General features: G+C 41.8%; 7 protein-coding genes across 9 annotated transcripts in view; 3 read left to right on the forward strand and 4 right to left on the reverse strand.

Moving 5' to 3' along the window:
* The first annotated feature begins 29,159 nt into the window (after positions 1–29,159).
* On the forward strand, positions 29,160–30,742 carry LOC135712229 (uncharacterized). Its single transcript, XM_065235190.1, has 3 exons — positions 29,160–29,462; positions 29,688–29,952; positions 30,664–30,742. The coding sequence occupies exons 1-2, from the start codon at positions 29,165–29,167 to the stop codon at positions 29,948–29,950; spliced, it is 561 nt and encodes a 186-aa protein (XP_065091262.1). The 5' UTR covers positions 29,160–29,164; the 3' UTR covers positions 29,951–29,952; positions 30,664–30,742.
* Positions 30,743–39,808: 9,066 nt separating this feature from the next.
* LOC135712294 (uncharacterized) lies at positions 39,809–53,950 on the forward strand. 3 transcript variants are annotated; one of them, XM_065235261.1, is made up of 2 exons: positions 39,809–40,387; positions 53,409–53,597. In XM_065235261.1, the coding sequence occupies exon 1, from the start codon at positions 39,819–39,821 to the stop codon at positions 40,383–40,385; it is 567 nt and encodes a 188-aa protein (XP_065091333.1). In that variant the 5' UTR covers positions 39,809–39,818; the 3' UTR covers positions 40,386–40,387; positions 53,409–53,597. The 3 variants fall into 3 exon arrangements, 1 of the variants encoding a protein (XP_065091333.1); XR_010518579.1 differs by lacking the exon at positions 39,809–40,387 and adding an exon at positions 52,453–52,799 and having other exon boundaries at positions 53,409–53,950; XR_010518580.1 differs by lacking the exon at positions 39,809–40,387 and adding an exon at positions 52,809–53,336 and having other exon boundaries at positions 53,409–53,950.
* Positions 53,951–94,748: 40,798 nt separating this feature from the next.
* LOC135712254 (uncharacterized) lies at positions 94,749–95,516 on the reverse strand. Its single transcript, XM_065235212.1, has one exon. The coding sequence runs from the start codon at positions 95,514–95,516 to the stop codon at positions 94,749–94,751; it is 768 nt and encodes a 255-aa protein (XP_065091284.1).
* Positions 95,517–121,723: 26,207 nt separating this feature from the next.
* On the forward strand, positions 121,724–123,776 carry LOC135712256 (uncharacterized). Its single transcript, XM_065235213.1, has 4 exons — positions 121,724–122,365; positions 122,570–123,265; positions 123,497–123,722; positions 123,766–123,776. Exons 1-4 carry the CDS (start codon positions 121,724–121,726, stop codon positions 123,774–123,776), a joined length of 1,575 nt encoding a protein of 524 aa, XP_065091285.1.
* A 3,545-nt stretch (positions 123,777–127,321) lies between these two features.
* Positions 127,322–413,542, reverse strand: LOC135712288 (carbonic anhydrase-related protein 10-like). The gene is made up of 8 exons (XM_065235255.1): positions 412,730–413,542; positions 279,055–279,820; positions 171,797–171,847; positions 144,646–144,782; positions 144,366–144,578; positions 143,987–144,304; positions 143,737–143,920; positions 127,322–127,888 (listed from the first exon to the last, which is right to left on the reverse strand). The coding sequence occupies exons 2-8, from the start codon at positions 279,110–279,112 to the stop codon at positions 127,866–127,868; spliced, it is 984 nt and encodes a 327-aa protein (XP_065091327.1). The 5' UTR covers positions 279,113–279,820; positions 412,730–413,542; the 3' UTR covers positions 127,322–127,865.
* Positions 286,501–287,214, reverse strand: LOC135712257 (uncharacterized). The gene is made up of 2 exons (XM_065235214.1): positions 286,867–287,214; positions 286,501–286,806 (listed from the first exon to the last, which is right to left on the reverse strand). The coding sequence occupies exons 1-2, from the start codon at positions 287,212–287,214 to the stop codon at positions 286,606–286,608; spliced, it is 549 nt and encodes a 182-aa protein (XP_065091286.1). The 3' UTR covers positions 286,501–286,605.
* Positions 413,543–515,264: 101,722 nt separating the features above from the next.
* The window catches only part of LOC135712282 (phospholipase A1-like), an 88,306-nt gene continuing 26,854 nt past the window's right edge, over positions 515,265–576,716 (reverse strand). Inside the window, exons 4-8 of the mRNA XM_065235246.1 lie at positions 556,361–556,493; positions 529,282–529,426; positions 528,613–529,220; positions 515,423–515,579; positions 515,265–515,358 (exon numbers count right to left, since the gene is read on the reverse strand). Of these exons, the coding sequence (XP_065091318.1) occupies positions 515,277–515,358; positions 515,423–515,579; positions 528,613–529,220; positions 529,282–529,426; positions 556,361–556,493 (1,125 nt within the window). The 3' untranslated portion in view covers positions 515,265–515,276. The remainder of the gene's footprint in view (positions 515,359–515,422; positions 515,580–528,612; positions 529,221–529,281; positions 529,427–556,360; positions 556,494–576,716) is intronic.

Here is a 576,716-nt window from a genome sequence, read left to right on the forward strand (position 1 = left end):
GAGGCAAGGAGATTGTATGACCAGAGCCACGGGGCCACCTCCTTTTCGGGTGTTGCCTCTGCCAGCCTGGAAGGAACCCTTGCTGAGATGAGCAGGAAAATAGGAGACCTCGCCAATGCGGTTTGCGACAGGGACATGGAGATAGCCCAGCTCAAGGCGGCGCTCGCTATGAGAAGCTCCGGGAACTCCAACAACACACTAGACACCCCAACTGCAAACCCATCAATGGAAAACTTCTTCGCCATGATGCAGCAGCAAATGCTGCAGATGAACGTGAACTTCCAGCAGTCCATTAAGGCCCTCGTGGCTACACAAATCACTACGCAATCAAAACTCCAGGAGATCGAGGCATCCATAAAAAACGTCCGGTCGTTCCCAGTACCGGCCCCTCAGAGACCGCTACCTCAAAGACCGAAGGCCGCTCCGTTACTATCAGCATCGGCCAGCAAAAAGAACATCAACGCAACTGCTACGAATCTCTACACCAAAACTAACGGAGGAAAGGGAACTGTAACCACCGTATCTGTACCCACCCCGGAAACCAAAACCGCCGAACCGGGAACACCCAGAAATCACCAAATTTTTAATTCGGAAATAGTGGTTGATGTTACTAGCGACATCTCCATATCACCGGAGAATGCCAGTGACAAAACAATCACTCCCGACCTCAGCCCGAACCATAATGCCAGAGTAGATACGCCGCTACCAATCACCAATACACCAAAGTCCTCTAAACGGCCGAACCATGTACTCAGCCCCTCGAAACGGCCACCCCGCATAGCCCAGCTTCCCAAGATATTGAAACCTCTTCGGCTATCCCCGGAGCCGCCTGATTCCGTTTGAACGGAAGTTGCTGCTTCCATTCAACGGCCATCGACCACCGCCTGACACTTGATTTCTCTAATGGCCACTCCAACACCTACACCACTGCAAGATACTAACCACCACAAAAAAGGTTCGACTTCTGTCCTGGGCAGCCGAGGCACCGTCGATCTGGAAGCAAAAACTCCACCAAATCCTCGGACACCCCTCCGCACCCGGACAGATCGAACGAGGATCACTGTGCCTCGAGTACACGGGGCACCTGCAGTGCGGACGTTACTCCTACACCGGAACTGCTGGACAACCCCCGTGGCTCGTCGACGAAAAACCCAAAGAAAAACCCAGTGATAATTCCCGGCAGCTGGGGCCCCGTCGGTGCGGACGCCCTTCCCACACTGGAACTGACGGTAACCCCCCGGCACCAGGGTTTACCTGGAAGAGGGACGGACAAGGGTGGAAACACCTATTCCCCTAAATATCGGGACGGACAAGGGATGCCATACCCATTCCCCGAAGGACTTCGAGGGATTCAAGCCGCCAAACAACATGTCGAACACAAATAGCATTGCACTTGCGCAACCTGTTTGCATTTCTCCCTCCGTTGCTGGGTCATCCCTGCCTTGGATGGGTGGAACACCTCCACCTGTCCCTGGTGGGGCAACGTCTCATCCAACACCGAATTCGGACAACTTACCGAGGCCAACCAGCATCGTCCACACGCCTGCCCCTGGTGGGGCTCTGTCTTATTCTGGACACAGCGAACTGTCAAGCAGCAACTCTAGTCAGACGCAAGCTTCCCACTTGTTTGATTCCAGCGAGTTGGAAGACTTGAGCTGTCCCTCCGAGGACGTTACCACCAGCAGACACCCCGTTCCTGCTCTGCCAGTACCCATCAACTTTATCCTCCAGTGGAACGTGAACGGTTTCCTGAACCACCTGGGCGACTTGGAGATGCTTTGTCACAGCAATCCACCCTGGGTGATAGCTCTCCAAGAAGTTAACAAGGTGACGGTAGACCAGATAGATCGTTCCCTTACCGGAAAATACGCCTGGACCCTCAAAAGAGGCAGCAATTTTCGCCACTCCGTAGCCATTGGTGTTCTAAGGAGCATACCTTTTAACGAGGTTGACCTGGGAACTGATCTTCCCATAGTTGCTGTTCAATTGGAGAAGCCGGCAAACATTGTGATTGCCTGTGCATACCTGCCATGTGGGAGAACATTGCTACAAAATCTGTCAAATAAAATCACCGGCGTTTTCAGCAAGCTACCCGAACCAAGGATGTTTGTCGGAGACCTCAATGGGCATAATCCAACTTGGGGCTGTCCTCGTCCGGATCCTAGAGGAAGCATCCTAATGGACCTACTCGATCAGGAAGACATGGCGGTGCTCAACCATGGAAACCCAACACTCTTCAACGGACGTCAAGTTGGTGTTAGATGCTGCATCCGCTACCATACCAAAGACCAGTAGCCTACCTGGACGAAAAGCCCTCCGTTGGTGGAGCGAAGACACCAAAAAAGCCGTTAAAGCCCGCCGGAAAACTCTACGGAAATTCAGGCGAACCCCGAGAGATGACCCAAACAGGGAAGAGCTACTAACCCGGTACCGTGCACTGCATATGCAATGCAGAAAAGAAGTGAGAAGTGCGAAGCTAAACAGTTGGTCTGGTTTCCTTGAAAGCATCAACGCCTCCCAGTCCTCTGCCGATCTCTGGAGCAGGGTTAATGCTCTCAGCGGTAAACGGCACTCGACGCCATTACATGTACAAGCTAACGGAGTTACTATCTCCGAACCGGCAGCCGTCGCCGAAGAACTCGGAGGGTATTTCGCCGAAATTTCGGGCATCTCCGGTTACGATAGCCACTTTCAGCGGTTGGCAAAGCCTACCCGTACAACAGTCGCTGAGTTCAGCATCCCGCCTGACACGGATAACCTCGATATCAACGAGCCTTTCTCCTGGGAGGAACTCCAGCACGCACTAAGCCGCAGAGTAACGGCAAATCTGCGGGACCTGACGATCTCGGGTATCCACTTTTAAAAAAGCTGCCCCTTGAGGGCAAGTTTTGCATGCTTGAGATGCTCAACCAACTCTGGGTCTCGGATACCTACCCGACGCTGTGGAAGGAGAGTCTCGTCGTGCCCATCCCGAAGGCAAACGGAAAAGACAGGGGCACATCTAAGTTCCGACCGATCGCTCTCACATCCTGCATGGCCGAGGTATTCGAACGGATGGTGATGTTCCTTGAGACCAACAGCTTGCTCGACCACCGACAACATGCCTTTCGACAAGGTTTCGGTACGTCCACGTACTTTGCCACTCTGGGGGACGTGCTCAAGGAAGCTTACGACCATGAACACCACGTTGAAATCATCTCTTTGGACATCTCCAAGGCTTTCAACCGGACGTGGACGCCAGCCGTCCTGAAAAAACTAACAAACTGGGGCTTGAAGGGGCATATGATGTATTTCATACGAAACTTCTTAACCGACCGGTCATTTCGTGTATTGGTGGGGAACACGCGGTCGAAAAGTTTCAGCGAGGAGACCGGAGTCCCTCAAGGCTCCGTTATCGCAGTCACGTTGTTTCTGGTGGCAATGAACGGGGTATTTGACCTACCATTTATATATTTGTTTACGCTGATGATGTGCTGATTGTGGCCTCCGGTCCTACACAGATCCGAACCCTACGGCAAGCGCAAGCGGCAGTCTCTGCCGTCGGCAAATGGACCGACTCGATGGGTTTCCAGCTATCCGCCAGGAAGAGCATCCGATGCCACGTATGTCCGTCTCAGCACCGAGTCAATAGCACCCCAATTACGATCCACGAGCAAGCCATTCCAAACAGGAAAACAGTTCGTGTCCTCGGCGTACTGATCGACCGAACGCTCTCCTTCGACCAGCATTTCCAACAGGTCAAAACGGACTGCCGCAGTAGACTCAACTTCGTTAAAACGATCTCTCGGCCTCACCGATCCAATAACCGCGATGTTCAGTTCCGGGTGGCGCGAGCCATCATCGACAGTAGGTTGCTTTACGGGACGGAAATTACTTGCATCGCTTCCGAGAAGCTGATAAGAACCCTAGCACCAGTCTACAACAGCTACATCCGCATCATATCTGGTCTCCTGCCATCCACTCCAGCAAACGCCGCATGCATCGAAGCGGGTCTTCTTCCTTTCCGGTTCTGCTTAAACGCAAATATTGCCACAAAAGCCGCCGCCTTTTCCGCCAAGACCTCCGGAAACAATAGGATCTTTCTCCTCGACGAGGGGAACAGAGTCCTCCGCACGGCCGCCGACATCAACCTCTCCCCAGTGGCCAAAGTCCATTGGCATGGAGAGAAAAGTTGGCACTCTTCACGAATCCAATTGGACAATCGGATCAAGAACCGCTTCAAAGCAGGGGATGCATCGATCATTTTGCGCAGATCGGTCGCCGAGTTACTTGGGTCCAACTATGCCGACCACGTACATCAGTACACCGACGGCTCCCGATCGATAAACGGAGTAGGTATCGGGATGTTTGGAGACGGTATTGCTGAAAGCAGCAGTCTTCCTCCACAATGATCGGTTTTCTCGGCCGAGGCTGCAGCGATCTTCCGTGCCGCTACGACGCCAGCCAACAAACCGATACTTATGTTAACCGACTCACACAGCGTCGTTCAAGCGATCACCTCGGAAGCACCAAAACACCCATGGATCCAGGCGATTATCAAGTACGCCCCACCGAACACCGTGTACACATGGATTCCTCGGACACTGCGGAGTGCCAGGTAACGAGTCTGCTGATCACCTTGCCGGAGCCGGGACATCGGGTCCCAGACTCACCAACAAGGTACCCCTACAGGACGTCAGACGGTGGATCATGCGGACCATTCGAGCGGCATGGGAAGCTGAGTGGTACCGCAACAGAACTGCCTTCATCCGCAAAGTAAAAGGGTCAACTGAACCATGGAGAGAACTGGACAACCTGAGGGATCAACGCGTAATTTCGCGGCTTCGAACCGGGCACACCAAACTCTACTATTACTATGGTGGCCTGCCGTTCCGCAGAAGCTGCATCATCTGTGGGGTACCCTACACCGTCGAACACATCCTGTGCAACTGCCCGGAGTTCCAAAATCTTCGGGAGTCACTCTGCCTAACTTCCAGCATCAGCGATCTGCTCGGGAATGATACTTCGGCCTCGGCAGCACTAGTAACCTTCTTAAAAGAAGCCAAAATCTACCACTTGGTATAGCAGGAATTTCTTTCGGCCGTCGGGACATCTCAGCTGGATGGATTTCCCCTATTGGACCCATGCCAGCTGAGCTCTGTTTTGTTTGGATTAATCGTTTGTAGCTTGTCTTAAATCATTTTTTTTTCTGTTGTTCCTCTGTTTCATTATTTTATATATTGTAATTTTTTCATATAAGTTGAAGAGTCAGCAACCAAAGTTATTAACAAAATGTTAATATACCATGTATCTAGAGGTTACTCACTCTGAGCCCTCTCCTTTCTTCGGAGATGAACTAGCCATAGGCTAAAAATCTCCTTAATAAAGAACTAAAAAAAAAAAAAAAAAGATCGCTTGATAAATTGTGTACACAAACTGACGCACTTGTTTGTTTTCACCGATATTTCTGTGAGTGCTGTGAGATATGGAAAATAAATCGATTTTACAGAAAAATCTGTAAAGTTTTCGTTTACAGATCAACTTCGGTAAATTTTTTCACAAAATCCAGCGATCTATTCTTAGTGTGTAGGTTGATTTTGTTAAGAATATAAACCTTGCTGACGAATTATTTGCCCCCATATATACCCTCGCATGTGTTTTAAGTTAAACTGTCAGCTCTAGATAAACATTTCAAAATTCAATTGATCGATTCTCTTCATCGACTTTCTTTTTCGTTAATAATTCAGCTGCAAAACCTTTCCCTGTTGTATTCCACATTTTGGATGCTAGATAAGAACCTTCTTTATCGAACTATGTGGTAAAAATAGTGCGAAATTTGTTTGCATATCAGTGGTTATGAAAAGAGAAAGTCGATAAAGAGAAGCAGATAGGAACTATTGAAATGTTCATCGAGAACTGATGACGTTCAAATTTATGTTTTTATTCACTCAATGTTAATGTACAGTACAATATAGAAGCAAGTTCTTTTCTGAGTTTAATCGTGTACGTTTTATTCAACCCGGGGGCAACTTGACAAGTCCAGTACATTTCCAGTGTACTCCGAAAATTTGGTGCTGGTGGTTCTGTCAAACTCACAAATTTCAGAAGTGTTATCTGAATAGGGCGAATGCAGATATGTAAATAAAGTAAATAAAATACTGAACATAAAAACAGATAGCCTCATCTGTTTCTTGAAACTTCAAGTTGGTGGGGAACAATGTTAATTAAACGGACGGGTGTAACAAAAGACAATCACTGAAATTTATTCGTTTTAGAAGCTCATTATGAATATCTTTTGTTGAGAGACGCTTATTTTAATTTATTTTATTTATTTCTTCATGTTTGAATGAATATACGAAATGTTAGTGTTCACACAGCAAACCTACTACTCACCGCGAATAAGAATCAATTTTGTATTTTTTTCACCCCTCAATAGAAAGATGGGGAAGCAAACTGTTTTTAATAATACGGCTTTTTATTTCAAGTCTTCACCGCACAAGTATGCTCAGAAACATTATTCTCAAGACTGATAATATTCAAGAGCAAAATATAATAGAATTAACCAATGTGTTTTTATTTCTATTTGATTATATAAGAAAAACTTCCATCAATCTGTTCCAATTTGTTTGGATTTATTTCATTTCACCACGAAAATCATAAATCGCTCTTTTCACATGGCATTCTTGCTTGTTGCTTGACATCCACACATGGTAAAACAAAAAGTTGCCTTCCCATAGAGAAATACCATTGCGGCGGTGAAGGGCAGTCCCTTTGTTTACGTTGTGTGGCGACATCTACTATTTGCAAGTGGGTACGTGAAACTAAGATTATCTGTCACCTTGCCGGGGAGTTGGTTTTATTTCACCATATCACTTAGGATTTGGCGATCTTCAGAGAAAGATCGATCTTGACGGATCGATCTTATATTTGGTTCTAAAATCGATCCACTGATTAAATTGGTACCAAAGAATCGATCTTTGATAGATCGATCTTATGGTTTTTATTTCAATTGACCTTTCTGACGTTTATAACTCGCAAATTTGCATAATCCCAAGTGCTTAGTTTGCTATCCTCACTTTCGCTCTAGCCAAAAATGTTGGTTTGTTATTGTTATCCTCACTTTTGGACTATGATACGCTTGTTTACGTTAGTACCCCTAGAAGTTCTTTCAATTTTTTTTTTATTACATTAAATGTTGTCGTGACGGTAAGGAGCAATGAGCACAGGAGAGAGGTAAAAATGTTGCTGTATTCATAAATCCGGAGAACATCGAGATCAAACACGTCATTTGACGATACCTCGCAAATTAAAGCTCAATCTTAAAAACTAACAACACAAACAGGTGGAGGAATGGTTCCTCTATCAATTGGTATAGTTTTTTTTTGCGAGATTGTTATTTTATTCGCGAGAAATCGGTGATCTACGTGTTTGCTTACAAAAGCAATTACGCCCAAAACTCAAAGTTCTCCGGAAATATCGGAAACTTAAATAGTGACGCGATTGTAGGGAGCGATGCTGATGTTGACATTATGTTTCCTAAATTTACCTCGCAGTCTGGGGTGAGAGTAAATCGTTTTTTCGATGTAAGTACAATTACAAAATTTAACACCAATTGCTTTTTGAAGATCGAAAGAAGAGATCGATTTTTTGACCTTTTCGTGGACAAACAATCGATCCGAAAAATCGGAAATCGGGATGAAAAAGATCGATCTTCCAAAGATCGATCCAAGATCGCCCAATCCTAATATCACTTCAGATTTGACAGCACGTCGCCTCGCAGTCTGTCAATCTCGTCGAAGACTTTATCTCCAAACACCTGGCACTCCTGGTGCACTCATCTTTTCATCAAGAAAGGCTTTCAACAATCACAGCGATACGTCATCTGATTTCTTTCAGTTCAACTAACTACACCCCTGGACAATTTATTCTCACAACACTCTTAAAACCTACGAAACGACCTCCGACACTTTCCCTGCACGCATACTTTCCTCGCTGGGCACCGAATCAGGCATTTTACCATTGGTGTAAGCGTAAAGAGCGATCGCTGTCCTGGATTGGCAGGTAGCTCCACGGCATCATCATCCAACTCTTCGGAGGATTCCATCATTACTGTTCGGTTGCCTTGGTCATCCGTGCTCAGGAGTTGCATTCCAGAAGTTTCCAAAAGAATAGCAAATATCGCAAGGATCACTAAAATATGGCTCGGCATTCTGTAAGTAACGGGTGAGGATGTGCTTCGTTAAAGAGTTATTAATACAACTGAATCCTCGAGCGTTTTTGAAAGGGCTGATAAGCGATCAGCGCGACGCAGTTTGAATGGTTTTATTTTGTAAACATAGGTTCTCCGCCTTCAGCGGTATTGAAAAACTATCACCACAATGTTTCACATTTATTGACTGCAAGCACTACTTATAGCCGTACAGAGGCACTATTTTCCAGCAAATGTGTTCTCACAGCACTCTTACTATGTGTGAAACGAAACGGCTTCCGGCACTTTCCCTGCACGCAAATTTGCTTCGCCGGGCACCGAGTCAGACATTTTGCTTTTGATATAACGAGAAAGAACGATCGCTGTCCTGGATTGGCAGGTGTCATCACGCTTTCATCGATCAGCTCTTCGGAGGATCCCATCCACTCCGTTCGATTGATCCCGTCTTCCATGCTCCGGTTGCTTCCAGAAGATTCCAACAGGACAGCAAAAATCGCTAGGATTGTTACAATATGGATCGACATTCTGGAGCTAAACTGTTCTTCTTATAGGAGAAACGAAACTGAACGCTCGAGTGTTTTGAATGGACTGATAGGTGATAAGAGCGATGAGAAGTTCCTGGCGCTTTTAGCTCTTGTTTCAAATTAAATCACATTTAATTTTAATCTAGATGCTCCAGTTACTATAGTTACTTACCAGCATTAATTGTTATAAATATGTGCGCTCATGGATATATCTTCGGAATCCTCCGTTTTGCCTTAAATTACATGAAATGCTCCTTAGAATACTCTAGATTCATCGCTTTATTACTTAACCTTAGATAAAACAATTGGTAAACCATTATGTTTTAAAAAATAATCAAGATTAAAAATCATTAAAACAAAATTAAAAATAGTCCGGCACTTGATTTAGGGGCCTTTACGTATTCTCGGCAATATAAGCAGACGCGACGCTTCTACGGAGTGGGAGGGAGGAGGGGTTAATGTTTTGTTTGCCAATGTGTTCCAATTCCTTAGGTCATAATTGGAACGCACTATAATAGAAATGTTTAGCCATAACTGGTATACTCTCCCTCCCAAAGATGAGGGGATAAAAAAAAACCCCTGACCGGATCGGAAATCAAACTCACTGCCTAGTGCACATCGATAAAAATCTCCTGTTCTTCAATTTTTCTAATTTCAATATTAGCGGCACTCAACTTTATTCGGTATTGCATCAACGCTGAAAATGTCTTCCTTTTATAAACATTCCCATACTGACAGCTCCGTGTTTCCTTTCAGCCACCAAACTGCTTCCGACACTGTCCGGCTACACACATTTGAGACTTCGGGCACCTCATCAAACACTGAGACTGATCGTTCGTGGCGAAGATGGCCCTCATGGTAATGGCAAATTCTGTGATTCCTGGTTCAGATGGGTCCGTTTCCATGGTGATCGCCACTGGATGGGATGCCACTTGCTGTAGCAGAAGTAACACCAGCAATACGGCGGATGTGATTCGATTTGCCATCATTGTTGATACTGTACTGAATTTGCCGTAGCCGAGGAGATCTGACACCCTTTGAATACTGCCAACGTACTGCGGCAACTGAACTTGGCTAATGTCGAGTGAAAGCATTTCTATGTGATAAGGAAGTGTCAGTAATACATATTGAAGTTCGATTAAATTGAACTTTTCAAAATGTGATGCATTGCACAGTGCTGATAAATATAATAGCAGCGCTGGCCACTGAATCTAGTTCAATGGAATGTTTCCATAATAATATTCCTCTTATGGGCATATTAATGGTCAGTTTTTTTTAAACATTGAATTCGTGGGGTTATATCATTTACCATCACATGAAAGGAGTGGCGCTTCAACCCAGTGTAGATGAATTGCGTTTGTTTTGAAAATCTGAGTTCATCATGCATCAACGAATACGCATTTCGGCACCAACATTTCAAAAGGGCGAAACTGACAATTGTAAACAGACTGCGTTTTTTATTTAAGTAGAGAGCTAATGCTCTAATGAAATACATATTTTCATCAAATTTTATTAAAATCGTTTTTTGTCACCAAGGATTTAGTATAAACAAAAAGGCGTAATTGAATTTATGTGGGAAGTCATAGTGAGCTTTGTTTCGCCCCTCGTTTTCTTTGTAAACAAAAAGGCGAAATTGACAGCTAGGTTTGCAGTACGGCTAAAAATTATTTTTTTGTAGTTTTGTAAAAGTTCATGCAATTTTAGGCGTGTTTTTATATGGTAAAATATCGTTTTCAATTTGAAATCATTGAGAAAACTCTTTCAAATGGAATCCTCCAACTTCCAGGAACTTCTAGGTAAAATTATTGTGTTGATGCATTGATGCACAGAATACTAACGCGTTCCAATATTTGAAAAATTAAATTTCAGATGCAGCAGCAATGTTTATGCACGAAGAAAATGCTGCATGTAATGAAGAACATGTTCCTTCTGCAGGATATTTTGAAGAGGTGGATATGGTGGACACATCCAGAAACGAAAACCCAAGAAATCGAAGTGAAGGAGAGAAGGACAGAGCTCCATTAGCAGAATGCTTCAAGTCACCGGAAATGTTTTCGGAATCCAACCTCTTGGAAGAGTCTAATGTATCGTTCTGCAATGTACAATGCTCCACTCCAAAAAAAAAAACACGAACGGAAATGCACTACGGCTTTCCAGATATTTTTGATCGGCAAACCTCACTCGAATCCACTGAATTCTCAACAGACCTGAGTGTGAGTGCACTGGACCTTCGGACGAATAGAAAATCTGACCATTTGAGCTTGAGCTGCAGTGTTTCATCTGTTTCCAATAGGAGTGTGTTAAGTGACATAGGGAACTGCTCCATTTATAATGATCCTCGTGAATTCTTGCCCGCTTCAAAGCATTTTCGTAGCCAGAACATTACCCGGAACCGGTACGGAAAGAATGATCGACGTAAGCATTTATCTCATTCAAGCCGAAGTTCACATGCGCCCGCGATGCACAATGATGGTGCACCTAGCTGCGTATCAGTTCAATCGGATCACAACTATTCACGGAAACACGAAACAAGTCGCCTATCCTCCTCAAATAGAAGATCGCTTGCAGCTAGAATGCACCGTGGTGATGCACATGGCGATGCCATGAATCGACCTGAACACCGTAACTCTCCGAATCTCCTGGATACATCTCCATCTATCAAAAACGGACATTCGCATGCGGCTGCTATGCACCGTGGTGGTGCGCATGGCGATGTTCAAAATCGTCCTGTCCACCGTAACTCTCCGAATCTCCTGGATACATCTCTATCTAACTCAAGCGGATATTCGCATGCGGCTGCCATGCACCGTAGTGATGCGCATGGCGATATTCAAAATCGTCCTGCCCACCTTAACTCTCCGAATCTCCTGGATACATCTCCATCTAACTCAAGCGGACATTCGCATGCGGCTGCCATGCACCTTAGTGATGCGCATGGCGATCTTCAAAATAGTCTTGGCCACCGTAACTCTCCGATTATGCTGGATACATCTCCATCTAACTCAAGCGGACATTCGCATGCGGCTGCCATGCACTGTAGTGATGCGCATGGCGATGTTCAAAATCAACCTAGGCACCGTAACTCTCCAATTCTCCTGGCAACATCTCCGTACACTTCAAGCGGACATTCTCATGCGACTATCATGCATCGTGCTGGTGCGCATGGCGATGTCCAACATCGACCTAACTCTCCCAGTTCAGATGTTGGAAAGTGTTCTGAATCAGAGTTCGGAGATCTGGATGAAAATGGTGGAGAAGTGTGTATCGGGGATAACACGGAAATGAATGATTTCGATATGACGGATTATTTTGAAAAATTCAGGAATCAGGGTCTTTTGAGTGAAGACGATGAGTATGTTCCCGGAGCAAATGATTCCAACCAGATAAGTGACGGTAAGTTTTAAAATAAATTTAAACTAGGGTATATGAAATAAAAATATTCCGTTTCTTATTAATTGCAGCTTCATCATCTGAAAAGTTACCAGGAGATCTTGGTTTTCAAGAAATTGTCGAACCCGAGGCAGCACGATGTAAAGGATCAAGCCGTCGGCAGATTAATAAAATTGCAAAAACAAAGGGACAAAGCTACGTCCGTACTGATGGTACAGTGGTTCCTGCAAGAGCTGTAAGGCCCGCATGCAGTTGTACGAAACTTAAATGCAAGGAAAAGTATACCACCAATGTGCGATGTCAATTGTTAAAGAACATGTTGCAACTGTCTGCTTCTGGTCAAAACCAGTTCTTGAGTAACCATATGGCATTGAGAATCACTGCTCGACCAACGGTAAAGTATTACTGCAATACTAGTTTAAATCCCAATTTCCAAAAATCTTTTTTTTTTTTTTTGTAACTTTGTCCCAGGTTCTGAATTCAAGAAGACTTTTTACGCGATCGTATTATCTTCCGGCTGTAAACGGTAGAGTTCACGTTTGTAAGGAAATGTTTATGGCCACATTCGATATTACAGACAAAAAACTTCGAGTGTTGGCCAATAAACAGTTGAAAGGACTCGGAATTTCAGCTGATGATATGCGGGCTGAAAACAGCAGCCGTAGAAGCATTTCTAATGAACAACGAAATCATATAATTGACCACATTAAATCCTTTCCTGCTTATACCTCTCACTATAGCCGAGAGAAAACTTCACGCTTATATTTAAGCAGTGATTTGAACGTGATGAAGATGTACAATTTGTACAAAGCTAAATGTGCTAAGGATAACATGCATCTTGTGCACTTCAACACTTATCGATTACTATTCCGCTCTATGAAGCTGGCGTTCAGGAAACCGAAGGCAGATACTTGTTGCCTGTGCGACAAACTAGCTGTCCTACTAAAGCAAGCAGAAACATGCGCCGAGAAGGAGGCGATTCAACGCACACGAGATGACCACCACGCGGTGGCTCAAACAGCTTATACGAGTAAGAAGGTCGATGTTTTGGCTGCAAAAACCAGTATTGAAGTCAGGACGGTTTCCTTCGATCTTCAGAAATGCCTGCCAACACCACATTTGCTGTGTGGCACGGCATTCTACAAACGGCAGTTGTATACCCTTAATCTGACTGTGTACACTACCTGGAATGGTGAAAATTCAGTTGAATGCTATTTGTGGGACGAATCGAAAGCGAGAAGGGGATCACAAGAGATAGCATCTTGTATCCTGAAGGATTTATCAAATACAAACCAAAGAGTAAAGGTAATTAACTACTACTCCGACCGTTGTACAGGACAGAATCACAACATAGTGATGTGCATGATGTTTTCACATTTTATCGAAAAATGTAGGACTGAAGAACGACAGCTGACAATCTGTCATAAATTTATGACATCCGGACATAGTCACATGGAGGTGGACTCGGCCCATGCTTGTATTGAGTGGACTCGGCCCATGCTTGTATATAGAGACGCCGAGGGATTGGGCTGTCTTTATATCGTCCATTCAACGGAGAGTGCCCTTCCAGGTCACCGAAATGGACCAAAACGAATTTTTGGGATTCAAACAGCTGGAAAATTACTACAAACGACCCAAGATGAACACAGATGGAGAACCTATTCGATTCAAGAACATTTCGCATTTCGAATATAGGACTTCAGCGCCAGGGATTGTGTACTATAAGTATGAATTGTCTGCTGAAGAATATAAGAGATTCGATATGACTAATCATGACACGAAAAATGTTATCGTAACTCCTATCACCAACGAACCAATTCCACTTTCCAACGAGAAAATAGAGGACTTAAAAAGTTTGATGGATTTTGTTACCAACAAAGCATACTACGGCACTTTATTGAAGCAACTAGCACCAAAAAAGCGAGGCCGTAAGGCTAAGACTGATATAGGGGACCATTTCGATGCAGATTTGGATGTTTCCTTAAATATTGACACATAAAAGGGCGGTGCAAAACTTCATTATTCAACTTTCTTTATTAAAAAATATTTGAAATTAAAAATTTGCAAGTGATGTAGTTATTATTTGTTACTGCTATTTTCCATTCGACAATTAGATAACCGCCCATATTCTCGTTTTCGTTCGAACCATATTTTTCATATACATTTTGTTGTATGGAAAATACGGTTCGATCGAAAACTAGAAAAAGAGCGAAAACCATTAGACTTGTACCAAAGAGGGAAGGTTTTCAGTTGGCCTAGATGGCATACGGAAAATGGTATGGAATGACAACTGTTGGTCGATTAAAACGAATACATCCTTAAATACTGATTTGCCTTCAATTCTCAAAGTTTTCGATCAACTCCGGTAAATTATAGTCATCCAAAACTACGGCTGCACTGACCAACCTCTTTAGCACATTAAGTCGTTGTGGGCTCGCTGTACCTGTTCCGCTGCATATCTGGGACAATGATGATGATGAGTCATGATCCATGGTAATAACGTTGCACTTTCTTGCTGCACACCCCAGCAGCGGCGGACACCGAAAGGGATGGATTGCACCACGTCCACGGTTAAAGAAATTCAACAGCAGTTTCAAACTTTTCAGTAACCCGTCGAAATTTTGTATCTTTTTTTCTTTACCAGTCCAGTAAATGATCCAGGTGTTCTGCTTGCATACCAAGTTTTCGTGGACGATTTTCACGGTACATCCAACCTTCGGTAGTTGAAGCACTGTCTTTGAACTAAAACGAGAAATTTTCATGTATGAGCTAGACGTTCGGTTCGGTGATTATTTTCCTTCCTGTCCAAGCTGGGAAGCGATTAACTATTTTACCGGAAGCTAGCAAAGTCTGTCTTTCGGTTGTTTAAGTGAATGACCGTTCTTGATGGTGTTCACGCCGAGATTTTTCACTAACAGCTAAATCTTTTTGTTATCCTCAGTGGAAATTGTGTACACAATCTTCTCATCTTAAATTATCCATAACATAACATATCGTTTAGAAATACCCACAAAAACAAACACAACAAAAACATTAGTTCCTTATTAAATAATAAATTTCTGATTTTCCCGATTTTCCTAATCAAAGCAGCAGAAGGGCGTAGTTAAAAATCCAAAGGCAACAAGGCGCTGTCAGTGGGGCCGAATTGACAGATTGTAAAAAAAGGTACAAACCGAAAGGGCTTAATCAAAATTTACAAAAAAATACAGGCGAAACTTGTTTTTAAGCTTTTTAGAGATAAAAAAAAGAAAATAAAAATCGAAATTATTATGTATTGGTAAACAAGGAGCATTAATACTGCACTGTGCAAGTATGAGGCCTGCATAGCTTACTAATTTGAAATAATTTCAAATTTTCGCTTTAGAAACTTTGACAGCGTTTTTCTCAGTTTGCCATCATTGTCAGTTTCGCCCTTTTGAAATGTTGGTGCCGATTTGTTGATATAGACTTCTCTGACGTTTGTGAACTGCACAAGTATTATTGCAGAACTTTAGGTAAATTATAGGTATTAGTGTAACAAAACCTTTGAATTTACCAAAAGTTCTGCTCTAATCGAGACACTAAGACTTGTGCAATTCACATACGTCAGAGAAGTCTATTCACTATTGACAAATCCATGTTTCAATCGACCACCGTGACGCTGCAATCGCAGCGGTGATAAGTTCGAAATAATGTGTCAAACTGAATACATTTTTGAAATTTCAACCAAAAAACTATTATTTTCTATTTATTCTAGCGAGTTTCTGTGGAAGTCAAAACATGATCGGAGCAAAAAAGTAGTACTCGTAATAATGGTACATAATGCTGAATTTTATCGTGCTTTGTCTCGAAAATATCTTCCAAATAAACAAACATCATCGAAATCACCCGAATCGTCCACCGACTAAATCTATTGTCACTTAAAATTAATTTCAGTCGGTGTATTAATCAGCAGATCAAATCGTTTTTCGTCTGGTGCTACACCGAGCAATCGGTCTATTTAAAAGTTTTTCGTCGATTGATTTAGTCGGCCAACTTTGTCTGTTGTTTAATCGACAGATGATTTCAAACCTTAACATGTTTTCAGTAATTTATAAGTCTTGAAGTAGCTTTTTATTTAAGAACAATGCATTACAAAATAGTTTTATGGATTTTGTACAAGATTCATCCATGCTGACAAGAAATTTTCATGAAATTACATTGAAATTAAATAATTTTGCAAACAATCAATGAAATTTTCAAGGGCTGTCACAGACTTATCACCGTCGGTTAGTGCTTATTCCTGCCACCAGGCACGCATGAGTTTAAGTTGGATTACTTGATTATCCAACCCAAGGTGACTACATATAGGTGTTCTAATGTGACAAATTCATGATTCAGCAAGAGGCAATAATTTGCCATTGATCTTTAAGTGTAAAAACCTACATGACACGTTCTTCAGCGCTATGTATATGTGTGTAAAATTAAAATAATAATTATGCATGTGCTCCTGAAAATCATCTAAGACGAGTATTAATATACATCGAATTTCGAAAAGCAAAAGCCAAAGTGGATGCAATTCGGACAGAGCAATTCGAGAGAGCCGAGAAGGCGTCGAAACAGAAGTGGAGAGGAGATCGATATTACGCTGTGATAACGATCGACGTCAAGAATGCGTTCAACAGCTGGGACGCCGACGCTAATTCCAGAAGCGGGTTCTGTTTTACGAGCCATATATGGGGCAGAAATCGATTAGTATCACGGTGGGAATTCCACAAGGCTCCATCCTTGGTCCTGTGGGAGAAATCACCGACAACCTAACTCCAGATAAACCATCCTACCGTTTCCTACCCCTCACATCATCATGATGAAATTAAAGAGTCTGAATTTATAAAGAGACGACATGTCAAAATTGGAACAATCGATTATCTGTCAAAGTATGTATGTATGTATGTATCTATGTAAGGTAGCCACCATCCTTTCAAGACTTGTCTTGTATGCAGCTCCACATAATAGCAAGATCAATTTGAGCTACCGATCTGAATTCACAATATCGCTGTATGAAGGGCCAAAAACGGAAGGGCGGACCCGTAAGCAGAGACACTTACGCGAAATACACGGGAATTTAAGAATCTCCTTCCAACGATACGCTCCAACAAATCGAATAACACAATTTGCAATACTTATTAAGCTTCCTACTGGATGGTTTGTTAAGAAGGGCGCGTCAATCGCCCTGAAACTGTTGGAGTAGAATTCACACCACCACAATCGAAGCGGTAGGATAAAGAAAATGATAGTGTTTATTCCCTCCTAGACTCCGGCTGTCAATCATACAATCGTCCAGTTTCAGTTTGAATGATACCCTGATGCTCCCACCCAACCCAGTATTTATTTATATAATGAAAATATATGCAATGGAGAAATGATATATCAGAACATTAAAATATGAATACATTAAAATATGAAATACATTTATGTGGATAATATAGTTGCTACTGCAATGAAAAAGTATTCTACATATAATAAGATGCAGCTCTACACCTCCTCAGCTCACAATGTCAAATGGATGCAACACTGAAATGTAAAGGATATATAAGGCAATTACATATATTTTGCTCGAATGATACTAACAATAATGCTAAAAATTGTGACGAATAACTAACATGACGAGAAATAACCTGCCTAATAATTATATACATATAATATTATTTAATGTTGTTATTTCCTCTGCTTCATCAGCTTCATATTAATTTCGATGACTTGCTTAATTTTGATGACTGAAATATCTTTTTCCATTTTTCTCCTGTTTCATCCAACTACACTGCTATAAATAGTAATATCAATTTCATCACCTTATCCAACAAAACACCTTTCTCAATTGTGCAGCTGTTTATGGTCCCATTATTTTTTATTTATCCTTATTATTATCCTTATTTTTTTATTAACTTCCATTCTTGGACTTCATTCTTTTACTTCCATTCTTCCAATCAGAATTTTCCAACATTTCTACAGCTATTTCACTCATCCACACATTTTGATTTTAAAATCAATTTCTAACGGTACACTAGACTTCTGCCAATTGAAATAATTTCAACTGGAATGTAACCCAACTGAAGTTTGATAACCTAGACCACAAACGAAGTGACCGACGGAGCAGCTCGAAAACTTTGGTGAATAACCTCCCTAATAAAAAAAATACCATAAACGAACGATAACCCAAATAATTGAACTTTTTCACTAATGGTTTGGAAGATACCCAGAACACGTCTTTAAGCAAAATAACCATAACAATTTTATTAGGTCTGCTATTGCGATTCTTCACCTTACCACATGGCAGCACTTCTACTCGACTGTACTAGCATTATCCTCAATTGTACTAGATGAAACTAGCATTTTTTGGTTCTATCTCTTTCACTCTAGTCAAAACTCGAACTTAGGTTACTGCAGTCCAACCCGTGTGTTTTCAGATTACTTGTGGTAACTTTTATGATATTTGACTATGCAATTAGATCACTTATCTCAATCTTACCTATTATCACTGAATTGCAATTTGCTTTTTACTTCCAGTGTACATCCAGTGCCCTTAAACATTACTACTACTAAACAACACTACTGCGTGGTAGATTGGAGGCGAACCAGCCCAAGGCTGAAAGCCTCCCTAATAAAGATAAATTAATTAATTACTGCGTGGTACCAATCCTACACACCTATACCATTACCTCTTCCATTTCTCTCCCGGGGATCACTCTCACACCACAAACGAAGTGACAGACGACTAACTGGCGAAGAAATCCATTAAAATAATGTGGTTCACTGTAATAGAATTTTCTTGGAAGCTTGTGCAATTATTCACCAGATGGATTATTTTTTTTGTTTTGATTTGAACAAAGTTGATTTTGTGTACAATGATTCTTTGACAGTGTGCAAAGAGTGTATCATTTTGTCATTTTTTTATGCATTTCAGTTTTGAGTAGAGTGAAAAAGATAGAAACAAAACATTCTAATACATTTGGTGAAAATGCTAGTACAATCCAGTAGTAGGGTTGCCATTTGGTACAATCCAGTAGTAGTGGTGTTGCCATGTGGTACACTGAAAAAATTAAATAGCAGGTTAGTCACAAAAGTTTTCGAGCCGCTCCGTCTGTCACTTCGTTTGTGCTCACACACTTCCCCTACCGTTTAGCTCACGTGCTGGTTTCCACTTTAACGATTCTTTTTGCAGTTTATTTTTCTCCTCCTATAACACTCTTCCACTCTTGCCTTGTACGAAGGGTTCCTTCACCCGGCATACTGGGATTGGGCGATCGTTAGAGAAAGATCGATCTTGACGGATCGATCTTATATTTGGCTGTAGAATCGATCCACTGATTAAATCGGTATCAAAGAATCGATCGTTGGTAGATCGATCTTATGGTTTTTTATTTGAATTGACCTTTCTGGCGTTTATAACTCACACACTTTCGTAATCCCATTTTCAAATGCTTCGTTTGCTATCCTCACTTTCTCTCTAGCCAAAAATGTTGGTTTGCTATTGTTATCCTCACTTTCGCACCATCAATACTATTGCATATAGAATGGACTACCCGAGCAAAGTCCAGCATCAAAATGACAGCAAATTGAAATCCATTTTTGATATCAACATCAACATAATTTGATTTCAGTTTACGCATTTGACAAATTTGATACCAAATTTTGTTTTCATTTTGCTGTATATTTGCTCTTCAAAAATATGTTGATGCGGGTTTGTTTTCATTGCCTAAGCATAACATCAAATTGAATACTTGTTTTGTTATCAACAGGAAAAATGGATATCAAATGAAGTTTTCAGTTTGCTCTCACTGATAGCAGAAATATTTTTTTTTATTTCTTTATTATCGAGCCTGGTTCATCTCATAGCAGCAATAGTTTTCAATGTGATGTCGCAGGAAGATTTTTTTGATCTCGATTTTGATATTTTAACCGTTGTTAAAACGGCCAAAACGACAGCAACCTGAGTAATCATTAGCAGTGAAATCACAACATCAAATTTAGATTTCAAATTGATTTCAGACTTTACTCGGCTATACGCTTGTTTACGTTGGTACCACAAGAAATTATTTCCTTTATAATATTCAATTAAATGTTGTCGTGACGGTAAGGAGCAATGCACATAGAAGAGAGGTAGTGAAAACCTTCAAATGTTGCTGAATTCATAAATATCGGAAACGCAAATAGTGACGTTATTGTAGGGAGCGATGCTGATGTTGACGTTGTGTTCGATAAATTTACCACTCAATCTGGGGTGAGAGTAAATCGTTTTTTCGATGTAAATACAATTACAAAATTTACATTTTTTTTTGAAGATCGAAAAGATCGAAAGATGAGATTGATTTTTTCGATATTTTCTCGGACAAAGAATCGATCCGAAAAATCGGAAATCGAGATGAAAAAGATCGATCTTCCAAAGATCGATCCAAGATCGCCCAATCCTATGGCACACCGCAACTCTGTACACGAATATCACTACACACTTCTCTCTGTTCAATATTATTTCTTTTCCCCTCTTTCTATTATGATTTCGTTCCACTCCGCTCGCTCTCACTCTCTGATCTCATTACCCGAAAATAAATCTCTCACTCTCCACGCTGTAACTCAATATGAAAAATTTTCTTTTCACGTTTTAAGAACCCGAACCGCTTCTAAACGCTACAATTCACCAATTCCTATAATCCTACAATTTCATTGTCCTCGATTGCACTTTACACCTCCAGAACGTCCGCCCTCACACTCGGTTATCAAAAACAACCCAATATCACGATTAAAACGCTATCCAACCTTGTGCCACTGCCGGAACCCTACACTTCCCGACCGTACGCCTTCGTGTCTTGATGCTGACTGATTTTATGTACGAAAACTAATGATTGCAATCGATTATCTGTCAAAGTCATAGGAAAAGTCATTCCAATCCAATGAGGTACAGAGAGAGGTGAAGCAGATCGTGAAATATGGTTGTATTATAGCGAATTCGTTTATTATTCAGTTCCAACCTGGATCGGGTATCAAGATTGGGTCTGCTTGTTTTCTAGCAAAAGTCAGTTTGATCGTTTGTTTTTAAAACCTGGCACGGGTCGAGGTTCGCACTGACAAAAAGTTCGGGTTCGCACGGGTTGGAACTGGTTCCAACCCCGATAATAAACGAATTCGCTATTAGTAATCCAAAAAATCAACCTAAACGCAAGTAGTGACGTCACTAATTGCATGTATCATACAGGGGTTTTACTCACACAACTTAACCGACTGCTCCACCTCGGTAATCCAGCTCATTGATTCCAATCGAGCAGAAGGCCTGTCAAATGGATAAAATGTCGTCTCTTTATAAATTCCAAGGGGGGGAGGTGGCTGTCAAATATGAACAATCGTCGCCTATCTCGCATAACTCGTTCCAAACGTAAACAAGCCATATGAAACCTACTGCGTTTGTTTACGTTTGGAACCAGTTTCATACAAGAATGATCAGTACGCTGATTTGACAGCACGTCCCCCCAGATAAATTCAGGCTCTTTATAGATCAAGAGCAAATTTTCATTACGTCGAATGTAACAAAGGTAAACAAAGTCGAGCTATCAGTGTCAATCGATTCTCCTCCTATTACACTATATACTGTCCGAATATAGGATCAATTCCCATTTTTAAATTTATTTACCAGTCAAATTGCTTTTTGACGTAATCACTTTCCGATCAAAATAGTTTTCGATGTTACTTAAGTCACCCAATTTCTATGGAGATGCCGTTTGACTTAAGTAACAGCGCTGAGAAACCCGTGAAAAGTGTACGTTCGTCGTTTCGCTTTCTCATTATTAAAGTGAATAAATCGAACTGTTTGTTGCTAAGATGATTTCGGTGGTCCTAAAATGATGAATGGGCTGCACGTAAGGAGACGTAATTGATAATTCTCCCGAATATCCTGGTAAATACACTTTGACTTAAGTAACAATAGGGGCCACCAAACGACGTATAATAACTTTTGACTCAAAAACCAGTGTTTTTTAGCATGAAAGCTAGCGATTTGCATTTGTATGATTAAAACCCTGCTAAATATGTTAAACATTGCTATCACTATGAGATTATACGAGTTTAATTGAAAATAGGAATAACTTTTCGGTCATCAAAACAAAACTTTATTTTTCTCGGATTGGTGCGAATGTTACTTACGACATAATGAAAATTTGCTCTTGAGATGACATCTATGGCAGTTGCCAACACGTTATTTCAAAACTACCCAAATTTGGGTAGAATCCACGCAGATCGGTCGAAGCTGAACCTACCCAGAAATGAGTAAACTGTGTTTGAAGCGAGGGGCAATTCACTGCTTTTGATGAATGAATCGAAAATACGTGAATGAAAAAAAAATACACAAACATTCATTATTACTAAAAAATGCTAAAAAATGCTAAAAAATACAAAATTCGAATAAAATACATAATTCGGAAAAAATACAAAATTCGTAAAAAAAAATACATAAATATTCGACGAGTAAAAAAAAATACACAACGCTACGCGCTACTGCACAAAAAATACAAAAATACAATACAACCATAGAGGTAACTCTAAGACTAGAAGGTCCCGAAATAACGTGCTCAACTTTTTGGCTCAGATCTGGTACTCTCTTCGGTCCCAAGCTAATCGATTCACCCCTCAAAACATAGGAAAAAACCAATAACCCCTCATTTTATCTGTCAAACTTTCATAGCGAATCAAAACAAACATTGCGTAGTACTAGAATTTCGACTAGAATAGGGCACGTTAATCGTTTGCTTGGGACCAATAGGCTACTTAAGTGGTGAGCCAATTTAAAATCGTTAGTTTCGTATTGATTGTTGATACAACTGCCTAATACAGACAAAATGCGTCATTGTATTTATATTCGAGCACAAATCACCAAAAATGCATTCAAAATACATTATTGATGTTCATTCTTGCCTGCTTAATTTTTACTACCCATTTATGTGAAGGATTTCTCCCATTTTATGAAAAACGCCTTTATTCATTTAATAAGTAATAAATTGCTTATTTATGAGTAACTGTAACTGTATGAGTAAAACTTATTGATCAATGGATAACCGAGTGGATAACACATGCTAATTCACGAGATTATTAATGGATTATGAGTGATATAATAATTTCTCAAACTGCATGTAATTCTTCTCATCACTGGGTATTTTAAAGTTAGCGTGTGATTGACGCATTTGCCAAACAAAACGCTAGACAAAACATTAAATAACATCAACATAACAACATTTGTGAGTTGTTGTCCTAGGTTCCAGTTTCGGTTATATCCTTGACACGATCCTCGATATTAGCATATTAGCTACAAAATTTTGAAGTAAGCCCGAGTGTAAGTTGCATGCCAAAGCAATAATATGAATGATTCAGATACGAAGGAATTCTGGATGTCGTATGAAGATGTCACCGGCGAAATCATACCCAAATATCTAAAAAAAAAAATGATAACCCTCTGTAAAACCGACTGATTTCGTTGGATCCAGTCATTCCAGCGACATCGCTGTCAACTCACAGTCGTGCTCACAACATCGCTCGCAGCCTCCGTTCAATGTCCTTTCAGCGTATACAGAGATGGATTCTGAATCCGCAGTCCAGGCCGCTTTGATTGCTAAAAAAATTATACGTTGGGCGGATTCAAAGAAAATTAAGTTGGAACATCCAGAGGTGACTATTTGCGGACCACGGCAAAGCCAAGTTAAATGCTGCTTTTGTCCAAAAATGGTCACCTTAAGTACCAGTATTAACAAGAACGGGTCTTGTGGATGGATAATTTCAAATTATTCACAACACCTGGCGGAGCATGAACGCCCAAAACGAACAGCAACCATAAACGATTTTTTTGGTCACACTAAGAGGGAGTTAGTAACATACAATGAGAAGCCGGAAGACGTAGCTGAGGACCGATCAGAGGACGTAGCAGAGAAAGAGAGTCAAGGAGAATCCGAGATACAGACTGAAGAACAGATTGATAATGGTGAAGGCCATTACAACTTGGAGGACTTCATCGAGTATGATCCGCAGTCGGACGAGGAAAAATTCTAGGAAGAAAATAATCGAGAGTTATTTTTAATTTCCTTCTGATCGAAGGAAACGTTTGCTTCTAAACTGTTTTTTAACATGTCTTGTTTTTATGTTAACTTCCATCTTCCATTTCATCCTATAAGCAAACAACCATTGGCGTAAATTGAATGTTGAGGTTAACGGAGACACGCCCCCCTCCCGGTAATATGATAAAATAATCGAACAACACTTTTTTTTCACTCCCTCAATTCTGCACACTTAGTTTTTGATAATGGCATTGTTCTTTAACAATTCATTAAATGTTTTGTCTAGGCCTCGGTCGAAGTTATACCAACAGTTTGCAGAAACTTAACAAGTTTTTTTCTTCGTAGTATTCATTTAGGGTTACATGTTACATGTAATTGGGAAATACATTAAGTGATGCTTTATTTTCAGTTCTTTGATCATTTTTGAAAATTTTGTTTTGAATTTTTCCTAGAAAAGTCAGTCTATTTTTAGTTTGTAGCGCGACTACAAGTATGCCTATTTTAGTAAAGTTCCAAGATATACACGTGTTTCTTGTGTTATTTCAAACGATTTATTAGTTTCAAATAATTCTGGCTTTTGTATATGAGACACATATCTACTAATATCTATCTTTGACCAGTCTGATTCAATGCTTAACTTATTATTAGAAAGAATGTTAAACTTGTTACAAACAATACCTATTCCTTTAGGATTGCGTACGTGAGCTGGAACTTCAATTGGAACAGATTTAAGGTTGCACTCCCTTTCTCTTTTGAATTTTCCATCTAAGTATGCAAATCCTAGCTGAGCAGCAAGATTTTTTTGATTTTCTTTAAATATAAACCAATCACACATTTACGGTAACCATGTTGAAAAACAGTTCTTATTACGCACATGGCAACTCACCAATTTGAAGACTTCTAGTGTAAGACAACAAACAGTTTTTAAGTTTGTTGATTATATGAGTTTTATCTTGTATATAGATAATTCCAGTTGGTCCCTTAGCTGCATACCAGTTACTCCAGGTTCTGGGAATCTCAGAAGGATGCGTTGAAATGGTTCGAGGCAATCCCATTCGAACTTTCATGCTACCAATTAGTCTAGAATCACCGTCTGCACCATATCCTATTATAGATATACCTTTCTCATGCATTTGTTTTTCCATTATAGCCAGTCGTGGCCTTGGGAGAGAGGCGCGGTGGACTTTATTTTTTGAGTGAGTCAGAGATTGCAGCGGTCGCAACCTCCCAGTTCCATACAGTGAACTGCCAGCATACATGGCACCGACGATTCGGGCATCGTGACCCTGCAGTGTTCGAGAAGATCCAACAGGAAGATCTCGCTACCGGTTTGATTCTCGTGGTGCCAAGATAGTGTGTGAGCCGTGTATGGAAGGGAAGATGACTCGGTTGCCATACCCCAAGCAGTCCGAGCGGAAGACGACGCAGCCACTCCAATTAATCCACACGGACGTCTGTGGTCCGATGAGCAACGTGACTCCCGGTGGAAAGAAGTATTTCTTAACCATCATTGATGGTTTTAGCAGGTACGTAGTCATGTATTTGCTAAGAGAAAAATCCGAAGCGAAACAATGCATCATGAGCTTCGTGCGGATGGTTCAGAATAAATTTGGGAGAAAGCCACAGATAATCAGGTCTGATCGTGGCGGAGAATTCGTTAACCAGGAGCTTGAGCAATTCTATCGAGATGAAGGCATCCAGATGCAGCTGACTGCAGGTTACGCACCGCAGCAGAATGGCGTAGCGGAGCGGCGCAATCGCTACCTCCAGGAAATGGCGGTATGCATGCTCCTCGACGCCGGCCTGGACAAGAGATATTGGGGAGAGGCAATCGCTGCTGCTGCGTATATCCAGAACCGCTTGCCCTCAAGATCGATGACGAAGACACCGACGGAACTTTGGTGCGGAGAGAAACCAGATCTGAGTCATCTAAAGGTGTTCGGATGTGAAGCATTCGTATTCATCCCAGATGCAAAACTAGGGAAGTTAGACAGCCGGGCTAAACGGCTAACATTCGTCGGCTACGCTTGTGGCTCCAAAGCGTATCGTTTCTTGGATAAGCAAACGAGCAAAATCGTCATCAGTAGGGATGCTCGTTTCCTCGAACTCGGACCAGAGCTGCAGGAGGAGTCAAGAAGCAATGCAGAGAAGCAGAAACGCACAGGTCACAAGAAACCGTCTATGACAAGGAACAAAGTTGTAGTGGAGAGCAGTTCGGATCAACTGGTCAGGATCGAGCCAGATTTCGTCGATAATGCAAGTATCGACGAGGAACCGGATTGTGAAGGTTTTTTCGGATGAGGATTCTGACGACGACGGACCGCAGAGCGGCGAAGAGCAATTGAACGACGGGCCGCAGGGCGGCGAAGAGCGAGTGAACAGCAGGCCGCAACGTAAAAATACCGGAGTACTGCCGGTTAAGTATCAAGATTTTGTCGTCGGACTGGTCAAGATGGAAGATCCGGAACCGAAGAACTACAGTGAAGCAGTGAACAGTGCCGGGAAGGACAAGTGGATTGAAGCTATGGACGCTGAATACCAGTCATTATTGTCGATGAGCACCTGGTCGTTGGTTCCGCTACCGGAGAATCGACGAGCAATTGGCTCGAAATGGGTATTCAGGAAGAAGAAGGACTTCGCTGGCCAAGTGGTGCGCCATAAGGCTAGGCTAGTTGCCCAGGGGTGTGAACAGCGTTACGGCAGCGATTTTGGTGAAGTTTTCAATGCCGTCGACATTCCGGTTACTTCTGACAATAGCAAGTCACAGAAAGCTTCAAGTACGCCACATCGACGTGAAGAATGCTTACCTGAATGGAAGATTAAGTCAAGAAATTTATATGCGGCAGCCCCCGGGATACGCGGAGCCCGGAAAGGAGGAGTTGGTATGCAGGCTGCACCGTAGTTTGTACGGGCTGAAACAGGCGGGACGCGTCTGGAATGCAACTGTGAAGGAAGTACTCCTGAGTTTCGGATTCCAGCAATCGGATTCAGATGCTTGCCTTTTTTCGAAGCAGTTAGACAACGGTGAGTGGCTATACCTTCTAATATATGTAGATGACATTGTATTGATTGGTGGAGATGAGCATCAGCTGGATCTCTTGGAGCAAGAATTGAGCAAGCATTGCCAAATCTCGTCGTTGGGACCGATAAGCCATTTTTTGGGTATCAAGGTTGACAAGAGCAACGATGGATTCTATTCCCTCAGCCAGAAAGCGTTCATCAAGGAAATCGCTGAACGCCATGGATTAAACGGAGCCAAGACATCGAGATACCCTCTGGACACAGGGTACATGAAACAGACAGACTCCGAACCTTTAGTCGATAACGTTCAGTACCACAGCCTTGTTGGTGCGCTGTTGTACCTGTCAACGCATACAAGGCCAGACATTGCAGCATCGGTGTCCATCCTCAGCCGTTGCACCAGCCACCCTACGCAGCGTGATTGGGTGGAACTGAAGCGCGTGGTTCGTTACTTGGTCGGTACTGAAAACTTGGTTTTACGTCTTGGAGATCAACGAAACGATGAACTGACTCTTATTGGATACAGTGATGCAGACTGGGCAGGAGATACATCAGATCGCAAGTCTACCAGTGGATTTGTTTTTATGTTGGGAACAGCTAGGGTAGTAGAGAGCAGAACTGTGTCACAATGTCTACTATGGAAGCAGAATATGTCGCGCTATCGGAGGCGGCACAGGAGGCAGTGTGGCTACGACGCCTGTTGTCCGAATTAGGTGTTGAACAGCAACAGCCAACGACGATTAACGAAGATAACCGCAGCTGTATCGACTTCGTTTCCCTCGAGCGCCAAAACAAGCGCAGCAAGCACATCGATACTCGACAACATCATGCGAAGGACTTGTGTACGAAAGGATTAATTCAACTGGTCTACTGTCCAACTGATAGGATGGTGGCCGATGTTTTCACCAAACCTTTAGGACCGCAGAAGATCAATCAGTATGCAGCGGATCTAGCCAAGCTGATTGAAGGAGAGTTCGTTCAGTAGTTCAGCCAGGAGGAGTGTTGAACGTATCTATATTTTTGTCATAGGGGCGCTGATCCACTGAACTAAAATTACAAAGCGCTCTATGCTCACCTTTTTGTTATTTCTCTTGTAACTTTTTCCTTGCCGATAATACATAACACATTTGCAATCGAAAGGTTGTGTCGCGAATAATTGTCCGAGTAAATATCACATTTTCCCCACGCGGTAATCGGATTCCCTGTGCTGTTTTCGCCTGTTGTGGCCATTTCCTTCCAACATGCTGAAGTGAACCAATGCTTTCCTAAGTGATTCCGAACCTTTTAAAGTGATGTGATTCAGTGAACATTTCAAGTGGTTCAGTTCAATACGAAGTGATTGCAAACATATCTGATATGATTCACTACTTTTCGAAGTTATTCTGAACGTTTTTGATGTGATCCAGCACTTTCCGAAGCAATTTCTAACTTGTGAAGCACCTTGATAACAAAGATTGATAAAACAAAAACAAATTATCGAACTATTCATTACTATAAGCGAATTTGTTTTTGATTCAGTTCCAACGTGTATCGTTGATTGGGTTTGCTTGTTGTCTGTCAACCCTCAGTGTAAACGTTTGTTTCTGCAACCTGGCTCGGGTTGAGGTTCACACTGACAATAAGCTCGGGTTCGCACGGGTTCAGCATTCGAGCACCGATTTCGACCCTTAGGTTAGGGCCTTAGGAATGTTGAATAAATCAAAAAACCAAATGTATACTTACAGCAAGGCTTCCAGTTAGATCCAGGAAAATCCGGATGGATCGAAACAGCAAGATACCGGAAGAATAGCGGATCGCACCAGATTAATCGATCTCATATAAGACACAAGTGGAATTCGAAAATACGCTTAACCTTCCTCCCTTCACTGTCCCAATGTAATCTAACTGGCCCTTGTTAAAGTCGCACCGCAGTTCGAGATAACGCACTCGCTCTCCCTTCATTCTCGTTCTACTGCGATGACTGTGATCAGTCATTCTGGAGATTCCCACCGAAGATGTTGCAAATAGTCGCGGTTCTGCTCGGGATTCTACTCCTATCTACCATCGTGGCAGCTAGCGAGTCCGATTATCGCAAATACCTTCGAACCCGTCCCCCTCATCTACCCGGAGAAGTTAATGTCGAAGAAGTGCTGGAAGTGTTCAAGTCCAACTCACGCCCCTCGCCGTTCGGAGTGTCCAACGCGGAAGTAAACGCATTCCTGGTGAGAGCATTCTTCCAGAAGCGTAGACGATGCAGTTCCACTACTTCTACAACCAGCACGACCACCACGAGCCCGACGACCACCACGAGCCCGACGACCACCACGAGTCCGACGACCACCACGAGTCCGACGACCACAACCAGCCCGACGACCACCACGAGCCCGACGACCACCACCAGCCCGGCGACCACCACCAGCCCGACGACCACCACCAGCCCTACGACCACCACCAGCCCGACGACCACCTCCAGCCCGACGACCACCTCCAGCCCGACGACCACCTCCAGTCCGACGACCACCACGGACCCGCCACGCTCAACGTATCCGAGTCCCAGCAGAGACAATACCAATCCCGACTATACGGATCTTTTCAGTCCGAGCACCTCGATGACTGAGTACCCCAGCTATGAGCCTCCGAAAAAGACGACCATCTTTTTCGATGAGGAAGCTGAACCAACAACGGTAGGCAACGAAAAACTGCAACCATCGGTTCAGCTGGATCCGACGAATGAAGCGGAAGCGGATTATTTTCAGTACTCCAACGAGGAAGATTATCTGGAAACATTGGAAGGTGAATAGTGGTGAGTAGCTACATTGTAGAGAAACATGGTGATAATTGACGCTCATTTGACCTGTGTAATCAGGTGCGGTGTGGCAGTCATTGCCAAAGGGTTTGGAATTTTTAAATGATTGTAAGGTTTTCCGTTGTCCTTGCCCGCAACTGAAGCGTTCAAATCATTGGCGTAACTACGTGAGTGCTAGAGGGGCTACAGCCCTTTCTAGAATTGGTGCAAAAATAACTTATTTTCGTTACACATCAACATTGTTCGCTTCTTGCCTGATTGAGGAGAGCGAAAAATAAATGTAGTCTCCCCAAGGATGTTTCCTAAGTTGCGCCGAATTGCAAGGTTAGTTTAAAAAGTCATGGTGTAAGTCAATGATGATTTCAATGACCATTTTCCAAAAAAATATATTCAATGCTGGTTGCATATATTTAAGCCGAACCAAATGTTTATCTTCTGTTTTCGCCTTTAAAATCGATATGCCTGGAAAAAATTCCAAACCTCCATACATAATGTTTTTGAATAACTTTTTGCCCACAGGAAGGTAGCACCATGCTGTCAGAAGTTGTGACATTAAAACTGACAGCTTGCGATATTCCATCGGCACATTTTCCCCTGACGCATTACTACATTAACAACTAGGAACATTCATTCATTGCGATTTGACATCATTGTAACCTCGATTGTAACAGTTTGATTAATCAAAATTTTACTGCGGTTTCTTTTTAGTGTGACCATAATGAGAAGGTGCAATGGAATGATAAAGATTTCTGGCTAGTTTCAGCAGCGTTTTACCGACAGGTGCCACTAGTGGAATATGAAGATTTTATCATGATGTGGAAAATCTAAAATAAACGCGAGTTTTTATTTAATTATAATATAATACTAATAATAATTATAATACTGAAGAAGAAGAAGAAGTTCATTAAGGTTGAAAATGATAATCGATCATCTAAAATGTGTTCAGAACTATGGAATAAAAATATAATAGACTAATGAGTTATTAATCAGCCATTCTTTTCTGCTCTAACTCTGGGGGGTAGCCATCCAATAGGAGGCGCAAAAAACCATAATAAAATTTGAATTTCGAGTACATTTAAATATCATTGTTATACTGTTGTATTGGAGAAAAAATTAATATCGATTTATAACGATACAATGCTCAAACAATGAAAATTTATTACATGATATCATATATTTTCAACAAAAATTACGACTAGATGCCTCCCTTCAGATAACGACTTGAGTGCGGTACAATCGATAGAATCGGTGATGATCTCTTTTTGCCAGTGTTGAAGGGGGGGGGGGGTATGCCCTTCACCATCCCTCTCCAACTGGGGAGTTTGGTAAAGAGAGATGATTAACCCGATTCGTACCTTCCTCAAAGTTGTCCTTGCTCGCTTTCTACTCTCTCTATACAATTTTCACACCACCGTACTCTAACGGAACTATCAACTCTATACTTTCACCTCCTCATCTATCGTATAAAATGATCACTTAAAGTCTGTTATTTGAAACTTCACGCAGACGTAATACAAACATATGTATTAAAAAAATACTAGTTTAAAATAAGCTAATATGTTTAAAATATGCTATGTTTATGACTCGCTTAGTAAGTTATAAGGGTAGATCACATCGAGTTTATTTCGCTTCAAAACAAATTTCCGCGATCTACACACTAATTTTTTTTTACCGTATACTGTTATTTTTTATAGAATATGGAACAGCTAAACATTCGCTAATTGATTCGGTAATTTATTCTAAATTTACAATTCGTTCAGTAAATTTTAATATAGCTTTTGAGCTGTCAAAATTTACTGGTCTGAACTGTAACGAATGGTAACGTATACAATAGCGTTCGGTAACGCTTTTACAGGGTGTCCATTCTAAATCCAATTTATCAATTCCCGATTTTTTCCCGGTTTTGAAAAACAGCTCAACCCAATGTTGTCACAAAAATTCACGAATGAAAGTACTGTTTACACTCAAGTCGTATTTTACATACAAAAAAAATGCATGAAAAATAGTATTTTAATGTAAATAAGAATATGGAGAAAAATGTTACATGATTTTATATATGTCTTGTAAATGATATACTTACAACTTGTTATTCAATGAACACGAGATATGTATAATCAGAAGATTTTTATTTCAAGTAAATTTACGCGACTAGCAAGAAAACTCATTTCTTGGTTTTACATTTCATGACCAACAATTGAAAAGGCCTCAACTCCTTTTAATAAACAAACCTTGTACGCAAACGCAAACCAACAAAATAAACAAGTAGAGGGAATTCTCCTCTACCTGATTGTGTTTTAGGTTTACGAATGTAGGTTTTGGTTCGCGAGAAAATGGCCTCGCGAACCGAAACCTACATTTGTAAACCTAAAACACAATCAAGTAGAGGAAAATTCCCCCTACCTGTTTATTTTGTTGGTTTGCGTTGGTGGACTTCGGTTCGCCAAAAATGGCCTTACAAGGTTTGTTTACAAAATGTAGTTGAGGCCTTTTCAATTGTTGGTCTTGATTTGTTTGTTGATTGATGCAACCTCTTTCTCCGTGTCAGCCAGTAGCCTCACTCTCTTTGCTTCCAACTCCTTCAACACTCGAACAGCATCTCTTTTACGCTGTTTATCTCTTTCCATCGCGTCATGCTCATTTTTTTTTTTTTTGAACCAGTGATTCCTGGTATTTGCGATGTGCATTTGGTATCATAAACAATCCGTTGGGCAACCATACTTTCCTCAATTTGGTTTTTCCACAAAACAGGCTTTGTTTACGGAAAAACCACGTTCCAAAGCAATATTTCCGTGCGACAAAATGATAGTGTCTTAAACAAATGTCAAAAGATTCGGAGAGTGATTTCCAGATTGTAGGATTGTCTTATTCCAGAATGCATCCAGTCTTTGCTCTTCCCTGCTGTATGCAGTGAACGCCGGTTTTGCGTGTGGTTCGGTTAGTAGAGTACGATATTCAATCATAATTTTATCGGCCAATGTCCCAGACAAGTGATCTTTTTCCACTAGATGGTCCAAAACAAAAGACAGCCTCTTTCTGGCTGTTTCCGGCGATTCCGTGATTATTTCAGAACTCAAACATGAAATGTACCTCGTTAGCGGATATGTTAAGGGAGATTTGTCAAAGATTTTCAGCGCAACGTAAAATGCCTTGCAATCATTTCTAAAGACACCAGTAACAACCTTCAATGCTGCGAATCCAATATCCACGTGACTTGAAGGAAGTAGATTATTGTCGTTGAGTTCAATTAATGCCAAGGATTTCTTGTTTACATTCAAAAATTCTGGTTTAATCACTCTTAGAAATGGCTCGACATAGCCACTAACGAACGCCAACGGCCTTAGACTCATCGATTTCGTAGCCTCTAAGAACATGGCCATACGTAGTACCTACTTTCAGCATAGCCTCCCATATCGGTACACCTGGAAATCGACCACGTTTTGATCGACGGAAGGCACTTCTCGGACATTATCGACGTCGCAGCGTTGCCGGATGAGAGAGAGCTCACCAAAGCCCCTCTTGAGGACTGCTCGAGCAACGTGAAAGCAGCCATTAACAGGATTGCTGAAGGCGCCGTTGGGTTCGTGGAGCGGAATCGACGGTACGATTGGTTTGACGAAGAGTGTCAGACGGTTTTGGACGAGAAGAACGCAGCGCGGGCGGCGATGCTGCAGCAAGGAACCCGTCATAATGTGGAGCGATATAAACAGAAGCGAAGACAGCAAACCCATCTTTTCCGGGATAAGAAGCGCCGCCTGGAAGAGCTGGAGTGCGAAGAAATGGAGCAGCTGTATCGATGTCAAGAAACACGCAAGTTCTACAAGAAACTCAACGCATCCCACCAAAGCTTTGCGCCGCGAGCCGCAATGTGTCGGGATAAGGAAGGGGGTGGGGCTTATTACGGATGTCACTTCACGGTGAAAACTTGTCACTTGTCGTCACGGTGAATTTATTCCCATTTGATTTGTACGGCAATCATGGCTCTTATTCTGAGTATCACTTCCTTATCACCGTGTAGTGACACCCGTAATAAAGCCCGGTATCTTAACGGACGAACGTTAACATTCGCCGTTTATCGCCGCTAGCAAGCAGATTTGTGGGAAGTTATCAAGTGGTTAAGTGGACGGGCGATCGACAACGGACCAAATCTTTGCGTTGCGGCAGATCCTCCAAACGTGTCGTGAATATCAATCCTCCAAACTATCACCACCTATTCATCGATTAAAAGGCCGCTTATGATACTATTGACCGTGAAGAGCTATGGAAGATTATGGACGAGAACGGTTTTCCCGGGAAGCTGACCAGACTGATCAGGGCTACGATGGATGGTGTACAGTGCTGCGTGAAGATATCGGGTGCGTTATCGGACTCGTTTGAAACTCGCAAAGGACTTCGACAATGCGATGGTCTTTCCTGCCTCCTGATCAACATTGCGCTAGAAGGTGTTATGAAACGTGCGGGCTTTAACATGCGGGGCACGATCTTCAATAAGTCCAGCCAGTTCATCTGCTTTGCTGACGACGTGGACATTCTCGGAAGAACGTTTCAGGCCGTGGCGGACCAGTACACCAGGCTGAAACGTGAAGCAGAGAAAGTTGGATTAAAGGTGAATACGTCGACGACAAAGTATCTGTTAGCTGGAGGAACCGAGCGGGATAGGGCTCGCATAGGCAGAAGCGTGACAATCGACGGATATGAGTTCGAGGTGTTGGATGAATTTGTGTACCTCGGATCATTGGTGACGTCGGATAACAACTGAAGCAGAAAAATTCGTGGGCGTATTCTTGCCCAAAGTCGTGCTTACTACGGACTCCACAAGACCCTGACGTCGGGTAAACTTCACCTCCGTACTAAATGTAACATGTATAAGACGCTGATAAGGCCGGTAGTTCTCTACGGGCACGAGACGTGGACGATGCTCGAGGAGGACCTGCAAGCGCTGGGTGTATGGAGGCGAAGGATGAACCACGAGCTGGCGCAACTCTATGGCGAACCCTGTATCCAGAAAGTTGCGATAGCTGGACGGGTACGATGGGCGGGACACGTATTAAGAATGCCGGATAAAAATCCCGCAAAAATGGCGTTTGTCTCGAATCCGGCCGGTACAAGACGAACAGGAGGACAGCGAGCAAGGTGGTTACACCAAGTGGAGCAGGATCTTGGAAGTGTGGGACGGTCAAGAAATTAGAGACAAGCAGCCACGTACCGAGTGAATTGGCGTAACATTGTGATGCAGGTGTAATGCTGAGGGATGTCAGACCAGAATAAGAAGTAGAAGAAGAAGACAAAACTTCGCTTGAAATCAAATTTCGATTCTTTGATTTTCTTGTCACGCTGTTTATTTACAGCTTCAACGAAAATCCTTAGAGATGGCAGCATCTTAGACGCTCTTTCGACGACCCGATAATTCTCTACCCATCGGACGTCACAGAATTTCAATGGAAACAAAGAAGAACCAGCCACTGATGAATATTCAGCTCGGATCATTTTTAAACAGACTGTACAACGAGAGCAAAAATTCGTCAAAGTTCCAATCTGCTTTCTTCGCTCTACATTTGAATGCATTATGCACTACGTGAAGACCACAGCTTTCAACATTCAAAATTTACCAGAAATTACCAGTTCACATTCGGTCCATCCATTGAAATTTGAACGATTTTCTTCAAAGTACTAGGATTGGTTTTGAAACATTCCTTCAGCCCAATCAGCAAGTCAGTCGCACGCGTAGTTGATAGGAACGCAGAACCGACATAGTTTGTTCGAACTTCACATTCCTTGTCATAGTACCGAACAGAAATATCCATCTGCTGTCGTTGGGCGATTTTGTTCAGCGACTCGTCAAATCCAACGACGATCCTTGAGGTCTGATTCAAAGTTTTGAATAGGGCCTCCTGAAAGGATGGAGCCACACCGCACGTTATAAGGTAACCTATTTTCGTATGGCCCATACGCATCGCATGAGGCAATTTCGCTATCCGGGAACATCTTCTTGAAAATGCCAACATACGCACTCGCACTTCGATTGGAATTATGGGTGAACGCCGTTTCAAGCACCCACAGGATTTCTGCTGTTATAACTTTCTCTCGTAACACATACTTTTTCATGTTCACTGCGTATCCACTACTGGTTGGTTCTGCCTCTGGTGTACTGGCTCCATCGAAATCCAAAAACACCTGAAACCTAAATAGACAAATTCGACAGTGAGCATGCATGAGGGCATAAACGCGATGATCGATTCTCTTCGTCGATGTTCTCTTTTGCTAAAAACTCGCTAGATTTAAGATTTAACGTTTCTCGGTGTATTTGAATACTTCTGCGTACCTCGGCGCGTACGTAGTCGGCATTGTGTGACATATATTAGCGCTAGTGTAAGCAGGTCTTAACTTGACGCTTAACGAGTCAGCAAGCTATGTGCTGTAATGTGGACTGTACACGATTGCTTTTATTGACAATAATCGTATTGTCAATACATTTTAGATTGACGTCAATACATCGGTATTGACAATATTTCTGTATTCACATCATCAATATTATTGTCAATACTTGTAAGTATTGACAATATTTCTTACCGTGTGGGGTTCGCTTAAGCGCAAGCCGGTAAACGGAGGTCTCCATGGCAACGCTTCACAAACACATACGGGCAACTCTCCACTCACTTTCGGACCAGCTTTTCACAAGGTAAGTCGCACAGGCATGAAAAGCCATTGAAAAAAAAAGATCATATTTTAAATCAATTTACTTACTTTTTACAGCTATAATGGCCTTCTTCGCAAACCTATTTTGACCACAACTTGCGAGGAACAAAGAATAAAATAATTTTATATTTAAATAATTTTAATCACTGCTTGCTCGGATAATACCGCATTTTTCGAGTGAATGATGTTCGAACGATGGGGTACGCTTCAGTTTGCATCGATTGAAACAGCATTCATCTTTGTTTTCTGCTGCACAAGATAGCAGATCTGTGTGTGAATGAAAGTGAAACAGCAAATGTGTCAAGCTGAACATTGCATTAGATCCTAAGTAACACTGACAGATTATCTTCGTCGACTTTCCGACTCGTATCTCCACGGCCATGTTCCCAGATAGTTTCAGCACACAGATCGATAAAAGAAGTTTTTATCTACCATCTAATACGACAAACACAACCAGAAACGATTATGTGCTCAAGTTTTTACCGAAAAAGAAAATCAACGAAGAGAATCGATCAATGTTACTTAGGACCTAAAGCAATGTTCAGCTTGCTGTGTGTGGTGTGTCAAGCAACGTGAAAAGGCAGAGCTTTATGCTTTTTGACGTTTATTCGTCGTTCTCTATCTAGCACCCGGGATGCCTGGATTCTTTGTTTTTTCACTAATCTGTTTTCTCTTGCTCATACTTCTTCAATTTAGGTGGTGTAGTAGTGGCGCCGATTAAACGTCGGAAAGCCTAACATTCTTAAGGCCGGCGCACAATAGATACGCTTTCGGGTTTTTTGACAGATAATGCATGGGCTAACTGTCAAAAAACCTGAAAACGTATCTATTGTGCGCCGGCCTTTACTTGTCTTCTCTATCGGGAGCGTCTGTCATTTAACACAAGGTGCAGAAGTTCATTCTGCGGGCGTACATAATTTTAACCAAAAGCAACAAGTGTGTAGACTAATGTTTTTGTTTTGTTCAACGTCAATGTAATGTTTGTGAACAGGTGTTTAAAAAAGTAATGTCTTAAGTACGAGAAATGAAATTGATGGATCAGCAGACATTACCTTTCCCGGTACAATATGGATTTTCCCGGTCAATACAAATTCTCGGTTTTCCTAGTTGGATGGACTTTTATCAAAATATCTGCATGATTTCCTTTTATTAAATGAAGAAAAATATGATTCTTTTCAATTTGTACTGTTTTTCTGTTTGAGTTCTTCAATTATGACAACTGGTTTGGCACGTGCAACAAATTTTTATTTTTCTATATTTCCATCGTTAGGCCATGAAAAAGATTAAAATGTAGTCGAACACGGACCACGCACAACGGATTTTTTTTTACAATTGATGATGACATTAGGCGGCATAACGTCCACGGTAGGCTGAAAGCAATTAGAAAAGAAAGAGAAAAAATCAATGAAACTAATTATCCCTTCGACGTAAATGAAAAGTACTTACTTTTTCACAAGATAACCGAAGAAGTTCGAAGTTCTAAATGGCCGCAATGTGAGTTTTACAGCAAGAAATTTGCAAATCAGTTCGGTAATTTTTACAAGAATCTACCGTTTGTATTTGTAAATGTTTCTACAGTTCTTTCGCCATCATTTTTACTGTATTTCGGAATTGTAACCGTTTATAATTTCGATAAGTAAAATTTGATTACAGTTTTCGGTAAATTTCTGCAAATTACAGATATTCAGCAAATTCAGCGGAAAATTGGTAAAACGATGTATTTCACATTTTTTTTTTCATAACACACGTATCATCTTCGGTTTACTTCGTGAAGCAGCTTGTCAATAATTTACTCGTTTCCTACTACCGCTCCGAGTGAGCTGTGTCGCACGGGCTGCTTGTCATGAAAAAAAGAAAGAGGATTATATCATTATTGCTTTCCACTTCTGACATAGCGTTGTCACTCGGTTCGTTGATCGCTTGTCATTTTGTCATTTGGAGAAATTTTTGATTTCTTGAACAACACACATCGATGAACAGCTGATTAACTTCAACGTTGAGTGATTAGCTACCATCTCCATTGAAAAAATGAGTTTGGCAAAAACGCAAATGCGATGAACGGCACAACAACTCATGAGAATTGAGGTTCAATTTGACTTGTATATTCTCATCGCAAAATATTAGACCGTATTTTTTTTTTATTGTGTCGTTGTAGTGACCATTTCCATGTCAGGGTGTGTTTTGATTATCGTGAAATTTGCGATTAAAGTCATTGTTTCCGTTTGGTTGTTCCACCTGTTCTAATTGTTGGTCTTATGGTGGTAAGCTCCAATCGGTATTATCCTCGGATTAAATCCATACCAAGAATGTCCGGCTGCTTTGATGTCGACATAAGCGTTAATTAGCACGACTTCAAGCAAACATTTTGCAGTTCATTATATTTAGATAGAGCTGGAATAAGGGCGTAACAGCCTTTGTAAACAAGGACTTCTCTCGATGATTTCGTGAAAGTCATGGCTCTCCCTGGCAAATCGATATCATCATCGAGGAGGGGATGACTTCCCCTACTCGATGGATATATTGGTTTGTGTAGGCGTGCATTGAATTCCTAGAAATTAATGAGAAAAGGCATTGTTTACAAAGGCTGTTACGCCCTAATTCCAGCTCTATCTAGATATAATATATTTGATAGCTTGCTGCTTGACAATTTGTGAGCATGCAGAAGGGATAAGCTGGGAATAGAAAGAATGGATAAGATGAATTGAAATTTTGTACAAGTTGGAAATATTATGAGAGATTTGGGTAAAACTAGGATAATCCTAAAGTGTTGTTTCCCCTGGTCCGACGTTACGTTTAACATTCAGAATGAGAGTAAAATCGAATGTCGCGTGTGGGGTCTTCTGGTGTCTGACTTGTAACGTGTTACATAATGTTTCATATCTGTCTAATATTAGACAAACATTAAACGTCTTTCAGATCGAATGTTAGTCTGATTGTCTAACGTGCAAGACGAACGTTAGACTCATGCTAGACTAACCTCGGCGGGATTCGTCGATCTCAGATAAGACATAAGCGGAATGCGAATATACGCATTATCTTTCTTCATTCCACTGTACCAATGTAATCCAACTGGCCCATGTTAAAGTCGCATCGCAGTTCGAGATAACGCACTCACTCTCACTTCATTCTCGTTCTACAACGATCAGTCGTTCTGGGGATTCCCACCGAAGATGTTGCAAACAGTCGCGGTTCTGCTCGGGATTCTACTCCTATCTACCATCGTGGCAGCTAGCGAGTCCGATTATCGCAAATACCTTCGAACCCGTCCCCCACAGCTACCCGGAGAAGTTCATGTCGAAGAAGTGCTGGAAGTGTTCAAGTCCAAATCACGCCCCCCGCCGTTCGGAGTGTACAACGCGGAAGTCAACGCATTCCTGGCGAACGAATTCCTCCAGAAGCGTAGACGAAGCACTTCCACTACTTCTACAACCAGCACGACAACCACGACCACTACGACCACCACGGAGGCAAACCCGCCACGATCAACGTATCCGAGTCCCAGCAGAGACAATATCAATCCCGACTATACGGATCTTTTCAAGCCGAGCATCTCGATGACCAAGTACCCGAGCTATGTGCCTCCGAAAAAGATGATCATCATTAAGGAAGGAGAACCAACGGTAGGCAACGGAAAACTGCAACCATCGGCTCAACTGGAACGGACGAGTGAAGCGCAAGCGGATGTTTTCCAGTATTCCAATGAGGAAGATTATCTGGATCCATTGGGAGGCGAGTAGTGGTGAGTAGCTACATAGTAGATGAGCAATTGTGATAATTGACGCTCATTTGACCTGTATAATCAGGTGCGGTGTGGCAGTCATTGACAAAATGGTTTGGAATTGTTTAAATGATTGTAAGGTTTTCCGTTGTCCTTGCCCGCAACTGAAGCGTTCAAATCATTGACGTAACTACGTGAGTGCTAGGGGGGTACAGCCCCATCTAGAATTGTTACTACAATAACTTATTTTCGCTGCACCTCAAAATTGTTCGCTTATGGCCTAATTGAGGAGTTGGAAAAATAAATTTAGCCTCCCCAAGGATTTTTCTTTAGTTACGCCAATGATTAAAATGCTTATGAATATTTTGATTCTACATTTTTTTTCCGATTTGGAAAGTTAGTTTCAGAAGTCATGGTGTCTGTCTGCAGCTATAGAGATCTCCAAGCACAATCTCCGAGCCAGTGCTGGTAAATTTCATTGTCATTGAGCAAATTCACACAACATTTACAGATAATTCGGTTCCTCTATCGATCCGTCAAATTGAGATAACGAAAATACACTTGTCTCTATCATGAACTCACTGCTTGAAAGATTAAAATTTTCGTCACTTCTCACTCATACAAAAAGTCTATCATGACAAAGCTCTAGTAGGAATATTTCTCTGTCTCATCAAAAGCTTACAGTGACATAATAAAATAAACATAATTTAGCCTAATTTACACAAATCGTTTGAAACCAGTTACAAACTTATTCTTCAACGTTTCACGGGAAAATCAGAACTCTAAAATAAAGGCAACTCTACCAAAAACTCGCAGAAGGCTATGAATTCCTGTCTGAAGAGGAACCTGTATGTGCCAGTAGAGTGGGACAACCAATACGTACACAGAGCACATCAGAAACACAGAGAGCGCTGAATGTATATCTTCTGACACTGAGAGTGTCCAAACCTATCAGCTAAGACCGATTTTGATAAGGTGGCAGCTCAAAGCGATTGCACCATGGAAGGTGACGCAGGCAGAGTTGCAACCTATCACAATCAATATCGTCAAACAGCTGATGGTAGTAACGCTTTGTACATTCCTATCAATGTACTCGTCGAAGCTCTCTCCATGACCATCCATCAAGTTGACGAAAGAAGTAAAAAGCAACTGATGAATGTCGTCTTCGGTGGTGATCCATCACTGATCTGATCAGTCCCAACAATCACGACACTCACCTGTGCTCGTTTTGAAGCAGTTGCTGCTTTGCTTGCTTATTTATTTACACAATATCGGTTGTCGATAGGGATGGCATCCGGATTATATGTAGTCATACATTGTTATTTTATTTTAAACGAAAATTAAATTAACGGGGTTATTCTGAAGTCCACTATGGAGACCATCAGGCTCAGAAAAAGTGTCCAATACCCTAAGATATGGGTATTTTTGGAACGGGGACAACGCGTAGATGCCCTAAATCAATATCCGACGTCATTTTGGTATCCAAGATGGTGTAAGTTGCGGCTTACCTGCCAGCCTTTAGCTGGCCCGATTTTACCCCGGCGGGCGGCCTCGAGCAAGGTACTTCCCCCAAAGACGTTCGGATTTGGATGGATTGATAAGAAAAGAAAAAGAAAAATACAATTTTAGACGTCTATTATCCTCTAACCTTTCCCTTTTCTCCTCGTTGTCCTCGGTGTCACTCGGTGGGGCCCTTCGACGATAGCGGCGGCGGTTGCAGATCGTACTGCTTTACGTTGGCTCCAGACACGGTCTGTGCCGAGCGTTTTCTCCTTCACTTTAGCTGCGTAGCAGCGGTCCTTGGCGTTTAGCGGGGGGGATGAGCAAGGCTCCTTTATCGGAACCCCCTCGGCGACGATGGTGACGAATCACCGGACCAACTACTCGCCGTAGATGGTCCCGGTAGTCACCGCAGTGCACTACCCAGGCGAACGCTCCTTCGGTTCGACCTGCTTCGTCCCTCCTTGGCTCTTAACTGCGGTGGCGAGACTGGCTCTACTGGCTGAGCCACCGCAGTGAGGACGGTGGGTGTTCGGGGATCCTTGGGGTTTAGCCGGGAAGCGGAAAAATCCTCGAAATTTAGCTTCCCTTGGTGGCGATCCGACACCCTTCACTTCAGCTCACGAACCACGGCACTTTTCGGGGAAACGACGTCACTTCCACGCGACGGGGCTGGGAATTATCCCTCCAGCGGACACACAACACGAAAACGGCACTCCAACTTCTCGTTTTCACTTCAAACGGACGGGGCAAAAAACGCGTCGATTTCCTATCGTGGCTCGTAACTTTCTCCCCTGTACTAGCCGACAATCACTGACAATACAACAACCGCCATCGTTCTCCTGCAACCGCGCTCGCATGTTGTGCTGCTTATGTTTTTCGCCTTATTTTGCAGCGGGAGGAGAAACGGGACCTAGCTTTATTCTACACGCGAGACAATTTTAAACGATAATTTTTACACTATATTCTAATCCTAAAAACATACCTACACGAATAAAATCTACGATGAAAATAACAAATTAAAATATTTACAAATAAAGCAGTGGTGAGTATGTTGCCGAGCGTGCGACCAAAACAAAAACAAATCATAACAGACAAGGCACACGCTCATGGCAAACACGTTAAAAGGGTGGGTTACAATGGTGGTCATCGGTTTTCAGCAAACGTGTCAAATACCCTAATAGGGGAAATGTATGTAATGCCCCTAATTTGGGCCCATATATAAATTCGCAATCGGCTAAATTTTCAATAGCGATCAAAAATATCAATAAGTACCATCTCAATGACGCGTTCATCTAGATAAAATTGATAAATAGCAGATATTTAGCGATGGGCCCAATTATAAATCCACAGACAAACAGACATAACTCTCATAAGTTGTTCATCGATCAAGCATTTAACGGTCAATTTAAAAGTATCTCAGTTGGTAGTTCTGCCACCTGTGGCGCACATAGTCAATTCACTTGCGTTTGACGTTTACACACTACCGCCATCTGTTCAGCGTACTACCCACCACAGTGTACTCAACAGATGGCGGTAATGTTTTAGCGGCGATGTTTTACAATGATAAATATGCAGTGTGTTATGTCTGTTTGTCTGTGATAAATCTATAGGCCAATATCAGAGCCATTTCCTCTATATGGATATTTTCAGAACGGGTACAACCAAGGAATCAAAAATATCGTCAAATGACAAAATGACAAACGATCAGTGAACCGAATAATAACGCTATATCAGAAGTGGAAAGTGGAGGTTTTAAAGCATGCTACAAGTCTAAATCATGGTCTACAGAACCCTTATAAAACCGAAATTGTTACTTGGATAATGATATAATCTTCTTCCTTCTTTTTCATGACAAGCAGCCCGTCCGACGCAACTCACTCGGGGCGGTAGAAGGAAACGAGCAAGCTGCTTCACGAAGTAAAGCCGAAGATAATACACGTGTGTTATTCGGAATTTCTTTGTTATGTCTTTTCTCGATTCATATAATGCTATGTCCTCATCCGTGTAGGGTAGGATGGTGCAAAATGCACCCTTTAAGCAAAATCGTCAATGGCTGGCGAATGGAAGCTAAAATCAAGAAGAAAGTAATGGCGTTTGGTTCATTACCATGTTTTCTACAAAGATCGAGTGATTTAGAACTACAAAAGGATGATTTTCCATGACTTTCAAGGTATTTTTTAAATTGCTTCCAAAATGATAGCCGGGCAAAACGCCTGATTCATGATGCAATATGCACCACAACATTGGGACAAGACGAACGACAACAATGGCCAAAACGCACCACAACATTGGGGTAAAATGCACCCCATGGTAAACAAACCATAACCCCTGCAAGTAGATAATGCAAAGGGATGCGGTATTTCAAATGATTATTTCTTTATGTTACATCAGAAATAAGGTCTCAAAATCTCAATAGAATGTTAAACTGTGATTCATCAAGTAAATATCTAAAAAATATACACAAAGTTAATTCGTTAAATTTTTTTTTGTGATATATGATGTTAAAAGCTTAATTTTCAGTCGATGATTTTAACAACTGTGTCCTGTTTTGCACAAATGCTATTTTTTTAAAGGAATCAATAGGTCAATATATGATTTTATGATCAAGAATTATTTGTGAAACCTCCAGTTGAAAACAATCACAAACCGTTATCCGGAAAACGCATCTGAGGAAAAGTTATCGATGTTTTTCAATAAGTGGGCATTTTACCCCAGGGGTGCATTATGGGCTGTTCTCCCTTATATTGCAACGAAGCAGGCAAGCAATATATCATTATCCTTCTACCACTCGGACCGAGCTATGTTACAGAGCGAGTTTGTCATGGTAGTCGTAGCAACCATTTTGTCTGTATCGTTGGTTGCTTTATGTGTTTGGATTCACTGGGTACAACACGTAGATGCCAAAAATCGACATTCAACGCCATTCTGAAATCCAACATGGCGGCCATCGGGATTATAAAAAGTCTCAAATACCCTAAGATATGAGTATTTTCGGAACGGGGACAACGCATAGATGCCGAAAATCGATATCCGACGTCATTTTGGTATCGAAGATGGCGGCCATTGGTTTTCAGAAAACGTGTCAAATACCCTAAGATAGGGGTATTTTCGGAACGGGGACGACGCGTTAATGCTGAAATTAGATATCCGACGACATTCTGAAATCCCAGAAAGTATTTGACACTGATTCTCAAATCGCTCAAACACCATCTTTAATTTCAAGATGGCGTCGGACATCGATTTCCGGCCTCTAGAAGTCACCCGATTCCAAAAATACTCTCATTTTTCGGTATTTGATAGTATTTCACACTTTTTCTGAACCAAAGCCTCCATCTTAAGTTTTGAAATGGTGTTTTTTGGCCTTTAGACTATACTGGGATTTTGAAAACACCCATATTGATGAGTTCAATCCCACCGGTGCCCTTAGATTTTTTCGCAAAATTTTCTCACACACACGTCTCTTACCGATGATATGTGCTTACCTCTCAGTATGTTCGGCCTACACGGCCTACACGGCCTGAGCGTCTGTTCACCATGGAGGTGCGGCTCAAACAGCGTCTGACTGGCATCCAGCGGCTGAATAAGAAATGCTGTATTGTGTCAGCTAAATCTAAGATGGCAGCCCCATCTACACAATAACTGAGCGTCTGTCCACCATGGAGGTGCGGCTCAAACAGCGTCTGCCTGGCATCCAGCGGCTGAAACAAGAAATGCTTATCCCCGAAAGCTATACCCAAGATGGCAGCCCCATCACGGCGGATAGGAGACCTTAGGCTAACTACCTACTGTCCCCGAAACTTTACAACTGTTACAGAAACCAATAGAGAAAGATCACGGACTGATATTACGGCAACGACTTTTAGCGCAAAACAACGGACAAGAATTGGAACATGGAATGTACTAACGCTAGCCCAACAGGGGAAGCTGGCACAACTCGCCAGCGAGGCTCGACGCATGAAGCTCGAAATCCTGGGACTAAGCGAAGTCCGTTGGCCAAACTTTGGAGAACACAAGCTGCCGTCGGGACAGGTACTACTCTATTCTGGTATTCGAGGTGAAAACGCTCCCCGCCACCGTGGAGTTGGTTTCCTGCTTAGCGCCCAAGCAAATGCGGCGCTCATCAAGTGGGAACCTATCAATGAGAGGATAATCGTTGCCAGATTCAGAACGCGGGTTCGTAACCTAACCATAATCCAATGTTATGCGCCAACCGATGCTGCCGAGTTACAGGACAAAGAGAACTTTTACAGTCAACTGAATGCAGTCGTGGATAAAATTCCGAGAGGTGACATCAAGATCTACATCGGCGACTTCAATGCGAAGATCGGCTCCGACAACACGGATTATGAGCGTGTCATGGGGCGCCATGGTCTTGGCGAAATGAGCGAAAACGGTGAGCTGTTGGCAGAGTTTTGTGGCAATAACGACATGGTGATCGGGGGTTCGCTCTTCCCCCATCGACCAGTGCACAAAGTCACGTGGGTTTCCCGTGATGGACATACCGAAAATCAAATCGACCACATCTGCATCAGCCGAAAATGGAGAAGGAGCCTTCTTGACGTTCGGAACAAACGCAGTGCCGACATCGCGTCTGACCACCATCTCCTCGTTGGAGAGATCCGCCTTCGTATCGCGCGGGTCCAGCGGCGGGAGGAGCGGCTCGGACGGCGATTCAACACACGCCGATTGGAAGATCCAGCAGTAAAAAGGTCATTCGTCGAGGAACTGGAGACCAGAGCTGCGGATATTCCTGATGGTGGCAGCGTAGAAGAGCAATGGACGGCAATCAAGGATGCCTTTACTGAAACGAGTGAAAACAACCTGGGCGAGCTGCGCGCTCAGAGAAAGGAGTGGATCACGGATGACACCTGGAGGAAGATAGAGGAACGGAGAAATGCAAAAGCCGCGATAGAGCGGGCGAGAACCAGAGGAGCGAAGAACCAGGCCCGCCAACTGTATTCGGCTCTCGAGAAGGAAGTGAAGCGCTCGTGTAGGCGGGATAAGCGAGCGTGGGTGGACTCCCTAGCCGATGAAGGTGAGAAAGCCGCAGCAACAGGCGATATCCGTCTCCTCTACGATATCTCACGACGCCTGAGTGGAGCAAGGATGAATCCTAGGATGCCAGTGAAGGACGCGACTGGTCAGTTGCTCACCGACCCCACTGATCAGCTGAAACGCTGGTTTGAACACTTCGAACAGCTTCTACAAGTTTCGTCGGTCAACCAGCCATCAACATCTCGGCATGAACCGCCAAGAGTGCGACGCATCACTCGCGTCAATTCTGAGGTGCCATCCCTACCGGAGATCGAAGCTGCTATCCGAACCATGAAATCCAACAAGGCTCCCGGGGTCGATCGCATATCAGCAGAGATGCTCAAAGCTGACCCCATGCTATCTGCACAAATGTTGCATCAACTATTCTGCAATATCTGGGACACCGCGACTTTTCCGGCTGACTGGATGCAGGGCGTCTTAGTGAAGGTCCCAAAGAAGGGGGACCCAACTGTATGCGATAACTGGCGTGGCATTATGTTACTGTGTTGTGTTCTCAAAGTTCTATGCAAAGTTATCCTCAACCGGATACAGGAGAAGATCGACGCGACTCTCCGACGGCAGCAGGCGGGATTCCGTGCTGGAAGATCCTGTGTGGACCATATTGTCTCGCTCCGCATAATCTTGGAGCAGGTCAACGAATTCCAAGAGTCCCTTTACTTGGTTTTCATTGACTACGAAAAAGCTTTCGACCGACTCAACCACGAAAACCTGTGGGGCGCCCTAAGGCGCAAGGGAGTTCCGGATAAAATCGTCAACCTCATCGAAGCTCAGTATGAGGCTTTCACGTGCAGGGTGCTGCACAACGGAGCCCTATCTGACCCTATTCGGGTAGTCGCTGGAGTGAGGCAAGGATGTATTCTATCACCGCTACTGTTCCTCATCGTAATCGACGAGATAATGGTTGGTGCGATCGACCGTGTGCCGAACCGTGGGTTGCTCTGGCAGCCTATTACAATGGAGCATCTAAACGACCTAGATTTGGCGGATGACGTTGCTTTAGTATCACAACGGCGTTCTGACATGCAGAGTAAGCTCGACGATCTCGCCGAACGCTCCTCAGCGGCAGGTCTCAACATCAACGTCAGCAAGACTAAATCGTTGGATATCAACACGGGAAATCCATCCAATTTTACGGTAGCTGGTCAGGAAGTGGAGAAGGTTGAAAGTTTCCAATATCTTGGCAGCCAGATAGCGTCGGACGGCGGAACCAAGAGTGACATAGGTGCACGGATCAAGAAGGCAAGGGCTGCTTTTGCGAGTTTACGAAACATCTGGAAGTCAAATCAGATTAGTCTCCGCACGAAGATCCGAATTTTCAACTCTAACGTGAAATCTGTACTGCTGTACGCTAGCGAAACATGGTGCGTATCAGCGGAGATCACACAGAAGCTGCAGGTGTTCATCAACCGATGCCTGCGGTATATAATTCGTGCTTGGTGGCCTCACAACTGGATTTCGAATGCCGAGCTCCATCGACGGTGTCACCAGAAGCCGATATCGACAGAAATTCGGGAACGTAAGTGGAGGTGGGTTGGCCACACTCTACGGAAGAGCGGAAATGAAATCTGCAAACAAGCGCTGGATTGGAATCCAGCCGGACATCGCAGCAGAGGCAGACCCAGGGGCTCATGGCGGCGAAGCCTAAACAAGGAGATTAAGCAAGTCGATCGGAATTTGACCTGGGCCCAGGTCAAGGCGAAAGCAAACAATCGCCCAGGATGGAGATCTTTCACGTTGGCCCTTTGCGCCAGGGATGGCGCTCAGGACACTTAAGTAAGTAAGTAAGTCTCAGTATGTTAAAATTTTCTTATAAACAATAAAATTGACTGCAAAGTCGCTAAACCGTAAATCAAAATATTGATGAGTGTTTGACAGTATTTTCCACTTTTCTAAAACCGGAAGTCATCATCCCAGATTTCAAAATGGCGTCGCATATCTATTTCAAATGACTAGACGTCATGCCGATTCCAACAATACCCATATTAAACCCAAAGACGCCATCTTGAATTTCAAAATGGTGTCGAATATCGATTTTCATTCTTGAGACGTCGTCCCGATTCCAAAAAATACCCATATTGATGGTTATTTGACAGTATTTTCCACTTTTCGAAAACCGGAAGCCGTAATCTTGGATTTCAAAAAGGCGTCAGTGATCGATTTCCATCCTCTAGATGTCATTCCGATTCCAAAAAAATACCCATATATGGGTACCGTAAAACGGGGGGTGTTTTTTAAAGTATATTCTAAATATTTGTTATGGCAATTAATGTTTTTCAAATTTTATATTTTTAAAACAAGTACTGAGGATCCAAGAGATTATTTGTTAGTTATTTATTTAATGGAAATTAAAGCATTAGCACAATTTTTTACGTTTTGTGACCGAACTTCAGTATTTTGATTTGGGATTACTTTGATAATGCTCGATGAATGTTTTTCCATGCGTGAAACTCAACCAATTTAGTTTAAGCTATATGAAACTTTGAATGAGTATATAATCAGAAGACATTATAAGCAATAAGAATACAACATTGAATTTGTGATGACTATATAGGAAATACAGTTCATAAGTGATGATTTGAGTGCCTTTTCAAACAGGCCAATAACACGAAAATTGTTTTTTAATATATTCGTAAAATATTTAACAGGTACTATGTAAAAACTATATACGATATCTACGGCAATACCACAAACGAAGTTACAGACGACTAACTGGCGAAGAAATCAATTGAAATAATGCGGTTCGCTGAAATAGAATTTTCTTATAAGCTTGTGCCATCAGTCACCATATGGACTAGTATTTTTGTTTTGATTTGAACAAAGTTGATTTTCTGTTCAATGATCTTTGACAGTGTGCAAAGAGTGTACCATTTTGTAGTTTTTTGGGCATTTCAGCTTTGAGTAGAGTGAAAGACATGGAACCAAAACATTCTAGTACATTCAGTGTTGCCATGTGGTTCAATCCAGAAGTAGCATAGAGGCAACCCTAAGACTAGAAGGTCCCGAAGAAACGTGCTCAACTTTTTGGCCTAGCTCTGGTACTCTCTTCGGTCCCAAGCTAATCGATTCGCCCCTCGAAACATAGGAAAATCCACTAACCCCTCATTTTATCTGTCAAACTTCCATAGAGAATCTAAACAAACATTGTGTAGTACTAGAATTTCGACTAGAATGGGGTACATTAATCGTTTGCTTGGGACCAATAGGCTAGTCAGGTAGTCAGGTAGTTGGTGTTAAGGTATTTGACAATATTACCCACATTTTCTTGAACCGCAAGCCACCATCTTAGATTTCAAAATGGTGTCGCATATCTATTTCCAATTTTTAGGCGTCTTCTCGATTCCAAAAATACCCATATTGATGGGTATGTGAGAGTATTTTCCACTTTTTCTTGAACCAGAAGCCACCATCTTAAATTTAAAAATGGCGTTGCATACCTAATTATATTCTCTAGGCGTCTTCCCGATTCCAAAAATACCCATATTGATGGGTATATGACAGTATTTCTCATTTTTTTTCAACCGAAAGCCGCCACCTTGGATTTCGAAATGTCGTCGAATATCGATTTTCATTCTCGAATCCAAAAATATCTATATTCATGGGTATTTGCCAGTATATCTCGATAGCTTTTTCGAAAGGATGTATCAGCTTTTGTAAACAATGCATTTGATCGTCAATTTGGCGTAACTGGTAGCTCGCATACGAATACTAACACCACTATCAGTTAGGGGAAAACATCTCCTGTCTGATGATAGTGCTAGCATGCGTGAGCAATGGTACATGCGTTTAAATGAACCGAGTGAACAATAAACAAAAGTCAGAAAACCTGCGCTTATTTAGATCGAACAGCTTCGTTTCAATGCGCACGTAGGGGAAACAGCCCTATTTATGCGGTACGTAAGCAGCGTTAGAAGCCTATTGTTGTGTATGGAGACCTCCATACACACCAATAGGCTTCTAACGCTGCTTACGTACCGCAACAATCGGGCTGTTTACCCTACCTAAATTGTGTTGACAATAAAAGACGAAATGACCACGAGTCCAGCCAAAAAAACGAATCAAAAGTGGTTCTGTTGATGTTAAAGGCCATCTGCTAGGAGAGAAGACAGAATGACTCTGAATTTAAAGTGATGGTTGACGGCTGCGTCGTCGCTTGACGATTTTAGATTGAAAGTGACTTTGTTGGGCGTTGTTCCGGAAACCCAGAGGACTCATATCTGACCATTTAGTAGCAGAATTGAAATGGTGATGACATATTTTCTCAATGCTCATGACTGTATGCAATTTAGAGAAAATCGTGGATCTCTAGGTCTACTTTCAAAACGGCGCCGGTGGTGTAGTGGTAAGCGTGGTTACCTCTCACCCCAATAGGCCTGGGTTCAATCCCAGTCGGCGCCGCCGGGATGTTCTGAGGCATAACATCTCTGATCACGCCTTCCTTCTGAAGGGAAGTAAAGCCGTTGGTCCCCGGTTCATGAGTTGATGGGTCGATAGGTAGGGTCCAGGTGTGGGAGCTGCCTTCCTGGCACGTCGGTAGCATTTGTGCTCAGCACGGAAAACAAGATCGACGGAAAAAACAAACCAAAAGGTCTACTTTCAAGAATTGACCATTGTCCCGGTGAATCCGAATTTCCGCAGAGCCGTCTCGACTGGCCAACCCCATAGGTCCAATTGGGTGTCTACCTGTTCCAAAAGAAAGTAGACAGCCATACCTTAATAATGATGGATGAATCATAACGATTGAACATTGCATTGGTCATAACCAGCCATGTCAACCATGAATCGACACGCATTTTGCAGCCTTGGTATTTTGAGAAAGTTTCGATCAGCTGATTAGGTAGCTTATGATGATGTCGTGTTGGCTAGATTATAGATTTTAGCCATCTAGATTGTACTCATGTTGTCGATACCTGTGGAACGGGTTTCCAAAAACCTACCCAAATTTGAATTCCATTTCGAAGGAATCCCCGTTGTAACAACTCGGCTGAGAAGATTCGTTATCAGTTCCACTCGATCGAGACGCCAAACTCGCGTCGCAGAAATTTGTTTACACTCTTTCGGTCGTCTCGTTCGTGCTCGCACAACCACAGCTGCTACTCACTACTCTTGCTCCATTCAAGCAGCGCGCTTCCGTTTCTTCTGCTCTCGACAAAATCGACAGTCAACCGCGGTACGCCCAATCTGATATTGCTGTTCACATTAGTTTGCAGGTTCGAAGGTGCGAAGATGCGTTCCCAACAGTGGAAGAACTTAGTGATCTTCAGCAGCGGCACATTGCTTCTGTTGATGTTGCTGTCGTTGATGCTGGTAGCCGTGCTGGAAGTGGCCGAAGGACGCACCATCTACTACAATCCGGCCAAGCAGGATTTGAACACCACGGTCAATACGTCGAACATCTTCGTGTCACCGCTGCGCTGCCCAGCTGGCTACGGGTTGGACCGATTCCGGCGCTGTCGCAAGCTGGTCTACTAGCTCAAGGCTCTGAGGACGGTAAGCTCGGTTATCGGATTTGTTTCGATTGGAAATCAAATCGTGTGTCGTAATAATAGCGCGATAAGATAGAGCTTGTAATTGATTTCATTTCGGGGGTGAGTTCATTATCAAATCAGTTACACGGGTGAGTCCATAAGTGATGGTGTATTGTGATGAGGTTCAATTTGATTTTTGTGATTACGTTTGCCATCTTGCTGGTGGGAATGTGCAACGGTTCCAATGCGGTTCGAGTCATTTTCCGAAAGTCGCCACTGCCGGATGGGACCAATCAAAAGGCCGCTCACATATTAAGGTCTCCCAGCGGAATACGAGCTAGCTGCGGATCGGGCCAAATGCACGACACCTACGGATTGTGCCGCTCGGCTGTCTACTTCTAGCCGGACGTGTAAGTTCATCACACCTATTTTTGGAAGTTACTCAGCTCGACGTCATCGTTTCTGAAAAGGTTTACTCATTTCTCGAATGTCTCGTTTCACCACTCAATTATGGCGTCATGATCCCGGGCATAGCATAGCTTCTAATGTTTGCTTTTACCTCGTTTGTCAAAAAGGCAGATAAGATAAGTCGGAATGTCGCATGCGGTCTTGTGTTTTAATATCGGTTGCAATCGACTGCACCGCTATTGGTCGTAGTTGAATCTCGAATGCCGCGCAACTTACAAGCGAAAATATCCACACCTGTTGGAATCAGCTATCGAGCTTGAATAATGAAATTCACAAAAATCTGGATCCTGCTGTTGGTGGCAGTGTTTAGCTTTGAGTCTGTACAGTCAGTTCGTGTAATATTTAGGAGAAGGGTACAATCCAACGGAAATGTGGCGCACCTTCTACGCTCACCGAATGCCACAAGTTGTCCCCAGGGGCAGAAGCTGGATCGACGAGGGGGATGCAGGCAGTCTGTTACGTTTTAAGATAGTTTTAAGGTGTGAAAGCTTGAGAGAACGATTTATCCGAGACATTATTAGTAATTGAAGCATTCTGGCCTTTCCTTTCAGGACCCGTGGATGATCGGACGAGGAATGGTACTACATGAAATCCAGTGAAACAAAAATGTGTAATCATGTGAAACGAACTTCTTGGAGTGAAACTTATGGTATATTTTGATTAGCAAATGAAATGTTTTTTTGCTTTTGAATAAATGAATTGTTCAATGCGCAATAAACAAAGATAAGACAAGGATATATTTTAAGTGGACAATCAATGACATCTGTGATAAAGCAACTATGAGTGAATCAGTTTCGAATTGACGTCAAGTCAACTGGTTGGGCTACCCGCCTGTGCTTAGGTCTGATGGCGACAGTTTTTCAGTTTAATTTCAAACTTCTCGTCGAATTTGACAAACGGGATCAGAGCTTTCCAAATCTCATGGCAAGTTTCATAAGCGGAGCCAAAAAAAAACGAGAACAGTAAGACTAGAAAGAACTGCCCATGTTAAAAAGTAAGAAACGCCCTTTAGTTGCAGATCAACGACTTAAAATGTTGGTATAAGTTTAATAGCCATTCTCTCCGGCCCTTGATGCTACTTCAAAGTCTTCAAAAAAAATCATCAAATTTCTAAATCAATAGTCGATTAAAACGTCTTGCTGCTTCTTAAAAGTCATCCGATCAAACATCACGTTTCAAAACACACTTCAAACGCCCTGCTGCTGCAGATCAAACTAAAATAATTTGTTTAGGTGATCTGTAGGCTTCCTTAAGGGGAAGTTTACCACTCCGAAAATAATAATTGCGTTTTGAATTTTCTAAAAATATTACCAAAAGATGTAAAAAATCTAACAAAAATCACATTTTTACTATTATTTCAAAGAAAATTGTCGCACAAACACATTATAAGTCATCATGGCATAAAGTTGGACTCAAAAAACCACAAAATTGACTATTCAGTTTTGCTGAGGGTCAATTTTTTTTTATTTTCACACGTAGATTTTCCCAGAAATCTAAAGGAAATACTGATTTTTTTTGGATTTTTGATAATTTTAAAACGATTACTTGCCAAAAAATGACTAAAAGTAAATTGATACGCACAAAAAGACCTGTAGTTCGTGATTCAAAAAGTCTAACAAGTCCATTGTGGTTGCTGTACAGTACTTTAATTAAAATTCAAAGTTACAGCATTAAATGGTTAAATTTATTCAGTTCGTATGAAATCTGGAACCTTCCTCTTGATGGAGCCCATAATCACAGTGAAAACGGACACGGAATCAGCACATTTCTTCCATTTTGCTGAATGTCCTTGACTACCCCGCCACTTCGTCGAACTCGCTGCTTTGAAATTACGCAGTATTTTTTCGATTGGTCGAAATGCCGGGCAATTCGGAGGATTCATTAGCTTGGGGACAAAATAGATCCTGTTGGCAGCATACCACTCCAGAACCACCTTGGAGTAGTGGCAGCTGGCCAAATCGGGCCAAAAGATGACTTTGCCTCTATGCTTGCGGATGAACATTCTTCGATGTAAACTTGGGATGTCATCGTCGAGGATGTGACGAATGGTTCCGTTTTCAGGTCACAATTGCAAATCGCTTGCCAAATAATGGCCTTCTTCGCGAACTTGTCGGCAAGCACGAACTTGAATGTTCCCCGCACATCCCCACGTCCAGTCGCGATGTAAAACTTTTGACCGGGAAGCTGCTTAAAATCTAGTTTGACGTATTTTTCGTCATCGATCAAAGTGTAGCCCTTGTGTTTCGTCAAAACACTGTCGTATAAGAGCCTTGCACGCTTTTTGGCCACTGAAGTCTGCTTCATGTGACGGTTCGGATGTTTACTGGCTTTGTACGACTTGTATCTTTCCCTGGCAAGAATGTTCAGCACTGGTTGAAAGTTGGCGTTGTACCTTCTGGCCACATCTCGGATCGAAAGACCAGGGTTGGTTTTAACGCACCTTACACCTTGCTGCGACCAACTGTTGTTTTCGGCATCTTCAGCACTATAGTCAGCTTGGAACCGGACCACTCCGGATTTTCCAGGTGTTTGTGCACATTATTTTTTCTTCTTTCGAGTTCCATTTGACGTTATTTCTGAACGCGATTGACTACTTTGATCAAACTTGCACCAGTTGTTCTCTATAGAAGTGTAAACAAACCACTGTCAAAGATTTACGATTCCCAATACTAGAGGCGTGCTAGCGGCACGCGAGGGGCGTACCAATTTACTTTTCGTCAGCCTTTACTAGTTATCCAAAACATCATGAACTTTCTTAACACACCTCTAATACCCTGTTGTTGCAGATCAACTTCCCATCATTTTCGTATGATCATTAGACTGATGCAAAATTTGAAATTTTCACTCCACAGTGCTCAAACAGTTCTAAATTGGGTTCTTTAAGGGCATTGAGGTTAATGTATATTCGTAATCTGCATTAAAAATGGAACCCAAACCCTAAATTTAATCAACTTTGGTACACTGGAACTATTTTAAATAAGTACGATTACATTTGCAAAAAACACCTTATTAGCGCCCCTCGGTGTCACTTTGTATGGGAGAGAGCTGTCAGTTTATCAGTTTAGTGTCAAACAGTGAAGTCATTATTTTGCTTTGAATCTTGATTTAAAAATCGAGATGAAAGTGTGTGGGTTCGAAAAAAATATCATTGTGCTCAGAAAACGAAGCTCTTTCAGATGATATATAAAAACCGATATATTTTTCAAAATTAAAGAACCCAATTGAGCCCTGATTAGTCTTTGAACTCATTTAGTGAGAAACTGAATTGGCGCAAACCATTTTAAGTTTATATGGGAATTACTATGGAGAAACCATAATTTCGGTTCATATCTATCTGAAAATTCACCAGTTCACTCTACTTTAAAAAATGATAGCTGAGCTCGTTCAGAATTTTCTCAGCTACAACTTTGTTGAAGACCAATTTTCGATCAAATGTTCTGGACTAGAAGAAACATTTTTGATGAAGTATATAATATCGATGTTTAATCAATGGCATAATAATAAGTCGTCAGATTTTTCTTTTGCTTCTGGAAACTTCGTAAAACTTCAAGGACTTCAAGTTCTGAAAAGTGCGTAGAAGTAGAAAATTTATGTATTTAAAAATTATCTCTGAGATGGAATCGCCGATTAAATTGATTTTTTTAAAACCATTCCGGTGAGTGGTTCTTACATCTGATGAAAGGTACTTCCCCCAGGCCCCTTCATCTTCGTTATATATTCAAGAATGTGTTGCCACGGGGGGTTTTTTTTTCAATTTCTATCATATATCTTACCTAACCGGTTCCGTGTGTTCCGGTTTATGGTTCCACATAGTCAAATTTGACAGGGGGTTTTTTTTAAATTATCGGATACATTGGGCTGAAGAGTCTTCGATTTCTTTGAAACTTCGCCCATAGGTAGAGTTCATATAGGGGAAATGGATGTAATTTGTAAGTAGCGGCTAGCTCGAAACGGGTACTCTTACCTCTATCTCAAGAATCGAAGGGGACAACAACAACACAGTCGGTATATCTGCAGGGACTTCTTGAGGGATAGTGGCACAAACACAACAAATTATCTCATTTACATCTTTTTATTTCTTCAAGGTTACATTTTGTAAAAGGGGGTTCGTTGCGGCCGTGGAGTCTGATTCATGCATGCTGAGAGAGAGAGAGAGACAGAGAGTGCGTGTGGTTCGTGATTACCTTAGATTCTGTTGGGCTTCCGGACTTTCGGACGGGAAACTGGTCCAATGCTTCTACCACTCCTATCGACGTTCCTCGTGCTCACTTCCGGGGCGGTAGCTCATCGGATATTGGGCACTAGCAAGCGGGGGCGGACCCACCAGACCTTGCTAGACCCTCACCTCCAGGGCTTCGGGTAACACTCGCCCGACGCGTGTGGTACGGTAGGGCACGACGTTTGTCCACCACCAGCACGGGGCTAGCAGATTTCTCGTTCCTCAATTGTCTCGACAGTGGATCGACTTCGTTGTTAGGGGCCGACCAGCGGGGGCGAACCCACACGGACCTGGCCAAACCCTCACCTTCACAACGTATGTTACCACTCACCCGTAGCGTGTGGTGCGGCAATGACGCAATGCTCGTCAGCCACCAGCACTAGGCTCGCCGAACAACCGGACAATCACTTCACCGGGGATCCACTCAACCGGTAACGGGGCGGTGATGTCCGTAACACACTTCTCGAAACTGAGACACCAGGGCTGGCCAATCACTCGCGGGCAGAGTTAATGTACACGTGCATCCATCCCGCGTGATAGCGACACGCTTTCTATCAGATCTTAGGTGCCTGGTACATTTCGAGACGAATTATTTCGCGTCTCTTTTTTGTTCCTACGTGCCTCATTCGTGTCACATGTGCTGTGTCTCATGAGTCAAACTCAGCGAGCTCCAGGGAGATCGGCAGCGTACCTACGTCCTGCGTGCATGCTAAAAGTGGCTGGTTGGTGATAAAGAAAACAACGGAGAACTGTTGATTGAGTAGTCATGTCACATTCTCGTATTGCTAGTACAGCTGATTGATTTGAATCCGTTGGTATTCAGTTTTTGAGCGTTGAGAAATTGCGATTTTATAGAAGTATTTCAAGCGGAAGATTACGAACCAATTACCGATCCATGCGCACGGAATTTTCATCGTTCAAAATATTGCTTTTGCTCCACCAAGTTCAAATAATTTCAAATCAGCTCCTGATCATTCTCACAAAATTTGATCTCATTAGGATGCGAACTCGTTCTGCACTTGGTCCTTTGTAGTTTATGTGAAAATTGAAAAATTGAGCGTTAGGATAATTAGCTATAATAGGACATAATGGGACAAACAATCCAGGCTATTATGTCATAAGGGCAAGATGCAGTGTTGCCCTGAAAGCAGCCGATCAATCCTACCAGAAAGTTATCAACTTGGAAATTAATTAATAACTAATTTTCTTGAAATTCAATTGAAAAGTGGTTTTCAACAAAGTTGTAGCTGGGAAAATTTCACGAAAGGAAGGGACATCTTTTCTTATAGCAATTCCCATATAAAGTTCAAAGAGCCAGTGCAGAATGAGTTTGCCATCAAATTAGCAAAGAAAGAAAATGTTCTGCATAAAATTCTTCCACCCATTGACTTACCATAACATTGCTGCATTCGTAGCATTCCGATATAATCTATTCAAATTACGTAACATCCCTTCTAACAATGCATACCAGTTGTGAACGTCTTGCAACGGTCAAATCCCCGTTCTAAACAATACACTTTTTGTAGCATTTTTGTCCATTACATATTTTGAAAATAACGTGACAAAAGATGCAAGTGCATTTAAGTGTTGAACCGGAAAAAAAATAAACAAAGAATATTCTAATCGACCGGCAAATGAATGGCTTTGGCTATTAGAGGATTTCAAGAATAAAAGAACTGCAAACATATCAAGACCAACGATTGAAATGGCCTCAACTCCATTTTGTAAACAAACCCTTACAACCATTTTCTCGGAAACCGAAACCTACATTCGCAATCCTAAACCACAATCGGGTAGAGGAGAACCCGACCTGTTCATTCTGTTGTTTTGCCTTGGCGGACTTCGGTTCGTGAGAAAATGGCCTTACAAGGTTTGTTTACAAAATGGAGTTGAGGTCTTTTCAACTGTTGGTCTTGATATGCTACCTTTCCTCTAAAATAGGAATGGTTTGTGGTAAAGCATTTTAAATGTCGGTCAAAGCAACCAAGTTTCAAAAGCCTGTATTTCGTTTACCTACACCTTGCAGAACTTAGAGCTCTGCTGTTCTAGCATTAATCGTAGCACATGATATGAGGCACATAGCGGCGCCGGTGGTGTAGTGGTAAGCGTGATTACCTCTCACCCCAGCAGGCCTGGGTTCAATCCCAGTCGGCGCCGCCGGGATGTTCTGAGGCATAACATCTCTGATCACGCCTTCCTTCGGAAGGGAAGTAAAGCCGTTGGTCCCCGGTTCATGAGTTGATGGGTCGATAGGTAGGGTCCAGGTGTGGGAGCTGCCTCTCTGGCGTCGGTAGCATTGGTGCTCAGCACGGAAAACAAGATCGACGGAAAACAAATCAAAGGAAAAAAAAAAATATGAGGCACATGAGATCAGCGTGAGCATCGCGCACGCCAGGATTTTCGGGTGTCGCATTTGTTTCTCGCTCGTATCTTATTCTCGCGTGTCTCTTTCCTTGCTCGTCACATGGTGTTTTCGTTGCGATGGGAGACGGTTTGTTTTTTGCACACACGAGGAAAATGTAACTCTGCTCGCGGGGAACCACTTTAAGAAAAACTGTACTTCCAGTAACTTCTGCTAACAGTCGTTTTTTTCTTAATATCTTCAGCTTTTGATCCGTTTTCTCCGAAGGTTGGAAACTGTTCCCCCGTTTTTTCAGCAACTCGCTCTCGTCTCCCTTTTTTCACCCTCTCTCTCCCCCTCAATCTACTCTCCTTCCTTCTCTCTCTCTTTTCCGGATATTCATATGCCAAATATAAAATGACAGGTCAATTTCGCCTGCTGATTTGAAGGCAGAGATGTAAGCCGTCTTAATGGGGTGTTTATACACATTTTAGATACAATTTTTTTTTAATTTAAATGTAAGTCCTAATCTAATGTGCCACTTATTTAATTTATTAATAACTTACCCTTTAATTTAATTCTTCGTTTTAATTCTTTAATTTAAATTATCTAATAAGTCCACCTGGATGTTGTCGTGACCGGACCGAGAATTCCAACCTCGGCCACGGCTACACGAATTAGCGATGCAGCTCCCACGGGTGCAGCTGCTTCTATTGCTGCTGCTGCTGCTGGTGGTGGTCCGTCACCTCCAATATTCGTTACAAGAATCACTTCAACGAACTTAGGTATTTCATATTTATACCTGCTAACCTATCAACATTCTCTAACCAATGAGATTCCGTTTACATACGGACTCTCACTCGATTCTACTCATTATTTATTCAACACTAACTCTATCTACTACATTCTTCCCCTCCTCTTCTCTCCTTAATTGCGGAAGGGGGGCATTAAATCCACCCATTTGGAGGAATTGCATCAATTTCATGAGGGCATCTTCAGCGGTGGTCCAAATCCTGGTTTTGGTCTATTTTTTTAGAACAATCTGCATAATTTTGAATCTGGTATATGATTTGATCTATTTTCGTCACAATTTGGAATAAGAAAAATACTGTTCCAAATCACTCTACACGCTCGTTCGAGCTATTTCAAAATTGAGTAAAAAGTCACAACAAAGTTTCTACTCAGTTGAATAAGATCTAGTTTTGCCAATAGTAATTTTCTCTTGAGTTAATGTTACTCAAATTCATAAATCACGATTACACATACTATGACGTTTCAAAGCATGATATGAAATTGAGTAACTTGTACTCAATTTTGAGTTAGCTCGAACGAGCGTGTGTTGGGTTTTTTGACAGACGATGGGAAATAAACGAAAACAAATAGATTCTTCAGTCAGGTGCTTGTTCGTGGCAGTCTTTTGATTTCGCTTGTCGTTTTCTGTCGGTGATTAATTCGATTAATGATAAATTTGTTTGCTTTCTGTTCAGTTGAAGGTAAGTTGTAATCAAATTGAGCATCCTGGAAGTTGAACAACAAAGAAATTTTTCCTGTAGAATGTCACAGCCACATCCCAAGCGAGGTAGCAACTGGTTGGAGGAGGAAGACGAACAGTTATGTCGATCGTGGCTAGCTATTTCGAAGGATGCTGTCAAAGGAACAGACCAGCATAGGGGAGATATTTGAAAGGCCGTGAAAGACCACGCATAGTCCCAAATTCCGTCTTTCGCCAGTCGCCCAGCTGATGGAATACGGCAGCGATTCGGGATGCTGAGCCACCATATGGCTAAATTTGTAGGTTGCTTCACGTTCGTAAACAGGCTGAACTGCAGTGGAACAACCAACGACGACTGCTTTCAGGAGGCAAGGAAAATTTTTCTCAAAGAAATGAAACTGAAAACATTTAAAATTCAGCATTGCTACGAAATTTTGAAAAACGAGCCAAAGTTCAAGGAGCTTCAAGATTCCCGGATTTTAATGAAGCCAAAACGGAAAGCTAACGTCTCAGCAACCAGTGGTAAGTTTGAAATCTGGTAACTGTTATTAGTTTAGAAATCATGGACATTTTAATTGCAGAGAGCGAACCTATTGCGTCAACGAGCAATGATGATTCTGTATGCCAGCCCTCAACATCGAAAAACAGTTCAACTCCACGACCGGTTGGACAGAAAAGAGCTAAAATGCTGCAACAAATCAAAGACTCTAAACCCAATGTTTCGTGGGATGAAGTGCTGCAGGAAATGAAAAAGAAAAACGAAATTCTTGAATTGCAAACCAAGGAAATCCAACGTGCATCAGATATAAAAATAATCACGACAACACTGGAAGGACTAGACGAGGTGTCCAAGAATCTTCTACAACGACTGAAGGAAGATTTGATGGTTAAATTCAATTCAGATTTTATTGAAGAAGTCCTTCAAGAGGAAGTTATTACGGTACCTGATCTGATCGAAGAGAGCATGATTGATCCTTTAAATGATTTTTAAAAGTATTTGTAGTGAGTTGTGTGTTGTTATTGCTGTAAAAAGAGACGTTAATAAACATATACAAGTTGTTTGAAACTAGCTTTATTTATCATTTGGGAAAAAACGAAGTGAAACTACATTGATCCTCCTTTAACAGCCCACAAATGTTCCAAAATGGCGTTCCTTATTTCATAGTACTTGCTCGGATTACGCAAGTTAGATCTCTCTTGGCATATCTGATCAAAAGATCGTGGTAAACCGTCGATACGCACAAATTCTGCATCAGGTTCATATCTATTAGTGTTGCCCATCCATTCTGCATCATCTTGATCGCCCAATATATCTGCCGTTTTGTATTTGATCCTCATGTTGTGCAAGATTATGCAAGTCAACATGATGTTGCGTATTGATTCTTCATCCCAGATCCTACAAGGATGTACTAGAATTTGCCAACAACTCTGAAGAATACCGAAACATCTTTCAACATCTTTACGGGCTGCTTCCTGGCATTTAGCATAATGTTTTTCCTTAGCAGTTTGGGGTTGAGATATTGTTTTTAGAAACAACGGCCAATCCGGATAGATTCCGTCTGTCAAAAGATATCCTTTGTCAAATGTTTTCCCTTGAACACTCCAAGTTCCCCCAAGAATATTGCCCTAGAATTTAAAATCAAAGGATATTGCAGTTGTTCAAATATTTGTCTTCATATGAATTACCTGCAACACTTCATTTAATAATGGTGAGCGATCCAGTACGTTATTTCATTGCAGCTGCCCCGGCATCCGAAAAAACAATGCCAAATATACGTGCAAAAACTTCCAACACAATCGTAGGTTTTCCTTCTTTTCCTTGGTATTGTCCTTTGAGTGCCACTGGACAGTTTCTCCATTTCCAATGCATGCAATCCAAGGATCCTACCATGCCAGGGAAACCTCGTTCTGTATTTTCAAGCATCAGGCTTCTTACCTCTTCCGGTTTAGGTGTGCGCAAGTATTGTGGGCCGTATATCTTAATGACAGCTTCGCAAAAATGTCTCAGAGTTAGTAGGCTGGTTGATTCTCCAATTCTCAAGTTCTCATCCAACGAGCTTGCCGAAGCCCCGTAAGCCAGTATCCTTAAGGCAGCAGTACATTTTTGCAGTGGACTAAGGCCAATTTTTCCAGCTGCATCGCATCGCAGCTTGAAAAAGTCATCAGATGACTCCAAATCTCGCATAATTTTAAGAAACATGGTCCTCGGTACGCGGAAACGTCAAAGAAAATGTTTTTCATCATAGGTCGGCGTTTCGCTGAAGTAGTCATCAAACAATTTCTGATGACCGGAACGGAAATTACGATCCACATTAGGGCGTCTTCCAGGACACGAGCCTTTCCGTTTTAGGTTATGATTTTCTGCTGCCAAATCACAAGAAATATATGATTATTATTTAGTATGATTCAATGAATGAATTTGCGGCTCACCTTCAGCCAAACTTCTTATTTACCATCCATCAGGTCATGGTTATTCTTATTAACTATCCATCAGGTCATGGTAATTCATATTTACCATCGATCAGGTCATGGTAAATCTTATTTACCATCCATCAGTTCATGGTAATTCATATTTACCATCCATCAAGTCATGGTAATTCTTATTTACCATCCATCAGGTCATGGGAATTCATATTTACCATCCATCAGGTCATAGTAATTCATAATTACCATCCATCAGGTCATGGTAATTCTTATTTACTATCCATCAGGTCATGGTAATTCTTATTTACCATTCATCAAGTCATGGTTATTTTTATTTACCATCCATCAGGTCATGGTAATTCTTATTTACCATCCATCAGGTCATGGGAATTCTTATTTACTATCCATTAGGTCATGGTAATTCTTATTTACCGTCCATCAGGTCATGGTAATTCATATTTACCATCCATCAGGTCATGCTAATTCATATTTACCATCCATCAGGTCATGGTAATTCTTATTTATCATCCATAAAGTCATGGTTATTCTTATTTACCATCCATTAGGTCATGGTAATTCTTATTTACCATCCATCAGGTCATGGTAATTCATATTTACCATCCATCAGGTCATGCTTATTCTTATTTACCATCCATCTGGTCATGGTAATTCTTATTATCCATCCAACAGGTCATGGTGGTTCTTATTTACCATCCATCAGGTCATAGTAATTCATATTTACCATCCATCAGGTCATGGTAATTCTTTTTTTCCATCCATCAGGTCATGGTAATTATGTTGCGAAAATTTCCTCAGTTTTACACTAAATGCTGCTACCGGACCGAGGTTTCCAGCCTCGGCCACGGCTTCACGAATTAGCGATGCACCTCCCACGGGTGCAGTTGCTTCTATTGCTGCTGCTGCTGCTGCTGCTGTTTCTGTTGCTGCTGTTTCTGCTGCTGATGGTGGCAATACAGATCCTGTCATTTCTAGGGTTACCATATGGTATCCTTAAGGAGGACATGTCCTCCTTTTTCAATAATTTTTCTACGTCCTCCTTTCGCCCAAAAATGTCCTCCTTTTTAATCCTTGCATTTTTCCAGTAACATATTAATAAAATTGTTTTCAAAAAGCGTTGTTTGCAGAGCTTATTTGTTTAATTATGTCGCAACTTTATCTTATCTAGCAAATGCCATTCGATGGTGGGACTAGGATTATACTACAGCTGTCAACTCGCCACTTTTAGGCTGCGATCAGGGTTGCTGTCCATTTCGTGAATTTAACCTAAATTTGACGTATGGAATTTTTTTAAATAAACCTGCATATTTCAGACAAACCAGGAATCAATTTTGACAATCAATTTCTCGAAAATCGGACGATCAACAACAGATGGATTTTCGAATATTATATATTATTTTCGAAGAGTCAGTGAAAATTCATCAATTTTTCTGTATTTTTACATAAATTTGACATTTTGAAAATAAATTATAATGTTCGATAAACTCTCTGGTAAATTTAACAGGTTGCTTAGATGTTCCATGTTGGTTTCAATCAGCGATGACATGTATCCTGATTTTTGTACATGATAAAGGCTGGGATGGTTTTAAGGCTGTAAAGCTGCAGTTTTCATTTCATGAATTAAATTGATATCTACCACAAGTTATGAACCATCTCAATTGAACCTTAGCAAATCATGAATTTTGTGATAGCGCACATATTATTAAAACGTTTGATAAAAACTCATTGTCCTCCTTAATCTCCAAACCTCAAATGAAATGTCCTCCTTTTCAAGTTTTTGATATGGTAAGCCTAGTCATTTCGTATTATGGACTCAGTACAAAACCGAACTTTTTGTCAGTGCGAACCTCAACCTGAGCTGGGTTTTTAAAACAAACGAGCAAACTGACGTTTGTCAGAAAACAAGCAGAACCAATCTTGATACCCGATCCAGGTTGGAATTGAATAATAAACGAATTCTCTATAATGGAATTCCATGAAACAGCAGCGGTCAGCTGATTTGTTTTTGTTTACCGAGAAGTTATGGCATTTCAAAGTTACACTTACAGATCTTTCCCATTGAAAACAGCTTTGTTTATATTTACATCTTACTTCGGTTACACCTGATCACTCACACACTACACGGTAACCGCAAAATACCCAATAATGACTACAAAGTAAGCATTTTCGAGGGAGACTGGGTCTACCCATTAAATGAGTAAAAATATTACCCATTTATGAGTATTTGTTACTCCAAAGTGAATACTTATTACTTGTTTTTGTAGTTGTAATTACTCATAAATTTAATTACTCCCTCGAAAATGCTTACTTTGTAGTCATTATTGGGTATTTTGCGGTTACCGTGTAAAGGCTGACAAAAAGTAAATTGGTACGCCCCTCGCGCGCCGCTAGCATGCCTCTAGTGTTGGGAATTGAAAATCTTTGACGGTGCACAGTGGTCCAGAATGAAACTTTAGACTAAAAATCTCTTCTACAAAGTTGTTCCATATAGTTAGGCCCTCATTATTATGACAATGAATTCTAGAGTGGTTCCTATTATCATTTAAATCAAAAATCTAACTTTTTTGTTTGAATAAATTAAGGTATACATTCTTCGGCAAAGTTATAGCTGAGCTAATTTCAAGCAACTTTAATCGAAACAACTTTTTTGCATCTCTTAAATTGGCTGATTTAGGGCTAATTTTTAAATTGAGTAAGGATAGTTCTAAAAAACCAATTGTTTTGCTCTAGTTTTCTTATTTCGAATTTCTCAGCAATGGTGTCTTCAAATAACTTTTAGATCTTAAGAAGCCGCAAATTTTTGCAACTCAAAGCTTGTCAATATCTTTCGCCAATCAAGAGTTATTTACGTTTTTATACTAAAAATATGCACTTTTCAAATGTTAATATTTCTAGTTGAGGCAAACAAAATAAAAGTTTTTTTTACGGCATTCGAAAGGGCTTATGTTATTCTCAATAATATGAAAAAATTGGAGGTATGTTATTTTTTAAACTTGTCTAAAATCAATTTGAATTTACTCATATTTTTTACTATATTTGGGTACATCTTTTTTATTAGAAAAGATACAGATAACAAATTTTGCTATAAATCATTCGTCTTAAAGAGTCTCTAGAAGATGACTTTCATGAGAAATTTCAAGTAAAAAAGTTAGAGCTAAAAAACTATTTTTTCCAGAAAGACCCTAAGCCAACTCCGAAAAATAACTCTAAAATGAGAACATTAGGAGAAAGAAAAAAAAAATTCTTCGACAAAGTTGCTTTCAATTAACTTAGCTACAACTTTTTCAAACAAAACATGTTTTTATTTTGTAAATCAAAAAAGTAAGTTGTAAAAATTTCCTAATTTGAGGACCACCCTGACGTTTGCAAACACCAAAAGAAGGGAATTTTTAAGAACAAATACGTCTTTGAATACACTTAATGTTCAAATATTGAAACAAATATACTAGCACATTTTATTTAAATTTGTCATTAGAGTGGTCCTATGAAATCCATCTTTTGCCAATAACTTTTTTATTTGAAATTTATCATGAAAGTCATCTTGTAGAGACTTTTAAAACTCTTTAAGACGAATGTTTTATAGCGAAATTTGTTGCCTGTATCACTTCTAATAAAAAAAATATACCCAAATATAGTAAAAAATATGAGTTAATTCAAATTGATTTAATACGAGTTTAAAAAATAACATACCTCCAATTTTTTCATATTATTGATAATAACATACGCCCTTTCAAATGCCGTATAAATTTTTTTTTTTGTTTGCCTCAACCAGAGATATTAACATTTGAAAAGTGCATATTTTAAGTATAAAAACGTCAATAACTCTTGATCGGCAAAATATATTGACAAGCTTTGCGCCTTCTTAAGATCTAAAAGTTATATCAAGACACCTTTGCTGAGAAATTCGAAATAAGAAAACTAGAGCAAAACAACTGTTTTTTTAGAGCCACCCTAACTCAATTCAAGAAAATAGCCCTAAATCGGCCAATTTAAGTGATACATAAAAAAAAAGTTTTCAACAAAGTTGCTTTAAATTAGCTCAGCTATAACTTTGCCGAAGAATGGATACTTTAATTGATTAAAAAAAAGTTAGATTTTTTATTTTAATGATAATAGGAACCACCCTAGAATTCAGTGTCATAAAAATGAGGGCCTAACTTTAAGGAACAACTTTGTAGAAGAGACTTTTAGTCTAAAGTTTGAATTTCAGGCTCAAAACATATCATTCCACCTAAATCCGCATTCTGGACCACTGTGCAGTGGTTTGTTTACACTTCTATAGAGAACAACTGGTGCAAGTTTGATCGAAGTAGTCGATCACGTTCAGAAATAACGTCAAATGGAACTCGAAAGAAGACAAAATATTGTGCGCAAGCAAAGTGCTGAAGATGCCGAAAACAACAGTTTGTTGAGTGCTCAAAACCTACAAGGAAACCCTGAATGTGGAAAGGAATCAGCGGACCAGGGATCGCCATCTGCGCAGCAAGGTGTTGAGGTGAGTTAAAGCCAACCCCGGTCTTTTGATCCGAGATGTGGCCTGAAAGGTACAACGCCAACTTTCAAACGGTGCGGAACATCCATGCCAGGGAAGGATACAAGTCGTACAAAGCCAGTAAACATCCGAACCGTCACATGAAGCAGTCTTCCGTGGCCGAAAAGCGTGCAAGACTCTCGTACCACCGTGTTTTGACGAAACACAAGGGCTGCACTTTGATCGCTGACGAAACATACGTCAAACTCGATTTTAAGCAGCTTCCCGGTCAAATGTTTTACATCGCGACTGGACGTGGGGATGTGCCGGGAAGATTCAAGTTCGTGTTTGCCGACAAGTTTGCGATGAAGGCCATGATTTGGCAAGCGATTTGCAGTTGTGGCCTGAAGACGGAACCATTCGTCACATCCTCGACGATGACATCCCAAATTTACATCGAATACTGCCTGAAAAAGCGTATATTGCCGTTCATTCGGCATAAGGGCAAAGTCATCTTTTGGCCCGATTTGGCCAGCTGCCACTACTCCAATTCTGGAGTGGTATGCTGCCAAAAAGATCGATTTTGTCCGCAATATAACAGGGTGTCTACTACCTGGTAAAACCTGGAAAACCGGGAATTTACAGGGAATTTTATTTTTCCTGGGAAAACCTGGAATATTCAAGGAATTTTGGTTCCACTCAGGGAATTTTCCAATTATCACTTCATTCGTAATTCAAAAGAAGTTTTTCGTTCAGTTTCTCGAAACGTTTCTTAAGGACACTGAATTTGACAAGCATCTGACAGCTAAGACAACGTGTGTGAACGAGACAAGTTCATTCAGAGAGTCTTGTCACGCTCGCTCTTCGCTGATTTGTATGTGGATGATCAAAATCGTCGTAAAAAGTAAACAGCCGAAAAAGGGAGACTGGCAACCGTCAAAAGGAGCATACGAAGCATGTATTGTATAAGAATAAGCATGCCAGACAGCAGGCCTACATAGAATTTTTTTGAGCTTCAGAGAGAATCGGAGATCTACTGAGAAATTTGTTGAGCTTCAGGGTAGTTCGTAGATCTTGAGAACAGAACTACAAACAAATTAAAAGTAATTAACAGAAATTCATAAAAACAAAATCACAAGAGAGATCGTAGATCTTCAGATAAATGTTCAAAGAAATTTTCAAAACTTCAAGCATGCAAAAATAATTACTATAAGCGAAATTTTGCAAATCTTCAGGGAAATTCGCATAACTTCAGACAAGTCCAAGAATCTACAGTGAAATATAAAGTATTTCACAGAAGAGGATCTCGAAACATTATTCAAGAATTTAAGAAAAGTTCGTAGATCTTCAGAACAAAGCTACAGAACTTTGAAAAAAATTACAGGACTTCTGAAAAAATCACAAGAATCTCAGAAATGTTAAAGGATCTTCAGGAAAAATTGCAGAACTTCAGGGAAGCTCGGCGAATTAAAAAAAATATTTACATGATTTCAGGAAAATTTGTAGATCTTGAGAGGGACATTTAAAACTTCTAAGAAGCTCAAATATTTTCAGATAAATTTTGACAACTTTAGGTAATCTTCAATTTTTAAATCTTCAGGGTAAGCCGAGAGGAATTTACAAAACATCAGAGAAGTTTGCAGATCTACTAAGAAATTTATTGAGCCTCAAGTTTTTTTTGTAGATCTTGGGAATAGAGCTACGGAGCTTAAGACAACTTTACAGAACTTTAAAGATATTTGCAGGAATTTGACAGATAGTTTCACAGTTTCACACAAATGTGAGATCGTCAGAAAAATTCGTTAAATGTCAGAAAAGCACCTCAATTCCAAAAACAAATCGCAGCGAAGTACAAAAGTACAATATTTTGCAGAACTCCATGGAAGTCGGAAAAAGATAGATCTAAAGAACTTCAGAGAAGTCCGTAGACCTTAAGAGAAGTCTGTAGAACGTCAGAAAGTTCGTACGTTTTTAGAAAAATTTGCAAAACTTCAGCAAAATTCACAGATCTTCGGGAAAGTTCGCCGATCTTTAGATAAATAATCCACAGAGAAATTTAAAGAACTTTATAAAAAGTTCGGAGATTTACTGTGAAATTTATTGAACTTCAGGGCAGTTCGTAGATCTTTAAAGCAGAAATACAGTACTTCAGAAAACTATACAGAATTTGAAATAAATTTTAGGAACTTCAGAAAAGTTCAGAGGGTAGATCGTAAATCTACTCAAAAATTAGCAGATGTTTAAATAAATTTTCAGAATTTTACTGCGGTTCTTGGATTTTGAAAGACATTTACAGAACTTCAGTTAAGTTCACTGATCTTTAGAGATATTTGCACAGCTTGAGAAAAATTAGAAAAAACTTCAGAATACTTCCTAAAACTTCCGGAAAGCTCAAACATTTCTAGATAATCTTTTAATTCTTTCGAAAATTGTAAAGATGTTCAGAGATATTTGCAGATATTCATTGAATCATGAAAATCTGCAGAGAAAATTACAGAACTTTCGAGAAGTTTTTAGATTATTAGAAATTTTGTGAACATCAGAGATAATTATAACATAATAATAACAGAGGATTTTAAATCTTCAGGGATTCAGGAACTTTGTAGATTTTTAGGAAAATTTGCAGAACTTCTGAAGAACACACAGAACTTCAAAGAAATCTGTAGAACTACCTAGACATTTGCAGATTGTCAGGAAAGATTGTTGATCTTTAAAGAAATTTTACCGGAGAACAGAAACAAAACTTCAGGGACGTCAGAAGGTTTGAAGACCTTGCAGAATTGAGTTGTTAACAGAAATTTTCAGAACTTAAGGAATCATGTATTTCTAGTGAGAACTTTTCCCACTAGCTTGTTTAAAGTTGGTATCGACATCCTGGCGAAGTTTTGAAATCCATTTTCATCTTCATATCGCAGCTCTTGATGGACAAGATGAGCCAGATCCCTGCCGGTGTTCCCCCTGAGCAACCATTTCCTACTCCACAAAGTGCACCTTCTTTTTCTCATTTTATTAAAAATAATAAAAGCAAATACGTCTGCCGACACTAGAGTAATTTTCCGGTAATTCATGATGGAAGTATTTACTTTTGATTCCTGATACAGTTTTGTTTTGAAATCTAAATTGACAGTTCTTTCGACATGTGCAAGCAGTGTGAACACCAACAAGCAGGGGGGTTCGACAAAGTGTGTCGAAAGTAAATTCGAGCAGATTTTTCATTATAACGGTGGTCAAAATCAGACCAAGAAATCAGATAGTCTCAACGGACCTTAAGAGATTTTAGACATGTGAAACCATGATTTATTCTGTCTTCACGCAAAAAAATGGATTTTTGTTTCAGGGCCAAACGTATTTTGTTATTGATTCAAACGTATTGTATCCCTATTTCAACGAAACATATTTTTGAATCAACAAAATGGTTTTTAAAATCAACAAACAGATTATTGACTCTACAACCGGTTTGTTTATTCCAAAATATTTTCCTTTGAATTAACCGAATAATATATTTGAATAAATATCAACAATATATTAGGCCCTGAGCCAAAAATATAACCATTTGAATTTAAAAATCATTTCTCTGTGTGTTGGTCTTCAGAACAGAGTTGGACTCAAACATATTATCAAAATAATATTTTGTTTTTGAAAACATATTGTTATCAAATTTTGATATATCGTTTTATCGAAATAGTTTAGACAGGTTTCTTACTTGTATTTATATTCTTGAATTAACACAAATACCAAAAAAGAATGTAATATTGATTGACGTAATGCATGTTACTGTATGAATAACTAATGTGATTGCAAAAACCAAATACAGTATTACACCCATGGATATAATTTCTTTTCGCAAATTATGTGTAGGATAAATGCACCAATAGTGGAGGTACTTTAGTGTAATATGTTACTATGGTGGCTTATAGAGTCTCCTTAAGCCGCTATAGAAATACATTGTACTAACGTACCTCCACTATTGGTTGTACAAATTAATATTAAACAACCTATGTGCATCTGTTCTGCTGTAATATTCAATAACTTTTTTGCTGTGCCGACTTATAAGTACCAACGCCCAAGTTTGAACAATCGAAAATAACATAATTCAATAAGTACATAAAAGGGATTCCAGATGGATAAATAGATAAAATAATAATGTGTATAATTTGTATGCACCTGGAATTTTTTTCATCCGACCTGGAAAAACCTGGAAAACTCAGGGAATTTGATTGCTTGGATTGAGTAGACACCCTGTATAATGAATGCTCCGAATTGCCTGGAATTTCGACCAATCGAAAAATACTGCGGGCAAAATGGAAGAAATCCACTGATTCCGTGTCCGTTTCCACTGTGCGGGCGCTGATGGGCTCCATCAAGAGGAAGGTTCGAGATTTGGTTCGAACTGGAGAAATGTATATGCTATAACTTTAAAGTTTTAATAAAATTACTGTAAAGCAACCATGAATGGACATTTTAAACTTATTGAACCACGTAACAATTTGCTTTTAGTCAGCCTTTAACAGATTTTTGGCTTTGAGGTCAACTGCGATCACCTTATTCATTCTATGGTGAAACACGCCATTTATCGTCAATTAGCGATTTACCGATTTGCTGTTCTCATAAATTTATGTGGGCCCCCAAAGCCCATGTGCATTTCTAGGTGCACACTTGGTCATAAAAAAAAACTTCATACTTTCAGCACCTCCATTAATTAGCTGTACATCTGTCCATAACCAAACATCCTAAGTCATTGAAATCCACGCACCAGCCAAGATTCTCCTTTAGTACACGACTTGCACCGATCACCCGAACAACTTCCAACTACCGGCATGGATCTCCCGCTAAGATCCCTGCTGCTGCTAGTAACGTTCGTAACACTGACTACACCGCCGACGACCGATAGCTTTCCGCAAGGATGCTGCGTGTCCTGCTGTCCCACGTGCTGCAACCAGCAGGAAGTCACCACGGAAATCACGATGGCAAGGGCCACAATCTACCCACCGGGTGAGGATTGCGACGATTACGATCTGGCTGCGGAGGCTACCTATAATCAGAGCGGTTCGCCCGCTGTAGATGATCATATGCGTAGTCCTGGGAAGGGACGCGGTAGTGGTGGAGGTAGGAAAGGCGGTGGAAGTAAGGGCGGTGGAAGTAAGGGCGGAAGAACTAAAGGCGGTGGAGGTAAGGGAGGTGGTGGTAAGGGGGGTGGCGGTAAGGGGGGTGGTGGTAAGGGTGGTGGTGGAAAGGGAGGTGGTGGAAAGGGAGGTGGTGGAAAGGGAGGTGGTGGTAAGGGAAGTAGCAGTGGAAAGACGGACGCTCCCAGTTCTGGAGGTCCAGGAACTATGCAACAAGTTCAAACCGGTATGGAAACAATTACAGCAACGGCCAATCTGGCACAAGCGATAACAGGAGTTGTAAAAGTCTCTGGCGGTGGAGGAGGAGGTGAAGGTGAAGTAACAGATGGCGAAGCGGATGATGAACCAGAAGCAGGGGACGATGAACTGGCGAAGGCTAGGTTTGGTTATCTTTATTAGCGAGACTTTCATCCAGAGGCTGGTTCATCTCTTCGAAGTGACGAAATGGATTGTTTCTGTAACATTGATGAACTGTTGAGAAGGCAATAAAAGTCTAGTTCTAGATACTTGCTCCTATTTTTTCCATGCTCATACTCAAGTAACACTTTTTGATTTATTATGGTTTTGAAGAGGTTTACAAGACTTAGATTGGACTTAAAGACGGCAAAGTGAGTGAATTATTATCTAATATGGCCACCACGTAGAAGGTCTTGGTAAGCTGAACAACTTTGCTCATGAAAACAACTTCCCTGATTGTCAGGATTACGTCATACGTAAAAGTGTCGTGTAGTGGCAGAATTTGAAATCACACCAAAGTCCGAAATCCAATCTCATCCCCGGATACGTCACAAATGAATCATGAATATTAAAGTTACTATAATTTAAAATCAGTGTTCACTCGGCTGCCGACAGACGCAGACCACTCTCGATGTGTGCCACGCGATCGTCTGTTAACTTGGCAGCAACCATTGTGTGGTCCTCCTCAGTATTCTTCATCAGCAGTTCTTTCGATCGATGTGTCGTAGACTTTGGAAAGCAACCGTTTCGTGATGTGTGTGTGTGAGTGCTGACAACGTTTTGCGTCGATTGCTGCAATGGAAGCGCTCTGCCCCCCGTTGGTGCTATTGTCATACAATGAAACCACTGGAAGCAGCTCTCGTTCTGATGGAGGAGGCCTACTAGATAGCGGAAGATGAAGGGTTTATTGTGTTGTACTTTTTGACTATAGTTTTAAGATATTTTTTGTATAGTGAACAAGAATCCTTGGCTCTATACAGTTAATTCGATGGAGCCTTATAAAACAAATTAATAAACAAAAAATATGATTTTAAATAATAAGGGGACAGTTCTGGGGTGTTGTTTAACATCAATGCCTCTCACACCAAAGTCACGAGTTAAAATCTCGTCTCCAGACAAGTATCAAAGAGTGAGTCCCGCATAATTCGAACAGAAAGGTTCGAAGGAATTTCTAAAAATAATTCTGACGGCAATTCCGAACAAAATCTGATGAATACTGCAAGCTATATCAATCAAGATTTCCAAAGGAATTCAGATTCCAAAACCCTACAAGCATCCTGACAATAATTGTTATAGAGTTCTGATAATAATTCAAAGAGATTCTGGATCAGAAGGAATGCTAAGGTGATCTCTTATTATGATGCTAGTTAAGATAGGATTGATTCGGAATTACGAGGAAGCTTCAAATGAAAGTTTACGTAGCTTATCAAAAAAATAAATAAATTTGGAAGCATTTCAAGGAAATTTTTAGGATAGTACCAACGTTTCAAGAGTACATTTTTGAGAACAATTGAGGAATACTGAATGAAATCATAAGGCTTTTCCAGAAGAATATTGAGTTAGGGCTTCAACCAAAGCTCCCTCCGGTGGTACGTATTATTCAAAGATGAAAAGGAAAGTCTATTGCAGAATTCCCGGTGCCTCAATTAAAGATCTTTCAGGGTACCCTCGAAATTACATTGCCGGAAGCTCTCTGAACAAGCTATCCCAATAAATTATATGATTTTGATCAACTGTGTCAATTACCAACTTCTTATCAAATAAAACATCTATCTTTATTCGTAGAATATAAGTACGTTGAATTATCCATTTAAATCAAACAGTGTTAATTTGATGCTCAAGGACTTAGTCCTGATCCTTCTTCTTCTTCTTATGCTTGGTCCTACCCGCGGAGTTCAAGGCAGCAAATGGGCTTCGCATGTTTTCCATGGCGGCACCAGCATCGTCAGCCTTACCACCTTCATCCCCGGAGGCTTCCTTCCCGTTTTCCTGGCCCTTGCCTTTGTCTTTGTCCCTCTTGTGCTTGGACCTTCTACCCCGGGAATTGTAAGCAGCAAACGGACTTCGCATATTGTCCATAGCAGCATCGGCCTCAATATCTCCCGCCTCAGTAGCCGCCGCCGCCGCATTCAGATCGTCATCGTCGCAATCGTTGCCCGGTGGATAGATCGTGGCCCGAGCCAACGTAACCTCCGTGGTGGCTTCCTGTTGGTTTTGCTGGGAGCAGCACGTTGAGCAGCAAGACACGCAGCATCCTTGCGGGAAGCTGAAGGCTATCGGTGGAGTGGCGATCGCTATGTACGCCAGCAGCAGAATGGGTTTAACCGCGAGACTCATTCGCGTAGGTTTTAAGTGGTCGGAGTCAAGATAGATATGAACGGAACTCAGAGCTTGATGGAATTATATGGACTGGAAGGCTTCGGCATGGGCAGGTGTCAAACTAATTAGTTTATTTTTATGTTTGGATGATTTACACGGTTCATGTGGAATCATAGTCTGCTCTAAATTAATCGCAGCTTTAGGGCGACCTTCAGCGGTTTTAAGAAAACGATCCAAAAAATTGCAAATATTACAATGAACTTACAATGAATAGACTCATCTTTTCTCAAAATTCTAGAAGAAACTATTTCAAAATATTGCTCCGTGGTAAAGTTGTAGGTAATCTCATGTAGGGGAAATTAGCTCAAATGCACCCCGGGGCAAAACGCCCTATGCAAGTCTAAGTGCTGGTTTAGTACTTAAACTAGCATTTCGTCACAAGAAATCCCAGAACTAAGAGTGAAATAAATATTGCATATTGCGGGGTACAATTGCGGAAAGTTCGATCGATTTCGAACCTGGCACATTCTTTGCGACCACGTTAATTTTTACACTTGGCTTTCATGGGGCTTCATGAGCTTCATTAGTTTGAATACTAGAAATATGTAATTTGCGTAATGACCAGGTGTTTTTCCAGGAAGTTTGTTACGCCATGGCAATTCAGTTTTTCAAACAAAGATGCAACTAAATGTGCTTACTGTGGCAAAGCACCTCTTCATGCTTTGCAGGACTGCCCCGCGTACAAGAAGCGTACTAATAATGCGAAGCGTTCCATAAAAGAACGCTCCAAGCTGACGTTTGCAGAAATGGTTAAGTTGCAAAATGGAACCTCTGCTTCGTCGACATCAGCCGCTCAAAATGAAAACACTTTTGAGATTTTGTCTTCCGATGAACTGGACTCTGACATAGCAGATGAGAGTGAGTCTCCGGAGGTACACGCCCCCGGTAAAAGGAAGCCGACTAGCTCCCCGGGAGTGCGCCGGAAAAAAATAAAACCACTCGCAAAAGCATGCAAAAATCTGAAGGTAGCGGGGATTCATTGAAAAAGCCGAACAAATCGGTAATTGCTGCTTCATCTGATCCTTGCTGCAGCTTTTCCACCCCGCCGCTACCTAATAAAGGTAATCGTAAGAGGTTACCAAAAATAAACACCACGTCTACTCGCAATTCAAAGAAAACTCTCCCGTCCAAGCGAGGAAAGATTAAATTTAAGGACATTGTGGATAATATTTTGAATGCCCTCGGCTTTCCCGACGCATCGCCACTTCGAGGGCTTATTGACCTGCTTGTTCCTATAGTCGGAAACTACTTCAAGCAATTGATCATGGCCCCTCATTGGTGAATTCATATCTTTCGATGGATAATTCGTCGAGTGAGGATCAAGATATGATCACTTTATTACAATGGAACTGTCGTAGTTTAATACCTAAATTAGACTCGTTCAAGTATTTGATTCACAATTCTGATTGTGATATATTTGCACTCTGTGAAACTTGGCTTTCTTCTGAAGATGAACTAAACTTCCACGATTTTAACATTATCCACCTGGACCGAGATGATTCATATGGTGGCGTACTTTTGGGGATCAAAAAGTGCTACTCCTTCTATAAAATCTCAATCCCAATAATTTCAGGCATTGAAATTGTCGCTTGCCAAATAAATGTGAAGAACAAAGATCTTTGCATAGCTTCTGTATATGTCCCTCCAAGGACTTCCATAAACCGCCGTCAGCTTTGGAGTTCAGTTATTATCCTTCCATCTCCAGTTCTAATACTGGGCGATATGAACTCACACGGTACTGGTTGGGGCGAATCATACGTTGACAATAGAGCGGGTATTTTCTATGATTTGTGCGACGATTTCAACTTGACTATCTTGAACACTGGTGAAGCAACACGTATAGCAAACCCTCCTGATCGAGAGAGCCGTCTTGACATTTCTTTGTGCTCTAACTCACTATCACTAGATTGTCTGTGGAAGGTTATCAATGATCCCCATGGTAGTGATCACTTGCCAATTATTATTTCAATCAAAAGTGGTCGTCTAAAAACAGATCAGTCAATTCAAGTTCCTTTTGACCTCACGAGGAACATTGATTGGCAAAAATTTGTGTCGGCGGTAACTCTTGGTATTGATTCTACCGATCCTTTACCACCACTGGAAGAGTATCGTTTCTTTACCGAACTAATCTACAAAAGCGCATTAGAAGCTCAGAAACGACGTGTTCCAAGTGCATCCCTCAAAAGAAGACCCGCCACCCCTGGATGGGATGACGAATGCACAAAGTTGTATCTTGAGAAATCCGATGCCTTTAAAGATTATCGTAGACATGAAAGATCTGAGCTTTTTGAAAAGTATCTAAAGCTTGAAAAAAAGCTTAAAAACTTACTAAAAGCAAAGAAACGAAATTACTGGCGTACTTTTATCGAGGGACTTTCTAGAGAAACCTCGATGACAACGCTTTGGAAAAAGGCTCGCTATATGCGAAACCGCTCATCTTCCAATGAGAGTGAAGAATACTTCTCCCAATGGATATTCGACTTCGCTAAAAAGGTTTGTCCAGATTCTGTTCCAGCACAACCAACTTTACGGGATACAGCCCGAAGTAACGGTTCTCTGGATGAACCATTCACAATGCTGGAATTTTCAATGGCACTTCTTTCATCGAATAACTCTGCTCCGGGAAGCGATATGATCAAATTCGACCTTCTAAAAAACCTCCCCGATATCGCTAAAAAACGATTACTTAACCTATATAATTCATTTATGGAATTCAATATAGTTCCACCAGCATGGAGACAGGTTAAAGTAATAGCTATTCAAAAGCCTGAGAAACCAGCGTCTGATCACAATTCTTACCGTCCGATCTCTATGTTATCATGCCTGAGGAAATTATTAGAAAAAATGATCCTATTAAGACTTGACCATTGGGTTGAATCAAACAATCTACTTTCAAATACGCAATTTGGTTTCCGGAAGAGTAAAGGAACAAACGATTGTCTAGCGATGCTTTCATCTGATATTCAACTGGCCTTTGCGCACAAGGAGCAATTGGCTTCAGTCTTTTTGGATATTAAGGGCGCATTTGATTCGGTTTCCATAGACATACTGTTAGACAATTTGCACAGTAGTGGATTACCCGGTATTTTGAATAGTTTCTTGTATAATTTACTGTCAGAAAAACAAATGACCTTCAATCTAGGTCAACTGACAACTTCTAGAATTAGCTACATGGGCTTACCCCAAGGTTCATGTTTAAGTCCCTTACTTTATAATTTCTATGTTAACGATATTGATAACTGCTTAGATAATCAATGCACGCTTAGACAGCTTGCAGATGATGCCGTGGTTTCCATGAGAGGTCCACGTGCAGAAATCTTGCAAAGACCATTGCAAAATTCCCTAAATAATCTGTCTCTCTGGGCAAGAAATTTAGGGATCGAGTTTTCACCGCAAAAAACTGAGTTGGTAGTGTTTACAAGGAAGCGGTTTCCAGCCCAACTGCGTCTAAATATTTTGGGCAGAGACATTACCCAATCTTTAACCTTCAAATACCTTGGAGTCTGGTTTGATTCAAAATGCACTTGGGGTACCCACATTACGTAGTTGAAACAAAAGTGTCAACAAAGGATCTACTTTCTACGATCAATTTCCGGGACATGGTGGGGTGCTCACCCGGAAGACCTCATTAAACTATATAAAACGACTATTCTTTCAGTTCTTGAGTATGGCTCTTTTTGCTTCCTCTCGGCAAGAAAAAGCCACCTAATCAAATTGGAACGTATTCAATATCGTTGTTTACGTATTGCCCTTGGCTGTATGCATTCAACACACAATATGAGCCTAAAGGTCCTAGCGGGCGTAAAACCCCTGCAGAACCGTTTCTAGGAGCTCTCATTAAGAATATTGATTAAATGTAGTGTCAGTAACAACATTGTGAATGAAAACTTCGAAGAAATGCTCGAATTGAGCATCAAGTCTAGATTCGTGTGAATCGATCTTAATTATATGTCATCGGATATTAGCCTTCCTTGCTATAACCCCTCTCGCGTATGCTTTACTAACTACAGTTCCCCCATTGACTATGATCTCTCCATGAAACAGGCTATTCAAGAAGTTCCAGATCAACTTCGACCTATCTCAATTCCCCGAATTTTTGCTGAAAAGTACCAACAAGTCAATTGCAATAGAAGATTTTTCACTGATGGATCACGCATTGATGGATCCACTGGCTTCGGCGTCTTCAATGAATACTCAACCGCCTTTAGGAAACTTCAAGAACCTTGTTCCGTTTATGTTGCTGAGCTAGCAGCAATCAACTTCGCATTGGGGATGATTTCCGATATGCCCATAGACCATTACTTAATCTTCTCGTATAGTCTCAGTTCGATTGAGGCTATTCGGTCGATGAAACAAGGTAGGCACTCATCTTATTTCCTTTCAAAGGTAAGGGAGCAGATGAGTTTGCTGGTCGAAAGATCATATATGATTACCTTTGTATGGGTCCCCTCACATTGCTCAATCCCAGGCAATGAGAAGGCAGACTCTCTTGAAAAGGTGGGCGCACAACAAGGCGAGATTTATGATAGAAGAATTTCACATGATGCATTTTTCCCACTAGTACGTCTGAGTTCTCTTTTAAGTTGGCAAAACGATTGGACAAATAATTCTTTTGGGCGGTGGTTACATTCCATTATTCCAAATGTTTCTTCGAGAGCGTGGTTCAAAGGTCTGGATGTAAGTCGGGGATTCATTCGAGTGATGTCAAGACTTATGTCCAACCACTACTTGCTAGACGCACATCTCTATAGAATAAACCTCGTTGACAGCAATATATGTAGGTGCAGAACCTTTTATGATGACATCGATCACGCAGTTTGGTATTGCCCGGGTAATGACGCCTCCAGAGCACGACTATTGGATACCCTAGGGGCCCGAGGTAGACAACCCTTCCGTGAAGTAAGGGATGTATTGGGAACACGTGATCTTACCTACATGCAAGCGATCTACGAATTCCTTTGTTTGTCTGATGTTAGAGTTTGATGTGACTATCCCCTCCTTTCCAAACAATTTCCCGCCATTGTGTCCCAGTCTTATTTTTCTCCTGTTCCTGTGCTACTTGCCCCTGCCCAGCCAGGATTTGGTCAACCGTCCGAGAGTAGTATCTGAAGGAGGCTTCAGAAACCAGTTTCATACCTATATCCTTCCAATTTAAATTGTTACCCATTAACCTCGAGCCCGCCACGAGTAATTGGTACCCAATACTAACCTAGAAATACTGCTATTTAAAATGTAAATCAAACATTACTGATTTTGGCTCCGCAAAGTGTCACACACGACTGAGCCTTGTAAATAAACGAACTAGTTAAAAAAACCAATAATATACGGATTCTGAGGAATGGGCTCGATAAGTGGAAGTGGAGTATTGACATCCGCTGCCATTGGAATCCAAGATGGCGGACCAAAATTCAATATGGTGGTCCCGGACAAGGAATATGCATCTAAACCCATGCAATATAGGTATGTGCGGAATGGGCTAGATGAGTCAAGAGCCCATATTCCCTATTTGATTTTGGTCCGCCATATTGAATTCCAAAATGGCGGCGGATGTCAATTTTCCACTTCCCCTCATCGAGCCCATTCCGTAGATATTAATAATGCGTGGGTTTAAATGCATATTCCTAGTCCGGGGGCCACCATATTGGATTTTGGTCTGACATCCTGGATTCCAAAATGGCGGCGGATGTCAATTTTCCACTCCCCCTTATCGAGCCTATTCCGCAGATACCCATATTGCATGGGTTTAGATGCATATTTCTTATCCGGTGCCGCCATATTGGATTTTGGTCCAGCATCTTGAATTCCAAAATGGCGACGGATGTCAATTTTCCACTTCCCCTCATCGAGCTCATTCCGTAGATACCCATATTACATGGGTTCAAAGGAATATTCCCTGTCCGGGGCCGCCTATTGGAATTTGGTCCGCCATATTGGATTCCAAAGTGTAATACTGTAATGACTGTAATACCAATCTATTGATTTTCCGTTTGGTTTTTGTAACCGCAAAATCAGCTAAGGTTAAAATCAGTCTTGATTCTCTGCTTTGTGATTTTGCTACTCTCAAGATCAGCTAAGATAAAATCCGCCGTGAATTTCTGTTACTGGTTTTGCTGATCTCAAGGTCAGCAGTGATTTTCGACCGTTCCTGATTTTGCATTTTCATGATTTTTTCCATCACTGCTGCGAACAAATAGAAATACGTAAAACATATACTCATTTCACTAACACCAATGAACCCTTGGACCCAGACCTTATATAAACGTCATTGACCAGCATGCACCTTTCGGTCATAAGAGGCAAATACGTCCGTCGCAAAGAACTCACCAACACGTGTATTCAGCAGGCAGAGTCGCTTCGAATGTGGAGAAGGAGAAACGTCTGGAAGCCTTTTTTTTAAACGATATCATTATCGCTTCGAATCTTCCCGAGCATAAACATTAGCCACCGGAAATCATATAATGATGAAATATGTATCCCAACGTTTGCTTCTTCTTCGTGTTTTAAGCTGATTGCATATCGCATATTAGCTTATAGCGTGCTCTCAACTTAGTGTTCTAGATGCACTTCCATAGTTATTAATTGAGAGCTTTCGATGCCTGTACCATTTTTGCATTGGTATAATTGTGTGGCAAGTCCAATCATACTTCTATGCCCAGGAAATGGAAAAATTTTCCAACCCGAAAAATTCCTAGACCGGACCGGGAATTGAACCCAGCCACCTCCAGCATGGTCTTGCTTTGTAGCTGCGCCTTTACCGACTGAGCTAAGGGAGGCCCTGCAGTGTAGTAAATATGGTAAAGCAAATTTCAAGCACATGGTGACAATGGTGTTCTAGATTTGTGCTCTAGAAAATTTGATGTGATACTGCTATGTGTAGACTCTGTATCATATCACTGGAAAAACTGCTCTGACGACTGTTATACAATGTTCAAAGAAAAAGAAAATACCTCTCTTGGGAAGTTCTCTGAACTACTCGTGGGAAGTAATCTGAACTTCTGATAGGAAGTTCTCTGACCTTCTACTCGGAATTTCTTTGAACTTCTTGTTGGAATTTCACTGAATCTCTCCTTGACAGTTCTTTGAATTCGTTGAAAGTTGTTTGAATTTTTTCGACGTAACTTCTCTGATCCACTCCTTGAAAGTTCTCGTAGCATCTCCTCGGAATAGCTCTGAATTTATAGTAAGAAGTGCTTCGAACTTGTTGTCGGAGGATATCTGAACTTTTAGTAGGAAGATCTCTGAACTTTTCCTCGGAAATCCTTTGAACTTCTCTTCGGATTTTGTTGCAAAAAGTCTCTGAACTTCTCCTCGGAAATATCTCTGAAACTATCCTCACAAGTGCTCTGAACTTTTCATCGGGAATTCTCCAAAATTTCTAGTTGGAAATTCTCTAAATTTTTTCGTCGGAAAATCTCTGAACCTATCCTAAGAAGTTCTCTGAACATCTCGTTGGCCTCTGAAGTTCGCTGATTTTATAGTCGGAAGTTCTAAGAATTTATAGTGTGATGTTCTCTGAACTTCTCCATCAGGAAACTTCCGATAAGTTCGCGAAACTTCGGACAAGCTCATGGAGCATCTGATAAGTTCATGGAACTTCAGACGAGTAGTTCATAGCACTATTGATGAGAAGTTCAGAGAACCTTCGTCGAAAAGTTCAAAGAATTTCCAAGGTCAGGTTCAGAAAACTTCCGACTAGATTGTCGGTGACCTTCTCTGAGATTCTCGTCGGATGTGCACTGAATTTCCTCTCTGAACTTTCCTTTATAAGTTTTCTGAACTTCTCCCCGAAAGTTCTCTGGACTTCTCCTCGAAAGTTCTCTGAACTTCTCCTCGAAGTTCTCTGAACTTTTAGTCAGAAGATGTCTGAACCTCTTCATGGAAATTCTTGAAACTTTTCGTCGGAAAGATGAGAAGTTCAGAGAACCTACGTCGAAAAATTCAAAGAATTGCCAAGGGCAGGTTCAGAGAATTTCCAACTAGATTGTCAGTCAACTTCTCTGAGATTCTCGTCGGATGTTCTCTGAATTTTCTATCCGAACTTCCCTTCATAAGTTCTCTGAACTTCTTCTCGAAAGTTCTTTGAACTTTTTTAGTCAGAAGATGTCTGAACCTCTTCATAGAAATTCTGTAAACTTTTCGTCGGAAGTTCTCTGAATTAATTTTCGAACTTCTTATAATGTCTCGCCAAAAGCTGTCTGAACTTTTTTTATCTGAATATCTCGTCAAACTGTCTTTGAACATCTCATTGGAAGTTCACTGAACCTCTCCTTGACATTTCTCTAGATTCATCAAAAGTTTTCTGAACCTCTTGTCGGAAGTTCTCTGAGTTTCTTGTCGGAAGTTATTGGAACTTCTCCTTAGAAGATATCTGAACTTCTAGTAAGAAGTTCTCTGAACTTCTCATTGGAAGATGTCTGAACCTCTCCTCGAAAATTCTTTGAACTTTTCATAGGAAATTCCTTTGAATTTATTTTCGAAAGTTCTTAAACAGTTAGATTTTTTTGGCCGAGATTGGCACTTCCGGCATTTAGTTTTACAGAGATCTCAGCAAAGATTATGTTTGTTAGCCGAGATCTCAGCAAAATTCCCGTTTGTTAACTGAATTTCGGCAAATTTTTCATTGAAATCCAGCAAAATAGATTGCCGAGTTGCTCGATGGAGCCCATCTCGGCAAACAAATCTAAGTATGTACACATTTAGATTTTTTTGCCGAGATGGGCACCACCGAGCAGCTCGGCATTTAATTTTGCTGGAAATTCAGCAAAAAATATGTTTGTTAGCTGAGATCTCGGCAAAATTCCCGTTTGTTAGCTGAATCTCAGCAAGTTTTTTACTGAGAACCAGCAAAATAAAATGCCGAGCTGCTCGGTGGTGTCCATCTCGGCGAAAAAATCTAAGTGTGTACACAGCAAAAAAATAATTTTGATATCACATCAAAGTGGATGCACTACAATCATGTCGAAAATTTCATGTAATTTTTATGACCACATAAATAAACAAATGCAGTAAAAGCAGCGTAATGTCAGTTCATGCATTGTATTAATGATAATTTTGTCCTTTTTAGCAAGTAATATTACACCATATTTTCGACATGATTGTAGTGCATCCACTTTGACGTGATATCAAAATTATTTTTTTGCTGTGTAGGATGTTTCGCCAGAAGCTCTCTGAACTTCTCGCTGGAAGCTCTCTGAACTTCTCGCTGGAAGCTCTCTGAACTTCTCGCTGGAAGCTCTCTGAACTTCTCGCTGGAAGCTCTCTGAACTTCTCGCTGGAAGCTCTCTGAACTTCTTGTCAGAAGATGTCTGAACCTCTCCTTGGAAATTCTTTGAACTTTTCGTCGGAAGTTCTCTGAATTTATTTTCGGAAGTTCTTAGAATGTCTCACCAGAAGCTCTCTAACCTTCTCCCGGGAAGTTTTCTGAACATCTCTTTGGATTTCTCTAAAGTTTTCTGAACTTCCCTTCAGAAGTTCTCTGAACTTCTTCTCGAAAGTTCCCTGAATTTCTCGTCAGAAGTTCTCTGAAGTTGTTCTCAGAATTCCTTTGAGTTTCTCGTCAAATTTTCTCTGAATTTCTTATCGGAAGTTCTCTGAATTGCTCCTCTTTCGATAATTTCACGAAACTTGCAACAAGTTCACTGAATTTCTGACAAGTTCTCGAAAATTCCGATAAGTTCATGGAGTTTCCGACCAACAAACAAAACTTCCGACAAGTTTATCAAAATTCTGAGCAGTTCATGGATTTGCAGGGAAGTTCACAAAAAAGAAAAGAAGCTCAAGGAACTTTAAAGACGCTCACGGATCTTCAAAGAAGTTCACGGATCTTCAAAGACGTTAACGAAATTTCAGGTAAGCTCAGGTATTTTCAGAGTTCACAGTATTTCAGAGAAGTTCACGGAACTTTCGAGAAGGTAACGTATCTTTCAATAATCTGTCAGATCCGTCGAGAATTTCACGAACTTCCAGGAAGTGTATGGAACTTTCAAGAAGGTTTATACTAGAGATCCATTAAACATTTTTTGGAAAATATCAAGTGAACTTCTGGGAAGTTGGAAAGTTGGGCAGTTTCAATGGAACTTCTATGAAGTTTCTCATTAAATGCCGGGATGTTTTTAGCAGATTTCTCAGAACTTCTTCTTCTTTTTCTTCTTCTTCTTCTTCTTCTTCTTCTTCGAATTTTAAGCTTATTGCATATAGCATATTAGCTTATTGCGTGCTCTCAACTTAGTGTTCTAGATGCACTTCCACAGTTATTAATTGAGAGCTTTCGATGCCTGTACCATTTTTACATTGGTATAATTGTGTGGCAAGTCCAATCATACTTCTATGCCCAGGGAAGTCGAGAAATTTTCCACCCCGAAAAATTCCCAGACCGGACCGGGAATTGAACCCAGCCACCTCCAGCATGGTCTTGCTTTGTAGCTGCGCCTTTACCGACTGAGCTAAAGGAGGTCCCAGATTTCTCAGAAATCGTTGGAATTGTTCAGAAATTTTTAATGGAACTTCCCTGAAGCTCCCTCGAAACTTCACTACGTGTATTCCAGACATTCCCGGCGGGTACTCAAGGCGATCTCAACGGAGATTCCAGACTTTTCTTTCACAGATTCCACACATGCAGCATTGCAGATGCAGATTCTGACGTTTCCGGCGAGGATTCTAGCAGCTCCCGGAGATGATGTTGAACATTCCTGACGGGGATTCCAGCATGTTTGGGAGTTTGATCTGAACAGAGGTGTTGCAAAAAGAGACTTCAAATGTGCCCTACCTAAATTCTAGACGTTCTCAACGGGTATTTCAGATGACCCGGAAGTGATTCGAACAGTTTCCCTATGAGATTCCCCGAAGAGGAATCCAGATGACCCCAATGTAGTTCCGGATATTCCCGACGTGGATTCAGAAGCTCCCAAGTTGGAGTGCAGACCCTAGAGACATTTCAGACGTTTTCGAAGAGGAAAATTCCAGTCGTTGGCGACGAGGAATCCAGCAGTTTCCAACGGATGTCCACGACAAGCACTCCAGAATGTTACGGAAGTGATTCCGGGCATTCTTGACGAGGATTAAAGCAGTTTCCGAAACAGATTCTAGACGCTCGCGATGAGCACTCCAGATGTTCCTGAAGTGATGTGATGCCGGACATTCCCGATGATATTTCTAGCAGTTCGGGTACGATAAAGATTTTAGATGTTTCCAACGGGTTCTTCAGGCGTTCCCAAAGTGATTCTGGATATTCCCATCAAGGATTCCAGACGTTCGCAACTTGATTTTCAGACCTTCTGGACGTTTCTGAAGTGATTTTCTTTGAGGATTGCGGCAGTTCCCAATTCAGATTTCAGACTATCCCAATGAGCATTCCAGACGTTTCCAAAGTGATTCCGGACATTCCTGACGATAATTCCAGCAGTTCTCGATAAATATTTCACATGTGCCCCACGGACACTCTAGAAATTCCCAAAGATATTCTGGATATTCCAAACGACTGTAAGAAAGGGTTTTCCTACAATTGGGAGCATGCGACTTACCTTAATGACTCATCTCAGGGGGAGCCTAGCTTCCATCTAAAAGGTTAATTTCTACGTTGGGAAAGGGGACTCTCCGTTCCGCTGTCACGCCAAAGAACACCACCTTCACGAACGACACCAATTCAACGCGAAGCGTCCACTCGAACCGTAGTTTTTCCTTGGTTTTCGCCCCGGATCAGAAAACGGCGATTATTATTCCTCACGCACTTTGAGAACACGGGACAAATTGGATCCGCTCGCGGAACGAGATCGGGAGTCGGTCTTCAAATTACACTGCACTATCTTGGTTCCGGAACGAGAGTCGACACTTGGTCTCACTGTGAACTGGATGCGACGCAAGTGATATTCACACGACGGTTTATAATTTTTCACCACGGACTAGATTTTCGACCTTATCGTTGGGAGGTTGGTACGCAAGAGACCGACGTCTCTTTTTTTTCCGATCCTCCTCCACCTCCCAAGTTCGTTTTTGCGCGTCGTTGTTCGAGCGACGCTCGTTTCGGCGGAAGCTGCCCACCGATCGTTCTTTGCGTTTTGGACGCCTCATTGTGTCGGAGTGGGTGTTGGCGTTTTGCGGCAAGCCGGAATGCAATTTTATTTTAAATTTATAAACCTAACTACAAGCAATACTAAACAATTTTGATAATTAATTTTTGATTATCTTTGGGACATTGCAAATATGTAACACGACTATTCCAGTCGTTTCCGACGTTGTCTTCTTCAATTTTAGATGTCCTCAAAGTGACTCTGAATGTTAAGTTCAGAGGCAACTTTAGGCGTTCCCGAATTAATTTTCGATGAGCATTCCAGACGTTCCTAACGAGCTCCCCAGAATTTTCGCAAATGATACCGGACAATCGCACGACGATTCCAGAAGTTTCCCATTAGACGTTCACGATGAGCACTCCATTTGTTCCTCTAAGAAATTCCGAGCTTTTGCGACGATAATTCCAGTAGTTGTCGATATCAATGGGTACCCCAGGCGTCTCTAATGTAATTCTGAATATTCGCAATTAGGATTCCATACGTTTTCAAAGTGATTCCGGACATTACTGACGATAATTCCAGCAGTTCCCGATGAAGATTTCAGATTTTCCTGGTGGATACTCCAGACGTTCCTAAGGTAATTGCGGATCTGTCCAACAAGGATTCTATACGTTTCCATTTTAGATTTACGACGTTTCAGATGCCAAGCAGCAATTTTGGTTTTATCATGCTCTTCGAAACTATGGTTTAGGCTTGAAGAGTGCTTTAAAACCTCGATAAAAATTGAAATCTTATTTGGTTTCCGGCGGCAAATACAGACGTTCGCGAAATGATTCTTAACCAGCATTTCAGCAGTTACCAACGGACATTCCAGACAGATATCGTGGACATTTCCAATGAGGTTTCCAGGCATTACCAACGGGAACTCCAGACGTTCCAGATAAGCATTCCAGACCTTACAAAAGTGATTATGTACATTCCTAACAATGGTTTCAGATGCCCTGAGTGGATGCTCCAGAAGTTCCCAAAGTAATTATGGAAATTCCAAGCGAGTATTTCAGACGTTCACAACTTGAATTTCAGATGTTCCCAAACTAATTCTGTACGATTCAAGGTGATTATCTACGAGAATTCCAGCGGCTTCCGATTGAGATTTCAGACATTCCGGAAAAGCATTATAGACGTTCCCGAAGTAATTTTGAACATTTTCGACGAGGATTAAAAGCGTTATCGATGGAGATTCTAGACTTTCCCGAAAAGCGTTTTAGACGTTTCCAAAGTTATTCTGGACAACTCCCCTAGTAGCACGCTTGTCACAAATCAATTGTAGAAACTTATATACGACTTATTTCAGTCATAAACAAGTTGCTGTAGCTATTGTGATGAAAGTGTGCTACTCGGGTCCAACGAAAACTCCTGTTAATTCCAGATGTTCCCAAAGTAATTTCAGACATTCAGTGATTCTGGACGTATTCGGAATGTTTCACAACAAGGATTTCAGCTGTTCCCGACGAAGATTCCAGCACTTTCATGCAGAGATTCCTTACGATCCGATGATGATTTCAGACTTTCCTCGCTGATTTTCTCGACGTCTCCAATGGGTACTCCAGACGTTCCCAAAGTTAGTTCATACATTACCGACGTGGGTTTTACGTATCGTGGGTCACATTTTACTATTTGGATGTTCAAAAACATGGCCCCCAGCCAAGCCTCTGTTAACTCGCTATCGCATGTCTTTCCATTTCAGTCTTTGAGAGAACAGTAAAAGTGGTAGAAATTAGAATCCGAATCTCCAAATTGGGTCAATATGTACATTGAAGGACGTATTTTGCAAACCTTGACTGCTAAGAAATCTTTTTTGCAGATGACAAGCAATTTCTAGCGTCAAGTGAAAAAAATACAAAACTCAGAGCTCTACTCAATCCAATGAATTCCCCTGTAGCCTCCAGTTCTACCGTGGGAAATAACCATCTGACAATTTGAATTACTTTATCATGTTCCTAATAGTAATAAGGAAGCAGTTTCCATGAGCTAAGAAATCGCATCATAAGCTAGAACAATTCCAACTCTTTCCTTTCATTCAGGAGAACAAATCAAACATCTCTCCCACGTCACACAGTACACAACATAAGCTCTTTTGGCACCTCCCCTCGCAGCCATCCTGCTACTTAATGGGAATCAAGGTCTTAACATGAAAGCTCACAATTGTCGTTCCTCTCTCTCTCTCTCTCTCTGTGCTGTGTGCAGAAGCAAAGAAAAATCCCATAAAACATAATTAAGTGAAAATCCTCACCCAGATCCTTGCAACTGTCGGTCTCCGTTTAAGCCTGGGAAGCTCAGTGACATTATACCTACGTGTATGTTTGTTCGTATTATAGTAACACATTAAGATTTGGAGCTGACCAACCAACCAACCAACCAACCAACGAAGGAACTATTACCACAGGCGAAAGGAAACGGCTTAACACCGAGGTGATATTTCCTCATCTGAGTGAGGAAATACCTTGCGATTTGTGTGTGCGACGAGCTTATAAATAAAATCAGAATGTGTCAACTGATGTACGATAAATCCCATCCACCAGCACCACCTACACCCCAAGAAGCAGAGCTCTTTCAGTCGGAAGACATGAATTTACTTAGTCTCGGTGCCACACTATTTCCTGACTTAGCCGTCTTCGTTCGACCGGAGGCAGCAACCGCAAGGATCTATTTCGATAAATAAATAAATTTATAAAATTCTACCCTGCCGTAGTGCTTCCATTAGTCGTCCCGAAACTGGGAGATTTTGAGCGCCAGGAATAAACAGCAATAAAACTAAAGGTTGAACATTTAATGACAATAAATTAAATTAAGGTTGACAGCTCTCTGACACACTGCCGCCACTACCTAGTATGCTGCTGGAAGTCGGTCCGGTTCCGACCGTCCGTATGCGAATCATATGCGAACTGCTGTGTGAAAGCTATCCAAATACGATTGTGCGGAAGGAGCTCCTTCTGCTATTAGAAGGACTGCTGGAGTTGCTGGTGGGAAAATCGGCTTCGAACGTTGCTCCATTCCGGGACAAAGCGAGTCACACCGATTGTGAGTGCGGGAATTGTTTGCTGATAATAGTGTTGGCACGTGCCGTTTCCAGAGGCGGAAACATTTGAGCAGATCATGCCATAAAGGATGCGTGGACGTGAGCCATTTATTAATGCTACGCTGTTTGATTTGGGAGAGGATGGCGTTCGTGTGTGGAATGTGCTGGTTTATCTCGTAGCGTAAGATGCTGCATGCTGTTTTTGAACGAATTTAGCATTGAGGATATTTTAAGAGAAGCAATTGATCGGAATCACAGGTGATCCTGGGCAAATCTAGGTCAACGCACTTGAAAGATGTTCAGAAGTTATGTGGTATTGAAACCATATATCATTCACGTTTTTACATTTTCAGAGTTAAAATTACTCATCAATGAGAACAAAATTATACCCAAAACAGTAGTGTTGCTAGAGTACTTATTTTTAAGTACTTTCGATCACGATTTTGAGTTGTTTCTTCTTTCCGTGTGGTTAAGAAAAATCATGGCACACTAATCACACTAATCCAAATCTTATCGTATGTCATAAATTATGCCACTTGCGCATGGTACGAAGAAGGCTGCAATAGTTTATTTCTAATTAATAATTAATGAAGGTGTTTAAGAGATTTTCTGAACTAAATAACCAAACATTTCACGTGAAAATAATGGCCTAAAACTCTGATTTTCAGATTGGAGGTGATCATATTTCATATGATATTTTCACCCTTGTCCCCCTTTTGCACCATTGGAGGTGAACGTATTTCACGTCGGTAAATGCTGGGTAATGCGCATTACAGAACCCATTGAGATCACTAGCCACTTCCTAGCAACTCCTATCCCTACCACCACGTGGTACCGGCCGGAAGCTGTGAGCAACCTTAGGGAAGATCGGGTAACAACTTTGGTCATAGGCTGACAGGGAAAGGGAGGGGGGGGGGGGGGGTTTGCTTCGGCAAGCCTGAGCGTTTGTTCTCCAGGAGGAGCGGCTCACAACAGCGTCTGTTCCCCATGTTAGGGGCGGCTGATCTACGTCCGAGTGCCAGTGAAGGACTCTAAGCATAACTGTGCACCCTGGTCTTTCGGAAAGTTAGCGGGTTGGTGTTGGTGTCCACGCAAAGCGAACGACACGAGAAAGACCGGAAAAGGGATCACCGACAATAAAACACCAAGTACTCGTAGTTAGAAAAGAAAGGTTTAATTCGCGTGTTAAATGTACAAAGTACTGAACGGTAATGAAAAGAAAAATGTGCTTCGCGCCACTCCGGTGCGCGTTCGTTTTAGTTTGGTGAGGTTGGCAGTCACCCACTGAAAAACGTACGGATGATTGTAGCAAGGTGAATAGAACAGTAGACGTGTTGCCATCTCCGACACTCCTCCTCAACACGATCTTCGAGTCACCCTTACTAGCGCTTCAATGTAATTCATCAATCTCAAACTATAAACTCCATCTTCGAGCTGAACATCATAGCCCAGGAAATGCTTAACCGCTCCAAGGTTAACTATGTCCAGCTTCTTCTTCAGCGCTTCGAAAATCTCCTTAATCTTGGCTTGATCCGCACATCCGACCAAGAGATCATCGACATAAACGAGCAAGAAAATGGTGGTCTGCCCGTCATGCCGAACGTTTTACATTGCTTGAAACCCATTTTTATGAGCACTTCATGGAGGGCGCGGTTCCAGTACCGTGCCGCTTGTTTGAACCCATAAATGCTCCTCTTGAGGCGGCAAACGAACTCCTCCTTTCCGTCGACTGCGTACCCGGGAGGCTGACGCATATATATTTCTTCGTCCACCGTCCCATGTAAATAAGCCGTCCTGACAGCAAAGTGCTGGAGACTCATTTTGTTTTTCCTGCTACCGCCAGTAGGGCACGTAGGGTCTCATGACGTGTCACCGGAGCAAAAACATCCAAGTAATCCACACCGTAGCGCTGGGTAAAACCCTGCGCCACCAGCCTCGCCTTGTGCTTAACGATGTCTCCGCATTCATTCCGCTTAAGCTTGAATACCCAACGGGAACCTATTGCCTTCTTCCCAGTTGGCAACGGAACGAGCTCCCAGGTTGTGTTCTCTTCATGTGATCGCATCTCGGCGTCCATGGCATTCTTCCACTCCTTGACCTCAGCTGCCTCGCGATAATCTGTGGGCTCTTCCGCCGTGTTCTTGGCAACATCCACCACGTAGTCGTCGAACCGGGTTGGCAGAACACCCCTTGTTCTCCTATCCTGACGACGCAATCTTGTCTCCTCCTGCGCATGTTCCCCGTCGGATTCTTGGGGTTCTTCATCCGAACTGTCATCTGCACTGACAAAACCTTCAAACTCTGACTCGCTATCTTCATCACGAATGGACAACTCTGCTTCCGCTGTTTCGTTTTGTTCCTCAGTAGTATCCAGTGGGATTTCGATTTCACTTTCTGGGTTCTCGGCTGGGACAGCCTCACCTAGCTGCTTCTGTACTTCCGTTCCATCTCCAAACTCCAAAAACTTCGCATCCCGACTAACGGTGATGCGATTCGTGGAAGGGTCGAGGAAGCGATAACCCTTATGCTCCTCCGAATAAACCACGAATTTGAGTTTAACCGCCTTGTGATCCAGCTTAGAACTCGCCTCCTCCATCCGACCTTATGGCGACGGGTTTCCTTCCGAACAAATTCTCGCAGCGGCGCACGAACTCCTTGATTTTACCGGTGGCTTCATCCTTACGTTTGAGCAGGTAGACGGTGGTAAAACGGCTGAAGTCATCTATCAAGGTCATGATGTACCGCTTGCCCGAGGGAGTGGTGGTTTCCATTGGCCAACAGAGATCCGTGTGGACCAAATCGAGTGGCCGCTTCGCTTTCCGTTCAACCACGGCAGGAAATGGTTTCCTTGCAAGCTTGCCCTTTAAACAACATTCGCACGTTGTGCGAACACCACAATCGGATAAATTGAAACCACTTACCAGATCATCAGCTTCCATCCGACGTAAGACATCCGGCTCGCGATGTCCCACGCGACGATGCCAAGTGTGCTGGCACCGGTCGTTATGCTCACCTCCAGTCGTCAGCGATCGCTGCTGAACTCGCAGCCGATAGAGACTACCGACCTTATCACCGACCACCACCGTCTCACCTGCAGCGTTTCTCACAGTGCACTCCGAATCACTAAACACCACAACAAAACCTTTTGCTGCTAGCTGGCTCACCGAAATTAGTCCACCGTCCAGCTCAGGCACGAAAAGTACGTTCTTCAGCGTAATTTCCACTCGACCGCCACGTCCATCTTCACCAAAAAAATACCATCGCCGATTCCATTCACTTTCGTCTTATTGCCGTCGGCAAGAGTAACTTTCGATTCAACACTTGTGCACAGCGAGTGGAAAAACGCACGATCACTTGTCATATGCGCCGTAGCACCACTGTCAATCACCCAGCTGGCTGGCATCGTGTTGCCGGCCATAAAACACACCGCGCTGCTCGATCCCTGCGCATGCTTCGCCTTCGGATTGTCATCCTTCGGCCCTCGCTTTAATCATTCAAAACATACCGTGCGACAGCTCATTCCTAAGCAGTGCCGGTGGTGTAGTGGTAAGCGTGATTACCTCTCACCTCAGCAGGCCTGGGTTCAATCCCAGTTGGCGCCGCCGGGATGTTCTAAGGCATAACATCTTCTGATCACGCCTTCCTTCTGAAGGGATGTAAAGCCGTTGGTCCCCGGTTCATGAGTTGATGGGTCGATAGGTAGGGTCCAGGTGTGGGAACTGCCTCCCTGGCGTCGGTAACATTGGTGCTCAGCACGGAAAACAAGATCGACGGAAAACCAATCAAGGAAAAAATAAAAACTGCTCATTCTTCGTAGTTAATAGGCTTCATATAAACTTTAAGTGGATCATTGACTGCATTGTCGATCTCAAAACCACGGAGGAATCTGTAGCAGTGGTGCGTTTTTACACCAATACATCGCGTGCGACAGTTCTTTCTTCAATATTTTCAGTTTTCTTATGGTCTTTAAGTCTTATAAACGTCTTCAAAGCCATGACAAAAATTGTTACTTGGGTATAAGCATGTGATGGGAGAAAGGAACCAGTAGCTAGAACTAGACTTTTATTGCCATCTCAACAGTTAATCAATGTTACAGAAGCAATTCATGTCGCCACTTGCTCGTCCCCTGTCTCTGGTTCATCATCCGCTTCGTCATCTGTTGCCCCATTTTCCGTGCCACTTCCACCGTCACCTCCACCGTCACCTCCTCCTCCACCGCCAGAGACTTTTACAATTCCTATAATCGCTTGTGCCAGATTGGCCGTTGCTGTAATTGTTTGCATACCGGTTTGAACTTGTTGCATAGTTCCTGGACCTCCAGAACTGGGAGCTTCCGTCTTTCCACCACCTCCATTTCCACCACCTCCCTTTCCACCACCTCCATTTCCACCACCTCCCTTTCCACCACCACCCTTTCCACCACCTCCCTTTCCACGACCTCCCTTTCCACCACCTCCCTTTCCACCACCTCCCTTTCCACTACCTCCCTTTCCACTATTTCCTTTACCACCACCTCCCTTTCCACCACCTCCTTTACCACCACCTCCTTTACCACCACCACCCTTTCCACCACCTCCCTTACCTCCACCACTACCACGTCCTTTCCCAGGACTTCGCATATGATCATCCACAGTGGGTGAACCGTCCTGATTATAGGTAGCCTCCGCAGCCAGATCGTAATCGTCGCAATCCTCGCCCGGAGGGTAGATTGTGGCCCTTGCCATTGTGATTTCCGTGGTGACTTCCTGCTGGTTGCAGCACGTGGGACAGCAGGACACGCAGCATCCTTGCGGAAAGCTATCGATTGTCGGAGGTGTAGTCAGTGTTATGAACGTTACTAGCAGCAGCAGGGATCTTAGCGGGAGATCCATCCCGGTAGTCGGAAGTTGTTCAATTGAAGTCAAGAGCTAAAGCAGAATCATGGCTGGTGTGTGGATTTTAATGATGTTTGGGTATGGACAGATGTTCATCTAACTCTTGGAGGTGCTGCAGGTACGAAGTTTTTTAAGACCAGGTGAAATAGAAATACACATTAGCTTTGTGTTCGCACATAAATTTATCAGAAAAGCAAATCGCTAATTGACGATAAATGGCGATTTTCTCTATCGAATTAATAAGATGATCCATGTTTTGCAGTCGACCTGCTATTGTGAGTGTGTGAGTGATCAAGTGTTGCCAATGCAAGATGTAAATACACGGCGAAAGAGAACGACTCAAATTTGAGTTTAGTTCACTCATAATCGCCAAAAGTGCAGGAACTCAGCGATGAGTAAAATTTGTCTCATGGTTTCCTGTGGAAAACCTAAAAAATCTGCCGGAAAATGAGGAAATTGACGAAAATTTTATTCAGTCTCGGAGTAGTACCAATAGACTGAGTGAATCCAATCTTTACTTCTTCTCGAATTCAGGAATTTTTCCCTGGAAAATCCTGGGAAAACCTGGGAAAACATGAGGCAAATTAACTCATCGCTGAGTTCCTGCACTTTTGGCGATTATGAGTGAACTTACCTTACCAATCAGGCTAAGGCCTTGTTGTCCTCTGCTGTCCGAAGAAGTCGTCTCCACTCTACTCGATCCATGGCCACAGTTCGCCAGCCTCGTAGTCTGCGAAGGGTCCGCAGGTCACCTTCTACTTGGTCGATCCACCTTGCCCGCTGCGCGCCTCTTCTTCTTGTTCCTGTTGGGTCGCTTTCTAGAACCATTTTCACTGGGTCGTCGTGCGGCATTCTTACGACGTGCCCAGCCCACCGTAGTCGCCCAATTTGTGCAATGTGGACGATGGATGGTTCTCCCAGCAGCTGGTGCAATTCGTGGTTCATTCGCCTCCTCCACGTTCCGTCATCCATCTGCACTCCACCGTAGATGGTACGCAACACCTTCCGTTCGAAAACACCAAGGGCGCGTTGGTCCTCCACGAGCATAGTCCAGGTCTCGTGGCCGTAAAGGACCACCGGTCTAATCAGTGTCTTGTATACAGTCAACTTCGTGCGGCGGCGAATTTTATTCGACCGGAGCGTCCTCCGGAGTCCAAAGTAGGCACGATTCCCTGCCATAATGCGTCTTTGAATTTCTCTGCTGGTATCATTTTCGGCGGTCACCAGTGAACCCAAATACACGAACTCATCGACCACCTCGATTTCGTCACCGTCAATCTGAACTCGGGGTGGGAGGCTAACATTGTCTTCCCTAGAACCTCTTGCTTTCATGTATTTTGTCTTTGATGCGTTGATGGCAAGTCCAATCCGTCTAGCTTCAGCCTTCAGTCTGATGTACGTTTCCGCCATCATCTCAAAGTTCCGTGCCATAATGTCAATGTCATCGGCGAAATCAAGGAGCTGGATGGAATTCCTGCCACTCGTGTCTATCCCAGCTCTTCGGATCACACCTTCTAACGCGATGTTGAACAGCAGACACGAAAGTCCATCACCTTGCCGTAACCCCCTTCTAGATGCAAAGGGACTCGAGAGTGTCCCCGATACTCGAACAACGCACATCACTCGATCCATTGTCGCCTTGACCGATCGCGTCAGTTTATCTGAAAATCCGTACTCATGGATAATTTGCCATAGCTGATCTCGATCGATTGTGTCGTATGCGGATTTGAAATCGATGAACAAATGATGTGTGGGCACGTTGTATTCGCGGCATTTCTGCAGAACCTGCCGAATCGCGAAAATTTGGTCTTTGGTAGCGCGGGAACCCATGAATCCCGCCTGGTATTGCCCCACGAACTCTCTTGCATATGGTGACAGACGGCGGCATAGAATTTGGGAGAGTACCTTGTAGGCGGCGCTCAGCAGTGTGATCGCGCGGTAGTTGCAGCAATCCAACTTGTCGCCCTTTTTGTAGATTGGGCATACGACACCTTCCATCCACTCCTCCGGTAATATCTCCTCCTCCCAAATCTTGGCAATTACCCAGTGCAGCGCTCTAGCCAGTGCTTCACCACCGTATTTTAAAAGCTCACTTGGTAGTTGATCTACACCAGTTGCTTTGTTGTTCTTCAGCCGACCGATATCCTCCTCAACTTCTTGAAGATCAGGGGCCGGTAGCCTGTCGTCTTCTGTGCGTGCTCCAAGGTCTGTTGCCGTGACACCTTCGTTTTCTGCTGCTTCACCGTTGAGGTGCTCGTCATAGTACTGCTTCCACCTCTCAATCACCTCACACTCGTTCGTGAGAAGGTTACCGTCCAAGTCCTTGCACATATCGGCTTGCGGCACGTAGCCTTTGCGCGAACTATTTAGCTTCTCGTAGAACTTCCGTGTGTCGTTTACGCGGTACAGATTTTCCATCGCCTCGCGATCTCGATCTTCCTGCTGACGCTTCTTCCTTCGGAAAACCGAGTTTTGTCTGTTCCGCGCTTGTCTGTATCGCTCCACATTCAATCTCGTGCGGTGTTGCAGCATTCTCGCCCGTGCTGCATTCTTCTCCTCTACTAACAGTTTGCATTCGCCGTCAAACCAGTCATTTCTTCGGTCCGGGATTGCAGTACCTAGTGCCGCTGCAGCAGTACTACCTATGGCAGAACGGATGTCCCTCCAGCCATCTTCAAGAGAAGCTGCGCCAAGCTGCTCTTCCGTGGGTAGTGCAACTTCCAGCTGCTGCGCGTAGTCCTGGGCAATTCCGGCGTCCCGTAGTTGCTCAATGTTGGGTCGCGGCGTTCGACTTCGACGTGTGTTATGCACCGTCGAGAGTTTTGAGCGCATGCATACTGCAACTAGGTAGTGGTCCGAATCTATGTTCGCACTGCGGTACGTGCGGACGTTGATAATGTCGGAGAAGAATTTCCCGTCGATTAGAACGTGATCGATTTGGTTTTCTGTGTGTTGGTCAGGTGATCTCCAGGTGGCTTTGTGGATATCCTTGCGGGGGAAAAAGGTACTTCAAACTACCATACCCCGGGAGGCTGCAAAGTTCACGCATCGTTGGCCGTTGTCGTTCGATACGGCATGTAGGCTGTTTGGCCCGATTGCCGGTCTATACAATGCCTCCCGTCCTACCTGAGCGTTCATGTCGCCGATGACGATTTTGACGTCCCGTTGCGAACAGCTGTCGTACACCTGCTCCAGCTGCGCATAGAACGCTTCTTTCTCGTCGTCGGGTCTCCCTTCGTGTGGGCAGTGCACGTTGATGATGCTGTAGTTGAAGAAACGGCCCTTAATCCTCAACTTGCACATCCTCGCATTGATCGGCTGCCAACCAATCACGCGTTGGCGCATCTTACCCAGCACTACAAAGCCGGTTCCCAGCTCGTTGGTGGTGCCACAGCTCTGGTAGAAAGTAGCCGCTCGATGCCCGCTTTTCCATACCTTTTGTCCCGTCCATCAAAGTTCCTGCAGTGCTACGACTTCGAAGTTGCGTGGTTGAAGTTCGTCATAGATTAACCCATCGCAACCCGGGAAGCCGAGCGATTTGCAGTTCCATGTTCCGAGTTTCCAATCATAGTCCTTATTTTGTCGCGTAGGTCTGTGCCGGTTGTTCCGATCCGTATTTCTTTCTTCGGTATTTGCAACTTTGTTTTTTTTTCCAGGGTGGCTTGTTGGGCCTGCCCCAACCCCTGTCTCGCCGGGGGACCATCGTGCACAGCTCTGTTTAGAGTCCCACGCTGGCACTAGGACGGTGATCAGCCGCTCCTAACATGGAGAACAGACGCCGTTTTGAGCCGCACCTCCATGGTGAACAGACGCTCAGGTTTGGTGAAGCATTTCCTCTATCACCGTACTATGGTTACCGCGCCAGTGTTCGCGTCGCACCTCTTCACTTTGCTATTGCCGGACTGGCAACATTGCCCAAGCTACGCCACCCAGCTGTGTCCATGTTTCAGCTGGTAGTCTTTTGTTATCATATGACTCGAGGAGGCGTGAAGTAGGAACTTGTGAGGACCAGGGCTAGGTATTCCGCTCCTTCCAGGTTGCAATGGTCGAAAGGTACAGTAGCAGCACCTACTCCACCCGTGTCCCCTCGAGATCGTCAAGTCAACGATGACAGGAGCACATATCGTGGTATCGACGATGACAGGAGCACATATCGATTTGTACCTTCCTTAAAAGTTGTCCTAGCTCTCTATTCTAATATCTATATGCAATCTTTACACTGCCGTACTCTAACGGAACTATCAACTCCATCTATCGTATAAAAATTACCACTACAGTCTGTTATTCGAAATTAGCATCTTCAACTATGTAAATCGTTGACTTCACGTAGAAGTAATACTAAAACATATAGTCAAATTCCATGTTTGTTCAAACCCTTTCAAAAAAGTTGGAAGGGTTGTATACTAGATACGACCGCAGGGTTGGCGTTGGATAACGTCTGTTATGTGTTGTACTTAATTGTGTATATTATATTTTAGGAATATTCCTTAATAACTCTTTTGCGAAAGTTTGGTGGCCCTGAAAAGGTCCGTTTTGCTGGGCTGATGTTGTTGACAATGATGGAACGGGCGACCTTTTTGGACGCTTATATAGTAGAACAGAAAATATCAGAGGTGTCAGATACTCGCATACGTACGTTAAACTCTTTCTTGATAATGTTGTGGCCTTGAAAAGGGCCATTTTTCCAACTCGCTCGGCGTATTTGTCCTTGCGGAGCAGACGGTGAATACGACCGACTGAGAACTGCAGCAGCTGGGCATTCCATGACGGCGGCCCAGTATACCGGAGCACTGGCACCAACGGCGTAGTTGCCCTTTCGCCCCCAGGCTCTGCTTCCGCTGCTCTGGTACAGCTGCTCTGCTGCTCTGCTGCTGGGTCGACGATCGGATAGACAATGATGGAACGGGCGACTTTGTTGGACGCTTATATAGTAGAACAGAAAATATCAGAGGTGTCAGATACTCGCATCTGATGTCTCGGTTGGAGAAAGTATAAGAATATAAAAAAAAAAATCAATCGATTTTCACCATCTTTAGACAATGCACAGTGGTCCAGAATGCAGATTTAGGTGGAATGATATGTTTTGAGCCTGAAATTGAAACTTTAGACTAAAAGTCTCTTCTACAAAATTGTTTCTTATAGTAAGTCCCTCATTTTTATGACAATGAATTCTAGGGTGGTTCCTATTATCATTAAAATCAAAAATCTAACTTTTTTGTTTGAATAAATTAAGGTATACATTCTTGAGCAAAGTTATAGCTGAGCTAATTTCAAGCAACTTTGTTGAAAAGAACTTTTTTGTATCTCTCAAATTGGCCGATTTAGAGCTATTTTCTTGAATTGAGTTAGGGTGACTCTTAAAAAAACAGTTTTTTTGCTCTATTTGTCTTATTTCGAATTTCTCAGCAAAGGTGTCTTGAGATAACTTTTAGATCTTAAGAAGCACTTTTCAAATGTTAATATCTCTGGTTGGGGCAAACAAAAAAAAAGTTTTTTTGCAGCATTTGAAAGGGCGTATGTTATACTCAATAATATGAAAAAAATGGAGGTTTGTTATTTTTTAATCTCGTATAAAATCAATTAGAATTTATTTATATTTTTTACTATATTTGAATATATCTTTTTATGAGAAGAGATACAGGCAACACATCCAGCTATAAAACATTTGTCTTGAAGAGTTTTAAAAGTCTCTAGAAGATGACTTTCATGATAAATTTCAAATAAAAAAGTTATTGGCAAAAGATGGATTTCTTATAACCACTCTAATGACAAATTTATATAAAATGTGCTAGTACATTTGTTTCAATATTTGGACATTTAGTGTTTTCAAAGAAGTTTTTGTTCTTAAAAATTCCCTTCTTTTGGTGTTTGCAAACGACAGGGTGGTCCTCAAATTAGGGAATTTTTAAAACTAACTTTTTTGTTTTACAAAATATAAACATGTGTTGTTGGAAAAAGTTGTAGTTAAGTTACTTGCAAGCAACTTTGTCGAAGAAGTTTTTTTTCTATCTCTTAACGTTCTCATTTTAGAGTATTTTTTCGGAGTTGACTTAGGGTGTTCCTGGAAAAAATAGTTTTTTAGCAATAACTTTTTTATTTGAAAACTCTCATGAAAGTTATCTTCTAGAGACTTTTTAAACTTTTTAAGACAAATGTTTTATAGCTGGATTTGTTGCATGTATCTCTTCTCATAAAAAGATGTACTCAAATATAGTAAAAAATATGAATAAGTTCAAATTGATTTTATACGAGTTTAAAAAATAACGTACCTCCAATTTTTTCATATTATTGAGAATAACATACGCCCTTTCAAATGCTGCAAAAAAACTTTGCGCCTTCTTAAGATCTAAAAGTTATCTGAAGACACCTTTGCTGAGAAATTTGAAATAAGAAAAATAGTGCAAAAAAACTGTTTTTTTAAGAGCCACCCTAACTGAATTCAAGAAAATAGATCTAAATCGGCCAATTTAAGAGATACCAAAAAGTTCTTTTCAACAAAGTTGCTTGAAATTAGGTTAGCTATAACTTTGCCGAAAAATGTATACCTTAATTTATTCAAACAAAAAAGTTAGATTTTTGATTTAAATGATAATAGGAACCACCCTAGAATTCATTGTCATAAAAATGAGGGCCTAACTATAAGGAACAACTTTGTAGGAGAGACTTTTAGTCTAAAGTTTCAATTTCAGGCTCAAAACATATCTGCACCTAAATCTGCATTCTGTACCACTGTGCAATGGTTTACTTTTAACCATTTTTCAATAGTTTACAGAATGAAATCAATAGTTTTAAATTATTTAGCAAATTGCTAGAAATATTTCCAATCGATTGATGCCATTATCTCGTAAATCTATCGAGAAACGGTTGAGTTATTATCGTTCAAAATCTTTTAATTTTTCGTAACGCATCCAAAATGACTGTTTTCAATTTTGTACCCCCATATGTTGCCGAAAGACGTTATCCAACGTCAAAACAGTGGTAAAGTGCGGGATGTGCTTAGTAGGACGGAAATTAGATCAAAAAACCTACCATACCTATAAATCAAAATACAGATTTGTGACGGCAGTGATGCGCATCGCAAAAATTGAGAATAAGGAGCCATTTTCCCCTACCCCGTTTATTTTTGTGGGTGAGCTATCAGCTTTGCAAACGTTTGTAGCCATTACTGACCAAAGTACACTGCTAATCACTTGAACCTCGCTCGCAGCAACTTTCACACAATCAATTCAGGGATTCAAGAAAACATTTCAAGACGTCAGGAACGTGAATTCCTGACCCAATCTAGCCATCGACTACGTTCATCTATACCAAATAAATGTATTCCACATCACTTCAAAGATTGCATTTATAATGTTACCCAGTCGGTTCCGGCACAAAGTCATCCCAATAGACTGGATCCACCGGTTTCACTTTTTGATTGTTGGGGGCCAGTGGTGGGGGGTCTATCTGTCGAGCGGCATCTTCCTCCTTTGTACTTTCGTAGCGGATCGGTCCAACGCCATCGGGAATCCGTTTTCCAGGAGCTGGTGCTGCTGCTGCTGCTGGGCCTTTCGCTGGCTTGGCTCCACCCTTTGCTGGCTTAGGTACGCCCTTCGCTGGTTTGGCTCCGCCCTTCGCTGGCTTTGCTGCTTTCGGTGGAACTTTTCGTGCTGGTTTACCTTTGCCCTTACCGGGCGCTTTAGCGCCTCGCATAACGTTGTCCGACTGTTCATATCTCGCAGGCTCCGATTGCGCCGAATAGTAGCCACAACTGCCCGAGTCCGCCCGGTTTACTTCGCTTGTCACTTCTTCTCGATAGCCACCACCACCTCCTCCGCAACCGCAACAGCAAGGGCTGCACGCCATGCAGCAAGGTGCTCCATCGGTCACCACAGCCAAGTAGAGGAGAATTAGTGGAATTATTCTCACCACGATAGACATTCTGGAAGCGACGATCGGTTGCGGCAAACTGTCGACGAACGAGTTGTTTCAAGGGAATTATATGCTTTGAGCTTTACGACAGCAACAACCGGAGCTAATTAGTGTGTCATAACTTCGGTTTATGGTTACATTTACGATCAGCTGTTGTTGCATTCTTTAGAACAAAAACACAGTGCAGGGGATTTAAATTGAGTCAGTCGACCGAGAACTGACCAGTTTCAATAGAACCTAGAGAAAGATGCGATTGTCCGTGCTTACGCTGGCGATCCTGATCGTGACCGTGGGACTTTTAGTCGAGCAGACTATCGCCTACTCGCGGGATCTAACCGTAGAGGGGAACGAAAATCGGCGGCATCCTGCCGGATATCTACCGCCCTTGACAAAAGGACGACAGGATGTGGAGCTTGCCAAGCGGAACCGAGAGCGCCGGCGATCGGCGGTGGTCAAAGTTAAAGGGAAGGTCAAGAGGAGTACCTCCAACCGAGGGTGATTTTATGAGAATGCAGGTTACTAACTTTGTAACGTTTTCGATAAATGAATAAAGATTGAAACATCTGTGTAAGGTTGCGCTCTTAACTATATGCGATCTGGTATACACTAAGTTTTTTTACCGAGCTCGGCTGTGAAAATAAATTTCACTGAGATCTCAGCAAAAGTGACATGTGATTGCTGAGTCTCGGATAATGCTTAGCTGAATCTCTAATTGAATACAGATGACTAAAAAGGCAGGTCGATTGAGCTCCTATGCTAGAGGATTCTCATGAAGAGTCTGAACAATGAACAATTTTGCCAGTAGCACTAGCAGATCGAATCAGTCATTTAACGAATGTTGTAGCGCACATGGCCGAGGCTTGAAACCTCGGCCAGGTCATGACACTATAAAGATCGGGGATCAACCGATCCCCCTGAAAAAAACGACACGCATGTTGGGCGTTCTAGTTGATCGACACTTAACCTTCACGCAACACTTCCAGAGCGTTAAGGATAGCTGCAAGACCCGCATAAACCTTATCAAAACAATCTCCATACCATACCGCACCAACAACCGAACTATCCGGCTGCATGTAGCCAAGGCAGTTATTGACAGCCGTCTACTCTACGGTTTGGAGCTCACCGCAATGGTCAAGGACAAACTGTTGCAAGTCCTTGCACCGATTTACAACGGCTACATCCGGGTAATTTCAGGTCTCCTGCCCTCGACACCGGCCGACACAGCCTGCGCTGAAGTCGGGGTACTTCCTTTCCGGTTTCGAATCGACACCGCAGTCGCCATCAAAGCGGCTGCCTACTTGCCAAAAACATCGGGTAGCGAATGGATCTATCTCCTCGAGGATCTATCTCTGTCCTCGAGGAGAACAGAATCCTCCGTACAGTAGCCAATACCGACCTCCCCCCAATAGCCAAGAGCCACTGGCTGGGAGGAAAAAGTTGGCAATCGAGACCGTTAAACATCGAAAGCCGAATTAAGGACCAGTTTAGAGCAGGAGACAACTCGGCGCGGCTCAGATATTCCGTCGCGGAGATGCAAAACTCCGAATACCGCAGGTATACGCACCGTTTTACGAACGGGTTCAAATCGCACAACGGAGTTAGGATAGGCATTGCGGGAAAGATCTCGTCAACGAGCTTGAGCCTACCACCACAATGTTCTTTTTTTCTGAAGAGGCAGCGGCGATTTTCGAAGCAGCAATCACACCATCCGATCGACCAGTCCTAATCCTCACTGATTCACACAGTGTAATTTCTGCTCTCCGGTCCAACATGCCCACTCATCCGTGGATTCAGGGGATCATCAGACATGCCTCCCCAACACAGTATTCGCTCGGGTTTCGGGGCATTGTGGCATCACTGGCAACTCCGACGATGACAGACTGGCCGGCGTGGGACCATCTAGTGTCAGGTACACCGGTGAAGTTCCCCTTCCGGACATGGGGTGGGATGGGTTGAAACTTCCATGCAGGCTAGGTGGCAAGAAGAATGGTTGGCAAACCAAGGACCGCTTCTAAAGAAAATCTAGGAGAGCACGCGTCCCTGGAAGGACCTTGGGAACCTGAAGGAGCAACGAGTCATCTCCAGCCTTCACCCCGGGGACGTGGAGTTGTTCGCCTCCTCGTGGTGCACCCTGGAAATGATGGACCACCAGTGCTGCGGTACTGATCCAGTCGGCTAATCGAACAACAAACGAGGGGATGCGGAAGACGGCGCCTTGTGATCGATGTCAGTAAGATCGCAAGTATGTTTACTGACACACTGGCCGTATTTAGGAAACCGAGCGGAAACTTCACACAAACCACGCTACGGGCTGGCGGCCAAGGTATTTCATCCTCTTAGTACCGTCGTGCCACCCAGTTGGGAGACTGCGGTGGGAATAGGTGCGGTTGAGTTATTCCCGTCTTACGCGATCCGGCTCTGAACATAACGCCCCATGAAGGCCTATGTCAACCCTCGCCATGGACCTCACTGCTTGCATAGGCACCCACGGGGATCAAACAGCGACTATGCCAGTTGCACGGTTAGGATAGCGGTCTAAGAGAGACCCAATAGTCGGGATGATGGATAATCATCAAAAAAGCTCAAAAACCCAAACCCCCAGAGAACAAGTCGCCAAGGAGGCGACCGCGAACCCATTCGCGAAGGGTGGTCTTACCTCTGCCGAAACCTCTGCCGGACGCAGAGCTAACCGATGAGACCAGTGGACAGCCAGAGGAACAACCCATGGATGGGCCCAGGCTTATAAAAGCCATGAGTGGCTTTGGGGCCCTCCCTAGGATACTGGCTATCGCGGGTCAGCTCGATGCGATCATCGAGTTCACTAGCACGCGGAACAATATCGCGAAGTACCTCAAGCAGGCCTTGCGACAGCTCCACGCAACGGTGGACGAGGCCCAAGACGACGACAAGCGGCTAAAATAGCGACTGGAAGTCGCCGAGAGGGCGGAAAAGAGGGAACCGAAGTCTACCCAGACGGACGCCTTCAACTTCGCAGGCAACAGTACGATGGCCAACGAGGCCCTCCACTTTGCTTTGACACAAGGGCAACAGCGCGACTGGCCCTCACCAGTAAAGGGTGCGGCACACCTTAAGAGACGGAAAGTCTCAGCCCAGGTAGAGTGTGTGGCCGTGGTTGAGCAGTCCAAGGCAGCAGTGGACGAGCCGCAGAATTGACCTACAATAGGCAGTAAAGGGATTGAGAAAAGTGGTTCTAAGCAGGGCTAAGCGTCGAAGTACGCGGAAGTCTTGATGAAGATGAGAGCTAACGAGCCTCTTGTGGGGATGGGCAATAACGTGAGGAGCATCAGGCGCACTCGTACTGGTGAGATGCTCCTGGTGCTTAAGCGTGGCGCTAAAGACCAGGGACCGACTTACCAGAAACTGGCAAACGAGGTCGTTGGAAATGGGGTGCAGGTAAGATCGCTATGCTCGACGATCTCCATCCAGGTTAAGGACTTGGATGAAGTGACAGAGGTGACCGAACTAGCCAAGACGCTCAGGGAGAAGTGTCAAATCAAGGTACCGCCAACAGCGGTTACCTTGAGGAAGTGACTGTTCTCGACCCAGGTGGCTACCGTCAAGCTCCCGGCAGCTGATGCCAGGAAGGCGGCAGCCACAAGGAGGGTACGAGTGGGCTGGTCGGTTTGCCCGGTGAGCATCCCCCGACCGGTTATGGCTTGCTTCAGGTGCTTCGGTCAGGGCCATGTGGCTCGGGACTGTAAGAACACCGACAGGAGCAAGCTGTTCAGATGGTGCGACTCAGAGGGCCATAAGGTGCTAGGTTGCCAAAAGCCACCGAGGTGCACTATATGCGCGGAGAAGAAGAAATCCCCTACCAACCACATGGCAGGTGGCCCACGCTGCCCGGGGGCCAATAGCAATGCTACCCCGGCCAAGAGCAATGCTCAGCCATGTTCGAGGTAGCGCAGTTGAACCTGAACTATTGCTCGGTGTCCCATCCGGCAACGGGAATTGGGTCACGGATGCGTAGGGGATGGCGGCGATATGCACGATGGGGAGCTTCCCCGTTCAGGAGGTAGTCTCGTCCAACTCGAGCGAGGGATTCGTGATCGCCAGGGTTAATGGAGTATATCTAAGTAGCTGTTATGCTCCGCCCAGGTGGTCTATCGAGCAGTTCTCGCAGATGGTGGACAGACTCACTGCGGTACTTGTTGGCCTAAGACCGGTGGTCATTGAGGGCGACTTTAACGCATGGCGGTGGAGTGGGGCAGCCAACACACCAACCAGAGAGGATGCATCCTACTGGAGGCAATGGTCAAACTGGACGTTGTACTAGCCAACACCGGCTCGGTCAGTACCTACAGAAGGAATGGTGCAGAATCCGTCATTGATGTGACGTACTGCAGCCCGTGTTTGGAGGGCAACCTACACTGGAGGGCAAGGTTGCAAATACTCATTTCAGCTAAAACAATGTTTTTCTAAATTATGAAATAATTAGATGCCATGATCAAATTTTGAATTGGTAGGATACAAGAAGAGGTTGCAAAGAATGTGTTTGACATATTAAACCTGTTTATGTCACTTCATTAGAGTCACAATCAGCGATTTTTCACAAACTCACTCACTCACTCACTCACTCACTCAGCGATCAGCAAATCGCTGATTGTGACTCATAGAAAGCAAAATTTACAGGTTTTATGTTTCCAACGCATACTTTGTACCCTCTTCTTGTAAGTTACAAGTAAAACATGCCATCATACCATCTTTTGGTTTTATTATTCCGAAAAACATTATTTTAGCTGAAATGAGTCTTTGCAACCTTGCTGGAGGGTCGATGAAGGTTGCACACATAGTGACCATCAGGTGATTCGCTACAGCGTGGGGATATGTGAGAGGCGAGTGGCAGGAGGGAATCCTTCCTGCGCTCGAGGCTGGCGGACGTCGTTCTTTGATGAAGAGGTCTTTGGCGAAGCACTGAGGCGGGAGCGAATAACCCCGGATCTGACGGGGGAAGAACTGGTAGCATCGCTGACAAGGGCGCGCGATACAACCATGCCTAGGAGAGCCTATCCCAGGCATGGCCATAGACCGGTGTACTGGTGGAGCGAGTCGATTGCTATTCTCAGGGCGTCTTGCCTCCATGCGAGAAGGAGGATGCAACGCACTCGTACGACCGAATCTCGAGAGGAACGTCACGTCGATCTTCGAGCGGCTAAAGCGGCCTTCAACGAAGAGATCGCCAGACGCAAACGTGCGTGATTTGACAGCTTATGCCAAAGTGCCAACACGAACCCATGGGAGGATGCCTACAAAGTACTAGCGTGCACAGGAATCTTGTTAAGGAGGGGCAATTTTTTTCTTCTATGGTGCATTTAATCTGGGTATGGGGAGTACTCCAAAGTGTGTGGTGGATGGTGCTGTCCACCTACCACTAAAACAGTGCTACTGTTCAATTTAGCTAATTTTATTTATTTTTTGCTCCGGTGGTGGTTCATCTTCTACAATGAAAACTGCTTTCAGACAGCCAATAGAAATTGGCAGTTTAATCCCATCGACGATGTTGATGATGATCGGTTCATCAAATGATTGCGATAGTAGGTCTTTAACCATTTGCCAAATGGTTGCGATAGTAGGTCTTTAAACATTTGCTGCAATGTTGTTGCCTTGGTGGTTGGATTTCGCTGAAGTCACGTCAGATGAAGTATGATAGCACAGACAAACCGACATGAATGACCAATAATGCACACTGCGTCGACAAGTACAAGGTTCAAACAGTGCGCATAGCAGTGAACAAACAGTATATTGCTATTGATCTATCCAATCTTGATCAGTGATGTCGAGTTCTTGGCACTGATGAAGTCTGCAAGTAGAAGATGAAATACGCGTATCCGTCAAAAGATAAGCAATTATAACGGAATTAAAAGGAAATAAACCAACACACTCAAAGCCCTTCATAAAAGTATATAGCTGTTTTTGTCCTTGCACCTGGCTTGTACTCCAGCAGTGCTGCCAGCCATTGTGCTGCATCGTCAAAACATACTGCCATCACCTGCTCCCAAGAAATCTGCATCGCTGTCAGGACCTCAGGAATTGAGGTTTTGACATTTTTCCACGCTTCCATACTGCGATTGTGTTTGCACAGCAACTCGGTCGCTTTCTTCCAATTTCTGAACCCTGTAGGAATCGTTGTAATAATAGTTTGCGTCATGCTCTTCTTTACAGGTTAAAAAAACCCAAAGAAATATATTCTTCAAGGTCCTGGTATCATCTTTTATTCAGTTACCTTTCTGATGTTTTGTGCAGTACGTTTTTGTATATTTTGAAGGCATCGTTACAGTTTATTTTTGACTATTTCAAGGTTTTGTAAGCCTTATGTGCTGTTGTAGTTACACATTATCAAAACCGTTGTGAGTACGTTAAACTTTGTCATTTTCAGCAAAAATCGTAGTACATTTTTTTTTCTTCAAATTTTGATCTAAATGCCAAGGTTTAAAAAATATTTAATTATTGGAACAAAAGCGCACAAAACTATTTTGACATGCGAGTACAGGATTGTTAACGGAATGACGACTTGTGCGAAGGATTGAGCATGTCAACTCTGTCCCAAAGTACCACCAGTCGGGGTGACATAAAATGATGCCGAATATTTAACATGTTTTAAAGATGATATACAGAACAAACCCTAATTTATTGGAGCGCACATCAACAGCTGTAACTTTTTAACCACGGTAACAAATGGCTTGACATTTTCAGAGAAGATTCTTAGACGAATTTTTAGTACGACAACAATAGACCAAGGTCCAATGGCAAACTAATACCAACTTTTCAATTAGGGAATCCAAAAGCTGTTTTTAATTTTGTATAGTTGCGAAAAATTCCATCCTCATAATTCCTTGAGGTTCTTTTCGAAATTTTTAGAACTCTATGAGCTCTTTTGAAATTCTTCTCAGAAGTCCACTGGAATTATTTTTAGAACTCTTCTTGTCTTTTACTCAGAACATCTTGGAATGAAATTCCCCTAAAGTTTCAGAAGAATTTCGTCTGTATTCTCCAGAAATTCTTCCCAGAATGCGCTTGAAATTATCCTAGGAACTCCCGTGAAATTTTCCTCAACATCCCTTTGGAATTTGAGGTATTCTCTCGGTTATATTTTCGAAATTATCTTGGAATTATCTGCAGGATTCACTTGAAATTATTCGCAGAATTTTCTTGGAATATTCCCCAGAAATCCATTAGAACTGTCCTCAGAATTCAATTTCTTTTAGATTTTTTTTCGAATTTTTTTAGAACTCTCCTTAAAGCTTTATTGTAATTCTTCTCAGAAGTCCACTGGAATTAAAATTAGAACTCTCCATATTTTTTTTCTCAGAACATCTTGGAACTGAAATTCCTGTAGAGTCTCAGATATTTTTCCCGAAATGAGCTTGAAATGAACCTCGGAATACGCTTGAAATTTTGCTAAATCCCTTTGGAATTTCACTCAAAATTAGATTTTCTCGGTATTCTTTTAAAATTATCTTGGAACTATCTATAGGATGCACTAGACATTTTTCACAGAATTTTCTTTGAATTCTTCCCAGATTTATTTTGGAACTGTCGTAAGAATTCAATATCCTTGAGGTTCTTCTCGGAATAGAGTAGAACTCTTTTTTTTTCTCAGAATACCTTGGAACTGAAATTCCCCTAAAATTTCAGAAGAATTTCCTCTGTATTCTCCAAAAATTCTTCCCAGATTGAGCTGGAAATTATCCTAGGAATCTCCTTGAAATTTTCCTCAACATCCCTTTGGAATTCCATTCAATATTTGATTCTCTCGATATTCTTTTCGAAATTATCTTGCATTCATTGGAAATTATTCAGAGAATTTTCATGGAATCATCCCCAGAAATGTTTTCTTTTGGAACTGTCCTCAGAATTTAATACCCTTGAGGTTCTTTCACCAAAACGTTGTAGATTTTCTACCAGAAATGTTCAATAAAGCTTGCCCCTCCATTCACCAGAACTATGTTATTTTTACATCAGGAATTTTCAATACAACTTGCCCCTCCAGGCAGCAGATTGTTGCAAATCTTACACCAGAAATTGTCAATACATACTTGCCCCTAGAAAATTTCAATTGAGCAGAACGGTGCGAATTTTCTACTGTTAATGCTCAATAAAAATTGCTTCTCCAATGATTGGTGCAAATTTTCCGAAAAGCTTGCCCATCCGTTCACTAGAACGGTGCAGACTTTCCACCAGAAATTTTCAATATAGCTTAATTTTAAATAAAACTTGTGCCTTCATTTACCAAACCAGTGCAAGTTTTCCACCAGAAGTTTTCTGTCCATTTCATTTATCAGAGCGATGCAAATTTTGCACCAGAAATTTTCAAAAAAGCATGCTCCTCCATTCACCAGAACGGTGCACCAAAAATTGTCAGTGAAGTTTGTTTCACCATGCAGTTTTGTGGTGCAATTTCGGGCTTTGCCTCTTCATGTAATTTTCCACCATAAATTTACAATGAAGCTTGCATTCATCAGAACGATGCTAATTATGCACCAGAAAAATGAATAAACCTTGCTTCTACATTCACCACGTTGCAAACTTTCCACCAGAAATTTTCAGTTAAATTTGCACCTCCAAATTTTTAGCGAGATTCCGACTATTCATTTTGATTAGTCCCTCCATGTACCACCTTGATTTCTTCGATTTACCACTACGTAGGTGATTTTTTTCAACCTTAAATTTACCCTCTTCTTTTAACCCTCCATGAACACCCTTGAAACAAAAATTTACACTTGAATTTTTTTGTATGCACTGTGGTGCAATTTTTTGACCAAAAAATTTCATTGAAGTTTGTCCCTTCATGCACCTTTCTGGTGCAATTTTCAGGCACCATCTCAAAGGCATTGACGCAATAAAAGGTTTTCAGTGCTCTTTTATTATGAAATGAAGTTATTTTACCTTCGAATCAAGTTATCAAGAAATCAAGTTATTTTATATCATAATTTTGTATGGAAAAATCTTATTTATAAAAGGAGTGGCAATTGCCCCACCTTGCCCCACCCTGTGCATGCCAGTGCTATAAAGTGGTCATGGCCAAGACCCGTGGCGTGGTGGCAACCCTGGAGAGATTGCCGCCGATGCTGGCGTCGATCGTTGGGTTTTTGTTTCCACGTAGGGACGTAGACTCCTGGCCGTGGGTCCCAGTTGCGGATCAGGGGGAAGTGTCTAGAGAGACAAACAGAAAACTGAGCGATATTGCCAAGTCGCTGGTTGTGGGCAAGGCTCCGGGCCCAGATGGGATCCCGGTTGTGGCTTTGAGGGCGGCCGTTGCGGAAAATCCAGACATGTTCCGTTCTGTTTTTCGGACCTGTCTGGACGTAGGCATCTTCCCGGATGCGTGGAAGCGGCAGAGGCTTGTGCTGCTCCCGAAGCCAGGAAAACCCCCTGGGGACCCGTCAGCATACAGGCCCATTTGTTGCTTGAGAGGGTCATCATCAACAGGTTGTCGGCTTACACTGAAGGTGTAGACGGCCTGTCAAGCAGCCAGTACGGGTTCCGTAAAGGCAGATCCACGGTGGAAGCCATCCGCGACGTCATCCAGACGGCAGAGGTGGTCCACCGGAAACGAAGGGGTATTCGTTACTGCGCGATGGTAACCCTAGACGAGAAGAACGCGTTCAACAGCGCGTGCTGGGGGGCGATAGCCCGCTCGCTACACCAACTCCGAATTCCCGGAGGGCTGTACAAGATTCTGGAAAGCTACTTCCAGAATCGTGTGTTGAAGTACCACACAGAAGATGGCGAAAAATGCGTTAGGGTCACCGCAGGAGTGCCACAAGGCTCCATCCTGGGCCCGGTGTTATGGAACGTCATGTACGATGGAGTGTTGAGGATAAGATTCCCAGTAGGCGTGAAAATTGTAGGTTTTGCCGACGATGTCACGCTGGTAGTCTACGGGAAATTCCTCGAGGAGGTAGAGCTGACAGCTGCTCACTCCGTCAAGCTTGTGGAGGAATGGATGAGATCCAGGAAACTGGAGCTTGCCCATCATAAGACGGAAGTGGTCGTAGAGAGCACAATTAGGTCTGTGCGCTCTCTGAAAATCTTGGGGTTTATGCTCGATGATAAACTCAGCTTCGGCTGCCACGTCGAGTACGTCTGCGAGAGAGCGTCTACGGCTGTGAGGGCATTATCCCACGTGATGTCAAACAGCTCGGCAGTGAATGCCAGTAAGCGCAGGCTCCTCGCTGGGGTCGTAGTATCTATCCTCAGATACGGCGGCCCTGCGTGGGCTGCGGTACTGGATATTGACTGTCACAGGTGGAAATTAGAGAGTACACACAGGCTTATGTGCTTGAGGGTGGCCAGTGCATACCGCACCATCTCGAGGGAGGCCGTCGGTGTCATAGCAGGGATGATGCCAATCGGCCTCATCATTAAGGAGGACGTGGTGTGCTATGACGCGAGGACCGTTCAAGGGGTGCGCAACAATGCGCGAGCGGTGTCGATTGCGAGATGGCAGTCGGAGTGGGAAAACTCCACAAAAGGGAGGTGCACCTGCCGCTTGATACCTTCCGTATCAAGCTGGGTCAACAGACGCCACGGGGAAGTAAACTTCCACCTGACACAGTTCCTGTCAGGCCATAGCTGCTTTAGGAGTTACTTGCATAGGTTCGGACATGCAAGTACTCCCACCTGCCCCGCGTCCGCTGGCGTCGAAGAGACGGCCGAACACGTTGTGTTCGCCTGTGCACGCTTCGAGCCAGTATCGAGCGTTATGCTAGCGATATGCGGAGCGGATACCAGTCAGGATAACATCGTTCCTAGGATGTTTGGTATCACCGAGAACTGGAGTGCGGTGGTGACTGCGGTCACCCACATAGTTTCGGAACTACAACGACAGCGGCGTGCCGAGCAGCAGTTGCCTACTACCCGTGTTGGCTGTCCCAGCGGACAGCACGCGCCCTTTTTAAATGCACAGCCCTGCCCCCACCGTGCCGGCGGCACTGATGCAAGGTGACAGCGGAGCTGTCCGTCAACGATCGTACATACCGTATGTAGGAAGAAGAAAAAAAAAAAACAACAAAATCCAAGTGGCTGCACACGCGATTATAACCGTTCTTAAAGTTAGTGATTAAATCTATCCTTAATTCTATACCTAAATCTTAACTTTCTACTATTGATGATGATGATGGTCCCACCTCTTACCCCTACAAAGGTTTGAGCTGGACGATTTATCTTTAAGATAATTGAATATGACATTTTAACCAGGTTGGCAAACAAAATCGAACTGGTTTCAGTTACAGATATAGATTCCCTCTCAAGTTTACAGTTGCTTCACAGCGATATAAATGTGGAAAAGCTCAGGCGTCCACCTCTTAGTTCGCCTTTTTGTCCACCTAAAATATTCATAAGTATTACAAGCAATCAAGAGTTAATGAACAATCAACAAAGCATCCTATTACACTAGTAACCCCGCAATCTGATGCTATCATAATTTTCAGCAATGTCAGGAATGCTCACGAACCCCTAACATTTGCCAGAAAACTTACTACTAACTCAAGGTATCTTTCAAATAAGCTTCAAAATTGCATTTTTTTTATCAAATGTTAAATTCAGTCCTCTATATCCGTAATACGCGCGCGAGGCTCAAACCTTTGTAGACTACTTTTTTTTTTAATTAATCTACTATAAAATCAAATATTAAAAATCCATCATCACCCTCGTGGCGAACAGAAATAGTTTTTGCAGTGCTACAATAATTATTAAAAAGTCGTTATGACAGCTATCCATATAAAATAATCCGTTAGAGATAACTTCGTCAAGATACATAATTTGTCAATTCATAAAAAAAATCACTGGATAACTGTTCAAAAGACAGTTTTAACGTGTGAAATGCAGTGTCTTTTAAATTCTGTAAGTGTTGCTAAACGTTTGATATGTCTAGGCATCGAATTGAAAACATTTATTCCTTTATAATATAATGAATTTTGTGAAGCACAAGTCAAGAAATGTGGTGTTCTTATTTCAACCGCGTTTCTAGTATTATATCTATGAAAGTCACTTCCTCTTTCAATTCGATCACACAAATATCGAGGCAGCAAACCGTTAACTACTTTAAAAATGAACACCATAGTCAAATATACAATTCTTTGCTTCACCGACAACCATTGTAAGGCGTCTAACATCAAAGTTGAGGAAGTGAATCTATTACATCTCAAAATCAAACGCATTATTTTATTCTGCAAGCGCTGTAATCTCGATATTTGTGTTGCATTGGCCAGAAATAAAATGGAAGGGCAAAAGTCAAGATGAGGAGAGATGATTGATTTGTATAGCTGTATTTTACTGGCAATAGTTAAATCGTTTTTCAGTCGACATAGAATTCCATACTTCTTGGCAATTTTCTTGATGACATTGTCAATGTGAGAGTTGAACTTAAGTGTGTCATCAATAATCACGCCAAGATATTTAATCTCCCGAACGCGATCAAGAGTCTCATCATCAATTACGACAGAGACGTTCTCATTTACTCGATTCCGCGAAATTACCATAAATTTAGTTTTACTTGTATTCAATTTTAACTGCTTATACTTCAACCATCTACTTAGAGAACGCAAATCTTCATTCAAGTGTAAAACGGCATCATCTAAATCCTTAGCTGCAATGAATAACACAGTATCATCTGCAAAAAGATTAATGTCGCAAAATCGTAAAACACGTCGCAAGTCATTAATATACATAATAAATAACAGGGGCCCTAATACACTTCCCTGGGGCACTCCAAGGTTATTCCCCACGGGACTGGAAACAGAATCATTAAAAACAGTCCGTTGAGTTCTGTCAGACAAATAGCTTTCAAACCATTTATATGCAGTACTCGTAATTCCAAAGCGCTTGATTGATCTTAACAATAAGGGCCTAGAAATTGTTTCAAAAGCGCGTTTAAGATCCAAAAAAACAGCAACAATCGTATCTTTACACTCCAAGCTATTTTTCCACTTCGCTAATACCAAATTCAACGCGGTTTCACAAGAATGACCTTCCCGATATCCCGATTGTTCTGGTATCAACAAACTATTACTATTTAAATACTCCAACAGCTGACCTTTAACAACAAGTTCTAAAATTTTCTCTAATGTGTGCAACATGTTGATGGGACGAAACTCTTCGGCTTTAATCGTTCCAGCAACTTTTTGAATAGGGACCACTAAGGATTCCTTCCAAATTTGTGGCACATGTCCAGTTTGTAATGATTCATTAATAAGGTCCAGCAAGATGTGGCCAATGACATGAAAGCAATCTTGAATAACTCTAGCATTAACATTATCTACTCCAGCCGATTTTCCTAATGAAAAACAAATAACTCTAAGTTCATCTAATGTGATTGGGTGAAAAACTTCAAATCTACAACTACTATTAACTGGCTGTTTTATTTCGTCAGGTTCATCGACCAATTCAATAGATTGATTAATCAATGAAACGCTATGTACGAAATAATCATTAAACTTAGCTGCAATTACTTGTTCTGACTGTTCTAATGTGCCATTAAAAGTTATGGACCGCGGTTTGCAATTACTAGGTTTTAATAAAGATTTCAAAATTTTCCATAACTCTTTGCTGTTGTTTTGATGTTGATCAATCTTCCTTTGAACATATTCACAACGAGTTTTCTTTATCGATTGTGAATACTTATTACGCGCGATTGTGTACCTAGTCCAATGATTGTCATTATTAGATCTACAAAACTTTTTGTACAATTTGTCCCTTTTCCGTTTAAGACGCAAAAGATCCAAATTGTACCAGCTGTTCGAGTTTTTCAAAGAAACAAACTTTTGCTCAACTAGTTGATTGGTACACGTTTTCAAAGCGTTATTAAGAACAGCTGTAGATTCATCTAAGTTACCGGCCGCGAATGGAAAATCCAGGCTTCTCTCAACAAGATTCGAAACAGCTTGCTTCGAATATTTCCTCCAGCACTTCAATTTTACAAAATTATCGTTATCGTTAACATGGTCTAAGACATTAATCACTAAAGTCTCATGATCGATTATTTTCAAATCAGTATCCGTAACTGAACAAATGGAATCAAAATTGGAATAAACGTGGTCAATTAAAGTTCTACTGTGCCTGGAAATACGCGTATACTCATTTACCGTTTGCTTTAAATTAAAAAACTCAGCTAAACGCTTCAAATGATTCGAATTATGGTTATCACGCCAATTAATATTAAAATCACCAGCCAATATATTTAATTTACTAGAATCAAGGAATGTCTCAAACCAGTTCTCTAAAACTTCAACAAAACGCTGGTCACTAGAACTGGGAGAATGATACAAAACACCATAATTACCCATCTTCATGCCACGTACAACTGTAATGCCCAAGAACCAGTTGCCATCAATAACTTCGTTGGTACGAAGGTTGAATTGAACTGATTCTTTGACATAAATAGCAACACCGCCAGTGTGTCTAGAATGTGATAAACAAGCAGCAACAATATATCCCGGAATACTATACTGATCAAAAGCTTCAGTTTCTACAATATGAGTTTCAGATAAGAAAACTAAAAGAGGACGTTTTTCCTCAACAATCTGACGTAATGCTACGTAGTTTGTTGACAACCCCGCAATATTCAAGTATAAAAAATCGAATTGATTCACATTCCTGGAACTTGGCTGCTATTTATTGAAACGCAAGCTGCTTTTCTTCTGATCAAAAAGTCTTTTATAGAGCAAACATTCCGAGCTAAATGCGGCATGGTTGACGTCCAAGTTCATTTTTCGTTCTTTATTCGTTTTCAAACAATTAATACATTTCAATACAGTTGACGTACACTCCGACGTTTTGTGTTGTTGGCTGCACCTAGAGCATCTATCACAATTTTTGCAATCCATGCTCTTGTGCCCAAATTCTCCACATTTGAAGCATCTCAACACATTAATCGCGGGAACTATCGAGCACCGATCAAACCCTACATTTACTTTTTTCGCACATAACAAACATTTATAAGTATCGACATCGACTTCAATTACAACACTAAACTTGTTATAAGTGAAGCGTGGATTTTCAAACATGTTCACTACTTTAACATCATTTATAGCGATGTCTTCATTTTGACTTTTTAAGTAGTCAATGAAGACATCGGAGGAAAACTGATCGCTCATGCCCACTATTTTCAATCTTGGCACCGAAGTGGGAACAACAGCACTATATTGTTCACCCAGATTGCTTTCAATACCAGTTTTTACATCATTAAGATTAGCTCCTGTTGCACACTCAACAATAATAGAGCCATCTTTACCATTCCTAAAATTACTGATTTTGTGTGAATTCAGGTAATTTAAATTGAATAATTATTTACAAAATAACTAAATGATATATCCTAAATAGTGTTTAAAGCTACTATCAACCATTTCTACGAGCTACACCTAACCTACATTCCTAAAACTAAAGCGAACTCGGTAAGAACAAGTGAATTATGTCAAGCTTCGAAATCCTAAAGGAACTTATTACAGCATATTCTATCCCTACCTCCTATGACCCATCCGGAACTACACTAGGGGAATTAAACGTAAGTCACACAAAACTTATAATAAACCACTACTACATGCACACTCGTATTTACGCTACCAATTATGTTATACACTATGCTAACAATCTTGTGCTTCTATATATACATCCAACGAAACAGGATTTTAAAAATCTCCCAATAAAGAGCCGTGTAACACATATTGCTCAGGTGCGATAGATGGATCCATTTCACGTGTGTTGGGGTCACCCAAGAAGTCGAGAATGGCAACTGGTGTTGCCCCAAATGTGTTGCTGCAACCGGGGCTCAGCCGTCCTCGTCATCTGCCGTAAATCCCTCACAATCCACTTCAGGAAATCGCGTAGAGCATCTGAAGAAACAGTTCAACTCTCTCGGAATTAGTAAGCCTTGCAATACGCTGTCGGAGTCGATAGGAGAACGACCGGCTGATGATCATGGAGTCATGAACTATAGTAAAAAGGCATTCTCGTTGAAATCGACGTCATCACGAAGATCTGTTCTGGCACTACAGCTTCAGCGACTAGAGGAAGAACGAGCATTTGAGCAACAACAGGCAGAAAAGCATCGGGCCTACCTTGACAAGAAGTACGGTTTATTGGAGCAGTTGCAAAGTGAGGCCGAATCCGAGTGCAGTGAATCACAGGATCGAGTCGAAAAATGGGTTCAAGAAGCAAGCCATATTCGCTCGGACGATGAATTGCATCCCCCAATGGCTGAAATCTTTGATCCACAAAGGTATTCTACAAAGAACTTCTCAGGACAAGTTCAAGCTGGTTCATATATACCTGCAATCCAGTCACGCTCAAACAAGTTGCGGAATGAGAAGATCAGAGAGCACTGTGATCATCCTGTTCGATCTTTAACGAGAGGTAATGATCTAGCAGATTCTCATGTGCAACGTAGTCAACAACAACGAACCGACAGAAGGACCCAGACAACCAGAATACACGTATATTCAAAGTTGTTTTCGTGATATACAAACATATATACAAACAAACCAGTCGTATAGAATGCAAAGAAATTACTTATACGTACAAAAGTGGAGGCCATATACGTGCATATTTTCGTATAATTGTAAACGTCATATACGATTTAATCTGTAATAACAAATCAATTTTAAAAATTCTTACGATGAAATCCGATTTAATTTGTGATACAGTACGACGGAAAAATGAGTCATCGCATATAAGTCGGGAATTTGCATTCTATGCGATTTAACTTAAACATAATGCGAGGTATGCCATTCTTATATGCGATTTTGACTTAAACTGTAGCAATTTACGATACTGTGTGTACGTTTTTATACGACTTCTGGTTGTCTGGGGACTGATTGCCAGTCAAGACGCCCAGAAGAAGACCTCGAACCGTTTTCGTTCCGTCCTCTTGCGAGAGGGACTGGGCTTGTTGAATCCGGCGAGCAACACAGTCAACAGCAACCAAGGACAAGAGACGCAAATCTTCAGTCAGGACGCCAAGAAGAGGACTTTGAACCGTTGTCGTTTTCCAGACAGCAGCTAGTAGCTCGCCAAGGCATATCCAAAGAATTGCCTAAGTTCTCCGGCAAGTTCGAGGAGTGGCCGGTTTTTATGTCCATGTTCGCTAGTACTACAAGTATGTGCGGCTTCACGAACGAAGAAAACCTTATCCGGCTCCAAAGATCCTTAGAGGGAAAGGCATACGATACGGCACGCAGTCTACTGATGCATCCGTCGAACGTTCCGGCGATCATCCGAACTCTTAAGATACGATTTGGACAACCTGAAGCCGTCGTTCACTCATTGATCCTGAAGGTGAATGCACTTCCGGCGGTACGAGAAGACCGACTAGAGACGTTGGTAGAATTTGCAGTAAACGTGCAGAATTTCTGCGCTACCGTGGATGCATACGAGCTCGAAGATTACATGTACAACGTCTCTCTCCTCCACCAACAAGCTACCGTCATCGCTCAAACTAGCCTGGGCACGTAATCGACAAACCCTGCCGCGAGCCAACCTGGTAACCTTCGGAAACTGGCTATATTCAATGGCGGAGGCAGCCAGCACCGTCGCGAGCCCAGTCGATTCGAACGATTCGAAGTCATTACGTTACGAAGGGCGAGGAAACAAGAAGTCAAACGTATTTTTGAACGCTCACTCCGAAACAGTTCCCGAAGCTACCAGCCAATCGAATCCCAAACCTAATGCGACTTCGAAATTTAACAGCAGTACGCCAGCCTTGAAAAAGTTGGCTCCCGTTACAGAATCCTGTTTAGTCTGCAAGGGTGGATGTAAAGTTGCGTCTAAATGCAAGCGGTTTCTCGAACTATCCAGGGAGTCTAGATGGGCCATCGTTAGGGAGTTTGGGCTATGCCGAAAGTGTTTAAACCGGCACAAAGGAGAATGCAAGGCTAAACCGTGTGGACGGAACGGATGCACATATAAACACCACGAGCTGCTCCACAATGCCAAGAAAGCTTCCAATCAAATCGCCATCTACATCCACAGCTCACGATGAAAGAGCAACATCATCTGTAGTGACCGCTCCAACGCACGACTGCAACACTCACCAGACAAAATCAAGTGCAGTGTTATTCCGATATCTTCCCGTGGTACTGCGTGGACCTCAAGGCTTCATTCACACCTACGCGTTCCTTGATGAGGGGTCCCACCTAAGCCTGATAGACCAGAAATTGGCGGACCAACTGAATCTAAAGGGTACCACAATACCGCTATGCCTCCGCTGGACTGGCGGAACGCAGCGCCGTGAAAAAGACTCACAATCAGTCACTTTCAACATCTCCGGAACAGGCAGAATGGCTCAGAGCTTCCAGCTAACCGGAGTAAGAACCGTGGAAGAACTGCTACTACCACATCAGACGCTAAACGCAGATGACTTGAGACAACGATATTCCTATCTCCAAGGCCTTCCTATCGGCTCTTACTACGATGCACGGCCAAGAATCCTCATCGGTATGAAACACGTTCAAGTCAGCTTGGTGTTGAAAAGTAGAGAAGGAAACGTCGGGGATCCAGTTGCGGTCAAAACACGATTGGGTTGGACGGTTTGCGGTGGAAGAAATGTAGAAAGCGACAACATAGGCAATCTCGTTCACTACACCTTCCACGTTTGCTCATGTGAGCGAACGAAAGACGATGAGCTGCATCAGGCTGTGAAGAATCATTTCTCCCTAGAGAACCTCGGCATTACGAAACCGAAGAAGCTTCTTCTTTCCACCGAAGACCAACGAGCACAGGATCTTCTGAGGCAGCTAACGTCTTACGATGGTGAGCGGTATACAACAGGGCTTCTATGGCGTCACAACAATGTTCGCCTCCCAGACAACTACGCTATGGCCCTTCGAAGGCATCAATCCTTGCAACACCGGCTCACCAAAGACCCAGAACTGGCCGAAAAACTGAATCGAATGATGGAGGATTACGTTTCGAAAGGTTATGTCAGGTAGCTCTCAGAGAGTGAACTCAGTATGCGGTACCCCAGAGTGTGGCATCTTCCGGTATTTCCGGTGATGAACCCGAATAAGCCAGGAAAGGTGAGACTTGTCTGGGACTGCGCAGCATGCTCCTTCGGTATTTCGCTGAATTCCGCCCTACTTAAGGGCCCTGATCAACTCTGCTCACTACTGTTCATCCTGTTGCAGTTTCAAGAGAATCCAGTGGGTCTTACCGGGGACTTACGTGAAATGTTTCACCAAGTGGGAATCCGCGTCGAGGATCAACAGTGCCAGCGGTTTCTATGGTGGAACGAAAAGGGAGAAATCGTTGTTTACGTGATGCAGGTCATGACCTTCGGGGCCTGCTGCTCAGCCAGCTGCGCGCAATATGTCAAAAACATAAATGCGGAGCGGCATGCAGAAAGAGCAGCCGAAATTATCCAGAAACGGCACTACGTGGATGATATGCTCATTAGCCTGGAAACCAAGAAGGAGGCAATACGAATCGCAAGGGAAGTGAAGCACGTACACCAACAAGGCGGTTTTGAGATCCGTAATTGGATTAGTAATTCGCCGGAAGAAAGAACGGACGAAAAAGATTTGGACCTTACGCCAGAAATCAGCACGGAGAAGGTTCTGGGCATGTGGTGGTGCACCGCATCTGACACCTTCACCTACAAGGTCGGGTGGAACCGCTACGATCGCGCCCTTCTGCTGGGTCAAATTCGCCCAACTAAACGAGTTGTTCTACGGGTGCTAATGTCGATGTTCGACCCTCTCGGGCTGATCAGTCATTTCCTTATGTTCCTGAAGGTCCTCTTACAAGAAGTATGGCGCTCAGGGGTGCAGTGGGATGAAGAAATAACTGACGATGCGTTTACGAAGTGGCAACAGTGGTTGAAGGTATTGCCTCAGGTCGAGCAAGTCAGAGTTTCCCGTTGTTACCGATCGCTATCCTACGACTCAGCTGAGGAAGTAGAGCTCCACGTATTTGTTGATGCTAGCGAAAACGGTATCGCTGCTGTCGCATTTTTGCAATTCATCAAAAACAGCTCCGTCGAATGCTCAATAGTCGCCGCGAAGACCAGGGTAGCACCACTAAAATTTGTATCGATTCCACGTTTAGAATTACAGGCTGCAGTCGTTGGCGCCAGGCTGTCGAGGACGATAACGGATGCCCTGTCCATCGACGTAGCCAGGAAGTACTACTGGACAGACTCTCGGGACGTACTGTGTTGGCTAAACTCAGACCATCGACGGTACACACAATACGTAGCGTTCCGTGTAAGTGAGATTTTGGATCTTACCGAGGCAAACGAGTGGCCCTGGGTCCCATCTAAGATGAACGTTGCAGATGACGGTACCAAATGGAGCTCCAAACCCGATCTTACACCCGAAAGCAGATGGTTTGTAGGCCCAGACTTCCTACAGCGGCTGGAAGCGGATTGGCCTCCACAGCTAACGAAGAGCAGAGCAACAGAAGAAGAACTTCGTCCTAACCTGATGGCGTGTCACACTTCATGTGAGCCTACAATAGATACCAAAAACTTCTCTAGCTGGAAGCGTCTACTTAACGTTGCTGTTCTCGTCCTCCGCTTTCCTGTCAACTGCCGCAAAAAACTCTGCAACGAAACAACTGTCACTGGACGACCAACTACAGAAGAACTGATATCAGCTGAAGCCTTTCTTCTACGATCTGCTCAACGCGAGGGTTATCCGGAAGAGTCCGCATATCTAAATAAAGCACAGAAAAACTGCCTCAGATCGAGCACAGTGCCGAAGCAGAGTAGCCTGTTCCAGCTAATGCCTTGGTTAGATAGCAGAGGTATCATGCGGATGCGAACAAGAATTGGAGCCTGTCACTACGCAACAGAAGACGCAAAGAAACCAATAATTCTTCCACGTGATCACCCCACTACCAACCTATTGATTGCACACTACCATCCACGACTCCATCACCAAAATCATGAGTCAGTAATCAATGAAGTTCGGCAAAGGTTCAACATTCCGCGCATCCGTGCTGCATACGCCAAAGTTAGGAAGAGCTGCCAACGATGCAAAAACGATCACGCTTCACCGAAACCGCCGATCATGGCTGATCTTCCGTGTTCTCGCCACCTTTCACGTATACAGGCCTTGAATTTTTTGGACCGATTGAGGTCTCCGTCGGAAGGTGCATCGGAAAACGTTGGGGAATGCTCGCTACGTGCCTAACTATTCGTGAAATCCATATTGAGGTGGTACACTCACTGAGCAGTGATTCCTGCATAATGGCGATTCGCAATTTCATCTCCCGCCGAGGGACGCCCAGAAGGATCGACTCCGATAGAGACAAGAACTTCATAGGGGCGTCACGTCAACTGGAAGAGGCCGCCACAGTGGTGAACGTGGACGAAGTGAACGCAACTTATTCTTCGCACGGTCAAACGAAACACATTCACAGAGGGACGATAATTTATTGCAACACCAAACACTTAACAAACTTTGTTTCTAATTTCTAGGACAGAGTATATTTGCGCGCAATTTGGTTTCCTCTTGCAAACTCAGTGGTGGCTGATGGCAAACTATATTAAAATCGTTTCTTATTCTATACTTTTCTAAGTCTATCACCGAATCCGCCGTAGTATGCAGATTGTATTGGTGAGAGAGAAAAACGAGAGAAATTTATACGATGTTACAGCATTCAGCTACTTAAACACTGGTGGCTCGTAATGAAAAAACACACTGAACCTAAACACCGACTTTTTCAGCAATTCAAAAACCCAGTGAAAAAATACTGACTCCTGTAAAATCATCTAAGTGAGTAGGCTGTAGCGTGAACGTGATATTACACATCGTCTTCGATGGCTCCAATGTTGAAAAATTATGATAAATTAATCTCGGTAAAATTTACAATTTCGGATGAGGGAAAAATAAAACAAGTTCGAACACCGTTCTTCTCAATAGCAATTTTCCTCTTTTATTTTAAACAATTGTTCATATATATATATGCACTGATTTCATCATCTCCTACATTTTGTTCAGTTGCCAGTGCAAATGAATAGCACTTAACCCCCCGCTCTTATCCCCCCCCCTCTCAATAATCTAATGCCCGTTATAATACAACGTCCTTTCACCGCAAGCAGATATGAGTCATCGCATCGCGCGTGTATAATATGGTATTTTGGTTTGTGCAAGTTTGTCGATTTAGTTGTACGTACACATCGCAGCCATAAGCCTTTTCCCAGTAATTTTCGACTAATCAATTAGGATCAGAGTTTTTGCTGTCGTTACTTAGCCGTGGTGTACCCATCCCTCCCCGATATGGTGGCCATCCAAATTTGACTAAACAATTATACATGAGATATGTTACTCAATATGTGTATGTGTAGGTTTGTTTTGCGATAGCTACGGGAATTTTGTATTCTTCTTTAATTAACTAATTTGTTTATTGACTCTCTTGCTGACTTCATTTTGCGTTTGCTTTATCATAAGTTTGATTTGTTTTGTTTTGTTTTAATTTGGATTGTTTGTTTTTTTTTTTTTTGTAATTACAAATAACTGATTCACTTTGTCTCTCAGAAGTTTCGCTTTCTACATTCTAAGCTGAGTAGGGTTTTTAATTCCATCTTTTTTTTTGGGATATGATGCTTTCCTTATGTCCAGAACAGTTTGCTTGTTTTTGATTCCTTTAAGTTGATATTTACACTTCGATTAGTGCCTTGATTGGTTTTTAGTATACTAATTTAACAGACTTTAATTTTGTTTTTCGCTTTCACCTTAAGCCTTTCAGCTGAAGCTTTTCAACCATCGCGCGTACTCAAACTCAATTTAACAAGCCAACAGGAAACTTTTGTTTTGTTTCAAACTTCAACTGCAAGCAAAACAATTGATTTAAACTTTCAACCTGAGATTTTGCGGCGCCACAATAAATGGAAAACGAGAAGCATCCCCGCAAACATCGAGTTGTTGGTGCGGTCAAGCGTCGCTACCACCAGAAAGGGACACGAAACTTAATCAAAAGTAATCTCCTGTCTAGTCGTTGCTTGCCATTGGTGGCCATCGTCTTTCATCCGGGCTGAATTTGATTGATGATCCTTAACCTCTTTCGTCCGAAGAGGGCTTTGCTTTCAATTGTTGGGGTCGCCAGATTACTCGAGGGAAGGTTTTGTGGCACCCCGGAACCAGATGACATTTATAAGGTTTGCTGGGCTGCCTGATTAATGACAGGCTGTCAACTCTTGCTTTCGACAGTGGGCGGTGCCAAAGGGCCGGGTTGACAGTAATCAACTGAGCTTGAGTGTTGTTCCAAAAGAAGAGACGTATGTGGATAGAAGTTATTTGACCACGCAGACGCTTGTAGCAATATGCTGTCAAATGGTTTGATTATTGACTTCTTGTTGTCTAAATACATAAAAAAAGAATCCCCACCCTCATTGAAGCCAGCTCCCCACCTAAGCCCGGATCATCAAAATAAAAGTTCAAACTGTGTTTTCCCACCCATCCACGCCGCAGGGTCATTTTCTCACAATTTATACTCCATCAAACTACCATGAAGCTTATTCAGTAGTACCTTGCCACCAGTTCTGCACCCGTCCTCCTGCTCTAAAACTGAGAAAAACGAAAAAGAACTAGTAGTACCACCCGTGGTATGATCCCGTCTATGTAGGAGCATCCTCTCGTTCACCTTCAGCATTTTTTTCTACTTCGTTCACTCTCCAACAAACAAGCTTTTCACAAACTGCTTCCTGCCCTCCTCATCGCCTCAGAAGCACCAGCAGCAGCTATCACCTTTTTTATAGTCTTCTCAGCTTGAAATTTATTTGCTACAATTTTCCTCCTCCCCTTCGACCATGCATCCGTCCCGCAGCATCTGCTTCTACTGCTTTGCTTCAACTACTAGCGACGACGTTGTTTTTTACATTAATATTATTTACAAATTATTTCAAACTTTTAATAGAGTTTCCTTCTTAGTCTTTTAGCTCGTCCCGCTCTCTCACCCACAGTTTTCCCCGTTTTTTCGCTTTCAACATCCCACGCTTTTCCATTTTCACCCGGATCCCCACTCAGTAGGGTGGGATGCGCACGTGATGCATTTTAAATTCAACTGCTTGCATTCGATACTTACTCACTCTCACACACACAAACACAAACACACACAATTCGAGCCAATTTGTCGAGTTGGGTGAAACAATCTTCTCCGGCGTCGGCGAACCAAACATAAACAATCCGATTGAGGCGAAAGTGGTAAATACAGCGCAGCGAAGAAACTTAACTTTCCGTTTACAGTTCAGCTGATTCTTGGAGTCTGATTATGCTTGGTTTGTAAGTTTAACTAGTTGCAGTTCTATAGCAATTTGTATTGGTATTCCGTTTATTCACTGTACAATTGGAAGCATTTTTGGATGAAGTGGTCACCTTGCGTCCGCTGGCTGTCTCTTAGCCAAACGTGACCAAACTGTCATCATCGCGTTCGTCTTCGTTTCCGTGTTCGGATCCGTTCGGATCAGACTGCTGCTGGCGTTCAGTTGTGTTTCCAACTATTAGCTGTTTTCGGGAAGACAAACAAAGTGGAAAATGGTTAGTAATAGCGAAGGAAATTTCAAACATTCAATCTCAGAAAGTTTCATAATTGACGCATTTCGCGCCAAATCGAATCGAAGCTGGCAGCACCCTCTCAGATTTCAATGAAATTTTCTGGATGTGTGGACTTTGTCTAAATAAGCACTTTTGCATACTCAGTTTTTCCAAAATTTAACTAGACTAACATTTGAGAAGGGTCAAACTTTTTCTGCCCATTTTTTTTCAAAAAAATATTTTTGAAAAATGACAACTCCTACAAAAATGTGTTGTATGGATGACTTTTAGGAAATTGTCCAAGTTTTCGAAAGAAAAAATACTGAAAAAAATTCCATTTGAGACCTACACTGAAAAAATCGATTTTCAAAATTTAAAGTCAACTAAAAAAATTACCGGGTTTTTTTTAGATAAAACTTTGCCTCAAGATAGGTAATTATGTTTACTACCTACAATCCGTCCATACATCGCAAGATGGGCACTGTTCAGGACGGTGGCAACTACGGCCGTTCAGTTTTGGCAAACGGAGTGCAGCCTTAAAACTTACGTCGTTGAAAACAAAGAACAGTACACGAAACACTCAAAAGTCTATGAACTACCATACACAGTACACAACACATTACGGTATCTCTTGCTCTAGTGAAAAGTGAAATCTAGCTAGACTCTGTACGCGGAATTGTTGAACTATCGGATAGTTAACAACACAAATAGGGACTAAAAATGTAAGTTCTGGTTAATAATCACACTATTCAATATTGAAACTAGATTACTAACATTATTTGAACTTATGTGCTACCATGAAATATTGTTAAAGTTAATGCTAATAAAACCTGTGAATTTCAGCTCGAAGCAAACTCCACCAAAATTCGAGTTTCGCTATTGGATTGTTCGAACTATTTCTTCGACTATCTCAACATGCACTTTTAAGGAAAAAAAGTTTTTCTTACAAAAACTGTTTCATGATGATTTTTTAACGTACCATTTTCACACAAAACTAAACTCAAAATCATCTCAGAATCCAATGAAGCTCAATTTGTAGTCTAATTTAAAAAAAAATCATTGCTTTGAATTTTCGTAAAATTTGTCAAACTTTATTTGTTTTTACGGATTAAATCGTATATGATGTCAAATTGAGTCGTAAACAAAGACATTTTAAAATTACACGTAGGGTTTTTGATCTAATTTCCGTCCTTCTAAGCACAACCCGCGCTTTACCTCTATTTTATGAACGAGTTTAAACAAAAAAAAAGGAATAATTCTGTCAAAGATTACTTGTAAACTTATTCATCTTCCCATCGATTGGTTTTGATAAAGAGACACAAATTGTTTTTTTTTTTTGGTAATTACTTTATTTGTACAGGCTCAATCAATCGAATAAACTTTACAGAGCCAAGTTATCATTTTCTTTATACATTATAAATGTCTTAAATCTAAAATTAAAGGATTGGAACCGATTACTCGCGGTCTTCTCGAGGTTAGTGGATGACAATTGTTTGGATTGGGAGAGGGAAAAGGATATTTGGAATATGATTTATGATTCAAAAATTTCACTATTTCTAAAACATATACTTAATCCTATCGACGTTATATCAACTCTGTAATTATACAATTATTACAGAAACAAATCTACAAAAAATACACACACACATACAAAACACAATCTAAACACAAGGTTAATCAAACTTACAATCTATGGTTAATATTCTTCAAGAAAACATATATGAGTTGCATAAACTCCAGATCGCGTCTAGCCAAAATATCCCGAACTGGAACATTAGGTTGTCTACCTCGAGCCCGAAGCGAATCGTACAACTTGGATCTGACTCCACGGTGCTCAGCACATGACCAAATAATGTGATCTGCGTCCTGGTAACCTTGTCCACATTCACAGAGATTACTGTCCCCCAGTCCAACACGGAACAAGTGAGCGCTTAGTGAATAGTGATTGGACATGAGGCGAGACATCACACGAATGAAGTCTCGACCCACCTCCAAACCTTTGAACCAAGGACACTTCGACGAGGAGTGCTTTACCGGCCTCATGGAGCGAATGGCCTCGACAGAACTGAGACTATCCGTAAACATAAAACAATGATCTGGTGCAAGTGAGGCGATCGTTTCTAGCGTATAATGTATTGCCGCCAGTTCCGCAACATATACGGAACAAGGAGCATGAAGCATTCGAGAGGCGCTATGAAATTCGTTATAAATACCAAAACCAGCGGACGCCTCTATTAGTGATCCATCTGTGAAGAACGATCTTGCGGAATCAACTTGGCCAAACTTTGCAGCGAAAATTGACGGAGCAATCATGGAACGATGATGCTCTGGGATTCCGCGAATCTCTTGCGTCATGGATAAATCAAAATGAACAGAACTGTCGAAGTCGGAGAAGCAAACACGATAGGGATTATGCTGCGAAGGGCTGACATCCTGTGTTATGTACACGTAGAACAATGACATAAAACGAGTTTGAGGGTTTAGCTCAAGAAACTTCTCAAAGTTTGCAATCACCAGTGGGTTCATAATTTCACAACGGGTGAGGAGCCTGAGGGACAATTCCGAGAACCGATCCGATAGTGGCAACATGCCCGCCAACACTTCTAGACTCATCGTATGAGTCGAGTGCATGCATCCTAACGCGATACGAAGACAACGATACTGGATACGTTCCAGTTTGATGATGTGAGTTTTAGCCGCCGACTGGAAGCAAAAACTACCGTATTCTAAAACCGATAAAATCGTTGTCCGGTACAACGTTAGAAGATCTTGCGGATGGGCTCCCCACCACGTTCCGGTTATTGTTCGGAGAAAATTAATCCTTTGTTGGCATTTCCGCTTCAGATACTCAATGTGGGATCTCCAGGTGCATTTTGAATCGAACCAGACCCCAAGATATTTGAAAGACATGGAATGAGTGATCGGCCTACCCAAAAGTTGAAGCTTCGGTTGTTCTGGGCTATGCTTCCTAGAACAAACGACCAACTCAGTTTTCTCCGTGGAGAATTCGATACCTAGCTGGATAGCCCAAGTAGACAAATTGTCTAAGGTATCCTGTAAGGGTCCTTGCAGGTCGGCCTCTCTGGGCCCTGTCATAGACACTACTCCGTCATCTACAAGTTGTCTCAACGTGCAGTTGTCCCTTAGACAATTGTCAATTTCTCTGACGTAGAAATTATACAGAAGGGGGCTTAAACATGAGCCCTGGGGGAGACCCATGTAGCTAAATCGTGAAGCTGTAGAGTTTCCATGAGAAAAGCTCATATGTTTCTCTGACAGCAAATTGTACAAAAAGTTATTAATTAATGGAGAAAGGCCACAAGCGTGGAGTTTGTCTGAAAGGACTTCAACCGATACTGAATCAAAAGCCCCCTTAATATCCAAGAAGACAGAAGCCATTTGCTCTTTCTTAGCAAAAGCTAACTGAATTTCCGAGGAAAGCAACGCGAGACAGTCGTTCGTTCCCTTGCCCCTACGGAAACCAAATTGAGTATCTGAGAGTAGGTGGTTCAACTCAACCCATTTGTCCAGGCGAAAAAGGATCATTTTCTCCAACAATTTTCGAATGCACGATAACATCGCGATGGGACGATACGAGTTGTGATCTGACGCGGGTTTTCCAGGCTTTTTAATGGCTATAACTCTCACCCGCCTCCAATCATCCGGAACAATATTAAGCTCCAGGAACTGACCAAACAAGTTCAACATGCGCCTCTTAGCGACGTCTGGGAGGTTCTTCAACAAGTCGAACTTGATCCTATCAGCCCCCGGAGCCGATTTGCGACACGAAAGGAGCGCGAGTGAGAGCTCCAGCATTGAAAAAGGCTGGCTGATCTCGTCTACCGAATTCGTCGTTTCGCGAGGAATCAACTGCGACGGCACGGAATCAGGACATACTTTTCGCGCGAACTTGAGAATCCAACTATCGGAGTACTCCTCGCTCTCGTTGTTTGAAGACCGGTTACGCATCCTTCGCACCGCATTCCAAAGCGTATTCATCGACGTTTCGCGCGATAACCCGTCCACGAATTGCCGCCAGTATCCGCGTTTCTTGGCTTTGATGAGGCTCTTGAGTTCGCGTTCAAGAGCCGAGTACGCTTCGAAATGTACGGGTGTTCCACGTTTCCGGAAAAGCTTAAACGCGTCGGACTGTTTACGATAAACCTCAGTGCATTGCTGGTCCCACCAAGGGGAAGGAGGTTTCCTATGGAAAGACGTTCCTGGAACCGGCCGAGTTTGAGCTTGAAGCGCGCTGTCTAAGATCAGATTGGAGAGGAAATTATATTCCTCCAACGGTGGAAGCCCTTCTACCGACGTTAGGGCATCTTCTATCACATTCTTGAACTTTGTCCAATCGATATTACGGGTAAGATCGTACGCGACGTTAACGGATTCCGACGGATTGAACCCACTGGCAACTGAAACTTTGATCGACAAGTGATCACTACCGTGGGGATCTTGGATCACATTCCACGTGCAATCCAACGATAATGAGTTAGAGCAAAGTGTGAGGTCTGATCTACTTCCATTCTCCATTGTTAAGAATTGTCATATTAAAGCTGTCGCAGAGGTCATATATCAAAGTAGAACGGTTGTCATCATACAGTTCCCCCCAGCCTGTACCGTGGGAATTAAAATCTCCCATAATCAACCGTGGAGTAGGAAGAACTGAACAGATATCTGAAAGTTGTTTTTGACTAATCGAAACTCGGGGAGGAATATACACAGAAGCAATACAAAGGCTCTTGCCTTTAACAAAAGCCTGACATGCGACAACTTCAATACCTGGAAATTGTGGAAGATTCACTCTATAGAAGGAATGGCACTTTTTGATCCCCAAAAGTACCCCTCCTCCACGCGAATCCTCACGATCCAGTCGAATAATGTTAAAATCATAAAAAGGAAGATCGATATCTGAAGAGAGCCAAGTTTCACAAACAGCAAATGCATCACAATCATTATTGTGAATTAAAAACTTAAAAGAATCTAATTTAGGAATGAGACTTGGACAATTCCACTATAGAACAGTGATCAAATCCCCGACCTCGTTTGGAAAATTATCCATCGAAGGAAATGATTGCTGCAATAAGGGGCCACTTCAATGTCAATTGCTTCAAGAGGGTCTTCACAGAAGGAAGCATTGCCAGAACAATGCTTTTGAGAGGATCAGAAATATTGAGGTACTTGAGAATATCGTCCACAATTTTATCAAATGAGAACAACCCGGATGAAAAAGGGGATTCTGTTCTTAAAAATGGGCCATCAGGGGTTTTGGATGTCCCCGGGAGAGATGGAAAATTCTGGTTATAATCAGTTCTGCGGAAACCAGGAGGAGTTGAAACTTCCTTTTTTCCATCACTCCTTGATTTGGGCAAGCTGATTTGGGGTTCCTTATCTGCAACTTTCCGCGAACGGATGCGTTTTCGTTTCCGTGCAGAACCTTCCCGAAAACTGAAAGAAACTCCCTCCTCAGCCAAGTCAGAGCCAGACTCGTCATCAGACAGAACAGCAAAGGGATTTTTGTCGTTGGTTGATGGTGTGGCTGTTTTTAGCATTGCTGCAAAAGACTGCCTGGAACGCTCCTTAAGAGAGTGTTCTAGTTTCTCCCCGCGTTGTTTGTACGCCGGGCACGATGAGAGACCATGAGGAGTTCCCTTACAGTACACGCATTTTGGTGCAGTGACTGTGCAGGCGCCATCCTCGTGCTTCTCCCCGCATTTGGAACAGCGTGCCTTGCTGCCACAGTGAGAGGCCGTATGTCCCAACTGTTTGCAGTATTGGCAGTTCATGACCCGAGGAACAAACAAACGCACAGGTAGCCGAAGTTTTCCCAACTCGATGTAGTGAGGAAGGGCTGAACCAGAAAAGGTCACCCGAAACCAGTCTGTGGGGGTAAAGCTCTTTTTACCCTCACTGAAAGATACTGAGTTCAGCTTCTGGACTTCCAGTATCTCAACCGTGGGAAGCAAGGGGTTCTTGAAACGGCCAACCGCTTGCTTCGCCAAGATCTCGGGGGTCAGACTCGCTTCGGTGACCACACCTTCGATCTCCACATTACGAGCTGGGATGTACACTCTATACTCGAGTGTAAAGAGCTGGGAGGCAGCAATCTCGTTAGCTTGTTTCAGGTTAGAGACGACAACGCGAAGTTTATTGTACCTCACCTTCGAGATTTCGGTCACGGCCGAGAACCGCTTCGTCAGATCATTAGTAATTTGCATTACATTCAAAGGTTTCTTTTTGGGCTGAAAGTAAACAACCCATGGGCCAGTCGAGTCTTCTGGGTAGGCTCGCGATCGGGGGCTTATCTGTCCCTGCCCATTACCAGACTGAGATGACGAAGCAGGGATGGCATCATCTGATTTCTGGGACGACAGACGTTTTCGACCCTTCTTGCTATCGCGTGGCAAAGTGGTGTCGTCTTCCGACAAAACGTCCATTTCGTCTTCCGACAAAATGTCCATTTTGCCGTACTAGTGGGAGCGAAAAACGCTCTACCACTGCAACGATAATCAAAATGACTCGGACACAATACACGAAGAAAAAAAAAATACTAACACAGAAACACAAACTTAAAATTTAACAGATGGGAGAAAGAAATAAACAAGAACAAAAACTTATCTGATAATCCTATACTACTATCACCGAGCGTTTACACAGCAGCGGAGCGACGCGCAGCTTTGATGATCTTCGATCCGCGTGTGCGGGCGGTCTTTGTTGGTGTGTGCTTGTATGAAGCTCGGCACTCAGCTGAACACACGATGATGGATGAGCGGTTTGAATGTGGAGGCAGATGCTGACACTCGATGACGATGATCCGTGTGCACAGGTATTCGTGACCACGCACCGATGGTGCGCAAAATGATTGGCGAATTGCCAAACGCAAAAACAATTTTCGATGATGCCGAAAACACACTTTCTTCTCAGAAAAAAAACTCACTTTTTGATAAATTTATCCGGAATTATGCCAGGAATCACTAAGCGAGAAAAACTGATTATTTACTTCAGATAATAGCGAGAAAACTTCCAAATTAACGGAGCGCGAAACAAGTCGACCGTACTTCTTGCTAGGACGCAGTGGTGTGAGACACAAATTGTGGAGCTATTGTTTAAAATCTAATTCTGCTTCTTGATTCTAAATTCGTTCTATGAATTTCAGTTCCGTCCTAAAGCAAACCCCACACGCATCAATATATTGACGCGAAGGGGAATTATTGACAATAATATTGATGATGTGAATTCAGAAATATTGTCAATCTCGATATATTGACGTCAATATAGCATGTATTGACAATACGATTATTGTCAATAAAAGCAATCGTGTAGGGTTCACTTAACGCATTGAAACGCCATTGGATTTTCTTTGTCCTACGGATAAACGTAGAAAAAGGGGATTCGCTAGAAGTGCTTCTTTTGTTTTGAGAACAATGAGCGTAAATATTCATACAATGCGCTCCAACAGGATTTATGTGAAATCATTGATATTATCATTGGCGTAGCTAATGGGGGTGCCAGGGGGGCCAGGCCCCCTCGAGAATTATCTAGACCCCTCCATAATTGTTGGTGTTTTTTTATTGACTCACCGGTATTTTTTCAAGCTTGTTAAATTCGATGCTACTAATTAAATTAATAAAATTGGATGACTAACAAAGATTTTCTTAAAGTCCTTTATATTGATTACTTTTGTTATGTTCTGGACTAGAAGAAACAATTTTGAGAAATTTTATTAAATCAAATCGATGGTAATAAGACGTCTTCATGCTCTACAAATTGGCCATGAGCCCTGGGATTTTTCTTTAACTTGTGGGAAATTCGTAAAACTTCAAATAGACGTTCAGGGAAGATCGTAGGAATTAAGTAAACTTGGTAGAAATTCTGGAAACTTCATAGACCTTCAGAAAAAAATTTGTAGAAAAAAGGAACTTGGAAAGTTCTGAAAACTGCGTAGAAGTAGAGAATTCATTTAAATTTGAGGAGCTTCTAAGAAGTTTCAGGAACACTATTTTATTTTAGAGAAGCTCATTATTGATCGGGAGCCTCTACATAATTTCAGGTTTTTCAAAGCCTCATGGACTTGGAATAGTTGTGGAAATAACGTAAAAATTCAAGAAATTTTGTTCATGTTCGCGGAAAATCAACGGGAAACGTAGAAGTTTTCGTAGCCCTTTGAGGAGCTGCGTAAAATTTCAAGTAAGTGTAAGGAATTTTGTTCAGGGAATTTTGCAAAAGATCTAAAAATAGATCAATAAACTTCTAAGAACTTCAGGGATCTTCGTTTCAGTTTGGGGAATTTCGTTGCCGTTTCCCATTGATCTTACTCCAAAAAAGCTCCATGAGCTTCTTGGAGGTTTTGGGAACATCGCTAAATTTCAAGGAACTTTCTATGTGTTCAAGAATATTGGTAGATATATTAGGTGTCTTTTCAGAAGTGCAAAGATGTTCAGAGATCTTTGTAAAATTATTAGAGATGGAAAAAATATGGAATTTGGAATAAATTCAGGGAACTTCGTTGAGGAAATTTTGGAAAACCTTTGGGGGGTTTTGTAGGTGTTCACTGGAAACGTTTCAAAAGTTAAACGATATTCTTTCAGACATCCTTCCTAGACAGCAGGAAATATTCGAAAGATCTTCATATAGTCGAAGATATTAGTAAAATTTTGGCAGAACCTAATGCGTATAAATTTCTTTCTTTTCGCTGAATTGTATGCCCGGAATTCAGCTGCCGGATCGTTTGCATGGATTAGCTCAAAAAAAAAGGGTTTAACTGCAACTACCTTAATTTAAAATATTAAAAATATCTCAACTTTTGTAAAAATAAGTTAAATTACTATCTAGTTATAAACAGGGACACAATCATTCAAGTTTCGAGTTCATTCCTTTCGATTACAAATATAGTTAAATCTTGATTTTTTATATAACTCCGAATGTTAGTTAGTCCGATGCATCAAATAAAAAATTTTCCTGGATAAATGCTTTATTACTTTTTTTTTCTCTTCAAATATCAGAATCCGGTATCTTAAAAACCTGATGAAATTAAATGCTCAATGCTATATTATTAGTCACGAAAAAAAAAATGTACTAAAAAATAAGTTGTCTGGACGCAATTTGAGTGAGTTTTTATTTAACCGTAGTTTTGCATAATTTAAAAAAGTGCAGCAGGATCAAGGACTTCTCCAACAATGCACCGTTGGGCGGAGGTATTTTTAAAAAAATCGAAAAAGAAATTTGCTCATATTTTCCACGATCAAATGACGAATCGAATCGATCAAACACGACCATCTCTGATTTGCATGAAACTTTGCTTGCTTGCCCTTATCATTCGCAGTTTTGCTAAAACTTGACCATTTTGGATCATGTATTTTTTCGACTATGACATTTACCAATGAAACATTGACGATTCGTCATTTGGTATGGAGCTGTTCAATACGGGAAATTTAATATCACTGCAACTGTCTGGAACGAAAACATTAGAAGACTTGAGTGCCGATTGGTTCAAAACCGCGAAAATGCTCAACTTTACCGTCACTCCGCGTGGTGATCAAGTGTGCTATGCGCGCTGCAAACAGACGTCAATAACAACGCACGGTGGGGTTGAATTTGTGTATTACGCAACCGTTAATTAACGACCCAACATGATGTGTGTAGTACGAAATTGCGACAAAGCTAAACAAGATAGAAAGTTGGTTTCAAAAACAGAGTTGTAGAGCGCATTAATAGGCATCTTTTGGTTAGACAAAACAATACACTTTGTTATGTGTTTTTTTAATAATAAGGGAAAACCCATAGGAAAACACAAGTTTGCAGCTAACTTAAAGTAGAAGTGCAAGACCATGCTGTAGGTGGCTGTGTTCAATTCCCTGTCCGGTCTAGGAATTTTTCGGGTTGGAAAATTTCTCGACTTCCCTGGGCATAGAGTATGATTGTATATGCCACACAATTATACTAATGCTAAAATGGTACAGGCATCGAAAGCTCTCAATTAATAACTGTGGAAGTGCATCTAGAACATTAAGTTAGAGAGCACGCATTAAGCTAATATGCGATATGCAATAAGCTTGACATGCGAAGAAGAAGAAGAAGTTCAATAACTCAGTAATGTTTGAGATTTTATCATATGCGTAGAAATTTTTTTTACTTCAAATATGATCTTCTATTGCCCCTTAAATAATTATCATCCTATATAATAAATGTTATTTGTTAACTGCAGCAGGAGCTTGTGTTCTGTGTAGGAATAGGAATTTGAACGGGTTTCTCTCTGTTTATACTCTTTAGTATCACTATGATTGCCCTGCAAAAGAACCTTTTGATGTGAATTTTCTGTGAGCTCATGTTCTGAAATTTAACTCTTTTGAAAAATATTGGTCAAAAAGGGCCGATGGTAGACCAGGTTTAAAGCCTTTGGAAGATGATGATGACGTGTAGGCAGCTGGATCAGCAAATCGGACCGGACAATCCCATATTCTTCGGGTCAATGATTGGGCACTCGCAAGAGTCTCGGCCCGGCTGCTGCTAGACAGGGTTTGAACTGGTGTCTGTGACAGGTTGGAAGGTCACTGAATATCAGTGTTCACCCAGCTAACTACTACTATTTACTACTTTTCCAATAGTTTCTTGTTTAAAATCAACCGTTGCATTAATATCGATGCGTAGAAATATTTCTGATCTATTGGCGATAAAATCATTGAAATTGGTCCAGGGGCAGCTGAGTTATTAACGTTCAAAATCTTCCATAATTTCGTTACATATTGTATTTCCGGTTTTCACAAAGTGTACCCCCATAAAGAAGTCACAGACGTAGTATTTCCAAAATACCACTGACAGAAAGCAATCTGACTGGATCAGTTCAATAGATTGATATGTGAAGAGTAAGATATTGAACTTTAAAATTGGAATGCGATATATTTCAATCTTAGAGATTCTTGGATATTTGAAAATTTTCAAAATACTTAAGCTGAATCTTGGATACCTCGAAGGAATTGTGATTGTGATTGGAATAATAATAAGAAAGTCTTCTGATGAGAATTTATGAGGATCTCTAAATCGAGTTTATGCGGAATTCTGATACATAACAATCAATTCTGAGAAGAAATCCAAGCGAATCAAATCCTAATTATAGCTTTAAATAGGATCTGAAGAAGATAAACATTTTAAGGATTATTTCATGGGATTTTAGGAGTCAACTCTAAGAAATATTCCAAATATAGTTCCAAAGAAGAGTTTCAAGAGAATTTAGAGAACAAATCCAAAAGAACTTAAAAACTACTTTAAAGAAAATCCTGATGAGTATTTCATGGTTTTTATTGAAAAACAATCTAAGATAATGTGAGAGTAAGATTCCAGTACCATTCTGATAAAATTGGCATGTCAACTTTAAGGGACACGGAAATTTCCATAGGGTATTGAGTTGAGGTGAGGTGAATTGAGGTAAGGTAAGGAGAAGTAAGGCGAAGTGTGGTGAGGTGTGGTTAGGTGAGGTGAAGTTAGTTGAAGTTAAATGAGGAGAGGTTAGGAGGATTTAAGTGAGGGGAAGTTACATGAGGTGAGTTGAAGTGAGATGAGTTGAGGTAAGAAGAATGGAGGTGAGGTGAAGCGATTTGGGGTGAGTGAGGTGTGGCGAATTGTGGTAAGGTGTGGAGAAGTGAGCGGAAATGAGACGAGATGACATGAGATGTGGTTAGAAAAATTGAGCAGAAGTGAAGAGAGGTGGGCTGAGTGAGATGAAGCGAATTGAGTTGAGGTAAGTTGATGTGAGGTGAAGTGATACGAGGTGAGATGAGGTAAGATGAGATGAGATAAGTGTGGTAGATAGAGTTGAGCAAGAAATAATAATAATAATAAGTGTGGGTAATTCTTGTTCAAATATGAGGTGAGGTAATATAAGAAACGATGTGATGAGATGAAATACATTGAGTTGAGTAGAGGTGATATGAGGTAAGGTGAGGTGAGGAGTGTTAAGATGAAGTGATTTACTTTTGTGCCTGTAACTTCAAACGGGTTGGTTGAATCTTCAAGATGCAAACATAAAAATTGTTGGAAATTCTAGGCAATTGCTCAAAAACATTAGCCACCGATGGCACAACACGACAAACATATGAAAAGGCTTGTTCACATGAAAAATCATATTTTCCAAATTTACAAATTTATTTTCTAAATATCTCGAAAATGAAATTTAGAAAGATGATCACCGTGAGCATTTTTGTTCCAAAAGACATCATAAATCGTTTTTTTTTCCTTGATTTATTTTCCGTCTATATTGTTTTCCGTGATGAGCACCAATGCTGCCGACGCCAGGGAGGCAACTCTCACACCTGGACCCTACCTATCGACCCATCAGCTCACGAACCGGGGACCAACGGCTTTACTTCCCTTCCGAAGGAACGCGTGATTGAACCCAGACCTGCTGGGGTGAGAGGTAATCACGCTTACCACAATACCACCGCTAACCATCTTCTGCTTCATCTTCATCCATTTTCACTCCATCTTCTTCGATTTCCTCTAGGTCTGTATTGCCATTCAGCATCTTCTTCATTCGTCCGAAATAGATTAGACACGTACCAACTCATCAATTTTGTACGCGGGTTCGTGGCTAGGATAAATATTTTCCGCGAACACGGCGGCAGATGTCAGTTTTGTACTTTGATAAGAAATTTCTTTGTATGATCATTCATGTCGGTTTGTCGGTGCTTGAGCAACTTACATCGTAACCGACAGATCTAAGTGAGAGAGAGAACGTACTAAGATAGTTTTTTTTTCACGACGTAAATGAAAGATGACTGTCTTCATACGGAATTTGTCATGCGCTGTTTGGAGTGCGACGAAGATAGTAATAGAATATTTTTCATGATTGACTTTGCTCTCTCTACGTTTTTGCAAGACAGCCCTGCCCACAGTATTCACATGTTCAGTAGAAACTCGTGCGTAAACCTAGTATGACCTATGCGCAGACGAGTAAGTAAGCGTTGATCGGCAGAACTGTACTGATCGATCCACTTCTTCGTTTCCCCTTTGACCTCCTTCAGTTTGACATCTTCCCATTGCTGACGAAAGACTTGGTTCATGTTATTGATGGCAGCATTCCTTGGAACAGCGATGTTGTTTGGTGGACTGTTTCGTGCTTCTGCTTCTGCTTCTTCGTTACCGCGGATTCTGGCATGACCAGGGATCCAACAAAGGTGCGAATAAGTGCTCGATTTCCTGGATCCACGGATGCTGCAATCTTCCACTCTCTATGGTTGAAAGACTACACTGTGACGGAAGACCTATTGCTTGCTGAATGATGTTGCCAAATACACCTGCTCCAACTATGTTCTCGCACTTAGAGCCATGGCTGCAGCCGTATAAATGGCCATAGCACAGTAAAACCAGTTTGCCAGCAACTCCTGCACGATGGGACTCACTGTATTCGGGAGATCCCTAGCTTTCACCTGCCGTTTCACATACCAAACAATATGCGGTTTGGGTTCATACTCGCGATGTTTGGGAGCTCCACATCAACCATCTCAGGCGATAGGACGCTCGTTCCATAACTGAAAGATTGATATTCCTGGAATCTTTCTCCATCAAACAAATTTCGAACACGAATTATAGCGTGCAGAACTATTAGATCGATCCGCAATGTGCCTGCTTTAGCCATGATCGCTGGAATCGAACCAGACCATCCGGTTGTAGATGGGTGCAAGAGTCTGCACCACCGAATCTTGTGCTCTACTGACGAGCCCGATACCGTAGATAAGTCGCGATGTGACGATTGTCGATGCCCCAATCATCTTCAAGATCCGCAGCCTACAGTCGCACGTGGTTTTGACTATCTTGCAATGGTGTTTGAAGTACAGTGACCGGTTAAGGTTGACGCCAAGAACATTCAGTTGATTCGTCCTCGGTACAGCTGCACGGTCGATGAAGATATCGTTGCTGGATTCTCGACGGTTTTCGCCCACTTGTCAACAGCTTTCCCAGCAGCCTGTAGATCTCGATGTATAGGACGCTCCTTATTCCTCCGTACCACCAGCAAAATATTGTCCGCATACAGAAGCACGGTGACAGAATGCGGCACCACTCTGAAAATCGGCTGCATCGCAATAAGGAATAACGTAACGGACAACACGGACCCTCGCTGGACTCCGTTCTCCAATGACATTTCACCCGATAAATGTTCTTCCACGTTCACCCGGAAAGACCTGTTGAACACGCACCCACCGATCTGCCACTTCCGCAAGCGATCAAGCGATCAAGCGATGCTATCCAGCAGTGTTCGTCCCGATTTGGCAATGACCTTTCCAACTCGGCCAAGTATGTATCAACGCCTCTCGTCCAGTCGTTCATTCGATTCCAACTCAGTCCTCAATCTGCGGTTTACGATACGTTCGAACAACTTTGCGATACAGTTGGTCAAAGTGATAGGCCGGAAAGCAGCAGGTCCAGATTCAGAACAGTTTGGCTTCGGAATCGGCACTGTTATTCCGGGTAAACGTCACTACGCCAGAGTCTGTTTAGAAGCTGCAACAGTCGCGATGCCAGGAAGCAAATCCACACGATCCCGTTCCGCTCTTTCCTTCGCTGTTTGAATCAGTTGAGGATAGCTTGAGGTTGCCGATCTCTCACAGTAGTGCTTCTCCGGGTAGCCATCGGGTCGCTTGACAACCGCCTTGCTGTATTGTTGTTTGCCTCTCAGGGTGTTCATCGTCCGCCACATTTCTGCCGTTGTGCTGCTATGTGATATTTTTCCGACAAAGTCCTCCCACGAATGTTCCTTAGCTTCCTTCACTGCCTTCTTAGCCGCTGCCTTCGCTTCCTGGAACTGCTTCAAAACATCCGCTGTGTCAGATCCTGTTGTTCTGCTGCGCTTCAGTGCTCTCAGAAGTTTACGACGCCGCTTAATCGCCGTTTTCACTTCTGGGAACCACAACGGTACCGATTTGGGACCATCTCGTCCTGATGTTCAAGGAACGCTAGCGTTTGCTGCTGATAATATCCAATCGACAAACTTATCAACGCCAATCTCGTCATCCGGTTTGATGCTGCTGAAAGTCAGTCGTTCGAACGATGTCCAATCCAATTGGCCGTATAGCCGTCTTCTCCGTTTCGTGGTGACCTGTGAGCATTCAGGTGAAGAGACGGTGCTTGGAAAGTGTCCGCTGCTGTGTGTGCTAGTACCTCCGAACTGATCGATAGATCTATGGTAGAAGATGAACTAGTTGCTGGATCAACCCGTGTGTGCGATCCGTCGTTCAAGATTATCAGCTGTTCCTTCAGTGTTTTTTCAGCGATGTAGCGGCCGACCGCATTCGATGCTGAAGAACCCCAGGCGAGGTGGTGCGCATTGAAGTCGCCAAGTACCAACATTGACGTGAGCAGACGGTCCAAGAAATCATTTAGTTCTGTTGGGCACAGTTGCTGAAATTCGTAGGTCGGCGTCGGAAGATGGATGCGAACTGTAATGGCTTGAATATCATAATCGATAACAATGCGCTTGAATGGAACTCTCTCACGGATGGCAATAATAATTTCCTAACACTTCACTTCTTTCTATGATGCTTAGTTCATGAGTTATATATTTCCAAAGTACGTGATGTTCATGAATTTCAGCTAAAATGTTGAACATTGGTACTGCTTTCACTAAGTGTCTATTCGTTCCAGACATGGCAGGTTAAATATTTAAGAGACTATCCACTTCTGTAGAATACATCATCGGAAAAGTGTCATCTTTTTTCCAACTGAGACTTGAGTTTTTTCCACGTAAATGTCTCCTTGAGTTTTTCGGAAACCATCGAAAAGTCCCCAAATTAACCACCCGAACCACCCGACCCAACCCAACCTACCTTTATAGTGAACGTCCTTGTACATAGTTGGACATATTTTTCCCCCCTTTTCCTGTTTATTTCGAAAGTCAATGTTCGTCCGCACGGGACGATGCAGCAGCGGTTGCGGTGGCCGGAAGTTGTTCCCCAGCGGTGCCTTCGGGTGGTCAATGGCACCCTGCATCAGCCTCCGGAATCCATGGAGCTGCATGTGAGAATGGTAAATCGAGTGAATCCTCTGAAAAAGTTCAACCAAAGTCCACGCAATTACCTGCTGCTTGGTGATGTAGATCGGTTTGTTCATCACAATCCAGGTGACCGTCTCGTGGCACGCCGGTGCCGTCGTTGAGCCTTCGTAAGTCATATAGTGCTCCGTGTCCGGCAGGAGATCTCTCACCGAGAGCCTCCGAATGGGTACCGTTGCCCCACCGAATCGGATCTTATCTAGCTGGTCTGTTAGCATTCGCAGCTCCGGACTGGAAAGATCGCCCAGCTGGACCAGAATGGCAACGCCGACGATTCCCTGCGCCCGGAAAACCGCATCGCTAAAGTTGGCGTACAGTTGCGAGTTGTAGCCGAAGATTTGAATCTGAAATGAAAATAAATGTCTTACATATTGGTGGATTGGTTGCGAGTAAAGTCGGACTAACCTCCGCTGGGAAGGTGTAGCCTTCCACGCTGTGCTCGGAGCCGAACTGATCGTGAAGTCCGTAGTGGACGTGAATCTCATGGAAGCGATACCGATAGGACAGGGGTCCTCCGGTTAGGTTCACCGGCACCTGCAGTATCCCACTGGAGGGCGCCGTCTCGTTGTTGACCGTGAAGATTACGCTGTGTCCGGTGTTGGCTATCGATCCACTCACCTGAAAGTGGTATGGTTTAATTTTTTTATTTAATTCAATCCCCATTTAAAGGCGGAATCGTACTCACTCGGTGTTTGTCGATATGCACGGGTCGTAGGTTTGGATCGAACAGAAGCCGCTGTGGTTCCAGGTTCACCGGACTCTGCCGGCGGCCTTTGTTGCACAGGGACCATTCCGGGTTGATTAGGCCCCAGAAGGCTGGACCTGGAGTATAATGAGAGAAAGGAGAGAGAAATCCATTAGCGTCTGAAGGCAATCAGATTGCCTTGAGAATTATCGATTCGCGATTGCGAGGTGAATTTTTGTTACGTCATGATACAATATCAGGTTGATGGGCAACTGATGGCGGAAGTGGTATCAATAGCGTGATGAGAAATGTGGCGTCATGATGTTGTTTGATACTTAATCTTCGTAGGCTGCCTGTCTGCAACATTGCAAAACATCAGCGATGTTTTGTGAGAGCTGATATTCGTGCTCTTGAAATGTTGAGGTGGTAATGAAATTAATCAGAAGAAAAAAATGCACTCACAAAAACGGGGTGCACAATTTTGCACCAATATTATGCAACATTTCGTAGTTGATCGGGAATATCTCCATTAGAAAGTTGACGGAGAGAATCGATCAAAGCAGATAGGATCTTTTGAATTCGACAGTGAGCATGAACGCGATGATCGATTCTCTTCGTCAATTTTCTCTTTTGTAATAATTCGCTAGAATTAACGTTTCCCGGTGCGTTTGCTGTTACAACTCTGCATTGAACAAATTCTAGTTTTTCAATTCTCATGTGATTTGATGTGTCGCATGATGAGTTTGCAATCTTCAGAACCAGTTGACCGAATCCAATAGAATTCAGTAGCGTTTAGTGGGACCACAGTACCTTTCCTTTGGCGCTAGTTGTGTCCACTTCGGTATAACGGTTGCTGAGAAACATGAGTGTACTTATTTCATTACACACCTGCACTCACACACACATGCATTTTCCGATATCGTCGAATTGATTGGTATGAAACACTCGGTCTCGGATCGAAAGTCGGTTTTCCAAGCGGTATACCCTTCTTTGTAAAAATGGTAAAACAACAGAAAAATCCTCCAGAACAGAACCCAAGTAACAGTTTGCGTTTTACGATGGTTCTGTGGAGCATGATTTAGACTTGTCGAATGCGTACACGATTTAGACTTCTAGAAAACCACGTTCAAACTTGCAATGTTAGTTGGGAAGCTTCCACAAAAATGTCCATCAGATAATTCAGATGTTCCCTGCCTGATCCTTAGCTTGCGACAACGTTGCCGGCAGCAACAGCAGCACTGGTAGCGCAATAGAGCTGGAACTCCACCAGTATCGTTTCGTATCGTACCGTTCTCGTTTCAGAGACAATCGAGCAAATAAATCGGTTTGTTTTGCAGAAGAAATCCCAACACCGAAAGAAAACAAAACAAAAGTTGAGTGGGACATCTGTCAAACTGGTTTGAAACAGTGCTTGCATTGATCTAATTCAGTTCAAAATAGATCGAGAATTGTACTGGTTTTCAAAAAATACATTTTATAACTAGTCTAAACAAAATGCAGACCACCAGTGCAAGGGATTGGTCTGGAGCTGTCCCAAAAATTTAGACCAAACCAGCCAATTAGACCGCCGTTATGGATTCCCTCAGTCTTCATACTTAAGCCCGGTTTTGACTAAAAGCCCTCTAGTTAAAGTATGGACGACTGTCACCACAAAACTGAAAAAAGCTGTTCCAATTTAGCAAAGCGGTGCATTTTGACGGTTCGATTGGAACAAGTTTTGACAAACGTCCGTACTTTTACAGTAGGGCTTTAGTTTAGACTAATAATTTCAGAAATACGTCTCTTGATAACAGAAGGCAGAAGTTCGGAATCCGATGGCGAACCGTTTGTGCATAGTAAAGGTACCGCTCGATGGTAGAAAGTGATCACAAAGTTTTTTTCCGGCCTCAGAGCAGAAGAGTGAGTCTCGGTCGAGTTTCGTTTGCGTGCATTGCGAGGAAGGCGAAGGAAAAAACTACAAGGGACAGCCCTACCCAAGTAACAATTCAAGCTGAACATTAAGCACAGAAGCTGATTATTGGTTGATTTAAGGTGTACAAAGCTGATAAACATCAGGCTGAATATATAGTTGATAAGTAGTGCATAGTATCCCCATAATCCAACCTCAATAGGTTAGCTGATCCAAAGATTATTTAAGCTTAGCACAACTCCACAAATCAGCAATGCGTTACACATATTTAGATAGCTTGATTTGTTAAATGTCGTCAGTGTCTGTGTCACTCGTTGCATGTCCGGCATTTTAGTTCTACCTTTCTAATCACAAGCTGTGGCAGCAGTAGAGACAAAGATGAGGAGATTTGTAGGAATAGTTCCAGGTACTTCTGTGTTTTGACTGTTCACCACTTTATATTGCACTGAATTTTCAGACCGCTTTCCAAAACTATTACTCAATTATGGCACTAAAATAGCATCCAAATGACCATCAAAATAAATCGCGTGATTGTATCACCATTGTGCTAAGTGCACTTGAAAATGAGAGGAATGTTCAACTAATACTCTTCGGGTTGCTGTTATTCAACTTAAATTTGACGTGCTTCAAGTTAATGATCATACCTTTTACCACAGATATGCCTAAATGGTCCAGTAGGTATGGTTGACGCCTATTGTAGAAACGTCTGGTTCGGTCCGAGGTACAACTGATAATGAATATTTATTCTCATGCTTTAAGGTTGTTACAAAACCAATGGTTGCTTAGATCCTACATTCCCTCCTTAAGTTTAATATTTTAAAAATTTAATATATTCAAAGTTTATAATCTGCTAAGTACTTAGGTACATGTTTCGAGCGCTTGCTGGTAGCTCGGCTAGTCTCAAGGGCGTTTTCGACCATCGCATCGTGAGACCATCTGAGGTTCCGTAGTAGTTTGGCTGGTAGAGGGTTGTTCCGTTGGATTCGTAGTACGTTCAGCAGCAGTTGGAATGGCTGGTCCCATGTCATCTTCTTCTTGTGTGCCCTCAGAGGTTTTATGATTATCTGCGTCATTCTCCTGTTTCATCATGGGATTCGCATTTAGGATTCGTTTGGTGTGGTTCACGTGTCGATTGGAGATCACACTGCATTTAATGTTCTTCAAGTGGAGCCGTGATCCGTCGCGTTGTATCACAAGATGAGGTTCGGGGTTGAAAGTGGTTGTTAGCTTATTTTTCTTGACAAAATTTTTCACAATCACATAATCGCCAACATCGATATTGCATTGCTTAGCTCTCCTTTTTGAATCCCCATACATTCTTCCTTTTTCTTTCGCCTTCCTATCGTTTTCTCTTGCTTCAGTTTCATTGACTGGTCTTGAGTTTCCTGGTATTTTATCCCGAATGTTCCACCCAAACATCAATTCCGACGGTGAAAACTTTGTTATGCTGTGAGGTGTTGCTCGGTAAGAGTGAAGAAAATCTTGTAGATCATACCGCCAATTACGTCCCATAGTACAGCTTATTTTCAAGGTCTTCAATAAATGCCTCTCGACCAATCCATTTTGAAAAGCTGCATAAGGAACTGTATGCTTGATTGAGATTGCATTTGTATGACAAAAATTCAAGAATTCTGCTGAAGAAAATGGCTGACCATTATCGCAAACAACTTCAATAGGATAGCCGAACCTTGCAAAAATTTCCCTCATTTTAGTGACTGTTACTTTTGCTGTCATTGAAGTAAGTATAGCAACTTCAACGTACCGGGAGTAGTAGTCTGTCGCTGCAAGCAAATGGTAACCGCCAGGAATTTCCATGAAATCCACCGCTATTTTCTTCCACGGTCCGTTAGGCATCTCGGTTCTTGTTATAGGAAGTGTATCAGGTTCTGATACAAGCGTACATCCTGTGCAAGATTGGACGAATTTCTCTACCATAGAGTCCATCCTAGTCCACCATACTTTAGATCGTAGTCGACGTTTCATTGCTGCAATTCCAAGGTGAGGTTCGTGTGCAAGCTTCAAAATTTGGGTTTGTAGGATTCGAGGAATTACAATTCTTTGATGAAAACAGCAGCGGGAAAAGTGTCCCACTTGACCACAACTTCTGCATTAGAGTGATTTGGCTGGACACGATGGATCTTTCGAATCATGTCTGCCATTGCATCGGAAACATCTGAACCGCCTTGGTCCTCCGAGTTTGGAGCGTACCTTCAAAATTGACTCTTCATTGGCCTCCGTTTCGACAGCGCTGACTTTTTGTAAGTTTCCGTTCCGATTGTCCAAATCGCTCATCTGTATTTGAACAGACTCGTGGGTACGACCGATCGCTACGATCTCCTTGAAGTTAAAGTCTTTTTCCAGGCACTTCCTCTTCAGACTCACATCCGTTGTAGTTGTAATAATTTGGTCAGCTACCATGCTTTCCAGCTGATCTCCAAAATCACAGTAGGCTGCCTGCTTTTTCAGTCTGATGACAAAAGTGTCAAACTTTTCACCTACAGCTGGTTTCATCTCGCGGAACTTCTGACGTTCGAACGTTTTCGAGAGTCTCGGTACAAAGTAATCGTCCAACATTGACATGGCAATGTGGTACCGGTTCTCCATAGCGTGTGATTCGTCAACATGAACTTGCTTGACCACTTTCCGGATGTCTGGTCCACCGAACATCATCAGGGATTTGAATTTTTCCTCCTGATTGTCAACGTCTTTCCATGCTAGGTATGCTTCAAAATGTTCACGCCACTTCTCCCAGCGGGCAGACACTGGTCCGTCGGCATCTTCGGTAAACGGAGGGATCAACTGGTTTACCTAGAAAACACGCATTTTAAGGTACTTTACGAGCTACACTACGTCTGTGACGTATTTTTATCAAAATTCATGTGATCTGCGTACTACACAAAACTCAGGTTCCGCACTGAAATACATATACACAGTACCACTCTGCGTACTTCATCCCAAATGTTGGGTTCCGCATTTAACATTCTCTAAGTTCAGATTTACTGCGTACTACATCCGTAAACGTCGGATTCCGCTTAAAATATCTCATATTTTCCTGCGTACTTCATTCCAAACGAAAGGTTCCATCCTCGTAGCCAAAATGTAGAAACGTCTGGTTCGGTCCGAGGTACAACTGATAATGAATATTTATTCTCATGCTTTAAGGTTGTTACAAAACCAATGGTTGCTTAGATCCTACACCTATGAATCAGTGACTTCCGTTTCGAATCCCAAAATGCGTAGGTAATTTTTAGAATTATATTAATAATATAAATATGTTAATCCAATCACTCAGCAACAAGTTAAAGCATGGAACTGCTTTAAATGCATAAGATATGCAGCGGTCTTCCATTATTATTTTTGAAATAAAACTAGAAGGCTTAACAAGGGTAGGAAAAGACTGTTATTTATTGCCTTTAAAAGCTTATAATGTATATTACTGTTAAGCTTTTGGCTGATTAAAATCATAGTTGTTTAAAAGCTGGACAAAGGTTAACGTGGTCTATGTACAGCAATTATTCAATCTAAGTCTGAATTGAAATCGATTAATCAACACTTGTTATGCATCAAACTGTTACCTGGGTATGGGGTTGTACGCAATGGTGACGTAGAACTACGTGGACTTATATAATAAATCTTATTTGTTAGCTGCAGCAGAAGCTTGTGTTTTTTGTAGGAATAGGCATTTGAGCGAGGTTATCTCTGTTTATACTCTTAAGTATGACGCGCTTGGCATAGTTGGCCTACAGCAACTCACGAAGAGCTACTGATTCCGATCAATAGCGCTGCGGCTTCATCTTTGTTCTTTGGATCCTCATTAGACTGATGCAAAATTTGACTTTTTCGCTCCACAGTGCTTAAATGGCTTCAAATCAGGTCCTGATTAGCCTCCAAAAGTTACAACTCATTTGGTTAGAAACAGACTTCGCACAAGCCATTTGAAGCTTACATGTAAATTACTATGGGAAATCTCAACTTTTTGTTCATTGCCTTCTAATCTTTTTTCCATATTAAGCTGCGAAACGTTTCGATAGCTGTTCTTATAGAAAATTTTTTCAGCTACAACTTTGCTGAAAATTGTTTTTATGAAAACGAGACAGGAAAAAGTTATTAATTATTTAAGAGTTTGGTTAACTTATGACATGATCAAGTAGCTGCTCTGTAGGCAACACTGTATTTTGCAGTGTGATATAGTAGCCATGATTTTCGTGTCCTATTCAACGTCCCAAAAACACCAATGTTGCCTGCTGAGCAGTTGATTGAGCATGATCATAAGACATCAGCGCATTGAACCATTGATAACTTTCGATCCTTGCATTTAATCAAAAAGTGGTCTTGAGCAAAGTTGTAGCTGGGAAAAATTCCTACAAGTACAGTTGAAAGTTTTTGAAGCAGTCCGATATGGTGAATTATTAGATAGACATGCACAAAAATCTTGGTTTTACCATAGTAATTCCAATATAAACTTCAAATGGTTTGTGCCATCTCAGTTTCTCACCAAATGGGTTCAAATTTTAAGAGGTTAGTCAGAATCCGATTTGGAATCGTTTAGGTATTGTGGAGCAACAATTTTAAATTTTGCATCACTCTAATGCTCATATGGGCTGCAACTCGTTGCTTGCAGAAAGCCCTTTCGTTGTATACTGGAGAACACCACCACTCACCACGCTGTGATTGAATAAACACCGTTTGGTGAGACCGGATGGAATTCAACTTTGAAATCTGTGTTAGGGAAATCACTTTTCACAGGCAACCGGTGCTCAAAGCAACAGTTGCACATTCGTGCAATTTTCAATTGTGACATTTTGAAAAATAATAACGTCTTTAACTTGACAGATGCGTAGAAATATATCTGATCGATTGGTAATATAATTGTTGAAATTGATCCAGGGGAAGTTGAGTTATTAGCGTTCAAAATCTTTCATAATTTTGTTACATGTTCCATTTTTGGTTTTCACAAAGTGTACCCCCGTATAGATATCACAGATGTAGTCGTAGTCCTACGTCAAAAGGTCGCCATGTCAGTCGTCGAGTTGGCTCGATCTCTTCTGCTGCAGCGGCAACCTCTGCACGGCCATCCCCTACAACTCTTCGACTGAATTCAATTGACTCAGAGCATTTACTTTCCATACGAAATTTACCCATATTTGAAGAAAAAAACTGCAGTTACTCATAGCTAATGAGTAACTGCAGTTTTTTTTTTTCAAATATGAGTAAATTTCGTTTGGAAAGGAAATGCTCTGAGTCAATTGAATTCATTCGCTGAGTTGTTGGAGTTGGTCGTGTCATTTTCCGAGCCGAATTTTTCACCGAGTGTAAACAGAAGCAAGAACAGCTCAATTTGAAGAGGTTCAATTATTATTTTATATGGGCGTGGCCGGCAATGGTAATTGTCATACTTTACCTGTACTAAACTTTGTTTGAAGAGCTATTCACTCCCAAAAAGGTTTCTCGAGGCAATCAAAATAAGAACGTTAAAGTAAATACATGACAGTTGCCAGTATGCAACCTACGAATTACTTCGTTACAAACGCAACGCAACGGGAAATAACCGCGATTCAAAATTGTTAACCCCGAACACCCCTGGAGATCATGAGCCTATAAACACCTCTCAAACCGCGATTTAGGCCTTAATTTAGTTTAGCTTAGACTGGCTACATAATTCAATGGTTGCTCCTCCGTGATGGATCCGAACCAGTGAAACTGTACAATGAATCAGCAGAATGACTGACTGGGAGTGGCCGTTCATTCTCACTGCACAATTTTCAGTGATTACAAATAGCGTGATTTTTGCCGTAATGGAGACCGAGTATACCTCTGCCTCACCACAAAGAGTTCACGGGAGGGTATGATCAGGTTGATGTTATTATGGTTTTGATACTACGTATTGTTATGTTACTAAAATATAAAATTAATTTTATATAATAGTATAAAATTCTTGGAGTTGCCTGAACGAAGGTTGAAAAAGTGAATCTAAAGATGCACAGCAAAAAAATAATTTTGATATCACATCAAAGTGGATGCACTACAATCATGTCGAAAATTTCATGTAATTTTTATGACCACATAAATAAACAAATGCAGTAAAAGCAGCGTAATGTCAGTTCATGCATTGTATTAATGATAATTTTGTCCTTTTTAGCAAGTAATATTTCACCATATTTTCGACATGATTGTAGTGCATCCACTTTGACGTGATATCAAAATTATTTTTTTGCTGTGTGTTTAATCATTGCAGGGCTAAAAATAAACCTAAATAATTAAGAACAATTGATTTGACTTGAACGAAAGGTGAAAGAAGTGAAATTAAAATTGCTCCATCATCGAAGACCTAAAAATAAACTTAAAAAGTTTAATTCAACAGATCTAGTCTAAACAAAAGCTCAAAAGAGTGGATAATTTTAATAAAAATCCAATGATTTTCCACCCAAATGTATAAAACCGTTCTTCAACTGGAACAAACTCACCAAATCAAACCATGATCGTTGTCCAATTGTTCAGATTCATACATTTTGAATTCAAATTGCACTTGATTCAGAAATCGAAATCAAGCTGCATACAAAGTAATATATTAACAAAATTACTAGTGACATCCCAACTAACAATTTTAGCTGCAGATTAGCTTATGCAGCCAAAAATTGGCTTATACAGCTAATTTATGCCTGTGTAAACTAGTCTGCAGCTAAAATTGTTTGTTGGGATATGGGTCATTCCAGCTCAAGTGGGTACAGAATTTAAAAAAGTTGTGATCGATGTCACCGATTTGAACCAAACTTGGCCAAAACTCTTATTTTGGCATTCTGAACAACTGAACATTCTTTATAACTGTAATAAAAAGCATTCTTGCTTAATTACTCAAATAAAGGTATTATTCAAGTAGCAGCTGTCATCCACAACTAAAATTTTGTATACCTGCTAATTTCATCGTAGCACGTTTTCCCAAGTAAAAATATTGGTTTTATTATGGTTCTGTACACCATGATTTAGACTTGTAGAATGCTATAAAACCTCTATAAAGCTTGCAATGTTACTTGGGTTTGGATGTATCCCATAGGAACGTAATTTTCACTTTTAGGACCACAATTAAATTATGGATAGATGTAAATAAATGAGCTAGTTATGATTTCATGTAATAAGAATCCAGCCCAGAACATGTGAACAAAAACATAAAAATATTATTGTGCCATCAGCGTGAAGGGATTCAAGAAAAAATAAAAATATATTAAATAGCATTGATTTTTCACCAGAAAAGCTCAAAATAACCTCCAACTCATCTGTTCATATCTCAAAAACTATTGGTCTAAATCATTTGCCCTTGGAAACACATCAAGAACAAAAGTTTTCCAAAGTGTGGGGAGAATTTGAGCCCAAAATATTAAGAAATAAAAAAATCCCGCCCATGGTGAAAATAGGCCATTTTTTGACAATTTTAATACCTGCCGGTAATAAGTCTGTTTACTGTAGTTACTATAACAAAAACAAAATGTGGGTACACCTATAATAATAAACATTAAAGAACCTTCAAATTGACGTTCTAAGATCACGAATAGCTTATTTGGTTGTGGAGTAATCTCTTCTGAAAGTTGAAATTTTTAAAAATATCGAAAATACAGGGTTGTAGCCCAGAAGGATCTAGGCGCGTTAGAGCAAAATCAAAAAAGGTGTTTGTTCAGAATGCCAAAATAAGCGTTTTGGTCAATTTTGGCTTAAATCGGTGACATCGAACACAGGTGGTGTACTTGAGCTGGAATGACCCATATGTTGCTAAAATCAATACATTTAAAAATCCACAACTTTCTGACAACAGAAGTTCACTATACATTCAATCACATTTAACCAAGAGTTCACCTATCTAGTAATTGTCATTCACCAACAAAATCTAGCATTTAAAGACTTGTTCTATGTTGTTTCAACAGCTTCGCAGATTCCAGCAGATAAAATTTAAATTTCATTAGCTCTATTCATGAGAACGGCCAAATTGTTCCTTCCGGGTATAAGAAGCAACCAAATGAGACAATTCCGACACTGAATCTCGTTCGCTTTCCACACACAAAAAAATAACCTCAAGTGCATTCAAACACTAGGTTTCAATTTCCCGACTCCGACCTCGTTCGGTTCACCTGAATGGTAAAAGGAATTTCATTTTGGCCCTCTCGATTTCGCTGTTCGGTTTTATCACCCTCGGAAAGTGGAGCTACCTGTTCTGCAGCAGAGCAGAACAGTTGCTTCTGGAAAAACCCCCGTGAAGGGGACCAATCTTAATTAAGTCGAAATGAGATTGTTGAGATAATTAATTCGGCACGGGGCACGGTCTTTATACCTCTGCCTTGGACGATTGATTGATGAAAAACGCTTCGGAGGAATTTTATTAGCTACGGTGGAAAATGATTGAAATGCAAATTTTACCGCTTCTTAAGGGAGGTGCCAAACGACCTAGTGCCGCTTTACGACGGACTTCTGATAGGAGTTCTAAAAATGGAGCGGACCTTTTGCAGTTTCAATAAAAGATAATGTTCTTTTGAGTGGGGACTTTTAGTTCGAGCGGGCAGCACTCGCTGTCGAAGCGATTAAATCGAAGCCGTCCACAGTCACCAGTCAGCCTTTACGGCGTATCGATACTGAACGATTTTAATGAACCGATCGTGAGATTCGTTTCGGGATAATTTTGATCAATGCTTGAAAAACGTAATTCCAGTTGAACAGATCAATTTTATCCCTAGCTGAAACCCTCGTCCCAGCATGCCGTGCAATCCCGAAAGCCAATCCGTAATAATGTTGTCTGCAACCCCGCCCGGACCATTCTCTGGGCTTCCCAAAAGTCAAAGTTCTGACAAATGATCTTACTGCTGATTGCATGGGTTATCCACTTTGCTTCTGCTGGCTGCTGCTTTCTGCGTCCTCTGGAATTTTTATTTGCTGAAAGTGGGCGTCCCACCCTCGCCCTACTGCCCCAACGGGTGTACCTACTCTATCATCTTATCGTGTTAGCATTGTGGAATTTTCCGGCTTTGTGTTGTTGTTATTTTTTCGGCTCTTCACTTTTGCACATACACACACACACCCACCACTCGGTATAGATACAAACCATGAGAGCTGTTCTGCGAGGTCGGGAGACACAACAAAAGAACAGCATCAAGGATTTTCGTGTTGCTGTGTTATGTCATTTTTTTTTTCCGTTCCAAGATTTGTCCCCAAGGGGCGGAGGAGACATCGCCTGCTGAGGCTGTGAAAAGAGGATTTGAGTAAACGAAATAAATCTCGTCCTTCATGTTTACCGTTCGGTTGGCTGTGAGGTAAAAGTTTTCCTTAAAGATTGGTGTTGAAGTTAAGGAATTCGATGGTACCTTCATGTTTGTCCGATACTCAGCTATTGATGAAGGGGGAGGGGGGGGGGGATTGAATTGGCATCAATGTTTTGCCCGCATGCTTTCGATGTTACTGAGGTTATGAAGATGAGTTACTTTCTCATGTGGGGGTTAAATGTTATTTCAAGACCGACAATTGAAAAGGCCTCAAATCCATTTTGTAAACAAACCTTGTAAGGCCATTTTGTCGAGAATCGAAACCTACATTCGCAAACCAAATTTGCTTATAAAGTGAGACAGAAGCGTCTTTTCAACTTTAGTTCATACGAAATGTTTCATTATTATTTAAAGATCTTTGTCATATCAGGCCTGTTTTAACGAATGACCACCTTTTTCCCCCCTCTGTTCGGGATCTAACACCACTGCGACCAGTAAGTTGATCTATTGTAGTATATCCCGTGTCCTTAGTTTAGTGCGTTTTACTCCATCACTATTGAGAAATTATGAAGTATTCGATTTTTTTACAGTTGTCATTCTCGCATTTATCGCAAGTATCCGACTCTAATTGAAGGGTCCCGCTATTTATACTTTTCGGAGTGTTGAAACACCCTCCAAAGGCGCGCCCTTTTGTCAGTCAAAATTGGATTCCTTAGCAACAAAATTAAGGAATGACACCGATAATGACAATGCATCAGAACCCTAGTCTTAACCACTTCAAACTAGAGAACACGAATAGAAGATTAGGAATCACATAGATGAAGACTAACTATTTTTTTCCTTGTTTCAAGATCATCCTCGGTGGACAAAGCCAAGTCTTGTCACTATCAACAAGCTTGAGCTTGAGCTTGAGCTTGATTGATCACCCACGGCTGCTACTCTGTTACTGCCAGATCAGCTGTAATTACACAGAGAACCAATAGACGATGCTTGGGACTAGCAATCATCCTCAATGTTTAAAAACTGGTGATCTTAAATTAGGCAATACCAGCGCCGGCCGCGCAGGTCACAGGTCAAGAAAGGAATGGGAAGGATTGTGTTGACATGACACTCGCTTTGATGGAAGCCGAGAACACCTCTGCACTTCCACGAGGAATCACTGGGATGTTGGATAAGAGGGTTGGGTTTGCAGCAGGGTTCGTTTTGGTAAATGATTAGCTGAATTGATGTCCTAATGATCATATAACGCGAAGGAGCTTGGGACTAAACCCACGGTCTTCTGCTCAGTAAGCAAAAACGTTTGCCACTAGGCAGACGAGCACCTTTTTAATCACCAAGTTGCTGTTATTACCATGTAGTCATATTTACAAATAAAACGATTGACGAATCTTGAATGTGGATGGGCCTGAGATTAGACTCATGATGTTCTGCTCAGTAAGCAAAAACGGTTGCTCTGCCACCGAGCCCCTCATATCACATAATACCGTTGCTCAAATTTGTGTATCCATTCAAACCCGGAACCAACGACAACAACGAGTTTCGCAAAATACACGATACACAAGCGATTTTACCATAAATCTCTTTGATATGTAAGGACCTGGGACGGCGTTTTTCTGTACCACTGTAACCGACGATCTTTCAAATCCGAAAACTAAAAACTACGAAAAAGTACTTAGACCTTCATTAAGTTCCACTGTCACGCGACGTTCCATGACAGGGTCCTATCCAGGATTACATCTGAAAAATCCAAATCTTGCCAACGCCCACCCTAAACCTAAACCTGTTCTAATCCACCTGAAATGACTAACGAATGGAAGACTTTGACTACCCAGCCATGCAATAGTCTCATTCCGTGCCTTATGGCAACTTGATGATTCTATTGCGCTCATCTTTTGGCACCACCCAGGGGAGACATGGTCCTGTACCCAATGCTTAACTTATCTCCATTCCACTCAGCTACTCGCAATTTCTTGTGGGCGGAATATTATTATATGAGACAATTCAATGCAGCCGTCTTTCCAAATTTGGCAGATCGACAGGTAATCGGTGAGTTACCACGATAGTTGCTATTCAACAACTCGACAGCGTCCCATCGTAAACGCCTGCTATGAGAATTCCCCATTGCAGACGCCAACGAAATGACGTCATCGAGCTATCGATCAACTACCCTGGTTATCGCCTGGTACCTTATAGCACGATGCTAGGAGGCGAACCGGAAGAATCGATTAGCTACCACCCCCCCCCCCGAGTCTTGTCACTATCAACAAGGCATAAAAAGTAACAGGGACTAAGATGTGTTCCTTGGATTACTGAAAAATCCTGTTCCCCTAGTTTGAAGTAGTCAGGACTAAGAATCGGTGGTAGATCTTACATCCCGTAAAGTACCTCGAAAAGGTGATCTACCCACGTTACGAGGCACCACCTTGCTGGGATTGGTTTGTTTTATATTGGAAAAAGGAGACTACTCATAACTACTATTAACAACTACAACTAACCTACAACTGCTATATACAAATTGCTTAACAAAGCATGTTCTGATTTCACTTTTCATCCCACAGGTGCAAATCGCCTGCCAAACCAAGTATTTTTTCGGGAACTTTGACAACTTTTTCTGCTTAAACCTTTCCTTTTCCGGTAGCCGTGTAAACTCTTGACATTGGAGCTGTTCATTACACCGCAATCAAATTTTTGACGCAATCAATCTGCGTGGGAATAATTTGCTCAGGAATGAGCTGGCTAAAAATCAAATCCATCCGCTGTTCAATCAAAATTGACGCTGGCGGACTACAAAGCTGTTGGCACATTTCTTCAGCTGATCCGGATTGAGTTCTACACTCACGACGTCCCTGGAAGCAAACCACTGAAAATGATGATCCGTGGTCTTCCAAATCTCCCTGTTGCGGAGATTCAAGTGGAATTGGAGCGCCTTCATCTACAACCAATCAACATTTTTCCCATTGCGAGACGTGATGAAACCAGTGCATTCCGCGACCAGTTGTACCTCGTGCACTTCGATAAGGGCTCCACCAGTGTGGCTGCTCTGCGGCAGATTCATGCGCTGTTCAACATCGTGATTCAGAGGGAGTAGTATCGCCCTCAGCACCGTGACGTGACACAGTGCACTAATTGTCTGGCATTTGGGCACGGTTCGAAGAATTTTCACATAAAGGCTCGTTGCGGCAAATGTGCTGGGGCTCACAATACTACCGCCTGTGATTCCAACCACTTGGGCAGCGATAGGAGATGTCCCAAGCGAACGGCCTTCATCCAGATCCGACAACAGGCTTCCAGGAGGAACCAACCCGGTTGCCACCGCAATAATCGTGCTCCTACTGTCAACATGGACACGTTTCCAGTACTTCAGACTCGTCGTATGGTCCGAACATAGCTTCCACTAAACCTCCCGTTTCAAGTCCAACATCACGTCAAGCGGGTCCCAGCCACCGTTCAGTTCAGCATCGCGTCACCGCCGCTGCGGCCCAGTCGAGTCATGGCTCTACTGCCCCCAGATTATCGTACGCCCGTACTGTGTCAGGTGAGTCAGCAGACAATTCTCCACTCACAAGCGACGAACTAGTGATCCTCGTGACTGAGGTGATCATAATCTTGCGCACCACCAAGACACTACCTGAACAGCTTCGTGCAGTTATGTCCCTCGTGCAAAAATATGGACCGTGAAGCCATCAAACTAGCCAACAGGAACGCTTGCTCGCTCAGGGGAAAAATCATTGAGTTCGTTGATTTCCTCAATGTGCAATGAACATCGCCGTCATCACCGAAACACACCTGAAGCCGGAGATAAATGTTCACCTCCCCGATTTTCGGCTCGTAATGCTAGACCGGACCAGCTCCTGTGGAGGAGGAGTGGCTATCGCATTCAGCAGTGGGTGTGGAAGTCCCCACTCCTTTCGGCCCTATTACCATCATTGCGGTCTACTGTCCCAAACAAGTCTCCATCAGGGACGGGTCTGCAGCAGTCCTGCGACTAACTCGACGGCGTAAGAAGTACATCATCACTGGCGACCTGAACGCCAAACACCAGGCTTGGGGCAACAGTCGACGCAACCAAAACGGCACAATCCTGAACAACAACATCATCTTAGCGCCAGACTCTCCCACCCGGTTGAGCCGGTCTGGCGTACACTCTACCATCGACATCTTCGTCAGCAACATGGGAAACAACATCTCGAAACCTGTGACACACCAGGAGCTGAGTCAACCGATTTCAAGCTTCCCGACGCAACTACCATCGCGTCAGCTGGGATCAGTTCCAACATTGCATTGTGCCGACTCCACTGTCGACTATGGTGTCCTTCCGGAGACGCCCGAAGACGTTGATTGGTGTCTGCGTTCCATCGAGGAGGCGATAACGCGGGCCCGGGAACAGCACGTGCCAGTATCCAGACAGGTGAGCAATACTCTGAACCTTGATAGAATTACAAAAAATCTCATTAGACTCCGTAACTCCATTCGAAGGCAATACCAGCGTTCTGGCTTGCCTGTCTTGAAGACCCACTGTAATCGCATAACAAAAACCATCATCACAAATCAGAACTTTGCTAACAAGATTCGCTCTCTCTTAGATTGTGCAAAACCCTTTTGGAAACTAACCAACATCTTTAAAAATAAGCCAAGACTCATTCCATCACTGACCCCACTGGATCGTCCCGGCGACCCAGTGGTTCATCTGATAACTCCTGAAGAGAAGACTGCCGCGATAGGTCAACACTTCGTCGGCTCCCATAATCTCGGACAAAACATCGTCAGCCTTCACGAAGCTGAGGTTGCTGAAAATGCAACCAACCTCCATCAGATTCCTAATATTTTCCCGAGGCATCAGAAGGTATGGCTGACGAACTGTTGACCTTTATCAAATCATCTAAAAACATGAAGGCCCCAGGTTTCGAAAATATCCTGAATCTGGAACTCAAACACTTGAGTTCCACATTCTACAACCATCGTGTTGGAAGTCAGCGTAAGTCATACCCATCCGGAAACCTGGGAAGGATCCGTCCTCTCCTTCAAGTTATCGACCAATCAGCCTTCTCTCAGGGTTATCAAAACTGTTCGAAAGAGCACTGTACCACCGGCTCCTAACATCTGCCGATGAAATCAACTTGTTACTCGTGGAACAGTTTGGTTTACGGAAAGGTCGTTAGACCGTCCACCAGCTGACTCGAGTAACAAACATTCTCAGATGGAACAAGTATGTTTCGAAAACATCTGCCATGGCGTTGTTGGACGTTGAAAAAGCGTTCGACAATGTCTGGCATGATGGCCTGGTGTTCAAATTGCAGCAGTACGGTCTTCCAATCTTCCTAGTGAAGATAATAAACATCTATCTATCTGACAGGACGTTCCGAGTCTCTCTGAATGGCATCACATCGGATGCTTTCAACATCGGTGCTGGGGTTCCACAAGGAAGCATCCTTGGCCCCATCCTATTCAACCTGTTCACCTTCGATATGCCCGCTCTCCCTGATGGTGGATCGTTGTCTCTGTTCGCAGATGACACATCCATCGTCTACAAGGGTAGGGTCATCGAAGCTCTGACTGCCAAACTTCAGAGAGGCCTGGACGTCCTGCCTGAATATTTCAACAGCTGGAAGATCCGTATCAACGCGGCAAAGACCCACGTCATTATCTTTGCACACTCTAAATCTCCCAGACTTGTTCCGTCGGAGATAATAAGATCTGCCTTAATGGCATAGTGGTGGAATGGTCGAACGAGGTAATCTACCTCGGCTTAACACTAGACAGCAAGCTGATTTTCAGGGAACATGTTGACAAAACGAAAACCAAGTGTTACATCTTAATAAGATCACTGTATCCACTAATCAACAGCAGGTCTACCCTGACCCTGAAAAATAAGCTTTCTGTCTACAAACAAATCATCCTTCCCGTAATAGAATACGGGATGCCAATCTGGGAGAGTTGCGCCAAATGGCATCACCTCAAACTCCAAAGGACCCAGAACAAGATCCTTAGGATGATCCTTAACAGTCCCCCGCGAACTAGAAATTCTGAGATCCACCTCCTGGCTGGAATTCAGAGATTAGAAGTTTTTACGTGATCTAGCACGTTAGGTTAAGTTATACTCGTAGTTAGGTAGGTTATCACTTTTCTCAATTCAAACATTACACATCTCCCAAGGGGTATTCTGTAGACTAAATAGTAGAAACATATGAATACGTAAATTAGAATAACAAACTAAACAAAGATGAAAAGCCTGATAGGCAAATCAATTAAAATGTTAAAACAATGTATAATCATAGTTAACAGAAATAATCGTAATTTTACTACTACTACTACTACTACAGTTTTCTTGGTAATTTATTTTCCAGCAACACTAACCTCGAGACGACCGCGAGTACTCGGTCCAGTTCCTTTAACTTTAAATATAAGACAGTAACAATGTATAACGCAAAGGATAACTCGGCTCTGTAAAGTTTATTCGATTGAGCCTGTACAAATAAAGTAATTACAAAAAAAAAAAAATTTCCAGCAACGGACGAATAAGCGTCGGACACGACGTATGAGTGGAACAGCATGCATCGCACCAATACGACGAATACGACGAATGCACCCACATCGACCGGAGGAAAGGTTTCCCGCAAGAGAGGCATCATGACTGGGCCACCGTCATCCGGTCGGCATCGACTTGCATTGGTGTGAAAGAGCCAAGTAGCGCTAGTTGTTCTTTCACAACAAACCAATGCAATGCTGGCTGGAGCACGTCTTGGTCTGGTGTGAACGCTGTCATATACTTGCAACCAGGAACGCTCCAGTCCGCGTTGCAATACTTCGGCCACAAATGTGTCATGAGATCCACCGCTGTGTGCCATCATCGTTAGGTGCATTGCGCGTTACAGCGTCACCATCATCGGCGTCGTGAAGCAATGCCATCTATGTACCAGGTCCGGGCGAGTGGATTTGCTTTTTCAGGGCCAACAACCAACTAACAAACGGCCCTTTTCAGGGCCACCAATTCAAAAACAGAAGGAGTTGAGCTTATAGATTTTTGAATAATTGAAAGAACTAGCAGCAAACACTTTTGTTTCGACCACTCACGGACTTTGCGCTACATATTCCAGATCTGAGATGTAAAATATTCATCACCTATTTCTCTTACACTCGGCCTATACTTACTGATATAGGTAAGTAGTAATATCATCAATTCTGTACTGTAATTTTATATCGGGCATACGACGACCGACCGACCTCTAACTACACCAGACCTGGGCTTCCGGTCGAGTCGGCGCGCTTTTCGGTCACTAAGGACACCACTCACTAAATAATTTCCCCTCAAAATATTCACACGAAGTGAAACAAATCAGATACACTGCACTTAATTGGATATAAAATGCCCGATAGTAACTTTTTCTGCTTTTCAGACTTCGTTCGAGAAACCGCGATCACCGTAAACTAGTGTTTTCTATCCTTGTCTTCACGACTAGCCCCGATCCGCATGTCCACATGCCTTATATACCTCCTTCGATCTCGAACTTCTCCAGCATCTCACTCACTCACTCTCTCTAAATCTTGCAAATAGCCCATTTCCTTTTTCCGACAGATTCAGCAGACGCCAAGTTTGTAGGATCCCCATCGACAGTCTCTCGCCGATTCAGCAGATTCCGTAGCTCACTGATGTCGACGGTTAATATTTCTTCACTACTTTTGGGTTAATTTATTTTGAGAATGGTTCCGACGCCACTTTTGTTAGAAACTCTATCTAGAATGTGCAACCGAAATTAATAGTAAATATTTAAATGGGGCATCCACCGCCCTCTTTTATAAACAAAACTATTTATTTAGTTTTGGGTGTTAGTATGGGTTGATTTTCATATTGATAGTGACATGCTACACTTTACACATTAAATAATAATTTGATATGATTTGCCCACTATTCAGGGTATAAAATATATATATTTGAACCACTCTCACGTCCATGGACGGTAACCTAACCCGAGCTTGAGACCCGAAGATTCCACGATCTGCTACATGGTTAGCATTGGAAACGTATCTCATACTCGGTCGGCGACAACACTCGCCTGTGTTAGGTAAACGACCATGGGTATCCATTTATTTGAAAGAAATGTTGGAGGCAACAAAAAAACAGTGTTTATTATTATTTTTGGGGTCATCACGTACCGATTGGAACCCGTTGGTTACAATGTTAAACTTCAACATTTAATGGATTTGAATGTAAAGCTGCTGCTTTGAAACTGATTGTCATATCTTGAAAACGATTTCGTCGATTGCCAAATCGACAACAATGCTGATGATGGTACAGCACGCAACACCACCCTACTGCTTCTCTCTGAGATCACTACGTCATGGCGAGAGGAACAAACATTTAGTTTAGCTTTATTTTAGAGACTTTCAGCACCTGGCTGGTTCGCCTCATTGGGAAAAGCGGGTGGGAGCTCCTGAAGGGAGCCCCCTAGTTACAGAGATTTGAAGGGTGGAAAGTCCAGTAGGGAGCCTCCCTAGTTTCGGAGTTCCCTCTAATTACAGAGTTTTTGTTTTACAGAGTTAATTGCCGAGTGGTATCTAGGGCGTAGTCTTGGTTCATTGCAATGGTTCGGTCAACAGGTATTCTGTAGTTGCTTGTATTGTAAGAGCAGGATTCCGGGTCATAGTCAGTGCGAATTGCAGGTGTCAAAAAAGGATCTTTTTTGGTACACGGTTCAGGTGATTAGACCAAGGTTGTTCGTTGCGTCGTATAGTTGCAGGGTGTCGAATACCTGGAGAAACCTGGCAAATCAGGGAACATCAGGGAATTCATTTTTGGACCTGGAAATCTCAGGAAATTTCATTCAATTTCAGAATTAGTTTAGTTTAGTTTTCTTTATAAACGAAACTTTCAGCACTGGGCTGGATCGTCTCGTACCTAGTTGGAGGCTTCGGAAGAGAGCCCCCCTATTTACAAAGTTTGTAATGGGAAGGGACTCCAGAAGGAAGTTCCCCTAGTTCCCATAAGGGAAGCCCAAAATAACAGAGTTTAAAAGGTGGGAGCCTCAGAAAGGAGCCCTCCCTTAAATCATAGTTTTAGTTTCATCAGAGTTGTTTCTGTCGTAGTTGCTGTCGTGACTGTCGTCCGGTTGTTGTTGTCGTATAAATCATCCGTTGGCGTTATCCATAAGAGACATAGAATGTGCGTCAGGTATTGTCGGTCGTTCATGTTTGTTTTCTGGTTAGTAGCTAAGGTTGGTCTTTGTGGGGTTGTGCAGAATCTGATCGGGTTCAATATACAAGTGTTAGATGCTTTCCAATAGTTCGGCTTCTCGGAGAAAACCGAGTAATGCCGCGGTTCTTGTCGGGTCCTCACTAACGGCATCTCTGATAGTTCCCGGTATGTCATAAAATTTCCGGGGCCCCTCATATTTAGGCAGTGGCATATGGTGTGCTCTACCGTGTGCGGGACATGGCAGATGTCACACATCCTGCGGAAAGGACCGTTCCCAGTAAAGTTATGGGAAATGTTGGTGTGCCCCGTTCTTAGGTGAGACATCACGATCTGGGTACGGTGGTCTTGTGGGTCCTCCCACCTATGTGTGAGCGAAGTCAATCGGCTGACCAGGATTTCCAGATCAACTTTGAAACCCAGTGTTTCAAATCCTTGGCTGGGACATTCAATTTCAGAGAAATATTTCTTAATAACAGAAACTTATTAATAAGTATGACTAACTCAGCTTGTTTCAAACAACTTCATTACTCGGTGTAGAGTCGGTTGGAAATACTAACATGAAGCTTTAGTGTGATAATTTATTAGCTAGAGAATGATCTTTAGAAGAGGGTAGGTGGATAGTTCCTTTAGAGTACGGCAGTATGAAGATTGAATAGAAGTTGAAAATGAGCGAAGGGCCATTAATGCGACAGTATTAAATCAAACGCACATCTCTTGCCTAACCCGTACGATGTACGCGGAGACTTGAAGTATGTCGGTGTAGTTTGCGGATGGTTATCATTTCAATTTTTAAATAGAGTTTCGAATTTGTTATTTCTCAATGCTTGTTGCATTTTTGCAAGTTAAGCAAGAATTGCTCAAATAAATGGGTATTTTGATGATCTTGAGATCCTGAGGGTTGACAAAAATCTATTTCCGTAGACACTTAACGTTGTTAGTTGTTGCAAAATTAAACCTCCAAATGGGTATGTTTGTCTCTTAATATATGTTACACCTAATTGCGTCTGACGTAGATCCTTTGAGCGCACTGGAGCGCTTTTGAGTAATTGTTAGAATGGCAAAGAGTTGAGAGAGGAGAATGATTTTTTTTCTGAACACTTGTAGTTCTTGTTCCTTATTGTGTTTTAACAGCCTGATTAGCTCAGAGAATCAATTAAATGAGAATTATCGATAATAGTGAAGACATCAAATCAAGCAAACAGGCAACTCTGTCAGAATCCAAGTGACAGATACACTTCCTTGGGTGGATTTTTTATGAGATTGCTTGGAGTAGCACTTTTATGATTGAATAATGATTCAAAGAAACGTAGACCAAGCATTGCCTGACAGCAGAGTGGCTTTATTGATTATTCTAGGTCTTCATTGTAAATCTGGTTAGCACGGCAATTCGCTTCTCAGTGAAGTTTTACTATTGCAATTGCGATGAAATTAACTTACAGAGTTTTGGAGGCGAAAGCGCTGTTTTGCGATTTCCCATTATAGGAATCTGACCTCGAATTAGCGTTTGGTTAAGCATTATAATTTTCTTGCGGGGCTAGGTCTCAAATTGTGCTCAAGGGAAAAAATAAATAAAAGGGATTAAAGACAAGTGTTTCATATGTAAGATGTAGGAGAACTGGGTGAATGTATGCCCCTAGCGTTGAGCTCGGAAACAGTCAGAAAAGAACTTCTCAGCAGAGTTGAAAAAGTTCACTATATTTCACGAAGTCCAACAAAGTTCGCGAGTCATAGTGAGTTTTGGTGAATATTTTCAACACTGCTTCTAAGGGTGAGAAAATTGCCATGCCAAAGACCTCTTTGCATATCATGGAGTCAATCGAACAAAGTCCTTCACACATCGCTATTAATCATGAATTGAAATGGCGCCTTACAGCGATTAAAATTTGTGAACTTAGAAAAATGCAGTGCCTTCCCGTGTTTGGTAACACGCGATATTTGTCTTTTTTGCATTCTATAAAATGTATCGAACGCTTTGTTCAATTGGAGGATATACTAGGTCCATGTGGTATTTCATGAAAAAATGTTCAGAAAGCACTACCCAACGAATAATTTTGACTGCAGACTAGTTTATACAGCCAACAATTGCCTTATGCAGCTTATTTGTACCTGTATAGGCTGGTCTGCAGCTAGAATTGTTTGTAAAGTAGTACATATCTGGGGAAAGTAATAGTCGAGTTGACAAAACCATGTAGACCCTTAACCTGTTTTTTTATTTAATTATTGGAAAATCAGGGAATATCACGTAATTTGGTTTTCTTCATTGAGTCGACACCCTGAGTTGATTAAGGTTAGTTTTGGTGGTAGATAGACTCAGATCTCCATGTACAGTCCGGTATCCATTTTTTCGCATATCAAGCTTATTGCTTATTGCATATTAGCTTATTGCGTGCTCTCAACTTAGTGTTCTAAATGCACTTCCACAGTTATTAATTGAGAGCTTTCGATGCCAATACCAATGCATGAATTTGTATATTGTGTGGCAAGCACAATTGTACTCTATGGCCAGGGAAGTCGAGAAAATTTCCAACCCGAAAGATTCTCTTGACCGGACTTGGCATTACCGTGCCTTTACTGACTAGGCTATAAGGCCCCGGTATCTTTTATGAAGCATATTTATGCCGTTTCAGTTGACGAGTAATTGGCCAGAGCATTTCGAATACTCGTCGGGATTCAGAATGTCCCGGATGTCTTGAAAACAGGGGCAGTTGACAATGATTCAACTGTCATCCTCGTACTGCAGGGTTCACATATCTTCCTGCAAGACGATGCTCCTACCATATTGTGGGTGGAACGTGTATGTCCGCATCGGAGGACAGATTTGGCTAAATTTTTGGTATCTGAACCGGGAACATAATTTGTGACCAACTGACCAAATCGGCCAGTGGCTGCAAGGTGGTCAGCTTCGGTATTGCTTTGGATGCCGCAGTGACCCGGAATCCAGACAAAGACAGTATCTTGGGGAGCCCACCTTTGAATGCCTTGTATCCACGGATGTTTGGCTATCGGAGATTTCACAAACAATGTTTGGGTAAAGAAGAGTTGTACTATAATACACCATCGCCTGGAAATGCTTTCGGCAGCGTGGGGCGTTAGGTAGTGATAAACGTCGCTAGGACTATTCCACAGCCGCACACATTATATTAGCAAGTCAAACACGCACTCTTTTGTCTATAGATTTGAGGAAATATGACAAAACCCCTCACCCATCTAGTGAGCTACGCAAGGGAGTGCGCACTTGAACAGTGTTGCCGCATTAATGGCCCATCGCTCAATTTCAACTTCTGTTCAATTTTCACACTGCTGTACTGCCTATAATCGCATATCAGTCCCATATGGATTTTCTTCAATTTTAAGATAATAACTCTATCCACTATCAATTGGCATCTACTTTCATATTACGTGATAAAACTACGGACTTTGATCATGAAAAATGTGAAAACAACATCAAGTCAGTTTGTCCCATCAAGCAAAGTAATCGCATATCAGTCCCATCCTGAAATTCAATCGTCCAGAGGTCTAGCCACATTTCTGTTTTTTAAATCGCCATATTTTTCGTTAATATAACAATACATGCAAGCTTCATTGCAACTGATTTTAACTGGACAAAATTGTCGATTAATTTACTATGATTGTTTTAATATTCACATGGAAATTGCACTTCTTAACTTCAGCTGCCATTTTCTCAATGCCTACTTTTTCCATATGGGACTGATATAACCCGGCAGTGTACTCTAACAAAACTATGAATCTTAAGACCTTTCCAAGCTAATCAATTATCGCACTAACAGCTTCATTTTGATATTAGTATAGCATTTCCTCCCAACTCTAGAACCTGTTAACTTCACGAATGAAGTAACAAAACATTTTGTTGAATGGGATTGATGTCAACTTATCGGCAGATGTCAAACTGCCTCCTCCCATAACGGTTTCAAGTAGTGAACAAAGATCTTTTATTTAAAGAGTTGACCCATCGGTCAGCTGGTTCTCCAAGCTCTTGAACAAGGAGAAATGCTACTCAAACCAATGTTATAAGTTCTTCGGCAGATTTCTTGTACACCACTAGAGCGTTGAACAACATCTTGAGCTGGACGAACTCCCGGTTGTTCAAGAAGCAAAGTTTGAATGCCTTCCGCCCTACAAAAAAGGGCGATTTCTAGCTGACTGCGATTGGATTGAAGATGCGCACTGCTTCTCCTTGGACGAGTCCATTATTGCTCATACCATAAATTTTTAGGCTACTGTGAGGATCGTAGTTGACAGGTATTTTTTCCTCAATCATCGTCTCAGTGAATGATCTGTCAAATTGCAATAAAACACAACAATATCCCCTCATTACGCAGGTAAGTATTAAAACATTTTGACTCGAGAATTATCATAAAATTAAAATAATCCTGTATTTTACATCAGGAATATTGATTATCTGTACCACCATGTCTGATATCTTGCTGCAAGATTCGCAGAAGCGGGCATCGGGTGAATACAACATATCATGCACTTTACGGATACTTTTTCCTTGGTCTATCTATGCAAGCTAAGCTTGCAATCATCTATCGGAAGCATAAGTCAACCATTTCCAAATGGATTTCCACGTTTGAACAGAACGGATTTTTTTTCCCGAAAGGAATACGAACCCGTCGTGAAAAAATTTGGTGCAGATAAGCGGACATGGCTAGTTGAATTGTATCGCTGCAAACCGACTCTATATCTGGACGAAGCAAAGCGGTTGTTTGAAGACACGTTCCGGAACGCCATTTCCGCATCATCAATTTGTCGAATCCTTCGCCAGGAATCCAGCTGGAAAGCACTCGAAAGACGAGCCATTCAAATACGTAGCAAAGACGTCGTCCGGTTTGCCTCAGAAATGAGTGAAATCAAATGGGATTATCAAAATTTAATCATCCTGGATGAAGTTAGTTTTGATAATAGGTCAATGCTTAGATCTAGAGGATACGGAGTAAGAGGTTTTGTCAGTGTTTGTCAGAAAACCCTAAATGTCACTGTTATGCTTCATTGGACAGGAAGGGTTAACTGAAGCATTCTCGACTTTTAACAGAGCAAAATTTCTCGAATGCTGTAGAAAATTTGCTTTGGTATCTGGACCTGTTCTGTGCCACCCTGGGTTCCATTCTGTTTGGCTTCTTGATGGTGCGACGCTGCGATAATATCCTATCTCTGGTCATTGGGCATTTATGCAATATTCCTGCCATCATACTGCCCTTTTTTCAATCTGATAGAATTTGTATTTGGGATGATCAAACGAAAACTGAAGAGGACGTATCAAGATTTAAGAGAATAATAATACAAATATTGATCTTGCACTGACGAAAGCATTAACAGACTTCTCGAGTTTCCTGAAACTCCCCAGTTACCTGCATCTTTTCCTGAACTCTTACCCTTAAACTCACGAACCGATACCAGCAGCTAACAGCCAAACAAGCCACTAGGCAGCATAGATTGAGCGTAGCCACGATTTTCACCGGTTAAATTCAACTCATAATCTACAATCACGGCCGAGTCATCATCACAATCAGAGATCAAGCGTTCTTCTCTTCCTTGGCCATCTTCGGAATATTCCATCTCATCATCGGGGTTGGAAAGACGCGACAGATTTTCTGCTTCCGGATTTTCCGAAGCTTCCAAGCGACGCCGTTTTTGGTTTTTCTCCATACTCTTGCAATCTGTGCAATTGCGGAAATCGTTTGATTAATTATTCCACAACTGATATTTGAAAATACCCACCTATCGATGAATGTATACTGGTACAACAAACTTTTATTCCGAAATGAAGCGGATAGGAAAACAGTGGAACAGAACAATTGAATACAATCTGACAAGCGCGTGGAAAATAATCAAAACAAATCAAGAAAAACGATCCAAGCATGCACGCTTCTAGGTGAGGTGAGGGATCGTGATTGAGATCAGGAGTCTACTAAGGTGCAAAATGCGCAATACATTGATGCATCTTCTCGACCAAGCCGATGTCTCTACGGAAACCTACAACTAATTGCTCTCCAAACATCCACTAAAACTTCTGAAGATCCAGCTCAGGACACCGAATTTGAAACATTTCCAACTAACTATGTTCACCATAGGTTATTTATCCTACCCTTGTCACTCGGATCGAGACCGTTAAATCCCGCACTGGGAAAATTAGCCTACCACAAACTCCCTCCACCTGCCTTCCAAAATCCAGACATAAATCACCCACCCCAAAAGGGACATTCCACTGACAATCATGAGAACGGCCGCCACGCCGCACGCGAAATGATCGCACCGCGTGAAAAACAAACGAACCGTACACGAACCGGTTTCGGGGGGTGACGAGAGTGGACCAAAAAAGCGAAAAGACCGACCAACAATGTCAAACAGCTGATCGGGTTCTCACAATTAATTTTCATAATGGATTGTCTTGGAGGCGAACAAACTCAACCAAGCAGCAAGTGTGCTCAGCAAGGGTCAGGAGATAAAGAGGAGGGGGGATGCTAATGTTGTCGGATCATCCTTTTCGCCTATTTGGAGGGTTTCGGGGTTTGGGAGAAGTAGATGATGATGATGATGATGATGATGAGGGCAGATTGTGTGCCGGGATCGGGTTTTTCCTGAAGGGTCTAGACACTGTGGGATGTTTACCCTACTGCGGACAATTAAGCTTTTCAGCGGGCTAAGACTAATGACCCGTGATCTGTGGAAAAGATGAAGTGGAAAAACTTCTCCACCGAAAAAAAAAATAATGTGGGAATGATTTAGCTACTTCACCTGTGTTCGGCTTCAGTTCATTAAACGGTTGTCTTACGGTTTGCAGCAATTACTCACCGGAGATGCCATCGTAGGTCCACCACTCTTCCCAACTGACGGCCGAGATTGCTGTAAAAATGAGAGAGAAAATGAAAGAATCGATTATTTGGTGTTTACTTGATTTCAGGCCGAACTTTATATTGAAACTAAATCAGAAAGTGAGTACCTAGTTTTCCGTCAGTCAAGTCAATCAATCATCTGGAGTGCTCCCGGGGCAGTGCAAATTTAAACCACAACTGATTGGCATGATTTTGAGTGGTTTTAAAAACAAATCCCTCTATTGGGCGAAAAATGGTACGAAAATAAATTCTCAAAACTGACAAACTTTTCGGTTCGAGTTTTGTTTTCCCACATGTAGGAAGTAACCGTACGTGGTTCGGTGCTTGGTTACTCAATGGCTTTTGCCTATGGCTTACAAATACCTACTTACAGACGGTGTGAGAAGATGGATTGCAGTTTTCAACCTGGATTTTATGATATTCCTGCGATTACCTGAAGAGCCCAGGGGGGAAAGAAGGGCGAGGGCTGTTCGCTCATTTTGCTATTAGTGGGTTTTTTTTACGACTTTATGATTGGTAGTAAATTTAACTAGCTCTGGAGCGATCGATTGAGCTGCAGTCGAAGGACGGAACGAATGTATATGGAAAGGCACATACATGAGTAGGATTTTTTTTTTTCGCGTTATAAACAGAGAAGAAAAATAACATCATAGATGATTGAGAATTGCAGTTCGCGCATACTGCTCATAGTTTTACGACAGTTTCAGTACCTTCACTTTATCGGTTCACAATAAGGTTTTCTCTGCTCAACTGCATCTACAGTTGAAACGAATAACGATCAGATTAAAAGAAAAGGCCTGCGCCTTTCGTTAGGCTTAAACGTGCACGAACCAATAAAGTACAATCGGTATTATTAATTGTGGATGAAAATCGTTCGATGGGTGACACTAAATCGGCGAAATATGAAGAAAATATAGTTAAGTGAAAATCAAATCAAGAATACGGAAATAGATAGGTATTACATATTGAAAAGGGAGCCCACAGGCTTCCTGGCAGGAATGAAAAAAGTACTCAGTATTTCCAGAATGAGACAGTCAAATAAGTTTTCGAAGAATTTTATAAAGTGGAATTGTGGGCTAATTTGGTAGAGAGTTAAAAGTAATTAAAATAGAGTCAAATGATGATTATTTTCTATAATGAAATTATTAATTATGCAGGGATTATTACAATCAAAAAGTTTTCATTACAAAGAAAAAAACGAAAGCCGTGTGCGATTTATGGAAAATGTCAAAAGTATGATAATTAAATATTCTATAAAAATGTTAAAGCATCCTAATGAAAGCTTTTTAATTGATAGGAAAAGAATAGTAAAGTGAGTCGTTGAAAATAGTAAAAGTAGTGAAGAAAAGAAAAACAAGCTAGTGGAAGGTAATTTAAGTGTGCAGATGATGACTGTTCCATAACTGTAAGGCAGCTTTTTCCACAAGCGAAGGTTCGTAACTTCCGGACAGATTCTTCCAGTGCCTCGTCTACCAACGACCAAGCGTCGAGCCCTGCCCCACATTCATACGGGGTGCTACTGCCTACGGGTCGGTCATTTTAGTACTTCCGCAACGGAACCCCAGGCGTCGGTAATCACCAACACCGACATACTCGTGGACAACATCATCAGAACGAACAGACAGCCATTCGAGCGCGTCCTCAACGAATACCAGGCGTAGGTAATTTCTCCACCGACCTAGGGGTGCATCATCACCGGGACGACCAGAAGGCCTCTCGACTGCGTGATCAGGCGTGGCTTCTTACACACGTGGCTTCGCTAAGACAATCGTCCAGACCCGAGGGAATAGTCGACTTCTCCCAATAAGTACTGGGACTTGTATGGGCATCCCTATAAAGTCCTGTGAATTTCTCATCGAAGTCCATACCAATTGAAACCATTGACTGGCAATGATACGTAAGGGAATACGTAGGAGAAAAAGATTAAGAAGACCCTTGGCAAGACCGGGATTCAAACCTGGCCAAAATACAAAACCCATCACCCACACCCCCAACCTTGTGAAGCAAAACAAAAATCCTCCGCACCTGGCACAATATTGTCGTCGTTCAGAGGATTTTTGTCCATTCAGTTCGCCGATCTCATTCCGCACCGTACCGTCGTATTGGACGATCTTAAAGGCATTTGACCAACTGCTGCTGGAGGGAACCCATTTTGGCCATCTTGACTATCGTATCGAGCCTCTCGACCTGGACCTGGAAGCAAGGTTGCAAAGACTCATTTCAGCTAAAATAATGTTTTTCGGAATAATAAAACCAAAAGATGGTATGATGGCATGTTTTACTTGTAACTTACAAGAAGAGGTTACAAAGTATGCGTTGGAAACATAAAACCTGTAAATTTTGCTTTCTATGAGTCACAATCAGCGATTTGCTGATCGCTGAGTGAGTGAGTGAGTGAGTGAGTGAGTTTGTGAAAAATCGCTGATTGTGACTCTCATGAAGTGAAATAAACAGGTTTAATATGTCAAACACATTCTTTGCAACCTCTTCTTGTATCCTACAAATTCAAAATTTGATCATGGAATCTAATTATTTCATAATTTAGAAAAACATTGTTTTAGCTGAAATGAGTCTTTGCAACCTTGCCTGGAAGAACTCTGTTGGCGTGAAGCTATTCTGGACGAAAACTCGAGCCGCTGGGATTTTCGCTACGAATCGGATGAGATAACTTAGTTTCATGGTGCAGACGGGTGCAGGCAATACTGACAGCATTTTTCCTTGGAATCCAAACCCAATGTGAAGTCCAATGGAGTTAACAAAGAAGTTAACCTTAGCAACGATTGGCAAAACGTCAACTCTCGACAGTGATGCCGTTTTAAATTATGTTGATTGTATCCTACTAGTCAACGTTTGTCCTAAAGTGTCGAATAGTGTCCCATGCTGTGTTTCGGCACAGAGTTGATTACCCCTTGTTTGATTGAGCTATATTTCGAGTCTGTTATGACTTAAATTTTGACTAATTGTGCATCAATATTGGTATTTTTTTTAATCAGGGTGACGTCTAGAGACCAGAAATCGATATCCGACGACAGTTTGAAATCCAAAAGGGCTGCTTCCGTTTTCAGAAAAAGTAGGAAATACTAATGCCAACCCATCAATATGGGTATTTTTGGAATCGGGGTGAAGTCTAAGGATCATCCAAAATGGTGGCTGCCGGTTGAAGAAAATGTCGGAAATACAGTCAAATACCCATTAATATGGCAAATTTTTGAAATCAGGATGACGTCTAGAGGATGGTAATCGATCACCGACGCCATTTTGAAATCCAAGATGACAGCTTCATATTGTAGAAAAAAGGGAAATACTGTCAAATACCCATCAATATGGGTATTTTTAGAATCGGGATGACGTCTAGAGAATGAAAATCGATATCCGTCGCCATTTGAAATCCGTGATGACAGCTACCGGTTTAAGAAAAGTAGGACATTCTTAACTAATGAAATTGGGTTGTTAGCGGAATGCTTAAATAAAACAGCAACAAAGGTTATATTCCATTTAATTCCACTTAATTAGTTTCGGTATCTATGACACATGCGTATTTCGACTACAATGTGCATTCTTCATCCGAGTCATTATCACTAACCTTTTTTGCTGTTTTATTTAAACATTCCGCTAACAATCCAATTTCATTACTTCATTATGATGGCTACCAAGTCTTTGGAAATTTTTCCTTAATAGAGAGTTGTATAGATTTTTCTCCTTAATTTTATTTTAATCTTTGTTTTTTTTAATTAGGTACGTTCCGATTCCACACATTGTAATTTCATTTTTATACCTGTGATCTTGACATTCTTACCTCGGGGATGAGTATTTAAGGGGATTAGATTTTCATAATCCATTAGTGTGAATGACCAGGGAATCAAGGAAATACCCAGATTGCAGGGAAATGTTGTTTCTAAAATCAATAGCCACCATCTTGGATTCCCAAATAGCGGCAGGCATGCCATCCCTGTTCCGAAAATATCCACATTGCAGGGTAATCTTAGATTTTCAAATGGTGGCGGACATCAATTTTCGACAGTTTTTCTTAAATCGATGGCCACCATCTTGGATTTCATAATGGCGGCAAACATCGATTTTCGATCTCTATACGTCATCCTCATTCCGAAAATTCACATATTATAGGGTATTTGATTAGCTTTGTCTTAAATGGGGAATTTTCAGTGACGGCAGCTGATGATGATGATCTGAGATTATCGCTATTTCATATGATCATGATCTGTTACACAAATGATAATCGCATAATCGTTTCCAGAACTGTTCATTGTGATTTATGGATTTGTACTAATCATGAGTGTAACCAAAATGAAAATGCCATTATCTTTATCTGAATCTTTCATTTTGTTTCCCTGGGAATGACACTGATGAAGACTGCACATTGTATTCGAAATACGTATCTGTCATAGATACCAAAATGAATTAAGTGGAATCAAAAGAATGATAACCCTTTTTCCTGTTTTATGGGAAATTCTATCAAATACTCATACAATCGATTTTTTTAGAATGCGGGTAACGTCTAGAAGACGAACTTCGATGTCTGATGCCATTTTGAAATCCAAGACGGCGGATTACGATTTGAGGAAAAGTGTTAAATACCCTAAAATATGAGTATTTTCAGTACGGGGATGATGTCGAGGATCGGTGTCAGACGCCATCTTGAAATCAAAAAAGGGTGACTTCTGGTTTCAGAAATGCTCAAGATGGGTATTTTAGAAATCCCAGTAACGTCCAGGCCAGGCCAGAAACCATTGTTTGACGCCATTTTAAAAACTACCTAATATACCAAGTATGTTATCTAGAGGCCGGAAATCGACGTCCGATGACATCTTAAAATTCAAGATAGTGGCTTCTAATTTCAGAAGAAGTGTCAAATACCCCACAAATCTAGATAGAGCTGGAATTAGGGCGTAACAGCTTTTGTAAACAATGACTTCTCTCGATGATTTCTAGAAAGCCAAGACTCACTCACTCAAAGCAATGTCACCATCGGGTAGGGGAAGACTTCCCCTTCTCGTTGGTTATGTTGGTTTGCGTGGGCGTGCCTTGAGTTTCGAGAAATCATCGTGAAAAGTCATTGTTTACAAAAGCTGTTACGCCCTAATTCCAGATCTGTCAAGAAATGGCGTCAAATATCAATTTTCGGCATCTGCGTGTCGTCCCCGTTTCGTGGATAACTTAGGGTATTTAACACTTTTTTCTGAAACCCGATGGCCGCCATATTTAATTCCAAAATGGCGTCGGATATCGATTTTTGACATCTACGCGTCGTTACCATTCCGAAAATACCCATATTTTAGGGCAATGGAGACTTTTCCTGAGTCCGATGGCTGTTATCTTGGACTCCAGAATGGCCCGTTAATTTAATATTATATAAAAAATAAAATAACATTTTCTTACTACATATAATTCGGATGCCATCCTTATCGGCAACCGATAATGTGCGAATACTATCCGGATACTATATGTTGATGCCTGACGAAGCGACGCGTGACAACTCGAATGAGCCCCGAATAGAATTGAAAGTGGATAAAACGAAAGGAGCAGTTTCGGAGTCATTCATTGCGTTAATTGAAACAAGTCTTTGCTTCAAATGAAATAAACTGAGGAATGTTCATCATGCCTTGAACACAAGAAACAAAATGACATACACGAAAATTATATTGCTCGAAATAAAGCGATTCTGCGGAGAGTTCATTTTCATTTCTTTGTTTCGAAAATGCAGACCCCTGCCTGTAAGTACGCAAACCCCTTTTTTCACGGATACACTGCCTGAACCCGAGCACACAAGTAGGGGAAAACAAACAAACCAGGTTAATCACGACTCACAAATCATGCAGAACCTTCTCCACCGAGATGGCGCGAAAAATCCGTTGCAACTTCCAGGAACTCCCGCTGGCAGTATCTAACGTCTCCGAAATCCCGCATAGCCTTGTTAGTCGAGAATGCGAGAAAACACCGTCGATATTACCTGGAACTTTCAGTGTTCACTCGGCTGTCGACAGAAGCAGACCACTCTCGATGTGTGTCACGCGATCGTCTGTTTATTCGGCAGCAACCATTGTGTGGTCCTCCTCATTGTTCTTCATCAGCAGTTCTTTCGGTCGATGCGTCGTCGACTTTGGAAAGCAACCGTTTCGTGATGAGTGTGTGAGTGCTGACCACGTTTTGTGTCCATTGCTGCAATGAACGCGCTCTGACCCTCGTTGGCATACAACAATTTGCCATGCAATGAAACTACTGGAAGCGGCTCCAGTTCTGATGGAGGAGGCTTTTTGGATAGCGGAAGATAAAGTGTTTATTGTGTTGTACCTTTTGACTATAGTTTTAAGATGTATTGTATAGTGACCAAGAATCCTCGGCTCTGTAAAGTTAATTCGGTTGAGCCTTATCAAATAAATTAATAAACAAAACAAAAAATTACCTGGAACTTCCGTCAGCAGCATCCAATCTTTTCACTGGTATCGTGCAGAAGCTCTTTTGCGGAAAATGCGTGGAAACTCCATGAGAACCTTCGTTACCAGCATCTCAATTCTCGAGGGAAGTTTAAAGAGGGTTTCGGATGGACCAGGAGGAATAAAACGATTAACAACGCGATTTACAAGAAGCGATAAAAAGGTTAATGTGTATTCTCTCGTGTTTTGTTTACAAGTGATGAAAAATGAATAATGAACACCAGCAAAAGAAACTACAGTGGTGTAGGAAAAAGAGGGGCACCAAAGGTGCAGTGGTTGCCATCTCAACACCCCTGCTCAACCACAGCATCGTCCTAGTCCTAGCAACGATCGTAGATGCTTGAATGGTGAGGGCGGAAGTCCCTTCGTCATAATATCAGCCTGTTGCTCCGATGTACCGACGAATTTAATCTTCAGTACGCCCTGGTGTATCAAGTCCTTCAAAAAATGATATTTGGTGTCAACGTGTTTTAGTCTGCCATGATCACGACAGTCCTCGGCGATCCGAATGGTAGACTGATTGTCTTCATGAACCACTATCGGCTCATCGATCTTCTGGCCCAGATCCCGTAGCAAGCGTATCAGCCACAGCGTGTGACAAGCTGCTGTGCACAACGCCGACAACTCGGCCTCGGTCGATGATAATGACACGGTGTGCTGCTTCCGTGTTATCCAGCTTATAGTGCAACCGAACAACTTGAAGATGCAACCGGTTACGGAACGACGATCAACCAAATCGTTAGCCCAATCTGAATCCGAATATACTTCCAACACTGGCGAACACTCATCATCCCGGAAGATCAGTCCAACATCCAGAGTCTCCTTGACGTATCTTAACATCCGTTTGAGGTGAACCCAATGATTCTCGTTCGGACAAGACTGGAACTGACTAAAGTAGTTCACGGCTGCTGAAAGATCCGGTCTCGTCGTTAGCGAAGCGTACATTAAGCAGCCAACGAGCTCGCGGTACGGCTTCGACGTCCTCTGTTCTTCGATTCCTCGCGTCAGCTTCAACCGATTCTCCAAAGGCGTGGATATCGGCTTGCTGTCATTCATCTCGAAACGTTGCAGCAAGTTTTCGAAATAGTTGCGCTGATGAATCCGCATGATCCCGTTCGGCGCATCTCGTTCCACGGAAATTCCCAAGAACTGCTTTACTTCTCCTGCATCCGTCATCTCAAATTCCGCCGAAAATCCACGCTTCACAGCTTCCAAGACTTTCAGAGACGAGCTGGCCATCAAAATGTCGTCCACGTAGAGCACAACGATGACTTTGTTTTTCCCTTCGCCTCGTACGTAAAGACACTGGTCGTTCTCGCTGCGGACGAAACCCATCTTCACTATGAATGTGTGGAACCGTTCATTCCACGCGCGGGACGCTTGCTTCAAGCCATACAAGGAACGATTAAGACGACAAACGAGGCCTTTCCCCTGCTCAAACCCATCTGGCTGAGCCATGTAAATCTCCTCGTTGAGTTCTCCGTTCAAGAACGCAGTCTTGACATCCATTTGGTGTAGATGCATGCGTTCCTTATTCGCCAAGACCAAAACAGCTCGAAGGGTATCCAGCTTCGCCACTGGAGAATATGTCTCGGAATAGTCGAACCCTCTCTTCTGGCTAAAGCCCCTAGCCACGAGTCTGGCCTTGTACCGGTCGCCCGCTTCGCCGCTTCCATGCTTCACTCGAAAGACCCATTTGCAGGTAATCGCAGTTCGGCCTTCAGGAAGTCGCGTCAGCGTCCAGGTGTTGTTGTGCTTCAACGAATCCATCTCATCTTCAATCGCCTCCTTCCAGCGACCCCAGTCTTCGCGCTTCCGCAGATCAGCAATCGTGCTCGGAATATTATCGATATAGTTCAAAGCACTCAATGCGAATCCCGCGTACTCGACATCGAAATCGTCGTGCCATTTCGGTGGTTGCCGGTTACGTACCGGCCGATTTCCATCAACTGGCGTAGACTCCTCCACCGGCTCTGCTTCTGCATTCGAATTCGCATCTTCCTCAGCTGGATCTTCCGAAAAGCTTCCGAATTCATCATCCGATCCTTCTTCATCCGATTCTTCTTCATCCGTTTCAGCGTTCCGACTTTCCAGATCCTCATCCAGTTCTTCGTTCCGGCTGCGAGGCAAAAACAAGAATTCACCCTCGGGGTTTGCCCGGCCCTCGGTCCGGCCATCAACCTTCGATGGTGCTTCGGTCTCCACAAACACCACGTCTCGAGCCACAACGATTGCTTCCTTCTTCGGGTCCCATACCCGATACCCATTCGGAGAGTAGCCAACGAAGATGCCTTGCCACGATTTCGGATCCAATTTCCTCCGCAGCTCTTTCGGAATGTGAGTAAACACTCGACATCCGAATACTCGAAGTTTCGAAATATCCGGCTTTCGCGACTCCCACAATTCGAACGGAGTTCGGTTCGAATCAAGCGCACTGGTCGGGCTCCTGTTGATCAGGTACGCAGCCGTCTGGACCGCCTGACCCCAGAAAACCTTGCTTATTCCCGAATCCTGCAGCATCGCTCTCGCTTTCTCGACAAGGGTCCTGTTCATGCGCTCGCTAACCCCATTTTGCTCCGGGGTGTACGGCACAGTGAACTCTTGCTGGATCCCTTTCGACCTACAGAACTGTTTGAAACGCTTTCCGCAGTACTCACCGCCGTTGTCGCTTCTCAAGCGGGAAATCCTCCTCTCGAACTTGGCCGTCACCATGGCTTCATACGCCACGAAACACTCCAGCACCTCATTCTTTGACTCCATCAAGTACACGGCGGTAAAGTGGCTCCAGTCGTCGATGAAGGTCACGAAGTATTTCGATCCATACAGCCCTGCTGGCGTAACCGGTCCACATACGTCCGAGTGGACCAGCTCGAGCTACCAAGCTACCAGTTCGGAGTTGTTGAAGATTTTAGCTTTGCCGTCTTCGAACACTACCCGCATGCCACCTCTTTCCACCTTCAACACCGAGAACAAATTGCACCGTAGCTGCGGAACGTACAGCACATCGTTGACAGTGCAATCGATCGACTTCCCGTCCACCACCGATACCACTTTCACCGCACCGGACTGTTTCGCGACGATCGATTCGCCGTCCTTGGCCACAGCGATCTCTACCGGCTTCTTCAACGGACGTAGCTCGGAAAATAACTCCCGGTCGCGCACTAGGTGGTCAGACGCACCGGAATCAATGAACCACCTTGTCTTCTGCGGTTCCATCCCGCCACTCACGCCAACAAAACTGACACCATTTCGGTCGGAGCTTTCCGCAACGTTCGCCTTCGTTTTCTGGTGACCACTCGGACCGGAACTCTTCTTCTTCTTTTCCGGACACTCGGCCATCTTGTGGCCTTCCTTCTTACAATAGAAGCACTTCAGTTTCTTCGGTTGCTTCACTCCCGACTTCGTACCGGAAAACGCCGCAGTATCACTTTTCGCGGTAAACAATTCCATATCTGCTCCCTTCTGCTTGGTCTCTTCGTCCAACAGCCGGCACTTGACGAACTCCATCGTCAGATTGTCCTCCGGCATCGTCTCAAGAGCAGTCACAACAGTAGCGAAATTCGGTCCAAGCGTCAGTAACAAGTGGCACACTACGTCCAAATCATCCATCACAGCACCTGTGCCGCGGTACTCCCGAACCAGTCTATCGAACCGCAAGAAATGCTCTTGGAGTTGCCCACCTTCGAAACGCATACCAAGTATCTTCCGTTTTATGTGCATCCGGCTGGCAATGCTCTTCCGCTCGAACACTCTCTTCAGCGCGTCCCAAACTTCCTTGGGGGTACGCTTGTCCTGGACATACTCCAGCTGGGAGTCGTGGATCCTCGCTATCAGGAGAGATTTACACTTCTTCTCCTGCTTGGGCCGTTTCTCACGGGCGGCCGCCTTCTGCTTCTTCACTTCTGCATTATCACCGGCTTCTTCTTTGATTTCAGCAATATCAGCCAACTCCCGCTCGACGCAGTTGAGCAAGTCGTACTCCTCAAGCAGCACCGTCACGCGGAATTTCCACGCCGAATAATTGCTTCCGTCGAACAACGCCAGATGATACCGATCGTTCTGTATTTCCTCCACCATCGTAACACCGTTACACTTTACTCGGTTCCCGACATTTCCGAAGCGACCTGGGCCCACAACCTAAAGAGGGTTTCGGATGGACCAGGAGGAATAAAACGATTAACAACGCGATTTACAAGAAGCGATAAAAAGGTTAATGTGTATTCTCTCGTGTTTTGTTTACAAGTGATGAAAAATGAATAATGAACACCAGCAAAAGAAACTACAGTGGTGTAGGAAAAAGAGGGGCACCAAAGGTGCAGTGGTTGCCATCTCAACAAAGTTTCGGCGAAGTTTTAACGTGTTCACGGCGGTTGAGATTTTTTATGTTAACGGCGGAGGCTCCGGGGAGGTTCGACGGAGTTTTCACATGTTCGCGGCGGAGAGGGTTCCGGAAAATTTCGGTGGATATTTTCGGTGCTGTCAACGGAGGATCGAGTCGATTTCGACAGTTTATCGTCTCCGATGCTGCCAGTGATTCCAGGGAATTTCGACGGATTTATTTCACGTTCTCGGTGGAGCTTCCGCAAGGTTTGGGTGGATTCCTGATGCTGACAATGGCATTTTTTTGGGAGTTTTCTCGCGTTTTTGGTGGAGGAGGTTCTGCACAGTTCCGCTGCTGCCAACGGAGGTTCCCGGGTAGGGGCCCATGCATTAATTATGTCACGCTAAATCGAGCAAAAAATTGTTTACAAAAGCTGTTACGCCCTAATTCCAGCTCTATTTAGAAATGAATTGTTTACAAAAGTGTAAAAGTAATCAAGAATAAGCTATGTCGCATTTTTGGCGGCGGAGCATCCACACTAGGTTGGCCCAAAATAACACTTTGTCCTGGGGGTTCACCCTCCATATGATAGCCATGGATGTTATTTATTTATTTATTTATTTATTTATTGCACACCGTCTTCGACTACGTCGTACAGACTGATTACTTAAAACTAAAACTTGTTTAATCTAAACCTCTTATTCTTTTACTAAACAAATTTTTGGACATAGTAAAATCAAACTCATTACAAACATCATTAAAGGAACGCAAACATGAATTAAAACAGATATTGAATCCAAAGTTAGTTCTGTAGAATGGAATTGTCAGTAATGGGGAGCTACGAAATCTACGAGGAGGAATATTCCATGGAATCCGTTCCAGGAGTTCGGGACAGTCCACATTGCCGGTGATTAGGTCGAAGATGAACAGTCGTTGCAATTTGATACGTCTTGCTGAGAGAGATTCCAAATCAATCAGCATGCATCGGTCTGGATAACTGGGAAGAGTGACTGGACCTTTCCATGGGAGCTGACGTAAAGCAAACCTCATGAAGCTTTTCTGAATCCGTTCAATCGTAAGAATATGCGTAGTGTAAAATTGAGACCACACTGGGGAAGCATATTCTAAGATACTACGAACCAGTTAGCAGAATAGAGTCTTGAGGCAATAAACGTCGGTGAAACCAGAAGCATGACGACGAATGAAACCAAGCACAGTGTATGCTTGGGGCATGAAGTAGTTCGCCTCCTCGTGGTGTGCCCTGGAAACGTTAACTATCGAACCCAAGGGAGAGATATTGCGGCTAAACGAACTACCGCCGAGTAGGGACGCTGGAACCCCATCCAGCTCGTCCCAGGAGGTTGAGAAGCCCTGCACAAACCCTCGTTGTGCAAAGGCAGGAGTGACGCCGGGTTCTTAGAGTGCTTAGCACACGCAGCTGGTAAGCGGTCACATCTGTCCTAAGCTGCCCTGTTGGACAGTTGGCTGGCTATCACGTCTGCTCTAGAACTCGGGCGAACAACAAGAGGAAGGCCCTGCACAGCTGCTCACTGTGCAGTAGCGAGTGTCACGTCGGACACAACACCAAGTGATGCGCCATAGCGCAACCGGCCCCCTCCCATGACGTAATGCTTTCGGGCGGTTCCGGGGAGGGCAAGGGCCTAGAGCACAGGGTAAGGTTTAGTGGGTCGGGAGAGCTATTTCTCCCATCCCCACACCCTGAGTTATCTTCTCAGTAGTCTGGAAGCAGATTCCCCCTGATAAAAAAAAAAAACAGTGTTAACCTGGAATCGATCGTAACGCCTAGATCGCAGATGGATGAAGAGTAACTCTATTGCTGCGGGTGAAGGATATCACTTTGCATGTTTTGCTGTTGTCTCGCATGCCGTTGTCACCGCACCAGACTAGCAAACGATTTTTATCTTCTTGTACTGCAACACAGTCAGCAGGAGAAACAATTACACGAAAAAATTTTAGGTCATCAGCATAAGACAGTTTGGACGATGAGAGCAGCTCACACAAGTCATTCACATAGATGATAAAAATAATAGGACCGAGAACACTGCCTTGTGGTACGCCAGATGGAATCGAAGGTCCTGGAGCGTACACAGCAAAAAATAAATTTTAATATTACATCCAAGAGGGTGCACTTCAATCATGTCGAAAATCTCATGTATTTTTTATGGCCACACATATAAAGCAACGCAATGTCAGCACATGCACTGTATTAATGATAATTTTGCCCTTTTTGGCAAGTAATATTACACCATATTTTCGACACTTTTGTGATATTAAAATTATTATTTTGCTGTGTACGGAATTTACCACAATGAAAGCATTGCGGTCAGACTGGTACGAGTTGAGCCATTCCGTGATCCAGGTGGGGAATCCAATATGATTCATTTTGCTAATGATGAAATTGTGCGGAACTGTATCGAAAGCTTTCGCAAAATCGACGTAAACCGAATCCACTTGCTGTTCTGATGCTGGCTGATCGGGGCAGTAACTCTGCAGAGAGCTGTGTGGATCAGTTTCTCCAACATCTTACTGAGAGTGCAAAGTATGGATATACCACGATAATTGGTGACACATTTTTTATTTCCAGACTTGCGGATTGGTACTATGGATGCCGTGTTCCATGCATTTGGGAACGTTCTGTCTTGGAGCGATCGGTTGAAAATAGCAGCGATGGGCGACGCAAGCGTAGCGGCACAGTTTTTCAACAACACAGGAGGCAGGCTGTCCGTTCCGGGTCCTTTCATTGAATCGAGATTTTCGAGGGCTTTCTGAACATCGTCTGGAGAAAACTGGATGCATTGTAGATTTATGTTATAAGACGGAATCTGTCCGTTGAACTGGTGATGCTTTACTAAATACGCTCTCAAAGAAATCAGCAAAGAGATTAGCTGTCTCCGAGCATGAGCGAGAACTGGTTCCTTCGAAGTTGACGCGCGAAGGATTTTCCTTGACGGTTGTCTGTATCCTACACAAATAGTTTTCGTGTGTTGTAGAAAGGGTGACTTTGTACTCCAACTCAAGCTCAACGAGTCTAGCTTTATCGGGCACATTTTTTGTTTAGAAAAACCTGTTACGCAGCTTACAAAACTTGTTACAAAGCGTACGTAACTCTGCAGTCCACCACGGTTTGTTGAAAGCAGAAATCGGTGCTTGTGTCTTTCGAGGTACATGATGATTTATAACTTCAGAGAGAGATTCGTAGAAAGCTGATAACATCTGGTCTACTGAAGCATAACTTGATAATTGTTCCCACTCAATATTCATTAAAATATAATTCAACAAGTCAAAGTCGCTTGCCAAATAGTCAAATTTGAAACATTTGTCCTGGTCGTCAAGTACGGATGGTCTCATCAAGTAGTAAAATGATTGGTGTATGATGATTATCAACAGTTAACAGCGATGCAGGTGCTGCAATCAGGTCAAGATACTCCGGGAGATTGGTGAACGCCAAAAAAAAACAACTTTTGTATGGTGGCAACACTTAAAATCAAGATTGTGATATTTTTGAAAAAATGGTATTTTCCATAGTCATAGCTGAACGAATATTTCTCTTGCATCGACATTAGTGAAATATAACTATTTTATATGTTTTACACATTCTTTGGGGTTCCTACAATATGAGAAAAATTTGCCATGTCCTGCTAGATGCTCCATTTTCTCATGATTTTTTTTTATCAATTCTCAGAAATCTCGATTTTGTTGGTGCCTAATGACATTCAATCATCAAAAGTGGGTTCTAAAATAAAACCTATAGTTGATTAACTGTATTACAGTTAAAAGGTGTAAAATTTTATGACAAACAACTTTGCGGAAAAAAATATGCCGTTTGTTGATCTTTATTTAGTTATTCATGGTTTTCTGGAGAAAGGGTAGACAAAGTTTTGCAAATTTTGTAAAAAATCTTACGATGGTGTCAACGGGAATTTTGACGGATTTTCCCGTGTTCTCGGTCGAAAAGCTTCTGGAATTTCACGAGTCAAGAATTTAGATTCGAGCGAACCGAGGCAAATAAAACAAAACAGGACAAAACCTTATGCATGCATATATTAGTACGAGCTTGTACTTAGGGCTACATGCAACAAAAATTGCACTGAGAAAATGTATTTAATACTTAATAATACTTTTAATTTTATAGTTATTTTGCTTTAACATGTTTATTTTATTGCCTTTTGCCTTTGCCAAAAATGAGATCTTGTTAGTGACTTTCTCATTATTTGTTTACAATTGCTTGATTGAGACAACAATTTGTAAAGGTCAGAATAAGCTTTAAAATGGATATCAAGTAAGAAACTTATCAATAACAATCATGTCATAAATCTACAGTCATTAGAGATTATTGCAATGAATCAACCGTACTTTTTCATCGGTATGAATTAACTAAGACATTTTCAAAAGATACATTTGTTTAATAACATTACAATTTAATTTAAGGATTACTTTTTGAAAATACTATCTGTTTAAGGGACGTAAGCGTTGGTGTTGGTCCTGATCGTTGGATTTTTTTGACAACCATTTCGAGTGACTCTGCACCACGTAGGTTATAATAAGTGCCCATTAAGTGATCTGCCCCCAGGCAGAGTACCTGCTGGTTTTAGAAATTTCTCATACAACTGAGTAGAAGTGACACTCTGTCTGAGTTATTCTCAGTAGCCGTGTACACAGATTTGAGTTCACCAGAACATTCTCGAGCATCATGTATAAAAGGCAAACAAGCCAAACGTAAGTAATGAATTTAAACGCCAATTGTTCTCGAATTACAACACGCCCACATAAACTAACTAGATCATCTGATAGATCAAACTTTTTTTCAGATGCTGATGTCGGTTTGCCAGCATGAGTCTATATTCACGAGAAATCGCCGTTTGAAGTCATCGTTTACATTTGGCAAGTAGGTCCTTTACATGTTGCTCCAGTTACTTGCTTCCTCTATCATACGTCAAATCAAAAACGATAAAGTTGACTGTTGTGGACTGGACTGTGGAGTAAACGTTTATGTGCAATCGTTAATTTGTATTCGACAGCCTTGTTGATATGGAGCTGTCAACTGCATAGTAACCTAGTCACTAGTTAATTTATTATAATTGATATAACGCTCCATTTATGTGAATCATAGTGACAGAAATTTACTTTACATTTTTTAACTTTAATAAGAGTGTATTGAAATGTTTGCACATTCTCAAATTCCATAAAATTATGGGCTCTTCTTTTGAGCAGCGCATGGATTTCAGGCCCCACACACCTCAGAAAAATCAGTAACCAGCTCTAAATTTACACTGCTTTTAAATATAAATTTAAATCTTAAATGACTGAGCAGGAAACTTGAATTTCATGATGTACACACACTGACTAAAAGTAAATTGGTACGCCCCTAGCACGCCTCTAGTGTTGGGAATCGAAAATCTTTGACAGTTGTTTGTTTACACTTCTATAGAGAACAACTGGTGCAAGTTTGATCAAAGTAGTTGATCGCGTTCAGAAATAACGTCAAATGGAACTCGAAAGAAGAAAATATAGTGTGCACAAACACCTGGAAAATCCGAGGTGGTCCGGTTCCAAGCTGGCTAAAGTGCTGAAGATGCCGAAAACAACAGTTTGTCGAGTGCTCAAAACCTACAAGGAAACCCTGAGTGTGGAAAGGAATCAGCGGACCTACGAAAAAACTGGAACCAGGGATCGTCAGCTGCGCAGCATGGTGTTGAAGTGCGTTTAAGCCAACCCCGGTCGTTCGATCCAAGATGTGGCCAGAAGGTACAACACCAACTTTCAAACGGTGCGGAACATCCTTGCCGGGGAAGAATACAAGTCGTACAAAGCCAGTAAACATCTGAACCGGCACATCAAGCAGAATTCCGTGGCCAAAAAGCGTTCAAGGCTCTTGTACGACCGTGTTTTGACGAAGCACAAAGGCTGCACTTTTAACGATGACGAAACATACGTCAAACTCGATTTTAAGCAGTTTCCCGGTCAAGCGACTCGACGTGGGGATGTACCGGGAAGATTCAAGTTCAAGTTTGTCGACAAGTTCGCGAAGAAGGCCATGATTTGGCGAGCGATTTGCAGTTGTGGCCTGTAAACGGAACCATTCGTCACATCGTTGATGATGACATTCCAAGTTTACATCGAAGAATGCCTGAAAAAGTGTATATTTCCTAATTTCAAATAACAGACTGTAGTGGTATTTTTTATACGATAGATGGAGTAGATGAAAGCATAGAGTTGATAGTTCCGTTAGAGTACGGCAGTGTGAGGAATGTATATAGATATTAGACAAGCGAGCTAGGACAACTTTTAAGGAAGGTACAAATCGGTAAAAAAACTTTTTTTTAGTTTGCCCCAACCAGAGATATTGACATTTGAAAAGTGCATATTTTTAGTATAAAAACGTCAATAACTCTTGATCGGCGAAAGATATTGACAAGCTTTGTGCAGCAAAAATTTGCGCCTTCTTAAGATCTAAAAGTTATTTGAAGACACCTTTGCTGAAAAATTCTAAATAACAAAACTAAAGCAAAACAACGGTTTTTTTTATAGAGCCACCCTAACTCAATTCAAGAAAATAGCTCTAAATCGGCCAATTTAAGAGATACAAAAAAGTTATTTTCAGCAAAGTTGCTTGAAATTAGCTCAGCTATAACTTTGCCTAATAATCAAACAAAAAAGTTAGATTTTTCATTTTAATGATAATAGGAACCACCCTAGAATTCATTGTCATAAAAATGAGGGCCTAACTATAAGGAACAACTTTGTAGTAGAGACTTTTAGTCTAAAGTTTCAATTTCAGGCTCAAAACAAATCATTCCATCTAAATCTGCATTCTGGACCACTGTGCAATGGGACAGCAACGGTTCCATAATCACCAGCTCGAATAGCTTCGAAACGATATAATTCCTCGATAGTTATCCACAGCTCGTTTCCTTCCTTTTTTGGACGGGAAACATGTGCGCAAATTTCCAGCAAGATGAAAATATGCCACTGGAGAGAGACATTCGGAACAGGCGAAGAAGCGGAATGAACAAGCTAGCAATATGTCTCTTCAAAAATACAGATGGAACTCCATCAGGTCCAGGATTGAAGGATGACTTGAGCAGAGTCGCGGCGTTAGAAATCATCTCTGCATTAACATCAATTGCACCCAGCGTTTCATTTACTGGAACGTTCCTGGCAGCCATGTTAATATGGTCGTCAGTTAGTATCTCATTAGTGAATACACTGGCAAACTTTTCGGAAAAAAGGTGGCAGCAACTTCTCCGTTGAATTCCATAGACGATGGGAGGCCAGATTCCCTGCGTTGCTCGTTCACGTAGTTCCAAAACGATTTCGGGTGTACCTTAAGTTTGCGCTGGATTCCTCGCATCCACGACTGACTCGCTGGTACATGTGATTCAGCCTCACATAATGTAGTTTCAGAGGAAGCGTGCGGTACTTCGTAAATCTTCTCAATGCTGCTCTCTTGATTGACTTCAACGTACGTAGCTCTCTCGTCTGCCAGGGAGGCACTTTGTGGTGAGTTCTTTTCGGGACGTGTCTGTCAATGACATATGCCAAGAAATGTGAAAAGGTTTGCGCTGCAGCCTCAACGTCATCTGGATCAAGGATGTTCTCCCATACCATGTTAGACAATACATCTATGATGCTACGGTGGTCAGCTTTACGGGAGTCATAAGAAACCGTAGCAGGATAGTCGTTGAAATCACGCAGTTTGTCCTCAGCAGTGACAATTAGAGGAGGGTGATGTGGACCTAGCTTAGTTAGTGCACAAATTGATGGAGCCCTGTCCTGTGTGGTCACAAAGCAGAGGTCCAAACTACGATCATTCTCGTTAACTACATGGTTAATTTGAGAATGCGTCGCTGCGCTGTAGTTGTCGAGAAGGCTAATAGCTCCTGCGTGAAATGTAGAGCTATCAGGATCTGGGTACAGGAATCCGCTATGAGATGGACTCCACGAAACGCCTGGCAAATTGAAGTCACCAAAAATGAATATCTCTGGAGTGGCACTTTCGATAACTGTGAAAACTGACCGACAGTGAGTATCGATGAGTTCATTGTCGTGGACTCGATCAGGTGGAATGTACAGAGCACATAGAAATAGTGTGCGATCACCCAGATTGATGGCTGTCCAAACCTGCTCCACATAGTTCCAGGAATCGTTTTCGATGGCCTTTGCCTCCAATGCACCACGGACAGCTACAAGGACACCTCCACCAGTAGATTGACGGCTGTTGTTAGGATTCCGATCGCAACGAAAGACCTCGTAGTCTGGACTGAAGACTTGACTGGAAAGCGTTCGATAATCGAGCCACGTTTCGCACAGGATAATTATATCGTAGCAACGATCCGATACAGCTAGGCGGTACTCTTCAACATCAGAATTCATTCCACCGGCGTTTTGGTAGAAGATCACGACGTCCTGCTTGTGGCAAGCAATCGAACGACTGCTCTCCCTGGAAATCACAGATACATAAGGCAATAACTGACCATCATCAAGTCTCATTAGATATTCGCCTTGGGAGTTACAGAGACATCATCACAATGACTAACATAGTCAGAATTCCTGAAAATTTGATCGGCTTCAGGCAGTGAATAGTCAATATATTGATTGTACTTGCTTGTAGAGGCAAGGTGGAAGACTCCTGATTCATATCCAGCCACAGGTTCAGGACGACTATGCTGAACGCTGGCAGGAATCGGCACGACTGGGCTGGAGTAACCAAGAGCTTCCAAAGAGCGGTCTATTGTGCGCCCCGGAGATGAATTATATATTGCTGCAAAAAAAAATCAACTTCTCATCGTCGCCCACTGGTCACCCACCATAGCCGGTCGAACTCCGGACGAAGCTAGAACAGCACAACCGTTCATACTGGCGACAACGCTCTGATGAGACAACGAAACCCTACCCCAAGCTCCTCCCCTGATCCTATCCTTCGAAAATGTACCCTTCTAACCTCGAGTAAGCCGCGAGTAATCGGCCCAACTCCTACTAGACATAGAATTAAGTGAATCTTGTTACACACAGTGAACAATGAATTATCGGCTCCGTAAAGCTAACGCGATTGAGCCTTCCAAATAAACGAACTAGATAAAAAAAAAAAAAAAAAAATCAACTATCCGAGAACCCAGAATCTTCAGAGCCTGTCTATAGACAATCGCGAGTCCATAGAAAAGCATGTTGAACACGTTTTCTCAAATACCGATAAAGATTGTGCATAGTTTTATGGAGTTTTGGTCATTTTTTTTATTAAAGACTGATTAAAAGTAAGCTAGCACGCCTCTAGTGTTGGGAATCGAAAATCTTTGACAGTTGTTTGTTTACACTTCTATAGAGAAAAACTACTGCAAGTTTGATCAAAGTAGTCGATCGGGTTCAGAAATAACGTCAAATGGACCTCGAAAAAAGAAAAACATATTGTGAACAAACACATGGAAAATCCTGACTGGCCCGGTTCCAAGCTGGCTAAAGTGCTGAAGATGCCGAAAACAACAGTTTGTCGAGTGCTCAAAACCTACAAGGAAACCCTGAGTGTGGAAAGGAATCAGCGGACCTACGAAAAAACTGGAACCAGGGATCGTCAGCTGCGCAGCATGGTGTTGAAGTGCGTTTAAGCCAACCCCGGTTGTTCGATCCAAGATGTGGCCAGTAGGTACAACACCAACTTTCAAACGGTGCGGAACATCCTTGCCAGGAAAGGATACAAGTCGTACAAAGCCAGTAAACATCCGAACCCGCACATGAAGCAGAATTCCGTGACCAAAAAGCGTGCAAGGCTCTTGTACGACCGTGTTTTCACGAAATTCAAGGGCTGCACTTTGATCGATGACGAAACGTACGTCAAACTCGATGTTAAGCAGCTTCCCAGTCAAGCGACTCGACGTGGGGATGTACCGGGATGATTCAAGTTCGTGTTTGTCGACAAGTTCGCGAAGAAGGCCATGATTTGGCGAGCGATTTGCAGTTGTGGCCTGAAAAAGGAACTATTCGTCACATCGAAGAATGCCTGAAAAAGCGTGTATTTCCGTTCATCCGCAAGCATAGAGGCAAAGTCATCTTTTGGCCCGATTTGGTCAGCTGTCACTACTCCAAGGTGGTTCTGGAGTGGTATGCTGCCAACAAGATCGATTTTATCCCCAAGCTCCTCCGAATTGCCCTGCATTTCGACGGGAATTTAGCCCGGGCTCCATCAAGAGGATGGTTCGAGATTTTGTTCAAACTGGAGAAATGTAACCACTGAATACTGTTACTTTGAAGTTTGAATAAAAATGCTGTAAAGCAAACATTAATGGACTTTTTAACCTTATTGAATCACGAATTACAGCTCTTTTTGTGCGTACCAATTTACTTTCAGTCAGCCTTTGATGATCCATGGGACCATTCTTATATCATATATAGCTGAAAAAATCAACTATCCGAGAACCCAGAATCTTCACAGCCTGTCTATAGACAATCGCGAGACCATAGAAAAGCATGTTGAACACGTTTTCTCAAATACCGATAAAGATTGTGCATAGTTTTATGGAATTTTAAACCTCCCATATACCAACGCAGCCAGGCACGCAAATTTACTGCCCAGCGCCAATTTACACCGGTCGGTGTTACGGCCAGCGGCTCCTACAGGCGATGAGCTACATCAGCAGCAATAATGAAGACACCACCTTCACCTCGTAATGCACGATCCATTAAGCTCCAACGGCCGGGAAAATGGTTCCACCTTACCCCTTTCACGGCAGCTTCTCCCACTATCACGAAGACGACCGACGGCAAAAAGCGATACGATATGGCAAGGATAAACGGTTTATAAATTATGAAAACAAAAATTACACGTCTTTTCACCAGCAGCGCATTCGAGTTTTTCCTCCTTCGAGCTCCGGAGCTGGTGGGCGGGGGGTGGTCTGTGATCCAAAGAACAATGCACATACACAGACCTAGGTGCCTCCGGAACATCCAGGGAATAAAAAAGGCGGCGAAGAAGGTGCGATATTATTAGCTTATACAAACGTCTACAGCTACCGCCCTCCCCCCACCATACTTTCCTTGATTTCACCCTCCCAAAACGCTCCGAGAGAAGGTGAGTAAGAATAACCTCCAACACCTTTCGCTTTAAGGGTGCTTTCTTCCGTGTGTGTGCGGCGGCTTGGCATATCCTTGGGCGAAAGGAGTACTGTTGGAACTTTTTTTTTTATTATTGTGCTGAAACAACAGGAGAATGGCATTCGTAGCGCTTCCCATCTTGTGCCCCCAGACCGATGAGGGCAAGAAATGCAGCCGGCAGCAGTCTCGTAGCATCGCCGTCGTCTACGTCGTCGCGTCAAGGGAAGATGATGCCTTGCTTTGTTTCGAAGCGGAAGATTTCCCGTTTTCTTTTTTTTTTCGTTACTCAAGCTACCGTTTGGCACCTGGCATTTATGCAAATTATAATCTTCCGGTTGAGAGAGAAAACAACGGCGAGCAAAGAACAGGGAAGCGATTTTCCACTCGCTCCGTTTATGAAATATGGTTTTGATTACGCTAATCAGGGGATCAAATCTTCTGCAGCGCTGGGTTATTGCAGAACTCGGAAATATGGCAACCTAATGAAATTGTGACACAAAGTAGACAAGTGAAATGCGAACGAATGAAGCCGAGGGTCTGACGAAATAATAACAAAAAATTGGCAAAATATTTAATCGTTCAATTTGAAGCACTTAACATAAAAGCAAGCGCATTTAAACAACGTCAACAACGAGCGGGACTTAAAATTGTCACATTCATCGACCCCGATTATTACTCGGACGTGATTTTCGATTGTGCATTTTAATTTCGATCGGGCGGTGGGTGGCGGGAATGTGAAGTTTGCCTTGTTTCGATTGTGAATGCAAACACAGCCCTTCCACACGGCAAACCTGCTTTAAATGTGTTTTAACACCTCCGCCCCCATTCCTTTGATGATCCATTATGTTGCTCTTGTGAAAAGGGTTAATCAACATTGACGCGTAAATGATGGCCAATGCAATGTCGGACACTTCCTGTTCAATAATGGCATCCCCTTTTTTGGGGCAGGATAAGGCTGGCGCTTCTGTCGGTAATTATCATCACTGGATGAGCCGATCTTTGTCCGTAAGAGTTTGGGGTTTTAATGAACAATTGGTCGCTGTCAATAGGCACTGCAATTAAAGAAAAGGCCATGAATGAAGCGAAACAAACAATGGAGATTGGACTTTTACGGAAGACAACAAGAGCATTAATGACCGTATAATTCATAGTTGCCGACAGGGTTGCTTCCACTCACTTGCTATAAAAAAATATTTTTCGGAATTATGCAATCATTAGATGTTATAATGCTGTGTTGCACTTGTAAGTAACAGGAAGAGGGTGTAAAGTATGTGTTTGACTCATAACACCTGTCAATTTCGCTTTGAGCGCGTCACAATCAGCGATCTTATGATTCGTGAGCGTTCACTCAGAGTGAGCGCTCACGAGTCGTAAAATCGCTGATTGTGACGCACTGAAAGCAATATTGACAGATTCCATGTGTCAAACACATACTTCATGACCTCTTCTTGTAACTTACAAGTATTAATTAGCATTATAATATTTCATGATTACATAATTCCGAAAAACATTTTTTTATAGCAAGTGAGTGGAAGTAACCCTGGTTGCCGATCCGTGATTGGCTAGAGTCAACGAAATATGCAATAAGAACCAAATGAGTGGAACTTGGGATTAGTAATTTTATTCTCCGTGTGAAAACTTTTCAAGAAAATCAATTGCCAGCGCCACATACCCAAAGGGTATGGGTTCAATCCCAGCCGAGGTCGGTGAGATTTTTCTGAGGCATAAAAATATTTGGTAACCGCTTTCTTTTGGAAGAGCCGTTGAATACCGGCCCATGTGGGTCCCGGTCCATGTGTGTTGAATGGGTGCGATATCCTACGCAGGAGTGGAAGCTGCCTTCCTGGATATTCGATTGTCGTCAATGGATGGCAATCGATGTCCGTCGGTGATTGGCACTAAATTGCGGAACAGAAACCGACGTTAAATAAAGGAGCAATTCTCATGATAATTTCTGTTCACTCGGTAGTGACAGCCGATAATATCGTTTCTCTATCGGCATTTTTTTCCGGTGATTATGAATTTTCACCCTTCCCGAGAACGTGATTTTAAGGTGTCTTCAGACAAAACCGAGCTTGTGTCGTACGCGACTGGATTTGCGGCGCTATGAGATAAACCAGCACAGTCCCAGACCCGCTTCATTGTCTGCTGGACGAACCAGATGGAAGAATTGCCCTTCTTGGTCACGACACGAATCGAAAGGTTCAGATTGCGCTTGAAGTAATCCCTCACCTTTCTTTGCGTTCACGGGGTTGGTTGTCTTCGCTTTTCTTCCGCTGCCAGCTCACTGCCATTTTTTTTTTCGAGTACAATCTTTATGTGATGCGTTTTAAAAAATGGCGACAGCAAATTACCGAAGGCACCTTATCAAAGCTTTTTTGTTCACGGTCCTGCTGAGGGTTAGCCTGGAGAAACTTGAACAGCACTACAAATCACGCGGGATTGATAAGTTTCTCTACCACTAACAGGACTAGTTCATGTTGGCATTTGTCAAGCAGACTGTCTACAATTTGGACAATTTGGATCTTTTCACTCGAATAACGCTCAGGGTTCACTCGGCTGCAGACAGAAGCAGGCCACTCTCAATGTGTGTCACGTGATCGTATGTTTACTCGACAGCAACCATTGTGTGGTTCTCCTCATTATTCTTCCTCAGCAGTTCGATTGGTTGTCGACTTTGGAAACCGTTAAGTGATTAGTGTGTGAGTGCTGACCACGTTTTGAGTCAAGCGCTGCAATGGAAGCGCTCTGCCCCCCGTTGGCAATACTGCCATGCAATGAAACCACTGGAAGCGGCTCCCGTTCTGATGGAGGAGGCTTTTTGGATACCGGATGGTAAATTGTTTATTGTGTTGTACCTTTTGACTATAGTTTTAAGATTATTTGTATAGTGAACTTTAACGGCTCCGTAAAGCTAATTCGATTGAGCCTTATCAAATAAATTAATTAACAAAAAAAAATCCAGTAACTCTGGTAGATAAAATTTTCTTGTTGCGTTACTGGAGTAGGATTTTTCACCGGGCCCTAGTCCTGAACAGGAGTTTTCAGTAAACAAAGGAACGCATTTTGGACCTTGTTATTTTTTGTGCCTTGTTAGTAGTGGCAAGACTCGGGCAGTGACCACTCCAGCTATGTATTTTTATCAAGGGGTGTTCAACTCTGCACATTCCAATCTGTGCCGAAAGCTAGGTCAAGCGTTGTACCGAACGTGCCGAAGTGTGGCAATCAAGGCATCAGTCCCAGCAACCCATGAGTTTGGCAACCTTGCACTTATGACTTTGGAGATTGTGTGCTTACATTTTCAAGTCAAGTAGGGGACGACAGCCCAAAATGCACCCATGGGGTAAAATGCCCACTTAAAGAAAAACGACGATATTTTTCCCAAAGATGCTTTTGACGATCAAAGGATTGCATTTATTTTCAACAGAAGGCATTGCACATTATTTCTGGTAAAAAAAAATCATTCACTCATAACAAATTTGCCGTAAAACGGGTATTTTATGAAGCACATTACACAAACAGTAAAATCAACCATTATAAAATAAGCTTCTAACTGTGTATATCATAACAAAATTAAACAAATTCACTTGTGGCACCATGTTATGTATTTTTCTTCATTATTTGCATTCAGTTGCTTTATTCTGATTTAATCTTCAATACAAAATATTCAAATAATCCTCGAAATAATCATATCAATTACCTCTAGGCATTATTATCTCTATAAACACACGACCAATGAATCATACCGAATTTGAGTTCAGTTTACTTAAAATCGCAAAAGTGCAAGAACTCAGCGATGAGTAAATTTGTCTCATGTTTCCGTGTAAAAAACCTAAAAAACCTGAAATCTGAACATGAAGAAAATTGACGAACTTTTTACTCAGTCTAGTCTAGTACCAATAGACTGAGAGAATCCAGTCTTCAGTTTTCTCATATTCAGGATTTTTCCTGGGAAAACATGAGGCAAATTTACTCATCGCTGAGTTCCTGTACTTTTTGCGATTTATGAGTAAACTAGACTCAAATTTGGTTCGTTAGCATTGACTATGCAGGCTATGGCATATATATTCAAGGGGCATCCTTCAAGTACGTTACACTTTATTAAGGAAGAAAATTCAATCCCGCTACCAATTTTATCATGATTTTACTCATATTTTATGCATAACTTATCACATATCGAACGCCCACACCCTGTTTACTTATTATGCCACGCAATTATTGGATGGACCCTTGAAAGAGAAAACAACAAATTAAACGTCAAAATGCTTCGATTGTTTTTTTTTTTTGTTTGATTTATTTGTTGTGGTTTTATAAAAAATGGCCCGTAAGTATGTCCGTAAAACAAATCGTCAGTCATGGACCCAACCATGTTTGGAAGCTGCAATGCGAGCGCTGCGCCTGGGTCTACCCAAAAGCAAAGTTGCTAGAATCTATGGAATACCGAAAAAAAAACACTGATGCGTTATGCTGCAAAGCAAGAAGAGGTGCCAATTATATCCCAGCTTGGATCATTTAAAACGGTTCTGTCGAGTGATCCGGAGGATGAGCTGGCCCAGTATATAATCCAGATGTGCAGTTGTGGGTTTGGCTTAAACCACAAAGAAATCCGTCAGCTAGCGTTTCAAATCGCGGAAAAATATAAGGTGGATCATCCGTTCAATCGGAAGCAAGGCTTGGCCGGCTCGGACTGGCTCCGGTTGTTCCTCCGACGACACCCGAAACTTTCGTTGCGGAAAACGGAAAATACGTCGTGAATGCATACTACGATTTGCTGGAAAAAGCTATGAGTGATGTCCATTACTCACCAGATCAAATCTGGAACGTCGATGAGACCGGATTTAGTACAGTATATTTCTGCGCCAAATTGTTAACAGCTGATTAAACAGATTTTTTTTTCGTCGTAGGTGCAAACAAGACCAATAAAAGTATTTGCCAGGAAGGGACAACGACAGGTATCAGCATCTTCTTCAGCGGAACGCGGAACGAACACGACAGTGATTTTGGCAATGTCAGCGTCAGGAAAATATGTGTCTCCAGCTTTCATACTTCCGAGGTCCAGAATGAGCGATGCCCTGAAAAGTGGTGCTCCTGAAGATTCTCTATTTTTGTGCAATCCCAGTGGCTGGAGCACTGTTGATACGTGCTCACTATGGTTTGACCACTTTTTGAAGTACGCTCGTCCCTCCGCAGAACGGCCAATTCTTCTAATCCTCGATGGTCATTCGAGCCACACAAAAAACATCCATATGCTCGAAAAAGCAAATGCTAATAATGTCCGCATCTTGACCATACCGCCGCACACGTCTCATAAACTACAGCCACTGGATGTGACTGTGATGGGTCCTGTGAAAAAAGGCTACTCTGATGCAATGCTACGCTTCACGACGAATAATATTGGAAAAGTGGTATCGATTCATAGCATTGCCAGTTTGGTTAATGAGGCGTTGACTGCAGCAGCAACGGCATTAAATGCTCTTAGTGGATTCCGAGCAACAGGAATCTATCCGCTGAACCGTGGCATATTTACCGACAAAGATTTTGCCACTGCTGATTTCTTGGAAGCCTCAATCAACAAGTCGAAGAATGAATTGATGATCAATACGCCTTGTAATGGCAGCACCAGCGAAGTCGATATAATCTTTTTTTTTGACCCTAATGAAATTTTATATGTTTACACTAGTATTTTTTTTTTAGAGATAATGATTCCTACAGTGAGCAACGATTATTCCGTGCATTCTGAAGTCACACTCATTGAGCACACACAGCAAAGTGTCCCAATGGAAATCATGGAAGACTTCAACAACGCTTCTCCGCAACTTCCAGTTGACACAGACGAATCGAATTGTGTATTGGATATTTGTTCAATTGAGGACTACAGTACGAATTTAAATCCTCATGAATTAACGATTTGTGAAATGAACGATTCCGGTGGTGTCGCATGTCCGAATGATGATGTGGACGGGGTGATTGTACTAGACCCAAACATATACTATGTAGTAGGAGAAAACGGAGAAATCATCGTTGGTTCGTCGTCACCAGTTGAAGCAATGTCTCCTGAGATCCAAGAACATTTCCATTTGATGGAATCATCGTCAGTCACAGAACAGATTGAACTTGAGCAATATATCCCCTCTACACTAGCAGCCAACACCATGGTTCCTCCCAAGGTGAATTTACAAGGATCAATACTGAAATGCAAACCTCTAAAACGAAAGGGTCAAGCGGAGGATTTGACATCAACATCATACCGAAAACAGTTACGTGAGGCTAGTGCATCGAAACTCATTAAATGTATTAAGAAAAAAGGACGCAAGCGAATAGTAGCGGAAGATCCAACGGACTCTCTTTGTCCTATCTGTGGTGTTTCCTTCAGTTCAACAGTAAATGGCGATGGCTGGAGCAACTGTTCTATGTGTCTCAGTTGGTTTCACGAAGAATGCAACTTCAATTCATCATTAATTTGCAATTCATGCGGATAGATACGTTTCACCGAAATGATTTTAAACTTGAATCTGGAAAGAAAAAACCTTTACCATTTTTCAAACACATGTTTGAAATTTTTATTTTATATATTTTGTTATAATAAAAATGAAGTTTTGTTTGTTTATTGTTGATGTTGATTTATATTTCATGTCATGTCCATGTTTTTATTATACTACCTCATTTGTAATAATCCCGTCACACAAACCGCTGACATATTGCCGATCTTTTTGTAAATTTACTTGTCTGCTGATGCACAATGATTCAGCATCATAACGTACATGAAAACAAAATACCATGATATGGTGTTCAAGCTAAATTGAATCTTATTCTGTATAAGGCTATATAATTACATTGTTATCATCCAAATCAATATTCTTGACCATTAGCTAACCAGAAACTATTGTGGTAATACCATACGACAGCGGAACTATGCCATTAGTGCGAAGTATTTTTACGCACTTGGCTTGGCGCTAATTTAGAGATACATAATAATTATAACGCTCATTTACAACATATTATTATTTAACAAGTGGAAATAATGAGAGTGGTTTATTTTGTTATTGAGGAATATTTACAGGGAAAATTTCAAGATGGATAAAACAACTGGATGATTGAGGAGGGTGAACTGAGCCACTCTTCGTGCTCTTTGGTGGCATGCTGTTCGCTTTGACCTTGCATTTGACAAATACTTAATTTATATGGACTTACCATACAGATTTTGGATGCAAAAAATCGTGTACCTAGGCTTCAAGCTTGTCAGGATGATTGGGATCCAAAGTTCGCGATAAAGTATCCTGGTTGAATATTTTCAATTTTTCCTCGGAAATCTTTGAAGATATCTCTTCTACATACGGGACAAATAATACGAAGCCAAATCCTTCTCCTTTAAACTTCTTTGAACGTCAGAATCAAGCAGACTTCAAACATAAAATCAGACTACTGTGATAAAAAATAACGTGAATAAAAATAATTTTAGATTCTTTATTTCAATATGCTTTGTTATGCCTTGTTAATAGTACGTTCAGACTACAGAGTTATAACATGTTATAGCGCTATCTTGATGGTGGTTTTTGTGTTGTAATTATTTGACAACCGTTATAACATGTTATAACTTTCCAGTCGAAATCGACAATAACTCATGGCGTCAATTAAAACCACAAAAGAAACATAACCTCTTTCAAGCAGTGCGTTTTGCCCCCATATTATAGTGCATTTTACCCCCATGTTGTGGTGCATATTACCCACAGAATCAGGCATTTTACGCCGATGTCGTTTTTGACTCAAAATGAAAAATCATCATTTTGGACCTTAAAATCACTCCTTCATTGTAGTAAACTTATTAAAGAAGCATAATCAATTACTACTTCTGTATTTTTTTCTTCTTAAGCCCAGCATTTCATGATTTTGCTAAAACGGTGCAAAGTTGTGAAACTTAATTCCAAGATAATATTTAACGAGCTGGTTGCCGGTCATCTGCTTCATTCCACACTCTAAGTTTATCCTCTCCGCAAGAAGACATTTCTATACCGTGCGAAGTATCCAACCGGCAAATGGAAGATGAATCTTGTCTGCATTATCATCATGCTACGCGGGTAATTCTTGAACCTGAAAAACAATAAGGACTCGACCTAAAATGCCCACAGGCGCGGTAGTAGTAGCAGCAATCGACCTGCAGTGTTTCCCAGTACCCGAAGTCGTGGTTAGGTACTAAATTCGTTTAACTGTAGTGAGGAGGGGTCAAACTACTTCGTCCACGGTTTATCCAAAAATGTCGGCTTAGGATCTCGATACTGGTTGCAGTCATTTGATGACTACCTCCTCCTTGTATGCTGCTTGTGGTTCCTTCATATTTGTTATCCTTGGTCATACCTTAACGTACTCCCTGAAATTGCTGCCGGTTCCGATTGCGTTCATTAATAATACCGCGATTCACATTGGCTCTGTTACCTCCGGTGTGGTTACCTTCACAATTCTGTTAGCAGCATCTTTCTTAATGTTGCCGTCGGTGATACGAAAAGTTTCGGAAAGAGCGTAAAGAGACTGCAAACCGGTAATACGGGATCCACTGACTCCACCAGCTTCCACAGTCAATCGAATCCAAGTTCAGCTGTACGGCTTACTGATTGGTGAACCATCAATCGTACCGGGTGGTTCTGCTAGAGAAACAGCTCGATAAACAGCTGCGATTGCAGATAGATCTGAAGAATGGAAGAATCGTTCGGACTGTTGTTGACACCGTACACTATCGCTGCAATGCTCCTTACCCATACAATTGACTCTCGGACCGGAACTTAAGGCCATCGAGTTAATACTTAATTCTAGCTAATTCTGGCCTGATGACTCTGACCTATTCGTTTCGACTTCTCTGAAACTATGGACGCCTCTCAAAAGCCGGGTGGACTTTCTGTAGAGGTTCATCCCCCATAAGGCACAAGGACAAAGAGAGTATCGTCAATTATACAAATTTCGCTAGAATATGGCATTGACAAAAAAAAACCCCTTTCCCCCCTACTTTGAAGTAAACGAAGAAGTAAACCTTAGCAACGATTGGCAAAATGTCAACACAAAACAGTGATGCCGTTTTTTATTTTATTTAGTTTGTTTGGCATGACGTGCCGATCAGTGTGCCACGATGTGTTTCGGCACAATGTGCAAAATTGATTAGCCCTTGATTTTATATTGTGTATTTTATATCGAAAATAACGTCGCGTGAAAGTTGAACCTAATCAAGGAATAAGTGCTTTTTCGTAGCTTTTAGTTTTTGGATTTCAAAGATCGTCACTTGCAGTGGATTGCTTACTGGGCAGAAAAACACGGTCCCAGGAATATGGTCAAATCGCTTGTTTATCGTGCATTTTTCGAAACCTGTCGTCGTCGTCGGTGCCGGGTTTGAATGGTTACAACAACTCGAATAACCGTATAATGCGATATGAATGGCTCGGTGACCTTAGAGTGACCGTTTTTGCTTTATGCGCAGAACATCGTGAATCTTTATCTCAAACCCATCTACATTCAAGATTTATCAATAGCTTTTTTTTTTGTAATTTGACTATATGGTACTAACAGCAACTTGATGATTAAAAGGAGCTCGTTTGCCTAGTGGCAAATGTTTTTGCTTACTGAGCAGAATATTGTGGGTTCAATCCCAAGCTCCTTCGCGTTATATGATCGTTGGGACATCAGCTTTTTTTTACCAAAACGAACCTTGCTGCAATCCCAACCCTCTTACCCAATATCCCAGTGATTCCTCGTAGAAGGGCAGAGGTGTTCTCGGCTTCCATCAAAGCGAGTGTCACGTCAACATAACGTCCCGAAAAAACGTGCTCAACTTTTTGGCTCAGCTCTGGTACTATCTTCGGTCCCAAGCTAATCGATACACCCCTCGAAACATAGGAAAATCCACGAGCCCCTCATTTTATCTGTCAAACTTTTATATCGAATCAAAACAAACATAGTGTAGGATTAGAATTTCGACTGAAATGGAGTACGTTAATCGGTTTGCTTGGAGTCAATAGGCTAGTCAAGTAGCGAGCAAATTTAATCGTTAGTTTTCACAGGTTGTAGAAAGTGTCTAACATCACATCAGGTAGATGAATGTTTCCTCAAATCGCGTATATGAAACTGGCTGAAAGACTGACATTACCTGGATCCTTAGAAACCTATTGTAAGGCTTTTTGAGTGATTATTAAATGCCCCTCCCTCCCTTGTAAGACTCTGCAAAAGTTTTCAGTTAACAACCCTTCCTCCGAAAATCTTCCTTATATATTACAATTTTCAGAAAATCGTTAGATATTGAGTTGGATTATTTTTTACACGAAATGGCCCATTTAATGTAGGGTAAATGCAGGTAATGTCGGCTTAAGTGGCCCTAATTTGGCCCCATACATAAATTCAGCAATCGACTAAATTTTCAATAGCAACCAAAAATATCCATTAGTAACGTCCCAAAAACGCGTTCATCTAGATAAAATTGATAATGGGCCCAAGCTTAGATCCATAGGCCAACATTAGAGACATTTCCCCTATATGGAGATGTTTTAGCTTTAAATCCCTTGAGATCGATTTATTTTTCCCCTTACGCGATTGTATGTATGCAAATGTCAACCACCCCTCTCGCGCCGTTGTAAGACACTGTATGAAATGCTGATACTCTCACTCTTCTTATATTCCATTAGATAATTTGTGAATGTCCCAAATTGTTGGAAAAGATACAAAAAATCAAAGAAATATTTTTTTTGACGCAGTGTCACTGAAAAGTGTCACTATTCGACACTGTTTTGAATAACATAATGGCCTACTTTTCCTAACTACAATTACAGTGTCGAAAAGAACTACTCTTCAGCACCCAGTGGTCTTTGTGGCCAATCGTATATCAAAGATACAACATGTGATAAAGGGTGAAATCTGGAATGATACTGCGGGAATCGAGAATCCCGATGATATTACTTCGAGAAGAGCCACTCCAGCTCAGATAGCGAGCAATTCTCTTTGGTGGAATAGTCCAGAGTGGCTGAAGAAGGAAACCCACGTCGATTCGTCGATCCTAAAGGAGAGACTGCTAGTGACAGCAGTCCTACAGACTCTGCCTCCAAGTGAGATCTCCACGTAACGTTCCACTCAATTAAACCTTGTTAGTCTGACCGCTTGGTTACACCGGTTTTCTATTAACTTAATTCGGGGTTTGCAAAATAAGTTGTAACAGCCGCTGAACATGAAGAAACTCTGCTAGTTTTGGTGCAGTCAGTCCAATCGATTTTTATCGACTGCTTCAAACAGAACTATGTTTCGTCAACTCTGTGCAAAGTTATTAGCAAATGAGCAGTTCGTGAGCAAAACTGTGTATGCCAAGCATGCCGGTCATTGCTTCTATTACCGAAGATCAACTCAGCTAAGTATCTGTGTATGTGTATTCCCTCTAACTCCCACTGGCCGACAGTGTTATTGTAGAAGAACTCTCTCTACAATGTCGCATTTACGGTCATTGTAGACAGATTTAGTCCGGGAGTTAGAAAGTGATAGCTCTATTGCAACCCATTTTAGAATGTCTGGAGAGTCACCCCCATTCCGAGGTTACTTTTTACTTTCAATAAGCCCCGCATGTATGTATCACCGTTGTCAAATGGATATTGGTATTACATACACGCTTCCAGGTTCAAATATATTCTTTCCAAACCTGACACTAAATACGTGTTTTAATTTTTTTTTAAATTGTAAAATGTATTTGGACTGGTCTCACCATGTCAATTTGATCCTTCAATCCATGGGTTCCGTAATTTTGATTTTCTCTAAGCTTTGTATCTAATTTTGGGATGCACCTTTGTCGTAATACTTCCTTTAACGAACACAAATGTTCTTGCATTGTCATGGTCATCTGGGAGGAGGTTTGCGTCTAGTGCTTTCCCCAGGAATAGTTTACGGCCACCAACTGCCACCCGCCCAGTCTTGGGCGTATCCAGCGAGGCATCTTTCATATTGCTCGCTATCTCAAACGCCGGCGAGAGACCAGCAGCCGAGCACTTTTGCAAGCGGAAAACTTCTTGATTCACCGCAACGTCAGCCACCGCATCACCACCAAAACTCGCGACGGACACATTATCAACACGTTGCCGGGCTAATTCACCAACCGGACCGATCTCTCAATAGAACTACACGCCGAAAGTGTAGCATCTGCTCTCGGGAGGCAATGAAAACCAACACCGACTAAAGCTGCGTCGTATATTTTGGAGGTTAGATTCAAAGTCAACCGAGTCACTCAAGGCAAACACAGGCAAAACACGATATATCACTAAATGATACTTTATGAACACTTGAAACTAAATTTTGAAACAAATGTATAATTCGCTGACGAAAAATAAGCAGCAAAAGAAAAACACGTCAGCTTTCAAGCGCGGCCTTCTACGATTCTTCAAGATCAACTCAGCTAAGTATGGTCCCATTTGGAGCAAAATTGGCGGTTCACGACACACCAGGTGATCTGGAAGCATTGGTCAACTGATTACCTGTCAAACCTGCAGAGTCGCAGCAAATGGACAAAGTATAGGAATAACCTGGTCGTTGGAACTTACGATTCTATTCAAGGAGGACAGCGGCCATCGCTGAATGTTCGATTTTGCTGATGATTGCGGGAAATGGTGAAGTGAAAACTTGATTTTAACGAAGTTCAAAAGTTCCGAGGGAAAAGTATGGAAATCGGAAGTGGTTATCACAACAGGGGGACCTTTGTCATCTTGGCATTAGGCTGGGAAAGTTTAGTGAAGTTTTGCCTGGATGATGCTGCATATCTGCAAATGACAAAATGACAAGTGATCAACGAACCGAATGATAACGCTATGTCAGAACTGGAAAGCAATAATGATATAAGCTTCTTCCTTTTTTTTCGTGACAAGTAGCCCGTGCGACACAGCTCACTCGGGGTGCACAGTGGTTTAAAAGTGAAAATTCGTGAACTTAATTGTATCCTGATGACTGTGTACATGTCAGCCATATGACGTGTTCCAATGATTTTCATAATGGTTTGTTCAACAACTTTTGGAATATTCCTCTTAAATTGGTTAAGGTGCAACTGTACTTCAGAAACCTAACTTTTCCATTTCATCAAACAAGAACTTTGCATCTTAAGACAACATGTTTGTCTCCTTTTTGGGGTTTTGTCGCATACTGGAGATTAGTGGGTCCGATGATACAAGCAAAAGACGAATCAAGTCAAGGTTCAAGATCATTCTTGAGCATTTTCTTGTATGATCTTGACGATATCGCTTGAGATCTTTATTTCTAGATTCCTGAGCCTGTTCGGAAAGCTGGCCTATTGGAACATTTAAATGATTGATAACCTGGGCGCCATGAATCACCACCATGAAATTTATGCACCGCATGCTGGCATGTTATACCACGAGTATAAGTGAACCAGATACCTCGCTGTTTCGGCACAATAATCTTAAAATCGTTTTGTGTTGATTTTTGATCCAAATGCTAATTAAATAAAATAATTAGACTTGGCATTATAATCCCATATTATTACCTGCAATATTGTACCACATCGTTCTAGTGCTGTTACATCCAGCCTAGTTATGGCAGATGTTTCATTAGCATTTGAAAAGAAACGACTTGCAGTATTCCCATCATTCGATGATGCAGACCCTCCCGGCTTTGGCATGTAAACAATCAGCCCGATTTCGATATTAAACCTTTTTGAATTAGCTTCTTTCGAATCTTCATGTCTTCAGCATCCTTTCCTCTTATCTGCCATTTTTTAATGTCAAGACGGCATGACACGTGGGGGAAGTATTCGATGAAACTTATGAAAATTAAAATTAGATTAAACCCTAATGCACTTAAGTCTAACAAATCTCACCGAATCCAGGCATCCAAACTGAAAAGTTTCACTGTTCTCCTCGCGTTGCTTCACATAATCAATATCATTCATTTGCTTCGGTGCTTCCTTGCACATGTAGCAGATCTGTGATGATTTATTACCCGAGACAAAATTGCAAACTTTTCCATCTACCATCGTCAAAACCATTTTATAACATACAATAATGGTGCTGATCTTTACCTACTGTTGGAGTGAACTGGTCAATTTGATTATCTATATATTTCTTCTCGCTAATCGACACTTCCGTCATTTCACTGGTAAACTGAATCCTCACTTAATTGAAACTAAGGAAGTTATAAACAAATCAAAAGTTCAACCTGAAGAAGATAAATCTTTTGTTTAAAGTCGCTCCGACGAAAGAAAAAAGTACAACCTTCTTAAGATCCTCTTTGTTCACTGAGACAATCCTACTGGAGGAATAGTCCAAAAGTTTTTGAAGATTTACTTCAATTTTTTTTTTCATCGACCACGATGAACTGATCCTTCTGATAGCACTCTTTTTTAGCAATGACAATTTTGTTGTAAGAAGGATAAGTTGGTTAAGTTGGCATCAATGATCAGTGCTAGAGCTTCCAGATCAGATTATTCAACGGTTTGCTTCTCCTGGGAATTCCTCCAAGAAACAAACATTTTAGATGCTCGAGTAGGAGTTGCCATTGTTGCTTCCTTTACCACTTTTGCCGCAGTTAATGGTCCACTTTCACGCAGTTTCATTTGCGTAGCGTAAGCCAACTTGCTAACAGAATGACCTCGTCTTAGGTTAGTAGTCTTTCAGCGCTTTAGAGCATCAGAACTATCCCGAAAATAAATCGGTGTTCTTCCTCGGCTTGCTGAGTGTGGGGCGGTAGAAGGGAACGAGCAAATTGTTGGCATGCTACCTAACGAAGTAAAGGCGAAGATGATACACGTGTGTTAATGGGATTTTTTTTTATAAGTCTTTCTCGATTCAGATCAATATATCAAGAACAACATTTGAAAAGGGCATACAAGCTTTTTATAAACAAACTTTCTTATGCCCTTTTTTCGCCACAAATATAACACCAACGCAAACCTTTAACATCACCGGGTAGGGGAAACTTTCCCCTTCCCGATGAAATTGCTGGTTTGCGTGGGCGAACCTCGGTTGGCGAGAAAAGGGCCTACAAAGGTTTGTTTACAAAAAGCTTGTATGCCCTTTTCACATGTGGCAACATATTAATATAATATAATCTTGATATGTCCTCATCCGTGTATATTGCAACAAAGCAGGCAAGCAATATATTATTATCCTCCTACCACTCCGATCGACCTATGTTACAGAGCGAGTTTGTCATGGTAGTCGTAGCAACCTTTTTTTATGTTACCGTGATTTTTAGCCGTAGGCTAGTTCATCACATTATACAGCAGATGGTCAGGCTAGATCCTGCCTAAAAAATAGGTTTCAATTTGACATGAACGTGACGTATAACCGGCTCTGATTACCCAACGAATGAGACAGACAACATTTTAAAAACTTAATGTAAGGTGAGGATTATATCGGGGCTGTGGTGAGGACTGGGTGCGCGAACAAGATAGAGCTCCACCGTAGGAGACAGTGCCTGGTCCAGTTGAGAAACCCCGACGGCAGAAAAAAAAAAATAGAAACGTGAGGAAGACACGATCAGTGCAGCCACCGACCCCCCGATTTGGTTATACAAGTGAGCTTCTTTCAGAAAGGCGATCAGTCCAGCCAACGTCGAGGGATCGTAACCAAGCAGATTATTGACGTTCTCCGGGAGTCCATGTTGTTCGCGTAGCTTCTGGAAATCCGGGTAGACACACAGCACGTGTTTCACCGAGGCGGGGATGCTGCAGATTGAACAGACCTTGCGGAAAGGTGTCCCAAAGAAATTACATGAAATCCTCGCATGGCCGGTCCGGAGCCTTGAGATGATCCGCTGGTCCTTGTACTTATGGCTGTCTGACTAGGAGCGTACTATTCCCTTGATCTTCCTCAGGAAAGTGGTCCGCGACTGGAACCATTCCTGCTGCCAGGCTTCCATAATGGTATTCACAATCCAACGCCTGACGTCGAGGAGGGGTACGTTCCTGGTGTACCGGGGACGGGATGCGCCAGATCCCGTCAGTCTGTCCGCTGCCTCGTTTCCGGGAGCACCGCAGTGTCCGGGAATCCACGTAAAGACGGTTGAAGCTGGGTCGTACCGTGTAATGGCTTGTATCCAGGGGTGGCTCGGGACTTCGGCTTCCAGCGCTTGGATGACGCTGTGTGAGTCAGTTAATACGAGGATCGGTTGATCTGCCGGAGTGATGGCTGCGTCTAGAATAGCTGCGGCTTCAGCGGAAAGGATGGAACACTCCTCCGGTAGACTTTGACTCGTTGCAGTTTTCGGTCCTGCCACTCCGAGTCCAACTCCAGCCTGCGACCGCGATCCGTCAGTAAAACGATGAACGTGCCCCGGATAAACCGACCCGAGAAGCTCTGCAACAGAACGTCTCAAAGCTACAGAGTTATCCCCGGTTTGGAATCCACTCTTAATCCGCTTATCTATTTTGACGACGTTTGATCGCCAACTCTCCTCTCAGTGCCAGTGGATCCTGGCCACCGGGAGGAGGTCACGGTTGGCTGCAGTGTGGAGGGCTCTGTTCTGGAGAAAGACCCTTTCATTCCCGGACGTCTTAGCAGTGAGGGCAGCGGCTTTCGTAGTACTGGCTGCAGCAGATCGATAGCGGAAAGGGAGTATTTAGATTTCCACACATGCGGCGTCTGCAGGCGTGCAAGGGTAAAAGGCCGGATACGATGCGTACGTAGGTATTGTATACTGAAGCGAGGGTGTGGTTGAGCCGTAGAAAAGTCGACTGTCGATAACAGCCCGAGCGACACAAAGGCAGATCTCACGGTTGCTGGAGCGATGCGGGCGGGAGATTGTCCTGACTATGTTGGTGCGGCTACGACAGTTATCTTTCACCTTCCTGAAGTGCTGGTTGAAGCTTAGGGTACGACCCAGTACTACCCCCAGAACACGCACTGTTTTCTTTAGCGGAATCGGGTGAACTTGGATGGTGATCGGTGGTCCTCGAATCAGAGTGACAGATATGGCACCGTACACTCTTCGGAGCGGAGAGCTGGAAACCAACCGAAAGCGCCCACCTGCTGACGGCGGAGACTGCTGCTTGAGCTATGTTCCTGGCCCGCTTAGTCGTTCGTCCCGTTACGACGATGAGTACGTTCTTGGGCAATCGGCTGAATATCCCGTTCATTGCCACCAGGAATAGCGTTACCGCTATGATGGACCCCTGGGGCACTCCGGTTTCTTCGGGGAACGGATCCGAGCGAGTGTCCCCGACGGTCACCTGGAAGGTACGATCAAGGAGGAAATTCCGTACAAAATGTGTGATGTGACCTTCCAGGCCCCAACCGATGAACTGCCTGATGACACCAGGTGTCCATGCTCTGTTGAACGCCTTTGAAAGTCGTAGCATCCGTTTTGTCTGTATCGTTGGTTGGTTTATGTGTTTGGATTTGTTGTCCGTGAGCATATCAAATTGATTGTTCAAATGCATTTCATCAGAAGGGGGATCAAGAGATTGCCCCTTTCTTTTGCCTTTAAGTGCCATGGCGGCAGTAAAATGTTTCTCCAAATCGACTTCCAAGCAGATTACCATAAGAATCTGAAGGATCAAAGAGGAATTTTCCAAATCGATATTCAAGCAGGATTGCCTAGGGTAGGGTCCAAACAAGAATCGAACAAGGTAGAACATTTGCAGGTAACACTGAACTCTGAAAAGTGCTGTTCAAATTTGCTGTAACTATAGGTAGCATCAGCACTTCCTTCAGCGAAAAGCACTGCAGACTGTTGCTGTCTGCTGCGATTGTTTCCACTGCAAGTGTTACTCGAAAGAAACACCTGGCATTCCCATCGCACATTGCATCGAAATCATATAACATCATCAGCCGTCAATTATAAAAAAAAAGCTAAAATCACTCAACAGCTGCCCCTTTGGACTTTTCCTTTGATCCATTCAATCCATCGATCGCGATAAGTGGCCATAGAAAAGTCACGGCCGGGAAGCCATTTCCCGGTAATAAACAGATTATCAGCAAATCCCAAAGCAATTCAAAGCAATCACAAAAGCCGGAGTCAATAAATCGGTCCATTCCCGTCTCGTAATGCCCGCCTTGGTGATCAGAAAAAAAAGCGGGATCCATTTCTAAAGCGAATGTAGTGAGAGAAAAAAACAATTGTATTACATGCGCTGGGAAATTAGACTACCGCCTATCGAGTTGGTACGCAATGATCGGAGTGTCGACAGCCAATCGAAGTTTTTGCCCTGAATCTGCGGCTGTGGCATATGTGGAAAGGCATATACACATCCCCGGGATCTTGAACCACTTGAAGAAGGAAGCAAAAAGTCCATGACGATGCTGGTGTTCGTTCAGTGTCGAACGTTCGGAGCTGGGGGAATCCATTCAGGAAGAAATCAAACACTTGCTTTGGTTCCTCCTGCTGCTGCTGCTGCGAAGAGACGTCGGATGCTACCGCCCCGTATCGATAAAAGGCGATAAGCGACGCAGCAGCAGAAAAGGAAGTCAGGAAGGAAGAAATTTCGTGGAACGATGATGCTTGCTCTGAGTGCGAAGGTTGCGGGAGCTCTCCCTTGGGAGGTAGGTGAAAGGACGCTCGACGGGGGGAGGAGTCAAACGAGCAAAAAAGTAAATCAGCTTTGATCCAGTTGAAAGGACTTGATTCAGTTTATTTACATTTATTACATCATGTTTCCATTCGATACACAATCGCAGTGCGTTCGGGATAAACCGTTCCGAGGGGGAGTTTGTTTTGAGATTTATTTAATGATGTGGATCAAATTAAGAGGATTAAGGTGGAAGTACTACAGTTAGTTGGACGGGAGTATTTTCGTGTTGAAATTTGTGGGTTGGTTTTAACATTGGTTATATTGAACTTAACATTTCAGTTCATGATTTCAAGCTTAAATCCTAGACCGGGAGAATCTGGCTGTATTTTATAATTTTATAACGACAAGATAATTGAAAAATTGCATCATTGCCTGTCCTCACCCCGCTACCAATCCACTTCTCTAGAAAGTATTTTTCCAAAACACATGCTCTCCTTAGTTCTACTCGGCCGAGGTGGGCTCATATGTGCAAGCGTAATTGAATATAAAAGCTTATGCGATTTAGAGTCTTTTTTCCTTGTTCCTAGTGGTGTGGTTTGTGCTTTAGCTTTCCTATTGCAACACAAACCCCTCTCCCTTCCCCTCCCACTACCCCCACTGCACCAAATGCAACAGAGTACCTACTGTACTTAGAAACCTGGCCATCTTCTCTCCCAATCGGAGAGGATTATAGTGGTCTCGGGCAAAACTTTGTGCTCGTTTCGACCTACCACCCGGCCGACCAGCACAGAACTACAGAACTAACACAAGAGGCATTGAGGATTTCCTCGGCAAATTCCAACCGATTATGTGCTATTATCGTTTGGCACAGTCGTCTCTCGCTCTGCTGGGATGTGCACATTCCTTGGCCCGGCTAGTGAGGTTTAAAGTGATTCGAAAAGTTCCGAGTGTTAAGACGAGTTCCTTCTGCCTAGTGCGGGGGAAAACGCACAGGGGGGGGGGGGGAAACAATTTATGCTACGTGAGTCAAGGAATGAACGAAATTAAGGATTAATCCGGTGGCTTTTGATGTGATTAAAATTTCAAATATTCATCATAGCCGCAGCGAATTAGCACCTCAATTTCTCCCGTTAGGAATTCCTTCACGTCGTTGTTGGTTTAGTGAAGTACTTTTCCTCACAGGTAGCTTGAGAAGTTAATTTGTACCCCGTCTGGGTGCTCACTGCTTAAGTTAAACCTCTTGGCTCGCAGCTTATCGGTGAACAGATTTGAGAAAGTTCCCTCAGACGAAGATTTTCTATTGAAGTGGAATTCCTCCTGCTGTGAGAGGAAATTTGCACCAACTTGAGCTTGAATGTGGGGCAGCCAGCGCAAGAAGTTGTCTGACTTTTCCACCTGAGCTGGTGTCTGCTAATCGTGCACCGTTACCCTACATGAGCGAATGAATATGTTCACACATTCTTACTGGGGAGGACGACGAGATGGAAAGTTTTGAGTCTGGAGAGAAAAAGATGAGGAAGCTTCAGCCAGGTGTTATAACCGGGCATATCACCTTTCTTCGCGCTTCCAACGTTCTCTGTTTTCATCATCATCATAAATTTACGCTCGTTAGACGTCGCTTGGTTCGAGCTGTACAATGGGGATGGGAGGAGTTTTGAAATATTGGAGAGTAGAAATATGGGTAAGCTTGGTTGAAATCAGAATTTGGCTTGAACTTCATCTTCAGTATGCTCCCTCCCAAGCAACAATGTTGGTTTTATAAGGGTTCTGTAGACCATGATTAAGGCTTGTACAACACTTAGGTAGCTTAAGTGCTTTAAAAATGCCAAGGTCCATGATCATCAACATCATTCACCGTGTACTTGTGTAATTGTGCAAGCTACAAGAACTCATATTGATGTCTCCTGCTGAAGAAGCAGAAGGTGAAATACTTTCCATACGTAATAGAGGCCAACAAGCCGGCCTACTATCAGAGGAATTGAAGGCAAATGAACTCAAACCGATTCAGCATTTCAAGATGGCTCGTCATGATGCCACTCGTAAGTATCGTGATCTGCTGTATCTGGTCCAATATAAGGAATCCTTCATCGCTTAAAATCAGGATATATGGAGATCCAAGAGGATACACTGGAGGCATACATGTGAGAACATTGAAAATCCTTCACCAACTACGACAATCGGATGATGGAAAAAATACTAATGGCCCATACAGGCAACTGAAGATTGACCTCCTCCCATCTATAGATGAAACGTTGAAAAAGTGTAAGGCGTACGAGTCAATTGCTAGTTTCAAAGCCTATTATACCTGGCTAGTAAAGGAAGTTGGAAGCTAGCAAAATATGCGTAGCCCCTTTGCCACTCGCTCAGTTAACAGCACACAGGAATTCGCACATTAACTTCAGACATCCGGAGAGATTCGGGAAGATGAAGTCATGGTTTTATTTGATGTCACAGCACTTTTTCCGAGTATACCAGTAAAGAAAGCCATCTACCTTTTAGAGGACTGGTTTCTGAAGCAACGTGAAAATTCTGTTTGGAAAAGCAAAGTTCGGTCATATCTCAAGCTTACTCGGCTTTGTATGAAGGAAAATTAGTTAATTTTCAGAAATTTTTTATAAACAAACTAAAGGTGTTCCCATAGGCAATCAGCTTTCCTCATTGTTATGTGAATTGTTCATGACTAAACTAGAAAATATTCTGGAGGATAGGAATTTGTTGCCCAAGTGTTGGTATAGGTACGAGGACGACATTTCTAGCATTGTCAAAAGGGAAGATTTATCAAAAAATTTAGAGGCCGTAAGCTACGTTCACAAGGACATCAAATTTACAAAGAAGTCACCTCTCACCCCAGCAGGCTTGGGTTCAATCCCAGTCGGCGTCGGCGGAGTGTTCTGAGGCATAACATCTCTGATCACGCTTTCCTTTGGATGGGAAGTAAAGCCGTTGGTCCCCGGTTCATGAGTTGATGGGTCAATAGGTAGGGTCCAGGTGTGGGAGCTGCCTTCCTGGTGTCGGTAGCATTGGTGCTGAGCACAAAAAACAAGATCGACGGAAAACAAATCAAGGAAAAAAATACTCACGAAGAATAGAAAGACGGCAAACTCCCCTTCTTAGATCTTCTCATCATCAGGGAAACGTCTTTGCTCAATTTCGAAACAACAAATGCAAAGAGAGTCACACCAACCGGTGGAAACTAACGATTTTAAATTGGCTCACTACTTGCCTAGCCTATTGGTCCAAAGTACATCTATAAGCTTACCCCATTCTAGTCGATATTATAGTACTACACTATGTTTGTTTTGTTCGTGGTTTTTCGATTAATTTGGGACCGAAGATAGTACCAGAGCTGAGCCAAAAAGTTGAGCACGATTCTTCGGGACCTGCTGGTCTTAGAGTTACCTCTATGGTAATACCAAGCTCTTCAAACCATTCCCATCACCACCGCTTTACACCACATGGTTCACAGGATGCAAACTCTTCCTCTTAGCGATATACAGGAAATAGCTCACATTTTTTAAATCCCTAGAATTAATGGGTATTCAGAAAAAAAAAACACAATGCAGGTAGTAATCGATAAAAGAACAAGGGGCCATTTTAGGCGTACTTCGGCATCTCTTACACCAGCAACTGAGGGTTTAGAACGAGTAGCGGTAAATTTTGACAAAAACATTACCAAACCATTGAGTTTGAAGTTAAAAAGCTTTGGCCTAGATTTACTATTCAGCAGCAGGACAAATAAGCTGAAATCACTAATAGGATCAATAAATGTCTTAGGAAAACCGGTGTCTACAAAATCTCTTGTCCAGATTGTAATATTATCTACATTGGTCAGACGAAAAAGACTTTGGAAACAAGGTTTAAGGAACACATAGCAGAGGTAAAGGCTGACTAAAAGTAAATTAGTACGCACAAAAAGACCTGTAATTCGTGATTCAATAAGTTTGAAATGTCCATTAACGGTTGATTTACAGTACTTTTATAAAACTTCAAATTTACAGCATAAGATGGTTACATTTCTCCAGTTCAAGCGAAATCTCGAACCTTCCTCTTGACGGAGTCCATCAGCGCCCGCACAATGGAAACGGACACGGGATCAACGTATTTCTTCCATTTTGCCCGCATTTGCTGGATTTACTTGACTGCCCCGTCGCTTCGTTGAAGTCGCTGCTTTGAAATTGCCCAGTATTTTTTGGTTGGTCGAAGTCCCGGGAAATTTGGAGGACTCATTAGCTTGGGGATAAAATCGATCTTGTTGGCAGCATACCACTCCAGAACCACCTTGGAGTAGTGGCAGCTGGACAAATCGAGCCAAATGATGACTTTGCCCCTATGTTTGCGGATGAACGGCAATAAACGCTTTTTCAGGCATTCTTCGACGTTAACTTGGGATGACATCGTCGAAGATGTGATGATTTAGCGGCACCGGTAGTGTAGTGGTAAGCTTGATTATCTCTCACCCCAGCAGGCCTGGGTTCAATCCCAGTCGTCGCCTCCGGGATGTTCTGAGGCATAACATCTCTGATCACGCCTTCCTTCGGAAGGGAAGTAAAGCCGTTGGTCCCCGGTTCATGAGTTGATGGGTCGATAGGTAGGGTCCAGGTGTGGGAGCTGCCTCCCTGGCATCGGTAGCATTGGTGCTCAGCACGGAAAACAAGATCGACGGAACACAAATCAAGAAAGAAAAAAAAGGATGTGACGAATGGTTCCTTTGTCTAGCCACAACTGCTAATCACTTGACAAATCATGGGCATTTTTCACGAACTTGTCGGCAAACACGAACTTGAATCTTCCCGGCACGTCCCCACGTCCAGTCGCGTGAAATCCGTTTAACAACCCACAATAAACGTGTGGCGGCATTATATTAAAACGCGTATTTTTTCAACATCCTGGAAAAACGCTATGTGGTTGAGCGGTAGCCTGTGAACCCTAATAAAATTGTTATGGTTATTTTGCTTAAGGACGAATTCCGGGTATCATCCAAAACATTTGTTAAATAGTTCTTTATTTGGATTATCGTTCGTTTATGGCTATTTTTTCTTAGGGAAGTGCTCAATGTTTTCAGTTGTATTTTTGTACAGGCCAGATCCGAAGATGTTCCGGATACCCCCGTGTCATGACCGGACCGAGGTTGCCAGCCTCGGTCACGGCTACACGAATCTCGGCTGATACGCTTCCACTGCTACTGGTGCTCCTGCTGCTATGCTGCTATTGCTGCTGCTGCTGCTACCGCTTGCCCGTTGCTTTCAAGATGAGTCACAAGAATAAACTCAACGAGCTTAGGTAGCTCGTATTTATACCCTCCGTATTTTCCCCTCGTTTACCCAGCACTGCTTGCTGTGTCAGAATTTCCCCTCATTAAGCATGAGATTTTGATCGCATCCAGCTTGCCAGTATTCCAGATTTATCTGGATTTTCCAGATTTTCAGTCGTCTAGCCAGATAAACAGACAGATCACGTTTATTTCCAGATTTTTTAAATATGTTCCAGATTTTCCCAGATTTTTAAAATGTGTTGCTTTATAAATATCACTGCAATTAATGGACCCTCTAATTAAAAAAAGTAAAAACCCAAACTTACTACTTTAACTACTTAAGGCCATCAACGTTGGACATTATTGCAACATCAAACATGGAATTGTTACAACATGTTTGCAATGGGTTGCAGAATCATGAAAATTGAGGCATTTTCTAAACATTATTGGCTGTAAAAAATCTTAAAATTTTTAAAAATATCGAGCAAGGATTTTTTTTTTATTTGGAGTTTTTGTTTAGATTTTGGCTATAGTTATTTTTTTTTTTAATCTTGGATTTATAAAAATTAATATTTCAATATGGAGGAATTTTCCAAATTTTGGAATTTAGAGAAATCGAAAACTGTTTGATTGAAAACAATAAATTGAGCATTGGAAAATTAGCAAGGCTTTTGAATCACTTTGAAGTATGTTCGTGATATTTTTGAGGATAATTAATTAGATTTTAAAATAGAATTTTAAAGTACCTGTGAATATTGAGTTACTTTAGCAGTCTGAAATACTTTAAAATTCTGAATTTTCCCTAGATTTCAGAATTTTAAGGGAATTCTGAAAATAGTTTACAATGAAGTGTTAGTATGCAGTCTGACCTTTGATTGAAATGAAGACGCTATAAATTGTCTTTTTCAAACTCTGATGACAATTGTATGGAGATTTTGTGAAGAAAGGAAATAGTTCGAATTCGGAAGAGAAATCATAGAAAATTCTTAATATGAAACTTAAGGAGAATGCTGATATGAATCGTGAGAATTATTTCAATGGACTCCCATATTTTTATCAAATTTTAAGACATCTGGCAATTTATGGAAGACTTTCAAGGCCTTTTTGGCAAAGTACTTGAGTACTTAGGAAATACTGAACAGGATTTCACAACGATTCTGATCTTACCTACAAAGCAGTTCAAAGGATAAGTCTGATAAGAATGTGACGATCATTCTGTAGAGGAAAACCAAGGAAATTATTAAGAATATTCTAAGGGAATTTCAAAGAGAAAAATTGAGACAAAATTATGCCAATTCTTGGAAATTATGATCAGTTTGAGAGAATTGTGGAATCAAAGAGCGATTTACAAGATATTACAAGAGATAATGCTAAGCACTCTTAGAATGATACTGAAAAAGTTTGAATATTATCAAGATTAGTTTAAGGGAATCCAGAATAGAAGTATGATAAAATTCTAGGATGATTAAAATAGATCTCTGTAAATGAAGTACATTCAGACTAACAAAAAATGTCATGATCTGGAACCCAGGGAAAATATAAATTCCAGAATTTAAAATAATTTCAAGCTCCTGAGACTTCAAAAAATGACGCTTTCAGACTTTCATTTTTGGTATATAATTATATTATAATTAGGCATAATTTTTTTTATAATGGTCATGTGGAGTTACCCAAAGTTTAGGTAAACTGTGTGTGAGTACCACGATTTTAGGCTTTGATTCTCACAGGAAAATTTTAGTTTAAAATCAAATAGCCTACTGGTCTACCGAGTGTTGTGAGTTGTATGATGTCAAGAATGAAATTGGAAGTCTGATCAATCGCAGAGTAATATTACAATTATTTAAAACTAATAAAAATTTAAAACATATGCTGGTACTGCATCAAATATTAAGGACTAAATCGACTATTAGTTAAAAAAAAATCATCCCATCAAAGTTGCTTGACTCTTTGCTGCTTCAGAACTCTGAACAAAACTTCTGCAGTATTTTACCACAAATTAAAATCAATTTTGAAATGCTGCGTCATGGATATATAAACTTTTTGGGAACAATGTGTCAATACTTTTCTTAACTTTTGGATGATTTTAGCAATGCTAACAAGTTGGCTTTATATATTTTTTTAAACATGGATTTCATAAACATTCTGGTAGACTTTGAATAAATTCCAGATGATCATACTGACCAACTTTTACGGAAGATTGACACATCACTTTGATTTCATTAGCATTATGTTAAAAACAGGATTTTTGGAGCATTCCAGATTTATCCAGATTTTATGTTTAGACTGTTCCAGAATTTTCAGAAAATGACCTGGCAACGCTGATCGCATCTCACTTCTTTCACGCTGATTTAGTTTAACTCAAATTGAGTGTTTCATTACTTGACTCACCTCTCAAGTTTTTATTTATTTATTTTATTATTATTATTCCACACCTACTCTATCTACCACATCCCGGAGAAGTAAAACTTGAACATACATCCACATGTAACGCATCAAACTGCATAATAATCCAATAATAGGAACAGTGGTTACCATATTAAGTACTCAGAACCACGCTGGTCATACATGTTCCGGGTGCTCTCGGGGAGTTTAATAAATTTCCCGATATTTTCCTGAGGCCAATGGGACATCTCCGGAGTTCTCGAAAATTTCACTGAAATTCTCTTCAGAACTACTGTAAAATTCTTCTCAAAATTACTCTGAAGGTCTCCTCAGAACTACTCTGAAGTTCTTCTCAGACTTACTCTGAACCTCTCCACAGAATTACTCTGAAGTTGTCGTCAGAACTACTCTGAATTTCTTCTGAAACTAACTCTAGATCTTCGATGAATTTTTCAACATTTTCCTGATATTTATGAAAATCTTTTAGATCTTTAAACTTTCCCAATAGTCGGGACTTCCCTAAAGATATATTAACTTCCCACAAGATCTTTTAACTTCCCACAAATTAGAGTTCTCTGGACTTCCCTAAAATCAACGGAACTTTCCTTAAGCTTCCGCAGGTTTTCTGATATTCATAACTCTAACGAAGCTTTCGATAATTCTCCACGCTTCAAGGTACTTCTTCCAAGTGCTCCCCCATTTTTTGAAATCAATGCAAATTCAGAGACGATCACTGAACTTCGGTGAATTTTAAAGCCCCTTGGACATGTTTACAAGAATTCAGATTAATTAATTATTCAGAAGACCTGAAACTGATATTTCTTCACTACGTCAGCTGAATCAGAGATTATTAAAATAAAGATTTTTTCAAAACTGTAACCGCAATGTAGTCCCATCGTGATTTTATTAATGTACTGTGAATTTAACTAACCATTCACCAATTGCAAGCGTTCTTTTTGTTGGCTGACCAAGCGTTTCTTTAAATATACTGTCAGTTGCATGCTATTTCGAAGACACAAAACACCACTGCGCCACCTATTTTTGACCCGGTAGTTAAAACTCCATGTTTAGAATTTAAATCAATTGCGTCGTAGAGAGTTGAACAGATTCTGGGTATTATATTATTAAAACAATAAACGGCTTCGTTTAATCTCTCTGTAATCTACCAATAGGAGGAAATTGCGTCATCTTATTCAATTGTATGGAGTGCTTTGAAGATATAAGTCGAAGTTATTTCGAAGTGGTTTGAAAATTGATAAAAGGTGTTAATTTAAAAAGTAATAAACGGTTTATTAAACTCGAAGTAAGTCTTCGCGCGTTTAGTAGTAGTATTTTTTTTTTCATGTTTCTAACAGATTTTTTTTAGTACATTGTCGAACATTAGCGACTAAATTTTGTCGAGCGAAATAGTGTTCGTAAAGAACGTGAATATCTGTGAATTATTTAACTACGAAATTCAGGTAAGCCTAATAACTGTGCGAATAGTGAGCAAATTTATAAAAATAATCCGCGTTGAATAGGACCAGTGATGCAAAATATCATGACACTCACGTGACACTCGTCTTTGCATCAACCGACTATCGCTGACAGATCGTTTTGTCACGCAGTGAGAGTTAGAGCCATGGCAAACAACAATCACCAGTAATGGTCGCTGCTCACAAGCAAAACGTTACACTCGCTGCTGATAATGAAAAGCACAACGAAAACAGTGAAGACTTCTACAGTACGATCATGAGAAAAAGCGAAACGACAAAAGAAAATGAAAACAATGCCTACGCATTCCAAGTTCGTCTCGGCAGGCGCGAGTGTGTGAGTTACAAACAAAGCAGGCAACATTAAACGGAAGCTGTTGGGCTCACTCACCAACACACTCACATAAGCAAGCAAAGCAGCAACAGCTTCAAAACAAGCACAGATGAGTGTCGTGATTGTCAGGAACAACCCCTGAGTATCTAGACAGAAAACCTTAGTTTCACGTACCCACTTACAAATTGTAGATGTCTCCACCGTACGTAAACAATGGGGTCAGCCATCGTTGGTGGCACAACTTTTTTCACATCAGAAAATATGTTTTTGTTTCACTTCATGTGGACGTCGAACTCAAGCCAAGAATAAATTATCATTGAGACGCATTACTGATGTTGCATTGTTTTCCTCATATAGATCCTTATATAAGATTGGTATTTAATCGACTTGATGAAAATTTGAAAAATTCATTATTTAGCATGATGAAGTAATTTGTTTTGTCACATGATAGGTTTTATTCCTTACCGGTCAAATTTAATATCATGGTTCACATTCTCCGGAACATGTTCCTACCACATTTCCTGCACCAGTTGACCAATTCTGAATCTGTTCAATAATGTTCTATAGGTGAGGCTATGGGATCATGATACTTTTCGTTTGGTGGTTGTTGCGAGTAATTCGCATTAGTGGTTACCGATAAATATGACTTAGTTCCCAAAATACATGTTTTTCGGAACTTGTGCCGCCCATATCTCTAAAAATAGTTGACCGATTCAAAATTTTTTCAACAGCATTCAATGTGATCATAATACCTTTTATTTGCTTGTTGTATCGTTTAATTCTGTTATGTGGTTACCGAGTACACCACTTAGTTCCCGAATTCCGTGATTTTCGAATATTTTTCCGTCCAAATCACCGGAACCAGTAATCGATAAAAAAAAAAAATCTGTTTATTAACATTGTATAAAATCATGCTACCTTTCATTTGGTGGTTGTTGCATTCAATTCGGTAGAGTGGTTGCCGAGAAATACGTTTTAGAAATATGTGTTACGCGCTCTCATACACACATACATTGACAAACATTTTCGGATCCCGTCCAGCTATGGCAATTGGAAGATTATTTAAAAAATATCAATGTTTTTACAAAAAATAGAAACAACAACAAAAACTCAAAAACGTGAAAAAAGGAGTTAATCAAAAATAAGACCAATTGTAAATTTACTCCATCATTATTCGATTTGACAGAACCAGAGAACCAGAATTTTCGGGGTACATAGACATTACACTGGAGCTGTCAAATAGCTCCCGGGGTGGTCAGGAATGACCAGATCGGTGATGGATCACAACAGAAGACGACATTCATCAGTTGCTTTTTACTTCTTACGTCAACTTGATGGATGGTCATGGAGAGAGCTTCGACAAGCACATTGATAGGAATGTACAAAGCGTTGCTACCATCAGCTGTTTGTTGATGGTGATTGTGATAGGTCGCAACTCTGAATCGAGGGGGGCGACACATCTAAATCTCAATTCTAGATGCTCAAAAAATCTCACACTAGCGAATCAATCTTCGAAAAATCATCTTTCATTTCTCGCATCTACTTGCATCGCGCTTCATCTTTTTGCAGGAAATCTTCAAAATCGACATAAATCTTCCTTCTATCTACTCAGCGTGCGTGCAGCTAGCCACAGCAAAACACAATCTTTTTTGCATCGTAGATAGAGTCGTCCCCCTCGCTCTGAATAGGAAATTTTGTCAAAGCAACGTGAGCGGTTAAGTGCGGGTTCGTACAGGAAGTTCGCCCAGGAGGCTAGTCCGGACTCAAGCAGTGCCTGAGTTTTCGGTTGGCTTTCAGTTTTGCTCTTTCGCCCAGTGTGCCGCGAAGACACCGACGTATATGTTGAACCGTTTGCCAGCGGCTGCTTGCGAATTCCGACCAGTTCACCATCCGTCGGACCCTGGCCGTGCAACATCTTCCGTTCGTCGTATCACAGTGTTTTCGCAAGGCAATAAGTCGCAAGGTGTCGACCAAGCTTAATTCTGGCTGGTAACTCCACGCACAGTGGACCACGTGAGTAGATCCACAACAGATAGAGCCCGAAGCCGCCAACTTGTTGATGACGACCAACGCAACCGAAAGGTTTTATCGATTGAGAATTTGGCATCTCGTATCGTGGGATCCTATCGACTGACTACAAGGGACGTCCGACGTGGGAGCTGCGAAGAAGTTTAAGGTCAGATCTGAACAGTTTTGTTGCTCACAATACACTCTAGTACTAGATAAATTTAAACTCTAAAAACTAATCAAGTGTGACGTCACCTTAGGGCATTAGGTTTGCTTGAATTCGAAACAAATTTAGCTCTGAATTCGAACTTTACAACTTCAAATATCGGTTGAGCTTGATAAATTTAGTCGTTTTGAATTACGCGATCGATTAATAAATAATAAATGACTTCTAGTTTAGTTGTAGCTCTCCACTTTACTTCGCGTCACGCAATAAAATTTTAATTAATAATTAGATTGGTTTAAGTTTATTATTTCCTAAAAAATTCCCCTATGATAGATTATAAAGTTATCTTTTTTTTTAGTATTTTTCTGTTTTGATGTAAATATTGGTTGAATTTTGTTTGATTGCCGTACGACGTTTGGGTTCAAAAGTAAGACTTCTGATTCTGGGACAACTGTGTAACCTGCCCTGAGAAGGCAGTTTAATCCCGGGTAATACTACCTGAGCAACGGTCCTTCTTCTGAAGGTGGCACATAAATCCTTTACTTAGTGGGAACAGAAAGGAGCGTTACAAAACAATTCTGTTTACATGGTTAGTTTACGTGCGCGCATGCATTGGGGGTAGGAATGCGGCATAGGCGCTGCGGTAACCCAAGTAGCACCTGTAACATCTTTTTTTAATAGAGCAAGAAAATATGTATCACAATTATTGCATAAGAGTAACTATGAAATATATGCAGTTACATATCAAGTCAACATGAAGCTACGTCATGACCTTCTAAGTAACAGGACACATTAATGTCACACAATGATCATTGGTAACTTCATAGTCAGATTTTCACGATGTTAAGATAAAATGCGACTAATCTGGTCTCAATGATGACACAGTATAACCTTTTGGTGTCAATCTGGACTGGAATTGATTGAACTGTAACTGAGTTGCCACACAATGTTGACCGAAGATTTACGACCTGTCAAGTTCGTGCGGAAAAGTTGTTGCGCTGAAACTTTATTTTTATGACGAATATATAATTTGGCAACACTAATAGTCGTTTGTCTCCAGATGGTAATACAAATGCAATCTCTATGATCTGGAAAAATTAAAGCTACACTGCAGTTCAAAAATGTTTCTCCAATTTCAATCTATTTTTTGTTCCTTTATTTTTTATCCAAATGGTAAAATATTTAATTAATGGTGATGCGATTGTGAATGCTGAGCCTTATGGACAAATTAATAGAAACGAGTTTTAATTCTAATGTCAATTTTTTTTTTCATATCATAGAACTTTTTGTTAGAAGCGTAACTATCAAACCGAGTACACAGAAGATTTTTTCTTCGAATCACATATGACCAGAAATATGATTATAATTAAATTAAAATATATGATGGCGCATAAATATAAATTTCCCAACTTCACCGTAAATATTGAATAGCATATTTTTTTCTGATGAGTGTTTCGTTACAAATATATCTTATGATTATTATAATTTTATCAACGTCTCAATATGCTTATGCCACAAAGGCACTCTGTAAAACAATATTCATCGCCGAATTTAAACAAAAGTTATTCAACTTTACAAGCAGGGATGGAAAATCATTTACATTCATTTCGTGCATTCATTTACATTCATTTGCCTCTAACTTTTTTCATCAACAGAATTCCATAAAATAGAGTTAAATGGTTTAGTAGGTTTTGATATTAGCTACATCTTTTGTGAACAACTCAAATATTTATCTCTTATGCATGATGAATCAGAGCGATAAGAACCCACCATTATTTTTCAGTGAATGTAAATTGCATTCACTGAAAAACAATAACATGTTCTGCCAGCTCTATTTCTTCATGCATAAGAGATACAGATTATAGCTTTTAACAAAAGTTGTAGTTCATATCAAAAGCTACAAAAACTTAATGCATCATTTTACGGTATTCTGTTGATGAAAAAAGTTATAGGCAAATGAATGTTAATGAATGCACGAAATGAACGTAAATGATTTTCCATCCCTGGTTACATGTTAACTTATTTATGACTGTATGTAATCCAATATGGTTATTTCGTCACTACTGTGTAACTAATTTTGTAACATCTTGCGCCTTTTTGGTTGCATTGCTGTTGTCTTCATGGTTTGTAATGAATCTACGACACATAACTTGGTCACAAAATAGTGGCAGCAACTTGTATATGACAACATGTGCTACTTGGGAAATTGCGCGTTTCCCGCTGTGCCGTTATGCCGCTATGTCACCAAAGATGAATGCTAAGATGAAACTGTCGGAAGAAAAACTTTCTATTTTATGTCGTTTTCGTTTTTGCGGTGTAGCACTGGTGTAGTGTAAGCAGGAATAAGTGCGAGTCTTTGACAGCACAACATCATTTATTTGTAAACAAAGGTGCACCCTATATCTACACCCCAAAATGTTTCGGTGTACGGCAGTGTAGCACCGGTGTAGCTACACCGCAAAAACGAAAACGACATTAGTGTCCTCTTTCACGGTCCCTTTCATCCAATGAATACCCCCCGTATTCAAGGTAATTTTGTATTTTTGCTTTCCCCTCGGTAGATATGAAATTTTGCGCTCATTTTGATCAAAACAATCACATTAAAATCAGAAATGTCCCATCTTTTAATTACTCGATTAACAACTAATCGATTTTTTTTTGTTCACTGTGCTGCCATTTTTCCACCAATGAGAGTGCAGCACATGTTTGAAACGATCGGTGATGATCCTCTGGAGATGTTAATGCTTATATCGGCATGATATAACCGATTACAAATATTTTACTTTTCCGTTCGTTAATCGATTAATCGATTATTCAAATGAAAATCGGCCATCACAAGATGAATGTGAAACGTCATTTCAAATATAAAGACCGTACATAAATAATGATACAATTTGAAAGGGACCGGGGTTAATCACAAATTACGTCCCCACGGTAACTGAAATAAACACGAGTGTTCACCGGTTGATGTCACTGTCATTGTGCTCAGCGGGATCGGGATCGAATAAGATTCAGCTAAGTATCATATTTCAAAATCAAATTATTTTTAGCACCTTACCTAGTTGCTAATATTGTAATATGGTGAATTATGGAGGACGTTGCTTATTTTGCAAGGGGCAAAATGCAAATTGTTTTGGTTATGTAGGTATATTGTTTAAAAATTCATTTGGCACCAGTGTGGAAGTTCGTTTCAATCTGCGGATACGAATAGTGAAATCCAAGTGAAACTTATGCGCCACTAGTGGCGGGAAGCGGTACTAGTCGATGGTGATAAATTTATGACAGCCGGTTCAAATTTTAGTGACGAGGCTCGGTAGCTCAGTGGTTACCGTTTCTGCTTTCTGAGCAGAAGGTCGGGAGTTCAATCCCAGGCTCGTCCTCTTCCTTGCAATTTTTCACTTTGCCCACTAGATTTTAATGAAAACAAATTCTTCTTTAACACCGATCGCATCACTTTAACACAGTGTGGGTCTTGATCTAAAAATAGAAATTGGATGAGTGCGCGCGCGTGTGTGTGTGTGTGTGTGTGTGTGTGTGTGTGTGTGTGTGTGTGTGTGTGTGTGTGTGTGTGTGTGTGTGTGTGTGTGTGTGTGTGTGTGTGTGTGTGTGTGTGTGTGTGTGTGTGTGTGTGGTGTATTATAATCGCTCTACCAAAAAAACGATCCCTGCGTGTGCGTGCAACCTTTCCCCCACATCCAACATCCCAGTGATTTCTCGTGGAAGAGCAGAGGATTTCTCGGTTTCCTTCACAGCGAGTATCACGTCAACACATTCCTTCCCATTCCCAAGTTGACCTGCATTCGGACACGGCCGGCGCTGGTATTGCTAAATATTAGATCTCCAGTTCTTACACATTGAGGATGAATGTTAGTCCCAAACATCATCTGTTGGTTCTCTGTGTAATTGCAGCTGATCTGGTAATAACAGAGCAGCAACCGTGGGCGGTCAATCTGATTTGATTTGATTTGACAGCCGGTTCAAATTTTAGTGTTCGAATTATAAAGTACTCAAAAAAGTTCAAAATTGTAAGCTACGACCATTATCATTGATGATGCAGGTAGGAAATTTTTCAAAATATATAATGTTATATGAATTTTCATTGCAGTGCCATGGCAAGTTGATGAAAATGCGTTTTTCACGGAAAAGGAATCCTACCATTCAAAAAACGGGATTTATAATCCATTTTGAAGAACCATGGATCGGTGGTAGTCCGGATGGGATCGATACACTTTGCATAATCATGGAGATTAAGTGTCCTTTTTCCGGGGAGGCTAACGGATTGAACTGGCTTGTGGATAATTGTCCCGCTACAAAACGGTATGTGAAGGTAGACGAGTATGATGGTGAAATTAAATACACGCTGAACAAAAAGCATGCCTACTATGCACAGGTTCAAGTCAACATTGTGCGTTGTTCGAGTATCGGGGACACTCTCGAGTCTCTTTGAATCTCGAAGGGGGTTACGGCAGGGTGATGGGCTTTCGTGTCTGCTGTTCAACATCGCGTTAGAAGGTGTGATCAGAAGAGCTGGGATAGACACGAGTGGCACGATATTCAGGAAGTCCATCCAGCTCCTTGGCTTCGCCGATGACATTGACATCATGGCACGGAACTTTGAGATGATGGCGGAAACGTACATCATAATGAAGGCTGAAGCTAGACGGATTGGACTTGCCATCAACGCATCAATGACAAAATACATGAAATAAGAGGTTCTAGGGAAGACAATGTTAGCCTCCCACCCCGAGTTCAGATTGACGGTGACGAAATCGAGGTGGTCGATGAGTTCGTGTATTTGGGCTCACTGGTGACCGCCGAAAATGACACCAGCAGAGAAATTTAAAGACGCATTATGGCAGGGAATCGTGCCTACTTTGGACTCCGGAGGACGCTCCGATCGAATAAAATTTGCTGCCACACGAAGATGATTGTCTACAAGACGCTGATTAGACCGGTGGTCCTCTACGGCCACGAGACCTGGACTATGCTCGTGGAGGACCAACGCGCCCTTGTTATTTTCGAACGGAAGGTGTTGCGTACCATCTGGGGTGGCGTGAAGATGGATGACGGAACGTGGAGGAGACGAATGAACCACGAATTGCACCAGCTGCTGGGAGAACCATCCATCGTCCACATTGCAAAAATTAGGCGACTACGGTGGGCTGGGCACGTCGTTAGAATGCCGCACGACGACCCAGTGAAAATGGTTCTAGAAAGCGACCCAACAGGAACAAGAAGAAGAGGCGCGCAGGGGGCAAGGTGGATCGACCAAGTAGAAGGCGACCTGCGGACCCTTCGTAGACGACGAGGCTGGTGAAGTGTAGCCATGGATCGAGTATAGTGGAGACGACTTCTTCGGACAGCAGAGGACAACAAGACCTTAGTCTGATTGGTAAGGTAAGTCGATTGTAGTGGTGTGAATTCTCCTCCAACAGTTTCAGTGAGATTGGGGCGCATCAAACCATTCTTAACAAACCATTCTGTAGGAAGCCAAATTAGTATTGCGAATTGCGTGATTCGATTTGTTGAATCGTATCGTTGGAAGGAGATTCTTAATTTCCCGTGGATTTCACGTAAGTGTCTCTGCTTATGGGTCCACCCCACTGTCTTTAGCCCTTCTTACAGCGATATTGTAAATTCAGATCGGTAGCTCAAATTGATCTTGCTATTAAGTGGTGTCCCCTGGCGATGGTGACTACTAGAGTGATGCAAAATTTGAAATTTTCTCTCCACAATACTTAAACGATTCCAAATCAGATCCTGACTAACCTCTCAAAATTTGAACCTATTTGGTGAGAAACTGAGATGGCACAAACCATTTGAAGTTTGTATGGGAATTACTATGGGAAAACTAAGATTTGTGTTCATGTCTATCTAATAATTCACCATATTGGTCTGCTTCAAAAACTTTCATTTGTACTTGTAGAAAATTTTCCCAGCTACAACTTTGCTCAAGACCACTTTTTGATTAAATGCAAGGATCGAAAGTTATCAATGGTTCAATGCGCTGATGTCTTATGATCATGCTCAATCAACTACTCAGCAGGCAACATTGGTGTTTATGGGGCGTTGAATAGGACACAAAAATCACGGCTACTATGTCACACTGCAAAATACAGTGTTGCCTACAGAGCAGCTGCTTGATCATGTCATAAGTTTACCATTCTCTTAAATAATTAATAACTTTTTCCTGTCTCGTTTTACATAGAAACGATCTTCAGCAAAGTTGTAGCTGAGAAAATTTTCTATAAGAATGGTTATCGAACTGTTTCGCTGCTCAATGAGGAAAAAAAAAACCTAGAAGGTAATGAACAAAAAGTTGAGATTTCCAATGGTAATTTACATGTAAACTTCAAATGGCTTGTGCGAAGTCTGTTTCTAACCAAATGAGTTGTAACTTTGGGAGGCTTATCAGGACCCAATTTGAAACCATTTAAGCACTGTGGAGCGAAAAAGTCAAATTTTGCATCAGTCTAGTGACTACCTTACATGCATACATACAATTTGCTTCCAGATTACGGTATTTCGAAAAGAAATTCAGATGGAAATTCCAACGGAACTGCAAAGAATGGAATGTTTTATAGAAAATACAAGTACCCCGTAATGGAACTCCAATGGACGAATTTTGAAAAGAATTCAAATCGAAGCCTAAAGTAAATTTTAAAAGGCAAATTCATTGAAATTATGAAATAACTATAATTCTTCACCCATCAGAGTCAATCAACTTACCACACAGCCAAGGGCAGAGTCTAATTTTTATGTCAACCTAGATTTCATCGTACTGACGATGGACTCATTCAATCTCCTCATCGTAGCCTATGGGCAGTGGTAATGAAATTATTCCTCTATTCCACTACATTTCCCCATATCATTGCCATTTCAAACCGGATGCCGGTTCCAAAATAGATAAAAAACAAACTATCCCATCCATTGCATAGTGCCATAGAGAGATGTACCTACTATATAAAACAGAGATGGCCCGCGAAAGGCAACATTGTGGCAAAAAGGTGATTCCCAGTTTTAGTGACCAGACAACGCCGATGACGACAGCCCATGCAAATAGATCCCGATCCCTACCTGCGCCACCGGCAACAACAGACACAGGGGAAATGCAACTTTTTACATTTCCGCTGCCCACAGAGAGAATGATTTGAGTCACGCTTCCTTCCACCTACTGCTGACGGCGGCGGCGGCGGCTGTGCGGTAACATGCTGTCTGGCCTCTGGAACTGGTGGTGGCATGTGCAAGCAAGGTGACGTCACCGGTCGTTGGTGGTGTTGCATCCAAACTCACAACGCGAAAAGGGTACAATGTTCACGGCCAGCCACGGAACTCCCGCGGGTGTGAAATATTGCCGGTAATATCTTTTTACGGCATTCATTAGCCCGACTATGAGTTGTGCGGGAAGTGTTGCCAGATTGGTTTTGTAATTGAGGGGACTTCCGTCTGAGTAGATTTGCTGGATGCCGGCAACCTCCGGTTAACGGAACTTAATTGTATACACATACACACTCAATATAAAACAGGCATGTACTGCACTTTGATGAGCATCACACACACACTATGTATGCGTGATACTGAATGTTTAACCACAGACCGATTCTAAACTGAAGTCCATTCTGCACCACACGACCCGGATGATGAATGGCTCTAAATCAGTTTTAATTTCTTCTGTTACAAATGGCCCGTACGCGAATGCATGTAGGATTAGCTGTTTTACTGCCTACTCCCCATATGGGACGGGGACAAATAAATGACCAAAGTCAGGGGACATCGAAACAACGTGAGTCGAAAGTGATAAAATTCCAGTAAAACGCACATTATTTCACTTTCTGCCGGGGAATGTTCTGTTTGAATAATGAATGAATCATAAACGAGCTAAAGTGAGACACAGCAAGAGGGATGGTGGTAATAATTCCGGTGCCACTAAACTGTCCCTCATCCGAGTGCAGTGACGCTCACTTCCTCTACCATTGCGACGTAAGTTTACGACAAGGGGCATGGAAAATGTATGAAGATTGCCTTCTCATTCTCCTCGTTCTTCTGCTTATGATGATGATACATTTATGGGATTGTTGAAATATGTTTAACGACAACGACAACCGCACTGCCAACCATAATGGTCATGGATTCAAAAGACAAGCACCTTGTTCATCTCTAATGGTTTGAGGCAATAAAAGTATAAAATATGACAGGACTGTAAATGCTGGGCCTTGCTCGATTTTGAAGAAATTGTTACCCCTATCGATGGGACATTTGTTGAACTTCTTCGAAACGGTGAACTTTGATGACAGGGGGCCTTACGAGCAGCATCATACTCAACAGGTAGTGAAGGTGGCATTTGCCACACAAAAAAAAACCTGATGAACCGAAAAGACACAACAAATTTCCTTGAACGTCTGCTACAAAGTTCCCTAATCATTGCTTCTTGAAAATTGAAAATCAACTTCTTGCAAGTGTCATATTGTTTTTTCAAGTTCTTGTATTTGACCAATATCTCAGAACATCCATGACCTTCTTCAAACATCAGGAACAGTGTTGGCAAAATCATCAATCAAATTATATTTTTCCGCTGTCATACACTCTCAATATAACGCGTGATATTGGAACAAAATATCATGCTTGATATTGATCATACAAGCTCCTTTGATATTGCGAGACTATTCACAACATGCAAGCTGAGAGTTGACTCGACACAAAAATCATTCCGTTGCACATCGTTTTCTTAGAACGAGAAAGTAAAGCTTGCTATCGCTCTTTTCTCTTCACCGTTAGCAGACACGAAGCTGCTGCTACCCGCAGTGACGGTAGTTTCGGGTCACGTTCGAAAGTAAAGCAAAAATCATGAAGCTCAAACTCACCACGGTTTGGTTAGAATTGTAGCTGGTGAGTTTTGATAGCTTGTGATCTTCGGAATTAGTGAGATTTGATTTATTGATATTTTCCGAACACTGATCAGGAAAGACCTAGAACCTTTTCTATGGATTTTCCTATATATCTGGGTGAAACTAGGATCTCAAAAACTCCAAATCAAACCCTACCTTCCTGAGCATCTGCGAAATTTACTGAACTTCTACAATTTTGGCTGAACTCCTACGAAGTTCCTTTAACTTTAAAACAACCAGCACTTCTATGAAGTTTAACGAAGTTCCTCGAATTGGTACGTAATTCTTTGAACTTCTACAAAGTTCTCAGAATTTATCTGATGTTTGTACTTACCTTACCAATCACGCTAAGGCCTTGTTGTCCTCTGCTGTCCGAAGAAGTCGTTTCCACTCTACTCGATCAATGACCACACTTCGCCAGCCTCCTATTCTACGAAGGGTCCGGAGGTCGCCTTCTACTTGGTCGAACCACCTTGCCCGTTGCACGCCTCTTCTTCTTGTTCCTGTTGGGTCGCTTTCGAGCACCATTTTCACTGGGTCGTCGTGCGGCATTCTCACGACGTGCCCAGCCCACCGTTGTCACCCAATTTTTGCAATGTGGACGATGCATGGTTTTCCCAGCAGCTGGCGCAATTCGTGGTTCATTCACCTCCTCCACGATCCATCATTTATCTACACTCCACCGTAGATGGTACGCAACACCTTCCGTTCGAAAACAACAAGAACGCGTTGGTCCTCCACGAGCATAGTCCAGGTCTCGTGGCCGTAAAGGAACACCGTTCTAATCTGCGTCTTATAGACAGTCAACTTCGTGCGATGGCGAATGTTATTTGACCGGAGCGTCCTCCGGAGTTCAAAATAGGTACGATTCTCTGCCATAATGCGTCTTTGAATTTCTCTGCTAGTATCATTTTCGGCGGTCACCAGTGAGCCCAAATACACGAACTCATCGCCCAACTCGATTTCGTCACCACCAATCTGAACTCGGGGAAACGGGAAGCGAATTGGAACACCATTTTCGGGGACGGAAACCACCTTTCTGCAATAGTTCAATTAGTTCTTCACGAAGCAGAATAGCCTCTTCGATGCTATCGGCTCCGGCGAGGATATCGTCCACGTAGGTGTTCTTCTTGATGGCCGTGCTTGCTTTCGGGAACGGGATACCTTCATCTTCGACGAGCTTCAAGAGTGTTCGTGTAGCCAGGAACGAGGACGGAGCGAGGCCGTAAGTGACAGTGCATAGTTCATACTCCTGAATCAGTTGTGAACTGTTGAAGCGCCACAGAATTCTTTGCAGGAGACGATCGTGTACATGCATCAGTATTTAGCGGTACATTTTCTCGATGTCAGCCACCAAAGCGATCAAGAATTTCCGGAAACGGAAAACGAGACTGAATAGCTCGTCCTGCATGACGGGGCCGACTAGCAAGGAATCATTTAGCGAATGTCCAGAGCTCGTCTTCGCAGATCCATCAAAAACAACTCTCACCTTTGTGGTGGAGCTCGAATATTTAAGGACGGGATGGTGGGGGAGGTAGCAAGCCTTTGGATCGTCTTCCTTGTCCACAGGAACAGGAGCCATGTGGCCAAGGGATATGTATTCATTGATGAAGTCATGGTATTGGGTCTTCAGGTCATCGTCCTTTAACAGCCTTCGTTCCAACAGCTTGAATCTGCGCAGTGCAGCCGGCTTCGATGCTCCAATCATCTGCTCGTGGTCAGTGTGTCTTGGCATTCTCACGATGTATAGTCCAGTAGCGTTACGGGAAACGGTCCTTCGGTAATAATCCTCGCACGTCTGTTCTTCGATGGAGTAATTCGACCCATGGAGCTCTTCCACTTGCCAAAAACGTTCTAATTGTTCGCTTATGGAAGCGACGGTCACCGTATGGCATGTAACTGAAGGCTGCGAGTGTGACCCACCGATGTCTTCAAATTTTCCGGCCACTACCCAACCAAATACTGTCTCAACAAGTAATGGACCATGGCCAGGCAGGCGGAAGCGCCCATCCGGCAGAAATGAATAAAAATGAGCTGCACCAATGATCATATCCACCATTCGAGAAGTGTGGAAGTCGGGATCAGCTAGTGGAAACTTTTCGGGAAGATTCCACTGAACAGTGGAGAACGAAACGGCTGGCGTATCACGGGTCACCTTCCGCAGGACAAGAAAATCCAGTGATTCACTGAAGTCAGCTACTCGCGAACGGATTTCGGCTCGAACTTCGTACTTCGCGTTCGTGACGATGCTGTCCACTCCAGCAATGGGCACATTGACAACCTTTCGGGGGAGATGAAGTTGCTGACACAACCGCTCGCTGATTGCGTTGGGCTGCGAACCTGTATCCAACAGGGCACGGGCGATGTGCTCTTGACCGTAGACGTCAGCAATGATCAGTACCACGGTCGTGAGGAGAACATTTGTGTAAGAGGATTTCACCGTTGATATGACCTCTGGAGCGGGTGTTGCTACTACAGCAGTTGAAACACTGGAAGTGCCAGGCGGAAAATTTTCGGAACTGATCGTGGCACTATCTTCGGAAGTAGACTTATTCATCTCGAACGGACCTGGGTGTATCATAGAGTGATGCCGCTTACCGCAGTGCTTGCAGCTGAATTTGGAGCGGCAGTTTCGGGCAAAATGATCGCTACGGAAGCAATTGCTGCAGAGCTTCTTGTCCGTGACCACCTTCAGGCGGCCTTTCGTATCTAGTCCGTTGAATACGGAACAGTCGAAAAGCGAGTGTTTCTGCTTGTCGCAGGCTGGGCAGATCGGGAAGATCTTTGACGGGATCTCAGCCGCCGCGATGGTGCTTAAGCGAGGCTGATTTGGTTTCTTCGATGCGGGGAACTGGTTGCCAGGCTTGGGGCTGGCATGCTGCGGCCGATTTATGGCAATCGTCTCCAGAATTCGGGCACGTTTCTGCAGAAAATCGACCATCTTGTCGTAGGTGGGATGTATGTCAACGGCGACTGATTCCTCCCAGGCAGTGAGCGACGCATCATCCAGTTTATCCTCAAGCAATTCGATGAGAATAGAGCTAAACTGATCCACTGGTTCACCAATCTGTTCCAGAACCTTAGTGTGGCGTTGGAACTCATCCACGATCTTGTGAAGGGCATCAACGTTGTTGCTCGGAATCTTGGGATGCTTGAGTAGGGCCCGAATATGTTTCTTACGGAGGATGGCCTTGTTGGAGTATCGGTTGACCAACGTCTGCAATCATCGCATGTTTCCTTCCTCGCGAAACAGGAGCATTTCCGAGCCGACCGCCAACACAGAGTATCCCATCAACCATCACAGGATTCAAAGCATGCAGCTTCGACGAAGCCCTAACATCGCCCTTAGCCGCAAGGTTTGATTTTTTTTTTTTTGTTTTATATCTTTATTAAGGAGACTTTCAGCCGTTGGCTGGCTCGTCTCCGACTCCGCAAGGTTTGATAATTCCAATGGAAAACATTCCAATTTGGCTAGCTGCACTAGGATACTCAAGGATAAATCATGTTCACCAGCTGTCAGCAATCCAGTTTTCCTCTGCAACCGATTTCTCGGTCGACGGTTGAAGGAAAAACGGCGAATCCAAGCGGTCAGACGAACAAGGTTCAGAAGAGACGAACGTAGCGTGAAAATCTCACTTGGAGGCAGTGTCTGTAGGACTTCTGACACTAACTCCAACCGAGGTGTGGATTACTTCTTCTTTCTTTTACTTAGGTCCTCCAACGGTGCAACCTTTGATTTAGCCATCAGTAGGTTGATCGTGACCTCTCCGTCTCGGTTCACACATCGTAAGTATATCGCGGCACCGTATGCTTTATCGCTTGTATCGCTGAATCCGTGGAATTCACACGTGATTACATCTCTTCCGCACCTGATCCATCGAGGAACAGACACAGCGTCCAACTCGCAAATATTGGTTCTGAACTCCAACCATTGTGACTGAAGCTCATCACTTAGTGGTTCATCCCAGGAGTATTTCGCCTTCGAAAGCTTTTGAAGAAATAGTTTTCCTTGGACTACTACCAGACCGACTAGTCCGTTTGGGTCGAAAAAGACGTGCTATCTCGGATAGAAAAACACGATGCGTGATTGGCCCACCTGGCCTCCAATTCGGAACCTTGATCCACAGTGTGTCCGTAGCCGTCTCCCACGTGAGACCTAACGTCTTCACAGTTGCCTTTTTATCTAAATTCAGGAATTCTCGATCGTACCGCAGATGCGAGGGTATTGCCTTCAAAATCTTGGGATTGTTGGAGTTCCACTTCCTGAGGTTGAAACCTAATCCCTTCAGGAGCTCCAGTACCTCCTTACAGAGCTGTTCGCCTTCTTCATCGGTATGAGAACCGGCTAGCATGTCGTCAACATAAAAACTCGTCTTGACCAGCACTAAAGCTACGGGATCGTAAAAGGATGCTTCGTAGGTCGTCTTGAACGACAGGTCCCACCATCAAGACGTCATTCAAGGACACACCGAAATCCGTAGAACACGATGCATCGAAAACTACTCCAAGTTTTGTATTAGTGCTGTCTGGTTTCAGCACTGCATGATGCGGCTAGTAATATTCCGGACCAGATCTGCCATCTTGGATTTCAAAATGGCGTCAGACATAGATTTCCAGTTCCTACACGTCACCCTGATTCCAAAAATACCCATATTGTGGGGTATTGACAGTATTTTCCAGTTTCTCATGAACCGAATACCGCCATCTTGGATTTCAAAATGGCGTCAGGCATGGATTTCCGGTTCCTACATGTCACTCCGATTCCAAAAATACTAATATTGTGGGGTATTTCACAGTTTTTCCCAGATTCCCAAAATCGCAAAAAAAAAACTCGTTATTTGGAATTTACTTCGTAAAAAGAGGGACGTAAATTGCGTAAAAAAAGACTTCGTAAACGGAGGTTTCAGTGTACTAAATTAGAATATACAATGAACAAAGATGAAGAGCCAGATAGGCTAATCAATTGAAATATAAAAACAATGCCGTTGCTGCGGCTTAGTGCGTGCGGGAGTTCCTCCCAGGAGAGCGACTGATGTACGGGTAGGCTTTGCCAACCGCTGAAAGTGCCTATCGTAACCGGAGATGGCCGAAATTTCTGCGAAATACCCTCCGAGTTCTTCGGCGATGGCTGCCGGTTCGGAGATGGTAACTCGGCAGTTTGGAGATGGCGTCGAATGCCGTGTACCGCTGAGAGCATTAACCCTGCTCCAGAGATCGGCAGAGGACTGGAAGGCGTTGATGCTTTCAAGGAAATCAGACCAACTGTTTAGTTTTGCACTTCTCACTTCTTTTCTGCATTGAATATGCAGTGTACGGTACCGGGTTAGTAGCTCTTCCATGTTTGTCATCTTCATCTCTCGGGGTTCGCCTGAGTTTCCGTAGAGCTTTCCGGCGGGCTTTAACGGCTTTTTTGGTGTCTTCACTCCACCAACGGAGGAGGGCTTTTCGTCCAGCTAGGCTACTGGTCTTTGGTATGGTAGCGGATGCAGCATCTAACACTAACTTAGAAAAATCCGGGATGATTAACGGATTGCGTTCGAGTATCAGGGACAGAATTGTCCCCTGATACCCATCCCAGTCAGCCTCGTCAGCGCGGTCTTTTAGTGACTTCTGGGGCCGTGGCTGACGAAAGCTGCATTTGGATGGGGAAGTGATCACTTCCGTACAAATCCGCATTGGTGCACCACGTGACTTTTCCTGTTATGGAACGGCTGATTGAAGAGACGTCGATAGCCGTAGCGTGACGTTCGTGGAAAGAATGTTGGGTTTCCATGGTTTAGCACCACCATGTCTTCCTGATCGAGAAGGTTCATTAGGATCCTTACTCTAGGATCCGGATGAGGACAGCCCCAAGATGGATGATGTCCATTGAGGTCTCCGATAAACATCATTGGTTCGGGTAGCTTGCTGAAAACACCGGTGATGGGGACTTCCTTTAACGATGCGCAGCGATAATGGTCAACCGTTCCAGAGCGAAAGGTTCGTAAAAACTTGGGCAGACAAAGAGGTCAGAATCAGAAAGTCCATTCCGTTAAACGCACAGTCAAACGGTGCCGTCAAACGGCAAAATAAAGGGATAAAGGAGGCTCTAGCTGCCGCAAAGCTTGATAAAGTGAATTGGAAAGTGGCATTGGATAAATATATTCAAGTTCTAAATAAAGTAAGACCTTTGTCTCGTTTGGGTGGAATACCATTGGAACTACTGGTTGGATGGAAGTTCCGGGAAACATTCCCCTGCCTCTGGGATCCCATCGCAAGTTCAGACTTGGATCGAGAAGAAATAAAAGAGAAAGATGCTCTATCAAAACTCAATAGCAAAAAATATGCTGACACACGACGAGGTGCTAAAGAGTCGGACGTATCAATGGGAGGCAAAGTGCTGATTACCCATCAGAAACGATTGTAATCTGATCCAAATTTTTCGACTAAGAGATACACCGTATTGGCATGAGATTCCGATATAAAGCCAGAAATCACGACGCGGCATGTACCAGGCAACAGCGTTCAACCAGCGATTCGACTGAAGGGGTCAGTTGGTAAGCCCAGTAAATTTAAGGATATGGTGCTGTACAGAATCTTTGAATAAAGAGTATCTACGAATCTATACACAAGCGGTTGAGATGTCGAAGAGAAGCGTTCTCAAGGGTAAACTTGGTCCGAGGTCCGGCTCCAGACTTGGTCAGCCTGGACGGCCCAGACACGACAGTACCTACCAGAATTACCATTCGAGTTTTGATGGTTTTCACAATTTTGAACAGAAATTTCTTCTAATATATTGGAAAAGCTCTCTTCTAGATGCGTTTCGAATAGAAAATCTGTTTGTTGATGAAACTTCTCTGAAATTTTCGGATTTTACTTTAAATCTTCGAAACTTCTGTAACGTTCCTACAATTTTCGTACAGTTAATGGTTCTGCAAGGTTTCGTGAAGTTTTTGGAACTTCGCATAAGTTTTTACACTGCTCCAAATAATTTTCTTGAAACTGCCCTGAAATTTATGGAATTGTAGTAAAGATCCCTGAGGTTCTCTGAACTTTCGTTAATTTCTTGGAATTTCTGCGATGTTTCCGAATTTTTTTTCTGAAGTTCTCTAGACTACCCTAGACTTCTTTAGCATTCGCTGAAATTTTCGAAACTAGTGGAACTGCCCTAAAATTTTCCTGATATTCGTGGAACTTTCTGCTCTGAAGTTCACAGAATTGCTCCAAATATTACGATACTTCTTTAAAGATCTCTGAACATGCCTGTTTATTTCTCATCATTCCAGTCTGACTAGCAGACACGTTCGGACGTGTCTTTTCGCATTACTCAGGTTATTCACATTCGCTCGTTATCGTAACTTTCGTTCTCGCGTTGACGCCGCTGTTAGCTACCACCAAAATGGTACGCCACCGTGAGGAGGTGCCACCAGCACCAGGCCCTTCGAAAAGGATGCGCACTTAGCAGATGGTCTCGGAAGAGGTCGAAAATCGGCTTCTGGCTATCTAGGAGCAAGCATCGGATACTACCGTGGCAAAAATCAAGCTTCCACCAATTTTCACCATACAGCGGGACAGTTATGCTCTGAAAAATGAGCTGGAAAAAAGTGACTTGAAACCACTTTTCAAACGGTGCATTACCCGCGACGACCAGATTCAGGTCATAGGCTATCTTCTCTACAATTATGGGGTCAAATGAGCCCCGCAACTTGCGCTTTGCAAATTGGAATGCTTGCTCGATCCGAGCAAAAAAGACCGAGCTGCCCTCATTCCTAAATGAACACAACATTGACGTCGGTATCTTTACCGAGACCCATCTCAAACCAGAAAATAGCCTTACCATACCTGATTTTCGATTGTTCAGGCTCGATCGCACCAGCTCCAGAGGGGAAGGGGTAGCGATTGGAACATATGCTGCCGCTGCCGAGTTTTCATCTTCAAGTCATCGAAGCCATCGGTGTGGAAGTATCCACTTGTGTTGGCTAAACGGGTCGGCTTCAAAACTGCGACAAGACATCATGAAGTTAACTCGGCGGCAGAGCAAGTACATTATCGCCAGGGACCTCAACGCGAAACACCAAGCCTGGGGAAACAGCAGAAACAACAGGAACGGCATTATCTTAAACGATGACGTTGAAGAAGGTCACTACAACATCTTGAGCCCGGATTCTCCCACCCGGTTGAGTCAATCCGGAGCTCTTCATCTCCAATTTGGCCAACATCTCTAAACCAGTCGTCGTTCAAGAACTCAGCTCTGATCCACCGTTAACCAATTTCAAGCTTTCCGGCGTAACTATCATCGTGCCGACTGGGGTCAGTTCCAACACTGCGTCGACAATGCTGTAGACTACGATGTTCAACCGGAATCGTTCGAATACGTTGACTGGTGTCTGCGCTCCATCGATGAAGCAATTTCCCGGGCCAGGGAGCTACATGTGCCAGTATCCAGACATGTGAGTAATACTCTGAACCTTGACAGGCACACTAAAGACCTCATTAGATTCCGCAACACGATTCGTAGGCAGTACCAGCGTACTGGTCTGCCTATCCTGAAGACCAATTGCAACCGTTTGAACAAAATCATCCAAGCTGGATCTCAGAAATGTGGACTTTGCAAACTAAATTCACTCTCTCCCAGATGGTGCTAAGCCATTCTGGAAAATGGCAAAGATTTTGAAAAATAAGCCGAGGCCCATTCCTCCCCTTTCCTCTCCTAACCAAAATTCGGATCCATCTTTGCTAATAACCCCAGTTGAAAAGGCCAATGCTCTTGGGCAACACTTTGTGAATTCACATAACCTTGGCCACGCCATGGTGAGTCCCCACGAGCCTGTAGTATCAGAGGTAATATCTAGAGTCATTGCCACCCCCGTAGTTGTCCCTGACGAAAGTAGAATATCGGCTGATGAGGTAATAGCAGCGATTAAATCAACCAAGAACATGAAGGCCGCTGGTGTCGATGGAGTGGTCAACCTCGAGTTGAAAAACTTGAGTGTTGACTTCTTCGAGCACTTTGCAACGGTCTTCAATAAGTGTTTGATGCTTGGCTACTTCCCTGCATACTGGAAGTTTGCCAAAGTCATTCCAATTCACAAGCCTGGCAAAGACCCTACCAGTGTTAAAAGCTATCGCCCCATCAGCCTCTTGTCCTCCATCTCGAAGCTCTTCGAAAAACTGATACTCAGCCGTCTGCTGGTGTTTTCAAATAATGATAACATCTTTCTCAAAGAGCGATTCGGGTTTAGGAAAGGCCACTCTACCATCCACCAACTCGCACGGGTTACTAACATAATCAAGCGGAACAAGTCCGTTTCCAATACATCTGCCATGACATTGTTGGACGTTGAGAAGGCGTTCGACAATGTCTGGGATGATGGTCTAGTGTACAAGCTGCATAGATACAACTTCCCAATCTTCTTTGTAAAAATCATCAAAAACTACTTGTCGGGCAGATCATTCCTGGTCTTCTTAAACAATTCTCCTTCTGATACGTACAACGCTGATGCTGGGGTTCCCCAGGGTAGCCTCTTTGGTCCTATCCTCTTCAACATCTTCACGTCAGATTTTCCTCCACTTCCGGGTGGTGGTATTTTGTCAATGTTTGCGGATGACACTGCCATCATCTATAAGGATCGAGTGATCCTTGCTCTGACGGGAAAACTCCAATCAGGCCTGGAAGTTCTGTCCGACTATTTCAAAAGCTGGAAGATTTGTATCAATGCAGCTAAAACACAGACCATACTATTTCCGCACTCCAACTCACCTCGGTTTGTTCCACCTGGTAACTCAAAAGTCCACCTTGATAACACTTCCATTGAATGGTCGAGTGAAGTCGTCTACCTTGGTCTCACTCTTGACAGCAAGTTGCTATTCCGGTCCCATGTGGACAAAACATCCACCAAGTGCAACATCTTGATTAGGTCGCTCTACCCACTTATCAACAGAAAGTCCACCCTTTCCCTTAAAAATAAACTTGACGTCCACAAGCAAATCATCCTCCCCTCCATTGAGTACGGAACGCCAATCTGGGAGAGTTGTGCTATGTGGCATCACCTCAAACTCCAAAGGATCCAGAACAAGATCGAAACTCTGAGGTCCACCACCTGGCTGGCCTTCAGCCTCTCAAAGAGCGACGAACGGTCTCCTTGGAAAGGTTTAGAGACACCTGTCTGAGATCAGATATTCAGATCATACGTGATCTGGCACGTTAGTTAAGTTAGACTCGTAGTTAGGTAGGTTATCAAATTTTTCAAATAAAACAAAAACACCCCTCAAGGGGTATTCTGTTAACTAGATGAAATACGCAAATACTAAATAAGAATATCCAATGAACAAAGATGAAGAGCCAGATAGGCTAATCAATTGAAATGTAAAATCAATGTAAACAACAGAAATAAACGAAATTTTACTACTAATGATTATTTCTAGAATTCCTTAAATTTTTCAGAACATGTGTTCTACGACCCCTTCTAAATGTCACATGATGGCTGAACGTTTTTTAGCAGAAAGTATAAGCCATTTCTTTCCAATTGGCCTCCAAAGTCCATTTATAAATACAAATCCATTCGTATATCTCCACTACATACGATATAAAAACAAATCGGCTGGAAAAATTTGACCTGATCCACGGCGAAACTAGTAATAGACCAAGCTGAAAATCTTCAATTTTAACCCCATACACCTGTCTGTTCTAGCTGTCCTGCGGCTGGTACAAGATTTTTGGAGTCAATGCATTCTGACGGCTATTGGTCAAAGCAAAGCTTTCACAAGCCCAAATGCAGTGAAAAACTATCCTCATCCATCCACAGCTGCCAATGTCCAAGTCAATAACAACGACGAAGACACGACAACAGAGTCGCTAAATGGGTGTGACGGATTTAATGATCGTCCCATTAGCAAAGAACAAATTACAACCTTCGTGTATCGTCCAGCGGGCTTTCTCCTTCTGCTTCGTCTTCCATTCGGAAAGGGTGTGTTCCTCGCTTTCTACAGCTCGTTGGTCTACTGTGTCCCGGGTGCCATTCCGTTGACTGTTTTGTCCATCATCAACATCAACATCAACGTTCCTACCTCGCCCGGCGGGTTGTCGATTGCAAATCGATACTCTTTTACCGGCCCATTTCGCCCATTCGCCCCCCCCCCCTTGCTGCTTCCATGTGGAAAATAAAAACAGAGCAAATTATTTACGACACGACCACTAAACGGGTGTCGTGTCTAGCAGTTAATGGCAGGTCGCTTCCGCGCGCGGAGGGTGAAGATCGTCGCTTCGATGTGCTATCGGAAGAATTTTCTTCCGTGTGTTCTGGCTGCGGAATCTCCGGATTAAGGTGTGACCACCCCGGTGCACCGCCTCAGGAAAGGGAAAAGCAAATTTAATAATAACCTGTTTGTCGGAAGTTGGTGTGTCCCAGGTATGCTCTACGTGCTAATAGGAATTCCTGCGACGGTGGCCTCCAGGCCGTTACCGAAAATAACTGAATTTTATATAACGATTCTTTTTTTTTTCGTCTATCGGATACTGTTTGGCAAGGCAAACGAAATGGGGTTACATCTGCAAGCAACATGAAATGCAGCTAGGTTTTAATGACCTTTTTTTTTGTCCCCAGAGGTATTCTCCTGGTCATCTTGAATTGCACTTCCCGCAGCAGACAATGTTGGAAGAATGGCAGGACAAAGAATGGCTGTGTGTGTCCTTAAATACCAGTAATTAGGAACTCTCGGAACCGCGAAGCAAGCCAAATTGCAGCACTTGTGCGTTATGCAGAATCCGGTAATGAGTTAAATTGCGCGGATAATTGTCTGCTGCCGAGGGAGAGAAAGCTTGGAGTTTGCACTCGGAAAAAAAATTGAGAATACGGGTGGTAATTAAGTGCAGACCTTTGGTCAGAAACGGACTGCTAATGGGTGGATGTAGAAACAAAAAGGAGGGAAAGCCATTGAAGGTTGTAATGTGATAGGAAATTGATTCAGTTGAAGGTGCTCTCCCGAGCGGAGATTTCATTCTTTGTTGAAACAATCATTTCTTGTCTGCACTCACAAATGATATTTACTCTTCTCAATTGCATCGCCTTCAAATTGGTTGAAGGTTCAATATTTGAGCGAAGAAATCACTGAACAAATGCTTCTTTCCGGGGGAGTTTTCGCTGAATCATCCCGAACCGAGGCAAAGTGCAATTTCTGGACTCGTTTGTGTAAACTTTCCGTTTCGCTTTGCAATGCTTTCCTGTTCAATTGCAGCAAGTGGAAAGCAAAGGTTAATCTAATAATGCACCTTCTTGGTGGGAGCATTCTTCTACGGCCGATAAACCATAGTTCAGTAGAGTGCTGTTTGCAGTATATTACTTTATGGCAGCCCATTTTTTGCACCAATAGAAATAATAAAATGCACCAAAAAAAAAAAACCTATTCCCCTACTATACCTATTGCAGTCTATACGCGTACACCATGAAATTACATTTGAAACAACCCTCAAAATTTAAAGTTATGTTTAAAAACCCGATTTTGGGTAAGTAACCGCATACTATCAGGAGATACTCAATCATTTTTCAACCGATTTTTGATTACCTTTTTCGTTGATGTTTCCTTTAAATTCTACTACTTTTGTATCACTTTCACTTTCACTAATTCACTTTCTCTCTTTACTTTCACTATCACTTTGAACTATAACAGATACGTATTTCGTTTATTACTTGCAAACTTCTTCAGAGATGTGCGCCGCCGCACCACGCCAACGCCACCGGCGCTTTTTGGGCCACGCCGCCGCTGACGCAATTTTATCGGCGCGCCGATTGTTCAGAAATCGTCACGCTACCGATCTACGGTTTCCAACGCCTACGGTAATTTTTTTTTCCAGTGCATACGGCTCTTAGGATGACATACAGTCATACCTCTATATAACGTAACTCGATATAGCGTAACTCGATGTAACGTAACTTCCACCTCGATATAACGTATCTTTTTTTTAAGTCTAAAAATCCATTTTAAATTATTTTATACATACACACTTAGAAAAAATCATGTAAATTTAGTTGTTCTGAGACTGACATATACGAGCGTCAATTTTGACATAAAATTGAGTCATAACAGACGCAAAATTCAACTCAATCAAACGTACTTTTCGTCGAGTAACGGACTTTTCAGTCTCGGAACACTTAATTTTACATGAAATATTTGTTTACGTCTGAACGTTTATGTCAAAGATGGATTCCGTCACTTGTAAAATTAGTTATTTCTAAGTGTGTAGTATTATTAAATTATTCATGAAACGCTGGGTTGAATAAACATTTTTTTTTGCTTTATTATAGAGACTTTCAGCCTGTAGCTGGTTTGTCTCTTTGAAGGATTGGGGCTCCTGAGGGGGTGCCGGAGAGAGAAAATAAATAAATTACATAGTGTTTGTTACAGAGTTTAAGTATCTTAGAGTTCTGTGTCGATTGTTTTAACAGTAAGGAAGGTGAACGAAGTTGTGGTTAATTTCCGAGAGAGAGAGTCAATGTCCGTAGCCTGCGTGGTTGTTATCGTTGTTCTTCCGTTTGACATGTCATTTAGAGAGCTGGTGTTGTCCAAATGCCGTCGTTCGTCCGTTGTCGTGTCATTGTTCGTTGAACGTATATTGATAATAGCCTGTGTCTTTAAGGAAGTTGAGAAGTGATTTTTCCCTGTCTGGGTCATTGGATAATGCGTCTCTGATGCTGAGACCGATACCGTATTGGTGTCGGAGGTTTTGATGTGCAGGGCAATTTATTATGAGATGCTCAACTGACATTTTGGTTGAGCACCCCATACATTGTTTGTGGAATCCATCACGGGATCCGAGATCGTGTGAGAATCTGGTGTAGCCGCAGTGTAATCTGGACAGTACTTTCTGGTCCTTCCAGTTTTTGGTGTAGGACCAGCATTTCGTATCTCCTTTTATTTTGCGTAAGAAAGGGTCTCGTTAAATCCGCTGCAGGGACTTCCGGTTCCACTGGGGTTTTCGATCTGCCGATCGCTGCCAGCTTGTCCACAGCCTCGTTTTCACTGATATTGCAGTGGCTGGGAACCCAGACATATACGGTGTTACTGTTCGAAGCCATTCTGATTGCTTGCACCAACGGGTGTCGGTTCTTCGGACTCTCAAGTGCCATCAACACACTGGCCGAATCGGTAATGATGGCCTTCCAGGAAAAACTGGACTCCGTAACGGCTGAGAAGATGACACATGTAACAAAATTATGAAAGATTTTGTACAGTTATAACTCTGTCCATATCGGATGGATTTTAATTCTAAACAAGCCAATCGATTGGAAAGTCATCTACAAATCTGTTAAAATGAACACTTTATTATTTGTCAATAGGTCACTATTGAAAATTACACGAATATGCAACTGTTGCTATCATTATTTAAATTATCACCGATTGCCTGCGAAAAGCGCTTTTCCTAACACAGATTTAAAAATTGATTTCACTTCGGTCTTGCCAAACGGTGTTTATTCAATCACTGCGTGTGGTGAGTGATGGTGTTCGGTCGTCATCAGCAGCTGAAGCAGTGCTTTCGGCACTTGGCGTTCTCCAGTACATAATGAAAGCCTCTCGATTCAGCCTTCGATTCTACGAAGAGAGAGGACGAAGCCGAACCGCTACTGACCGGATTCAGTTGCGCGTCGTGCGCCACAGTGGGCCATCTATTCCAAGTGCATCGCCCTCGTTCCAAACAACATACAGCTTGCCAGCTTTATCTGTATTGAACACCCTAATAAAAGCTCAGCATTACTCAACCATTACGACAAAACGTTCCTTTTCAGGACCACCATAAATTTGTTAAATAGTTTTTTTTTTCTGGACATTTCTCAAAGTCATTAATCGGATATCAGTTCCCATAAGTTTCAATCTAACATACCATGTATTTTTAAGACAACCCACAATTACCAAAACCACAGTTGGTTGATTTGATTTTGATCCAGAGATGATGGATTTTAATTTGTAAACGCCAATCGATTGGAAATTTTTCTACAAATGAGAATAAGACTATCAAAAGGTCACTATTGAAAATTGCACGAATGTGCAACTGTTGCGATGGCGATCAAAATTATCACCGATTGCCTCCAAAAAACGCATTCCTTAACACAGATTTAAAAATCGAATTCTCTTCTGTCTCGTCGAACGGTGTTTACTCAATCACCGTGCGTGGTGAATAGTGGTGTCCGATCGTCATTAGCAGCAGCAGTGCTTTCGGCGCGTGGCGTTTTCCACTACATAATCAAAGGCTGTCCGCAAGCAGCTAGCTATCAAGGCTGCCCACAAGAGCCCTGGATTCACCGAAGAAAGTGGAAGAAGCCGCACCCCTACTGATCGGATTCAGTTGCGCGTCGTGAGCCGCTGTGGGCCATCTATGCCAAGTGCGTCAACCTCGCTCCAAACAACATACAGCTCGTCAGCTTCATCAGTGTTGAACACCCTAATAGTAGCTCAGCATTACTCAATCATCACGACCAAACGGTCCTTTTCTGGACCACCATAAATTTGTTAAAAATCTCCTTCTGCAGTTAACAAATGACATTTTTCATATAAGACCACGTAGTCCTACGTCACCATTGCGTACAACCCCATAGGGCTGTCCCTTGTAGTTTTTTGATGTATGTATAGTACAAATAGTGAAAATAGAACAATTGAACAATTAAGAAATTTAACAAATAAAATATGAATATGTCGCGTACTAATCAAAATCGCGAACGGATGGGATGAATCTATATTCTCTCGCACGGACATCACAAACTAACACTTCTTCCTTGTGTAACACGTTTCATTAGGTTCCTAGATTCGCCTCAATGCATGAATTTGTATATTGTGTGGCAAGCACAATGAAGTCGAGAAAATTTTCAACCCGAAAGATTCCCTCGACCGGACCGGGAATTGAACCCACCGCCTCTGGCCTGGTAATACCGTGCCTTTACTGACTAGGCTATGAGACCCCGGTAGAAAACTCATCGGTAATATTAAAATAATGCAGCGGTTGTACTAAAAAGTTGATTTACTTCTTTTTCCTTCATTTGTTTTCCGTCGATCTTGTTTTCCGTACTGAATACCAGTGCTACCGACGCCAGGGAGCCAGCTCCCACACCTGAACCCTACCCTTTTGACGATCAACTCATGGACCGGGGACCAAGGGCTTTACTTCCCGTAAATCGATAAGAGATTTTATGCCTCAGAAATACCCCACAGGCACCGACTGGGATTGAAGCCCAGGCCTTTTGGAATGAGAGGCAATCACGTTTACCACTAAACCACCGGTGCCGCAGTTCATTCACTGTTGGTATCGATTCCATGTTCACACAAACGGTACCATTTGAAATATTTAAAGAGTTTAAGGATATAGATTTTAAACAACGAAAAGAACTAAGCACAAAAACAAGTGTACCGACCAATCGCGGTCCTACATCAACCTTTCGTTCGTGCCCCTAGGCACGGACTCTAGTACTTTTGTTTTCATTTTCATATCTTTCATATAAGCTTTGGGAACTTATCTAATAAAATTGGGGAAAATTATATAAGAAAGGTTTTGTAAGCCTGTTAAATGACTAGAAAAAAAAATTGGGTCATCTTTGGGTTACAATAAACAATTTTCGATTAAAAAAAATATTTTTTTTTGCTTCGATATAACGTAACTCGATATAACGTAACGTTGCTTTATGTCGAGGTACGACTGTATATATACCTAACATACAAACCCTGATTTATCACTTTTGACGAATCTTCCCTTCGACTCACTGTCCCAGGTCAAGGAGCACAGGTCTAGCGATGTGAATTTGTCGTCTCTTTCATTCTCCTACTGTTCTCATGCAACAGCGAGTGTGATGACAAACACGCTGTTCCATTTCCATTAGACGGCGGGCGAAGTCCTTGACAAGGATCATTGCCTTTTGCTTTTTCACCTTATATACGATTTGAACTCTTTACAAATAAAAAACCCCATAAGCACCTCCCTTCCTTTTTTATGGCACAGACCTGTTGGTCCATAATGATCCCATAAGCATCTGTCAATATGTACGTAGTCTGCATGTATCGTCAGCTTCCAGTCCGAGGGGGGCGACTCTATACTCTAAGATGCAGGAAATTTTTCGTTTTGCTGTTGTGAGTAGCACTCGCGCTTAATAGATAGAAACACGATTGAATATGATTTTATAGATTTCCTTCAAAAAGGTGAAGAGCGATGCGAGTAGATTGGTTTCGATGCAAGAGATGAAAAAACTAATTCGCTAGTGTGAGACTTATCGACCATTTAAAATCGAGATTTAGATGTGTCACACCCCTCGTTCCAGTCCAGGTTTGATCGTCGGCTTCCAGTGATAGAATGACCTTTGGTTTTCCAAAAGAACCTCCGGTTTTTGAACATCACGATGTTGGTGATGGTTCTGGTGACCCCGGGAACATCGCATACCGCAGGCATTCTATTTCAGGTTCTCCGTAGGATACTCAATGAGAGCAACGTTGAATGCGATTCCTCTTGTTTGCACGTTAGTGTAGTCCAGTTTATTGCATTTGCGTGTTAAATCATTTATGTGCGATGACGGTAGATCGGACCACAATCAGCTTGGCACCGGGAGTACGGGGTCACTGTGTGGGTAATGTTACTGAATTAGCCATTGGTGTCTTCCGTTTTTGGGCTACAAAATGGTGAGTTGACAACCTGGAAGGAGCGGAATACCTAGCCCTGGTCCTCACAAGTTCCTACTTCACGCCTCCCCGAGTCATTCGATAACAAAAGACTACCAGCTAAAACATGGACACAGCTGGGTGGCGTAGCCTGGGCAATGTTGCCAGCCCGGCAATAGCAAAGTGAAGAGGTGCGACACGAACACTGGCGCGGTAACCATAGTACGGTGATAGAGGAAATGCTTCACCAAACCCGAGCGTCTGTTCACCATGGAGGTGCGGCTCAAAACGGCGTCTGTTCTCCATGTTAGGAGCAGCTGATCACCGTCCTAGTACCAACATGGGACTCTAAACAGAGCTGTGCACGATGGTCCCCCGACGAGACAGGGGGTTGGGGCAGGCCCAACAAGCCGCCCTGGAAAAGAATAGTTGCAAATACTGAAGAAAGAAATAAAGTAAGTATAAAGTTGCAAATACTGAAGAAAGAAATACGGATCGGAACAATCGGCACAGACCTACGCGACGAAATAAGCACTACGATTGGAAACTCGGAACATGGAACTGCAAATCGCTCGGCTTCCCGGGCTGCGATAGGTAAATCTATGACGAACATCAACCACGCAACTTCGAAGCCGTAGCACTGCAGGAACTTTGCTGGACGGGACAAAAGGTATGGAAAAGCGGGCATCGAGCGGCTACTTTCTACCAGAGCTGTGGCACCACCAACGAGCTGGGAACTGGCTTTGTAGTGCTGGGGAAGATGCGCCAACGCGTGATTGGTTGGCAGCCGATCAACGCGAGGATGTGCAAGTTGAGGATTAAGGGCCGTTTCTTCAACTACAGCATCATCAACGTGCACTGCCCGACGACGAGAAAGAAGCGTTCTATGCGCAGCTGGAGCAGGTGTACGACGGCTGCTCGCAAACGGGACGTCAAAATCGTCATCGGCGACATGAACGCTCAGGTAGGACGGGAGGCAATGTAAAGACCGGCAATCGGGCCAAACATCCTGCATGCCGTATCAAACGACAACGGCCAACGATGCGTGAACTTTGCAGCCTCCCGGGGTATGGTAGTTCGAAGTACCTTTTTCTCCCGAAAGGATATCCACAAAGCCACCTGGAGATTTTTTTTTTCTTTGGTTTGTTTTTCCGTCGATCTTGTTTTCCGTGCTGAGCACCAATGCTACCGACGTGCCAGGAAAGCAGCTCCCACACCTGGACCCTACCTATCGACCCATCAACTCATGAACCGGGGACCAACGGCTTTACTTCCCATCCGAAGGAAGGCGTGATCAGAGATGTTATGCCTCAGAACATCCCGGTGGCGCCGACTGGGATTGAACCCAGGCCTACTGGGGTGAGAGGTAATCACGATTACCACTACACCACCGGCGCCGTTTAGCCACCTGGAGATCACCTGACCAACACACAGAAATCCAAATCGATCACGTTCTAATCGACGAGAAAAATCTCCGACATTATCAACGTCCGCACGTACCGCAGTGCGAACATAGATTCGGACCACTACCTAGTTGCAGTATGCATGCGCTCAAAACTCTCGACGGTGCATAACACCCGTCGAAGTCGAACGCCGCGACCCAACATAGAGCAACTACGGGACGCCGGAGTTGCCCAGGACTACGCGCAGCAGCTGGAAGTTGCACTACCCACGGAAGAGCAGGTTGGCGCAGCTTCTCTTGGCTGGAGGGACATCCGTCCTGCCATAGGTAGTACTGCTGCAGCAACACTAGGTACTGCGATCCCGGAGCGAAGAAATGACTGGTTTGACGGCAAATGCAAACTGTTAGTAGAGGAGAAGAATGCAGCACGGGCGAGAATGCTGCAACACCGCACGAGATTGAATGAGGAGCGATACAGACAAGCGCGGAACAGACAAAACTCGGTTTTCCGAAGGAAGAAGCGTCAGCAGGAAGACCGAGATCGCGAGGTGATGGAAAATCTGTACCGCGTAAACGACACACGGAAGTTCTACGAGAAGCTAAATTGTTCGCCCAAAGACTACGTGCCGCAAGCCGATATGAGCAAGGACTTGGATGGTATCCTTCTCACAAACGAGTGTGAGGTGATTGAGAGGTGGAAGCAGTACTATGACGAGCACCTTAACGGTGATGCAGCAGAAAATGAAGGTGGCAAGGCAACAGACCTTGGAGCACGCACAGAAGACGACAGGCTACCGGCCCCTGATTTTCAAGAAATTGAGGAGGAAATCGGTCGGCAGAAGAACTACAAAGCAATTGGTGTAGATCAACTACCAAGTGAGCTATTCAAATACGGTGGTTAAGCGCGGGCTAGAGCGCTGCACTGGATAATTTCCAAGATTTGGAAGGAGGAGATATTACCGAAGGAGTGGATGGAAGGTATCGTATGCTCAATCTACAAAAAGGGCGACAAGTTGGATTGCTGCAACTACCGCGCGATCACACTGCTGAGCGCCGCCTACAAGGTACTCTCCCAAATTCTATGCCGCCGCCCGTCACCATTTGCAAGAGAGTTCATGGGGCAATACCAGGCAGGATTCATGGGTGCCCGTGCTACCACGGACCAAATTTTTGAGATTCGGCAGGTTCTGCAGAAATGCCGCGAATACAACGTGCCCACACATCACTTTTTCATCGATTTCAAATCCGCATACGACACAATCGATCGAGATTAGCTATGGCAGATTATGCAAGAGTACGGATTTCCAGATATACTGAGGCGATCGGTCAAGGTGACAATGGATCGAGTCATGTGCGTTGTTCGAGTATCGGGGACACTCTCGAGTTCCTTTGAATCTCGAAGGGGGTTACGGCAAGGTGATGGACTTTCGTGTCTGCTATTCAACATCGCGTTAGAAGGTGTGATCAGAAGAGCTGGAATAGACACGAGTGGCACAATCTTCAGGAAGTCCATCCAGCTTCTTGGCTTCGCCGATGACATTGACATCATGGCACGGAACTTTGAGACGATGGCGGAAACGTACATCAGACTGAAGGCTGAAGATAGGCGGATTGGACATGCCATCAACGCATCAAAGACAAAATACATGAAAGGATGAGTTTCTAGGGAAAACAATGTTAGCCTCCCACCCCGAGTTCAGATTGACGGTGACGAAATCGAGGTGGTCGATGAGTTCGTGTATATGTGCTCACTGGTGACCGCCGAAAATGATACCAGCAGAGAAATTCAAAGACGTATTATGGCAGGGAATCATGCCTACTTTGGACTCTGGAGGACGCTCCGGTCGAATAAAATTCGCCGCCGCACGAAGTTGACTGTCTACAAGACGCTGATTAGACCGGTGGTCCTCTACAGCCACAAAACCTGGACTATGCTCGTGGAGGACCAACGCGCCGCCCTTGGTGTTTTCGAACGGAAGGTGTTGCGTACCATCTACGGTGGAGTGCAGATGGATGATGGAACGTGAAGGAGGCGAATGAAACACGAATTGCACCAGCTGCTGGGTTGGGCACGTCGTAAGAATTCCGCACGACGACCCAGTGAAAATGGACAGGAACAAGAACAAGAGGCGCGCAGCGGGCAAGGTGGATCGACCAAGTAGAAGGCGACCTGCGGACCCTTCGTAGACGACGAGGCTGGTGAAGTGTAGCCATGGATCGAGTAGAGTGGAGACGACTTTTTCGGACAGCAGAGGACAACAAGGCCTTAGTCTGATTGGTAAGGTAAGTAAGGCTTTCGTTTTTACTTTACACGTCTTCAGCCCCAAACGCTGTGTTGATTTTTGGACAAAACCAGGTGACATTCCTATTTTACGAGCCACCGTTCGAACAGAGAGATTCGGATTTTCATTCAATATCTTCTTCACTTTTCGGTCCATGACAGGATCAGCACGTCCAATGTTTTTATCACTTCTCGGTTTCCTCTCGACCGTCAAACGTTCCGAAAATTATTTGTGCACACCCATATTGACAAGTCAGGATTTGAATTACGTCCGTACAAAATCCGGTCGCGTGTTTTTCTTTCGTTGCCATTTGAAAAAAAAACATGGAATTTAAACACCAATTCAGTCATCCTCGCATAACCGTCACATCTCAAAAATGACGGTCAACTAGCATATCACATAGAAACACCTCTATCTCACTTGATGGTTTCATAAAAGCCATCCATGACAGTTAGATTAAATGACAAAGAGAGAGTAGCAAAACCATTCACTCACTGATCATCTCTGTTGGGCATTTATAAGTGGGAAGTGAGAATAAATCTCCCTAATTCTAGACCTGTGCGCCGCCGCGCCATGCCGCCGCCGCGCCATGCCGCCGCCGCGCCATGCCGCCGCCGCCGACGATTTTCATACGCCGTCGCCGCCGATGAAATTAAGCCGGCGCGCCGCCGAAGTAAAATCTTCCACGCCGCCGAATACATTTATGTCACGCCGATGAAAAATTCTTAGCACCTTTTAGGTAAAATGCATCTTGAACGCGTTGAAATTAGCGTGTAGTGCACCGATTGTCATTTAGTTTTTTGACATTTGTTCGCACTTTCTCGATCGAGCACACAATAATGAATCATTCAGGTCGGATTTACATAAAGGTGAATAAGTGAATACGTTTCGACCAACAGTTTCGTGTATCGCAAGTTGCGGTTCTTTACATTTCCGTGACAATGCGAAGCATTTCTCTGGAAAAGCGCAAACAGATCGTGTACTATACCCATTTTCTTTTAAATATTATTATTAAGGAGACTTTCAGCCCAATCTCCAACATTTCTCTGAGTAAATTAGCGAAATTGAAAGGTGTAAGCATCGGAGCCGTTCGAAACGCGATTCGGAAGTATGGTGATCAATCAACTTTCCAGGACAAGCAAAAATCTGGAGGTAAACGGAACCCTGTTGACCAAAATCTGAACGGGAAAATCGTGCAAGCTTTCACTCGCAAGAAAAGGGCTTCGGTTCGAGACGTGGCTAGAAAAGTGGGATCCTCGAAAAGTAACGTCCAGCGGTCCAAGTCAATAATGGGTCTAAAGACGTTTAAGAAGCAGAAGAAGCCAAAGCGAAGGTAAAAACAAGCCGCATCTATCAAACCGAGGGCTCGGAAGCAGAGTGGCCGGATTGTTTTTTTTTTTCATTATCGGTGGCTTCTCAAACCTATTATCGATAGCTATCGGTAGGCCGTCTGAAGAAGGCTTTCCCGATACTTGAAACCTTTATGAGCGAAGAGGGTAACTGTCCTTCAGTTCTTCTGCTTTAAACGTGTCGAAATCAGTATGAATTTTCAAGATTACTAAAAATCTGTGATTCTCGGTAGGAAAAGTGAAAAATCGGTGCTTTTTAACCTTTTGTCAGTGAATCGGTAGGCATATCGAAAATCCTTAGGACTACCGATAAATCGGTAGGTCTGGCCACCCTGCTCGGAAGCTATAGAGCTTTTTGACGTTTAATCGGCGCACACTACTACACTAGAGTCGGTGTATAATGAGTCACGCCAAGAGTGAAGCCAAGTCTACCTATTGAACTGTCAAAGCGGCTACCTATCGTGCAAAGTAAATAAACATTACGATGCTATGAAAGGTTCACGAAAGGTATTGCAATAAAATATAAAATATAATCGAAGAAATGAGCATAAACACGCAGTGAGCGTTAAATTGTCATGGGATACGCTCGGTAATGATTAGTAATGAGAATTTCTACTATTTTTTGTTAAGATAATTTGACAAAATCACTGTAGTATTTTTTCTCTCGCTAGAAGTCATTTGAAGTTGTTGTAGAAGTCCTCTGTTGCCAAGTGAAAAGAATTGGAATCTTTCGAAAACCGTGATGCGAGTTCAACTGTTTTTCTCTTGGCGTGACTCATTATACACCGACTCTATACTACACCATTTAAATCGAACGAGTACAAGCAAGAGGGAAACAGATTAGTGGGAAAACAAACCGTTCATTCATCCATGTATGCTAGATAGAGAAAGACTATTAAACGTCAAAAAGGTTTATACGACCAGTTGCTGTTCGGAAAATCGGTGTTCGAGATTATGGACGTTGAATCATACGTTAAATTTGATTACAAAACTTTTCCTAGTGATCAGTACTCGTTCGTGATGGCCGAAGTGTTGACGACGCGGATAAGTCGATTTTTTCCGAAAAAATCGGTAAAAATGCTATTTGGTGAGTGTGGTATGCTTTCCAAACCGTTGGTGACAACGGAGACAATGACAACCGATGTTTAAGTGCGTGAGTGTTCAAACAAGCGTCTGTTACCCATGATCCGCAAACACGACGCCTCAGTACTGTTTTGGCCGGATTTGGCCGGATTTGGCGTCGGTTCATTATTCCAAGGACACGATAGCCTGGTATAAAGCCAACAAAGTCCAATTCGTACCCAAGGAGATGAATCCACCAAACTGTCCCCAAGCCAGGCCAATCGAAACTTTTTGGGTCCCAAGCATATTTGCGAACACATGTAAAGGCAGCGAAAATTTGTGAAAAACTGGGAAAAAGTATCCAAACTTGTTGGACTGAAGCTACGTTTTACTGTAAAAGAATACTATAGAGAACATGAAAACGAAATAAACATCGTATTTGCTGTAAACAAAGTTTCGTCATCGTTTTTTTTTCAAATCGTGCTAAGACATTCTGCAACACTCTATATTACTAACAACACGTTGATATTTGAGCTTTTTTTTTTTAATCTCTTACAGGTCCAAAGTGTGATTCAAATACATAAACCAAAAGTTGTATGACTACAATGCGTGTACATTCAAATATGTATCAGAGTAGTACAAGCATATCATTTATCGCTATTAACATATTAAAAACATGTAATGCTCAATAAATGAAAGAATTCCTAGGGTCCATTAAAATGTTACGTAATGCAACAGATTGCTTTTAAATATTATCCACCCCTACATACGTACTTTTCTTATACTTAATAGAAGGGTTGTAACACTTTGCAATACGACTTCACCAACAAGCACTTGAAATATTTTCCTAAACAAATTCCGCATGTACGGCCAATGATAACGACTCAAAATTGAGTAAGAGTTACTCATATTCGAGTTCAGTTATTTATTTATTTTTTTGTTGGGGAGTAAAGTAAAACCACTCCATGCATTATTTGAAGTTTTGTGGTACCCCTATTTGCTGTTTGTATCATGCAAATCGACTATTAAACAAGTAGACAGCTAATTGCCTGGACACATCTTTCCCCAGTCCAGTATAATATGGTTTATAGAACCAACTACATTTCCATGATTTGCAGACTAAATATCGCTGGGTTGTAAGCTAATACTTCCAAGCAATTTGGATATATGCTTGTGTAATGCACCACAACTGCAGAACAGATGTTCCGAGGTTTCACGTTTCAAATTACAGAAACGACAGATATTACTCTGAACCCGACCAATGTTCTTAATGTGATATCTACTAGGACAGTGCCTAGTTACTAAGCCAGTGTATGTACTAAGAGCTCTTTTAGTGAGCTATAAGAGCTTTTTGGTGTATGTTATGTATTAGGAGTTATAAATCTTTTCAACTGGTTGCAATTAGTGCATATGCAATTGGCCATCACCCTTTGCTCTTCCCAGCATTTGAGTTCCATTTTTACTGTACAGTATGTTATACAACAATATTGTTCGCTTGAAACACCTTTGGCAAATGTACCATCGCAACTGAAATATTTGTCCCGGGGCTAAAGATTCCTGCATCTGTTCGTTTCCAATTTTTGAGCCATCTGTGAAAAATATGATTGAGTCTTGATGAACGTTAGGACCACCAGTTTCCCAATCCGAACGTGCCGTTTCACATACATTGAAGGGAATTTCATATTTGTCCTCTGGTTTCATCCAGTCTCCATTCATACTCATCCCTAGTCCTCTTTGGAAGTATTGTAAGATGCTTGGATGACCAACAAGATCAACTGGCATTACTTTTTTAGATCTTTTGAGCCCTTCTTTCCACTTCTAAATATTTAGTTGCACATGTTCATGCAAGAGCAGCAGATTGAGGATTGCTTCCCAAGCAACACACTTCCATCATAAAAAGTAGCCGCAATTTGATTGTGACTGAAATAAGCTACATACAAGTTTCCACAACTACTCAGTGACAAGTGTGCTGCTAGGGTTCTAATGCTTTTGATGGGGTGCTACGCACCGTTATTGCAATTGCATGCTAGACGTTGAAGTTTTGCTAGTTTCCTCTGAGCAGTAGCCTCTTTTGATTTTGGTTACCTCACTAACGAAGCATGATAGTTCAGGTTACTCAAATTCGCGAAATCGTAGGTCACTCATAGATTAAGTCAATTGTCCGACCCTTTTCCGAGGAAAACTTCTCGAATATTAGGAAAACTGATTGTGGTTTTAATTTGTCTTCTAGTACACTTCTAACCTGTGTAAATTTTTTTTTAATTTTTCCCATATTCGAGAAGTTTTCCCCGGGAAAGTGTCGGAAAATTTACTCAAACTATGAGTGACCTACGTTTTAGCGATTTTCTGTAATCTGAAATCAAATATGGGTAGCATTTTTTGTCCAAGTGCGATTGGTTTGGAAAGTAATTTTTTTTTTCTAAATCAGTTGGAATTAACTCACGCCGACATACGCCGCCGAAAGCAAACGGCGTGACGCCGCCACGCCGCCGCCGCCGGCAGAAAATAACATATCACGCCGCCGCCGAAAATATTTTGATCGGCGCACAGGTCTTCCTAATTCCCCTAAATTTCTAAAAGTTGTTAAGTTCAGAAAATACGAAACATTTTGAAAAAATGTGGATTTTCAATTTCATTGTAACAAATAAATATGTGGGTGCTGTTACATTACAATGTAGAAAAACATCAGTTTATCTTCAAAAATGCCATTGCTTAACTTGCAAATTAAAGCCATTTTCACTTTTTTATGTTCCATCGGCAATACCAATTATTTGACACGTACGCGTTATTGTGTACGATTTTTAATAAATATCAAAACTGACACAACTCACAATTGACAAGTTCACGAGAGTTTTACCATAGAGGTAACTCTAAGACCAGAAGGTCCCGAAGAAACGAGCTCAACTTTTTGGCTCAGCTCTGGTACTATCTTCGGTCCCAAGCTAATTGATTCACCCCTCGAAACATGGGAAAATCCACTAACCTCTCATTTTATCTGTCAAACTTTCATAGGCTGTGAACCATTTGCCGAGTTAAATTTAACTCGTGGTTAAAAGTGACATTTCGAAAGTTATTTCTTATGTTCGAAAATCCCCGTGCTGTCGATCGACCGGTTTTCGAGCCACGGTCGTCAAAATTTAACTTCTTGTCTGTCAGAAGTAACCACGCTCGGATAGCAGGGTTAATCGATAACTTTTCATCTGTCAAATTTTAACCAAAAGTTAAAATAATCCACCAAATGGTTCAGAGCCATAGTGAATCGAAACAAACATAGTGTAGTGGAATTTATACTAGAATGGGGTACGTTAGTCGATTTGCTTGGGACCAATAGGCTAGTCAAGTAGTGAGCCAATTTAAAATCTTCTTCTTTCTTCTTCTTTCCTTTATTTAACGTCGGTCTCTGTTCCGCAATCTAGTGCCAATCACCGACGGACATCGATTGCCATCCATTGACGGCAATCGAATGTGCAGGAAGGCAGCTTCCACACCTGCGTAGGATATCGCACCCATTCAACACACATGGGCCGGGACCAACGGCTTTACTTCCCTTCCGAAGGAAGACGTGACCAGAGATTTTTATGCCTCAGAAAAATCCCACCGACCTCGGCTAGGATTGAACCCAGACCCATTGGGGTGATAGAAAGCAGTCACGCTTACCACTACACCACCGGCGCCGGCTAAATTTAAAATCGATACTTTCGTATTGATTGTTGGTTTTACTGTCAAAACAAATATCTTTTCAACGTGGTTACGTTTCGTGCGAAAAGTGAAGCGAAAAATCTTAAATTTTTTAATTGCTCCGAAAAATTGCAAGGACCATCATGGAACTAACCGCTGGACCTTCGACAAAATCAGTACGAACTTTTTGTCAGTGCGAACCTCAACCTGAGTTGGGTTTAAAAGGAAACGAGCAAACAGGCGCTTGTCTGAAAACAAGTAGATCCAATCTTGATACCCGATCCAGGTTGAAACTGAATTATAAACGAATTCGCTATTAATTTTAGCGAAGATTTTTTGAAATACACTGCGTTTCCTTACGGACTTCAAAGTAACGATTTGAAGTTTTCTTTGTTGATGGATACCAATGATTGCTTTGATTGTGTGTGCAAGTGAAGAGAATGTATATTTATAATGGACCGTGCAATAATTCAGTGCCAACATTTCAAAGGGGCGTAATTGCTTTTGTAAACAATGACTTTAGCCGTCAATTTCTCGCGAATGAAATCTTACCTCTCCAAAATAACAATGCTAGCTGGTAGAGGAAACATTCATCTACCTGCTGGTGTCATTATTTTTCATGAGTGAGCTGTTATTCGTGAGAAATCGACGGCTAAAGCCATTGTTTACAAATGCAATTACGCCCCTTTGAAATGTTGGCACTGAATTCAAGACCAACAATTGAAAAGACCACAACTCCATTTTGTAGTCCGCCAACGCAAATCAACAAACAGGTGGGGCAATTCTCCTCTAGGGGAAACGCTCCTATAGTTGCGGTACGTTAGAAGCGTTAGGTTCCTATAGTTGTGTATGGAGTCTCCATACACAACTATAGGAACCTAACGCTTCTAACGTACCGCAACTATAGGAGCGTTTACCCTACCCGATTGTGTTTTAGGTTTGCGAATGTAGCTTTCGTCTCGCGAGAAAATGGTCTAACAAGTTTTGTTTACAAAATGGAGTTGACGCCTTTTCAATTGTTGATCTTGAATTAAGTAATGTCGTTTTCGTTTTTGCGGTGTAGCACTGGTGTAGTGTAAGCAGGATTAAGCGCGAGTCTCTGACAGCTCAACATCGTTTGTTTGTAAACAAAGGTGCATCCTATATCTACACCCTAAAATATTTCGGTGTACGGCAGTGTAGCACCGGTGTAGCTACACCGCAAAAACGAAAACGACATAAGTATTGAAGAGGGATGGGGTGCTTGCCATTTTCTAACGATACCTTTACTAGGGAGGGAAATATCTTATGTAAGGATGAAGAAATCAAATGCAGAATGCTGTAGGATATTTAAAAGGGTGGAGAAGCAATTGGTATGATTTTACAAAGTCTTACATTGGAAGAGGGCGGTTGAAAAATAAAAAAAAGACTGCTAACCTTATTGTATAACCCTTGTATTTGATGCGAGTCAACTTTTTTCTGAAATAATCCTGAACTGTGGTAAAGCCAGCCCAGTGGCAGGCGCGTAGGCAACATGTTATACAGTGACAGCGGGCCCAGCACAGCAAAATAAATGATTTGAGCCCACGACATGCTGCCTACTGTCAAACGCTGCTTTTGGTATAGGCCTTGTCACTGGCCTGGGTAAAGCAAGCAAATGTTGTATTGTGTTTAGCCTAAAGATATAAAATTACTTTTTCAACAGTTCAACGTTTGATTTCTCAGCAATACCTAACACCTCTAGCTATAATTCCAATATTAATAGAGGAATTCCTATTTACGCAAGGATTTTTTAATGTGGATACAATATGCGGTCAGTATCCTTATTATTGGACACGGACACGTCACGGTAATAGCTGCAAAATCGCTATCCATGAATAAGCATCCGTGGCTGCAGGCAGTACGTGTTCATGCAGATATGAATTCTCATAATAATAATTTCTTGTTATGATACGATTGTTTCGGATATTGTTTTGGAATAAAGTAAATGTCATAACTTAACTTTTTACAGGAGGGTTCGATACGCTGTAAACTGAAAACGAATCTTACTCAGAGAGTCACTTTTAATCATTTGCTTTAAGAAAATTTTCCGTAATGAGTAAAGGTGACGCACAAATGAGTAAAAGTTAATCACTGAGTTAGTTTCGTTTTCAATGTACAACGCAACGAACACCCCTGATTTTCACTCGGCAGTCAAACGATGACTGCAGCCAAACTTTCTACGTTTCCCTTGCTCAAACATTTAGATTAGATTCGTTGCATTTCCCTGAATTGGCACCCTTCGCGAAAGACGTAGTCCTACGTTCAAATAAATAAATGACACAATACGATAGCGCACAAAACACAGGCCACCTAACTCGCTAAATTTTCCTAAACCTTAAGCGCAGGTGACAGCCAGTCATCAAGAGCATCTCGTGATTCTATTTTTTTTTTCCCCCGATGTGATGCCGAGAAGCGATAATCCCATCACCGACTGACCTCCAGCGGCAGCAGCATCGTCGAGCACGGATCCAGATGTCAGCAATGATTGCCACAAATCCACCAAATGAAGCCACAAAGTATCGCCACCGCTTTTTACCACCCGCCCAGAATGGGACAGCTGCTGCGAGGGAAAGGGAGTGAGAAAACTGTCACCATTCGGCGTGTCCCGATGCGGTTTGCAGCAGTCAGTGGACGCACTTGTGTGTTCCCGCTGTGCACCACTATTTGCACACGGACAGTCCGGACGTCATCGTCGCTGTGGGATGGAAATGGATTTATTTCCAGTAGACATAAAAATGTTACGACCTCTTTGCTGTGCGCCGGCGACGAACGGAGCAAATTTCCTAAATGGCTTAATCTTGTCCAGTGTACGGTGACAGTAGCAGTGATGACGACGACGACGACGACGACGATTCCATCATAACTGCACAGCATCACTCGCTGCGGTTCCAAAATCGATTCCATAAAGGCTGGTCGCCAGGCAATTTCCCCCGCACTCGCTTAATATTCCATTTGACTCGTAATTCAACGAACTTCTTACGAAAATGTACCCACTCTCGAAAGTCAATCCGCACTCAACAAATTTTATGTATGCCTACATCCCACCGTCTTGTTCCACACCGTGAACTGGCAGTGTGTTATCTGCCGGGAAACCATCTTTATAGACTGCCTGCATCGGAGGCTCTGTCTGCATGAACCGAGACAGTTTATTACAAGTAGCTTCGCGCCATTATCTCCTTGCAGGTTTTTGACTGCTTCTCGCGGGAAAATTCGAAGTGAGATTGCAGCACGTAGCAGCTTCTCTTACGATAATGGCGGGGTGGGGTTGGGGGATTGCAGATCACCACCGTGGAAGGTGGATGCAATTACGGGATGCTATGGTTTACTATCGTTTGCTAAATGTAGTCGTATATTCAACATCAGCACGATCGCTGTACATGATGATAATGAATGCTTATGATGCAGCACTTAACCGTTTGTGTGACTTAAGTGCATACGTGCATACGGGTGTTTTGCTCGAATGAAGGAGGTCGATTGTTGATGTGATGACTCCACAATACATAACTTTGAACTATTCCATAGAACACATTTTTAATATGATGAATATTAGAGCCTCTCTAGAGGCGACCGTTTCGATTCCCGATATGGTGTAGAACATCCTTGCTTAAAGCTTACATTTTTTAACGGCTCTTTCAACTGTTCCCCTGGTAGAGGAGAATTAAGTTCATTCGAGACGGCATAAGGCATCACCTTTCCATGCTTCAAATAGCTCCCCAATGTCGCTTACCCTCACACACCATTGTCTTTACGACTTTAAAGACTACCCTCTTGTGAAAAAGAAGTAAGGTGAATATACAAGTCATTTTCTTTACAATGCCTCTTCAACTTACTTATGCTTATATCAAGTCGTATAAGTAAACCGCCCGCAAGAAATTGAGTACAGTCTGTTCTGTACTCCTGTCGTTGTACAATACCTCACGAATTGAACCAAAGACACCCATTTCTTCCCTGAATTGTACTCTAGCCGGGCACTTTATCCTTGGGAGCGTTCTTTAATTATCACACTCAAAATTTGCCCAAATGTAACCCTCTCCCATATTTTCACAATTTTTAAACCCCTCTTGAAAGTTACGTCACGTTATCACAATTTTGAAAATTTCAAAGATTTTTAACCAAAGTATGATCGCCTATTTATTTCAGAATAAGTTTTAGAAAAAGGACGAGTTGCAAAAGACCGGCAATAGACCGGAAGGTAAAAGGCCGAAAGGACAAAAGGTGAAATAGAAAAAAAGGGTCGGAAGGTTACAAGATCGAAAGAATATATGATCAAAATCCCAAAAGTGAATGTTTTTTTTTTTTTATTTTTAAGAACAAGGCTGATGCAAATAATAATGTTATGTCCGACATCACACAAATAGGTCGAGAAGGGGGAGGGGGACTAGAAATAAATAACAAGGGACGAAAATAAAAATTAAATACAGTCATTCCGTAGCAAAACGATGTAGTGGATTTCAGAATTTCATGAAAATTAGTAGTTTTGCTCCTCATAGCAAAATATTACACCCGTATATTTTATTTGGCATAAGGATGACCATTTCTATTTTAGGGTGGTCCAAAAAATTGATTTTTTTAAATTACTTTTTCAAAAATTCATAACTTTTGAACCACTGAGTCGATTTTAAAGATCAACGTAGCAAATGAAAGGTAATTAAAAATACCCTTTTGAAAAAGTATTAGATTGAAAAATTTGGATTTTGTATTGAAAAACATTGATTGTATTGGCTTCTTTACGGTTTTTTTTTGTTTGCAGACAGAGGGCGCAATATGTTTTTATAGTTGGTTAGAAATGCTAACATGAAACTTTAGTGTGATAATCTCACAGGACTGACATCAAATGTTTCCACTATGGGATTTCACAAATTTGACAGTACCCTCTTAACTGGTCTATAAATTTATGGCCCGTAACAAACTTGAACAACACATACGAACTTTGCGGCTGTATTGCATATTTTACTGCTGCCGCTTACATCGCATGTGTTTGTTTTGCGTTGGTTGTAAGTGTGTGAGTGAAAAATAGCAGACAACAGAAAAATGCTGGCTTAGCAGCCCCTTGGATAATTTATAAGCTAGAGCCACACAATAGTTGGGTAAAGAAGGATTGCATTATAACACACCATCGACTGGAATTGCTCTCGTAACGTGGGGCTTTAGGTAGTGATGAAACGTCGCTAGAATTATTCCACAGTCGCAGTCAGTAATGAGCAAAAAGCAGACGCACATATTTTGCCTGTATATTTGAAGACAGACTTCAAATCTCCGCGTACATCGTATGGGTTAGGCAAAAGGTGTGCGTTTGACTTTATACTGTCGCATTAATGGCCCTTCGCTCATTTTCAACTTCTATTCAATGTTCATACTGCCATACTCTTACGGAGCTATCCACCTACCCTCTTGTAAAGACCATTATCTAGCTAATAAATTATCACACTAAAGCTTCTTGTTAGCTTTTCCAACCAACTCTGAAAATCGCAAACTTCGCGTATGAAGTAACATAATACTTTGAATGTTTTTATATTTTCTTTGAAAATATAGGCTTTATTACACAACATATCAAAAAATCAGCTGCGTGTTTGTTTTTCGTTTTTGAGTTATTTATTTTTTGAAGTTGTTTGTTTTTTCAATACAATGATACGAACATACCAATTTAAAGGCCAAAAGATTCAAACGTTATTAATTAAAAAAAAAGTCAGTTTGCAAAATATAGATTTTTGGATATTGGAATTACATACAACGTCAGAATTTCAATATTTTTTATTTTCATAATAAGTTTTTGAAAGCAGATTTTGTCTCATACAACAGAGCTCCGGTGCACGTACCTAGTCATGACATTATTATTCAAATCCATCGACACATAAAAAAGTTACAGACCTTCACAATAGCCTGGGATCAAATTGACCCCAATGTAAAGACAAATGGTTAACTAGAACTCAAAAGCAAATGTTATAGTTCACAGTAGAATTCTAAAGAATTTCTGTGAAAAATTCTCTGACGATTGTGAAGAGGATTTCAGGAACCGCAAAAACTATCAAGGGTATCGAATGTTGAGCGGACATTTCCAAAGGAGTTCTCAATACAGTTTAACGAGAATTTATCACATAGTCGAGCAGTTTTGAGAGTTTATAATATAGGGTAAATGTCGGCTTCGGCACCCATTGACTGTTTTCGGCAACCAAAATTTAAACGTTAATTTCACTATGTTTTACCATCAACACACTTCCCTGAATGTATCCAAATGATTATTTAGTCTTTCAGCTTCAATCTGATTATATTTGTAGGACCGAGCAATCCTGTTATGCCAGATTTTTCTTCAAATGAAGCATACGTACTACAAAATGGGGCTGATTTCGAGTTGCCGATAATAGAACAGCTGGTTAACACGCAGTTCTAATGGGAAGGTTGCCGAAGAAAAAGAGGCTGCCGACAATAGTCACACTCACATGAGAAGTTTAGAGCGTTGTAAAAACGCTTTCAAACAGTTTTGAAGAATTCTGTCGATTGGAATGAATAGAGAAGCAAGCAGCAGATGAATTGAAACAAACAGACACGTCATATATGTGCGTGACGCTGTGAAAATGCTAATAGAAGTGCGGACGCTGCTTAGATTGACGAGAATACGTAAATTCCCCTAATTAGGCAGCCCATAGATGAAAAAAACATAATCTTATTTTAAGAAACCGAACGCAGAAACAAATTCAATATCCAGGAGAAATATAACTGCATTGCTCCTTATTTGAATGTTCATCGCACAATCGGCCAAATTTCCAATTTCCGGTAAAACCGAAAAATTCCCAACCGGAATTTGCTGGCATTATATATGATTTTCTTGGATTTTTGATAATTTTTCCCAATATTTTTAGAAAAATAAAAACGTACCGAAAATATTTTTTTTATTTTTGGGCCGGTGAGCTTCCCCTTAAAGCTGCATTAAATCGAAAAGATTTGTTTATGTGCTGCTCAAAACCCGGTGTCCGAAACGTATAACTTTTCATTCTGCCTGCCGTAACAAATCTTTAAAACTTACGATATGAGTGCGGGTCGTACCGGTGCGAATGAATCCACGCTCACGCTGGCCATGGATAAGACGGGAGGCTGCGTGAACTGCTCGCGCCCCGTTTCTTTCGATAATTTTGTGCAGTGTGACCAGTGCGATAGCTTTGCGCAGGAGTGACGGGGTCGGTAGCCGAAAGACTATGGACTTGCCCCAATTGTCTGCCAACGAGTATCAACTCGAAGTCCACCAAAAGTCGACCCGAATTGCCCTGAGATTGCAGAAGCTAGAGGAGGAGCGCGCAATTCAGCAGCGCGCTGTGGAAGCGGAGAAAAGGGCCATCGAAATAGAGAAAAAGCTTATGCAGGAGAAGAATACTCTGCTGGAGGAGCAACTGGAGGAAGACAATGACAATATGAGCAACCGCAGCTGGGTGAGTCGACGAGCAAGCTTGCAACGAGTGATGCAATGGGTGGATCACCAACCATCTAATGTTGCGCCATGGCGGCTACCTGAAGAGTTCCATTGCAAGTGGAACGTGGAAGTGAACTGGTTGAGGGCAATAATATGCCAACGGGAGGTCAAGAAACTAAGAAAATTGAAGCAAATGGAGTTGCACCACAATTCGGCGCAGCCGCAGGAAACGACATATCGGTCACAGCTTCAAGGGAGTCAGCAGCCGTATACAGGCGCGATTCCCAAAACGGTTCCGAAGCGACAGATCAACGATCACGTTACACAAACCGTAGGTAACATTACCCAACCCTCGCCCCTCGTACTGCCAACAGGTAAGCCACCAATTAATCCCACTATGAATCCAACATGTCCCGATCAACCGAGCTACAGTTCTTATCAAGATCTGCTAGCAAAATTGGGGTCAATTAGTCCGCTACTAAATTATACAAGTTCGGCACGACCTATTGGGCCGAAGCCTATTCTTCCAGGCCATCCCACTCCTACGGTTCCTCTCTCCACACCTTTGGGAAGGAACGAAATTCAATATGCTACTCAAGCAAATACCTTTCAAAATGCCAATAAAATCTAACCAAATACATCTTCTGCTTTCCCGGCACCAATAGTGCCCGAATCTGGTCCTTCCCCCTCGCAGTTAGCCGCCCGACAAGTAATGGTTCGCGACTTACCTTCATTTTCCGGTAATCCCGCGGATTGGCCAATATTCATAAGCAGGTTTAACAATACTACGCTGGCTTGTGGATACAACAGTGCTGAGAATCTCGCTCGTCTCCAGCGCTGTTTGAAAGGCCATGCATAGGAATCTGTCAAAAGCCGGTTACTGCTTCCCGAATCTGTTCCACAAGTAATCGATACCTTACGTCTGTTGTACGGAAGGCCCGAATTATTGATAAGTGCTTTGCTATAGAAGGTGCGGAGTGTTGCGGCGCCAAATGCGGAGAAATTGGAGACCATCATCGACTTCGGAACCATTTGGAAGCGGCCGGACTACTAGAGCACCTTTCTAACCCAACCTTGCTGATGGAATTGGTGGAAAAACTACCGCCACACACCAAAATGCAATGGGCGGAACATATGCAGCGGCACCCGGTTATCAATCTTTAAACCTTCGGCGATTTCATGCACGGAGTGGTTACAGCGGTTAGCAGATTAAGAATGTATGTTGGTGGGAGCAGCAGTGTCCAGCAGAAGCACAAAGGAGCAGTCAACAGTCACCTTAGCGGAGCAGAACCCATCTGTGAGTCAGCGAGCCAGAAGGAGCGTGTATGTGTTTGCTGTAAGAAATTTGGTCATCGTATAGCAGAGTGCCCGGTGTTCAAGTCGTATACCGTGAACGATCGATGGAAGCTCGCACAAACAAACGGTCTATACCGGAGTTGTCTCAACGCACACGGTAGGAGGAGTTGCAGAAGTGCGACACAATGCGTGATCGAAGGATGTCAATTCCGTCACCATCCACTGCTGCATTCAAACCGTTCGACCGGCAGCCTACGCCAAGGCTATCAACGGTGCAGAATCACACTCATCGACAATATAAACAAACTCTACTATTTCGCATTGTTCCTGTCATCATCTCAGGACCCCGAGCGTCCATCGAAACGTTCGCCTTCCTGGACGACGGGTCAGATCTATCGCTGATTGAGAGCAGCCTGGTGGAGCAGCTCGGTATCGATGGATGGACGAAACCGTTGTGCCTCAATTGGAGAGGTAACGTTACCAGAGTCGAGTCGGAGTCGAAACATGTTCGAGTTTCGATTAGAGGGGCGAACAGTCAGAAACAGTTCACCCTCAATGACATTCGTACTGTGAAGGAGCTGACTTTGCCGGAGGAGAGCCTTAACTACAATGATCTTGCGCAACGTTACCGTTATCTTCAGGTTCTGCCAATTGTCAGCTACGAGAAGGCTGTTCCCCGCCTGTTAATCGGCGTAAATAACGTGAACCTTACGGTACCACTGCAAGTGAAAGAAGGCAAGAAAGGCGAGTCTATCGCGGTAAAGACCAGGTTAGGATGGAGCCTCCTCGGTGGTAATGGTAAGGAGGCATCACATACGCTGAATTTCCATGCCTGCAAATGTGACCAGTAGCTACACAATGCGGTGAGAGATTATTTCACGGTGGAGGATACAGGTGTGAAGCCAGCACCAGTGCCGGAATCTGATGAAGATAAACGCGCATAGATAATTATGGAGCAGACGACTATACGAGTAGGCGAAAGATCCAAACTGGTCTATTGTGGAAGTACGATGACGTGGCAGCCAAGCGTTTCGAATGTCTGGAGCGCAAGATGATTCGAGATCCTGCACTGGCGGCCAACCTGAAGAAGCAGATTGCAGAGTACTTGCTTAAAAGCTACGCGCATCGCGCTACGGAAGATGAACTAGAACGAGCTGATCCGAGGCGCGTATGGTATCTACCGCTGGGTGCAGTAACAAATGCAAGGAAACCCGGTAAAGTTCGTCTAGTGTGGGATGCGGCAAATACAGTCGATGGAATATCACTGAATTCCATGCTGCTTAAAGGTTCAGACCAGCTTACGTCACTTCCGGTGGTGCTACTTCGTTTTCGGCAGAATATGGTGGGAGTTTCTGCAGACATTAGAGAAATGTTCCATCAGCTGTTGATTCAAGGTCAGATCGTCATGCTTTACGATTCCTATTCCGGAGTGATCCATCGGAACAATTGGAAATCTATATAATGAACGTGGCGACCTTCGGAGCCACCTGTTTACCAGCGTCGGCGCAATATGTAAAGAACACCAACGCTGCAGAATTCGCTGATGTCTTTCCACGGGCGGTTGAAGCAATTTGAAGAATCACTATGTGGATGACTTTCTCGATAGTTTCCCTAATAAAATTTGTATGGTTATTTTGCTTAACGACGTGTTCAGGGTATCATCCAAACCATTTGTGGAATAGTTATATAATATGGGTTATGGTTCAGGTATGGTATTTTTTATTAGGGTTCTAGAGCGAAGTGAGAACCATACACCAAAAAGAAGGTTTCCATCTCAGAAACTGGCTATCAAACAGTGCTATAGTGCTAAACAAACTGAAGGAAGAGGAAACTTTGGGAAACAAGATCCTCTGCTTGAGTCCAACAGACGGATGCGACCGAGTATTAGGAATGCTGTGGCTCACAGATGAAGATGAGCTGCGGTTTTCGATGAAAATGAAGGATGAAGTTCAGGAGGTAATTTGTAGAGGTGATCGGCCGACTAAACGGCAGATGCTGAAATGTCTGATGGGGATCTTCGATCCATTGGGACTTCTGAGCGTGTTCCTTGTTCACGGCAAAATACTTCTTCAGGATGTATGGCGAGCTGGCCTGCAGTGGGACGAAAAGGTGCCGGAAGCAATATTCGACCGATGGATCAGGTGGACTGGACTGTTTCGTAAGATTGGTGACTTACGAATCCGTCGCTGTTACTTCAAGAAAGCGACCACGCAAACATACGATCAACTTCAACTTCACATCTTCGTTGATGCAAGCGAAGCTACATTCTCCGCTGTAGCTTACTTTAGAGTGGTCAACGCTGAAGGTTAAGCCGAATGCACAATAGTTGCTGCCAAGACGAAGGTCGCACCGCTCAAGCCACTCTCAATTCCACGCTTGGAACTACAAGCAGCAGTCCTGGGAAGTCGCTTGATGTCTTTTGTACAGGAGGGTCACAACGTCGAAGTGAAGCGACGATTTCTGTGGAGTGATTCCGCGACTGTATTGGCTTGGCTGTGAGCTGACCACCGCCGCTACAAACAATACGTAGCGTGTTGGATTGGAGAGCTATTATCAACAACGGACATCGCAGAATGGCGATGGGTCCCCAGCAAACTCAACCCTGCGGATGCGGCGACAAAATGGGGAAAGAACCCGTGTCCTGAAGTAATTGACGAGTGGTTCAGAGGCCCGGAATACCTTCGTCTCCCCGAGAACGAATGGCCGAAGCAGACCAAGGAACTGGCGCAACCGAAAGAGGAACTACGGCCCTGATTTTTGATACAAGGTTCAACAATTCCAGCTACCATAGTAGATTTCTGTCGATTTTCGAAGTGGAGCCGGCTATTAGGAACAGTTGCGTACGTGCACCGTTTTGTGGACAATTGCAGGCGTAGAAGACCAGGCGAAGAAACACAATCATCGTATCTGAGCCAGGATTAGCTGAAAAAAGCGAAGAACACATTGATGCAAATGGTGCAGTAGGAGGAGTACCCTGAGGAGATGAACTTGATAATGGGAAGAAAAATGGAGCTACACAAAACGAGCGCCTTGTACCAGTTGACGCCAACAGTGGATCAATACGGAGTTCTACGGGTCGGTGGAAGAACTGGAGCTACGCCACATACTACGTTTGATGCCAAGTTTCCAGTAATTCTCCCGAGGAAACATCCAGTAACCAGTTTGATAGTGGATGATTTTCACCGAGCTTTTCGCTACAGGAACTCCGAAACTTCGTCAATTCTACTATATCTCCCGGCTGAGGACGGTAGTGAAGTAAGTAGCGGCTGCTTGTCAATGGTGCAAGTTGGCGAAGGCAACACCGAAGGTACCGCAAATGGCACCACTCCCTACGGCTCGCCTGTCGTCCTTTACCCGACCATTCACGTACGTTGGAATTGATCTGTTCGGCCCGCTGTCTGTGAAAGTAGGAAGGACTACTGCAAAACGCTGGATCTGCTTGTTCACCTGCTTAACAACTCGTGCTGTCCATGTGGAGGTTGCATACAGTCTTTCCACACCGTCCTGCGTGAAGTGCATTTGCCGTTTCGTTTGCCGTCGTGGAACGCCAGCGGAGATTTATACAGATAACGGCACCAACTTCCAGGGTGCAGATAATCTATTACGAAAACAGATTAAAGAAATTCACGACGGACTGGCAGCAACTTTCACAAACACAGATACCAAATGGATCTTTATACCAACAGGAGCGCATCACATGGGCGGTGCTTGGGAAAGAATGGTGCGATCGATAAAGACGGCCATGCAGAGCGCTTACAACAACGATCGAAAATTGGACGACGAAGGATTGGAAACGCTGGTCGTTGAAGCCGAGGGTATCGTTAACAGTAGACCGCTCACGTACCTGCCACTGGATGCTGAAGAAGGTGAAGCCGTTACACCGAACCACTTCCGTATGGGAAGCTCAAGAGGCGTACGCCAACCTACTGTAGCCTTTAGTGATCCAGCTTCTGCAGTGAGAAACTCCTGGAACCAGATTCAACAACAATTGGACGTTTTTTGGAAACGGTGGGTACGGGAATACCTCCCAATGCTGACGAGGCGGATGAAATGGTTCGGCGATGTCAAACCCGTAGCTGAAGGAAACCTGGTCCTGATTGTCGACGACACCCGTAGGAACGGTTGGATTCGTGGACGCGTTAAGGAGGTCGTGACAGCGAAGGATGAAAAAGTTCGGCAAGCTGTTGTACAAACTGCGAGGGGTATATTACGTAGGCCAGTATCCAAGTTGGCTGTATTGGAGGTTGAGTCAGGGGGTAAAACTGGGACCGGTGGCCAGTGTTACGGGGGGAGGATGTTGACGCTGGGTGCACTGCTTCAGGTTGGCGTTCCGCGTTGTCGCCCCAGCTGAATTCCGATGACGGCTGTCAACGGTCAGCTGAACGTATGACAGGTGACAGTAAGGAAAGAAGGGGACAAACTACATACTTCCGACGAGGAACAACAGAACGGATAGCGAAGCAACAAGCGAAATAGGGGCTACTCCAGCGAACATTTGTTATTCTAATGTTTATTAATACCTAAACGATTCAATTTGTTACTAGTAGTGAAGATTGCCTAATTAAAAGCACATACAGAAACAGTAAGTTGTACACTTAAAACCTATTTACACACAATTGTAATACCATAAAATTGGTTGCAGCTCCTAAACAAGTAACAGACATAGATTTCAAGCATATCATTTGCACACGTAGAACACCGTTAGTGTAAGTAAACTAACCTATAATTTGATAAGCTATTCCTAATACACTGAATTACACTTGCAGTTTAAAACTGCACTAAATCGAAAAGATTTGTTTATGTGCTGCTCAAATCCCGGTGTAAAATTTTTCATTCTGCCTGCTGTAACAATACCAAAGAAGAATACCACAAAATTACTTAGAAAATACTTGGCAAATAACAAAAATTTATGTTTGGATACCAAAAGAATACCTGTGTGGTATTGTTTTGGTATTGCAATTGCATAATTTCGTATTGGAATGGTATTGTGGGAACATTTTTTTTGGTATTATATTTTTGTATTTACCTCTTATGCTAGGCTGATCCATACCAATTTAAGGTCGAATGGATAAAAAGTCGGAGGAACAAAAAGTCAAATTGAGCTTAAATCGAAGACTACAAATCAAGAAGACTGGCAACTGTTCCCTTCTCCCATACAAATGTCAACCGTCACTGATAACAGCACCTCTGTCAATCAAAGGTGGAAATTTGAAGCACAACTGTTAGTGAGACTCCTCATGAACAGTGACTGTGTGTGTGACCTAATGTCACCGAAACGAATAATCATAACACGGTACTCGTTGTTGTTTTTGTTTTGCTCTACAAGATTTTACGGCAATTTGTTTCCTAATCCAAGCAAGCCGGCGGTTTTCCAACTCCAAACCGAAAAACTTGTCATCGTGGATTAAGTAGAGGATTGAAACTCGGATCGATACCTAGTGAAAGTAACTTTTACTTGTGAACGAGAAACCAAAATATTGTTTATTTTGCCTGTTGGAAGTAATCAATTATAAGAAATTGGCAGCTTCCACTACCATTGAGTGAACTACCGTCATTCGAAAGCTGCTGAAAATTCAGGGATTCAAAAAGAAGAAAGATCCGGTACCTACATCAACTCAACTCAAATATATCTGTAATGACATTTGTCTAGCATGGTATCCAGTAATTGTTTCTTGTAAAACAAGAAAAAATAAAATGCTTGTTAACAGCCATAACATTGCTAGATGATCTTGAACGTGTAGAGCTCGAGTAAATCCGAAGGTTGAGAAGTAATCCTGTATACTGAGGGAATCCGTTCCTGTCGAAAAGAGTAGAGCATGACTTGGAAGAACATCTAATGAACATCGAAATCTTCGAATCAATTTTAGCACAGATAAAGTTTAATTTTGAAAATTGAGAACAATTTCTTTCTATTATATGCTTGAAGTCTTGAATACCCATCCGCGAATCGTTCTGTTTAATATTTCAGGTCAGATGTTGAAACTGTTGACGTTTTTTTACGACACTCGCTTCGTTGTCATGCGCGACAGTCTGTTTTTATTCGTACTCTCGTGTTCTACCGTCGTCTCCCTTACACTACGCAAATGGTAGAACAACATTCGAGCAAAAAGAATATTTTCAAATAACGATCATACGACATGTGTGATTTCATTCTAATATCTCAATTTGGTGTAAATTAAACCATTTCTGATCAGAAATGTTATTTTTAGGACATCATTGCTTGTTATTTTCAGAATTCACACAAGCACAACATCAGCACAAGCACAAGCACAACATTATGAGAAAAACTAAAATACATACATTCGTGGCGGTCTTCGGCCACAGTGTCGTATGACAGAGCCTGTCATATGACATTTTAATTTGGTACTGTAATTTGATAGCTTGTTTTGCAAGTGTCAGAAGCAAAGACAGTCAATTATCACAGAAAATATGTCGACTACGGTGACCACTTACAAGACAGTTTCGGGTAAAGGAAAATATCGAGAAGCAAGATACCGTTTTCCGCTTTGCAGACACTCCAAGGGTTCGCCTGGCTATTACGTTACGATTTCTCGCTACTGGTGATTCATATCGATCCCTTGAATTTCTGACAAGAGTGTACCGCAAGACTATCAGTAAAATAGTGCCTGAAGTATTGCATGCTATATACAATGCTCTCGAGCCAAAATATTTGAAGGTATTTTTCTTTTAATTTATATTTATATTGAATTTATTTCACGTGCGATTTCAGATGCCATAAACTATTGGTTGCAAATAGCACACGAATTTGAAAGAACATGGAATTTCCCAAACCCAGTGGGTGCAATGGATGGAAGACATTTCCGCATAAAAGCTCCTGCAAATTCCGGATAGGATTTTTTTAATTACAAAAGTTTTCATAGTGTTGTGCTTCTCGCAGTGGTAGATGCCTACACGAGATTCCTGTACATAAACGTAGACGGCAATGGTCGCACTTCTGTGATGTTATTTATAAGAATTCTGATTTGTATGAAGCACTTGTTCAAAACAAGTTGCATTTTCCGCCTGCTAGACAGCTAGGGTCCAACGTCATGAAAATTCCATATGTTTTCATAAGAGATGATATATTTGTACTGGACAAGCATATGATAAAGCCTTATAATAGAAACCTTAATCTGACAGTGCCACACAAAATATTCAACTATAGAATTTGTCGAGCCAGAATGACTGTACAAATGGCCTTTGGTAGGTTAGTTATTTAGTTAGTCGGTCCTATCAACTTTGATCGATTCTCTTCATCGACTTCCTCTTTGGATTGCCACGACCGTGTTACGATATTTACGGATATTTTCGACTCAGTTCGATTGAAGAAGCAACAATCTATCATCTAATACGACAAAGACGATAGAACATGTTTTAGTAGCTGTAATCAAGCTGAACATTGCAAGTTATTAGCGAAAGAGAAAATCGACGAAGAGAATCTGTCAATGATACTTAGGACCCAATGCAATGTTCAGCTTGAATTATTTACGAAAAATAAAGTCGCTTAAGAGAATCGATCATTGTAGGCTGGTCTATTTGAAAAGTGACACGAGATTTAAAGTATTTAGATGGCAGTAAAAACAAGGCCCGTTAGTCAAGTTTATATTATCTTTATGCTTTTGTTATGTTATGAGGTAAAGATAAAGTTAAAAGGAAAATTTATCCAGGTTTTATTATTAATGATGTATCAAATGAGCTAAAATCAAGTTAATGTTATTTTGGTATGATTAGTTTTTATTTTATTATTTTAGGTTTGTTCTGGACTACGGTTACGTTGAATCAAGTGTTTATTCAAACCCGATCACTCTCATCCACAAAAAAAACCTGCATTCTGCATAGCTTCATGCAAAATACTACCAGAAGTAGCCACGGTATTCGAGGCAGACTGCGGAGCTAGATTGAACTGAAGCCACCATCAAAAATGCTTGTCGGCACGTCGGATTGATTCAATTCGTGAGTCAGATTGAACTGAATGTCTCCATCGAAAATACTTGCCGAAACGTCGGATTGATTAGAGATAGACCCGTGAGTCACATTGAAATGAATGTCACTATCGACAATGCTTGCTGGAACCTCGGATTGTTTCGATACTGATCTTGATACATATCCTGCAGGATTGGCATTCGTTCCATTCGAGTCAAGCATTTTCCAAACATCATCGTCAGATGGAGAGGACCCGAGCAGGAGAAAATAACTAATGAATACCTAATTCTGATTCTGATTACAAAATTTGGTATTGACCAGCATGACATAAGAGGTAAAATACCAAAGCATAATACCAAAAAATTACATGAAAAATACTTTTCAAATATCAAAAATTGATATTTGGATACCAAAAGAATACCTGGGTGGTATTGTTTTGGTATTGCATTATCATAATTTGGAATGGTATTGTGGGAACATTTTTTTGGTATTATTTTTTGGTATTTTACCTCTTATGTCAGCCTCATACATACCAATTTAGGGTATCGAGATATTCGTTCCTGATCGGGGAGTAAGCTTGCTTATTGGCAGATCCCTCGACAGCATTACATTGTATACTCCGTAGCATATGGGTTGAAACCACCTGCTGCAAACCACTTCAGCCATTACTTGAAACGCATTTTTAGATGCCATTTGCTTCAGCTGCAAATCCAAACTGGTGGCAAACAATGTAAACATGTCATCCTCTTGGGTGTTTTGCGGTTGAGCCATATTAATAACTGCATCGATAACAGTTTGGTTCTTGGCAGATACAGATCGGTCTCTTTTTTTTCTTTTTGCACGTTATTTCAAAACTAACCAAATTTGGGTAGAATCCACCCAGATCGGTCAAATCTGAACCTACCCAAAAATGTGTAAACTATGTTGGGAGTGACAAGTTGACAAATGGACAACATCGACATGGATTCGATTGAGCAATATAGGTACATTGACATGGAGGCGAAACACATTAGAAGAACGGACAGTTCGAGTGTGCTTCTTTTTGCATCGTATGTACTATCCAAAGTTGACCTTCACCTAATGAAAAAGGAAAGCGCTATCTGTTTCCCAGATCCAGCAGTTGCGTAGACATTCGGAAACTAAATTTTAAATTGTGAACGTATTTAATGAAAAATCTTTTGAGATCCTGCCAAGCTTTTAAAACTTAGCAGTCCTACAAATTACGTTCCCGGAAAAACTATCACCTGTGGAATAACCATTACTTCTTTATCTCACATTTACTTATAACAAACTGCACTAAATATACTCTACTCAATCCCAGAACACCATCCCTGGGATTGTATTGTAGTCTATGCATGCACATTTCCCACTCTTTATCCCGTTCGCTAGTGTCACACATCGCTACAATGTGTCACAAGCGTCCGACGTGTTGTCTCGTAGCCCCGGTATCCTCTGGCTGTGTACTCCGCATTTCTGTCTGTCCATTTCCCTGCCAGTTTTTTTTTTGCATTGTCTCACCTACTCTCCCCAAGAACCATGCCTATACCCAAAGTTCTTTGCACCTGGATTTGAATTCACCAACATAGGACGAAGGCACAATCCAAAAACAAACAAAAAACATTCAGATCCCAAACCCAAAGGGAGCCATCACGTGCAAAGAACCCGACGAACTTGGCACGAATGAAAACCGTCCCACCACTTGGTATGCATTTTCATTCTCCGCCAGGTGACAGTTGTTTCGGAATGTACCAACCAACAATAGAGTAGGAATCCGGGGAAAACAGTGAAAAGTTGACAGGATTCTCACCGATTTACTCCTCAATGACAATCGCTTCCGAATTTAAAATGCTCCAAATTTGTTTCTCGAAAGGAAAATTTCAATTAAAGTTAAATGTCTATGAATAAGCCAGTTTTCCGATTCAGATGAGCTGCATTCAGAAATTCCCATTGCTGCGTTGCACTGCCACCGTCGTCCGTCCATTCACTACAGGACTGACTGGGATGTAGGATCTGGAAACGACCGACAGCGACTTTGTCGCACCTGAGCTGCTGCCACCACCGCTCTGTGTCGGTTCTCTGTTGGTTTAAGTCAACCGAACGGACAGAAGTGTTTTGTTTCGCTGTGGGAGCTTCGCTGGGTAGTGGGAGCTTATAAAACTGGGTGGTTGTCGCGGTTGGTCTGCTGGTGGTGTAGTATTTAATCAGCTTCTGTCTTTTGATTTAGTAGGGAAATTGAAAGAAAAGTTTTCGGGTAGGTTGAGACCTTTTTCGCATTCAAACGTCAACTTTGGAAGGGTGTCGAGAGCTTTGCCGGTTTGGGAGTCAAGTCAATAATGGATAGCAAAAACTCACTCACCTGGAATCTGCAGCAGCTGCAGCAGGGTCAGCGCCGTTACGTAGGTCACCAATCCCATCTCGCTTACTCAGTCAATTAATTAACTAGCTTGATTAACTTTATCTACTATAATGCACTCTATTCCTTTCTTTGTATATGTCAGTTAAAATTTATGTAGTTTTTCTCGTGCTTCCACGTTTTTCGCTTCACCAATTTCCGGTATTTTATTCACACAGCACTTCTGTTTGTATATTCTCTAGTCTCACTTGCTCAAAAAAAAAACCCCCAAACAAGATCAACCTTCATAAACCACGTATCGCCGATAGTGCTATGGCGTTGTTGTCAGTGATGGTGGTGGTGGAAGTGGTGCTAGTGAGTCGAGTTAATTTGATTAAATTGACTATCGCCGTCGCCGTCGTCGTCGATGTTGTCGCACCTGTTCTTCCACTTCCGTCACGGGTAAAATTCACCGCTTCATTCGCTGTTGATGATAGGAGGAGGGATGCCACCTGCTGCCGACGAAAGGACGCTGGCATCGTGGTCCAAAACATGCCACAGGCAGTTTGGTCAGCATCGCCTTCGTCGCCGTCCCGCACTCGATGCTCTAAACCTCAACGTCGTCGTCGTCGTCGTCGTCACCGTCGATGAGGCCGCCATTCATACATGTACGACGAGGCAGGGCTAATTCCACACTACTAATATGTGTTCGCTGGTTGTGGCAGTAGAAAGGGCGGCATTCCCAGCAGGAAGTTGTTCCGGAAGAGCTGTCCTATTTTTTTTTTGGGAGCTAGTGGGAGGAGAAAATGGAGAGAGAAAAAAGAGGATCGTAAAAATAGTGCCGCCAAAGGTGGAGTTTTGGAGGGAATAATGCTAGATGCGGAAACTGTGAATGGAGAATCGAGTTTTATAGGGTTACGGTATGTAATGTGGGTCTAGTCCTTTCATTCGGCCTATCACGCAAATAAATAATTAATTAAGGAATATTACACAAAAAATAAGGAAAATATTGATCACTGATGGTTGATAAATGTGTACCACACACAAATCAATTTATATCACAACATTTCAATACATTTTCAGCTCTCGTAAGTAATAAAACTGGTTGAGAATATCACAATGTTCGGAGTTTTTAGCCGCCATGACTTATAAGGTTAAGATGGGAAGGTTGACTGACGATCATCAAATGGCCTGATTATGGCATTTATTGATTGGAATTACCTGATAATACACACTAGACGTAAAACTTACAGTTGCTGTTTGAATATTTTATGTTTATTTTAATTGTTTAACAACGTTTTCACAAGTAAAACATGGACCCAACTTTAGGGACACATTTCTTTTCTATGTTCCTAACTATGGCCCATGAAATTCATTTGACAGCATATAGCAATAAGAGTAACGTCAACAATGTTGTTTTGCATTTGGATGATAAGGAACGAACAGGAAGGGAGATTTTTTCTGCCAAACCTGTATAATGAACATCACAATGTTCTGATTTAGATATTCTGCGGTCAAAAGACGATAAGCGAAATTTTTAATTTTTAATTTTTAAATTGAGTGATTTAATGTAGTTTTCGTAAAATTTTCTCTAAGAAATGTTTTGAGGAATGAAGAGCATTAAGTTAACAGTGATAGTGATAAAAAAAAATACATCAGAAAACGTTACCAAGAGCGTTTTTTTGAGGATCAAACAAGATAGGACGAAGTTGCATCCATAAATAGACCCAATTTGGGGACAATAGACCCATATTACATACATTTCCCTCGTGAGTTATTGTCTTAAAAAAAGTAAGTTTTTCAACTTTTCGTGGTTTCTGATAGCAAACGACATGATAAGCATATCTAAGCATACCATTTAGCAGTAGAATATCGTTTGCAGGTAAATTCATTGATGAGTTATGATTAAAAACGTAATCGATGGCTGCATATTAGACCGAGGTTAGGGACGTATACCCTATATTGAGTCTTTCAAATATATACGTCTATACATTGAAGAAAGCTGACCTAAAATTTTTGTTTATGATTCCGATTGGTGGTTCGATGGTGCGAAAAGCCAGGAAGCGTCGTTATAAAATGTTGTTCCATCTTTCCCTAGCTAGTTTCTCAATATTATGAATAATTCCATAAAAGTCCTCATGATTTTCACTAGAATTCATCATGACCTACTCTAGGAATCCTCCAGATTTGCCTTAAAAATCCTCAGAAACTTGCTCTAGAAAGTATCTTGACTTTCCGTAGAATGGATTTGTGCTTGATCCTGGAGATCGCTGAAATAATTTTGAAAGTGCTCTTTGAATTGCCTTATCAATCGTTCTTAAGAGTTTAGGACTTGTCCTTAAAATCCTCTGAATTTACTCAAGGAGTCATTACAACATTCCTCAAAAGTTTTAGGAGTTATCTGGAGATGACGATGATTTACTTTACTATAGAGATTTTCAGCCATAGGTCTCTGAAGTTTCCAAGATCTCCCGGGAAAAAATAGCCATAAAGTCACCAACACTATATCTTACTGTACGTACATCATACAAGTAAAATTAGCGTATTGTTATTACATTTATTTTTCCTTGATTTGTTTTCCGTCGATCTCGTTACAAGAAGGATAACAGCAGCAACAGAAAGCTTCATAATACACACAACTCAACGCATCACGGTCATCAGCAACAGAAGACAGAAGACAGAAGAAATTCAGTTCATGTATTGTACGAATAAGACGTAGCATTAGCATCTTGCTCGATTATACGAATACAAATATTACGTAAAATTTACGAAACGAGCGAAAGAGAATTTACGAACAAATATTTTCAGTTTGGATTAAAACAACATTATGTTAATGAACGCAAATTTTTATTTTGTATATATTAGTTTGGCCCAAAATAGCACTTTGTCAAGATACCTGGGGAATCACCTTCCAAGTTATAGCTACGAGTGTTACAAACAAACTTTTGTAAGACGGCAACTTTGGAAAATGATGCCCCGAAGAAATTTTTGAGAAAAGTAAATTTTTCATACCTAACATTGAACAAATATTTTTCATTCTTCAAATTTCAGTAAAACCTAACTTTTTATATTTTAATAAACTTCTCAGATTCCAAAATATAAGAGAACAAAATTGAACTTTCATGTTTTGGGTTGCAATTTTTTAGATCCTTACGATTTTTTTAAATATTTAAAATTGTGAGTTTTTAGGAACATTATGGCATTTAATAATCAAAAGTGGGTATCAATGATGAATTGTAAGAAAAATTGGAAATTTGATGGAATTTTTTTTCCAAAGATAGCTTAGACACAGACAAACAGACATAACACTCGTAAGTTGTTCATCGAACAAGCATTTAATCAGACCCCCTTCACTCTTTGGCATTTAAAGAGACAGCTAACAGCGCCAAACGGTTTGTGACGAGACAACGTTGAACTGCAGCGTTGGAAGAAAACACTCACACCAACATCTAAACATGTACGAAACCACACAACTGAGCGGACAGTACAGCGCAAATCAAAACACGAAGCGGTGTCATCACTCATTGTCATCATTTAGCTTCGGCTACTTCCGTTTGCGTTTGCTTTCACCGGCGTTGACAAATAATTCCTACGTTATAAAATAGGAAAGTAATGATTATTTCAACGTAATTTTCTGAATAGAATGCGTGCTGCATTGGGCAAAGAAGACGGCACATTTTATTACGTTTAGCAATGATTTCGATACGTTGCATTTCCAATGTAATTCTTTAGAGAGAGTGAATGTTGTTCCCATGTTTACTTCTATGCTTATAGAGATTATTTTGAGCACCAGCTCCACGCGTATTTTTTTTTGTAAACAATGGCCTTAGCCGTCAATTTCTCGCAAATAAAAGCTCACATCTCCAAATTAACAATGCTAGCTGGTAAAGGAAACATTAATCTACCTGTAGGTGTCATTAATTTTCATGAGTGAGCTTTCATTTGCGAGAAATCGACAGCTAAAGCCATTGCTTACAAACGCAATTACGCCCCTTTGAAATGTCGGCACTGAATTACTATTAGAGATTTGCATCTTACTGATACCGGTGGTATATTGGAAACTCTTTCGCTCAAAAGCAAAAAATATTACAGGCATGATGCGATGATGGATGTGTGATTGTTTTCTCAAGTGTTTCTGTTGCGTATAAAGTGGTAATGATTGACAATCGGAGCAATCACAAACAAGCAAGAATCTTGCTATGAACTTAACCACCGTGACGTCATACTTTTCGTTCCAATTGGAAATGACATCCGCTGCGGGCAATGTTTGCAAGTCTGTTTTGAATAAAAGTTGATCCGTTTCATAGTCTTAAAGTAGTATTTCGCGGAAAAGATGACTAAAAAGTGCATTGTTCCAAAATGTAATTCAACCCACAAAACAGAAGGGGCTCGGTTTTTTCGATTCCCGTCCGTGAGAAGCAGTATGGTGGAGATATCCCAGCGGAGGTTCCGCGAATGGAAGAACATTCTCGGATTCCGAGAATGTTTTAATCCAAAAGATAAATATGTTTGTAACCAGCATTTCATTTCTGGTAAGTTGAATAATTTTAAAATATGCTGCAAGTATAGAATAAATATGTTTCCAGGGAAAGCTGCCAGGATTTCCGACATAAATGTTGATGATTGGGTACCTACATTGAATATCGCAAAAATCGATTCCGTAGTGTTGGATGATCTTACGGATCTCCTTGATCAAGAATGTCAGGAAAGTGCAGATAATGCTGATGAAACAGCAACTCGTTTGATTGTCAATCAGGTTGATTTCGAAACGTTCGTGGGAGGATTGTTGGAAGATACAGATTTAAACTGCACAGTAATGCCCCAAATCTCGCTTCCTCGTAATGAAACTCCTGGTTTCTGGAACGAGCAGAACGAAAATAATTCTTCATTCATTCTCGAGTGTAAGTACATTTTATGCTCTATGTTGGTATGTTATATATCTAGTATGTATTTGCAGCTGTTGACAAAGTCAATGATGGTGTTGTGCCCATCAGTACCAGCATCGGAAATTCAACCAGCTTTTCTGAGCAACGAAGTGATGCTCAATGTTGCCTGGAAAGAACCGATCATAACTACTGTAGAGTTGAACCGACATGGAACTGCACTGTGTTTCAAAAATATTCTGAGCAATTAACTTCTGTGTCCGATTCAACTGATGGCGTAGATGATGCAGATCATTCTCAGCAAGGTGTTATTATTTTTTAAATATGTTTATGCGATATTCTTACAGTTTAATATATGTTTTAGAGGCTTGCAGTGCCACGCACAGACGTGAGACATTCGATATAGCTGGACACAGTGCTCAAGGTGCTAGAAACACCACCATATTGAACCTGGAAGAGTTGAACAGGCTGCAGGAGAAAGAAAAATATCAAGATAACATCACGAAGGCGTACCAGAAGGAACTAGCGAGGCTACAAACGAGAGTAGACGTTTTGGAAAAGGAACTTTCGAATAAACAGCATGGTTTGCTTTGGATAGATGATGACCAGCGCTGTAAGCGATTCACTGGCATAAGTAGCTTCAAAACATTAAAAACGATCTTTGAATATGTCAAGAATTGCTTGTTTCAGCCTCACTGTGCTCTAACAAAGGATCAAATGTTCATAATGACTTTACGTAAACTGCGTCGCAACACACCGTTTGTAGATTTAGCAGATGAATATTCCGTTTGTACTACGACAATATCGAAATATTTTCATAGAACATTATTTGTTCTGTACGATACATTGAAATATGCCTTAGAGCCTGTTTCGAGAGATATAAGCATTCGCCATCTTCCTCAAATTAATCGGCAACAGTATGGATACAGTCGTGTACACATTATCGATTGCTTTGAGGTCACTACTGAAGAACCTATAGATGTTAAGGCTGCTCTTTCTCACCACAGCTCGTACAAAATTAGAGAAACTACAAAGTTTTTGATTGCAATGTCTGCTGATGGAAGAGTGTCTTTCATTTCACATGCATACGCTGGTCGATGCTCGGATCGAAATATCGCTGAAACTTCTGGATTTATTGATACACTTGAGCCAGGCGACGTTGTAATAGCCGATAAGGGTTTCGATATAAGCGATTTGATATCTTCGAAAGGTGCAATACTGAATATCCCAACATTCCTTCGAAAAGACTCACAGTTGAATCCCTTGGACATGGAGAGAGATAAGCAAATAACAACGTTAAGAGTACATGTAGAACGGCTGATTGGAGTGTTGAAGTCAAAGTACGAGTATCTGAACGGGCTTGTCAAGGTAGATTCTTTGAGACGATTCGAGAATAGCATCAATGCTGTAGATCTAGCCGTATGGGTGTGTTGCATATTGGTAAATTTTAATAACTCTATTGTGTAAGGTTCCGTGAATTTGTTCAATTGCATTTGCATTATTCATCATACAAGAAAAATAAAAGAAATTGAGAAAAACTGGTTTATTCGGACATTAATTTACAAAGTGGTTTCTTTCTCCGTGTAATAATTTCCCAGCAGCTCAGGAACAATTATGTTGTAAAAGTACATCTGGCTACGCTGCTTACAGTTCTCCCACAAATCTGCATTTCTTTCAACTTTTATCACACAACTTTCGGTCTTGCTCCAAACCATGAAGAGACCAAAGTCGGCTCCAGTTATGAACATTTGTGCTTGAATTTGGAAGTGATAAGCGTGACTCTCGACTATCTCAAATGTACCATCAGTCATCTTGATGAATGAATTAGGAAGAGCTGCCAACTTTTCCAGACCCAACTGCTCATTCAAAGAACATTTCGCATCTAATCGATAAGGGCATTTGATTTCAACAACAAATTTCCCACAGCACGAACAGCTGCCCATGCAGTCGGGTGATGCCGCTAGAAAAATGTTTTCTCGATCAAGAAATATTCCACAATCAGACAGTCGTAGGTTTTCATGTTGTTCAGCTAACATTTTACCCAAAGCTTTTTTAGCAAGTGGCTCATTCTTCCGGCCGTAGGCAAGTGCTGGTGTGTCAAAGTTCTTCATATACGGGTGGCATATTTTTTTTAGCAAGGTCAGCTTCGGTGGAGGATACTCATTCGATGTGTTCACCACTTGCTTGAGACATGAAGCTGTTACTCTTCCTGTTCGGACCCACTTCCAAAAACTGCAGTCCCTTTGCATACGGGTCAATTTCTCAACTAATACTACATCAGATTCTGTCAACATAAACTTGAATCCTCGTCCCAAATCTCTAAGATATTGTAGATTACTTGCACGTAGAGCGATGTTGAAGTTTCCTTGGAGCAAGATACTTTTGTTGGTGATGAGCTCATCGGGTACGTGATTATCCAGACAGGTATGGCACGAAAAGCTGACACCGTCACAAATCGTGTTTATAATTACAGCTTTTCCGTCATTATCACTCAGCTTCCTTAGCATATCGTCAAAATCAGCTCTTGTCTTACCAGCTACAGTATCATAGTAATACTTCGATGTTTTCCCGTAACTAACATCTCGAACTTTTTTGTACAGATCGGTCCGAATGTTTTTCGATGGCTGGCGCCAGTAGCATGGCATATCTGTAACTGTGACCTTTACATTGATTAGTGCATTATTTGATTCTATTAAAGGAATTTAAGTAATACCTTTCTATTAATAGACTGGGCATGAAGATTAGCTAATGAGTACAGGATGGCACTGACATGGGAGCAAGTCTCGCTTATACCGGCAACGCAGGTGCAGTGTGCATATATTATGTTTCCTCGTTGGTCTAAGATTATCCAAGGTTTCAACATACCTTCCCTCAGTTCCATCGAGTGGATAACCTGACAAAAGATTTAAAAAAATAAACTTACTATGTGTTACCCACAAATATGGTTTCTTACCTTTCCAACAACAACATGATAGCCTTCTCGTACAGTTCCCTGGACGGAATGCACGAACCCGGATTCGAATTTTTTATACCCATCCATACTTCGTCTATTCTTCATAGGATGACCAGTATATGGAGACACGAAGTTTAGAAGGTAATCGACAACATGACCAGTAGTAACCGTGGACGGGATATTCTGGTTTCCAAGCGCAGGGAAGGACATACTGTAAGGATCGTTATATCTAATCACTTTGATTTTTTCTAAATATCTGCGGTATACATTTGGTGTTGTTTTCGGCAATCCTTTAGCATATTTTGAAAGACGGCCGCCGATTGGATTGAGCTGGCTTAACTGCAACATTTTCAACGCACGCACGCGAAATAGCAAAATATGAGACACTCGAGAAATTGATACAAATAATCACAAATTAGTTTCGGAGTATTTAAATGCACTACATCGAACTAGTTTTGTTTCCAATGCATTGAAAAGCAACTACTCAGCTGATCCGGTTTGTTTGTAAACATTGCCCGCAGTGGTTTTGACATTTTCGAGGTTAAATGCGTTCGTGGATAAGTCCATCGCAATATAATGATGATGACTTCGAGGATGATATCGTCCTCTTTCCTCGTCCGGGTTGACATCTGTCATGCTAACACCTGTCAGTTATTGAGCCCTGGTGGTGAAGTTGGCGGGGAACTCCCAACAGTTTCAATGTGCACTCAACAGATAGCATTGCGATCACATAAGGGTAGTAGGCATATAGCCTTGTATGAAGAATTGATTAGTGGGATATCTTGTTAATTAGATATCTTTGATTTAATGGTCAATTTAAAAGTATCGTAATTGGTAGTACCGCAACCTGCGGCGCGCATAGTCAATTGCCTTGCGTTTGACGTTTACACACTACCGCCATCTGTTCAGCGTACTACCCACACAGTGTATTTAAAAGATGGCGGAAATGTTTTAGCGACGATGTTTTACAGTGATAAATATTCAATGTGTTATGTCTGTTTGTCTGTGGCTTAGCCCTATTTTTATCCATTATAAATTTATTAGTGATTCACTTCGGAATGAATATTACGCACTAATATGGCACATGGTCACTTTATGTTAATATAATTTAAGAATTGCCAAGCATTATTTTAAATATAGAATTTTTTTTGCCATCTGTATTTGCTCAATGACGTCATTTCGTTGGCGTCTGCAATGGGAAATTATCATAGCAGGCGTTGACGATGGAACGTTGTCGAGTTGTTGAATAGCAACTATCGTGGTAACTCACTGATTACCTGTCGATCTGCCAAATTTGGAAAGACGTCTTCATTGAATTGTCTCATATAATAATATTCCGCCCACTATATCACAAGAAATTGCGAGTAGCTGAGTGGAATAGAGATAAGTTAAGCATTGGGTACAGGACCAAGTCTCCCCTGGGTGGAACCAAAAGATGAGCGCAATAGAATCATCAAGTTGCCATAAGGCACGGAATGATACTATTGCATGGCTGGGTAGTCAAAGTCTTCCATTCGTTAGTCATTTCAGGTGGATTAGAACAGGTTTAGGTGGGCGTTGGCCAGATTTGGATTTTTCAGATGTAATCCTGGATAGGACCCTGTCATTGAACGTCGCGTGAAAGTGGAACTTAATGAAGGCCTAAGTACTTTTTCGTAGTTTTTAGTTTTCGGATTTGAAAGATCGTCGGTTACAGTGGCCTGCTTACTGAGCAGAAAAACGCGGTCCCAGGTCCTTACATATCAAAGAGATTTATGGTAAAATCGCTTGTGTATCGTGTATTTTGCAAACGTTTTTGCTTACTGAGCAGAAGACCGTGGGTTTAGTCCCAAGCTCCTTCGCGTTATATGATCGTTAGGACATCAATTCAGCTTATCGTTTACCAAAACGAACCCTGCTGCAAACCCAACCCTCTTATCCAACATCCCAGTGATTCCTCGTGAAAGTGCAGAGGTGTTCTCCATCAAAGCGAGTGTCATGTCAACACAATCCTTAGCATTTCTTTTTTGATCTGTGTTTGGGCGCGGCCGGCGCTGGTATTGCCTAATTTAAGATCACCAGTTTTTACACATTGAGGATGATTGCTAGTCCCAAGCATCGTCTATTGGTTCTCTGTGCAATTACAGCTGATCTGGCAATAACAGAGTAGAAACCGTGGGCGGTCAATCAAGCTCAAGCTCAAGCTCAAGCTCTATATTTGTATTGCAATATTCATTATCGTTCACGTTATTTATTTACCATTTTTATTTAATCCTTTTGTGGAATAATTATATGCTTTCTTAAAAATGAAACTTATTGTAAATCCGCATAAAACAAAACTCTTGCACACAAGCGCCTTCCATAATTCATTTTTAACGCCAGTGGAAACGTTCACTGGTTTGTGAGACTTGTTGTAAAGTCCAAGGTTCGAAATCAATCACACCAGAAACATATTGAAGCGAGACAGTTCAATCAAACGGTATGAGCGAAAAAGAGATAGAGTTTCAATCGGCTTCAGATCGTTGTTGATGAGATTTTTCGTTTGAAAAAGGTCGTTAATTACTTTCGGCCCTGAAGATTATGATCACGATTTGATCTGAGGGTATTTGGAACGTAAACTCGTCCATTTTGAGCTGGACCGTGGAAGAAGCAAAAGTGCGTGAAATTGATCATGTGCTGCGGTGTGTTTTAATTCGTACAAGCTGTCAAATCTTGGTTTCGCAGAAAGTCCTGCTGTGTCAGTTCCTGGGATCCTCCTCAAACAGGGAACTACAATCAAGCCAAAAAATTTCGAAGAAATGCACCAAATTCCCTGTGACGTAATCTTTAAATCCTTTTCCGTCATGTTTCGTCCACTGAAAAGCAGCACAGGTCTTAAAATCGTCACGTTCGTGGTTCGAGTCCAGCTGGCAACCTTTTTTTTTCGACATGGCTAATTTCACTCACTAATACACATCACATTTTTCTTTCTCCATTTTCTTGCAGCTCGGTATATCGCATCCTCGGTTCATGCGGTCTTCACCAATATCCTCTGATGAGGAATCCCACATTATTGTAATCGAATCTTACATCCTCCGGTTGGGTGCACATTTAATAAGAACAATTAATAGAAATACACTGGGAAGCCATTTCAAGGGTTGATCAGGTTTGAAAAATTTCCTAAAATTTAACAAAACATCCAATATTATAATAACACATGCAGGACGAGGGAGCCATTAGTTTTTTTTTTTCAATTTAATTTATTGTAGAAATTTATTTAGATATTTACGTTAAATAGTGATCAATTTGCCCCCGACTTACGGTACTTTGATTTAATTTTTAATACTTTTAAGTTCTTTGAATCTCCATGTAATATTTTTAAGAACTTTTGTTTATTTTTGAATACTTTTAACTACTTTAAATCCTCATTAAATAGTTGCGAATACTTTTATTCCTCTTTATATATTTTTGAGTCCTTAAAGTCTATATGGTAGAGAACTACTTTGGCCTAAGCGCCCATTTTGAGCCTATCAAGCAAAAAACATCAAATAAATCCACGATTTCGGCGTTAACAGGTAAATTATGCGTTTGGTACGATACTGTAGTTCAAATGCTACCGAACGAAGTTAATAAAAACGCGTGATATGAACGTTTGCACCCAATGTTCTCAAATACAAATGAAGCGCCCCGACCGAATCAATCTTCATACGATAGGCCGAAGTAAACTCATTGGCGTTTCAATGGCGTTCCAATGCGTTAGGCCGAGTTTGGCGTCAAGAAGCAGTGTTAGACTTTTAACAATATCTCAACAATTTGTTTCTCTTTATAAAGTCTTACGGTACCGTACGGAAAGGTAAATAACATTCTGTTTGGTGCTAAACTACGCTAGATTAAGAAATACTAAGTGCGGGTTGTGCTTAATAGGCCGGAAGTGTGTAACCCGACAGCCTTACGAGTTTCCCGTTTTTAGGAAAAATGGCTTAAGTGCCACTCCCGAGGGAGACCATCTACCGAGACTAGGGTTGCCCGACCGCATGAGACCTTTCGGGGAAGGTTCTGTTTTTTCCCAAGTGAATGGGCGGGAAGCAAGTCGGCTGTCGTTCGATTACGGTAAGGACGGAAATGCTAACGACCTATTGTCGAATGTAGCATTCACGAAGACGATTTCTGCCAACGATCAGTTGCTCTCGCGAATTTTATAATCACGGACAGACTTGACACAACACTTCGAACGGATCCCGTTCGAATAGAGAGATATCCTGGTTGGTTTCGGGGCCAACTTCCCCAGTAAAACTCTGCAAAAACCTCAAAAGAAAATGATCGGAAACATAAAAAAGGCCGGCGCACAATGCATACGTTTTCGGGTTTTTTGACAGATAATGCATGGACTAACTGTCAAAAAAAAACCTGAAAACGTATCCATTGTGCGCCAGCCTAAAGCCTTAAGGCCCAAACGCAATGTGGACGGAAGCGGAACGGAAGCGGAACGGAAGCGGAACGGAAACGGAAAGTTTGACAGTTGTCACAAATGACATCAAGAGGCCTAACCGATGTCGATTTGGTTCTAACTAGTTTTCAATCCGACAAGTAGGCATACTTTTCCGCTGCAGCTGTCGTTACGCTTCCGCTGTCATTGCGCTTGGACCTTTACATTCGTCTTTCTAGATCCGCTCGGAAAAGAATGTACAGAAACTTTTTATCTGTAGTGTATTGGTTTATTGAAAATGCATGCTATTGAGATTTAACTACTCCATGTTCATTATGGTTTATTTCCGTACTTCAACTTTATCGACAATTTATTATTCTAGGCCTTTCTTTCCATGCACGTAACCCATAGCTCATACCGTAGTAGGCTGTGTGATTTGACCCACGGGCAAATGTCGCAAAAAGACATTTCAATCGCCGTGGGAGTATCCCGGTGGACCGTCAAAATGGTTTTAGACCGAGAAAAGAAAAGACAACTATCACGAAGGTGGCCACAGGTCGTCTAAGGTCAGCTCGGGTTCCGAGCGTTATCGCTGCTATCAAAAGGAAGATTCGGGTGAATCCAGTGCGTTCAATAAGGAAAATGGCAAAGGAACACGGGATCAGTGACTTTACGGCACGGAAGATCGTAAAGGAAGATTGCGGGGCGAAGTCGAGGGCATGGAAAAAAAACTCACATGATTACCAACCGCATCCGGGAGCTACGAGTCGAACGATGCAAGAAAATCTTGAACTTCCAAAGCGAAAAAATCCGGTAATCCTGTTCACCGACGAGAGCATGTTTACCGTCGATCTCGTATCAAATTCCAGAACCGATCGGTATATTAGTTCTCTTCCGGTAAAAAACGTGGCCGACGAGCACAAGAACGTGTATCTGACCAAGCATCCTGCTAGCGTTATGGTGTTTGGATTGGTGGCTTCCGATGGCAAAAAAAATGGACCCGGTGTTCATTCCAGAAGGCGACAAGGTCAACACGGAGGTCAACATCGGGATTTAACTAAGTATGTTCTTCCGTGGATCAAAGAACAGTACGGTACGAAGCCAAATGTTTTTATTTCAACAACATGGGGCTCCGTGCCACACCTCGAACCGCACTCAGAAGTGGTTGCAGGAACATCTTCCGTTCTGGGCGAAGGATATGTGGCCGCCATCCAGCCCCGATCTTAATCCGCTGGATTACTCAATATGGCGCGTCATGAAGGCCAAGGCCTGTTCTAAACGCCACCCGAGTACAGCAAGCCTCAGACAAACATTGACCCGTACCTGGAGAGAAATGGATCCAGACTACATTATTAGAACCTGCCGTGCTTTCCGGAAGCGTGTGGAGGCCGTAATTGCAGCAAATGGAAACTCGATCGATAATTAACAAAGTTTAAGACTCTTAGAAACATCCCCCCTTTGAATAAATAAAAAAAAACTCGAAAACGAAATTTTTGAGATTTTTTTTTATTTTGACATTGCTCAATGGTCCAAACATTATCAGGCATACGATAAATGCTTTTGATTACTTAAATTCCTCTACAAGTTCCTTGAGAATGCTATGTTACTTGGGCTCAGTTCCTTTCTCCTTTTCTCTTGTCCCATATCGGGTTTATCTTCTTCTTTTTCGCATTTCAAGCTTATTGGGTACCGCATATTAGCTCATTGCGTGCTCTCAACTTAGTGTTCTAAATGCACTTCCACAGTTATTAATTGAGAGCTTCGCTGCCTGCCTGTACCATTTTTGCATTAGTATAATTGTGTGGCAAGTACAATCATACTCTATATGTCCAGAGAAGAGCCAAGAAAGTTTCCAATCCGAAAAATTCCTGGACCGGACCGGGTATCAAACCCAGCCACCTCCAGCATGGTCTTGCTTTGTAGCTGCGCCTTTACCGACTGAGCTAAGGGAGGCGTCAGGTTCCTTCCTTCTTTTACCTTCTCACATGTCCTTTTCATCCATTCGTCTCTTTTTAGAAAGCGAGTAATGTCCAAGTAACAATTTTAGTTTTATGAGGGTTCTGTAGATCATTATTTAGACTTGTAGAATGTTATATAACCTCCATCAAGCCTGCAATGTTACTTGAGTGGCGCATTAACCATAAGCCATATAGGGCTAGGACAAGAGTAAGTGCTCATATCCCGAGCACTATAGGAAAATGGAGCATCACTTAACCATTTTAGAACAGCTGCTTTCAACATACGAAATGTTCACGGTACGAAATGTTGTACGGTACGAAATTTTCACGTTTCATCCATTTATTGGGTTCTGAAGCATTTTGTTTACATATTTGATTTCAACAGGCCCAATGTTTCTGAATCATCTGACCATTTTGATATATTTTGGGCAAAAAGACAAGGAGGTAGGTAAATCTATTATTTTCAAGGATGCTTTCATGAACTGGCTGTATTGGTGTTTAATTAGATTAGATTAGATTAGTTTCAATTTTGACTAATATGGGTGGATATACCAAAAGTTGGGTAGTTTTGAAATATCGTGTGGAGAGTGTCGAAGTATGGGTTTGCTGTGATATAGTGGACCTACGCCCTAATGTTTTCTAGACTTTTCATGAGTAATTCAGCATGGCCACTACTGGCTAAAAAGGCCACTATCAGGAGATAATTCACTTTGTCCATCTCTGAATTTACGATTTTGTTTTAAAACTTTTTTACTCCATCCGTCGGCGTTCCTCTTTTTTCATTTTTTGCCGCTGCCAGTTGAAGGCAAGTCAGGAATTATTTGTTTCTGCCAGCATGGTGCAACATCGCGGGGATCGGAATCTACTACTTGCTCACACACGGTCACCGTACAACTAGCTAACACCAGTAGCGGTGGAATACTGTTGGCTTGGCAGGAGCTTTTGTTATTAATGTTTTATGATGTTTTATGCGCGACCAGACTCATCGCGGACGGCACCGGGGTTTGTGTATGTGTGTGTGTGTGTCGGGTCAGTTTGAAAGCGAGGGCGGCGGGAGTTGCTGGAAATATATCGTTTGGAACAAAGGGGTGAATCTTGTTTTAATTGACAGCAAACGAGAAGTGATAGGAAGTTCGCCCAGTAGTAGCCATATGACTTAGTTCAATAGAGAGCTCAAATAAAAAAAAATCCGTTGCATATTAATTCTGGACAGAGCTTCCGGACAGTCAAATGCAATAGATAGCTGAGCTTGTGATGCAGATTCTGCACTGTTTTCTGCTGTTGGGCAGCTGTGTGTGGGGAGTTTTTACGTAGGGAAAATTAATTGAGTTACAATCTTCATAGCTTCTGCTTTGTACCTCCCAGTTCTTGGGGTTCTGTTTCAGCTGTTTTAGAAAGTGGCCCATTCAAACTGTTCAGTAGGCATTCAACCAGTTGTTGGGTCCACACTACTGCTTGTGTAAGTGACGGCTCAGCGCACAATAGCTGCTACATAGCTACCGGATGGGTTTTAGGTTGCGGATAACGGATGGCCACATATGTATATAATATGATAGTTTATCCCAAGTAGCAATTGGGGTTTTATGAGGGTTCTGCAGACTATGATTTAGACTTGTAGCATGCTTTAACACCGTAATAAAACTTGCAATGCTACTTGGGATGTCTCGAAAAAAAAAAACTAATACCAGTGCTTTTTTAATATAATGGAATATCACGCTATGTCTGAAGGCACTTTTTTTACAACATTCTTGTACCTCAGTTTTTTCTTCACAGGATGCTAGTATAGATCCTTATAATCAAATCTGTGATGGTTTGAAAATATTTCATCTTGGGTTTTTTGAGAAAACGAGTTTTGAAGTTTACAACGCCAATTACGAAGGCGTTTATGGACTATTGACGATACAAAACTATTGCGAATTGAACAAATGCATTTAAATCAGGTTCAAAAGTTGATTGAATTAATCCAAATGACATTATCTCTTTGAATCTCAAGTAAGATCAGTATTGATTACGTCGACTTTGCGCAAAATCAATTAATATTTGCTGCTAGAACAACTTCTTGTTTAATTTCTCTTCCCTCATAAGAATAAAAAAAATAAATAAACGAGCAGGACAGTCCAATAAAGGAGATAGTAAATAGGTATCTGAAATATGTGTGTCCCCTACTCAGCTGGTGACGAAGTTGGCATTTACAACCCTAAGGGGAGGAAAATTAGTTTAGGTTTTTGAAACCCATGACGAAATTGTTTTAACATCGGTTAACAGATAATGCCGATAATACAGGAATGAAACTCACATGATGTTAGCTGCTCTTGTCCAGTGAGATTAGGTAGCATTCACCTTTAATTACTACAGAATTGCTAGAGCTTCATTGCAGTTCCCATATTTTGTCTAAGGAATCTTTCATGAAGGCTCAGCGACTTTCTAGGAAATTCTGTGAACTATAGGGAACTGTACTGAATTTTAGGAAAGTTAAAGACGTTCCTCAAAATAATCAGAGAAGTTAAACAACCTTCAGAGAAGTTCATTGATCTCAATTCAGGAAAATTCTTCAAACTTTAAAGATGTGCTTCGATCTTCAGAGAAGCTCTATTAACTCCAGGAAAATTCTGCCAACTTCAGGTACGTTTTGTGAGCTTCAAAGAGTTCAATGTCCTTCTGATAAGTTCTACGACTCACGAGACTCAGAGCATCAAAAAAAATGAAGAATTTCATCGAAGTTCAACGAAATCAATGAAAAACCAAATGAATTTGAATGTATTTAACTTCTATAAGCTATCTCATCGGGTCGTTGGTGGAACAACTCCTACTTCATGTCTTAGAAAACAGGTATGACAGAGAGAATTTGTTGCGATATCTCTTTCTCTTTTGCACTTCCTTTATGAAATGTGATCAACGGCATGAGCAGGGTGGCAGCATGGCGGGATGTGCTGTCAAATCGGCATACTGAAAGTCCATCAAAGAGATGTAAGGTTCAGTGAATTTGTTATCTCTTTCGTTCTCCCGCTGTTTAAACGGTTTAAGGAGTGTGACGTCAAACTAACTTCATCCATTTAATCAGCCCGAGAACGAAAGAGACGACAAATTTACGGGGCCTCACCTGTTTACGCTCATTGATTTGCCATATGGGAATTTGGTTCCAAACATCAACAAACCATCGTTGCTTATGGCTTTGTTGTCGTTTGGAACCATTTATGCGAGGTAGGCGATGATTGTTCGTATTTGACAGTCACCTCCCCCCAGGGTCGAGGGGCGTAAAAATGAGAGTTCGCCACCTACAAAATATCCTGAGTACGGTTCACGCATGTTACATTACCGTTTACCAGTATAAACAAATTGATCAGTTTGTGAAAATTGAGGGTCACAGATATCCAGAAAAAAGATGTTAACAAGCCGTTTAAACCATGTTGACTGTCGAATTGTGTGAGTGTGAAGATATTAATAAGAATAAAGCATCACATTACAAAAAAAAAACAAATTCATAAAAATGTGTCAATCATGCAAGGGGTAGGTCACTCCAAACACCAATCTTGGGTCATCTTTTTTGTCAGTGTGCCGCAGGTGTGCCGATTTTTGCCGGTCATAGAGTAATCTGTGGTTGTTTGTAAAATACCCATCCCGGCAACCCGGTATTTCTGACGCCTTGAATGTTTTGGTTTGAAATCGCAAGGATAAATCGGATTAAGGATGACCCGCGGGAAGTGGCGGGTGTGTGAAATTTTGGTGTTTTGTGTTCATAGGATAATAAAAGCCCTGTGTTTTAGGGTTTTATAATGCACTCAAAGGCAGACAAGAAACTTAGTTTTTCGTGATGTGAAAAGCAACGGTCTATCAGTGGTCGGAAAAAGTTGGAACCGGTTGGGTACGTTGTTGGAGACCGACTATAGAAGAGGATGATGGATATGACTTCTGTAGTTTGTTTTGTGTGAGTTGCAGCATTATTTGAATAAAGGGTAGTAATGGGTACTGATTAACTGCCTCTTTCTCTTGAGCCCAGTCTAGAACCTACATTTCGTATTTAGATCTATAAGTAAACCAAGAAGTGAACTGCTGGTATGAGTTCCTCTGGTATATTCAATAAGAGGATTTTCCTGAATATACAGTAAACAACACGTTATGTTGTGAACAACTTCAATGACAGTTGTCCGTCAGTGCTCCTAATTTATTTACAACAATCCAATGCCTACGAGATTGTGCCGACGGATGTGCCCAAGCTGTGCCGAATCTAATTTCGACACTATGTACTGAGTGACCTACCCCTTGAAATCATTTCTGACGCAAAAGAACCTGGGGAACGTCATGCATGTAGTGAAAACCGGAAACTTCATAATTGCTCCGCGTTGGCAGATGAAAGTAAGGATCACTTTGTTGCCAAAAGCATTAGAGAGTTAGTAAGCAAAAAACTAGCCGTGGTTAGTTTTTCAAACGTCACTGGAAGACCAGTGGGCTTAAATTTAAAACAATCAGGTAAAAAATCTCTCACGAAGATTTACTCAGCTGTAAGAAAGATCTTAATTCGAGTGTTAATAAGGTCAGTATGTACATAACTTTACACTATATTTTTCTTATGTTACATACGCTAAAATTGGCTAAACGTATGAGACATACCGACCGTCAAACTATCCAGCCCGGTCTCAAATCAGCTATGACGAAAGGCAACGCGGCCAATAATGATCCCAATAACGCTTCAAATTCTGTGACTGCTGCAAAAGCGACTCAACATGCGCAATTTGGATTCGCTGGTCGCCATTGTAGGTGCTTGATAAACGTGTAGTTTTGGCAATGCAATTTTGAACATCATTTGATGGTTTTGGATAATAAGGATGCCATGATGAGACATTGTTTTGGTGATGAACTCATGGATGAGTGCATAGGTCTTTTTTGTGAAAGTTGGTCTACCGAAACCTTCCGGTAGCCCCAAAATTCATTATTGTTAAACATCACACAATAGAGGTTTGCAAGAGTACAGGAAAAGTCTTAGCCTGGTTCACGAAAAAAACAAACGAAGCTGTTCATTATGATTCCCAAACTTGGAGTATCTATAAAGCAGTGGAAAACAATTTCAAATACGACAAAAACTTGATGAAAGCGGTGGTATCGTATAGTAGTGCTCATTTGAAGTAATCTCCTTATCTTGGAAGCTCCAAGTTTTTTTTTATCATTATCTTTAGATATTTATGTAAGCATTGATAAGAATGGATGAAACAGATGGAACTGATAATTATAGTAAATTTAGAGAATAAACCATTGTAAAATATTTGAGCATTTTAAACATTATGAGTTCACGACAAAGTTACGACATCTTAGGTATCGAAGAGGAAATCTTACTGTACCATTGAAACGAAGTATTTTGACTACCTTAATCTCCAACAATCATATTCAGCTGCATTTGTTTCGATCCGTAACAGTCTTGTATCGTCAATAGTCCATATACGCCTTCATAAACGACTAAGTATACTTCAAAATATTTTTTCTAAAAAAACCCAAGATGAAATATTTTCAAACCATCACTGATTTGATTGTTAAGATCCATTCTAACTTCCTGTGATGAAAAAACTGAGGTACATGAATGTTGTAAAAAAAGTGCCTTCAGACATAGCGTGAATATACTGAGTCTATTTTGCACCTTCATAGAGAAACTGAATTCACGAAGGTATTAAGTCAACAGTTTCAAGAATTATTTGCCTTCATGCTCCCACCAATTCATAGTTTTTTTAGATTAGAACCAAATGCATGATGTTTTGTAGCGGCTATTCAGCTGCAGTTTCAAATTGTCCTGCAAAGCTCATCAAACCCCTTTTATCCGTAGAATTGCACATTTCAGCTAACAACATTCATGGAGCTCATGCAATTTTAATCTGCATTTAACAATTTCCTATTTTCCAAAACATGCACAATGAGACACGATACAGTGGCTTAAACCTCACGGCAACCTACGTAATCACTAAAATTTCAATACACTCGTTACTAGACACTTGACTCTGAACCTTTTCGCAACAAAGTTGGTGGCGATGGTTGTGGAGTTTGCCTCCCCCCCCCCCCATTCCTTACTTCGGCTGATTAGCACCGCTGGGAGTGGCATTCGTCGAGTTCAAGGATTCATTCGCGATAGCTCAACTAGCCTAGCCAAGGTACAACATTCACACAAACACCACACCGGTTCCTTACGCGTGGTAGATACTTAACGATTTCAATTGCGAGTGCAACGTTTTCTGGGATGCACCCACCAAACAACATGCTCATCAACGTGTACCTAGCGTCTCGGAGCAGGGCAAGGGGTAACAAGTATCTAACATTGCTGCCTCGTTCCTGAATGGTGTTATCTGATTAAGCTCTCTGGTTGCACTTTAACTTGTGCACACATGCCAACCGTTTTCGCATTCAGTCGATGGCAAAGTTCGTACCCTCGTGCCATACTTCAAGCTCTGCAGAGCAGTGCAGTGCTATTTTCACTCTCCTTGTACTCCCAACTTGTTACTCCAAGAGTAGGAGTTGGATGTTCTCCGAAAAACTTACCGTTTATTAAATCGAGTTCAATTACAAATGAAAATGTTACAAGTTTTCCACACTCGCAACCGGTGTGGGAGGCGATTATGTGTGTGCGCTATCTGTTCGGTTCGGATCTCGGTGTAATCCAGCAGAGCTCACATCGCAGCAACGGGCTTCCGCACTCCGGGGGAACATTTAAATTGGAAAACAACCATAAAGCAACATGGACGGGAGGGGGCTGAGAAAACTATTCCCATCACGCCACGTGTACGTACATTCGTACATATGGGGAAGAGAGGCTATCTCTAGATCTTGGATGGGTCAAGCTGTGACAGAGGCGTTCAAAGGTGTAGAACCCTTGCCTGAACTTCTCCGAGCAAAAACGAAACACCACCATCTTGAAGTGTTCGTCGGTTGGTCAGCAAAGGATTATCGACGATGTTCGCCCATGCATGAAAGACGAATCAACCTCTTGGAAGAGGCCCGGGGTGGAGGGACGCGGTGCAGTTGAATCGTTGAGGTCGGATATTTGAGGATAAAGTTAAACAACCAAAGTTTTCAGCCGGAGGAATGTGTGGAATATAAATTGCGAAATTCTTGCACCACAGACAGAGTAAACTCCTTTGACAGCAACTGCAGTCCGCCTGCCCATGAGCTGGTCAAAGCGTGCAGGCGAGTGCGAGGTCACTTCAAAGGGATTCCCGCTCTCCGGATGGTATAATTTACCATTACCACCGACCGCCAAGCCGCATCCACGCAACAACGGTAGTGATGCTATGCAGCGACCGACGACGGCAATTAACCTTTGAACTTAAACACATTCTCGCATCATTTCTCCACCCACTCACACGAAGCTACAGAAAATAGATGCACAAAGTTTTCCTGTGTTCAATAGGACACACAATCGAGTGCGGGCACGTAGCAAGATCTTGACCTAGACAGGACGACCCAAAGTTACAATAAGCTATTATGCATCTTTCCACATGCATATACACAAGTGCAGGTGCAAAGTTGACACCTTCGTGCAGATCGAGCATAGGTGGAATTCTTGGCACAGGACAAGCGACTAGCGACATTCACCGTTTTGATGAAAGGAAGAGGCCCATACACAAACAAGCCGCCTTCCCGTGTTGTTGCCAGAATAGGAGAGAAGGGACGGAACATCGTTTACACGAAACACCATTCCCTCCCGGGACTGGGAGATTTAGGTTGGGTGTTGGTTCATTCATCTTTCCGACTGCTTGGAACGATCCAAAAGACGAGAACGGTGCATTTACATGGGAAACTAGGGATGCTCAATGGAGAGTCCTACATACGCTTTGCTGATATTTTTTTTTCGATAATTAACACTTTTGAGAATCCTTTAGTACTGAGGATGAGCATGAGCATGATTGACCGCCCGCGGATCCGGTGATCTCAAACTTTGTAAAAGGTAATATTAGCTCCGACTATGTCCGATTGCAGGTCAATTAGGGAATGGGTAGGAATGTATTTTTATTTTATTTTATTTTATTCTTATTTCATCTGACTTTTTTCAGTCTTAATGAAATCTAGGATGGGGAAAAGCCTCTTTGGGTAAACTATTCAGTTGGCTCAAAGAGGCGTAAAAACCTCATGCCTTTTCATGCATGTAACAATAAATAAAATTACAAATAGTCAATACACAGAATACGTTGAATACAAATGAATAAAAATGACAAACATATTAAAAGCTAAGTCAATAATCTAAAATAATTGAACACAACAATCTGCAAATGCGTCGCAGCTCACGCGTCGGAGGGTTGGAAACTCGGCGAAGTGTTGTAGAAGGACCATGTAATAAAAAAACACCAGGTAATACACACTTTCGAAGTAGCAGTGATTGGACAGGTACTCACCGCTGTGCATTGAGGCGGCGTTGAAAAGTGGCAGCAGAAACATTGAAGTCAAATTGTCCACTAACATCGAGAAGACATTATCCTGATAGGATCGTGTTGACCATAACGGCTGTTCCGGGTAGCAAGGTGCAGGAAATTACGTTGCCTCAAAGGTCTTTGCGGCGCATATACGTGCAATTCAGCAAGAGTATCTTTTCCAGAGTACAGATGCCTAACAGCATACAACGATGTTCATATGGAGGAAGATTTGACGAATCACGCCAGGGTAAGTGGCGAAGAGCGAGGCGCACAAACTTTTTCTGCACGGGCACCATACCAGCACGGAATATTCCAAAATAGATCGAACCAGTGCACAGAAAAGGGACTTCAGGCAGAAAGGATCACGAAACCCATCAGCAAGCTTAAACATGAAGCCGAGCTGTTTATTGGCTTTTGCAATCACGTCTTCGTAATGCGGTCGGAAAGTGATTTCGCGGTCCAATATCACACCGAGATCCCTAACCTGATACAAGCGCTCGAGAGTTTGTCCACAAATGCTGTAGTTGAAATTGATTGGTTGCCGCTTCCTGCTGAATGATATTGTGTTGCATTTGGCTATGCATAAATCGAGTAGGTTTCGCTTGCTCCAGTCCTCGAACAAATCTAATAACCTCTGCAACTCCAGGCAATCCTCAGTGCACGTGATGATCATAAAGATCTTAACATCGTCGGCATAGAATATTCGCTGTCTACGTGGCAACACAAAGGCAATGTCATTTATGAATAATGAGTAAAGCAGCGGTCCAAGATTACTCCCTTGCGGTACACCAGAAGGAATCATAAACGGCTCCGAATGTGCCGAACCAATCCTTACTCTCACGGATTTTTCAGACAGATATGATCTAAAACAGCTAACAAGCGCAGAAGATACCCCCAGCTTCTCGAGTTTTTGCAACAGGATATCATGATTCACACGATCGAATGCAGCCTTGAAGTCCGTGTATACGACGTCCACTTGTGAACCAGCGTCCATAGTGCGTATGCAGAGTGTGGTGAACTGAGTGAGGTTAGTAGTAACAGATCGTTTCGGGTAGAATCCATGCTGGGCACATGAAATGTAGTTTTTGGTGGCTTCAAAGAGAGCGTTGTTTACAATTATTTCAAAAACCTTAGAGCAAGCGCTCAAGGACGTTATTCCACGGTAGTTGACGACGTTACATTTGTCACCCTTTTTGTGAATCGGTGACAGAAACGAAGTTTTCCATCCAGCAGGAAATTTTTGCTGTTGGAACGAGAGATTGAACAGTTTTACTAACGGTGTCATCAGAGAACAACTCGAGCAGTTTTTCAACACAGATGAAGGAATCCCATCAGGACCGGGTGACACGGAATGTTTGAGCTTACGTAATGCATTTTCGACATGCTCCTCGCTGATCTGTAAAATTCCAAAGTCGATGCTGTCTAGCGGCGTATCACGAACAGCAGCCTCTATCTACGATGGCGTAGCAGGCGTATTTGAGAAGACATTCTTGAAGTGTTCAGCAAAGATCTCACATTTACTAGAGGCTGTGCTAGCAAATTGGTCGCCGAAATACATGGACGTTGGCAATCCATCTTCCTTGCGTTTAGTACGAACAAAAGATCAGAACTGTTTGGGATGTAGACGTAAATTTCTCTGCGTACGATCAACGTATCGAGCATACAATAGACGGTTATACCGTGTGTACTTGTTACTGGCCATTACAAAGCGATGTTTGGAGTGCTGCGAACGACTCCGACTATACGTTCGAAGTGAAGATCGCCTACGGCGCTTCAACTGGCGAAGGCTCCTGTTCGTCCAAGGAGGCTTCAGTGGAGGGCGCTGAAGAGGCACGTGAGCTTCGATGACTTGACGTATCTCCGTGTTGAAAATACATACAATATCGTCCAGATCCTGATCAGAATCCAAAAATTGCCAATCGATTGATAATAGCGCATCATTCATCGAACTATAATCAGCCCGACGAAAATCGAACCGGCAGTCGTCTAGAGATGGTTCAAATGACACTGGTACCGAAATAGAAACGGTGACGTCAATAGCAGGATGAAGAGTATCGATTTCTACGAGCGATTCAGCCGCTTCGGATACGCAACAGCTTGATAACGCTGAGTCATTCACGAGTACTAAATCGAGAATACGTGAACTGGAGTTCTTCACAGTATTTATTTGTGTCAGACCCTGGAAGCAGAAGACATCGTACAATGCACAACTAGCATTCGTTAATCTCGATGTATGGGAATCTATTGTGAGGCCACCATCCTCTGATGGTACCCAGTGCATTTCAGGATGATTATAGTCTCCAAACTGGAAAGCAAGGTTATGAGGCCTCAAGCCGGAAAGGATTGAATCAATGGAGTCAGTATGCTGCTGTATGAGCGGCAGGTCGTCTCTGCAATCAGGTGGTAGATAAAGCACTCCAATGCTGACATCATAGTTCTGCAGTTTGATTTTGATCCAAAGCTGCTCGAGAGCATTACTTATCGGAGCTGGATCAATACAGCAACAAAATTTAGAAGAGACGGCTATCAATACACCTCCACCACGAGTTTTTCGACTGTTCAAAGAGCTACGATCTGTCCTGAACACAGTGTAAGAGTCGTTGAATAATTGAGTAGACAAGATGCAATCGTTCAGCCAAGTCTCAGTTAGCACGATAACATCACGCATACTTGCCTGAAAAGCCAGGAAAAGCACGCATACTTGCCTGAAAAGCACGCATACTTGCCTGAAAAGCCAGGATGGGAGACCCTCGCCCTATCTCCGACCACAGGGCGGGAACGACTTGGATGGCAGGATACCACAGATGACTGGCAGGAAACGGCAATTGGCTCGACTGGGTCAGAGTGAACGAGGGCTCCCAAGATACCTTGTTGCATGCGTTCCGGATGAATGATCGTCGTAGTACTTGAATAGACATTTTCCTCATTGCTGCATGAAGGGTCTTGGCTATGAATCGAAGCGCTAGAACACGGAAACTGATCAGGAAGGGAATTTCCATGAACACGTGTATACTTGCCTGCACAAGAAGATTGGGAGACCCCGTCACCGATCTCAAGAACAGGGCCAGAACGACTACGATGGCAGGAATCAGCAAATGCGACTGTGTTGAGTGGCTTAAGGGCTCCCATGATACGACAGGAAATGCGTTCTGGTTTGATGAATCTGGCGATGGTGCCCTTATGCGACGTCGGAGATCCATGAGAACGATGTGTACCATCCTCTGACGACAGCAGTTGGTGAAGGTGTTGGCATTCATAACGGGAGTCAGGAGCATAAAATACAGTGCTAGAACACGAAGAATTATGAGGCGGTGAAGTGTTACACCGGGGCGCATACTTGTCTGCAGAAGGATGTTGGAAACCCCCATTGCCAGCCACGACCACAGGACCAGAACGGCAGTGATGGCAGGAAACAGGAAGCAGGACTGGGTCGGGAGGATTAGGGGCTTCCATAGGGCGACAGGCAGTACGTTCTGGTTTAGATGTCCTCAAATTCGTATCTAATTCGCATCCGGTGGTTTCAGCTCGTGGGGTTGATCCGAACCTTGACTCCTTATTCTGGTATCCTGGTATCGGGTCGTCACTGAACTCACGGAAATTTACGTTCTCAGGCCAAGAGTCAGCAGCTAGTGCCAAGTCCCGATGCATTTTATCAATGCCGATCTTAAATGTCACGAATCGAAGATTCGAGATATCCGCATTTTTTCGAACCAACTTAACTACCTTGAGTACTTCATCTTCGCGCAACGAAAGACACTCGCATGCCAGTGTTGCGATGTCATCTTCTGTAGTGCTAGGTGCGAATGCAGACAAATACACCCACAGTAGGCCATCCTCGAGAGGCACGTATCTGACAGAGTTACAGGCAGTAGATTTCGTTCCTTTAATTGTGCTCGGTCTTTCAGTGGCAGTATCATCCGTTCGACGTCGCTTAGCCGAACCCGGTTTAAGATTGCCGTTCAGTTGCTTTTGCCATCGGTTCGGTCCAAGAGGAGTTAAAGGATCAGGTTGCTTGCTGTCCACTTTCGTAGACAATTCCTTGACCGTGGAATTCAAAAACTCTATATCCTTTTTCATCCCGTTCAACGAATCCGTGATTCCCGCATAATTGCCATCATAATGGGTGACAATGTTGCGGAAATGTCCATTCGCAAATAAGTTAGCGCATTCATCACACATCCAGAATACGTTCTTCTCATGCAAACCAAGTTGGTCTTTATCAACGTAATACTCGCTTTGTTGGAAGCCAAGAAATCCTCTGCATTTCCACGAGAAATCACTGTGATATTGGATAAAAGGGTCGGGTTTGCAGCATATTGAAGTAATAGATTTAAGTTAAGAAAGAAAGCGACTATCGAATCTTGAATGTGACAGGGCCTACCGATGTTTTACACAGTAAGCAAAAACGGTCTCTCTAAGATCACCGAGCCCCTCATATCACATCATACCACTTATGATCGAGTTGATGCTATAAGCATTCAAATCCGACATCGGCAACTGCCTCATAAAACACGGCGAGCAGCAATGTTAGTCAACCTAACGGTAATCCAGGAGGGGATTGCTAAGTTGATCCCCGCTCTTACAAGAAACCGAGAACACCTCTGTATTTAAGGCTGTCACACAAAGGGCGCCTTTGTTTGCGGGAAGTTCAAATTATACCCAGTGATGCCACGTATACAGATTTCTCTGTAATCAAACAGATTTTGCTCAGTATTTTGATGCATGTTGGGTAAATGGCTCTAATGTTGGCCTATGGATCTAAGTAATGGCCTCCTGAGATTCCTCAGCTATGAAACACTACCAGATTGCTATTGAATCTGATCTTCCGCACCATTTTTTAATGCAATCGAAGATCTGCTTAGGTATGTTATAAGACCTTTCTAAAGGCCCGTGCAAAGTAGTTTCCTGTAAGAAAGAGAAACGCGAAGTCAGCCAATTGAACTAGAAACCAGCGCCTGTTTTTATCGTTTAACATCACACGCAAGAAGTAGAGCTTCAAACCAGTGTAGATGAATTGCGTTTGTTTTGAAAATCTTTGCTGTCACGTACAAGCGAAATGAACAAATCTCGATGAACATTTCAAATGGTCCTATCTGCATTGATCGATTCTCTCCATCGACTTTCTCTTTTCATAACCACTGCTATGCAAACATATTTCGTGCTAATTCTACTACATAGTTTGATGAAGGAGGTTCTTATCTAGTGTCCAAAGCGTCAAATACTACAGGGAAAGGTTTTGGAGTTATTAACGAAAGAGAAAATCGATGAAGAGAATCGATTAATGCAAATAGGACCTTTTGAAATGTTTATCTAGAAATGAGAAACGAATACGCGCTTCTTGATATTCAGGGATCCTCAAAAGTAAACTAATCAAATTCATTTCGGACTAAGGCCGTTCGCAATGCTGTTGTATTTTATAAGGACTGTTTCAATTTGAAACTAGAACAGAAACGCACCTCTCGCTGATGCGGTTTCATTATTCGAGCACTATTTTGCACCATATTTGCAACTGCTCGACTATTCTGTTTTAATTCTGAGCGAGTTTGAAACACGAATGGAACTCTGTTTCAAATTTCTTTGGATGTATTTAAAAATGTTTCGAAGCTTGCTTCACAAAAAAAAACTCTATGAACTTCATAGAGAAAAGTAAAGTTTATGGAACTTGATGATTACAAACATCTTTTAGAATTGTGCGTTGCGCTGATCGTGTTGCAGTTTTATATTTGACAGTTTCAAATTATAGAATTGTCGAGTCGTTTAAAACAATTTTGAAACTCAGCATTGCGAACGGCCTAAATGTTTATTTTGAATATTGTCGACCCAAGAGCCTAAAACCTCGATATTACCATCAATTCAGCATGAGGCAATAATTTTCCATCGATCTGAGTGTAAAAACCAACAAAACACGTTCTACAGCGCTATATTTTTGTAAAATTAAAATAATCATTTTGCATTTGATCCTCAAAATCACCCCCGCCAAGATGAAGACGAATATTAATATTGATAACAACACAGGCGACAATGAAGATCCAGTCACGAATGGACAAAAGAAATCAGTGCCAACATTTCAAAGGAGCGTAATTGCATTTGTAAACAATGGCATTAGCCGTCGATTTCTCGCAAATAAAAGCACACTCATGAAAATTAATTACACCAACAGAAAGAGGAATGTTTCCTCTGCCAGCTAGCATTGTAAATTTGGAGGAGTGAGCTTTAATTTTCGAGAAATCGACGACTAAAGCCATTGTTTACAAAAGCAATTACGCCCCTTTGAAATGTTGGCATAGAAATGTTGACTTCAATACTCAGAGGTTGCCTTGATCAAGAGAACGTTGTTATATCAAAATTCAAATTCATGCAGATAGTTGGTCTATCTGATAAGGTTGTCTTCATTTTCTGCTAAATTGAGTGTAGAAGAAATGATTGCTATCAGCACTGATAGCAGACTACGAAGAGAACAGAATTCTTACCAGCAGTCAAAGAGAATTATAAACAGAGTTTAAGGGAAGGTATTCTGAGATGAATTAAAAACCAACGGAAAATAATTAAAAATAAATCCTTTGGAGATGTCCCAAGACAATTCTAACGGATTTCTGAGGAGAATTTTATAGGATTTCTGAAGAGAATTCCGAATGTTTCCTGTGGTGAGTTTTGACAAGAGTTCAGGGAAAATTTTGAGAAGAATTTCAAAGGGATCGAATACTCAGGATATGAATTCTAAGGAGGACTCTGTGGGATGTATTAGAAGAGTTTCTAGGGAATTCTATTGCAAATTCCAAGGTATTATGAGAAGAGTTTTCTGTTAGTTTTAATAAGAATGTAATGATAATTCAAAGAAAAATTCCACGGAAGTTCTGAAACCAAAAATCATGCTTATTTCATCCGAATAGTAGTAGGGTCGAAACATAAATTTGCAGTATTGTTAACTAATTAAAAAAGACAAACAACTGATGAAAAATAAACATCAAAAGACTTGTGCTGTTTAACTAATTGTTTCTGAAAATGTGGCTATGAAATGCTCTATGTCAAGGTTTGTTAATTTTTCCTCTATCCGGAATTTTTCCCGATTTTCTCGGCTACTTTCCAAAATACCAGTTTTTCCAGTTCGCTGGCCACCCTGCTCTATAAATTCTTATGTGAAAAAAAATGCCATTCGCTTTACAATTTTCTCTGCCTTCTTGCTCGAAAGAATTTTTCACCATAGTTCTCTTTAAAATGCCTATGAAACGTTAAACAAAATTTTCTTCAAAATTCACTCCTAGTTTTCTTTTCAATTCTCCTCAGAAAATTTCACCATAGTTCTCTTTAAAATGCCTTTGGAACGTTAAACAAAATTTTCTTCAAAATTCCCTTCTAGATTTCCTTTCAATTCACCTTAGAATATGCTCGAAAATATCCTAAAACATAGGATTAATGTATGCATCAATAATTCAGAGATTTTCTTGGAATAACTCATAGGACGCATTAGTCATAAAATTTTCTCTACTGCACCTAAGAAATGTCAACAGCATTGTAGGATTTATTTGAAGCAGACACTTATTCATAAAAGTGCTGAAAACCACTCTGCAATTCTCTGCAAAAAAATTCTTTGAAAGACATGCAAATATCTTGCAAAAATATCTCAAATTTCTCGGAATAATTTTCAAAAGTCCCAAGGAATATTTTGCAGCATAGCGTGGTATAAACTAGAGTTTTCTTAAAATTAACGTCAGATGTTTCTTGGTAATCATATTCAAATACCCTTGCAGTTATTATTCTCCTCCGAGTTTCTTTGAAAATGTTTCCAAGAGCCAAGCTAATATTGTAACGCCCTGATCCCAATAGATTAAAGGGGATTTACGGTTCAATTGACCTAAACTTTGGATTTGTTTTCCAGGGAACTGGTAAGAGTTAGAGACCTGAGTTTTTTGTCAAATCTTTATTCATTCTTGCTCTACAACTGGGAATTTTTTCAAGTCCAAAAATCCAAAATGGCGTCCAATATGGCGGCTGCCCGGCGGGTACTTCCCAAAACTATGAGCAGCCTAGAGGTCGCAAATTGTCACCTAGAAAGAAAATCGGCTCAGTTTCTTGTAGAGTATAGTTCAGAGAATGGAATGAACTAGAATCTTTGAAAAATCTCAAAATTTGAAAAAATGGCGGTAACTAGGTAAATGACTTTTTTTAAATGCCCACCATTTTGTCAAATTTTGAGATTTTTCAAAGATTCTAGTTCATTCCATTCTCTGAACTATACTCTTCAAGAAACTGAGCCGATAATATATTCTAAAATCAATATTTTTTGGAAAAAATTTTGATGTAGAACTACGTCTGTGATTTTTATATGGGTGACACTTAGTGAAAACCAATAATGGAACATGTTACAAAATTATGAAAGATTTTGAACGTTAATAACTCAGCTTCCCATAGACCAATTTCAATAATTTTATCACCAATCGATTAGATATATTCCTGCGCATTTGCTTAATTTAATATTTCATCATTTTAAAAAATGTAACTGTTGCTATGATAACTATAATTATCACCGATTGCCTGCGAAAAGCGATTTCCCTAACACAAATTTCAAAGTTGAATTCCATCCGGTCTCACCAAACGGTATTTATTCAATCACCGCGTAGTGAGTGGTGGTGTTCTCCAGTACACAACGAAAAGATCCTCGCTAAAAAATCCTGCTACGAAAATGGGCTACTTGTAAAATGGGGCTCATTTCAACATCTTGATTTTGCATTTGCTTTAAAAAAATCGATACAATATATTAGAACTAGTATTGAAATGAACATCCCTTCTTCCGCGCACAACAAAACAAAATTCATGAATGAACTTATCGATTGATGATGGTAAAACCAGCCGCATCTCGGTGTATGCCGGACAAGAGAAAAGGACAACCAATAGTCGGTTTCCATCTCCGGAGGTCAAAAATAGTCGAAATCACACGTTTCCGTCTCACGAACACGTACGAGTGATCGAAAACCGTGATGTTTATGAAAATGTTTACAGCAAAGAAAATGGTGAAAGTCTTTACGCGATACGGATCTTACGATGTAGAACAAATGTATGCTACATATATAAATTGCACTCCCGGTATTAAAATGATATTCTATAGTCGTCTAAATTTAAAGCCAGCCAATATTCGCATCGAAACCTATATTTGTTTACTAAAGCCAAGCGAACGCAAGAGTCAACCATAAATCAAACCGACAATTGCTGTGCAAGTTCCATTCGCCACAAAAATGCATCCCAAACAATGATGAGTTATGAGTCCCCACGGTAGAGGAACCTCCTCTACCCCCACACATCATCATCCCCATTGTTCTATTGTATCTGCCGCTTCGGCACCTGCTGCTGCCTACCCACTGCATTGTTCCCAACGCGCTTCAGACTCGGGGTATTGAATAATCAAAATATTAATTTTCTCTCAAAACAATTTTTAACACAACTATTTACCGAACCCGGGCTGCCCGCGCGCCGCCCCATGCTCGCTTCGAAACTGTAGTCAACCGTCGATTCTGTTGCAGTTTGGTCAACAATAGAACGGGTCTATGTTCTGGCATCAGTGGAGGGGGACATATTTTTCATATTTATTGACACCACCAGTCGACCGACCGACCGACCGTTGCATATGAATGGCGAACCAACCGATATCGAGGGGTTTCGGATCGGATTGTGAAGGATTCAGGAAGTTTAAGCCGAAAGAATGTTTGCGGAAAATCAATCAGCAAGGAGTCAAGCGTTGGGAGACCAAACACTTGGTGGGACATTGTTTACAAGGTTGATGTTTTTTTCGTTAACGGGCCAGTTGTGGTGTGACTTTCTACCAGCGGTTTCACTAAACTTTTTTCTTATGAAACGCACTACTTTTGGATATCTCAAAATATTGATTTATTTTAAAGTTTGAGTGGTAAATCAAACACAAATCAAGAATGAAACAGCGGAAATTAAAGCACACTGAGGAAAAACAGTGGCTGGCCGAATTGATGAAAAGTGAAGAACTAATTTGGAATAAGCAAGATGCTTCACACTCGAACTTAAACGCTTTAAGTGCTGCCTGGAAACGAATCGCGAATCAAGTGCCTTCTTCTACAGGTAAATATTAGCTGTGTTTTTTCAACGTCTTCAAAGGAGACCCTGCTTCTTTCCCAATTAAAATCAGTGTCAGTCGTTGTTTTACTATTCTACAGTTCTATTTCTCGATTACTTTTTCAAAGGGACGTATCAGTTTTGGTAAACAATGCATTTGATCATCGATTTGGCGTAACTTGGCTACACCCACGCATGCTAACAGTACCATCAGATAAGGGAAATTTCCCCCTACCTTACAGTGGTGTTAGAATGCGTAGGCGAGCTACCAGTTACGCCAAATCGACGATCAAATGCATTGTTTACCAAAACTGATGCGCCTCTTCGAAAAAGTAATCGAGATTTATATTATATTTAATATGACATTTGAAATATTTATGTGTTTTTTTTTATTATTATAGTACCCGAGTGCAAGGCCATGTGGAGAAGCATGAGAGATGCTTTGAGATTGAGATATAAGTTCCGAACACCCGTTACCACTCAGTTCATACGTAAAACAATAACCCTGGGTGCAACAGATGGTGATGCTCAAGAAACCCTGAGCCCTATTCTCGACGATTTGATCAACTAAGAAGCATCGGCTTCAAACTATGCGTATGTGAGTATTCATTTTAATTAAAAACTATAACTATAGACGAACATGTGAAAAGGACTAATGTATCGAATAAAAACAATTGCTTTGCTGATTTCTCATGAATCACAAGACACAAGCCAAACATCGCGGGTAACTTTGATAGTATAATATAAAGATTAAATTTACTCGCTGCGTTTTTTTTCCAAATTAGAAAAATTGGTTCCATATTGTATCTTTGGGTATTTCCGTTAATATCGTATATAGTTTTTTATAAAGTATGTGTTACATATTCTGCAAACCTATTAAAAAACAATTTTCGTGTTTTTCACCTGTTTGAAAAAGTAATCAAACCATCACTTATGAAATGTATTTCCGATAGAGCCATCACAAATCTATTGTCTATTCTTATTGCTTTTGATGTTTTCTGATTATATACTCATTGAAAGTTTCATATTTGAAGAACTAAATTATTTGAGTTTCACTCATTTTCTTCTACATTCATCAAGCATTATCAAAGTTACCTCAAATCAAAATATTGAAGTTCGGTCACAACACTAAAAAAATAGTGCAAATGTTTAAATTTCCGTTAAACATAAAAAACTATCAATGTTACCCCGTTTTACGGTACCTAACAACTTACGACTGGCTCTTGGTGCTTCATTTCCGTACCGTGATTCTCCAACAACAACCATGTCAACGAAGATTACCAGGTCAACCGACTCCTTGAAGGTGTTGAAGTCAAAACTGAAGGGTCTTCGAGCGTCGTTAAACAACATTAGTCAGTTCGTTAGGTATTATAAAGAGGGTCCAACAGCAAAACAGGTCAATGTCCGCCTTGAACGTATAGATGTGTTGTTGGAGCAAATTAGTGAGACTTCTTGGGAAATCGAATCACATGAGGACTACTAAGAGCAAGAAGGTGTCGAAAAAGAGCACCTGGAGTTCGAGAATCGCTACTACGATGCGAAATCGTTCTTGATGGAGAAGGCCAAGAAGTTCCAGGAAAAATCAGCACTAAATCAGTCAACACGGAGTGCGGACGCCGCCAGTACACATGGTACAATGGACTGTGTACGCCTGCCGCAAATCAAGCTGCAGACTTTCGACGGAGACATCGATGACTGGCTGAGTTGCAGGGATCTCTACACGTCCTTGACCCATGAGAAAGCATAACTTCCGGATGTGGAGAGTTTTCACTATTTGAAAGGTTGCTTAGCAGGCGAAGCTAAGGCGCTAGTCGATCCGCTAAAGATAACTAGCGTCAATTATAAAATAGCTTGGGAGTCGTTGCTAAAACGCTTCAACAACAGCAAACTACTGAAGAGGAAACAGGTACAACCGTTGGTCATACTACCTTCACTCGCCAAGGAATCGGTCACGGATTTACACAGATTGCCTGATGGATTCGACCGTGCGATTCAGATATTGGATCAAGTCATCGAACCAGCCGAATACAAGCATTTGCTGCTGGTAGAACTGCTGAGTTCTCATTACTGTCTCCTGATTTTTGGCAGAGTTGCCAGTCTTCTTGATTTGTAGTCTTGGCAAATATGCTTCCAGTAAACACGCCCGCGTCTTCTTCTGATCAATATGCTCCAATATCAACATAGCTGAACCTGTAGTCAGCATTCGATATAGCCATTAGCACAATACTGTGAAATTTCTGTAAGGTTACAAAATTATTATTTTTTGCTTGTGTCGATCGTCTTAAACGCCTTAGACCCTATTCCGAGCAGGTCGTAATCAATAGCTTTTAACGCTTATTGTCTGAAACACGACTCATCATGTCTTAGTGCATTCCTAGGATGGCTTCTCGACTAACTTTTGGACAAAAAATCAATTGCTTGGAATAGGGTCCCCTTTGCTTGAGCTGTCGTAGCCCTACCAATAGCACGAATTAGTTTAAACCACATTTTTATCAACGGACAAGACGCATAACTGTCCCATGGGTATGAAAGATTCCTCAAAACATGGAAAGCTATGAATCTGATGTTGGTCAATTAACGAATACATCTAGCGTTCAAAATCATAGGGACCTCACTGTGATGATCGATTATCTTCATCGATTTTCTCTTTGCATTATCACAGTTCAAAGAACAAATTTTCCGAAATTATTACACTAAACTGTAAGAAAAGATTGTGCTAGCTAGCAAAAGCAATTGCACGCACCGAGAAATGTGAATCCAGTGAATCCACTGATTATAATGGAGCCAATTGTTGACTTGCTAACTCTTTACGATGATGCTACATGGCGTTCAAATGTTCCAAGATATCTAAAAACAAAATTTTATATTTTTATAATGTAGGCTTACTTAAGTGCAAATGTTTACTCCAAAGTTATGGCGTGTTTGGCTGAAGTCACCATTTTTAGTATATATTCGAAATCATTGGTGTCCATTTGAAAATTTTCCTTGAAGGCTGGTGGATATGATGTCATATCGTCAAACTGAGAATAATGTAACATTATTTGTAATCGTAGCGAAAGCGAGAAATGCAGTAAATACTTACAGCGGTGACGAATCTACCCCTGGTGCTCCGCTCTGCTAAATAGGGATTTACTCGCATAGCCCTTGCTTTACGCTTCTTTTTACGTAAATGACTTATTATAACTGTTGCTACACCCACAACAGTACTTGCTGTAGCTGCTAGAGTCTAAAAATTTAACATTATTTTGGATTATATATAAATATCGCAAATCAAACAGATTTTGTCACCAAGAGCAGTTTTCCAACCGGCTATACACCGTTAATAGAAATCCAACGAAAATAACAGCAATGAAACCATAACCAAATCTGACAGTTGCGGTAAATTTTCACTTCGCTAGAAGTGTAAACTGACCGATTTCACTTCGCACGAACTGTAAACTGCAAGGTGGTGAAATTAAAATACGTTCCACAGTATTTTTTCGCTTCCATTTTTGCTAGCGAAATTTCGTGATTTTTCGCTAGGTTCAAATTTTGTTTCGCTTCGATCTGTATACTAGGCTTAAGCTCGCAGCACAGTTCGACAGAAGATGATGTTAGCTTGGGCCTGAAATCACACACTCAGTTGGCAAATCAAAGTTGGCACTCATGGAGTATAGAAGAACTCTCGATGAACATTTCAAATGGTCCTATCTGCTTTGATCGATTCTCTTCATCGACTTTCTCTTTCGTCAATAACTCAACTGCAAAACCTTTCCCTGCTGTATTTGACGTTTTGGACGCTAGATAAGAACCTCCTTTATCAAACTATGTGGTAGAATTAACGCGAAATCTGTTTGCATAGCAGTGGTTATGAAAAGAGAAAGTCGATTAAGAGAATCGATCAAAGCAGATAGGACCATTTGAAATGTTCATCGAGAACTATGAAGTGATGATGGTTTCAAAATTTTCCTCGGGATTAAAATAAAATGCTCCATTCTCAAAATAAAAGCATTTCTGGATCAACAATAGAAAAGGGCCCATCAGCATTTGTAAACAAACCGTTCCAAAGCCATTTACTCACAATGCGAAGGCCACCCACGCAAATCAACACCATCATCGGATTGGGGAAACTTCTACCTACACAATTATGGTGTTGGTTTGTGTGGGCGTCCTTCGATTTGTGAGGAATGGGCTTTGGAACGGTTTGTTTACAAATGCTCATGGGCCCTTTTCTATTGTTGATCCAGATTTTAAGATTGCACTCGTATACCTCACCGGGTAAAATTTTGAAACCATCATCACTCTCATAGTTCTTCTATTCTCCACGAGTGCCAACTTTGATTTGCCAATGGGAAATTCATTTGAAGTCGGGTTATTCGCGAAAGAGAAAATCGACGAAGAGAATCGATCAACAATTATAGGCCCTTTTTTCGTGTTGCGTGAGAATTGTCTTCATTTAGGTTTGACTTGTTGTGCGACAGCCGACTTGTGATTGACGATTTTGGTGCCGTTTTATCTTGTGTTTGTAGTATTTGAACGCGTATTTGGTCATCATGACCGCACGGAATCAACTACAATCCGGAATGAGTTCGGAAGAATGGAAACGGACTGTTCTTCGAAGAAATTTTTGTGATGCTGCGCCATATGCCATATGAGACATCGAGTACTTCGGGACAAATAGTCTCCAGAAGATCCTGAACATGAAAATCATCCTAAATCGGTTTACTTTACTTGAATAAACGATGTTTAAATATTATTTGAACCATCCATGGCCTCACGCTGGTCCTCCAGAAAATCCGGAACATCCGTTTACAGTCAGAACCCCAAGACTGCAAACAGCGTGTCGATTCATGTTGGCATGGTTGTTTCATGGCATTGTGATGATCGATTTTTGTAATTTAGCCACCATTCGATAGATATTGGAGTCTACTTTCAAATGAAGTAGAAAGTTACCTAATTGAACCTACATTTGGCCAACTAGAACGGAAAAATCCGTGACTCCTGTGCATCAATTCTCGGCAATGCGTCCATCAAATTTTGAAATTGTGTTGAGCCCAAGGCTGAAAGTCTCGTTAATAAAGAAAACAACTAAACTAAACTTTGAAATTGAGCCCTAATTTTACAGGACAATGGCTTTTTAGCGAAACAGATAGGGAATTGGACTTGTAGTTGGCCAGTTGGACCGAGAAAAGTAGTTAGAGGCTTATGGTCTGAAGATTCCCGGAAAACCCCGTGTATGGTCAATTCTTGAAAGACAGCTTAGAAATTAATGTTTTTTTTTTTTGTAATTTGTATAGAATGTTAAGCATAGATGAATTATGCAATCCTCATACCGATTCTGTCACTGGGTGGACGGAAAAAGGATCCCCAGATATTCAGAATCACCGGGAAAATTTTCCATTACTGAAAGTCGTCCTAGAAATACACGATTTTTTTTTTTTTTTATTAATTGCATAGAATCTTGAGCATAGCTATAACATGCAACCCTCAGACCGATTCTGTTAATGGGTGGCCAGAAAATGGTTCTACGAATATCCCGAATCACCGCAAGTCTTACCAATTTTTGAATGTGGTACGAGGCAAACGCGGTTTTGTTAAACTGCATACAATTTTGAGCACAGATGAAATATGCAATTTCAATAGTGATTCTGCTACTTACTGTCCATATTACTCAATCATATGTAATTATGCTGTTGGTCAGGCTGTATGCGTCTCTTTCATGGTCATAAATTAGTTCGTAATTTGCGTGCGTTCAAATAAATTTGGGAAAATATATAATGGCAGCGGACACAATCAGCAGTGAACAAGGGAGTTCCCAGTGCATATTTAAACTGAAAACTGCTTTTGAGCAATCGCTTGGCAGCTAGCTGTCATTGTATTTTTGACTTTTCTATTTCAAGTCACGCATACACATATACACAACATTCCAGTTCACCCAGTTCACCGCGAGAGTGATATTTTGAAGAAACTAACCCAGATTCTAACCTGGTTCATCAAACTAAAACGGCATTAATAACCACCGTTTGGTGAGACCGGATGGAATTCAACTTTGAAATCTGTGTCTGGGAAATCGCTTTTCGTAGGCAATCGGTGATAAATATAGTTATCATAGCAACAGCTACATTTTTGAAAATGATGAAATCTTAAATTTAGCAAATGCGTAGGATTATATCTGATCGATTAGTGATAAAATTATTGAAATTGGTCCAGGGGCAGCTGAGTTATTAACGTTCAAAATCTTTCATTATTTTGTTATATATTCCATTTTCCGTTATAGAAATTTTATAGAAATCACAAACGTAGTCCTACGTCAAAATTGAATCCAGTGGCAGTCGGTTTGACAGTTCAATAGGTAGACTTGGCTTCGTTCTTGGTGTGGCTCATTATACACCGACTCTAGTTAATTTGAGTGCTCTGACAGATCCGGGCAAACGCTTAATTGAAGCGTTTGTGCGTCAATTGTGTTCATCAACGGTCAATAGAGAAGACCAAGGAAATCGACGATCCCGATTCCATCAAAGCACCAACGCCAATCAAATCCTAATTACTGTGCCAAAAAGCTGTGCGTGCCATATACCTTGGAGCACGAATCAAATCGCATCAAGAGTGGGTGGACGGCAGTCCGCCGCAGCAGCCGTTTGATTATTCCAATAGCCAGAGCTGTTAATTACTGATCTAATCTTCCGTATGCTGCTCAGACATCATAGCTCGAGTTCAGTGTTTGCCACACGCAAACCATATCATTGTCGTCTGCATAGAGCACTCTTCGGTAGGTGGGTAAACACACTACTGCGTTTGGTCAGAAGTCACCACGTCATTGTGCTGATCCGATAAGGGCCTTCGAGTGTAGGCAATTTACCGTTGTTGCCTTGCAGGGATACACAGTATGACAGGATGAAATTTGATGCAATTATAAATATCGCGTGTAAGGCGAGCATTTGCGAAGCGAGCTTACAGTTTCGATTCCATGTAATTCTGAGATCTACCAACTCAATGTTTAAGATGCTTCTAGGCTGCAAACGCTTCAACCCTTCTAAGAAATTGCTGGCCTGTTTTTCAAAGTCTAACTCAAAATTGAGTCTACGTTAGCATCGGTCTCCAATGTACACATATAGATCTCATATTCTAATCGACACTTAATCTGATTTCGTTCGGGTCATGAGACGATGTCGTTACGTTTGCAAAGCGTTTGCTACTGGAGACGGAATACCTACAATCCTACCAATAATAGTCTGCCCTGCTTGTCGTGTGTCGTCCTCTGGGGGACGGAGCGCTCTGTCTACACACGCAGTAGAACCGAAACCGAAAATGTCATGACATGTCAAATTTCGCTCTGGGGAGGTAATGAGGGGGACGAACGTAAATTTTGGTTTCGCAACTGCCCGTTTGTAGAGTTTGGCATGCTTGCGTTCTGGTGAATACAAACAGCAATCGATATTGGATTGGACATGGCTCGATGCGATGTGAGCTGCTGGTTAAACGTTGGGAGTGTGGGAATAAATTGACTGTTTGTCATGTCATTGACATTCTGGACTGAGACCTGCCGAACGACGTCGACCAAGTAGGCGGTTTGTTAATGTTATCAACAGCGTTGATAGGTCGATTTCACGAAATACTGTTCTAGTGAAAATCTAAAATCTGGAACAATCTGGAATGCTCTGAAAATTCAAACTACGTAAAAATAATTTTTTTAATTATGCTATTGACATCAAATACATGTATTCATTTCTCGAAAAAATCGTACTGACAACCTTATGAAACTTATTCAAAGAAACATAATTATTTTGATCACCATAATAATTGCAAGTTGCTATCATTGCTTAAACCATGAAAAAGTTAAGAAAAGTATTGGCATAATGCGTCCGACAAGTTTGAACATCCATTTATGCAGAATTTTAATAATGAAGTTAATGTAACTTAATGTGACATACTTAACAAAGTTGGGAACAGCGATGCCAGGTAAATTTTAGGAAAATCTGGAAAAATCTGGCATACACTGAAAAATCTAAAAATCCAATTGGAAAGAATAAGAAGCAAATCGAATGAATGGATACATTTTGTTTTAAGAACAGTGAGTTTTTAACGAAATTCCAATTAAGTCCTTACTATTTGATATATCCTGGGATTATACAGAATACCAACTTGGATTTGACAGAACTCCTACTGGGATGCGACAAAACCCATTAAAATTTAATTCCGGCTAGGATTCGAAAGAAGCTTGTCTTGGGTTCAAAAGAATCTCGAATGCCAACAGAGATTTGATTGAATTACGACTAGCATTTGACAGAATCCCGACAGCAATTCAACATAATCCTGATCAGCATTACGAAATACCTACTCTCTAGCTAGATTCTTCATAAAACCTCATCCAAAAATAAGGAAAATTATGCTTGAGACATACTCAACCTACATATGTACCATCTCAGAGGCAGAATCACCTTCCCGTCGATATAAATAAAGCGAACAACGGCAAACTTATCTCAATCAAATTGCCACCAGTTTATCTTCCTTTATGGTGTCACTTCCTGCCTGTCGTATATGCTTTCACTTTTCCCACGTGATACCTCCGTGCTCACGGCAGCGATGCTCCTTTCTGTGGTAGATTCACCCACTTTACTTGCTTAGCTGCATATGCTAAAAAAAAAACTGTGTCGAACAACTCACATGAATCATCGTCATCATCCGGATCGTCGCTATCACCATCAGCATCATCCTTTTCCAGTTTGGTCGAGGCATGTCGATAGACTGTATTGCACCAGCGATTCCATGTCAAATTTGGCAAAACCATTTTTAATAATCAACAGCCGTAACAACTGTTCGAACTGTTAGGTGGAAATAGCTGGACATGTTTTGTTGAATTCCAATGACATTTTCTAAAATTCATATAGATTTTTACCCATTCCACGAGTAACCGCGGTTCTACCGAATCTGAGTAAACGAAACCCCAATTTGCGTCAGATTCTACGGCCGTATAACACTCTCCTTTCATCCGGCAAATCGTTGCCCATCTTGCCGTGGAACTGCCCAACGACGAAGAAATAAAACCAACCCGATCCGACAGGAAGAGAGCAAGACGTGAAAATTACCCCCCCACACAAGTCGGCCGGCGCAAAAGGGCTTGTCGAAGGCAGATCAATATCCTGGATAATTGCTTTCCGCTACCACTACCAGTATCCGGTGCTGCTACTATAACTTCTTCTACTACTACTACCACCCGTGCAACCCATCTCGATCCGATCCTTCCGCTCATCTTCACCATCCTCTTCAAAGTGGACCAATTTCACACATGCTGAAACCACACCACACAGTCTCTCTGCCTATAGGTGCATTCGATGATATTGACAGCCAGCAGCGGGAAGTCGAGAACCTCCTGAGCTCATTCCGGTGCTTTTGATCGATAATCGCTCCAGCAGCCTTCTCCGTAGTTGGTCGGCGGTGTTTTGATAAGGTTATTTTCCTTTGCCATATGGGATGGCTTTCCGTTGATCGATGAGCAGCTGTCGGAGTGGTGATGGAGTTTTGGATTAGTTTTTATCATACCAGTTTTATTGCGAAAATTTCTGGGCTGTGACTTTTAACCAACTCTTCACAAATCCTTAATGTCTTGAAGGTCGTGGAAGACCATCAATTACGATTTTTAGCAATTTTGTCCTAAAATCAGGTTATATATATTAACTAAAAATAGCGATGTAACGACTATTGTTTGTCAAGAATCGTAAATGTTTCGGAGCTTTCGGAAGTTTTCAGTGATGACCGTTCAGTGCCTTCTAGGTTAACAACTGTGGATTGTATCAGACATAGATTTTTGACAACGAACAACTTTAGTCCGGTACGCGAGAGACCTGCTAAGAAGTCATATGAACTTATAATACATGTTAAAAGAACTTCCTGGGCAAGTAAAGGGTGTCCCAAATCAAATTGCATCACGGAAAAAAGCTGGAGAAAATTTTAAATTGGGTACTTTCTCTTGAAAATTAGGATAGAAGTAGTTTAGAGTGTAATGTTTACACTGTATTTTTAACGCTGTCAGTTTTTCCAAAATTGGAAAAAGTGGCGTCACCCGAAAAGTAACGTCGCGAATTGATTTTGCGCAAGCACCTGGAAAATCCTCAACACTTTCATCGGGACATCGGAGAACAACTCGGAATCGTGCAGTCAACGGTGAGTCGTGTGATTAAACGTTACTAACAAACTCTGTGCATCGAACGGAAGAAGAAATGCGGTCAGAATGGATGTTCTATTAGTGATCAGGATCACAAGCGTGTCGTGAAAGCGTTTAAGCGGAATCCCAATGCTTCGGTCAGGGATGTGACCAAAAATTTGAAACTTTCCAAGTCTTTCATTCAGAGAGTCCAGAGAGACCAGGAGAGACTGCATACGTACAAAATGCAGAAGGTTCCAAATTGTGACGAACGGTAAAATACGGTGGGAAAGACACGGGCCCGGAAATTGTACAACCAGATGCAGACGAAGCCTCATTGTCTCATCATGGATGATGAGATTTACGTCAAGGCGGACTTCCAACAGCTTCCGGGGCTACTGTTCTTCATAGCCCAGCACAAGTTTGATGTTCCGGAGGAAGTAAGGAAGCAGAAACTCATGCTCATGTGCGCCGTTCGTGACTACCGGGACTGCAAACGGGGAGATCTACCTCAAGGAGTGTCAACAGAAGCGTCTGCTTCCTCTGTTAAAGCAACACGAGGGCCCTACGATCTTCTGGCCGGATCTAGCTTTGTGCAACTATTCAAATGTTGTCCTGGAGTGGTACGAAGCCAACGGGGTCACTCTCGTGCCGAAGATCATGAACCCCCTCCCAACGCACCGGAACTAAGCCCGTCGAAAAATACTGGGCAATTATGAAGCAGGCACTACGGAAGCATTCCAAGGAGGTCAAATCTGAGGAAGACATGAAGAAAAAGTGGGTTTCCGTACAGAAGAAGCTGTTGTACAGAACGTAAATAATGAGAGGAGTTAAGCATAAGGTGCGAGCGTACGTTTATGGTATTGAAATTGAATGTTATAAACATGCCGAAAGCTTATTAATGGGTATTGTCTGAAAGTTTGAAAATGATGGTTCAACTAGGTAATTTTCTACAGCGTTTTATCCGTGATGCAATTTGATGTCGGACACCCTTTAAGATAGACGATTTATAACAGCAAGTCAGTACACACAATTTCTGGTGCAAGTCCAGTGAGCTTCTTGCGCCAGTCTAGTGGACTATTGGGACAAATAGAGATGGCTTCCTAGGCAAGTTCAGAGGACTTCCAATAATTGTCAAGACAAAGAAGAATGCTGTCATGAGGACCTTATCAGGAAGAATACCACTCCGAGAGGATTTCTGGTCTGGACTTCTGATCAAGACCAGCGGACTTCTGGTCAACCAAAGAACTATCTGGTCGCGTTCAGAGGATTGTCTGGGAAATTCCAGAAATCTTCTTGGGCAAGTTCAAAGAACTTTTTAACTTTTTTTTTTAACTATCAGATCTAGTACAAGAGGTTTATTGGGTAAATCTAGAGCAAGTTCAGAGGACTTCCTAGACAAGGCTAGAGGACTTCTAGGACAAATTTTCATGACCTACTGAACAAATCCACAGGACTTCCAGGACACGTCCAGAGCACTTTCAGAGCAAGTCTACAGAATCTCCAATACAACTTTATAACTCTTCATTGAAAGTTCTAGGAACTTCTACAGTATATTGATAGATCTTCCAAGATAAATGCAAATGGCTTGCCGCAGAAGTTCAGAGGTCTAACAGAATATATACAGAGGTTTTCCAGATTTGCGGTATGAATGTGTAAATGTGAAAGGGACATGCAGATCAAGTTCAGAGGATACGTAGTCATGTCCAGAATATTGTCAGAAACTGATCAACAGGATGCTTAGAAGGTTCTTTTGCCAACTTCCGGAAAAAGTGCAGATAAAAATAAGAATAAGTTCATACTACAGACATGATCAATGAATTAATCCAACCATCTCAAAAGGACCTTAAGGAGCAACTAACAGTCAGTCTCAGAAGGTATTATCAATGATGATCATCAAAAAGTGGGCTTGTGAAGGTGAATATAGTCACCTGCAACTTTCAGCACAAACACAAGAAATACATCCAAATTAGTATATTAGTAGGGGAAACGCTCTTATAGTTGCGGTACGTTAGCAGCGTTAGGTTCCTATCAAGTGGTGGTCACTCTACACACTTGTTTTGCGCCAACTTTTTTCTCAGTGTACCTCAGTGTGCCGCAGTTGTACCGGCAGTGTCAAGAAGTCATTGAACTGACTTTTGATTGCTTGTGAATAATGCCTTGTTTGGCAACTCGGTATTTTAACAGCTTTTATTTTTGTTTTGTTTTTCAATGTTTTCAAAACCGACACGGACTCCAGTTGGGACTACACACTGGATGCATCCGCCTTCAAGGATGCCTGCAACGGACGAGCTCCGTTGCTACACGATCCTTCCATCTTTGGCGGAAGGCCGACCCCACACAACGAACGTCAATCATTAGTCGACCAACCCTTCCGGGAGTCGGCGGAGGAAATGGATTTGCACCGAATTTTTCACCGCCCGAGTATCATCCGTCGGAAAACTGGAAACCAACACCGGCCAGAACACACGTCGGACTGATGAAGGACGCACCGCTGACCCGAAACGGACCAGTCAATTTTCCAAGCTGAACTACTTGTCAGAGTCCACCAACCCGTACACCCTGCAGGACAATTCGATCAGCTTCAAGGTCTACAGCGCCTTCAAGAACAATCGCTTCCCAGGCCAGCAATAATCGCATTCTCCACTTCTTCAATAACCCACCCGTATGCCGTCCGAGGATCTGCTGCTGACTGCATTCGCCACCAAGGGCTGCCACCCGTCGCAAGTGCGAATGTTCCCGCTGAAATCGGGAAGTTCCTCCTCCGGATTGGTCGAGTTCCCGAGCGTAGCCCTGGCGGTGAACGTCATCGTGAAGTGCAACCACAGCGCGATGATCACAAATGCACAAAACTCCCGTTCATTATGAAGCTGTGCTTCTCCTCCTCCAAGAAGATGAACGGTGCGTGGAGCAACGAAAACACCAAAAACACGTTAGCTTTGAAAGAGCGGAAGCTTATTTTCTGAGAAAAGAAAGGATTTTCCTTTTTCTGGGTAGTTAATGTTATGATTCGTAATTATAATTTCTTATTGTGTTAGTTGGAAGTGCAAAAAGGAACGAGAGTAAAAATTTGTTGAACTATTTGAGATTTTGCCAAGACGGTCCTCCAACATTATATGTTGAACGATGGAATGGTTGATGTAGCAGCCACCGCCATGGATGTATTCGAGCAGTTCGAATGGTCGGATGGTATAGATTTTGTTTGGTTGTTGACTTTCCGATTAAAACTCAAGCACCGCTTGTCGTGACCGGCCCAAGATTTCCAGCGTTGACCACGGCTACACAAATTAGCGATTCCAATGCTGCTGCTGCTGTTCCTTCTGCTGGTCCGTCTCCTCTAAAATTCGTCAAAAAAGACGGACCAGCAGCAGCATTGGAAGCAGCCGCGCCGTGGGAGCTGCATCGCTAGTTCGTGTAGCGTGTAGCCATGGCTGGAAACCTCGGTTAGGTCAAGATACCGCTGTCAACTGTTCTTCGTATGAGAGGAAATGTGGATGCGACTGCCGTCACGGTTGTAACGATTTTGAGAATCCATGGCGAGACTTGGTGAAGATTCACGGTTGTTTTGAAAATAATTTGACTAGGAGTGGCAACGTCAATAACAAATTTTGACACATGCACACTGCGCAGGCGCAGAAAAAGTTCAGTGTTGCCAGTAACTTTGAAGATCATAAAAATTGTAACCATGGGTGCCAAACAACGTCAATGACTGCACCCCGATGTGCCCCAGTTTGATTTTGGCACACTGTGTAGAGTGACCAACCCCTTGGTTCCTATAGTTGTGCAAGGAGACTCAATACACAACTATAGGAACTTAACGATTCTAACGTACGTCAACTATAGGAGCATTTACCCTACTAAAATGAAGGTCATTTATTGCACTTTAAAGGAAAAATAGCTAACAGAATTACTCATAATTGGTTTTGATGAAATCTCGAACTTTTCTTCGAATCATATTTTGGACGCTCTGTTGACTAACCTGAGCGGCCATTTTGTTCCACCATCTCTTCATCTCTGTCACATCCCGAGTCACCTTTCCACTCTTTTTCAACGTCTGTTTGACAACTGATCAATATTTCTCAATTGGGCGGAATTGAGGGCAGTTGGGTGGATTGATGGCCTTTTTCGAAGAAATCTACCCCGTTGTCTCGATATCACTGTAGAACTTCGCCACTGTAGTGGCAGCTTGCCAAATCAGGCCAAAACTTTACAGGTCCATTTTCAGCCTTAATGTACGGAAAAATACGTTGCTTCAGGCACTCCTGCTTGTACATTTTGAAATCCATAGTCTTATTTGTCACGCAGCTGCAAATACCTTGGCAGATCATAAGCTTTCATGCAAATTTATAGGCAAAAACTAATTTGAACTTGCTAGGGACATCACCTCGATCAGTGGCTTTATAGAACTTTTGTCCGGGAAGCTGCCCATAATCCATCTTCACGTGCGTTTTGTCGTCCATGAGGGTGCATCCTTTGTACTTTGTAAGAACGTCATTGTACAACTTCCGGGCACGTCTTTTAGCCACTATATTGAAAAAATCATGACGAATCCTTCTGACGGTGCTTTGGCTGGCATTGAACTTGTTACGTATACGTTTGCTGGAAGCGAATCATTTCGAGTTCGGATTAAGTCGAAGCAACTGTGATCGAAATATTTCACGCGTAAACACAAGTGAGAGAAGAACAGGGCTGTCATGACACACACCCGCTGGAAAACGTCGCACATACTAGGAATTTGCTTGGTGCATGATATCCCTCACGCACAACAACAGCAGGAAGATTTCCGGTCAGCAGAAGGTAATTGTTCGTCGGTGAGTGAGTCGCTCGCACCGAGCGCAGTTAACCAAAAACCAAATTGGCTGGTTGAAAGAAGCGCGTGGCGTTAAATTGTTCGGTGGAGAAGTGCGGTTTCTTGATTCTCTACGACGGGAGTGCAATTGCCAATCCGCGTTTGATCCGTCGACATTTTGCACGTTTGCCCAGTGACATTTTGCACGGTGAGAAGAATTCCACCTGAACGACGTCAGTGTGGTTGTCCAGCAACGATCGTCCGGCACGGCGAGAACGCATTCGGGAGGAAAGTTGCAACAAATCGGAAAAGCAACTGCTCAGTGGCTGCTGTCTTCAAATTATAAGAACCAATTGCTGACGCAGAGAAGCGAGGACCAGACCGGATTCAGAGCGAAAGAGGCCCTCCACGGAGGGTTCTTTTTTCTACCTTGGCTTGAAAAAAGCACCAATACCAGGTGAGTGCTTTCAGGGTCTTAGTCCCGCGACGGTGGCGTGTCATGCGAGACCAACTTTGGAGCTGTGTTTTGCGGATCGCGTGGGAAAAGCGTCTACAGGGTGTTAGTTTCGCGACAGCGGCGTGTCGTGCGAGACCCAATCGGAGCTGTTTCGGCGATAGGCTATCATCGGAGTCGTCGCGAATAGATCAAGGCAAGAGAACGGCGCGGTGCTGTGTGTCATGTGTACGGCAACGAAGATGGGGCCCCGCACCGAGAAGAAGAAGATATGTATGTGAGTAATATCGATAAGCTAGGAAATTAGTAGAGAAAAAGGAAGAAGGATAGGGAGAGGAAGGTGGCAGGAAGCGTGAATTAGGAGAAGGAATGTGGGAGATTGGGTGCGAATAAAACAATGCTAAAGTGACATTCGGCCCCATTTTGTTTTGTTGGTGCACTTGCCCATTAGTGTTCTGTTTTGTGTGTCCTATGGTAGCTCAGCTCTGCCGACTGAGGAAACCTGCAACAAACTTCTAAGCGATATCATAATCCGACAGCCCCAACCGTTCTCAACACCTTCAAATGAAATTTCCAATCCTTAGATCCACTACGACGCTTGCTATGATCCTGCCAATCGATAGTATTCCGCTCACGGAAACGTTTCAGAACACTGCACACGGCCGATTAAGTCAATTTCAACGACTTCGCGATTTTTGAAGCGGACCAGGTTGGATTTTCCAAATGGGTGTCCAAAATTAATTTTCGGTTCGCGGCTTCCATCAAGAATAATTTCAAAATCAATCGTGACGAAACTTAAAGCACTGAAAAAGAAAAAATTTCAAAACAAGCTGCTGTCAAAACATTCCAGATCTGACCACTAGGAGCACTGCAGTAAAATAAACAATGCGTCCAGATAATAAATGACTCAAACTTTAGTTCTTGTCAACGTCATTTATGTTCATGAGTTGTGCTTGAAATCGTAAACCTGTGCGTGAAAACGGGAACATGGTTCATGGACTGTAAAATTCCAGCATTAAAATAATCTTCAATGTTTTAAATAGAGTGAGGAAGTGGAAGAAAAACAACGGAATACTTGATGCAGCAGTCCAGCAGATGGAATGTTCTTAATGAAACTGAAAGTCGACGAAGAGAATCGATCAAAATCACTTGCACCCCTGCTTCCAAGTTTGGTTACAAGATTACAACTCTGAAGAGAATTTTATGTGAGTTTTGGGGGCATGTTGTTTTGAATATGAATCTATGAGTGTTTGCAAAATGTTACGAAATTGAATCCTACCTATTCGCACACGCCCGAAGATCGGAGGCGAATGCCACTTCGACTTGTTTCGTCTACTAACGACTCTCTGATGACAGTATTGGGGTAGCAGCAATGCTACATCGACATGCTTCGTCTAACGAGTGTTCAATAAAAAATGAGAATGATTTCAATACCGTCCAGCGCTCTTGTGAGAGCATCGCGACTAAGTTGCGTCGTACGGCTGACCAGGGTCCCTTCTCCAATATTCAGTTGGAAGCATTGATGGGTATAAATATTTCTGATCAATTGGTGATAAAATTATTGAAATTAGTCCAGGGGCAGCTGAGTTATTAACGTTCAAAATCTTTCATAATTTCGTTAGATGTTCCATTTTTGGCTTTCACAAAGTGTACCCCCCTATAGAAATCACAGACGTAGTCCTACGTCAAAACAAAATTCTCGATGGAACCGATAGATAAATTCGACAACAACTGAAAATGACAGTAGCAGCTTTGCGTGTGATCCAAGCTCACGATTTCAGGAACGCAAATCACACTTATGGGTTCATGGATAACGAAATCATGAGTTTAGTTTGTGTTAAACTAAGTTCATGGATTTGGGATTTATTTCACGAAAATGTGATTTACTCGATCACGTTTCCGGGAACTAAGTCATGAATTCAAATGAACTAGCAGTTCAGGTTATCGTGATTTTTGGTTCACGAATACCAGAATGATTTTTTGTGTGTATCGAAGGCGTTCAATTAACCTTCACTCATGAAGAAGTCGCAGAAATCGAACGCCAAACACGAGTTCAGAACCGCAGTGATTTATGGCGTTGGGTGAGGATTGGCCGAATACCAGCTTCTGTGATGCACCGGTGTCATGCATCACTTGTTACGGTACCAGCTAAGATATCCTTGCTGAAAAAATAAAAACATAATTTGGAATATCTTATCAGCGAAGGTGATTACTTCAAAATCCGAACAGATCATTAATATTATCCACAGGTACAGTCACAAATATACGAGTTAAGCGCTCGTTTTGGATATGTCTATGTTTAGAGTGAAACAGACCGACTGTGCATCTACATATGTTGAAAAAAGAAGTACAACACTATGGAAAGTTTATAACCAAAATATTATTTTGACAGAGCTTCTAGCTCACTACTACAGTAAAGGTCTGAACACAATGGTAGTGACATAGCGGCAAGCGCAAATTTTCCAATACACTGAAATCCGTTTGACAACCCACAATGAACGCGTTGCGGCAAAAGCGGCATTGTACTATTACGCGTATTTTTTTCAACCTTTTGGAAAAATGCGGTGCGTTTGATCGGCAGCCTGAGAAGTTCTCAATGTTTTCAGTTGTATTTTTTGTAATTTTGAGTAAACCAGAACCTTCACGACATGAACCAAATAATCATCCAAGGTCGAAGTAAGTAGTCACTAGTCTTGAACCAATACCCGCATGCGACACATCAAACTACATCGAAATTCAGATTTTAGTAAATTGCACTTTTTCCGCTGTGCCGTTACGCCGCTATGCCGCTGTCATTGTGTTCAGCCCGTAACAGAACTTGATTCTTTTTAATAGTACGTTCAGACTACATAGTTATAACAACAATCGATACGAAACTAACGATTTTAAATTGGCTCACTACTTGACTAGCCTATTGGTCCCAAGCAAACGATTAACGTATCCCATTCTAGTCGAAATTCTAGTACTACGCAATGTTTGAATTGATTCGCTATGAATGTTTGACAGATAAAATGAGGGGTTATTGGTTTTTCCTATGTTTCGAGGGGTGAATCGATTAGCTTGGGACCGAAGAGAGTACCAGAGCTGAGCCAAAAAGTTGAGCACGTTATTTCGGGACCTTCTAGTCTTAGAGTTACCTCTATGGTTATAATATGTGATAGCGCTATCTTGATGGTGATTTCTGTGTTGCAATTGTTTGACAACCGTTATAACATGTTATAACTGCTTGGTCTGGACAGCGCTTAACCTGCTATCCAACAGTGGCGCCTATGGTGTAATGATAAGCGTGATTGCCGCTCACACCAGCAGGCCTGGGCTCAATCTAAATCGGCGTCGCCGGGATTTTCTGAGGCATAACATTTCTGATCACACGCCTCTAAGGGAAGTAAAGTCGTTGGTTCCCGGTTCATGAGTTGATGGGTCGATAGGTAGGGTCCAGATATGGGAGCTGCCTCCCTGGCATCAGTAGCATTGGAACTCAGAACGGAAAACAAGATCGACGGAAAAATAAACCAAGGAAAAAAAACCCCATATCCTATAGACTTCTATTATTTTATTCCATAGCCATGTTGACCTTTCTGCTCTATTATTGATATTGAATAAAAAACAGTAACGGATCACACCGGTTTTTATATTATTACTAGCTGAGTGTGCCCGGTCTTGCTCGGGAAAAAGCATGCTATATTGTACGTAGCCCCCCCCCCCTCTATTATCTAAGGGGCTACCCCCTATGATTATCTCCTTATACCCCCACACTCGCCCTCACATGCCTAATTTGGTTCCATTTGCTTGATTAGTTCTCGAGTTATGCAGAAATTTCTGTTTCATTTGTATGGGAGCCCCCTCTTACAGAAGGGGGAGGGGTCTCGAACCATCATAAGAACCTTCCACGGCCCCAAAAACCCCTGTATTCAAATTTTCACACCAATCGGTTCAGTAGTTTCCGAGTCTATAAGGGTCAGACAGACAGACAGACAGACAGACAGACAGAAATTCATTTTTATATATATAGAAGAAGAAGATTAAAACAAACATCCAAAAAACATTTCACTTCCCATCTCACTGCAGTGAATATACACTGGAAAAAACGACTAAGTCCATATAAACAGTAACACTGAACTGTCAAAAAAGTTCATCCGACTGAGGTTAGCCCTGACGGTGTAAAACCTTATTGCTTTGTTTATTATTTACAACCACGAAATCATCTGTCCAACACCTGACAGAGACTTGTTTTTTTTTCAACCTGTAAAACGCATGTATTATTGAAACTACTTACTAATCCTAACGCTGGCAGAGAAGTCTCTGGTTGAAGATAAATTTTCTTCAAAAAACAGCATTTACTATCTTCAAAATAATGACTTAAATTTCCTGAGGAATTCCGTTAATCTACCCCTTGGAAGCCCTTATGTTCGTTTAATCTACCAAAATGTAAAATATCTCCCGGAAGAAACCCAATGTAGTTGACAGATGCGTATACAGCCATTCCATAGCGAAACGATATAGTGGTTATCAGAATTTCGTAAAAATTGGAAATTCTGTTCTTAATTGCAAAGTATTAGATCCTATTTTGTCAATAGGGTGACAATTTCCATGTTATGGTGGTCCAAAAAATAATTTTTTTTTTCAAAAATGACTTTTTTCAAAAAATTACTTTTTTTAAAAATGTTTCTTTTTTTTAAATTGCTTTTTCCAAGCAAACGATATAGTGGTTCTCAGCGTTTCGGTAAAATTGGTATATTATTAGACCCGTATTTTTTTTACATTGGCATTAGGGTGACCATTTCTATGTCAAATCAATTTTTTTTTTCCAAAAATTATTTTTTCAGATATTTATGACTTTTGAACCACTTAGCCGACTTCCAAGATCAAAATATCAAGTGAAAGGTAATAAAAAAAAATTTATGTAAAAATATAATGGTACTCAAAATTTGAGAACTGGAATTGAAAAACATTAATTGTACTTTTGAGTTATGTTTTTGAAATTATCAAGTTATGGGTTTTCGCTCAATACTCCTATGAGACTAGACTACCATGCGTCTCCATCGATTTATAACAACTGTAACATGCTCACGCTGCATGATAGTCTAGTTACATAAGAGTATTGAGTGAAAACCCAAAACTTGATAACTTAAGAAATATGTAACTTAAAAACGAAATTAAAAACATTGCTGGTTTTGTGAAATAAAGTGTAAAAAAGCCAAAAATTTCAAGGCAAAATGCAAAAACATATTGCGGCCTTTTTCTACTCACCATGTGAACCAGAAAAAACATATACAATCAATATATTTAAATACGGAATCTATTTTTTTTTTATATCATTATATTTTTTTTCTAATTTTTTTAATTACCTTTAATTTAATATTTTAATCTTTGAAATCGGCCCAGTGGCTATGAAGTTTAGAAAAAAAAATAGATTTTTTTAACCACCCTTACATGGAAATGGTCACCCTAATGACAAAATAAAAAAATACGGGTCTAATATTTTGCAATAACGAACAAAACTACATTTTTTTACGAAATTCGAAGAACTACTATATCGTTTTATTATGGCTATGGCTGTATATAGAAAGCTCGCTTATTGGCGCTAGTGTTATTTCGGTCTGTTCTCAAATTCACCAAAAGACCTCAAATCAATAACTACTATCGACTTGTCCTTCATCGTCATCTTTCCGATCATCCTCTTGCACACTTTCAAACAAGACGTAAAATATGACCCAGAAACTGAAAGGCGCATCCTGCACTTCTGGTATATGCTAATCAGACCAAGACCAATACATGGAAAAAAGGCCGTACCATAGAAAATCGACCTAAGCCGGAGATTATTAGCGTGTCTATTTTCCGCCCATATTCCGGATCCCGACACTCAAGACGAGGCGGTGAGAGGTGAAGCTTATCACTTCGATGATGAACATGATAGTTCGGTCCTCTCCTCTAGGCTATTGACCGGTCATACACCCTCCGCGGTGGCACAGCTGGTAGGGCTCAATCGAAAAAAAAAAGAATCAAACCGAGAGGGCTGGAGCTCCATAACTGTTTGCTCAATTCGATTCGAGGCAAAAAAAAGGTAGTCTATTGAAGGGACTAACAATAGCCATAAAAATGGACGCTTATCACATGATAGTATGGTTCCGGGCAATCACCCAAAGTCATTCGCGACCGGCAGTGAGACAACCGGATGTGGGGATATGGACTGACTGCAAGCGGGGCAAAAGCAAACCGAAAGCTTTCAAATTAATTGAAACAAACACGTATTGGACAGATGTTATCCTTCCTACACCCAGGCCGAACCGGTTCCGGAAGGTAGACCTAATGGAAAGCTGTTCGCAGCTGGAATATTGATCACGGGGAAGCGGATTCGATGGGATGAAAAATTACAACTTTATATAATTGCCTTGGTGAATTAATTTATGTGTTTGACAAATTTTTATGAGGATTGAAAGTTGGGATAAAATGAGTGCCATTCGAATTTCCATTTGCATGCTTTTATCAGCATGACAACTAGATGTCACATTACACTCTTCTGGATCTGTTTCGATTAATTTAAAAAAAAACTTTCCGACAAATCTTCGATATTGATTTTTTCCCACCGAGAAATTCGAAACCAATTTCGTCTTCCCCCTGTCGCGGTCCTGCCCCGAGGAAAACTTTAACCGGTGCGTTTAATTTCGGCCATCAGTATGTATGGCCGGGTGCCAAAAATCCTGAGACGTGCCATTTCGACAAACTGCAATCCAAGAAGCGTGTGATGGCGGTGGCAGCGTTGGTGACCTTCCATGGATTTAATCAGATTTTCGTACGTTTCCTCCGAAATTAGGGAAACGAGTCAGCTGTGATTGAGCCCCGGGTGTGAATTCGGATTCGATTTTCCTTGTGCAGCGGGAGTTCGAAATGGTTCTTCAACTCAAAACACCAGAATGGAAATCCAATGAACGTGAACTTTCAATGCGCATTCAACAAGCGAGGAGAAATAAGCAAATTATGCTCTGGAAGCATGAACACATTTACAACGCGTTGGAATCCTTTCGCACTCGCGCTTCGCGTTTTAAGGGGGTGGTAATTTATGTTGATTAAATTCCACCTTAACTAATCTTTCGAAAACTAACCCCTTCTCCTTCAAATAGCGGAGCTCCGCCATTGGGGGGTGGAAATGAAAAATTCAACTTTTTAAATTTATCGAGCATGCAGGATCGTTACTCCTCCATAGCACTGTGCTATGCGAGGCAGTGTATTGTTATAGCTCTGCGATGAGTGCAATTATGGTGGAAATAAATATCCCTTCAATACGTATACATTTATTTAGCGCTGCAAGTGGATTTTTTCGCTTCCCTGACTCGGATGGACGGTGCAGCTCGGAACGTTTCCATTTGTCGGGAGATGTTTATTCTAGTCCCTTCCGGTGGTGGAGGACTGTTCCCGTGCCAAGGTGCAATTACATTAGTCAGAGTTTCGGGCCCGAAGGAACGTGGCAGCTGGACTCAACAGTTTAATTGCTTGCAGTCGGTTCAGAATTTATTGGCTGTAAACTGTCTGTTTGTCGAAAGTTTCTTAAGGAATCTTAATATACGGGAGCCGTTGTGAACCAAATTACGCTCGAACTAAAATAACCGTATGCTGTCAGTTTTGCTGGTTGTTTTCCAAGTAAACCAATAAAAGGTGAGATTAGAGCATTTTTTAAAAATTGATTTCAGAACCAAAACATTCTTTGGAAATAAAATCCGCCAATGAACAGTAGTCCAGTATGGTAATTCAGCAGGAAAGATTAATTTAGAACCTGAAATTTAAACATTTAAAAAATCTTCTATACAAAGTTCATTACAGGTATGCCCTCATTTTGGGGTCAACTAGTACTAGGGTGGAAACTTAGTTGCTATCATTGTGCTGGCCACATAATATGCAAATTCATGCATTGGTATTGGCATTGAAGGCTCTCAATTAATAACTGTGGAAGTGCATTTAGAACACTAAGTTGAGAGCATGTAATAATCTAAAATGCAATTAGCAATAAGCTTGAAATACGAATAAGAAGAAGAAGTCCGAATAGACCGCATTATTGACGTAGGACTACTTGTCTTTTAGGTGGTTACTCAATTCAATTATAATTTCATTTTCATTTTCATTTAGCAGCGTTTGGTGGGGCAATGGGAGCGCAAATCAATCCAAAGCCGAGGATAAAGGAAGGATAATGGCTGAATAGTCTATGCGGACCACTTGAACGCCATGGGAAAAGGAAAGGATTGAAGAGGTCGGTTATTGGGGGTTTTAAGGAAATGACACATAGTACTATATTTGTGCTGCAAATGTAAAGAAACCGAAAATCCATCTCCCTCTGATTCATCCTTTCACGTATATACCAAATTGATATTTTAAAGCACCCATCTAAATAAACAGACAATATATTAGTCCCACAAAATAACTTATGGATATGTCACAATAGAAGAACGCCACAGTGGAAATCCCGAGCTATAGTTCAAACACTTATGCCAAACCAAAATGAAGCATATAAGATTAGTTTCAATACCATGTACAAAAATGGTGTTTAACATTGTTCCCTGAGTAATGCTTCAATGAAAACAACAACGAAAGCTTGCACGCAAGTAGAAGGAGCACTGTTGGGCACTTTCTGAAATATTTTAATAGTATAATTCCCGTACAAACTATAGTCGCTAAGTTAAGCACGGAACCACCCCAGCACCAGCTGTCGAGTCACCAGTCCCGAGAAGTCCAGCGTACACCAGCACCGAGACAGCCCAGTCAGCAACATCGAAGCGATGCACCATCAGGAACGTGGAGGCATCGGATGTCGACATCAACGAGACCCATGCGACCGGACGAACGTCGTTGCTAGGCGCACGCTCAGCAGTTTTAGGGACAAGGCAAAGGTAGTAGGTTCCGATGCATATGACAATAAATCATTATTAGTTTAACCACGAACGTGGACAGTAGTCAATTAGTTTCTTTTTAAAAACATATCGAAATCCCATGAGGATTTAAGTGGCGCAGTCGGAACGGATAGTGCTTTAAGTGTTCGCGAAAGTGAAATCGTTTTGCCAAGGTGCCTTCACATCCGGATACAGCACGAAGATCCGCTACCATCAAGCTCGAGCGAACATCGAGGAGAATAAATCGTAAGTAATTTTAAAATTTTTACCTAACAAATAACCACCGAACAAGTGCTTTCTCGAATAAAACAAAAGCCTTGTTTCGGGATCTCAAATCATAATCCATACTAATTAAGAGAGTTTAGCCCGGACCATCCGTAAGCAACGCTCTGAATATCACAAAAAAAAACCACGCAAAACTAACATAAAACAATACAAAACATAAATCAATCAAGTGAAGTGCACTAATCAGTGAGTAATCTAGTGAACACTGATTAATAAGTAGTGATAAATTTAAAAAAAATGCCAGAAACCAGGCAACAAAGATTTAATGCAACAACGGGACGATTTATTGGCCGATTTTGTTGCTAATGCGCAAGATACCGCGAATGCGGGTGCGCATGGAAACATAGCTGTTGCTTCCCAGGATGACAATTTATTGGCATCCGAGAATGCAGAGTTGCAGACGCAACTAAAAAGTGCTGAGGCCAGAATAAATGACCAAACACGCCAATTAAATAATTTAAGGGCACAACTGGACGTCAACAGACGACAAACCCAGCCCGAGGAACCAGAGGTGATATTGACATCTCTGCAAACTCCTCAAGTTTTGCGGGATCTACCGTGTTTTTCTGGTGATCCAGCAAAATTACATACTTTCATCAAGGCAATAGATAAGTCTCTTTAACGAGAGATCTATTCAAACTCTCACAAACAGGGACTGTTGAAGAGTTCTATGGGAAAGTGTCTAATATTCTTTCTCTTCTAATAAACCAGCTGTGTTTGAACGAAACAAACACAGATGTTAAAATTGCAAAAAAAAACGTTTCTATCAAGAAACAAGCCTCAAAGTTTTCTTGGCAGGGCTACGAGAGCGTTTAGGTCCAATTATTAGAGCACAATCGCCTGGAACTTTGAAACATGCGCTCAGACTATGCTCTGAGGAAAGTAACCTTTCATACCCAATCCAAACTCCAACCCGTTTAACCAATCCAATCTCCCACTAAAACCTGATCCTTCCACCAGAACCAGACAAAGCAATAATTTTAACAGACCCAATTTCCATGACGAAGAATCATACGATCCCTACACAGGTTATCAATTTGAAAATAATCCATATTTCCAATACCCCTATTATGATCAACCAGCATATGAATGGAATCTCGATTACACTACTGATGATGCTCATACAGAACAGCCAACAGCAGAACACGACACTGCAAGTGTTCCATTTCAATCCGATAACAACGAAACCTCCACTCAAGAAGATGACTTAAATTTTCAGATGGTGGGCGTGTCGAGACCCACAACTTAAATAATTTTCTACCATACATTACCATACAAACAACTAAAGGTGATCTAAAATTTCTAATCGATTCTGGGAGTAACCGTAATTACATATCACCGAAACATGTTAATTTGGAAAAATGCAGGTTTACCACACCTACCTCTGTCAGAAATGTTAAAGGCTCACACACCATAAATCAGTATGTTGAGTTGAACCCTTTTCCTCAAATTCCCGATACAGAAAAACAAATTTTCCTAATTTTTGATTTCGACCAATACTTTGACGGCCTTATTGGTTACGAAACACTGAAAAATTTGAAAGTAGACATTATCACCTCTAGAAATAAACTCAAATTTCCTAGAGGAACAATTAAAATGAAGCGCAAATACCCAAACGTGAAGTCGTTGTATTTGAACGCTCATGAAACAAAACCAGTGAGCTTTGCTACCGATACAACTGGAGATTTCTATTTAGACAATGATTTAATCATATCTTCGAATGTATTTATCCATTCAGGTCTGTATACAGCAGAAAATGGATACGTACGAGTTTTTGTCACAAACAGCTCTACCGAATCATGCAAAGTTGATCTGGCTCCTGATGTCTTAGAGCCAGAGATAAACAATTTCGAAACTGGAATACCAGAGACATCCTATATTGAACCAGGCCTAAGGAAAGCTCTGTTTGATCAGCTTAGGATTGACCATCTCAATGCTGACGAAAAGAGAAAGCTCTTAAAGGTCGTTTCTCAATATGATGATATATTTTTTTTATGAAAGGCATGACACTTTCTTTTACTAGTGCTATTAAACACATAATTAAAACGAAAGACGAAATGCCTATTCATACTAAGTCGTACCGCTACCCTTTCTGTCATAGAGAGGAGGTGAAGCGACAAATTTCAGACCTGTTAGACCAAGGAATTATTCGTCACTCGAATAGTTCATGGACCTCTCCCGTATGGATTGTTCCAAAAAAATTGGATGCATCCGGGAAGAGAAAATGGCGGCTAGTGATCGACTACCGCAAGTTGAATGAGAAAACGATTGATGATCGTTATCCCATTCCAAATATCACAGACATCCTCGACAAATTAGGAAGATGCATGTATTATACCACCTTAGATCTCGCATCTGGAATCACCAGGTCGAGGTAGACGAAAAGGACATTTCCAAAACCGCTTTTAGTGTCGAAAATGGGCACTATGAATTTATGAGAATGCCCTTCGGGCTGAAGAATGCTCCATCAACTTTTCAACGTGTGATGGATAACGTTCTTCGAGAACACATCGGTGTCATCTGTCTCGTATACATGGATGACATCATAGTATTCTCCACCAGCTTAACAGAGCACATTGATAATCTAACAAAAATATTCAGGACTTTGCAAAAACACAATCTGAAAGTGCAATTGGATAAGAGCGAGTTCCTGCAAAAGGAAGTTGCCTTCTTAGGCCATATTGTGACCTCAGATGGCGTAAAGCCAAATTCTGAAAAAATTCAAATTATTAAAGAGTGGCCAGTACCCTCAAACGAGAAAGAACTAAGTGGTTTCTTAGGAATACTAGGGTACTATCGTAAGTTTATCAGAGACTTTGCAAAAATTGCTAAACCACTGACGAATGCCCTGAGAAAAGGCGAAAGCATTACTCACTCTAAAGAGTTTGTTGATGCCTTCGAACGATGCAAAGGAATTCTCTCTGGAAGCAATATTTTGCAATATCCAGACTTCACCAAGCAATTCATTTTGACAACAGACGCCTCCAATTTCGCGGTCGGCGCTGTACTTTCTCAAGGAACAATTGGAAGTGATAAGCCGATAGCTTTCGCTTCCAGAACTTTGAATAAGTCTGAGGAAAAATACTCAGCTATAGAAAAAGAGTTGTTAGCAGTAGTGTGGGCCTGCAAATACTTTCGCCCATACCTTTACGGAAGGAAATTTATCCTTTACACAGATCATAAGCCGTTAAAATACGGGCTTAATCTGAAAGATTCTAATAATAGGCTAGTTCATTGGCGTCTTTCATTGAGTGAATTTGACTATGAAATTCGCTATCGCCCGGGAAAACAAAATGTAGCAGCAGATAGTTTGTCCCGAGTCCGAAATGAACTTAATATCAACGAAACTACTTCATCTGACTCCTCTGCATCGTCTGAGATGACAGCTCACTCAGCCGACACAGACGACTCGGAATTGATTAAATGTACTGAAATGCCACTTAATGCATTCAGTAATCAAATTGTTCTCGTAATTGGCCCAGACACACAGGACACTTACGAAGAAATCTTTCCAAGGGTTTATCGAAGAACAGTCACCAGACTCACCTTCGGAGTACCCGTCATTTTTAATCTGTTTAAAGAATACATGGATCTCAAAAGAACCAATTGTATCAACTGCCCGGAAAAATTAATGAACACAATTCAAATCACTTATAAAAACCATTTTTGTAGAGGAAAGCCTTTTAAAGTTTTCTTCTCACAAAAATTACTTATTGACCTTAGAACCCCAGAGGAACAAAGCCTCATAATAGAACAAACCCACGATAGTTCCCACAGAGGCATCTGGGAGAACCATCAGCAAATTTCAAATAGATTCTTTTTCCCGAAAATGAAACCAAAAATCAGAGATCATATTAAACTTTGTGAAACATGTCATAAAAACAAATATGATCGTCACCCGTTTAAATTGAAATTAGGTTCTACACCTAACCCTGAGCGACCACTAGATATAGTCCATATCGATATTTTTATAGCTCAAGGGACACGTTTTCTATCAACAGTTGATAAATTTTCTCGTTTTTGGATCATTGACACATATTAAATCTAGAAATATTTTGGACATAAGGAAAGGACTAACAAAATTCTTTAAAATTTACGGAACACCCCGCAAGATAATATGTGACAATGAACCATCTTTACGATCGGTAGAAGTTCGGGGACTTCTGCATGATCTCAATATTGAAATATTTTTTACACCCCCAAACCATAGCGAGAGCAATGGTACTGTCGAGAGATTTCATTCTACCATAGCGGAAATCTTTCGATGTATAAAACCCAGCTATGTAGATCTAAGTATAAAAGAAATCTTTTATATTGCTTGCACTCAATACAACAACACCATTCATTCCGCTATAAAAATGAAACCGAGAGAAGCGTTTTACGGGCTTAAAGATGACCAAGAAAGACCTCTCAATATGGAATTAATGGTTGAAAATCGAAACAAAGTATACGATGAAATCATGTTGGCGCATGACAAGTCAAAACAACAAAATCTTAAATACCACAATAGAAATAGAAAAGTTGAACCAAAAACTTCGAACCAAATGAAATCGCGTACAATAGAGTGCAAGGAATAAAAAAGAAAACCAAACCAAAGTATTTACCAGTCATAGTCTCAGAAGACAAGGTCAGGTTACTTGTTGACGACTCTGGTCGGGAAATACATAAAGACAACGTGAAAAGACTCTAATGATTTATTACAATTTCAGCAAGACGAAATGGACCACCGCGTTGGGACACCCTTCATATTCCTCATCCTCATACTTACTTCCTTATCCTATCAACAAACAATCCAAATCCACGACATCACCAACAACGCAGGAGCGTTGTTTCTTCAAAGGGGGAAGGGAAGGTTAGTTGTTGGCTATGACAGGCTTCTTCATGTCATAGGTTTTGCACAATTCGAAATGTCAATATTAATTATTGAAAACGCTATAAGTCATTTAAAAAATTCTTCAAGTGATTTTTCTGATATAATCAAACACAAACTTAGTGTAATCAAATTTATATTCAATACCCTTCATATCAAATCATTTAGAAACAAGAGATCAATCGATATTTTAGGAACTGCAATCAAATATGTAACAGGCAACTTAGATGCCGAAGACTTGAACACAATTAACAATAACTTAGACAAAACTAGAAAAACAGGTAACACACTAATCATCGAAAATAATAAACAAATCAGAATTAATTCTAAATTCGAGAACAGGCTCAGTCTAATGACTGACAATATAAAAAAGCAAGAGAATATCTTAAATACCATTTTGAAAAATGACAACTATGTTGAAACAGAAAATCACAAAATATCAATTATATTCCAATTAGACACCTTTTTAGAAAACCTCAAAACAATAGAGTATGCTATTATGTTGGCTAAATTAAACATTATCAATAAATTTATCATGACTTCCAAAGAAATAGAAAGCATAGTGCAGGAGTTCAAAAATCAGGGTATAGAAATCAACGACCTAGACGACGCCAGCAGCTATATGACGACAACAGTACTCCACCGAAGAACATCCATCATCATCTGCGTAAACATCCCGAGACTCATCCCAACAACATTTCAAAAAGTCATCGTTGAACCCCTGCCGCTGTTGAACCATACAGTGAAACTGACGTATAAGGAATTCCTCATCAACCCAGAGCAGATCTTTGCCATCGCCTCACCATGCCGAGGAAACGACAAAGTCACCATTTGCGAAAGAAGGCAACTAATCGAAATCAGCGAAATCAATTAGAGGATTTAAGTGCTATATTCATAGTCTGACGGATAGAATTTCGACTACTGTGACTAAATCTAGCACTTATACTAAAATATCAACTGCTGTGCTCAATCATATATTATTAGTAAAGAGCAACAAACAATGTACGGTGATGATTAATCTGTTAATATTCTTTTATAAGCGGGTTCAAATGCACTTTTGGTAAGCATCCACACTGATCTGGCAACACTAGTGTGCATCTTTCTAATGTGGTAAAGATACAGATCAGCCCTGGGACCTGGTAGCCTAATTAAACTACCTCAAGGTTTTGCCAAAGCCCAGGGATAATGGGAAGTATTGAAATTCTGACCATATTCGTAAAAACAATATTATTGACATAGTTGAAGATGCTAATTTCAAATAACAGATTGAAGTAGTAATTTTTATACGATAGATGGAGGAGATGAAAGTATAGAGTTGATAGTTCCGTTAGAGTACGGCAGTGTGAAAATTGCATATAGATAGTAGAATATCGAGTTAGGACAACTTTTAAGGAAGGTACAAATCGGTTGTTTCATCTCTCTTTACCAAACTCCCCCTTTGGAGAGGGATGGTGAGGGATGGGAAGGTTGCCGAAGAAAAAGAGGCTGCCGACAATAGTCACACTCACCTGAGAAGTTTGGAGCGTTGTAAAAACGCTTTCAAACAGTTTTGAAGAATTCTGTCGATTGGAATGGATATAGAAGCAAGCAGCAGATGAATGTAAACCAACAAACACGTCATATATGTGCATCACGCTGAGAAAATGCTAATAGAAGTGCGGACACTGCTTAGATTGACGAGAATACGTAAATTCCCCTATATCAAAATATCTTCATCAAAAAGGCTGAAATTATTTGTATTAGGGTAGGAATACTGTCAATTTAACATTATATTTACGATTTATTTTCCAGCACTTTCATCAAGGAAATATTGCGATAACGCATAGATGACATTGCCGCGTATTTATTCCATCCGTTTTCAATTATCGATAATTTTCACAGAATATTTCGAATTGAAATACCAAAAGATATCTTACAATATTCATCAATTATTGCGAACGAAAAACATCACGCGCGAGCTTGATCATGCTCTCGAGGCCAATGTTTCTTCTTGCTTTTCTTCGCTACGTCATGTGCCTTTTTTTTCGCTTTTCATTTTTGTACGAGTATTCCAAATCACATTGTTCTTCCACCCGGAGATTGCTTACGCACAGATACATGCAAAAGCCAGTTGATTGCTTAGGAAAACCGAAATGCTTGGGGCTGCCTTACAAAAAAAAAAACTACAAGAGACAGCCTTATGGGATTGTACGCAATGATGACGTAGGACTACATGGTCTTATATAATACAGTCAGGAATCCTTATTGCCGGGGTAACAGCAATAAGGAACCGCGAATAAGGTTACCCACAGCTTAGGGGATTTTCACTAATAGGGGCTGTGGTGGATTATCTCATTTGTTTCAATATATAGAGCTATACTCTCTTCGACAAAGTTGTTGTACTGAAATAGATCAACAAGCCTGTGTCATTGGATTCAGGTTTAATTGGGAACTACGCCACTAGAGGCGCTTCACTTTTATGTTACTTATGACGGGCGCAATGATATATGGATCTTAGGTCCAACATAGAATATTTCGTGATCCTCGCCATATAGAAAGTTACTGTCTTCAGCAAAGTTGTTCAAGTGACCAAGTTCTTTTGGATGGTGGATATTGGCTCAGAACTCTCTCTCTCTACGCAGCGCTAGTGTGCATATGAGCTTGCTATATAAGCTGTTTTTCAAAATCCTGGCCTTATACTTACTGTCTTCAGCAAAGTTGTTCAGGTGATCATGTCCTTTTGTATGATGTTCATATTAGTTCAGAACTATCTCACTACGCAGCGCTAGTTTGCATGTGAACTTCCTATATAAACTGTGTCTCGAGAACCTGGCCGTATAGAACGTTGCTGTCTTCAGCAACTTCCTTAATATGTTATGTCTGGAAAGCTTGTCCATATAAGATGCAACACAACACAAAATGGAATAGGGGTGACGTGTAGAGAGGCTGTTAATCGATTTCGGACGCCAGTTTAAAATCCAAGATGGCAGTCATCGATTCAAGAAAACTGTCAAATTCCCTACAATATGGGTATTTTCGGAAAGGGAACAATATATAGAGGCTAGAAATCGATGCCAGACGCCATTTTGAAATCAAATATGGTGGCCAGCGATTCAAGAAAAACTGTCAAATACGCTACAATATGGGTATTTTCGGAAAGGGGCTGGATATCGATTCAAGCCGCCATTTTGGAATCAAAGCTGGCGGGCATCGGTTCAATAAAAACTGTCAAATTCCAAAATATGGGTATTGATTTTGGGTAGGGAACGACGTGTAGAGATCAGATAGCGATGCCAGACTCCATTTTGAAATTGAAGCTGGCGGCCTTTGCTTTAACGTAAACTATTAATGGGGACTACGTGTATAAGCCCAAAATCGATGTCTGCCACCATTTTGGGATCCAAAATGGTGGAAATTGGCTTTTGAAGGGACATTTAGTGGCTATGGACAGCCTCGTATCAGTTCAATACAGTTAACGTGAACCGTGTACGAGGTAGGTTTAGCGATAATTCATTAGGAAGATGAATTCGATCTAATTAATGTTTTAGGGGATTTTGGAGCTCAAAATCTTGCCTCGCATTAATTTTCCTGAATAATGCTTACCAAGCATGTGGCGTATAATTTGTATAATGTGTATAACGTATCATTGAACGACGTTTCGACTACCATTAGCAAATCTTTGATTTTTGCACTCTGTTTGACATAGCTGTGCAATGTGCAGAAGCCTTCGAACTCGGAGAGGTGGTGGTGGGATGAAAATATAATGCATATTCATTGTAGATGAGTCCAGTAGATATAGACGGTTCATCTCTTATGATCTCGTTGATTTCACCGTGTTTCTTATCCTCGGCGCACCAAACTTTCCGTGAATATGTTGAATTTCGGACATGATCTGCAAATCCTAGTTGATGTCTTCATTACATTGTGAATTCGCGAAATACGACGGAAGATTTTTCTTCAAGCAGTTTATCAACGTGCTTTGTTTTTTATGTCCGTAAGAATCATATCTAAGCAGTCGAAACAATTCTTGATGCTGAACTACTTTCGTATATCCGATAGTGAAAGGCCTTCATTCTCGGCTGTTTCCTTCTCTTCTCTTGACATACTTCAACTTGAAATTTTTGATGATGCCTTGATCAAGGGGTTGATTGTACGAGGGGATGGGATTGCTTATGGTGGGCGGATGCAACGGAGCGTTATCAAGGAGCAGCAAAGCTTTGAAGCTAATGTTCTTGGCTGCGCAAAACTCCTCCAACTGTGGTGAAAAGCAGTCGTTTATCCAGGCCTCAAATAATTCTCGGGTCATCCAAGGGAGCCTTTCGTCGTGTACTGGTGAACACCACCACTCACCACGCGGTGATTGAATAAACACCGTTTGGTAAGACCAGATGGAATTCAACTTTAAAATCTGTTTTAGGGAAATCGCTTTTCGCATGCAATCGGTGATAATTTTAATTTTCATAGCAACAGTTGCACATCCGTGCAATTTTCAATAGTGTCATTTTGAAACATGAAAGTCTTAATTAGTAGATAAAATTCCTATCGATTATTAAGATTATTAAAAATTAAAATCCATCATCTCTGGATCGAAATCGGACCACTTTCATGCCGCGACGGACTTTGGTTTTCGAAATTGCACTCTCAATGTTGCCTTAAAGTACATGGTATGTTAAATTCAAACATATCTAGATAGAGCTGGAATAAGGCGTAACAGCTTTTGTAAACAATTACTTCTCACAATTACTTCTAAACAATTACACGCTCACCCATACCAACATTACCGTCGGGTAGAGAAAGTCTTACTCTACCTCATAGTGATGTTGATTTGTGTGGGCGAGCCTTGACTGTCATCATCGAAAGAAGTCATTGTTAACAAAAGCTGTTAAGCCCTAATTCCAGCTCTATCTTGATATGGGAGCTGACATCCGATTGATGTCCTTGACAAATGTCCAAAAAATACTCTTTTAAAAATTTATGATGGTCCTAAAAAGGACCGTTTTGTCGTGATGGTTGAGAAATGCTGAGCTATTAAGGTGTTGAACACAGGGAGCTGTATTTTGTTTGGAATGAGAGTGACGCGCTTGACATAGATGGCCCACAGCGACTCACGAAGAGCTACTTATTCCGATCAATAGCGGTGCAGCTTCTTCCTCTTTCTATGGATGCTCATATGGGCTGCAGCTTGCTGTTTGCAGGAAAGACTTCCATCAACTTCGGCAAGACTTCCCTGAATCTCGGCAGGCCTTCCCTGAACTTCGGAAGGACTTTCCTGAACTTCGGCAGGACTTCGCTGAACTTTGGCAGAACTTTCGGCAGGACTTCCTTGAACTTTGTTAGGACATCCCTACTACGGCAAGACTTCCCTGAACTTCAGTAGGACTTCCTTGTCCTTCTTTTTTTTTATTTAATTTATTTGATAAGGTTCAAACGAATTAACTTTACAGAGCCGAGGATTCTTGGTCACTATACAATACATCTTAAAAATATAGTCAAAAGGTACAACACAATAAACACTTTATCTTACGCTATCCAAAAAGCCTCGTCCATCAGAACTGAACTCGCTTCCAGTGGTTTAATTGAATGGCAGTTACGCCATCGGGGGACAGAGCACTTCAATTGAAGCAATGGACGCAAAACGTGGTCAGCACTCACACACTCATCACTAAACGGTTGCTTTCCGAAGTCGACGACGCATCGACCGAAAGAACTGCTGATGAAGAACAATGAGGAGGACCACACAATGGTTGCTGCCGAGAAAACAGACGATCGCGTGGAACACAACGAGAGTGGCCTACTTTTATCAACAGCCGAGTGAACACTGTTCCCTGTCCTTCGACAGGCCTTCCCTGAGCTTCGGAAAGACTTTCCTGTACTTCGGCAGGACTTCCCTGAACTTTGGCAGGACTTCCCCGAAATTCGGCATAAAACTTTCGGCAGGGATTCCTTGAACTTCGTTTCCCTACTACGGCAAGACTTTCCTGAACTTTAGTAGGACTTCCCTTGATAATCCCTTGAAATCTTGGAATTGAAGTTGTCATTTCTGCAGTAGAGTTATTCTAATTCTACAATAATGTTGTAATAACGAATATGGTTTTTCCATTTTGCTAATATGCAATGCTTGTTGGTATTGGTGCATTTTGAATTTGAGTGTGGTTCGAAGGGGTGTGGAGTAAGTATCAACGGAAAAGCATTAACTTTCACCTTATTGAGTAACTGTTACCCACTTTTAAACAAAATGGATTACTCATTAATGGGTGCTTCTAAGTTACGGGGGAAGACAACTTTAAAAATGTTTAAAGAACCTTAAAGGCCACTCACATTAGATTTGACAGATATAAAATAGATTTAGGTATTACTTAGTCGTAGCTTCAGGGAAGCATCGAAAACTTCAGGCAAAAAAGCCTTAGCTTTCGGGGATTTTTAAAGATCTTGAAGAATAAGTTCTGATACATTAAGTGAAATTTAATTAACTTTGGAAAAATAATCAAGGGCTTGGAGTGGAAATTTTAGCACTCCATTAACTATTTTGTTTTAACTTTAGGAAATCAATTTGAACTTTAAAGGAGTTCAGGGAATCGCTAGAAACTCCATAAAATACTGGTCAAATTTAGAAATGTTTTACGAAACATGTAGATCTTCAAAGAAATTCATAAAACTCCTGTGAAGTTTTCGTCGTCACCCATAGCCGGTCGAACTCCAGACGAAACTAGAACCACACTACCGTTCATACTGGTGACAACGCTCTCATGAGACAACGAAACCTTACCCCCAAGCTCCTCCCCTGATCCTATCCTTCTAAAATGTACCACTCATACCTCGGGCAAGCCGTGAGTATTCGGCCCAACTCCTACTAGACATAGAATTAAGTGAATTTTGTTACAAACAAAACACAAATAATTATCGGCTCCGTAAAGCTAACGCGGCTGAGCCTTACAAATAAACGAACAAGTTAAAAAACTCCAGTGAAGCTTAGAAAATTCTTAGAAAACTTTAAGACCAGGAAAGTTTCAAAAAGTTCGGGAAAATTGCAAAACTCCAGAGAAGCTCAATGATCATCAGGATTACATAGGAACAATTTAATTGAAGTTCCATAAGCTTCAGGGCAGTTTGAAGTATGATGTGAACATCAGGGAAGTTCATTACAGTTCCATTTTTTCAGAACGATAGAAAGAAGCTTTGAGAAGATGATTCCAGTATTCAGGAAGCTCATGAAGCTTCAAAGAAGTTAAGAAAATGTTAGAAAAATATCAGAAATTTCACTGCAGTTCAGAGAACTTCAAAGAAAAACAGAACTAAAAACTTCAGGTGAATTGTAAATAATCGTATCAGATAAATTCCTATAAGATCAAAGAACCTCAGAGCAATTCAGTTTTAAGATCTGCGAAGAAGTTTTGATATTACTAAGGAAGTTCTAAATATTTCAAGATGTTCTGAACATTCCATAAAAAATTTCGGGAACTCCATAAACATAAGTAAAAATTAAAAATCATTCGGGAAGATCCAATAACATCAAGGCAGTCCCTTACAGCGGTAGAGGCAACAAAAGGTGCAATTTCCAAACCTAGCTTACGTCAGAGGACGACTTGAGTGCAGGGTTACTTCCACTCACTTGCTATAAAAAAATGTTTTTCAGAATTATGAAATCACGAGATACATGTAAGTTACAATATGACGACGTGAAGTATGTGTTTGACACATAAAATCTGTCAATATTGCTTTCAGTGCGTCACAATCAGCGATTTTACGACTCGTGAGTGCTCACTCTGAGTGAACGCTCACGAATCATAAGATCGCTTATTGTGACGCTCTGAAAGCGAAATTGACAGGTTTTATTAGTCAAACACATACTTTACACCCTCTTCTCGTTACCTACAAGTACAACATACCATTATATCATCTAATGATTGTATAATTCCGAAAAATATAATTTTATAGCAAGTGAGTGGAAGCAACCCTGCTTGAGTGTGAAACAATCGATAGAACTGTTTCCCCACATCGTAGGTACGAGAGCAAATTGGTGATCATCTCTTTTGCCAGTGGTGATGGGGGGAGATACCCCTCATCATCCCTCCCCAACAGGGGAGTTTGGTAAAGGAGATGATCAACTCAACTCGATTCATGACTTCCTCAAAATTGACCTTTGCTCGCTTTCTGCTCTCTAGTTACAATTTTCACACTGCCGTACTCTAACGGAACTATCAACTCTATACTTTCATCTCCTCATCTACAGTCTGATGTTTGACGTTAAGCATCCCCAACTAAGTCCCATTAAGTTTAGAAAAAACTGTGGTAGTCAGGGAAGCCTAAAGAATTGCAGGGAAGTCCAACGAACTTCAAGCCCTTCTCTGTATAAGACGCTAGAGAATGTTAAGAATGTTTCGGGATCTTAATGAAAATTACGTGAACTTCAAGGTAGCTCCGAGAACTTTAGGAAAGTTTCGGGATCTTCATACAAATCTGCTTTATGAACATCTGAAAATTACAGAAACTCTAGAAGAGGTCTGAGAACTTATGGAAAGTTTCGAGAAAATCAGGAAAATTTCTAGAACTTTAGGAATTTCTCTTAATATTCTCCAAAATCTCTCTTGGGTCCTTTGTTCTCAATATGCTCACCAGCTGTCTTATTTTGGAATTCTCATGTGATTCTGTGTGTAACGTGAGAGCCGTAGGTAAGCCCCTTTGACGCTACGTTTTTATATACGATGATACGAGCATGGGGGATATATCAATGGTATTGGGATCACGATGATGGTTTGGCTAATTCAAAGTAGCACAATTCTTTCCCAAAAAGTTGCAGCAACTTGTTTCTATATAGTTGGGTTCACTATTGGGTTGGGTTCTATATAGTTTCTAGGGTTCTATATAAAGGGTGATACGGTCAAAATTTGGTCAAGGGAAAACGCGTGTAAATCGGTGAAATCGTTTATTTAAAAAATCAAATTAAATTTCTTTTTCAAGTTCAATTAGTATAAAATTCAGGAAAAATATTCAGTTAGGCTTCCGCTTTTCCAAATCCGAATTGCCGGGCCTTACGCTTGACCCCTGCCATCAGATTTTGTACAGCCACCTTGTCCACCTTCTTCGCCGCAGAAAGCCAGTTTGCCTTGAACTGCTGCTCGCCCTTAGCAGTTTTTTTGGTCTTCTTTAGGTTCCGCTTGACAATAGCCCAGTATTTCTCAATTGGGCGGAGCTCTGGCGTGTTGGGAGGGTTCTTGTCCTTGGGAACCACCTGCACGTTGTTGGCGGCGTACCACTCCATGGCCTTTTTACCGTAATGGCAAGATGCCAAATCCGGCCAAAACAGTACGGAACAACCGTGTTTCTTCAGGAAAGGCAGCAGACGTTTATTCAAACACTCTTTCACGTAAATTTCTTGGTTGACAGTCCCGGAAGCTATGAAAATGCTGCTTTTCAAGCCACAGGTACAGATGGCTTGCCAAACCAGATATTTCTTTGCGAACTTTGACAGTTTCATGTGCTTGAAAACATCTGCTTCCTTTCCCCTGCCTTTTGCCGTATAAAACTCCTGTCCCGGAAGCTGCTTGTAGTCGGCATTGACGTAGGTTTCGTCGTCAGCATCGTCGTGTACAGCCTCCGGGATCGCGCTTTGGCCGTCGTATTTTGTTTATCATCGCGATTTGGAGTCACTACCTTCTTGTAAGTCAATAGTCCGGCTCGTTTTTTGGCTCGATGCACGGTTGTAGACGATACACCCAGCTTATTTGCGGCATCTCGGAGAGAGAGGTTAGGGTTTCGCTTGAAACTACCGGCAACTCTCTTTGTCGTCTCAGCGGCTTCCGGTTTTCGATTTCCCCCCGATCCAGACTTTCTGGCTGTCGACAAACGTTCCCCAAACACTTTAATTACATTTGTAACGGTTGATTTGGCAACTTTTAGCGATTTTGCCAACTTTGCGTGCGAGTAGCTCGGATTTTCGCGATGCGCGAGCAAAATTTTGATACGCTGCTCTTCTTGCTTGGACGGCATTTTGACAACTGAAGAGTGAATTCCAAAATCAAAATAGGAGCAACATTCTACACACACACACCTTCAAAATGAGGGGTGTTCAGGTTTTTTAAATGCAAAATTGAAAGAAATACGTCAAGTTGATATTGACCAAATTTTGACCGTATCACCCTTTAGTTGGCGTCCCAAGCAACAATTTTGGTTTAAGGAGGGTTCTATAGACCATGATTTAGACGTGTAGAGTGCTATAAAACTAGCAATGTTTAGTTAGTGTTTTAGAAGTTAGAATTTTCAAGTTTTATGGCGAGCTGATTCCAGACAAGTTTTACTCATATAAGCGTAAATTGCAGGTGTGCAGGTATTTCGCTAAGAGGCTCACATTCATCAGGATGCATACTCAAGTGTCAAAACGAGGCTCTAAATTTACCATTGCAGCACTAATTTTTTGGCCAAATGGGATTCTGGGTATGCCCTTATTCTTCTCTTGTTGCCTCAAAGCTCAACTTTTGGCTTTTTAGAGTTCTTTTTGGGACTCCATGAGTTCAATCATTCTCAGCAATTCTAAAGAAATACATGAGAACAATGGAATCCAGAATTTCATGAAACCTCAGAAGTAGTATTTGAAGCTTTTGTTCCTCCATTTGCATTGACATAACTAATGTGGGATCTTCTGTTCGCAACAATGTTGAAGGACTAGGAGATTTTTTGATTTTTCATCATGAGCCATATATCATCGATGAAAATAATATATCTACTTAAAAATGTCCTACCTCAGTTTTACGTCCATTCATGACCTTTCTTCCAAATCGACTTGGGTGCTGATCGAGTGAAAAACTTTTGAGGATATCAAGACTTTGGCTCTACAACTAGAAGTCAAGCAAATAGAGATATGAAGTTTGTGAAGCTGGTTTCACATTTCCTTTGTGGTTCGTCTTCATAAGGGCGGTACTGCAGACGTTTGCAAAAGCTGGACTGGTCGGACGGAAGCGGAAAATGAATTCCATGAGCCGTTTGTGCTGGCAATCGGAGATGTGCCCTTGGAGGAGGAAAAATAATGTTCCGATCGACAGGATTGAAGAAACCCGACACGGATCCGAAGGGAAGTTGGATTTCGATTGAAAGTGAGTGTTATGAAAACATCCTAATTTTTCTATTTGTTTTAGGTTAGGTATCGGACGAACGACTACAATGCAAGGATTGATTCGAATCTGGAAAGAAGAAGAACGTTCTCTACTCGACGAGAAAGATCCGGAATTTTGAAGTCTGTGTTTGGGGAAGGAGATACCTGCGATGGGTCGAAGAAAGTCTACGAGGAGGCCGGTTGCTGTTGGCGCAGCTCCATTTGGTTATTTGGGTGAGATCATTCCTTTTATGCATTTATAGAGTAACCCCTACCTATCGTTAGGACATCAATTAAGTTTATCGTCTACCAAAACGAACCCTGCCCAACATCCCAGTGATTCTTCGTGGAAATGCAGAGGATTGCTCGGCTTCCATCAAAGCGAGTGTCACGTCAACACATTCCTACCCATTCGTTTCTTGGCCTGCGTTCGGACACGGTCGGCGCTGGTATTACCTAGTTTGAGATCACCAGTTTTTCACATTGAGAATGATTGCTAGTCCCAAGCATCGTCTATTGGTTCTCTGTGTAATTACAGCTGATCTGGCAAAAAGAGAGTAGCAACCGTGGGCGGTCAATCATGCTCATGCTCATACTCATTCATGAGCTTTCTTCCAAATCGATTATCGAACCGATTAAAATACCAAATGAATCCACTTATCAGTGGCATGTGCCTTTCTCTTATATATAGAAATTATAAGACTAAATTTGGTATATGCATAAGGAATCAAGTGTTCGAAAGAGACACAATTTAATAATGTTTCATGGGAGCCAGATACACACAAACCTAAACTGCTTGAACGAGAAAAGTACATGACTTCACATACACTTACATCCATACATACATGCGGTACAAATACACACAGTCAAGTGATATCACCTAGGTGTACGAGAAAGGCAAACAATCGGTTCAATCTATCACCTCGGAAAAACTGTGCAAAGAGAGCATCAAATGTGCAACAGTGTTGATTCACCTCAAACTAATGACATCGTCGTGGAAATGTTTTCTCTTTCCCATCTTCCGCCTTCCACCTGAAAGCACTTCTCGATAGAACTGGAATAAGGGCGTAACAGCCTTTGTAAACAATGCCTTATCTCGTTGATTTCTAGGAATTCAATGCACGCCTACACAAACCAACGTATCCATCGAGAAGGGGAAGTCATCCCCTACTCGATGGTGATGTCGATTTGCCAGGCAGAGCCATGACATTCGCGAAATCATCGAGAGAAGTCATTGTTTACAAAGGCTGTTACGCCCTAATTCCAGCTCTATCTAGGCTTGTCGACAAAAACGAGCCCAACGTGCGAGGCGTCACAACGCTGCCTCACCGACCACTTGAAGCTCCTACCCTTCTCGCGCTAGAACACAGTCAGAACCAGACTCGAACTCGAAAAATTCACTTTCCTTCCAATTCTTCCGACGACCAAGCCTATGACGCGGTTACATTCACATCCACGGAAATGTGCGAGCATAAATAAAGTGCTCCCACTTCATTTTCAAACCTTTTGCATGCCACCGCTTCTTCGAGTGCGGTGTAGTCTTTTTGGTTCAACCGCCTCGTTATCATCGTCGTCCTTGATGTCGACCGTGGTACCGATGATGGTCTAGTCCGATAGGCACATTTCAAGCCTCTCCATCAGACAAACAAACGCTGCTCATAAACAGCGATGTGGGCACATACCACCCCCCTCCATGCTCCAACCATAAATGACTCAAGGTCGGGTGATGTGTTTTTAAAAATGATACCCTCAGAATATCTCATTCGGCCAAGTTTGGAAAATTATACATCCATTCATAATTTATCACAAGCAAACAACTCCGACAGCTTCGCATACAATTTCACATGCTCAGCAAAAAAAAAACCTAGCCAAACTCCGAACAATCCTTTCAAAAGTGCCAGAATCCAGCGAATGATTGATGAGGTCCAGATAGTTCGGCTTCAAACAGTTCATTTTCACACATGTTTGGCGTACGAGGGCGAGAGGGTTGAGAGACAGAACCTCATGCATAGAATGCGCTTTGCTATTCTTCATTCAAAGTTCCATCAGTCGCCGTCGTCGTCGTCGTCGTCGTTCGGTTGAAACTATTCTTTTAAGCAGCGAACTGAGGGAATGGCCATTGGTGGGGGTCAAGTGCGGCGAAAATAGTTGAACAGCGCAATTTTTAGCCTAGCACAGCATCATTTTTGAACTAGAGAGAGAGAGACTGTGATGTGCGACCCTCTAATGGATTGAGTCGGCACATCCACCCGCACTGGAAATGGTATTTTTCGAAACGGTTCGTATTTTTTCCACCAGCGCAGAGCGGCGGTTAACTTCAAGCCGGGACGAAAGCTTTTAAAATTTCCATCAAACTTTAGTGCAAACAACAACGATCGGCGAACAGTGGATGCAGCTGATGGTTGGCAGCAGCAAAATGGTGTGTCTCTGGAACCTATATTGGCACAAACGTACATATCCGTGTGGGTACGTTAGGTGGGGAAGGGGGCGTATATGTGCTCAGGATAGGGCACAGGAAGCATCCAAACAAGATCGTAAACTTGAGCGAAAATGCATCATCATCATCATCATCGTCCGCGGCACCATCGCGGCTAGGACTGATGTACTGCTGAGCTGGTCCACACATCAGGCTGATGGTTGTCCATCGCTGGAGAAATTGAAAAATAGTACCGGCTATCCACCAAATGGGCACAGTTGTACTGTTATCAATTTGTTGGATTTTAAGTGGCTCTATTTTCGACATTCAATTGCACATTACTTTGAATGCAGCTTAAATTTATGTTGACAAGATGATAGTCTCATTGCTTCGTTGATTCATTTAATAGCTCATTGAAGATTTAAAATTAATTAAGTGGATTTAGTGGATTAAGTGATTACATTTAATCACATAAAGTAGGTATCAACAAAAGGCCGAACAGAACAAAGATGGGAATGGACAATCAAACTAAGACTTCCGAGAACTTCAAAGATGTTCCGAAAATGTCTAGGTAGATCCGAGAACACTTTGGTGGGCTTCTTGACCGTGTGATTAGTGGCGTCACCCGTCGTTTAGGCGTACTGTGTGTGCTACGAAGTGAGGGTTCGATTCCCGATTCAGCCGGTGGAACTTTTTGTAAAAGAAGATTTCCCTATTGTGTGTTGTCCGTTACCTAGTGTTAAGTTGAATACGGTGTAAGTTGTCTATTAAATATCATGAACGTCAATATCAGTGTCTACTCGGCTGTCGACAAAAGCAGGCCACTCTCGATGTGTGCCACGCGATCGTCTGTTTTCTCGAAAACAACCATTGTGTGGTCCTCCTCATTGTTCTTCATCAGCAGTTCTTTCGGTCGATGCGTCGTCGACTTTGGAAAGCAACCGTTTAGTGATGAGTGTGTGTGAGTGCTGACCACGTTTTGCGTCCATTGTGCAATGGAAGCGCTCTGACCCTCGTTGGCGTAACTGCCATATTATTAAACCACTGGAAGCGGCTCCAGTTCTGATGGAGGGGGTTTTTTGGATAGCGGAAGACAAAGTGTTTATTGTGTTGTACCTTTTGACTATAGTTTTAAGATGTATTATATAGTGACCAAGAATACTCGGCTCTGTAAAGTTAATTCGTTTGAGCCTTATCAAATAAATCAATAAACAACAACGTCAAGATCTACGGGGAAGTTTGCAAATCTTTAAGGGTAAGTTGCGCTAGCATCAGGCAGGGTTGTTATTAACTTTTCACTCAGTTGATGAAGACGAGACGCCGATGTCAACACCTGGGGCGACGGAAACAAGCGGAAAATCACCGTGGAGGGACTTTTCCCACAGCATGATCCAACGGACTGGCCACCTACACCATATGGCGAGGAATATGGAGACAACGTTGAACAAGTCTCCAACGAGGAAGTCCTAGCAGCAGCGAAAGGGTTGAAGGCGAAAAAAGCTCCAGGTCCAGATAGAATTCCCAACGCGGCGTTGAAGACGGCAATCCAGGCGTTCCCGGACATGTTCAGGATGGTGCTGCAGAAATGTCTGGACGATGGTCAGTTTCTTGATAGGTGGAAGGTAAAAAAGCTTGTGCTGCTGCCAAAGCCCGGAAAACCACCGAGGGATCCTGCATCGTATAGGCCAATATGCTTGCTGGATACTGTCGGAAAGCTCTTGGAGAGGATCATCCTGAACAGGCTTATGAAATGCACATAGAGTGAACACGGATTGTCGGAGAGGCTGTTCGGATTTCGGAAAGGGAGATCGACGGTGGATGTAATTCGGACAGTGGTTGACAGAGCCGAGAAAGCTTCCAAACAGAGGCGGCGAGGAGATCGTTACTGCGCCGTGATTATGATTGATGTAATTCAATCGCCAGCTGGGAGACAATTTTTTGAAACATGGTGAGTAAATATATATTTTGATATGTTTATTGATTTATTGCTATAGTTTTGGTCTTTATTGGAAAAGCCTGTATGATGTTAGATTAATTTTAGTAAAACGCTCGATTTTCAACTTTTTACCTAGTGGACAAATTCTGGTAAAATTAGTGGTATATGAATGGTCTTTATTACGATTAAAAATGAGTAAAATTTCAAGAATTTATGATCGTTTTATTTCAAGAAAATAAGGTTTTTCAAGAAAAATGCGTTTTAATTTAATTACTCTAACTTTTTGTAAAATCAACCAAATATGCCCATCACTGACACAATAATTGATAAATGTATGCTGAGCTGCCAAAAATTCAGAGACGTATCTTCTAAAATGTAAATACAGCTGTACGATCAATTTTGAGATACACTGTATATATGCAGCTGAGTCTGTCTGAGTTTACCAGTCTCCTCCTGTTTGAACAGGAAATCTTTCAAAGCTCTCCAATATTGCATCGATTCCAAAGTCTATCATACAGCTTCCCGGCCCTGTGTTTGGATCTGGTGAAGGGGTCTTCTAATTCGCTACTTCAGGCAAGTACGCTCTCAGTAACAGCAATTATGTGCCTGCTCCTGCTAGCTTCATGGAAGCCCCTAATCCCCTCAGCATAGTCGAGTGCTTCCCATCAGCGCTCAGCAGCCATCCCGGACCTGTGTATGAGAATGGAGAAGGAGTCTTCGAAACCGTCATCGCAGAACATCTTAATGAAGCCGCATTGAACTATCGAACTTCAACAATGAACTCCTTCGTGATTGACCCAAGTTGGACACCGGGACGCACGCCTGCCATATGTGTTATGGAAGCCCCTAATTCATCCATCACAGTCGAGTTATTCCTGCCAGCGTCCTGTGTTTGGATTTGATGAAGGGGTCTTCCAAAACCCTATCTCAGGCAAGTACGACATTATTTCGAACAATCCACTTCCTGAAATGTATTATGCCTACAGCCGAGCATTTCCGATAAAAGCACAACCTGCCTTATTCAACTTGACATTCGGAAGCACACTTGCAACTAGCCTTGTGGAAGCCCCGGATCAAATCATCGCAGTCGAGCCTATGCTGCCAGCGTTCAACAGTCATCCCAGCCCTGCGTTTGAGTTAGGAGAGGGGGTCTGTGTCTGTTTCCGGAAAAGTTCCCGAGTATAAACACTGTGGATGTCATTCTCTGATCCTCGTGTGTTCTACCATCGAGCTCCAAGATCAACTCGCAAGGTTTTGGGACCTAGAGACATGCCGAAACTTTAGTACGCATTCTTTAGAGGAGTCAGCGTGTGAAGAACAGTTCGCCCGGACAACGATTAGAGACGAGACCGGCAGATTTATTGTGACGATGCCGAAGAAGGAATCCGTAATTAATCGGTTAGGTCATTCGAAGACCACAGCGATAAAACGGTTGATGGGCATGGAACGCCGTTTCACTGTAAATCCAGAGCTGAAAACGATATACGACGAATTCATTCGCGAATATTTTGCGCTTGTACACATGAAGGAGGTTACCGAGGAGGTCGGAGAGGTAGAAGTAAAAAGGTACTACCTACCACACCACGCTGTTGTTAAACCAGACAGCACGTCTACGAAGCTGCGCGTAGTTTTCGACGCTTCCTGTCAAACGTCTACCGAAGTTTCGCTGAATGACGCCCTCATGGTTGGTCCAGTAGTACAGGATGATCTCGCTACGTTTCCGCATGTACCGTATCGCAGTCAACGCTGATGTCGCCAAGATGTATCGCATGGTTAAAGTTCAACGTCGTGATCATCCGTTGCTGAGCATCAAGTGGAGATTTGCCCCTTCTGATCCATACCGAATTAACCACTGTCACGTACGGTACTTCATCCGCACCATATCTTGCTACCAAATGTCTGCAGCGTTTAGCAGATGACGGAGCGGTAACGCATCCTGTAGCGTCCAAGGTGGCCACGAAGGACTTCTACGTTGACGACATGCTCTCAGGAGTAGACACCGTAGAAGAAGGTAAACAGTTGGTTCAAGAAGTCATCGAGCTGTTGGATTCAGCGGGTTTCACGCTTCGAAAATGAAACTCAAACAACAAGGAGCTTCTCGAATTCGTTCTGGAAAACTTGAGGGATGAACGCTCAATCCTGGATCTCGATTCGTCTGAAACTTCCAACAAGACATTGGGTTTAGTGTGGGAACCTAGTTCAGACGTTTTCCGTTTCACGTTCCCATCGTTCAACTGGTCGGCAACGATTACGAACCGCTTGGTCGTCTCCGATGTGTCGAGGTTGTTTGACCCGCTTGGTCTGGTTGGCCCAGTTATCATTCAGGCAAAGATCTTCATCCAGGAGCTGTGGAAGCAAAACTGTGGCTGGGATGAACCACTTAATCAAGAACTTCAAGAGCAGTGGAAGGAATATCGGCGGAATATAGCAGCACTAGAAAACCTATCCGTTCCCGTTGGGTAGGAACCGAAAGTCACATCGTCACCATGGAGCTTCGCGGTTTCTGCGTCGCGTCGAATAAGGCATACGGCGCCTGTTTCTACGTACGAGCAATCTCCGAAACGGGGGAGGTGTGTGTGAGGTTGTTAACAGCGAAGTCACGCGTTGCACCGCTTGACAACTTGAAGAAAGGAAACAAGTGGCTCTCCACTCCACACCTTGAACTGTCGTTAGCCTTGTTGTTGGCCCACCTTTACGAGAAGGTCACAAGCAGTCTCGGCATCAAAGCGAAAGGCTTTTTCTGGACGGACTCCACGATTGACAAGTGTTGGATTTCTTCGTCACCGTCAAGATGGAAGCAGTTCGTAGCAAATAGGGTTTCGGAGATTCAGCACATCACGAAACAAGGCGTTTGGAACCACGAAGCCGGACCAGAGAATCTAGACGACATAATTTCCCGTGGAATGATCCCAGCGCAGCTACAATATGAATCGCTTTGGCTAAAGTTGGACGAGCACAACTGGCCATCTGCTCATCAGATAGATGAAGAAGACTTTGATCCCATGAATCTCGAAGCCAAGAGCATGGCGACAGCACTTCCAGTGGTAACTCCAAGCGATATCTTCAGCCTCAGATCATCGTATACACATCTCGTACGATTGACTGCTTGGCTTCGCAGATTCCGCTACAATTCGCAACCGGCGAACCGTGACAATCGATGGTGTGGTCCTCTCACAACGCTCGAACTGGAAGATGCTTTGCATGCGTTGGTCAGGCTTTCCCAACAAGAAAGCTTTTCGCTGGAGTTAGCTCATTTGACAAACGGTAGAGATGTTCGAGAGTCGTCGAAGATTTCGTCACTACACCCGGAGCTCAAAGACGGAATACTCTGCGTTGGCGGCCGACTTCGCCACGCATCGATTCCGACCCGTCGCAAGCACTCGTATATCCTGAATCACCGTCATCCATTTACGTACATGGTCGTCGTTCACTACCATCGAAAGATGTTGCATGGTGGACAACAGCTCATGGTTTCGTCCGTTAGAGAGCGGTTCTGGCCAACAAACGCCCGGAACCTAGCGCGAAAGGTCATCCGCGAGTGTGTACCATGTTTCAGAGTGAAGCCCAAGATTCAGGACCAACTCATGGCAGATCTTCCTCCCGAAAGAGTCACCCCGTGTCCACCATCCCAGCGTGTAGGTGTGGATTACTGTGGCCCGTTCCAAGTGTCTACGTCTGTCTAGTAACCGAGGCCGTTCACCTGGAACTAGCATCAGACCTGTCCGCTCAGGGATTTACTGCGACCCTGAAGCGTTTCTCTTCCCGGCGATGCAAGTCGGAGATCATAATGTGTGACAACGGAAGAAGTTCAGCTGAAGACCAGATTCAGTTCCGATTTAGCGCGTTCGCCAAACTTCGGTGGACTGTGGGAATCGGCAGTCAAATCGTTCAAGCTGCTCCTCAAACGAACGATTGGTGTGCACACTCTCCTGTACGACGAGATGCTGACGATCTTGACCCAGGTGGAAGCAGTGTTGAATTCACGACCACTCACGCCGCTCAGTAGCGACCCGGACGACTACGAAGCGTTAACTCCCGGTCATTTTCTGATTCAGCGGCCACTTACGGAAATACCAGAACCCGATCTGGATATGATTCCTGAAAATCGTCTGTCAGCCTGGCAGAAAGCGCAGCGGTTCACGCAGCAACTGTGGAAGAAATGGTCGCATCTGTACTTGTCAGACCTCCACAATCGGACCAAGTGGACAGTGAGAAGAAACAACGTGGTAGTTGGAACCATGGTGGTCCTGAAGGAGGAGAATCAGCCGCCACTGAAGTGGCTACTGGGGCGTGTGACAGAGGTCCACGCAGGTCGTGATGGGAATGTTCGAGTCGTGACCGTCAAAACAACGGACGGTAGTTACCGCAGAGCAATCTCAAAGATTTGCGTACTACCGATTCGAGATAACGTCAATGCACATAACGGGGAGAACTAGGACTCCTCCATCGGCGGAGGTTGAAAGGCCTCCGCACACCAGTTAAGTTAATCGCATATTGTATTTTTCGTAAAAATAACCCCGTTCATTTTTCCCAGCAACGATTCGCCCTTTGTTTCGGTCTCCCGAAACAGTCTCAGCCGATAGTAAATCTCGAGCCAGTCAGTCCCTGTTAGTCGAGGTCTGTATAGTTTCGGTCGTGGTCAATTGCATGTGAATGTCCATCCGTTCAAGCATGAAATGCATTCAGCGGCGTCTAACGCCAGCGCTCAGCGCCTCGTCAGTACCGTAACTCATTCGTAAACTACGTTTGACTATTTGAGGTAAACTGCATCTGCATCGCCCAGAGGGAGAAGTGCGCACTTCGTCCTCGTTGCACTACCAGTGGATGTCGGCAAGCATGGCCAGTTTGCACAGCGTTCACAACAAGTAGCAGCAGCACCGTCAATGCATCGGCAGTTCCCAAGTCAACGTAGAAGCAACCGAATCGTCAGTACGGGCAGTTTCACCGGTGCCAACGGGCACCCGCGGAGGCCACGGAGGCCTCCGTTCCACGCAAGTCGTTAGTTTATATGATTATAAAGGTAAAAAATCACCCTCTCATCTTTTTCAGCGACTTAGCCTGCATCTCCAGTCTGCACCACCATCAACATACGTTGAAAAACCAACCACCATTTCCGACGATAATCACTCGTCCCAATTCCATGTCCGTCCCGTCACGAGTACACGTTCGATGGCATCAAGTCCACCAGCGTAGTCTGGTCAGTCAAGTCGAAATCAACAAGGTTCAGAGCCAGTCTAAAACATGCAGCATCAAGCAACCGAATGTGATCCTGTAAAGAAACCAGCAATCAGTCGTGATCGTCGAAAGTCGTTCTGAATTTCACCAGTTGTTATCAGACAGACCGGATGTATCAGCCAACGGACAACTCCTGCTCCTGCATTGTCACCACTTCAGCAGTTTTCCAGGTATGTTATTCCGGTTTTACTATTACTACACCTGGATACTCCATTTCTGTTCCACTGTTCTATGCTCAACTCACTTCTGATCGACGACGTCCAAGTCCAGCAGCACCAAACAAAAAATAGCAATGCAGCAATGTATGTATACAATCGAATCCGAGAACAGCTGATCCAAATATAGGCCAAAGTCGTGCACTCATAAAATAAATCACATAACCAGTGGAAAATATCCATGTGAATTTCACATAACTTTCATGTGATCCCATAATTGGAAATTGCACCACTAAATCACATGAACGTTATGTGTCCAATGAAATCTATATGATTTCTCATATAGAATTTCTAATGCTATGTGATATTCAGGTAAAAATCATTGTTTTTGTTTTTGGAAAAATACTATGTGCGTTCCTAATAGAAACTAAGTGAAAACTTTTTTCAGTGTGGCCAGTCGAACAGTAGCAGCAATGTTGGGTCAGTGAAGGTATATAGAACCGGTAACAGCAGAGAAGATCGTTTGTTTTGTGTTTATTTGTATGTAGTTAATGTGGCGGGAGAGATTCTCTCTCATATACAAACTATCTAGGGATGCACATGTGAAACTGTGTCATCGATACTTTTATCTTCTCGCTCTAACATATGCCGGCCGCCTTGAAATATTTGATTTAAATTAACTAACCTACTCTAAGTTAATTTAAATCAAATATTTCAAGGCGGCCGGCATATGTTAGAGCGAGAAGATAAAAGTATCGATGACACAGTTTCACATGTGCATCCCTAGATAGTTTGTATATGAGAGAGAATCTCTCCCGCCGGGTCGCTCTTGATCCCTATGTACACACAGCTGACAACCGATCGCTACCGATTAGGTCAGCTGTGTGGCATATAGGTACGTAGCTAGAATTGAAAACATAAGCAAAATATCAGTCGCGGAGGAAACATCTCCTTAGTAATTTCGTCCTGGAATAAATGTATTTTTGTGTTCGCATAATAAAAGGTGTTTTATATGTAAACCGCGAGTTTTTCATGAGTGTCCGAAAGATTTCTCGCGACGGGCGCGAACTCTCTACTCTCCGCAACCTGAAACGAGTGCGATCTAGAGCTCTCCGTGCTCTCACTCATCGACGATGTACCGTTACCAAGCGAAATTTTTCAATTGCCAGCAATCATTATCGCCACTACAACAAGCTTCTTTACAAGAGGTATGTAATTCGTACTCAACATAATCTGCAATGCCACCCCAAGGGATTCTGGTCGTTTGTGAATACGAAGAGGAAGCAAACTGGGCTGTCGTCAAAAATGTTTCTCGGCAATGACGTATCATTGACAACTGAGGACAAATGCAGCCTAGAGCCCTACAGTAAAAGTATGGACGACTGTCACCAAAAAACTGAAAAAAGCTGTTCCAATGCGTTTTGACGGTTCGATTGGAACAACTTTTGACATACGTCCACACTTTTACTGTAGGGCTTCAATGCAGCCTATTTGCTAGGCCTTCTTAAGCGTCTTCTCGAATGACTTCTCATCGCAAGCAGAAATTGAGCGAGCCGTCCGGGATGTGCCAACCGACGTCGTAAACATGGATGTTTTTGCCGTAGATGTACAAATGGTTCTCTCTGTAATGAGTAAACCCAAATCATCATTTTCATCAGGTCCGAGTATTATTCCATCGGCTGTCCTCAAAAAATGCTCCGATATCTTAGCTGCTCCGTTGTCCTTGCTCTTCAACCTGTCACTTCGTCAACAGAAATTTCCCGCAGTATGGAAACGCTCTACTATGTTCCCTGTTTTCAAGAAAGGTTTTCAAACGCAATTATGAAAACTACCGTGGGATTACCTCGCGTGGGGTTGAATCTAAGTTGTTTGAGTCGCTGATAAATGAGAGATTGTTTGCTTCCTGCAAGCATTACATAAGTACATGTCAACATGCTTTCTTTCCTGGTCGCTCCGTGGAAACTAATCTCGTCAGCTTTACGTCGTTCTGTATGGAAAATGTATGCAAGAAACTTCAAGTAGATGCCTACACTGATCTTAAAGCTGCGTTTGATAGAGTTGTGCACGACGTTCTGCTAGCAAAGTTAAGGGTCCTGTGAACCACCAGCGGTGCAAAGGGCCAACGTGAAAGACTTCCATCCTGGGCGGCTGCTCGCTTTTGCCTTGACCTGGGCCCAGGTCAGATTCCTATCGACTTGCTTAATTTCCGTATTGAGGCCCCACCGCCATGAGCTCCTGGGTCTGCCTCTGCTGCGATGTCCTGCCGGATTTCAATCCAGCGCTTGCTTGCAGATTTCGTTTTCGCCCCGTCGAAGTGTGTGGCCGACGCACCTCCACTTTCGCTCTCGAATTTCTATTGCTATCGGCTTCTGATGACTTCGACGGTGGAGCTCGGCATTCGAGATCCAGTAATGAGGCCACCAGGCACGAATTATATACCGCAGGCATCGGTTGATGAAGACCTGCAGCTTTTGAGTGCTCTCCGCTGATACACACCACGTCTCGCTGGCGTATAACAACACAGATTTCACGTTCGAGTTGAAAATTCGGATTTTGGTGCGTGTCGCTCTTGGTCCCGCCGTCCGACGCTATTTGGCTGCCAAGATATTGGAAACTTTCGACCTTCTGCCCCGCTACCGTAAAGTTGGAAGGGTTGCCCGTGTTGATATCCAACGATTTGGTCTTGTTGACGTTGATGGTGAGACCCGCCGCAGAGGAGCGTTCGGTTAGGTCATTGAGCTTACTCTGCATATCAGAGCGCCGTTGTGCTAGTAGAGCAACATCATCAGCCAAATCGAAGTCGTTGAGATGCTCCATGGTGATAGGCTGCCAAAGCAGCCCACGGTTCGGTACACGGTCAATTGCACCTACCATGATCTCGTCGATTACGATGAGAAACAGTAGCGGTGATAGTATACATCCTTGTCTCACACCAGTGACTACCCGGATAGGGTCGGACAAGGCTTCGTTATGCAGAACTCTGCACGTGAAAGCCTCATACTGCGCTTCGATGAGGTTGACGATTTTATCCGGGACTCCCTTGCGTCTCAGGGCGCCCCACCGATTCTCGTGATTGAGACGGTCGAAAGCTTTTTCGTAGTCAATGAATACAAAATAAAGGGACTCTTGGAATTCATTGACCTGCTCCAGGATGATGCGGAGCGTGACAATATGGTCCACACAAGATCTTCCGGAACGGAATCCTGCCTGCTGCCGTCGGAGAGTCGCGTCGATCTTCTCCTGTATCCGATTCAGGATAACTTTGCACAGAACTTTGAGAACAATACACAGTAACATGATGCCTCGCCAATTGTCGCACACAGTCAGATCCCCCTTCTTTGGGACCTTCACTAAGATCCAGTCGGCCGGAAAATTCGCAGTGTCCCAGATATTACAGAATAGTTGATGCAACATTTGTGCGGATAGCATGGGGTCAGCTTTGAGCATCTCTGCTGATATGCGATCGACCCCTGGAGCCTTGTTGGATTTCATGCTTCGGATAGCTGCTTCAATCTCCTGCAGTGATGGGGCCTCGGAATTGACGCGAGTGATGCGACGCACCCTAGGCGGATCATGCCGAGATGTTGATGGCTGGTTGGCCGTCGAAATTTGAAGAAGTTGTTCGAAGTGCTCAAACCAGCGTGTCAGCTGGTCAGTGGGGTCGGTAAGCAATTGTCCAGTCGTGTCCTTCACTGGCATCCTCGGGTTCATCCTTGCTCCACTCAGGCGTCGTGAGATATCGTAGAGGAGGCGTATATCGCCAGTGTTTGCGGCTTTCTCCCCTTCGTCGGCCAGGGAGTTCACCCAAGCTCGCTTGTCCCGTTTGCAAGAGCGCTTGACTTCCTTCTCTAGAGCCGAGTACCGTTGACGGGCTTCGTTCTTGGCTCCTCTGGTTCTCACCCGCTCTATCGCGGCTTTTGCTTCTCTACGCTCCTCAATCTTCCGCCAGGTTTCATCTGTGATCCACTCTTTCCTCTGGGTGCGCAGCTCACCCAAGTTGTTCTCGCTTGTTTCTATAAAGGCATTCTTGATGGCCGTCCATTGTTCTTCTACGCTGCCACCTTCTGGAACGTCCGCAGCTCGAGTCTCAAGTTCTTCAACAAAAGACCTTTTTACCGCTGGATCTTCAAGTCGGCGTGTGTTGAACCGCCGCCCGAGTCTTTCCTCCCGTCGCTGGATCCGCGCCATGCGTAGGCGGATTTCACCGATTAGAAGGTGATGGTCAGACGCGATGTCGGCGCTGCGTTTATTCCGGACATCAAGAAGGCTCCGTCTCCATTTTCGGCTGATGCAGATGTGGTCGATCTGATTTTCGGTATGTCCATCACGGGAAACCCACGTGACTTTGTGCACTGGCCGATGGGGGAAGAGCGAGCCCCCGATCACCATGTCGTTATTGCCACAAAATTCTGCAAACAGCTCACCGTTCCCATGACACGCTCATAGTTCGTGTTGTCGGAGCCGATCTTCGCATTGAAGTCACCAGTGTAGATCTTGATGTCACCCTTTGGAACCTTATCCACGACGGCATTCAGTTGACTGTAAAAATTCTCCTTGTCCTGTAGCTCGGCAGCATCGGTTGGCGCATAACATTGGATTGTGGTAAGGTTACGAACCCGTGTTCTAAATCTGGCAACGATTATCCTCTCATTAACAGGCTCCCACTTGATGAGCGCAGCACTTGCCTGGACGCTAAGTAGGAGACCAACTCCACGATGGCGGGGAGCGTTTTCACCTCGAATACCAGAGTATAGTAGTACCTGTCCCGACGGCAGTTTGTGTTCTCCAAAGTTTGGCCAACGAACTTCACTCAGTCCCAGGATTTCTAGCTTCATGCGTCACACCTCCTTGGCGAGTTGTGCCAGTTTACCTTGCTGGGCTAACGTCAATACATTCCATGATCCAATTCGTGTCCGATGTTTTGCGCTAAAAGTCGTTGCCGTTATATAAGTTCGATGTCTTTCTCTGTTAGTTTCTGTAACAATTGTAAAGGTTTCAGAGACAGTAAGTGGTTGGCCTAAGGTCTCCTTTCCGCCGTGATGGGGCTGCCATCTTAGGTGTAGTTTCCGGGGAAGAGCATTTCTTATTCAGCCGCTGGATGCCAGTCAGACGCTGTTTGAGCCGCACCTCCATCGTGAACAGACGCTCGGGTTGGCGAAGCATTTCCTCTATCACCGTGCTATGGTTACCGCGCCAGTGTTCGCGTCGCACCTCCTCACTCTGCTATTGTCGGATTGACAACATTGCCCAGGCTACGCCAACCAGCTGTGTCCATGTTTCAGGTGGCAGTCTTTTGTGATCATATGACTCGAAGAGGCGTGAGGTAGGAACTTGTATAGGTATATCGCTCCTTCCAGATTGTCACTCACCATTTTGTAGCCCTTCTGCTAGCAAAGCTTGAAACAAATTGAATGTTCTGTTTCCTTCTGCAGCTTGCTTAGATCGTACCTCGTGCAACGTGAAGTTACTGTATGCATTGGAAACTACTCATCGTACTGTTTCTCGAACAGATCAGGAGTTCCACAGGGTAGCACTTTGGGACCACCGCTCTTCTCTTTATTTGTGATTGATGTAACGTTTAATCTAATTGTTTTTTGGCGATGATTTGAAGATTTATCTAGTCATTCGAGGCTATGCCGACTGTTTAGAACTACAAAACCTTCTTGAAATCTTCAATGATTGGTGTGAACGTAATTTTATGGTCCTGTGCGTCTCAAAGTGCTGCGTAATTAGTTTCCGTCAAACTAGGACTGCCGTTTTGTTTGATTATATCGTTGCTGTGATTGCAGTTCAACGTGTCAATCACGTTAAAGACCTCGGTGTCATATTGGATGAAAAGCTCACATACACTCACCACTTCTCAACCACGATTGACAAAGCTAATAGTCAGCTTGGATTCATGTTCAAGATATCTAAGGAATTTAGTGTGAAATCTGTGTTTTAAAGCCCTTTACTGTTCATTGGTACGCTCACTGCTGTAATTCGAAGCTGTTCAACGCACATTCGTCAGATACGCACTGCGCTATCTTCCATGGAGTGACCTGCTGAATTTACCACCGTATGCTGACCGCTGTCGTTTACTGGGTTTGGATACTCTTGCTAAGCGACGAAACATATCGGAGGTCGTCTTCGTAGCTAAAGTTTTGCTCGCAGAATATGATGTTCCTGAGTTACTGGCCAAAATTAATCTCTATGCTCCTGCCCGAACACTTCGTCCGAGAACCTTGCTACATGAAGTAGTACATGCAACCAACTATGCTGCAAACAGTTCCTTTGTCGCCATGATTCATCAATTCAACGAAGCCTCTGACCTATTTTACTTTGACATCAATGCCTCCAGGTTTCGTCATCGTTTGCTGCCGGCCAATTTTTAACATTTAGATTTAAGTGTTTCATTGAGACTATCAAGTCAGATGGACTATAATAATAATAAACAAATACAATATTTATTAAAAAAAAAAAATATGCGCCTCCACGCAAAACACAACAAAATCCTGATGAATGTGGGTATCTAAGTGGAATACCTGTTTAAATAATGAGAGAAGTATTAATAATTTCCGTGTTATCTCTACCTTATTTGCTTATCCTTGACAGATACACGTATTTCGAGTATTAGTACAAGACACTGAAGAAGTCTGCACATTGTAGATGAAAACGCGTATCGGTCAAAAGAGGTTGTGGAATTAAATGGAAATCACTAATGCTTCTCTCTTTCTTAATACAACATGTTTATTCCATTTTACAGTCGTTGAAACGAATAGCATGAGTTGAAAGATGGGCTGTAACTCAATTCTGTACAACACACTGCGCTTAAACTTCAGTACAAATGTTCAAACAAAATAATTCATGTTGTAAACATTCGATAACATTCATATGTCTTTGGTTTTGAATAAATTCGGTCGCATCTCACCTCCAGCTCCAGCATTCAACTCAAATAACAACCATCACACGACGGATGTTCCCGGAAACACCGGAAACATATTTCCAGCTATGAAAGTTAGCAAAGCAAATCCTCCCAGCTTCTATTTGATTGTCGTCCCCAACATGATCTTAACCACTTTTTCTCCACCCTCCTTCCGTGAAAAACACTCCACGTGAAAGGCACACACCTCATAAATTTCTTCCCTCGCAGTTCCCCCACCGCCCTCTTACATATCTTCAACGAAAACACAACTCGTCCAAAATTCGTTCGTTTTTCCCGTTTTGTGGCAAACTCGGGGTACCTTGCCTACTTCACGTTCCTTTCTGCCACAGCCTGCCAACCACCCGGCATCGGGGCTAATCAGGTATATGAAAGCATAAATTCTTCGGATATTCATTCCCACTTGAAAGCCGTCTGAATGTCTGTGCCGGAAAAACGGGCTTCCTACCTTCACTTGAATCTCCTCCTCCCCAACCACCATCGGAGCGAAACCACCAAAAAGCAAACCGAGAGCAATACGAGCGAGAGTGGGTACCGGAGAAATCCGAAGGAAGTAGAGAGGCGGTGAGTTCAGGGAAAACGAATGTGTGAATCTTTCCTCTGCTTTGCGTTCCCCCCCCCCCCCCCCCACACGAGCACGAAGAGGGGGGGAAATTGGTATAACTATATTTTTCCAGTGTAAATAAATTCAATTTAGGATTTAAAGGGAGCCCACATACCAGCTGAGCACCCTCAAGGACGAATTACGGCCGAACGGGTACTGGATACATGTTCTATGCTGGTCCTGGATCCAGCTTTGTCGAGCTCAGTCGGTCATGTGATGCTGGTTGCGGAGAATTGGGGGAAAAAAATAAGAAATCTCACGTTGAATTTCATTCAGTGTGCTACAATGTCGACATATAGAAGAACCTAACGAGTCAAAGGGGCAATTCGAAAATAATATGTTTAAATCATTAAAATATAAGAGCTAGTGTCTGGATGAGTGATTTCACAAAAATCGATCCTCATTACCATACTCACCGGGCAAACTGACAGCGAAAGTCGCTCCGAAACTCGGAAAGCACAACCACCCTCAGCCAGACGCCGGAATCTGCATTATGCATGGAAAAATGGATTTATGATTATTCGTGACAAAAGTGATTCGCACGTTTCGGATTCTATTTTTTTGTTCTCGTTGAAATTTGAATCCGATTCAAAATCGATTGGAGACTCATCGAACACAGTTGCAGCCTCCGAGCCACGAGTGGCAACTGTGCACTAGTTGGGTAAAGTTTCTCCTCCGTCGCGTCGTCGTCGTCGTCGTCGCCGTCGTCGGTCCTCTTCCCGCTTTGTGGGTGTCGTGATTTGCAATTTTAATAAATGTTGCACATTTCAAACTAGTAAACTTTTTGGCAAGCGAGACACAGACACACTCGATCGGAGAGGGAGCATTGCTCGGAATGCAATGCGTAGGGGTTGGCTACACGTAGTGTATAGCGTAATTTGTTCATGTTGAATAATGTCAGCATCGGTTGAATGCGGAATAGCAGATGGAGCTATAAAATAAAGGGCATTATAACATTTCCGACTCAACGGAGTGTTTCTTAAATTGTACTTTCACTCGTAACAAATAAATTGCTATTTTAGGTACCACCGGGCTCCTTTCGCGCATTGAGGTAATCGAAATTGCATACTCTGTATGGGGCTGCAGGCCAAAATTTCATCCTTGGAGCTATTTTACACAAGCACGATTAAAATAGCAAACATCCTGATTGACCCACCTACCGGTGACAAGGGTCTTTCTCGTACGATATTAAATACAACCCACTCTCCATTTCTCGATGATCAATATCTTGAAATTTTCCCTATCTTGACGATTTTAGCAGCTCTGTAAGATTCCCATACATAGAGTTCTCTTTATCCTGATATCCTCTCAATCTCGATCGATCTCTATGTTGAAGGTTCCTAGAAAATATTCGGGAACAAATTGCTCTCCATATGTCGACGGAAAAATCTAGCTCACGTGTTTTTTCTACATTGGAAATATGCGATCGAATTTTGCTTTGGATATGGGATAAACAAATATACTTTGAACGTATGTAGGTGTTTTGTATATGGTTCAGAGTAAAAGGCTTTGTGAGTCATTCCTTTACAAAGAGCTTTATACAGGGTGCGTGACGAATTTTTGCAGTAAATTTCAAATAGTAATTTCTCATGCTTGCGGATCATGATTTAGATATATTTGGCAGCACTGAATTGCTCATACTGTTAGGTGTAAGATGTAAACAAACAGTGTTGAGTAAACGTAAAGATGTCGAAACAAAAGAGCAATCGGTCAGCCGCTGTCGCTTTGTTGCGCGCCGGAGTAAGCGCAATAGAAATAATTCTCGTGTATGATTGCTGGCGTCCAAGATTTGTTGCTCACCGGGTGAGCTTGGACGTAAACTGGTGAGCCAGTTTGCAGTGCAGGTTAGTTGCGAGATTTGCGGTCGAAGTAATAGGGGAAATCGCTTTAATGTTGGCCTATGGATCTAAGATTGAGCCCACCACTAAAAATCTGCTATTTATCAATTTTATCTAGATGAACGCGTCATTGGGACGGTACTAATGGAATGATCGATTCTGGAACGTTCTGCACGATTTGGGGCGCGTATTTCTCGATTTGAAGCAATCGCTTTGCAATCTTAACAGCTGCTTCCGCCTTACCGTTGCCTTGCTGATGATGAGGAGAAGTCGTCGAATGCTTGAAGTTCCACTTAATTAACATGTCCTTCATCTCCTCGTTCACGAAATTTGTTCCGTTGTCGGTGATCACTATCTGTGGAATTCCGTACCGAGAGAAGTTTCTTTTACAGGTTTCAGCCATACTTTTGGCAGACATGTCTTTGAGGATGTCCAGCTCAATGAAGTCCGAGTAATGGTTTACTGTTACGAGGAACTGGTGCTTCTTTCCTAGGTAAGAAGCGAAAAATACATCCATCGAGACAATCTGCCACGGATAGACTGCAATAGCGTGGCTCTGCATTGGAGGTTTCTGCTGACTCAGAGCAAAATTAACGCAGATAGTGCACTCCTTTACCACATTCGTAATTTGCACGCTCATACTCGGCCTGAAAATATTTTCCCGTGAGAGTTTCAGAGTCGATTCGATGCCGTTGTGACTTACATGCACCTTGTCAATCATGGACCGCTGCAGTGCACTTGGGATCAGAATCCGATCGTTCCTGAACACCAGTCCGTCTTGTGTAGATAGTTCGCCTCGATATTTGAAATAAATGTTGGCGGCTGCCGGAACTCCGTCAGATTCCGGATCTGATTCTCTGGTTAGCTTGCACAGTCAATCATACCCGATCAAGCTAGTATTGGCACCTGTATCCAGCTAGCATTTTACGCTTCTCCATTTGCCATTCACCTTCAGGAGCTCCTCCGCCAAAACATTCTCTCCTTTCTCAGAGTTATCAAAAATTTCTCTTTCGATTTCTGGTTCCTGCTCACTGCATTCGTTGTCTGAATCGCTGTCATCCGAGGTATCTTTGTTTATCTTCTGTACTTACGAAGCGGTTCCTTTTCGACAAGCTCGACCAGTTCTTCCGACAGACTTTCTCGAAGTGGTTCTTTCCGGAACATAGCTTGCCCTTTTTTCGTAGGCTGGGCATGAGCCTTTTGTGAATGCATGCCAATCTCCACAGAACTTACACAAACGAGCCTTCGATGATGATGTTTTGACCTTGTTTGCCTCCAACATATTTGTCCGACGAAAGGGTTTGGACGTGCTTCGCAGTAATCTCTTCTACACGACACAGATCTATCGCCATCAACTCATGAACCGGGGACCAAAGGCTTTACTACTTTACTTCGGAAGGGTGGGCAGGCGTGATCAGAGATGTTATGCCTCAGAACATCCCGGCGGCGCCGACTGGGATTGAACCCAGGCCTGCTGGGGTGAGAGATAACCACGGTTACTACTACACCACCGGTGCCGCTATCTTCAGTAGTTATAAATTATGACTGCTGTTAAGATAGCATAACTCAATCGCCAGCATAAAAGAACAGCAACCATAAAAATATATGTAGAATAATGCAAAATGGCACATCCCATGTGGCTCTCGTACAAGAAACCTTACTTTCGTAAAGGAAACTTTTATCTAGGAGACCTCGTGAACCCAACCTTTGCTACTTTTAGCAAAAGTGGAATGCCAAACTCCTCGAGCATGTGTGCGTGTCAATAACGGAATCGTCGCTACGCAAATCTTTGAAATAAGACCCAGAGATGATTGTACTGTTACAATTGATGTTACCTTTGGAAACCTTAATAAGCAATACGTTTACTATTTCAGTGTCAAGTTTTTACGTTTATATCAGGTTCTTGTTTTAGACGTTCTCAAGAACTTGTGACATTACTGCCGGAGTTGTTAAATCAGTACAAAAAAATTTACACTTTCGGAAGTGAGTCTAACTTTGAGCGATTCAACATTTTCCCTACTCAAGCTTCAGTACTATTCGAAGTGGTTCTGTACGTGCTAAGCTTTTCTGAAATGGTCCAGTTCTTTCCAAAGTGATCTCAAGGTTTTCTCAAGTTATTCAGTACTTTCTGAAGTGATTCTGAACTTTTCCAAAGTGATTCCAAACTTTCCTTATGTAATGTAATGTCTATAGATCTCGATTTTGGAAACGTAACTATAGTGCACTCTCTACAACTCGAGTTATAGAAGTATCGAGTTATATAATAACATTCACATACAAATTCGCTATCGCAGTAGCCATGACACTCATTTTTATTATGGTTCTATAACTCGATAACGAGTTAGTGGACATCAAGTTGTGGAGAGTTGACGGTACTTCATCTATGTTGCCAAAATCGAGACCTTTTTCGATGTGTCACAATTGAGTGGCTTAGCGATAAGAATCAGTTCTCCCTTAAGTGAAATCCAACTATTAAAAAATTCGTGAAAGTGAGGAGGATCTCTCGGTTTTTGACGGTCTAATTTACCTACATTTATAAGCGGCCAGTGCTGTGATTGTCTATCGTAAAGTATGAGATCACCAGTTTTTTTCACATTGCAGATGCATGCTAGTCCAACGCATCGTTTGTTGCTTCTCTGTCAGGTGATCTGATAATAACGGAGTAGCAACCGCAAGTGGTTAATCATTCTCATGCTCAATTATGTCTGTACTGTCTGAAGTGATTCAGTACTTTCTGAAGTTTTTCTGCAGTAATTCAGTACTTTTCAAACTGATTCCGAGATTTTCAAAAGTGTTTCAGTACTTTCAGTAGAGATCTTGAACTTTTTTTTTAAATGATTCTGTGCTCCCCCAAAGTGATTTCGGTTTTTCTTAAGTGATTAAATATTTTCTAAAGGGATTCCAAACTTTTCTGAAGTGATTAAGTTATTACAAAGTGATTCAGCTCTTGAAGAAGTGATTGTAAACTCGAGAGAATTGATACAGTACTTTCCGAAGTTTTGTGAAGTTTTTACGGAAGCGATTTTAAAATTTCTGGAAAAATTAAGTATTTTCCAAAGAAATTCATTAATTTTCTTAAGTCTTTCAATACTATTCGAAAAATTTCAGAGCTTTTCTGAAGTGATCCATTACTTTCAGAATTGATTTCAAACTGTTCAAATTTGATTCAATTCTTTCTGAAGTGATTCAGTACTTTCGGAAGTTATTACAAACTATCTGGAATTATTCAGTACTTTTCGGAGTTATTCAAAATCATTTCTGAAGTGATTCGATACTTTCAGGAGTGATTCGGAATTTTTCTGACGTGGTTCAGTGCTTTCTGACGGGTCTTCCCTATATAGAGGGTACAAATATGTTTATACAATCTAGATTCATCGTTTAAGATTCAACCTACAGTCTTGAAAGACAGTCTTCCAGACAACCTACAGTCTTGAAAGAATATTGGTATTTTTAAACAGTTGGAGATCCTCAGAAGTTGATCAACCTAAAGTCTTGGGAAATATGCAGAGAACTTTACTAAAATCTTCGTCTATATGGATATCTTTTGAATATTTCCTGCTTTCTAGGAAGGATGCCTGAAAGAATATCCGGTAACTTATGCAACGTTTCCTGAAATTGTACAAAACTCCCTTAAGTTTTACAAAATTTCCTCAATTTCTTCGAAATTCCCTGAATTTATTCCAAATTCCAAATATTTTCCAACTCTCGCAATTCTACGAAGAGCTCTGAACATCTTTGCACTTCTGGAAAGACACTTATCATCTACCAATATTCTTGAACATTAGGAAAGTTCCTTGAAATTTAACGAAGCTCTCAAAACCTCCAAGAGGTCCACGGAGCTTTTTTGAAGTAGGATCTCTGACAAACTACATTAAAGTTCATAGAAGTTTATTGAACTATTTTAAGATTTTTTACAAAATTCCCTAAACTTTTTCAAAATTCCTTACTTTTATATGAAGTTTTATGCAGCTCCTCAAAATGCTACGAAGTTCGCAAAACTTTTATAAAGTGTGCTGCACTTCTACGTTTCTCTTTGATTTTCCGCAAAGTTCCATGAACGAAATTTCTTGAATTTGTACGTAATTTCCACAACTATTCCAAGTCCATGAGTCTTCAAAAAAGTGCCTTGAAATTATATAGAGGTTCCCGATCAATAATGAGCTTCCCTGAAGTAAAATAATGCTCCCTCAAGTATTCTGCAGTGTGACTTAGAAGCCATGATTGTTGTCCTCTATTATACGCGCCATAAACACCAATGTTGCCTGCTGAACAGTTGATTGAGCATAACCATAAGACATCAGTGACTTTAATAATTAATAATTTTCGTTCCTTACATTTGATCGAAAAGTTTTCTAAGGTAGAGTGAACTGGTGAATTTTGAGATCGATGTGAACGGAAAAAATGGTTTCTCCGTAGTAATTCCCATGTAAACTTCAAATGGTTTGTGCCAAATAAGTTTCTCACTATATGAGTTCAAATTTTGGCAGGCTAATCAGCACCCAATTTGGAACCATTTGAGCATTGCATTAGTCTACTGATCATGTTTATCAGGGGCGGAAATTCCAACCCGAACATGTTTACCAGGTGCACTAGCTATTTCTAATTTTCACCGAAACTTGTCTACCAGGGGCGCAAGCTATTTAAAAATTTTCATTTTTTAAGATTTTCCAGATTTAATATTTTTTTTTAATTTTCCCCTGAACATATTAGGGGTGATATCCACTATAAATTGACCGATTTTGATCATTTCAAACTTGCTTATAAGAGCCATTTCAAATATATCCTTTTTAAATGTTTTCCCAAACGTGTTTATCAGTGGCGCAACACATTTCAAATGTTACGATTTTGATCATTTTTTTCTGAACTTTTCTACCAGGGGCGCTTCTCATTTCAAATTTACTGATTTTTAAATTTACTTGAACATGTATAATAGACTGATTCAAGAACCCCTTGCTTCCTCCGGTAAAGATACTGGCCGTTCATAGAATGAAGTCAGTATCGCTCAGCGAGGGTAAAAAGAGTTTTACCCCCACAGACTCGTTTCGGGTGACCTTTTCTGGATCTGCCCTTCCTCAATACATCGAGCTGGGAAAACTTCGTCTTCCTGTGCGGTTGTTTGTACCTCGGGTCATGAACTGCCAGAATTGTAAGCGGTTGGGACATACGGCCTCCCACTGCGGCAACAAGGCACGCTGCTCCACATGCGGGGAGAAGCATGAGGATGGCGCCTGCGCAGCTACTGCACCAAAATGCGTGTACTGCAATGGAACTCCTCCTCATGCTCTCTCGTCGTGCCCGGCGTACAAACAGCTCGGGGACAAAATGAAACGCTCCCTTAAGGAACGTTCCAGGCGGTCTTTTGCAGAAATGCTTAAGACAGCCAAGCCATCGACCAACGAAACAAATCCCTTCGCTCTTTTGTCAGATGACGAGTCTGGCTCTGACTTGGCTGAGGAGGGAGTTTCTTTCAGTTTTCCGGAAGGTTCTGCCCGGAAACGAAAACGCATCCGTTCGTGGAAAGTTGCAGATCAAGAACCCCAAATCAGCTTGCCCAAATCAAGGAGTGGTGGAAAAAAGGAGACTTCTACTCCTCCTGGATTCCGCAGAACTGATTATACCCAGGATTTTCCACCTCTTCCGGGGACATCCAAAACCCCTGATGCCCCAATTTTAAGAAGAGAAACCCCTTCTTCATCTGGGCTGTTCTCATTTGATGACATTGTGGACGGTATTCTCAAATACCTCAACATTTCTGATCCTCTGAAAAGCATTGTCCTCACATTGCTTCCGACTGTGAAATCCTTCTTGAAGCAATTGACTTCAAAATGGCCCCTTCTTGCAGCTATCATCTCCTTCGATGGATAATTTTCCAAACGAGGTCGGGGATTTGATCACTGTTCTACAGTGGAATTGTCGAAGTCTTATTCCGAAATTAGATTCGTTCAAGTATTTAGTCCATAACAATAATTGCGATGCATTTGCCCTCTGTGAAACATGGCTCTCTTCAGAAATTGATCTCCCTTTTTACGATTTTAACATTATTCGATTGGATCGTGAGGATTCACGTGGAGGAGGGGTACTTTTGGGGATCAAAAAGTGCCATTCCTTCTATAGAGTCAATCTTCCCGAATTCCCCGGTATTGAAGTTGTCGCATGTCAGGCTACCATTAAAGGTAAGAGCCTTTGTATTGCTTCTGTATATATTGCTCCTAGAGTCTCTGTTAATCGCAAACAACTTTTCGACATATGTGCGGTACTTCCCGCTCCATGGTTGATCATGGGAGATTTTAACTCCCACGGTACAGGCTGGGGGGAACTGTACGATGATAACCGTTCTACTTTGATTTATGATCTCTGCGACAACTTCAACATGACAATACTTAACAATGGAGAAGTAACACGTTTGGCTGGTCCATCCTCGAATGGTAGCAGATTAGACCTCACCTTTTGCTCCAATTCACTATCGTTGGATTGCACTTGGCATGTAATCCAGGATCCGCACGGTAGTGATCATCTGCCGATCAAAATTTCGATTGCCAGTGGGTTCAACTCGTCAGAATCCGTTAACGTCGCGTATGATCTAACCCGTAACATCGATTGGACTAAGTTCCAATCCGCGATAGACGATACAGTATCGTCAGTGGAAGAGCTTCCGCCGGTGGAGGAATATAATTTCCTCTCTAATCTCATCGTCGACAGCGCACTTCAAGCTCAAACACGACCGGTGCCGCGATCGTCTATTCGTAAGAAAACACCATCGCTCTGGTGGGATCAACAATGCACGGAGGTTTACCGTAAAAAGTCCGACGCGTTTAAACTTTTTCGGAAACGCGGAACACGCGAGCATTTCGACGCATACACATCTCTTGAACGCGAACTCAAGAGCCTCATCAAGGCCAAAAAACGGGGTTACTGGCGGCAGTTTGTAGACGGATTGTCGCGCGAAACGTCTATGAATACGCTTTGGAGTACGGCGCGAAGAATGCGTAACCGGTCTACTAACATCGAAAGCGAGGAATGTTCGGATCAATGGATTCTTAAATTTGCGCGAAAAGTGTGTCCGGATTCCGTGCCGTCGCAGTTGATTCCTCGCGAAACCGCGAATTCGGTAGACGACATCAGTCAGCCTTTTTCAATGGTGGAACTTTCACTCGCTCTCCTTTCGTGTGGCAATTCTGCCCCGGGATCTGATAGAATCAAGTTCAACTTGCTGAAAAACCTCCCAGACGTCGCTAAGAGGCGCATGTTGAACTTGTACAATCAGTTCTTGGAGCTCAATATTGTTCCCGACGATTGGAGACGAGTGAGGGTGATAGCCATTAAAAAGCCTGATAAACCCGCGTCGGATCACAATTCGTATCGGCCCATCGCGATGCTGTCGTGTATTCGGAAATTGATGGAGAAAATGATCCTTTTTCGTCTCGACAAATGGGTTGAGACGAACCACCTTCTTTCAGATACTCAATTTGGTTTCCGTAGGGGTAAGGGAACGAACGACTGTCTCGCGTTGCTTTCCTCGGAAATTCAGTTGGCTTTTGCTAAGAAAGAGCAAATGGCTTCTGTGTTCTTGGATATCAAGGGGGCTTTTGATTCAGTATCCGTTGAAGTTCTTTCAGAGAAACTCCACGCTTGTGGATTGTCTCCATTAATGAATATTTTTTTGTACAATTTGCTGTCAGAAAAACATATGAGCTTTTCTCATGGAAACTCTACAGCTTTTCGATTTAGCTACATGGGTCTCCCCCAAGGCTCATGTTTAAGCCCCCTTTTGTACAATTTCTACGTTAGAGAAATTGACAATTGTCTTAGTGACAATTGCACGTTGAGACAACTTGCAGATGATGGCGTAGTGTCTATCACAGGGCCAAAAGAGGTTGACCTGCAAGGACCCTTACAGGATACCTTGGACAATTTGTCTACTTGGGCTATTCAGCTAGGTATCGAATTCTCCACGGAGAAAACTGAGTTGGTCGTTTTTTCTAGGAAGCATAGCCCAGCACAACCGAAGCTTCAACTTTTGGGTAAACCGATCACTCATTCCATGTCTTTTAAATATCTCGGGGTCTGGTTCGATTCCAAATGCACCTGGAGATCCCACATTGAGTATCTGAGACGAAAATGCCAACTAAGGATCAATTTCCTTCGATCAATTACCGGAACGTGGTGGGGAGCTCATCCACAAGATCTTCTGACGTTGTACCGGACAACGATTTTATCGGTTCTAGAATATGGTAGTTTTTGTTTCCAGTCGGCAGCTAAAACCCACATCATCAAGCTGGAACGGATCCAGTATCGTTGTCTTCGTATCGCGTTAGGATGCATGCACTCGACTCATACTATGAGTCTCGAAGTGCTGGCGGGCATGTTGCCACTATCCGTCCGTTTTTCAGAGTTATCTCTGAGGCTCCTCACCCGTTGCGAAGTAATGAACCCACTGGTGATCGAAAATTTTGAGAAGCTTCTGGAGCTAAATCCTCAAACATGTTTTATGACTTTGTACTACCTATATTTAACACAGAATGTCAGCCCTCCAAGAAATATTCCCAATCGTGTAGTCTTCTCCGATTTCGGCAATTCAGTGAATTTTGATTTATCTATGACGCAGGAAATCCGCGGAATTCTAGAGCATCATCGTCCTATGATTGCTTCGTCATTATACGCTGCAAAGTTTGGCCATGTTGATTCTGCAAGAACGTTTTTCACAGATGGATCTCTAATAGAGGAGTCCGCTGGTTTTGGTGTATTTAATGAATTTCATAGCGCCTCTCGAAAACTTGAAGCTCCTTGTTCTGTGTATGTGGCTGAACTGGCAGCAATTCACTACACTTTGGAAACTATTGCTTCACTTCTTCCAGACCACTACTTTATTTTTACGGATAGTCTCAGTTCTGTCGAGGCTATCCGTTCCATTAGGCCGGTAAAGCACTTCTCGTATTTTCTCTTGAAAATACGAGAACTGCTTAGTACTTTATCCGTGCGCTCTTTCATCATCACCTTCGCGTGGGTCCCTTCGCATTGCTCAATTTTGGGCAATGAGAAGGCGGATTCACTTGCGAAGGTGGGCGCTATGGAAGGCGACATTTATGATCGACAGATCGCCTATAGTGAATTTTTCTCTATTTATCGTCAGCAGTCGCTCGTTAGCTGGCAACATCAATGGAGTGAAGGGAGCTTGGGACGATGGCTACATTCAATTATCCCTAAGGTGTCGAAGTTTGCATGGTTCAAAGGGTTGGACTTGAGTCGAGACTTCATACGCGTGATGTTTCGTCTCATGTCCAATCACTATTGTCTAAACGCTCACTTGTTCCGTGTGGGGTTGGGAGACAGCAATCTCTGTGAATGTGGACAAGGTTACCAGGACGCTGATCACATCCTTTGGTCTTGTGCGGAGTATCGTGGAGTCAGATCACATTTTTATGATTCCCTTCGGGCTCGAGGTAGACAACCTAATGTTCCAGTTCGGGATATTTTGGCTAGACGCGATCTGGAGTTTATGAAACTCATATATGTTTACTTTAAGGATATTAACCTTAGATTGTAAGTTTGATTAACCTTGTGTTTAGTTTGTATTTTGTACGTGTGGGTTTTTTTTTTCAATGTTTGTTTTCAAGATGAATAGAAATAATTTCATGCTTTAGGATTAATTAAATAGTTGTATCGTAAACCACATTTCAAACCTCCTTCTTCCCTTTTCCCATCCAAAAAATTGTAAATCTCCACTAACCTCGAGACAACCGCGAGTACTCGGTCCAGTTCCTTTAACTTTAAATTTAAGACAGTAATAATGTATAACGCAAAGAATAACTCGGCTCTGTAAAGTTTATTCGATTGAGCCTGTACAAATAAAGTAATTATATTAAAAAAAATGTATAATAGACCTTTTAATTTAAACAGAAATGTTCGGGATAACCGTGACTACTGATTTTCATGTTAATTTGAACTTCTGGTCAAATTTTTAGCAAAATCGGTGATGATTTAGAGGTGATTTAATTGAAGTTTGACTTAGTTTCATGCTCGAAGATATCTTAAAAAGTGAAGAATTTTAAAGTATTTGTTCTACGAATTTTACACCCATATGATATAAAAATGTGTAGTCTATGGCATAATGTTCCTTACACTGTTCTAGAAATTTCGTTCAAACATAGTTTTCGTGCGGATTTCATAGATTGAGAGATAAAAATCAGCGAAAAGGCCATTATAGCTAAAATTCAAAAGACAACAGAGCCAATAAAAGTTTCAATTAGATTGACAGAACATAGGGGAATTTACGTATTCTCGGCAACCTAAGCAGCGACCTTCTTTCTAAAGCCTTTTTCTCTAAGGAACGCACACATATGCAGTATTGGTTTGTTTACAATCTATTGCTGCCAGCTGCTCTAACAATTTCAGTCGAAAGAATTGTCAAAAAATGTTTTGAAACGCTTTTACAAAGCTCCAATCTTCTCTAGTGAGAGTGAGTATTGTCGGCAACCAGTTTTTCTTCGGCAACCGTTCCATTTGAACTGCATGTAAATCTGCTGTTCTATTATCGGCAACTCGAAATCAGCTACAATTTGTAGTGCGTGTTTTTCATTTCAAGAAAACCTTGCTAGATTGCTTTTTCTCAGTGGTAAAAATATAATCAAATTGAAGCTGAAAGCATAAAGAATCGTTTGCATGCATTCAGCGAAGTGTTTTCGTAAGAAAATCCAGTAAAGATAGTGTTTCAATTTGGGTTGCCGAAAATAGTCTGTCATGCCGAAGCCGTCATTTCCCCTAGTTGCATTGCTTTTCAATGATGACCGATGACTGTTTCATAGATAGATGATTTTTTCTAGAAATATGAATCCTCAGTAGACGTGTTTTTTATCAAACGCAAGTGTCAGCGACCAAACGACGAGCAAGCGAGCCCTTTCCTTCTTCTGGAAGCGACAGTCCCCAAGCGAGCCCTCTGTTGACGGTAAGCAAGGCAACCACCGAGTACCGATTAGTAAACACCAGCAGCCTACTACGATCGAGAACTTGGCACGGAAAGCACTCTTATTTGAATAAGTAGCGCAATCCAGCCAAATCTCGCGTAGGATGATGCACAGTTACGACACTTGTTAATTGGGGGCGCAAGTGTTCGAGGGGACTGACCTGGGTGCAGTGTATTTTTAACACTCCGAATACGATGCCTCCGAAAAACGTGTAACGGCAAGTTTGCAATAGCACAACTTAGCCATTTCTTAATGAATTTCAAAAATTGTGGTACCTTTAGAATTCCTAGGGTTTCTAGATGATTTTGATTGCAAAAAACTTGAAAATAAAGTCGTCTACTTTTTTAAAAAGCGAAAAGAGTTGTTACACGTTTTTTTTTAAAGGTGTGTTTATAGGGTTTTGCAAGTGGCGCAAGATCTGTAATTTAGATTAATGGGCACAAATGTTCACAATTAGCCAGAATACAGTCATGGTTCCTATATATGGATCATGGAGACAACGGAACGGTCCTCGAAAAATCCGGAACATCCGTAAATATGGTCAATCCATGATCCTGATCCTAGAGCTCTGCGGTTTTTTTGAAAACATTAGGAACTGTGATATAAACAAATATTTGGGGTCGTGACATAAACATGTACCTGGATGGCCATGGGACCGTCCTCCGGAAGATCCGGAACATACGTAAAAGTAGTAAATCCACGATCCTGATCCGTGTTTTTTTTTTTATAAACATTAGCAACTGTGATGATAGAAAGAATTTGGGCTTGTGACATAAACATGAACCTGGATGTCCATAGGACCGTCCTCCGGTTGATCCGGAACATCCGTAAAAGTGAACAATCCATGAAACTGATCCTAGAGCTACGCGATTTTTTAACATTAGGATTTGTGATATAAGAATGAATTGGGGTCATGGACCAAGATGGCCATCGGACCGTCCAGCGGAAGATCCGGAACATCCGTGAAAGTGGTAAATCCACGATCCTGAGCCTAGAGCTCCACGTTTTTTTTTTTAAACATTAGGAACTGTGATGATAGAAAGAATTTGGGCTTGTGACATAAACATGAACCTGGATGTCCATGGGACCGTCCTCCGAAAGATCCGGAACATTCGTGAAAGTAGAAAATTAACGAAACTGATCCTAGAGCTCCGTGGTTTTCTTGAAAACGTTAGGAACTTGATATTAGAATGATTTTGGGATCGTGACATAAACATGGACCCAGATGGCCATCGGAACGTCCTCCACAAGATCCGAAAATTCCGTAAAAGTGGTCAATGTATGGAACTGATCCTAGAGCTGCACGTTTTTTTTTTCGAAAACACTTGGAACTGTCATATATAAATTAATTTGCAGTCGTGACATAAACATGTACCCAGAAGGCCATGGGACCGTCCTCCGCAAGATCTAGAACATCTTTAAAAATGGTCAATCATCGAAACTGATCCTAGAGTTCTACGGTTTTTTTCGAAAGCATGTGAAACTGCGATATAAGAAATATTTTGGGGTCATGACATAAACATGGACTCAAATGGCCTTGGGGCCATCTTCTGGTATGTCCTAGAGCTCCGCAGTTTTTTTTTTCCAAAACATTAGGACATGTGATATAAGAATGAATTTGTGATCGTAACTTAAACATAATAGATAGCCATGGAACCGTCGTCCGGAAGATCAACAATATCCGTAAAATGGTCACTCCATAAAATTGAGAAGTTGAAGCATTACTATGACGAGCACCTCAACAGTGATGCAGCAGAAAACGAAGGTGGCACGGCAACAGACCTTGGAGCACGTGCAGAAGACGACAGGCAACTGGCCCCTGATCTTCAAGAAGTTGAGGAGGAGATCGGTCGACTGAAGAACAACAAAGCAACTGGTGTAGATCAACAACCAAGTGAGCTATTAAAATACGGTAGTGAAGTACTGGCATGAGCACTGCACTGGGTAATTGCCAAGATTTGGGAGGAGGGATATTACCGGAGGAGTGAAGCAAGGTGTTGTATGCCCAAGCTACAAAAAGGGCGACTAGTTGGATTGCTGCAACTACCGCGCGATCACACTGCTGAGCGCCGCTTACAAGGTACTCTCCCAAATTATACGCCGCCGCCTGTCACCATTTGCAAGAGATTTCTTGGGCAATACCAGCAGGGATTCATGGGTTCATATTCGCGATTCGGCAGGTTCTGCAGAAATGCCACAAATACGACTTGCTTACACATCATTTGTTCATCGATTTCAAATCCACATACGCCACAATCGATCGTGATCAGCTATGGCAAATTATGCACGAGTACGGATTTCCAGATAAACTGATGCGATTGGTGAAGGCAACGATGGGTCGAGTGATGTGCGTTGTTCGAGTATCGGGGACACTCTCGAGTCCCTTTGAATCTCGAAGGGGGTTACGGCAAGGTGATGGACTTTCGTGTCTGCTATTCAACATTGCGTTAGAATGTGTGATCAGAAAAGCAGGGATAAACACGAGTGGCACGATTTTCAGGAAGTCCATCCAGCTTCTTGGCTTCGCCGATGACATTGACATCATGGCACGGAACTTTGAGACGAAGGCGGAAACGTACATCAGACTGAAGGCTGAAGCTAGGTAGATTGGACTTGCCATCAACGCATTAAACACAAAATACATGAAAGGAAGAGGTTCTAGGGAAGACAATGTTAGCCTCCCACCCCGAGTTCAGATTGACGGTGACGAAATCGAAGTGGTCGATGAGTTCGTGTATTTGGGCTCACTGGTGACCGTCGAAAATGATACCAGCAGGGAATTTCAAAGACGCATTATGGCAGGGAATCGTGGCTAGTTTGGACTCCGCCACGAAGTTGACTATCTAAAAGACGGTTAGAGACTGGTTAGACCGGTGGTCGTCTACAGCCAAGAGACCGTGACTATGCTCGTGGAGGACAAACGCGCCCTTGGATGACGGAACGTGGAGGAAGCGAATGAACCAAGAATTGCACCAGCTGTTGGGAGAACCATCCATCGTTCACATTGCAAAAATTGGGCGACTACGGTAGGCTGGGCATGTCGTGAGAATGTCGCACGACGACGCAGTGAAAATGGTTCTCGAAAGCGCCCCAACAGGAAGAAGAAGAAGAGGCGCGCAGCGGGCAAGGTGGATCGACATAGTAGAAGACGACCTGCGGACCCTTTACAGACTACGACGCTGGCGAAGTCTGGCCATGGATACGGCTTCTTCGGACAGCAGAGGCAACAAGGCCTTAGCCCGATTGCAAGCCATAAAATTGATCCAAGAACGAAAAACCGTGGAACTGTGATATTAGAGTGATTTTGGAGTCTTAACATAAACATGGAACCGAATGACCATGGGACAGTCCTCCGGAAGATCCGTAAAAATGGTCCATCGATATTACTGTTTCTAGAGCTCCGTAGTTTTGTCAAAAACACTTCTAACTGTGATACATGAAAGAATTTAGGGTCGAGACATCAACATGAACCTGGTTGGCCATTGGAACGTCCTCCAGAAGATCCTGATCATTCGTAAAAGTGGATCATCGATGAAACTGTGAAAAAACCATGGTTGTTTTTTCGAAAACTCTTGGAACTGCGATTTAAGATAGACTTTAGGGTCGTGACATAAACATGGATCCGGATGGCCTTGAGACTGTCCTCCAAAAGATCTGGAACATCCGTAAATTTATCATACTGTGAAACTGATCCTAGAGCTCCGTAGTTCTTTTTTAAACACTGTGATTTAAGAAACCTCTGGATCACTTTTACGGATGTTCCGTATTTTCCGGAGGACGGTCCTATGGCCATCCAGGTCCGTGTTTTTTTTTATCTTTATTAAGGACTTTGACTATATGTTTTTAGTATTACTTCTACGTGAAGTCAACGATTTACATAGTTGAAGATGCTAATTTCAAATAACAGACTGTAGTGGTAATTTTTATACGATAGATGGAGTAGATGAAAGCATAGAGTTGATAGTTCCGTTAGAGTACGGCAGTGTGAAGATTGTATATAGATATTAGAATAGCGAACTAGGACAACTTTTAAGGAAGGTACAAATCGGTTTTTTCATCTCTCATTCACAGTTGGTACTTGAACGGGTCGGTTTTCATCTCTTTTTGCCAGTGGTGGCGGGGGGGACACCCCTCACCATCCCTCTCCAAAGGGGGAGTTTGGTAAAGAGAGATGAAAAAACCGATTTGTACCTTCCTTAAAAGTTGTCCTAGTTCGCTATTCTAATATCTATATACAATCTTCACACTGCCGTACTCTAACGGAACTACCAACTCTATGCTTTCATCTACTCCATCTATCGTATAAAAATTACCACTACAGTCTGTTATTTGAAATTAGTATCTTCAACTATTTATTAAGGAGGTTTTCAGTCCTGGACTGGTTCGTCTCCGGTACGTGTTTATGTCATGACCCCGAATTCTTTCTTATCTTATCTTTCGAAAAAACCGTAGAACTCTAGGATCAGTTTCAAGGATTGACCATTTTTAAAGATGTTCTAGATCTTGCGGAGGATGGTCCCATGGCCTTCTAGGTACATGTTTATGTCACGACCGCAAATTAATTTATATATGACAGTTCTAAGTGATTTCGAAAAAACCGTGGAGCTCTAGGGTCAGTTTCATACAATGTCCACTTTTACGGAATTTTCGGATCTTGCGGAGGACGGTCCGATGGCCATCTGGGTCCATGTTTATGTCACGACCTCAAATTCATTCTATCATCTCAGTTCTTAGTGTTTTTTTTTTCAAAAACTGCGGAGCTCTACTGTGTTACCTGGCTTATAACGAATATACGTTGTATACGAGTACCCCGAATACAACGTATAGTTCGTCTAATTTTACATTGCAAATGCTATGCAAAATTAGACGAGTCACACGTTGTATTCGGGGTACTCGTAAACAACGTATATTCGTTATAAGTCAGGTAACACAGTAGGATCATTTTCATTGATTGATTACTTTCACAGATGTTCCGGATCTTCCGGAGGATGGTCCTATGGACATCCAGGTTCATGTTTATGTCACAACCCCAAATTCTTTCTATCATCACAGTTCCTAATGTTTAAAAAAACGCGGAGCTCTTGGATCAGGATCGTGGATTTACCACTTTTACGGATGTTCCGGATCTTCCGGAGGACGGTCTCATGGCTATTTGGGTCCATGACCTAAATTCATTCTTATATCACAGATCCTAATGTTAAAAAAAAAAACACGGAGCCCTAGGATCAGTTTCATGGATTGTCCACTTTTACGGATGCTCCGGATCTTCCGGAGGACGGTCCCATGGCCATCCAGGTACATGTTTATGTCACGACCCCAAATATTTGTTTATATCACAGTTCCTAATGTTTTCAAAAAAACCGCAGAGCTCTAGGATCAGGATCATGGATTGACCATATTTACGGATGTTCCGGATTTTTCGAGGATAGTTCCGTTGTCTCCAGGATCCATATATAGTAACCATGACTGTATTCTGGCTAATTATGAACATTTGTGCCCATTAATCTAAATTACAGATCTTGCGCCACTTGCAAAACCCTACAAACACACCTTTCAAAAAAACGTGTAACAACTCTTTTCGCTTTTTAAAAAAGTAGACGACTCTATTTTCAAGTTGCATTGCATTTAAAATCATCTAGAAACCCTAGGAATTCTAAAGGTACCACAATTTTTGAAATTCATTAAGAAATGGCTAAGTTGTGCTATTGCAAACTTGCCGTTACACGTTTTTCGGGGGCTTCGTAGTCGGCGTAAAGTTTTTTACCCACCGTATTCGGAGTGTTAATATTTAACATTTGCGGTGAGATTTTGCTCTCATTGGATTGCTGAATTTTACCTATTTTGTAAACATTTTCTCGGTTTGCAGCTAAGTAGTCGGCGAGTACCCGTCACCACAGCACTGCCTATAATTTGTTACTTCCGCTAATTTCGCATATTTCCTTATGACGGGTTGGGCATAGTTATCAATTTGTACAGAATCTGTCTGTGCTCCGGGGAAATGTATCACATTTTGATAATTTAGGAATACAAAATGTTCTTTCGACATACACACGCAGTAAGAAATAACTATTTTTACACGTGACGCAATCCGCCTTTGACATAAAATATGAGACGTAAACAAACATGTAATATTAAGTGCTCCGAGACTGAAAAGTTCGTTGCTCGACGAAAAGTACGTTTGATTAAGCTATATTTCGCGTCTGTTATGACTCAAAATTGACGCTCGTATATTGACTCAGAGCACCTAAATTTACATGATTTTTTTTAAGTGTGTAGTAATTGAGCATTGCAACAACACTCACCGATGAATACACACTTAGAAAAAATCATGTAAATTAAGGTTCTCTGAGAGTGACATATACGAGCGTCAATTTTGACATAAAATTGAGTCATAACAGACGCGAAATTCAACTCAATATAACGCATTTTTCGTTCAGTAACGAACTTTTCAGTCTCAGAGCACTTAATTTTACATGAAATATTTGTGTTACGTCTGATCCTTTATGTCAAAGATGGATTCCGTCACGTGTAAAATTCGTTATTTCTAAGTGTGTAGTTACTAAACTTCGTCGGGATGGAAATAGAGAAGTTTTGAAAGTATATGAATTTTGTCTGGGGCAACCTTTAAACCTTTTCTCGTTTCGCCCAAGTAAAAACCACAAAGTAAATGTTCTTCAAATTACAGAACCCAATGCCCACCCTCTTACATGATTCGATATGGAATTCCGCTCATAGCCGGGCAGGTCCCAAGCCTAATGGAATTCCAAAAAATAACACATATATTTGTTCATTCGAAACCCCTTCTCGAGAAAATACCAAAGCCAAACCAATGGATCCCCGGAGCAGTCATAGTCTGTGCGACCAAGCAGAGGAGCAAAAAAAAAAGAAAACACTCGAACCGGCTCCCACCCGAGCGAAAGGTATAAATTTGGTGAAATAAATTGCTAAATTGATATTTAGAGGATTCCACTTTCATACACTCACTCTTGCTCTCTCGCGCGCACTGCAGCGGACGAAAAGGATCCGGAAGTCATCCGGCACGGCACGCCCCTCTTCCTGCCACCGCTGTGAGTGGTGGCGGTGGTGGGTGAAAGTTTTTCATAATTTATCTTCTCGGAATTGTATTTCGGGCTCATTTTTCTACTCCGTGCAAACGAACGTTCATAGAGGTACACCTACATGTCTGAAAGTTGGCTCCCGGACCGGAGAAAACGTTGCGCTCGGAGACTTTCTCAAATCAGAATCCAAATAATGACATGATGAAAAAAAGAACGACACATTTCCCGGTCTGACAGCCGGCAAAGTGAGGACTACGGCTGAAGCTGGGCAGGAAGGCGTAAATAGGCTGTGTGGTGTTGGATGCCTATTTGTGACAAGAAGAAATCTCCTTCCGACTGGAATGCTTCAGCAGTACTCGTCGGATTGGATGACGAGAAATGGAATGAAATTTGTTATTTGTGTTATAATAATATGAAAATGAGCACCCTCCGCCGTTCTCCTCGGGCTCAATATGTTGCTTATAGTAGCACCAACGACGTCGGGACGGATTGTTTGCGATGTGAAAAGTTTCGTTTGTGTATGGATAACATCAAATTAGCATTTGACTCTGCATTTTTCTGGCGCTCGTTTCGAGTGTGTAATGTCGAAGGAAAGTTTGGGGATGGAAAGCGGTTCCAATTGGGGATGGTAGATTTATCCCGACCGGTGTTTACTCATTCAGGACGTTTCTCGGAAGGTTTTCAATATGTTCCATGGTGAGCAAATGTCAGAGATGGACTGGAAGGAATCTGTCACGTAACTTTAAAACACCATCGAAAGCAATTCCAACATTCAATCCATCATTATTCCATTGAAATCGTACAGCAGTTGATGATGAGCTGCAAATCGGCAGTAAGTGCCTACCAACATCTATATCAACCCGTCGGAAATCTTCAGACCCCCTAGCCCTCGCCTCATAAAATTCAAAGCACACCGCTTTTCTCGCACATTGTCATCGTCGTCGTCGTCGTCGTCGTCGTCATCCTTCGTTTCCGTCCGTCTGTCATCGTGGTGGGCGGCACAGCGGGCGAATGACGAAGACAAAATTTATCACCCACACCCCCCGATGGGAGAATTCGTCCACTTTCTCAATGCTCCATCAGCGGAGCATCTCAGAAATCGCCTCCCACTTTTCACAGTTTTACGATCTGTTCACACCTCCCTGCGGGATAGCAACGTTGCTCTTCCATCACACTCCGTTGTTCATAGCAGTGGGCGAGAGAGTGAGAGGTGCACACTTTTTCGTAATTTCAATTTCTAGAAGAAAGCGAACCCGTTGCTCATTTCGGACTGCTTTAAGATAATTCCCCAATGTTTATTGGGCTTCGGAAAACTTTTCGACACTCCATTACAATCGCTCTAGAAGTGGTGTGCGCTTTAAGTGGCCCAACTATCGCGATAAGTTCCCCAATAAATTTCCGGGAAAACTTCTTCCCCAGAGGCCACCGACGACGACGTCGCTTCGCCTTCGTTTGAAACTTTCTTTTTGACTGCTCATTAGCTCGGATGCGAAACCAGCACTAATCCTGGCAGACCGGACTGTCTTGCCAACTTCCCACCTCACTCGAAGCCAGCCTTAAACCAGAATGCTTCGGTATAGTTTTTAATCTATGGCGATTAAAAACTTTTCCACTCTGCACCTCTATGGGGTGTGTATGAACCCTAAAAAAAAACTGGAAGCAAAAGAGTTGTGGTGGCCAACTTTAAATACGATGCAGCTGCTCGGGTGACCCCCTTTTTCAAGCTGAGGGTGGAAACTAAAAATAAGCAAAAGCCGTAACCAATGTGGGGTTAAACTTTTCCCTCGCCCGATCGTAGATTAAAGGCAGACGCAATAGTAGTAGAGTTGTTATAAATTATGAGATGAAAGCACTGTCTGCTGTCTGCCACCTCCCCCCCCCCCAGGGGAGGGTATCTAGCTCAGTTGTTGTTGTTGTTGTTGTTGACGCGTGTGGTTTCAGGATAATCACCTTGCAAGTTCAAATGCGGTGCACTGGGAAAGGTGATGAAATGGAATACTCCGAAGGGACTGACTTATTTTTAGACATGGGTATAATTCTGTCGTCTGTCACTTTTTGGCCTGTTGGCTGGTGAGTACCAAAATGGATCTTGCGGTTCAATGAAGTTTGTTGGGGTTATCATTGAGGACAAAACCCATAGTGTAACTGTTCTACCGTGTGGGTGTCATTATTGGCAGAACCCTTAGGGTAAATTTTGGTTCATTGACTGAGTGTTCTATTTTTAGAAAAGCATTTTAACTTCTGGCTCATCTGCTTCTATCCACTTCACAACTACTCAGCCTTTTTAATGGAATTGTTATTGTCATAATGAGAACTGTAATACGAAAGAGAAATGCAGATCACTGCAAAATTATCTCCGTAATATAATGTTGTAGGATTCTTCACAGCGTATTGTGTTGCCATGTTGTTACAGTTGGACAATCAAAATTCAACGGTTCTTTGTTTATTTTCAAAGCCAATACTGATCATTAATGATTCGTAATTGTGAACAAGGGAAGCCAGTGCTGTTGTCGTAAAGATTTAGCTAAGCAGCCACAATTTGTTTCATTTGGTGCCACATATAGGTACAATATCAAAAAGGCGCTTAGGTGTTCAAAATCATTGCGTCTATTCGATCTTTTATTTTTGGCACAATTGGATTTTATGCCTCAGAAAATCCGAACGGCGCCGACTGGGATGAGCCCAGGCTCTTTAGATTGAGAGGCAGTCACTGCCGCCGAGCAAGGCTGGAGATCAAATTGAAATCCAAATTTGCTATAATGATGTAACTTATTTTGAATAGGGGTTTTGATCTAAATTCCGTCCTACTAAGCACAACCCGCGCTTTAGCTGTCTTTTCTGAATGAGTTTTAACATTTCTGTCAAAGATGACTTCTAAATTTATTCACCTTTCCATACGTACCGTTAGATTTGAAGAATAGTCACAAATTGTTGAGATATTGTTTAACATCTAATACCCCGTTCACATTACAGCCTATATCACGTAATATAGGCTGTCTTGCAATGAGCACTTATACATGGGATTTCCAGTGAAAACTAGATGTATGAGTGCTCATTGCAAGACAGCGTATATTACGTGATATACGCTGTAATGTGAACGGGGTATAATACTGCTTCTTGATTCTAAATTCGTTCTACGAGTTTCAACTCCGTTCAAATGCATTGAAACTAGAGATGGGCAAACCAGATCAATTAGGTGAACGGTTCAGAACCAGATCATTCACAAAGGTGATCCGGATAGTGCATTTTAGATTTATTCGGAGATTCTACCTTGAGCACAGAAAATTCATTTACAACTTATTGTCATCAATTATTCATTTATTATTTCTCTAATAATTCACATCTACAAACGCATCCGTTAGTAATTATGGTTGATGAACAAAATTTTGAAAATATTCTTCGGAAAAAGCCGGCTTCTTCTGTCGGAATAAATCTGTCCAGCTTTTGAGAAAATTCGTTCGCAAGGAACAGACGTCGCCGGAATACAAAGCCGCTCTTGCATTACACCATACAGCCTTGGATAAAGCAATTTTCTTGCCTCCCACCACTCCAGGGGATCCTTGGTTCTGGCAAGGTAGGGTTCTGCCAAATATTAATCGATTCTGGCGATTGCCGATGCAGACGGATCCTTGGTGCTTTGTAATTCATTGACTTTTGCATAGCTATGGATCGACATAGTTTCTCGTTGTATCCTTCAATATGCACGTGCTGCTGATCTGAATTGCCAGGATCAGCTTGTCCAATCTTCTAAATTAATGATTGATACGCCTCATTATAGTTCGAATCTTCGCTGAATCCTTGCTTCTTGAATCTGGGGTCCAATAAAACTCCCAGGCCCACCATCTCGTTGGTTTCCCTGCCACCAAACAAACCGCTTGGCTAATCCATCAAGATGTTCCTGTCCCAACTTCCGCACTATCGCTGGTGATGATGACTCTTTTTCCAAATTTTGTTTTACTTGTTGGCTCATGATTCGGACTAGGACTGCAGTTTTCGACAGTGAAACATTTTTCTCAGCTGAAATTTCCTCCGTAAAGGCGTAAAAAATCTCCAAAAACCTTGACAGCTCTTTCAATTAAATCCCACTCACGTGTTTCCAAACGAAGCTTCGATTCCAGCCATGCCAAGGTTGATACAACAGCTTCTTTGTTAATAAGAAGCCGTTGCAACATATCGTAAGTGGAATTCCATCTAGTGGCAACGTCTTGCTTTAGTTTCAGCTCTTTCATGCCAAGCTTTCCTTGCATCTCGTGAAGCTTAGCCAGCGCAGAACTGCTTTTTTTTAAATACTGTACGATGGACTTGTATTTATCTACCACCAGCTGGATGGAGTTTGCAATGCTGCGTTGAACAATCAACACGGCAGATAAATAATGTTTAATTTTGATGCAGCTGTCTTCATATTAGCGGCATTATCAGTAATCAAAGCAATAATTTTTGTTCTGAATTAAAAACTTTTTCAAGACATTCGTGATCCAAACAGAAATGTTTTCTCCAGTACGTCTATCACTGAACTCGGAACACTCCAACATGTAATATTGGAGCCGTGAATTCTGACCAAAAAAATGAGCGGTTAAAGCATAAAATCTGACATTGTTTGAGTTGGTCCATCCATCGCAAGTTAGACAAGCAGCCGAAGCAGCCGACAGATCATTCATAACTTTAGCCAATAGTTCATCGTAAACGGTTGGGAGTAAGCTATTTGTTAACGTCTTTCTGCTTGGCAACGTGTATGATGGGCACAACATTTTCACAAATTTACGAAACTCATCATCTTAGACTATTGAAAACGGGTGGTATTCCTTACATATTATTTTCAACAGTTGTGTGTCGAAAAACCTGCTTGGCTTGACGATGTCAACAAATTTCGACATTGTTGTTTGAGAGGTAGATCGAGCGGAAACTGGAGCCGAACTTGATTCCGGAGATTGATCCTAATCATCCTTGGGTTTGCTGGTGGTGCAGGACTATCTGCTCTCGAAAACTGAATCGTCGGATGTTTGCCTGTAAGATACCTTTTTAGGTTTCCGGTCGAACCACATGCTGTTGCTATCAAAGCAGAACAGTGCCGGTATTTACCTTTGCCCTCCTCCTTCGTGAAATGATACCAAATTTCACTCGAAGCTTTTCCTTGAGCAGATATTATGCAATTAGTTCCTAGAATACATAATTGTTTGTAAAGATTTAATTTGATGACCAATGATTCAAATTAGTTACTCACAGATTACGAAAATAGACGTAATTTTGTCCTCCAGCTGGAGGATTTTGTTTTACTTAAAGCCCACACTCACAACAACAAAATTTTGACAGCAGTAATCAGCAAAAAAAGCAAATGAACTTCTGCAACCCCAGCGGGCGCAATAATAAACGTTTGGATCTCGTTGTAACACCGGCATCATCAGATTTCCAATAATATGAAGAATGCTATATTTGCCTCCACATCTAAAATCCAAATTTTTTGAAATCCGTTCAACGAAAAAAAAAAATACTGTTAGAAAACATACACCAGTATTCGATTTATATTCATTTTTTATCAAAATTGTAAAAAGTGTTTGTTAAAAAATATTCTTCGTCTCAAACGTATCATCAAAAACCATTGGGTACAACAGCGGGTTTCCGCTGGGCTACCTGACGAGAGTAGTCAAATGTGGGAAGACGGATAGAAGCAAAGAAACATGTAAGAGCGAGTGAGGGAGCGATCCGAATCATTTTTGACAGCTCGTTTTCAATCCTTCCGATCCAAGAACATAGAGAAAAAGAGTAGTGAACTCTACTGAACCGCTTAGTCGGTTCTCATAAAAAATGAACCGTGAATCATTCATTCTCCGCGCTTATCCGGATCTTTTGAACGGATCAGGATCTGATCGCCCATCTCTAATTGAAACGCCATTAGATTTTCTTCGTCCTACAGATAAACGTAGAAAAAGGGGATTCGCTAAGAGCGCTTCTTTTGTTTTGAGAACAATGAGCGTAAATATTCATACAATGCGTTCTAAAAGGATTTATGTTATAGCTAATGAACTAACGCATCGGAACAAACTTATGATTGATTTGTGCACTGTGAAATCATTGATATGATTGATGTTTTCTGATCGATAGAACGGAAATGGGCGATTACGACGAAGTAGCGCTCTATCCTATTCGAAGCAGTGTCTGTTTTTATCATTTATCATCACACGCAATAAGTAGTTGTTCAACTCTGTGAAGATAATTTGCATCTGTTAAGAAAATCTTCGCTGTCACGAACGAGCGAAATGGACCAATGAGTTCATATACCTCATCGAATACACGTTTGTTTATATTCACCAATGCTTGATTATCCAACCCTAAGTTGTCATAATCAAAAGCGATCCTCAAAAGCAAAATAATCAAAAACATTTTGGAGAAAACGATTATTTTGAAAATTGTCTTCCCCATAGCCTAAAACCTCAATATTATTACCAATTCAGCACAAGGCAATAATTTTTCATCGATCTGTGTGTACAAACCAACATGACACGGCGACGTTCTTCAGCCCTATATTTGTGTAAAATGTAAATAATCATTTTGCATTTGATTCTCAAAATCATTTCCGCCAAGATGAAGACGAATATTAATATTTACAACAACACAGACGATAATGAACATCTAGCCACGAATGAAGAAAAATAAATGTTGACTTCGATACTGAGAGGCTGCCTTGAGCAAGAGAATGTTGTAATGTCAAATTCATGCAGGTACCGTATGCGTGATAATGTTTGCACCATTGTCCAAATAAGGTTCCCGTTTCACCTGTGTATACAATGCCTTGGGTTTCTTTGCATGCACGTAACCTATATAGCTTATACCGTATTAGGCTGTGTATAAATGAAAATGATTTACTTAGTTTGACAGTTGCACCATGACGAAGTGGCAGCATATTCGTGATTTGTCCCACGCGCAAATGTCGCAAAAAGACATTTCAATCGCCGTCGGAGTGTCCCGGTGGACCGTCAAAAGGATTTTAGACCGAGAAAAGAAAGGACAATTATCCGCAAAGGTGGCCACAGGTCGTCCGAGGTCAGCTCTGGTTCCGAGGGTTATCGCTGCTATCAAAAGGAAGATTCGGGTGAATCCAGTGCGTTCAATAAGGAAAATGGCAAAGGAACACGGGATCAGTGACTTTACGGCACGGAAGATCGTAAAGGAAGATTGCGGGGCAAAGTCGAGGGCACGGAAAAAAAAACTCACATGATTACCAACCGCATCACTATGGGGCATTTTCATACAACCAGGCGGTCAAAAATATTTCTATCATTTTTTAACAATTTCTGCTATTATTCTTGCTTTGTTGTATCAATATAAGGTGTGCGTTATCACTTTTCAACATTTTCACGACCAACTTTTGAAAAGGGCCTAACGGTTACAGTTTCAAGCTTGTTTTCAGAGAATAAAATCTATTGAACAAAGACAACCTACCATGGTTTTGTTGGGGCGAACACCGTAAAAAATAAAAAAATTAACTTTTTTTTTGGAAATATGTTTTTTTTTTTTTCAACAAATCTTCTATAAAAAAAATACAAACAGCCATGATACAATAATCAAAATCAAATATGTTTCAACGAATTTCTTTTTATTCCTCTATTACAATATCATCATGAACAAATTCTTCTTCAATTTCATCGACTGCTTTCATAAGTTCCTCCAAGGCATTGAAGTTATTAGTATCGACTACTGAATCACTTACAGAATTTTCAAGTATCATGAAACTTTTCACGATGTCGGGATAATCCAGGGATACTTTTTTCTGTCGTCTTTTTGCCATCCAAATGGAACTGATCAGACATTAATGGCACGAATAAAGACATCCTGTAAATTTTCTACTCTTGATCGTTTTCTTGCATGATGGGTTCGATATTTTTTCAATTGTTTGTGTTAACTTTCTGCTGCCTCTTCCGCTAATGAAACAAGTGGTGCTGGTGAAAGCAAGCTTGCAAATGCTCTTTACAGCTAAAACGGTATTTTTCGGATTTATGAAGCTATGAGATATTTCAATGATAATTATTATTTGCAAGATGCAAGAAAAGAAGGTAAAGCGTATGTATGACACATAAAACCTGTCAATTTAGCTTTGATATGTTCGCAATAGCGATTAGCTGTAACGATGAGCAACGCGATGAGCGAGCAACGCGATGAGCGAGCAATCAGCGATCATAAAATCGCTAGTTGTGACCTTCTGAAAGCAAAATTGACAAATTTTATGTGTCATACACAAACTTTACCATCTCTTCTTGCTCTTACAAATAAAAATTGTCATTATAGTATCCCATAGCTTCATAATTACGAAAACTAGCATTTTAGCTGCAATGAGCAATTGCAAGCCTGGGTGAAAGTATGATTATTTCTCCGGCATGAGCGAGAACTTTGTGCACGGTTGCAGGAATTTTGTACCAATCATACAATTTAAGATAGAGCCTATATGTTTCCTTGCAATATGTATCAATTTTTTCCGGGTTTATTGGTTCTTGGCAATTAATTGCAATTAATATATTCCGGAACCTGGAAATTAACTCTTCATCAATGTTCAGCACGGAGCTTAAAAGCTTGGGATTTCCAAATGCTCTTCGACAAACGTTTCCTGTAGTACTGGTACCTGCTCCACCCGATCGTGGTTGATCTACTCTTACTCCAAATTTTACGTAAAGCTGTGTCGTCACATGTTTTTTCTTTGTTCATATAGTTCTTTGAACGGTTTCGTTACCTTCCATTTTTTGATATCCATTCTGTATGCAATATGCAAAAGGCATTCGAAAAATCTTATCCAAGCATGAAGTGGAGATATGCCGTAATGCAAGGCTTCTTCGTTTAATATAATCTATTCTCAATAATATCTCAGAAACTAAAACTACTAAAAGCTTGAAACTTTCAGATTCTCTTAGATGAAATGTTTACTATCGACCAAAAAGAACGAAATAAGAATTAGTGAAAGTCGATTTTTTGATTATTGACCGCCTGATATCTGATAGTGCGCATCCGGGAGCTACGAGTCGAACGGTGCAAGAACTTCCTTAAGCGAAAAAATCCGGTAATCCTGTTCAGCGACGAGAGCATATTTACCGTCGATCCCGTATCAAATTCCAGAACCGACCGGTATATTGGTTCTCTTCCGGTAAAAGACGTGGCCGACGAGCACAAGAACATGTATCTGACCAAGCATCCTGCTAGCGTTATGGTGTTTGTATTGGTGGCTTCCGATGGCAAAAAAAATGGAGCCGGTGTTCATTCCAGAAGGCAACAAGGTCAACACAGAGGTCTACATCGGGATTTTAACTAAGTATGTTCTTCCGTGGATCAAAGAACAGTACGGTCCGAAGCCAAATGTTGTATTTCAACAAGATGGGGCTCCGTGCCACACCTCGAACAGCACTCAGAGGTGGTTGCAGGAACATCTTCCGTTCTGGGCGAAGGATATGTGTTCAACATCCAGCCCCGATCTTAATCCGCTAGATTACTCAATTTGACGCGTCATGTAGGCCAAGGCCTGTTCTAAACGCCACCCGAGTACAGCAAGCCTCAGGCAAATATTGACCCGTACCTGGACAGAAATGGATCCAGACTACATTATTAGAACCTGCCGTGCATTCCGGAAGCGTGTGGAGGCCGTAATTGCAGCAAGTGGAAACTCGATCGATGATTAACATAGTTTAAGACTCTGAGAAACATCCCCCCTTTAAATAAATAAAAAAAAAACTCGAAAACGAAATCTCTGAGATTTTTTTTAATTTTTACATTACTCAATGGTGCAGTAGGTTAAAATGAAATGTTTTTTTATTTTGAATTTGGAACAAATACAAAGTTTAAAAAAAAAATCAAAAAAAAAATACCATCCGAAATTGGACATTTGCTTATGGGATTTTCCTAAAGGAATGAACAGTTGCAGAGTCGTCGTCAGCGGGAGAGGTTTCACCAATACCAAAACAAAGTCATCGAATAAAGTTCGTAGGCCATAATTAGGAACAAGCATCAAAATAACATCCCTTATGTTCGGTCTATAGTTATACAGCGCTAAAAGCGTTAAATCTTCTGAATGTGCAGTAAGTGTGAAAAGTGTGGTATTGATTTATTAGGCTTGAACGTAACAAACAAGTAAGTCCTTTCAATTCATGAAATTATAAGGTTTTAAGATGACCACCGCTGTGTAGATTTTCGTTAGTGTAGTAATACCAACCGGTGGAAACTAAAGATTTTAAATTAGCTCACTACTTGACTAGCCTATTGGTCCAAAGTACATCTATAAGCGTACCCCATTCTAGTCGAAATTCTAGTGCTATATTATGTTTGTTTTGATTCGCTATGAAATTTTGACAGATAAAATGAGGGGTTCGTGGATTTTCCTATACTTCGAGGGGTACATCGATTAGCTTGGGACCGAAGAGAGTACCAGAGCTGAGCCAAAAAGTTGAGCACGTTTCTTCGGGGCCGTCTGGTGTTAGAGTTACCTCTATAGTAATACGGAAAGGTCATGGCGCCTAAAAATCAAAAAAATATGAAAATTTCATTAAACTTTTTCTTTGAAAAAGAACAATAATTGATCTAAATTGGTCCCAAATATAGGCAAATAATTTACGGATTAAAATTTCACAGCAGAGGTGGTATAGGTTTTTCATTACTTTTGTGTATTATTGCTGAATTAATAAGTTATGTGCTTGATTGGCCGATGTGAGTGGCTAGACTGACATTACATCCCGTAACCCTATGTGACATTTTTTTAATTAATCATAACGTATGTTTCCAAAAGGTCTTGCTACAAAATGTGTACACGGTTACGTTTTATGTATAGTAATTTTAAGTTAAAAAACTCAATAAAGTTATGTTGGGCACAGCCAACAGACACGAACGAACACGATTTTTCTTGTTGGCTCACTGCCAACGAGATCGACGGACAGACTGATTGTTGGCCACTGCCAACGATGAACACGAACTATGCTTCGTTGACCCACTGTCAACGACAAGCGATGGAACGGATTGCTGCTCCCGGAACGGAGCGGGCACTAGTTCTGCTGGTGAAGCCACTTACCACACGATATCGGAAGTTCTGAAAAGAACTCCGATGAAATAAACTCTTTTGGAAAAGTGATAATGTGGAAACACGCAGCAGACAACTAGTAGGACCATGTCAGAGCAGGACGCTGACGACCGGAACTTCAAACAGCAAGCAGACGAAACCAATCAACAGCAGGAGCAAGCAAACTGGAAGACGTTTCTTCTTGAAATAATACTGCGAGAAACCTTTTTACTTGTTGTGGTTGCTTTATTCTTCAGGATGCAAGAAAGACTGACAAAGTTTTTGGTGCGTACTCTACTTTTAAACAATTTAATATTTCATCAGCCACTGCTGATTGGCTGTTACTGCGCAACGCAAAAAGGATAGAAAAGTGTACTATAAAATACAATCTTGATTGTGATTGGTTGTTGTCATGTTAGTAGGGAGGCCGTTTTCCCGCGGCTATCTCGGGGTTAGTAAAAAAAAGGATGAGGAGGAAGGAAGGGAGATTTTTTCTGCTGCTGATGCGTTGACGGTCGGTAAACTCAGGACGTTTACAGTGCCAGCGGCGGTGCAGGGTCGTCTCGAAACTTATTCGCTGTTGCGAACATCCTCCCCCACGCGATTCGATGATTCACCTGGAGATTCCTGATTGTTGACCTTAGGCTTATTGTCATCTATGGGTAGAATGGAAATTTTCGTTATTGGGCGTCGGTAAACTGTATCTCCCACTTTTACATCAACAACTCTCACTAAGTTGTCTTCGCCAGGGTGCGAGTGGACAATTCTTCCCAATTTCCACTGCTGTGGTGGCAAATTTTTATCTTCGAGTAAAACGACTGAACCGGGGTTAACATTGGGCTGACGAATCTGATTTTTACCCCTTGGTTGCAAACTAACAAGATAATCATGGACCCAAGACCTCCAAAAATGCTCTCTCATTAGCTGTAAATGCTGCCACCTGGACAACCGGTTTTTACTCAGGCCTTCATAGGAAGGCTCAGGAATAGCGGTAAGTGGTCTTCCGATGAGGAAGTGTGCAGGGGTAATTACTTCGCCTTCAGTTGGATCATCGGAATGGGAAAACAAAGGTCGTGAATTTAGAATTGCCTCCACTTGAGTAAGCAGCGTGTAGAATTCTTCGAAAGTCAACGGAGTTTCCTTGAGTATTCGCTTCAGGTGGTACTTTGTGCTTTTGACGCCAGCTTCCCACAAGCCTCCAAACTCGGGAGCATCTGGTGGAATGAAATGCTAAACAATTTCCTTGGTTTGGCAGAAGGATTCAATTTCATGAACAGCGGAGTGATCACGAAATAAGACAAAAACCTCATGTAGTTCTGTCCGGGCACCTCGGAAATTGCTACCGTTATCCGAGTGCAACTCTCTAACTAAACCTCTCCGACTGATAAACCTCTGTAGAGCGGCGATGAAGGCAGCCGTAGTCATGTCCGACACTAATTCCAGATGAATGGATTTTGTTACCAGACATACAAAAACCGCAATGTATGACTTCACGAGAATTGGTTTCCTTACTCCATGCTTAATAACGAACGGCCCTGCATAATCGACTCCAGATACTTCAAAAGGAGCTGCAGGAGTAACGCGACTAACTGGCAAGCTACCCATATATTGAGTAACTCCCTTAGGTTTTATACGGAAGCATCGGACACATCCTCGTGTAATCTTCCGTACAGCCGATCGAGATCCCAGCAACCAAAAGCGTTGACGAAGAGCGGACAACAAACCAGACGGTCCGACATGGAGGTGTTCCTCGTGGTATGCTCGAATGAGAAGATCGGTCAAAGGGTGATTTGGCAAGATGTACTGGTGTTTCGTACTCAGGGGAACCCGGGAATTCTGAATCCGTCCTCCAACACGTAGAACGCCATCTTCCAGAAAAGGTCCTAGCATTCCGATTTTTCGACAAGGTTCTCCATTCTCAACCCTTTTTATATCGTCAATCAGTACATTTTGTTGGATAACCTTCACAATCGTATGGAGAGATGATCTTAGTTCGCCAATGGTAGCGAGACATTTCTTAACACGGTTCTCAGAAATTTTCGTTCGACAGTTATTTATGAAACGCTGTACGTACGCTAGTACACGTTGTAATTTACGGAAAGAACTAAATTTCTTGAATAAAGGAAGATCGTCAGAATTTAGAACAGGCATCACAACTACCGGAGCGGATTTAAATTCTGGGAGTTGTTCATCGGGAATATTTTCAACCTCAGGTTGATTGAAAGAAGTGGATCTCAAAAAATCAGGACCGTCCCACCATAACGAATTTGATTTCAAAACTCCTGGTAACTGTCCCCGGGAAACCACATCAGCTGGATTGTCTTTAGAACGAACATAATTCCACTCATTGTGACCATTCTCGACCGTGATTTCCAAAACACGATTGCGTACAAATGGTTGCAACATCGATGGGGGTTTACGGAGCCATGCAAGAACAATTTGACTATCTGACCACAAGAACAAAGACGAGAAGTTTAATTGCATGGCAGGAATGGTTTTTTGGACAAGCTTCGATAGCAGTAAAGCGGCACAAAGCTCTTTACGAGGAATCGTCAGTTCATGGATAGGGGCAATTTTCGACTTGCTACGAAGAAGTCTCACCGTGATCACATCATTTGCTTGGACACATCGAACATAAAGACAAGCTCCATAGGCGATCCCTGAAGCATCAGCGAACCCATGTAATTCAACATACTCAAAATGAGGAACCAATACATGTCTTGGAACTCGAATGTTTCTAACCTGAGCCAAGGAGGAACGGAATTGCAACCAAGAATGAAGAATTTCACCTTCAAGGGGCGTGTCCCAACCAATCTTCAGAGTCCATGTTCTTTGCATTAGGTACTTAGCAAGCACGATAACTGGGGACACGAGGCCGAGTGGATCAAACAGTTTCGCGATTTCTGAAAACATACTTCGTTTTGTAACGGGTGACATCTCGGAAAGATCAGGATTGATCGCAAATAGAAATTCATCGCTATTTGGACACCAAAGAAGACCGAGGGTTTTTATGACTTCATTGGCGGATATTTCGTTCAATTGGACAAGAGTTTCACGCTCAGATTCGGGAACACCTTCGAGAATCCTTTGATCATTGGCACACCATTTGTGCACTGGGAAACCTCCTTTCTGCAACAAATTCCGAATTTGTTGACGACATTCGATGGCCTTCTCGATACTGTCAGTACCTGACAGAACATCGTCAACGTAGCAATCCTCTCGAATAATATGCGCTGCCAGCGGAAACTCGTCACCTTCATCAATACACAACTGAAGCAACGTTCTGGTTGCAAGAAACGGAGCAGCGGAGGTACCGTAAGTCACGGTTAGTAGCTCGAGAACTCTGAGAGCTTCCGATGGCTTTGAACGCCAGAAAATTCGAAGGAAAGCGACCTGTGAAGGATCAAGAAAAACCTGTCTGAACATTTTAGCAATGTCAGCAGTGAACACGTATGTGTGTTTCCGAAATCGCAAGATAATTTTCTCAAGGTCAGATTGGACGACTGCACCAACCTGCAAAACGTCGTTTAGTGAGGTTCCGGAGGGGAGCTTTGCCGATGCATCGAAAACAACTCGTAACTTGGTACTTGAACTCGACGGCCTTAGGATAGCATGATGTGGCAAGTAATACTTCAACATGCTGGGAGGATCATCTGACTCACGAACTTCTCTGCAATGCCCTAGGCTTTCATATTCCTCGATAAATTTCGAGTATTGCGCGTGAAGCTGAGGCTCACGAAGGAGACGCCTTTCAAGAAAGTAAAAGCGACGAAGAGCCAACGAACGATTATCATCGAGCTGAGAAACATTTTCACGGAATGGTAACTTCACAACATATCTACCGGTAGGATCACGACGATGAGTGCTGCGGAAAGTCTCTTCACACTCCTCTTCTTCAACAGTACGCTGGGAAACATTGCTGATTTCTTCAATTTCCCAGAAACTTTTAATCATTTCGTTGAGCGATTCGATAGTAACGGTGTTGATTTGCTGGGGGCTTAGGCACGCTACAGACTCATCACGAATTTCACCGGAAACAACCCAACCCAGTTCGGTTTCACGCAACTCTGGAAGACCATCACCAAGAACGAGATGTCCAGTCCTCAATAGTCTGAAAAAATGGCCAAGTCCAATCAACAGATCCACATCAGAAGGTACATAGAAATTAGGGTCAGCCAACTGAAATCCAGAAGGAATGTTCCACTGACTGATATTAACAGGTTTGGATGGGAGAGCATTCGTGATCTTTGGAGTTACCAAACATTTGAGATCTACTTGAAAGTCCCTGTAGAGGGATTGGAGGCTCACGGTTACTAGACGTTTGGATTTGGTGCCCACATTGCTGACCCCAACAATGTCAATGGAAACAGGAACTCCCTCGAAACCAAGCTTTTCGTACATGGGAAGAGAAATCAGATTCGTTTGAGCACCACAATCCAGGAAGGCACGGCATGGAATATGCTTATCATTTTTATCAACCAAGCTCACCACAGCAGTTAGAAGCAAGACATTAGGGACGGCAACACTAAGAGAACAGACGGACGGCTGGGTAGACACAGTAGAGGAATTTGCGGAATCATCACACGGGGTTTGGGGAGTTACCACAAGGGAAACCCGTTCATTCTCACCTTTGCTCTGGACGGGATGGTTGTTGGAATTCACATTACTTTCACGTTTGAATCCATCCTCATGCAAAAGAGAATGGTGTCGCTTGTTACACTTGCTGCAGTTTCTCTTAGACGAACAATCAATGGATCTATGTCCACGCCGCAAACAGTTAAAACACAAATGGGACTCTCTCACCTTTGTTACTCGATCCGACACAGACAGTTTATGGAAATCGGGACATTGGTAATTAAAGTGACTCTTAGCACAGAACTGACAAGACTCACTACTACTGTCGGATGTAGTAGCGTGAACCTTCACGCTATTGGGCTTAGCGGTTGGTTGAGATGATTTAACAGGATGGGATTTTACGATTGTAGGATGATCCGCTTCACAACGTTCAAGGACACGACACTGATCCTTCAGGAATGTCAGTGTCTTTTCAAGATTCGGTAGTTCCCCATGGGCAAGAGAGCGTTCCCATTGCTTACGTGTGGATGCGTCGAGACAAGAAGTCAAAATCTTATTGATAATTAACCCAGTTGTACCCTCAACTGATTGTTTCATAACCCTAAGACCCTCAACGTGCCTCGTACACGTATCCACCAAATCACGTAGTTCTTTGTGAGACTCTTTGCACATCTTTCTCATAGCTAGAAGCTCGTCAATATGGGTATCGATAATAATCCTCGGGTTTTCATATCTATCGGTTAGTATTTCCCACGCGTGGTTGTAGTTGTTATCAGACAGGGTTTTGGCATCAAGAATACCGGAGGCAGCACCAACTAGTGCCTTTTCTAGATAATGCAGTTTGATCGCATCCGAATCAGAACATCGGCTGACGATGTCTTGGAACATGGATTTAAAACGAGGCCAATTTTCGTAGCGCCCGTCAAAAGTGGGGATTGGGGCCTTGAGCGGCTGTTGCTGTACTATCACTTGGGTGGCACTAGCTGGCATAGCGGCGTTGGTAAAGGAAACACTGGTAGGAGTACTTAAACTTTCCATGAGAAATTCCAACCGAATCAAACAATCGGTATGAAGTTTGTCGAATTCGTTCAATTTTTCATCTTGATCATCCGTTTTACCAGGAGGAATGGAACAAATAATCTCCTTGTGTAAAACGGAATATTCGGCGTAATGAGCTTCTAGCTTTTTGGCGTAAACTTTAAGAAACGGAAGACTCACCTGGCTAGGATCATTTTCGTATTTTTCCAAGGCATTGGCGATCGCAGTCACCTTGCCCTTTACCTGACCGCGTTGGTGGATGAGCGGCTTGATTTCCTCCATGGTTGGCTTTAGCGGTTTCAATGGGGTACGATCCACTGGCATCGGAAAGGAATGGTAATTGCTACGGAGAGAGCAATTCTCGAACGTCACACGATGATACCAGATGAAAAGCAGGAGCACTAACACTTGAGCTCTTGGAGTTCTTTTTGCGTTCTAGCAAATAACTTTACTGTTCTGTTACTGTCACATAAGCATCGACGGTAGCGTTCAATGTTCACTAAAAGTTCATGTTCTTCTTCACTTGCTACCGTGACGCGAGAAAAAATTCACTTCAATAGCGGACTGTATACGCTTCACAAATCCGGTTCCGAACGGACCACTATGTTGGGCACAGCCAACAGACACGAACGAACACGATTTTTCTTGTTGGCTCACTGCCAACGAGATCGACGGACAGACTGATTGTTGGCCACTGCCAACGATGAACACGAACTATGCTTCGTTGACCCACTGTCAACGACAAGCGATGGAACGGATTGCTGCTCCCGGAACGGAGCGGGCACTAGTTCTGCTGGTGAAGCCACTTACCACACGATATCGGAAGTTCTGAAAAGAACTCCGATGAAATAAACTCTTTTGGAAAAGTGATAATGTGGAAACACGCAGCAGACAACTAGTAGGACCATGTCAGAGCAGGACGCTGACGACCGGAACTTCAAACAGCAAGCAGACGAAACCAATCAACAGCAGGAGCAAGCAAACTGGAAGACGTTTCTTCTTGAAATAATACTGCGAGAAACCTTTTTACTTGTTGTGGTTGCTTTATTCTTCAGGATGCAAGAAAGACTGACAAAGTTTTTGGTGCGTACTCTACTTTTAAACAATTTAATATTTCATCAGCCACTGCTGATTGGCTGTTACTGCGCAACGCAAAAAGGATAGAAAAGTGTACTATAAAATACAATCTTGATTGTGATTGGTTGTTGTCATGTTAGTAGGGAGGCCGTTTTCCCGCGGCTATCTCGGGGTTAGTAAAAAAAAGGATGAGGAGGAAGGAAGGGAGATTTTTTCTGCTGCTGATGCGTTGACGGTCGGTAAACTCAGGACGTTTACAGTGCCAGCGGCGGTGCAGGGTCGTCTCGAAACTTATTCGCTGTTGCGAACAAGTTAATTGTAACTTGCATAACAAAAAAATGTTATAGTTCAATAAAATTGATTTTTTTATTGAAAATTCTATTTTTTTAAATAAACCCTAGCCACTTCAATATAAAAAATCGAAGAACAACTACTTTTTTAAAAAAATATTTGAACTTAAATTAAACACAACGTTTTAACAATATGTGTGATCTTTTAAATCGTTTTCTCAGAAAAAAAATACAAAAGTGCACTGGAGTCACTTTTTATACGGGTGATGCGTATAAAAACCGCGTAAATTTAGAAATCCACGTATAAAAAAACCGCGTAAAAGAATTCGTAAAAAAAACCGTATAAAAAAACCCTGCACAAAGCGACTCCAGTGTATAACGATAAACCGCTTAAATTCTGAATTCCACGTAAAAAACATCCAAAATCTGCGTAAAAAAACCGCGTGAATTCCTAAATCCGCGTAAAAAGTCGTGTAAATTCCAAAATCCGCGTAAAAAAACGTGTTAAAATCCCGCGTAAAAATCGACTCCAGTGTTTTGAAAAAAATAAATAGGTTCAAATTATTTTTATAAAATCTATTGCTCTACGATTTTTGATAATGTCTAAGTATTCGTAGTTTTCAAAAATGTAAAACGTAGCATCTTTAATAAGATTCTGTAATAAAAAATTCAAAAATATTGTTCAATAACATTTAATATTATTAAATATTTGACCACTTTCTTGAATTTATTACTTAAAATAATTAATCACATATTCAATATACATCTTTTCTTGCCAGACGTTATTCAGAGTGAAGTGATGTTTCCACGGTACGATTTATTAAAAAATGACGAATACATCACTTTAAAAGCAAAATGCATGTTTTTAAATGATAGAATTTTAGCACAAATGGTAATGATTGCCCATAACCATGAATTATGCAATGTTTCAAGTAAATCGTTGAATTATTTTATTTATTTATTTCTTTATCTAACGTCAGTCTCTGTTCCTCAATTTGGTGCCAATCACCGACGGACATCGATTGCCATCCATTGACGGCAATATAAAGTGCAGGAAGGCCGCTTCCACACCTGCGTAGGATATCGCCCCCATTCAACACACATGGACCGGGACCAACGGCTTTACTTCCCTTCCGAAGGAAGACGTGACCAGAGATTTTTATGCCTCAGAAAAATCCCACCGACCTCGGCTGGGATTGAACCCAGACCCATTGGGGTGAGAAAGCAGTCACGCTTACCACTACAACACCGGCGCCGGTAATAATTGGAGAAAGACTGGTCTACTTGGTGTGGAACTGCTCAAATAAATTTTAGAGTAAATGCTGTGAATCTTGAACTTTTTTTTCGAGTCTTTAAAATTACCTGAATTTTTAATTTCGATAATCAATTTCTTCGATTATTACAGAATTAATCCTTGCACTAGACCAGCTCTTGGAAAATATATCGAAAATATCAAAGTTTAGAATCGACCTTCTCCGATTTGTATGAAACTCTGCGTAATTGTTTGTTCTGGGCAACGATTCATATGTGTGCAAAAATTTGACCATTTTGGATTTTTTTTTTAAATTTTCAAAATAGAGGCATTGAAATTTTTCAAAAAAATAACTGTTAATTTAAATTAACAAACAAAACATGTTCTTTATTAATTTTAAGTAAGCATTTAAAATTAAAGGTACTTTTTTTAATTTCCTTGCCTGGCGTACTTATTTTCAAAAAAAAAAACTTATGAAAAATGCAAACTTTTAAAAAACCATGGGCGCATGAAAACTAATAAAAATCCTAGATCAAAAGCTTTTCGCCAAAATATTGAATCTTTTTGATGGTACGCTTTTTTGAGTTTTTTTTTACAGATATGGATTTTAAATGACTTGAAAATTTATACTCAAATTTCATTAAAAAAAACGTTTCAACAAAATGTTAAAAAATTTGACTTAAAGTTTTACGTTTCCAAAATTTAAAAAAAGGGTAAGTGTTGCAGAACTGGCAACTAGCTCAAATTCAACATAAATTTTCATGGTTTTATTTGCGTAGATATACGGTAAAACCTATGTCCTAGCCTTGCATTGAATTAAATTTGATGAATATTGAATATAATTTAAAATTAATACAGGTCCAATCAGGATATCACCACACTAAGGCAAATAAACGTGTGAATTTTATAAGCGTGACCTATGCATGATTTTCGTCTAACATGTCGTAGCTCTTATAGGCCTTTAATCATTGAATTTTCCCAACCGTTGAAAGATAAGTGCTCAACACACGGGGCCCATAATCTCAACCGTCCATTGATCGGTTCCAGTCTGCTCGAATTAATTATTTCTTTGTCAACATTATTTTTCATAAGGCAATTCAATGAAATTCATACCGATTTCTTGTGGCTAAAATTAATAAGTGGTTCTCATGGAATTCTAGCGTTCTTTTGCCTCAGTGTAGAGCCAACAGCCAGCATACTAACCCCATTACAAAAGTGAGCATTTTCCGTGAAATTTTATTAAAAAAAATCAAAACTCAGACATTTCGGTTTTCAACATTTTTTAGGTTATTTTACTAGAAATTAGAAAAACATTTTTTTGTTTATTTTTCCAAGAAAAAAAAAACAACTTTTCTCAATAACTTTGTGTGAGACGTCATTTCTTTCAGAAGTACTGTTACCGTGCTACAATTTTTTGGAATATATCAAAGATGCCATTTCGAATTATAAATGATCCAAAATGGCCGAATTTTAGCAAAAATCTGAATCATTGCCCATAACAAACAATTTTTCAAAGTTGCATGAAAATCGGAGAAGGTCGATTATTTCCGATATGTCATTTGGCGTGGAACTGCTGAATACAAACATTCCTAGTAACAGTTTAAGTTTTATCGCGATTTTGGAGAGATTTATAAGTCTTAAGTGCTGGCCAAACTGAGCAGTTATAACATGGTTGTCAAATAATTGCAACATAGAAACCACCATCAAGATCACGCTAAGTATAACATGTTATAACTCTGTAGTCTGAACGTACTATTAGAATGGACTTGAAGGTCATAATAAAGCCAGAAATGCTACTTGGGATTCCTGCAGGATATTTTCTTCTTCTTCTTCTTCTTCTTATTTGGATTTATTACGCCTCTACTGGGATCTAGCGCAGGCCTTTAACTTAATTTAACCGACAACTCAACAAACAAACTAAACCAGTTCCTATTGGAAATATACTCTCCTCATATCTGAGCGAGTTGTATATGGCCAATCTAGGAGATATTCTGAAGGATAAGATTGTGTTGCGTTCTCTTTCGTCTTATAAAAAGATTTACAATTTTTTTTGGCAGTGAGCACCGGGATATCAAGTTTAGTTATGAACAAGAGAAATATCAGAGTTGGTTGGAAATGGTATCGAACATGAAGCTTTAGTGTGATAATTTATTAGCTAGAGAATGGTCTTAGAAGAGGGTAGGTAGATAGTTCCGTTAGAATACGGCAGTATGAAAATTGAATAGAAGTTGAAACAGAGCGAAGGGCCATTAATGCGACAGTGCAAGTCAAACGCACACTTTTTACTTAACCCGTACGATGTACGCGGATTGGAAGAGAAATATGATAATCTGCCTTTCTTGGATCTCTTCCTTAGCCAGTAAACGTCTTCTTTCGATTTCAGAATCTGCAGGTAGCAAAACTAACCCCACGTGAGTAATTCCAAGTTCCTAAAGTTACGCTGATTAACACCAAATGACTACTTTCCACCACATTATTCATATTATGGAAACGGTTCTGCATGGCAATAGAGAAAAGTCTACAGAAATTGATCAATTTCATGAAATAGCTTGGCTTGACCGAACAATTCAAGCAATAATTGACAAATAACGAGGAACAAACACAGACTAACTCTAACGCCAGTCGCAGAAGCAGTGCTGCAAAATATCAATATCAATGCCTACAAAATGCTGAATTTCACTAGCCAAATGGTACTCAAATGGTTTATCTACGCCTGCTAATCGAGAACCGATCTTTAAAAAACTCATCAGTAATATTAATACAATGCAACGGTTATGCAGAAACGTTAGGGTGATACTTTAAGGAAGCCTTAGCGTGAAACTTCAAAGGCGATAATGTCAGCTTCCAATAAACATACAAATTTGAAATTGCTACTCTCTGTTTGTAGTAGCATAGCAAACAAGGAGTAGCAATTTCGAATTTGTATGTTTTGTGGAAGCTGACATTTTTGCCTTTAAAGTTTCACGCTAAGGCTTCCTTAGAGTATCACCTTAATTTATTGAGATAAAAGTAAGATTCTCAACTAGTGATATTCATATGGATAGTAATTTAAAAGTCGTACCGCCTGATATCATGCTTACTACGAATATCAGTGTCGAAAGTGAAATTCAGTGCTAGACCAATATCTTATAAGTTTTAGAAAAAGCCTAAATCGACCAAATTTCTGGTCTAAATTTTGTTATATGATGGCAGTACAAAGAGGACTTTGGAAATAAGATTCAAGGAGCACAACGCTGTGAAAAAAAAAATCAAAATGTATTCACCTTTGGTGTGATTTGACACTTCTTACAAATTTAAGATGTTATCATCTCATCATGTCAGCATTTGACTACTTCCCCGGGGACACCCGGAACATGTCCAATGTGGTCACACACTTTGATTCTAATGGACTTAGTTAATGAATTATCAAGTGATTTTATGTGTCGCTTCATTCACCATGATTTTGACCAGTCTCCCGGGGGCTATCGGAACGTGTTCGGGTGTGGCCAGCGTGGGCAGTTATTATGACTGTCATTGATCATATTTTCGAATTTTCATGAGATTTGATATATCGCATGAAGGGTTTGCTTCTAGTCTCAAAACCCATGCTCACCCGAAACATGTTCCGGACATATCTCCGGAACCAGTTAAACGGTTCCAAAAATTTTCAGTTGTGTTCCATGGGACCATGGTTCCTTTTATTTGGCATTTGATGCATCCAGATGAAGTGGTATTTATAAAACTATCTTACAAATGTTTGACCAATATCGATTGGAGATTGTGAACAGTTTAGAGCATTCCTAGTTCCAATAATTGACTAAAATAGATTGACTACTTTTTACCATGATTTTTTTTTAATTCTTCTCTGGGCATGAAGTAATATTGAACTCGGTACTTAATATTCAAAATCAAGCTAAGAAGGCTCTATATTAATCACGATGCAAACGCTCAAAGGAACTCAAACGCTGCGTTCCATTTGTTAAGTTTTCACATAAAATTGATACTAATTACGCTTGAATTTCAGGGTTATTTGAAAATAGTCCATATTTAAAATTTATGTAAAAAATCACCGATGAAAAATGATCTAAAGAATTCAAAATGCAGCTGAAATATGTAAAATCATTCCACGATTCACTAAATTTCATCAGAAACCCATACAAACTTTCCCACATGCCCAGCATTGCCCTTGAAGGTAGGCTCTCATAACATCACTTTAATCTAAAAGCATCAAAAACTTACATTTCTCCTGCGCCTCGAAATTACATCATCATCATCATCATCATCATCGCCATCACCATCGTCGTCGTCGTCGTCGTCCTGTTGATGCTCCTCTTCGACGCTAATGAAAACATCCTCCAACAGTCCTTTGAACTCTAGGGCTTTTTCGCTGCCATGCTGCCACACACCGTCGCCACCAGCTCAGCCGCAATGCTTAAGGCTCTCATCGCCCCACAATCATATGTATTTATTTTTCATCCAACTCTGCCCTCTGATGCACTTGTGACGTGATGTGTGAATGGCTTACACCAAACTGCGGTAGAGCAACAGCAGAGAGAGAAAAAAACCCTAAACTCTAGCACTTCATCATCACTAACTCCATCATCTACACATCACGTTCCACCGACCGCCTTTTTCATATCTATATCAGAACACTATCTTTTTCATTCCCCACCCAGCCCTTTTCTCGTACACTCTGATCTAGGCAAAAGCTTTTGAAGTCAACTGACTTGCATTACTTTCGGTGGTCACCTCGTCGTCGTTGCTTGCACTTGCACGTTTCACCAATTTCACTTGAATTGAAGTCACTTGCCTTGGCACGGAGAGCACCCACGCATACACACACACACACGCGCGCGATGAACGAACACCGAAATCTTCCTCCCGCGGAGTTGCTTCTAAACTGTCCTGGCAGCTTACGTCGACGGGGTAACAAGGCAGAGAGACACAGTGTCCCGAAGTCCGGAAAGTAGCCGTTCCCTAATCCCTCTACACTCTGGTCTTCAGATTTTCAGAACAGACCACAAATCTCGGAACCGGTTCGGATTATCCGAATCGCGCGTCCGGTCGGAAGCGAGGCTAAGCATAAACTAAAACAATTTTCCATCTGTGGCCAGCTGGCCCTGCACGGGAAGATCTCCTCCATCATCGGGTAGCGGAGCATCGGGAACCCCGAGTCGTTCGTTTTATTGCAAAATGTTTACTATCGCTCGCCGCCTGCTCCGAGCCGAGATGGAACCGAAGTTTGACATTCATTTGGGGGGATGTTCTCACCCCACCCGCATGCCGATGATGCCATCTGGGGGAGGAAGAGAGCGTGAGAGAAATTTTCCACCGCAACGTCGTCGTGCTGTGGGGAGAGAAAGTTGATGGCAGAAAACATCGAATGCTTGGCACGGCGGGAAATTGGCGAGTGAATTTAAATGTTTAAGTGGTAGGGCTGATAGCGGGTTACTTTTTAGTGAATTTGTCACTGTTTTGTCGGTGGTCAGTTCAAAGTATCATTTAAATAAGAATCTATAATATTTCTGTCGATGAACCTATAAGTCCTTTTTCGATTTAGTACAAATAGGGTGATCTTCTGTAATGTGATGTGCATTTTTATTAATACGTCACATATACACTCTAGATCATAAGTTTGAGGTCACACCTAAAAAAAATATTGAAAGGTATTCAATAAGACTTAGTTTGTAGGTATTTTGCTATATATTTGTTTCAAACTTTTTATACTACAACTTAACCTAAAGTAACAACATTTTCCAAAATTCACACTGTATAATCATGACTGATTTTCTCAGAATTGGGTCACCCAAATTTTGAAATGACATTGTTTGTAGAATCCTTATTCTGTACCCATCCAGGAACTTTATTGAAAATTTGGTGGAAAAAATTAATAAAATAGGGGAAATGGATGTAATGTCGGTCTAAATGCTCCTAATTTGAGCCCATATATAAATTCAGCGGTCGATTAAATTTTCATTAGAGAACACTTATATCAATTAGTACCGTCCCAATGACGCGTTTATCTTGATAAAATTGATAAATAGCTGATTTTTAGCGATGGGCCCCATCTTAGATCCATAGGCCAACATTAGAGCCATTTCCCCTATTGTGAATCAATAAAATACTGTCAAGTCATAGATCATAAGATTGGGCCACCCCACTGTGCGGTGAATGTATTGCTCAAAAGTCCAGGGTCACCCTTAGGAACAAAATCTCTGTTTTCATTTTTCATTAAACATTTGCTTTTTTTTGGGAGTGACTCCATTTGATTTGACATTTGATCGGGAGTGTATATAGCTAAATATATAGTTAGGCATTGTAGATCATAGATCATGTTCGTAACGATTGTATATGATGAAATATTTAAAATTCCTATTGCATGACAACGCAAAGCTTGCACTTAATAGTTTTTTTTTTTGTTAATTACTTTCTGTGTACAGGCTCAATCGAATAAATTTAACAGAGCCAAATTACCATTACGTTATTCACTATCAATGTATTAAATCTAAAGTTAAAGAAATTCAACCGAATACTCAGTTAGTACTAGAACTTTGTTAAAACAACACGCGTTGTGATTAGTGCTCTTCAAACTGAACGTCTGGGCTACTCTTCACACCTCGTGTGATCATAACCTTAAATCGGAATCTATTCATCTATTCTATTAAAAATGGACAAAACCAGGAAGAACACGTTGAAAATCGTTTTTGGAAATGCGGCCAAAGTACCCATTTGGATGTTCTACGGTTCACAGCAAGTATTTTGATGATACCACCGGCAAATGTACACTCCATTTACAAAGATGAAAATGATCGTTGCTTCTACATCAAGTTTCTGGACGACGAGAGATTTAACCAATTTGTGCGCAATATAGAGGAGCAGTACCGGTTCGAATATAGCGATGGACAATGCATCTACGTCAAGCCGGAAGTGGCAAGCAGACTATTCAGGTACGTGAGAATCTTTAATCTGTCACTGGAAACAGAGGACAAGGACATAGCTGCAGTACTGGGACAGTTCGGCACAATCCGGCAACATGTTCGCGAGCGTTACCCTTCTGACTATGGATATAGCGTTTACAGTGGTATTCGTGGGGTCCATATGAAGGATATACTAGCCAACCTGTACATTGCGCATTTCAAGGTTCGGATCTATTTCGATGGCCTGAAAAATAAGTGTTTTTTTCTGAAAAGGTATCAAGGCCGACTGCCCCAAGCTGGGGGCCATGAACCCTGCGGATAACAATATATCGTACAGCGGGATTGTGTTCGGTGCAAAAGCGAACAATGCTCGAACGGATGCTGAACTAATTACAACACTACAGATTTATTAATTTTATTTATTTATTTATTTATTTATTCTATAAAATTCCATCTGACTTCAAGTCTAAATGAAATATGGGATGGGGAAAAGCACATTTGGCTCAAAAAGACGCAAAAACACCATATCTTTTCACAAAACAGTACACATTATCGTTTTCACAAGGCATTAAGTGGTATACAGATTATAAATAAAACATAAATATGTTCTCGAAGTGAATCAATCAATAAAACAATTTTTAGGTAGCACATTCATTTTCCTAGTTAATTATTGGACAGATACTCACCAATTGCATTATTATTCGATTCAAAATCGTTGATTATTATTAAGTTGGCGTTGCATAATGGTGGCAGAACTTTTGAAGTCAAATCTGCTGGCGATTTTGTTAAACCGAAGTGTCATGAATCTGATTGGATCATGTTGTCCATAACGAGTGTGACGGTTAGCTAAATGCAAGAAATTGCGTCGTCTCAAAGGTCGTTCTGGAACATATATATTCAATTCAGCGAGAATATCTGGGGCGTCAATATCGTTGGTCAACACCTTAGCCACGAATACAGCTTGCATAGTCGATCTTATTTGTTACAGGGTATCAATTCCCAGCAGCATACAGCGATTCAGTGCGTCGTGCCAGGGTAAGTGTTGGAGGACTAAGCGCACAAACTTTTTCTGTACAGCCTCGAAGCGATCGATCCAGTTTCTATTGTATGGACACCATACTACTGCGGCAGATTCCAAAATAGAGCGTACTAGGGCACAGTAGAGGGACTTCAGGTAGAGAGGATCGCGAAATTCACCAGCAAGCTTAAAGGTGAACCGAGCTGCTTGTTAGTTTTTGCTAACACATCTTCACAATGCGGTCGGAAAGTGAGTTCACGGTCCAATATCACACCAAGATCCCTCACGTGATCCATGCGTCCGGGAGTTTGCCCAGATAGCTTGTAGTTGAAATATAACGGTTGACGCTTTCTACTAAATGAGATCGTGTTGCATTTGGCTATACACAAATCAAGATGATTATGCTTGCTCCAGTCCTCAAACAAATCCAATAACCGTTGCAGCTCCAAGCAGTCTTCAATACAAGTGATTACCATAACTATCTTAACGTCATCTGCATAGAATATTCGCTGTCCGCGTGGCAGAACAAATGAAACATCATTTCTGAATAACGAGAAGAGAAGCGGGCCTAAATTACTTCCTTGTGGTACGCCAGAAGGAATGAAAAATTCATCTGAATATGAAGAGCCGATCCTTACTTTCACAGACCTTCGGGTCAAGTACGATCTAAACCAATTTACTAGGTCGGAGGAAAGTCCAAGTTTCTCAAGTTTTCCAAGTAGGATATCTTGGTTCACTCGGTCGAATGCAGCTTTGAAATCTGTGAACACGGCATCTACTTGCGTACCAGCGTCCATCGAGCGTATGCAGAGTGAAGTAAACTGTGAGATTTGTAGTGACGGATCGTTTCGGGAAGATCTATGCTGAGAACAGGATATGTAGTTCTTGCTAGCCTCAAAGAGAATATATTTAACGATAATCTCAAAAAGTATAGAGCATGCACTCAACGAAGTGATTCCCCGGTAGTTGGCAACATTACATTTGTCCCCCTTTTAGTGAATCGGAGACAGGAATGAAGTTTTTCATCCAGCAGGAAATGTTTTCCTTTGAAACGAGAGGTTGAATAGTTTCACTAATAGTTTCAGCAGAGCACTTGAAGGAATCCCATCAGGTGATACCAAATTTTTTAACTTACGTAGAGCATTTTGGACGTGCTCCTCGGTGATTCGAAGAATTCCAAGTTCAAAGCTGTGCGACGGAGTATTACTGAGGGCAGCGTCGATCTGCGTTTGCGTGGTCGATGTATTCGAGAAGGCATTCTTGAAGTGATCGGCAAATAGCTCACATTTACTAGACACTGAACTAGCAGAACGTTCATCAAAGTACATGGATGTAGGTACCCGAAAAAAAAATACAATACGTTGTATAATGCAAACGTTTAATTTACAATAAGTTTTGTGGTTGACAATAAAATCAATGAATTTTCTAATGTACTATTATTTGATGACTTAAATGATTCATGGTATAAACTATTCATTGACAATACTACTTATTGTAAAATTTTATTATCGCTTTTTTCGTTAATGTTATACGAAAATCTCGATAAAAATATAGCTTAAAATACATATTGAAATATTTGAATAAAATTGTTTCCTATCATTTCAGCTATGGGCATATGTAATTAATCAGATCTTTAAGTGCATTTCATACGACTTGTTCAAATGTTACAATTAAGTAGTTTATTGTTCAGAATTTTGTGTTAACTATACAATTTTTAATGCACATGTGAATTTATTGTTTTCTTTTTAGTCTACCCATGTTACAAATTTAATCTTACGAATATGCATAATGTCAAAAGCATAAATACGAATACATTTTTTAAATGAACTGTTCACTTCTACTAATTTCAAATCTTCAATTTCAATTCCGATCAATGATTCTTCGCTATCAATCATAATAGGTTTGTACAACAAATAATAACTAAGGTCTTCGAATAGAATGTGTTTAATAACACCATATATATGATTTCCTTGAAATATCATAGTAAAAGTTGAATCATCTCTTTTAGAAACGATTGCTGTGTTAGTGGAGTTTAATCTATCTCGTTTGAAAGTATACCTGCTTGAAATCAAATATTCTCTCTCTTCAAATAGTTTATCGTAGCTATGTAAAATATGTTGATGAACAGTGAAGGTCTTGGTTATACATTTATATTGATTTTTAAATGATTTGTTGAAATCTTCAATAAATTTCCTAACATTTTCCTGCTCAATAGTGGACACATCTACATTTTCTTTGATTTGAGCTAATACACAACGTGTCGCTATCTGTATAATGGGTTGCTTTGGACCTTTAACACATTTTTTAAGAACTCCATTCATATCCTCAAAGTTGAACAATGAAAACGTCCATAGTGGACCAAAGTTCTTGGAATTGCTCAACAAAAAGATTTAACTGGATTTCACAATTTCGTATTACATCATCTGTCAAACTACGAGACAATAATATCGTAACATTAGTTACCAGCAACTGATGGTGGTCATAGTACTTGTTTGGTAAGTATTTCTTCAAACAGACAGAACTATACAAAAGAAGCCAATTGAGCCACTCATTTGCCTTCCAAGATTTTCGATCGGTAAGTTTTCGTGGATAACACGACAGTTCACGGAAAGGACTTATACAAGTAAGAATTTGATATATTGCATCAATATATTTTTTAATGTACGATTCATGGCCAAACTTTTCGAACCAGATGTTGCATAACTGTTTGCAGACTCCTAAGAGAATTGCGTGCATATAATCAACGGGACAGTACAGGATAACGTCAAAATTTGGAATTGCCAACAGACATGATATTCTCTTTATACCCTCAACAGTTACGCCACGTTTTGTACATAAATCCATAGCATTAACTGTGTCCCTATGGTTTCGAATTTGGCTGTTTTTCATAAAAGCATAACGAATCTGATTGTTGTCTGTTAACGTTCCTGGATGTTTACAAAAACTGCATGCTTCATAACCGTTAAATTGTTTAATTTGCTGTAGTTTACATCGAGCTACAGAATCTACGCAACAGCAGATAGTATATATTTTGTATTGCAAACCTTCAGAGAGCTCCAATCCTATATGAGCCAACTTCTGCAATTGCAGTAGAAACGGTTTCATAAAAACATCCAAATCAGGCTCACCATTTGCCAGCCATAACCCTGCTATAATCATATTACTGCGCAAAAATCGTAGAGCTGGTGGCAAATCATTAATTGTAATAATAATAGGCCACAATGATTTGTCAACGTTTGAGTTGAAGATAGCCACACCATCTGTATTAAAAGATATGAATATACTTCTTGCATGCTTGAGGCTTTGTATAACACGATCATGCATAATATCCTTTATGTAGCCCTCCGGCGTCAATTTGTATTCTTCTATTTGCTTCCAGTTCCGCAGCAGGACATTTTTAAGAGACGATATCATGTCAAATGATACAAAGTAATCCGATTTAGTGCTGTTACAAATATGACACGTTTCTTCAGGAGTTTCTCCATAATATAACCCACAAGATTTGCATACATAGTGACGTGCAAATTTTTGGGTTCCAAAAAACTTCGCGAAAGAGTAAAAACTTGTAGGTAGCGATGAATAACCCACGATTACATTGATCATATTAAGAATATTCTCAAGTGTAACGTTGGTCAAGTGATGTCGCATAAACACGTGCATCAGCATGAGCATTACTTCGTTTTTAGTGATCAACAGGTCTGGATGAAGCCTTTCTCCATGACTGAAATTTTGGTTCTAAATAGGAAAAGGAAATAATTCTAGCGTTCAGAATCATAATGGCCTAACTGCAATGATCGATTCCCTTAATCGATTTTCCCTTTGAGTTACTACAGTTTAGTGAACTAATTTTCAGAAATGTTTTCAATGCAGTGCTGTAAAAGGTTTTATAAGCTAGCGAAAACAACAGCAAACATACCGAGAAATGTGAATCCAGCCGAGTTATTAGCAAAAGAGATAATCGATGAAGAGAATCGATCATTGCAGTTAGGCCCTTTTCATTCTGAACGCTAGAATTAACATCCAGAAATCATTGTGCATAAAAAACCTACTACTTCTTCTTCTTCTTCGCAATCGAAAAACGAATCTGGTTCGGAACCTGGATCTGAGAATGATTCACAATCGTTTGCTTCTTCGGTTTCTTCAGCTTCTGTCTCGGCTGTCTGATCTGCTTCTGTCTCAGGGGTCAGGACCAGTACTGGTTCTGATAGAGGTTCTGATAAAGACGTACTTTCGTCTGAACTTGTGTCATCATGTGACTCTACGTTCGATTGATTGGTGGATGGTTCGGGATTTTCTTCCTGAAAAGTTATTGGTATAATTAATTTATCGCTGTTCACATGTCTGATTTCTACAATCGGACCTGTTGTTCACATTCAATTTGTGATTGCATCGGAGCTACAATCGTACTGCTTTGGGGTTCAAGATTTGGTTGGTTTGATTGGATGGGCTTCTGAAAGACGAATGTAAATATTTATATATTATCAAACTAATGGGCTATTGCTAACTTACCCTACGGCAACGGCGAGCGTATGGTGTGGTTTGATTCTTAAAGAACAAAGTATTCATCCGAGAACTGCGCATTTTTGCAACAAAACAATATCACAATCCGATATAATAACCTCGATAAAAACCAACAACAACAACATTAAAAATTCAATCCAATTTTGGTACACGCTTTTCTGAGACTACTCATTTTTGAGTTGAAAATCACTCAGTTTGGTCAAATGGTAACCTACTCTAAAATGAGCAAACCAAGTTGAGAGCGACAGGATAGTAAATGGACAATATCGACCTGTATCTGATCGATGTTGTTAATTAATCAACTTGTCAATACCATTGTCAAGTCCATTTAGGAGTATATTCCCATTTGGCCAACTGAGTGATTTTCAACTTAAACATGGGTAGCTTTAGAATAGCGTGTAAAGTAGTGGGCAAACAAATAAACGTCAAAATATCTGAGCCTTCATGTGGATGGTACTTAATAGAGATTGCTAAAGTGTGATTGTGTTAGTAATTTGTTTTCATCAGGAAAATTTTTCGCTCTGAAAGATTTTTTCCCGATGAAAACATTTCTCGTATACGTATACGCTACTTAGTGTGTGTACGATAAACGTCAGCAATCTCTATGTAATGGATAGAAAGTCCGACAATCTGGATTTGCCGTCTCTTTCATTATCCTTCTTTTCTTATGTAACGATGAGTGTGACGTCATAATCTTCGTTGCATAAGGACAGTGGGGGAAAGAAAGACGTAACAAATTCACATTGCCTGGTATCCAGATCAGAATACACTAAAAAACATTATCATATTATTTCCATGCTTGTTTTCATGTGATATTTATCTTGACTAACATGTGCGCACAAGAAAAATTCTAAATGAAAATTACATGAAATCCAGGTATTCAATTAAACATTTATATGAAAAATCGTTTAAACTTATATGATCTCATGCGTGCTCACATAAATATTATTGGATATTATATAACAAAATAAAAAACAATATCCGTATCCATTAGAAACTCCATGTAAATAATGTTCAGTGTAAATCAGGTTACGCGTCGAAGCCTGATTAATTATCGCCATCTTGAGTTTTGTGTTGCAGGTTGTCGGATGTTTTTTTCAATTAATCAAATAATCTATTGAAAACTCGGTTAAATATGCCTCCGAAAAAAGGAATCATAGCACGAGATCAACAAAACTTTCTGATAAAGGTAAGTTGTGGTAATTGATAATTTAGAATTCATAATTATTGTTTTTTTTTTTTCGTTTTCAGATCAAGCCAAAGTGATCAAGAAATCAAAAAACGTAGTGAAAACGAGGCTCGAGAGCAAGCTAAAAAACAAAACCAATCTTTTTTGCAAGATGCAGTAAGTAACTTTTGTTTATCAATGATCGCATTAATTTTTCTGATATGCACTTTTCCTATCTAGTTAATTTCAGCTAAGACTGAATGCAGTGATGATGTGTACAGTCGAAGTGGACATGTTTTCGTGTCGGTCCAATCAGCGCTTACCTAGACTGGAGATAGTTTCTTGCAAGACATTTTCCAGGATCCGCTCGATCTAAGTCAAAGGTCGATGCTATCACAAGAACAGCACCATCAAAACGAGGTTGTTGACACAACAAAGGATGTCGAATTTGAAGGAAATGACGATAATGTAACCATCATTCAGTCACAGCAACTACCAACAGGACAACTCACACCATCTCCGGTAGCACCATCCATTCAAATGCACCTGCAGTCCTTGCCAAAATCATTTACGGAATCACCACAGCTGTCGCAACGATCTCCACAAACATTAACAACATCGAAGGTTAACCCACTTGAAGGATGCTCGAATCAGGAAAATTACAAACAGCCCTCAACACAACCCTCTAAAAACGAACCACATTCACAATGACCACCCAGATCGCTGCAAACTCAGTTGATGTCAATAGCTATGGATGATCCTCAATAAGGGTGCTCGCATCGTTGTGAGACAGATGATAATTCGGACTGCGACATCGATAATAACACTGATACTCGTGACGATAAGTATACAAAGCTTCTGGATAAATATCGCAAACAATCCACAACACTGAGCAACTTACGGAATAAATACGATTCTTTGAAGCATAACTTCGCCGAAATGAAAGATGTGATTGTTTATGCAACGGCGGAAGCAAAGAAGGCGAAAACTGACCCAAATGCAAACAAGGTAAGCATATATTATTATTTTTTATGTTCTTGTTCTAATACCTGTCTTGTTCCAGACATTTTCATTGGATCCGGATGTGAACATCACAGTTGAAAAACTGGAGGAAATCAATCGGATGTCAAAAAGTGTGGCAAACTTTGCTCAAAATCTCTATGGAGCAGAGAATCTGCGACAAAAATCTGTTACTGGTAGGTCCTGTAACCGCCTGAAAGGGGCTCCAGCCACACGACCTGCAATTACACCAACTAAACTTCAGTTTATCTACAGTAAGTATGCATGTTATTGAAAGATAAAACTTTTCTGATTTTGGCCACTATTTTTTATAGACAAAGCTCGCGAGCGAGTTGCCTTGGAAAAGAGAGCCGACAATCATGCACAGATTGCATCATTGGCCGACGAAACGATCATCAACCGTGCAATTGCCGAGAAAATTGCTAACCTTAACAAAGCTGTTAAGTATGCCGCCTTGCGTGACCAGGAAAGAAGCTCGTCGACTTCGCACTCCGGATCATAGATGACTACCGAGATGACTCAGTCATGTGCATCTGTTTTTACTTTGTTTTTTAAATTCTTCGGAAGAAAATACGATTTTTTTTCTATTTTTTTTGTAATGGATTTCAAAAAGTAATTATTAATTATATGCAGGATCAATCGACAAAAAGCGCTTTTCCAAAATCAATCTGCATCATTTGTTTTTGAACATGATTATTATTTAGTAATAGTATTACACATATATCAGTTGTGGTCTACCATAAAATATCTCAATTTCAATGAACTTGTGCATTGAACAAGGATTCATTAACGGATTATAAAACAACGACATGTTAACAATATGTAGATAGGAATAAAATTCAATGCTAATGGTAACAAACAATTAATTCTATATTTTTTCTATAGAAGAAACGCTGGCAATTCACAATACCATTTATTCTCTTTATATTGTTAAACAATATGATTTGTGTATGGTAAAACCTCATTTCAACCATAAATTCTATCGTAATTTACGTTAACATCCTTAAATTTGATACAATTAAAAAACATAGCATTTTATTGTTTTCCAAAAAAAAAATAATATGAAAAACGATGCTATTCTCTATGGTTAAGATACATAACAACCCCCCTTTTTATTGTAAATACTGCAAAAAACAGACATGTTATTTTCAGAAACAATTTATTTGGTTGTATTTTTATTGTAAATTTCTCGATACATTCTATTGTACTCGTATATCATTATATGGTACTGTAACAATAGTTTTTATTGTAATTTTATTGTTATTTTTATTCGGGTAATCCATCTTGCTTACGTTTAGTACGAACAAGCGTTCGATTAATGTACCGAGCATACAGAATACGATTGTACCGAGCATACTTGTTACTAACAAGCACAAAGCGATGCTTCAACTGTTGAGACCTATTGCGACTATACTTCCGAAGCGCAGATCGTCTACGGCGCTTCAATTGCCGAAGGGTGGAGTTTGACCAAGGCGGCTTCAATGGAGGACGTTGGAGAGGCACGTTAGCTTCGATGACGTGACGTATTTCCGTGTTGAAACCACCAACGATTTCATCCAGATTCAGCTCAGAATCCAGGTTTAGCAGGTCGTAGTCCTGACGAAAATCAAACTGGTTAGAATTATGAAGTGGCTCGTGAATCACCGGTAACGATATAGATACGGTGACATCAACGAGTGATTCGGCTGCGTCGGAAACACAACAGCTTTGTAACCCAGTATCATTAACGAGTATCAAATCGAGAATCCGTTAGTTGGAATTCACAATGTCATTTACCTGTGTCAGACTATGGAAGCAGAATGCATCGTACAACATACTACTAGCTGTCGTTAGTCGAATCCAGCAGTAGACCTGCTGGAATCTACTTTGAGACCTCCATCTTCTGAAGGTATCCAATGCAATTGAGGGTGATTATAGTCACCGAGCTGGAAAACGACATCATGAGGTTTCAAGCACGATAAAACGGAATCGATAGATGTAATATGCTGCTGGATGAGAAACAAATCATCTCTACGATCTGATGGCAGACATGGGAAGCATGATTTTAACCCAAAGCTGCTCAAGAGCATTACTAATCAGAGCCGGATCAATACAACAGCACAAACTAGATGATACGGCTATCAGCACTCCGCCGCCCCGAGTTTTTCGACTATTCAATGGGCTTCGATCTGTTCTGAATGCCGTGTATGATCCGATAATTGAGTAGATAGGATGCAATCGTCGAGCCAAGTTTCAGTTAATACGACAACATCATACTCTGAATCATCCGCAGCTAGAAAGAAGGAGTCGATCTTCGTCCGCAGTCCTCTAACTTTTTGGTAATAAATGCGCAAGTTCGAAGCGGTTCCAGTACCATTTAGGCCGTCACATTGTGGGTGTTGAGCTGAAAGCCAGACAATCGTCAGGAGAAGAATTACCGAAACAGCACGCAGCACGTCATGTAACGATGAGAAAACAGGTCCTCTAACTATCACGAGACGAAAGTACCTATCATTAGCTTTCTTGTCATTTTTCAATAATCAAGCACTCATGAGAATAATTCTTATGCAGATTTGACATCAGCATTTCTAACTTATTTAGATGAATTTAAGCAAACAACCGTATATAATCGGTAGAGTGAATATATTTTTTAAGATTTCTTCGGTACAAGTACCTTTAATAGCATTAAATGCGCTAGTAATTACGATGATCACAACACTGTGAAGTTCTACCATGACAAAAAATTCGATGAGATTTGGAAAAAAATCTCTATCGTCGTTTTCTTATCCAATGATAGTGACAGAGGTATCTCTGTAAATATCGCGTGAGATCTTTCATTGAAAATGACATTTGTCAGCCCTGGCCAGGATGCGATAGATGCTTGGTGAGAGTAGGAAGTTGCCACGACTGGATCAGAGAGAACGAGGGCTCCCATGATGCCTTGTTGCGAGCGTTCCGGGGTGATGTCATCCGTCAGTTGTTATCTTATCGAAAAGCTGGACGCTGAAATCGGCTCACTAATGAGTGACGACAACTCATTTGTAGCCGCGATCTCCCGTGACGGGAAACTATGGAGGTTAAACAAATCATGAAGAGAATTGCCCATAGTGGAGCAATACTTGCCTGAAGTAGAAGGTTGGAAGAACCCGTCACCATTCTCAACTACAGGGCCAGAACGACTTCGACGGCAGGAACCCGCAAGCACGACTGGGTTGAGAGGTTCATGGACTTCCATGAGGTGGCAGGCAGAGCGTTCTGGTTTGGCAGATTCAGAATAGTCACATACTGGAGGCGTAATGCTGCAACGTGAAAACATGTATACTTGCCTGAGGTAGAAGGTTGGAAGACCCCGTCACCCGATGACCTCGTTGCCCTTGAAAACCAAGGAAATTTCTTCGAAACCGGATGGGAAGGAGGTACGATTCGTAGCACGACCGAATGAGTCAAACGATGCAAACCAACAACGCAGATATCCACAGGCAACGAGGGCTCGGGATGTGAAGAAACAGCGAAGAGAGACCGATCGAGAACCAAGAAGGGACGGTTGGAGGAGAAGCCATCGCCGCCGGTGCTTGACGCATTGGAGACTCGATCGAGATCACGAAGTGAAATTAAGGGCGGAGGTAAGAAAGCTGGAGAACGGAAGTAGTCTGGTGAGTGGATGAGAATAGTGTGAGCGATGGTTTGCTAGTGTGCTTGAGAGTTCGGATGAGATTTTCCTATTCGCTCCCTCCTTGCACGAATAGTCATCGATGCTATTTATTCGAAACATTGCCACGGTTAATGAAACCATATGAAATCTGTTAACAACGATTTTTTGACGTCTGAGTTAATAGCGTTCAAATTAACTCAGACGTCAAAAAATCATTGTTAACAGATTTCATATGGAATAATAATTTAGACATTTTGTTCAGGAGCTATCTTTTGAGAACTTTTGTTTTTTGAAAAGCCATATGGCTATCGTCAATATCCATGAAGATGGAAAGGGTACACGGGAATTCTAGTGAGTAGTATTGATTCAGTTAACTTCATCAACAGCGATAAGCTGTTCAAAATTTTGGTTCATTTGGCTCATGGAAAAGAAAATGTTCTAGTTGGTGACTTCAACAGTGTGCTCGAGACATCTGATACGAATGGTTCAAGCAACATTTGTCATGAACTTAGACAACTCTCACAAGTAATCTTGATTTCAAAGATGTTGAAAGATGTCTTTAAAACAATCGAGTTAATTTCACTTTTTGTAGAGGTTCTTCGAAATCCCGTTTAGATCGGTTTTATGTATATGTAACTAGGTCAAAGTATCAGAACATTACCATTGTCCTTCTCGGACCATCATGGAGTGATGATTACACAGAATGTCCCAGATGTGAGCCAAGTCAGTTATATTGGCAGAGGATACTGGAAATTGAAAAATGACGGCTTCAAAACTCGTTTTACATCAATGTACGATTCTCTCAAAAGTAGGAATTCTTGTCTGAACTTGAGTTTAGGGTGGAATAATGATTTCACTATCAACCAGCAAATTTGTAGAGAAAAAAGTTAAAAGTTTGAATGAGTTGTTTCAAAAGCAAAAAGAAGGAGAAACCGTTTTGGATGAGGATAGAACAAAATAAATAATCTTTTTATTTTCATACGATCAAAGAGTGTAACATTCTCGAAAATGAAAAAAAATGGGCTTGTATCAAACAGCATCTAGTCTACTAAAGTCAACTCCATCAAAAACATTAAGTCTTTGCGTTGATGGTAGGATAAATTCTCATGGACTTAAACTAAAGAAAACTATGTTCGATCATTTTTTCGCAGATCTTCTGTAAACAACCTAACACCGATACTAACTACCACAATGTATTAAGGTTTATAACCAAAACGCTCACTGATGAAGAAAGAGAAAGACTTATTATGTTTCCATGAAGTCCTCACCAGGACCGGATGGATTAGGATATGAGTTCTAGGAGACCTATTTCGATACTTTCAAAAATGATATGTTAGCAGTATTCAATGCATACCTGTGCGAAGGTGAATATCCTCCTGGTTAGTTTTCATCTGGAATTATAACTTTGTTACCTAAGAAATGTGACAAACATGATTTGACTGCAAATTGTTCCCAAAGATACTGTGGGTGAGATTGCAGCCATTGTTGAAAGGGCTTATGGGTCCGGGTCAATCTGCCTGTTTTGAAGATCAATTCTTCGAATTCTCCGTAACACCTTGTTGTTGTAACCGTCATTTCAAAGGAATTTTTTTTAATCATAGATCTTGAGAAAGTTTTCGATCGCGTAGATCACGATTTTTTATGGGCAACGTTGGAAAAATTCCGATTTCCACAAGTGTTTATTGACTGCTTGAAAAGATTATATAAAGATGCAACTTCAAAGGTTCTGTTTAACGGATTTCTCACGAACGGGTTTGCGATCAATACTTCAGGTCGTCAAGGTTGTCCTCTGAGTATGGCATTATTTTGTTTAAATATTGAACCGTTGATTCGAATGATTTACTCGAATGTCGATGGTTGTTTGATTGGTAATTATTTCGTAAGGATAATTGCCTTTGCAGATGATATCAACATTCTCATCCGTAACAATCACGAGTTTGATCGAATGCTGGACCTAGTCAACCATTTTAGCATTTATGCCAAGATTAGAATGAATTTCGTTAAGTCTCAATTTTTGTGGCTTAACATCTGTCGTTCTGTACCTCATCTGATCCAAGAAGTCAAATATCTGATAATTTTTAGAGCCGATTTATTTAAAAATGTCGATCAAACTGTAAAACAGAACTACAAGAAATTGACCAGTTAGTTAAACTATACGAAAAAACATTCTTTATGCGCAGAAAGATTCTGATCAGCAAATCGATGAATTTATGATGAATTTAGCTAGTAACGCCCGTGAATGGCTAGAATTTGCAAGAAATATAGAAACACGCCCGGAGTTAGAAAAAAGAAATTTAATTTATAACTTTTTACTAACTGAAACAAATGTCACATCTCGAATGCAAATGGAATTACCTAACGTTATTAAATAAAGCAACCTTTTGCATAATGTTAAATAACCTGATTCCCACACGATGCAAAATGTTCAACCATCGAATTTTTGGGATAAATTCACCACTATGTAACATTTGCAGTAGGTTAGTTACACTTAAGCATCGAAAATGTAATTTTGCCTCAATAATATGGTCTTGGACAAAATCTGTGATCCGATCACGGATGAAAATACAAATTGATGCTCCTAAAGAGCTGTTAACCTGACAACTGGGCGAGAAATGCTATGGACTCAAAGCAGCGCTGTGGATAACTCTGGAAGCAATAAAATTTAATTTAAATCACTTTTCTAAATCTGATTCTGACTGTTTGGCAGCGTTCAAGGAAGGAATACCGGAAGCATAATGGAACAATAAGCACCGTGTTTTTCCATATAGGGTATTTTGATCACTGCGACCAGTACTTAAATCTATTGTGATATATTCCCCGTTTTAATATTGCTTTATCAGCATGTCGTATCACCATTTGGGAAGCGACCGACATAGACTGACCGAAAGCATTTTATCAGTCAGGTATTTCATTTCGAATCAATTTCACTACTTAACTGGGAACTGAATTCCAAATATCAGCCCCTTATCCAGAAAAATAAGCCTCTTATTGAAGATTGTTGTACAAGAGCATGGCAGGTGTTCAGAGTATTCTTTTTCTATGCCACATAATCGACAGTGTCCTGTTATTAAACCAGTGTTCATACTGAGATCTTTTTTGATAGTTCAAGAATGTTGCTAGTCATTGAAATGCTCGGATTATTAAACCGTTTCGGCTACCTAGCAATGAGAGTGTTGTTCCAATTGGTCAATTCCGCAGTGACCAGGAACTCAAAATAGGTTCACTTGATGTGGCAGGCCGATTTTTGGAGTGACATTTCACATTCCCATGGCACCTGAAAAGTCTTGTTGATTTTCGCGACGTTGAATTTTGCAAGGCAAAACTCATGGACGCATAAACTTATGCATGAGATTTGAGTTGTTTAGTTCCAGCATTCGGAATCATTGAAAAGGCTACTTAGATTCATTGATGAATAAGTTGTTCTATACTGTTAAGTTTTAAATAAATGTTCATTATCTTACATACCAGAATAAAAACTCCATCATCCACAGTCCCTGTCGATGCGATGTCTTATTCCATCGACCCTGACTCACCCCGACCAAACCGACCGAGAAGCAGTTTAAACTCTCCCTTTGCTGCTCTCACCGAGAGAATGAAAGAAGAGAGCAGTGCAGAAAAGCGACCACCCCCGGGGACCGAGTTCGGTTCGCACCCCGTGGGGGGGGGGGGGGGGGTGCGGACGACAGCGGTAGTGGACTCCCACCGACTTTCAACCAACAGAGAATTTGTTATTATTTTTCCCGCCCCCGCTTCTCTTTCGTCTCCAAGACTTTGTTCATCAACTGCGCGGAAGGCGGCTTTTACTCGTTCGAGCCTCCCCCGTTCGTTGGACCGATGGTGGGGCACGGGGCCCAATACAGCAGGAAATGTATAACGCATCAAGAGCGAATGTGTAACCATGACCGTGGTGGTGAAAATTGAATATTTTCTTCTTTTGGCATGAAAATGAATGTCTACAAGAAGTGACCGAAAGGGATAAATTTGGGAACTTAAGTGCCATCGAGGAATTTTGCTGGGCGAATAGGTTTTCTAGTTTGAGATCCGATCCGCAAGAGCTGGAATCGATTTTCCGTGGCTAGACAGAAGTGGCAAGGATGGGAAATTTATGAGGTTAGTGCAAGTGCATGGGAGAAAAATGGGACAATGTATTTTTTTCCAATCTGTGCAAAGTATTTTTGGGAATTTTTGAAACGATTATCTTTGAAGGCCTATGGTGATCCAATTGTAACTTTATGCCAAACATTGACATAAAGTACTTTCAGAACTTCGATGGGTTTCTATGTTTTTACCTTTGTATTTGAAACCAATTTTCACAGTTTTAGAAAACAGCAAATAAATGCAGGAATAATCATTCTCCGAGTAGCAAACATTTTCTTTAACAAAATATCTTGCTTAAAAGTGTTTTAACTTTCACTGGTTAACATTTCAGCGTGGTGGCTCTTATCATTTTTAAAGTAGGTATTTGAAGTTCGAGAAAATCAAAATAATTGAGTAAAGTTTTTCTTGCTGTTACAAACGGCATGATACACCAATTTGAAATTTTCGCCAGTGTAAGATTTTTAGCATGAAAAAAATAGTTGAGAAAATGCCATCACTGAGAAAATATATTTTACTGCTTTCTTTTTGATTTTCCTCCAGCGTCAAAATGTTCGTGGAAAACATTTTTGAAATTATATTTTATGTGGATTGCTCGTATTATCATTTCACTATAGAACATTTGTTCTTCAATGTTTGAGTTATGAATCTTCAAAATACATGATGTCCGGGAAAATCGAAAAATGTCAACTCAATTTCTCAAAGTGGTTCGAAATCAACAGAAGTTTGAAAACCACTGTTTTGGATTGGTCATTCTCAGAAAACCTTGATGCGAGCCTCATATAGAGTCTCAGGAATTGAAATCATATTTTTATTCAAATGTGCTGAAATTATGGTTTAATGAATATATTATAAACTCAATATTTTTAGTTCGCATGAAAATATTTAAAAAAAATCGTTAGAAACCCATTCCATAAACAATCCATGCATAGATTAGTTTTCCATACTGCATTTATTCACGTTAAAACTCACGTTAACAATAATGCTTTTACATATAACGATCTAAAAACTTTAAAAATTAGTATCGGTATAATTATAAAAATCGGTTGAAAAAGGTGGAATTTATTTGATTTCTTTTCCATTACGTACCGTTAAAATACCCGCGTAATTTGCACTTTTATTGGATACATGCTAGAGGTCAAATAGGGGAAAAGTTTTCTTCGGCAATACCTTAACCTATTATCGTCAGGGGGGTAAACAACGTCCTTGAGAGCTCAATTTTGGCATGTGGATACATTGTGTTTCGGGGCAACTATTGGCCAAATTTGAGTGCTCTAGGACTTTGTTTACCCCCCTGACGATAATAGGTTAAGGTATTGCCGAAGACAACTTTTCCCCTACTTAAAGTCCGTTGGCACGGAAAAAGTTTAAATGAGGTTGATGACATATTAGTTTCTGTCGTTGGTAAGCAATTAGAACAGAACTACATAGAAATAAGAAACTGTCCCTAAAATACGCAGCCTGTTTTTAAGAGATTAAAACCCATTCCCGTAAACAGTTGTTTATTAAAAAAATACACACTCACCAGACCTACACAGATTAGAAACAGCCCCTGACCTTTTCACTGCAATGATCTCTATCCAGCGATTTGTATCATTGATCATTATTTAGTATAATCTTATTTCAAGAGCCACATGTGAAAGGGCATACAAGCTTTTTGTAAACAAACCTTTGTAGGCCCTTTTCTCGCCAACCGAGGGTCGCCCACGCAAACCAACAATTTCATCGGGAAGGGGAAAGTTTCCCCTACTCGGTGATTTTAAACGTTTGCGTTGGTATCATATGGGTGGCGAGAAAAGGTGAAAAGAAGGTTTGTTTACAAAAAGCTTGTATGCCCTTTCCATATTTTTTTTTTTTTATTATTAATTTATTTGATAAGGCTCAACCGAATTAACTTTACAGAGCCGAGGATTCTTGGTCACTATACAATACATCTTAAAAATATAGTCAAAAGGTACAACACAATAAACAATTTATCTTCCGCAATCCAAAAAGCCTCCTCCATCAGAACTGGAGCCGCTTCCAGTAGTTTCATTGTATGGCAAATTGTTGTACGCCAACGAGGGTCAGAGCGCGTCCATTGCAGCAGTGGACGCAAAACGTGGTCAGCACTCACACACTCATCACGAAACGGTTGCTTTCCAAAGTCGACGACGCATCGACCGAAAGAACTGCTGATGAAGAACAATGAGGAGGACCACACAATGGTTGCTGCCGAGAAAACAGACGATCGCGTAGCACACATCGAGAGTGGCCTGCTTTTGTCGACAGCCGAGTGAACACTGGCCCTTTCCATATGTTGTTCTTGATTTGAAATAAGCGCAAGAGGAAATATTTTGAAAAATATATCGAGGCTAGCCTTTGTTGCAAGGAAATTTGTCTGTCATTTTTTGTTTGCTGTCAAAATTAAAAATTGCTCTTGCGATAACCAGTGGGGTTTGGATTCGTTAAATATTGAAATGGCAATCGTTTCGACATTATTCAATAGTCCCACAGAAGAAGATTTGGCAGTCTAACATTTATCATTCACCTTATCCACAACCATGGTAAATCCTTCAATGTTCTCTCGAGCGCTCATGTTAATGGATCAATGAAAATGCTGAGGTTTTGACAGAACTATGCTGTGGTTACCAAAATATTTTACATTTGATCGTCCATATACAGTAGAGCCAAACGCATACTGTGGTGGGTTTAAAACTTGACCATCTACATTGATCCATTCAAGAAGCATTAACGCTTCTATAAAAATGTACAATTCCACGCATCTTCTGGAATACTTTAACCACAGACAAACAGACGTAACTCTTCATTCTGGATCATCGCTTGCGCATTTAACGATTGGTTTGAATGTTATCGTTTCCACGAACTACTCGCCGCAGCGCTATCATTGGATCACTTTGACGTTTCTATATATTTGGTGTTTCTTGCATGCAACATTGTTTGCGAATCAGCAAGCAAGCTTGTTTTCCGCGAGAAGCCCGTGAGATGTCGTTACTGCAGTCTTATGTTTGGCGGTATTATGTTTTGCATAAAATTTTATTCAAAGAGTTACGTCTGTTTGTCTGTGCTTTAACTATCTCCTCGGTTTTCTAGGCAGACAGATTGACCGATCGATGTCCGTGCATGACACATCACATCTCCAAAAAACTACTAAATTTCGAAACTCAAGTTCCACATATGTTATGCTGTTTAATGGTGGATCAAAACGCTGCGATGTTTTGTGAAAGACGTTTCGGCCTTTGAACTTCGCCTTCTTCAAGAGATATATAATTGTACAATCGTTGGATTAGCGCACACATCTTTACGATCTTAAATTTAATCTAACCCTGGTGCAGATCGCCACCACCGGATCGCAACGTTGACGATGGTAACGCTATTATTTTCACTTTTTCTTGATGACTGAAACGCCGAAACAAAATGAGTTCAAGATCTTTATACTTCTCCAAATATATAGACTTTCTTGAAGTTTTCGGTGCTTCCCTGAAGTCATTGGAACTGCCCTAATGGTCTGTGAACTTCAAATATTTTCTAGACATTTCTTAATTTCTCAGAACTTTTTAAAGGTCCCAACATTGTCCTTGCCTCGCATTGAAATTCATTGAACTATACTTAAAGTCTCATTAACTTCCAGATTTTTTCGAACACTTCCTCCTATAAATTCTGTAAATTTCCCCAAAGTTCCTTAAATTTTTAAGAAGTTATTGGCACTTCTCTATGTTCACAAATTTTTACATGCTATTGGAACTTCTTGAAAGTTCCTGCAATTAATTAATACACTGTTTACATGATGCTGTTTCACCACTGCAACTAGCTCAACCATCTCATACAACTAGCACGAATTTTAATTGCTCCAGAAATCTCATGCTGGTAGATGCAGACGCCCTGTTTACATTATACTGGCTACTTTTTAGTACAGTTCCAGTACACTAACGCTAGCTCAACAAACACAGATGTAAACATCCCATAATAAAATTGCTCTGAAGTTCATTGGTCTTCCTCGAAATACTACATCCCTGAAAATAATGAAACTGTTTGAAAGTAATTAAACTTCTGTGTAGTTGTCTGGGCTTCCCTGAAGATATCAGAACATTGCTAAAGCTTTCGTAAATCCCAGAGTATCTTGTAGCTACTGCAAAGTTCTTTCAATTTACTTTAAGCGAAGACAACAAATCAAGAAGACTGGCAACTCTACAATCGCGTCATCTGCCACTCAAAGGTAAATGCTTCGAACGAATTTGATAGCAAAGATTACAGCCTCAGAAGAAGGGTTCTTTTATTTGCTCATTTTTTTATGCGTTGCTTCTACCTTCACTCAAGTGCAACGCTACTGTATCTGTCGCTTGGATTCTGGCAAAGTTGCCAGTCTTCTTGATTTGTTGTCTTCGCTTTAAGTTAATTGAACTGCCCTGATGTTCACTACCCAAGTAACCATCAAGCCCACTAATGTAAAAAGTGTCATAAGGACTGTTCATTAAAGAAAGTGGACACCTGTTTATCAATGGTTCAGGGTTAAAACGTAACGAAGAATTGTGAATTTTCGCTCAGTGTGTGAAAACATTATTTATTTTGGCAACACACCAGAAAAATAAAAAAATAAAGTGAGAAATTTCGAATCGCATCAGTCGGATCAGCTTATCATCTTGCAGATTAATTCTGCAAAAATGGTTTTCCGAAAAGTTGTCGTTTCGAGAATTGGCAAAAAGCGTGAAGTGCAGTAAATCTACAGTGTTCAAGATTGTTAAGAAGTTTGGAGAAACGTGTTCTCTTGAAGATTTACCGAAATCTGGGCGCAAAAAGGGGGCATTGGACCAGAAAAATGGAGCTGGCAGCAGTACGTCTTTTGAAATCGCATCAACCGTGTTCCGTTCGTGAAGTTGCCAGAACCTACAAGAAGCAAAAAGCACCCAAAAGGACGGATTCACAGAAAGCTTCTTCGAAAATACGGTCACGGAACTTGTATTACGTAAATCCCCCAAATTGCCCTGAAATGCGTCCTATCGAAAGATACTGGGAAATAATTAAACGGCATCTCAAGAAAGATGGAAGAGAAGCAAGCTCTGTTGGCTGCTTCCAGAAAATTTGGTCTGCAGCACAAGGAAAAGTTAAGAAGAAAGTTGTGCAGAATCTAATGGGCGGTATCAAGAGAAAAGTTCGAGCGTTCTTCAGAAATGAGAAGTAAACATTCAAACTCACATGAAATATCATATGTATGTTGATTTTCATTTTTTTAAAGCAAACTTATTAATTTGTTCATCAGGTGTCTACTTTCATTAATGAACAGTCCTTATAATGCTGATATAAGGCTTATATATAAATTTAAAGCCGTATAGGGCCCATGCATTAATTATGTCACGCTAAATCGAGCACAAAATTACCCCCCCCCCCTATCGTGACGTTTATCCTATACCTAATGCATTGCTTGTCACAAAATCTTAGACAACCCCCCTTAGAGCGTGACATAATATATGCATGAATAAGAATAAGATTTTAGTTTACCTAGCTTCTAAGTGAAAACGTACCTAGCTTAATATATATTCGGTAAGTTGCGATGTTTATTTCAGTCGAGTATTAGTACAAGACACTGAAGAAGTCTGCACCGCGTATCGGTCAAGGATAAGCAAATATGGTAGTGAAATTAAATGGAAATTACTAATCCTTCTCTCTCTCTCTCTTTATACAGGTATTCCACTAAGACGCACATATTTATCAGGAGTCTTATATTGCAAAAAGGGCCCTTATCGGGCTATTAACGGGCTTGGTGGTTACTTGGGTGATGTCGTAGCTACCCTAAAGTTCTCACAAGTAGGCTTGCCAAAAGCTCCATCAAGAGTCATCAATAGACTGAGTTCCAGCATATTTTGATGATGATATATTTTGCTCTCACGGAGCTATACTTGATGCTCAAGCTGGGCTCTTGTCAACCCGCATTCGCCTACCGACCAAACATTATGGAACGTATACATATTTTTATAAAATTTGATTTACGTTTCGGCGACATCTTGCAACCAACTGAAAGTTATGAATTAATTGATTCAGACTCCAACTGATTTTAACAACGCTAGACCAGCAATTGAAATAGGTGGAACAACCGAAATTAAACAGTGGCTTTAAACACAAATTCTTCAAAAATCAAAGCACATCCAAACAATATAACACCATCATCTGATAAAGCAAACTTCCTTTATTGAAAGGCAAATTTTAGTTCTCAGGGGTAGTGTTTTGATTCTCGAGAATTTTGTGTTTAAAACCAGCAAGTTTAGGCAAGTCTGCTCACAAGTAACCTGAAGTTTTGGTACTACCCTGAAATAAATTGAACTGTCCTAAAACTCTTCAAACGTCCCTCAAATTCTCTGGACATTTGTAATGTTCCTAAAAAATACCTAAAGTTTTCTAAAACTTTCTAGCGTCCCTAAAATACTTGGAACTTCTAAAGAAGTTTCTACAAAATTCTGCTAACCTCCTGAATTAATCAAAACTAATCTTCACTGATCTTTTAACGTGAACGATTCTGAAGTTATTGTGAGTGCCCTTAAGATCCGTGAGCCTCCTTGATGATCTCTAAACCTATTTTTTTTCTGAGGTTCTTGGATCTTCTTTAAAGCCTTCATATTTTTTCCAGTTCCCTGTATATATCTGAAGTTTTCCTGACTTCCTTGAAGTTCTTTGAATATCCCTGAAGTCCCTAGAACTTCTTAAAAGTTCCTGCAGTTTTCCTGAAGTAGAAGGAACCACTTTCAAGCTCTCTAACTTTCCCTGAAGTGCCCACAAAATTATTCTTCTTCTCCTTCCATTCCTTGAAAATTGTTCAAGGTTCCTACGATTAATGTGAACTTTTTTTTATATTTTTGGCATATTTTAGAATCACAAAGAACAGACATACAAGCTTAAACAAATTTTACGAAAAATTATGTGTAAGAATTCAAATTAAAATACGTTAGAAACACTAGCTCCGCAATACGGAATGTTGCGACTCGAGTTATCACTTTGTGCGATTAATGAGTAAAATGAACTGTCAAATCAGTTCAAAACAAACAAGACAAAACAACGGAAATCAATCGAGTTGTGTGGTCAATGTGGTAAGATTTGAACACTGCTTACCCTGCATCCGTTCTTCCAGGAATTCGAAAAGCCTCCGGAGGGAAGTGGCCGAACATAACTTTTTCATTGCAAGCGCTATAGACACGGGACGGGAGAAGAAAATCTCCTGTAGTTCGGGCAATTCAGCATCCATAGGAAAATTGTGAAAAGATTTTCGCTTGGTAACACCTTGTGTCACCTTTGCGGCCCATGTTTTGATCGGTTTAAACATACAATGTTTTGCTCACAACAATTTTTACATTTATGTTAAGATGACGTCTGCCGGTCATCGACATCTATAGGCAGCGACACTAGCGCCGCCACGATATTGCTAGTTTCAAATTTCTATTGAAAATAGCAGTTAAATTTCTTACACACTTTAGGAATTTGACTTGGATGTCTGTTCTCTGTACTAGAATTCTAGATAGAGCTGGAATTAGGGCCTAACAGCTTTTGTAAACAATGACTTCTATCGATGATTTCTAGAAATTAAAGGCTCGCCCACGCAAACCAACATCCTCATCGGGTAGGGAAAGACTACCACTATCTGATGGTTATGTTAGTCTGCGTGGGTGTATCTTGAGTTCCTAGAAATCATCGATAGAAGTCATTGTTTACAAAAGCTGTTACGCCCTAATTCCAGCTCTATCTAGAATTGCTACTAGAATTCAAGCTAAGTAACATTGATCGATTCTCTTCATCGACTTTTTCTTTCGTTAATAACTTGGGTATAGAACCGTTTCTTGCCATGTTTGACGTATTAGAAGATAGATAATAGCTTCTTTCGTCGATCTGTGAGCTGAAAATAGCTGGGAATGTCTTAACATGACCGTGAGGATGCAAAGAGAAATTCGACGAAGAGAATCTGTCAATGTTAATTGGGACCTAATGCAATGTTCAGCTTGAATTGGTATGTAGAGGTGTAACGTTAAAATAAGATCATTTCGCGAAAACTGTCAGGAATCAGGTTTGAAATGTCTCGAGGAGGGCATTTCATATGAAAGGCTTCTCTACTGATGTTTCGAGTTGCAGTTCAGGGGGGAATTTTCGGATGACTGTGACTGGTTCTGTGAGTGGAGATTCGAGCGTCGATTTGTCGGGGCTCTTGGCTCATCCGCAAGGCCTAGCACCGCTGAAATGGCTGACAAAAACGAATCCGACTGCGAACCAGCCACTTTTGTTCAACATCCCAGTGAATTCTCGTGAAAGTGCAGAGCGAGGCATCCAACAAAGCGTGTGTTACGTCCTTGCTTGACATACACATTTTTGGTCACGAGCTGCTCATTTACTAATTACTTTGCACACAGTATACGAAACGTAGTTCTTTTTAAAGCAGTCAATAGAATAGAGTTTAAGCTTGTTATAGATACGTAAAAAATAGTCGTTTTATGTTATAGTAATCAGATGTATTTGTTTTTGCGTTGTTAAAATGAAATGAGTGATGTTTGCTGCATGGCGGAGGGTTCCTTACCCGGTCCGGTCGAGGGAATCTGTCGGGTTGGAAATTTTCTCGACTTCCCTGGGCATAGAGCATCATTGTGCTTGCCACTCAATATACAAATTTCATGCATTGGTATTGGCATCGAAAGCTCTCAATTAATAACTGTGGAAGTGCATTTAGAACACTAAGTTGAGATCACGCAATAAGCTAATATGCGCCAAGCAATAAGCTTGAAATGTCAACAAGAAGAAGAAGAAGATGTTTGCTGCACATCTCGTACTTTTAGTTTTAAAATTTAATCGTGTTGATTCAAAAGATAAGATTTAACTACTCTTGGCATGTCTATAGTAAACTATGATCCTACTCTATCAATTACTTCAAAGAAAACCTAATTTCAACATCTGAGTGAAAAGCTGTTAACAAATGAGCAGTTGGTGTGTAAAACTGTGTATGCCAAGCATGGTTACGTCAACACATTCCTACCCTATCACTATGTGACCAGTATTCGGATGCGGCCAGTATTGCCTATTATAAAGTTTGGGATCACCAGTTTTTTTTTGCAAATTGAGGATTATAGATAGTCCCAAACAGCTATTGGTTCTCTGTGTAATTACAGTTGATCTGGCAGTAATAGAGTTGACGATCAGTCATGTTCATCTGTTTGATGTCCCGCCGGATAACCTCAATCGCTCGTGATCTTTTGTTCGAATTTAGTTAGCACAATCATGTTACTTTTTTTTGTCGTTTCTAGTGAAAAGGAAGATAAAACTGCTGTAATTTTGGTTCGTTGTGTTTGTAAAGTCGTTCACGATTTGTTCGGTCACGTATGGTACACTATGATGTGCTTTGATGTTTTATTACAAGGTCGCTTTTTAACGTTCGGTTACTCGGAACTTGTTATCGTCTTCGTCGTCGCCGTTAGTACCGTGTTTGAATGGCTACGACATCAACTCGATCATAGATGGTATGATATGATATAAAGGGGCTCGGTGGCCTTAGTGTGACCACTTTTGCGTACTAAGTAGAACATCATGAGTTTAATCTAACGCCCCTCCACATTCAAGACTCGTTAATCGCTGTCGCAATATAAGGAGCTCGTTTGTCTAGTGGCAGACGCTTATGCTTACTGAGCAGAAGCTCCTTTTTGTTATAGGATCGTTAGGATGGCAATTCAGCTTATCGTGTACCAAAATGAATCCTGTTGAAAGCCCAACCCTTTTATCCAAAACCCCAGTGATTTCTCGTGAAAGTGCAGGGGATTTTCACGTCAACACATTCCTACGAATTTTTTTGTTGACCTGCGTTCGGGCGCGGTGGACGCTGGTATTGCCTAGTTTTAGATCCACCAGTATTTACACATTGAGGATGATTTCTAGTCTCAGGCAACGTCTATTGGTTCTCTGTGTCATAACAGCTGATCTGACAATAAGAGAGTAGCATCCATGGGTGGGTGGTCAATAGACTAATGCAAAATTTGAAATTTTCGCTCCACAGTGCTTAAACGGTTTCAAATTGGGTCCTGCTTAGCCTTCCAAAATTTGAACTACTTTAGTAAGAAACTGACCTGGCACAAACCATTTCAAGTTTATATGGGAATTACTATGGGAAAACTTATGTTTTTGTTCACATCTATCTAACAATTCACCACATCACTGTGCTTTTAAAATTTATAGCAGTGATTGTAGGAAATTTTCTCAGCTACAACTTAGTAAAAAACCACTTTTCAACCAAATTTAAGGAACAAAAGTTGTTAATGATTCAAGTCACTAATGTCTTATGATTATGCTCATTCAACTGTTCAGCAGGCAACATTGGTGTTTCTGGTGCGAAGAATAGAGCACAAATATCATGGCTACTATGTCACACTGCAGAATACAGTGTTGCCCACAGAACAGCTGCTTGATCATGCCATAAGATTATCAATCTCTTAAACAATTAATAACAATTTAATTTGATATTTGACTAAAAAACGATATTCAGCAAAGTTGTAGTAAATTTCCCGTTAGAATGGTTATAGAAATTTCCGAAAAAGCAATATGGAAAATGGGTATAAGACAATGAAGAAAAATTTTGGTTTTCCCATAGTAATGTCCATACAAACTTTGAATAGTTTGTGCCAAGTCAGTTTCTTACCAAATGAGTTTAAATTTTGGGAGGCTAATCTGGACCTGATTTGAAACCGTTTGAGCACTGTTGAGCGAAATTTTCAAATGTTGCATTAGTCTAGTGGTTAATCATGCTCATGCTCATCCCTGAAGTTCTCGCTACTGTCAATTAACCACTTCATTCGAGCAGTTAAAATGACGTTTACTACCACTTGAATTTTGAAACATTATTTTGAGATTTTTTTCTTCTAGAACCACGAGAAAAGTAGCTAACATTTGTGCGTTTCATAACAAAATAGAAATTAGTTGGTCCAGTTTTGTGAAATCACTAGTAGAAAGTCACACCAAAACTGCTTGACAAAGTGGTCAATTGATTGTTCCTGGAGTAGTCTGGAGCTACTTTTCTGATTTGAAAGCAACTACCCTTAACTCTTCACCTGTACCTTAGGGTCAATTTGACACCAGGCCAGTTTGAAGGGCTGTAAGTTTTTTATTTGGCGATGGAGTTTACAAATTCTTTCGTGACTATGAGCGTCCACCCAATCTCTATAATAATAGATGAAGTCTGCTCCGAAAGACTTGAAAACATGTGTATTGGCATTGTTTTATTAAAAATTTTACGTTGGGTACAGAACCCTGAGGTCTAGTTGGCACCATTTTAAAATTGCCGTTTCTCAACGAAATTTTAAAGGGTTTCGGAAATTTGAAATGATTTACAACGATAATTGTGTAAGAGGGGTTAATGTAAGAATATAACAATATAGTGGCATATTTTGATTTAAGAGATGTTTATATCACGAGATCTCAACCGTATAGGATGTTGCTTTCTTCCGCAAAGATATTCTAAAAAAAAGGTCTTCGGATAGTGTATGACAGAATTTACGAACTAAATGACGCTAAAACAAAAATAACCAAGTTGCGCCATGTCAAATACACTTTATATAACGCTAGAAGTTTAGAGTGTATTGTTTACACTGTATTTTTGTCGCTGTCAGTTTTTCAAAAGCTGTAAAAATTGCGTCACCAGAAAAGCAACGTCGCGAATTGATTTTGCGCAAGCACCAGGAAAATCCTCAACCCTCTCATCGGGACATCGGAAAACAACTCGGAATCGTGCAGTCAATGGTGAGTCGTGTGATTAAACGTTACTTCGGAACGGAAGGAGAAATGCGGTCAGAATGGATGTTCTATTAGTGATCAGGATCACAAGCGAAGAGATGAACTAGCCTCAGGCTAAAAATCTCTAAAATAAAGATAAAAAAAAAAAAGGATCACAAGCGTGTCGTGAAGCGTTTAAGCAGAATACCAATGCTTCGGTCAGGGATGTAGCCAAAAAGTTGAATCTGTCCAAGTCTTTCGTTCAAAGAGCCAAGGACCGGGAGGGACTCCATACGTGCAAAGTGCAGAAGGCTCTAAATCTTGACGAACGGCAAAATACGGTGGGAAAGTCACGGGCCCGGAAACTGTACACCCAGATGCTGACGAAGCCTCATTGTCTCACCATAAATGATGAGACTTACGTCACGGCGAACTTCCGGCAGCTTCTGGGGCTACTGTTCTTCACCGTCCAGCACAAGTTTGATGTTCCGGAGGAAGTAAGGAAGCAGAAACTTTCAAAGTTTGCTAAGAAATACATGATTTGGCAAGCAATCTGCTCATGTGGCAAACTCAGTGCGCCGTTCGTGACTACCGGGAATGTAAACAGAGAGAGATCTACCTCAAGGAGTGTCTACAGAAGCGTCTGCTTCCTCTGTTGAAGCAACACGAGGGTCCTGCTATCTTCTGGCTGGATCTAGCTTCGTGCCACTTTTCAAATGTTGTCCTGCAGTGGTACGAAGTCACTTTCATACCCAAGGACATGAACCCCCCAACGCACCGGGACTAAAGTCCATCGAAAAATACTGGACTATTATGAAGCAGGCACTACAGAAACATTCCAAGGAGGGCAAATCTGAGGAAGACATGAAGAAAAAGTGGGTTTCCGTACAGAAGAAGCTGCAGCCAGATGTTGTACAGAACCTAATGAGTGGAGTTACGCGTAAGGTGCGAGCGTACGGTTATGGTATTGAATTTGAATGAAATAAATATGCCGAAAGCTTACTAATGGGTTATATTTTATTGTCTGAATGTTTGAAAAGAATCGGTCAATTAGGTAAACCAGGAAAGTGGCACTCCTATCTGAACTAATAACAACCCAAGCGACATTACAAATTTTATCGAGGTTTTAAAGTATTCTACAAGTCTACTTCAAGTTCATTGACGATCAGTGTAGAGCTCATCGAAGGTGATTTCATAGATCTGAAAGAATAAATCCAGAGGCCTTCAAGGTTAAGCTGAGAAGACTGAGAAGGGTCAGTCCAGCGATTTTTTTTTTCGTCCTGGGAAATAGTTTGACAGGACATATAAGTGCAGAGGACTCCCTGGAACTTGTAAAGTCTTGAACCTTTTTTCACAATCAAAAATGGTCTCCAGCCCTAGCTGGAAGATTATCATTCCAGCAGATTACCACAAGCAGCAGTCGTGTACTCTTCAGTAACAAAAAGTTAAAAAAAAAAATCTGCCTGCCCTGTCGTGGCATCATTGGCCCTTAAAAAATCACTGCTCTTCCTCCCTCCGGCAAACAACACCGACACGGAAATCTTGATCACCTGTCTAACCTCTGAGTCACTTTATTTTTACCTCGTGCAATGGGGAATGCTTTCTCTTTTGCATATCCTCCCAATGATGCTATTTTTTTTTTTTGTTTTCGCAATCTCCTTCACCCGTGAAATACTTCACCTTGGAGATTTCCGGTAGTCATCTTCAATTGTTCTTTTGAATCTCACCTGCTGCCGGCGTCAAAGAAGTGCTAGAAGAAAGGCAAAAGCAACAACAGTACCTATCAAGGTTAGCTAAAGAAAAATCCGGATTGTATTATCTCGTTTCCCTTCCACCACCACCTGACGTCTGGTGGCGAGGCTTGTTTGAATAAGCATTTAAATTTTATGTCACGTCTTATTTCCACGCTTCGCGTTTTTCCCGCAGTTGTTTACTTTTCAGACTTGTCGTTTGATTTTTTGGCTGAGGACCAACCCGCACTCTGACTGTTGTTCGTATTTTTTTTTTTTTTCTTTCTTCAAATCGAAAATATTGATAATCATTATCGGGACAAATACCGGATTGGCAGCAGGGAGGACGTCACCGCGCCGACGGCAACGACGAAATGGCAGCCTCAGCCTTCGGGGACACTTTGATAATGTCGTTTATGCAAATTTTACCGTGGCTACGTGAGATTTTTGGCGCTTGATTTGGACTCTCCAAATTTTTCCAGAATCAAATCAACGTTCTGTTGAACCTCCTCTGGCTGATGACTCCAATGCTTGCCGACTATAAATATTTAAAATTGGAAATTGCATTTTTCTCGATTTCTTCATCACTGGCACTCGCTATGACACTCAATCAAGTGCAGCTTCTCGGAGCAATTCGCTAGCATCGATGTCACCAATTCCAACATATTTGATTTATTTATTGCTTTCTGCTCGGTGCGATATGGTGGCTTGGTGGAGCTGTATCGTGAGCTCTATTAGTTTTTATTCCCCCGTATTTGAGAGCAAGGGGTTGCGACCACGGCCACGCTGCTCCTTTCAAGTGCTCGCTGCCAGCTGATGGTGGAAAATAAAATGAAACATCAGAGAAATGGCAGCTTCTTGCAGGAGGGAGAATTAACATATTGATGGAATATTGAACTTCAAGAATCGATTTGCTGCTGGAAAGTGGTGAGAATTTCAAAGATGTGCCATTGCTTTTAGTAATGACGATGGAATACCATTGCTTTCGTTTTCATCTACCCGGTGTAGATGAATAAAAAAATACATGGATTGCAGAATGAGGGACCACTGAAATAAAAGCCTGAAAACCTTACTAAAGCTTCTCAGAACGTTTTACTATTTTATTGATTGCTAATCATAGAGTTTGTATGTTTCTTAGAAAATTCCCCCTTAAACTGAATCATATTATTTTATCCCGAATACCTAACATACACACTTAATTCAGATCACCGAAGTCGGTAGAGATTTAGCGGGTTTTTGAACAGCAGAACAAGTCGATAAAATTTTCAAATCACCGTTTTACGTAGGAAATCAATCAAATTAACAAATTTTATTTTTTATAAATAAATGGCGTAAACTGAACAAAGGCTGCAAAAGTTCATAATAAATTTTCTAATTATTGGATTTTTCTCTGATTTTTTAGCGTGTACCAAACAGTTCTGTAGTTCGAAATTTTTCGAACTGCAGAGGCTTGGATTAGTCTCCCTTATTCTGCGAGTCACGTGACTGACTCTCTGTCTGTTGACATCGCTTCTGTAAAAATAGTTGGAAGTTTCTTTGGAAGAAGTTCTACAGATGTAAATCATTGAACTTGATGAGTGGATATGAAGGACCCAGTTTGTAGGACATCTTAGCAATATGAGACGAGATATATAAATCGCCAAATGGGACTTCTGATGGAACGACCTAATCATCAAGTAAGTTCAATGATTTACATCTGTAGAACTTCTTCCAAAGAAACTCCCAACTAGTTTTACAGAAGCGACGTTAACCAGGAGCTCCGTGGAAAAATAAAACCTGGTGCAATTCTAGGGTTTAACTACTTTTTGGATACTGCGGAGAATCAACTGATTTCTTATGAAGTACTTTCTGTATAGAGCAATCGTTGAGTAATGTTACTCATAAATTTATACAATGGAATAATTAAAGCAATTTGAATCAACTAGATTATGTGTAAAAACAAATCGAATCCATTCCCTGCAAACTCATTGGAGACATTCACCAATTCTTTCGTAGGGTGAGGGTGATATTAATTTACTCAAGAACTGTTCACGGGTTTAGACGACTTGCATCGTTTCCTGGACGAACTGGCCAAAAGTAACTGCGATGATTCAATGGTCAAAAGGCTCCAGATGGAAGCAACGAAGCCGATAGACGATAGAAATTGGCTGGATCAGAAGGAAGACTATCTTTTCGAAGTGGAATATTTTCAGGAACTGATAATTATCGAAGATAAGGTGGGGTTCAACAAACTGTAACTGTAACTGTAACAGGCTATTCCTCTTTGTTTGCTACGACGCCAACAAAGAGAAGTGTCGATATCAAAGCAGAGAGCAGCTGAGGTTCCAATTTACTCCGAGCACTTTCTTAGCAGATCACACAATCTTCAGTTTAGTTCAGTTTATTTATTCAATTTTACTACTTTTCACTCCATGCAATTAATTACAGTTCAATTCATTCAGTTCATTCACTTTACTTTTAGGTTAAACTGGGATAATCCTCTTTTGTTTCTATTTAATTTTACTTAATTTCCATAATTTCACAAACTATGAACTTGGTTAACTTTAATTCTTCACAATCGGTTTCGTCCTCGTTGTCGTAGTCGAGAAAAAAAAAAGAGAGTTTTTTCCATGCGAGATGGTCCTTTAATACAACGGGGCAGTCATGCAAAATATCATGACACTCACGTGACCCTCGTCTTCGCATCAACCGACTGTCGCTGACAGATCGTTTTGTCACGCAGTGAGAGTATCGTTTTGTCACGCAGTGAGAGTTAGAGCCATGGCAAACAACAATCACCAGTAATGGTCGCTGCTCACAAGCATAACGTTACACTCGCTGCTGATGATAAAAAGCCCAACGAAAACAGTGAAGACTTCTGCAGTACGATGATGAGTAAAAATGAAACGACAGAAGAAAATGAAAACAATGCCTACGCATTCCAAGTTCGTCTCGGCAGGCACGACTGTGTGAGTTACAAACAAAGCAGGCAACATGAAACGGAAGCTGTTGGGCTCACTCACCAACACACTCACATAAGCAAGCAAAGCAGCAACTGCTTCAAAACGAGCACAGATGAGTGTCATGATTGTCGGGAATGACCAGATCGGTGATGGATCACAACAGAAGACGACATTCACCAGTTGCTTTTTACTTCTTTCGTCAACTTGATGGATGGTCATGGAGAGAGCTTCGACGAGCACATTGATAGGAATGTACAAAACGTTACTACCATCAGCTGTTTGGCGATCGTGATTGTGATAGGTCGCAACTCTGCAACGGGGCTATACAGCTGTTTGACGTTTAATCGGCACACACTACTGCACCATTTAAATCGAACGAGTGCGAGCAAGAGGCAAACAGATTAGTGGAAAAACAAACCGTGCATTCATCCATGTATGCTAGATTGAGAAAGACGATTAAACGTTAAAAAGGTCTATTCATCGGTGGCGGAAAAAGGAAGTAAATAAACGACAACACTATGTTGCATGAGTTACTCTGCTCCGTTGGGACGACAGCGGGGATGACAGCTTGTTGGGACGACAACTCGTACGAAATCGACGAACGAGAGATCTTTATTAAGGCTATGAACCATTTGGCGATTTTTTTTAGAGTTGGTTGGAAATGCTAACATGAAGCTTTAGTGTGATGATTTATTAGCTAGAGAATGATCTTTAGAAGAATGTAGGTGGATAGTTCCGTTAGAGTACGGCAGTATGAAAATTGAATAGAAGTTGAAAATGAGCGAAGGGCCAATTAAAGCGACAGTTTTCAAGATGACGCACATTTTTGCCTAGCCCTAGATGGTACAGCACGCAACAACCACCCTACTGCTTTCTCTCTGAGATGATCACGTTGGTCATGACGAGAGGAGCAACACAATAGTTGGGTAAAGAAGAACTGCATTATAACACACCATCGACTGGAAATGCTCTCGCGACGTGGGGCTTTAGGTAGTGATGAAAACATCGCTAGAACTATTCCACAGCCGCAGTCAGTTTATGAGCAACAAGAGGGACGCACATTTTTGCCTGTGGACTTGGAGACATACTTCAAGTCCCCGCGTACATCGTACGGGCTAGGCAAAAATGTGCGTCATCTTGAAAACTGTCGCTTTAATGGCCCTTCGCTCATTTTCAACTTCTATTCAATTTTCATACTGCCGTACTCTAACGGAACTATCCACCTACATTCTTCTAAAGATCATTCTCTAGCTAATAAATCATCACACTAAAGCTTCATGTTAGCATTTCCAACCAACTCTGAAAATCGTTAACTTCGCGTATGAAGTAACATAAAAAACACTTTGAATGATTTTTTTTAACTTTTGGTTAAAAATTGACAGATGGAAAGTTATCGATTCACCCTGCTATCCGTGCATGGTTATTTCTGACAGACAAGAAATTAAATTTTGACAATCGTGGCTCGAAAACCGGTCAATCGACAGCACGGGGATTTTCGAGCATAGAAAATAACTTTCGAAATGTCACTTTTAACCACGAGTTAACTTTAACACAGCAAATGGTTCACAGCCTAAGGGTGATGATAATTCTAGATAAACATTTCAGATAGGACTTTCTGCATTGATTGTCAATGACTCAGCTGCAAAACCTTTCCCTGGTGTATTTGACGTTTTGGACGCTAGATAAGAACCTCCTTCATCAAACTATGTGGTAGAATTAGCGTGAAATCTGTTTGCATAGCAGTGGTTATGAAACGAGAAAGTCGATGAAGAGAATCGATTAAAGCAGATAGGACCATTTGAAATGTTCATCGAAAATTGTCGACAACTAGGCGGTGCTAGTATATTTGTACGCGAACAAGAAGTAACTAAGATATCTGAAAAATCTGAAAGGTATTCTCCGACAAGGACGCACACCAATTTATGCAAGCAAAATCTAGATATCTAGAGGTAGTCTACACTATGTCTAGAAGTAAATTTTATCACTTTTGGAAGGAATCTTTAGGACTTCCTATGGAAGTCCACAGGACTTGTAGAGAAAATTCACAACTTCCAAAGGATGCTCAAAGAACTTCGAGTGGAAGTTCATAAGACTTGTAGAGACAATCTTCAGGTCTTCAAGAGGATGCCTTCTTCTTCTTCTTCTTCTTCGCATTTCAAGCTTATTGCATATCGCATATTAGCTTATTCCGTTCTCTCAACTTAGTGTTCTAGATGCACTTCCACAGTTATTAATTGAGAGCTTTCGATGCCTGTACCATTTTTTGCATTGGTATAATTGTGTGGCAAGCAAGGCCAATCATACTTCTATGCCCAGGGAAGTCGAGAAACTTTCCAACCCGAAAAATTCCTAGACTGGACCGGGGATTGAATCCAGACACTTCCAGCATGGTCTTGCTTTGTACCTGTGCCTTTACCGACTGAGCTAAGGGAGGCGCCGAAGAGGATGCCTACAAAACTATTAGAGTGATCAATTTTAACCCTTGTGTGTTAGAGAAAATTTCTGTGAACTTCAGGGAATTACGACAAACTTCCGAGTAGTTCTGCAAACTTCCGGGATTTTTTTTCTGAGGCTTTCAGAGATGGTCTGCAAACTTCCAGGAATTTCTGTGAGCTATTGGAAATTTATCATAGAATGTCTGAGAATTTCAGGGAAGTTCTACGAACTGCAGAGAAGTTCTACGAAATTAAAAGAATTTACACAAACTTCGGGGAATTTCAGCAGTCTTTCGAGAAGTTCTGCATACCTCTGGAAAATTATGTAAACTTCAGGAAAGTTTTTCGAACTGCAGAAAAGCTATGTGAATTTTCGAGAATTTCAGCAGTTTTACAAATTTGCAATGACTTTCAACGAAATTAGGATCATTTCTGCGAACTTCGAGGAACTCCCAAGCATCCAACAAGCCCGCTAATTTGCCTTTTTGCAATATAAGGCTAATTTGCTGCTAATATAAACCTTAGCATATATTGCAAAAAGGTGAATAAGCAGGCTAGTTGGATACTTGGGTTTGGTACACGAGTTGCAGAAAAATTTAACGAAATTTAGTTAATTTCTGCAAACTCTGTGAACTTCAAAGTGTTTTGCAAACTTCCGGACATTCCTGAGAACTTTTGGAAACTTTAACAGACTTTAAGGAATTTCTCTGAATTTCTGGGAAGCTCTAAATTTATGCATCATTGCAATGGAAATTGTCAACTCGATGATCTGGTAGATCAACAGGTTTGAAAAACCTAGCCCATGCCATGGTTGATCCAGAAGTTCATCCAACCTAAACTCCAGAACGGTAGAACATCTGATATTAATGGAAATTGATACTGATACTGATACTGGACTTTTTGAATATGTTCGGACATGTCTTGTTGCTAAGGTCATTGTTAAAGTCATTTTAATCGTTGCTTTTGCATTTTGCATTTATAGTTAGCACATTTCAGGTACAGGGAGGAATCCGTATTCACGGATGGTTTTTACGTTATTTTTTCCCGGATACTTGACCGCCATTAGTTCGCTTAATATGATAGCATATTCGGTTAAACTTCTACCTGTCGAAGCTCAAGCATCTAGGAATACAAATGAGGGAATACTGGCAAATAAACATCCAGGAGTAAGGATTCCCGACTGTATTAGAGTAGCACCAACCGGTGGAAACTTACTATTTTAAATTGGCTCACTACTTGACTAGCCTATTGGTCCCAAGCAAACCGATTAACGTACTCCATTCTAGTACTACACTGCTTATGTTTGTTTTGATTCGCTATGAAAGTTTGACGGATAAAATGAGGGGTTCGTGGATTTTCCTATGTTTTAAGGGGTGCATCGATTAGCTTGAGACCGAAGAGAGTACCAGAGCTGAGCCAAAAAGTTGAGCACGTTTCTTCGGGACCTTCTCAGGAGAATTTCAACTACAATGAGGTTTGTTCATTGATTTGCTTGGGACCAATAGGAAATCGGAATGGAAATCGGAATGGAAATCGGAATGGAAATCAGAATGGAAATCGGAATGGAAATCGGAATGGAAATCGGAATGGAAATCGGAATGGAAATCGGAATGGAAATCGGAATGGAAAGCGGAATGGAAATCGGAATGGAAATCGGTATGGAAATCGGAATGGAAATCGGAATGGAAATCGGAATGGAAATCGGAATGGAAATCGGAATGGAAATCGGAATGGAAATCGGAATGGAAATCGGAATGGAAATCGGAATGGAAATCGGAATGGAAATCGGAATGGAAATCGGAATGGAAATCGGAATGGAAATCGGAATGGAAATCGGAATGGAAATCGGAATGGAAATCGGAATGGAAATCGGAATGGAAATCGGAATGGAAATCGGAATGGAAATCGGAATGGAAATCGGAATGGAAATCGGAATGGAAATCGGAATGGAAATCGGAATGGAAATCGGAATGGAAATCGGAATGGAAATCGGAATGGAAATCGGAATGGAAATCGGAATGGAAATCGGAATGGAAATCGGAATGGAAATCGGAATGGAAATCGGAATGGAAATCGGAATGGAAATCGGAATGGAAATCGGAATGGAAATCGGAATGGAAATCGGAATGGAAATCGGAATGGAAATCGGAATGGAAATCGGAATGGAAATGAAATGGAAATGAAATGGAAATGAAATGGAAATAAAATAGAAATGAAATGGAAATAAAATAAAAATTAAATGGAAATTCAATGGAAATGAAATGGACTTCAATTGGAACCACCAAAGCATAGCTTCTAACTTATCAAACTTCATGATTTTGATTTTTTGCAAGAACTGTCATAGCTTATTGACCCTTTAATTGAACACCCTTTATTTGAACCACTCATCAAAATATATGTGCTAAAATGTTAATCCTAACATGGCATTTTTTAAGAAACAATATCATGTCACCATTCATTCCAAAAATACAGTCCAAAAATTCCACATCTCCCCCAAATAAACCAACTACTCATCACTATTTATCTTGATTTCCTCACTACCATTTACAGTAGCGTATCCAATTTCTCATCCGCCAGGAAATGAAACCGGATGAATTTCCATCTCATCTCCCAAACGCAAATACACACACACACACCCGACAATAACCTCCCATGCTCATCGCAGGGCACTCAATCTTAATTCACGCTCCCAAACTCTTATGCGGCCATTCTAGTCACCCTAGAGCGCCACCGTCACGAAACTCAAGAACGACAACATCTCCCGGCAGAGAAGCCTTCGGGAAATAAAACAATTTTTTCTTCATTGTATTTCCGCCTCGTCTCCTCTACCGTCAGTCGTCGCCATCTCAGCACCACTCAAACCACAATCCACCACTGCCACGCACTTGGGCAAAGGAATGATGACGTCGGGATGCTGTTGATAATCTTTCCGCCGCCACCGACGACGACGACGACGACGATCCCGTTGTTGGATGCTCTTTATATCAATTCTTCTTCCTGATTCCACTTTTGTTCCGTGGAGGAGGGTGACCGATGACGACGACGACAACGACGACTAGAACGATCCTGCAAAGGATGCTGCTCGCTGTTTTTTCTCTGATAGAAGCTTACACCAACCGGCATGGTGGGAGCGAGGTAACAGAGCGTGAAACAAGCAGTCCCGATCCCGTGTTGGAATTTGAGTGGAGAGGGGGTTGAGGTTTACTCAAGAATACTTCCGGAACTGACGGTGCGGTATATGGTGGAATTTTTCCGTAAAATTGCTCGCAAGGAAATCAACAGGATGCCAGAAAGGAACAACAATGTATCCGTCGAAGATCATGGTAGATGGCAGGAGCAGCAGCAGCCACTTTGGCATTTTGTCTTCATACTTGCCTCGTTATTGCTAGGATGCTGCCACTGACAATTATAGGACTACATGTGCGATTCCCTTCCGGGTTCAGGAAGGACGAAGAATTGATGTCTGCTGGTTTATTCTTGGGCTCATTCTCCTGTGCGTGAGTATACCATCACTTTTGCGAGTAGAATTTTATTCTTTTAGATTGCAGTTTCACAAATGAAAAACTAAATGAAAGAAGTCCTACAGCTAGTTCCACGAATCGATCTGATACAACCTTCTCCGATTTGCATGAAATTTTACATAATTGCTTGGGATGGTTAATCAGTGGAGCTAAAATTCACCAATTTAAATATGGCAAAAAACTTCAAAAAACTTCAAAATATGGCAACTACCTTCACGCAGTTGGTAAAGGCGCAGCTACAAAGCAAGGCCGGGTTTGACTCCCGGTCTGGTCGAGGGAATTTTTGGGATTGGAACATTTCTCAACTTCCCTGGGCATAGAGTATGATTGTGCTTGCCACACAATTATACTGATGCAAAAATAGTACAGGCATCGAAGCTCTTAATTAATAACTGTGCTCGAGTGTTGTTTGCAGTGTCCCCAGGTATATCCGCTCTTTTTCGCAACAAGTCCAAGTCTCTTTCAAAGTCAGCCGCCTTTCCCGTTACCTCGCAGAAGAATGTATCCAGCTCATCACCAGAAAATTTCAGCTCCAGGAAGTCAGAGAAGCCGTATGAACTATGAGGTCAAGGACATTACCATTACCACTGTCCGGAATTCCAGAAACTACACGCCGTTCAACGGACCGATCTAGTAAGGCAGAAAAACATTTGCATGAACTGTTTGCGTTCCTCTTCACACTTTGTTCGGACCTGTACTGGCTACCAATGCCGTGCCTGCTCCAGAAAACACCACACGCTACTTCATACAGATACCAGTGATACCTAGCCCGCTGCCAACAATCCGTTTACTGATCCTACCTGTTGCGTTGCTATCGAGCAAGCTGTTAACTCTACTCAGGCTATTCAGCAGCGCAAGTCTGTTTTGCAAGGTCCAATTCAGAAACCGGCTACCTTTGCTGTTCCCGTGAATAAAATTGGCAGTGTTCACGACACTTCAGGGAATCCAAAACATGCTCTGGTCTCGCAATACCAAGCAGTGATCCCCGGAACCGTCTTCCTTCCTATAACCGCACGTTGCCTGGTGGATTGCGCTTCTCAACGCAACTTCATCTCCGTAGCACGGTGCGAAAAGCTTAAACTTCCTCGAACTCGACTGCTGCAGCCAATCACCAGCAGTAGAATTGGCAACACTACTACACTTGTGGAACACGAAACCTCCGTTACCATCACCTCCCGGGCGTCGCTATTCTCCCTGAAGAGTTCAATGCGCATACTACCATCGATTACCATGAAGCTGCCACAGTTTTCCATCGACGTTCGTCAATGGTCAATTCCAAGGGACGTTTACCTCACAGATCCAACGTTCGCCGTCACCGGTAGCATTGACATGATCCTAGGCGCCGCACACTTCTGCCGTGTTCTCCGTTACGGCCGAATCTTGGGTCATCTCAGGAGAATGTACGCTGGAAAACCATGACCACCATGATCCAGGTAGCTGACAGTTTAGCAATCCCTGCACGATCGTCGAGCTGGTTAACCGTTTCAACAGACAAAAGGCTGGTCTTCATCCGAACGTTTCTGCGAAGAGCATTTCCTCACGAACCCCACTCGAAACTCCGATGGCCGCTACGTTGTTCAACTTCTGAAGCGCGAAAAGCTCTTACTGCATCTGGACGACAACTGGTACAACGCTACACGACGTTTCTACGCTTTGGAACGGTCACTAGCCCGAGATCCAGAGAAGAAGGCAATGTATCGAAAGTTCATCCACGAACACTTGGCGTTAGGACACATGCGGGAAATCAGTCTCGATGAGCGAAATTTCATCAAGCAGTGATCAAGATGGACGGCACAACGACCAAGCTTCGAACAGCCTTTGACGCCTCATGTCAATCGAAATTTGGCCTTTCGTTGAACGATGTTCTTCCGAATCTTCGAATTCGTCGCTTCTGCCGATATCGAGAAAATGTACCGGCAGATCCTTGTGTTCCTTTTTGACCAACCGCTCACGAGCATTGTATGGCGCCATCATCCCGATCTTCCGCTGAAGAACTTTCAGCTACTTACTGTCACCTATGGTTCCAGCTGTGCACCATTTCTGGTGATCAGAGTATTAAAGAAGCTTGCTGATGACGAAGAACAGCAATTTCCACTGGCAGCTCCAGTGCTTCGTCGCGACTTCTACGTTGATAATCTACTAACTGGCTCAAACCAGCAAAGAGTTAACCGTACTGCTTGCTTCTGCAGGGCTTCCACTCCGGCAATGGGTTTCTAACAGCCATACCGTTCGTGATGCCATTTCACAGGAGCTTCGGGAGACAGAAACTTTCCTCGACTTGGACCACGAAGCCTCCGTCACAACGTTGGGTTTACACTACCGATCTCCTTTCCTTCAAGCAACCGAAGTGGACGGAGTTTTCCACCTTAACCAAACGGGCAATCCTGTCACAAATCAGCAGTTTGTTCGACACACTAGGTCTCATCGGACCGACCATTTCGAAGGCAAAGATTTTGCTCCAAGGATTATGGAAACTCCAACTCGACTGGGACACGGCAGTCCCACCAGCATTTGTAAGCAATTGGCAGGAATTCAAACAAAAGCTCATCGTTCTCACTTAACTACGTATTTCTCGACACCTTCTCAATCCAGGTTACGCAAGGCTGGAAGTTCATGCCTGTTTGTACCTCCATTCGATAACCTCTGCTGGATCCTGCACAGTTCGCTTCCTGATGTTAAAACCAAAGGTCGCTCCTATAGATACCGAAAGCATTCCTCGACTCTAGCTGTGTGCTGCTCTGCTCCTATCCAAACTTCTGGTTCAAGCCGAGGAGAGCTTCGATATTTCCGCCACGATCTATTTGTGGGCCCATTATCATTGTCTTAAATTGGCTGTCCGGTTACGTAGAAGACGTTTGTGGCCAATCGTGTCGCTGAGATCCAGGAGCTCACCATTCATGCTGTCTGGAATCACGTTCTGTTCAAAGCCAATCCAGCAGATTTCATCTATCGGTGCATGAATCTCGACGAACTCGAAATGAATTCACTGTGGTGGCACGGACCGCAGTGGCACGTTAGCTATACCATGGCCTGCTAAGTACCCTCCAACAAAATCGTTACCGTCAGATGAATCAGAAGCTCGCAAGATCGTCGTACTTCCAGTCGTCGAAGATGAAACGACCAATGATTTAGTGTTACGCTACTCCAGCCTTCGTCTGCTGCTTCGAATAGGCTCTCTCAGACGACGTTTATCAAGTAGACCGTAAGTCCAAGCTCCGCTACTTTCATCCATAGCTCGTGGACGACATTACAAGGTTGCACAACGCACAGATCCCGATCGAAGAGAAGACTTAGTATCCAATCGTCCTCCCGGCCAAGCACCGACTGACCGAAATGATAGCGACCAAAGAGCACCATAAGACGCTCCACGCTGGCCCTGGATTGTTGCTTTCCTCATTACGTCAACGATTTTGGCTTCTTGGCGGTGGGAATTCAGTTCGCCAGGTCATCCACCTATGCATGACGTGCGCCCGAGCTAAGCCGTAATCTCTCAAACAGCTGTAGGGACAACTACCTCTTGTGCGGGTCAACCAGGCGTACCCATTCCAGAATGTCGGCATAGACTCGGCCGGCCCGATCTAAGTGCGCACATCGGTGAGAAACAGGCGTACTCCGTTTTTCAAGGCATACATCGTGGTCTACGTATATCTCGTAACCAAAGCCACACATCTCGATCTCGTGTCTGACCTTACCAGCGAAGCGTTCATTGCCAGCCTTCGACGTTTCACCTGGCTCAGAGGAAAGCCTGCACAGGCATACTACGATAACGCACAAACTTCGTGGGGGCGAAGAGAGCTAGAAGAGCTACGGAAACTGTTCATGTCCCAGCAGCACAAGGAGTCGGTAGCGCGAGAGTGTTCAAAAAATGGAATCCAATTCCACTGCACCCCACCACGTTCGCCTTCGTTTGGTGAAATCTGAGAGGCCTGCGTGAAATCAGTCAAGACCTTGCTCCACAAGATTCTTGGCAATGCACGCCTCACTGAGCCTGAACTGCAACCTTGGATTCATTTAGGAAAGGAATTAAATCAGCTAATGTGGCATCACTCCAGAAAATGCGAAACCAATTCTTTAAAGCTTGGGTTCAGGATATCGTGGAATCATCTCCCTGTGTACCTGTTCAAAACTGTTCGAGATTATCATAAATGATGCTCTGTTCGCGTGCTGCAAAAAATATGTCGATACAGAACAACACGGCTTTTACCCGAAGCGCTCCGTGTCCACGAACCTGGTGCAGTTTACTAACTGTTTGCGATGCATGGGTTCAGGATGGCAAGTCGTATATAGATCTTAAAGCTGCATTTGGAACGGTGGACCATAATAACTTGCTTGCCAAGCTGGAGATACTTGGCGTCTCGTCAACGGCTGTGGATTGGTTAAGATCTTACTTGGTGAATCGTGCGTGAATCGGATGTTTTCTAAAACAACTCGGGAGTTCCGCAAGGCAGTAAGGATCATCGTTGTCACTAATGCACTATTGTCAATAAATCGGTAGTGCCCGTGATGACGATGACAGAGCAAAGAGGTTATAGTCAACTCTAAGTAGCCTGTGATTATCGCTACCTGGGGATGCAAACCGGCTGGGTGCTGGTTACGACTTGGTCGTCCTGAATGAACTTTTTCCACCTCTTCAAGGTGGTTCGTTTAAAAGGACGTTAATAAATGGAAGCACAGGAAGAAAGGCAGTAACCTAGGACCGCTACTGTTTTCGATCTCAACGTCTCCTTTCTGATACCATCAGGATGCCGCGTTTTCTATACAGACGATACGAAAATCTTCGAAATTATCAAAAGTCTCTCGGACTTTTGGGATCTCCAGAATATGTTAGGTATTTTTGCTGACTGGTACTCAAGAAATCGAACCTATCATGTTTGACTGTGTTCGCTACGGACGGTGTCTTGTTCGTGTAGAGCACATAAAGGATCTCGGCGTTACCTTGGACTGCAGACTCACTTTCAGAATCCACTACAATGACATCATCTCCAGAGCTAATCGACAGTTGGGTTTTATTTTCAAAACTGCCGACGAGTTCCGTGACCCGCTGTGCCTCAGGTCACTCTACTGCTCGCTTGTGCGATCCTTATTGGAGTCAAGTTTAGTTGTTTGGTGCCCTTTCCATGCTAGCTGAATCACTAGAATTGAATCGGTTCAACGCAAGTTTGTGAGTTATGCTCTTCGTTTCCTCAACTGGCGTGACCCAACTGTGGCATACGTGCGCATTTCATCGATACGTCGAATAACGGTGCGATGTTAAATGCCTGTGCTAATTTGGCAACACTGATGGTAAATATGTCAGAAATATACATAACCAGTTCAGTTGACTCTGGAAATCTAAACGATTAACAAGTCTATGTTAAACTCCGTTAGCATCCGAAGAAGTCCGCTTAGTGAAATCAGTCCTCCTAGTGGAAACTGTCCTCGATCCGCCCAGTGAAATCGGTTTACCCTGGGTCCGCCCAGTGATTGCCGTCCGGTGAAGCACGGGCATAAAACCAACGAACTTTCCACCGTACGAGGAGCATTACCGTCTCGTGGGAATCGAACCATTAGAGGTGAGACGGACGGTCGCTCAAGCTATGTTCGCTGTAAAGCTGCTTACGGGTGACATTGACTCTCCAACACTGCTGTCACAGCTAAATATGTATGAGAGGCCTCTTCGTCAACGCGACTTTATGTTTTTGGAACCACGGCGCCGAAATTATACACAACACGAGCCAATTCGAGCAATCAGCCGGAAATTCAACAACTTATTTCATCTGTTCTGACGTGTTTCGTCATCGGTTACTTGGCCTTTATCGTACTTTTTTTTTTTTTGACGTCTTTGATTTCTATATGGGGGTACACTTTGTGAAAATCGAAAATGGAACATGTAACAAATTAAGAAAGATTTTGAACGTTAATAACTCAGCTCTTCCTGGTCCAATTTCCATAATATTATCACCAATCGGCTACGCATCGATAGCATTGCCTCCGAATGAAGAAGAAACTATTGAAAAACTGGTAAATGTCCAGCATTGTCCAAAAGCGTTGAATTTACTAACAAATCCACATGCATATGCTGCTTCCCCAGCACAGTCGTCAGAGAGTAGTAAGTAGACGAAACAAGTCGAAGTGGCATTCGCCTCCGATCCTCGGGCGCGTGCGAATAGGAAGGATGGAATTGCGTAATATTTTACACACTCATCGCCATATTCAGAACCAAACGCAAATTCTTCGAGATAACCACCATCCGTCGTCTGGCTCGCCGTGGCGGTGTCTGACGTATCTCCGGTCTGATTTACGAGGTGTGCTGAAGATGTTCCTGAAAAATTAAATCCGTCATGTACGCCAAGCGTAAGCGGCCGCGGATGTCATCTACGTTTTGAAGTGACAGAGACGCGCTCTGTTTGGTTTCAGAGGTTAAATCATCACCAACTTTGGCAACAAAACGGCTCTTTTCAGGGCCACCAAGCTTATTACAGTAAAGAGTAGGAATAGAATTCATCTGCCTGTTTGTCCATATTTAGAACCAACGATCACACAAAATGCTCATGTAATCAAACTGGAAGCAGGGGTACAATATATTTTGATCAACTTTGAATCGCCACGGCCGGATATTTTCGATGGAAGAAGCAACAATCTAGCATCTTATTCGACGAAGACGGCAGGAAACATTTGTGAAGCCGAGTTATTTACGAAAGAGAGTGTCGATGAAGAGAATTGATCCATGTAGATAGGACCTATTGAAAAGTGACGTGAGATTTGTTGTCCGTACTGAGCTCCAATGCTACCGACGCCAGGGAGGCAGCTCCCACACCTGAACCCTACCAATCGACCCATCAACTCAACCGGGGACCAACGGCTTTACTTCCCAAAGGAAGGCGTGATCATAGATGTTATGCCTTAGAACATGCCGGTGGCGCCGACTGAGATTGAACCCAGGCCTGCTGGGGTGAGAGGTAAGCACGCTAACCACCGGCGCCGATATATTTCAAGGTGATATCACGGCGAATGAGATTGACCCAAATTTGAGTTTAGTTATCTCAGAAATAAGAAATAAAGTGCAGGAACTCAGCGATGAGTTAATTTGCCTCATGTTTTCTCTGTTTTTTTTCAGGATTTTCCAAGAAAAAAAATTCCCGAATTTGAGAAAAGTAAGGATTGGATTTACTCAGTCTATTGGTACTACTCCGAGACTGAATAAAATTTTCGTCAATATCCGCATTTTCTGGCAGAGTTTTTAGGTTTTCCACAGGAAACCACGAGACAAATTTACTCATCGCTGAGTTCCTGCATTTTTAGCGATTACGGGTGAACTAAACTCAAATTTGGGTCGTTCTCATTCGCCGTGTACGCAAAAGGAAAAAGAGCCAGTGTCGCTACTTGATAGCAAACTACTCATAATGGGAGGAGTCTTTGTAGCTTTTATACCACTTGGTTGCACATCATTCTGCTTCAACCTGAAAAGATATAAAAGAACGCTGCTGTATGGCATTAGCTCATTTTCGCTTCGTACGGCGTGGTGAACAGCAATAGCAGCAGTAGGAAGGTGGTGGCTAGTCCACTCTTTCACACCTAACAAGCAACAATTGACTGGTCGGTGTCAAACGTGTCTCCGGCCATCGATGTCGTCTACGCTTTGAAGTGACAGACGAACTCTGTACAGCTTCGGAGGTTAAATCATCATTAACTTTGACAACAAAACGGCTCTTTTCAGGGCCATCAAGCTTACATCAGTAAAAAGTTGGAATATAATTTATCTGTGCTTGATTGTCAATATTCAGAACCACAAGCCCCCAACGACCACACAAAATGCTCTCCAGAGTTGTAATCTTGTAACCAAACTTGGAAGCAGGTGTGCAAGTGATTTTGATTGATTCTCTTAATCAACTTTCTCTTTGAAAAAAAAAATACTACCAATCCTCTTCACCAACTAAATGCTCTTCACATTTCTTCCGTCCACTAGCGGTCCTACGTCAAGCTTCCGTTCGTGCCCCTAGGCACAGACCCTTCTACTTTTTGAAAAGAGGCCTTTTCCGTACCGTTGACCGTAACTATTTGTAGCAGATAGAGTTATTGTGGAATAGAAATGAGTAGAATCTAGTGAGCGTGAATCGTGATCGACCGATTTTGATACAGCTAGAGGTATAAATGTGAGGTACCTAAGCTCGTTGACAGCATTCCCAAGTAACATTGCAAGTTTTATCGTGGTTTTCAAGCATTCTACAAGTCTAAATCATTGTTTTCTTTCAGAACCCTCATAAAACTCTAATTGAAGGACTGTGGAAAGAGCGGACGACCAACAAAAGAGATAGCGGTACTAGCGGACCAACAGAGGGAGCAGCTGATTCGTGGAACCGTCAACGAGGCTGGAAACCTCGGCCAGTCACGACGATGGCACAACTCGGTAAATGAGAGTTCTTGCGAGGATGCTACTGGTGCTCCTTGAGGCAGTTGAAATTCCACTGAGAGGGTAGATGAAATTCTCCCGAGAGGGTAAGAAATTCCTCCGAGAAGTTAAAAGGAATTCCTCCGAGAAAGTAGAAGAAATTCCTCCTAGAAGGTAGAAGAAATTCCTCCGAGAAGGAAGATGAAATTCCCCCGATAGGGTAGAAGATATTCCCCCGAGAGGGTAGATGAAATTCCTCCGAAAAGGTAGAAGAAATTCCTCCGAAAAGGTAGACGAAATTCCTCTGAGAAGGTAGAAGAACTTCCTCCGAGAAGGTAGGTGACAATCCTTCGAGACGGTAGAAGAAATTCCCCTGGGAGGGTTTATAAAATTCCCTGAGATGGTTGGATTAATGGATGAACAAATAAACAAAATAAATCGCTTCAGGAAAGTTTGGACAACAGTAAAAAGGATTGAATAACATAACAGAAAAGTTTAGACTCAGTTAGGAAAATGTGGATAAGTTATTCGAAAGTTTGAACTCACTTCAAAAAAAGTTCAGACTCTGTTATGAATCTGCTTTGAAAAGTGTCATCGCAATTAAGAATTTCCTGAATCTTTTCTGATTTGGTAAAAAAAATGTAAACCACTGTTCACAAAAATTGTATCATTAAGTTGCATTGCAGCAAGGAAGTTTGTAAGTTAAGAAATTAGATCGAATGCGAAAATCGGACGACTACGGTGACCTGGGCACATCGTTACAATGTCGGATAACTACCCAATGAAAATGGTTCTTGGTAACGATCCGACTGGAACAAGACGAATACAAAGCGCAGCGAACAAGGGGGATCCGTCAGATTTAATGCGGCTTACCTAGTGAGTTGCCGTAGCGGGCATATTCTGCTACATAATAAAATTATATATGATATTCTGCAACATAATAAAATCCATCAAAACGAGTATCCATTCCGAAATGAATTAGCGATATTCGAGAACAAAGGAACGATCCTGTTCTGTGTCGATGGGAAGCCAAATCGGAGCAGCTCCAGGAGTCCGTGATGTCACGTGATATTGTCATACGACGCTTTCCGAACAAGAATATTGTTCCACCCGACTTGGATACAAATAAAAGTTTGTAAACAACAACGTAACAGCAATTAATCACTATTGAATCTACAAATCGACCCAGTGCTTAAATTATGGAAATAAATGAACGAGCGAGGGGCGTGCTCGAGCGGTGCAACACCCTGTGCAAGAAAAATAATGATACACTGAATATTTTTTTAAATTTTATTTTTTTATAAAGTAGACTCCGTCTTACAGGAAGGTACTCTTTAATTTAAAATTTGCGACCGTCACGAAAAGGTGTAAGGCTTTGAACGCTTATAACTTTGTTATTTATAGATCAAAATAAATACAAATACACCAATCGATAGGAAATACCTCTCACAATATGCTGCAATAAATGCTTTTCCAATTTTCTCAAAAAAAAACGTTGAAAAACTTACATATAAAAGGTGATAATTTTATCACTGTTTCGATGAAATAAACGTTCTCCCCAAACCAAGTCGTCATAATCGAGTACCATTTGGTTGTGCATCGTTTTGCTTGAATCTTTAAAACTACATAAGAGCTCTGCTGTCGTTCCTCCGCACATCGTCAGATTCGCTGCCAGACTGTTGAGCAGTTCAGTCGATTTGAATTCTCTCTAGTTTCGTTCGTTCGTTCGCAAGTCGAATTAGCTCCGCGTTGTGTAGTGACGCTCTCGCTGACCCAGCCATGGGTAAGAAATCGCGCGGTAACGCGAGTGCCGGTTTACCGGGAAAACAGACTCTCCCAGGAGACGGCGCGACCACCGAGCCAGCCCAGAAGAAGCAGAAGAAAACCCCATTGCCCATCCCGACAGGCGTTGCGGACCCGCAGCCGGGGCCTCCCGGAACTAAACGACCCAGACCTGAAGACAGCAGCGCCACCGTATCAGCAGCAAAAAAGCTGCTGAGCAACAATCCGTTCTCCGCCCTGCAGAACGGAGCCCAGCCGCAGTCGGACCCTGAGACGGTGCCGAAAAAAGTTAAGTTGCCAGCCTTCTATGTGAAGGGCTTCCCTCCCGGGCTATGGGAGCAGCTGGATTTCTACATTAAGCAGGGCCTTCGCTGCACCATTCAACGGTGCACGGAAGGCTACAAACTGATGGTCCCGGCCGAAAAACACTTCAACGCAGTTCAGGCCCTCTTGGACAGAATGAAGCTGGAGTACTTCTCCCACGACATCGAGGCCACCAAGCCACTGAAAGTGGTGCTGCGCGGGCTCCACGACATGGACACCACCACCTTAATGGACGAGATTAAGGCGAACGGCCTCAAGCCGGTCGAAGTACACAAGATGACCCGCAGCAAGGCCATCAAGTATCGTGACCAGCTCTACCTGGTCCATCTGGAGAAGAACTCCACAACCGTGAAGGATCTCCAGACGACACGCACACTGTTCCACATCGTAGTGAAGTGGGAGCGGTATAAACCCACCCACCGTGGCGTCACTCAGTGCTCGAACTGCCTATTGTTCGGGCACGGCACCAGGAATTGCCGCATGGCCAGCCGCTGCATCAAATGCGGCAAAAACCACAAGATCGACAACTGCGACAGCATCGAGGAAGCCGCTCCCACATGCGCCAACTGCGGTGCCGCCCACAAGGCCACGAGTAAGGCCTGTCCGAAGCGGGCCGAATACGCCGAGATCCGGAAGAAGGCCTCGTCCAACAGCCAGCCCGGTCGCAAGAAGGTTCCAGAAAACAACGCGCAGAACTTTCCTCCGTTATCACCGGTCCAATCACGGCCAATTCCAGTGTTGCCGCCGCTCCCGCTCAACCAACAGTTGGCTGCTGCCCAGTTGGCTGCCGCTGCAGTACCCGGTCAAGCCTCCGGGCCATCGACGGATCCCCCTGCTCCGGGATTGGCCGGTACAACCGGTGAAGCTACAGACGATTCTCCGCTGTCAACGGATGAGATCGTCACACTGTTGGCCCAGGCCATCATCATCAAGCGCACCTGCGCAACAAGAACACAACAGCTCCAAGCTATCATCTCCTTCGTCGCTAATTATGGACCGTGAACCCATAAAGATCGCCAACTGGAACGCTCGCTCCGTAGGGGCGAAAAACATTGAGCTTGCAGACTTCCTCCGCAAGCACGACATCGACGTGGGCCTTCTCACCGAGACCCACCTCAAGACCGGTGACAGCTTCTGGCTGCCCGACCACAGCATTGTCCGGCTTGATCGCACCAGCTCCAGGGGGGGCGGTGTCGCGGTCATCATCAAGAAAGGCATCAAGTACTGCACCCTACCCCACTACCGCACTTCCATCATCGAGGCCGTCGGCGTTGAGGTGGAAACATCGACCGGAAACGTCCGGTTCATCGTTGTCTACTGCCCCCGGCAATGTACCGTTAGCAATGGTACAGCACAGCAGTTCAAGAACGACCTTGCCATCATAACCCACACCAATGCCCGCTTTGTAATCGGAGGGGACCTGAACGCCCGGCACGAGGCCTGGCGGAACTACCAGCAGAACCAGAACGGCCGCCTGCTATTCGACCATTCCCAGCATGGTCTCTATTCCGTCTGGTTTCCGGACGAACCAACCTTCACATCACCGACGGGCAACCCATCGACGCTGGACCTGTTCTTGGCAAACACCAGATTAGCCAAGCCGGTTGCCGTCAACGACCTGAATTCGGACCACCAACCGGTGCTGACCGAGCTGGGCTACAACGTGGCCCCTGCACCGTGCCAGCGGAAGGACTACCATCGAGTCAACTGGGTCCAGTTTCGACGCGTGGTCGACCGCCACATCGACGACAACCCACCGCTCGACACAGTGGATGACATCGACCGGGCCCTGGAGGGTCTCCATCAAGCCATATCCGTGGCTGACGAAGAGTGCGTTCGACGAGTTCCTGTGAGGGGTAAGTTTCAAGCAATTGATTCCCACACCAAACTCTTGATTCGGCTCAGAAATGTTCGTAGACGCCAGTTTCAGCGGACTGGGGATCTGCAGCGTAAATACGAAATGGTCGATCTGAATCGGCAGATCGCTTCCAGAATGGTCTCAATCCGGAACGAGAGTTTCGGGCGGCTCGTTCAGAACCTGGACGACCGTTCCAGACCATTCTGGAAGGTTGCCAAGGTGCTGAAGTCTCACCCCAAGCCCATTCCACCACTTAGAGTCAATGACGAACGGCTTATCACCAACGAAGAGAAGGCCAATGCAATTGGGGAGCACATTGCCCAGTCGCATTTGCTTGGCTCTACAATCCCAAGTCCACTCGAGAACCAGGTTGCGCAGTGCGTCCAGACGTTAGATGCCTCCCCTTGTGCCGTCCTTCCAGAAGAACGGATTACAGAGGAACAAATTTGCTCAGCGCTGAAATATAGTAAAAACATGAAGGCTCCCGGGTTTGACGGAATATTCAACCTAGAGTTGAAAAATCTCAGCGCGAGGGTGCACTCGCTGCTGGCTGCCATCCTCAACAGATGCTTGGAGCTGCACTACTTTCCAAGCATCTGGAAGGTGGCAAAAATCATCCCGATCCGCAAACCTGGGAAAGACCCTTCACTACCGTCAAGCTACAGACCGATTAGCCTGCTCTCAGCGCTGAGCAAGCTGTTCGAAAAATTGATCCTCAGCCGACTAAACAAGTTTGTGGAGGAACATGACATTCTTCTTCCGGAACAGTTCGGGTTCCGTAAGGGGCATTCCACCAATCATCAGCTAGTGCGGGTGATGAATAACATCCGGAGTAACAAAGCTGTATCCAAGTCCACAGCCATGGCCTTGTTAGACGTCGAAAAGGCGTTTGACAATGTCTGGCACGACGGACTTATATACAAGCTTTGTAACTCCAACTTTCCACCATACCTTGTGAAAATCACCCGTAACTATCTCCAGCAAAGGTCGTTCAGGGTGTCGTTGAATAGTTCCCTTTCGGGACAATTTCCGATCCCAGCAGGTGTTCCGCAAGGGAGTCTGCTGGGACCACTGCTTTACAGCATCTACACGTCGGACATCCCTCCTCTAGGAGACGGTTGCGTGTTCTTTCTGTTTGCAGATGACACCGCGATAGCCGTCAAGGGTAGGATGCCTCGTGAAATTACGAACAAGCTCCAACGATGCCTTGACACCTTTACTGATTATGCCACCACGTGGAAAATCAAAATCAACGCCTCGAAAACCCAAGCGATCATGTTCCTTCACAGACAATCGCCAAAACTTAAACCGTCTCCCTCCTGTACCGTAATAATGGATGGTACAAGGGTCGAGTGGTCCACTGATGTTACTTATCTCGGGATGTTGTTCGATGAGAAGCTCCTGTTCCGCTCGCACATAGAGAGAACCCTAGTTAAGTGCTCCGCCTTGGTTAGGTGTTTGTATCCGCTCATTTGCCGCAGATCCCGCCTCTCAAGGCAAAACAAACTGGCTGTTTACAAACAGATCATAGCCCCCGCGATCTTCTATGCCGCCCCGGTGTGGGAATCGTGCGCTCAGACCCACAGGAACAAAATCCAGGTTGCACAGAATAGAGTGTTGAGGATGATCCTAGATCGTCCATTCGACACAAGAATAGCAGACCTCCATCAAGAGGCAGAAATTCCCAAAGTAGATTCCAAAATTGATGATATGACAACTAAATTTATTCAAAAATGCAATCTTTCTGCTTTAATAAGCAATTTGTACATAGTAGGTTAAGTGTATATAGTAGAGTAGGTTAGTTTTAAGCTGTAAATAGTAGTATTAAGTAGTTTCTCTTCAAATTCTAAAAACAAAACAAACCAATCCCACCAAGGTGGTCGACCGTGTACTAAGTCTAAGACTAATTCTGTAAAACAAATTTTAAATTTTGCCCATACCTAAAGATGAAGAAAGCAATTAAATCACTTAGTAAAAAATTTATATGGTAATCGTCCAAGTTAAACTAAAATAAAGATCATTTAAACTAAACTTCCTCCGCACATGGTCATTCGATGCTAGACCATCTAGCAGTATAGTTCGTTCGTTCGTTCGCTCCGCTATCGTGTTTCTTCTAATTATTTTTATTTTTTTTTTTTTTGTTACTTTCACATCGTAGAAGTGCCGTCATCGACAGGCACATTGGCAAGTCAAATTGCTTTTGCCACTAAACAAAGCATGGTTCTACTTCTGCATCGGAGGGTCCTAGTAAAAAGTCCCAAATGGACGAAAGCGCTGCTTTGGATGACGCAGCAATCGGTGCTCGGAGTTTAAAATGGCGGTGGTGACGCCACTGAAATTGCCAAAAAGGAGCGGATTCCCCAGCTGTTTACCCCAATGAAGGACAGCGCCAAGCTTAGGGATGAGCTGGCAAAACTCAAATTGTTCCCGCGATTCAAGATCTGTAGCGTAGGAACAAAGATCATATGCTCCAGCCTACAGCAGAACAAGTCGGTCGGTGACCTGCTGAGGAACAGTACGGTGGAGTTTTACACCCACGATTTACCTTCGGTGAAACCATTAAAGGTTGTTTTACGGGGACTGCCGTCGTACCCCGTCGTATTGGGTGCTGCCGTAAAAGATGAACTGGTGATGCTCAGATTGAAACCAGAGGCGCTCCACCCAATGAATCGGCGGCCTATGCCCACTACTAACTATCGTGACCAACTGTTTCTGGTCTACTTCACGAAGGCTGATGACACCAAGCCGAAGTGCATGAATTGCGGCGGCACTCAACGTACACTAAAAGCGATCACGGATGAACATTACCCGGCAATCCAGCCTCGTCGCCTGGTCCCAAATCTCCCACCGCTACCCCTCAACAATCAACGAGCCGCCCCCTCAGCTCAGGATCGCCTCAGCGGCCCTACCAAATCAAGTTTCTGCCTCGGCGCCTGGGCTATCGCATCGCATTGACGAATCTCCGTTTACATTGGAGGAACTAGTAACGCTGGTTACAGAGATGATCGTCATCCTGCGCACCTGCAATACTCGATCTGAACAGCTTCATGCTGCCTTATCTCTCGTCACCAAGTATGGACCGTGAAGCTATAAAAATTGCAAATTAGAACGCTTGCTCGCTGACGAACAAGCATAGATCTATTCGATTACCTCAACACCAAGGAAATTGACATTGCTATCATCACCGAGACGCACTTGAAGCCTGAACTGATCGTATTCCTTCCCGAATTCCAGCTTGTCAGACGTGACCGCACCTGCTCGGGGGGTGGTGGAATGGCCATCGCTGCAAGACGAAACATCAGTTGTCGGCTGCTACCAAACTTCAAGCTGAAATCAATCGAAGCCATCGGAGTGAAGATGAGCACATCACTTGGCCCAATTACCATCATCGCGGCCTACTGCCCCCAGCAATCCAACAGCAGGGACGGGTCGTCAGTGGCCCTACGGAAAGACATCATAAAACTCACCCGGTGATGCGGGAACTTCATCATCGCTGGCGACCTGAACGCAAAACACCAAGCTTGGGGCTGAATGAAGACCTGCAATGATAATGTTTGCACCATCGTACAAATAAGGTTCCCGTTTCACCTGTGCAGACAATGCCTTAGTTTTCTTTGTATGCACGTAACCTATAGCTCATACTAGTAGGCTGTGTATAAAAGAAAATGATTTACTTAGTTTGACAGTTGCACCATGACGAAGTGGCAGCAAATTCGTGATTTGTCCCACGCGCAAATGTCGCAAAAAGACATTTCAATCGCCGTGGGAGTGTCCCGGTGGACCGTCAAAAGGGTTTTAGACCGAGAAAAGAAAGGACAACTATCCGTGAAGGTGGCCACAGGTCGTCCGAGGTCAGCTCGGGTTCCGAGGGTTATCGCGGCGAAGGATATAGGGCCGCCATCCAGCCCCGATCTTAATCCGCTGGATTACTCAATATAGCGCATCATGAAGGCCTGTTCTAAACGCCACCCGAGTACAGCAAGCCTCAGACAAACATAGACCCGTACCTGGAGAGAAATGGATCCAGACTACATTATTAGTACCTGCCCTGCATTCCGGAAGTGTGTGGAGGCCGTAATTGCTGCAAGTGGAAACTCGATTGATGATTAACATAGTTTAAGACTCTGAATAAATAAAAAAAAACTCGAAAACGAAATTTTTGAGATTTTTTTTTAATTTTGACATTGCTCAATGGTGCAAACATTATCACGCATACGGTATACCATCTTGGCTCCGAACACTCCCACCCGGTTGAGTGGGTCTGGAGTTCATGCGACCATCGACATCTACGTCAGCAACATGGGACACAAAATCTCGCAACCTGTGGCCTTCCAGGAGCTCAGCTCGGACCACTACCCGGTGGTAGCCGTTTGTGTTTTATGAGGGTACTGTAGACCATGATTTAGGCTTGTACAGTGCTTTAAAATCTCAATAAAACTTCCAATGTTACTTGGACTGGGATGTGCAATACGTGCTTGTGAACGATTTTCCACCGGAGGTATCCCACTGCGATCAAGCGTTTGGTTAAACGTGTTATCCATAACAAATAGACAAAAGAAAAACTTGAGATTTGTTCTGGCCTTATTTAAAAATTTCAAAGACGCCATTGTGAAAACAAATACAAGATCCAAAAGGGCCGAATCATAGTAATTATGTGATAGCCTTTAACAAACAATTTAGCAAAGTTCGGAGATGGTCGAGGAAAAAATTAATATTTTTTATTGGTATTTGGCCTGGATCTGCTCCATAAATTCCTCTCAGCTTTAACATTATTATTGATTTTTCAGAACTTAATGTTATTTAATAATTAAATTTACATAATTTCTTCTCATGTCGTTTTTTATAAAGACGGTAAGTAATTTGTAAATATTTAATACATGTACACATTCTTGACTATTCATCATCGTCTTCTTCTAGGATTTTTAAGCTTATGTTTCAAGCGTTTTACAGGTTCTCAACTTAGTGTTCAAGATGCACTTCCACCCTTATTAATTGAGAGCTTTCTTTGACAGTCAATGTATGAATTTATACATCGTGTGTGTCAAGTACAATGATACTCTATGCAAAGGAAAGTCGAGAATATTTCCAACCAAAAAGATTGCCACAACCAGACCATGAATCGAACCCGCCGTCGCTGGCTTTGTAATACCTTACCTATACTGACTAGGCTATCTGAGGCCCCACATTATTGAATATAACTATCATCAATGTGAATAATAGAAAAGCCTACGGTGAAATTCCGATCTTGTTTTAGCTACAAAAAATTGACGCCGTGTTGCGAAAAACGGACCGTCGCTGTATTGCTATTTTTAAATAGAGTCGTTAATCGTACTCAACAAAATAAATAAGCTTTGCTCCAGTGTAATTGCCACGAGAACAAGTGTTCTAACAGCTTGTAAAAATTAAATCAGCACAAATCACCCCCCTGACACTGCCACTCATCACAGGATCCATTCCCCCACCCCAACGCCGCAGCAGGGTGTGTGTAATTAAGCCAAAACGAGCTCACCGGTTTCAAATAAAAGTCAACTCGAGTTGAGAAATTGCAACTCTCGAGCGAGGAGGGAACAATTCACCTGTGCAATGCAATGAGGGCGACGACGACGACGACGACGTCGTCAGAATCCAGGGACACACCTTCTCCTCGTTAGGGTTAATTTTCAGAAGCACACAAAGTAGCGGTTGCACGGTACTCTGAACCTCGAGGCTGGTGCTGCTGCTGGTGGAGGTGATATTGGAGTGAGTACATAATTTTCACCTTCAGTCCTGCCTGGCAGCAGTTGGAGAGTTGAGTGGTACCTTTGGACTGGCTTGAGGGAATTCAGTAGTCCAGAACGGTAGCTCCTGCTCCAACAGCATTGCAGGTGTTGACGGTAGGGTTCGAGGTTGACTTTTCCCCCAAAAGCAGCTTGTCTCTACGACGATGACGACGACAGAGGTTGGTTATAATCGTTAGTTACAAACTGTTGGTTCTGTATGCATGGGATCCCGTCTGGTCTAATTGCGGAATCAAGTGTCACAAAGGGGAGTTTGTTGGGAAGTTTGGACGAAGATGGGGCAGGAGCAAATAATTCTAATTTGATAATATCACTGACTTTTGTCACGAAACATGATGACGATAATTGGTCGGTTGTTTAGATAAACTCTCTACCTCGGTCTCTCGACTTCGGTTCGGTTGATGTGGTTTCTGGCTGACGAGGGGAACGCTGCTGCTAATAGCAGCTAACGAGGTAATTATAAAGTTTTCAAGGAAAATGTCAGACAGATGGAGATCACTGAGTGGATAATTTGACCTTTGCCTGCTTCGTGATACAAATTAATGAGGCAGCAACGGGCTCACTGCATTCGCCAATTTTTACTACAATCAAATACGTATAACTCTTTCTCCAACTTGTTCGACTCATTTTTCCTGCTGTCGCTGCCATTTGTTGAGGCAAATAAATTCGATAAAAATAGTGAAAACATCAAAACTGTGATTCAACAACACCCCCCCGCTCCGAAACTGCCAATGGGATCCTAGGGCGGAAATTGTGTTGCAAATGTGTTGCAACAACCAGCGTCAGAGCTTCCAGCATATGTCGAACATACATCGAACGAACGAAACCGAAAAAGCCAGTTGGTTGGCCATCAATCTTTCACGCAATCACCTTCCCCTCGCCACCCTCTCCCTCCCTAGTCAGCAGACTGGCCAATAAATGCCACCAGCAGCCAGAAGCCAATCGGTCAGAGAAAGAGGATAAGCGTATACAAACACACACACAACAACACGTACTATTTATTTGCGTTTGCAAAACAAATTTATCACGACGCTGATCGACGTGCCAATAATACGAATAAAATTTGTTTTAACAGTTGAACACTTGCCACCGTGACCAACGCTCCGAAACCTCCCGCCCGATACCCCTCAGCAGTTTCGTGGTGGTTTCAAGCAAATCCGTCCCGTGGAAGAGTTCTTTCGCAAAATTTGCTTGCATGTACGATTTTCAAAATTAAAACATCAATGGTATCATTATTTGATGGCACTATGACTAGGGTAGGTGTACCAATTGTGGCTATATGTTCCTTTTATGTTGTATTCCAAATATGTCCTATGGGATTCCCACATACCATAATTGGAACACATCATAATAGGAACATCTACCCTATACGGGTTTGGCCGAAGGTAATCAAAGCTGTGGGACCGTTCGCATGCCTATCCTGGTCATCATAAATTGAACTTTTTCTGCCTTCCCGAACCTTCACAACTTGACAAAGTCACATAATGTACAGTGCACAGTGCTGCTAGGGGTATCAAAACACGACGTTTTTTATTTACGCTGAAATAGTTGATTATAATAGAGTACACACAGATTCGCAAATCGTTTCGGACCGATGTTTTTAGAATTACTTGTTATTTTACACAGTTGTTTATTATTGTCCAACATGTCATTTTACATATTTGGTTCCCTAGATTTGTACACGACTAACACTTGAAAAGGGATTATGCAAAAATGATACGCATCAATAGAAAAACATATATCTCGCGAACGATTTGTTTGATCGAGATGGTGTCTTCGTCGAAGTTGCGGACAAGTATTGTGCCTTTCAAGAAAAAATATACACTGTAAAAAAATATTTTATTATACAAAATCAAAATTATAAACAAAAATTAAAATTACTCAAATAGCATATATTTATTTTGATTATGTTTTATATTTATATTGTAAATTTATATTAAGTTATACCTACTGACAATGAATATTTGCTGGGCAATTCTGGATCAACAATAGAAAAAGACCCATCAGTATTTGTAAACAAACCGTTCGAAAGCCCTTTACTTGCAAAGCGAAGGCCACCTACGTAAACCAACACCATCATCGGATAGGGGAAACTTCTACCTATACGATGATGGTGTTGGTTTGTGTGGGCGGCCTTTTCGATTTGTGAGTAATGGGCTTTGGAACGGTTTGTTTACAAATGCTGATGTGCCCTTTTCTATTGTTGATCCAGAATTCATAAACAAAAAATTTATGAATAATTGAAAAAAGTACTATTTTCCAAAATACTAACTACAGTTATTAACGGCGCCGGTGGTGTAGTGGTAAGCGTGATTACCTCTCACCCCAGCAGGCCTGGGTTCAATCCCAGTCGGCGCCGCCGGGATGTTCTGAGGCATAACATCTCTGATCACGCCTTCCTTCGGATGGGAAGTAAAGCCGTTGGTCCCCGGTTCATGAGTTGATGGGTCGATAGGTAGGGTCCAGGTGTGGGAGCTGCCTTCCTGGCACGTCGGTAGCATTGGTGCTCAGCACGGAAAACAAGATCGACGAAAAAAAAAAACAAACCAAAGGAAAAAAAAAAAAATAAGAGCTTATTCATGAAAAAATATGCTTCTTACTTAATGGCTTATTCAGCCTTTAATCAGTTCAAATTGTTTGTTGGGGAGTGTTTTAAAACCTCCAGTGAGTTTGAGGAGTTTTAGCATGCCTGCCAATAATGCCTAAATGGACAAAAACGAGCAGGCCATTCTTTGAGCATGTGAAAGCACAAGAAAATGCTATAAAATGGTGAAGAAATCACACCGCCCCCACGTGACCCTGTGTCGAAATACTTGCATTGCAAAGTGTCACTTCTCAGAATTTAAAAAGGCGTATTTGTGGAACCAAGGGACGAATAAGTGTTTGAAATGACAATGAACAATCTAAGCAACCTGGTTTATTTCTAGTGATTTAAAAACGACTCGCGAACACGACCAGACCATCTCTGCGCGGATCTAGGCTAATTATTTTTCGATTATGTCAATAAACAATACTAAAATCTTTCATGTTTAACATTTATCTCGTTACAATTCAAATTGTACGAATCTCAAAGAGTGTTTAAGGTTTCATCTTCGTCGCTGTCTAAGAGATACGGGGGCGAAAACTAACCACTTTTCTGTCAAACGTGAACCAGCTCGTGATTGGCCGATTTGAAAGGCGTAAGATAGAGATAAAAGAGTAAGAAGCCACCTGTCTTCTCTTCCTCTTAGGTCGCTGTCACTGTTCTCACCGTTGTCACCTGTCAATGACATTTATATAAGGTACGGCCCAGAGCGCTGCTTGTTTGAGTTAGTAACTCAAAAAATGTAAACATCAGCGATTAACTGATTGGTGACGTCAAACTATAACAACATGTCTAGAATTTGTATGGAAATAAATGGAAATCATTAACTAAAAACGTTTATTTGGTTTTAACGTTGAATCAAACCAACCAATAAGCTTCTCATTGCTTAACTCTTTCCATCCCAGAAAGGTTTGGGATGTTATGAAATGCAAAAATACGTTTTTCTTTAGTCAAAAGTATGCAGTTCCATCCGTCGATGCATCAGTAGTAACACTCGTTAGAATGAACAAAATGTTGTTGATCACTAAATAGTTCCAACATGAATAGAAAAGAAATAATTAAAATGTTTAAATAATTGACTAATAAGTTTGAATGCATGAAATGTTGATTTACATCTACTTGCTTTTAAATATCTGGAATAAGTTAAGCTCAAAGGATCAGACGAGGGATTAGATGCCTATGATACTGTCAAATTTGTTATTCATTTTGTTCATTTGATATCGTTTCGAATTGTTGAAAATTTATGGCAGTCCAAGTTTGCATTCGAGTCCTTGAGGATGCGCACTCCATATGAATTTATTTGCTTCTGTTGTATTTAAACTTTTGTTCAACCATTATAATACAGTTGAAGTATTTTCTAGTTGATAAATACATGGTTCAGGATAAAATTCAGTTGCAGAAAATGAGAACTGATTACATTAAGGCTCGTTCTTCATTGTCCATTGTCATTTACGATTGGGAGGGATTCAGAATTGAAACCTAAAACAAAAATATGTATATAGCATATGTATGGAACTTAAACAAATCTAGATCGAGCTTGAATAAGTGCCTAAATGCTTTTGTTAATAAAATACTTCTCTCTATGATTAGCTGTTAGGTCCTTGTTCTAGCTCTATCTAGAAATACAAACGTTACGTTGGCACTTTGCTCGATGATCGGATTGGTGTTCAATGACTGTGACGTTTCTTCATATGTCTTACTCGAATGTTTATCCGTTTGTTAGCATATGCTTTAATGATTTTGTCAGGTATCCCTGGAAACTGCTTTTTGATCATAGCAATAGATCGTTTTTCAACGTCTTTTGTGTTTCGAAATCCAACTTCCTCAGTAATTGGCCCAGTATTATTGTGGATATGATTAAAAAATGCGTCCATTTGATTATACACGTTGCTCCATGAATGGGATGGCTGAATAAGTCCACCGTAGGAAAGGTCTTGAACATAGTTCTCCGAACATAGACCATTTTCCATCTCGTTTTGCAGTTCATGGGTATGATTACCCAGATCCGGAAAATTTGTCTTGAGGCCTCGAGCTATAAATCCAGCTACATACTCAGCACCATCAGTTTCCTCCAAAGTTCGTTCAGTTGGAACAAACTGCCAAGGATCGAGTTGTTCATCGTTGTCACCGTGGTCTTCGTTACTGTTCAATGTATTTGGTACTTCATTACTGTAGTTCTTTTTTTTTTCCTTAACATCTTCGCCATTATGTAATCTTCATCAATTTGGTTATTTTGCGTGTTCTGATTTCGTTTAAGTTGGTTTATGTTTTTACCCAGAAAAACCAAACGCAAGCGATCAAGAGCCTGTAATGGCGTAGGATGATCATGCGTACCACCGTTTAATCTAAGAATTGCAAATAGATTTTAGATGAAATCCTGATTCACTTTATGCGTCATAATGAAGTTAACATCGAATTGTGTACGCATCATAATTAGCAATTTTTTCACAGACGTTTTGACACCAAAATTGCCTTTTGAAAAATCTGCAATGAAAGTAAATATTCAAAGTAATAAAAGTAAATAGTAATACGTAAACTAATAAATCTTGCTTAACATTTGAAAAGGGCCTAAAAAATTTTGTAAAAAAATATTTTCCCTACCCAATGGTGTTGTTGGTTTTCGTGGGTGTACTTCGGGTCACGTGAAAAGGGCCTTACAAGTCGTTTGTTAACACAAAGTTATAAGCCATTTTCAAGTGTGTTGCGAGATATCTGGAATATGTATTACCTGTAAGTGTGCAGCTTTCGGTAAACATTGGCGCTGTAATGTTCTCATTTCTCGCATCAGTTCTGCCATATCATCGAGAATACGGTTTTGGTTTTCTAGATCCATCCCATAACACTTTTTGCTAGGAACGTTTTGTTTGATTAGGTACGAATTCATTACATCGAACCATAGGTTGATTTTTTCGATGATTTCGGCCAATAACATAGCCTCTTCATATTCCCCGAAATGGCGTCGCAAATTGACAGCCGTTGTATGGCTTAACAATTGCGCAGCGAGTCTGACGTTCTGTCTCTCAGCTCCAATTACTTTAATATGTTTCACAGAAAGTTTGAACATTGCGTTCAATTCCACGTTTCTGAATTGTGGTTCTTCTCTTGAAAGTGGTTTTTGTAAAGTTGACGCTTTCTCGACCAACAACTCCAAGATTTTTTTTGTGATAAGTTTTCCTGTTGAAATATAAAGATTGAAAGCTGTATGACCTGGTGCTGACCAAATTCAACGGATGCTTCCTTATGGACGCTGAAACGTATGTCGAATTGAACTTCCGGGACAGAAATTCCCAAAAAATATAAAATTGTTTTTTCGGGTAATTTTGCCGGTAAGCTGATAAACTGGCAGAGCATCTGCAGCTGTGGCCAGAAGACTCTGATTTTCACCACAACCCGCAATATGAACGGACAGTTATACCAACAATCAATACGAAACTAACGATTTTAAATTGGCTCACCATTGAAGTAGCCTATTGGTCCCAAGCAAACGATTAACGTACCCTATTCCAGTTGAAATTCTATTACTACACTATGTTTGTTTTGATTCGCTATGCAAGTTTGACAGATAACATCAGGGGTGTGTGGATTCATGCAGAACATGCAGGGGTGAGTGAAATAGCTTGGGACTGCTTGGGACCGTTATTCTGGTACTGAGTGAGCCAAAAATAATAATGATTTTCTTCGGGACCCAGTGGTCTTAGAGTTACCTCTATGGTGTTAGGTCCCGAACAGAGGAAAAAAAATGTTTGTTTTGATTCGCTATGAAAGTTTGATAGATAAAATGAGGGGTTCGTGGATTTTCGTATGTTTCGAGTATGCATCGATTAGCTTGGGACCGAAGATAGTACCAGAGCTGAGCCAAAAAGTTGAGCTCATTTCTTCGGGACCTTCTGGTCTTAGAGTTACCCCTATGGTAAGAATGCGCAACAGTGGTATCGCAATAATGAAGAAGACGTCATTGAGAAAGGGATGAACCCCCCAAACTGTCGGAAGCTAAACTAAAGAAGAGTGAGGAAATGGCTAAGGATGCTATTTTAATGGCCAGCCACTGGTAAAAAGCAGCCGGTAAGGTTGAATAGCAGTTTATGCAGAAGTTAATGGCACTTATCAAGTCCAAAGTTCGAATTTTCATTCGAGAGGAATAAATCTTATAACTTTTTATAACGTTTTATCGAGGGGGACGAAAGTAATCTGTTCTACATTTCTTTTAACGAATTTCAATCAAATTTGCTTGATTTTCTCGAATTTGGTTTGGATGCATTCGATTCGTTATGGTTCCATCCACTATTCATCGATAATCTTGAATGTGTTAGAAATATCGAGCATTATGCTGATATTATTTTCAGAGTGTAGCGTGATGTGAACTGTCACTTCCTGAGCACCTGCTTTTGTGATTGTTTCAAACCCTTCAAGATTCAAGTTCCAACTCTGGAAGCAACGAAAATATCTGCAAGGAGGGTTGGTGTCCTAATTGACTACCGGCATTGATGGCCAAACGTGACCAAACCATAGATGCCGTGTCGGTGCTTATGTTCACCGGATGCCAGGGTTGTCCAAATCGTATTCCGTGATCTTGAAGCGAGTATACCCCCAAGGCAAAGATGAATGCAGTTCCTCTTCTTTAAATATATCTAGAAAACTTCCTTTACATGGTGGGCATGCCTTGAATTCCTAGCTATCATTGAGAGAAGTCATTGTTTACAAAAGCTGTTACGTACTACTTCCAGCTCTATCCATAGATTTGATTTAGCACAAAGATTTTCGAGCTCGACCAACAATACAGAAGGGCGGATCAAACAAATTGTAAGGACCTTTTCTAGCATACCGAAGCTCACCCAACCAATCGAACACCACTATCGAATAGCAAAAAAATTTCCCCTACCTGTTGGTGTTGCTGGATTTTCAAGGCAAGCTTCGATTCTCGAGGAAAGGACATTAAAAGTTTGATTACAAAAGCTTGTTCGCCTTTTTGTATTGTTGGTCGAGATTTCACGATGTTTTTTTCTTATAAACAAACGGTTGTCACCGTTACTTGTCATGTTAATTATAGAGATGTGATCCGATAACAGAGATGTGAACGATATAAACAGATATTATCCGTTTTTAGAGATTTAAGCTCGATTATATCGGACATAATCGATAAAATGGATTTGTCCGACTATGAATCGATTCATCGAACTTTAGAGTTAGTTTTTGCAACATTTGATAAAATCTGGTACTTTCTTCCCCCTCGCGTTTTATTCTAAACCAAACAAATTCCAAACATCCATCGCATTTGACAATTCAACTTGTTTCTCTTCCGCTGCACCTAGATGGAAACGGGCAATTAAAAAATTGTGTGAATAAATTATTTGTTATTTAATATAAAATCAATGTTGGGAAAATATCAAAAAATTAAATCTCACCAATGCCCAAGATCGCGCTTGATTTTCGTAGACAGATATCAACATGCATACAGCTGCGGTTGATTTTGCAAGCTGTGATATCGCAGCTCGGAATATCAAGCTAACAAAACTCACCTGCTGCAAATTTCACCAAACTGTGGTGAGATTGAGTTTAATGATTTTTGCTTTACACCCGAACGCAACGGAAACTTCCATAACGACTGGCAGCAGTCGCTTTGTGTCTGACATCGATGAACAGTAAAAAGAGATAGCAAACTATACTTTCTCTTTCTAAGAAAACGATGTGCAACGAAATCATTTTTGTGTCTAGTCAACTCTCCGCTTGATTTTTGCACGTTGTGAATAGTCTCGCAATATCAAAGGAGCTTGTAAAACCAATATCAAGCATAATATTTTGTTCATGAGAGCGGGAAAATATAATTTCATTGATGATTGTTCCGACACTGTATACAATCATGAATAAAACATGTTGTTTCATAACATCGCGATTAACATTTGAAAATGGTCTAAATTGTTGAAAATACATAGTCATTATTATTTTTTATTTGCCTTAACTAGAGAACCGCTGGACTTAAGAAAAATGTGTGTTGTACAAATTTATCAAAAATAATGCGTATACTCCAAATAAATTATTATTTTAATAAGAAATATGCAATTTCAATAAATTGTGAAAATCAACAAAAAATTAAAAATTAAGGATTTTTTTAAGCAAGCTACTAGCTTACACTTTTCACCAAATTTTAGAGCGAACATATACAAAAATCTAAGAGGGGTGTTTTGAGATCATCAACGGTTAAAATTTTTCTACAATGAATTAACTGAGTTTTTTTCTTTCAGTGTATTTTTTTCTCTATGAAAATTAAATTACCCACAACTTTGATGAGATCAACCATGTTATGATGTGAAAGAATGCTGATTTCATATGCTCTCCTGAACAACTTTGTTGTTACATAAGATATATGCACACTAGCGCCACGTAGTGAGTTTGTTTTGAACCAAGTCCGGAAAGACATGGTCACCTTTACAATTTTTCCGTACAGAGTAACTTTCTAGGTGGGTAGGATTTCGAGTTATAGCTTATACAAGAAAAACGTAGTGAGATAATTCTGTACTAGTCTGTTCACCATCCGGAAGGCCTTGATCATCTGAACAAATTTGCCTAAAATATAAACTTCCTGGATGACCAGGATCTTAAGATATACCTAGCACATACTGCATGATCACATGTACACGCCGTGTGAATTCTTAACTTATCTTAATACTTTAACAACTTGGTTATAGACGGAAATTTCCTAGATGGTCAGAATCTCCAGATAAACCACTTACCAAAAGTAAATACGCGCTCTAGTTGCACATAGTACGAGAGTTAAGGACTAAATTGTCTAGCATTTGGAACTTTTCCGAAGACAGTAACATCTAGAAAGGTCAGGATATAAAGATATTTCATTGATATGAAGTTCATAACGACATTAGCGCTACGTAGTGAGATAATTATTAACTAATCTACCCAACATCCGGAAGACCTTGGTCACCAGAATAACTCTACCCAAGGCCTTAAACATCTACATGGCCAGGTTCAGGAGATATCACGTGCTAGAAGTTTCACCTACCTTGCATCACATTGGTGCACTTTAGTTGAGGAAGTTTGTTGAACAGAATTAATTATTCGGGTATTTCGAATAATTGCGTCTCTGCAATTAAATTGGATATGCACTGTTTTATTGCGCAACGGTTCAGTTGAATGTATGCCCATAAAGATCTGTCCATATACTACGTAGACAGTTTTTGAGTTCTTCAAGAACCCTCTCTATAATTTCAAGTAAGTATATCTAATCACGTCTAACGCATTTCATTTGTTCTAAAAATTTATATAAAATAAACCGAAAAATGTGAGATTCGAAGGAACCACCAAATTAAAAAGAATGACGGGTTGCAAACACGATCAAAGAAAAAACCAACGCATCCTTAACTCAACCCATTAACACGCCTACTTTCCAAAAGAAAGCCAATCAACCAAATTAAAGCCAACTGCCAAACGGAGTGACAATCACAACTACGAACTGAACAAGGTCATTTCATCACCGATTCCGCCCTTCAATACAAAAACAACCACACACAAAAAGCGCAGACAAATTCCCCGCGGTCAAGATGATCACCGGAATCCTGATTAGCCGGGCGAGAGTGGAAAACTTTTTCCATCACCAACTCGGGACACAACGCAATCTCACACGCAATCGGCCGAGGAAATTAAATGGAATCAAGTTCTTTCGTACACACGGGGCAGTAGGACTAACTTTCCCGTCCAAGATCAATCGAACGTAATTGAGCCTACCAATTGGGAAAGTTTTTGTTTCACACTCCCTTGCTCTTGGGGCGAAGGATTCCCTCCAGGAGAGTGTAGTGTGAGCTGACCAACACGGACGGATGGACGACGACTGTTGCTTCCGGCTTGGATGATGGCGTGGCGGACTTGATGCAAGGGGATTAGGAAACTTTGCCGTCCGTGGTGTGCGGCAATCAAAACTTGACCTTCCCCGGCTGGACAAATTCATCACTGCTTAACGATGGTTTGGAAATCGAGTCTCGTCAATTTGGAAGGCACAGAATCCAATAGGACCTGGAATGAGAACATCAAATTTTGACAGCTCAAACACCTATCAATTTTGCAACATCGCAACAACTCAAACCGAAATCATCACACAACCCACTCTTCGCAATTTCCTCCGGCAGGCATAGAATTAATTCAATAATTAATTAACCGGAAAATTAGTTGTCTAGATCCGAACGATACTACTACTACTCCACCTTCTCTTCGGCTCGTCGTGTGTTGCACGTGTGATGCTGAGCAGCAAATATGGACGGTTGGTACGGTTGTGCTTTCCCGGGAAAAGCCAATTTTGACAAGATAATTTCAACCACCAAAACACAACTCCTTCGTCTGCTCACTTTTCACTTTCCCCTTCCCCCATCCCAAAGAGACAGTAGGTGCTAGACAGCTGTGTGAAATGTGCGTCGTCTTTTCAGATGTTCCAACCGTAGAGAAACGAGAACATAATTACAAGCAACAGACGGAAATTCGCCACCCCTTGGGGACAGGAAAGGGCATATCCAACAAGACGACGACGGTGACGGCGACAGGAAGTGATCCGTGATTCAATTATCAGCTAATTTATAATTTAGTACTCCGGCAAAGGATACAGAGAGCGGTTGCTAATAAGCGTGGAATTCTGCGGTTACGATAATTAGTGTTGTGATTTTGTTGTTGCTTCGCATCGTGATGAAACTGTAGGCTGGAACCGGAGATGCCTCCTTCGGCCCGGAGGGTGTTCCTATCGTTCGTTTGAAAAGCTCGCTCGCACACATTGATTGCCAGTGACAGTTTGTGGCAAATTCAAATCTACCTAAAGATGCTTTATCGATGCGACTGAGATTATCTCTTAAAGTGACACAGCAGCGAGAAGAAAGCGGCAAAATTCGATATTTGACCTATCCTATGCCACTTACCTTTTTCCTCCGTTTCCAAAACGAACTCTGTCTTCCCATAAAGGTTCCATTCAACCAGCATAGGTAAGGCTGAGTAGCTTCTTCACTTTCCACCATTGTGGGTTGGTTACACAACAGAGCCGCTGCGATGCGGCTGTCCCCTCAGAGCGGACACTCACACGGTCGGGAATCTCTTTTGCTCTTCGTGCACTTGGGTGGGATGGGGGAGAAAGGTAAATGGGACTTGGATGAGCTGAATTGAAGAATCCCATATTGTCACCCTTCGTAAGATGCTCCGAGAACTTGAAGGTTCTTTGTGAATTGAGAAGATCGAACACTCAAAGATCAAGGCCATGTCAGGAGCGGGGATGGTGGTGGATGCTTTCTTGAGTGGATTTACATGGAAGGGAAGGGGTCTTGCATAAAAATGTGGATTCTAACCAGTAAAGGGGATTTTGGTTAACTCCCAAACCCCTAACGTCAAAAACACTACCCATTAGACTGATGCAAAATTTGACTTTTTCGCTCCACAGTGCATAAATGGTTTCAAATCGGGTCCTGATTAGCCTCCCAAAGTTACAACTCATTTGGTTGGAAACAAACTTCACACAAGCCATTTAAAGTTTACATGTAAATTACTATGGGAAATCTCAACTTTTTGTTCATTGCCTTTTAGTTTTTTCCCATATGGAGCTGCGAAACAGTTTGACAGCCATTCTTATAGAAAATTTTCTCAGCTACAACTTTGCTCAAGATCGTTTCTATGTAAAACGAGACAGGAAAAAGTTATTAATTATTTAAGAGATTGATAAACTTATGACATGATCAAGCAGCTGCTCTGTAGGCAACACTGTATTTTGCAGTGTGACATAGTAGCCATGATTTTTGTGTCCTATTCAACGCTCCAGAAACACCAATGTTGCCTGCTGAGCAGTTGATTGAGCATGATCATAAGACATCAGCGCATTGAACCATTGATAACTTTCGATTCGTGCATTTAATCAAACAGTGGTCTTCAGCAAAGTTGTAGCTGAGAAAATTTTCTACAAGTGTAGTTGAAAACTTTTGAAGCAGACCGATATGGTGAAATATTAGTTAGACATGAACAAAAATCTTGGTTTTACCATAGTAATTCCCATACAAACTTCAAATGGTTTGTGCCATCTCAGTTTCTCACCAAATAGGTTCAAATTTTGAGATGCTAGTCAGGATCCGATTTGGAATCGTTTAAGTATTGTGGAGCGAAAATTTCAAATTTTGCATCACTCTACTACCCATACTATATATTTTAAGAGTAAATAGATTTTCTCGAAATCCTTAAAAACTCATCAAAGCTTCAGAGTTTGCGATTTTTAAGATGGATAGACATAAAATCTGTTCATAAACTACGGAGTTATGATAGTTTTAGCACAGACAAACAGACATAACACTCGAAAGTTGTTCATCGAACAAGCATTTAACGGACAATTTAAAAGTGTCGTAGTTGGTAGTACAACCACCTGTGGCGCGCATAGTCAATTGCCTTGCGTTTGACGTTTACACACTACCACCATCTGTCCAGTGTACTACCCACCACAGTGTACTCAACAGATGGCGGTAATGTTTTAGCGACGATGTTTTACAGTGAGAAATATTCAATGTGTTATGTCTGTTTGTCTGTGGTTTTAGCATTTTTCTGTATCAGACGATGGAGTTTGAGAGTTAATGAAGTAAGTGTTACAATTAGAGAGAGGGTTTTTAAATCACAAAATACAAGTCTAAAACATGAATAACTGACAGCTGAAGTGACCCATTGAAAGGAAAATGCTCGATTAATTTTCGAAAGTGTTTTGACGTAGGACTACGTCTGTGATTTCAATATGGTTCTTTGTTAAAACCAAAAATGGAACATGTAATAAAATTATGAAACATTTTGAACGTTAATGACTCAGCTGCCTCTGGACCAATTTCAATAATTTTATCACCAATCGACCAGAAATATTTCTACGCATCTTTTAAATTGAATACTTTATAAGTTTCCAAAACAAGCAACTGTTGCAATGATACTTAAAATTATCACCGATTGACTGCGAAAAGCGATTTCCCTAACACATATTTCAAAGTTGAGTTCCATCCGGTCTCACCAAACGGTGTTTGTTCAATCACCGCGTGGTGAGTGTGGTGGTGTTCTCCAGTACACAACGAAAGGCTGCCTGGAAGCAGCGAACTGCAGCCCACATAAGCATCAATAGAAGGAAGAAGAAGCCTCACCGCTATTGGTCGAAATCAGAAGCTCTTCGTGAGTCACTGTGGGCCATCTATGCCAAGCGCGTCACCTTCATTCCAAACAACATACATATCACCATCCTCATTTGTGTTTAACACCTCAATAGCTCAGCAAAACTCAACCATGACGACAAGACAGTCCTTTTCAGAATCACCATAAATTTGTAAAAGAGTCTTTTTTGGACATTTGTCAAGGTCATCAATCGGCTTATCAAAAAATAGCTGGAATTAGAGCGTAACAGCTTTGTAGTTTTATTGTCCGAGATTGCATCTGCAACAAAATTATGTGATGGGGAAGAGCAGCACCGGTGGTGAAGTGGTAAGCGTGATTACCTCTCATCCAGGCCTTAAGCTCCGACCTTTGCTGGAGGTAGTTACGGGTGATTTTAACCAGATGTAATGGGAAGTTGAAGTTACAAAGCTTGTACACAAGTCCGTCATGCCAAACATTGTCAAACGCCTTTTGAACGTCTAACAAGGCCATGGCTGTGGACTTGGATACAGCTTTGTTACTTCGGATGTTATTCATCACCCGTACTAGCTGGTGATTGGTGAAATGCCCCTTTCTGAATCCAAATTGTTCCGGAAGGAGTATGTTATTTTCCTCGATAAACTTGAGCAAACGATTGAGAATGAGTTTCTTGAACAATTTGCTCAGCGCTGAAATGAGGCTGATTGGTCTGTAGCTTGAAGACAATATTGAATCTTTACCGGGTTTGCGGATTGGTATGATTTTAGCTACTTTCCAGATGCTTGGAAAGTAGTGCAGTTCCAAGCATCTGTATAAGATAGAGGTTAGAAGAGATTGCACTTTCATGCTGAGTCTCTTCAAGATCTTCTTCAAGTTGAATATACCGTCAAACCCGGGAGCCTTCATGTTCTTGGTGCATTTCAGCGCTGAGCAAATCTGTTGTACTGTAATCATATCCGCCGGAGGCACGGCACAAGGAGAGGCATCTAGGTTTTGAACGCATTGAGCAACCTGATCATCGAGCGAACTTTGGATAGTCGAGCCAAGCAAATGCGATGAAGCGACATGCTCGTCGATCGGATTTGCTTTCTCCTGTGGGTTGATTAAAAGCCGATCGTCATCATTTTCGACTCTGAGAGGTGGAATGGGTTTGGGATGAGTTTTCAGGACCTTGGCTACCTTCCAGAATGGTCTGGAGCGGTCGTCCAGATTCTGGACAACACGCCCGAAACTTTCATTTCGGAGTGACTCCATTCTGGAAGCAATCTGCCTGTTCAGATCGGCCATTTCACGTTTTTTGCCCAGATCTCCAGTCCTCTGAAACTGGCGTCTACGAACATTTCTTAGACGAATCAAGAGTTGGGTGTGGGAATCAATGGCAATAAACTTACCCCTCACAGGAACTCGTCGGACGCACGCCTCGTCAGCCACGGTTATGGCTTGGTGGAGTCCCTCCAACGCTCGGTCGATGTCCTCCACGGTGTCAAGCGGCGGGATGTCGATGATGTGCCTGTCTACCACGCGTCCAAACTGGACCCAGTTCACGCGATGGTAGTCCTTGCGCAGGCTTGAAGCAGGAGCCACGTTGCAGCCCAGTTCAGCAACCATCGGTTGGTGGTCGGAGCTGAGTTCGTTCAAGGCTACCGGCTTGGACAAGCCGGTATTTGTCAGGAATAGGTCTAGCGTCGATGGGTTGCCCACCGGTGAGATGAATGTTGGCTCATTCGAAAACCAAACGGAGTACAGCCCAAGCTGCGAATGGTCGAACAGCAGACGACCGTTCTGGTTCTGCTGGTAGTTCCGCCAGGCCTCATGGCGAGCATTCAGATCTCCTCGAACTACGAAGCGGAAACCAGTACTGGTGATGGTGGACAGGTCCTTTTTGAATTTAGCCGCTAGTCCACTGCTGGCGGCACACTGTCGAGAGCAGTAGACGGCGATGAACTGGACGTATCCAGTCGATGACTCCACCTCCACACCAACGGCCTCGATGATAGAGGTGCGGATATGGGACAGAGTGTGGTATTTTATTCCTTTCTTGGCGACTACCGCAACACCACCCCCCTGGAGCTGGTCCAATCAAGCCGAATAATGTTATGGTCAGGCAACCAGAAGCTGTCGCCGGACTTTAGATGGGTTTCGGTTATAAAGCCCACTTCGATGCTGTGCTTGCGGAGGAAGTCAGCATTCTAGGTGACGATAGTTAGCGGTTTAGACGCCATACTGGATGATCGAACTTACCGAGCACTTGGATCTGTTCGGGCATATTGCGGCACTTACGAAGAGCACCGGACATGTTGACGAAAATTTCCATCAGTTCATCCGCTGAGAACAGATCGGGGTTGTTGTTTTGCGCTGTTGGTTGTCTCCAGAATCCAGGGGGGATGGAGAGCTTTGGCCAGCAGAATTACCAGAAGTGCTAGAGTGGAATGCACCCGCGAATTCACTTGCCTTTGCTGAGGAGCACGAAGAGGCGGGAAACCCTCCGTCAGAAATGCCGGGACTTTGTCCTTCTTGCGTCCTGGTCGGCTGTTAGTTGTCGCCTGTTTTCGGATGCGTTTGAAGTCCTCGCATTTGGGGCACTGTCTGTTGGGACCTTGATGTGCACCACCACAGTTGGCGCATTTTAACGCCACGGCTCCATCCGCAGGGCAGTTCGAAGTGGCGTGTTCTTGAGCGCAGTTGCTACAGCGTGGCTTAATGTTGCAGTTGCAAGTGCCGTGTCCAAAGGCATCGTTGGCACTGGGTCACATCGCAATAGTCTCCACAGTATGGCTCCCATCGTACGATGATGGAGTACATTGAGCGTTCCCTTCTGGAAGGGCACCAGGAAAAGACAATCCGGGGACTTCTTCACGTTTTCGTCTCTCCTCGTCATCCGAAAGACAGCGATTGGGGCCAGCTTGTACCGGTCCTTGAGTTCTTCTTCGATCGCCTTGGGGTCAACATTCGGTAGACCCCTGATGACTACCTTGAAGGGCTTCTCACCGGGGATGTCGTGCGTGAAGTAATCCGCATTGGAATCCTTCAGAAATTTGACGGCGATTTCGTATTCCGCTTTCGGCCGGAGCATCACCTTAGTGCCTATCCTGCTGATCTTTTACTCAGCTGCGATGCCCAGCGATGCGAAATCGCCAATGAGCGTCTTGAGTGGCACTACCTTCACCACCAGTGGAGGAAGCTTGACTTTCGCCGCACTCGGGCCGGCAGAATTCTCGGTTTCGACGGCGTCGCCGAAATCACCGATGTCGCTGGCGTTCGTCGCGGTAACATCATCGCGTCCGCTTGTACCATCGGACTGTCCTTGATTCTTCTTCCTTTTTTTCGTCCGCTTCACCGGGACTGGGTTGGTATTCCTAACATCGGTGGGAAGAGTAGCGTACCTATTTGAGGTAGGTACCGAGCTACCCTCACCACTGTTCTTCTTCTCCGCTTGATCACGAATATCTGCGAACGTTTGTAACAAACTATAGCTCGACAAAGCGAGCAAAGACCGAACTGTACTGCTTGACGTTCAAGCAGAGGATCATGAGTTGAATCTAGACAGCAGTGCTCTTTTATATCTTTTCAGGTTGAAGCAGAATGATGTGCAACCAAGTGGTACTCGATTATGACGACTGGGTTTGAGAAGAACGTGATAACATTATCACTTTTTATTTGTACATTGGAAAATGCCTGACATTACCACTTTTTCAATAGTTTCTTGTTGAGAATCATCAGTCGGAAACATTGCGTAGACATATTTCTGATCGATTGGTGATAACATTATTGAAATTGGTCCAGGGTCAGCTGAGTTATTGATGTTCAAAATCTTTCATAATGTTGTTTCATGTTCCATTTTCGGTTTTCACAAAGTGTACCTCAGTATAGAAATTAAAGACATAGTCCTACATCAAAACAGTTGAACCTGATCTTATGTTTGGTCCCCCACTTTCCCAAACGTTACGATCAAATTCTGCTGCATTGTATAAAAACGATCGAAATTTTATTAGCAAGTAAGCAAGTTTTTGCAGTCTCCCCAGCTTCTTCTGAGCCGATTTTTGATTAGTTTTCGGCCACCAAACCAACGATGCGTAGGATATTCTGGGTCTTACAATCGTCAAATAAATCCAGTCATTTTTGGTTTTAGGCCCCATTTCCTACCAAAAGTTTTCTTACTTATGCAAAGAGCATTTATTGCCTTATTAACAACCTGCTCTATATGTGAATTCCAGTTAAGTTTACTGTCAAGAATGACTCCCAGATACTTGACTGCTCGTGAAAGTTCTAAAAAAGTTTCTTTCAATGTTATGTTATTTATAGAAAATTTCCTTTTCCGTGTGAACGGTACAATAGTGGTCTAAGAAGGGTTTATTTTCAACCCTTCTTTAATGCACCACGACGAAACATAATTTAAAGCAATTTGCATTCTATTTGAAATGACATTATCAAATTTTCCTCGTACTATTATGACTATGTCATCTGCAAAGCCAATTATCTCGAAGCCCTTTGCTTCTAAGTTTTTGAGAAGTTCGTCAATTATTAAAGACCATAAAAGAGATGAAAGAACACCTCCTTGAGGACAATGTTTTACAGCTGTAACTGCTATGGATGAGCTACCAAGATTTGCTGAGATTTCTCTTTTAGAAAACATCTCATTAATCCACCTAACGATGCTTTTCTCGAATCCACGCTTCAACATATTGCTTTTCATGGAGTTATAAAATGCATTATCAAATGCTCCTTCAATATCAATGAACGCTGCTAGTGACATTTCTTTTGATTCAAAAGATTTTTCTAGTTTTGTAACAAGCGTATGAAAAGCTGTTACTGTTGATTTACCAGCTTAATATGCAAACTGATATTTACTCAAAGGAATTGTTATCAAGTATGTTGATTTTATATGCTGATCTATAATTTTCTCCATTATTTTTAGCATTATAGATGATAAACTGATTTCCTCTCCCGATCCAAACAATTGTCATCCACTAACCTCGAGAAGACCGCGAGTAATCGGTCTAATCCTTTAATTTTAGATTTAAGACATTTATATTGTATAAAGAAAATGATAACTTGGCTCTGTAAAGTTTATTCGATTGAGCCTGTACAAATAAAGTAATTTACAAAAAAAATGATAAACTGATCTGCCTAAAGGATTTAGAAGAAGTTTTATCCTTTTTTTTAGCCTTCGGAATAAATATAACCTTTACTTGACGCTAAGTTATCGGAATATAACTTAATCTTAAGCTTGCTCTAAACAAGCCTGTAAGAATGGGTGTCAAAGCTCCTTTTCCTTTCTGAAGTAGTACTGGAAAAATTCCGTCCCTATCTGGTGATTTGAAAGGTGCAAAAGAATCAATCGCCCATTCGACTCGTTTTTCTGTAAAAATTCTATTGACCAGATTACGAGCGTCTTTCCTGGCAATCATTAACCCAGTCGATTCATTCATTATTGGTGTCTGAACTTCCATCCTGATTTTTCCAGAGCCAGTTTGCACTGCACGTGTATTTTGGTCTTCATTTATGTTGGTAATTGAACATGGAAAGTATGTTTTCATCATTGTTTCTAGCACACCACTGCGTCCTAGCAAGAAGTACGGTCGACTTGTTTCGCGCTCCGTTAATTTGGAAGTTTTCTCGCTATTATCTGACGTAAATAATCAGTTTTTTCTCGCTTAGTGATTCCTGGCATAATTCCCGATAAATTTATCAAAAAGTGAGTTTTTTTCTGAGAAGAAAGTGTGTTTTCGGCATCATCGGAAGGAAAAAGCGTTTGGCCGTTTCAAGAACCCCTTGCTTCCCACGGTTGAGATACTGGAAGTCCAGAAGCTGAACTCAGTATCTTTCAGCGAGGGTAAAAAGAGCTTTACCCCCACAGACTCGTTTCGGGTGACCTTTTCTGGTTCAGCCCTTCCTCACTACATCGAGTTGGGAAAACTTCGGCTACCTGTGCGTTTGTTTGTTCCTCGGGTCATGAACTGCCAAAACTGCAAACAGTTGGGACATACGGCCTCTCACTGTGGCAGCAAGGCACGCTGTTCCAAATGCGGGGAGAAGCACGAGGATGGCGCCTGCACAGTCTCTGCACCAAAATGCGTGTACTGTAAGGAAGCTCCTCATGGTCTCTCGTAGTGCCCGGCGTACAAACAACGCGGGGAGAAACTAGAACGCTCTCTTAAGGAGCGTTCCAGGCAGTCTTTTGCAGCAATGCTAAAGACAGCCACACCATCAACCAACGACAAAAATCCCTTTGCTGTTTTGTCTGATGACGAGTCTGACTCTGACTTGGCTGAGGAGGGAGTTTCTTTCAGTTTTCCGGAAGGTTCTGCACGGAAACGAAAACGCATCCGTTCGCGGAAAGTTGCAGATAAGGAACCCCAAATCAGCTTGCCCAAATCAAGGAGTGATGGAAAAAAGGAAATTTCAACTCCTCCTGGTTTCCGAAGAACTGACTATAACCAGAATTTTCCACCTCTCCCGGGGACATCAAAAACCCCTGATGGCCCATTTTTAAGCCCCTTCTTCATCCGGGTTGTTCTCATTTGATAAAATTGTGGACGATATCCTCAAGTACCTCAATATTTCTGATCCTCTCAAAAGCATTGTTCTGGCAATGCTTCCTTCTGTGAAGACCCTCTTGAAGCAATTGACATTGAAGTGGCCCCTTATTGCAGCAATCATTTCCTTCGATGGATAATTTTCCAAACGAGGTCAGGGATTTGATCACTGTTCTACAGTGGAATTGTCGAAGTCTCATTCCTAAATTAGATTCTTTTAAGTTTTAAGTTCACAATAATGATTGTGATGCATTTGTTGTTTGTGAAACTTGGCTCTCTTAAGACATCGATCTTCCTTTTTATGATTTTAACATTATTCGACTGGATCGTGAGGATTCGCGTGGAGGAGGGGTACTTTTGGGGATCAAAAATTGCCATTCCTTCTATAGAGTGAATCTTCCACAATTTCCAGGTATTGAAGTTGTCGCATGTCAGGCTATTAAAGGTAAGAGCCTTTGTATTGCTTCTGTTTATATTCCTCCTAGAGCCGTTGTTAATCGCAAACAACTTTCCGATATCTGTTCGGTACTTCCTGCTCCACGGTTGATTATGGGTGATTTGAAGTCCCACGGTACAGGCTGGGGGGAACTGTACGATGACAACCGTTCTACTTTGATATATGACCTCTGCGACAGCTTTAATATGACAATTCTTAACAATGGAGAAGTAACACGTTTGGCTGGCCCATCCTCGAATGGAAGTAGATTAGACCTCACACTTTGCTCTAACTCATTATCGTTGGATTGTACGTGGAATGTGATCCAGGATCCCCACGGTAGTGATCACTTGCCGATCAAAATTTCGATTGCCAGTGGGTTCAATCCGTCGGAACCCGTTAACGTCGCGTACGATCTTACCCGTAATATCGATTGGACAAAGTTCAAGAATGTGATAGAAGATGCCCTAACGTCGGTAGAATGGCTTCCACCGTTGGAGGAATATAACTTCCTCTCCAATCTGATCTTGGACAGCGCGCTTCAAGCTCAAACTCGGCCGGTTCCAGGAACGTCTTTCCGTAGGAAACCTCCTTCCCCTTGGTGGGACCAGCAATGCACTGAGGTTTATCGTAAAAAGTCCGACGCGTTTAAGCTTTTCCGGAAACGCGGAACACCCGAGTATTTCGAAGCGTACTCGACTCTTGAACGCGAACTCAAGAGCCTCATCAAAGCCAAGAAACGCGGATACTGGCGGCAATTCGTGGACGGATTATCGCGCGAAACGTCGCTTTGGAATGCGGCGCGAAGGATGCGTAACCGGTCTTCAAACAACGAGAGCGAGGAGTACTCGGATAGTTGGATTCTCAAGTTCGCACGAAAAGTATGCCCAGATTCTGTGCCGGCACAGATGATTCCTCGCGAAACGACGAATTCGGTAGACGAGATCAGCCAGCCTTTCAATGCTGGAGCTCTCACTCGCGCTCCTTTCGTGTGGCAATTTGGCTCCGGGGGCTGATAGAATCAAGTTCAACTTATTGAAGAACCTCCCAGACGTCGCTAAGAGGCGCATGTTGAACTTGTTTGGTCAGTTCCTGGAGCTTAATATTGTTCCGGATGATTGGAGGCGGGTGAGAGTTATAGCCATTAAAAAGCCTGGAAAACCCGCGTCAGATCACAACTCGTATCGTCCCATTGCGATGCTATCGTGTATTCGAAAATTGTTGGAGAAAATGATCCTTTTTCGCCTGGACAAATGGGTTGAGTTGAACAACCTACTCTCAGATACTCAATTTGGTTTCCGTAGGGGCAAGGGAACGAACGACTGTCTCGCGTTGCTTTCCACTGAAATTCAGTTGGCTTTTGCTAAAAAAGAGCAAATGGCTTCTGTCTTCTTGGATATTAAGGGGGCTTTTGATTCAGTATCGGTTGAAGTCCTTTCAGACAAACTCCACGCTTGTGGCCTTTCTCCATTAAATTATAACTTTTTGTACAATTTGCTGTCAGAGAAACATATGAGCTTTTCTCATGGAAACTCTACAGCTTCACGATTTAGCTACATGGGTCTCCCCCAGGGCTCATGTTTAAGCCCCCTTCTGTATAATTTCTACGTCAGAGAAATTGACAATTGTCTAAGGGACAACTGCACGTTGAGACAACTTGCAGATGACGGAGTAGTGTCTATGACAGGACCCAGAGAGGCCGACCTGCAAGGACCCTTACAGGATACCTTAGACAATTTGTCTACTTGGGCTATCCAGCTAGGTATCGAATTCTCCACGGAGAAAACTGAGTTGGTCGTTTTTTCTAGGAAGCATAGCCCAGCACAACCGAAGCTTCAACTTTTGGGTAAACCGATCACTCATTCCATGTCTTTCAAATATCTTGGGGTCTGGTTCGATTCAAAATGCACCTGGAGATCCCACATTGAGTATCTGAAGCGGAAATGCCAACAAAGGATCAATTTTCTCCGAACATACGAATCATACGATGAGTCTCGAAGTGTTAGCGGGCATGTTGCCACTCTCTGATCGGTTTTCGGAATTATCCCTCAGGCTCCTCACCCGTTGTGAAATTATGAACCCACTGGTGATTGCAAACTTTGAGAAGCTTCTTGAGCTAAGCCCTCAAACTCGTTTTATGTCATTGTACTACGTGTACATAACACAGGATGTCAGCCCTTCGCAGCATAATCCCTATCGTGTTTGCTTCTCCGACTTCGACAATTCTGTTCATTTTGATTTATCCATGACGCAAGAGATTCGCGGAATCCCAGAACATCATCGTTCCATGATTGTTCCGACAATTTACGCTGCAAAGTTTGGCCAAGTTGATTCCGCAAGATCGTTCTTCACAGATGGATCACTAATAGAGGCGTCCGCTGGTTTTGATATTTATAACGAATTTCATAGCGCCTCTCGAATGCTTCAAGCTCCTTGTTCCGTATATGTTGCTGAGCTGACGGCAATATACTATACGCTAGAAACGATCGCCTCACTTCCACCAGATCACTATTTTATTTTTACGGATAGTCTCAGTTCTGTCGAGGCTATTCGCTCTATGAGGCCGGTAAAGCACTCCTCGTATTTTCTCATGAAAATACGAGAGCTTCTAAGTGCTTTATCTTTAAGATCTTTTGTCATCACCTTTGCATGGGTCCCATCTCATTGCTCTATTCCGGGCAATGAGAAGGCGGACTCGCTTGCAAAGGTGGGCGCTATGGAAGGCGATATTTACGATCGACAAATCGCATACGACGAATGTTTCTTCATTTATCGTCAACAGTCACTCGCCAGCTGGCAAAATAAATGGAGTGAAGGGAGTTTGGGACGATGGTTATATTCAATTATCCCTAAGATGTCGAAGTGTCCTTGGTTCAAAGGTTTGGAGGTGGGTCGAGACTTCATTCGTGTGATGTCTCGCCTCATGTCCAATCACTATTCACTAAGCGCTCACTTGTTCCGTGTTGGACTGGGGGACAGTAATCTCTGTGAATGTGGACAAGGTTACCAGGACGCAGATCACATTATTTGGTCATGTGCTGAGCACCGTGGAGTCAGATCCGAGTTGTACGATTCCCTTCGGGCTCGAGGTAGACAACCTAATGTTCCAGTTCGGGATATTTTGGCTAGACGCGATCTGGAGTTTATGCGACTCATTTATGTTTTCTTGAAGAATATTAACCATAGATTGTAAGTTTGATTAACCTTGTGTTTAGTTTGTATTTTGTATGTCTGTGTGTGTGTGTGTTTTTTTTTTTTTGTAGATTTGTTTCTGTAATAATTGTATAATTACAGAGTTGATATAACGTCGATAGGATTAAGTATATGTTTAAGAAATAGTGAAATTTTTGAATAATAAATCATATTCCAAATCTCCTTTTCCCTCTCCCGATCCAAACAATTGTCATCCACTAACCTCGAGAAGACCGCGAGTAATCGGTTCAAATCCTTTAATTTTAGATTTAAGACATTTATAATGTATAAAGAAAATGATAACTTGGCTCTGTAAAGTTTATTCGATTGAGCCTGTACAAATAAAGTAATAACCAAAAAAAATCATTGTTTCTAATGTTTCTTCCACAGACTTAGTAAAAGTGCCGTCTTCATTTTTAGGAGTTCCTAAGCCATTTGAATGATCTTTTGAAAGGACTTTTTGCAATCTGGCAGCAACTGGAGTATTTTCAATGTTTTCACATGTATGCCTCCAGTCCTTCCTTTTAGATCTTCGGATTTTCTTATTATAACATGTAAGGGCTTCCCTGTATTGAACCCATTGTCTAGTTATTTTCGCCCGGTTAAATAGCTTCCGGGTTTTCTTCCGAAGTTTCTCTAAGGTTTTATTCCACCAAGGTACATCCCTATTCGTAGAGCGTTCCTTTTCAGGACAGCTGTCGTAATAAACTTGATGGATTAGGCTTGAAATCTGATGAGAATTTTTCTCAAGTTCATTGCATGTTTTTGAACATCCTTTCAAGTTATTAACTCCAACTATTAGCTTTGAGTTGTATTGCTCCCAGTTAGTTTTCCTGGGATCTCTTATAGTTTCAATGCTTTGTTGATTTACTTCTTAATCAAATAAAATTTACTTATGATCTGCATATGTAACATATGACTTCATAGTGTTAAGTCAAGAACCAGCTTACTTATCCATGTACGTATGTGTGTCCGTGCACGCTTAGCACAGTTGGTGGTGTGGAGATCTAGCCCTCACGTATGTGTTGGTAGAGGGAAACATGTAAACATTTCAGACGACGATTAAAAAAATACGGAGCTCTAGTATCAGTTTCATTGAATTAGCTCTTATGGATGTTCTGGATGTCCCGGAGGACGGTCCAATAGCTATTCGGGTCCATGACTATGTCACGATCCATATTCATTAGTATATCACAGTTGCTAATATTTTTGGAAAAAAAACTGTGGAACTCTAGGATCAGTTTTATGAATTAATCACTTTTACGGATGTTCCGGATCTTCCAGAGGACGGTCCCATAGCTATCCAGGTCCATGTTCACGTCACGACCTAAAATATTTTCTTATATCATACTTCCAAGTGTTTAAAAAAACCGCTGAGCTCCAGGATCAGTTTCATTATAACAGTACCACAATTTTTCGAAAAAAAAACTGCGGGCTCTAGGATCAGTTTCATGCATGGACCACTTTTACGGATGTTTCGGATCTTCCGAAGGATGGTCATGTGGCCATCCGGGTTCATGCTTATGTCATGACCCTAAATTCTTTCTTTTATCACAGTTTCTAATGATTTCAGAAAAAAAACCACGGACCTCTAGGATTAGTTTCGTGAATTCACCACTTTAACGGATGTTCCGGGTCTTCCGGGGAACCGTTACGTTGTCTCCAGGATCCATTTAAAGGAACCATTATTGTATTTTGGCTAGTTATGATCATTTATGCCAATTAATCTAAATTATAGATCTTAAGCCAGTTGCTAAACCCATAAGCACACCTTTAAAAACAAACGTGTAACAACTCTTTTCGCTTCAAAAAAAAAGTAGCCGACCCTATTTTCAATATTTGTCCAATCAAAATGATCTACAGACCCTAGGAATTCTAAAGGTACCATATTTTTGTTTAAATTCATCCAAAAATCGCTATTGCAAACTTGCCGTTACACGTTTTATTCGGAGTGTTAAGGGATTGCAATTTTCAATGATCGAAGTGACACGAAAATAAATCTGATTTTTCCACGGGCAATCCATGAATCACCTGATAAAGGTGACGCATTGTGAGCAAGCAGTCTTGTTCCGGGAAGAATAGCCCCTTGAGGTGATTGTTCCATTCCTCCAATTCACTACCTCAAAGCTCGCCGTGATTTGGATCGTTTGAGTGTGCGATTTTCCGTTTTGCTGGTTTCTTCCCACTCCGTTCGGCTGGTGGTGCCCCGGAGGCACAAGCCAACCACCAACGATGGTCTCGATGGTTGAAGGGTAGCCACCGCGCCGTGACACAAGCAAGGACGTCGTCGTCGTCATCGTAATGGTCGGCCACCGTGACCAAGGCAGCAGATTTTCTTTTCCCATACGTCCTATTCAGTGGATTGTCAGGAGAGGGTTTGGGGACGACTATTCATAAGGATTTTTGACCGGTCGTCGTTCGTGTTGACTGAGGTGGGAGCAGGGAGCTGGAAAGCTGAACATCATGAGTTATTTTCAACGCTCGGAGCTGGTTCCGACTTCCGCTTTTGGACGTCATCGTCGTCGGTGTTTGTAAGATGGAAACGTGGATTAGGCTCCGAGGTGAAAAATGATGTATGGCGGTGCCGATAGTGAAGTGAGGGAGTCTTTTGTCGGGGTCATTTTTTTTTTGGGGTGAGAGTCGTGAAAAATGCTGAATAGTTTATGGTGTTACGGTAGGAAACTATTGATGAAATTTCATGATGCATTTCAGGATTTGATTCATTTGTTGCAGCCCTCCGCAACGCACGGTGTCAACATTTCAATTATTTACCCTGTGCCTCCTGCCACCCAGCGCAAATTCCACCTCGAGCCACAGGCATTTAACGCTCGTTATCGCTCATTATCGTCTCAATTATTTAATTTGCTTTCATTTGTTTTCCTCCACCCAGCCCCGCCATGGCCACCAATCGTTTAACCCCTTCCTGTGAGAGTTTTCCGCCTTCGTCCGTGACGCTGTTCATGACTTCATGGTTGCGTGCGACTTCTATTACCAATAAGGGGGAAAAGGGAAACCACCCATTATTTTTTACCCAAGCAGACAGGATTCACCATTGTCGTCATAATGATAATGCCGTTATAATCACAGACTCGAACGTCAACGAGAAAGAACCCAATCGAGGACGACGCAGCCAATAGCAACCGAACGAGTATGGTCTCGGCTTTCCATTTCGGAAAACACATGTTTTCCGAGGATTTTTTTTTTCCATTAGCATAAACACGTAACGGAGCACACACGCACATGCAGACTGAGTGCGGTTGGGAAAAAGCAAACAAACATCATCATTACCATCATCATCGTCATAAGGGCCATTATGAATGTACGAGGGATGGGAGTCCTCCGGCTCCCGCAGCCAGCAATGCCCCAAAGGAAAACCGACCCGTTCACCACCTGTTGGGAATGTTTGGATGTACCTACCTTTTTTATTTGGTTTTAACTTTTACAGTCGACAGCCCCTTTTATTTGAATTTCAGATTTTTGGTCGATTATGGAACAACTAATGCGCACCCGGGAAATTTTCCCCGAAGAGCGATGGCATTGATACCCCTGAAATAGAGGCGGTCACTGATGTATCGTGTTTCTCGCCGCTTGTTTGAATAATGGATCAGCTGGGAAGCCTTCACAGGCTCACGGATGCATGAATATTTAACACGTCCATCAATTATCACATTAGGCCCTGTCCGGGGATTGGCCTTTGTGGGTTCGTAAATTGCTGTTATTAGAGTTGTTAGGACTGGTTTCGGAATTATCCGTAGGTATCAATTACGCAGGCCATCGATTCTAATTTTGGAACGTTACGGGAATTCCTTTCCCAGTGCCAACTCACCTCGCGCTTGCATGCCTATCAGTATCTATGAGGGCTAATTGTACTGCGTTTAAAACTCATCTAGAAGTATTGATTTAACCCAAAAAAATACGAAGGACATCAACTGACAGTTAGGAAGCAACTCTTGTAGCATCCCATCCAGTGCACTATGAGCTCGTAATCGTATCTTATTATATTATGCTAGTTTGAAGGCCTACAAGATACCTCTATCTGAAGGCTGACAAAAAGCAAATTGGTACGCCCTTCGCACACCGCTAGCACGCCTCTAGTTTTGGGAATTGAACACCTTTGCCAGTGGTTTGTAAACACTTCTACAGAGAACAACTACTGCAAGTTGGATCAAATTAGTCGATTGCGTTCAGAAATAACGTCAAATGGGACTCGAAAGAAGAAAAAAAAAATTGTCCACAAACACCTGGAAAATCCGGAATGTTCCGGTTTCAAGCTGGCCAAAGTGCTGAAGATGCCGAAAACAACAGTTTGTCAAGTGCTCAAAACCTTCAAGGAAACCCTGAGTGTGGAAAGGAATCAGCGGACCTATGAAAACACTGGAACCAGGGATTGTCAGCTGCGCAGCAATGTGTTGAGGTGCGTAAAAGCCAACCCCAGTCTTTCGATTCGAGATGTGACCAGAAGGTACAACCAGGATGGCCAGATTTTTTTTCACTATCGGTAGCTTCTCAAAACTTTCATCGGTAGTTATCGGTAGGCCGTCTCAAGAAGGCTTTCCCGAAACTTGAAACCTTTGTGAGCGGGGGGGACTCTGCTTCAGAACAATACACTGTCCTTAAGTTCTTCTGCTTTAAACCTAAGAGAAAGAGGAGACATCTGGCTTCTTACTCTTTTATCTCTATCTCTACCTATATCTATCTCTATCTCTATCTTACGCACTTCAAATCGGCCAACCGCGAGCTGGTTCGCGTTTGATAGAAAAGTAGTTCGTTTTCTCCCCCGTATTGTCTCTTCTTCTCTTAGCTTTAAACGTGTCGAAATCAATATTTCTAATATACTTCTCTGACGTTGGGGTATATAAATCGGTAAATCGATAAATCGGTAGGTCTGGCCACCCTGGGTACAACGCCAACTTTCAAACGATGCGGAACATCCTTGTCAAGGGGCAAGACAGCTCCTAATCATGAGCAATTTCAAAGTTGCTTTTGAGGCACCTCGAGTAACTCACATTGCTCAGTAAGCAAGATCACTGTCATTTGCTTTCTCACTTTTTGCTTCACAGCAACATATGGAGGTGCGAAGCCGAAAATCTGCTGTCAAGCAAAAGAACAACAAAAATCGGGGACTTGCAACCTACACCTCAAGGCGAGTATAGTTGTACTTCTGAACTTTCGGTCCTAAATTTCCTTCGATTTCCAGCTCCCGGGATCGCTCCTCGAATGGAATACGGATTTTAAAAAAAATCAAACGTGCATGGGCTGAGGACGAAAATCGACTTGTTTTTTTTTTTTTTTTGGCTGGATGACCGGATCTATGCATCGCAACTTTGGATCACTTTATTCCGTCTTCAAGTGACCAATCTCCCCTTTACAGTCAAAAATCACGCAGTGAAGGCGTTTTGGCTACTGTCTCAACTAGACTAACCAGCTAACCAAGTACATCGCCCATTTCCAGTCTGCTGGAACAGCTCTTATGGCAGGGAATCGTGCCTACTTTGGAATCCGGAGGACGCTCCGGTCGAATAAAATTGACCGCCGAATGAAGTTGAATATCTACAAGACGCTGATTAGACTGGTGGTCCTCTACGGCCACGAGATCTGGACTATGCTCGTGAAGGACCAACGTGCCCTTTGTGTTTTTTTTGTTCGAATTGAAGGTGTTGCGTACCATCAACGGTTGAGTGCAAATGGATGACGGAACGTGGAGGAGGCAACTGAACCATGCACTATGGGGCGGTTCCATACAAAGTGGTGGCCAAAAATATTTTATTGGTTTTTCCGCAGTTTTTGATGGTATTATAGTTAGTTAAGCATAAAATTAGTCATATTTATGTATTTTCATCGCATCCGGAAGGTGTAACTACCCAAGTAACAAATCTAGAGCTGCTTGGCTATATTCAAAATTTATAAAGGTTTTATTGCAGCTGCAACCATTACCTACAGCTTTTATGACGGTCATATACAATGCAAGTCATGAAACATTCTTATAGCTATCTACAAAACCCCTATAAAGCTAATTAAAAAACCAACTGATGCTTATGCTATTTTCACTTATGAAAGGTTTTATGATTGCTTTTAAGTATACAAAAAAGTAATATAAATTGCCCTTATAAAACCAAAAAATTAATCCTTTCGTTGCTTTATAAATAAGCGCAATAAAACTAGTTGGCCATGGATTGAGTCCGCTTTGAGAAGCGTCCGAGAACGGTTGTGTGTTTTTGCTCCGCTGCGTGCTTTTTTTTTTTAGAGCTCGGGCTATCTTTGTGCTGCCGTGTAGTTTTTCGGTGCTCGCATTTGAATAGTTTTATGTATGTCCCGGACGCGATAATTCTATTTAGAATGATTTGTGCTGATGTTTTTCCCCTGTTGCTTTGGTGCCTGGTGTGCTCTCGCTCCCTTTGTTGACAGTGTGACTCGACCGCGCTGATCAATTATTAGGTTTTTGCGGTGTGCATTGCTTTTGTGCACAGAGTGACATGAAGAAGAAAAGTGATATTTAGTTATTGTGTGTTTGGATTCGCTGGAGGAGGAATTGTTTAAAAATGACTAGAGAAAATTAAGCATCGAGAATGCGCTCCCGGATGTATTGATTTGGTGAGTACGTTCCAGTTGAAGATTGTTCTCTCTAAATATCCCTTTTTTGAATACGTTTCATCAATCAAACATTATTATATGTTGGGTTTGGGGGGGGGGGGGCAGCCTAAGGGTTTCAATGGATTTGTAGACTGGACAAGTGTTCGTGGATTTGCCAGTCCCTTGTCACGTGTTGATAGACGTACATCTTGTCGTTTGTCTTCCAAAGGTCTTCAATGAAGTTGATTCACCCAGCTGCAACAAACCATCAGGCAGAACTTTACAACCAGTGAAGTATCTGCAGTCATATGTAATCCTTGCACTGATGGTGGGTTCTATTCACATCACATGTTCCCCTATAAAAAAGTGAATTTGTGTCGCATATATTATAATCTCATCTGATTCTGGATTTTACAGTCAGCTTCACAGGTGTCAACCTCCTGCCCAGGAATAAGGAAAACTTCGTTAAAGTCTCTTATTGTGTTTCCCTTCCGACTGGGGGACTTGTAGACTTCGGGGCAAACTTTCTTTGACGGTGGTGGATTATTCCCTTCGTTCGCCTCCGTATCCGAAACTGGCTACATCTGTTCCAATTCTGCTTCAGCCTCCAAGCGAGTCTTGAACTCTCTTTTTTTCACTCAATTGATACGTTCCCACATTGGGTTTGGCATGGAGAGCTCGTCTTGAGAGAGTTTCGCTACCGCGTTTTTTTTTCCGGCCAGTGTAGGATTCCAGCTTCTTTCCAACCAGAAAGAATTACGGTTAGGCATGTTTCGCATCTTTCAATTGTTTGTACCACTTTAAATGGCATTTTTTCCGCACTTGAACTTGGACGACACTAGCTGACTCCCTTCCGAAACATTTTGAACTGTCACTTTTCTCCAGGCAACTTTGTCATCATAAAACTGAACGGTACCAAGTCAAGTCAAAATGGATAATAAATAAACAATAAGGTATTCAAATTTACTTTATAAATGCTATAATAAACCATTGTGCAGCGATGATCGAGACGTTTCCGTCGGATAAGATTATTTTGCGGCCGAGTGTCTAGGAAGCTATGGAAACCGAAATGGCTCTTGATTTTGTTTTATGCCCTTATAGTATAAACCACCATCGCACTTTGTGAGTTGCCCCAATAGAACCCTTGCTTTTGGTTTGAATCAGTACAAATTCGTTCTATTATATAAAAAAAAAAAAGAAGTATACATATTCATTTTCTTCCGAACTAAATAAACCACCATCACACTTTGTGAGTGGCCCCAACAGTATCCTTGCCGTTGGTCTAAATCGGGTCAAATCGGTTCTAATAATTATTTTATATTCAATTAAGTAAACCACCATCACACTTTGTGAGTGGCCCCAACAGCATCCTTGCTGTTGGTTTAAATCGGTTCAAACCGCTTATAATTAATTATTTTGGTCATTGATAAAATAAAATAAACCATCATCACACTTTGTGAGGGGCCCCAACAGTATCCTTATTGTTGGTTTAAATCGGTATACACACATCTAATAATGATCTACATCTCTAGACAGCCGGCTGTTTAGAGCATAAATCGAAAACACTTATAAATAACTACACAAAACAAAAGATCGCATCACTTATCAAGGTGAATCCTGATCCAACGAACCTAACCCACTAACAAAACCTCCTTCCTGTGACTTTTGTGGGATGCAGAGGTAAACACGGTCCCAAAACAACAAAAGTCACACACTAACATTCCTTCCCTCTCCCACCTGATTGCAAGGACGTGGCCGGTGACGTTATTGATCTTTAAAGGTAGGAGTCACTGGAACATGTACACTGAGAATGGCAGGTTACTACCAAGCCCCATTCAGTTGATTCTTTGTACAATTTCACTGGTTCAGATCAATCACGGAGTGCAACTATCGATACGTGCAGTCAGACTAAGCTAAGCTAAGCTAAGCTAAGCAATAAAACTAGTTGGCCATGAAACAGTTATTTTAAAACAATTATAAGCATTCAGTTGCGACTTGTCAGAAATGTAAATAGGTGGTTTATTTTTACAACATAGAAAAGAATCAAAACTTTCCGGTACTTCCAAGCGGAGCGCAAAGAAAATCAACAAAATTGTTAGCATGAGCATGAAAACATTTCGTGTATACGTCTCGCTCGCATATACATGGGGTGACACGGTCGAATCTTGGTCGAAATGGTGACAGTCCTAGGGCAAAAAGGTTGAAATCACGCATAACTTTTCATAAAGGTTAATGTACCATTCAAAACTTTTCTAAATGTTTGTAAAATTCATCGGTTGCACCCGTAGAATAGGAATATACATTTGCCCTCAAATAAAAAAATGAATTCAAGCTGAACATTGCATTAGGTTCTAAGTAATATTGACAGATTCGCTTCGTCAACTTTCTCTTTGCATCCCCACGGTCATGTAAAGACATTCCCAGGTATTTTCAGCACATTAATCGATAAAAGAAGCTTTTATCTAGCATCCAATACGACAAACACATCAAGAAACGGTTCTGTGAATAAGTTATCAACGAAAGAGAAAGTTGCGATTTTTTGCGCTTTTTCATCAATATCTTTGAAATTTGAAGCTTAATCCAGTATGTTTCTTCACAAAAGCTATTTATTTAGTGTATTTGCATAAGAGAATAATAAAACATTATAAAGCTGTAAGCAAAAAAAAAACCGAACAGAAAAAAACCATATTTTCGACATTTTTTTTCTTTAACTCCATATAACTTGGAACCAGTAGACAGTGGAAATTTAACGTCTTTGAAATAACTGTTTATTTTGTCAAGATAAACAACTTTGCCCAAAACATCAAGTCTCCAAAACGTCAGAAAAAGAAGTTAGATTGTGGCACCATCTTTGCGGAAGAGTTTTGAACTATTTGTTTATGTCAATAGATGGTCCTTATTATGACGAGAAATTTTGCCGAAGACACCAAGTCGCGGAAATGCTTCGTTTCGGAGTTATTAATTTTGATCCGCTAGGTTGCATTCCTGACCCAGTGTGCAATGTAAGCATTAGACATTTTAAGAAATTGCGCTTGGTGTTTTTCTTGCCTGCTGTCCTCTGTCGCCATATTGTCATTATGAAAATGCCATTAGCCTTGGAATAAAATCCAAGAAATTTCAATAAAATAATGGCTAAATAAGAAATCCGAAAGGATTTCCAGTGTGCATTGGTATGAATTTATGTATTGAGATCAATTTTCTGTAAAATTAAGGTAATTCCATCAAATTCATTTGATTTCTGAAACAATCTTTTTTGTTAACTTGAATTATTTTGGAGGCGCATTTATTTAACGCTCATATTATCTCAATATACACGATAACATTTCAAGCGCATATGTTTTGGAACTTCTAAAAAGTCATATATTTTCTTTAAAATTTTCACTAATGTCGCCATGAAACAAAATTGATGGCATGGTGATCTTGACACCAACACTCAAACATATTTTTACCGCTAAAGATTTCCATTTGGAAAAAAAGTTTCAGCAGAACAGAACAACAACAAGCTGATTTATGGCGGTTGCTTTGAAGCCAATAAAAATTAAATTGGCTTTATAACTGATTTTCACCAAAGCGTAATAAAACTGCTTGGATACAATATTACTCTTATAGAGGCTATGAGAACCTTTTGTAGAGTATGAGGCTTCCTGACAAAAGGTTTTAAGACAGCTTTATTGTGATTCTCAAACATGCTTTATAAACCTTATCAAGAGTGGTCCACTAAGCTGTATGACGATCTTATAGCGGTTATCAAAAGGTTGTGCTGGAGCTATTAATTTTATTGGCGGTTTTATGGAATTGATCTCAATAACCACTAATAGAGTGCAATAAAACAAGAAATGCTACTTGGGTAGTATTAAACCCAGTAATGAGCTACTTATTCCTGAACAATAAACTTGAAAGTTTGTTTTTAATTTTAGGGACAGTTCAAATGCAAATCAAAACTAGAATAAGGTTGCTGTGCATAAGATTAAATAGGAAAGGTGGAGGTGGAAACCCCCCCCCCCCCCTCCTAGCCAAGGCCTGACCCCTCCCCCATTTTTTATATATGTGATATAAGAGTATTGTTTTACCAATCAGGTATTTTGATGAAGAATTATTTGTCTATCGAACCTCCCCTCTACTGAAAATATTTTTTCCATCCAAATCTCGCCTTTAGCATCATAAATAAGGGCGTATCTGCATTGATCGATTTTCTCTTTCGTTAATAACTTGGCCAAACCGAAACCGATCGACGCAATTTTTGGACTGTGGCAAGATGTTATGATGACTGCTGCGATTTGTCATTTTCATTGAGAAAACTTCAGTGGATATAGACAAAATTCATTTCAGCAGCAACACTGATAGAACTGAAAATCAAAATTTCCTTTGTAAAAATCTCACTCTTTTCTTTGTCAGTGACAAAGATTCCCTTGGTGAAAAAACTGTGAATTTGCGCATTCTGTGTCACATTATTGTTCTCCAGGCTGATAATGATGATGATTCGTATTCACTTTAATGGTTCTATGTAACTGTTATGCTAAATTAATTTGATTTCGATAGTAATTCAGCAAATGAAAAAACTGCACATCGTCGTCACTGATAGTAATATCACTGACAATTGATATTGATTGCTACTGATGGTGACTCTCTGCTGAAATGAGTGACCAGGGTTGTTTTGTTATTATCAGTTTTTAGTGTCGAAATTTTGCAGCACTGGTTATGATCCTTTTCCGTCAGTAAAAAAAATCACGTCGATCGGCTTCGATTTGGTCAAGTTATTAACAAAAGAGAAAATCGATGAAGACAACTCGATCAATGCAGTTATGCCGTTATGATACTCAAGGCGAGAAATAAATTATTAAAGCTAGTCGAAAGGATTATTTTTTTTTTTATTATGTTTCCATTATTTTTACTGAACACATATCAACATCGTTAACTAAGTTGAACTACATTGTTTATACTGCAGGGATGAATATACTACAAAATAAAACATAATTTTCTTTGACTAATTGTCATAATAAAATTTATTTAATTTAAAACTAAATTAAATTCACAAGCAATTCCACTCATTTTCTACATTTTCATCAAGACCAAAATCATCATCCAGTTGTTCAACATCAGCCATTAATGCATCTAGTGCATTGCCTTCAGTGTTTATATTTTCAGAGCTGTCAAGATCTTCGAATACTAAAAGTGATTTCACAACATCTTGATATTCAAGTGATACCTGCTTTCGGATTCTATTACCTAGATTTATTGAAATTATCAAAGGATCAGATGAGTTCATAGCTCGAATAAAGACGTCATGTAGATTATCAACTCGTGACCTTTTCCTAGCATGATGGGTACGACATTTTTTTAGTAGTTTATGTTGGCACTCTGCTGCTTCCTCAGCTAACATGCCAAGAGGAGCAGGTGAATGGATTATTATGCTTCCAGCGTGAGCGAGCACTTTATGCACTGTTGCTGGAATTTTATACCAATCATACAAATTAAGATACCGCCGATATGTTTCCTTACAATAGTCATCCATTTTTTTAGGATTGATCGGGTCTTGGCAATTGATTACTATTAAAATATTACGAAATCTAATAATAAGCTCTTCGTCGATATCCAAAACTTTGGAAAGTAATTCAGGAGTTGTAAATGCTTTTCGACACACATTTCCTGTTGTACTGGTCCCAGCTCCGCCAGCCCTGGGTTGATCAACTCGTACTCCGAACGCTTCGTACATTTTTTGAGTAACGAGTTTTTTTCCGTTCAAGATATTTGGCCTTTAAATCCTTCGTGATCTTCCACGTTTTAATTTCCATCCTATAGGAAATATGTAATAAACACTCAAAAAATCGCATCCAAGCGTGCAGTGGAGATATGCCGTAATGCAGAGCATCTTCGTTCGAATCGTATCCTGCTTCAAACTTCTGTAAAGTATAAAAAAAAACATTGTTATTTTTATGGCCCTTAAAATTTGAAAAAAAAAAATATAACCTCTATATCACTCATTGCATTCGGAGTAGCTCCACAAATTGGACAGTTGGACATGGAAGAAGTATCAGTTACATAATTAAGAACTTTGCCATCGATCATACTCATAACGAAAATAAAATCAACCAAAACATATTCACCATTCGATAATTGGATTTTTACTGGAACAAGCTGACTTATTTGATTTTCAATATATCTCTTGGTGTTAAGCACCATCTCTTTTGACTCTTTGATAAATTCCAGCATAATTGGCCTACAGAACCGAATGCTTTGGGGTGTTAAATTATGCCACAAAATGTTTTTCTTGTTGTTCTTATAATAAAGTTGTATAGGAGTAGTTGTCACTGAAAAGACGTCACTGTCATCTTTTTGATTTGGCGTTGATAGCGCTTGGTTGTATTGTGAATAGCCTGTTGAGCCATCCATACCCCAGCTGCTTAAAAGCACTAGCTCTGTGTCATCGTTGATATTCATTTGTTGGACGATTTCCGCATCGATGATTTGAATGATTCTTTCTGTTGTATGATTCATGAGTGCCTGTAATTTAACCTGAAAAGAAAGAAACATTTAAAGTTGGTGTACTGGAAAAATATGTGGATATTTATGTATACCTGAATTTTTGATGTTGACTCTTCGATTGACTCGGCTGAAGGTCAGCATACTTTTTTCATACTCTTAATTACATTGTAGCTCGGAAATCTTGATGGGTTCTTTTTCACTGTTTGCTCATATGCATATTTAGAAAAATCGCAGTCTAAAAAATATTCGAACGCCTCTTCAGGTGACATCATTCCATGCGAATCTTTGAGAGTCGTAAACATTTTAAATGCACTTTCTCGATTTTTGAGAACATGGTCAATCAAATTCACCATATTTGAATCCCCATGTCTATACGCAATTTGTCTTGTGAGTAAAAGAGCCCTTTCTGTAGTGCCAACATTATCGCCAAATTTTTCATCGGTTTTCCTTCGCTTACTTCTATCACTAAGCTCATCAAACTGTTTTTGTGGACGTCCGCGTCCATCATGGCCAGTTGACTTTGAAGGTGTTTCTGCGATGTACTATGCAAGTTCCAAATGACTATCGAGCCAATCCTTATTGTATTTCTCAAAGTGCTCTTGTAGGCGGTGAGCCTTTTGCCACGCATTGTAAAAATGTTGTGCTACGTACTTCAACTTTTTAAGAAGTTGTTCTTCTTTGGCAAGATCAATATTATATTTTTTCTTAATATATTCAAATGCTTTTGTTGCATTGACTACTTGAGATTCTTTTGGATCAAAAAGTAACACGATGCTCCTATGATCCATATTATCACAAACAATTGTTTTCAGATTTTCGATTAAACTACTGCACAATATTGTTGTTAGCACACACACGTTGTTAGCGTTAAAGCCGAAAACAAACTCATGATTTGAAAATATTGTCCTCGTCTTTTAAATGCAAGTAGGTAACATCAATAATTGAAATTGTAAAATGGCACTCGAACAGGTAATTTCCTTTTGGTAGTGGTCTTTCTTTTTCCGTTGGTTATTATGTATTGAAAATATCAAAAGGTTATCGTGAAAACATTGAAAACTTTTTAGTCCCGGTTTCTAGATACGGTTTCTGGCAATGATAATTTTCGGTCTGTTTTTACCCATTTTTAACAACAATAATAATTAAGTGTGTAACATTTTTAAGACCAAATTTGACATTTAACAGTTCAACTTTTCAACCAGTGTTTAATTTGTACGATTTTTTTGGTTAATGCTCGTATAATCGAAATATGTAATTAACAAAAAAAAACATTTAAAAAATCATTTTTACGACTTTGTGCCAAAATGACGCTCATACGCAGCTATACGCAGCTGGATCCTTGTTCCGCAGATAGTATAGACCCTAAACTAAAACGTAGTGGTGGTCTCTTGAGACTGCTCGGCCCTGCTCGTTAGATATAGTCCAACAAAAAAACATTTTTTTTCTTCAATAATTGCCCATTTTTAACCAATTTTAATTAACCATGTAACCTTATCAACATACCCATTTTAAAGTTTAGACAATTAGCTTTTCAACGGTGTATCAAATTCAATGTTTAGACCGTTATTCGCTGAGAAAATTGCATTTGTTTCAAATGCATTTTTTCTACAATTTTCAAAATTTTCCTAAGTCTGATGTCTGTGGCGCAATGAGTTTTCATCACAGAGGGCTGAAATTTTGGGCATCTAGGTTTGAACTATCTGGCTATCAAATGGTTTATAAGATACGTCATTCAAAGCAAGTCAATTTTTCGATTTTTGGCCACCACTTTCCCCATAGTGCCATGGTGGGCTGGGCACGTCATGGGAATGCCGGACGACGATCCAGTGAAAATGGTTCTCGAAGGCGACCCAACAGGCACGGGCCGCCAGACTATAAATATAGCGACTATAGTTATACCGTGATAGCGGGCCCAGCACAGCAAAATAAACGATTTGGGCCCGGGACATGCTGCCTACTGTCAAACGCTGCTGTTGCTATAGGCCTTGTCACTGACGTGGAAAAAGTAGATGGGAATAGATCTGGGAATGGATGTGATTTGAGGGGTGTTAAAAAGTTTCAGAGAGATACGAGTCTGAACGCGAAGACGATAGGTGTAAAAAGAAGACAAAAATTTGCTGGAAGGCAGCGTCCATAAATTATGTAACGCGTATAGGGGGAGATGAGGTCACCTATATCGTTACGAATTATTACATAGGGGAGGAGGAGTAATGATTGTAATGTTAAAAGGTAAAAAAATTCATCACTAAATCTTGCTTGCAAAATGTGTATGTTTTAATTTTATATCTTGAGATTTTTGGTATTCATGAACTTTTGAAAAGCAGGTACGCTGATCTTTTGTTTTTATTTTGAAAATTAATAATATTAATAATAACGAAATCAAAAATTAGTTAAATTGTGGCTTTCAGAGCGTCACGGAATAAATAGATGATGATCCCTATCATTTCAGTGTTACGTTTTATTCCGAAGGGTGGGGGGTGGTCGATCATATTTATTTTTAGCGTAACGTCATTAATGGTCACCGCCCAGCAATATTAACCAAAGCTCATATCTCAAGTGCAGAAAACGGTTCCGATGGATCACTAGGATCCGGTTATTATTCCCAGCTGTATTTGGACGGGAGTTTGATTCTCAATATTCTCGAACAGAAACTCCATCAGCCGGTGAGTGTCTTCCTTCGCCATTAGGTCTTTCTTCTCCGAACCCTTGACCAACAGCAGCGACAAGTACAACTTAGGCCGAGTGGAAAAAATGACCTGAATTCCTTTTCCATCTGTTTGTCGTATGGCGGTTTGATTGGTGATGCTTTACCCGGGCCTAGAATCAGAAGTTCAACGAAATCAACAATTGCTTCGTGCCTGTTCGGCAACTTCCATGCTACAACAAAGAGACACATGGGCTCTTATCCGTCTAATTCGATCGGTTTGAGTCCAGGAAATGGATAGGCGTTGCTGTCTTTTCCGTGATGCACTTGATGTTTTTGCCCCCGCGACCGATTATGGCCAACTGACATACGTGGTGTTTGTTGTGGGGTTGTTGAAAACTGACAGTAACTGGCAGAGTGCTTCGCGGTCTACCTCAAAATTTCGAAAAACTGCACGGCTTGCTTGACAAGTTGTGTGCATACAGAAGGGATAAGTTGGGAATAGAAAGAATAGATAGGATGGATTGAAATTTTTCGCACGTCGAAAATTTTATGAGAGGTTTGGGTAAAAATAGGACAATCCTGAAGTGTCGTTCCCCCTGTTTTAATTTTTTTTTTGATAAACATTGCATGGAAATGGTCACTCTAATGACACAATAAAAAATACAAGTCTAATATTTTTTCGATAAGGAACTAAACTATCGATGTTAATGAAATTCTGATAACCACTATATCGTTTTGCTAGGTAAATCTCACATAAATTTCGTATCCAAATATACAGACATTTTGAGAGAATTATCAGGACCTGATTTAGAATACCACACAGTTCGAAAAAGTAGTGTAAATTGCAGTTCAATATGATGCACATAAATGGAACATCACATATCATATACGTTTACATTATATATCAGGTAAAGTTCTGACACATTTCATGCAATGTAGCCAATATTGTATGCAAAAGCCGATCTTTGTAAACAACATTGTTGGCAAGTTGGTCGGTTGCGTGAAATGAAATACAAGTCTACGTGATTGAATGTTTACATCACAATTAAAATTCAGAAGTTTTATCTGTGCAGGCTCAATGCTGGAGTAAAATCGATATATTGTATAGATACAGATATTGAGCTCGTCGATACAACTCTGTTCTATGTTTTAATTTTTACGTAGGATTACGTCTTTCGGGGTGAATATTGGGGGTGAAAATAAAAAAAATATCTACCGCGTTACGAAAAGTGGCCAGCTTTTAACCACTTATAATTATGTCAATAGTGGATGAATTTTATTTCTAAACTAGCCAAACGATTGGAAATTTTTCTACGAATCTGCTAAAATGAACAATTTTTCAATTTCCAATAGGTTACTGTTGTAAACTACACAAATGTCCAACTGTTGGCATTGCCTCCAAAAAGGGCTTTCCCTAGCACAGATTTCAAAATCGAAATCCATCCGGTCTCACCAACCGGTGCTTATTCAATCACAATGTGTGGTGGTTTCCGGTCGGTCGTTATCAGCAGCAGCACACACTTAGATTATCACCCCTATTCTGTATTTCGTTTCGAACGAAATTCTCATACAAAAAAATATTTTTTTGTATGAGAATTTCGTTCGAAACGAAATACAGAATAGGGGTGTATTTTGCCGCGATGGGCACCACCGAGAGCAGCTCGTCATTTTATTTTGCTGGATCTCAGTGAAAAATTTGCCAAGATTTATGTTTGATAGCTCGGCAAAATTCCCGTTTGTTAACTGAATCTCGGCAAGTTTTCCACTGAGATCCAGCAAAATAAAGAGCCGAGCTGCTCAGTGGTGCAAATCTCGGCAAAAAATCTAAGTGTGCAGTGTTTTCGGCGCGTGGCGACACTGATAGCACCTTTGCTACTTTGTAATGAAAATTTGCTCCTGAAGTATAAGCTTAATACCCTAAAAAGTGATCATTACGAAGGCTAATGTACTTAAAGAATACATTATTTCAAAACTATGCCCAAGGGGCCTTCCTTAGCTCAGTCGGTAAAGGCACAGCTACAAAGCAAGACCATGCTGGAGTGGAGGTTGATGGGTTCGATTCCCGGTCCGGTCTAGGATTTTTTTGGATTGGAAAATCTCTCGACATCTTTGTATGATTGTACTTACCACACAATTCTTGCGTCACCTTTCAAATAGACCAATCCACACTGATCGATTCTTTTCATCGACCCTAATAAAAAGGCAAAAATCGTCAAATAGTAAGAAGATTTATGTCATTGATGTCGGCTCAGAACCTTATATTTCAACAGATTCATGTTTGACGTTTGACGAGAAAATCGTAAATTGAGTGCCGAAGCTCGTAATCGAGTTCCAAAATATCGCACCCCCACGTAAACCAATTCAACTATCTAAAAGCTTTGCAGATGTATTTTCAATTTCCGTCCAGACTGATGCATCCCACCAGCGGCAGCAACAGCAGCTTAGCATCCTAGCATCCAGTTCAATAATCTACGACCCCAACGCCGAATTGGATGAAAGCGAAAATTTTGTTTACGAATTTAAACCAAAAGCCATCCACCGCCACCATCCTGCCCACCAGACGGCACAGACTGGGACGGTGGCGGCGACGACGACGATGTCGAGACATATTTGGATCCATTTCGAATTTTGCCATCACCACACCGCCGGCCTAGAGTCTAGAGGGCCAGGTTCAGAAAACAGTTGCACCATCCAATTGCAATCCGAACCGAAGGATACAATTTGTGTGATCCTCCCCTTCTACGCCCACAATCCCCACCCGATTGCACTATCAGTGCGGGCTGAAGCTGTCCTATTCCCAGCGTTTCTGGGAATCACCGAAACAGTCGTGAGCCCCATGCCTGGGTTGTGTGTGCCGGTGTGAGTGTATAAATAAATTATTAACGCCCATGGGACTAATCAAACTGACGCGTCAATTTTCATTTAATGTGCAGCAAATTAGAGTTTATCAAATGGAATTGACAAATGGGCAGTGAAACGACAGTGGGACTGTCCTGCTAAGGGAGGACGAGAGGAGCGAGTGTGTTGTTTTGCTCGTTTCCTCCGAATTGTGTATTTTCCGTAGGTGCAGTGGTAAATGGAGGCGTCACTATAAATTTGCATTCAATTTTAATTAAAGCATCAGTGAGCATTCGAAGAAACGATACAAAAGTTACACCGATACCGTGGCGAAAGAAGGGAAAATCGATACCCGTTAAAATATAGTCAAACGCCATTCAACAGTATGTACAGAGGCGCTCCTCTATAGCTTTCTTCGGGAAAACATTGGTAAAGACCTCTTCTCCATTGCCAAAAAGGTGTATAATTTATAGGATTTTCTCCAAACAACCACACAGCTCCGTTGCAATTTCGATTCCAAATGTCCGGTGACGTAGAAAGGAATCGACGATTGAGCCTGACGAATGAAGGCGGCTTTTTCAATTCCCGATACTCAAACTTCCGAGGACACCCCTTCGCGAAAGCCCTTGCTCCATCGCAACCCACACCCGTCGTGGCTTGAAATAGCAATCGAAACGTTCTCCATTTTCCCGCATTTCCACGCTCCACCCCCGGACCGGCCAGCGAGTTTGGGATCCCACTGGGACCGGAATCGACACGTTCGACGTCCCTTTCCATCTCGAGCACCGCTAGCGCCGCACCACCGACCGCTTCCTCCGCTGCAGTGAAATATTAAATTATTATGCAAAACACTGTATTCTTTTCCCTGCACACTTCGTCCCGAAGACAAGGTAAAAGTTTCATACCGTTGGCACTCACCTTTGCTGCTGCCACAAGAGGAAGAACTTTGGTTTATAAACTGGTTATTATTTATAGTTTTGCACAAGATTTATTGCACTCTTCGTGGCTTTTGCTAGCAAACACTTTCCCTCCAGCCATTTCATTTCGAAAATCGAAGACAACCGAGAACAATGCAGCTTTCGAAAGATTTCCCACCGCACAATTCTTCCTCGCTGGAACGAAACGACCAGGCAAGCCACATTAATTTTCAAAATCCCTAACCTCAAAAGACCTTCTATTAATTATAGGCACTTCACAAGTCACTCCTCCGAGCCTCCGCAACTCCCAGAGCGCTCTCACGCCGCCTAATGCGAAACATAGCACTTACATCACCCAAACACGATAATAGACCATGATAACACACTTCCGTTCCTATTTGCTTCTCCTCTCTACGGCGAACCGTAGCACCGTCTAGCAGTCCCACGGGACGAAGCGAGAGCCGAGAGTCCGGCCAACCCCCCGAAACAGGAAGTAATTTTCCCCATTAATAAATCATCGCCGGTTCATTCTTCTAGCGCCTCCCTCACCCGACCGAACCAACATGGAAGGATGGAATTTTCTCTTTACGTTCAAGAAGGATCAACACTCGGCCTCGGCTTTCGACGCAATGTGCCTTCATGTATTTCGGGCTATCGACTTGGCGTACGGATACACGGTTTTGTCTATCGAGATGTACAGCGGTCCCAGGGCTCGTTTGCTGCAGATAGAAAATTTGCAAATTATAAACTCACATTCGTTCCGCCTCCGAGAGGGCAACTTACTTGTTGAACAGGCCAAAGTCCGATCGGGTGTTGTTGGTGCATTCACCTCGCCGGTAGTTTTGGTACGAGTTGCAGTTGGTGCCCTCGAAGATGTTGACGCGGTTCAGCGAGGCACGGAAGTACTCGACCGCCTTGAAGTGACTGCAGATGAATTGAACTGAAAAGAAATATTCACCCACATAGATGCAGTACTAGTAATCAAAGGAACGATACTAAAAAACAATATGTTGGACCGCCCGTAGTTGATACCCTTTTATTTCCGGATCAGTCTTAAAGATTTAAGGGTGTTTTAGAAAATCCAATGCGATGATTGAAGGATGTTTTAGACATTTTTAAGACAAATTTATCAAGCAATTTACGAACTATGTTGATAATTTAAAGGTCGATTGGTCGTTCTAAACCATTTTAACGTTCTAAAACTATTTTGGGTGCTAAAAGATTCAGACTATTTTGGCTTTTAAGGTGATGATCTGGGATCAAAATGTAAGCAAGTAAAAAGCACTAACACCGATACACGTCTTTATTGTGTCAAAGCAAGTGAAAGAATGACAACGACTGACACAAACCCAGGTAAAAGACCCCCTACCCTAATAAAATTGTTATGGTTATTTTCCTAAACGACGTATTCCAGGTAACATCCATACCATTTGTGGAATGGTTCTATGATTTGGGTTATCATCCGTTGATTGTATTTTTTTATTAGGTTATCTCTATCAACACCAAGTTAAGGGCCGAACACAATGGTAGCGGCATAGCGGCAATGGCAAATTTGCCAATACACTGAAATCCGGTGGACATTATTTTTTGCAATATTTTGGAAAAACGCGGTGCAGTTGATCGGCAGCCTGAGAAGTATTCAACATTTTCAGTTGTATTTTTTTGTAATTTTGAGTTAACCAGAACCTTCAAGACGTGACCCAAATAATCATCCAAGGTCGTAGTATGTGATGAGAACCATGCATCCGGACATATTTTGAGTACCCCCGGGGAACTGGCCAGATTCATCTTGAACCAACACCCACATGCGACACATCAAATTGGTGGCCATATTAAATACTGAAGACCACGTTGGTCAGGTCCGAACATGTTCAAGTGAAACTTGAACCTACATCCTCATGTGACACACCAAACTATAAGATAATTTTAAAAATAAGAACATTGGTGACCATTAGACTGATGCAACATTTGAAATTTTCGCTCCACAGTGCTCAAACGGTGCCAAATCGGGTCCTGATTAGCCTCCAAAAGTGAAAACTCATTTGATATGAAACTGACTTGGCACAAACCATTTCAAGTTTATATGGAAATTACTATGGGAAAACAAAACTTTTTGTTCATTGTTTTTTAGCCTTTCTGCATATTGTACTGTTAACAAATTCTATTGCTATTCTTATGGGAATTTTTATCAGCTACAACTTTGCAGAAAATCGTTTTTCAGCCATACGTCAAATTAAATAGTTATTAATTGTTTAAGAGATTGATAATCTTATGGCAAGATTGAGCAACTGTATCGTGGACAACACTGTATTCTGCAGTGTGACATAGTAGCCATGATTTTTGTCCTCTATTCTACGCGCCTAAACACCAATGTTGCCTGCTGAACAGTTGATTGAGCCTAATCATAAGACATCAGCGACTTGAATCATTAATAATTTTTGTGGTTTTCAACAAAGTTGTGGCTGAGAAAATTTTAAACAAGCTCAGCTATGATTTTTTAAAGTAGAGTGAACTGGTGAATTTTGAGATACATATGAATCGAAATTATGGTTTCTCCATATTAATTCCCATATAAACTTCAAATGGTTTGTGCTAAGTCAGTTTCTAACTAAATGAGTTCAAATCTTGGGAGGCTAATCAGGGCCCAATTTGGAACCATTTGAGCACTGTGGAGCGAAAATTTCAAATTTTGCATCAGTCTAGTGACCATACTAAGTACTCAGGACCACACTGGCCATACATATTCCGGGTGCTCCCGTGGAGTTTCACAAATTTCCCGAAATTTTCCTGAGGCCAATGGAACTTCTCTGGAGTTCTCAGAACTTCCCTGAAATTCTCTTGAGAACTACTCTGAAGTTCACCTCAGAACTGCTGTGCAGGTCTCCTCAGAACTACTTTGAAACTCTCCACAGAAATGCTCTGTCTCATAAGAACTAATTTGAAATTCTCCTCAGAATTTCTCTGAAGTTCTCCTCAGAACTACTTTGAAGTTCTCGTCAGAACTACTTTGAACTTCTCCTCAGAATTACTTTGAACTTCTCCTCAGAATTTCTCTGAAGTTCTCCTCAGAATTACTCTGAAGTTCTCCGCAGAACTAATTTCTCGTCAGAACTACTCTGAAGATCTCCTAAAAAGTACTCTAGATCTTCGGTGAAGTTTTCAACATTTTCCTGAAATTTGCGAAGTTATCCGAATATTCTCTTGAAGATCTTTAAACTTTCTCACTGGTCAGGACTTCCCTAAAGATATCTTTACCCCCCCAGATATTATTTTAACTTCTCCAAAGCTCTCGATATTTCCCCACGGTTCAAGCTACTTCTTCAAAATGCTCCCACATTTTTTTAAGTTAGTGCAAATTCAGAGACGATCACTGAATTTCGGCGAATTTCAAAGCCCCTTGCATATTTTTACATGGTTTCAGATTGATTAATTATTCAGAAGACATTTTACTGATCTTTCAGAGATTACACAAATAACAAATAACTCAAAACTGCGATCAAAATAAACCGTTTACGTGGTTTGTTTACTTTCAGCATGCGGCAACTCGGCAGCAGTACAGTGGTTAGCGCGATTTTAGTACATAGCGCGTTTGCCGCTGTGCCGCTATAGGGCCACCCACAACAGTCCGTCACCGTCACCGTCACCGTCAGCGTCAACGCATCCGTCATGTACTAAAAATGCTGACGGACGCATTGACTCAGTGCTTGCGCACAACCATGCGTCACGCGTTACGTTTTGACAGTAGCATAATCTCGTTTTGATCATTTGTTTTGGTAGAAGATTTAATATGTATTTAAAAAAAAAGTCTGTACATTCTGAATTTTGGAGGCGATTGGTGAATGGCGAGTTGGATTTGCCAGCACCGGGCAAGTTCCAAGGCTCAAATGAAGTGATGCCGTATTTCATTTTTGGGGTGCTGCATTTCCTCTTAAGAATAACTTGCTCCGGCCATATCCAGGTGTTGACCTACCTCCAATTCAAGACAACTTCAATCAACGGCTGTCCAGAGCCACGAGGGATGGTGATGGGAACGTAAGTGAACCTGGTGAATGGCGTACATTAGTTGTTCCTCTGAGATGTATTAACTCTGCGGCCCTTCAGAGAGACAACAATGCGACTCGATCTGCATACGTTAACCGAAATGTGTTGGCCAAACATGTATTCACACAATATTGCTTAAGGATATATAAAACAATGCAATAGTTTAAATTGTACACAAAGCTATTTCACTAGTTGTATTTTATTGAAAAAAAAAACACTGAAATTTGTTTGGGAATTGGGGTTGGCCCTTCTTACAAATGCAAATTCCTAATAACAATGTTTTCCATGATGTGTTCAAAGAAACACGGCACAACATACGCTTCTGATTACGCTGGTGTAACCAAACAGCAACATGACGCTGCGTCAATTTTGAAAATTTTCAAAATTTAGCATAGCGTCAGCGTTTTAGTACTGGCGCGCAGTGAGCGCAACGCATCTTTGTGGGTTGCTAAACTGAATAGCGTTGGCTCAAACCAAGCTGTCAGTTGACGCTGATGGTGACGGTGACGGTGACGGACTATTGTGGGTGGCCCTTATGTCTCTATGCCGCTGTCATTGTGTTCAGCCCTTTACAATTGCAGAATCAAAGTGACGATTGACTAACAGATGGCGAGTCGGTGAAAATGGTAATGACGTTTTAATATCTGTCAAATTGCATGACATTTTTTTTTTTTTAGTACATCATCATTTTTGTAATTGTGGATTTTATAACTAGGTGTCTCATAACCAGTTTTGGCTTTGCTTTGATTCGCCAATAGTCAAAATAAATGCGGGCGCACACTGAGGCAGGGATGCCAGATAGTTTCGTAAAATGTCGGTGTGAAAGCTAGTTTGAAGTTATCTGTATCAGGAAATTTGAAAAGTGAGAGTGGACGAGTCGATCGGGAGAAGCGCGAAAATTATTTCAAAGCAAGGTAGCAAATGCTCATTTGCATAATAGTTACACTGTGTTCACATTAAATGCGAAAGAGATGAAAATTTGAAACCTGCTCTAAGCTTCAATTCGCATCCTGGTCTGCGGGAGTTGGGCTGTATTGGTTCTGCAATTCCTGTCGCCTAAATTTTGAACCTGCCGTCTACGACCGTGAAAAAACAATTATGAAAGCTCTGCGAGAGCTGTTGATTCGAACGGATTCAATGGATACTCGGCTTGGAATCTATGGTGAAAATCTCCGCAGAATCAACAAGACTATTTACTTAGCCTTGACGATACTGCTGAAGATCCCATCAAGCGGTCAAGGTCCTGCGAAGAAACGTAATTTTTCGAGGTACTCGACGAAATCAACTGTACCATTGCTAAATCAGCGGAAAAATTCGTGATCGCATCCAACAAACGTGTGCACATACTTCCGAGCAAGCCGTCCACCACACCAGCAGTTGACAAAAACAACAACAACGCGCCACGTATCAATGGTCCGACACCATCCGCTCAAACTCAGCAATCAAATTCTCACACTGCTGCTGCCATCAGTTCGGATCCCAGTAACACTGACTCTCGCGTTGAAGATAACAGGTCTCACATCGATTCTGCTACTGAAGCTGGCGGCAACACCAGACCGTACCTGAGGGTTGCAACGAAAGATCAGACTGACAACGATATGCTATCCTTCTACGTGACCCCTTTCGCACCGGACCAGAATCAGAACGAGTTGTTACAACATGTTCACGACATCACCAATGTTGATCTGACTCAAGTGAAAGTCACCAAACTAGTCCCACGCGGAAAGAGTCTGAATGATCTTACATTCGTCTCTTTCAAAGTGACCGTACCCAAAACGGCATCGGAGGTTGTTGGTGATCCGTGGTATTGGCCTGAAGGGATAACTGTCCGCTTGTTCGAACCTAACCAAAAAAAAACGGAGCCGCAACGCATCATCAAAGATCTTCATAAATCGTCGCTCTCTCATCCCAGGACGCACCGTATCAGGCACTAAGGAAGTTCCCAATCCAATGTCACAGTCGGGCTGCATCCTGAGCTCAACTACCAACATCGAAGTCGTCCTGGCCCTGTGTTCAGTTCTGGAGTTGGGGGCTTCCAAACTGCCCTTTCAGGCAAGTATCTTTCTGATCATGTTTCATCTGACGAGAGCAATTTTCCTCCGGTAATGCCTGTCGCTTTTAGCTGTTCAACCTCAACCTCTTACGAACCGGTCACCCATGACGGATGCAATACTGAAGCTATTGTCGAAAGCGTTCCTGTTCTCATGGATTCTACTCGTGATTACGATGTTCTCGTGTTCACTGAAACTTGGCTCAGGTCTGATATCGACAGCGCAGAAATTTCGTCCGAGTATACCATATTTCGATGCGACCGTAGCACATCGACCAGCAGTCACTCACGGGGAGGCGGAGTGCTGATCGCGGTCAAAAGGCGTATAGTCTGTGAACCTACTTCGCCGATAAATTGTGAGCAACTCGAACAAGTTTCAGTTCGTGTGAAATCTGGACGCCACTCGCTCTACATCATTGCCATTTATCTTCCTCCCAATTCGTCCCTCGACCTGTATTACGCTCATGTGAACGCAGTGCAGCTAATTTCGGAAAACTCGTCAACAGCTGATGTGATTCTGACACTAGAAGACTACAATCTTCCAAGTTTACGGTGGCAATCAGACGATGACGTGAACGGCTTTATCCCGTCAAACGTTTCCTCAGAAATAGAACGTTGCCTCACAGAAAATATGTTTGCCTCTGGTTTGCGTCAGGTCAACGATGTTGTGAATACTAATGGCAGACTCCTCGATCTTGTGTTTGTCAATCTACCGGAGTACTTTGACCTCATTGTACCCTCAACTCCACTTTTACCAATTGACGACCATCACGCACCATTTATCTTGCTTCTTGACGAAAGCTGTAATGGCACAATCACAACGGACTATGGGGATGTGATAATTTTCAGTCGTGTGATTTTGGTCGTTTGGATGACGTGCTCTCAAACATCGAATGGGATGCTCTACTGCGACGGGAATCATTGGACGAGTCTGTATCAGCTTTCTATGATAAACTTTACGAAAATCTTAGTGACCAAGTACCTCAAAAGAGACAACGAGCTTCTTCAGTCTACAACAAGCCATGGGGGACCTCTGAACTACGTCATCTACGAAACGTCCTCAGGAAAGCACGCAGCCGTTTCTTTCTGATGAAGTCCGATAGTGAGCGGAATAATCTTCAGGAAGTGGAAACAACGTACAAAGCACTTCTCTTTTCCACGTATGAAAGTTACATGGCTAAGATTCAATCAGATGTCAAGCAAAATCCTTCATGTTTCTGGAATTTTGTCAGAAGCCAAAAATCGGCTACTCGCATTCCAACTAACGTTAAATACGACGAAACCATCGCTAGCTCTTATTCGGAAGCAGCAAGCCTATTCGCCAAGTTCTTCGAGAGCGTATTTAGCAAATCATCGCCTGTTCCTCGCTTCAACCGCTTTGCCCATATTGCTTCACCAGACATAAATAAATCTACCCGTCGTTCAGTTTTCCATTGTCGAAGTGGTGAAAGCCATTGAAGAACTCGACGTTGATAAAGGACCTGGAATGGACGGTATACCACTCTTGCTGCTGAAGAATTGCTCTACCGCACTTGCATCTCCCATAACATCTCTATTCAACCGTTCGCTGCATGACATGATGTTCCCAGTGGGTTGGAAATCAGCTTCTTTCATTCCAATCTACAAATCCGGCAAGTGTAATCGAGTAACGAACTATCGAGGTATTTTTGTCTTGTGTTGCTTGAGCAAAATATTCGAAAAACTGGTGCATAACGTTCTGTATAACGCCGTATCTTCATTAATCTCCGGCAGCCAACATGGTTTCATGAAACAACGCTCCACGACTACAAATCTGATGTGTTACGTCAACATCTTGTCTCGCGAAGTTGAACATGGACAACAAGTTGATTCGATTTATATAGATTTCGCCAAGGCCTTCGACACTGTACCACATATCTTGGTCATAGACAAAATGGTACACATGGGGTTTCCGGAATGGATAACGCAGTGGTTGTTCTCGTACCTGTCGGACAGAACCGGTTGTGTTGTAGTGAATGCGGCACAATCCCAGCCGTTCAACATCACGTCCGGTGTACCCCAAGGAAGCGTTCTTGAGCCGCTGAGCTTCAATATCTTCGTAAATGACTTGTGTATGCTGCTCTCTTCTCTTAACCTTTCTTTTGCCGACGACTTGAAGATTTATCGTGTCATCACTTCTTCAGAAGACTGCATGGCGTTTCAAGAGGACATAAACGTTATGCTCGTTTGGTGTAGCGATAATGGAATGCGCGTGAACAGGGACAAATACAAAGTTATTTCGTTTACGCGACGCACCAGGCCCATTGTCCATCAATTTAAAATGGAATCCGTCATACTGGAGCGAGTTCTATCGATTTGTGATCTGGGCGTTACTATTGACTCAAAATTGAAGTTTAACGAACATGTAGCTATTATAAGCGCCAAAGCATTTTCTGCACTCGGATTTATTCGTCGACATGCTTCAGATTTTACTGATGTGTACGTTATATTGTTCGTTAGTGCGAAGTATCCTGGAGTATGCTGCTCCTGTATGGACACCATTCTACGCGCCGCAGATCTTAGCAATTGAGCGTGTGCAGAGGAAATTCATACGATTCGCTCTACGCCAGCTTCCCTGGAATGACCCAGTAAATCTTCCTTCTTACCCCGACCGATGCCGATTGATCAACTTAGAAAGTCTGTCATCGAGGCGAATTAAAATGCAGCATATGTTCGTGTTTGATGTCATCACAGGAGGTATTGACTGTACTGCACTTCTTGAGCATATACCGATCAACATTCCTCCACGTCGCTTCCGAAGTTCACCTCTACTGGCAATTCCGTACCACAGGACGAACTATGGGCATCACAATCCACTTGATTCGTGTCTCCGGGCTTTTAATGAAGTTGACGACAAATTCGATTTTAACATGTCCAAAACTGAATTTTCACATAGGATTAGGAATTAAGTCTAGAAAATAGTATTAAGTAGTTCAGTCGAAGGCGGTGATCGTAAATAAATCGCTTTACAATCAATTCAATTCATTCACAGCATGAAATCTAAGCGAAATTTAAGAACTTCGCTTTGAAGGGCAATAAGGTAAAAATGCCATATCCGAAGATGGCCTAACATGAAATCATCGTATATCCGGCAAGACGTGCTTTATGGGGCCTTCATGTGCTTGGCAAATCAGAGGTTCTGCATGTCTACAATAGCAAATTGCATCATTTCAAATAAGAATGAATAAGTTGAGAATTCAAAATGGATGAGAGCTTGATTTGGTTTTATAAAAACATAAAATTTTAAATATGGCTATACGATGACAACGTATTGCTTTTCTATTAATCTCGGGTCAAACTTAGTGGCAAATAGAAATGCCTATAAATATTTTTTTCTGGAAATCATGACAACCAGCATTATTTTTCTAGACTTCTCTGAATGCCCAAGTATTATTGCAGAGCTATGAGGTTACTGCCTCAAAGTTCTGCATTAATTCTTGGGCATTCAGACACAAGTCAGAGAATACTATTACAAAGTAGTAGTCGTAACTTTGATGCCTGTCGAAGATTCAAACTGTGGTTAATTTAACCAAATGTACCTCGACAAATTTATCATATTTGTCGAAGCACATTTGGTTAAATTCACCACAGTTTGAATCTTCGACAAATTTATCATATAGCCGGCACCGGTGGTGTAGTGGTAAGCGTGACTGCTTTCTAACACCCCAATGGGTCTGAGTTCAATCCCAGCCGAGGTCGGTGGGATTTTTCTGAGGCATAAAAATCTCTGGTCACGTCTTCCTTCGGAAGGGAAGTAAAGCCGTTGGTCCCGGCTCATATGTGTTGAATGGGTGCGATATCCTACGCAGGTGTGGAAGCTGCCTTCCTGCACATTCGATTGCCGTCAATGGATGGCAATCGATGTCCGTCGGTGATTGGCACTAGATTGCAGAACAGAGACCGACGTTAAATAAAGGAAAGAAGAAGAAATTTATCATATTTTGAATCTGCAAATGCTATGGTTAACGTCGACCGATAACAGCCTGCACTAGATCCGGATGAAAACGGCTAACAAAGGATTGGCACGAAGCAGTAGGATGGTCATTGGGATCTATCTATGGATGGTTATCCAGTGTAAACCACCATTCTCATTATTTATACAGCTATTCCAATACGATACCCACATTCATCAGGATTCACCTTTCGACAATGGAAAGCTGCAGAATTTAGAAATATTTATCATCGTTGAACGTCTTTCTTTGACAGTTGGGGAATAAACACAACAAGGTTGCTGTGTTGCCGTGCATTGCATGTTGAGAAAAATGAGTTACTCAGAGTTGCTCAAAATTAACTCTAATATTACTCATGATCAAAAGCTGTCTTGCCCCCAGACGTATGCATTAAAAAATGGAATGATTTTAGCACATTTTCATACGATTACCTTGCCACCTGGTGGTGAGTCTACTTATGCATCGCCAATCATAGCAAACCCTGTTGTGTACAGAAAAAAAATGACAGCGCTATCAGTTGATTTGCAGCAGCCATAGCGAAAACAGTCAAGCAACTCTCGAGGGTTTTTTCGTACTGCCAGCTCCACCCCGGAGCGAAAAAGTTGGATATCGTGAGGCACTTAGTGTCCGCCGGATATAGCCGATCCAGCATTTACAACATCCTCTCTCTTCTGTAGAAAGGCGAGAGCGTCCAACGGAAGCCTGGTTCCAACCGCCCGACGGTGCTGCGTGACCATAAAATGCAACAGAAGCTGAAGAGGAAGACCGAGGGCCTTATCGTTCCTTGGGCCGGGAGGTCGAAGCAACCGGCCAAACGGTGAAGAAGTACCTGGGCAAGATGGACATTGTTATGCCAAAGCGTCAATCGAGGTCGGCCGTTCACCCAGAAGGAGCGGCTGAAGGTGCTGGTGAAAAATATGTTTCCGGCGAGGCGTGGTCGTGGAAGACCGCCAACCCTCCCAACGTCCCCCAGCTGCACCTGATAGAAAATTTTTGGGCGAACCTCAAACTGAGGGTCTATTCCAATAATTTCTTTGCCAAAACGGAGGAACGGCTGATCGCCAAAGCAACGAAAGAGCTAAAGAACATCCATCTTTTCTTTGGCCATGGCTAAGGTTCAAGCCAACTGCCGTAAGGCCACCCGGCAGGGCGTCGATGCATTTTTGTAAAAGGCTTAATAAACGTAGGATTTACGGAAAATGTGTTCCATTGAATTAGGAATTGATCGTCTTGATGGACCCTGTGGTGGCGTTGCCATCATTGTTCATAGACGAATCAAACATAAAATTCTTTCTTCATTTGAAACCAAAGTTTTTGAAACTTCGGGAGTTCCTATTGAAACAAAATTTGGACAACTTACGTTTATAGCTGCCTATTTGCCATTCCAATGCGTAGGCCAGCAAAAGAATTTTCTCAAGGGTGACCTTCAGAAACTTACCCTTTATAGGTCTAAATTCTTCATTATTGGTGATTTTAATGCAAAACACCGCTCATGGAATAATGCTCAAAGCAATTCCAATGGTAATATTTTGTTTGATGATTGTTCTGCAGGATATTACACTATTCAATATCCAAACAGCCCAACATGCTTTTCTTCTACAAGAAATCCCTCAACTATTGATTTGGACTTAACTGATTCATGTCAACTTTGTAGCCAATTGGTTACCCATGCTGACTTCGATTCTGATCACCTTCCAGTAACTTTTGAAAAATCCCAAGAAATAATTTGTAATCCCAACAGCTCTACTTTCAATTACCATAGAGCTGATTGGGAGCAGTATCGAACATTTATGGAATATAACTTCGATCCAAACATTCCTTTGCAAACCAAAGATGAAATTAATTATGCTCTTGAATCTCTGACTACTTCTATAGTTGAAGCAAGAGCTGCCTCAGTTCCAAAATGCGAGGTTAAATTTGATTCAATTATAATAGACAACGATCTTCAGCTCTTGATCCCTCTTAAAAATGTCCGTAAGAGACAATATCAAAGAACACGCGATCCGGACATGAAAGTTATCTGGCGGGATTTGCAAAAACAAATTAAAAAGCGATTCTCTGCCCTGAGGAACAAAAGTTTTGAAAATAATGTTTCTAAATTAGACCCAAGTTCCAAACCCTTTTGGAAACTCACAAAAATTTTGAAAAAACCTCAAAAGCCTATTCCAGCGCTTAAAGAAGGTGGTCAAATTTTGATCACAAATTTGGAAAAAGCTCAGAAACTTGCTAAGCAATTCGAGAGTTCCCATAATTTCAGTTTGGGTCTTACTAATCCTAAATATTGAGAATCAGGTTGCTCGGGATTTTCTGAATATTTTCTCTCGGGAAAATATTTTTGATGATTCCTGGGGGACTGATTTGGACGAAGTATGGTCTATAACTAAAAAGTTTCATAATATGAAAGCTCCAGGTGATGATGGAATTTTCTATATACTCATCAAAAAACTCCCAGAGAGTACCTGGTAAAATTATTTAACTGATGTTTCCATTTGGCATACTTTCCTGATAAATGGAAAAATGCAAAAGTTGTTCCAATTTTGAAGCCGGATAAAAATCCAGTTGAAGCTTCTAGCTACCGTCCAATAAGTTTGCTTTCTTCAAGAAGTAAACTTTTTGAAAATATAATTTTAAATAGAATGATGCTTCATATCAATACGAACTCAATGTTTGCAGATGAGCAGTTTGGATTTCGCCATGGGCATTCAACTACTCATCAACTCTTAAGAGTTACCAATTTAATTCGTTCAAACAAATCTGAATATCACTCAACTGGAGTTGCTCTTCTAGACAGAAAAAGCATTCGACAGTGTTTGGCATGAAGGTTTGATTGCTAAATTGAAAAAGTTTAATTTTCCACTTTATATTATGAAATTAGTTCAAAATTATTTAACTGACAGAACTCTGCAGGTAAATTATCAAAATACCAAATCTAATAGACTACCTGTTAGAGCAGGAGTTCCTCAGGGTAGCATTCTTGGGCCTATATTGTATAACATTTTCACTTCGGACCTCCCTGATTTGCCTCAGGGTTGCCACAAATCTTTGTTCGCTGATGACACAGGCATTTCCGCTAAAGGAAGAAGTCTTCGTGTTATTTGCAGCAGACTGCAGAAAAGTTTAGATATTTTATCTTCTTATTTACAAAAATGGAAGATTTCTCCCAACGCTTCCAAAACTCAACTTATAATATTTCCACATAAGCCCAGAGCTTCGTTTTTGAAACCTAGTAGTAGTCACATAGTCACTATGATCGGAGTTCCAATTTCCTGGTCAAACCAAGTGAAATATCTTGGATTAATACTTGACCAAAAATTAACTTTTAAAGATCACATTGAGGGCCAAATGTAGCAAATATATAAAATGTTTGTATCCTCTTATAAACAGGAAATCCAAACTTTGTCTGACGAATAAACTTTTAATATTTAAACAAGTTTTTAGACCGGCCATGCTTTACGCTGTGTCAATATGGTCTAGTTGTTGCACTGCCAGGAAAAAATCACTTCAAAGGATTCAGAACAAAGTTCTGAAGATGATTTTGAAGTTGTCTACCTGGTACAATACTACCGACGTACATAGAATTTTGAATTTTGAGACTTTAGAACAGATGTCCAACAAAATAATCAGGCAAAAATCGTTGCAATCCTCAATTGCAACGATTAATTCCCTTTATGCTTAGATAAGATTTGGTTTTAGTTTTTAGTTTTAAGATTTCAATTGTAATACTGACATGCATGTTAAAAACCTGTTTAAAATACTGAGTTGCCAAGGCAGGAATAATGTAAAAACAATTAGATATATACCATAACAATTAAGGCTGGTAAGTAACTGTAGTAACTGAAGAATTACATTTAGGATTGGTGCTCGAAGCGTTAAACCAACTAATCATTCACCCACCATTCATTCCATATACTTACGATACGACTTGGTGGTATCATTGTTAACTAGTGGAAACTCGCATCCCGGCTGCGGGCTCGCCCCATTATTGGTGTAGAAATCCTGATGGCCCAGATTCGTCGAGGAGCCAATGATGTTCTTATCAGTGTGAATGGCCTGCACAAACATTGCATCACTTTTGTCCAGCCGCTTGTTCGCCGACACCAGGAACGGTTTCGTGAATGCCGGTCCCGCCGGATCTAAGCCCAAGATCATCGGTACCGTCCCGTCCAGTGAATACCCAGCAATTCCGGATATGTGCGCACCCATACTGTGGCCGACCAGGGTCACCTGATCCATCGTGAGGCCCTGCTTCAGTAGGAACTTGACAAACTTGGCCAGATATTTGCCAACTTTCGGAGTGTTCTTCGCCGCCAGATTGTACTCCACCAAAGCCAACCGGCTCCAATCCACGGCACACACGTTGCCACCGATGTGCTCGATGTAATCCCCGACGGTGTCCTTGACCCAGGTTTTGTTCACGTTGTCGGTCCAACCGTGCGTCAGGAACATGATCGGCTTCGAAACGTCCAGCTTGTAGTGCACGTCCGGATCATTTACCACCACTTGCATCAATTCACCATGATCCCTGTAAATGAGCCACTTCAATTATCAGATCAATCCTTGCAATCCAACATAAGAAACCATACCGATTGGCACACCAGAACGTAACCTCCGAGCGGAGATTGTTCGTACCGAAGAAGATCTGCGATAGGGTGTTTCCAACCGCTCCGACCACCGTGCCCAGTCGATTAACTAGCAATTCATCCTCATCCAGCACTTGTGGGGCAGCAGCTGAAACGGATGCAAAACAGTACAAAAAAGTGGCATGAGATTAATCCTGTTATACATCGACACAAAAAAAAATCGAACGAACGTCCCACATGCTGGCTCTCCATCGATGCATCATACGTCTATGAGCATGTCGGCGGCATCATGCTTGCACACAAAACAGTAGGAACAAGCGAAAGAGGATTAATACTCCCTCCCTGCCTACCTCCGCCCAATTCAAATATTGTTCAACTGTGAACCAGGCGTCCATTCAAAGCAGGTCCGGTCTACGTCTCCATGGGGAATCGAGCAGGTATCGTTCAGTTGGCTCGCAATTCTAAGCAAGGGTAAAAACTGAATGATAGAGCTAAAAATCGAAATGATATTGAATTGGCTCCATGTGAGCGAGCATGGTAAGCATCCTCGACCGGCAAACTCCCGCACCGACTGCTGATGCTGAAAACTACAACCCCATGCTGACTGGCCGACTTCCCCCGGTTCCACCCAGCACTGCGACTGTGTGTAGCAGTGACTATGGTATTGTCTATCTCTTTCTCTCTCTCTCTCTCTCTCTCACTCTCTACACCCAATTGACGGCACAATACGATATGTAAATAGAGTGTAAATTAAACTCATGATTTATAGCTGGAAAATGGTCAAACAAATGGAGATGTTTGGAGGATTCGATGCTACGCGCGCGAGGGTGGTGCTGGAATGTTCTCGCGAGTTGGGAAATTGCTTGAAGGGTTTGGGCTGTTGAATTTCGTCAGTTTCGAAATCTAGTCAAAGTGTTGCGTCCAAAATTGAATTCCATGTTTGGTGAATAATCTTGCTCATACCAAAAGAGCCCTCTGTTATACTTAATTCCAGTCGACTCACTGTAAGCTTCTTCAAACCTTAATTTAGAACAAGTGAACATCGGAAGTCGTTACGTGTAAATGATCAGCTCAGTGAGTGAATTTTTTGTTAAGCTGAGCTTGCTTGAATGACCACACCCCCACCGGAATTTCCCTGAACGATGAATGCTGACCGTAACAAAAGGCACCGCTTCAGCTCCATATCTATCTACTCGAGCTCTGAAGAAGCTAGCGCAGGATGATCCCCTCACAGCGAAGGCAACCTGCGAAGATTTTTATGTCGATGACTTCTTTTCGTGCGCAGGAACAGTCCTCGAAGCAATCTTGCTACGGGAACAAATTGATGCCATATTCAACTCGGCAGGAATGCAGCTACGCAAGTGGGCCCTGAAGTACACTCCCGAGCATAAAATTAAGGACACCCCCAAAAAACATGACAAATTTGTTATGTTCATATCTCTGCCATATTACGTCCAATTTTCGTTCTCTTTAGATCATTTGAAAGGTATTGAATGGAACTTTCCTCGAAGGCAAATTGTTCAATATAATTTTCAAATTTTGTGTGCTAAAAGTTCACCCAAAGTGAATCGTGACTGATTTTCTCAGAATTGGGTTGGCCAAATTTTGAAACAAAAGTAATAGTAGAACACTAAGGAATCGTCCATTAATGATGTCACACTTTTAGGGGAGAGGAGTGTTTTGGAAACTGTGACGAGCCTTACAAAAAACGATTTAGGTCCATATAAAAAATGTGACAAAGGGGGGAAGGGGGGGGGGGGGTGAAAATGGGCCAAATTTGCGTGACATAATTAATGGACCTTCTCTTATGCTATACCATTCATACCATTCAAATAATCTTTGGAGATCGAAAATTGAACAAAACATATTTGTATGGTTTTTTGGGGTGTCCTTAAACTTATCATCGGTAGTGTACTTACCTTAAGGAGTTTCAAAAAACAACCGCACGCTATGTCTGAAGGCACTTTTTTGCAACATTCATGTACCTCAGATTTTCCTTCACAGGATGTTGATATTGATCCTAACAATCAAATCTGAGATGGTTTTAAAATATTTCACTTTGGTTTTTTGAGAAAAAGTGTTTTGAAATTTACAAAGCCGATTATGAAGGCGTATATGGACTATTGACGATACAAAACTATTACGAATTGAACAAATGCAGTTAAACAAGGTTCAACAGATGATTGAATTAATCCAAATGGCATTGAAGAGTTCTTTTTGACTCTCAAGTAAAATCCGTATTGATTAAGTCGACTTTGTGCAAAATCAATTAACATTTGTTGCTAGAACAACTTCTTATTTAATTTCTCTTCCCTCATAAGAGTATAAGAGACAAAAACGAGCAGGACAGTCCGAGACACCTACGTAATCATAGTAGGCATTGATTTTTGTCCTGTTTCGAGTGTTTTTTTATTGGAGGTATCGTGTAGAAAATCAGGAAAAATAAAAAAAAACCCTTATGAAGAATATAGAGAGTTCGCTTCTGTAAAAAAAAATCAAGCCACTTTAGTAGCGACGATTGTTGAAAGATTTTTACCGGAGTTCAATAAAGGAGATAGTAGGAACGGAAAGTTTTGTGTCCCGTACTCAGCAGGTGGCAAAGGTGGCATTTGCCACCAAAACATCCTGAGGCTTGAAAAATTTGCCTGGATTAAAAAAAAATGATATGTTTGACTCAACGGTGTGATCGAAAATAAATTCTGGCAACCATGACGAATTGGTTTGAATATCGTTTAACCGATAATTCCTCTTAATACAGGAATGAAACTCACATGAGGTTAGCTCAAGGGGTAGGTCACTCCGCACACCAATCTTGGGTCATCTTTTTGTCAGTGTGCCGATTGTGCCGGTCATAGAGCAAACTGCGATTGTTTGTAAAATACCCATCCCGGCAACCCGGTATTTCTGACACATTGAATGTTCTGGTTTGAAATCGCAAGGATTATTCGGATTGAGGATGACGCGGGAAGTGTCGGGTGTTGGTGTTTTATGCTCATAGGATGATAAAAGTCCTGTGTTTTAGGATTTTATAATGCCCTCAAAGGCAGACCAGAAACCTAGCCTATCGTGCTGTAAAAACAACGGTCTATCATCGGCCGAAAAGAGATGGTACCGTTGGGGAACATTGTTGGAGAGCGACTTTAGAGGATGATGAATAAACTTCTGTAATTTGTTTTGTGTGAGTTGCATCATTATTTGAACTAAGGGTGCTAATGGGGTCTGAATAACTGCTTCTTTCTCTTGAGCCCACTCTAGAACCTTCATTTCGTATTTAGATCTATAAGTTAACTGCTGGTCTGAGTTCCTCAGATATATTCAATAAGAGGATGTTCCTGAATATACAGTCAAACTGCACGTAATGTCGTGAACAACTTCAATGACAGTTATCCAGCAGTGCTCCCATTTCATTTACAACAACCTAATGCCTACGAGTTGGTGCCGAAGGTGTGCCGATGAATGTGCCCAAGCTGTGTCAAATTTAATTTCGGCACAATGTGCTGAGTGACTTACCCCTTGGATTAGCTACTCTTGCCGAGTGAGTTCAGGTAGTCCTCACCTTGAATTACTACAGAATTAATAGAGCTTCATTGCAATTCCCATATTTTGTGTAAGGAAATTTTCAGGAAGGTTCAGCAACTTTCTAGGAAATTCTGCGAACTATAGGGAATTTGTAGGAATTTTAGGAAAGTTCTGCAAACTTTAAATGAGTTCCTCCAAAGAAGAAGAGAAATTCAACAACTTTCAGAGAAGTTCTACAAACTTCAGGGAAGTTCTACAAACTTTAAAGATGTGCGTCAATCTTCAGAGAAGTTCTTTAAACTTCAGGAAAATTCTGCCAACTTCAGTGACATTTTGTGAGCTAAAGGGGTGTTCAATGTCCTTCTGGTAAGGGGCTGTTCATAAACTACGTATACTCTTGGGGGGGGGGGGGTTACAAATGTCTACGGTCCATACAAATTTCGAAAAAAAATTGTAGAGAGTTCTGTGAAAAATACCAACATTATATGAATTTCAATGATACTCTGCAAAAAGTTCTTTAAACGTGAGGAAATTCTTGCAAACTTTATGATGGTCTGTAAAATTTAATAACATTAGGAAAGTACTGTGAACTTAAAAAACAACTGAGAATTTCGGGTAAAACTGCCAAACTCAGAACAATTTCATCAAAGTTCAACGAAATCAAGGACAAATGTATGAACAGGGATTTGAATTTGAATGTAACTTCTATAAGCTGTCTCATCGGGTTGTTGGTGGAACAACTCCCACTCCATGTCTTAGAAAACAGGTATAATAGTAAGAATTTGTTGCGATATTACGCTTCCCTTATGATATGTGATCGAGAGCATGAGCAGGGTGGAAGGGCGTAAAATGAGAATTTGCCAGCTAATAATATATCGTGAGTAAGGCTAACACATGTTACATTGCCGTTTACCGGTATAAACAAGGGAGCAGTTTATGAAAATTTAGGTTTAAAAATATCCACAATAAAGATGTTAACAATAAGTTCAAACCAAATTTGTTTCTCCTGGGAAACATCATGCATGTAGTGAACAGAAACTTCAGAATCTCTTCAAATTGGCAGATGAGAGTAAGAATCACTTTGATGCTAAAAGTATTAGAGAGTTAGCTGGCAAAAAACTAGCCTAGGTTAGTTTTTCAAACGTCGAAGGAAGACCAAAACAATCAGGAAAAAAATCTAAGATTCCTCACGAAGATTTACTTAGCTTTAAGAAAGATCTTAATCTGAGTGTTAATAAGGTCGGTATGTAACTGTTATCTTTATAACTATTTATTTTACATAACTTTAAACTGTCCTTTTTTATATTACAGACGCTAAAATTTGCCAAATGTATGAGACACACCGGCCATCAAACTATCCAGCCCGGCCTCAACTCAGCTATGAAGAAAGACAACGCGGCCAAGAATGATCCCAATAACCCAATATGGTGGCTGCCGAAAATGCGACGAAAGTTTTTGAAGGATGAAATTGTTATCATTAGCTAATGAAAAACAACGCATCGCTGATTTTTTGATATGCTGTATAAAAAAGCCTAAATTTTTAAGGAAAAATATCTACGAACTATGAAAATCATTTATTAAATGCAATCAATGTTTTTCAATACAAAATCCCATTTTTATAATATCACTATATTATATAAAGAATTTTTAATTACCTTTCATTTTGTATTTTGGTCTTTGAAATGGGCTCAGCGGATCAAAAGTTATAAATTTTTGAAAAAAATCATTTTGAAAAAAATCATTTTGAAAAAAATAAAAAATAAACTATTCTTTGGACTACCCTAACGTTGAGATGGCAACCCTAATGACAACATAAAGAAAATATTTTGCGATAAAGAACAAAACTAATTTTTTTTTACCAAATTCTTCGAACTACTTTGCAATGGAATGTCTCAATAATAGTAAATTTAGGACAATAGTTTGTTTAATTATTTTATTAATTCAAACATTATGAGATCATGACAAAGTTACGATATCTGATGGTACCGAAGAGTGAATCTTACTATACCATTGAAACTTAGTATTTGGGCAACTTCAATCCCCTCTTGAATCATTTTCAGCTGAATTTGTTTCGATCCTTAACAGTTTTGTATCATCGCCTTTGTAAACAGCTAAGTAAACATCAAAACACTTTTTCTCGAAAATCCTAAGATGAAATATTTTAAAACCATCACAGATTTGATTGTTTAAATCAATACTAACCTCCTGTGAAGAAAAAACTGAGGTACATGAAAGTTGCAAAAAAAATTGCCTTCAGACATAGCGTGAACCGTGCTATCTAGCCGTCGGTGGATTTCGACAAGGATCAGTCCATCAAGATCCTGGGTCTACACTGGGAGCCCTGTTCTGACCAGTTTAAGTACGTCGTTCGTGAAGCAACAGTCTAGCCCCCAACAGTCGTCACGAAACGAAGCGCACTTTCCTGCAGCGCCAAACAGGTATTGTGGGGATTGAAGGATGACAGCGGAAAGCAATACGAGTGGGACGAGGAACTACCGGATCAAATGAAGAAGCGCTGGGTCGATTATCTAATCTAATCTAACACCAACACAGCCAGTTCTTGAAAGCATCCTGGAAAATGATAAATATACCTACATCATTTGTCTTGTCTATTTAATATATGTTCCACATCGAAGATGCGTCACACATATCAAAACGGCCAGGCCTACTGTGCAGCATTTAAGGGGCAAGATGATTCAGAAAACATCGGGCCTGTTTAAATCGAAGATTTAAACACGATGCTTCAGAATCCAATAAACGGATGAAACGTGGACATCTCATACCGTTCGTTCCGATTTTGGTAATTATATGATTGGTTGGTTGTTGAAAGCATCAAAGTTAGAAAGGTTAAGCGATGCTCCATTTTCTTCTGATGGTTGGGACATGAGCACTAACTATTGTTCTAGCCTTTTATGACTTATGGCTATAGCGCCATTACTCGCTTTCTGAAAAGAGAAGAGGGAAAGGAAAAGGAGAAGGACAAAGGGAAAAGGATTATGTGAAATCTGCGAACATAAACAATATTTTTGATTTGAAATATACAATATAGAAATGCAGCGGTGGTCACTACCCGAGTCTTGTCACAATTATCAAGTCAAAAAAAAAAGCAAGGACTAAAATGTTATCCTTTGATAATTGAAAAATCCTGATTCCCTAGTTTGAATTTGTCACGGTTAGGGTTCGGTGGTAGATCTTATACCAGTAACGCACCACAAAAAGGTGATCTCCCAACGTTACTGGTTTGAAGAGATAAAAATTTACCAAATGGAACGAACTCACCAAGTTTAGCTGCTTGACATGTGTTGATATTAGATCCTGCTTCATGACAAAGACCGATCAAACGGGTGACGGAGTTTGACGTCAAAGTCCATCTTCCATCTAAACAACGGGGGAACAAAAGAGACCTCTAATACCACGGCGCATTGCGAAGAGCCTTTCTACCACTACCGCAAATCATCATTCCAGTGCTCTCACTCTAATTCATTTGGCGTTGACGGCACCTTCGAAAAACCGTGTCTTCTAACAATTTTAAATAGAGCGATAACATTCGCAAAAATCACCATCTTAGCGCCCCTCGGTGGGACTTTGTATGGGAGCTAGCTGTCAATTTGATAGTTGAGTGTCATACAGTGTAGTTATTATCTTGCCTTAAATCTTGATTTAAAACTCGAGATAAAAGCCTGTGGGATCGAAAAAAATATCATTGTGCTCAGAAAACAAAGCTCTTTCAGGTGATGTATAAAAACAGATAATTTTTTTTTCTAATTTGGCATTGTCTAAAGGAATCTTTATCAGCTTTTCAAAAATCACAACCCTAAGTTTCGGAAACTTTTGAAAGTCAGTGCAAAATTATGTTTTTTGATACCAAGTCTAATGTTAAAAAAAAATGACGGAAATACAACCGTGGCATCGAAGTAGGCTATGACCATCGGTAATTAAATTATAATCAAATAACACTCAATTATGTTTTTATGCTATTTTATTTTTTATTTTGCCCTTATGCAGGATGGGTACACATTTTTTAATTCCATCATATTATTCTTGTTTTTTTAATGTTTTGAAACATGTTGCATTACACTTGGAAGCAATTTGAGATTACATGATTACAAAAAAAAATCGTGTTACAGAATTGAGTGTAATCGAAGACAACAAATCAAGAAAACTGGCAACTCTTCCATTTTCTCATACGAACGCTATGAGACAGGTACAATCGCGTCATCTGCCGCTCAAAGGTAAATGCTTCGTTCTATGCATTGCTTCCACCTTCACTCAAGCGCAGCGCCATTGTATCTGTCGCTTGGATTCTGGTAAAGTTGCCAGTCTTCTTGATTTGTTGTCTTCGGTGGAATGCAATAAAAATGTCTCATACTGAATTTTATTTCAAAACACATATTGATCATTTCCTTGAGAGTAACCGTTCTCGAATTTGGCCAAGTTGATTGAAAATGGTTCTTAGCCTATACAGTTGAAAAAAGTAATGAGAATTTCTATCACTATGGAGCGTCATGTATCATACAAGTTTACATTTCATATATTATTTGTAACATTTCTTGCAAGTGGTATTGTGGAAGAAATATACTTGAAATTATCATATTAACTGAAAGCAGCTTTAGTCCGGGAATTAGAAGGTGCTAGCTCTGCTCTTGATCCAGAAACCCATTTTAAAATGTTTGATCATTTTTACCAATTCCGAAGTCACTTTCAGAAGCCATAAGCTCCACATGTCTACAGTTCCGATATCACATGGCTAATGGAACTGCAAGCACACCTTCAGATTCAGATCAATGCGTTGAATCCAGCGCGTATTTAATAAAGCATGACGTAAAACATGATTGGGAATATCCATTGTCAGTAAAATAATATGAAAAGATTTCACCAAATTATGTGTCTATAGATCCTGTCTTAAGACATTATTGTGGCCATCGTCCTCCTCCTCTTGCTTGTAGATGCTTTTTCGCAGCAGCACACATCAAAACTTCTATTCAATGGCACTGATTTCCTATTGTATAGCTTTAGATATTTATACAAAAAATGCAAAAATATTTTAAAAAAGTCAGAAATCAATGAAAAAACAGCGACCGAAAAAAACACAATTCCATCCGCGAGCACAGCTCACTGCGATCCGTAGAAAAGTTGATATCTATATCGAAGAAACGCTGGGTCGATTATTACACTGAAGTCACCCGTCTGTGCATTGATCGATTTGTCGTACTTCAGAATGCTATTTCTGTGGAGCTCCACTTCTTTTCGGATGCCTCTTTAGCTGAGTCAGGTTTAACGTCGCGCTCGAAAGTGTTTCAACTTATGGAGCTCTGTGGTGCACTTCTGTCTACTGAGCTCTACCAAAAGGTCTCCACAGCACTACGAATTACATCCAAAGCCTACTTTTGGGTAGATTCAACCACCGTTTTGAGCTGGCTCAAGGCTACACCGTCATCCTAGTCAACACAGAAGATGGATAACAGCGATTGGAATCATGTAGAACGAGAGACTCCTGCTGGCATTATCTCGAGAGAACTTCCAGCTTCAGACTGTGATGGGAAGGTCCTCCATGGCTTCAAGCAGAAAGGGAATCATGGACAGTTCCAGTCGATGAAGGTATTGACATCGAGGCAGCACAAGAAGCAAGGAAATCGTCGCTTGTAGTCGCTTCTTCTTCACAAACATACGTCGAGGAATATGTAGGCAGATTATCCAACTAACTGCAGGCAAAAAAGATGGTTTTCCGAATTTACGGCTTCGCTGGCTCAATCTGATTATTGCTCCGAACGTCCAACGTTCTACGCATCGGAGGACGGTTGAGTCGTTCCCTATCATTCTCGCCATCAAATACTTCAGCCAATAACATATCCGTTCACAACACTTCTCGTTCGCTGTCAACTCGAACGTCTTCTACTATTTGACAGCGGTTTTGGATTCTGGGAGGCAGAAATATCACTCATCGTATCGTTCACGGCTGCGTAGCCTGTTTCAGTGCAAAACCGAAGGCAGTTGTGCAATTTATGGCAGAACTTCCATCTCAGCGTGTTACCGCTTCAAGACCGCTCTCCGTCGTCGGTATTGATTTCTGGGGACCTGGATGTGACCAAAGGATGAACGGGTGGTCACCCTATCACCGCTCAGGGTTGATGATTGCACTTTGATCAAACAATCAGCATAAAGCATTAACGAAAATTAAGGCGACGGAGTTCTCACCAAGAACTCCCAGCGCAGCAGAAAATGTGCACCGAGCGGATCGAAAGAGTCCGTTTCGATTGTACCGCGACCGTGCGGTATCATTCTCTAGCAACCAGTGCGGCAACAAAGTATCACAGTGTGGCTTCATCCTGGTGGCCGTCGTCGTCGTCATCGTATGGAAGTGAACAATCTCAACGTCTAAGCGGGCGTCATCCGACGCCCGCCGAGTCAGCAGTTTTGATGCACCCGGCACCAAGAAGGATGGCTTAGATCGGTGCACACGGCACCAGCAGAGTAAGATTCATACTCAAGCTCTGTAATCCAAATTGAGTTTATTGATCAGAACATCAACCGCGTCGGGTTGTTGATCTATATCACAGCTTCATTGCGGGAATAGAGTTTCGGCCTATTCTCTAGTTTTGCTAATCCGAGAGTTAGTGAACGGCCCTTGTGGGGCCAGCAAATGCTGGAAGCAGAAACAGGACCGATATACCTTAAGTGAACTCCTCACGGTAAGAAATATTGTCAATACAATTAGGTATTTTCCAAGCACACAGATTTTAAAAACATCCAGGCATAATTTTCAAGGCTTATGAAATGGGATGATAATTTCCAAGAAACTCATTTCGAAGGAATTCTGGGAAGAACTGTGAGGAAATCGTCAAGTGCAATCTGCATTCAAGGTAGTTCTGGTCAAGGTTTCGCTGAATACCCTGTGTAGTATTCGAAAGAAATTTTAACTAAAATTCGTACAAATTTCTGAAATTAATTCCTAAGGTAGCCTGAGGACAACTTCAAAGAAATTCAAAAAAGAATTCTAAAGGAATTCTGAAGATAGTTTCAACGAGAAAAAGAAGCCGGTGCATACTTCCATAGATATTTTCGAAGAATACTTCAGAATTATGCTTAAAGCAGGATTACAATTAAATCTCAAAATAGCTCCAGGAAAACTTCAAAGGATTTCGAAAAGAATTCCAGGCGAGTTCTGACTTGACTTCCAACAAATTTTAAATGAGAAATCTATGCAATTGGTGGCAAGCGAATTCACAGGAAACATTCAAAGTCAGTAGAATTCCAAGGAAAAGAGTAAAATTCAAAGAGCTTTCCGAAATAAATTCATTGAAAATTCTTAGAATAGTCCCAAAGGATTTCTTACTGAGGAGTATTTCAAGGTAATTCTGAGGAAAATTCCAGGGGAATTGAATTCCGAGGATGATTCCAAATCCATTTCAAAGACCATTTCATGGAAATGGAAGGGGGGAGTGTACCCCATTAGGCATAATAACGTTAGGCATACGGACCATCTGCAACCCAATACTTTGCCTGTCCAAGACGTCGCAAGTTTTCATGAGTCCCAAAACTTAAGACTCTTTCATTATTGTCACCGATGTCAGCAATCAATAGACGGTCCCCATTATCATGCTTCTGGAATTCATCAGGTAGATTATGCCTAACGTCCGTATGCCTAACGACTGTATGCCTAACGACCGTATGCCTAACGACCGTATGCCTAACGTCGTGTACCCGAAGGGGGAATTATGAGGAGTATTTCAAATAATTTATGGGAGTCCTGAGCAAAACTTAAAAGGAAGTCCTAAAAAAGTTCCATAGGAATTTTTGGATAATAAAAAGTGAATGCTGAATTGCTGAGGAGAACTCCAAGTGAATCTTCCGGAGGAATCTCCTTAGAATTCCTATGCAACACTACATAAATTACTCAAAATTTTAAGAGCATTGCAGATTGAATTCAAATAATTTTCTACAGATGATTTTCAAGAGAATTATGGAGCAAATTATAATAAAATACCATAAAGAAGTCTAAGATGAACAGTCTTTAAGTTTCCTTGGGGGCGACCCCGGCGTAGTTGTTAGCATCCATACCTCTCACGCAAAAGTCACGAGCTCCAATCTCATCCCGGACAATGACGCAAGAGCGTTAAAGTAACTAAAACAAAACAAAAAAAGTTTACTTTTTGATCCCAAAATTCGGTTCAGTGGTTCCAAGGTTGATTAAAAAAAAAGAAATGATTTGTTTTAACCACCTCAACACGGAAGTGGCCTCCCTGATGGTCACATCAAAAATATGGGTCTTATATTTTTCATTTTGTCCGGATACGAGGCAAACACCATTTTTACGGGATTGTTGTCCGAATTTCTTACAACGTGTCCCACCCATCGTACCCGTCCAGCTTTCGTGAGTTTCTGGATACAGGGTTCGCCATAGAGTTCCGCCAGCTCGTGATTCGTCCTTCTCCTCCGTACACCGTTCTCAAATACCCCGCCAAAGATGGGACTAAGCACTCGTCGTTCGAAAACACCCAGTGCTTGAAGGTCCTCCTCGAGCATCGTCCACGTCTTGTGCCCGTAGAGAACTATCAGCGTCTTGTACATGGTACATTTAGTACGGGGGTCAAGTTCACCCAACCTCAGGGTCTTGTGGAGTCCGTAGTAAGCACGACTTCCGGCAATTATGCGTCTACGAATTTCTCTGCTGCAGTTGTTATCCGACGTCACCAATGATCCGAGGTACTCAAATTCATCGACCACCTCGAACTCATCTCCATCGTTTGTCACGCTTCTGCCTATGCGAGCCCTCGGTTCCTCCAGCTTACAGATACTTTGTCTTCGACGTGTTCACCTTTAATCCAACCTTCTCTGCTTCACGTTTCAACCTGGTGTATTGCTCCACCACGGCCCGAAACGTTCTTCCGACAATGGCCACATCGTCAGCGAAGCAGATGAACTGGCTGGACTTATTGAAGATCGTGCCCCGCATGTTAAAGCACCTTGTCGAAGTCCTTTGCGAGTTTCAAACGGGTCCAATAACGCACCCGATATCGCAGCACTGTACTCCATCCATCGTAGCCCTGATCAGTCTGGTCAGCTTCCCGGGAAAACCGTTCTCGTCCATAATCTTCCATTGCTCTTCACGGTCAATAGTATCATAAGCGGACTTGAAATTAATGAATATATGGTGCGTAGGGACTTGATATTCACGACACTTTTGGAGGATCTGCCGCAACGTGAAGATTTGGTCCGTTGTCGATCGCCCGTCCACATAACTGGCTTGATAACATCCCACAAATCTGCTTGCTAGCGGCGATAGACGGCGAAAGATGATCTGGGAAAGCATAGTGATCGCTCGATACACAGATAAAAAATTTGAATTTTAATTGTGATGTAAACATTCATTCACGTAGACTTGTATTTCATTTCACGCAACCGAGCAACTTGCAAACAATGTTGTTTACAAATATGGGCTTTTGTACACAATATTTGCTACATTGCATGACATGTGGCAGAACTTTACATGATATATAATGTAAACATATATGATATGTGACTTTTTCGAACTGTGTAGTTCTCATATTCTAGCTTGTCGCCTTTATTTATATATTGAGCATATTACTCCCTCCTTGCACTCCTCCGGTAGCTGTTCTGTATCCCAGATCCTGACTATCAGTCGGTGCAGACAAGTGGACAACTTATCCGGCCCCATTTTAATAAGTTCCGCTCCGATACCATCCTTACCAGCTGCTTTGTTGTTCTTAAGCTGTCGGATAGCATCCTTAACTTCACCTATCGTGGGAGCTGGCATGTACCCTTCATCCGCTGTACCGACGAAGCCTCTGCCTCTACGCCATACAGATGTCCATCGTAGTGCTGCTTCCACCTTTCAATCACCTCACGTTTGTCCGTCAAGATCAGGGCTCTACATTTTCGAAGCTCTAAAATGAACTCGAGTTTTGTTTCTCTCATACAAACGTGTTTAACGCTTCATTTCCATAACGCCTAGCTAGACTATCAGCAAGAAATGATAATGAAAAAGAAGCACGCTTAGAAGGAAACGCTGGCTGTGGATCTTCACGTCGTTGCTTTGCTCCTCGCTTTCAATGTAACTAACGTCGATTTTCTAGTTAAACGAAACCTCATTATGGCTTTCAATCCCCTTTCACGAACACTCTATCACCGCTCTTTCAATTTGTTTAAAATGCGTTATGTCCCGTTTTCGTTAATTTTTTTTTTAGATTAATATGAGGATGGAAGAGAAATTAAACATATTACGTGTAATCTTCAAGTGTTTTCACGTGAGAAATGCTTTATATATGTAATTTCATTTTCCCTTCATATACGTCATGAAACCTCAGTTGATGTGTTTCATGAAAGAGAAAACTATCAAAGTCGAGCGCTCTTTCGCTCATCCGTTTCACCGAAGCTTGAAAGGAAGACCAATGGAGCGACGGGAGAAAGAGAGACATTCGATTGAACATTTGTTTGTGCACGCCGACTGAGGTTCTAGAATACTGCGAAGCTGTTCGACTTTAACAGAAAAAGAAAGCCAGCAGTCTCTTCGTCGCATCGATTTGGTCGATTAAAGCTGATATTGTGACGCCCTGGTCAAGATACCCCCTTCCTTATCCCGACACATTTCGGCTCGCGGAACAAAGCCTTTGCGGGATGCGTTGAGTTTCTTGTAGAACTTGCGCGTTTCGTGAGAACGATACAGCTACCAGGCTCCACATTTTGACGGGTTCCTTGGTGCATTATCCTCGTCCGCGCTGCGTTCTTCTCGTCCAAAACCGTCTGACACTCCTCGTCGAACCAATCGTTCCGTCGATTCCACTCCACAAACCCAATGGCACCTTCAGCAGCGCCGTTAATGGCTGCTTTCACATTGAGGGACTTCGGTGAGCTCTCCTTCATCCGACAACGCTGCGTCGAGGCATTGCGCGTAATCAGTTGCGACTTCGGGCAGCTTCAGTCGCTCCAGATTGTACCGTGGCGGGCGTTGGTACCGAATGTTGTTGGCAACGGAAAGTTTTTGGCGCACCTTGACCATTAGAAGGTAGTGGTCCGAATCGATGTTTGCGCCGCGATAGGTCCTGACGTCGATAATGTCCGAAAAGTGCCTTCCGTCGATCAAATGTGGTCGATTTGCGATTCTGTACCGATATTGGAGGCTATACTGGAAGTAGGTACTACGTATGGCCATGTTCTTAGAGGCGGAGAAATCGATGAGTCTAAGGCCGTTGGCGTTCGTTAGCTGGTGAGCGCTGAACTTTCCAATAACCGGACTGAATTCCTCCTCCTGGCCGACCTGAGCGTTAAGATCTTCCATAACGATTTGGACGACAAGGCTTGGGCAGCTGTCGTATTCCCGTTCCAACTACGCGTTAAAAGCGTCTTAATTGTCATCGTCACTTGCTAAGTGAGGGTTGTGCACATTGATATGCTGACATTGAAGAAACTGCCTTTGATCTTCAACTTGCACATTCTGCTATCGATTGGCCACCATTCAATCACGCGCTTCTGCATTTCGCCCATCACGATGAAAGCTGTACCCAGCTCATGTGTATTGCCGCAGCTCTGGTAGATGGTATAACCATCCCTATACGTGAAGGGTGATACGGTCAAAATTTGGTCAATATCAACTTGACGCATTTCTTTCAATTTTGCATTTAAAAAACCTGAACACCCCTCATTTTGAAGGTGTGTGTGTGTAGAATGTTGCTCCTATTTTGATTTTGGAATTCACTCTTCAGTTGTCAAAATGCCGTCCAAGCAAGAAGAGCAGCGTATCAAAATTTTGCTCGCGCATCGCGAAAATCCGAGCTACTCGCACGCAAAGTTGGCAAAATCACTAAAAGTTGCCAAATCAACCGTTACAAATGTAATTAATGTGTTTGGGGAACGTTTGTCGACAGCCAGGAAGTCTGGATCGGGGGGAAATCGAAAACCGGAAGCCGCTGAGACGACAAAGAGAGTTGCCGGTAGTTTCAAGCGAAACCCTAACCTCTCTCTCCGAGATGCCGCAAATAAGCTGGGTGTATCGTCTACAACCGTGCATCGAGCCAAAAAACGAGCCGGACTATCGACTTACAAGAAGGTAGTGACTCCAAATCGCGATGATAAACAAAATACGACGGCCAAAGCGCGATCCCGGAGGCTGTACACGACGATGCTGACGAAGTTTGACTGCGTGGTAATGGACGACGAAACCTACGTCAAAGCCGACTACAAGCAGCTTCCGGGACAGGAGTTTTATACGGCAAAAGGAAGGTACCTTTCCCCTTCCTTTTGCCGTATAAAACTCCTGTTTTAGCAGATGTTTTCAAGCACATGAAACTGTCAAAGTTCGCAAAGAAATATCTGGTTTGGCAAGCCGTCTGTACCTGTGGCTTGAAAAGCAGCATTTTCATAGCTTCCGGGACTGTCAACCAAGAAATTTACGTGAAAGAGTGTTTGAATAAACGTCTGCTGCCTTTCCTGAAGAAACACGGTTGTTCCGTACTGTTTTGGCCGGATTTGGCATCTTGCCATTACGGTAAAAAGGCCATGGAGTGGTACGCCGCCAACAACGTGCAGGTCTCCCAAGGGCAAGAACCCTCCCAACACGCCAGAGCTCCGCCCAATTGAGAAATACTGGGCTATTGCCAAGCGGAATCTAAAGAAGACCAAAAAAACTGCTAAGGGTGAGCAGCAGTTCAAGGCAAACTGGCTTTCTGCGGCGAAGAAGGTGGACAAGGTGGCTGTACAAAATCTGATGGCAGGGGTCAAGCGTAAGGCCCGGCAATACGGATTTGGAAAAGCGGAAGCCTAACTGAATATTTTTCCTGAATTTTATACTAATTGAACTTGAAAAAGAAATTTAATTTGATTTTTTAAATAAACGATTTCACCGATTTACACGCGTTTTCCCTTGACCAAATTTTGACCGTATCACCCTTTATGTACCGGCGATCCCTTCCAGCAAACCTCCTGCAGCGCTACAATGTCAAACTTGCGGACCCTCAATAAATCGAAAAGAATGCGGGTACTTCCCAAAAAATTGAAAGACTTGCAGTTCCATGTTCCGAGTTTCCAATCGTTAGTCCGTTTTTGTTGTCTGGGTGTATGCCGATTGTTACGGTCCGTATTTACATTGCTTGCTTCCTGTACTTTAGCTTTTTTACAGCTGGCTTGTAGGGCCTGCACCAGCCCCCATTATCACAGCACTGGCACCAGGACGTTGATCAGCCGCTCCTAACATCGAGAACAGACGCTCGAAGACTGCACTCTCCGGAGAGAGGAGTCACCCCTTCCCTGTCAACATACGATCAAGGTCCCATCGGGGTTGGTTACCCGATCTTTCCTATTGTTACTCGTACCCCAGCCGGCACCGCGGGGAGGTAGGGATAGGAGTAACTGAACAAGAGGCTAAGTGACCACGCCCACAGAGTGTTGGGGTCAATTTTATACCTGCAGATACGCGAAGTATCGATGGTACGCATTGTCCCTCAGCTCTAAAACTGAATTATCTAATAAATCAAACTTTACCAACGGTCCACCCTAACCACAAAATGCCGCTGATCATCCGCAACGGTTCATCATCAACGGCTGCACCATCTCACCCCATTTAACCTATTCATATTTTTCCATACTTCCTCAATAGGTTGGTGTTGGTACACTCCCTCGTTGCGCTGCATCTGATGACCAAAAGAACAACGCGACGGGAACTGCTGCACTAAGGGAGCCTGAACTAGCTGGCCGTCATAGAAAAGCAATATTTCTGTTTTCATTCCATTCAATGGACGTGAAAACGTACTCACGAGAGTTCATATTTTCCCGACTCATCGAATGATGCTTTTGACAAAGGTACGTATTCATATGAACTGCTCTTGAAAAAGCTTTGCAATAGTTGAGCACTTTTGAGCACATTATATTACAGCTGGGAGTTGAACAGTTCTATCCAGTTTAAATTTTCCACTAAAATATGCAGTAAAATGCATAATCAAACATATTAAAACAAATTTCCAAGTTATGTCAATGTCACAAAAGCTAAACTATGAAAGGGATCCATTCACCCACTTTTTCCAACGATGTGGAAGGACAGCAGATAGACAGCTGCATCTAGGAGCGATGGCATGTTCCATTTCGCAACCCAGTTAATACGCGAGGAAATTGCCGCTCTGCCTTGCTGTTGTATAACTAGTTCTTGTTAAATTCTTCCACCCGACCGCATCTTGAATGGGCTGCCAAAGATAGCACTGACTGACTGGCTGCTATGGAATTGAGAAAGAAATGCAAAAATGAAATGGGAATAAGTTGTTAGGCCACCAACCGCCCGCAACAGAGAAAACGACGACTCCGGTCTCGAAATGAGATGTTTGACGAGAAATGAAATGAATCCAGAACAACATGTGAAAAGGGCATACAAGCTTTTTGTAAACAAACCTTCTTATGCCCTTTTCTCGCCACCCATATGACACCAACGCAAACCTTTAACATCACCGGGTAGGGGGCACTTTACCCTTTCCGATGATATTGCTGGTTTGCGTGGGCGACCCTCGGTTGGTGAGAAAAGGGCTTACAAAGGTTTGTTTGCAAAAAGCTTGTATGCCCTTTTCACATGTTGTTCTGGGAATATCTTATTTTTCTACCAGTCCAGCTGCCCCGAACAGAACGCGAGGCAATAAAAATGAAAACGACTCTCGTCAAGGGCGGTGGTTCACTCGTCTAATGATATGACAGTTTCAGACGCAGCTCCCGCAGCATACTGCAACTGAGGCACTTGACAAACTCGTAAAAAGTGACGAGCCACTAGCAGCATATTGCCCCGTACATGCAACGGTTGCAAAGCCGAAATCCGTAAAGCAGCTACACTGCCGCGCCTTCGAGGTTGACAACCTACATGACACGTTCGCACCAGTTAGTGGTACCACTACCATCCAGGCGAACATCAGCCATGAACATGATGTCAATTTGTGCACATTTGAAAACACTCGAAATTTGGACAGAAGGCGACACGAGATCGTGTTTGATTTGACCTCACTTCCGACTGCTACAGCGGCGTAATTGAATTTAATTGTTTCAAAAAATTGACTAAACAAAGCTCTCCGGGTTGCACGGGATGGGCATTCGAGGCGCGACAGTCTGAAACGAGACGAACGGTAATCGCTTGCTCCACTCTGCCCTATCCCTACAACGTCGGTTCATCACAGCTACATACATTTGTACGTACGGACCACCAGACGATAGCAATTTAGAATGTAATACGTCAGAAACACCCGGACTACGCCGGGAAGGGTTCATTGATTCGGAATGCAATCAATGGACTAGTACGGTGCTTTCGAGGTAACGAACTGCTTCATGATCGGCAACAATCTGCCAGCTTCCAAGACAATTCAGTCTTCCAATTTCTTTGTCTTCGCTATGGATTTATTTATTTATTTGTGTTATGGTACACATGTGAAATATTCACCCCAATGACAGTATTTATTCTGGGCAAATTAACATAAAATGCTATTGAAATTGCACTTCTTTCTAAAATGGAAAACATTGAAGTCAAATACATTGTAGCATCTGTAGAACAGTCAATGTTTTCATGAAGAAGACCACCGACGAAGCTCGCCATTGCTACGTTAAGTCTCGCATCCAAAAGCTCTAAGTTGATAGGCATACAACGGCTTTCGTAGCTAGGCAGATTTGTAGGGTCACTCCAGCGATAGTACCTCAAAGCATATCGGATGAACTTCCGTTGAATAGCTTCAGCACGCATGGTTTCATTTTGGCAGTATGGAGACCACACGACCGTCGAATACTTCAAAATAGGTCACACCAACGAACAGTATAATGCTTTTCAGCAGTTTACACCTTTGAATTTTTTGGGGTGATCGAAGTAGGCCGCGCTGCCAAAATGACGTGTTTTTGTTTTGCTGCGTCGTTTTCGTTCTAGTGAAAATGTTATAAATTTACAATTTCATTTTAAAAAAGTGTTAATTTGAAAGTACAGAAGTGATGTTAAAAAGTGCATTAAGTAAAAATTTTCAAAAAAAAATCTCATCCGTTGCATGCGGTGCCGACTGTTCTAACCTACGCGTAGTTATGCTCAACTAAGTTTATTTACCTCTCCGTTTCTCTGTCCTCGATAGGAAATATCCATCTAATTAAAAACGATCATTTCAAAACTTACTAAATACGCGTCAATCAAGTATTGCACTACTGCTTAATAGAAAGTTTCAGTACATTATCAATGTACTGTGAATGAACCTCCTATCGATCAGAATGAATTGTGCATATGTTTAGGATCAACAAACATTTTCAGGCGCAAAGGAGCAACATGATCAAGCTGATAACGTTTCTTAATTCCAAAATCTGAAGACTGACTTTGAATAATATGTTTAGGTAATGGGCAGCAACACCGGGTAGCTAAACTACTTCCAGCTTCTATTTATTAAATGTTTGATATAACGATTGCCAGCAACGCCGGCTGGGCGTATCCTATGGCTTACCCTCCCTACTATCAAAAATCCACCCTTCCCGTGACACTTATGGGGGATCGTAGAGTTCTCTGCATCTCTCTAAAGTAAGTGTCGGACTAACATTCTCCCTTTTTCCCAACAGATGCAAGGACGTGGTCAGGATAGCTCTGGTCTGTTGGAGGTAGGCACATCCTTTATCTAAGAAATAGTAATTGATCAAAAATTACTAGCTAACAGCAACGGATGAAGGTGGGTCTCCTTCTTAACAACAGTTTGGAGCTCGTACCACCTACGACATTGTGTAACCTGGTTTATGCTATGCTATGATGCTATGCTATGCTATACATCTTTGGATTTTGTGGCGAAACGGAATATGAACCCAGAGTTGTGAGGAAGCTTTGGATACTACGTATGCAACATGATCCTTGACGCTGAGCTTGGACTCGATCAGTATTCTTAGATCCTTGATAGTCGATTCACGTTTCAAAGTTATGCCGGTCAGGGTGTAGTCATGGTGCAAAAGCGAACGCTTGCAGCCAAAGGAAATTACAGAGTATTTCGAGCCATTCAGTGACATGCGATTAATACGACACCATTCAGCGAAGACTTCCAATTGTTGCTGCAAGAAAATGGCATCACTAGGTTCTTTTATCACGAAGTAGAGTTTCAGGTCGCCCGCAAACGATACTTTAAGGCATTTCAGGATGGTATTGACGTCATCCATGTACAGCAGAAACAGAAATGGCCCAAGATGGCTACCTTGGAGAACGCCGGATGTCACTAGGAAGGATGAAGAAACATATAGCGAATTCGTTTATTATTCAGTTCCAACCTGGATCGGGTATCAAGATTGGGTCTGCTTGTTTTCTGACAAACGTCAGTTTGCTCGTTTGTTTTTAAAACCTAGCTCAGGTTGAGGTTCACACTGACAAAAAGTTCGGTTTTGCACTGGGTTGGAACTGGTGTTAACCCCGATAATAAACGAATTCGCTAATAGTCTCCAATCTTGACAGACATGTTTCGACCAGTCAGGTAGGAGCAGAGCCAAGTAAACAGGCCGCCTGGTTGTTCTGAGGCATAACATATTAGATCACGCCTTCCTTCGGAAGTGAAGTAAAGCCGTTGTTCCGCGGTTCATGAGTTGATGGGTCGATAGGTAGGGTCCAGGCGAAGACATCATGTCAAGAAGACTGGCAACTCTTCCATTTTCTCATACAAACGCTATGAGACAAGTACAATCGCGTCATCTGCCGCTCAAAGGTAAATGCTTCGAACGAATTTGATAGTAAAGATTACATCCTCAGAAGAAAGGTTTGTGTATTGGCTCATTTTTCTATGCGTTGCTTCCACCTTCACCCAAGCGCAGCGCTATTGTATCTGTAAGCTGTTAGTATATTTCGGAAGCTCTTGGATATTCTCGGGACATCTCAGAAGTTCAAACACCGCTGAAGTTATCAAAACCTTTTTTATTATAGTCACTTTAACGCTCTTGGGTCATTCGTATGAGGTACGGATGCTAACCACTATACCAGGGTCGCCCCCTAATTTCAGAACTTCTCGAAAATACTCGGCAATTCATAGAACTACTCAGAACTTCTATGAAGTCTTGGAAATTCTTGGAAGTTCTAGGAACTTCCCAAGGCAAAGCTAAAATTCTTGAAATTTCTCGGAAATTCTTTAAATTTTTCAAAAGTTTCCGGGAATTTACAGAACTTTTAAGAAGATATCAGGATTTATCAGAAGTTCTTGTACATTCTCAGAACATCTTGGAAGTTCTAATACATCTGAGAACATCGCTGAAATTCTTAGAACTTCTAGGAAGTTTTTGGAAACTCTTGAAACTTTCTCAGACGTCCTTGGAGCTTAAAAGATATTCTCGGGTCTTCCAAGAAGTTCTCGCAACTTTTTGGAAATTCTCAGAAGTTCTTGGATATTTTCGGAAGTTCTCAGCACTCATCAAAAAATCTCAGAAGTTTTCAAAACTCCTCAGATGTTCTCAGAGCTCCTCAGAAGTCTTAAGATTTAGAACATGGCTGAAGTTCCTGGATCATATAAGAATTTTTCAGAATATCACAGAAATTCTCAGCGGTTCTCGGAACTTCTCGGAAGTTCTCAGAATTTTTAAAGCCTTCCCATTTTTTTTTTTCGAAAGCTTTCGGAAATTCATAGAACTTTTAAGGTGATCTTGGAACTTATCAGAAGTTCTTGTAAATTCTCAGAATATCTTGAAAGTTCTCAAAAGTTCTGAGAACATCGCAGACATTTTTAGAACTTCAAGGAAGTTTTTGGAAACTCTTGGAACTTTCTGAGAAGTTGTCGGAACGTCTCAGACATTCTTGGAACTTGAAGGATGTTCTCGAGGCTTTTAAAAAGTTTTTGGATATTCTAAGAAGATCTCGGAACTTTTTGGAGTTTCTCAGAAGTTCTCGGATATTTTCGGTAATTCTCAGCATTCCTAAAAATATCACAGAAGTTTTCAAAACTCCTCAGATGTTCTCAGAAATCCTCAGAAGTCTTAAGATTTAGAGCAAGGCTGAAGTTCTCGGATCATTTATGTATTTTTCGGAACATCTCGGAAATTCTCAGAGGTTCCCGGAACTTTTTGGAAGTTCTCAGTACTTCTCGTAAGTTCTTGGAATTATTTAAACCTTTCCGAATTTTTTTGAAAGTTTTCGGAAATTCACAGAACTTTTAAGAAGACCTCGGAACTTTTCAGAAGTTCTTGTACATTCTCAGAACATCTTGGAAGATCTCAAAACTTCTGAAAACATCGCTTCTTAGAACTTCTAGGAAGCTTTTGGAAACTCTTGGAACGTTCTAAGAAGTTCTCGGAACGTTTTAGACGTTCTTGGAACATAAAATATGTTCTCGGATCTTCTAAAAAGTTCTTGGATCCTTTTGATGATTCTCAGAAATTCTCAGCACTCCAAAAAAATCTCAGAAGATTCCAAAACTCCTCAGATGTTCTCAAAACTCCTCAGAAGTCTTTATATCAAGAACATGGCTGTAGTTCTCGGGTCATTTTGGAATTTTCCGGACTATAGTGGAACTTCTCAAAGGGTCTCGGAGCTTCTCAGAAGATTTCGGAATTTTTCAGAAGTTCTCAGAACTTTTCGAAAGTTTGAGAATTTCCAAGAACTTACGAATATTTCTAAGAACTTCCGAGGAGTTTTCTGAGAACTTCCTGAGAAGTTCTGTGAATGTCATAAGCTTTCGAGAAGATCCAAAAAAATCCAAAAATGTCTAAGAACTTTCCAAAAGGTCTGAAAATTTCCGAAAAGGTCTGAGAACTCCTAGAATCTAGCTCTAGGATTCTCAGAATTTCTCAGTACATCACGGAGGTTAAGAGTGGGTTGGAAATTCTCTCGAACATGAAGCTAGTGTGATAATTTATTAGCTACCCGTAAAAAAAAGAACCATAAAGGCACAATGAAATGTATTGTAACCATACAATATAATTTATTGTATTTACAATAAATCATATTGTCTACAACGATAAAATAACCATATGATGTATTGTTTTCACAATAGAATCTGTGGTAAATGGGAAAATCTACAATAGAACAAGGGGGTTGTTATGTATCTTAACCATAGGAAAAATCACTTTTTCCCGAACAAAGATGAGCCATTTACCATTAATTGTATTGTTGTTCTATTGTTGAAAATTCTTACTATATGGCACGTATTGTAAATCTATTGTAATAACAATATGTTAAAATTTCTTGTACAATATACGTACAATAAGATCGATTGTTGGTAATAGATTTTGTTGTGATTGTATTTTATTTTATGGTAATTGTATTGTAATTTTTTTCCGGGTAGAGAAAGGTCTGAAGAGGGTAGGTGGATAGTTCCGCTAGAGTACGGCTGTATGAAAATTGAATAGAAGTTGAAAATGGGCGAATGGCCATTAATGTGACAGTACTAGTCAAACGCACACATCTTTACATAACTCATCAATGGATAAGGATATGTGTAGTATTTCTTCAATAGTGTGATAATTTATTAGCTAGATAAAGGCTGAAGAGCGTAGGTAGATAATTCCGCTAGGGTAGGGAAGTTCTCCGAATGTCTCAGAAAAACCCGGGACATATAGGAGATACTCAGAAATACTCGGCAGCTCATAGAACTTCTCGGAAGATCTAGGATAGTCGCGGATGTCATCAGAACTTATCAGAACATAGTTGAAGTTCTCAGAATTTCTCGAAAGTTTTTAGAACTTTTAGGAAATTCTAGGGACTTCTCGGAACTCGGAATTTCAAATTCGTTTGCCAGAAACGAAGTTGGTAAGTATACATAAATAATTTTTAGTTTTGACGCCCTCTAAATTCTTAATTTTTCTGGCAGCTTTAGATCAGCTTTTTCTAAGTCATCCAACGAACCTTCACTGAAGCAAATAAACTTAAGAATTTCATAAGGCTCGACTTATGAACGATACAAATGAATTTCATAAGCGAGACTTATGAATAATTTTCATCTAATATACGCTTGCTAAATTTCTCATTAAAACCCAATAGAGTCGAAATTTCCAAACCAATCTCAAATCAAAAAACCCGAATTTATCCACCTATGGTGTGATCAGACCCTTCTTACTTATTCAAGTTTATTTATTTTATTGTCATTATCAGTGACCAAGCCCCCCACCCCCGTGCCATCCAGTGACGCTACGCCACTGCCTGGGGGTACCCGGAATATCATGGAGGTGAACCAGCCCCAGGCTGAAAGCCTCCCTAATAAAGATAAATAATAATAATAATACCCGGAATATATCCGGGTGTAGTCTATTTGGTGAGGCTACCAATCACCTTATCATCGTATTTTAATGTGATTTAATGGGTTTTAATTCATTTCATATTCAAGCAACTTCCCCGGGGTACCCGGAACATGTCCAAGTGTGTCCAATGTGGTCTGAAACACTTAACACGACTTGCATTGATCTTATTTTTGAATTCTGTAGTAATTTGATGTGTCGCATGATGGTTTTAATACGTTTTCCGTTAAATCCAGCGTGAAGGCCCAAATTCACCGGATCTTATTCCGGCCATATCTCCGGAACCGGTTCACCGATTCCAAAACCGTTCAATAGCGTTCAATGGGACCCCAAGACCTATCATTTGGCGCCGAGTTTGTCCAAATCGGTTGAGCGGTTGCTGAGAAACGTGAGCGCATTCATTTCGTTACATACACACACACATACACACATACACACATACACACGTACACACACACACACAGACATGTTCCGATCTGGTCGAGCTGAGTCGAATGGTATATGACACTCGGCCCTCCGGGCCTCGGATCGATAGTCGGTTTTTCAAGTGATATCTATACCCTTCTTTGTAAGAAGGGTAACAATGAATTAAGATTAAAATAGAAAATCCCGAATTCCACAATGAAAAATTTATCAACAGTAAGAATTTGAAATTGAGAGTTCATAATTACATATGATTTGAATAGGAATACAATTTAAAAAGCAGGCATGTTAAAACTCGGTGCACTTTGCTTTGTATACTTGCTCACAGGGCATTCATAAATTTTACCAAAAGTTCTTGTTCTACGATTTTTTTCCAATTTTTAAGCATTCATGGTAAAAATTGGTAAACCAGTGGCGTCCCGGAACCTCACTTTTTACCTGTGCACTAACTTTCAAAACCAGAATTAATGCCATATTCATACTCGAATCCGTTGAAAAATAAACGGAGAGGTGCTGGCAAAAGCCTTTCTTTCAGCAGATATGAAATAGACATCAATTTGAGTCAGCTACAAACCTAGAGCTTTTATGAACATTATACAATATTACTTACAAATTTGGTAACTGGTTATTGAAATCAACTGATTCCAAACCAGCACCGCTTCACTACAATATCTTCACGATTGTACCATAGAGGTAACTTTAAGACCAGAAGGTCCCGAAGAAACGTGCTCAATTTTTTGGCTCAGCTCTGATACTTCCTTCGGTCTCAAGCTAATCGAGGCACCCCTCGAAACATAGGAAAATCCACGAACCCCTCATTTTATCTGTCAAACTTTCATAGCGAATCGAAATAAACGTTGTGTAGAATTTCGACTAGAATGGAGTAAGTTAATCGATGTACTTGGGACCGATCGGCTAGTCCAGTGTGAGCCGTTAGTTTCCATCGGTTGATTGTACTCAGTATTCATTATTAGATTAAACGGTCAACAGATATTAGGGATGATCATTTTTTAAATTGCTCAATTCTGAGAAGCGCAAACCGCCGGTTCACCGAATTCAACCTTCTGCGCTGGTTTGGTTTCCTACATTTGATTTGATTACGGATTCGATGGAAGAAAACAACGAAAGACCCATTCAGATCATTCCACAAATCTTCCGAATCGAATTCATTCAAAGTAGCTTCCCTAGAGTGCCATTACTGCGTCTAGACTTCCCGGGCAAAAGTTTCCAAATTGACATAACCCATCCCACACACTCCCAAACAACACAAACAACAATGGCAATGGTGATGAAAGCTGTACACTAACCCCTATAAACTACTGCTGCAATCTGCAGTTTCCACGAACGATAATAGAAACGGATTGCACCAACTTCATTCGCATCGCTGGTAGACAAAAGGATGCAGACCTACATGGAACATTGCAGGTTGTAGTAGTTTCAGTGTTCCCCGGAATCAAGTGCTAAAGTTTAGTTCAATTGCACACAGTTTGCTCGCTAGATTATGAATAATGAGTTGGGAGTGGAGCTATCCACCGATGCTCCAGGGAACAGTAGAGAGTAATTTATACCAATTATGAAGCAACAGGATCTATAAATTGCTGGTTGGAATTAAAGTTTGTCTGATCTCAATCGGCGTTCGCTTGAATGGAGCAGCAAATCATCTTCACGCGAAAATGGAGGGGAGATTATTTACTACCGAAATCTACGTGAGCAGCATTCCGAAGGTACCACCTATCTACACACATGGTTGTGCGTGCCAACCCCTAAGAATGGAGATTCGATCTACCCAGAAACAACAGCTGTAGAAACGTGCAACCAGTTAATCATTCCGACAGACCGGGTAATATTTGTGATTTATTAAATTCAAATGAGCAGCGAGTGTAATAAAAATAAATTGAGGCACATCCGAAGGAGAGGATCCTTCAGTGGAAAGAAGTAAATATGTACTTACGAAAGTACTCCAGTAGTGCCTCCTGTCGACCAGTTTTCCGCTTCGACGCCTGCATTATCCTCGCAGTCGTGCCTTCGCTCGGTTGGGCATCGAATTTACCTTTATAGCTGACTCTGTCACCGTTGACGTGTTTCTAAACAGCGGAAGAAAGGGAACGTTATGAGAATCTTACTTTCTTAATAATGATCGGATTATGGCTGTTTTGCTTTACTCTGTAAAACTGACACTTTCAATGGACAATGAAACGCAGAACGACCATGGCTCAGGAAACAGGTGGCTCTATCTCTTCTTAAATACGGCTTTGGGACCAACAGGATTCGTATGTTGCTTATGGGACTCACATCGTTATAGAGAAAATCCTGCATGCTTCAAGGAACATTTGAAAAATCCCGTGAGAATTCCTGAGAAGGTCCAGACAAAACTTTTGAGAAGATCCGTGGGAACTTCAGAAGAGTTGCAGGTGAACTCCTCCTGAAAAGGTCACAGAAAATATCAAATAATGGTCCAACGGAGCTAGAAAGGTCCAAGGGAGCAACAGTGAAGTTCCATGGAAGCTTACGGGAAGTTTTAGAGGAACTTCAAAGAAGTTATGGGAAGATTCAAATAACTTCTGTAAGATCTTCAGGAACATTCTGAGTGAAGTTCTGGTAAATCTTAAGATATACACTTACAAAAATTGATGTAAATTTAGGTGCTCTGAGACTGACATATACGAGCGTCAATTTTGACACAAAATTGAGTCATAATAGACGCGAAATTCAGCTCAATCGCACGTAATTTTGAACTTTTCAGTCTCGGAGCACTTAATTTTACATGACATATTTGTTTACGTCTCATCCTTTATGTCAAAGATACATTCCGTCACGTGATGTTCCGTCATGTTCTGAGTGAACTGCAGGGAAATTCTGAGCGAACTTCATGATAGTTGCGGGTGAACTTCACGATTTTTTTAAATTACTCAAAATTTTCTTCAAAACATCCCTGAATATCAGTTGTGATGTACTCGATGTTCTTTTGGGAGTTCGTGCGAAGCTTCTCTAGAGATTTTTTTTTTTAATTTCGCTTGGAACTTCTTTGAATTTCCACGAGTACGGATTTCCGGATAAACTGACGCGGTTGGTCAAGGCGACGATGGATCGAGTGATGTGCGTTGTTCGAGTATCGGGGACATTCTCGAGTCCCTTTGAATCTCTAAGGGGGTTACGGCAAGGTAATGGACTTTCTGCTGTTCAACATCGCGTTAGAAGATGTGATCAGAAGAGCTGGGATAGACACGAGTGGCACGATATTCAGGAAGTCCATCCAGCTCCTTGGCTTCGCCGATGACATTGACATTATGGCACGGAACTTTGAGATGATGGCGGAAACGTACATCAGACTGAAGGTTGAAGCTAGGCGGATTGGACTTGCCATCAACGCATCAAAGACAAAATACATGAAAGGAAGAGGTTCTAGGGAAGACAATGTTAGCCTCCCACCCCGAGTTCAGATTGACGGTGACGAAACCGAGGTGGTCGATGAGTTCGTGTATTTGGGCTCACTGGTGACCGCCGAAAATGATACCAGCAGAGAAATTCAAAGACGCATTATGGCAGGGAATCGTGCCTACTTTGGACTCCGGAGGACGCTCCGGTCGAATAAAATTCGCCGCTGCTCGAAGTTGACTGTCTACAAGACGCTGATTAGACCGGTGGTTCTCTACGGCCACGAGACCTGGACTATGCTCGTGGAGGACCAACTTGGTGTTTTCGAACGGAAGGTGGTGCGTACCATCTACGGTGGAGTGCAGATGGATGAAGGAACGTGGAGGAGGCGAATGAACCACGAATTGCACCAGCTGCTGGGAGAACCATCCATTGTCCACATTGCAAAAATTGGGCGACTACGGTGGGCTGGGCACGTCGCAAAAATGCCGCACGACGACCCAGTGAAAATGGTTCTAGAAAGTGATCCAACAGAAACAAGAAGAAGAGGCGCGCAGCGGGCAAGGTAGATCGACCAAGTAGAAGGTGACCTGCGGACCCTTCGCAGACTACCTGGCTGTGGCCATGGATCGAGTACAGTGGAGACGACTTCTTTGGACAGCAGAGGACAACAAGGCCTTAGCCTGATTGGTAAGGTAAGTTTTTCTTTGAATTTCACTTGGACCTTCCCTGACGTTTGCTGAAAACGTTTATGAAGTTCCCTTGGAATATCCTTGATATTCCCACGGAATTTTTCTGAAAATTTAACGCATCTTCTCTGAACGCTTGGAAAATCTCTAAAGTTCACTAGGAATTTGCATGAACTTCTCAGCACTTTCGTGAACTTGTCGAAAGCTCCGTGAGCTCTGAACACTTCTTGTAAGTTCTGTAAGCTTCTTGAAACTTCCGTAAACATTTTGAAAGTTGCATTAATTTCTTGGAAGTTCCTTAAACTTTTTGGAAGCTACATAAATTTACTTGAAGTCGCCTAAACTTTTTAGAAATTAAGCGAACTTGTTGGAAATTCCGTTAACTTCCTTGAAGTTTCATAAGCTTCTTGGAAATTTCATGAACTTCTTGGAAGTTCCGTGACTTTTTATAAATGTTGAAAGCTTGTCCGAAGATCCGTGAACTTGAATATCGCTTGTAATGTCCTAAATGTTCCCTTGGAACTTCTCTAGAGTTCGCTTGCAACTTCTCTAAAGAATTTCTATAAATTTCGCTTGGAGCTTCTATGAATTTTACCTGGAACATCCCTGCCCAGATAATCAGAAGTCGTTTAAGGAAGTACTACAGATTTAGTCCAAATCGCATATAAGAATTAATTTCATCCCATAAAGTTAAAGTTTCATCGTATATAATTCAAAATTTTGACCTTCATACGATGAATCGTTTTTGCATCGTACAAGAGTATAAATTTAATCCGACGAACTCGTAATACCTTTGAAACGATGTGTACTAGATTCCAATCCGTTTTGAAGCGGAGGACAGAGTCTGCAGTAAGTACCAGGAGCTGCAAGCGGAGATTGAAAAATACAATGGCACTGAGAAGTTTGAGGAGCAGCGTTCGAAGGATTTCTTCTGATGAAGCGAAGAAATCCCTCAAACGCTGCTCGCTCTTGCAGATGCTCCTCAAACTTCTGAGTGCCATCGTACTTTTCAATTTCTTCAAACGGTTGCCCAAGGTCGATCTCCCTAAATTATTCGTTGGAGACTTTTTTAGATGGCTTTCCTTCGGGGATACGTTCACCTCCATTGTCCATTTTAACACGGCCATTCCGACTGTCGTGTGGTAGAAGTACCTTCTGCAGTCCCAGGAAGGAGAAACTTACAAGTCATTCGAGTCGATCGACATAATCGCGGATAATTATGCGTTAACTTGGGACGCTCTACTGAAACGCTACGACTGTCACCAGAAACACCATGCACTACTGCACGAAATTGTAGCCCCGAAGGTAAAATCCACTACAGTTGACATATCTGGTCAGCCAGCCCAACAACCGAATCCATCCACGTTGACTGCTATTGAAAGCCCCGGAGCTTGTCGGTACAGTCGTACCAATCCACGGTCCTGTTGGAAACGGTCAACTTCCTAGTTGTGGACCAGGTTGGCAAAGAGTTTTCCGCTCGTGCACTCCTAGATTCAGGATCGATGAGCAGCTTCATCACGAAGAAGCTTGCGAGCATACTTAACCTCCTTCGTACTATAATACTATGCTCGAGTTCCTCATCCTCAAAAAACCCACAGTCTGCCTGCCAACCATGCCGTTTGAAGTTTCCTCGTGGAAGTTTCCTGAAGTTCCGTTAGCTGATTCAAGCATTCTCATTCCAGCCGACATTGACCTGATTGTAGGTGGAGAAGTGTACCACAAACTGCATACTGGCAGTAAAATTTCCTGCGACGAACGGCAACCTCTATTCGTCGATACCTCTTTCGGATGGACTGTTTCCGGAAAAGTTTCCATACAATCACCTGAAGTTGTCGAACCCTGTCCTAAGTATACGGCAGAAGAAAATCTCTGTGACTCGATCCACGGCAGGAGAAAATCTCTGAAAATCTCGACGTTGGGTCGTTATACCGTTTCCTTGCCACTCACCCGCGATCCGCTCGTCACTCTCGGTGAATCACGTTCAATCGACGAGCACCACTTCCTGAACCTCGAAAAACGACTTGAGCGAGATCTAACCACCAAAGAGGCCTACTGTCGCCTCATGGAAGAGTACGAACACCTGAATCACATGATGAAACTCCTGGATTCAGTAGATGAAAGCCAGCCACACTGCTGGCTCGCACACCATCCGGTGTTCAAAGAATCCAGCACCACCGCGAAAGTTCGAGTTGTGTTCGATGCCGACAGTAGATCTCCGTGAACGACCTACAACTAGTTGGACCCGTCGTTCAAGAAGATCTACTGTCGATCCACATCAGATTCCGCATTCGTCGCCAAATCCTGCTGCACTACCTTTTCCGACGATATCAAGTTATCCTCTGGCTTCCCAGTCCAGATCAACCAATCTCTACGTACGAGCTGCAAACAGTAACGTATGGTTTTGCGTCCTCTCCGTTCCTGACAACTCGCACCATCCTGCAGATTGCGCAAGACACAGCCGAGAACAATCCAACCACAGCTGCGGTAGCCCAGAAGGATTTTTATGTAGATGACTTCCTTTCTGGTGCCGGCAATGTTGAATCCACCATCCGCATTCGCCAAGAAGAAGTGGGCATTTCCACTCTCGGACTCATCTTAAAACTGAGATCCGACATGATGAATTTCAAGGTTCAGCTGCCGTTACCAGCACCCGTTGTGACCAAACGGAATGTTATGTTGTACGTTGCGCAGATTTTCGACCCACTTGACCTGGTGGATTCCAATAATAGTCATCGTCAAGCTGTTTATGCAGCGCCTATGGGCACGGAAAACCGAAACCGGAGATCCATACGAGTGGGATTGCTCTCTTTCTCCACATCTCCTGTCCGAGTGGAAAGAATTCCATGGAATTCTTGGATCGTGCTGCATGGAACGCTCGATACAATCGCCACACTCCGGATTTCTCGCTGTGTATCATTGACCAACACAACATCTTTCCAGCTCCACTTCTTCTCCGATGCGTCGTTGAAGACATATGGATCGTGCTGCTACGTCCGGTCAGAGTCTACCAGAGCCGTTAGACTCCAGCTGTTGACGTCAAAGTCCGTTCGCCAAATCGCACACTATCGCACGTCTGGAGTTGAGCACAGCAGTATTGTCGTCGAACCTATACGAGAAGCTCGTACATTCCATACAGAGGTCCACTGTCCTGCATTGGTTGGAGTCATAGCCATCCCGATGGAAAACGTACGTTGGTAATTGGGTCGCAAAGTTTCAGGAAACCACAGAATCCTTTCACTGGAAACACGTTTCCGGAGTAGTTCTCCCGTGGCGTTAATCCAGGCGATATCATAGCCTCATCCGACTGGCCTTCAAGCGATATGCTAGCCCTTGATCTGCGCTGGATGTCCGAAGCAAGAACCGAAGAAGCGCTGATAGCTACTGTCGGTCGATTCAAAGTTCTCTAAACAACTGTTCAGCCGATAATCCAGCTTCAGCAAGCTTCGCCGTTCTATCGCATACTGGTTGCGACACTTCCGTGCCTTCAAGGTATTCTCCAAGAAGATCACCATCGAATCTACGAAACTACGAAACTACGTGAAGCTTGCTTTATGACATCTGGCTCAGCGAAAAGCGTTCTCCGAGGAGATATCCAACAAAAGTGTTGTTTGGCAATTAATGCACCAGCAGCAAATGATTTGCTCTGGTGTTCTTCGGTGGAATCATTGTGCACACTTCCTGGGCCGTCTACGTCATAGACGGTGGAGAATCCTTCAAAAAAGGAAGCCCTATCATTACTTAAAAAGTATGTTGGATACGATTTTAAACAAGTAAATTGACCCCATACGTCCTGTGTCCTGATCAGCGTAAAGATTAGCATCCATGCCTCTCACGCAAACAGTCACGAGTGCAAATCTCATCCCCGAACAAGTCACGAATCAAGAGCAGGGCTGGTGGTGTAGTGGTAAGCGTGATTACCTCTCACCCCAAAAGGCCTGGGTTCAATCCCAGTCGGCGACCCGTTGATGGGTCGATAGGTAGGGTCCAGGTGTGGGAGCTGCCTCCCTGGCGTCAGTAGCATTGGTGCTCAGCACGGAAAACAAATCAAGGAAAAAAATTCTCGAATCCAGATGTGTGTGTTATAGTAACTATAGTTAGAGAAATCACCAGAAAATTTTAGGAAAAATTCATCATGGCAAATTTTATCCTGAATTTCCAGGAATAATTCCTCAAGATATTCCTGGGTTAATTGTTCAGAAATGTTCAGGGACAAATCTTCTCGGATCTCCAGAAGCCTTCCAGCATATCCTGCCAAAATTATTCTAAAGTATCAATTGAAGCCTCTTCTAGAATTCCTAGAAAAAAATGTTTGCTTTCTTATAAGCAAATTCATCAAGAATTTGAGGGAAAATTCTCCAATTTTTAGGAAAAAAGAAGAAGAATATTTTCTGGAAGAAAACTCTTATAATCTTCCCAGAAATTCTTAGAAATCTAAAACTTTAAGGAAAATACTGATCGAACTTTGAAGACGTTTGCAGAAATTATTATTAAAATTCTCCAAAATGTTCCAGGCAAAGTTTTTTTAAGTTTTCCGAACAAAATTCTCCTAAATTTTCATAAAAAAAATAGGTAGAGTTCCTGAACATTCAAAGCAAATATCTCTAAATTTTCGAATAGAAACTAGCATAGCATAGCATAAGCGATTGCACAAATCGTGGGGGGCTATATAATGGTCAACCAATACATTTTGTAGAAAATATCGTGTTTTGCCGTGAAAAAAAAACACTTGGAACTAGTGGTTTTTCCCACACATTAAAATCTACAAATCAAACATCGCATTATACACCTGGCCACATCCTTACAATCGCAAAAAAAAATTAGTTCAACATCTACTTAAGAAGGTGCAGGGAACCCATACTACCTTCATAGATGCCACGGGAGGGAACATTTGTGTTAGTAGGAAATGGAATACATTTAGGAATATCTATTCAACGGCGCCGGTGGTGTAGTGGTAAGCGTGATTACCTCTCACCCCAGCAGGCCTGGGTTCAATACCAGTCGGCGCCGCCGGGATGTTCTGAGGCATAACATCTCTGATCACGCCTTCCTTCGGATGGGAAATAAAGCCGTTGTCCCCGGTTCATGAGTTGATGGGTCGATAGGTAGGGTCCAGGTGTGGGAGCTGCCTTCCTGGCACGTCGGTAGCATTGGTGCTCAGCACGGAAAACAAGATCGACGGAAAAAACAAACCAAAGGAAAAAAAAAAAAAAAGGAATATCTATTCGGCAATATAAAGTAAAGGTAATGTGAAAATGCAAACAAATTTAAATTAATACAAAAAGAAAGATCTCACCAAAATTATCTGATATAAGCCTGTCTTTCCATGTTTTCGAAGCTGTTTCATGCATCATCCTTGCCAATACTCTCCGGCAAGCGTTTTCTTTTCACACCGAAGCATTGAGACCGTTCATCACTCTTTCGCCTGCGCTACTGTATTGGAAACAAACCGCAGGATTCACAACAGAATGCACAGACCCTTCAGTGTTTGGAGTACATCTGATCACCAACACCATCATAGTACGATTAGAAAATCCAACACCTCCGACGCAGGCATGGATCGCTTCACTATGCCACACATTTCTGGTCCGGGAGTACACGCGAAGAAAATAAAACAAGTTTGCAGATAGCGACATCTCTTCTGATTCTTGCAAACACGATGAATCACGTTTCCTTTTCGATTCGAAAACTTTCCAGAAAGCGAGAAAACCAACACAATCACACACGCATAACCGGCCTGGGGGCAGAGTGCCAGCGCTAATCAGCCAAATGCAACCGAAAACAATCAAAGCGAACGCACGCACAAAACAGAGAGCAAACCTAAAACAGAACCGTATCCGACAGGTTTCGAAACTCGAATCAATGTATCCTCGGTTATCATATGCAGATGGCCTCAAAATCTTCCTACGAATCTGCCCCATAGCTTATGTAGTTGATAAGGTTAACATCATTGGGGCTTCATCCAGCCTGTGGATGTAAAACAGCAATAAAACAATAGAGACGGAAGGTAAATCACCTCGGACACCTTGTTGACAATGCGGTGAGATGCACTATGTTCGGGATTGTCCATTCTCGAATCATCAGTGCAAACAGTGTAACCGTATCGGTCACAAGGAAGGCTACTGTGGCTGCTACTCCAAACCAAAATCAGTTCAAGCTGGGGAGGAGAAGAAGTCATCAATCAAATCAAGCAAATCTTGGCAGGCGTAGACATCGTGAATCACATCGCTCAACCAACACTCCAGCAAGCGGAAGTACGTGCCCACTTTCATCAACGGCGTGGCAACTAAGCTTCAACTGGACAAGGCAACCGACATCACGGTAATTTCAAAGCAACCCTGGAACTGTCTGGGAAAACCTACGAGCAAGAAGCTGACTATTGAAGCAATGAATGCGTCGGGCAAGCCGCTCCATTTGATGGGTGAGCTCCAGTGCGAAGTGTGCATCAACGGCAACAATGCTCAAAGAAGATGTTTCGTCACAATGGCTGCCAACCTCAACCTAAAGACTGGAACGCGCAAAAATTGGTCGACAAAAAAATCGTTTCTTTCAGTCAAAATTCATGTCACAAAAATCTTATTTTTCTTTTGGTAGTTCAATTCATATAATTCAAGCAAAAAATGTTCGTTTATTCTTTTGGTTTGCCAAATCCTAACTGCTTTGCCTTCCACTTAACCCCTTCCATTAAATTTTGCTCAATGATCTCATCGACCTTATTCGCCGCCGAACGCCAGTTAGATTTAAACTGCTGCTCGTTTTTCATGGATTTATTAGTTTTTGGAGATTATGTTTCCCATAGTGGCAGCTCGCCAAGTCCGGCCAGAACAGCACAGGTCTATTATGTTGCTTTAGGAATGGTAGCAGCCGCTTTTCCAGGCACTCCTGGACGTAGATTTCTTGATTGGTGGTTCCCGTAGTAATGAAATATCCGCTTTTTAGACCACACGTGCCTGCCAGACAAGATATTTTTTCGATAGTTTGATGATTTTAAAAAGTTCAGCCACCTTCCCTTTTCCTGATGCGGTTTAAATTCCTGTCCCGGAAGCTGCTTGAATTCCGCCTTCACATAAGTTTCGTCGTCCATGACAACACAGTCGAACTTTGTGAGCAGATTCGTATACAGTTTTCGGGACCGCTGCTTTGCCGACGTGTTTTGTATGTAATCTCGGTTCGCCACCTTCACCTTCATAAACGTCGATAACCCGGCTCGTTTCTTGGCCCGCTGCACAGTAGTATGGAAGACATTGAGCTTGCCAGTGACGTCCCGGATGGAGAGGTTAGGATTCCGCTTATATTTCACCTCTACCTTCTTCGTCGTCGCTGCCACGTCCGGATTACGATTGCCACCGCTTCCAGGCTTCCTGGCGGTCAACAGACACTCCCCGAACACTTTTAAAACGTTTTTCACGGTCGATTTGACCACATCCAACAATTTTGCCAACTTGGCGTGTGAGAACGTCGGAACCTCTTGCTGCGCAAGCAAAATTTTGACACGCTGCTCCCTTGTTTGGACGTCATTTTGAAAACTGGAGAGCAAGTGGTGAAAACTCATCATAGCAACCATTGTATATACACTCAACTTCCAAATGCAGCATTTCAGGTTTTTTATGCATTTTTAACAGAAAGACACCAATTTGAAGTTGACCCATTTTTGCGCGTTCCAGACTTTACTAGGCATCGACTGGATCAAACTGCTTGAGCTTGTGGTCAGTTCCCATCGATACGGTCTGCAATTAAGTGAAGATGAAATCGATCGATCAGCACTACAAGACAATGAAAGTAAAGCATTTTGTCTGTCCCAAACAGCCAGTTCCCTTCAATACAATTCAATTCAATACAAATTGGTCGATGCCGAACTCGCACGGTTGGAAATGCTGAACATCATCGAGCTAGTCGACTTCTCCAAATGGGCTGCTCCTATCGTGGCGATACGAAAGCCGAACGAGTTCGCATCTGTGCGGATTACTCGACAGGACTCAAGGAGGCATTGGAATCTAACCATTATCCAATTCCTACAACGGATGAAATTTTCGCTCAACCGTTTTCAGCATCATCGACCTTCCCGATGCGTATCTGCAGCTCGAGGTTGACGACGATTCCAATAAGCTACTAACGATCAATACTTATCGTGGCTTGCGCCAGGAGTGAAGTCAGCACCGGGAACGTTCCAACGCATGGTGGATGGAATGATTGCGGACATACCTGGCGTTCGCTCTTTCATCGACGATGCCATCGTGTTCGGAAACGACATGGACTCGCATGCAGCCTCACTCAATCAACTTTTCCAACAACTCAAGGAGAATGTATTCACGTTAAAGCTGAGAAGTGCCATTTGTATCAAACACAACTCCGCTACTTGGAGCACATCGTGGACGCACAAGACATCCGTCCAGATCCCGAGAAAGTGAAGACCTTAACTGCAATTTCACCGCCAAGTACGTACCTAGGCGCTGTCATTTTTGACGTAGGACTACGTCTTTGATTTCTATATGGGGTACAAGAAAGATTTTGAACGTTAATAACTCAGCTCCCCCTGGACCAATTTCAATAATTTTATCACCAATCGATCAGAAATATGGCTACGCATCGATAACAATGCTTCCGAATGTTAATTTTCAACAAGACACTATTGAAAAACTGGTAAATGTCCAGCATTGTCCAAAAGCGTCAAATTAACTAACAAATCCACCAATTACCTACATGCATATGCTGCTTCCCAAGCACAGTCGTCAGAGAGTAGTAAGTAGACGAAACAAGTCGAAGTGGCTTTCGCCTCCGATCCTCGGGCGCGTGCGAATAGGGAGGATGGAAATGTGTAATATTTTGCACATTCATCGCCATATTCAGAACCAAACGCAAATTCTTCGAGATAACCACCATCCGTCGTCTGGCTCGCCGTGGCGGTGTCTGACGTATCTCCGGTCTGATTTACGAGGTGTGGTGAAGGTGTTCCTGAAAAATGAGATCCGTGATGCTGTCACCTACACTAAACACGCCAAGCGTAAGCGGCCATGGATGTCATCTACGTTTTGAAGTGACAGAGACGCACTCTGTTTGGTTTCGGAGGTTAAATCATCACCGACTTTGGCAACAAAACGGCTCTTTTCAGGGCCACCAAGCTTATTACAGTAAAGAGTAGGAATAGAATTCATCTGCCTGTTTGTCCATATTCAGAACCAACGACCACACAAAATGCTCATGTAATCAAACTGGAAGCAGGGGTACAAATTATTTTGATCAACTTTGAATCGCCACGGCCGAATATTTTCGATGGAAGAAGCAACAATCTAGCATCTAATTCGACGAAGACGGCAGAAAACATTTGTGGAGCCGAGTTATTTACGAAAGAGAGTGTCGATGAAGAGAATCGATCAATGTAGATAGGACCTATTGAAAAGTGACGCGAGATTTGTTTTCCGTACTGAGCTCCAATGCTACCGACGCCAGGGAGGCAGCTCCCACACCTGAACCCTACCAATCGACCCATCAACTCAACCGGGGACCAACGGCTTTACTTCCCGAAGGAAGGCGTGACCAGAGCAGGCTTCCGGAAATCTCACGCGTACACAAATGCGACAGCGAGCTGTGAGACGGAGCGTCGCATGACTCTCAAATCCATGGTGTGCTACATTATTGTACAAAAGAGATACCAGAACGATGCGCGCGACAAGCAACACGCTCTCAACAAATTCGAGCGTTTCAATTTTTGTTTGTCTCATCGCATTGCTCTCTCAATGCGACGCATGTATTCAATCACATGCGACTGTTTCATTGAAACATCTCAATGCGCTCTCTCAGGGCGCCATCGCCGTGCGCTGTTTCGCATGCTTTGACTCTCGCGGTCCCATCATATGTGATGTTGTTGGGTGACGAGATAAGGGACTGCAAGGGTTTGTTCACAGAAGACTTGTGGCTCTTTGCACATGTGGATTTTGAAATGGGGTAAAGTTTTTAGATGGTTCCAGAAATATCTTCTAGTATAGATTCAAGCAGACTCAACTCATGGTTCCAGAGATATACTGGAATCACCGTAAGATCACCACTAATGATCCTAGGAAGACGCAATTGCTTGTCGAAAGGATGCTAAAGGAAGGTAAAGGAAGGCTACGTGAGCGGTGGATGGCAACCTTACGGTAGTTGGGATATACCGTTAGCATGTTAGCACCCAAATAATACCGGAATATCTGTGGAACTATGTGTCCTTCAACAAGTCCTTATGCGGAAATCTTCTAAAACACATTTTTTGGAAGCCTCTGAAGCTTTCAGCCCATTTGGTGGAAAAATAAACAAGTTATTGCGCATTTGCACCAAATTAAACTCAGAATCCCTCAGAATACTTTTACTCAGACCAGTAAAAATATAAATGGACGATTTTGAATGTAAAACAGCACTATACTAAACAAGATTATATGGTCGGCCTTAAGTCAGAAGGGACTAAGTAGCAAAATAAAAACAAAAAATGAGTTAATGATATCATAAGATCAAGAATTCTCTCAGCTACATTTCAATTTTTCAGCCAGATTTGAAAAATTAGAGTAGCACGAGAAAACGGTCAAATGATTTTTCCCATTACATAATATCAACACGCTAGTAATGATAGAACTCTGAAGATTAATATTTTTATTTGTCTGGCTTGAGTGAACACTATTTTAAGGGATTATTTTCAACGCAGAAGTGTACTTTGCTGCAAAAACGTTGGTGGTGACTTCTCATTGCATACACACAAGTCTGCACTTAAAAATTAACCAAGTTTAACATGTTGTAAATGTGTTCTGTCAGATCAATTGAGTTGAAATTTTTGACACAAAACTTGCTTTTCCATTGACCTTTGTCCGATCAGCTATGCACAAATTTTATTTTTATTGTCACCTTCCAGCAGGTGCTTCAAAAAATTTGGTATTTCTTACACGCGAAATTCAACATATTTGTAGTTTTGCGTCAAAATTTCAGCCCAATTTATCATAACAGAACACATTTATAACACATTTAAACAATCAATTTGCGACGACAGATTTCCAAATAGTCTTAATGTTAGTACCGTGGACCCTCGGTGAAATTAAAAAAAAAGCATATTAACGAGCAAATAAACCACAACTTGATTGTACATTTCGCTTACCAAAGCCACATCTCTTACTTCGTTCGTTATGAATGGGCTATTTTTCAAGTTAATCCTTTAATCAACGAAAATTGCCGCTAGGAAAACTTTGTTGGTCATAACCATCCGACACTTCTCCATGTTCGATAAGAGTGTAGTAGCTAGGTCGCTTTCCATCGTTTCCAAAACAAAACAACACTTTCCCCACATCAAGAACACGAGTTGGTCTTCCAGTTGAGTTTGTTATTTCGATGTCGCATTGAAACGTCGCTTAGCGACGTCTCATTGCAAAAAGCGCATGAGCTTCGGCTCACGCGACGTCGCATGATACTCGTTCTCGTGAAACGCATACATCCGGAAATGTGCTGTGCTTACAAAACAGTGCGACACACAGACATTATGAGAATGTGAGATGCGACAAAACTGAAGAGAGAGAAACAGAGTGCTATAAATCTCTTGCGCATGAGACTGCTATGATTATGAGACTATTCGTATTGCGTCTCGCATACGGTAGCGCGCGCACTGGAAGCCTGGACCAGAGATGTTATGCCTTAGAACATGCCGGTGGCGCCGACTGAGATTGAACCCAGGCCTGCTAACCACCGGCGCCGATATCTTTCAAGGTGATATCACGGCGAATGAGGTTGACCCAAATTTGAGTTTAGTTCGCTCAGAAATAAGAAATAAAGTGCAGGAACTCTGCGATGAGTAAATTTGCCTCATGTTTTCCCGAGTTTTCCAGGATTTTCCAGGGAAACATTCCCGAATTTGAAAAAAGTAAAGATTGGATTCACTCAGTCTATTGGTACTACTCCGAGACTGAATAAAACTTTCGTCAATTTCCTCATTTTCTGGCAGAGTTTTTAGGTTTTCCACAGGAAACCATGAGACAAATTTACTCATCGCTTAGTTCCTACATTTTTAGCGATTACGGGTGAACTAAACTCAAATTAGGGTCGTTCTCATTCGCCGTGTACGCAAAAGGAAAAAAACCAGTGTCGCTACTTGATAGCAAACTACTCATAATGGGAGGAGTCTTTGTAGCTTTTATACCACTTGGTTGCACATCATTCTGCTTCAACCTGAAAAGATATAAAAGAGCGCTGCTGTATGGCATTAGCTCATCAATTTTGGACACGGTACCCGCAACTGCAACATCAAGCCACGCTGCAGCAACTGCGCTCAAGAACACGCCACTTCCAACTGCCCTGCGGATGGAGCCGTGGCGATAAAATGCGCTAACTGTGGTGGTGCACATCAAGGTTCCGACAGACAGTGCTCCAAACGCGAGGACTTCAAACGCATCCGAAAGCAGGCGTCAAGCAACAATCAACCAGGACGCAAGAAGGACAAAACCCCAGCATTCAGGACGGAGGATTTTCCGCCTCTTCGTGCTCCCCAGCAAAGGCAAGCGAATTCGCGGGTGCAACCCGCCCCCCCTCAAGAAGCTTCCGGTGATTTTGCTGGCCAAAGCTCTCCATCCCCCCCTGGATTCTGGAGACAACCAACAGCGCAAAACAACAACCCCGATCTGTTCTCAGCGGATGAACTGATGGAAATTTTCGTCAACATGTCCGGTGCTCTTCGTAAGTGCCGCAATAAGCCCGAACAGATCCAGGTGCTCGGTAAGTTCATCATCCAGTATGGCGTCTAAACCGCTAACTATCGTCACCTGGAATGCTTGCTCTGTAAGAGCAAAAGAGATTGAGCTTGCCGACTTCCTCCGCAAGCACAGCATCGACGTGGGCCTTCTAACCGAGACCCATCTAAAGTCCGGCGACAGCTTCTGGTTGCCTGACCACAACATTATCCGGCTTGATCGCACCAGCTCCAGGGGGGGTGGTGTTGCGGTCGTCGTCAAGAAAGGAATAAAATACCACACTCTGTCCCATATCCGCACCTCTATAATCGAGGCCCTTGGTGTGGAGGTGGAGTCGTCGACTGGATACGTCCAGTTCATCGCCGTCTACTGCCCTCGACAGTGTGCCGCCAGCAGTGGACTAGCGGCTAAATTTAAGAAGGACCTGTCCACCATCACCCGTACCGGTTCCCGCTTCGTTGTTGGAGGAGATCTGAATGCTCGTCATGAGGCATGGCGGAACTACCAACAGAACCAGAACGGTCGTCTGCTGTTAGACCATTCGCAGCATGGGCTGTACTCCGTTTGGTTCTCGGACGAGCCAACATTCATCTCACCGGCAGGCAACCCATCGACGCTAGACCTGTTTCTTTCAAATACCGGCTTGTCCAAGCCGGTAGCCTTAAACGAACTCAGCTCCGACCATCAACCGGTGGTGGCTGAACTGGGATACAACGTAGCTGCTGCTCCAAGCCTGCGCAAGGACTACCATCGCGTAAACTGGGCCCAGTTTGGACGCGTGGTAGACAGGCACATCATCGACAACCCGCCGCTTGACTCCGTGGAGGACATCGACCGAGCGTTGGAAGTACTCCACCAAGCCATAACCGTGGCTGACGAGGCGTGCGTCCGACGAGTTCCTGTGAGGGGTAAGTTTATTGCCATTGATTCCCACACCCATCTCTTAATTCGCCTGAGAAATGTTCGTAGACGCCAGTTTCAGAGGACTGGAGATCTAGCGAGGAAACGTGAAATGGCCAATCTGAACAAGGAGATTGCTTCCAGAATGGTCTCACTCCGGAACGAAAGTTTCGGGCGGCTTGTCCAGAATCTGGACGACCGCTCCAGACCATTCTGGAAAGTTGCCAAAGTCTTAAAGACGCACCCTAAACCCATTCCGCCACTAAAAGATGAAAATGATGACGATCGGCTCATAATCACCCCTCAGGAGAAAGCAAATGCGATTGGTGAGCATATTGCCAAATCGCACTTGCTTGGCTCCAACATCCAAAGTCCGCTCGAAGTTCAGGTTGAGCAATGCGCACTCAACCTTGATTCCTCCCCTTGTGCCATCCCTCCGGAGGATAGAATCACAGTGGAACAGATTTGCTCAGCGCTGAAATGCACCAAAAACATGAAGGCCCCCGGGTTTGACGGTATATTCAACCTAGTGTTGAAAAATCTCAGCATGAAGGTTCACTCTCTGCTGGCTGCTGTCTTCAACAGATGCTTGGAACTGCACTACTTTCCAAGTATCTGGAAGACAGCGAAAATCATACCTATCCGCAAACCCGGGAAGGACCCAACGCTAGCTTCAAGCTACAGACCAATCAGCCTCCTTTCAGCGCTGAGCAAATTGTTCGAGAAACTCATTCTCAATTGTTTGCTCAAGTTTGTCGAGGAAAATAACATTCTCCTTCCGGAACAGTTTGGGTTCAGAAAGGGGCACTCCACCAATCACCAGCTAGTGCGGGTGATGAATAACATCCGAAGTAACAAAGCTGTATCCAAGTCCACAGCCATGGCATTGTTAGACGTTGAGAAAGCGTTTGATAATGTCTGGCACAATGGGCTTGTATACAAGCTTTGTAACTTCAACTTTCCATTACATCTGGTTAAAATCACCCGTAGCTACCTCCAGCAAAGGTCGTTTAAGGTATCGTTGAATGGTTGCCTTTCCGACACGTTTTCCATCCCAGCAGGAGTCCCGCAAGGCAGTCTGCTGGGACCCTTGCTTTACAGCATTTACACTTCCGACATTCCTCCCCTTGGAGACGGTTGCGTGTTTTTCCTGTTCGCAGATGATACCGCAATAGCCGTCAAAGGAAGGATGCCTCGCGAAATAACGAACAAACTTCAACGATGCCTTAACGCCTTTGCTGATTATGCCACCACGTGGAAAATCAAAATCAATGCTTCCAAAACACAAACAATCATGTTCCTCCATCGGCAATCACCCAAACTAAAACCGGCTCCCTCTTGTACTGTAATCATGGATGGCACAAGGGTTGAGTGGTCCGCCGAAGTAACCTATCTCGGGATGTTGTTTGACGAAAAGCTCCTATTCCGCTCGCATGTGGAGAAAACCGTAGTCAAGTGTTCCGCCTTGGTTAGGAGTCTGTATCCGCTGATTTGCCGCAGATCCCGCCTTTCAAGGGTGAACAAACTGGCCGTCTACAAACAAATCGTAGCACCTGCGATCCTCTACGCAGCTCCGGTGTGGGAATCATGTGCACAGACTCACAGGAACAAAATTCAGGTCGCTCAGAATAGAGTGCTGAGGATGGTTCTTGATCGTCCTTTCGACACTAGAATAACAAATTTACATGAAGAGGCAGGCATTGCCAAAATAGATTCCAAAATTAACGAAATTAAGACTAAATTTACACAAAAATGTAATTTATCAGAACATGCTTTGATAAGCAATTTGTATATAGTAGGTTAGGTGTACATAGTAGTTGTAGGTTAGTTGTAGTTGTAAATAGTAGTTATAAGTAGTCTCCCTTTTCCAATTCAAATCAAACCAATCCCACCAAGGTGGTCATACTTTAAAATAGGCCTGATAGGACTAGGAACTGTAAATAATAATTAAAATCTCAAATGTACCAAAGTTGAAAAGACGCATCTGTGTCACTTAACAAATTCATACATGTAAACCACACGATCACAAGAAATAAAGATCATTTAAATGGCAAAAAAAATGGCATAAGCTCATTTTCGCTTCGTGGTGAACAGCAATAGCAGCATTAGGAAGGTGGTGGCTAGTCCACTCCTTCACACCTAACAAGCAACAATTGACTGGTCGGTGTCAAACGTGTCTCCGGCCATCGATGTACAGCTTCGGAGGTTAAATCATCATCAACTTTGGCAACAAAACGGCTCATCAAGCTTACATCAGTAAAAAGTTGTGCTTGATTGTCCATATTCAGAACCACAAGCCCCCAACGACCACACAAAATGCTCTCCAGAGTTGTAATCTTGTAACCAAACTTGGAAGCAGGGGTGCAAGTGATTTTGATTGATTACACTAGTTTACAAAACAACATAAAAAGTGTGAACTTTAGTGGTTGACCAACGTTTCTAATGCAAAATCCTACGCTGAATTCAATGCCGTGGTCAGAAAAAATTAAAGTAGAGCCATTTTTGAGATATACAAAAATTTTGATTTTTTGAATTTTGGACAAAAGTACGATTACTAAAATGTCAATATCTTTGGAACTAGTGCACCAATTTTAAATCTTTTTTTACGAAAGTGAAGCTAAATAAATTTGCTATCGTTCACTACAAAATTGTCTTAATTAAAAATTTAATTTTGAAGTCATTTAAAAATTTACAGCATTTTTTTTTATTTTTCCTGCGAATTTTCCATAAAAATCTTGTTTTAATCAACATTTTTAATGGGATAAAAAGATTCAAAAAATCATTCCATAATTTATTCTTAAATTCCATTAAAAGCTGGAGAAAATGAGCCTTTAATGGATGAAATCGGTTGGAAATTGTCGAAGTTATGAAATTTTTTGTAAAATCATGGAAATTGACTGTTCCAAGATTGGCCGTTGTCCCGCTCCTTGGTTCATGCACCACTTCCAGTAAGCCTTTCTGCAGACGTGTACGCATACGGTGCATTTCACTAACACTACCAGCTGTCACGCAAAATTAAATGGGATATTTTCAACAATATAATTTACGCTAGTGTTTGTGAGACCGCTCGGCGAGAACCTAACGCAACCAACTCAATTTGACAGCTTTCTTTCTTTAACATTGCTTAACGATGTATACGACAAAACGTGAATTCAAGTGTAAAAATGATCCTCAAAAGTTTTGTTACGCGTGTGGCAACTATATATTTACAAAATCGGTCAATTTCACTGCTTCGTTGCAAACTGCATACAGGCTTTATTTTAAAATTGATCCTGGAGACTTTGACGAACCGTGGATTCCAAAAGTATTATGTAGTTCGTGCAAAACGTGCTTGGCTAGGTGGATGTCAGGCGCAAGGTAAATTGATTTTTTGAATAACTTTCATATAAACAATTTATGTACAGCATGGTAGTGCTTTGTTCTTTCCTGATCGACATTATCTTACTTCATCTATTTTTGATAAGTGTTAATGTCTTACTTACTAACTCACTTATTTGTTATCTGTCAGTCGCTATTTGTCCTTTGACATGCCCACCATATGGCGTCGACCGTTTTGTCATGCAACGGATTGTTATTTCTGCTTGACAAAAGTTAAGCAACAAGGACGTCACAAAATTTCGTCAAAGCGTTGCAAAAAGAAGGGCCGGCATTCCAGTACTTGAAATCAGTATTTCCAAATTTATCTGACGCAAAGATAAAGGAAGGTGTATTTGTTGGCCCACAGATCAAAAAACTGCTCAATGATTCCGCATTCAATACAGTTTTGACACCAGATGAGGAAGAAGCGTGGAAATCGTTCCAGCGTGTTGTCACAACCTTTTTAGGAAATTTCAGAAGCCCAGATTATGAGGAAGCCGTCGATGAATTGCTCAAAAATTATGAGAAAATAGGTATAAATAAAAAATATTGTGTTTGTTACATATAATTAATTTCAAATCCTTTTATTTCACTGAACACAGGTGTGAATATGTCTTTGAAGATACATACATTCTCACATGGATTTTTTCCCGGAAAATCTTGGTGACGAGAGTGATGAGCACGGCGAACGTTTTCACCAACAAATGAAGATGATGGAACGTCGTTACCAAGGGTTTTGGGATTAAGCAATGATGGGTGACTATTGTTGGTTTCTGATTCGAGAAACAAGTTCAAAACATCGAAGAAAAAGTCATTCGATTCTCAATCATTTTTAATTAATCCTAAATAAATTTCTTTTGTATCAACTCGGTTTTAAATCCTGATATGCCTTAATCAAATTGATATGTAGAGAAAAGAATCTCCCATGAAAACTTTACATGCGATTTGGATGCTTACAACGACACCTAGAAAAGGAACTCTAAAGCTGTTGTATTTCAGCAACATTTTTAAGTGTTTTACAAAAATGCTCATAACTTCGACAATTTCCAACCGATTTCATCCATTAAAGGCTCATTTTCTCCGGTTTTGAATGGACTTTAAGAATAAATTATGGAATGGTTTTTTGAATCTTTTTATCCCATTAAAAATGTTGATTAAAACAAGATTTTTATGGAAAATTCGCAGGAAAAATAAAAAAAAAATGCTGTAAATTTTTAAATGACTTCAAAATTAAATTTTTAATCAAGACATAATATTCTAGTGAACGATAGCAAATTTATTTAGCTTCATTTTT

This window comes from Ochlerotatus camptorhynchus, unplaced genomic scaffold (genome assembly GCF_037179485.1).
Source record: "Ochlerotatus camptorhynchus isolate MF236.1 unplaced genomic scaffold, CSIRO-AGI_Acam_v1.1 ptg000467l, whole genome shotgun sequence".
NCBI classification, from domain to species: domain Eukaryota; kingdom Metazoa; phylum Arthropoda; class Insecta; order Diptera; family Culicidae; genus Ochlerotatus; species Ochlerotatus camptorhynchus.

Excerpts from the sequence above, each read along its gene's own strand:
- LOC135712229 (XM_065235190.1), top strand. The coding sequence starts at position 29,165 with ATGTTGCAAATAGTCGCGGTTCTGCTCGGGATTCTACTCCTATCTACC. Across the intron at positions 29,463-29,687 it reads CCCGACGACCACCACGAGCC|CAACGTATCCGAGTCCCAGC; the intron begins CGACGACCACCA and ends ACCCGCCACGCT.
- LOC135712294 (XM_065235261.1), top strand. The coding sequence starts at position 39,819 with ATGTTGCAAACAGTCGCGGTTCTGCTCGGGATTCTACTCCTATCTACC.
- LOC135712254 (XM_065235212.1), bottom strand. The coding sequence starts at position 95,516 with ATGGATCTCCCGCTAAGATCCCTGCTGCTGCTAGTAACGTTCATAACA.
- LOC135712256 (XM_065235213.1), top strand. The coding sequence starts at position 121,724 with ATGGCTCAGAGCTTCCAGCTAACCGGAGTAAGAACCGTGGAAGAACTG. Across the intron at positions 122,366-122,569 it reads ATTACGTTTCGAAAGGTTAT|TTTCAAGAGAATCCAGTGGG; the intron begins GTCAGGTAGCTC and ends ATCCTGTTGCAG. Across the intron at positions 123,266-123,496 it reads AGTGGCAACAGTGGTTGAAG|GCTGCAGTCGTTGGCGCCAG; the intron begins GTATTGCCTCAG and ends TTAGAATTACAG.
- LOC135712288 (XM_065235255.1), bottom strand. The coding sequence starts at position 279,112 with ATGGGATTGGTGACCTACGTAACGGCGCTGACCCTGCTGCAGCTGCTG. Across the intron at positions 171,848-279,054 it reads GCAGCTGCTGCAGATTCCAG|CAATCTCGGCCGTCAGTTGG; the intron begins GTGAGTGAGTTT and ends TCATTTTTACAG. Across the intron at positions 144,783-171,796 it reads GACCTACGATGGCATCTCCG|GTCCAGCCTTCTGGGGCCTA; the intron begins GTGAGTAATTGC and ends ATTATACTCCAG.
- LOC135712257 (XM_065235214.1), bottom strand. The coding sequence starts at position 287,214 with ATGTTGCAGTTAAGCCAGCTCAATCCAATCGGCGGCCGTCTTTCAAAA. Across the intron at positions 286,807-286,866 it reads ATCATGTTGTTGTTGGAAAG|GTTATCCACTCGATGGAACT; the intron begins GTAAGAAACCAT and ends ATCTTTTGTCAG.